General features: G+C 44.0%; 2 protein-coding genes across 6 annotated transcripts in view; both read right to left on the bottom strand.

Annotated features, from left to right (window-relative positions):
• Window positions 1-66,168, bottom strand: part of PCNX4 (pecanex 4) — a gene marked incomplete in the record, with an annotated part of 107,484 nt that extends 41,316 nt beyond the window's left edge. Inside the window, 7 exon segments of the mRNA XM_073609723.1 lie at window positions 4,168-4,216; window positions 13,458-13,558; window positions 29,888-30,381; window positions 41,501-41,680; window positions 45,195-45,941; window positions 65,835-65,887; window positions 66,033-66,168. Of these exon segments, the coding sequence (XP_073465824.1) occupies window positions 4,168-4,216; window positions 13,458-13,558; window positions 29,888-30,381; window positions 41,501-41,680; window positions 45,195-45,883 (1,513 nt within the window).
• Window positions 66,169-213,976: 147,808 nt separating this feature from the next.
• LRRC9 (leucine rich repeat containing 9) lies at window positions 213,977-458,477 on the bottom strand. 5 transcript variants are annotated; one of them, XM_073610130.1, is made up of 34 exons: window positions 427,490-427,625; window positions 396,562-396,667; window positions 396,241-396,331; window positions 390,300-390,518; window positions 384,663-384,803; window positions 367,563-367,626; window positions 366,407-366,477; window positions 365,936-366,118; window positions 363,852-364,007; window positions 362,258-362,460; window positions 351,362-351,493; window positions 345,596-345,772; window positions 344,822-344,933; window positions 340,636-340,753; window positions 338,870-339,016; window positions 335,772-335,893; window positions 331,733-331,897; window positions 329,156-329,275; window positions 325,340-325,531; window positions 320,388-320,513; window positions 305,714-305,854; window positions 292,154-292,331; window positions 289,205-289,425; window positions 272,529-272,651; window positions 271,710-271,840; window positions 267,679-267,787; window positions 250,030-250,163; window positions 247,350-247,486; window positions 244,887-245,104; window positions 243,478-243,546; window positions 234,175-234,300; window positions 228,797-228,980; window positions 217,036-217,183; window positions 213,977-214,161 (listed from the first exon to the last, which is right to left on the bottom strand). In XM_073610130.1, the coding sequence occupies exons 3-34, from the start codon at window positions 396,292-396,294 to the stop codon at window positions 214,122-214,124; spliced, it is 4,461 nt and encodes a 1,486-aa protein (XP_073466231.1). In that variant the 5' UTR covers window positions 396,295-396,331; window positions 396,562-396,667; window positions 427,490-427,625; the 3' UTR covers window positions 213,977-214,121. The 5 variants fall into 5 exon arrangements, 4 of the variants coding, with proteins under 4 accessions (XP_073466231.1, XP_073466232.1, XP_073466230.1 ...); XR_012237138.1 differs by lacking the exons at window positions 213,977-214,161; window positions 217,036-217,183; window positions 396,562-396,667 and adding exons at window positions 221,617-223,408; window positions 223,543-223,664; window positions 224,901-225,066; XM_073610131.1 differs by lacking the exons at window positions 396,562-396,667; window positions 427,490-427,625 and adding an exon at window positions 458,355-458,477.
• Window positions 458,478-462,549: the final 4,072 nt, after the last annotated feature.

Here is a 462,549-nt window from a genome sequence, read left to right on the forward strand (position 1 = left end):
AAGCCTGTGAGAGCGGGGAGAGATGCTACAGGTGGGGCAAAGTGCTGGTCTGAAATTAGCATACTTCTACCTAAACATGTTTTACCTTAATGCAGGAAATGCATTAAGGTAAAAATGTTTAGCTTTAGAACCACATTAAAGTGAATCTAAATCCAAAAGCAAGATATTCTAATATATACAGTGGGGAAAATAATTATTTGATCCCCTGCAGATTTTGTACGTTTGCCCACTTACAAAGAAACGAAGAGTCTATAATTTTTATCATAGGTGCAGGGGCGTAACTAGAAATCACAGGGCCCCATAGCAAAATGTTGTATGTGCCCCCCCCCCACAAAAAAGAACTAATGCCATTGAACAACAGATTACCACACTCATGTAGCACAGTACCCAGGCAACAGCTTATATTAATTTTGAACAACAAAGTATGCAGTATACTGTATGCAGCCCCTGAAGGACACACATGCATACCCCCATCAGCATGACACCCCCTACCTCAGTGCAGACCCGCCCAGCATTGCAGACACCCCCCTCAGTGCAGGACCCCCCCAGCAGTACAAACACCCCCCCAGTGCAGACCACCCCCTCAGTACAGACACCCTCCAGTGCAGACCCCCCCAGCATTACAGACCCCCCCTCAGTGCAGACACCCCCCTCAGTACAGACCTCCCCCAGCAGTGAAGACCCCCTCAGTGCAGACCCCCCCCAGCAGTGCGTGCAGACCCTCCCCAGCATTACAGACCCCACCTCAGTGCAGACCCCCCAGCTGTACAGAGTGACACCCCCCTCCTCAGTGCAGACCCCCCTCCCTCAGTGCAGACACCCCCTATTACAGACCTCCCCTCAGTGCAGACACCACCCTCAGAGCAGGACCCCCCAGCAGTACAGACACCCCCCAGTGCAGACCACCCCCCTCAGTACAGACCCCCCCTCAGTGCAGACCCCCCCTCAGCGTAGACACCCCGCCTAGTGCAGACCCCCCCAGCATTACAGACCCAACCTCAGTGCAGACCCCCCCAGCAGTACAGACACCCCCCCTCAGTGCAGACCCCTATCAGTACAGACACCCCCCCCAGCAGCACAGACCCCCCACTCAAGTGCAGGCCCCCGATCAGTAAAGACACCCCCCTATTACAGACCTCCCCTCAGTGTGGACACCCCCCTCAGTGCAGGACCCTCCAGCATTGCAGACCCCCTCACCCTCAGTACAGACCCCCCTCAGTAGTGAAGACCCCCCTCAGTAGTGCAGACCCCCATCAGTACAGACGCCCCCCCAGCAGTACAGAACCCCCCTATTACAGACCTCCCCTCGGTATAGACACCCCCCTATTACAGACCTCCCTCAGTGTGGACAACCCCCTCAGTGCAGGACCCCTCCAGCTTTGCAGACCCCCACCCTCATTACAGACCCCCCCCTCAGTAGTGCAGACCCCCCTCAGTAGTGCAGACCCCCCCTCAGTAGTGCAGACCCCCCCTCAGTAGTGCAGACCCCCCCTCAGTAGTGCAGACCCCCCCTCAGTAGTGCAGACCCCCCCCTCAGTAAGTGCAGACCCCCCCTCAGTACAGACTCCCCCTCAGTAGTATAGACGCCCCCCCCCTTTTTACATACCTCAGAACTGCGCTGACATTCTCCAGATACACACAGCGGTGTGTGTCCCTCGAGGCTCAAGCGCAGGCTCCTCCTCCTCTGTGGATGTAAACAGAGAGGAGGGGAGGGCGGCTGAGGTACACAGCGAGCGGTATTAGTGGTGCGGCTGCAACCACCCAAGGGTGTCACCCGGTGCAGCCCACACCCACCTAGCAATGCCACTCACCGGGCCCCAACTTGGCTGCGGGCCCCATAGCGCCTGCATGGGTCGCCATGGTGGTAGTTTCTACCACTGCATAGGTGTATTTTCAATGCTAAAGACAGAATATCAACCAAAACTCCAGAAAAAACACATGAAACACATGCTACAAATTAAGTTGCAGTTCAATGAATAAAATAAGTAATTTGGTCCCAAGCAAAACATTGACTAAGTACTTGGTGTAGAAACCCTTGTTGGCAAGCACAGAGTAAGACGTTTCTTGTAGTTAGTGACAAGGTTTGCACACATCTCAGGAAGGATTTTTGGTCAACTCTTCTTAAGATCTCTAATCCTTAAAGTGGTTGTAAACCCCATTCATGAAATCTGACCTAGGGCACAGTATATCTGTAGTGTTTACTTTTCTCTTGTCCCCATGTCTTTCTGTTGCTCTGTTATTAGCAAGAGTCACTTCTGAGCAAGCTCTTCGACAGGAGATAACAGCAGCTGGAAATTTGTGTTGGAAGGGTGCTTAGAGGTAGATGAAGCAAAGAGAGTTGTCTATTCACAGTACATCTCTGCATGTTCCTTCTTTCCTCTGCCTACGTGGAGGGGGTGTGTGTGCCTTTCGTCCAATCAGCTCTCACACAGTGTAATCCAGACTCCACACCCACTGCTGATATGAGAAAAACAAGATTTGTAACACAATCTACACTTTCTAAAGAGTGTAGAAAGGGAAAGACAGCAGATATACGTGTAAAACTTATGTAGGGAGAAGGGAGATTTGTTTCAACTCTCTGTATCATCTGAGGCTATTCACTTCACGTGGTATAGGAGAGGGTTTACATCCACTTTAAGGTTTCTTGGCTGTCCTGCTCTTGGCAACTGGAAGTTTCAGCTCCCTCCTATACATTTCAATAGGATTAAGGTATAGAGACTGACTAGGCCACTCCATGACCTTAATGTGCTGCCTCTTGAGCCACGCTTTGTTGCCTTGGCGGTATGTTTTGGGTCATTGTCATGCTAGAAGACCCATTCACAACACATCTTCAATGTTCTGGCTGAGGGAAGATGGTTCTCATCAAGATTTTACAATACATGGTCCTGTCCATTGGCCCCTTAATGCGGCAAAGTTGGTCTGTACCTTAGCAGAAAAACAGCCCCAAAGCATCATGTTTCCACCTCTGTGCTTGACTGTAGGGATGGTGTCTTAGGGTTATAGTCAGCATTTTCTTCCTCAAAATCCTTTATCCTATAGATAATTTTTCGGAGGGGCCTGAAAACTTTGAGCTTGCCAAGCGACAGCAAAGTAACCTTAAGGATTTAGAGAAGATCTGTAAAGAAGAGTAGACCACCAAATCCCTCTTGAGATGTGTGCAAACCTGGCCTTACCAACTCTACAAGGAAACGTCTTACCTCTGTGCTTGCAACAAGGGTTTCTCCACCAAGTACCAAGTCATGTTTTGCTTGGGGATCAAATATTTATTTACTCACTGAACTACTCCTGAATTTATAACATATGTATTGTGTGTTTTTCTGGATTTTTGGTTGATATTCTGTCTCTAACATTTAAAATACAGCTATGAAAAAAATTTATAGACCCTTCATGTCTTGTAAGTGGGCAAACTTACAAAATCTGCAGGGATCAAATAATTATTTTTCTCACTTTAGCAGCTACCAGTCCTTCGGTGGATGGCTACATTAGTTTACTTTTTATCCGGCTAAGAACATGCTCAGCAAGTATATACCTGTTAATTTTGACAGAAATGCACTTCCTATGAGCTGAAAACACAGCATAAACAATGTTAGTAAACTCCTAATTCAGTAAACCCCATGTAATGGGGGATGAACAAAGGCAGACATGTTTGAAGGACCAGCCTTGTGTCAATCATAGCTCTTTCCATAGGTACAAGGGAGAAGTAAGTGTACTCATGAAGGGACAGAAAATGCACTATTTACGAGATTATTAGCTGAAAATAAAGGGGAAAATTTGAAAAAAAATGCAGCCATCACATAGTTCTAACACACATCCTCCTGGGATGACAATACTGCTCCTTCACAGATACAGTAGAGTGAGTGAGCACTGTCACTCTAGAATAGGAATCGTGTTACTGGCAGCAACACTGTGTAAAAAAAGAAAGAAAATGAAAACCATTGCAGCCACCTCAATTAAGGGCTAGTAAATGCCAAAACATACAATATTTGTTTTTGGGTTTGGATACACGTTAAATGATCTTTATGCAAAGTAATGCTGATACGCATAACACAGGTATGGTTAGTATAAAGTACCATGTCTGACACCTTAGTTCCAAAAGAAGCCTTATCCCTGTGTCCAGATCATGTTCCACCGAGTACGGTTGTGTTAAAAACAAAAGAGCTGTACAATTTGATACGGTGACCATCTCCAGCAAGGCATTTTCTGTGTTCTGCCATATCTAGAGGAAAATAAAAAACACTTGCACATGACCACTAAAATAATTTACGCACAAGTATATATAAATAAATAAATATATAAAAACTTTTATAGATGGCCACAAAAAGGGGACACAAATAACACAGAGCAGCAGCCAGCAGAGCTGTAGTTTGTAACTGAGATATGAAAAATATTTGCAAAATATCATCACTGAGAAACCCTGTGCCAAAAGCCCTTCACCAAAATCAAATAAAATATTTTTAAGTATGCTGAGAAGGAAGGTGTTGCAGAGATTTATAGAGCTCCAAAACATTTATAATTAATCATTAACCAGAAGCTTAGCTTCCATATTCTGGACTCAGAGAAGAGAGAGGACCCCAGCATAAGTATAGCAATATGATGTTTTCATGTCCATGCTTGCTGAGAATGTGACTGGAAGTCAGTCTGTAACTGAAGGGGTCATGGTAGCGGTCTTCAGAACTGAACGCGGAGTTTCGCCCTCCCGAAAGGTGCCAAATGTGGCACCGAAGGGGGGGGGGGGAGATAAGCGGAGCTTCCACTTTTGGGTGGAACTCAGCTTTAAGAATAATTATAATGATTTTTGGCTCCCCTTTAGCTGTTCAGAGAGCATGGTAGTCAGTTGGATAGCAAAAAAACATTTAAAATTAACAAAGGAATAACAATCATATAATACATAGCAGCTTATGCCTACAATTGGTCAATTCATTCTATTTGTTCTCCCTTTGGGACTTTAATACTTTAATACAGCCAAACACAAGTATAACACCATCATATTGTATAAAAAAATATTTAACAACTTTATTGACACAAAAACATAATAAAACATAGTAGTGGTGCAACTAATCATTATTTTCATAATTGTTTAGCTGGCCGATTATTTTTTCGATTAATCGAAAAAAATCATAAAAAACCTTAATAATAAATCTTTTAGTTTATTTAAAATAATAATGAAAAACACGGAGTGTTACACAGGTATCTTGTCATGATGGGGTTTATACTACAAGAAACCCCCAGGAACACCCCCCCCCCAGGAACACCAATGATGGGGCACTTGTCCTCCCAGAAATACCAAAATCAATGTTTTGCCATTGTATGAATGTTTTGCCTCTGTTTTTTAAAAGTAAGCCGCTACCTTATCGCAGCTTGGCGCTTACCGCTGCTTCCCTCCTCTCTCTCTTCCCTCGAGGAAGCAAAGCGGGCGGGGCAGAGAATACACCGCTGAAGTCAGCGAAGAGGAGAGAGGTGGACGTGCGAGGCTGACATGCTCGGTCACATGGGTGCCGCTTTGAGAAAGCGGCTTGTACACAGGGGATTGTGTAACACTCGGACGGAGGCAGGACTGATAGGCAGGGAGGAAGGGAGGAGGTGCGTGCAGACCAATGAATAAATAATGAAAATCGTCGACAACGATTATTTTTATTATCGATTTTATCGATTAATCGTTTCAGCTCTAAAACATAGCACCATCCTAAAATGTACACAAGTCCTGGTATGGAAAAAAATTCAATGTACTACAAGTTAAAAACAAAAACCCTATATATAGCAGGCAAGAAACAATAGTTTACAATAGAATTTCTCAAACAGTAAATCCTGCCAGAATAAGCCCCCATGTTTCAATTGCTTTGGTCAAAATCTTCCTCTGGGGCAAAAAATAGGAGGTATCTAGATAATCAAAAACATATAAAGATGTAAAGAATTATAAGGAAAACAATCTAATTTAATGAACATCAGATGCCTCAAATATAGATGGAAATCCATGAATTTTGGTGGGATTTACTATTTGAGAAATTCCATTGTAAATGATTATTTCCTGCCTGTTTTTTTTAACTTGTAGTACATTAGAATTGTTTCCATACCAGGGCTTGTGTACATTTTAGGATGTGCTATGTTTTAATATGTTTTTGTATCAATAAAGTTGTTAAATATGTTTTTATACTTGTATTTGGCTGCATTAAAGTCCTAAGAGGAGAACAAATAGAATGGATTGAGCAAAAAATATTTCAGAATCTACCGAAAGAAAGTACCTTTGCCACTCTCTTTGTCCCTGGAAAGATTCTGGTCATCACAGGTAAATGAGGTGAGATCTCTACACTAACATTTAAAGACCGCAAAAAAAAAACTGGATACAACTTCTAACCCCCAAACTTAAATCCAAGCTCCATGAGAAAACAAATCAATTGTAGCTTAGGCCAGCCATAGATGGTTAGAATCTCGGACGGTTCCCGCTGAACCGGGGAGATTTGAACCATGCACGGGCAGGCTGTATGTACCAAGTTGACCCGATCAACTTGGGTAAAACCAGCCTGCCGGATTTTGCATGCGATTATCTATGGTATAGCTGCTAGGAATAATCACTGCATTCTCCCAGCAAGGACAGTTCCCCCCCAACTCCCCCTCGTGAATACAATGGCTTGGTGGGAGGGATTACCCTGTCAACAACTTGCGCTTGCAGGCAAGAAATTCACTTTGTGTATGGGCTGCTTTCGTTTTCAACAAGTAGACACAATAACAGGGCCTGTCAGTGGTACACTATATAAATTTAGCCCATTAGAGACCTGTTTATCTTGTCCAAATCTTGGAGATTACTCAAGTATAAAATGTTTAAAAATTTTGGATTTATCCATTACAAATCTGGTGTAAGTACTAGTTGGTAAATATTCGGGTAAAGGGACACATTATGGACTAGTGGGGTTCCCAACCCCTGCCTACTCCATGAACAGTTTGTAGCAGGTGGAACAGGGTTGACTGCTACAAGCAGCACACATCTACAGAGAAGCTGTTGAACATACATGATATAAGTGGCTAGAACAATTCACTTCACTTCAACTGAGAGTACAAAGGTACATTTCAAAAATGCTACTCATTGGCCTTAATGAGCTCAAGACAACTCCTTTTTACTTGTTTCAAATGGTGCATGGAATACAGTTGCAATAAAAAGTATGTGAACCCTTTTGGAATAATATGGATTTCTGCACAAATTGGTCATAAAATGTGATCTGATATTCATCTAAGTCACAACAATAGACAATCACAGTCTGCTTAAACTAATAACACACAAAGAATTAAATGTTACCATGTTTTTATTGAACACACCATGTAAACATTCACAGTGCAGGTGGAAAAAGTATGTGAACCCCTAGACTAATGAGATCTCCAAGAGCTAATTGGAGTGAGGTGTCAGCCAACTGGAGTCCAATCAATGAGATGAGCTTGGAGGTGTTGGTTACAGCTGCCCTGCCCTATAAAAAACACACACCAGTTCTGGGTTTGCCTTTCACAAGAAGCATTGCCTGATGTGAATGATGCCTTGCACAAAAGAGCTCTCAGAAGATCTACGATTAAGAATTGTTGACTTGCATAAAGCTGGAAAGGGTTATAAAAGTATCTCCAAAAGCCTTGCTTTTCATCAGTCCACGGTAAGACAAATTGTCTATAAATGGAGAAAGTTCAGCACTACTGCTACTCTCCCTAGGAGTGGGCGTCCTGTAAAGATGACTGCAAGAGCACAGCGCAGACTGCTCAGTGAGATGAAGAAGAGTCCTAGAGTGTCAGCTAAAGACTTACAAAAGTCTCTGGCATATGCTAACATCCCTGTTAGCGAATCTACGATACGTAAAACACTAAACAAGAATGGATTTCATGGGAGGATACCACAGAGGAAGCCACTGCTGTCCAAAAAAAACATTGCTGCACGTTTACAGTTTGCACATGAGCACCTGGATGTTCCACAGCAGTACTGGCAAAATATTCTGTGGACAGATGAAACCAAAGTTGATTTGTTTGGAAGAAACACACAATACTATGTGTGGAGAAAAAGAGGCACAGCACACCAACATCAAAACCTCATCCCAACTGTGAAGTATGGTGGTGGGGTCATCATGGTTTGGGGCTGCTTTGCTGCGTCAGGGCCTGGACGGATTGCTATCATCGAAGGAAAAATGAATTCCCAAGTTTATCAAGACATTTTGCAGGAGAACTTCTGTCCATCTGTCCACCAGCTGAAGCTCAACAGAAGATGGGTGTTGCAACAGGACAACGACCCAAAGCATAGAAGTAAATCAACGACAGAATGGCTTAAACAGAAGAAAATACGCCTTCTGGAGTGGCCCAGCCAGAGTCCTGACCTCAACCCGATTGAGATGCTGTGGCATGACCTCAAGAAAGCGATTCAGACCAGACATCCCAAGAATATTGCTAAACTGAAACAGTTCTGTAAAGAGGAATGGTCAAGAATTACTCCTGACTGTTGTGCACGTCTGATCTGCAACTACAGGAAACGTTTGGTTGAAGTTATTGCTGCCAAAGCAGGTTCAACCAGTTATTAAATCCAAGGGTTCACATACTTTTTTCACCTGCACTGTGAATGTTTACATGGTGTGTTCAATAAAAACATGGTAACATTTAATTCTGTGTGTGTTATTAGTTTAAGCAGACTGTGATTGTCTATTGTTGTGACAAGGAATAGGGGCGCCTCTGAGAAATTATCATAAAACACTTTATTTTAAACAAAATATCCACTCACATGAAAGTAGAAGAAGTCATATATAGGAGCATGATGAGGGCTGAAGAGCTGAAAAAACACAGGACTGTAGGCAGAAGCTGTATCAGAAGCACAATCAACTCCAGGCAGGCAGGGGTGCAGATGGCTATGCACATACACACACCAGTGTAATACAATGTCGGGAAATACATGGTCGGGAAATATAATAGAAATAAAGGATTAATTAATTAAATGAGAGACACTATGTTACAGGAGAGATATAAGATATATATGGGGAAAAAAATGTATGCTGGAGAAATGAAGAACTACGTGTATAAATATAATGAATGGTTATAAATGAATGTATAAATATAATAGGTAGATATAGATGAACGTATGTTTAGGGAATATGGAGAAAACAAAAAATTACTAGGATGAGAGACACCATGTGGCGGGAGGGATATGTAATATGTGGGACTAAAAATTTAAACTGAATGCCGGGGGGGGGGGGGGGGGGGGGGAATGTAGAGAGAATGTAAGTATATGTATGAATAAAATATTAATATGAGGTGTATATGTGCATATAAATGATTGCAAGAATTACAAAGGAAAAATCAACCTAATCAACCTAATGCGATAAGGAAGAAAAGGAAAGAAGAGGAATATAAATATGGACATATAAAATTTCAAAGTACAGTATCATCAGAGTAATGTCCATATTTATAGGTATATTTTTGTTATTTTATCACAGGTTTTTTCTTCCTACCTGTTTTATATAATTTATTGGGGGTGGCGGGTTCGCTCCAGTAAGTATTGGTAACCCAGGAGGTAATATGATGCTTTTTATGTATACATGTATATATATATATATATATATATATATATATATATATATATGTGTATATGTATATGTATGCTTTTTCCTCCCCTCCCCCCCCCCTTTCTCCCCCCCCCTTTTTTTCCTTTCTTTTTCCCTCTTGCCCCTTTCTTTCCTCTTCTTTCCTTTTCTTCCTTATCGCATTAGGTTGATTTTTCCTTTGTAATTCTTGCAATCATTTATATGCACATATACACCTCATATTAATATTTTATGCATACATATACTTACATTCTCTCTACATCCCCCCCCCCCCCCCCCCCCCCCCCCGGCATTCAGTTTAAATTTTTAGTCCCACATATTACATATCCCTCCCGCCACATGGTGTCTCTCATCCTAGTAATTTTTTGTTTTCTCCATATTCCCTAAACATACGTTCATCTATATCTACCTATTATATTTATACATTCATTTATAACCATTCATTATATTTATACACATAGTTCATTTCTCCAGCATACATTTTTTTCCCCATATATATCTTATATCTCTCCTGTAACCTAGTGTCTCTCATTTAATTAATTAATCCTTTATTTCTATTATATTCTCCGACCATGTATTTATTTATATTATTTATTATATTCATATATTTATATTTATTTTTCAGTTTTTTCATTCTTTATCTTTTTTTATTATTATTTTTTCACCATTTTTAATTATTTTTTACCATTTCCAAATTGTATTTCTTATATTCACAGTTCTCTGTCCCATTCTCTGTCCCATTTCCTGTCTCCCTTGGTTCCTCCCCTTCCCCTCTGCATTAGTCTGTGTTTCTATTCAAGTTTATGGCTCCGCCCCTTGTTCCGCCTATATTAAACCTTCCCATGTATTGTGTATCCATGCTTGAAAAAGGAATGCGGCTATTCCATCCATCTATAGCCAGCAATTTCAGAAACGCGTCGCATGCTGATGACGTCACGGCTCGGCGCCGGCCTGTGTCTGCTCTCCAAGCCTCGCTTTCATCTCATACACACGGCCGTGTCTCTCCCCTTACCATACAGGGACAGTGCGATCGCTGTGGAGATACAGCGCAGCCCTGCCATCCAGCCAGACGTCCTTCTCCCTCTTTGTACAGACATTCATGCCATCATTGGACCGATCCTTTCCTCTTTCACTGGACTACTGACACCATCTTCCGGGGACATTGTATTACACTGGTGTGTGTATGTGCATAGCCATCTGCACCCCTGCCTGCCTGGAGTTGATTGTGCTTCTGATACAGCTTCTGCCTACAGTCCTACAGTCCTGTGTTTTTTCAGCTCTTCAGCCCTCATCATGCTCCTATATATGACTTCTTCTACTTTCATGTGAGTGGATATTTTGTTTAAAATAAAGTGTTTTATGATAATTTCTCAGAGGCGCCCCTATTCCTTGTCTTTTCTTAGCTATTGGAACTCGCTTTTGGTTTCTTGGTGGCTGCCCTGACTGAGACATTGGTTTTATATTACCAGTGTACACATCTGTACAAACACATTCCTGGACAATTGGGTACTACATTGTAAGGTATCTGCATATTGCGCCTTGTTACTTGTTTATTCTCTATTGTTGTGACTTATATGAAGATCAGATCACATTTTATGACCAATTTGTGCAGAAATCCATATCATTCCGAAAGGGTTCACATACTTTTTATTGCAACTGTAGATGGTGCTTGGGCATACTGTAATTGCCTGTGTATGCAAGCCCTTACATCTATTACCTGAACAATTCATAGTCAAATAAATAAAATAGACAAATTTATTGTAGTTTTACTATATAATGCCTATCCTGCTACAACTTATTTTTAACATATTTCTTTTGTAAACTACTATATAATTTGCAGATGGTCACTGAAAACTATGTTGTTTTTCTCAAATTTATGTCAAATTGCTCAGTAATATATTTTGATAAACTGTAATGCATTAGTCTATCTGAAATCTGAAATAATTCCTGTACTGAACCAAATTATTAGTACCTGAAAACCTATAATTAATCTTTATAGACACTTAACCACTTAAGGACCGGAAGAATTAGCCCACTAATGACCAGGCCTTTTTTTGCGATACGGCACTGCGTCACTTTAACTGACAATTGCGCGGTTGTACTACACTGTACCCACACAAAATTGACATCCTTTTTTCCCCACAACTAGAGCTTTCTTTTGGTGGTATTTGATCACCTCTGAGTTTTTTATTTTTTCTATAATAAATATCCAAAAGAAAAAAAGAAAAATGTCTTCATCAGTTTAGGCTACTTTTTTTGGTAAAAAAAAAAAAAAATCGTAACAAGCGTATATTGATTGGTCTGTGCAAAAGTTTTAGTGTCAACAAAATAGGGGATAGATTTATGGCATTTTTATTATTAGTTTTTTTTACTAGTAATGGCGGCGATTAGCGACTTTTAGAGGGACTGCGACATTGCTGCAGACAGATCGGACACTTCTGGGACCATTGACATTTATACAGCGATCAGAGCTAAAAATAGCCACTGATTACTGTATAAATGTCACTGGCGGGGAAGGGGTTTACACTAGGAACAGGCTGTCTGTTTTGTGCTCCGGCCGGCGCAACAGACGTTCGGATTTTTTACATTTATTTTCTTGTAAGTGTTCTATCTTTCTTTTTTAATAAACAATCGTTGGTTTTACACTATTGGAGCATTTATTTCCTCCTATGCACCACGACTTTTCCCCGCTGATCCGAGCCGCTGTAAGTAACTTCCTACCATCTGGAGTCTACCCGCTGTTTCATGGAGCCGATGTATAGCACAACACATGCCTTCCCTGATCCTCTGTAATGGGGGATCATGGTATTCCGGTAAGGGTGCATTCCTGTTGATTTATGGTGGTGGATTTCACATATTATTTGAAGACAACAACCGTTTCACCAATTTTTTTCACACCATTTTTCATACTCTGATAGACTTTAATTTACTTCAATTTATTATTCACTGGTGTTTATTACAGCAACTTGTTCACTGTTCACTAACCATTGGATATTGTTAGTTCACTGATCATTGGTCATTTGTTATTGCATACGTTAATCATTATTTTTCATGATCGCCTGCATGATATATACATTTTTTCTGTTTGTAATTAATTGGCTTTGGTTTTTATATATATGCCATACTTATCACGTAGTATACACATGTGTGTCATGTTCACTAATATTTTTTAGGGTAGCGCGATTTTATCCTTTTTCCAATTTGTGTGTGTATTGATGTTGTACATATTTATTGCTGCTCCCTCAGTGCTGGTTGGGTGTTACCCATCTCGCCACCACTTTTTTTCTGTATTTTGTTTTTGGTTCTTATAGCGCGGTTTTTACACCATTTTTGTACCATGACGGCAATTTGCCCAGGGGAGCCAACTTGCCGCAGTTATAATGGTCCTTAAGTGGTTAATGAAACTATAGAAAGCTGCATTATACTGCAATTATATGGCCTGGCCAGAGAGATAGAAGCAGATAAGTACGGGAATTAAAGACTCATATGTTTATATATGTGATTGCCATGATCCCTTGGAGTAAAGCCAAGGGGGTGAATACTTTTGCAAGGCACTGTATATGTTTTATAAAATAATGTATTATTTTCTTTCAATTGCCTAAAAAATCCCACATTTCGAGGTTCATTCTTATATTCTGAAGAAAAGTACTCTCCCTGTTCTCATAGCAATCTTGTAGCTAGTGAGTGACCACCATGAATAGAATTGCAAATTTGACAGAGGCCTAATGGTACACTGAGCTGGATGTCCTGGCTGAGCACAGTTACAATGCTTCCTGAAGCAGTTCATTGTGTTAAACATGAATTAAAAAAGAGACTCCATTTCATTGTACATCTAACAGAAATATTTCTGACAACTGCTAGAAGGAAGGAATATAGAAGCTGTATCTCGCAGCACTCCCTTACCATCCTGTAAGCCCTTGTGAGTCCAATGCAGGCTGATACTGAAGGCAGTGAATACAGTGAAGCATCCAGAGAAAGGTATGCCACCATCATTAAAGGAGACGCTAAAAAAAACATAGGAACAAAATAAAAGGGTCAGTCCTTTGAGTAATTACCATTTTATTTTTGAGTAGATTCCACTGGGCTAAATCACTTAAATCACTTTCTAATTTCTATACCCCAGGGAGGTGTCAGTAATAAAACTCCAACATCTGACTTCCCAGCTCTTAGCATCTGCCTTGGCCTTTCTAAGTAACTTTCCCAGATGGATCTTTCAGTTCAGAGAATATAGTCCCTGAAATGTATACGAAGTTGAATGGTCCAGCCAAGACTAAGTGCATCTAAAGCCAGACAGATACAGTAGATAAAAAACTACACTAGTAAATTATTAAATCCATTTCATTTGCTGTATTTGTGTCTTTGGTGGGATTTCTCTTCTCTTTCTGTACCAAAGACACAACTACAAGTGAGAGGAAATCTCATTAAAGTGAAAGGAAATATCTTCTTAGAAAGTTGTCACTGAAACAGATGTCCTCTCTATTCCTGTCCTGTAACATTTTTGAATCACTTCCAATTCCAGAGACAATGATCACCAGGCCAAAGAGAAAATCTGAGTCTCCCAGGGCAGAGACAAAAAAAAAAAAAAGAGTATCTATGGCCAATTTAAATAGAATAGAAAAGAATAGATCAGAAAGTAGAATAGAATAGTAGAATAGAATAGTATAGAAAAAAAACAGAATAGAATGGAAAGAATAGAAGAGGAAGATGGTTATATTCATTCTATTGTTTTTTTTTTCTATACTATTGTGTTATTTTCTATTTTATTCCACTCTATTCTTTTCTATTTTATTCAAATTCGAATTGATTCTATTTGAATTTTGGAAAATGGTTATATTATTTCTATTCTATTGTTTTTTTAAGTCTATTCTTTTCTATTTGAATTTCAGAAGATGGTTATAATCTAATTATATTCTTTTTTTATTCTATTCTTTTATTTTCTATCCTATTTTGTTCTGTTTTACTATATTCTTTTATTTTCTGTTATATTCTTTTCTATTCTATTATTTTTTTCTATTCTATTCCTTTATTTTCTATTCAATTGTATTCTTTTTGGAAATTGGAAAACTATTCGAATTTGAAAACTAAATAAATTCGAAAACTTTTTGAATCGATCTGAATTTGAATCGATTTGAAAACGAACAAAATGAATTCCGAATTCGGATTAAACAAATTTAATTAACAAATTTATGTAAATAACGATTTGAAACAAAACTAATTTTTTAATTCTCCACATGTCTACCCAGAAGGAAGCCTCTTCTAAAGATGATGCACAAGAAAGCCTGCAAACAGTTTGCTGAAGAAAAGCAGACTAAGGACATGGAATACTGGAACCATGTCCTGTGGCCTGATGAGACCAAGATAAACTTATTTGGTTCAGATGGTGTCAAGCGTGTGTGGCGGCAACCAGGTGAGGAGTACAAGGACAAGTATGTCTTGCCTACAGTCAAGCATGGTGGTGGGAGTGTCATTGTCTGGGGCTGCATGAGTGCTGCCAGCACTGGGGAGCTACAGTTCATTGAGGGAACCATGAATGCCAACATGTACTGTGACATACTGAAGCAGAGCACGATCCCTTCCCTTTGGAGAGTGGGCCGCAGGGCAGTATTCCGACATGATAACAATCCCAAACACACCTCCAAAGCGACCACTGCCTTGCTAAAGAAGCTGAGGGTAAAGGTGATGGACTGGCCAAGCATGTCTCCAGACCTAAACCCTAAGTACCTCTTTATTATGGTCACATTTCCCTTGACTGAACCGCTTACACTTGAGTGCAGCACTTTAACACACCAATTGGGGTTGGTAAGCAGATGATAGGCAGAGTTCCACTTTCAGGGCCTTGCAAAGAACTTTCCAAAACCTAGAGGTAAATTGCACCCCCCAGCCAGAGACGATGTTGCTGGGCAAACCATGCAGCCTAACCATTTCTTGAATGAAGGCGTGAATAGTTTCAGCAGCAGATGGAGTACCCACCATAGGCAAGAAGTGAGCCATTTTGGATAGGCAATCTACCACCAGCAGGATCGTAGAAAAAACCCTCAGAGAGAGGCAAGTCCACAATGAAGTCCATGGCAATCATATCCCAGGGACGATTAGGGATAGGCAAGGGCCTCAGTAACCCCAAGGCCCTAGTTTTATCGCCCTTGCTACGCAGACACACTGTGCCAGATTTTACATAGTCTCTGCAATCTTGACTCAGGATGGATCAACAAAAGGACCGCTGAATCAGTTCAATTGTTTTACAGGCCCCAAAGTGTCCAGCAAGCTGGTGGTCATGGAAGGTCCGAAGAACTTGAGATCTTACCTCCTGCGGTACAAAGACCTTATCTTGGTGCCACAACAATCCATCCTGCCTCCTTAATGAGTCATGTTCGGATCCATAGCATAGTGTTCGATGGATGACTTTAAACTGGGTTGGATCAGCAAACATTTTGGGTAGACAAGATAGTGCTGGGTGGAGCAGATTCAGGAAACATATGGAATAGAGCATCCGCCTGCTTATTCTTGGATCCTGGGCGATAGGTTATGTGGAAATTGAATCTGCAAAAGAACAGAGCCCATCTAGCTTGCCGGGGTCTTAGGTCCTTTGCGGACCTTAAGTATTTCAGATTCTTATGATCTGTGAAGATCATAATCAAGTGGCTAGTACCTTCCAGGAGGTACCTCCATTCTACAAAGGCTACTTTGATTGCAAGGAGTTCTCTATCACCCACATCATATTGCCTTTCAGCTTGGCTTTATTTCCTAGAACAAAATGCTACTGGATGAAGCCAAGCCTTTGGACCCCGCCGTTGAGAAAGCATGGCTCCTGTTGCTACTTCAGATGCGTCCACCTCTAGGACAAAGGTAAGTGCAGGGTCTGGGCATTGCAGAGCAGGAACAGAAGGGAATAGAGCTTTCAACTGTTCAAATGCTACTTGGGCTTCTTGGCTCCAGATACGAAGGGTATGCTTGACCGAATTTACTTGGACAGGGCAGCTCCAAAGGAAATGGCCCATGGCTCTCCAGTAGAGGCATAGGTTGCCTTGTCATCAGCGCATCCTCTCTTCGGGGGTCAAAGCAGGTCGAAGAAGGCTAATTTGCATTGGTTCTCCTTCAGAAGCATTTGTGGCCTGAGGAGCAGTGGCAGGAACACTTGGTCCCAGAGCCTTTGGCAATACCCATGTGGGCCGAAAGGCATGAGTGCATCTGGAGCGTCATTCCCACAGGCTGCGATCCAAGTGGATGGAAAGTTGAGGTGGGAGGCGGGAACTTCAACCCTGGCTAACTCATCCTTGAGGGTTTTCGGACAAGCCCAGCCGGAACTGGTATTTTTAAGCCACGTCATTCCATCCAGCATTGGCTGACCATTTGCAAAACTCCACAATGTAGTCCTCCACAGGTTATCGGCCTTGCTGTAGGACATGAAGGGTGGACTCAGTGGTGGCCCTTTTTTGCGGGTCATCATAGAGAGCAGGCATGGCTTTGAAGAACAATGCAACAGAATTTAGTGCTGGGTTCTTTTTGTCAGGGATCTACCAGCGCCAGACCTGGGCGCTTGCATGCGCCTATGTGCCGGCGCGCCCCTGTGCAAACACAGCATCAAACTGCTACTGTTTCTGTGCATCAGCGCGGCGCTCGGGTGCCGAAAAAGAAGAGGGGAGCTGAACTTACAGATTGGTGACCAGGTATGGCTTTCTACCAATAATATCAAATTAGCATGTCCTTCTAAGAAGTTGGCACCTAGATTTATGGGACCTTTTCCGGTTAAGAGGAAAATTAATTAAGTTTCTTATGAACTGACTTTACCTGATTCGCTTAAAATACGTATGGTAGAGGAAGGAGACCTCCTGAACCTGTTGTAATTGATGGCAGCGAGGAGTTTGAGGTTGAGGCTATCCTTGATTGTAGAAGAAGGCAAGGACAAAATCAATTCTTAATCAAGTGGAAAGGCTACGGCCCAGAAAGTAACTCGTGGGAACCGGACAGTAATGTTCATGCTAGGCGTTTAGTTCGCGCCTATTTTTCTACACATCCTGAGAAAAGAAGGCTTTTGGGCATCCGGAGGCTGCCCCTTTTGGGGGGGGGGCAATGTCAAGGATCTACCAGCGCCAGACCTGGGCGCTTGCATGCGCCTATGCGCCGGCACGCCCCTGTGCAAACACGGCATCAAACTGCTACTGTTTCTGTGCATCAGCGCGGCGCGCGTGTGCGCTCGCGTGTTCGCGCCATTTTGGCGCCAAAGAGCGCATAAAAGTTCCCCTGTTCCATGGGTGCATTGCTGCTTCGTCTCAGCTCTGTGATTCCTGTTTGAACCTGCATCTGATTGTCTGCTACCTGATTTGACCCGGCTTGTCTGACCATCCGTCCTGCTCCAACCCGACCCGGCCTGCCTGACTACTCTGCTGCTTCTACCTGATACCGTTGCCAACCTCTGCTTGTCCACCGACTGCCTCTGCCTGCCGTGATTACCTGTCTTATCTACCTGCCGACCCGGACTGTCTGACCCTGCTTGTGCCTGCTGCTTGCTCTTGCTGTTGCACCTCCAGCTCCTGTGATCTCTCACCTCCAGTGTGTCAGCCTGCTGCTTCCAGTCACCACCTCACCTGCAGTCCAGCCATCCCTGGAGGGATCTCTACCTCAGCATCAGAGACTATACTCCAACAGGCACTCCTACCCCACTGCGCTCAGGAGACCACTGTCCCCACTCCAGTGGCTCCTGAACCAGCGTTGTATGAGAGGTCTTCTCCTACAAGTCAGGCTCTACTACCAGGTACCTAACAGTACGAAGCAGCCATGACTGAGCCTGCAGGAGACACTTCTCCGATGAAGGAAATATGCACACACCTTGCGGCCCTCACTCAAGCTGTGCAATCCCTCCAGGATAACTACAACAGATTGGAAGGACAAGTTCAGAACCTTGCAGGGTCTAACCCTCTGGCCTCCTCTTCAGCCACAACTCCTGCACAGACTGCTCCAGCCCCTTTAGTTGTGATGCTTCCACCTGAACCAAGGGTCCCCATCCCTGAGAGATTCTCTGGAGACCGGGCTAAGTTCCGGACCTTTCGCAACGCCTGCCAGCTCTTTTTTGCACTACAGCCCCGAACCTTCTCACTGGAAGTCACCAAGGTGGGGTTCGTGATTTCCCTCCTACAAGGGGAACCTCAGACCTGGGCTCATCGATTACTTGAGGGGGACTCAGCCCTAACCCAATCTTTGTCATCTTTTTTTGAAGCCATGGCGCAACTATACGAGGATTCTCAACAGACTGCCACAGCTGAATCAGCTCTGTTCGTGCTCCAGCAAGGCCGCAGACCAGCTGAGGACTATGTCACTGATTTCAGGCGTTGGAGCGCGGACACTCAGTGGAATGATGGGGCCCTGCGTCACCAGTTCCGCATGGGCCTATCTGAAGGACTAAAAGACGAACTCGCTCGAGTGGGTATACCAAATATTCTTGAGGCCTTGATTTCCTTGACCATTCAAATTGACCGACGTCTCCGGGAACGTCGATCTGAACGCTCTGCCCTACAATCCCGCCCGGCCTGGATGACAGCACGAGCACTGGTTCCTGCAGCACGCTACTTACCCCCACCTAGTCTGAATCCAGTTAATGCCACACCTGACACTTCAGAACCTATGCAATTAGGACTGATGCGACCTGCCTTGTCGTCTGAAGAACGTGCTCGACGTCGGCAACTTAATCTGTGCCTCTATTGCGGTGGAACTGGGCACTATGTCCTTAACTGTCCAGTCAAAATAAGTAAGTGCCCATCTCCTGTGTATACCAGTCTCTCTGCTCTGTCTGCGAATTCTACCCACCTTGCCCTTCCTCTCTCATTACAGCTCCAAGAAGGGACAATACCGGTCAACGCCATCATTGACTCCGGAGCATGCAGCTGCTTTATTGATTCAACTTTTGCCAACCAGCAGAACATCCCATTACGGACTAAAGCCCATGGACTCTCTGTATTCCTAGCTGATGGATCCCGCATCAGATCAGGACAAGTAACTCAGGAAACCCTGCCTCTGTCTGCTACTACTTCCTCCCAACATAAGGAACTGCTGGTTCTTGATGCCATCACCTCTCCTATGTTTCCCATCATCCTGGGCATTCCCTGGCTGCAGGCCCACAATCCACACATTCACTGGACATCTGGAGAAGTAAAATTCCTGTCATTTTACTGTCAAGAACACTGTTTAAAGAAAGATCCGGATCCTTCAGCCACTCTGCTTTGTCTGGACACCGACCAGAAACTTTGCCAGGTCATACCTAAACAATACCATGAATACATTGATGTTTTCAGTAAGAAGGGGGCAGACTCTCTTCCACCTCATCGCCCCTACGACTGCCCCATCGAGTTGCTGCCAGGATCCGAAATTCCATTCGGACGCATTTTTCCGTTATCAGAAAAAGAACAAGAAGTACTAAAGACGTATATAGATGAAAACCTGGCCAAGGGCTTCATACGCCACTCTACCTCCCCAGCTGGTGCCGGAATATTTTTTGTCACCAAGAAGGACAAGTCTCTCTGCCCATGTATAGACTATCGAGAACTAAACAAAATCACGGTCAAGAATCGGTATCTCCTACCCTTGATACCTAAACTATTCCAGAAATTAAGGACTGCCGTCATTTTTACTAAACTTGACCTAAGAGGGGCATATAATTTGATCCGTATCCGGGCCGGGCATGAGTGGAAAACAGCGTTCCGAACCCGATTTGGGCATTATGAATACTTAGTTATGCCCTTCGGATTCTGCAACGCCCCTGCGACCTTCCAACACCTGATTAACGATGTTCTCAGGGATTTTCTAGATGTGTTTGTGATCGCATACTTGGACGATATCTTGATTTTTTCAGAATCTCTTGAGCTGCATCGAGAACATGTCTGCAGAGTGTTGGGTCGTCTCCGCTTACACGGACTTTATGCAAAAGCGGAAAAATGCGAGTTCGAGCAACAGAGCATTCAATTTCTGGGGTTAATAATCTCTTCAACTGGCATCAAGATGGACCCACAGAAGGTTTCCGCTGTTCTGGACTGGCCGGTACCCCTGGACAAGAAGGGAATTCAGCGGTTTGTTGGGTTTGCAAACTTTTACAGGAAGTTCATCAAGGGGTTCTCAGCCATAATTGCACCCATCACGCAGTTGACCAAACAAAATACCCGTTTTTCCTTGAATCAACTAGCCCAAGATGCCTTCGAAAACCTCAAAAGACTGTTTACCTCAGCACCAATCCTCAGTCATCCTGAACCATCTTTACCGTTTATTTTAGAGGTTGATGCCTCTGGGATTGCGGTAGGTGCGATACTTTCGCAACATAAAGGTAGCAAAGATGTAATGCATCCTGTAGGGTTCTTCTCCCGAAAACTCTCTCCTGCGGAGAAAAACTATGATGTTGGTAACCGAGAGCTTCTCGCTATTAAGACTGCACTGGAGGAGTGGAGGTACCTGTTGGAGGGGGCTATGCATCCAGTACTAATTTACACTGACCATAAAAACCTGGAATACTTACGATCTGTTAAACGGCTAAAGCCTCGACAAGCCCGCTGGGCTCTGTTTTTCTCACGTTTCTCCTTCCATATTACTTATCGGCCAGGCTCAAAAAATATTAAACCGGATGCACTATCACGAATGCATGATAACCCTAAGGACTTATCTACTCCTGACACCATCTTACCTGCAAACAATTTCTTACTCCTACAAACAGATTTACTCTCCCAGATTAAGGAAGCATCCTCTGAGTCAGCCAGGCCTACAGGGATTACTTTGGTAAACAGAGATGGTCTGTTCTGGAAGGGAAGCCAAATTTTCGTCCCTGAAGATGTTCGGGTCAGGGTTTTGACGCTTCTTCACGATCATCCACTGGCGGGCCACTTTGGAGTTCGCAAAACCTTGGAACTAGTGCAGCGTACATTCTGGTGGCCCAATCTGAAAGACTTTTGCGAAAAATATGTCAGCTCCTGCCCTATCTGTATCCAGAATAAGACATCCAGGAATCGAGCTTGGGGCCTGTTAAAACCTTTACCTGTACCCGACAGACCGTGGAAAATGATTTCTATGGATTTTATTGTGGAGCTTCCATGTTCTGAGGGGTGTTCAGCCATCTTTGTGGTGGTGGACCGTTTAACCAAGATGGCTCATTTTCTGCCTTTAAGGGGAACCCCGTCTGCCATCGAAACTGCTCGTATATTTGTCAAGGAGATCATCAGGGGTTCAATTCACCTCACGTTTCTGGAGAGCCCTGTGTGAAACCCTAAAAATTGAATTGGCCCTGTCCTCGACCTATCATCCTCAAACTAACGGGCAGACAGAAAGGACTAATCAGACCCTTGAACAATACATCAGATGCTTTACATCTTTCACACAGGACGATTGGGTATCCCTGCTACCCCTAGCAGAATTTGCTTACAATAACGCCAAACATTCTGCCACCGGTCAATCCCCTTTTTTCGCCAATTATGGCTTTCATCTAACCTTTCTACCTGATTTCCTTTCAGAGTCTTCAGTTCCAGCAGTACAGAGTACAGTGGATTTCCTCAGTCACAACAACCGGTTGTTGCAGGAAGCAGTGTCAGATGGTAAGAGAATCTTCGACCGAAAAAGAAGAGGGGAGCTGAACTTACAGATTGGTGACCAGGTATGGCTTTCTACCAATAATATCAAATTAGCATGTCCTTCTAAGAAGTTGGCACCTAGATTTATGGGACCTTTTCCGGTTAAGAGGAAAATTAATTAAGTTTCTTATGAACTGACTTTACCTGATTCGCTTAAAATACACCCGGTATTCCATGTATCTCTGCTTAAACCTGCTGTACCTGATCCCTTCTCTGGTAGAGGAACGAGACCTCCTGAACCTGTTGTAATTGATGGCAGCGAGGAGTTTGAGGTTGAGGCTATCCTTGATTGTAGAAGAAGGCAAGGACAAAATCAATTCTTAATCAAGTGGAAAGGCTACGGCCCAGAAAGTAACTTGCGGGAACCGGACAGTAATGTTCATGCTAGGCGTTTAGTTCGCGCCTATTTTTCTACACATCCTGAGAAAAGAAGGCTTTTGGGCATCCGGAGGCTGCCCCTTTGGGGGGGGGCAATGTCAGGGATCTACCAGCGCCAGACCTGGGCGCTTGCATGCACCTATGCGCCGGCGCGCCCCTGTGCAAACACGGCATCAAACTGCTACTGTTTCTGTGCATCAGCGTGGCGCTCGGGCGCGCGCGGGTGTTCGCGCGTGGGCGCACGCGTTAGCGACGTTTTGGCGCCAAAGAGCGCATAAAAGTTCCCCTGTTCCATGGGTGCATTGCTGCTTCGTCTCAGCTCTGTGATTCCTGTTTGAACCTGCATTTGATTGTCTGCTACCTGATTTGACCCGGCTTGTCTGACCATCCTTCCTGCTCCAACCCGACCCGGCCTGCCTGACTACTCTGCTGCTTCTACCTGATACCGTTGCCAACCTCTGCTTGTCCACCGACTCTGCCTCTGCCTGCCGTGATTACCTGTCTTATCTACCTGCCGACCCGGACTGTCTGACCCTGCTTGTGCCTGCTGCTTGCTCTTGCACCTCCAGCTCCAGCTCCTGTGATCTCTCACCTCCAGTGTGTCAGCCTGCTGCTTCCAGTCACCACCTCACCTGCAGTCCAGCCATCCCTGGAGGGATCTCTACCTCAGCATCAGAGACTATACTCCAACAGGCAATCCTACCCCACTGCGCTCAGGAGACCACTGTCCCCACTCCAGTGGCTCCTGAACCAGCGTTGTATGAGAGGTCTTCTCCTACAAGTCAGGCTCTACTACCAGGTACCTAACACTTTTGTTCCAACAGACTGCGAGCCCAGATTTGAAGTTTGTCAGATAAGAGGGAAATACTGAACCCCACCTTGACAGTATCAAGTGCAAAAATCCTTGGTTGCAGGGCGAATTAAAGTTCACAGGCATTCTTGAAGGCCCTGAATTTACGTTGGTCCCCTGAAATGCATTCAGGAGTGGGGACTCTGTAGGTGGTAGCACCACACCAGATGTGGCAGCGAGTGGGGAACTGGAAGTTTCAGCTGCAGGGGCGGAGCTAGCAGAAGGATGCTGGTCAGCGGATGTCACGGAGGCAGTGTGGGTGTGAAGACGTCCTTCAAGTTGGAAATAACCTCTTGCAAGGTTTTTAACTGCTTGTGTGAGAGCCGCCATCTGTTGAGCCTCTAACACAGAAGTACCTCTCCCAGCCTCAGACATAAAGCTGGTTGATACTATCACGAACCTGGTGTTGGAGGCCAATGGAGAGAGGGCTTCTCTTGCGGCTAAGTTCCAGACTCTCCTAAATGTGAAATGGGAAGTATCAGGCTCAAAGAAGCATGGTTCGTTTGCTTGAATGCTTGCAGAGATGTTCTTTACTGAGGTGCTCTCAGAGGAACGCCCAGGTATACACCTGATGCACTGGGATGGTGTCTGCAGACAGGTGGCACCCATGAGAAGTAGCAGGTCTCTAGTAGAACAGAGAAGAGGAGTCGGTTTGAAGCCAAGATTAGGTACCAGGTGTGGATCAGAGCGAGCAAAATCAGAAGGACAGCCAAGGTAATACACAGGACAGCAGGGAAAGCTGATCCATTAGACAAGCCGGGGTCAGGAGCCAGGCAGGAGACAGATCCAGAGGCTAGCCGAGTCTGTAACAGGTATTCACAGATGTAAATAGAAACAGAGACATGTCGCACGTTACATCCCAAAGACAAAGATTTTACTTTCTTCTCTACACCACACAATAAGTATTCTAGACTTGACCACTTCTTTCTTTCGCAGACAGATCTCTCGCACCTCACTAAAGCAACCATAGACCCGGCCGTACTCTCGGACCACAATCCCATCTCCATGACCTTACGTTTGAACTCGCCCAACATAAAGACACGCATCTGGCGACTAGACAGTTCTTTACTGACTGATGAGATAAACGTTCAAAGACTGACCACTTGCCTCTCCAACTTTTTTCAAGATAACTCGGCTCCAGACATAGCACCCACGGTCGCATGGGCGGCACACAAATGTGTCATTCGCGGAGAACTAATGTCCATAGCTGCACACCGAAACAAACTTAAAAACACCCGCATGGCGGAGTTAACGGCTCGCATCCGCACATTAGAATAGACACACAAGGCTTCTCTAGCCATCGCTGCACTGGAAGAACTCTCCCAAGCTAGGGAGGAATTCTTAGAAGCACTGACCGCAACGGTCAAACGCAAGTACGCACGGTCACAAAAACTATACTACGAATTTGGCAACAAAGCCGGTAAACTTCTGGCGAGGGCTCTTCAAACCAAAAAAGCCTCTCATACCATCCACAAGCTCATCAATCCCAATGGAGAGGCAGTGGTCACCAACGAAGGCATCTCGGCGCAATTCATTCACTATTTTACCAAGCTATATAACCTCCCGACTAACCAAACGACAGACACATCGGTTGATCGTAAGAAAACACTTACCGACTTCTTAGCACAATTCGGCCCTACTCAGCTCTCCCCGGAGGATTCACATACACTAGATCTTCCAATATCACCAAACGAAATCCTCACTGCCTTAAAACAAATGAGGACAGGCAAAAGCCCGGGGCCGGATGGCCTTGCTACTACAAATCATTCCCAAATATCCTTTTACCACATTTAGCCAAAGCACTTAATGACCTTACAACAACCTCGACCGCTCACAAAGATTTAATGGAAGCCCACATTACACTTATTCCCAATCTGGGAAAAGACCCCACATTAGTGCCCAACTATCGCCCCATATCGCTTCTTAACGTGGATTTAAAACTATACGCTAAAGTTCTGGCCAACCGTATTCGCCCTTTTATTCCATCCCTGGTCTCCAGGCCGTGAGGCCAGAGACAACACCACAAAGGCACTCAACATTCACCACTGGCTTACCAAAACAGCTACACAAGGATTCTTTCTCTCCCTGGATGCAGAGAAGGCGTTCGACCGGGTCGCCTGGGACTACATGGAAGCCACCTTGCAGGCGGCAGGCCTTCCACCACGCATGCTACAAATGATTCTATCCCTCTACGCATCCCCGACCGCTAGACTTTGGATTAATGGTGGCTTGTCGGACGCCTTCTCTCAATCCAATGGGACCCGGCAGGGGTGCTCCTTGTCACCCCTAATTTTCATCATGACAATGGAACCCTTGCTCCGTAAACTGAGACATAATCCTGCTATCAGAGGAATTGACATCCAACAAAAGCAGTATAAACTAGCGGCTTACGCCGACGACATCTTACTCTTCCTGACGGACCCTATAACGACTATCCCTAACCTTTTAGCGGACTTTGCTTTTTTCAAAACCTTATCCAATTTTCAAATAAATTTTGAGAAATCCAAAGCCCTCAATATCACTCTACCAACTGAGACGGTAAACCTTTGCCATAGTAACTTTCCGTTTGTCTGGGAGAAATTTGAAATCACATACCTGGGAATCAAAATTACAACCTATCTAATGGACCTTTACGCCAAAAATTTTCTTCAACTGATTAGATCCATCCAAGGTGACCTAAACAAATGGAATCTGGGTTCATTTTCTTGGTTGGGGAGAATAGCAATATTAAAAATGAATATTCTACCCAGACTTCTCTACCTCCTCCAAGCCATCCCGATCACGCTACCAGCATCTTTCTTTGCCTCCTATAAACTTCTCTGTCGGACCTTTGTTTGGGCCTCCAAACGTCCACGCCTTAGCTGGGACAGGTTAGTTCTTCCCAAACAACTGGGGGGATTGGGTCTCCCAGACCTCCAAAAATACCCCTGGGCCTGCCACCTGACCAGACTGGTGGATTGGCATGTACACCGTCCCTCAAAGGACTGGATCACCTTGGAAGCTTCGTTCACAAGCCTCCCCATTGCTAACGCACCTTGGATAAACCACACCAATGTACCCAGAGAACTCACCTCTCATTGGTACCACACTCTCTCTTTTTAACAGAGCATGCAAATTGCTTGCCCTCTCACCCTTGCCAGGCCCCATGACTCCTTTGGACAGTAACCCAGACTTCCCCCCCCCGGACTCACCTTAAAAGACCCAACCTTAGAGATTCACATCTCGCAAGCTAGAGCGCACAACTTCTATCACAATGGGATTCTCCTCCCTTTCCACACTCTTTCGGCTACAATGCCTAACCATGACATACCCTTTTACAAATATTTACAATTGAGACATTTCCTTCAGTCATCCAGACAATCTTCTCTCTGGCACAGGGATCTCACTCCGTTCGAATCTCTCTGCACCTCTACAGAATCTCAGGGTCACCTAATTTCCGTAAACTACTCCCTTCTGTTTTCATGTCATTAGGTCAAGGACGACAAAATTGTACAACAGTGGGAAAACGAACTGTCTTTAGACCTCACCCCCACGGACTGGGATCACATATTCACCCTCATGCACAAAGGCTCCATTAACGTCACGACGCAGGAAAATAGATATAAACTGTTCTCGAAATGGTATCGGACCCCCGACAAGGTACATCACTTCCACCCCTCAGTCCCTCCGACATGCTGGAGGTGTAATGACACTCGTGGTACCTTGCTCCACATATGGTGGGAATGCGCCTGTATACAACCATTTTGGTCAGAAATCCATCGGCTAATTTCCCAAATCACTACATACACCCCGGACTTTTCTCCCGCCCGCTACTTACTACACCACACCCCCGGGTCCCCCATTTCCTACAAAAAATCTTTAACTATACACCTGATCAACGCAGCCAACTTGTGTATCCCTGCGCACTGGAGAAATCCTGCCCCTCCCATAGTAGAGGAATGGATCCGCAGGGTGGACAAGATTGCTAATATGGAGCAACTCATTTCCCAAGCCAACGACACACCCACTAAATTCCAGACCACCTGGGCATGTTGGACTCACTACAGACAATCCCAAACACACCCGACCTTGCCCCCTTCATCTCCTCATACTCCCTGAGGACTCTCCGCGGTCTGTTCCCTACTGTCCCCCCTCAAAACTCACCTGCCTCTCTTTCTCCCATTTCCCCGTCCTTCCCCTCTTGAGCGACATTGAGCTGACATACCCATGCACATCAGAGCTTGACGTAGCATTTTCTAACGCACACACCACCCCTCTTTTTCGTCACTTATAGAGTTCCCCCACATGACCGACTCACCCTCGGTTCTTATTACTCTTCGGATGTGCTTAACCCCTATCTGTAAATCCTACCGTAAGTCGCCATACCGTCATATTTAAACACAACCTACGCCTCGTCCTGTACCTCCTTTTCGTTCACAGCGAAGGTCCTGTTTAGGGGTGAACGAAAACGGTGTTGTTCACAAAACGGTTTGGCCCATCTCCGCTCAATACATCCGATTTCTACGAGCTAACACCCATAGTTAGTATATGGTGATATTTACTTTGTTAATTGGCCAGGCTTTTTGCTCTTACTCGCTTTCTATCACCTGTTCTTGTATCTACTGTAGTGTTCTATAGGCGCCTATTGAGCATCCGCAAATTGATTCACTGATATGTATGTCAAATTTTACTTGTTATTCTGTAAAATTTCAATAAAATCCTTTGAAAAAAAAAAACTAGAGAGCTGAAGACCAACCAGCAATTGCAGAGGGTGAGAAACAGGAAGCACCAACCTGAGTGTAGTAATTAAGAGTTGGCTTTCTCTGAGGACAACTGCCACCATTTACATTGGACTCATGTATTTTCCCTCTTCCCTCTCCTTTTTTGTCTAGTTGTGACACCCCATTGTAGCTTATCTGTCTCAGTCCCATCCATCCATGGGCCCACCGATAAGAACTGTTACTATCGACAGGGCTATATACTAGTATTTAATGTACACTATATATCATATACTTTATATGTTGTATGCTTGTTATTTTGTTTGTTGCGCAAGCAATATCCTCTAATTGCAGAGGGTACCTGGCTTCCTTATAAACTGGACTGGTAGTGTGCTAAGCTGTGCGCCAGTGCGCATGCGTGTTCCAGCGCCTACCTGTGCATCAGCGTGCATGCAGGGATGCGCACCCATTGTGCGTCAGTGCGCATTCCTGCGGCCATGCAAAGTACTGGCAAGAATGCCAGGTCTTCGAGCACCTCTGCTGCGGACAGTGCCCTAACATTGTGAGGGTATACCCAGCTTAAAGCAGCAGTTCTTAACCTGGGGTCGGGGGTTCATGAGGGTTAGATAAAAATAACATTTGCATTCACTGTACAGACCCCAACCCAAAGACCAAAATGTATTTTGTAATAAGTGGTCATTTCCTTTTGCATGAAAAGGAGTGAGTTTTTTGTTAAGATTGCTTACTTTATTCAAACTTAGTGTATGTCATATACCGTATGTATGAGGCAATCAAATTTCAATAACACAAAGTGCATATTCATTGTATGCAAAGCTGTGTTAATGTGACTATTTCTGAGCAGGGGGTTCATAGCTTTCATTTGATTCTTATAGGGGTCCGTGACTCACAAAAGGTTAAGAACCACTGAACTAAAGCAAAAACACTTTTTTGGAAGATCGTGCAAAGGACATAACTTCTGTCAACGGAGTTGACTGACTAAAGCAGCAGAGTATGTTTATCTGGCAAAGAAGGCATGACGCACAGCTTCACCTCATATAGTATGCCAACTTCTCTTTGATATGGGAGTTTACTTTGTCTTGGTCTTGGTCTGGTGATTGTACAGTTTTTTTTTTCAGCCTGTTTGCTTTGGCAGTGACAGAAACACTTTACTGAGAGATCTGGAGTCTATTTGACCCCATATCTCTCCTCTGCCATCAGAAGCATCTGATCAAGCTGACATGTAAACAACAAGCCAAAACCAAACGTGACAAAATCCTTGTTGCATCCTTCCAGTTTCATACACCATAGAGACGATCAGGGAATGGATGTTCCTCCTTCCTCTATGGTAAGCAGGCCTGATCACCTACATTGGTCCCAGGTTCACTGTTGGAATGGGAGCGCCCAGGAAAGGCAGTAGGCACCGGCGAGGCCCCCTGTAAAAGTGATCAGGCAGCTGTATAGGATACCGGATCACTTTTACAGAAAAAATAATTGCCTGATCTAAACAATGATACCAGAATCATGGCTGAAGCTGCAGTCGTGATCCTGGCATAACCGGCTTAAAACCGAGGACATACTGGTACATCCTACTGCAGGAAAGTGGTTAAATCTGTAAATTCAGAGCTTGTGAAATTCATTTGGGCCTATAAAAAACCTAGACTAAATTTTAGCCTCCCATCCTTCCACAAGATTCATTGTGAGGTGGCAGCTCCAGGCAAAACTAAATATCACACTGCATCCACCCCCCCCCCCCAAAAAAAAAAAAAATGGCTGAAGTTAGGATTTATACAACTGTGAGAATTCAATACTTACCCAAAGTGAGCAATAAGCTCCTTACAAGAGCTGCTTTTTGTAATCGACTTTGTTTCTTCATGAAGACATTTAGCATCCTAATGTCATTTTGAAAAAAGGGATTTCTTATGATCCCCAGAATATAAGCACCTTGAATTTCTCTGAGCATCCACAAAAAGACTAAAAGTACAATGAGGCAGTAGCTCACGATGGCCTGTGGACTTTGTAAGGAAAATGTTGAATAACAAAAGTGATGTAACAGACTGGACTCGAGCAAGACCAAGCTCAGGATGACACAGTAAAATAACGGCTCTTTCCAAGTCATTTTCCAATGGAAGCCATCACTAACTCTTGTACACCTGCTGCTTTTACTGAGGAGGACAATTGCCATCTCTGTTAAATTAAGACTCAGGATGAAGCCAAATCCACTTATGAACAAGACAACACCAATTGAATTTGGAATGAAATAGGCTGATATGGTTACTCCAGCTGATATGATAAAAGTGATTAACAACCTGCCAAAAAAGAAACAAAGAAATGAAAACATGAAAGTGTATCAAATTTAACATATGATCATAACTTTCATTAATGTATATTATGTACAGTTTTGTTTTTTTAATTCCTTTTTCTAATTTTGTTTGATAATCCAGCCAGTAGGGATGCTCCTCTGTAGCATCTCACTGATAGAGCAAAGTTATCATCCTGTGCTCCCAAGAACTACAGGCTGAAATGCCAACAGACAGTGCAACAGCAACGTGTTCTAAGCAAAGAGGGCCAGACACACCTTCAGAAATGTCCCCAGAACTATTGATGACAGTGGCTTTGAAGACTGTGCATTTGAGGCTATGTTCAGGGCAGGTTTTACTTACAAATAACTTAGATAACTTTTAATAACACTTTGATGCAGAACTCCAGTTCAAATAAACTTTAGTGCTATTATGTATTCATTCAAAAATATGCAAAGTTTCAGAGAAATATTTAAGGATGAGATTATAAATCCAGAATAATAATCTTCTAACATGGTATCTATTCTGTTTCTGCCTGCCTGACCAGCCTAATTTATAAAACAACAGCCTTGCGATCTTGTGATGTAGAAGAAAACTAGGAATTAATGAGGCCTATCTCAACCTGAAATAAAAACGCCAGGATGCCTCCATCCCTAAATACTATGCAAGAACAAAAGAAGTGGGGTTTGGACTTTACATGATGCATGTTGGTGTGTATAATGATATATAGAATGAACATAAATGAGTTGAATGTCACAATCCCCTAGGGGCACATCGTAATAGATGTTAATAATTATAATAAAACCAATAGCAATGAAACGTTTAAGATACAAAATGTAATCATAAAGAGTCAATATATAATAATAATAGATTTAATAACGAATGATTACTTAGAGAACATGATTTGTGACAAAGTAAATAATAAGCGATCAAATACATACAAATAATTTATACATTATCAACATGATATATGAAATTAATACACGTTGCCTGCCCTCTATCGGGACCTTCTGGCAGTACGAACAAAACATCCGTTTTGCGAATTTGAGCAGTTGCTTCCAGATAGGCCTTGACTGCTCTTACTACATCCAAAGAATGTAGTGACCTTTCTTCCGTAGAACAGGGATCTGGAAAAAAGAAAGGTAGAACAATATCTTGGTTTAGATAAAAATCTGAAACCACTTTCGGTAGAAAGCTAGGATGAGGGCGCAATACCACTCTATCCTTGTGTATGATTAAATAAGGCTCTTTACAGGAAAGAGCTGCTCTGATACTCTTCTAGCAGAAGAAATGGCTACCAGAAAAAATGAACTTTCTTGTCAACAAGACCAAGGGAATTTGACGTATTGGTTCAAAAGGCTGTTTCTGTAAAACTGACAGAACCAAATTCAAGTCCCAGGGGTTTAGGGGCGCCCTAATCGGAGGATTAAGACGCGTTACCCCCTGTATAAAGCTTCGGACTAAAGAATGCAAAGCAAACGGCCGTTGAAATAATACTGACAAGGCCGAGACCTGGCCCTTGATGGTACTCAAGGCCAGCTTCATTTCTAATCCCATTTGTAGAAAGTCAAGAATTTTACTTATGACATATTTTCTGGGATGCCAAGCCCTGGATACACACTAGGAGATCTAAGCTTTCCAGGCTCTTATGATAAATCATTCTGGAAGCTTGCTTTCTTGCATTAAGATACAAATCACAGGACCTGAAAGCCCACGATTCTTCAGAATGTGGGTTTCAATAGCCAGACCCTCAAATTTTGTGTTTGTAAGGCAGGATGGAACACTGGACCTTGGGATAGCGGGTCTGGACTTGACAGTAGGGTCCATGGGGGACCTACTGCCATCTTTACTATTTCTGCATACCAAGCTCTTCTGGGCCACGCTGGGCCACCAGAAGTACCAACTTCCTTTCCTGCGAAGAAGTCGTGGCAGTAGCAGAATAGGAGGAAATGTATAAATCTGGGAGAATTGATGCCCTGGAGTCACCAACGCATCTGTCCCGCATGCAAGAGGATCCCTTGTTATTGACACAAAGTTATCAATCTTGTAGTTGAACCTGGATGCAAAGAGGTCTACATCCAGAACCCCCCATCTTTGGCATATGTCCAAGAAGACGTCGGGGTGAAGAGACCATTCCCCTGGGAATAACTGCCGGTGACTTCAAGTAGTCCGCCTGCCAGTCCTCTACTCCCGGAATGAAGATTGCCGATATGCACGGTACATGCTTCTGCCCAGATTAAGATCTGGTTTACTTCTCCTTGGGCTGCGCGACTCCTGGTGCCTCCCTGGTGATTGATATAAGCCACTGCTGTGGCATTCGGACTGGATCCTGACAGGGCAACCCTGTAACCTGAGTGTCCAGGCCCTTAGGGCTAGATACGCCGCACGGATCTCTAGAATGTTGATGGGTAAGGTCCTTTCTGTCTTGGACCATCTCCCCTGGACAGTCGACTGTTCCAGGACTGCTCCCCAACCCGAAAGACTGGCATTTGTTGTTACCACTGTCCAGGCAACTGGAATAAGGGTTTTCCCTTTTGCAGATTTTCGGGTATCAACCACCAACTGAGGCTCTGACGCACTGTAGGAGACAAACGCATCAGGAAATCCAATGCCTGAACCTCCTTGTTCCAGGCAGATAGGATACTGTTTTGCAGCAGTATCGAATGAAACTGAGCATAGGTAACTGATCTGAACGAAGCCACCATCTTCCCCAGTAACCCCATACAAAGGCGAATAGGAGGATCTTTCTTTGCCCTGACTACCTGAATCAGTTCTTTTATGGTACTGATCTTTGCCTGGAGTAAAATACCCTCTTCTGGGCTGTATCTATGACCAGACGGAAATACTCTAGTCTTCTCATTGGTTTCAAAGAAGACTTCTCTGAGTTAAGGAGCCAACCTAGGTATTGCAGGTAGTTGACTGTGGTGACCAAGCTTTGGTCCAAGCGGGCTACCGAGCGGTCTATCAAGAGTCGGTCGTCTAGGTATGCTATTACCGTTATACCTAGGCCCTTAATCTGGCCAGCGGAGGGGCCAAGATTTTTGTAAACATCCGAGGTGCAGTAGCTAACCCGAAAGGCAGAGCTATAAACTGAAAGTGGCGTTTTTCTATTTTGAAACACAGGTACTTTTGATGAGCAAGGAAAAATAGGTACATGCAGGTATGTGTCCTTGATGTCTATTGACGCCAGAAATTCTCCTTCTTGTAGGATGGAGACTACCGATCGGATCGATTCCATGCGAAAGGATCGTATCTTTAGGAATCGGTTTAGATCCTTGAGATCTAAAATGGGTCTGACATCTCCATTTGGTTTTTGGAACCCTGACAGGGTTTGAATAAAACCCCAATCCCCGCTCTTGCGTGGGAAACACCCACGATAACTTTTTTGCGACAATAGTCGCTCCACTGCTGGAAGAGAGACTTCTTTTTCTCTGGGAACATTTGATCTGAGGAAACGAGGAGAGGGGAATACTCGGAACTCTAGTTTGTAACCTAGAGTTAATGTGGACATCACCCATCTGTCCTGGAAATCCTCCTACCAGAGCATGGAGAACTGTAGCAGTCTTCCCCCCACCTGAGCGAGCGGGGGCGTCTTGTCTAGTAGGCTTCCTCCCACAGGACTTCTTTTGTCCCTGGGTCGACTCTGAGATTTATTTCTTTAGCCTGACGGAGGAGGCCGTTGCGACTGCCTGGAGGCTGATGCTCCTGGCACTGGGAACAGAGCCTGTTTAAAAGAGGGACGTATACCAAATCCTCTCCAAACAGCCTTGCACCATGAAGGGGAAACCCAGCCAGAAGCTCCTGACATGGTGATTTGGCTGAAATTTTTTAACCATAAGATTCTACGCATATGTACCAACCCAAGCGCAAAGCGAAAGGTTTGGATGATAGAAACTCTGATTGCATCAGCAGCAAACATAAAACCGCTGGTAGGTTGGCAAACCCCCGGGCTTGCTGTTCAGGTAAAACTTTGAGGACCTGTTTTAACATGGTCTCTCAAGTATTGACAGACTGATTGCTGCCACTTCAGGTCGAGCTATTAGGACCTTGCCAAGAAGAAAACACTTTTCAACAGGAATTCCAATTTCTTATTGGATCCCTAGGTATCTGAGCGTTATCGACAAAACAAGCCAGACTTATTTACGGAGGAATGGCGATGTCAACTGCCGGTATACCCCCCATCTTAGTAAATTTTTCCTCCATAGGATAAAGTGTTGCAAAACTTTTTTAAGCGGAAAAAAATGTTTATCTGGGTGATCCCACTCAGAATAAATAAGCTTTTTCAGTAACCATAAACAGAAAAGCATGTGTAGTTTGAGGAGGCTTCAGTGAACCCAAACCAAAGGAGGGTTCTTTAACTGACTCAGATACGGGTAACCTGAATGTGGAGCGGACCAATCCAGCCAAAATTTGCACTAACACCTTCTCATCCTGAGAAGCTGAAAAGGGCCCTTCTCCACTTGATTCCTCAGAAGGGGAATCATCAGTCCTATCCTGATCCTCTGAAAGGAATTCCTCTCCTTTTTCCCAGGGTTCCTCAGCTTGAGGGTCCTGGGTAACAGAGGGAGACCTAGTGTGTTTTCTTCCATTGACTGAAGATGCGATTAAGACCATTTAAACTTTCCTCTAATCCATTAATGGTTGAGGAAAAAACCTCCTGCATAATGTATACAGGGGCTGAAGTGCCAGAAGCAGATGCAGCCCCTGATCCCGACGGCTCTCCCTGGCCAGCCATCCCAGGTCCTTCAGGGGGGGAAGGTGCTGCAGAAGGGGGGTCCTCAGAGCCTGAGGGAGATCCCGTAGAGCCTCTGGTTTTCAGGGTATTTGTACCTCTTCTACACATAGTGCAAAGCAACAGGGTGGAGGTATCACACAAATGAAACACTGACTGCTGAGCGATGTAGTACAGCAACTGCCGCTGCTACCAATGCCGAGTCTAGTGTTTCTAAGTAAATGCTGCCTGGGAGAATGCCTGTGTCCCACCTTACATGCGACCGTCAGCTCTGTGTCCCTCCATAGGCTGTGTGCATCCGGAAAAGTGTGCCCTTTATAGCCTGCGTAGCCGTCGATGTGGGCGTCTAAGCACGCCGGACATCACGTTAATGCTCCGCCCCCCCCCTCCTCCGAGCACCCCTCCTGCCCCCCTCCTCGGTTTTTTCAAAAACATGCGCTTTCCGCGCGAGCCGAGGCTCCAAACCCATGGGACAAGCATGGAGGGAAGGCTGGGGTGGAGGAGAGAAAGAGAGAGGCCGGCAGATGAGGAACCTGCCGATAGTATCGGCGACGGCGGTGGCGGTAGCGCAGTATATTACCGCTTTTCCGGCCACCCAAGCCCCCTTAACCTCGGGGGGAGATATCCCTGAAGAAAGAGCCCCCCATAGCATCCTACCTACCCAAACAGATCACACTCCAAAGACATGCTGGTAGGTTAATTGGATCCTGTCTAAATTGTCCCTAGTATGTATGAATGTGAGTTAGGGACGTTAGAGTGTAAGCTCCTTGATTGTAGGGACTGATGTGAATGTACAATGTATATGTAAAGCGCTGCGTAAATTGACCGCTATATAAGTACCTGAAATAAATAAATAAATCAAGCATGAGAAGGTATTGTGCTCTTGGCAGCCCCCGGTGGTGACAATAGGCATAGCATACATTTACTTAAAGGAGAAACCTACTAGAATTAAAAAATTCTGAGGAATCTGCCTTACCTTATCCAGCTGCAGGGTTCTGTTATACAGACCCAATCTTCACCTCTCACGGTGGGCTCCGTTTGGAAAACCTTCAGAGACTGGGGCCCCCTAGAAAAGGAGGATCCGCAGTTCTGGGCCCGTAAAGCACCCCGCCAGGGATATGGCTGGAAAAACCAAATACTGGATCCTGGGGTCCAGCTCTCTAAAAAGTGAAGCGTTACAGGTAAAACCTCGTTTCTTCGGACACAAGGCCCGGGTACCATCCAATTTGGCCTAAAAAAGCACATTGAATGAATCCGGTTGCATGGTTTGCCCCAGTATAGGATATCCCTTTGGAGCTTTAGCACAGCACATCTTATTCGTGACCAACACCTAAGACACTGGCGAAAAAACTGAGCTATCCCCAGGAAGGGGAGGGGTTATATAGGGGGTTGAACTTCCTGTCTAGGGTGTGACCAGTGTCCAATCACCTAGTGATACCCTATAACCCATCAGTAATTACTAAGGCTCTGTGTCCCGTGATGTACGAGAAAGAAAAAACGTTTATGATACAAAATGTAATCATAAATCCTAGTTTTCGATAACTTAGGGTGGAACACACCCGCTCCTTTGTGACTGACATGTCTCACCTTATATAATATTCATCCCCCTTTCTCATTTTTGCAATACTTTCTTTCCTTTTTGTTATTATCTAATACCCATATATACTATTTAATTTTTATTAGTGCTCTCATCATTAGTACTTCCAATTGATCATCAGTCAATGAACCCCTGTCCATAACTATTTATGGTCATATAGACTATTCCATCAAGGAGTTCTCTCATGCACTCCAGTCTACCAATTATCCAGGTCATGAGTGGCAGGTCTGGTATACTGTCTCTCATGCTTCTGGGATTGTGATGAGCCCAGTTCCGGGGTCGGAGCTCAGCTCATCAACGTCAATATCAGCGTGCCCCATGCTCAGCGCCATGTGACGCCGTGGTGCATGAGCACGCCTTTTCCATCCCACATCTCAGCGGAGGGGAGCAGACGCCCGCGGGTTTGATGGGGGTCTAATGCTCCTCTCTCTGGCTGTCATGCAGCATATATGACGTTGGCAGGGATCCGCCCAGAGCAGGGGGTATATCTGACCCAGGGCTGTCCGATACTTCACTCCACATGCCATCACCACGGGGATCAGATCTTTAGATGTCACACCTACTTTCAGCTCAGGTAAATGGGAGATTCACAGTATTCCTTTCACACACACACACAGACACGCATGCACATACACATATTTCCACATACATTTATACCAATATATACACTCACACACACATTTACACACGCCTACACACACAACATACACATATACCCAGCTGCACAGTTTCACTCTACACATATCAATTATTTATTGGCACACATTTTTGTACAGACATGTACATCTATATATATAAATCAACTATAATATATACACATTCATCACCTCTGCACGCACTTATACTCACATTCACCTCACACTCACACCAGCAATCTTGCAGTGATTATCCCTCACCAGTTTACTTTTTGCTTTTTATTTATTTTTTCATTGCATATTTTTACACAGATGTGAGCAGCAGCCATACATGCACATATCTCACAACATGGCAATGTGCAATGATTGTCCGACCTGCTCCCTGGTCACAGCTCTCCAAGGGTCCTGTTTCTGGGGATCTCTTGCCTCAACCCCGGTTGGGCCCACCTATACCGGGCCACTGCTCTATTCCATATCCTGGTACTGGCCATAACTTATGGGCTGCTTTGTAAGTAACATTGATAGTGCTCCTTTCCCTTTTCCTCTATTCCTTGTCTCTTTTCTTTTCTATGGGGAATAGTGGATCCCTATAGACCACATAATAATTTATCTATCTATTAATTTGTAGTTCATGCATCCAACTCCTGACGATTGGCAAGAGGCCATGAAACGCGTTGTGTTTATCAATGGATGCCAAATACAAGTTTGCCCTAATAACTGTATCATATTACAACCTGTATTAATTTCATATATCATGTTGATCATCTATAAATTATTTGTATGTATTTGATCACTTATTTACTTTGTCACAAATCATGTTCTCTAATTAATCATTCGTTATTAAATCTATTATTATTATATATTGACCCTTTATGGATTATATTTTGTATCATAAACGTTTCATTGCTATCAGGTTTATTAAATTCTAAAAAAAGTCTAAGTTAAAAAACGTTCCCTCCTCCTACCTATTGTGCGTAACCCACAGATGTGTGTACATAGTTTTTTTTGTTTTTTTTTTTTTACTTAATCATTTAATATTTTTATACCAATAGGGTACTGAAAGGAAAAAGGGGGGAAAAAAAAGCAAAGCACTTACATTGCCTTTTCCTAAGAAAGCATCTTCAGCAAAACTCAGAAAAAAATTGAATTTCAATCAAATCAGGTCAGATGCCCAATTCCATGTGTCCATATATAAACGTACGTATTTTTTATCTGGTCCGGTCCAGTCATGTGATCCTGCAGCTCTGGCTCCCCTGTGTCATTGAGTGGCTGCTGCATTGGAGAGAAGGGAGGGTAGGGAGCGCTGACAGCAGCTAGGCCATGGGAATCTATGAGTGATGTTATGGCTCTCTCAATTCCTAGCAGTTGTCAGAGTTGCAGGATCACTTGACCAGACGGAGGTAAAAATAGGTAAGTACATATACCTTTTTTTATACAGGTTCGGAGGGATACATAGGGGAACATTTTTAAGAAAAGTTGTCTATTCAGCCAGCAGGTTGGGCACTAGTCACCTTTTCGTAGCATTGTATCTCTTTCAGCTGTTGCTATCCCATTGCACTCTAGGATTCCTTTGTCATGTATTTATTGTGTATACACACATTATTTATATACAGCGGGTAAAACAAGTATTGGATATGTCACCATTTTTCTAGGTAAATATATTTCTAAAGGGGCTGTTGACATGGAATTTTCACCACATGCCGGTAACAACCAATGCAATCAATACATACAAAGAAACCAAAATAAATACGTTCAGAAATTAAGTTATGTGTAATAAAATAGAACGACACAGGGAAAAAGTATTGAACACACTAACTGAAATGTATTTAATACTTTAATACATACTCGCATACATTGCTCAGGTGTGATTTTGGCCCATTCTTCCACACAGTCTTCAAATCTTGAAGGTTCCGTGTGCCTCTTCTATGAACTCTGATCTTTAGTCCTTTTAATAGATTTTCTATTGGATTTAAGTCAGGTGATTGGCTGGGCCATTCTAGCAGCTTTTTCTTTCTTTGAAACCAGTTGAGAGTTTCCTTGGCTTTGTGTTTGGGATCATTGTCTTGCTGAAATGTCCACTCTCGTTTCACCTTCATCATCCTGGTAAATGGTACATTTTTTCCATACATCGTTCCTTCAATGATATGAAGTTTGCCAGTACCATATGCTGAAAAACAGTCCCACACCATGATGTTCCCACCTCCAAACTTCACTGTTGGTATGGGGGTGTTTTCGCGGTGATGTGCAGAGCCATTTGACCTCCAAACATGGTGTGTATTATGGCATCCAAAGAGTAAAATTTTGGTCTCATCTGACCAGACTATATTCCCATTATTTCACAGGCTTGTCTAAATGTTGTGCGGCAAACTTTAAAGCAGTTGTAAACTGCGGACATTGCAAAAAAAAAAAAACCCACAAGGCAATGGAAATACTCACATTGGAATGAAGCCGTCCAGCACTGTATTGTCACCACTGAGAGGGCTGACATGTTCCCTCAGTCTTTCTTCCGGGTTTGTGCGGTCCGGCTATGTGATTGGCCGGAGCCACGACGATGTCACTCCCACGCATATGCGCGGGAGCCCTCGGTTCCGGCACAAAGCTCTGAAGTTCCTGCAAGGTATGCCGGACCTTCAGAGCACATGTGCCAGTGATGTCACTGGCTGCATGCAGGTTGAATATATCCTAAACGGTGCACGTTCATGAGATATTCATTTTACCTACAGCTAAGCCTTATTATATGCTTACTTATAGGTAAAAATAACAAAGCAGAGTTTACAACCGCTTTAAACAAGCTTCAACATGCTTTTTGTTCAGCAATGGAGTCTTGCATGGTGAGCGTGCATACAGGCCATGGCTGCTGAGTACATTACTTATTGTTTTCTTAGAAAAATGGTACCTGCTAATTCCAGGTCTTTCTGAAGCTCTCCACAAGTGGTCCTTGGCTCTTGCATAACTCTTCTGATAATTCTTTTCACTCCTCTACCAGAAATCTTGCAAGGAGCCCCTGGTCATGGCTGGTTTATGGTGAAATGATGTTCTTTCCACTTCTGGATTATGGCTCCAACAGTGCTCACTGGAACATTCAGAAGTATAAAAATCCTTCTGTGACCAATGCTATCAGTATTTTTTGCAACAATAAGGCTGCAAAGGTCTTGTGAGAGCTCTTTGCTTTTGCCCACCATGAGATGTTTCTTGTGTGACAACTTGGTAATGAGACACCTTTTTACAGGCCATCAGTTGAGACCAGCTGATATTAATTTGCACTGATAAGGGGCAGGATTGCTTTCTAATTACTGATACATTTCAGCTGGTGTCTTGGCTTTCCATGCCTTTTTGCACCTCCCTTTCTTTATGTGTTCAATACTTTTTCCTTGTGTCATTCCATTTTATTACACATAACTTAAAGCGGAAGTACGCCCCCCAAAAAATAAATAAATAAATGCCAGCAGCTACACATACTGCAACTGCTGGCTTTTAATAATAGGACACTTACCTGTCCTGGAGTCCAGCGATGTCGGCACCACAGCTGATGTTTCCATCAGCTGTGGGGTGCTGCCGCCATTGCGGGTAAAGGAAGCCTACTGCGCATGTACGAGGCCCCACTCCTCTCTCCTACTGGCCCAGCAAAAGGGGGGGAAGCCCCCGGTGACGTCATGGGCTGCGGCGCGGACTCCTGGAAGTGGGAACAGGATACCTAGAAGGATCAAAGACAGGTATCCTGCCCCCCCTCCCCCCGAAAGGTGCCAATTGTGGCACCGGAGGGGGAGAGGAGATCAAATGAGCAGAAGTTCCACTTTTGAGTGAAACTCCGCTTTAATTTCTGAACTTATTTGTTTTGGTTTCTTTGTATGTATGGATTGCATGGGTTGTTAACGACGTGGTGAAAATTTCATGTCAATAGCACCTTTAAATATATTTACCTTTTTTTTTTTTTTTTTATTCTTTTACTTATTTTTTTTTTTACTTATTTTTTTTTCTCCCCTCATTTGAAATATGAGTTTTTTTTTAACTTATAAGTAATAAAATAAAAATGAAAAAATTAAAAAAAAAAATAAAAAGTAAAAATTTGCTGAACTTCAAAGACAAGGTACAAAAGCTTGATAATATTTTGATTACTCTGCAATGACCTCATGAATGCATGAAATGAAAGCAAAATAGAGTTACCGCAAGTTACTGGACATTGGCGATCCTCCCAAGACAAACTCCAACATCTGCTCCATTCCCCAGAGGACTAGTGCATCAAGAGGTGGTAGAATTCCCAAAGCCCAAAGAAATGGCAGAAACAGGAATATGATATGCAATATTTTGTTGGCCCAAACTAAAGCTGGCACAGACACAACAAATCTACAATGAAAGAGAAGTTATTCATTTATATACACAAGGTTGTGACTAGTTAAAAGGTCAGTATCAAAGGAAAACTCAAACTAAAAATCACCATTGAAGATGAAGTATCCTCTCATTTTAAAAAATTGTTTTGCTTTTTTTTTTTTATCTGCTTCCGAACTGCCTGCCCAAAATGTACTACGGACGGGTGGCCCATGCAGGCAAAGCGACATACTGGTACATTGCTGCCTGCTTCCCCCCCCCACAAACAAAGTCTGTCAGCATTTCCCGGGCCAATGCAAAAAATAAAAAACGTATTGGTGATCAAATACCACCAAAAGAAAGCTCTATTTGTGAGAAAAAAAATATCTAAATTTTGTTTGGGTACAGTGTTGCATGACTGCGCAATTACCAGATAAAATAGCACAGTGCTGAATAGCTAAAAATGGCCTGGTCATGAACCTTCCGGAGCTGAAGTGGTTATTGTGAGCTCTGCCGTACCTGTAGTGAATGTTGCATGTTAATTACATGCAGCTGGGGCCGTTGTTTAATTAGCAGCACACCTGGCCAAGTCAAAACAAGCATATGATGAAAAGATTTTATACAACCTATAAAAAGGAAGATTCAAGCACATAAATTAACCACTTGACCTTCGGAAGATTTACCCCCCTTCCATCCTGACCAGGCCATTTTTTGCGATACTGCACTGCATTACTTTAACTGACAATTGTACGGTCATGCAACACTGTACCGAAATCAAATTTAGGTTCTTTTTTTCCCACAAATAGAGCTTTCTTTTGGTGGTATTTGATCACCTCTGTGGTTTTTATTTTTTGCGTTATAAACAAAAAAGACCAACAATTTTAAAAAAACAAACAAAAAAAAACAATATTTTTTACTTATGTTATAAAACATATCCACGCCCTCTGTTGAAGTCAAAGGATATGACGAAACGCGTCAGGGCGTGGCCAAGACGACGCCGGAAGTGACGTGTGCGCTCCACGTGTGGATCACCTGCACAACCAGGAAGTATCGATTCTTTCCTGTGTAGCGGTGCTGACAGCTCTGGGTGAAGTGTGCATACTGACAATTATCTGCCTGTTTGATCGATTGCTTGATGTTTATTTTATTTGATGTACGTATTTTTATTGAAGGGGGGTTCTCTGTCTGTCTTTGTGTAAGGGGTTTGAATCAATAAACAGGATTACGCTATGTGCACCTTTCTTTCTGTTTTTGGTTTATTATGAGCCCTGCAAACCTGTGACCCTTTGTTTAGTGATGATGACAACAAAATACTGCATCTAAAGAGTGTTGGCTCTGAAGGCTTTATTACTCTCCTTTCTGGTGAGTTTAACCCCCTAGGGGGGAGAGTGTGTGTCACCGGGTGGATTACACAAGTGATCGGTGGAAGGTGCATGTGGAGATCTGTGTCTTTTTTAAGATCACCTGGAGATTATCTGATTAAACACCCTGAACTTTTCATCACTTCCCTTTATAAGGGATTCTCTTTTAAAAGGACTCTTTTTTTGGTCTAAGACTGTCCATGTATGTGTTGTTGGCCACAAGTTTCATTTGCTCAACATTAGCGCTGTCTAGTGTGTTAATTTAGTCTAAATGTTGATTATTTTATAACACTTTTTTTTAGATATAAAACATATCCAATTACATTTTTTTTTAAAAATCTAATTTCTTCATCAATTTAGGCCAATACGTATTCTGCTACATATTTTTTAAAAATCCCCATAGGCGAATATTGATTGGTTTGCGCAAAAGTTATACCATTTACAAACTATGAGATATTTTTATTTATTTATTTTACTAGTAATGCCGGCGATCAGGGACTTATAGCGGGAATGCGATATTGCAGCGGACAAATCAGAAACTGACTCTTTTTGGGGACTAGTTACACTAATACAGTGATCAGAGCTAAAAATATGCACTGTCACTGTACTAATGACACTGGCTGGGAAGGGGTTAATATCAAGGGCGATCAAAGGGTTAACCGTGTGTCTAGTCTGCTTTGCAGGAACACAGGATCAATACCTTCCCTACTGACAGAACGGCAATCTGCCTTGTTCACATAGGCGGATCACTGTTCTGATGGTGTACTGTACAATCAGCGGGTTCCGGCAGACATCGAGTCTGTGATACCCGCCGCTGGGCTCCCGCTCTGTGTGATCACAGCGGGAGCTGGTGGCTGGCTGCGTTTATGCGCACCCCAGACCCGGATGTGTCAGATCACGTACAGAGCGGCCACCCTGCCGCAGTATAAGGAAGTAGTTAAATGAAAATTAAATTTTTACTGTAAAAGATGAGTCTGGTCCGCTTACTGAGATTTCCTATTGGTCCTACAATGTGACAGGCACCCTTACTGGTCAATCAGGATTCCAAATAAAGTAGAACCAAGCTTGGCTTTTACAGGTAAAGTTGAGACCTGCACATTTTATCACCTGACATCTTTTTTTGCTAAAGGTAATGTCTGCTAATGTACCTATATACAATATGAACAGCTTGAGTTGCCTTTTTAGTGACAGGTGTGCTTAAAAAAAAAAACTGTCTATGCATATAAAGGGTGTCTAAAGATAAAAACAAACAGTGCAGCTTTGTCTAAAATTGAATAATGCCCTTCTATAGGTATAGGCCATCTAGATACCTCCCAAAGCCTGGCTGAATGTCCCAGAAATTACATCCCTCCATCCTGCCTTGTTGCTAGGATGTTAACAAGGCACTCCCAGCTGTTACTGCTAACCCACATCATTACAGGAGCGAGCTCTAAAACCACCACACATGCGCAGTTCCACATCTCCTCTAAGGCAGCATCACTGAACTCTGAGCTGCTGCAATGGGGAGGAGAGAGTGCATGCAAGGGGGTGTAAATTGGAGAAAAAGAGCTAGCTCCTGTGATGGTGGGGGACCAACTGGGTGTGTCTTACCAACGTCCTAGCAACAAGGCAGGCAAAATCAGCCAGGCAACTTACATATCCATAAAACTGATGATATTTCACATTGAGCAGGTGGTGACAGGTTGGCTATAACATTTGTGACACCATTTGAGAAAACCTCTATCCCAAAAGCCTATTTTCTTTATCTTCTACAAAGGCCATAAGGAGACTGAGAAGCATCGTGGCCGCGACATTTTAACATCCCTATCCACTGGCCAGTGCAACATAAGGAGGGGAGGTCGGCGGGCGGCAAAACATGGCTTAACTGTGCATTTTACCCGCCCCTGACTGCAAATCTAAATAAAGCCTAAACAAAGCCTAAGGCCCCATACACACTATTAGATCTTCTGCAGATTTTTGTCTTCAGATTTGCCAAAACCATATAATATGAGGTGAAACCTTAAGAGTTTCAATTTGTATGCAATCAGGCAGGCCCTTGCACTACATGGTTTTGGTAAATCTGAAGACAAAAATCTGCAGAAAATCTAATAGTGTGTATGGGGTCTAAGACTGCCTTGGAAAGATGTACATTTATCTAAACAATGAAAAGTATCACTAAATTTCCAATACTTATCAGAAGCAATTTGGGTTACCTGTATGCAAGGTCTACAGCAATGAAAGCCAAAATATAGACAGGTCGCAGAAGAGATGTAATTTCGTAGGTGTCTTGAGCATGAAAAGTTGCTGTCTCAGTGGCGGAGTTCACAATTAGAGAATATTCACCAATACAAATAGTTATCCAACCAAATATAAAAATCATAACCGTCCCTCCTAAGTTGTGGTACAGCAAGTCTAGTCTGTATGGTAATAAATACCATGTCCCTAAGCCACATAGCACCCCAGCAAAAATGGAATGAAAAATAACGTTTGCTATGAACTTCTTGCCAGGGATAATGAACTTTACAGTTTCTGAGCCCAGACAGCCGGAAAAGTCATAATCATCCTCATCGGTGAGGGTGTTTTGATTCTGTAGTCTTTCTACAGTAGAGGTCCTCCGTCGGGCGTATTGGTTTAACAGTTGTATAATAAAGGAAGCAAGGAGCATTAGTCCTCCAGAGAGTACTGCTGCATAGTAATCCTGTATGATTCTGACTTCGCACAGCACAGTCCCCACACCGCCCAATACCCATGGTGTCAGAAAGAGGATGACCTGATTGATATATATGTAAGGAGGGGCACTGTATCCTAATTTGAATCGAGGACCACCCAGAACAGTTTGAGGAAAGCGTTTCCAGACGAATTCCTGCTTGTAGTCGTTCAGTAAAGGAACATCAGGACCCATTCTTTATAGTCACAAATCTGGATAGGGTTTCATCATTTGTGCAGCTAAATGACAATACCTACAGAAAGAGACACAAAATGAATTAGGAAAAAATATGTATGACACAAATGAGTTAATAAGATATCAATGCTAATGCTTTTCTAATTTAAGAAACATTAAAAAACCTTAAGGATGTCTGTATATGTGCATGGGTGTGAGCAGTGACGTTGCTAGCGCTGGACACACCGAGCATGTGCCACGCATCTCCTGTGGGGTGCCTTGAGTCCCAGATGCCAGGATCGCCAGCCACTGTAGGAGTCGGCATCTCTTCCCACCAGCTCCCTGTCAGAACAATAAACATCAGAGCTGAGGAAAGCCTCCACTGGGCTCTTCTTTGGGTCTGATGTATCACATGACACAACATAAGGGGGGAATATGAGAGGAAGGACATCCCCTGGCATTCTGCTGTTCTGTTCAGGGAGGGAGGGAGGGGGCAATTGTACGGGGGGGACACAATGACCTCTAAGGGTGGGGGAGGGGCAGCTGGTATTTCTGACCCCTTACACAAAGTGGACACACAAAGTACTCCTGCACTCTGTGTGTTACAAAGTCCTGGTCCATGCACCTCGGATATTACAAACTCCTAATCCCTGTGTATTATTTACTCCTGCCCCCTGCACTCTGTGTATTATGTATTCCTGACTTCTGCATGCTGTGTTACATACAAATATATATGCAATATATGCGTTAAGTGCTCATGACCCTTGTACTCTTCGCATTACTCACCCGTAACCCATGCACTCTGCTCCTTACAAACACTTGCACTATAGAAACTGTATAAGTAATATTGGATTAAATCTAGAGGCAGTCCAGTCAGCATAGGTCCGAATCCCATGTATATGCTACTACACATACAGTATATGTAGTCATTTTATGTCTATCAAAAAATAGACTCACATCACAGTGCTGCCCCCCCCCTTCATCGGGTGCCCCTATCAGAAAGCCCCTCTACATTGGTTGTCCCCATCAGAGTATACCCTTACATAAAAAGTCCCCATCAGACTGAACCTCTTACATCAGGTGTCCCCATCAGAGTGCCCACTTACATCTGGTGTTCCCCTCATGGTGACCTGTTACCTTAGGGGTCTTCATCACAGAGCATCCTTAAATCAGGTGTCTCTATCAGGGTGCCCTCCTACATCAAGTGCCTCCATCAGAGTGCCCCCTTACATCAGGTATCCCCATCACAGTTCTCCCTTATAGCAGGTATCCCCATCACGGTGACCTGTTACATCTTGTGTCCCCATCATAGTGCCCCCACGATTACAATGCTCCCTTACATCAGGTATCCCCTTCAGAGTGTCCCCTTACATCAGATGCCCCCTTAGAATAGATGTCCCCGTTACAGCGACCTGCTACATAGGGTGTCCCCATCAGAGTGCCCCCTTACACTAGGGGTCCTCATCAGAGTGCCCCCTTACATGACATGTGCCCATCAGAGTGCTCCCTTACATGTGGTGCACCCATCATAGTACAACCTACATCTGTATCCCTATCAGAGTGCCCCCTTCCACATAAGGTGCTCCCATCAGGAACTCCACATCAGAATACCCCCCGAATACCCCCCTTACATCAGGTGTCCTCATCAGATTACCCCTTACATTAGGTGCCCCTTTACATCAGGCATCCCCATCAGTGTATCCATTTACATAAGGTGCTCCCATCAGAGTGCCCCCTTTTATCAGGTGCTCCCTTTACAGCACCCCCTTACATCAGGTGCCTCCCATCAGCATATCCATTTACATAAGGTGCACCCCTCAGAGTGGTCCCTTACATCAGGTGCCCCCATCAGAATACCGCCTTACATCAAGGTGACACTCATCAGTTCCCCTCTCCATCAGGTGTTCCCATCAGAGTGCCCCCTTATATTAGGTGCCCCTGTCAGAATGCCCTTTTACATCAGATGCCCCCATCAACATATCCCCTTACACAGGAGTGTCCACATTATAGTATCCCCTTACATTAGGTGTTCCTATCTGAGTACCCCCTTACATATGGTACTCTTTTCAGTTCCCCTTTACATCCCCCATCAGAGTGCCACTTACATCAGGGGATCCCATCAGGTGCTCCCATCAAAATACCCCACTACATCAGGTGCTCCCTTTAAAATACCCCCTTACATCAGGTGCTCCCATAAAAATACACCCTTGCATAAGGTGAGACATACCTACGTTATATGTTTTATCTAAGCCAGTCAGGCAGGGGGGGAACCAGGAAACAAAGCAGGCTGCAGTGGGCGAGGCACACACATGACATCACTGTTTGTTAGGGCACTGGTGGTCCTACCAACCAATAACTGGTGTGAAGGGGGATCCTGTGCTGGGAAAGGCTGGGTGGTGGTCCGGATAGAACTGTCACTTGGTCCAGGTCTGGACTGCGGTCTACCATTTAGTGAAGCCTGTACTATATTGTACATTACATACTGCCGACCAAAGTGTTCATTGTCGCAACTGTTGCTGGTTGCTAAGCAGCCTATGAGTATTTTAATGATGTTCTTCTTTAACTCTTGAAGATCAGCATGTGACACACCTTCCTGTCCAGGCCATTTTTCAGTTTTTAGCACTGTCATGCTTTGAATGACAATTACTCAGTCATGCAAACTGTAGCCAATTAATTTTATATAATTTTTGGAGACAGATAGAGCTTTCTTTTAGTGGTATTTAAACACCACTGGGGTTTTTTAATTTTTTACTATAAGGAAAAAAATTTAATACTGAATAAACATTAAGAAAAAACAAAAAACAGTTTTTCTTAGTTTTTGTTATAAAACTTCAAATAGTTAAAGAGGTATCACATTTGAGGCCCAGAAGGACAAGAGAGACACCCACAAAATGACCACGTTTTGCAAAGCAGACCAAACATTTAATTAGAGAAATGGCAATTTGAAGTTCAAATTTTGTTGCCACAGGTTTTTAGAAAATAAAGAAAGTGAAATTTTATATATATATATATATATATATATATATATATATATATATATATATATATTGCACACAGCTGTAAATTAATTTCTTAGAATTACACCCCAGAACACATTCTGTTATTCCTTCCATGTACGGGGATACCACACGTAACTTTTTGCAGACTAGCCATATTATGGAGCCCAAAATTCAAGGAGCACCTTCAAGCATTAAAGGGCATAAATTAGGCATCTAATCACATACTTGGAGGCCCTGGAACCCCAGGACAGTAGAAATCGCATTTTGGCCTCATGCACACTAGTCATTTTTGCGGCAGCTTCTATGGGCATCAGACTTTTTTTTTCCTGCCTCTAAACTCCCCTGTCCTATGTGTCCATGCACTGGAGAGTGCAAAATCTGATGCAGCTCTGCATAAAAACCAATCAGCTTTCATTTTTTTTGTCAAAGCTTAATTGAACATGCTGAAGTTAGAAGCTGATTGGCTACTATCCACAGCTGCACCAGATTTTGCCCTCTCCAGTTTTAGCAAATCAACCCCATAGGCTTTTAGCAGTGTTTAGTGGCAGGGGCTTTTAGAGGCAGAAAAAAACATTGCCAGTGCATCCAGCAGTGGCCTTTTGGCAGAAAAAAAATGCTGGTAAACACATTCTGCTACTCTTCCTGAGAATGGGGATACCACATGTGACAACTTTTTCAGAGCTTAGCAGCATAGAGGGACCCAAAATCCAAGAAGCAATTTGAGGTTTACGGATCTAATTTCCTGACCAGCTATCACATTTTGGAGGCCCTGGAGTGCCAAGATAGTAGAAACACACACAAAATTATCACATTTTGGAAAGCAAACACACAAAAGTATTTTTTAAGAGGCATGGCAAGTCTTTTGAACATTTCATTCATTGTCACGTTTTTAACAAATGAACTTTTTACACATATGGGCATACTTAGACTACCCCTCCTAAGTACAGGAATACCACATATGTAAGACGTTTTTGCAGCCTAGCCACACAGAGGTTAAAGTTGTCCATTTAATAGGACATTTTTCACATACAGAATTGGCTTACTTAGAATTTCACCCCAAAGCACATTCTGCTACTCCTCCCAAGTATGAGGATACCACATGTGTGAGAATTTCAATGTATAAACTGATTATATACTGGACATTGCATCTTATGCTTCACAAAAATAAACCAATTGTATCAAAAACAGTGTACTTTAACCACTTTAGCCCCGGACCATTATGCTGCCTAAGGACCAGAGGACTTTTTCCAATTTGGCACTGCGTCGCTTTAACTGCTAATTGGGCGGTCATGCAATGCTGTAGCCAAACGAAATTTGCGTCCTTTTCTTCCCACAAATAGAGCTTTCTTTTCATGGTATTTGATAACCTCTGCGGTTTTTATTTTTTGCGCTATAAATGGAAAAATACCGAAAATTTTGAAAAAAAATGATATTTTCTACTTTTTGTTATAAAAAAAATCCAATAAACTCAATTTTAGTCATACATTTAGGCCAAAATGTATTCGGCCACATGTCTTTGGTAAAAAAAAATGTCAATAAGCGTATATTTATTGGTTTGCGCAAAAGTTATAGCGTCTACAAACTAGGGTACATTTTCTGGAATTTACACAGCTTTTAGTTTATGACCGCCTATGTCATTTCTTGAGGTGCTAAAATGGCAGGGCAGTACAACCCCCCCCCAAATGACCCAATTTTGGAAAGTAGACACCCCAAGGAAATTGCTGAGAGGCATGTTGAACCCATTGAATATTTATTTTTTTGTCCCAAGTGATTGAATAATGACAAAAAAAAAAAAAATTTTACAAAAAGTTGTCACTAAATGATATATTGCTCACACAGGCCATGGGCATATGTGGAATTGCACCCCAAAATACATTCAGCTGCTTCTCCTGAGTATGGGGATACCACATGTGTGGGACTTTTTGGGAGCCTAGCCACGTACGGGGCCCCGAAAACCAATCACCGCCTTCAGGATTTCTAAGGGCATAAATTTTTGATTTCACTCCTCACTACCTATCACAGTTTTGAAGGCCATAAAATGCCCAGATGGCACAACCCCCCCCCCAAATGACCCCATTTTGGAAAGTAGACACCCCAAGCTATTTGCTGAGAGGCATGTTGAGTCCATGGAATATTTTATATTTTGACACAAGTTACGGGAAAGTGACACATTTTTTTTTCTTTTTGCACAAAGTTGTCACTAAATGATATATTGCTCACACAGGCCCTGGGCATATGTGGAATTGCACTCCAAAATACATTTAGCTGCTTCTCCTGAGTACGGGGATACCACATGTGTGGGACTTTTTGGGAGCCTAGCCACGTACGGGGCCCCGAAAACCAATCACTGCCTTCAGGATTTCTAAGGGTGTACATTTTTGATTTCACTCTTCACTGCCTATCACAGTTTCGGAGGCCATGGAATGCCCAGGTGGCACAAACCCCCCCCCCAAATGACCCCATTTTGGAAAGTAGACACCCCAAGCTATTTGCTGAGAGGCATGGTGAGTATTTTGCAGCTCTCATTTGTTTTTGAAAATGAAGAAAGACAAGAAAAAAACATTTTTTTTTTCTTTTTTCAAATTTCAAAACTTTGTGACAAAAAGTGAGGTCTGCAAAATACTCACTATACCTCTCAGCAAATAGCTTGGGGTGTCTACTTTCCAAAATTGGGTCATTTGGGGGGGTTTTGTGCCACCTGGGCATTCCATGGCCTCCGAAACTGTGATAGGCAGTGAAGAGTGAAATCAAAAATTTACGCCCTTAGAAAGCCTGAAGGCAGTGCTTGGTTTTCAGGGTCCCATACGCGGCTAAGCTCCCAAAAAGTCTCACACATGTGGTATCCCCGTACTCAGGAGAAGCAGCAGAATGTATTTTGGGGTGTAATTTCACATATTCCCATGGCATATTTGAGCAATATATCATTTAGTGACAACTTTGTGCAAAAAAAAAAAAAAAAAAAAATGTGTCTCTTTCCCGCAACTTGTGTCGCAATATAAAACATTCCATGGACTCGACATGACTCTCAGCAAATAGCTTGGGGTGTCTACTTTCCAAAATGGGGTCATTTGGGGGGGGGGTTGAACTGTCCTGGCATTTTATGCACAACATTTAGAAGCTTATGTCACACATCACCCACTCTTCTAACCACTTGAAGACAAAGCCCTTTCTGACACTTTTTGTTTACATGAAAAAATTTTTTTTTTTTTGTAAGAAAATTACTTTGAACCCCCAAACATTATATATTTTTTTAAAGCAAATGCCCTACAGATTAAAATGGTGGGTGTTTCATTTTTTTTTTTTCACACAGTATTTGCGCAGCGATTTTTCAAACGCATTTTTTGGGGAAAAAACACACTTTTTTAAATTTTAATGCACTAAAACACACTATATTGCCCAAATGTTTGATGACATAAAAAAGATGATCTTAGGCCGAGTACATGGATACCAAACATGACATGCTTTACAATTGCGCACAAACGTGCAGTGGCAACAAAATAAATACATTTTTAAAAGCCTTTAAAAGCATTTACAGGTTACCACTTTAGATTTACAGAGGAGGTCTACTGCTAAAATTACTGCCCTCGATCTGACCTTCGCGGTGATACCTCACATGCATGGTGCAATTGCTGTTTACCTTTGACGACAGACCGCCGCTTGCGTTCGCCTTAGCAAGAGAGCAGGGGGCGACAGGGGTGCTTTTTTTTTTTTCTTTATTATTTTTTTGCTTTTTTATCTTATTTTTAAACTGTTCCTTTCATTTTTTTTTTTAATCATTTTTATTGTTATCTCAGGGAATGTAAATATCCCCTATGATAGCAATAGGTAGTGACAGGTACAGGTAGTGATAGATCTCTCCTCTGCCCTCAAAGCATCTGACCACACCAAGATCGGTGTGATAAAATACTTTCCCAATTTCCCAATGGGGCTGTTTACATCCGGCGAAATCTAAGTAATAAAATTCTCGTAGCTTCATGTTCCTTAGGCCATAGAGATGATTGGAGCCATTCTGGTCTCTGATCAGCTCTATGGTCAGCTGGCCGAATCAACGGCCGCATTCTCAGGTTCCCTGTTGAGACAGGAGAGCCAGAGAAAAATACGGAAGACGGTGGGGGGGGGGGGGGGGGGGTCATTCCCTCCCACTGCTTGTAAAAGCAGTCTAGAGGCTAATTAGCCGCTATGATTGCTTTTACGTGAAAGCCGACCCCTGGCTGAAAAGAATGATACCAAGATGATACCTAAACCTGCAGGCATCATTCTGGTATAACCACTCAAAGTTGTGAATGGCGTACCTGAAGACATAAAAATGGTTAACAATAAAACACAGTAAACGGTAAAGTATAAAAAATTGCATACCTGAAAAGCAAACATGATAAAACATAATAACAATAAAACATTGCAGAATAGAATACAGTAAAAAAGAGCAGAACAATAGAGAGAGAATAGAGAGAGAACAATAAAACGACAATTATTTTTTTTTTATTTTATATATATATTTTTTTTTTACACTTTTTTTTTGTAACTAACTTTTATAACTGTAACCGGTTCCAGGTTCGGGTCTCTCAAAATGCGACGGCATCTTGGGAGACCCTGTGAAAGTGTGCCTAGTCTGTGCAATGCTGTACGCTACGCTAATACTCAACTAGTGTATGGTAGCGTTCAAAACATTCACCAATGCAAAGACCAGGATTGTCAGGACAGGAGGGACAATAATACCAGGTGTCACGCCTATATCCGCGCTTGCTGCAGACACAACATTTTTTTGGGGGGGTTCGTTGGGTAGGGGTACTCGGGAGGACATAAAGAAAATGCCTCTCATGCAGCCGACTGCATTTGGTTGGGGATGTGAATGGGGGAAGTACGGGCGCTGCAGAAGTGGTGGGTTCCCAATTAGGATTGGCGAATGCAGCAGGAAGGGCACTATGGGCACGACGGGCCTGTTTGTCTTCTTCTTGGTGGCAGCTGGACACTACTTGTGCTTGCCACCTCACCAGCTTGAACTGCACTTATGGGACTCGCCACGTCACCAAGTGTTACTGCAGTGCTGGTTTGACTACGACCGGGGTGTACTAGGCCGCTGGTGCTTGCCAGTTCACCAAAACGCTACCAAAAAAACTGTTAACGATCGCAGGGATCAGGCCTGACTCTGCGAACGGAGTTTTGTAAGTGACAGTGATCGATCGATACTGCACTTGGGTGGGCTGGCCCGGGCGGAGGGGCAAAACGCAGGTGCTAGCAGGTATCTGGGCTGATCCCACTAACACTGCGTTTTTGGGAACCCTAAACTGCTGGGGACGCTAGTACAGATCTGATCGGATCAGATATTGATCCGTTCAGATACTATACCACTAAGGGAGGCGCATGCTGCGTGCGTGGGTGTTAGCGGTACTGGCGCTAATCTGACGCTGCCTGGGGTGACGCATATCACCGCCAGGCGATCAGGGGGCTAAACCTTTATTCGGTAATAAATGGCGGGTGCCTTGACACTATAAAAAATAAACAAACTAACCAGCGTCACCCGTATCAGTTATACGGTGATCAGTGGTGAAAGGGTTAACTAGGGGGCAATCAAGGGGTTAAAACATTTATTAGGAAGTATATGGGGGTCCCTGTCGCTATAAAACGCTGACGGCGAACCTAAATATTTACCTCCCTAACTATCGTCACCAGCGACACTAATACAGCGATCAGAAAAATGATCGCTTAGCGACACTGGTGACGGGGGGTGATCAAGGGGTTAAAACTTTATTGGGGGGGGTTAGGGGGGTATCCTAGACCTAAAGGGGGCTAACAGTAACTGTCCCACCACACTAACTGTCACAAACTGACACCATGCAGTAATCAGAAAAAAAAAAAAAACTGCTTGGTGTCAGTGTGACGGGGGGGGGTGATTGGGGGGGATCGGGGGTGTAATGTATACCTGGCGTGTTCTACTGTGTGTGTGTTGTGCACTCACATTCCAGTCTTCTCTCCTCGGCGCCGGAACGGAAAATGCCGAGCCGAGGAGAGATGACATCATTTCCTCTGCCTCTGTGTACAATACAGAGGCAGGGAAATGATCCCATTGTCTGGGAGCGATCGCGATGGGGGGGGCACGAATGGATGGCCTCCCCCTCACCACCGATCGCCGGGGAGGACTTGCCGACCGCCGCAGGCACCGGGGGGTCCCCGCGGGCAGGCAAGGACGTACCTGTACGTCCTTTTGCCTGCCCGTGCCGCTCTGCCGATGTACATCGTCGTGCGGCGGTCGTCAAGTGGTTAATGGTTGCCTCTGTACGAGTGGTCAGGGAATATAGCTAAATGCCGTATCACCTATAGCAGTCCTCTTTCCTATAAGCCAAGCAAGCCTAGCCTACTGGTACATGGCTGCCTTGTTCTAAGTTCACAGGCCAGGAGGTACAGGAGGCTGAAAAAGTTCCTGTGCTTCCAAGAGTGCAGTTTCCCACAGGGGATGGCTGAGACTGGTGTTTTGCAGGAACATAGTCAGTGTGACGTGCAGATGGGTCAGTTCAGGCAGCAGGCAGAGACATGGTCAGTAAACAGGCAAAGGATCAGTCCAGGCGGCAGACAGAAACATGGTAAATAAACAGGCCAGGATCAGTACACACAGCAGGCAGTGGCAACAACACTGTACTGAAGTGGCAATGATCAGGAATACTGTTGCTGGCTGAACTGGCTTTGATGAAACTGTACTGATGTTGTGGCAATCAGGGATACTGTTGACTGCTGCACTGGCTCTGGCGACACGTGTGGTTAGCAATCAGTAACATTGCTGCTGGTGATATTGTCACTGGTGTGGCAGTGATCAGGAATACCGCTGATGGCTTACACTGGTCTGGCAACACTGGGGACTGGTGTGGTAATGATCAGGAATACTGTTGCTGGCTTACATTGGTCTGATGAAACTGGGACTAGTGTTGCAGCGACCAGGAACATTGTTGATGGTGCACACTGATCTGGCGACACTAGGACTGGTGTAGTGGGGAACAGAAACACTGTTGATGGCGTACATTGGTCTGGGGACACTGCAGGAAACACTCTGTTTACTCTCACAATTGATCACTGTGGGAGGAAATGGTTCAAAGGCTGCAACATGCAGCCTTTGTTTACAAGGGTGATCAGTGTGACTGGTCACAGCAATCACATGGTACAGGGCCGATTTTATTGGCCCTGTACCCCGATTTGTGATCCGCTGTGTCCCAAGGACACAGTCATCACATTGCACGCCGCAGCACACTCTAGAGGGCTTGCACCAGCAGTGGGCGGCCATATATATATATATATACATACACGTCTCCCTGCCCTCAGTAAGCCACGGCCCGGCTGTTTGAGTACAATGGTCGGATGGGAGGCGGTTAGGTAGCTCTCTGACAATTTTTAGTGTGGACAAAATAGTGTGTAGAGGAAGCATTTAATATTTTTTTAAAATGATTGTGCTGATTTTTATACATGTTTTTCAGACTCTTGCTTGTGGCACAGAAATCTAAGCATATTTAACGAGTACACAGAGGCTTGAGTTTTATGTAACCATGTCCTCATTATTAACATAATTTGGCCACACCCACTGTTAGCCACAATGAGCCATGCACACTACACTGCTGCTCCCTTTTGGGTGCTCAAAGGTCCCCTATGCACCAATATAGCATTCATGTCCTTTTTTTGCAAAAATATCAAAGCTTTCCATTAAGACCCCTTTCACACTGAGCCTCCCCGGGCGTCATCAGTAAAGCGGCGCTATATTTAGCTCCACTTTACCGTTGTTTTAGCGGCACTATTCGGCCGCTAGCGGGGGCGGTTTTAACCCCCCCTGTTAGCTGCCAAAAAGGGGTTAAGTCTGCCCACAAAACGCCGCTGCAGTGGCGTTTTGCCGGCGGTATGGCAGCGCTGCCCCATTGATTTCAATGGGCCGAGCGGTGGAGGAGTGGTGTAGCAGCGGTGTATTCACCGCTGCTACACGGCTGCTGGCAGGACTTTTTGTGACGCCCTGCCAGTGCAGCGCCCCAGTGTGAAAGCACTCTGGCTTTTACACTGGGTTTGCAGCTGAGGCTTTTTTCAGGGCTATGCAGGCGCTATTTTTAGCACTGTAGCGCCTGAAAAACGCCTCAGTGTGAAAGGGGTCTAAATCTACAGTCACTTACTTTTCTTGTGTTAATCCATATATCCAGACGTTTCCATTAGTAATGTCTTCTTCCTTAACAGACTAGAGGTCATGACACAGGAAGAAGTTGACCAGCTGACCTCATTAGCACACACCCTGCATCATCCACCCTCCCACTCCCAGGTGCACGTTTTTTAAATGAAATGCAATCAATCAGTGATCACCCTTCTCACTAAATACACAATATACAATCAGATTGCATAGTGTATGGCCATCTTTATACAAGTACATAGAAGGGAGTGGACAGAAACACTCAGCTGTCAAGCCCCGTTCCTCTGCATAGCGAGAGCTCGCATTCCCACATGCGTTTTTTTTTTGTTTTTTTTTTTGCGGGGGGGGGGGGGGTGTTTTGGAGCATTTTCACTCATCACACATAGGACAGCCCATCCACCTGAATGGGCTGCCCTACACATAGCAATCGCCCCAAAGAAGCTTCAGAACTTTTTTTAGAGTTGAGCTTGGTGCGTTTTTTACTGCGATTTTTGGTGCAGTGCATTTCTGAAATGCAAGGAAACGCACAGATGTGAATCGAGCCTCATTGTTGTTGTGTTATCGCACCAATTTCACTTTCAGGCCCCATTCACATCTAGCATAGTGGGAGCGAACGTTTTGTGGCTTGTTTTTCCTGTGACATGCATAGGGCAGCCTGCTGATTTCAATGGGATAAACTACATGTGGTCAATGGAACATTTTGGCGTTTTGTGGGTTGTGTGTTTTTTACTGTGCGTTTTTTTCACATTGCAAAATATGTGTTTGCTTCTGTGTTTGGTGTGCCGTTAACAATTAATGGCACTAAAAGCGCAACTAGTAATTTTAGGTGTATAAACATGGCCATACACTATACAATCTGATTGTACAAACAGCCATAAAGACAACGAAGTAAGTGTCTGTATAATTAATGGAAAGCTTTGATATTTTTGCAAAAGAAGTACATAAATGGTACATTGGTACATAGGGGAGCTGGAATTTAGAAAAAAAAAACATAAACTTAGCCTTTAAGTTTAATCTTGCATCGATATTTCATTTGGCATGTTGAAGTGTGCAGGAGATGACAGATGAGATAACAGTCCATGTGGATAGAGCTGTAGTATTGAAAACAGGAGAAGGATCTCCTGGGTTCTGTAAAGTTCACCATACACTATACAATCTTTTCAATCTCCTTATAGAATGCAGGGTCCCGATAGGGGGGGTCCTGGGTATAATCAGGGACATGTTCCATCATCAGGCCCCAGGGACAGAATCAGAACTTTGGTCATGTTTCAGGTACTTTTCGTCCCGCCCCTATGATACATAGCCAGAATTTAGCCCCTCCAGGACGAGGTTGTGGCAATCACACCAATGCCCGGGGGCGAGGCCTATTCTTCAATCATGCTATGGGTAAGCCTGTTAATTCACAGCAGGCTATGAATGGGGAGATTAATCGGGGTTATCCCTATTATAACGGACCTTATCAACAGAGGGTTGATGTTGATTGGGAATATAACGTTGCTACACATAACAGCTTCTGTTCTACACAAAAAAATGGTCCAGAACGGGATTATAATCAAGGTGATGCCTGATATAATCACAATACAGTGGAGGTCAATTCCAATGTACCATATCAACCCTTGTATGGGAACACATCAAACCAAGAAAATCTGGGACCGCGTGGCCAGGGACACCAGAGTTGGGGTTTTTCCAAGCCCAACCGGGGCAAAAAAAAGCCAGTAGAAAGAAGCGAGGAACCAGAGGGGGGAGGAAACTACGAGCAAAAAAGATCAAAATTGTAGTCGGTAAAGGGATTTTTAACCTCAGTATCACGGTTTTGACAGATTCTGAAAGATTAGTTTTAGATAAGGGCCTCAAATTTGTGCCACCAAGGAATTTGAATAAATTTGAAACCTATATGGATGTGCACAAATTTGTACGCAAGTTAAATATTAAGGGGTATGTAACCACTAACCCCCAGTAAAGATAATAGAGTGGTGTCAACTGAGTATACCCATTCCGGTTTAGCCAACGTTTCTTTATTCAATCCTCCAGGCGCATTAGCACCCTCATTAAAGGTATTTAGGGATGTAATACTTAGAGATCTAGACCAATTAGAGATAAAAAAGTTAGAACTAATAAGGCATTGCAGGAGGGTCTGACACTGGCCTGAGTCAAGCTGATCTGGCTCCCTCAGCCAGAGCACTTGCCCTCAGATTATTTCCACTCGCCAAATGCGAGCTGGCGAGTGGAAATTTTGAGGGCTGCTTAAAGGCATGCTGTGTAGCACAGTGCTTGTGCTGTGTAATTCTTTTCTTCCTACTTTGTAATAAACCTGGTTGATCCTGCCAGTTCCTGTGTCCCCCTGCCCCTGCTGACCACGGTAATCATAGCTACTGAGCTCTAATTACTGTGGTCAGTTTACGTGCCTCTGTCATCCACTGTCTCTCCTCTGACAGTCTCTCCCTCTCACCGCTATTCAGCTGCATAATGCAGCAGTTATTAATGTATCCCCTACTGATTATCCTTCCATTACCACAAGTGTATGTGGTTGTTTAAAATGAAAAGGCTAAATTCCTTTTGTCACACCACAGCTCTGCGGTCACATGATCCCCCTATGCTGACTGGCCTCAATCTATGAAGCGATGGGGGAGGGGCCAGATATTCCCCTCTGCTGGCCGGCTGATGTCACAGGGGAATCTTGGCCCCTCCCACTTCTCTCCATAGATCAAGGCCGGCCAGCACAGGGGGATCACGTGACCGCACAGCTGTGATGTGACAAAAGGTATTTAATCTTTTTATTTTAAACAAACGCAGGATACCTGCATGGGATACATGTAAAGTCCCATAGTGACTTTACAAACACTTTTGTAAGTCACTGTTTGTGTCCCATCAATTAGGTTTCTCTTCACTTTCTGTCCCAGAGGCACAACAGGTGGTAAAAGTAATGCACTCCAAACTCGGCAGTTGTCATCAGAACAAGCATCCACGTTGGAAGATTTTCTCTCACCTCTTGTCCTGTGACAAAGCTAAAATTTCTTATTTCCTGTCATTATCCCCTTGCATTCAAAAGGGGATTAAAGAGGAAGTAAAACTTGATGGGTTTTATGCACGCTCGCCATTTCTAAAGGAGTCTAAAGTGCGCCTGAGCCGTTGTCTACGGCGCATGCGCCGTAGACATCTGCGGTCGCCTTTTTTGTAAATATCTCCTAAACGGTGGAGGTTTGGGAGATATTTCAAGCACCTACAGGTAAGCCTTAATCTACAAGACTCTGGTCCGGCTGCACCTGGAGAATGCTGTCCAGTTCTGGGCACCAGTCCCCAGGAAGGATGTACTGAAAATGGAGCGAGTACAAAGAAGGGCAACAAAGCTAATAAAGGGTCTGGAGGATATTAGTTATGAAGAAAGGTTGCGAGCACTGAACCTATTCTTATTAGGGACAAATTTTCCGCGCTTAGGAAGTAAAGGAACTGCAGCCCCCCTATGAAGAACACCACCAGGTGGAGTTCAGGATAATAAAATAGTGCAAAAAAAGGGGAATTGGCGCTGTTCGTGAAAGTAAAATATATATTTGTGAAAAAAAACTTCTGAATAAATAATATATAAAACTTAAAATTCGACCCAAATTATAACAATAAAAACGAAACCAAGTGAGTGTATCATAAACACATAAAAAAATGAAAATGAAAATGTGAGCAGTGAAAAATAGATTGCTGAATATATAAATGAGTGAGTGGGGATATGTGAATGTGTCTTCAATCATGTGTAACTCTGTAAATCTACAAAAATTTAAGTGTGAGAAAAAACGAAAATGACATAAAGAAACAGGTGCATATCATCTGTGGTGTTACCCTCAATATATACTCTCAATAAAACTATGACTGGAGGCACCTGAACACCAGTAAAAGATATGTAAAACCAACAAAAAATTGTATATATGTATAATGACCAGGCAACAGAATAATGGATAAAAGGTAAAAAAAATTAAAAATTAAAAAAATTAAAAATAAACAAATTATAAAATTATATATACGTGACTGTATATATAAATAAAGTCCCAAAAACAATCAGATGTCCATTGGTAGGTGACTAAGTGTATGGAAAAAAGTCCCAAAACGATAGTTCAAATAACGATCTGTGAATGGTGGACTGTGCACACATAAATAAACCGTGACTCTTCAGTGCTCCCCTCTTCCAACCGCATGTCCCTCTTTTTATTGCACTCACCAGAGCGCCTCACCCCTGCAGGGGTAACAGCCATAAAAGCTAAATCCAGATGGAGATGTCCCCCTGGGTAAGAAATCCCTCTGGTGTCACACAGCTATATATCAGAACATAGGGTGTACCAATATGGCAGCGCCTCAAATGACGTCCATGTGACGAAACGCGCAAGGCGGGACATACTTGGTACGCAACACGTCACTTTCTTTTACCTGTTTTTTCCGTTTTTTGTATCCTCGGCTATGGAACGCACGCCGGGACTATGCAGCGGAACTGCCTATGTACCTTATATCACACTGGGTGGAGTATTACAGCTCTCCTAAGTGTGGGTTTTATGAGATTTCTATCACATCATTATTTCTATGAAAATGTAATTAATAAAAGACTTTGGTTCTACGGATTCACGCTATGAGGCTTGTTTCTTCCATCCATATATGGATATCCGAAAGTGTTGAGGAACCCGTAACCGCATAGAGAGGCTGTTGGGAGCTGTGTGACACCAGAGGGACATCCCCATCTGGATTAAGCTTTTACGCCTGTTACTCCTGCAGGGGTGAGGCGCTCTGGTGAGTGCAATAACAAAAGGGGCATGCGGTTGGAAGAGGGGAGCACTGAAGAGTCACGCTTTATTTATGTGTGCACAGTCCACCATTCACAGATCGTTATTTGAACTATCGTTTTGGGACTTTGTCACTATATATATTTTTTCCATACACTTAGTCACCTAACAATGGACATCTGATTGATTGTTTTTGGGACTCTCTTTATATATACAGTCACGTATATATAATTTTATAATTTGTTTATTTTTTTTCACCTTTTATCCATTATTCTGTTGCCTGGTCATTATACATATATACAATTTTTTGTTAGTTTTACACATCTTTTACTGGTGTTCACGTGCCTCCAGTCATAGTTTTATTGAGGGTATATATTGGAGGTAACACCACAAATGATATGCACCTGTTTCTTTATGCCATTTTAGTTTTTTCTCGCACTTGATTTTTTGCAGATATACAGAGTCACACGTGATTGAAGACACATTCACATATCCCCACTCACTCATTTATATATTCAGCAATCTATTTTTCACTGCTAACATTTTCATTTTCTTATGTGTTTATGATACACTCACTTGGTTTAGTTTTTATTGTTATAATTTGGGCCGTATATTAAGTTTTATACATTATTTATTCAGAGGTTTTTTTTCTCACAAATATATATTTTACTTTCACGAACAGCGCCAATTCCCCTTTTTTGCACTATTTTACTGAACCTATTCTCTCTGGAGAAGAGACGCTTGAGAGGGGACATGATTTCAATTTACAAATGCCGTAATGGTGACCCCACAATAGGGATAAAACTTTTTTTGCGTAAAGGAGTTTAACAAGACAATAATAATATACCCCCCACCCCAATGTAGCAAACATACTAAAATACTTAACTTTAGCACTGCTCTCGCAGCAGCCTATTCATGAAAAACATCACGACAGGGCCCTATGCTTAGTGCGCACATGCGCCATGGCCCTATTCTTTCATATGGCTGCTCTGGGACATTGTGATGATGAGCTAACCATAGGAGCAAATGGACTGAGCATGTGCATGTTTATAATACACTGTGCTTTTTTTTTTTTTTTTTTTTTTTTTTTTTTATGTTTTATTGAAATAACAAAAAACAGTATACTTGAGAGCATTATATTGAGAATACAAGGGGTAACTTGTCAACAGTGCTGACATAGGCAATTGTGGTACATCTTCCCAAAGTATAGTAGTAGACTGACAACAACCCTACTCAATGTCCAACATAGTCATCAACTTCCTGCCCTCCTGAAATAAACCTCAATGGGAGTTTTAACGGAGTCAAATGTTCTGTCTACCCAGCATTCTTGTACACCCACTGAAGGGTAGTCCAGTAAACTTTAACTAAGAAGAGGGAGGGGGGCAGGAGAGGGAGGACGAAGGGAGGGGCAGAAGGAGAAGAGGAAGGGGGGGGAAGGAGAAGAGGAAGGGGAGGAGGAGGGGATGGTGGTGGGGGGCACAATATCAGAGCTATAAAGCACCCATGCTTCCAAATGGGACAAAAACAAACAAACAAGGACAGCCAGCAGGGGGGATCTCATACATTGCCAATGTCCCTTGTACTCTCAGGGTGAGCCTCATTTTGTTTTAGCAAGTTAATTTAAACTGTAAGGTGCCTAGCCTGCACCCACGCCGCCCATATTTTTTCAAATTTTTGAGGGCAGTTCCGACCCATGTAAGTGAGTTTATACAAGGGCAGAACTGCATTAATGAGCGTATTCCATGCTGAGAGCAAAGGAGGATCTGGGAGTTTAATACACTGTGCTTTAGCAAACTAAAAGTCAAACATTTAAGGTTTAAACTTTAAGGGTCGTTATATAAAATCTATATCAAACACATTAGCTCAATACAAATAAGCACTGAGCAAAATTGTACTGAATGAAAAGTAAGCATAAAAGTACATTCGTAAACGATGAGGATCTACGGCGCTACTGTGTAGAGTAAAAACAAATGGGACACAAAAAATAGGTTCTAAGTGCCTAAAAAGGATAAATGTGAATGAGGGAGACAGCCTGGTAAAAGCAGATAAAAAATGGGGACAGAATGTACAATAAAAAGTAATAATAAAAAAACGATGATAACGAAATGATAGGATGAAAAAAAACTCACTCTTGGAAGTGGAGAAAATACTTGTCATTTGAGGGGCGGTAGGACTCGTTCAAGCACTATGGAGAGATAGCTGAAAGAAGTGAGACAGAGAAGCCTGTGATGCGGTGACAAGCGGGTGGGGGGTGATGTCCGGCTGTTCTGATGGAGGTCAGCGGCTGCAGATGGAGTATCAGACCACTCGTTGGGACGCCTGTGGCTGTAGGCAGTGGCTCGGCCTCTCTCAGTAGATGCTGGTGAGAGAGGTCAGGGCTGTGCTGTGGATGGCAGAGCTCACCCAATGGGATGTGAAGGCGGCTCACGATGAGATGTCAGGCTAATTGGAGGGTGTCGGCAGCAGTGGCTACAACAGCTGAGCTGTCATATGGAAGCTGGAGCTGTTTGTGCAGACTTGGACGTGACCGTTTCGGGTTGAGGATGATGGCACTCCGTGGTGTAGCGGAGGCTGTGCTGACCCGAGGAGGGGGCGCCAGACACCCTGCAGTGCACCGGCGCTCCCAACCTGTCAGCCTGCTCCGATGGGGTCGGCTGGGTTCAGGTCTCCACGAGGGTGATGTAGAAGGGCGTGGTTACACTTTTAAGGGCTCCGCCCCTTTATCAAACCAATAGCCGCGGCTACCGACATCCTCCAATTAGCCTGAAATTTCTTCGTGAGCCACCTTCACATTCCATTGGTGAACTCTGTCATTCACAGCACAGCCCTGACATTTCACCAGCATCTGCTGCAAGTGACTTCCTACAGCCACAGGCATCCCACTGAGCGGTCTGACACTCCATTTGCAGCCGCTGAACCCCCCCCCCTCCACTTGTCACCGCATCACAGGCTTCTCTGTCTCATTTCTGTCAGCTGTCTTTCCATAGTGCCTGAGCGAGTCCCACCGCCCCTTATTTGACAAGTATTTTCTACACTTTATTATACTATTCCTTTAACATCATTTTTTTTATTATTACTTTTTATTGTACATTCTGCCCCCATTTATATCTGCTTTTACCAGGCTGGCGCCCTCTCTCCCTCATTCATAAAACCACATTAGTGCCACAGCATTTGTTGATCTCAGTGTCTATTTGTCCTGAAGAAACCGAGGAACTCTGGAAGCCGCACATCGGTCTGATGATAAGTGTTTTTATTAATAAAAAGCTGGATCATAGAAGAATACAAAACACTACAGCAGAAGTGTACAGGGATCATCTGACGCGTTTCGCACTTATAACAAGTGCTTACTCATGAGTAAGCACTTGTTATGAGTGTGAAACGCATCAGATGATCCCTGTACACTTCTGCTGTAGTGTTTTGTATTCTATGATCCAGCTTTTTATTAATAAAAGCACTTATCATCAGACCGGTGTGCGGCTTCCAGATTTCCTCGGTTTCTTCGCTTCATCCTGCATCAGCCAGCACCTGGGACTCTTTCCCTTGAAGGATAAAATTATACCTGTTTTCCTTTCCACTGATTTGAACCTACCTGAGTGGTGGAACTTTTTTCTGCTTGTCTATTTGTCCTATTGAGGTATTTTCTCAAACAAGCTGCATGTTAGCAGATAGTACTTGTGTACCCAAAAAAATAATTTATTCAACTGTAATTGATGCATTGGTTTTTAAAACAAAATGGGTACCTTTTGTGTACAGTATAGCAGATGTGTCACTTTTGAGAAAGTAGGTCTCTTTTTCTTATTTTTTGTGTACTCTTGAGAAGAAAAAAATGTGCAAAAATACAAAGATATACAGTATACAAACACATACGCATACGTCTATATGCTAACACAAAAATAACACGCTATATCGGCAATATTTTCCTGGCACAGACGTCTACAGAGCAAGACACCAAAACAACTTACAATGACAGTGCAGATGTAACAGGTAAGGAATCCCCAGCCAGGGAAATAATAGATCCACTGGGATTATAGGAGATCTATAAACATATAAATTGACTTAGTATTTACCTGCCAAATAACAGGAAGTTCTCTTCTCAATTGCATCACAACCTTCAGATTTCCTGTTAAAAAAGGCAATTCAAATCAATATCTGCTTTTTGCCATTCACCTAATAAAAAGGCATAAAAAACAAAAACTGTCTTCCACATAAATGTTTTTTTTTTCTACAACAGGCAGATAAAAAGTTAGATGTTTCAAAAGTCATACCTTGTAGGCATTGTTTTCCAAGTCGAATATCTATAGCGCTTTCAAATAAAACTTTCCCTTTTTTATCGCATTGGCAACTTTTAGCTTTTGGTGTCAGAAACCTTTGTGCGGCATTGCGTTCCCTTAGTGATTGTAAACTGAACACCTAGCAACCTCTAACAGTGACACAGTACACCAGTTATTCAGGTGACTGGCCTCTGAGTCACAGCATACAATTAAACTCCTCACTAGTAAACACAGAAAGGATAAAGAAATAAAATAACGGGACAATTTACATGTTCTTAAGGGGAAAGTACAGGGTTACCCCAGCTTGAGTCAATATTGTGATGCAAAGCTCACATTTTTAAAGCTGAACTACAGGAATTTAGCTAATTTGTAAAATGTGCTGGATTAGTAAGTATTGAATCCAACAAGGTGTGTGCCACTTCATGGACTTATCTCTTTAATGCACAGTTTAGATTTTCTATGAGTATCGGGAGCATAACTATCGTTATACTTCCAGCACTCCAATGCTGGACCTTCTGGTCTCAGCTCCTGAGGCTGCAGAGTCGCATGCAAACACAGTGCCCCCCGCCCTTTCCTCTTCCTGCCCAATCACTGAGTGCTTTGCTGTGTGTCTGGGTTGCTTGAATACAATAGCCAATAGCTGTTAGCGTGGATCGATTTATTTTTCTTGTTCAGCCCCACAGGTCTGAGCAAGGAAAATGGAGCAGTGTATGGCCAGCCTAAATTTGCCACTTTCAGTCACTAACAGCTTTGTTAAAGTGTATGCCAGGTAAAAATAAAAATACACAGATGCACTTCATATCTATACGTGCATATTTGCCCAGGTTTTATCCCTTTAACACGACCCTGTCCCCAAATTAAAAAAATGCAGGTAAAAGCATAGAGAAATCAAGTCGTTTTAATGCTTATCTGCATTGTTTTTCATTTCCATAAATTATTTTTTATTCACTTGCAAAGTGCCTCTGAACTAGCTGTAAAATGTAAATACTCCAAGAAAGTCAGTTCCCTGGCACAACCCCTTCCTCCTTAAACATAACAGCCCTCTCCTCTTCTGGGAGTGTCTATATACTGTCTGTGCTGGCCCAGGATCCTCTGCCCCCCCCCCCCTCCCTACAGAACATTACATAAGGAATGCTATAGAGTGTCACTTAACATTCTGTACCCATCAGCATTGTTGGGGCTTTTGGATTTCTACACAGGTTCATAACATGCATGAAATACGTTAAATGTACATATAGTTTTATGGAAAGAGATTTGTTGAAATGATTGTTCCGGCGAAAGACACTACAAGTACAGGACAATACCAGTTGGTCTGCCAGTAACATTCTCAATGATTTCAATGGGCAAGTGGAATGCCTGCCAAATGCACATGACAAGTCAAAATTGCAGGCATGTGAAAAGACCTGAGTGGTCTTCATGTCCGCATGTAGGTAGGCAGTCGGGGGGGGGGGGGGGGGTTTAACCACCCATTTTACCACCCTCTTGCCTCCTGTGTAAACAGGGACTAAGGCTCGGTAAGCTGTAGTACATATCAAAATTTACCCTCGTTCAGCAGATCCCCAGCTTATTAGTACCCTTGTTTAGCAGATCCCCAGCTTATTAGTACCCTCGTTTAGCAGATCCCCTGCTCAGTGGTACCACAGCTCTGCTGATGCCCCTCTCAGTAGTGCCCCCAGGTCTGCTGATCCCCTGCTCAGTAGTAACCCCCCCACGCTCTGCTGATCTTTTGGTTTTCTGATCTTTCTCTCTCTCCGGTTCCCTGCTTATCTCCCACTATATTGCTCCCTTGCTGTGCACCACGCGTGACATCTGATAGTTTCTCCTGCTCCGATCCCCCAGCTCTGCTGACCCTACACCACTCAGTCCTCTCTCACCTTCCACTATAGCATTCCCAATATGCACACCATGTGTGTCGTCTTTTAGCTGCTCTACTCCAATCTGGACCCCACTCAACTTCCAGCTGCTCCATGCTGTGCACCAGGTGTGACATCTGCACCATACTCTCCCAGAATATATACACATGAACTGGAACTGACTGCTGATGGCATCTTTCTGGTTCACTTGTTGGTTTCCTGGTGCTTCTTGGGGTATCTCATACCCGCAATACCTCCAAACCAAAGTGAAGCTAACCCTGAATAAAAAGCCTCTCAAAAGGTGAAGGTGTTGTTAGTGAGCTTTGTCATAGATTTCTATGGAGGCTTTGGAGATGCTTTGAAGCAGCAAGAAAGCAACATGGGGTATCATTTTTGAAGCAAATGCAATTAGTGAACAGGACTGTAAGCTGACCATTTTATTTAGCGACAGGTGCTTTGATTGCCATTCAGAGTGCTTTAAAAAAACTTGTCCAATGCCACATTTTAAATCAAGTGTAAACAAGCCCTTACAACCCAATTTTATGGGTCAGGTCTGACCTGCCTGAAAACAGCAGATCCTCTTAACTCAATTCTGCAGGGATGTCAATCACACTCTGTAATATACAGATCGTTTGCAACAAAACAATCAGGTAATATTACAGTAGTAATTCAAAATCTATACTTACTGAAAGCATTACACACTACATAAGGGTGACGATGCTACTGTGAATTCAGAGGCAATGAGATGAGATTTCGCTGATAGCAGGTATTTATCAGACTTTGTAGGGGGATGAAGCATTAAAAGTGGAGCTCCACCCATAAGGGGAAGCTCCGCTTGTTTGCACTCTCCCCCCTTCCACTGACACATTTTGTACTTTTTTTTGGGGGGGGGGGGGGGCGGGTACCTGGTTTTGACAGGTCTCCACTATCACTTCTGGGTCAATTTGCCATGGCGATCTATGAAGAAGTTCGGCCCTCCTCCTTCCCCCTCCAGCCTTCCGGAACACACACAGGTCCCAGAAGACTACGGGACCATACACAAAGCGCAGCGTGTCTCGCGCATGTGCAGTAGGAAACTGGCTGTAAAGGCAGAAGGTGTCCTTTTATTAAAAGTCATCAGCTACAGTATTTGGCTTTTTTTCCTCCACTTTTCTGTGTCATACCAATACAAAACAAAAGTAATAAACATGAAAATGCCTAAACATTTGTAATTGCAACAACTTTCTGGGTGAAGTGGTGCACTTTCTGACAGAAATGCAGGGGTGTCAATATTTTTGGCCATGACTGTACACAGGAAAGTTAGACTAAAGGCAAAAGTCCTCATGTGTATATGTGTTGTGTGTTAATAACTCAAAGTACTGCAACAAGAGGATCAGAATGATACCGGGGAACAAGCATTTGCAAAGTCAGCAAATTTACTAGTTGAGAATCTCTGCCCAACTTTGCAAGTATTCACTTTAACCACTTCAATTATCCAATAATGTGAAAAAGAAATTTGTATTTGATTAGGTATACAAAGTGAACAAAAATTTGCTTTTCACACAACTGTATAAGGCCCCTTTCACACGATCGGACGGTTCAGGTCCGCCTGTCAGTTTTGATGGCGGACCTGAACGGGCGCTCCATGTTAATCTATGGAGCGTCGGATGTCAGCGGAGACATGTCCGCTGACATCCGACCCCGTCCGATCCGCTAAAAGCAGACGGATGGCTCTACGTCCAGGTACGTCGCTGGCGGATCGCAGCGGCGCCTGACAAGCCCCTCCCCGCTCAGTGAGCAGAGAGGGACCTGTCATCCGCTGGCTCAGAGGAGATCAACGGAGAGATCTCCCGCTGAGCCGGCGGACCGAGGCAGGCTCCGTAGAAACGGAGTCCGCCTCGTGTGAAAGGGGCCTAAAAGTGAATATTTACACATGCAAAAAAAAAGTTACCTTAAAGCACTAACTGCCTAGAGCAACAAAGGTTAACATTAAACAAATGATCCTACTGATTGATAGGGGTAACACAAACAATTGTTTTCCCTTTAGCACTTGGAAGCGCCATGAATGACTACAGATTTGTTTAGGATAAGTGTTTCCAATTGCTGTCACAATCAAAACAAACATTAACATTATACAACAAATAGTTACACCAACATATGTAAGGCTGGGTTCACATTTGTACGACAAACGCTCCAACATTGGGAGCACATGTTGCATGACGTGTTTCCCTACGGGAGCCGTCTTAAAGGGGTTGTAAACCTTCGTGTTTTTTCTGCATTAAGGTGAAAACCTTCAGTGACCGGCCCCCCAGCCCCCCCCCCCCTTTACTTTCCTGAGCCCTGGAACTTGACCCGTGGGGGCGCGCTGTCTCTCTGCCTGGGGTTCTCGGCTCTTGATTGGATAGATTGATAGCAGCACAGCCATTGGCTCCCGTTGCTGTCAATCAAATCCAATGACGCAGAGCCGAGTCATACATTCGGTGGCTATGGACGCCGAATGCTGGACTCGGGAGCGCGCCTGCAAGGTAACCCCCTTGGGAGAGCGCTTCTCCTAGGGGGTTATTTGATGTGGGGAGGGGCTGCCGGGGGCCTCCAGAAGAGGACAATCAGGGCCACTCTGTGCAAAACGAGCTGCACAGTGGAGGTAAGTATGACAGGTTTGTTTTTTGTTTTTTTAAATAACGAACCCTTACAATCACTTTAACTGGTCCGACTTTGAAAATGCTCCCTGCACTACTTTGGTCTGACTTTGATCCTACTTCAGCCCACTGAATATCACTGAAGTTGGATCAAAGTTGGATTGCGGTCCTAACTGATCTGACTTTGGCAGGCGACTTGTGCTCCGATGATCTTGAAGGGGAACCCCAGCCAAATATAAAAAAAAAAAAAAAAAGGCATAGGTTCCCCCTCCAAGACCATACCAGGCCCTTCAGTCTGGTATGGACTTTAAGGGGAACCCCCTACGTCAAAGAAACGGCATGGGGTCCCCCCAAAATCCATACCAGACTTTTATCTGAGCACGCAGCCTGGCAGGCCAGGAAAGGGGGTGGTGACGGCCCTTCTCCCTCTTCTGGCGATGTGTTCTCCCTCTGTCGGTTCTCCTCCCTCTCAGGTTCTTCTCCTCTCTGTGCTGTCTTCTCCCTCTTCTGCCCGGTCTCCTCGCTCTGTTCTTCCGATTTTGACACAACGCAATCTCCTGGTGTAATGCTGGGTCCGCCTTGTGCAATGACTTATATTGGCATGGGGCAGGGCCACCCACTGACGTCATCCGGGGGCCCTGCCCCCTTGTGATGTCATCACTCGGGGCATGATAGGGCGATGGCGTCACAAGAGGGCGGGGCCTCCTGATGACATCAGCGGATGGCCCCGCCCATGCCAATACAAGTCATTGCACACGGAGGACCCAGCAGTACATCGAGAGATTGCGTCGAGTCAACATCGGAAGAAAAACAGAGGGAGAGGACCCAGCAAAAGAGCGAAAAGACAGCGCAGATAGGAGAAGAACCGCCAGAGGGAGAAGACATCGCCTGGAAAGGGGAGAAGAAGTTGGAAGAAACGCCGGAGCTGCCTTAATAAAATACTTTAAAAACCTGTGTACTGACTTTTTTTTTTTTTTTTTTTTTTTTTTTTTTTAGGTGAATGGGGGGCTTCTAGATTCTGATAAGCCCCCCGCCTGCAGACCCAGACAACCACCGGCAAGGGTTCTCAGAAATAGACCCTTTTCCTCATTAACATGGGGACAAGGTGCTTTGGGGTGGGGGGCACAGGGACAGTGCAAGGTCCATAAAAGACATGGATGAGCAAGTTTGAGGTAGAGGAACTTAACTGGCCTGCTCAGAGTCCTGACCTCAAGCCAACAGAACACCTTTCAGATGAATTAGAGCAGAGACTGCGAGCCAGGCCTTCTCGTCCAGTGGTTATGACTAAGGCCTTATAGGCTGAAACGCGTCAACTGTTCTCATTTGCGTTTGGTCACTGTGGCTTGACAATAAATACAACATATTTTAAGAGCAATCAGCAGAGTGCGGATCATCTTTTCCTCACTTCTCGTCCAACATCAGTGCCTGACCTCACAAATGCGCTTCTAGAAGAATGGTCAAACATTCCCATAGACACACTCCTAAACCTTGTGGACAGCCTTCCTAGAAGAGTTGAAGCTGTTATAGCTGCAAAGGGTGGGCCAACTTAATATTGAACCCTACAGACTAAGACTGGGATACCATTAAATGTGCGTGTAAAGGCAGGTGTCCCAATACTTCTGGTAATATAGCATATATCTATATACACAGGGGCATGGTCATACTGGAGTGGAAAAGGGTCTTCCCCAAACTGTTACCACAAGGTTGAATAATAATATTGAAGGGGTGCCTATACACTAGAACACTTAGTAAGGGAGATGGTCAGGTGTCCACAAACATTTGACTATATAATGTATAAAAGGCCCAATTAAAAAAAAAAAAAAAAAAAATTATCTTGATTATTTTGTTACTTGCTTTTAGGTTACTGTTGTTAGAAATAGCATGTAAAATGATTAGTGCATCCACATTTAAAGAGTAACTCCACTTTTTTTGAGAAAAAAAAAACATTCCCCTCTGGGTGATCAGTGTACGTTACAGGGGTTTTAACAAGCTTTGCTGCAGATTCCTACCTTTTGTTATTCTGAAGAAAAAGCTGTTTGTCTGTGTCCATGTGCTCAGTAAATCTGTATGGAAGTGGTTTCATCATTATCAATCAGCTGCTGCACTTGCAGGGCTCTAAAGAGGAAATTGGCAAGGCCCTTTAGACATGATTTCCCTTTGGTATTATCTCATCAAGAAGGCCATTTTTGCTGCAGGGAATGCTCAAAATTTGACTTGTATCTTAGTGCAGACTTCTTGGAAAATCAGTGAGCCAATCACACAAGCAGGAAATGACATATCTGGGGGGAATTCTGTACACCAATTGTGTACAGAACACCTTCAGGTTGCCATATTGCATTTTACAAAAAATTACAGCGTTGCAGATTGAAAAGATAAGGTCATTTTTAATAACATTTAATTACAATACGACTTGTGTCGCAATTGTATATGCTATATTATTTCATTTTTTTTATTTGCCAATTTTGTTTCCCCATGAAAGTGGAGTTACCCTTTAAATGTAATAAACATGTTATCTGTGTTTCTGATATTTTACTGTGTACGAAGCATTTAGGATAACCACAACAAATGGGATGTATGATGTCTGCCCATTCTCAAGAACGCAGGTCCTGTTATGGTGTTTTATACACATAATTAGATTGGTAAATATGGAAAATGCACAGTAAGGTGTTTCCTTCCTTATTAGACATGAGAACAATCATCAGCTACTGAGATTTTCCAGCAGGTTGGAAACTCTTCTGCTCCATAACAAACACTGCTGACAGCGGGAAGTACATAAACATAATCCCAGGACACCTCTACATGGTCCAATCTATGACATTCACAAGCTGCATCTGAACTGGCTGCATAACTTTTATAGATGGGGCAGTGCATGGCCATTTACAGACAGGTTTGATCTGTCCACTAAAATAATAATGAAAGATTAGGGTACAAACATGCACACCTGGATTTCTTGCATTCTTGGGAGGGTTTAAAATACATCCCCACTGTCATCTTTCTTAGGGAGAAGCCATAGGACTGACCAGAAAAGCACTAACCTGGCTGATTAGAGAATGCTTGGTGGAACAGGCTGAAGATCCAATGCCCAACATGCGGCCCTTATGCACTTTTTGTGCAACCCTCAGGGCCCCTGCAGACACCAATCTGTGTTTCCTTTACTGCCCTAGTATAGCAGTGATTTCTATTAGTCTCATGTAATGGGGTGCATTTACTAAAAATGGAGCACACAGAATCTGATGCAGCTATGCATACTAGTAATCAATCAGCTTCTAACTTTAGCTTGTTCAATTAAGCTTTGACAATAAAACATGGAACTTGATTGGTTACTATGCAGCGCTGCACCAGATTCTGTGTGCTCCAGCTTTTGTAAATCTCCCCAAATATGTCTCCAGTAGCATGTCACCATTGTCCAACAACTCTTATAGTATATTCACAGTCCCTGACAGTTTTGTGCAGCATGTCTGCGGTCTCTGACCATCTCTCTTGTATCAGGTCTGCGGTCTCTGACCATCTCTCTTGTATCAGGTCTGCGGTCTCTGACCATCTCTCTTGTATCAGGTCTGCGGTCTCTGACCATCTCTCTTGTATCAGGTCTGCGGTCTCTGACCATCTCTCTTGTATCAGGTCTGCGGTCTCTGACCATCTCTCTTGTATCAGGTCTGCGGTCTCTGACCATCTCTCTTGTATCAGGTCTGCGGTCTCTGACCATCTCTCTTGTATCAGGTCTGCGGTCTCTGACCATCTCTCTTGTATCAGGTCTGCGGTCTCTGACCATCTCTCTTGTATCAGGTCTGCGGTCTCTGACCATCTCTCTTGTATCAGGTCTGCGGTCTCTGACCATCTCTCTTGTATCAGGTCTGCGGTCTCTGACCATCTCTCTTGTATCAGGTCTGCGGTCTCTGACCATCTCTCTTGTATCAGGTCTGCGGTCTCTGACCATCTCTCTTGTATCAGGTCTGCGGTCTCTGACCATCACTCTTGTATCAGGTCTGCAGTCTCTGACCATCTCTCTTGTATCAGCTTCTAACTTCAGGTTGTTCAATTAAGCTTCGACAATAAAACCTGGAACTTGATTGGTTACTATGCAGCGCTGCACCAGATTCTCTATCACGTCCGCAGCCTCTGACCATCTTTTGTATCACGTCCACAGCCTCTGATCATCTCTTCTATCATGGCCGCAGTCTCTGACTATCCCTCTTGTATTATGTCCGCAGTTTCTGAACATCTCTTGTATGACATCTGCAGTCTCTGACCATCTCTTGAATCATGTCCGCAGTCTCTGACCATCTCTTGTATCACATCTGATGTCTCTGACCATCTCTTGTATCACATCTGATGTCTCTGACCATCTCTTGAATCATGTCTGCAGTCTCTGATCATCTCTTGTATCACATCTGCAGTCTCTGACCATCTCTTGTATCACATTTGCAGTCTCTGACCATCTCTTGTATCACATCTGCAGTCTCCGACCATCTCTTGTATCAAATCTGCAGTCTCTGACCATCTCTTGAATCCTGTCCTAAACATCTTTTGTATCCTGTCTGCAGTCTCTGACCATCTCCTTTATCACGTGCGCAGTCTGAATATTAGAAATTGACATTGTGGGGCAGGGAAGTTCCTCTTTGGGTCCAATCAGCTGAAGGTTGGATAATTCCTCATAACGCAGCAGATGTAAACAAAGGGGCGGAGACATTGACTAAATATGCCCATGTGTCCATAGAAGGCCACTGACATCACCAGCATCCCGCCCCTTTGTGTGACCTGCAGCTGATCTGACTTAAAGCAGTATTAAACCAAAACCAAAAATGTAACACATTGCAGCTTACCAATCATTAGATGTGGTGGCTATATTCATTTTTCCCCCCTTTGTTTTCACCTGGTGATCTGTCCAGCAACACACCTCCTGTATTAGAGTGCATCTACTCTGGATGAAGGCGCACAGAGGCACAGCAGACAGCAGCATTGTCAGTCTAGGGGAAGAGGACTGTTAGGTAGACTAGCAAATTTAGATACACTAACAAATTAAAGCCACCCTCCAGCTAATACTTTATAGCAAGTTACAGGAACTGTTTTTTTTTTTTTTTTTTTTGGGATAAAGGTCTTGCATAAATAAAAGCTGATCTACACTGGGGTACGGGGACTAATTTTGTGTGCAGTGTTAAATGCGACTTGTTGCAATGACAATAAAAGTATCTTATCTTATGGTAAGCACCCCTGTCAGTGGTAAATGGGTTGTCTCATCCCTGTAACCTGATACACTCTGCTGGGGAGCTTGTTCTTTTTGAAAAACAACAGATTTACTGACCAGATCACCAGGTGAAAATAAAGGAAAGAAAGCCTTAAAAAAAGAAAACAAATGCAGCCACCGGATCTAAGGATTGGCAGGCTGCAATGTAATAAATGTTTGCTCTTAGGTTTACGGCTTTTAAAAAAGTGGAATTTCAGATGGGGACGAGTCTGGATGACGCCTGAGCTCTGCTCTATTGCACATTCCTAGTTTATTGGCGTGTTCCTACGTGGTGACGAAGGGGTTAAACTTTGTCTTTTACAGGGGCACGCTTTTTTTTTTTTTAGCAGTGACAGGGTCTCTTTGGGATGTGCAGTCCCTGGGAGTCTCTGTACAGAAGGAGGGACTGTCCCTGGAAATCCAGGCCATGTAAACAAAGGGCCCTGTACAGGAGCCATGCATGCCTGTAAAGGTATGTGGGTGCAGAGGGATGGCGCTGCTGAGACACAATCATCTGTGTTGTATTTGTACAGCCCCCTCCATGCTCACCCCAGGGTGCTCAGGCTGCAGCTGGTGAAGGGTTAAAGCAGGGTAGTGATGAGGCCTAGGTGAAGACCGGCCATTGCCTCCCCACCTCCTCCCGTCCTCCGTGCTGCACTCACCCGCCCCCCTCCGCTGCTCAGGCCCGGTACACCGCACACGGGATCCATCCGCTCTTCACCTTCCTCCTCCCGATCCCCCATCTCAGCACGGGCGCGCTCCCGCCGCGGGGACGCGCAGAGCTGTGCCCGGGCTCCATGACACACAATGGAGGGAGCTGTGTGCAGGCCTGGCTGAGGGCTGAGGAGAGCCAGTGCGGGAAAATGTGAAATAAAAGGCCCCAAATGTGAAATAAAAAGTCCTCAAATGTGGAATGAAAAGGCTCAAATGTGAAATAAAAAGGCCCCAATTGTGTCCCTGTATCATCATTCCCCATTCTTTTCATGTCATTATGGTGCTTCTCACTGGGGTTTGGAGGAAATGTATTTTGCAGCGAAATAAATAGTTTTTTCCAAAGCGGAAATTTTTTATGTTCGCTCATTGAGCTCCTGAGCCCAGGCAAGATTTGTCTGAAAAACAAAAAGTTCATTCGGGCCACAGAGGGGGGCCATACAGTGTCCAGAGCCTGCACAGCCACCTATAGACATCAATTAGAAGATGCACGCATGCTAGGATAGACTCGTGCCCTGAACGCAAATAGTGCACATTCAGAGCAAATGTCCATGCGCATGCTTTCACCTTCACTCAAGCCTCGTCACATAGCTGCAAGGCCGCTGTTTGAAATCATGGACCTAGTTCACCCTTTCTAATGAGGCCCCTCCCCAACCCCACCTACAAAGGGGTGCAGTGGAACTGACTTTATCCACTTACACCCCAAAAAAAAAAAAAAATCCCCTACTCTGCTCCCACTTTCTGGACCCCCTCTGTTGACTTGATGGGGTGCAGGTAAATATAATTTAAAGCAAAGCTCCACCCAAAAGGGGAAGCTCTGCTTGCCTCCCCCCTCTGCTGCCACATTTGGCACCTTTTGGGTGGGAGCGGGTACTTGGTTTTGACAGGTACCTGCTCCCACTTCTGGCTCAGTTCGCCGTGGCTAAGTGAGTCAGAAGCTCGGCCCCCCCCCCCTTGCAGCCGGCAGATTGGCGCAGCACAATTTGCGCATACGCAGTAGGAAACCAGCTGCGAAGCTGCAAGGCTTCACTGCTGGTTTCCCTTAGACAAGCCAGTAACCTGTATTGAGTTAATAAACAACACATTTTCGTAAATTTTAAATTGCGCCTTTTTGCAAAATGGTGAAAATCGAACATAGGCAAAAATGTAAATAAACAATATTCTCAAAAAATCTGGAGGTTTTCATTCTTCCCTTACAGCTTTTAGAGTTTGTTAAAGACCCCTCAAACCATTGATTTTCTGAAAGCACGTGACCAGTAGAATAAAAAGAAGGTGCTACTGATTTTTAAGGCGCCATGATATTTGCACAAATGTTTATCAAATCTACAGTGTGGGAAAAAAGTATTCGATCCCCTGCTGATTTTGTACGTTTGCCCACTGACAAAGGAATGATCAGTCTATAATTTTATTGGTAAGTTCATTTTAACAGTGCACTAAAACAAAGAAGCACCGCTCTATGGGTGAAGCATAAAACTTGCAGACCTTTGGCCAAGTAAAAAAGTTAGTTTATTTGTTGCACTTTTGAGAGATGAACAACTGTCAATGATGTAAAAATTGCAGGGGTTGCAGAGGCAATCATAAAAAGCAAGTAGTCAATGTAGATATTAATGTGAAACAATAGACCCGGTACCACTGTGACATCTGGGGGAAGAAGGGTTAACATCAAACCATCAGCTTCTACCTTAACCCAGTGGTCAGACTCAGCCGGTGTCCACGATGAACCACAATGGCGGGGAATCCTAATAGACAGCTGTCTGCTCGATAGCTGATGGTGGGTGTAAACCCCGCTAAGCTGTGGGAGGTGTAGTCTAGTATTCACCGCTGGGGGATGGGACCAGGAGAGCCGGACAGACTGGCTGGAGCTGGGCGCACAGGATGACGTGGACATCGCACCAGTAGTGAAGGTAACCAGGAAGTCAGTATGTCAGGAACTCGGGGTGGACCACAAGCTCTGGGTTTCCGTGACTACCATGGCTCACATGTTTCGTGCGCATGCGCTTTTTCAAAGTCCAGCAACCCAGAGCTTGCGGTCCACCCCGACATACTGACTTCCTGGCAATATTTGCGCAAATGTTTATCAAATCGCTATTTTCACTATATAAAAAAAAACACAAAAATCCTTATATGCACACAAAACCACAATATAACTTACAAAATTCCTGCTAAATTCCTACTAAGGCCTCGTTCAGTGGGGTGTGCTAAAGCATATGCCCATGGAGGGCCATGTTCTTCCGCACGGGAATACACAGGTGTTCTGTGGATCCCTGTGCAGGCAGTCCTATATACGTCAACTGGGATGCAACAGCTGCAAGGACAGATCTGACATCTGTGCAGGTGTATGTGCATGGCCCCAAACGCAGACGGTGTGAGTTCAGGGACATACGCCTACATGGATGTCAAGTTGGGAGCAGTGACTGTGTCGATGCAGCCTCTGCATCCCAATTGATGTGGATGGGACTACCTGCACAGGAATGCACGGAACACCTGTGCATTCCCGTGCAGCCGCTGTATCCAAATTGACATAAATGGGACTGCCTGCATGGGGATGCACAGAACACCTGTGCATCCCTGTGTATCTAAACACGGCTTTACTGTAGTATGCCCCACTTGAATGAGGCCTCAGGCCTTGTTTAGACTTGCAGGTGGGGCAGCAAAAATACATGGTTGAGCTGCATTTTTGTCACCTGCCAAACGCCCCTACTTAAGTTGCAATAAATAGTGGACAGGGTGCTTTGCATTCACGGCAAAGTTGACTCAACCTGGAGGGATGCCGTCTGCTGAACACTAAACATTCACGTCAACTGGGAAGCGCAACAAACGCCTCACAACCCCATGCAATGTATGCGGTTGGAGTGCATTTGTTGGTAAAATGGAGTTAAAACAGGCAGTAAGGAGGCGTTGAATCGCTTCCTCACCGCTTGTCAGTAGCCACAGGAGCGTGATCTAAACGTGGTTTGGGCTTCAGGGGCAAGGGAGATTTAGAGGTATACCTAAATTTACCCTTACTATGTTGTTTTATTTTTTTACAATTTTTATATTTTCTTGTACAGGTACATTTTTATTTTTTTTATTTCTTTGTCTTTGGAACATTTCTTTGTCTTTGGAGAGACATCAGGGGTCTAACAGACTTCTAATGTCTCTTTTTTGAAACAGAGAAAGGAGCTGACTTTCTATGCAGCTTGAGCTGCACTGTAGATAAATGGATAGGAGTCTGTATAGATTCCTGTTCATTCATTAAAATGACACATAGTAAAACTGACACATAGTAAACACAGTTTACTATATGACAGTAATGAAATAATTCAGGAGCGATCTGTACTGATTAAGGGGACTGGTAAAACACATGTTTGCCCCCCCCCCAGAGGAAAGGGGAGGGGAGGAGGATCATATTTTACATAAATTGCTTTGATCAGAGCTATCAATTTGTTCAGCAGCATCTGTTGAAAAATTCTGCTATAAGTTAGGGGTCACTGAAGTGACCATGAGCTTAGAGCAGAGGAGGAATGCTGGCCAGGTCCGTACACCATACGAACCTGGCCAGCTGGAAGCAGTGCTGTAGGTCTGTATGCCATATGGACCTGGCAGCGAAAGGTTTAAAGTGGTTGTAAACCTCAGAAATGAAATAGGAACAAGTCATATCCCTCTATAGTGTGTACTTGTCTCAGTTAAGATCACTAAGTGTAATTTCTGTCTGCTGCTTCCTTCCTCTTGCTATCAGCATCAGAGTCACTTCTGACAAGTTTTCCTGACACCAAGAGAAAGATGGCGACAGGGGAGGGACCTCCAGCAGAGGGACAACCTCAGCTTTGTTCCTGTCTGCTATGTGCTATCAGCTCTCAGACCTCTCCTCACTGAACTCTGCAAAGTGTATATTCAGCTCTCCGCCTCTTTTTTCTGAACTCTCAGACAAGTTTATAAATTGAACGGATGTAGAGAAGAGAAGATTGCAGATAGACAGATACAACTTATGTAGGAGGATTTGTTTCATCTCTGTGTATCACCTGAGAATAGTCACCTCACTGGGTATATGTAAGGGTTTACAACTACTTTAAATAGCTAAAAAATGTTAATGCTGGTTCTGAAAGAAAGGTGTCAGAGCACACAGTGCATCACAGTTTGTTTTGTATGGGGCTGTGTAGCCGCAGACCGGTCAGGGTGTCTTTGCTGACTCATGTCCACAGCCAAAAGTGCCTACAATGGGCATGTGAGCATCAGAACTGGACCATGGAAGAAGGTGGCCTGGTCTGATGAATTCAAGAATGGTTTAACCTCTTGACATCCACGCTATAGCCGAATGACGGCCACAGGGCGGACCTGAATTTCCGGGAGGCCGTCATACGATGGCCTCCCCTGTGCATGCGTCCTCTCCGTGCCCTGCGATCACCGAGTCACTCAGACTCGGGTGATCACCGATCCAAGTAAGGGGCCAGTTCCGGCCCCCTACCATGTGATCAGCTGTCAGCCAATGACAGCTGATCACATGAGCAAAACAAAAGCTTGGTGATCGTTTTTTTTTCTCCTCACGCTGACAGCCTGAGGAGAAAAAAAAGCCAATCACTGGCTCATCTGCAAGGGACATCGGTCCCGAAGAGGAAGAGGCAATCATGCCTCATCTGTGCCACCTGCCATTGCCACCTGACAGTGCCCACAGTGCCCACCAGTGCCACCTATCAGTGCCCACGAGTGCCACCTATCAATGCCCACAAGTGCCACCTATCAATGCCCACCAGCGGTGCTAATTAGCAGTGCTGCTTATCAGTGTAACTAATCAGTGCCCATTATTGCCACCCATCAGTGCCCATCACTGCCACCCATCACTGCCACCTATCGGTGCCCATCAGTGCTGCCTCATCAGCGTGCATCAATGAAGAAGAAAAATTACCTGTTTTAAAATTTTATAACAAAAAATAAAAACCGCAAAGGTGATTAAATACCAACAAAAGAAAGCTCTATTTGTGGGAAAAAAATGATAAAAATGTCATTTGGGTACAGTGTTGCATGACCGAGCAATTGTCATTCAAAGTGCATCAGCGCTGAAAGCTGAAAATTGGTCTGGACAGGAGGGGGGTTTAAGTGCCCAGTAAGCAAGTGGTTAAGGAACACACCAATGAATTTGAGGTGTTGACTCAGCCTCCACAGTTGAGAATTTGTGGGATGTGCTGGAAAAACAAGTCTGATCCATGGAGGCCCTACCACCTTGCTACTGATAGCTTGGTGCCAGATACCACAACGTACTATCTGAGGTCTAGTGGAGTCCATGCCTCGGTGGGTTATGGTGGGTGGTCATAATATTATAACTGATCTGTGTATATACAAAGCCAATTTATTCGAAAAATCCTGCTGACCCTCACCTTACCCCATATCTCAACATCTAAAATGGAAATAAACCAATTGGTTTCCCAAAACAGTTCTACTCAAGGCGCATGCTGTGTATGATAACTGGATTTTAACACTCTTTCACACAAGCCATGGGGGGTAGTAAAAAAGATGAATTTGGGTAGGCCGCCGGCGCTCTGGGCTCCTCCCCCCTGCCCAGTGCCCCCCATAGCAATCTCATGTCTGTAGATTCTGCCAGACCTGGCTGGCCTGGCACAGTTGAAGGGGGTAATGAACGATCTGACAAATTAGAAGAGTCCTGATCATTATTGATACCCTTTATAAATGGGTGACGACAGGCCTTCTCTCCGACTCAAATCCTCCTAAAGACTGATGATAAGGGCCATCTCACATTAGCGATCATATTTGCAGGCAGTGACCTGCAAGCAACAGGACTACTAAGGAGAGCTTGCTCAAACAGAGTAATTCTCATGCTTGTCAAAACACTGCAGAACTGGGGGTTGCCACCAGTGTCAGAATCACTAGTAGGAAAAGACGTGCATATATGGAAGGTGCGCCAGTCCAAGAAAAAGGAGTCCAAATTCATTTATTGATGTTGTGTTAAAAAAAGTGAAATGACTGAAGCCCAATCGCAGGGGGCAATGCATGTAGGAGGGAGGAGCCAAGCCCATGACGTCACACTGCCACCATCTTTGTGTGTAGTGGTGAGCGAGCAGGCTGATGACTAGACTAACTAAGCGCATGTGTTGTTTTATTCCTATGAGTGGTTAGTATCCTCTGGGGTGTTTTATAAATTTTAGGAAATGGGGAGCATTATATTTTTAGTTTTTCTGTTCCATGTGATTTATGCTTGATGGCATATGAGCGCATTTGGAATCCAAAGATGTTTCTATCCTGAGTCCTGAGTTTGAGGAGAACTATGGAAGGCTTGCAGAGCCTGTGATTATTGCCCTTTGGAGGATACAGATGAGCCTGTTTAAGTTTGTTTAAGGTGAGCGGAGCGTGGTGATGGGACGACTACGTTTGTGGAGACCAGTACAAGCTCCGGCTGGCTCAGAAATGCTGCACACCCGGGAAGAGGTGCTCTCCAACCAAAGTTGTGTCCATAGTTCAATAGCTCAATAGTGTTAAGAATGTAAGAAGTATGGCCACAGATTACAAGGTGTTAACTGTGCAAGTTTTCCATCTCGCTTCTAAGTTTGTAGTGCCGTCTAAATGCTGAATTCACATGACCGCTGCTTCTGCCTGCTGTGCAGGCATTAGCGAGCACTTTTTTTCACAGTGCCCCCCATTTGGGTGTATCAAGCCCCGCCTACAAAGTGTTTTTTGTAATTTTGGAGTACTGTTATTTTTTTGCATATTTTCAGGTGGTTTTAAGTATGAGTGTTTTTGTTTTACCTAACGGGATGCTAGCTAGTAGAAGGAGGAGACTGTTATTAAGTACACTATTGTACGTTCTTTATGCTTTCCCATTGAAGTCTTTTGAGGCTTAAAGCACACAGTCATGCCTCAAAGAATTTCCTTCACTTTTTCTGAAGGTTGTGTAACAGTACATTGTACAGATACAGTATAAACAGGCACAATAGAATAACTGGCAAATCTAGTATCAACTGTTATTGCACTTCAAATTGCTCAGATGCAGTGGCATATCATCCATGGATGCAATGTGTGTGGTGCACACAAGGCCCAAGGAGAATTGGGCCCACTGTGCCTTGACACACAATGCACAATGTAGGGGAATTGTAATTCCGGAAATTTACAGCTGTGCAGTGAGCCCCTTACATGGACAATTAAAAAAAAAAAGTTTCATTCTTTGTTGCAAATTCCTGTGCATAAAAATACTCACATGACAGCAGTGTGAGCAGGGTACATAGGAAACATTTGTAACATTTTGGAAATGCGCACATCTGTGCACATGATGTGAAAAAAAAAAAATTCCATGCGGATTTAATCTGCACGTTTTTTCCACCAGTTTGTATGCATGTATAGTGTGAACAAGGCCTTACAGGTACAGAGTATGCTTCACCGTCTCTTTCAATTGTTGCTTTTCTGCAAACTTTGCTGTATTGCTGTTTCAACTAAGTGCTGTTGAGTGACTGACCTGAGTAACAGACTGTAGGGAAGAGGGAGTTATTGTGCTGGGGGACACCGCCCTGGGGTGTGGTGATTGTGTTGGTGGTCAAGCTGACCTGGCGGTAATAATGGTGCTAGGGCACCTTGCGCGTGATGATTGTGCTGGGGAACACTGACCTGGGGGGGTGGTGATTGTGCCAGGGGGAGGGAGATTGATTTGGGGAACATACTAAGGGGTTGATTTACTAAAGGCAAATAGACTGTGCACTTTGCAAGTTCAGTTGCTCCAGAGCTTAGTAAATGAGGTAAGGCTTCACTTTGCAAAGAGTACCCAATCACATGCAAGGAAAATTTAAAAAAAATGAATTTTTGCTTGAACATGATTGGATGATGGACGTCAACAGAGCTTCTGCTCATTTACTAACCTTTGGAGCAAGTGCACTTGCAGAGTGCAACTGCACTTTGCAAAGTGCACAGTTTTTTTGCCTTTAGTAAATCAACCCCTAATGCCGCGTACACACGGTCGGACTTTTCGTCTACAAAAGTCCGACGGACGCCGACGGACCAAAGCCGTCTGACAATCCGATCGTGTGTGGGCTTCCAAGGACTTTCAGCGGACTTTTCCAGCCGCAAATCTGACGGACTTTAGATTTGAAACATGCTTCAAATCTTTACGTCGTAACTACGCCGGACCCAGAAATCCGCTCGTCTGTATGCTAGTCCGACGGACAAAAACCCACGCTAGGGCAGCTATTGGCTACTGGCTATCAACTTCCTTATTTTAGTCCGGTGTATGTCATCACGTACGAATCCGTCGGACTTTTGTGTGATCGTATGTAGGCAAGTCCGTTCGTTAGAAAGTCTCCCGCAAGTCCGCCGCAAGTCCGCCAAAAGTCCGTCGAAAGTCTGTCGGACGGGCTGTCGGACTTTTGTAGCCGAAAAGTCCGACCATGTGTACGCGGCATTAGTCTCAGACTCCTGCACTGTTTATACTATAGTGTACATTACACACTTTCCCAGACAGCAAGTAATTGTGCTGTAATTTTTAAAATGACTTACCAAGCACTGCTAGATTTGCCAGGCTTCACAAGTTTTTTGCTTAATTGCAGAAAGTCTACATTGCATGTCTCCAGATCAACTTTCTTTGCAAATATTCTGGAAGTCTGCTGCAAGTTCAGGTTCTGTTATGTTGTGCAATAGTCATCCTACCACAAGGGGTCACTGCAGCTGAAATTTCATGCTATAGACTTGCGGGGCTCTTGCTGTAGACTCACCACTGCAACTTCGCTCTTGCTAGAGACTTGCCACGCAAATTAGCTACAAATTGGAAAAGTGGAGTAGAACTTGTGCTTCACGTTCTCTACAAGTGTACAATTTGCCGGTGAAAATGTGCAGCAAGTTTTCAGACTTGAAATTCAACACTGCCACAAATTTGTGGCAAGTTATTCTTGCTATCTGGATTGGCAGGAATGTTCATTACACACTCCTGCACTATATACTGTATATGTGTTTTAAGTATTGTGCTGAGGTTTAAACATGTCTGTGAAACAATTACTTGTGGCACAGCAGTTAAAGCATTTTTATGTGTATAAAAGCATGCCTCTTTAAGCCCCTACCACTGTTAATGCAATTTGGCCACACCCATTTTCATTGCTTTTTCACCGCTTTGAGGTACCTAAAGGTGCCCTAGCCTTTTATAATCCTAACAAAACCCCTGGCACAGTGAAAACCATGCCCACTCTTCCTTGCAGTGCACTAAGCACACATTTCTTTTTTTAAATCAAGCAATGGGGCCCAACTTATGATCTTGCACACATGCCCACTGATTCATAAAACGCCCCTGCTCAGATGTGAATGGAAGAACAGTCATCCCAAGTGCCAAACTTTATGCTCAATACTTTTTTCTCCTTTCAAAATTTCTTACTCTCTACACCTACTGCCATTTAGCTTTATCTTTATTCATCTGTTTACTACTCACTGTACTCTGAATTTTCATTAATCGGACTGCGCTGTAATTGCCGTTGTCTGATTAACATGAAGGAATTAGCTCCCTCTACAGGAATATATATAAATAAGCCTGGAGCTGCTTCTGCATAGCCATTCACGGTGCACACAAATCTAAGCACTTGTCATACAGTCAGCCCCATAGAAAGACTGCATTGTATGCAAGACTCACCAAGGACAGCCAACCCTGCAAGTAAAGTGATGTTTTAATCTACTGCTTTGAAGGCTAGAGAAAAAAACAAGTCTAATATAGGTACTTAGGTACTGTACATCTTATTTCACAATAGAGCCACACTAAGAAGAGGAAAGCTAGCAAAATAGAAAATTTTACATCAATGGGTCTTCAAGCTTCCAGGGTCAGACCAGGTACAGTGACAGTCTCCTATCATAGTAGTCCACCAAAATTTCAATGTAAAGTGTCCATAATGGTAACTGAACAGTGCGGGGGCTAACAGTTTCCTCAGCCTCTCATATAAGGACTTGCCTGTCCTGAGAGAATTGTAAATCAGTTTTCTCCTCTGCAACCAGACCACCCCGGAACCCATTGCCCTGGATGAGTGAGAACCCATGAGTAGTCCAAAAATGTATTTTATTATCCCCCTTCCTGACCAGAGCACTTTTTACAATTTGGCACTGCGTCGCTTTAACTGCTAATTGCACGTTCATGCAATGCTGTACCCAAACAAACTTTGCGTCCTTTTCTTCCCACAAATAGAGCTTTCTTTTGATGGTATTTGATCACCTCTGCGGTTTTTTTTTCTTGCGCTATAAACGGAAAAAGATGGAAAGTTTTGAAAAAAAATGATATTTTCTACTTTTTGTTATAAAAAAAATCCAATAAACTCAATTTTAATCATACATCTAGGCCAAAATGTATTCGGCCACATGTCTTTGGTAAAAAAAAATGTCAATAAGCGTATATTTATTGGTTTGCGCAAAAGTTATAGCATCTACAAACTAGGGTACATTTTCTGGAATTTACACAGCTTTTAGTTTATGACTGCCTATCTCATTTCTTGTGGTGCTAAAATGGCAGGGCAGTACAAAACCCTCCAAATGACCCCATTTTGAAAAATGACACCCCAAGGAAATTGCTGAGAGGCATGTTAAGCCCACTGAATATTACATTTTTTTGACCAAGTCAATCAAGTGATTGAATAATGATTAAAAAAAAAAAATTACAAAAAGTTGTCACTAAATGATATATTGCTCACACATGCCATGGTTATATGTGGAATTGCACCCCAAAATACATTTAGCTGCTTCTCCTGAGTACGGGGATACCACATGTGTGGGACTTTTTGGGAGCCTAGCCGCGTACGGGGCCCCGAAAACCAAGCACCGCCTTCAGGGTTTCTAAGGGCGTAAATTTTTTATTTCACTCCTCACTACCTATCACAGTTTTGAAGGCCATAAAATGCCAAGATGGCACAACCCCCCCCCCAAATGACCCCATTTTTGAAAGTAGACACCCCAAACTATTTGCTGAGAGGCATGTTGAGTCCATGGAATATTTTATATTTTGACACAAGTTGCCGGAAAATGACAAACTTTTTTTTTTTTGCACAAAGTTGTCAGTAAATGATATATTGTTCACACAGGCCATGGGCATATGTGGAATTGCACCCCAAAATACATTCTGCCGATTCTCCTAAATACGGGGATACCACATGTGTGGCACTATTTGGGAGCCTAGCCGCATACGAGGCCCGAAAACCAAGCACCGCCTTCAGGGTTTCTAAGGGCGTAAATTTTTTAGTTCACTCCTCACTACCTATCACAGTTTTGAAGGCCATAAAATGCCCAGATGGCACAACCCCCCCCCCCCCAAATGACCCCATTTTTGAAAGTAGACACCCCAGGCTATTTGCTGAGAGGCATGTTGAGTCCATGGAATATATTATACTTTGCCACAAGTTGCGGGAAAGTGACATAGGCCCCTTTCACACATGCGGACCGTATGTCCGTATTTCATCCGGACATACATGCATCCCTATGGGATAGCGGGTGTCAGCGGATGTACATCCGCTAACACGCGATGTTGTCCGGCTCCGCTCTCGTCCGATTCTGCGGACGGAAGAAAATCCTATTTTTCTATCCGTCTGCAGAGCGGATCGGATGAACACGGACAGATGGTCCGTGTTCCTCCAATCCCCCATAGGGGAGAGCGGAGATCTGACAGGGCGGTCCCTGCACAGTGTGCGGGTCCCGCCCTGTCATCTGCCTGCTCAGCTGGGGAAAACGGAGCGATCCCCGCTGAGCAGCGGATAAACACGGGGCGGATCAACACGGATCCGTCCCGTGTGAAAGGGGCCTTACTTTTTTTTTTTTGCACAAAGTTGTCACTAAATGATATATTGCTCAAACATGCCATGGGCATATGTGGAATTACACCCCAAAATACATTCTGCTGCTTCTCCTGAGTACGGGGATACCACATGTGTGGGACTTTTTGGGAGCCTAGCTGCATACGGGGCCCCAAAAACCAATCACTGACTTCAGGATTTCTAAGGGCGTAAATTTTTGATTTCACTCCTCACTACCTATCACAGTTTCATAGGCCATAAAATGCCAAGATAGCACAACCCCCCCCCCCCCCCAAATGACCCCATTTTGGAAAGTAGACACCCCAAGCTATTTGCTGAGAGGCATGGTGAGTATTTTGCAGCTCTCATTTGTTTTTGAAAATGAAGAAAGACACGAAAAATTTTTTTTTTTTTTCTTTTTTCAATTTTCAAAACTTTGTGACAAAAAGTGAGTACTGCAAAATACTCACCATCCCTCTCAGCAAATAGCTTGTGGTGTCTACTTTTCAAAATGGGGTCAGTTGGGGGGGGGGGGGGGGTTGTGCCATCTGGGCATTCCATGGCCTCCGAAACTGTCATAGGCAGTGAAGAGTGAAATCAAAAAATTACACCCTTAGAAAGCCTGAAGGCGGTGCTTGGTTTTCAGGTCCCGTACGCGGCTAGGCTCCCAAAAAGTCTCACACATGTGGTATCCCCGAAGTCAAGAGAAGCAACAGAATGTATTTTGGGGTGTAATTTCACATATTCCCATGGCATGTTTGAGCAATATATCATTTTGTGACAATTTTGTGCAAAAAAAAAATGTGTCTTTTTCCCGCAACTTGTGTCACAATATAAAATATTCCATGGACTCAACATGCCTCTCAGCAAATAGCTTGGGGTGTTTACTTTCGAAAACAGGGTCATTTGGGGGGTTTTTGAACTGTCCTGGCATTTTATGCACAACATTTAGAAGCTTATGTCACACATCACCCACTCTTCTAACCACTTGAAGACAAAGTCCTTTCTGACACTTTTTGTTTACATGAAAAAATATATTTTTTTTTTGCAAGAAAATTACTTTGAACCCCCAAACATTTTATATTTTTTTAAAGCAAAGGCCCTACAGATTAAAATGGTGGGTGTTTCATTTTATTTTTTCACACAGTATTTGCGCAGCGATTTTTCAAAGGCATTTTTTTGGGAAAAAACACACTTTTTTAAATTGGAATGCACTAAAACACACTATATTTCCCAAATTTTTAATGAAATAAAAAAGATGATCTTAGGCCGAGTACATGGATACCAAACACGACATGCTTTAAAATTGCGCACAAACGTGCAGTGGTGACAAACTAAATACATTTTTAAAAGCATTTAAAAGCCTTTACAGGTTACCACTTTAGATTTACAGAGGAGGTCTACTGCTAAAATTACTGCCCTCGATCTGACCTTCGCGGTGATACCTCACATGCATGGTGCAATTGCTGTTTACATTTGACGCCAGACCGACGCTTGCATTCGCCTTTGCATGAGAGTGGGGGGGGGGGGGGGGACAGGGGTGCTTTTTTTTTTTTTTCTTCTTTATAATTTTTATGCTTTTTTTATCTTATTTTTAAACTGTTCCTTTCATTTTTTTTAGCATTTTCATTGTTATCTCAGGGAATGTAAATATCCCCTATGATAGCAATAGGTAGTGACAGGTACTCTTTTTTGAAAAAACTGGGGTCTATTAGACCCTAGATCTCTCCTCTGCCCTCAAAGCATCTGACCAAACCAAGATCAGTGTGATAAAATGCTTTCCCAATTTCCCAATGGTGCTGTTTACATCCGGCGAAATCTTAGTAATAAAATTCTCGTAGCTTCAGGTTTCTTAGGCCATAGAGATGATTGGAGCCATTCTGGTCTCTGATCAGCTCTATGGTCAGCTGGCCGAATCAACGGCTGCATTCTCAGGTTCCCTGTTGGGACAGGAGAGCCAGAGAAAAACATGGAAGACGGTGGGAGGGGGGGCATTCCCTCCCACTGCTTGCAAAAGCAGTCTAGAGGCTAATTAGCTGCTAGGATTGCTTTTACATGAAAGCCAACCGCTGGCTGAAAAGAATGATACCAAGATGATACCTAAACCTGCTTTTTGTTATAAAAAAAATCCAATAAACTCAATTTTAATCATACATCTAGGCCAAAATGTATTCGGCCACGTCTTTGGTAAAAAAAAAATGTCAATAAGCGTATATTTATTGGTTTGCGCAAAAGTTATAGCATCTACAAACTAGGGTACATTTTCTGGAATTTACACAGCTTTTAGTTTATGACTGCCTATCTCATTTCTTGTGGTGCTAAAATGGCAGGGCAGTACAAAACCCTCCAAACAGAGGCGGCTCTCTAATTAGGCAAATTAGGCGGTCGCCTAAGGCCTCGCGCTCACAGGGGCCTCACGGCCACCTAATTTGCCAAATTAAAGAGCTGCCTCTACTGGCAACCGGGATCCCCCCCGCTCCCGCCATCAGCACAGCGGTGAGTCCGCTCACCGCTACATGGAGAGGTAGCGGGTTGCTTCCCAGATGATCGGAGCTCACGTACAGCTCCGGATCTCAGTCAAAGCCAGCGCTGACACTTGCCCCTTCCTCTCCCTCCTCTCACAAGCAGGAGAGGAGAGAGCTGCTTCCACTGCTGTTCCTCCTCATGTCTGCCCCGCTGACCCATCGGGACCAGTGGGGGGCCCCCATGAGAAACTGTGCTGGGGATGAAGCCAGTGCCGGACCAAGTCCCAAACTTCCGGCACTGCGCTCCACTCAATGAGGATTCCTCTCAGCTGTGCCAGTCTGTGGTCATCGATCTCCGGTTCCTCCGCCCAGCGCCTCTCTCCCCTCCTCGATGACTCCTTTTTCATCTGGATTGCCACTGTATACACACACTGAGGAAAAATCTGTAGAACGCTCCGCCTCTCAGCTCCGCCCCCCAACTTCGGCTCTCACACCTTGCTTGCAGCAGTACCCGATTCCCGCCGATAAGGTAACATAAATGGAGATCCTAAAGAGGGCAGGGGGCGCTACTATAAGGGGGGTCTCTGATCTCTGGAGTTCTCTAAGGAAGGGGGGCACTGATATTAGGGGACTGTGAGCTAATGGGGGTCTCTGGGGGGTACTCTAATGTAAGAGGCATCCTTCTTTCCTTCTGCTTCCCCTGTACTGTGCCCACTTATCCTCCCCCTGTGCTGTGCCCTCCTGCTCCCTCCTTTATTTTACTCTCTTGCCCTGTGCCCACTTACCCTCCCCCGTACTGTACCCCCCTGCTCCAGTACTGTGCCCTCTTACCCTCCCCCATACTGTACCTTCCTGCCCCAGTACTGTGCCCACTTACTCTCGTCCTCTGTGCTTTGTCTTCCTGCTCCCCCTGTACTGTACCCTCCTGCCCCCTGTTCTGTGCCCACTTACCCTCCCCCTGTGCCCTCCTGCTCCCCCCTGTACCGTACCCTCCTGCTCCCTCCCTATGCTGTGCCCACTTACCTTTCCCCTGTGCTGTGCCCTCCTGCTCCCTCCTTTACTGTACCCTCCTATCCCCTGTACTGTGCCCACTTACCCCCCCCCCCCCGTGCTGTGCCCTCCTGCTCCCTCCTTTACTTACCCTCCTGCCCCCTGTACTGTGCCCACTTATCCTGCCCCTGTGCTGTGCCCTCCTGCTTACTCCTTTACTGTACCCTCCTGCCACCTGTACTGTGCCCACTTAACCCCCTGTGCTTTGCCCACCTGCTCTCCCCTGTACTGTACCCTCCTGCCCCCTGCACTGTGCCCTCCTGCTCCCTCCTTTACTGTACCCTCCTGTCCTCTTGTACCGTGCCCACTTACCCCCCCCATGTTGTGCCCTCCCGCTCCCTCCTTTACTGTACCCTCCTGTCCCCTGTACGGTGCCCACTTACCCCCCCCCCATGCTGTGCCCTCCTGCTCCCTCCTTTACTTACCCTCCTGCCCCCTGTACTGTGCCCACTTACCCTGCCCCTGTGCTTTGCCCTCCTGCTCCCCCTGTACTGTACCCTCCTGCCCCCTGTTCTGTGCCCACTTCCCCCCCCCCTGTACTGTACCCTCCTGCCCTCTGTTATGTGCCCACTTACCCTCCCCCTGTGCTGTGCCCTCCTGCTCCCCCCCTGTACTGTACCCTCCTGCCCCATGTACTGTGCCCACTTACCCTCCCCCCTGTGCTGAGTCCTCCTGCTCCCCCTGTACTGTACCCTCCTACCCCCTGTACTGTGCCCACTTACCCTCCCCCTGTGCTGTGCCCTCCTCTCTCCTTTAATGTACACTCCTGCCCCATGCTATGTGCCCACTTACCCTCCCCCTGTGCTGTGCCCTCCTGCTCCCTCCTTTAATGTACACTCCTGCCCCATGTACTTTGCCCACATACCCTCCACCTGTACTGTATCCTCCTTATACAGCTAATTTTTATCGCTTGAATTATTTTTCCTATTATGGGTGTGAGGGGGCCTCATGCCTAAGTTTTGCCTAAGGCCTCACAAAGCCTAGAGCCGCCTCTGCCTCCAAATGACCCCATTTTGGAAAGTAGACACCCCAAGGAAATTGCTGAGAGGCATGTTAAGCCCACTGAATATTAAATTTTTTTGACCAAGTCAATCAAGTGATTGAATAATGATTAAAAAAAAAAATTACAAAAAGTTGTCACTAAATGATATATTGCTCACACATGCCATGGTTATATGTGGAATTGCACCCCAAAATACATTTAGCTGCTTCTCCTGAGTACTGGGATACCACATGTGTGGGACACACTATATTTCCCAAATTTTTAATGAAATAAAAAAGATGATCTTAGGCCGAGTACATGGATACCAAACACGACATGCTTTAAAATTGCACACAAACGTGCAGTGGCGACAAACTAAATACATTTTTAAAAGCCTTTAAAAGCCTTTACAGGTTACCACATTAGATTTACAGAGGAGGTCTACTGCTAAAATTACTGCCCTCGATCTGACCTTCGCGGTGATACCTCACATGCATGGTGCAATTGCTGTTTACATTTGACGCCAGACCGACGCTTGCATTCGCCTTTGCGTGAGAGGGGGGTGGGGGGTGGGGGGGGGTGCTTTTTTTTTTTTTTCTTCTTTATAATTTTTATGCTTTTTTTATCTTATTTTTAAACTGTTCCTTTCATTTTTTTTAGCATTTTCATTGTTATCTCAGGGAATGTAAATATCCCCTATGATAGCAATAGGTAGTGACAGGTACTCTTTTTTGAAAAAACTGGGGTCTATTAGACCCTAGATCTCTCCTCTGCCCTCAAAGCATCTGACCAAACCAAGATCAGTGTGATAAAATGCTTTCCCAATTTCCCAATGGTGCTGTTTACATCCGGCGAAATCTTAGTAATAAAATTCTCGTAGCTTCAGGTTTCTTAGGCCATAGAGATGATTGGAGCCATTCTGGTCTCTGATCAGCTCTATGGTCAGCTGGCCGAATCAACGGCTGCATTCTCAGGTTCCCTGTTGGGACAGGAGAGCCAGAGAAAAACATGGAAGACGGTGGGAGGGGGGGCATTCCCTCCCACTGCTTGCAAAAGCAGTCTAGAGGCTAATTAGCTGCTAGGATTGCTTTTACATGAAAGCTAACCGCTGGCTGAAAAGAATGATACCAAGATGATACCTAAACCTGCAGGCATCATTCTGGTATAACCACTCAAAGTCCAGCAACATACCAGTACGTTGCTGGTCCTTGTTGGGCATATATTGTAAACTTTTTTTCATGCCGCCTGTGGGCTGAACGAAAAAAAGAGATTGATCGGTGGGTATGCCCACCATTAGAATACCTCCCTTCATCCACCCACTTCTAATGATGGGCATACATGCACCATTTATATATGCCGAAGCTGGGAGTCATATCTATAATGTCACACTATGGAGGGGGGGCTTTCTATTATACCTGCTCCTAAGCTGACAATCCCTGTACAGCACACCTGGCCTCTGCCCCCTTGGGGGGGGGGGGGTATCTCCAGTGTTGGTTCCTACGCTCTTCTCAGTGCTGGGAGACACCACAATCTCATCTCTGGTATCCTATTAGAACAGTCTGATTGGCCCAGTGCTGTCACCTGACCAGGTCACACACTCCTCCATCTCTTGAATGAGAAGGTATTTCCTTCAGCTACAAACTGGAGGGGGTGAGAGGGGGAGGGGTGAGTGAAGGAAAGGGGAGTGTACATTGGGGTGTAGGGAGGTAAAGGTGAACTCTGCTGTTGAAGTGGAGAATGGCTTTGTAGAGTAATGTAACATTTTCCTTCCATTCTATTGACGGTTCCATCATGTATGTGCAGTTCACCATCCCTCTGGCCTTCAGAGACCTCCTGAAGAGTGGTGGTGTGGGGCAGTATGTGGTCCAGGAGGTCCAGCCTGCCCTGCAGCTGCCGTCCTAGCTCAGTGGTGAGACCTTCTATGGTCCGTTCCCTTCTTCTTTGATCTGTGCCCCTTCTTCTCTGATCCGCGCCCTTCTTCTCTGGTCCTTGACCATCTTCTCTGGTCCCTGTCCTTCTTCTCAGGTCCTCGCCCTTCTTCTCTGGTTCCTGTTCTTCTTCTCTGGTCCCTGTCCTTCTTCTCTGGTCCCTGTCCTTCTCTGTTCCTCGCCTTTCTCTAGTTCTCATCTTTCTTCTCTGGTTCTCACCCTTCTTCTGGTGTTGTCGGTGTCACTGGTAAACACTGAATGGGTATAGTGAATGGCAGGACACCACACACCCCCTCAACTGTCTAGATTTAAATTAAAGTTTTACATACAAAAATCCTTCATTGCTGCAGACCTCAGCACATGCCAATATATACAGTATCTCACAAAAGTGAGTAGACCCCTCACATTTTTGTAAATATTTTATTCTATAGCTTCTGTACTATAGCTTCCATGAATGAAAAGCGCTCTATGAATGGAAGGAAAGGATTAAGGAATGAAAGATCTACCTCCTCCATTCATAGAGCATTTTCATTAATGGAAGCTATGTTAGCACTTTTATGAATGGAGAAGGAGGGAAGGGGGGGCAGAAAGGGTGGGCAGTCCTGAGGAGAGTTTATGGCGGGTCCAGTGGCTGGAGTGCAGAGGATGGAAGATTTCCATAAAGACAGCAGACACCAGCACAAGGGACACTTCTCACTGAATGGAAGTACCGTCCCTTGTGCTGATTAAAAGAGAAGTAAAGGTTTTGGGTTCTTTCCATATTTATACTTACCTAGGTGGATGAAGCATCGGTCCCCCGGTGCCTCTACACTGAGAACTGAGCGATCGAACACCACTGATGGCTCAGTTCTCACAGTTCCCCGAGCAGAGAGCTGCTGACTGTTAATCATCAGCTCTCCACTCTGCTCCTCCTCGTTCATTGGAGCGCTGAGCTGTGGTGGGGGCAGGGAGCGGCCATCTCAGACTCTCAGCAACTCACTGATAGGCTGAGACGGGTGTCAGTCCAGGCACCTGGTGGATCCAGACTTTATTGTCGTGATGTTGTGGTGCCTGGACTGATTTCTGTGACGTCACAGGAGTGCAAAACAAATTGCACTTCTGTGATCCATAAGAGAAGCCCAGCCAAACGAGTTCAGGCAGGTATGCCTGGAGGGAGTCCACCCCTCCTTAAATGTACAGGGATGCACAGGACACCCAGCATGGGGCACAAGAATACCTGGGGTAAACTGGGGTGCCTTGATGTGGCCACTGCGGCTTACACATACAATGCATCCGGAAAGTATTCACAGCGCTTCACTTTTTCCACATTTTGTTATGTTGCAGCCTTATTCCCAAATGGATTAAATTCATAATTTTCCTCAAAACTCTACAAACAATACCCCATATTGACAACGTGAAAGAAGTTTGTTTGAAAACTTTGCAAATGTATTAAAAATAAAGAAGGAAAAAATCCCATGTACATAAATATCACAGACTCCTTCCATGTACATAAGTATCACAGACTCCTTCCACGTACATAAGAATCACAGACTCCTTCCACGTACATAAGTATCACAGACTCCTCCCATGAACATAAGTATCACAGACTCTTCCCATGTACATAAGTATCACAGGCTCCTCCAATGTACATAAGTATCACAGGCTCCTCCCATGTACATAAGTATCACAGACTCCTTCCAGACTCCTCCCAAGTATATAAGTATCACAGGCTCCTCCCATGCACATAAGTATCACAGACTTCTCCCATGTATATAAGTATAACAGGCTCCTCCCATGTACATAAGTATCACAGACTCCTCCCATGTACATAAGTATATCACAGACTCCTCCCATGTACATAAGTATCACAGGCTCCTCCCATGTACATAAGTATCACAGACTCCTCCCATGTACATAGGTATCACTGGCTCCTTCCATGTACATAAGTATCACAGACTCATCCCATGTACATAGGTATCACTGGCTCCTCCCATGTACATAAGTATCACAGACTCCTCCCATGTACATAAGTATCACAGACTCCTTCCATGTACATAAGTATCACAGGCTCCTCCCATGTACATAAGTATCACAGGCTCCTCCCATGTACAGAAGTATCACAGACCCCTCCCATGTACATAAGTATCACAGACCCCTCCCATGTACATAAGTATCACAGACTCCTCCCATGTACATAAATATCACAGACTCCTCCCATGTACATAAGTATCACAGCCTTTGCCATGACACTCAACAATGAGCTCAGGTGCATTCTGTTTCCACTGATCATCCTTGAGATGTTTCTACAACTTGATTGGAGTCCACCTGTGGTAAATTCAGTTGATTGGACATGATTTGGAAAGGTACACACCTGTCTATATAGGGTCCCACAGGTAACAGTGCATGTCAGAGCACAAACCAAGCCATGAAGTTCAAGGAATTGTCTGTAGACCTCCGAGACAGGATTACATGGAGGCATAGATCTGAGGAAGGGTACAGAAACACTTCTGCAGCATTGAAGGTCCCAATGACCACAGTGGCCTCATCATCCATAAATGGAAGAAGTTTGGAACCACCAGGACTCTTCCTAGAGTGGGCCACCCAGCCAAACTGAGCAATTGAGGGAGAAGGGCCTTAGGGAGGTGACCCTGTGGAGAGAGGAGAACCTTCCAGAACAACCATCTCTGCAGCACTCCACCAATCAGTCCTGCAGTGGCGGCCCGTGCATTGTGGGCGTACGGGCGCCACCCTCCCATCCATGCGCCCGGCCCCTTTCAGGATGCCGGACGCATGGATTCCTATGGCGGGGGCGGGAGGGGGTGGTACTTTTTGAAGCACCTGATTAGAGCCAGAGGCTCTAATAGGCTTCAAAAATAGGGTGGGCTCGGGGCGCAAAGAGTGCGCCCTAATCCCACCCAGTTGTGTGATGATAGCGAATTAATTCTCGCTATTTTCACACTAACCTTCCCCCGCCAATCAGGAGGCGTCAGACCTGTTTCCTGATTGGCCAAAGTGTCAGGCCACCCTATTGGATGCCTGGCGCTTAGGAAGAGGAGTGGAGGAGGCATGCTGGAGTGGAGGTCGCCGCTCTGGTGCACTTGGAGAAGAGCTGCTGCGGTAAGTGCCAGGGGGTCTGTCAGAGCTGCACATGGGGGGGTTGGGGGTGCTGCCAGAGTCGTGAGCCCTGTGAGTGGGGTGGGGGGTCGGTGGGCACAGTGGCTGCATATTATGGGCACAGTGACTGTATTTGGTGGGCACAGTGGCTGCATATGATGGGAACAATGACTGTATTTGGTGGGCACAGTGGCTGCATATGCTGGGCACAGTGGCTGCGTATGATGGGCACAGCGACTGTATTTGGTGGGCACAGTGGCTGCATATGATGGGCCCAGTGACTGTATTTGGTGGGCACAGTGGCTGCACATGATGGGCACAGTGGCTGCACATGATGGGCACAGTGGCTGTATTTGGTAGGCACAGTGGCTGCATATGCTGGGCACAATGGCTGCATATGATGGGCACAGGGGCTGCATTTGATGGCAAAGTGGCTGTATTTGATGGGCACAGTGGCTTCATTTGATGGGCACAGTGGCTGCATATGATGGGCACAGTGGCTGTATATGATAGGCACAGTGGCTGCATTTGATGGGCACAGTGGCTGCATTTGATGGGCAAAGGGGCTGAATATTGATAGGCACAGTGAGGCTGCAATTGATTTTTTTTTTAAGTATTTTTCAGTTTGTTTGTGCCCCCTAAAAATTTTGAGCACCAGCCGCCACTGCAGTCCTGTATGGTAGAGTGGCCAGACGGAAGCCACTCCTCCAAAAGGCACCTGAAGGACTCTCAGACCATGAGAAACAAAATTCTCTGGTCTGATGAAACAAAGATTAAACTCTTTGGCCTGAATGGCAAGCGTCATGTCTGGAGGAAACCAGGCAATGCTCATCACCTGACCAATACCATCCCTACAGTGAAGCATGGCGGTGGCAGCATCATGCTGTGGGGATGTTTTTCAGTGGCAGGAACTGGGAGACTAGTCAGGATGGAGGGAAAAGATTAATGTAGCAATGTACAGAGACATCCTTGATGAAAAACCTGCTCCAGAGTGCTCTGAACCTCAGACTAGGGTGAAGGTTCATCTTCCAACAAGACAAAGACCCTAAGCACACAGCCAAAAAAACAAAGGAGTGGCTATGGGACAACTCTGTGAATGTCTTTGAGTGGCCCAGCCAGAGCCCAGACTTGAGAGTGTATGGGGTGTATGGAGTGTACAGTACAGCACACAGTCTCCTCAGTACAGTGTATAGGGTGTACAGTACAGCACACGGTCTCATCAGTACAGTGTATGGGGTGTACAGTACAGCACACGGTCTCATCAGTACAGTGTATGGAGTGTACAGTACAGCACACGGTCTCCTCAGTACAGTGTATGGAGTGTACAGTACAGCACACGGTCCCCTCAGTACGGTGTATGGAGTGTACAGTACAGCACACGGTTTCCTCAGTACGGTGTATGGAGTGTACAGTACAGCACACGGTCTCCTCAGCACAGTGTATGTAGTGTACAGTACAGCACACGGTTGCCTCAGTACAGTGTATAGAGTGTACAGTACAGCACACGGTCCCCTCAGTACAGTGTATGGAGTGTACAGTACAGCACACGGTCTCCTCAGTACGGTGTATGGGGTGTACAGTACAGCACACGGTCCCCTCAGTACAGTGTATGGAGTGTACAGTACAGCACACGGTCTCCTCAGTACAGTGTATGGAGTGTACAGTACAGCACACGGTCTCCTCAGTACAGTGTATGGAGTGTACAGTACAGCACACGGTCTCCTCAGTACGGTGTATCGGGTGTACAGTACAGCATACGGTCTCCTCAGCACAGTGTATGTAGTGTACAGTACAGCACACGGTCGCCTCAGTACAGTGTATGGAGTGTACAGTACAGCACACGGTCCCCTCAGTACAGTGTATGGAGTGTATAGTACAGCACACGGTCTCCTCAGTACGGTGTATGGGGTGTACAGTACAGCACACGGTCTCCTCAGTACAGTGTATGGAGTGTACGTACAGCACACGGTCTCCTCAGTACAGTGTATGGAGTGTACGTACAGCACACGGTCTCCTCAGTACAGTGTATGGAGTGTACAGTACAGCACACGGTCTCCTCAGTACAGTGTATGGAGTGTACGTACAGCACACGGTCTCCTCAGTACAGTGTATGGAGTGTACAGTACAGCACACGGTCTCCTCAGTACAGTGTATGGAGTGTACAGTACAGCACACGGTCTCCTCAGTACAGTGTATGGGGTGTACAGTACAGTCCTTTAACGTTCTCTCTGCCATAATATTGCTGATCCCTTGTTTTTTTACTATGGACGTCCTGGCCCCGCCCCCTATTAGACTATAAAATGCTTAATGTGCCCTATACATCCCATGCTTGAGAAAGGAATGCAGCCATTCCTCCACCAATGGCTAGCTGATTCTGAAACGCGTTGCATACGTGTGACGACATTGCCGGGCGCCGTGCTGTGTTTGCTCCCCAAGCCTCGTTTTGACTCTACACACGGCCGTGTCTTCCTTCTTCATTACCGAGGCGCAACCACTAACTGTAGAGCCGAAGCATGGCAAGCCAGTAGCTCTGGCGTCTCACCCCCTCCTCTGGAACCCATATCCTTATATAATGGACACCATCAGTGGCGTCTCCAGCTTTCATATTTAGGGAGGGAACATGGGGGGACAGGGACAAAAGTAGGGGGGCAACTATAAAATGCAGCTTTATATATATATATTCTGGGGCCCTTTACTACGATCCCACAACGGCCTTTTCACATGTTCTGCAGTGAGCTCCCTTCCTACTGTATTGGGGCCCCCTCCAGGGTGACAGAAAACAAGAGATATATGTCACCAGCATACCAAGAAAATATAAGGGTCCAAAGCAGTGGGAGAACTATCAGGGTTGCAAAGGTTGTCTTGTCACCGGGCCCTGGTGTTCTGCCACTGTGGGGTTCCCCAGCCTCCCTTTGCTGTCCTGCCCCTGCTATTGACAGCGCTGGTCTGGCATCTCTTGGAATTTACAGGCTGGTTCTCCTGTCCTAAGGACGGGAGAAATCAGTCTGTTTTTTCAGTAACTGAGAGTCCTGATCGAGTCCTTCCTGCAACTCGCTCTTCTCCTTGCCAATGAGGATGCAGGGGAAGGAGCAGATTGGGCGGCCGTGGTTGTGTGAGCGCTCGCATTATGTAGTGTCAGCAAGCAGAGAGAGGGGGGAGTAATCACCTGCAGGAGCTGACTGGGGACGCTCTCCCTCTTAGACATTGCCTTTTTGTAAAAAAAATATTTAAAAAAATTTTTATTTTTTTTTTAATTAGGGGGGCACATGGTGGGGCACAGCATAATGTTGGGGGGTCAGGGCCCCCTTTGGCCCCCCTAGTGACGCCATTGCTGAAGCATGGGGGCATCCGCCCCAAAAGGTAGGAGCAAGTCGCTCCTCCGCCCCTGCTGCCCCCATGCTTCGGCATATATGCTCTTTTTTTAACTGTGGTGGTGAAATCACCTCCTACATCGCTGGAGTCACGGCTTTATTTATCGTGGGAGCAAACGCTGTTGCTGTCAAGATAATTAAATCCGCGCTGCAACTGAATGGCGTACCTGCTAAGCAACTGATGGTTAACAATGAAACAAAATAATATTACAGTATAACAGTAAGACTTAACATACCTGCAAAGCAAATAAAAAAAAAAAACATAGTAAAAAATAAAACATTTTTTAACGCAACCTGTGCCTAAAATATATATATGCCGAAGCATGGGGGCATCCTCCCGCAAAAGGTAGGAGCACATCGCTCCTCCGCCCCTGCTGCCCCCATGCTTCAGCATATATGCTGAAGTATGTAACTGTGGTGGTGAAATCACCTCCGACAGCGCTGGAGGCACGGCTTTATGTATCGTGGGAGCAAACCCTGTTGCTGTCAAGATAAATAAATCCGCGCTGCAACTGAATGGCGTACCTGCTAAGCAAATGATGGTTAACAATAAAACAAAATAACATTACAGTATAATGCCCCGTACACATGGTTGGATTTTCAGACGGAAAATGTGTGATAGGACCTTGTTGTCGGAAATTCCGACCGTGTGTAGGCTCCATCACACATTTGCCATTGGATTTTCTGACACACAAAGTTTGAGAGCAGGCTATAAAATTTTCCGACAACAAAATCCGTTGTTGGAAATTCCGATCGTGTGTACACAAATCCGACGGATAAAGTGCCACGCATGCTCAGAATAAATAAAGAGATCAAAGCTATTGGCCACTACCCCGTTTATAGTCCCGACGTACGTGTTTTACGTCACTGCGTTTAGAACGATCAGATTTTCCAACAACTTTGTGTGACCGTGTGTATGCAAGACAAGTTTGAGCCAACATCCGTCGAAAAAAATCCATGGATTTTGTTGTCGGAATGTCCGAACAAAGTCCGACCGTGTGTACGGGGCATAACAGTAAGACTTACCATACCTGCAAAGCAAATACAAAAAAACATAGTAAAAAATTAAACATTTTTTAACGCAACCTGTGCCTAAAATATATATATGCCGATGCATGGGGGCATCCTCCCACAAAAGGTAGGAGCAAATCGTTCCTCCGCCCCTGCTGCCCCCATGCTTCGGCATATATGCTAAAGTATGTAACTGTGGTGGTGAAATCACCTCCGACAGTGCTGGAGTCACGGCTTTATGTATCGTGGGAGCAAACGCTGTTGCTTTCAAGATAAATAAATCCGCGCTGTAGCGGAATTGCATGCCTGAAAACAAAAAAAAAGGTGAACAATAAAACACAGTAAACAGTAAAGTATAAAAAAATTGCATATCTGACAAGCAAACATGATAAAACATAATAACAATACAACATTGCAGAATAGAATACAGTAAAAAAGAGCAGAACAATAGAGAGAGAATAGAGAGAGAGAGAGAGAACAATAAAACGACAACTATTTTAGTTTTTTTTATTTTATATATTTTTGTGTTTTTTTGTTTTTTTTACACTTTTTTTTGTAACTGTAACTTTTGTAACTGGTACCAGGTTCGGGTCTCTCAAAATGCGATGGCATCTTAGGCTGGGGGACCCCATCTTGACCCTGTATATGGCACGCTTGCTGGGAAGGTACTGTTTGAATGACAAGCAGCCAAAAAACTTAATCAGGGACTCATCAACGCAGACAACTTGATGGGGCGTAAACAAGTCTGCAAAACGTTGGTTGAAGTGGTTTACGAGGGGCCGAATTTTGTAGAGCCGATCGTATCCAGGGTCTCCACAAGGACGACAAAGTTCAGTGTTGTGAAGTGCATGAACCACAAACTCTGCTCGTATCGTGCCCTGGTCATGGAGGCAGAGAACAAGGGCATATGGTGAATTGGGTCAGTGGACCAATATGACTGCAACTCACTCTTTTTAGTTATGCCCATGCTGAGGGAAAGGCCCAGAAAGATCTTAAATTCGGAAACCGTAATTGGTTTCCAATCTCTGGCAAGGGAGGACTGGGGAATAGTGGCGATGTGTTGACCAGCGTACAAATTGCTTTGGTCTACAATAGATCTATAGTGATCTTCAGTGAAAAACAGCGAATAAAAATCAAGTGACGTAAAACCAACTGTTTCCACCTGAATGCCGGGTTGGCCAGTGAATGGGGGAAGCACGGGTGCTGCAGAAGTGGTGGGTTCCCAATTACGATTGGCGAATGCAGCAGGAAGGGCACTATGGGCACGATGGGCCTGTGTTCGCCTTCTTCTTGGTGGCAGCGGGACACTACTTGTGCTTGCCATTTCACCAGCTTGAACTGCACTTATGGGACTTGACACGTCACCAAGTGTTATTGCAGTGCTAGATGTACGACCAGGGTGTACTAGGTCGCTAGTCCTTGCCAATTCACCAGAAGGAAGAGCGGCGCTAGTACTGCTCTGCTCCATATGAGGGACCTGCGATTCTTGCACCTCAACAACAGCAGAAGAAGATCGGGGTCTGGTATGCCTGACCTTGGCAGGGACCACAACTCCATCGTCAGAGCTATCTGTCATGGAGCCACTGTACTCTACAGGATTGTATTCTGAGCCTGAATCTGACAGATGAGTGACTTCCTCTTCACTATCTGTCATGCTCAGAAACGTGTAGGCCTCTTCACTAGTGTACCTTCGATTTGCCATTTTGGACTCTAAATTTAGTGGTACACTAGTGAGACTCACAGGTAAAAAAGCTCCTGACTGTTGGCGACTGTATAAAAACGCTACCAAAAAAACTGTTAGCAATCGCAGGGATCAGGCCTGACTCTGCGTACGCTGCAGTTATGTGTGTTTAGTGTTTTGTAAGTGACAATGATTGATCGATACTGCACTTGGGTGGGCTGGGCTGGGCCGAGGGGCAAAACGCAGGTGATAGCAGGTATCTGGGCTGATCCCGCTAACACTGCGTTTTTGTGAACCCTAAACTGCTGGGAACGCTAGTATAGATCTGATCAGGTCAGATATCGATCCGTTCAGATATTATACCACTAAGGGAGGTGTATGCTGCGTGCGTGGGTGTTAGCGGTACTGGCACTAACCTGACGCTGCCTGGGGCGACGCAGACCCTATCTGACCCTAAAACTTAACTTATATCACCCGCCAGGCGATCAGGGGGTTAAACCTTTATTAGGTAATAAACGGCGGGTGCCCTGACACTATAAAAAATAAACTAACTAACCAGCATCACCCGTAACAGTTATACGGTGATCACTGGTGAAAGGGTTAACTAGGGGGCAATCAGGGGGTTAAAACCTTTATTAGGTAGTATATGGGGGTCCCTGACGCTATAAAACACTGATGGCGAACCTAAATACTTACCTCCCTAACTAGCGTCACCAGTTAAACTAATGCCCTGTACACACGGTCGGACATTGATCGGACGTTCCGACAACAAAATCCATGGATTTTTTGCGACGGATGTTGGCTCAAACTTGTCTTCCATACACACGGTCACACAAAGTTGTCGGAAAATCCGATCGTTCTGAACGCGGTGACGTAAAACACATACGTCGGAACTATGAACGGGGCAGTGGCCAATAGCTTTCGTCTCTTAATTTATTCTGAGCATGCGTGGCACTTTGTCCGTCGGATTTGTGTACACACGATCAAAATTTTATAGCAAGCTCTCAAACTTTGTGTGTCGGAAAATTCCGATGGAAAATGTGTGATGGAGCCCACACACGGTCGGAATTTCCGACAACAAGCTCCTATCACACATTTTCCGTCTGAAAATCCGACCGTGTGTACAGGGCATAATACAGCGATCAGAAAAACGATCGCTTAGTAACACTGGCGACGGGGGGTGATCAAGGGGTTAACCTTTATTAGGGGGGGTTAGGGGGGTATCCTAGACCTAAAGGGGGCTAACACTAACTGCCCTACCACTTATAACTGTCACAAACTGACACCAATGCAATAATCAGAAAAAAAAAACTGCTATTCGTGTCACTGTGACAGGGGGTACAGGGGGGTGATCGGGGGGTGATCAGGGGGTGATGGGGGGTGAAAAGTGTGCCTAGAGTGTTCTACTGTACGTGTAGTGTTGGTGCACTTACTTGGATGTCTTCTCTCCTCCGCGCCGGAATGAAAAAGACCGACGCGAGGAGAGATGACATCACTTTCTCTGACGCTGTTTACATTTCAGAGGCAGAGGAAGATTGTCATTGGCCGGGAGCGATCGAGAGGGGGTGGCCATGAATAGATGGCCTCCCCCTCACCTCGGATCCCTCAGGGAACGATGGCGACCGTCCCGGGCACCGGGGGGGGTCCGATCGGACCCCCCGCTGGAAGGAGGCAAGTAACGTACCCATACAATACTTTGCCTGCCCGTGCCATTCTGCCAACGTATATCGTCGTGAGGCTGTCGGCAAGTGGTTAAAGAGACCACAACCCAAGCAGCGGGGAAGCACATCTGCCTTCCAGGACCCCTGGCACCCTGTACAATAGGTATACTGTAAAGTTGGGATCCTTCCAGAGCCTAGACCGGCTGAGTGACATCAGCAGACACAGTAGGCTTCCTGAAGAGCCATTCACGGCGAATCATATGTCGGAGCGGAGAATCCGTCATTTCCGGGTCCATTTTTGATACACCACACCAGGCTTTGCACCTCCGGAGTGAAACGTGGAACGCACGCTACCCCCAGGGATCAGCTGACTCACACACGCTGTTTACACCTAGTGCCAGGCCAGCCACTATCACATGTGAGTGTAACTGCTATTATTGCTGCTGTTTTACTCTATTAAAAATTACTACACTATGAGACTTTCATCCGTGTCTCCTGCGGAGTCATTGTTTACATTCTAGCTCCTTCCTGAGTGGCCATTGGAGTGGATTCATGCCATTAGTGGAACCAATTTGGGGTTCCCAAAGCGTTTCTTGACCGCCCTGTAAAAAGGGGTCAAACAGCTCTGGTGAGTGGCCATCTTCATATTGAGCACTCGTGGTGGAAGATCTAGACGTTTTATCTCAGAGCATTCCGTTTTGGTGTTGGGATTTAATCACTTATGGACTTTATGCTTGCTTATTTTCTCATTAATGTGCACATTTGAGTACGATGCAGTGTTTTTCTTTGTGGCAGTTTTTTCATATGAACATGTATAGCGCCCTATTCTTTATTTTATAATTTCAGACAGTAGGCTTTAGCCCACTGTCGGCTGAAAACGGGTCGTAGAAGTGCAGAGCGAAGTGCACTCCTGTGATCCATAGGAGAAGTAGGGCTAAAATAGCTTTGTTCACAATTCTTCTTTTAATTGTGCCTAAACAGTACCCTGAAAGATCTACCTTTTGAAATCCTCGCTGAAAAATTGTGGTGCGCTTCCTGACTTGACTGTGTTAGCCTGACAGCTGCATGGTGAAATCATCAGCTGTTCTGAATTCTAGTCTTTGAAGTGACATTTTTGTTCTCCCTAAAACTGAATTCCAGAAATTCAACCATTCTGTAAAATATGCAGGCACACTACAAGTTAAGTCCAACGAGGTGCGTGACATCTCCTAGACTTATCTCCATTATTTTCATCTGACAGATTTATGGCTCTAACGGAGGATACATTCGGGACCCAGGCACACCAGAACCCAGTGTGGTAAATATGCATTCTGTGCACGTTTCCTGCACCGCATTCCAAATGCACTGCACTTGCAATCTGCAGCTGATGTCATTGTAATGCTAACAATACCCAAGTGCAGGTTGCAAACCAACGGGATTGGTACAGAAGTACAATGCGGTCTGGTTGCAGTGCATTTTCTAAAGTAGCGCATCCACTACTTTAGGTGTGGTGCAGTGCGATTTCAGCCTATTCATTTGAGAAGGCTGAAATCGCACTGCACTCAAATAGCGCCTGTGTGATTCCTGGTGTGAAACAGCCCTATAGGAGGAGAGAAGCACACAAAGCAGCTATGGCTGCCCCTCCCCTCTGCAGCTCATTCAGAAAAGCTTTTGTATTTTGTGAATGAGTCCACCATGCAAAGGCTTTTGTGATTGGGCAGGAGGAGGGGAGGGGTGGGCATAGCAGCCGCTTGCAACTCGACTTTAGATCAACATCGAGCTCCCAAAACTACAGTGATAGCTGTTATTTGGGAGTACTATAAAGCAGTCAGATATAAAAAATAGGGATAAGTCCAGGAGATGTCATGCATCTTGTTGGATCTAACTCGTAGTGTGCCATCACTTTTTAAAAAAGGAGCTAAATTCCTGTAGTTAGGGGATAAGTTTACCTTTTGTAATATGTTAAGCCCCATACACACGATAGGACTTTGTACAAACTTTCCTGTGGATTTTTGTACAAAGGGCGTTGGCCATAAGTTTGTATTGCATACAGACGGCAGGACTTTTCCAGCCAACTTTCACTAAATCACATGGTTTTTCAGCTCTTTACCACCACCCTTTGGTCAACTTCTGTATTGCTGCCTGATATTGTGTCAATCTCGCCGCTTTTATCGGCGAGATTGACACCTTGAGAGCTGGGTTCACACTGGTGCGGGGATTCGACTTGGATCCCCGCCAATGCCAGGCACTGTTTGGTATGAATCTTGAGGGGGAACTCCACGCCAAATTTTAAATACAAAACCGGCATGGGTTCCCCTCCAAGAGCATACCAGGCTCTTATGTCTGGTATGGATTTTAAGGGGAACCCCTACGCCAAAAGAACAGCAAGGGGGTCCCCCCAAATCCATACCAGACGCTTATCCAAGCACGTAGCCCGGCCGGTCAGGAAAGGGGGTGGGGACGAGCGAGCGCCCCCCCCCGAGCCATACCAGGACGCATGCCCTCAACATGGGGGGGTGGGTGCTTTGGGGGAGGGGGGGCACCCTGCGGCTCCCCCTCCCCCAAAGCACCTTGTCCCCATGTTGATGAGGACAAGGGCCTCTTCCCGACAACCCTGGCCGTTGGTTGTCGGGGGTCTTATCGGAATACGGGAGACCCCTTAAATAAGGGGGCCCCCAGATCCCGCCCCCCACCCTATTTGAATGAGTATGGGGTACATTGTACCCCTACCCATTCACCTAGGGAAAAAAGTGTCAATAAAAAACACACTACACAGGTTTTTAAATAATTTATTAGGCAGCTCCGGGGGTCTTCTTCCGACGTTCGGTTCTTCTCCCGGTCTTCGGCCTCTTCTCCCACTCTCCGGTTCTTCTGCCGAGCTCCTCCGCTATCTTCTGCTCTTTTGCAGCTCTTTTGCTAGCGGTGGCCCGGACTTCTGCGTCATCTTCTCGCCTCTTCTCTTCTTCCGATGTTGACACAACACTCTCTCCGGCTGTAATGCTGTCTGCGCGCTCCGCTATGACTTATATAGGCGGTGACCCCGCCCCCTATGACATCACAGTTCAGGGCATGTTGGGACTGTGAGGTCATAAGGGGCGTGGATGTAGGGTGAAAGAAGGAGCAAGTAAATATGTAATTTACCAGCGCCCTCTTTTTCTAAATGAACACAGTGAACACACTCACTCACTGTGTTCATTCATAACCGAGGCATAGTAAACTGTGTTTACTGTGCTTCAGTTTGCGAATGAACAGGAAGCCGCTCAGCAAAAAGAACTTCACATTCATTCACTGTCCAGTGCAGCTAAGGCAGAAGAGAAAGGCATGTGTGTTTGAGCTTTGGGGTGCACACCCTAATGTAATAGGCTGTGCACATCTATGACCAGCCATCAGATCACCAGTTATCAAGCTCTGCTTCACACACACAGACGCAGTGAAGAATAAGGCTCGGTAGGTCAGTAAAGGGGGGCAATCAACTGCAGGCAGCCTACAGGCAATACTAGTCCATTGCCCAATGCTTGTTGGTTTTAAGATACAGCTTTCATAGTACAGGGCCTCATCAACTTAGCATTGCTAAATTTGCAGCACAGTTTTGGCTGGACACAAAACCTGAAGTAATGACAAGGAGATCATATTATAAATTCATATTCTGGATTTGCTAAGCTGTATTAGTTTTGGATTTCAAATGTTAACTTCCAAACTAGGGGTAGACAGCACTTACTTTAAGAAAATGCTGTAAATAATTCCATAGCAAATATATCAGAGATAATGATAAAAAAAAAAAAAAAGAACTATACAAAAAGCGCATATAATAATAAAATCAGTTTATTTACTGCAAGTCCTTGAATGTTACAAAAATACTGAAAGTTTTTCCCTAACTTCTAATAGCAGCAGAGACACTACTCCGACCATTAGACAAGTAAAAGAATGCCTATGTAGCTTACCTTAGAGCATTAGTGATCTCCTTTATGTCTTCGGAATGCGGAGTACTTTGTTATCAGTTGCCCCTGAGATGATGGAGAGCCACAATGCACTTCTATACATGAACTTAAAATGTGTGTAACAGGTTTAATACAGTACAATAATAATGTAAAAAAACAAAAAAACAAAAAGAAAATACAGCTACAAGGTCAAATTCAGATCACATCTAAGAGAACAATTTAACTCAGACTTTCTACTAAAGCATAACCTTAAAGATACCTTCCTATTATGTAGATCACACTTTTGCTATGGCCTTCCCCCAATCAATTAGGCTTATGGATCTTAAATCGAGATGTCGACAATTTCCTTGCATTAACCAATCGCATTCAATGTTTTATTTTCCACCTGGAGTTTTTTACTGCAGGTTTTAATCCATTCGGTGAGCAAAAATTAAAAAAAAATCATAGACCTTCACTGAAACCTAGTCAGATATAAGCATATCAGCAGACCGATTTCTGTAAATATTGCAACGGATAGAAAATGTCTAAAGGCATCAAATAACAGCTTTGAGTTCATTTAAACTTGACTGACTGAATGAAATGGTGATTTTGATTGACCACAAGGATATAAAACAGAAATGACCCCAATTAAATATGTTGTAAAAATATGGTCGCTTTCTATGTGATTTCTGGCATTTTTTATAGCTTTGTATATTTTTTTAATTTGATTGCAGTTTTTCTTCAACCTTTGCTTTAATAAATTTTATTGAATCTGTCATTCTCACTGTATAGACCGAAATATTGGGGCTAATTGCCAATTGTCCTCCAATCATAGTTGGATTTTGTTTATGAATAATATATATGTATTATTCTATGCATTTTGTAAAAATTTAATTAAAAACAAGAATTTAAAGGGGTTCTAAAGGCAGAAGGTTTTTTTATCTTAATGCATTCTATGCATTAATAAAAAATACATTCTGTGTGCAGCAGCTCCCCTCAGCCCCCCTAATACTTACCTGAGCCCCACCTCGGTCCAGTGATGTTGCATGAGAGACTCGGATGTCCGGGACTCTCTATCCTGATTGGCTAAGACACACAGTGGGTGCCATTGGCTCCCGTTGCTGCCAATCAAAGTCAATGATTCAGTGAGGAAAGAGAGGGGGGTGGGTCCGCGGCTCCATGTCTGAACATACAGAGCATAGGCTTGGCTCGGGTTCCCCCATAGCAAACTGCTTGTTGGGGGGGCACTCGGCAGGGGCCAATAGCGTCGGCAGACGAACAGAGAAGAGGAGGATCTGGGCTGCAAAACCACTTCACAGAGCAAATGAGTGATAAAAAACAAATGATTGATAAGACATATTTACAGAGTACTGGCTGTACACTCCTGTGGCCAGAATGGCCTTCTAGCTGAATTGTTGGCATGCTGACTTATCAGCATATGTAAACACAGACAATTCTACATAAAATGGAAGATGTACAAATGACAAATATGACTTCAACATGGCTAAATTTCTTTTCATATATATATATATGTATATATATATATATATATATATATATATATATATATATATATATACATATATATATATCCCTTACAATTAAAGTAATTGAATCAAAAAGTACCCTAGACTGTGATCGCAAGAGCGAAACAAATCAAACACAGAGATTTCTTTAATCTAATCATTTTTGCAGTGTCTGCTGTGGATCCAGGTGACTTTTCCTTCAAGTTTTGCAAAAACTGTACATGAAATAAATGCTGTATTGAGTCTCCAAACATTTCCTTATATATAAATGTCTCTTAACAATCCAGAAGTCATCTGACTTTAGTTTTAGATTAGTTTGTCAAAAACCTTAAAAGATCAGCAACATTCTCTGTGAGATCCGAATGGTGGGCTTCAGCTGCTGAGACAAGATATAAGCAAGTGAGTAACACACTCCCAAACCAAATCCCATAGGGAGAGAGTCCAACATCCCCCTTAGGGGTTTGATAAAATATAAGAAAACATTCAGGCAAAAGTTTTCTAGTTTCTTACTCTACTTTGTCCGCTACATTGTAGACTCCTTTAATAGGGAGTGTAAAAATAAAACCTCAAAACTTCTAGTAAGAACTCTCCTATAAAAATGATTTCCTCTGTTACTCTCTGTAGATTCTGCACTCTGTACTTACAAACTACTTCTGATAACACTTTTTACTGTGGCATTTGCCTCTAGACATCCAGTAAACATGTCCATACAGACAAAATGCATACTCGTAAGATCCTGAGTTGGGCATCTGGATATATCTTTTTGTAATCTCTGGAAGGGATGTTCAGCTTTTGGTAACACCTTTGGTAACAGGTAAAACAAGAAGTGGTATGTTATAAAAACAACTGTGGAGAACCCTGGCTCTATCCCATGCTTATTTACTGAGGTAGATATAACTGCTTGTGACTGATGACATGGTCCATGTGTCAAGCTGGAGGGAAAAGAGTGGCTGGCAGATATAAATGATCACCTTTTCCAAAGTCCTGCTCAGGGGCATTGCTAGGTCTACAAAAGATCTGGGGCTAGAGCCCATAGCAGCGTAGTAAAGAAAGTCATACACTTGGGCGGGCATACACATGTATATACAGTAATATACGTGTGTGTATATATCCCCAGAGAGCCCCCCACTTACATCAGGGTCCCCAGAGAGCCCCCTTACATCAGGGTCCCAGAGAGTCCCCCCTTACATCAGGGTCCCCAGAGAGCCCCCCTTACATCAGGGTCCCCAGAGAGCCCCCCTTACATCAGGGTCCCCAGAGAGCCTCCTCCTTACATCAGAGTCCTCAGAGAGCCTCCCCCTTTCATCAGGGTACCCAGAGGGCCCCCCATTTACATCAGGGTTCCCAAAGAGCCACCCTTACATTAGGGTCCCCAGAGAGCCTCCCCCTTAAATCTGGGTCCTTAGAGAGCCTCTGCCTTAAAATCAGGGTCCCCAGAGAGCCCCCCACTTACATAAGGGTCCCCAGAGAGCCTCCCCTCCCCTTTGAGGACCCCTACAGAGACTCGGGGCTATTGGCCCCAGATTCGGGGCTATAGCCCCAAAAGCCACCCTCTAGCAACGCCCCTGGTCCTGTTTCATAAGAAGTTGCCCCCTGTGGACCACTTGTTCTTCTCGTTCTGGGGTCCTTAAAGTTGAATTATTAATCCCAGCTATACTGGGCCAGAACTAGGTTAGAATCTGTGAGTTGCACAGACCCATCAAGTGTTCGGGGCTGTAATGCAGCATCCTTAGTCGCCTGGTCTGCTTCCATGTGTGAGTTTTAATGTTAGTATGGCTACCTCAGCAAGAACCTGGAAGGCTGAAAACAGCCAATCAAATTAACTTAGCATGCTTGGTTGGTTTACCTGCCGAAGTAAAAACAAACTTCTGGCCCTTCAAATGGAACCAAAAGCTCTCGATATCTCGACTATCTATATAAATATACACTCTTTTTATAGCTCACAGGCTTTGCTAAAACATGGAGCTCTGCTTCTTGAGCTGGGGAAAAAAGGATCAAATGAATTTGAATACAGAGTATCCTTCTGGGTGATAAACTGCATCCTCAGTATAAAACCGGGAATAACTCTACAAAAAAAAAAATATCTGGGTCTTCAGGGAGTGTGTCCTGCACTGGGCTCACAGCAGCTGATTCCTATACCATCAATTTAACACATGTGGTTTTTCCTTTCTTTTGAAGAAATGTATGCGTTTTTTATTGTTAGATTTGTACATAAACAAACTCATATTTTATCCTTTCATTAGACAAACATTTAGTTAGCTGTATATTTGCTGCGCAGAATGTCGGACCATTAAAAAACAATGACCAAAACAATATCTAACTTTGTCTAATAGCACCTTTGCATAAAGCTACAGCTCTGATATATCGGGATGAACCCTTCATTACTGGGTCCAGCTTGCATAAATATATTACAATGGCTTGTTTTCTATCATGCTGTTTGTGTAAGAACTCCAGTTTCATGTTTTAAAAAGACAACTTTTTCCTGGCAATATTATAATAAATGAAAACAATACCCTGCTGTCATGGAGAGACGTCCATAAATCCAAAATATTCTTCTGCTTATACCACTGCACTTACAAGGAAAAGGGGCACATCATTTCACAATCCACACATTCTGCTTTGGATTTCAAAAATAAAAATAAATAAAACAAAAGGACCAACAATGGCTTCAGGTGGCATCTATCCTAACAGGGTGTGTGGGTCTGTTATATTTAAATTATTATTATTATTACTCTCACATTATGGACTGCACATCAAGTTATTATCAAAAACCTTAAAATTTCATTTTTGTAGAAAAACTTCTTATGTATCCCATCCATCTTGGCTTTGTTAAATATTATGGCAGCTGTATTCCAAATAACAACCTCATCTTTATCTAAACTAATCCCATTCATTACAAATTTCCCCATTAACCTGGATTTCATTTCCAACCAAAGGTTGTCTAAACCAGTTTCAATATATCTATATTATTAATAAAATTGTTAAACTCATATTAGAAATGAATACTCATTATTACTTAATTAACTTAAATGCACTGTTTCCACTATCAAAGGATATTCAATTTGTGTAATACACGGTTAAATGTAACCTTCATTTTACCATGTCTGGAAAACAGATTGAAAAAATAATTGTGATCACATTGTTTACCATTAGATTGGTTAACCCGGCACATTTTGTTATAAATGTTTTGTCTAAAAGACTGAAATTGGCATGGTGTCCTTCCAGCTTATCACTGACCTCTCATCCCAGCCACATTCTTTCATGAGAGCACAAAGGAGGGGGTCACATCTGCGAACATGACACACACAAGAGATAGAACTAAAGGTCCCAGTATTCACACACATACATGAATATCTCTCTTAAATCATTTACATTTTTCCCATTTGCACACAACACATGCATATCATTCTCTCACTTTCTTTTAACTCTTTAATATTTCCCTGCTTAAATTCTGCATTCCTTATTTTGTTCAGATATCCTTTATATCTAGCTTCTATGATCAGACGGGTAGATGGAGTGCTCATCTCATCTTTCTTCTCTGACAACATATAAAGTATTCTGTTTTGACTCTCATTTCTCTGTTTCTGAATTTTACTAGTTGTAGTGCTGACCCCAAATTCATCTCACAACTTAACATGAAAATGTCCCTTTCTGTCTGTGTTAATGTCACCCTTGATCCATCCTGCTCACATAGATAGCTGTTTCTCTAGCTGTTTACTCTGCATGATTCTTAGTCCCTGTGGACTTTGGTCACCCAGTTACCCATTGTGGATCCCTGTCCACTTTAACCATTAATCTAGGGGCTCAGTATAGGCGGAACCGCACCTCCGGTTCATATATAGCGCTCCTCTTACGTTGGGCATTTTTGAGGGTCTCTTACCCTTCATTCCCTTACTTAATTCAATGCCCATAATGACTGGACAGTCTTCTCTACGTGTGCCTATACCCTCTTGCCTCTAAACTACTTTATCTAGCCGATGTACTACATATACCTGTGAACAGTACTATTCTTCCCTTTCTTATCTATAACACTCCGATGGACAATAGACAGTGACAACATAACATATAACCACCAATCAATACAGTTCGATTAAGAGGAGTAAAATAGGTACCCTTTGTCCCGAAAATGCCTTACCGATCAAGGAAGTCTGATAACTCAAATGTAAGCAAAAGGCTTCCTCAGCTGGCTGATTATCAGAAATTCCCGGATCGTCTCAAACTCCTCGTTTTGGATACTCAGGGTCACCTGGAAACCCCTCCTAGGCAAAGCTCGCCACGCTGACTTGGTTAAATTGATGATAGGCAACTCCTATCCTCATATTGATTAGTGGTTCCAAATTAACCACTTGAGCCCCGGACCATTATGCTGCCTAAGGACCAGAGGTCTTTTTCCAATTTGGCACTGCGTCGCTTTAACTGCTAATTGCGCGGTCATGCAATGCTGTACCCAAACGAAATTTGCATCCTTTTCTTCCCACAAATAGAGCTTTCTTTTGATGGTATTTGATCACCTCTGCAGTTTTTATTTTTTGCGCTATAAACGGAAAAAGACCGAAAATTTTGAAAAAAAATGATATTTTCTACTTTTTGTTATAAAAAAAATCCAATAAACTAAATTTTAGTCATACATTTAGGCCAAAATGTATTCGGCCACATGTCTTTGGTAAAAAAAATGTCAATAAGCATATATTTATTGGTTTGCGCAAAAGTTTTTTTAGCGTCTACAAACTAGGGTACATTTTCTGTAATTTACACAGCTTTTAGTTTATGACTGCCTATGTCATTTCTTGAGGTGCTAAAATGGCAGGGCAGTACAAAACCCCCCCAAATGACCCCATTTTGGAAAGTAGACACCCCAAGGAAATTGCTGAGAGGCATGTTGAACCCAATGAATATTTATTTTTTTTGTCCCAAGTGATTGAATAATGACAAAAAAAAAAAAAATATTTACAAAAAGTTGTCACTAAATGATATATTGCTCACACAGGCCATGGGCCTATGTGGAATTGCACCCCAAAATACATTTAGCTGCTTCTCCTGAGTATGGGGATACCACATGTGTGGGACTTTTTGGGAGCTTAGCCGCGTACGGGGCCCCGAAAACCAATCACCGCCTTCAGGATTTCTAAGGGTGTAAATTTTTGATTTCACTCTTCACTGCCTATCACAGTTTCGGAGGCCATGGAATGCCCAGGTGGCACAAAACCCCCCCAAATGACCCCATTTTGGAAAGTAGACACCCCAAGCTATTTGCTGAGAGGCATATTGAGTCCATGGAATATTTTATATTTTGTCACAAGTTGCGGGAAAGTGACACTTTTTTTTTTTTTTTATTTTGCACAAAGTTGTCACTAAATGATATATTGCTCACACAGGCCATGGGCATATGTGGAATTGCACCCCAAAATACATTTAGCTGCTTCTCCTGAGTATGGGGATACCACATGTGTGGGACTTTTTGGGAGCCTAGCCGCGTACGGGGCCCCGAAAACCAATCACCGCCTTCAGGATTTCTAAGGGTGAAAATTTTTGATTTCACTCTTCACTGCCTATCACAGTTTCGAAGGCCATGGAATGCCCAGGTGGCACAAAACCCCCCCAAATTACCCCATTTTGGAAAGTAGACACCCCAAGCTATTTGCTGAGAGGCATGGTGAGTATTTTGCAGCTCTCATTTGTTTTTGAAAATGAAGAAAGACAAGAAAAAACTTTTTTTTTTTTTCTTTTTTCAATTTTCAAAACTTTGTGACAAAAAGTGAGGTCTGCAAAATACTCACTATACCTCTCAGCAAATAGCTTGGGGTGTCTACTTTCCAAAATGGGGTCATTTGGGGGGGTTTTGTGCCACCTGGGCTTTCCATGGCCTCCGAAACTGTGATAGGCAGTGAAGAGTGAAATCAAAAATTCACGCCCTTAGAAAGCCTGAAGGCGGTGCTTGGTTTTCAGGGTCCCGTACGCGGCTAGGCTCCCAAAAAGTCTCACACATGTGGTATCCCCGTACTCAGGAGAAGCAGCAGAATGTATTTTGGGGTGTAATTTCACATATTCCCATGGCATGTTTGAGCAATATATCATTTAGTGACAACTTTGTGCAAAAAAAAAAAACAAAAAAAAACAAAATTTGTCTCTTTCCCGCAACTTGTGTCGCAATATAAAATATTCCATGGACGCGACATGCCTCTCAGCAAATAGCTTGGGGTGTCTACTTTCCAAAATGGGGTCATTTGGGGGGGTTTTGAACTGTCCTGGCATTTTATGCACAACATTTAGAAGCTTATGTCACACATCACTCACTCTTCTAACCACTTGAAGACAAAGCCCTTTCTGACACTTTTTGTTTACATGAAAAAGATATTTTTTTTTCCAAAAAAATTACTTTGAACCCCCAAATATTATATATTTTTTTAAAGCAAATGCCCTACAGATTTAAATGGTGGGTGTTTCATTTTTTTTTTTCACACAGTATTTGCGCAGCGATTTTTCAAACGCATTTTTTGGGGAAAAAACACACTTTTTTAAATTTTAATGCACTAAAACACACTATATTGCCCAAATGTTTGATGAAATAAAAAAGATGATCTTAGGCCGAGTACATGGATACCAAACATGACATGCTTTAAAATTGCGCACAAACGTGCAGTGGCAACAAAATAAATACATTTTTAAAAGCCTTTAAAAGCCTTTACAGGTTACCACTTTAGATTTACAGAGGAGGTCTACTGCAAAAATTACTGCCCTCGATCTGACCTTCGCGGCGATACCTCACATGCACGGTGCAATTGCTGTTTACGTTTGACGACAGACCGCCGCTTGCGTTCGCCTTAGCGCGAGAGCAGGGGGCGACAGGGGTGCTTTTTTTTTTTTTTTTTTTTTTTCTTTATTATTTTTTTGCTTTTTTATCTTATTTTTAAACTGTTCCTTTCATTTTTTTTTTTTTTTTTAAATCATTTTTATTGTTATCTCGGGGAATGTAAATATCCCCTATGATAGCAATAGGTAGTGACAGGTACTCTTTTTTTGAAAAAATTGGGGTCTATTAGACCCTAGATCTCTCCTCTGCCCTCAAAGCATCTGATGACACCAAGATCGGTGTGATAAAATGCTTCCCCAATTTCCCAATGGCGCTATTTACATCTGGCGAAATCTAAGTCATAAAATGCTCGTAGCTTCCGGTTTCTTAGGCCATAGAGATGTTTGGAGCCACTCTGGTCTCTGATCAGCTCTATGGTCAGCTGGCTGAATCACCGGCTGCATTCTCAGGTTCCCTGTTGAGACAGGAGAGCCAGAGAAAAACACGGAAGACGGTGGGGGGGGGGGGGGGGCATGAAAAGAATGATACCAAGATGATACCTAAACCTGCAGGCATTATTCTGGTATAACCATTCAAAGTCGTGAATGGCGTACCTGAAGACAAAAAAATGGTTAACAATAAAGCACAGTAAACGGTAAAGTATAAATAATTACATACCTGAAAAACAAACATGATAAAACATAATAACAATAAAACATTGCAGAATAGAATACAGTAAAAAAGAGCAGAACAAGAGAGAGAGAATAGAGAAAGAGAGAACAATGAAACGACAACTATTTTTTTTTATTTTATATATTTTTTTTTTTTTTTTTACACTTTTTTTGTAACTAACTTTTATAACGGTAACCGGTTCCAGGTTCGGGTCTCTCAAAATGCGATGGCATCTTGGGAGACCCTGTGAAAGTGTGCCTAGTCTGTGCAATGCTTTACCCTACGCTAATACTCAACTAGTGAATGGTAGCGTTCAAAACATTCACCAATGCAAAGACCAGGATTGTCAGGACAGGAGGGACAATAATAGCGGGTGTCACGCCTATATCCGCTCTTGCTGCAGACACAACATCTTTTTTGGGGGGCGTTGGGTAGGGGTACTCGGGAGGACATAAAGAAAATGCCTCTCATGCAGCCGACTGCATTTGGTTGGGGATGTGAATGGGGGAAGTACGGGTGCTGCAGAAGTGGTGGGTTCCCAATTAGGATTGGCGAATGCAGCAGGAAGGGCACTATGGGCACGACGGGCCTGTGTTTGTCTTTTTGGTGGCAGCAGGACACTACTTGTGCTTGCCACCTCACCAGCTTGAACTGCACTTATGGGACTCGCCACGTCACCAAGTGTTACTGCAGTGCTGGTTTGACTACGACCGGGGTGTACTAGGCCGCTGGCGCTTGCCAGTTCAATAAAAAGCTACCAAAAAAACTGTTAGCGATCGCAGGGATCAGGCCTGACTCTGCGAACGCTGCAGTTTAGTTTAGTGTTTTGTAAGTGACAGTGATCGATCGATACTGCACTTGGGTGGGCTGGGCCGGGCGGAGGGGCAAAATGCAGGTGCTAGCAGGTATCTGGGCTGATCCCGCTAACACTGCGTTTTTGGGAACCCTAAACTGCTGGGAACGCTAGTATAGATCTGATCGGATCAGATATTGATCCGTTCAGATACTATACCACTAAGGGAGGCGTATGCTGCATGCGTGGGTGTTAGCGGTACTGGCACTAATCTGACGCTGCTTGGGGCTGGTGCTTGCCAGTTCACCAAAATACTACCAAAAAAACTGTTAGCGATCGCAGGGATCAGGCCTGACTCAGCGAACGCTGCATTTAGTGTTTTGTAAGTGTCAGTGATCGATCGATACTGCACTTGGGTGGGCTGGGCTGGGCGGAGGGGCAAAACGCAGGTGCTAGCAGGTATCTGGGCTGATCCCGCTAACACTGCGTTTTTGGGAACCCTAAACTGCTGGGGACGCTAGTATAGATCTGATCGGATCAGATATTGATCCGTTCAGATACTATACCACTAAGGGAGGCGTATGCTGCATGCGTGGGTGTTAGCGGTACTGGCGCTAATCTGACGCTGCTTGGGGCTGGTGCTTGCCAGTTCACCAAAATACTACCAAAAAAACTGTTAGCGATCGCAGGGATCAGACCTGACTCTGCGAACGCTGCAGTTATGCGTTTAGTGTTTTGTAAGTGACAGTGATCGATCGATACTGCACTTGGGTGGGCTGAGCTGGGCCGGGCGGAAGGGCAAAACGCAGGTGCTAGCAGGTATCTGGGCTGATCCCGCTAACACTGTGTTTTTGGGAACCCTAAACTGCTGGGGACGCTAGTATAGATCTGATCGGATCAGATATTGATCCGATCAGATACTATACCACTAAGGGAGGCGTATGCTGCGTGCGTGGGTGTTAGCGGTACTGGCGCTAATCTGACGCTGCCTGGGGCGACGCATATCACCGCCGGGCGATCAGGGGGCTAAACCTTTATTCGGTAATAAAAGGCGGGTGCCCTCACACTAAAAAAAATAAACAAACTAACCAGCGTCACCCGTAACACTTATACGGTGATCAGTGGTGAAAGGGTTAACTAGGGGGCCATCAAGGGGTTAAAACATTTATTAGGTAGTATATGGGGATCCCTGTCGCTATAAAACGCTGACGGCGAACCTAAATATTTACGTCCCTAACTAGCGTCACCAGCGACACTAATACAGCGATCAGAAAAATGATCGCTTAGCGACACTGGTGACAGGGGGTGATCGAGGGGTTAAAACTTTATTAGGGGGGGTTAGGGGGGTATCCTAGACCTAAAGGGGGGGTAATATTCACTGTCCCAACACTGTAACTGTCACAAACTGACACCAATGCAGTAATCAGAAAAAAAAAAAAACTGCTGGTGTCAGTTTGTGACAGGGAGGGGGGGGGGTGATTGGGGGGGGATCGGGGGGCGATCGGGGGGGGGATCGGGGTGTTTTGTGTGCCTGGCATGTTCTACTGTGTGTGTAGTGTTAGTGCACTCACAGTGATGTCTTCTCTCCTCGGCGCTGCAACGGAATACCGAGCCGAGGAGAGATGACATCATTTCCTTTGCTGCTGTTTAGCATACAGCAGCAAAGGAAGTTATCTGATTGGCCGGCGGCGATCGCGAGGGGGGGGCCACGAACGGATGGCCTCCCCCTCATCTCCGATCGCCGTGGGACCAAAGACGACCGCCTCGGGCACCGGGGGGGGGGGGTCCGATCGGACCCCCCACCCGCGGAAGGCAAATCACGTATATATACGTGATTTTGCCTGTCCGTGCCACCTTGCCGACGTAAATCGGCGTGAGGCGGTCGTCAAGTGGTTAATAATAACTACTGCAGTAGGGAACAGACACAAAAGATACGCTCAGTATCTTTCCAAATAACTGTTCTGCTTTATTATGACGCAATTGAAGGTTTTTATACACATGATTACGTAGGTATCACATTAATATTACAATTGTACTTGTATGGTAACAAGGGGCGTTACATGGCAGGCTAATGGCAGGCTAATTCTAATCAGGACTCGAAAGAATATAAACATTATTAGTGCCGTGTGCACAGTGAGGGCAGTGTGCAATACATAAAAAATAGAATACAATTATATACAGAACTTACAAATTTCCATTACAATAGTAAGGGCTTGTTCACACTTGACTAAATTTCTAACACTTAACAAACGCTCCTATAGCGTTACTACGGGCGTTAGACTCACGTAAATGAGCTTCAGTATGGGCGTTAGCCTGGTGTCAATGAAGTTTAGTATGGGCATTAGACTGGTGTCAATGAGCTTTAGTATTGGCATTACAGTCAGGTCCATAAATATTGGGACATCGACACAATTTTAATCTTTTTGGCTCTATACACCACCACAGTGGATTTGAAATGAAACAAACAAGACGTGCTTCAACTGTAGACTTTCAGCTTTAATTTGAGGGTATTTACATCCAAATTAAGTGAATGGTGTAGGAATTACAACAGTTTGTATATGTGCCTCCCACTTTTTAAGGGACCAAAAGTAATGGGACAGATTAACAATCATCCATCAAACTTTCACTTTTTAATACTTGGTTGCAAATCCTTTGCAGTCAATTACAGCCTGAAGTCTGGAACGCAGAGACATTACCAGATGCTGGGTTTCATCACTGGTGATGCTCTGCCAGGCCTCTACTGCAACTGTCTTAAGTTCCTGCTTGTTCTTGGGGCATTTTCCCTTCAGTTTTGTCTTCAGCAAGTGAAATGCATGCTCAATCGGATTCAGGTCAGGTGATTGACTTGGCCATTGCATAACATTCCACTTCTTACCCTTAAAAAACTCTTTGGTTGCTTTCGCAGTATGCTTCGGGTCATTGTCCATCTGCACTGTGAAGTGCCGTCCAATGAGTTCTGAAGCATTTTGCTGAATATGAGCAGATAATATTGCCCGAAACATTTCAGAATTCATCCCGCTGCTTTTGTCAGCAGTCACATCATCAATAAATACAAGAGAACCAGTTCCATTGGCAGCCATACATGCCCACGCCATGACACTACCACCACCATACTTCACTTATGAGGTGGTATGCTTTGGATCATGAGCAGTTCCTTTCCTTCTCCATACTCTTTTCTTCCCATCACTCTGGTACAAGTTGATCTTGGTCTCATCTGTCCATAGGATGTTGTTCCAGAACTGTGAAGGTTTTTTTAGATGTTGTTTGGCAAACTCTAATCTGGCCTTCCTGTTTTTGAGGCTCGCCAATGGTTTACATCTTCTGGTGAATCCTCTGTATTCAATCTGGTAAAGTCTTCTCTTGATTGTTGACTTTGACACACATACACCTACCTCCTGGAGAGTGTTCTTGATCTGGTCAACTGTTGTAAAGGGTGTTTTCTTCACCAGGGAAAGAATTCTTCGGTCATCCACCACAGTTGTTTTCCGTGGTCTTCCGGGTCTTTTGGTGTTTCTGAGCTCACCAATGCGTTCTTTCTTTTTAAGGATGTTCCAAACAGTTGATTTGGCCACACCTAATGTTTTTGCTATCTCTCTGATGGGTTTGTTTTGTTTTTTCAGCCTAATGATGGCTTGCTTCACTGATAGTGACAGCTCTTTGGATCTCATATTGAGAGTTGACAGCAACAGATTCCAAATGCAAATAGCACACTTGAAATGGACTCTGGACCTTTTCTCTGCTCCTTGTAAATGGGATAATGAGGGAATAACACACACCTGGCCATGGAACAGCTGAGCAGTCAATTGTCCCATTACTTATGGTCCCTCAAAAAGTGGGAGGCACATATACAAATAGTTGTAATTCCTACACCGTTCACCTGATTTGGATGTAAATACCCTCAAATTAAAGCTGAAAGTCTGCAGTTAAAGCACATCTTGTTTGTTTAATTTCAAATCCATTGTGGTGGTGTATAGAGCCAAAAAGATTAGAATTGTGTCGATGGCCCAATATTTTTGGACCTGACTGTATATTGGCGTCAATGGGCTTTAGTATGGGCATTATACTGGCATCAGTGGGCTTTAGTATGGGCATTAGACTGGTGTTGTACAAGCGTTAATGATGAGTTAAAAATACTCTCCAAATGCCCTATGCGCAGTTTTGAAGCGTTTGATGAGCGTTAAGGCATGTTTAAAACCTCTCCATAAACACGTATTTTTAAATGGAAAGTGACAATACAGGAAATAAACTAATTTACATGATTAACCACTTGCCGACCGGGCCATAGCCGAAAGACGGCTGCAGCGCGGTCGGCTAGTTCTGGGTGGACGTCCGTGGGACGTCCTCCCAGAATACTGCTCTCGCGCGCCCCCTGGGGCGTGCACCCGAGAACTTCCTTGACCGCCGTGTCCAGAGGACCCGGCGCATCACGGATCACGGTAAACGGCCGCTGATCGTGGCCGTTTACCATGTGATCGCTCCGTCAAATGACGGAGCGATCACATGTCAACAGACCCTCCCGGGTTCCTCCCGCCCCTCTCTGTACCGATCGGTACAGTGCGAGGGGATAGGGGGAGGGATCGGATGGCAGCACCGCTGTGGGCTGCATGTGTAGTGCCCACAGTGGTGCTCAGTGACAATTGTAGTCACATCCATCCATCCCTCCATGCTCAGCCATCCCTGCAATATACCTCGCAATACTCTGCATAATACCCCGCAATACTCTGCATAATGCCCCGCAATACTCTGCATAATACCCCGCAATACTCTGCATAATACCCCGCAATACTCTGCATAATACCCCGCAATACTCACATAATACCCCGCAATACTCTGCATAATACCCTGCAATACTCTGCATAATACCCCGCAATACTCTGCATAATACCCTGCAATACTCTGCATAATACCCCGCAATACTCTGCATAATACCCCGCAATACTCTGCATAATACCCCGCAATACTCTGCATAATACCCCGCAATACTCTGCATAATACCCTGCAATACTCTGCATAATACCCCGCAATACTCTGCATAATACCCTGCAATACTCTGCATAATACCCCGCAATACTCTGCATAATGCCCCGCAATACTCTGCATAATACCCCGCAATACTCTGCATAATACCCTGCAATACTCTGCATAATACCCCGCAATACTCTGCATAATACCCTGCAATACTCTGCATAATACCCCGCAATACTCTGCATAATACCCTGCAATACTCTGCATAATACCCCGCAATACTCTGCATAATACCCTGCAATACTCTGCATAATACCCCGCAATACTCTGCATAATACCCTGCAATACTCTGTCGGCTTGTTCTGGGTGGACGTCCGTGGGACGTCCTCCCAGAATACTGCTCTCGCGCGCCCCCTGGGGTGCGCACCCGAGAACTTCCTTGACCGCCGTGTCCAGAGGACCCGGCGCATCACGGATCACGGTAAACGGCCGCTGATCGCGGCCGTTTACCATGTGATCGCTCCGTCAAATGACGGAGCGATCACATGTCAACAGACCCTCCCGGGTTCCTCCCGCCCCTCTCTGTACCGATCGGTACAGTGCGAGGGGAGAGGGGGAGGGATCGGATGGCAGCACCGCTGTGGGCTGCATGTGTAGTGCCCACAGTGGTGCTCAGTGACAATTGTAGTCACATCCATCCATCCCTCCATGCTCAGCCATCCCTGCAATATACCTCGCAATACTCTGCATAATACCCCGCAATACTCTGCATAATGCCCCGCAATACTCTGCATAATACCCCGCAATACTCTGCATAATACCCCGCAATACTCTGCATAATACCCCGCAATACTCACATAATACCCCGCAATACTCTGCATAATACCCTGCAATACTCTGCATAATACCCCGCAATACTCTGCATAATACCCTGCAATACTCTGCATAATACCCCGCAATACTCTGCATAATACCCTGCAATACTCTGCATAATACCCCGCAATACTCTGCATAATACCCTGCAATACTCTGCATAATACCCCGCAATACTCTGCATAATACCCTGCAATACTCTGCATAATACCCCGCAATACTCTGCATAATACCCTGCAATACTCTGCATAATACCCCGCAATACTCTGCATAATACCCCGCAATACTCTGCATAATACCCCGCAATACTCTGCATAATGCCCCGCAATACTCTGCATAATACCCCGCAATACTCTGCATAATACCCCGCAATACTCTGCATAATACCCCGCAATACTCACATAATACCCCGCAATACTCTGCATAATACCCTGCAATACTCTGCATAATACCCCGCAATACTCTGCATAATACCCTGCAATACTCTGCATAATACCCCGCAATACTCTGCATAATACCCTGCAATACTCTGCATAATACCCCGCAATACTCTGCATAATACCCTGCAATACTCTGCATAATACCCCGCAATACTCTGCATAATACCCTGCAATACTCTGCATAATACCCCGCAATACTCTGCATAATACCCTGCAATACTCTGCATAATACCCCGCAATACTCTGCATAATACCCCGCAATACTCTGCATAATACCCCGCAATACTCTGCATAATGCCCCGCAATACTCTGCATAATACCCCGCAATACTCTGCATAATACCCCGCAATACTCTGCATAATACCCTGCAATACTCTGCATAATACCCCGCAATACTCTGCATAATACCCTGCAATACTCTGCATAATACCCTGCAATACTCTGCATAATACCCTGCAATACTCTGCATTATACCCCGCAATACTCTGCATTATACCCCGCAATACTCTGCATTATACCCCGCAATACTCTGCATTATACACGGCACTACTCTGCAATATACCCCACAATACTCTGCAATATACCCAGCAATATACCCTGCACTACTCCGCAATACTCTGCAATACTCTGCAATACCCCGCAATTTTTAACCAGTTCCCGCCCACAGTCATATGACGTCCTTGACTTTGAGCGGGGATATCTGAATGATGGGTGCAGCTACAGGCATCATTCAGATATCAGCTTTTTCAGCCAGCGATTCCCTACACCATAAGAATGATCATAGTGGCTGTTACACTGCTTGATCGTTCTTACGGGAGGCAAGAGGGGATGCCCCCCCCTTCCCGCCACCCTCCGGTGCTTCTATCGACTCACCGCTACGATCGAAGCCAAGATCGTTTTTTTTTTTTTTTATTTCAGGCTTCCCAGCCTAGAGGTGAGATGTGAGGTCTTATTGACCCCATATGTCACTGTAAAGAGGACCTGTCATGCCATATTCCTATTACAAGGATGTTTACATTCCTTGTAATAGAAATAAAGCTGATCAAAAATTTTTTTTGGGGGGAAAAAGTGTCAAACTAAAATAAATAAAGTAAAATAAACAATAAAAAAAAAAAAATGTTTAAAGCGCCCACGTTCGTGTGCTCGCATGCAGAAGCGAACACATACGTAAGTCCCGCCCACATATGAAAACGGTGTTCAAACCACACATGTGAGGTATCACTGCGAACGTTGGAGCGAGAGCAATCATTTTGGCCCTAGACCTCCTCTGTAACTCAAAACATGTAACCAGTAGAAAATTTTAAATCGTCACCTATGGAGATTTTTAAGTAGCGATGTTTGGCACCATTCCACGAGAGTGTGCAATTTTGAAGGGTGACATGTTAGGTATCTATTTACTCGGCGTAACTTCATCTTTCACATTATGCAAAAACATTGGGCTAACTTTACTGTTTTATTTTTTTTTAAAGCACAAAACTGTTTTTTTTCCAAAAAAAACGCGTTCGAAAAATTGCTGCGCAAATACCGTGCGAGATAAAAAGTTGCAACAACCGCCATTGTATTCTCTAGGGTCTTTGCTAAAAAAAATATATATAATGTTTTGGGGTTCTATGTAATCTTCTAGCAAATAAATTATTATTTTTACATGTAGGAGAGAAATATAAGAATTGGCCTGGGTGCTCCAGAATGCCTGAAGGTACTCCCCTGCATGTTGGGCCTCTGTATGTGGCCACGCTGTGTAAAAGTCTCACACATGTGGTATCGCCGTACTCGGGAGTAATAGCAGAATGTGTTTTGGGGTGTAATTTGTGGTATGCATATGCTGTGTGTGAGAAATAACCTTCTAATATGACAATTTTGTGGAAAAAAAAAGAAAAAAAAAAATCTTGATTTTGCAAAGAATTGTGGGAAAAGATGACAATTTCAAAAAACCTCACCATGCATCTTTCTAAATACCTTGAAATGTCTTCTTTCCAAATAGGGGTCATTTGGGGGGTATTTGTACTTTTCTGGCATGTTAGGGTCTCAAGAAATTAGATAGGCCGTCAGTACTTCAGGTGTGATCAATTTTCAGATATTGGCACCATAGCATTTGGACTCTCTAACATTCACAAAGACCAAATAATATACACCAATTTGTACTTATTTTTACCAAAGATATGTAGCAGTATAAATTTTGGCCAAAATTTACGAAGAAAAATTACTAATTTGCTAAATTTTATAACAGAAACAAAGAAAAATTCATTTTTTTACCAAATTTTCAGTCTTTTTTCTTTTATAGCGCAAAAAATAAAAAACCCAACGGTGATTAAATACCACCAAAAGAAAGCTCTATTTGTGTGAAAAAAAGGACAAACATTTCATATGGGTACAGTATTGTATGACTAATTGTCATTCAAAGTGTGAGAGCACCGAAAGCTGAAAATTGGCCTGGTTAGGAAGGGGGTTTAAGTGCCCAGTGGTCAAGTGGTTAAGGCCTGATGGCCGAAATGCATTGGCTTTTTTGACTGTTGTTCACATGTTATAAAAAAATGATGCTTTAGCCGACTTCCATGGCACCAGCCTTTCTCCCTTTTTTGCATGGATTACATGGAGGTTTGCAGACACTTCACAGGTTGAATGCTATGTTCTTTAGGCTCACAAGGCATTGCACAGGAGGTAGTAACTTGCACCTGTTCCAAAACAAATTTCAATGCCCCGCAACCACGCCGCAAATGCCTGCCAGAGCATTTGCAAAGCGTTACCATAGACTTGAATAGGAGGCATCGAAAGGCTTCAAACACCTCCTGACTCGGCATGAGGCTTCAATTATAAAGCTAACGCTAATGCCGCGTACACACGAGCGGACTTTCTATCCTACTTGGTCCGGCACACTTTCCGACGGACTTTGTCCGCCAGGTGCGCCGGACTTTAAAACGGACGGACTTGCCCACACACGCCGGGACTTTCCGGCGGGCTAAGTCCGCCCGTCTTTCCGACGGACTTTCGCCGGAGTTCCGGCGGACTTTCAGAATGAACGGACTTGCCCACACACGGACAAGTCCGTTCATTTTGAACGTGACTCAGGTGCGACGGGACTAGAAAAGGATGTCAATCTTGCCGCTTTTATCGGCGAGATTGACACCTTACTAGCCCCGTCGCGGGGCATACCAGGCCCTTAGGTCTGGTATGGATTATAAAGGGGAACCCCGCTACGCCGAAAAAACGGCGTGGGGTCCCCCTAAAATCCATACCAGACCCCGATCCGAGCACGCAGCCTGGCCGGTCAGGAAAGGGGGTGGGGACGAGCGAGCGCCCCCCCCCCCTCCTGAACCGTACCAGGCCGCATGCCCTCAACATGGGGGTGGGTGCTTTGGGGGAGGGGGGCGCCCTGCGCCCCCCCCCAAAGCACCTTGTCCCCATGTTGATGAGGACAAGGGCCTCTTCCCGACAACCCTGGCCGTTGGTTGTCGGGGTCTGCGGGCGGGGGCTTATCGGAATCTGGGAGCCCCCTTTAATAAGGGGGCCCCCAGATCCCGGTCCCCCACCCTATGTAAATGAGTATGGGGTACATGGTACCCCTACCCATTTACCTAGGAAAAAAGTGTAAGTAATAAAACACACTACACAGGTTTTTAAAATATTTTATTAAACAGCTCCGGGGGGGGGGATCTTCCTCCGGCTTCGGGGGTCTTCTTCCGGCTTCGGGGGTCCCTCCGCTTCATCTTCTCCCGGCGTCCGGTTGGTTCTTCTCCGCTCTCTTCTCCCGGTGTTCCTGTTCTTCGGCCGGCTCCTCTGCTGTCTTCAATTAGCTCTCTTGCCAGCAGAGGTCCGGACTTCTGGGCTTCTGGGCTTCTGGGCTTCTGGGCTTCTCTTCCCCAGATGTTGACACGACGCTCTCTCCTGCTGGACTGCTCTCCGAGGGCTGCGTTGTGACTTATATAGGTGGAGACCCCGCCCCCTTTTGATGTCACAGTCCCTGGGCATGCTGGGACTGTGACGTTTTAGGGGGCATGGTCAACATCACCCAGTGACCACGCCCCCTAAAACGTCACAGTCCCAGCATGCCCAGGGACTGTGACATCAAAAGGGGGCGGGGTCTCCGCCTATATAAGTCACAACGCAGCCCTCGGAGAGCAGTCCAGCAGGAGAGAGCGTCGTGTCAACATCTGGAGAAGAGAAGAGAAGAAGCCCAGAAGCCCAGAAGTCCGGACCTCTGCTGGCAAGAGAGCTAATTGAAGACAGCAGAGGAGCCGGCCGAAGAACAGGAACACCGGGAGAAGAGAGCGGAGAAGAACCAACCGGACGCCGGGAGAAGATGAAGCGGAGGGACCCCCGAAGCCGGAAGAAGACCCCCGAAGCCGGAGGAAGATCCCCCCCCCCGGAGCTGTTTAATAAAATATTTTAAAAACCTGTGTAGTGTGTTTTATTACTTACACTTTTTTCCTAGGTAAATGGGTAGGGGTACCATGTACCCCATACTCATTTACATAGGGTGGGGGGCCGGGGTCTGGGGGCCCCCTTATTAAAGGGGGCTCCCAGATTCCGATAAGCCCCCGCCCGCAGACCCCGACAACCAACGGCCAGGGTTGTCGGGAAGAGGCCCTTGTCCTCATCAACATGGGGACAAGGTGCTTTGGGGGGGGGGGCGCAGGGCGCCCCCCTCCCCCAAAGCACCCACCCCCATGTTGAGGGCATGCGGCCTGGTACGGTTCAGGAGGGGGGGGGCGCTCGCTCGTCCTCACCCCCTTTCCTGACCGGCCAGGCTGCGTGCTCGGATCGGGGTCTGGTATGGATTTTAGGGGGGACCCCACGCCGTTTTTTTCGGCGTAGGGGCTTCCCTTTATAATCCATACCAGACCTAAGGGCCTGGTATGCCCCGCGCTCGCCGCAATAGGAAAATGTGTTTTTCCTATTGCAGCGAGCGTGAGATGCAATACCCTGCCCTCGTGTTGTATCTGGTCCGTCGGACCAGCCTACACACGAGCGGGCTTTCCGTCGGACCAGCACACACACGAGCGGACTTTCCGCCCGAAACTGAGTCCGGCGGAAAGATTTAGAACTTTCTTCAAATCTAGGTCCGGCGGGCTTTTGGGAAAAAGTCCGCCGGAAAAGTCCGCCGGTGCCTACACACGGGCGGATTGTCCGGCACACTCTGGTCCGCCGGACCAAGTATGCCGGAAAGTCCGACCGTGTGTACGCGGCATAACACTTCATGTTTTGATAATGTGAACAGCACTGTGTGCTGTCCATTGTATCATATGCATAGGCATTTGAGGGGCGTTTTTAACATTCCTCAAACACCTGCTTTTAATGCCAGTGTGAACTTAGCCTTAACGCAATTTTTCGAAACAACCTTTTTTGTCTCTAACAAGTTTTGTGTTATGTTTTATGTCTGAATGAGAGACCAGACTTATTAGAACTGTTGACTCTTACAGGATTCTGTGTAGGCTATTGTTAGCCCCAAGGCTTGAAGTACATTAGGGTATTACTCTTCACTACACAATAGTGTGTCTGTTACCCAAGTTCATCAAGTTTGAAAATATAGGACATACTTTGGCAGATACCAGGATTGTGAACTGTTGCATTCACACAGTTATCTTTACAAGTACCTTTAGAGTCATACCCAATATGCCTGTCATGTCCATTAAATAGCTTGTGGCAATGGAATTTTATGGTGCTGCATACTGGACCCCAAGAAGACCGAAGGGGACACATACAGATATCTGAATATTGAGCCATTGTAATTGTATTAGCATTCATTGGTGTACATGACAATTTACTTGATATGTCTGCCTAGCTCCATAAATTTGATATGGATTTCATATGGATGTTAGCCCCTGCTTTTGAGGGACTCAGCTGGACCTGGAGGTAATTCTTTTTAAATTTGGTGCATTAATAGTGCCTCCTCCCAGGATGCGTTGTTGAGGGCTGCGCAGCCAAAGTCATGTGAGGAGAACAACATCAATTCTGCTAAAGCCCTGACACCATCCAACACAGTGCTTACACAGGGTTTGTGCTCCAACAGATCTTCAGGGATGAGGAGAAAGGTATTCCTTTTTCTTGTGTTTTTTTTTCCCTTTATTTTCACCTGGTAATCTTGCAAACAGCACACATCGTGTCCCTGGGTGGCTATGCCCACTTCTTCATTGTTTTTATGGAGGGAGCCATGGATGTCACTCAAGCTGGACGTTAAACATATCTGCCTTTGCTCATGTTTATTACAGAAATTAGATAATGTTTGTGCTTCCACGTCAGCTTACAACAAGTGAGAAGGCCACTGCCTTTCTAGCAAGATCTACAGAAAGTTTCTGTACTTGCTGGAAATGTTCCTAGTCTAAAAAAAAAGAAAACAAACACAGCCACCACATCAAAGGACTGGTAAGTTGCAAAATATAGTATTACATGTGTGTTGTTGGATTTAGTTATTTTTTTAAAGTAGAAAATCTCATCTAGGGTCCCCTTTGGGTTTGCGGATGGGTGGGTTAGCCACCAACACCATAACAATGAATGATGCTCTAGGACCAGGATGCACTATCCCTCACTGCTATGATGCTGTTGGCGGGCCTGATGGCACCATGGCAATGCATGCCAATAATCTGAAGTGGGCTGTATGCAGGGCTGTCCCCCTCATTCAGGAGAGGATAAAAGTGTACTTTCAACCTTCTCCACCTGCCACCCTCCACCATGCTGCTGTGTTGGGGAGTGTAGAGATGTAATGAGAGGACTCTATAATGGGGGGACACTGAATTGATAAGGGTTCTTATATATATAGGGGTCTCTGATGGGATGAGAAGACTATGTGATGGGGGATTCTTATGTGATAGAGGGCTATCTTGTATAGTTTAGACTCCAATGTGAAGGTGGGCTTCTGATGCGATAAGAGGACTCCAATGTGCTGGCGCCTCTGATGTGCTGGGGACCTCTGATGTGATTGGGGGTTCTTCTGATGTAATAGGGGGATCTCTGATGTGATGGACAGGCCTCTAATGTTATGGGGGAAATCTGATGTGACGGGGGACCTCTAATATGATGGGGGGAATGCTAATGTAATAGAAGGATCTCTCATGTGAAAAGGACCTCTGGTGTGATGGACAGGCCTCTAATCCTATAGGGGAAATCTGATGTGATGGAGAACTCTAATGTAATGGGTGTACTCTGATGTGTATGTAGGTGGGACTTCTGATGTGATGAGGGGACCCTTGATGTGATGGAGGGCTCTGATGCGCAGGGCTTCTAATGTAAAGTTAATTTCATCAAGGTGGTTGAGTGCATAGATGGGTCTATTGCAGCACGCACCTACAGTAATAATCAAGGCATTTCAAAACCGCACAATAGGAACGTGGAAAGGTTTGAGATCAGCTTGCATCAAATGGAATCCATGGCTTTCAATTATCATTCATACAGAAATAAACAAGTTCTAAATGTTAAAACGATAGCTACTCAAAACTCACAATAGGCATGTCTTCTAAGCAACCCACTAACAAGAAAAATATGAAGATTAAAATTCCCAGAACAAAGCCACATACTCAGCCGCAAAGGAATTTAGACACAAAACAATGCTTGACATCCTTTGGTAACCTACCAAGCTAACATAGTGTCATAATGTCAGTTAATGGGCTAACATTTTAAGCAGAGAGATTCAACTCCATGTTTGTATTATGCCGTTAACAGAATTATTTACACATTTCACTGCCATTACCAAGAACAAATCATTCATGAAGGTATACAGAGGTATTGCAGACAAAGGAGTGCAGCACGTTAAGACCAAAATGCTGTCCTTGAATGGTTAGGTATGAAGAGGTGGCAAGCTACATTAGCCTTCCTCCACTAACAGAATATGTGTTCCTTGCTTTATGACTAGTTAAGTCTACTTTAGAGTTATATAATTCTTCTTGAGACCGTTTTATGAAAAGTCTGCCCAGATATCATTGTTGAAACTGGCATTGTCCGCCCTCAACCTTTATTGTGTATTGTTCATTCTCAATCTCTTTTTGATGACGGCAGAACAAAGTACATGGGGTACAAGGACCTTCAGTAATGGAATGTTAAGTGAAACGCGTGGTGTTGTCATATCTTTGAGTCTCTTATAAAGAAAACCTATTTAGATTTCTTGAGAAGTGTTAATATGATAAACAATCCATTTTTGTTGTTACTATTAAAGTACCTTGTGTGCCACCTCTATAAACCACATTCAGAACAATTAAGGAAAGTTGCTTTCTACCACAAGGGTCTTATGTGAAAGGGCATCCAGGTGCAGCGCCATGACATTGTGAATGATGTTTAAATGGGCGGGCTTATATTATCTATTAGTAAAGGGATAAAAGTAATTCACAATTGGGAGACAACACCTTATAATGTACACTACTTAGTTTAGCAAATATCTGAAACATAACAGCATTATATTACTATTTGCATTGTGCAGTGTAAAAAGCTATTACAAGCATTAACACACACATGCAATTATACTAATGGCAGAAGAAAATGTTTTAAAGAAGTGGAAATTGTAGCTTATAGGAAGCGAGCTCATCATAGAGTAACTCCACTTTACTAAGAAAAAAACATTCCCCTCTGGGTGATATATGTGCATTGCAGGGATTTTAAAAAACGTTGTTGCAGATTCCTATATTTTGTCATTCTGAAGAAATAGCTGTTTGTTTGTCTGTCTCTATGTTCAGAGTGAATCTGTATCGGAGTGGTTTTAAAATGATCAGTCAGCTGCTGCACCTGTAGAGCTCTAATGGGGAAAGCTGTAGGGTCTGCATCCCTTTAGACATAGGTGTGCGCAGCCTCTTGCATTAGGGTGTGCACCCCAAAGCTCAAATACATATGCATGTGTATATGTACTGATGGTGTCAGTAAGGCAGTGGACAGTGTAATTTTTTAAATTTTCTTTTCCCCAAATTTTTGGGCTTGTGTAACATTTTTTGGGGGGGATGAAATATCAGTGGTCTAAACAGGGGGAAATATGCAGCACACAAGGCAATTAGGGTGTGCCCAGGCACACCTGGCACACCCTGTGCGCACGCCTATGCCTTTAGACATGATTTTCCTTTGAGAGTATCTCACCAAAAATGACATTTGTGTTGCAGGGGATGCTCACAATATGATTTGTATCTTAGTGTACAGTGTACAGAACACCTCCAGGTAGCCATATTGCATTGCATTGTACAGAAAATTACATCATTACAGATTGAAAAGATATATTTTTTTCCCATGAAAGTGGAGTTAAACATTTGAATCATCCTTTCTCAATCTTTTTAATACAGATGATCCCTTGAAACAGCTCTCTGGTCTCAGGGAACCCTTCCTAATGATCATCGGAAGGAATCCTTCCTTACAGGTGGCTAAAACAATAATTTTTGTCAGAGGTTTCCTATCTGAGAAGCAGAAATTGTTCATTGCTCAAGGAATCCCTAATAATTTCTGAGGGACCCTAAGGTTTCTCTGAACCCTGGTTGAAATAGTTTGTATGAAATCAACTAATGATGGTGGCATTAGTAAACTGTTTAAAGGGGAGTCAACCCAAAAGTTATATTTTCTTTTCAATTGATTTTTATTTAAAGATTTAACAAAATTTTCAGGATACAAACAGTATCAAACAAATATTAAAATATGAATGCACCCTCAAGTGTGATCAAGGGTTAGATCATTGTAGGCATAATACAAAGGAAGGCTTAAAAGGTCTATCCTACCAAATTGGGCTACTGCTTGCCCAGGGCATAAGCAAGATAAATGTAATCACTCTATAACAAAAGCAGAGTAAAGACATAACTTCAAGGAACATTACTTCAACAGTCAATCAAGTGTTAACGCAGTAGCATGGAAAGATGTGGGAGCCATTATAGCCGAAGTTATTCTAGTGCCTCAAGGCACGATACATTGCTCCCATATATATATAGAATATAGAATATATAGAATGGACCCTCCATTTGCATCCATAGAACTAAAACCACAAATCATAAGAGCCAAAAGTTATATTTTAGTTATAGGTAGGTTATGTTGGGCTGAGTCACCTGCAGGGTTGGGAACTTAAGCAGTGGGATCTCTTCACCCCATGATCCGCTCCGTTCTGTGTTACAAACTGAAAAAAAAAACAGCTATAGATGGGAGCAAGTGGCGTCTTTTTTGTATCACTGTCGTGTTTTTTGGTCAGGCAACACACTGACAATTTTGCAGCCATTGTGCTATATGCTGGGTGTTCAGTGTACCCCTGTACCTTTAAGAAGGGGCGGCTCCCCTTCAGTTCACCTGCTCTCACCTATCCATCAGAATGCACGTGCCTCCACTGTGGGGACACTTATAAGTTAGTGTTACGTACCACAGATACCAGGGTGCCTTGATGAGGCTCTGTGGCTTACGCATTCATTTGCAAATGTGTGCAGACTAAACCCCTGCTTTTAACGCATACTGTTAGACAGGTTATTTGGTTGTCTGCGGGCTGGTCGGTAAGTTAAGCTTTGTTTTTTCCTTGGATTTATCTTTGGCCTTGTTTGTATCTGTTGTTAGCCTTCCAATGCTTCTTACTGCGTTAGCCAGCTTTAGATGGAAGCAAGTGACGTCTTTTTTTGTATCACTGTCATGTTTTTTGGGCAGGCAACGCACTGATACCTTTGCAGCCATTGTGCTATATGCTGGGTGTTCAGTGTTCCCCTGTACCTTTAAGAAGGGGTGGCTCCCCTTCAGTCCACGTGCTCTCACCTATCCATCAGAATGCATGTGCCTCCACTGTGGGGACACTTATAAATTAGTGTTAGGTACCACAGATACCAGGGTGCCTTGACGAGGCTCTGTGGCTTATGCATGCATTTGCAAATGTGTGCAGACTAAACCCCTGCTTTTAACGCATACTGTTAGACAGGTTATTTGGTTATCTGTGGGCTGGTCAGTAAGTTAAGCTTGGTTTTTCCTTGGATTTATCCTTGGCCTTGTTTGTATATGTTGGGCTGAGTCACCTGCAGGGTTGTGAACTTAAGCAGTGGGATCTCTTCGCCCCATGTTTTGCTCCGTTCTGTGTCACAAACTGAAAACAAAACCTAGCCCTTGTGGATTTTAAGGAGCATGACTCACCCAAGAGTAGCACTAACTCTCGGTGGAGCTGCTGGTTTAAGCGGGCTGTTACCTTCACTCTGGATACCTCTGCTTCCCTGGCACCGGGTCTAGGGTTCCATTGAGTTTACCTCTGGGCGATATAAGCACCAACACTTGAGTACATTTTCAATGCTTTACTGAACCAAGTAACGAAGGAAGTAGCAGGAAAGAGGCAGGAGGAAAACTGCAGGGAAGCTCAAATACCTTTCTTTAGGTTTCTTTAGAACATCCTTTAAAGTTGACTACTGTAATTGAATGCAATCCCCTTTTGTGGGACACGATCTTTGCTCGCCTGGATAGGCCTCTCTCACTTGCCTAGCAGCCAGTACGTAGCACGAACAAAAGTCTCTGCCACAGACTTGCTTGAAATAAACCTGTATGATCCTCTGCCACAGGATGTATTGGTTCACGATGAATGTCAGACACAATACTTGGACCTCTAAGCCAACCCGGCAGTACCATGTGATAAGACTACTTCAGGATACGTCCTTCAACCGAGTCACCAGGCCCCTCTCCAGACCAGCACTCTGCATGATCCTTCCATGACGGGTGCTCCCCTGGGATCTTCTCGGTTGTCCAGCTTCTTCACTCTGGATAGACAGCTCAGGACCATTCCTCGGCTGCTGTGGTAGGCCCCAGACAAGCTTCTGGGCCCACCCACACGCCGCAGCGACTCGGCCTCCGGAACGGAGGACCACGAGGTGGTACTCTAACACATACCTGTCGGCCAGGAGGGCCAGCAGGTGGCTGAAAACGAACCCCCAAACATGGCGTCTGTCCCATAAATACCCTCTCCCAGAATGCAACTCAGAGGACCACCTCCACCAAGTTGTCTCCGGGACAGAGGAGCACTCATCCGCTTTAACACGTTGCTTTTCCAACACCCGCCGATGGTGACAACGACACCCACCGGCACAATGTGGAACCACACACAACGTCAGCCAAGCTGGAACAGAGGCAAATCTAACTTCCCATAATGAGCAATTCACTAAATTTACCTATCAAATGGTAGATCATAAATCTACCAGCGCTACACAAGTAACATTCCTGGGTCAATTAGTGATGTCATAGGGAAGTTCATAACCCTGCATGGATACTTAGCTGACATAGCTATCATAGGGCTTTGTTTTTACTCTGGGAGGCTGAAGGAAGTAGCAGAGGACCGAAAAGTTTAAGTATGTACTCTATATCTGTGGGGGTCTGTATTAAAATTAACCCGTTAATTTGACCTGTATGTGCAAAGCACAGGTGCACTTTAAGGTGGTCACAAGATAAAGCAAAATAATGGTAAAATCACAATTCATACATTTTAGTGCTTGTTTCTCCCTCCTCTAGTTCTACAATCTTAGTTACCAGCCTTAATAGTCTACTTATTTACATTTTGAGCTCTAAAAGTACCTGAAACCAAAGTCATTGTATGGCCAGCATAATTATAACTATCCCAAACCATGCAACTGCTATGGGGACCAGCACTGTCCTTCTACATAATAATACATACAGGTTGTGATAGCATTTACAGAACTTCTATAAGATTGCTAGAAACAAATAAAAAGAAAATGAAGGATTGCCTTGGCAATGAAAAATGGACAGGAAATGAAATAGTTTAGTTGTGGAGTACTATCGTACATAGTTATGGTATGTCCCTACTGGCAGACTTATACGGTTTATGGTAATGGAATTCTTTCACAAAACCAAATGTCCTACTTTAAAAAGCATTGTAAGAAGTATGTTATCCCAAATACTAAAGAAGTCCAGTATTTTTAATCTCCCAACCTGCCTTCCCCTCCATTATCTTTTCAGCAGCAGCACTCTTGCTTATATAATGACATGCGAGGGTCATTCAGTTATGTAATTCTCTGAGGTCAAGCTATGTGATGGTGTCCTGGTGGCAGGTCCATGACAGCCTTTGCTTAGAGAAAAAGGTTTAAAAAACACTGAAAATGTTTTAACAAAGAAGTGTGAGTACATTTAGTAGGAGAAAAGGCATATGATAGGAACAGCTCTGGATTAAAGGCAAGTAAAAGCTGCTTTTCTTCATAGATTTTTTTTATATAAAATGGACAGCAAGAAAATACATGTATCAGCATACATAATAATAATAAGCAGTTCTTTAAGGCAACATTGCAGTCCCATTGCAAACATAACATATTAAACCAATTCCATATTACTAGCCTTGAAGTGATAGCAAAGCTTCATTTTTTGATATGAAATAATAATTGTTATACTTACCTGCTCTGTGCAATGGTTTTGCACAGCCCTGATCCCCCTCGTCTGGGTCCCCTGTCAATGCTCCTGGCTCCTAATCTTCAGTGAGTGCCCCCCCATGGACTTTCTATGGGGCCCTCATGTGGCCTCGCTCCCAAGCCGTCCTGTCTGTGTCTATTGGCACAGACAGGGAGCGGCTTGGCCTCGCCCTTCACTCCCTCATTACAGAATTTGATTGGCAATAGCAGGAGCCAATGGCTCCCACTGCTAATAATCTGCCCTCTGAGGAGGTAGCGAACCATTGCTCTCATGCACAGCTCTGGATCAAGAATGGGCTCAGGTAAGTACAGGAGGGTTGAGGGGGGATCCTTTGCCACAGAAGGTTTTTTTTTATTTTAATGTATAGAATGCATTAAAGTTAAAAACCTTTAGAACCCCTTCACACTGAGGCAGTTTTCAGGCATATTAGCGCTTGAAATAGCCTCTAAAAAGCTCCTGAAAACTGCCTCCCATCCTGTGCAGTGTGTGCTTTCACACTGGGGCGGTGCGCTTGCAGGTGATTAGGAAAAGTCCTGCAAGCAGCATCTTTGGGGCGGCTTGGGAGCGCTGCATTTAGCGCTCCCAAAACACCCCTGCCCATTGCACTGAATGGGGAGCGCTTCCGAGCACTGTGCGAGGGCGTGATGGATGTTGAGGTGAGGGAGAGCGGTGCAGCCGGACCCAGTCCCCGCTCAATCCCCGCTCCCATGCTGGATATCGTAGGATAGAGCGGAGAGGGAGACGCCATACGCCCGGATCACTCAGACCCAGTCGCAGCCAGTGTGATCGGCGCTGTGGAAGAAGGAGGGGAGAGCCGGTCTCAGCATCGGAAAGGTACTCACTCTAGAAGCTCTCCCGGGTGGACTGGAAAGCGGCGCGCAGCCCATGTGAGAGAGAGGGGGGCGCGCTTGCCCGGGATTGAGCGTGAGCGGCAGTGGCAGCCATGAGTGCCGTGCAGCCCTGTGAATCATCAGCCCTGGGTTGGAGGGGTGAGTGTCCGGTACCTGGGAGACCTGGGTGACATATAGGGAATTAGAGCTACTCTGTATGGCAACTTGAACCCCTCCTTACGGTCAGCATATCAACAGCTGCTTAGCCAGTGGAGAGAAAGTACAGTTTCAGGGGGAGCGAGGCTGTAGAATTTCTGCCTGGTGGTACACGCTGAAGCGACAGGGTCAACATGACCAGAAAGAAGGGGCAGGAGGAGGCATCAGCACAGGAAGGCACAGGGGCCCCCGCACAGCGAAACCCCAAGGAAAAAGGAAGCCAGGCGGCTGCCAAACTAGAACGTTTTGCTCATATACCAAATCAGACTGCAAACCTGACACCTAAAAAGAGTAGCCATGTAGGGGGGATGCAGCATCAAGCTGGCCAGCCTGGGAGGAGAAGCTTAGCCCCCATTGGGGGTGCAGTTGTGAATCCGCCATTAGACCCAGAGGCGAGTGGGGCTTCGGAGGGGGGTTCTGGCCCGGGCATGGAGTCAGGAGATGGCGTATTGGCACCAGCAGCTGAGAAGGAGCCATCATTGAAAGACATTCTCCTAGCAGTCAATAGCTGTAAATTATCTATCACTGATCTATCTGTACAAATGAAAAGCATCAGAGATGAATTGCTGGCGGTTAAAAATGAAATGCAGGTGGTCTGTACCCGGACAGCAGCCCTGGAAGACAGGATTAGTCAGATGGAGGATGATGTGTTTCCATTAAGACAAGAAGTCTCAGTTATGAAAAAGCAACTTAATGAATGCATGCATAAAATGGACAGTATGGAAAATAGACTGCGCAGAGAGAATCTAAGGGTACTGGGCCTTCCTGAGGGCTGTGAAGGTAATAATCCTGTAAAATTTATGGAAGATTGGTTAAAAGAGAGATTTGGGAAAGAATCTCTTTCAGAATTTTTTTCTATTGAGCGTGCGCATAGAGTGGCCTCCAGGGCTTGGTCTCCGGGGGGATATCCAAGACCCCTGATCTTTAATCTGCTATGTTTTAAGGATAAAATCACCATTCTTCTGAAGGCAAGAGAGATGAAGAATATACAGTATAGGGGTGCAAGGATCTCAATATATCCTGACTTTTCCCCTGAGCTTCAGAGACAGAGAGCAAAATTTATGGAGTGCAAGCTTAAGCTTCAACAGTTAAGAATTAACTATGCATTATTGTATACAGCACGCTTGCGCATATTTGCCCTGGGGGAAACTCAATACTTCGGAACTCCTACAGAAGTTGCAACCTGGTTAGAGAGAAACAAAGGAAGAGTACAGCGAGAAGAAGAAATGTAGAAAAGCGAGGAGATCAGTAGTCAACAGTGGACCTTTTTTTTTTTTTTTTTATCTCTCCTTCTTTTTTGTTGGAATGATGGGTGAAGCAATATGCACATATATATAAATGTAAGGGGGAGTGGGGTTGGGGGGAGTATGTAATTTTGATTGATTATAGGCACATTGGTAATAATGGGGATAGCTCCCCTCTTATTGGGTCCGGGGGTTGCAGTTTTTTTTTTTCTCACCTCAAGTAATGGGGCCGGTCACAATAGAAGCCATAGGGGTAGGCCCAACATTGGGCAAAGGGGTAAAGAATAGACAGTTGGGAGGGGGGGTTGGGTGGGTGGTAGGAGGGGTGGAATGAATGTTTTGAGGAAAGGGTGCGAGTGGTAGGTGGAAGGTTAAGTCACAAGAGTCATAAAAAGAGGTGGTTTAATTTTGTCAAGCGATATAAGAATATAGGATTTACTGTATGACGAACGATGGAGGTGGCTGTAACAGACCCCGGAATTTAAAAAAGCAGATTGCAATATGCTCTTGGAATGTTCGGGAAGTAAAAGATAATTTTAAAAGGCAGGCGATTCTCTCTTTGGCAGATAAAGAGAAAGTTAAAATACTCTGTCTGCAGGAGACACACTTAGATAAAGATACAATTAAGATAATGGATCATAAGAAATTTCAGATACAGTGTCACTCTACGCATCCCTCTTATTCAAGAGGGGTGAGTATCTTGATAAAGTCAGGGTTGGCTTTCTCCTGCAGCCAGAGTAAGGTGGATATATTTGGACGGTATATTTTTCTCTACTGTGTAATTGAAAATAGTAAATTTGTAATAGCTAACTTCTACATCCCTCCTCCATTTGGGAGGGAGGTTTTAGATGAGTTGACTGGATTTATGTCGGGTTTTTCAGGGGTTTCACGGTAGAATGATCTTGGAAAAGATGGAAAGGAAAAAACTATTTCAAAAACGGAGGTTCTTCTGCGAGGGGGAGTACATTGGGAAGACTTTGGCCTTGATTATTAGGGCCAATTGCTCCCCAAGCACCATACCAGCGAATATAGGGAGAGAGGGAATAATTAAAAAAACTAACCCGGAAATATTAGAAGAATTCAGAGAGTACTTCAAAAACCTATACTGTTCGGCACAAAGAAATGTGGATGGGGAAATGGGGGATTTCTTTGGGTTGCTGAAGTTAACCCCCCTCTCGAAAGAAGATCGGGAAATGCTAGAGGCTCCATTAACACTTGTAGAGTTACAAAGAATTGTGGCAGATATGGCGAATCAGAAAGCTCCAGGTCCCGATGGCCTACCCATAGAAATATTTAAAAAATATGGGGAGGTTTTACTTCCCATGCTTCTGGAGGTGCTTAATGGGACTATGAAGGACAGTAGACTACCTGCATCTATGACAGAAGCCATTATAATAATATTGTTGAAGGAGGGGAAAAATCCGTTAGATGTGACAGCATACAGGCCGATATCGTTGCTATGTTCGGACGTGAAGATCTTGGCAAAGGCTTTGGCAACAAGGCTTAAGAAAATAATTCCTAAGTTTATTCATATAGATCAAACCGGGTTTATCCCGGACAGATCTACAAGTACGAACATAAGACGAGTATATTTAAACATGCAGATACCCATAGTAAATAGTGGGAAGAGAGCCCTTCTCTCACTAGATGCAACCAAGGCATTTGACTGCCTGGAATGGCATTATATCTGGAAGGTACTAGCAGAATTTCAATTTGGCCCCAGTTTTGTCCATTGGCTGAGCCTATTATATGACAAGCCAAGAGCTAAGATCAGAGTCAACAGTGAGTGCTCAGAGTGGTTTTACTTAAGAAGGGGCACTAGGCAGGGGTGTCCTTTGTCGCCCCTGCTTTTTGCCCTAGCAATGGAGCCGTTGGCTGCTGCTCTAAGGACATCTCAGGGGGTACAGGGGTTTAGAAGAAGGAGGGGATAGGAGAAAATAGCATTGTATGCGGACAATATTTTGTTATTCCTGGGGGACACACAGGAATCATTGAGGACGGCTATGGGTATAATTGAGGATTTTGGCCATTTTTCCGGTTTAAAAATGAATTGGGAAAAGTCAGCAATATTGCCAATAGACCCTCTTACAGAACCTCTCCCATACCAATTTTCCCAAATTAAGGTAGTACGTCAAATTAAATATTTGGGTATTAACATTTCAAGGGACCCGGAGCAATATATTACAGAAAACTTAGTCCCACTGATGAAAAAACTTAAACAGAAATGTCGGGTTTGGGAACGGTTGCCTCTCTCGGTCGCCGGGCGCTGCAACTTGATAAAAATGGTCTGGATGCCGCAAATCTTATATATCTTACACAACTCACCAGTTTGGATTCCTAAACATTGGTTTAACAAAATGGATAGCGTATTTAGAGAGTTGGTTTGGAAGGGCGGGGTGGTGAGGATTGGTCTGCAGGTGCTTCGGCGGCTGGGTGAGAAGGGTGGGTTGGGAGTACCAGACCCGGGTTGCTACTTCCTGGCGTCTCAGATGCAGCATGTGGGAGGTAGTAATAGGTCCTGGAATTGGTAGCAGGGAATAATGTATTACTAAACGACACCAACCATGATACCATAGTAGAAGCGTTGGAAGCGGATTCCTTTGGCACTAAATGTCCCACTACTCGGATGATGGTCAAGAGTTGGGTTAAGGTTAAAAAAATAATGGGGTATGTGGACTTTTCGGAGTTCTCCCCAATATGGGAAAATAATAAGCTTGCCGAACTTAAAACAATGGGGAAGATCGAGGAGTGGGACCGCCAGGGCATCCATTGTTTGCCGAAGCTTTATAAGACAGGGAGATTGAAAACATTCCAGGAGCTAGTGAAAGAATATGCGATCCCCATTCGATCATTTTATAGGTACCTGCAAATAAGGCACGCCCTAGATGCGCAGTTTAGCAGAAAGGAGCCACTATGGAGTGATATGTCCTCTCTGAGAAAATTGGTTAATGCCGAATCTACGAAAGGTTTAATCTCTGATATATATAGAGATCGGAGAGCATCGGGCTAGGGGGGCAGGGTGGAAGAAGATAAAAACAGGATGAAATGGGAGGAGGAGGTTGGGCCAATGTCAGATGGTCAATGGGAGTATGTTTTGCCTTCTGGACCCAGGGTCTCCCTCTCTCCATCACAGACAGTTTCTCATCTATATTTGATATATAGGACGTATTTAACGCCATTAAAGCTGTTTAGGATTGGTAAAAGGCCAGACGCGAAGTGCCAAAGATGTGGAGGAGAGAGAGGAGATCTGGCGATGCCCCAAGATGTATAGGTATTGGAAAGGTATAGTGGATAAAATAAACTCTGTATTTGGATTATCGCTAGGCATGGAAGACAAGACCTGCCTATTGGGCCTGATAGAGGAACAAAGGATCGTAAGGAACACACAGACCGCAATAGTTAGGTGCCTGTTTCAAGGGAAAAAGATCATCGCTAAGTACTGGCAGAGAAAGGAACCCCCAACGACCGAAGAATGGGTGAAAGAAGTAAGGGAGGTGATTAGTAGGGAGAAGTATATATATAAGAAAAGGAGTAATTATAAAAAGTTTGAAAAAATATGGAAGTTATGGGTGATTTGGGAGGAACATAGAATGAATGTTGGGTAGGGCGAATGTGGAACGGGCAGGCTGGGGGGAGGGGGGGGGGTTTAATGGAAGGGTAAGGGGAAAAAGGAAAAATTGCATGGGGCAGAATAGATAGGTAGGAGGGGGATTGATAGGTTTGAACATGGTGGGAGCAGCTAGGGAAATCAGGGGATCCCAGACTTGCATGGTCAACTTATGGCTGCATCCGTATAACTGGCAGGTAATCTAGGTTTATTTAGTAAAGTCTGACTTACTAGCATTAAGGATCCGAAGGTATTCAGCCATGAATATATAAAATTACAATAGAACCACTTCCAACAAAAGGATTCTATTTCCTTGATAGTGGAAAAGAGATCCTTTTTCATTTTGTTTATTCGTGCAAACCACTGCAGCAAGGAGGGGGTTTGGCCTATGCCAAAGTGCAGGAATATAAGATAAGGTGGTATTACCCAGGGTGCTTTGTGAGCAAAGTATAATATCCTCTCCTCTTGTTCCTGTATGAAGGTCAACTGTAATTCCTTTGACCACTTCTGTAAGAACTGTAAGGTTTGTGTCTTATCTCTACTAGTGCGTACAGAAAGAAAAGTGTATGTCTAACTGCTTATTTTATTTTTTAATGGACTGTGAATTTTGTTTTATCTTTAGGTGGAATTTTGCTTTAACTCATTTTAAATTGATGAAGTAATCTTGACTGTGCTACAAGTGAAAGCAGAATCTTTTCAGAACGGCATTCCAGGGCAGGCTACTGCACACACACCCTGTAATGTTGCTAAGTGTGTACTTAATAGATAGACAGTACTCTGGATGATTTTCTTGCCTAATTCTTGTTGCAAAATAGAAAATAAATATGAAAATGTTGTTTCTATAGTATTTTTTAACCACTTCAAGACCAGACCCATTTCTGACAATTGTTGCTTACAAGTTAAAATCAGTATTTTTTGTTCCAAACATTATATATTTTTTTTAGCAGAGACTCTAAGGAATAAAATGGCGGCCGTTGCAATATTTCATGTCACACTGTATTTGCGCACCAGTCTTTCAAAAGCAATTAAAAAAATATATACTTCAATGAATTAAAGAAAAAAACTAAACAGTAAAGTTAGCAACATTTTTTTGGGATAATGTGAAAGATGATGTTACGCTGAGTAACTAGATACCTAATATGTCACACTTTTTTTTTTTAAATCAAGTAATTTTTATTTCTTTTTCCATTTTACAACAAAGCTCAAAACATTCAAAACACTCTCACTAAACAACCCCATCAAAAAATAAAATAAAAAATGTTTTTGCATTCCAGATTATACTTTGATTATTGCTTAGAACCCTTTATCACAACAAATTTAATAATTACATTCTTCCTGCATAGAGCCAACGACAATATAATATTATGGACATATATATATACTTATACAGTTATCCCCCTTCAAACAAATAAGTTGGAGTCTAACCACAAAGACCAAATTTTCAAACATTTTTTAGGACTTCCTCCATGTTTATATATCAATTCCTCCCATTTTAGATTACGATTAAGCATTTCAAACCATTAAGCTATTGTTTACAGAGAATTTCACATCCATTTTTGTAATATAAGTTTACAGGCTATATACATGGATCTTAACCACATCGCATGCATTTCAACTGGGAGAATGTCTTCCGATACAACCCCTAACAATGCTATTTTTGGGTCAGACTGAACCTGTGTAGAACATACGGTATTTAACCACCTCAATACAGGGCACTTTCACCCCCTTCCTGCCCAAGCCATTTTTCAGCTTTCAGCGCTGTCGCACTTTGAATGACAATTGCGTGGTCATGTTACACTGCACCCTAATGAAATTTTTATCATTTTTTCCCCACAAATAAAGCTTTCTTTTGGTGGTATTTGATCAGCTCTGCGGTTTTTATTTATTGCGCTATAAACAAAAGAAGAGTGACAAGTTTGAAAAAACACAATATTTTTTACTTTTTGCTATAATAAATATCCAATTTTTTTAAAACAAATTTTTTCCTCAGTTTAGGCTGATAGGTATTCTTCTACATATTTTTGTTAAAAAAAAAATCGCAATAAGCGTATATTGATTGGTTTGCGCAAAAGTTATAGCGTTTACAAAATAGGGAATAGATTTATAGCATTTTATTTATTTATTTTTTTTACTAGTCATGGCGGCAATCTGCGATTTTTATTGTGACTGCGATATTGAGGCGGACATATTGGACACTTTTGACACATTTTTGGGACCATTCACATTTATACAGCGATCCGTGCTATAAAAATGCATTGATTACTGTGTAAATGTGACTGGCAGGGAAGGGGTTAACACTAGGGGGTGATCGAGGGGTTCATGTGTGGCCTAGGGAGGTGATTCTAACTGTGGGGGGAGGGGACTGACTGGAGGAGGTGACCGATCGGTGTCCCTATGTACAAGGGACACACATCGGTCTCCTCTCCTCTCTGACAGGACGTGGATCTGTGTGTTTACATACACAGATCCATGGTCCTGCTCGGCTGCTGGGCAATCGCGGGTGCCCGGCAGACATGGCGGCTGCTGGGCACGCGCATCGGGTCCCCAGTGACACGGCACGCATCCCTCTAGTGGCTTGGGAAGGCAGTCACGTCATATGACGTCCGCCCAGAACGAGAGCTGCCTCGTCCCGCAGTCATATGACAGTGGGCGGGCAGCTAGTGGTTAAGGTGTCAAATACACGCCCCCAGTAGCAATGCAATTTAGGATATTGCCACAACATATGTATAAATGTGCCTGTATCATTAGTAGACCTTGGGCAATTTGGTGTAGTTGTTTTACCCCAATAGTGTAGCTTTAAGGGAGTATAATGAGATTTATGAATAATGAATAACTGAGTCAGACACTGTGAGGAAGATAAGGATACTGTAAATAGGTTCTTCAAAGCTTGCTCCCACTCCTCGTCACTAAGAGTCTCCACATCTCTATTCCACCGACCAAACTACCATCTTGTGTGTTAACTTTAGCTGTCCTTTGTAGGGTAGAGTATAAATACCCAATAAGTACCTGTTTGGAGAGTTTTATAGTTACTGCCATAGTTAGAATTAAAGATGGATTATATTTTAGTAGAAAAGTGTCTGATTCTGCAAAGAATTTCGTAACTGTAGATATTGAAAAAATTATTTATTAGACAGATGAAGTTGATAAAGTAACACAATACCAGACCTTTTCCAAAAATCAAAATTTTCAAGTTTCGCTACCTCAGGTAGTTGCATATTTTTTCATATGGGCATATATTGGGTATATCCCTCATGAAAAGTATCATGTTGGACAGTAGCCAAAATTTGATGTATTAAACGAAATGTGGGAAAACAACATTTACTATAGAAATGATAAGCTACTATTAGCTGAACTAGTGGATCCACCGGAAGTTGGGAAAATATAATTTGCTGTATAGGGTCCTCACAATCTATAACACTCCGACCATTTAGTTGCTGAAGTTGTGAAGCCAGCTAGTACAAACTGGCATTGGGAACAGCTAAACCTCCTTCATCCTTAGACAACTGAAAAGTTCCCAGTTTAATCCGGGGATGTTTATATCTCCAGATAAGACCTCCAAACAAGGTATCTACTTGTCTAAAAAAGTTCTGAGGCAGCCTGTAGGGCAATTATGTAAAAAATATAGTAGTTGTGGCATCCAAACCATCTTTATCAGATTGGCTCTGCCAATTACTGTTAAAGGTAACTTACTCCAAATTTTCCCCACTTGTTTGAAGCGCTTAGTGGTTCTAAGCTCCTCTCTACATATTTATTCACTTGTGATGTAACTTGGATGCCTAGATATTTAAATGTAGAGACTACAGTTATCTGGGACGCAGACATTTGCAAATTACTCACCAGGGGGTCTACAGGTAAAAGGACTGACTTATCCCAATTTATTGTAAATCCTGAAAAAAGAGCCATATGTGTGAATTAAGGACGTCACTGCTACCAAGGAGGATGAAGTATCTCCCAAAAATAGAAGCATGTCATCAGCATATAAAGCAATCTTGTCCTCTCCCAAAGGCCTACGAAACCCAATAGTATTCAGAGATTGAGGGATAGCAGCAGCCAAAGGTTCGAGAGCCAAGGCAAAGAGTAGAGGCGATAATGGACCACCCTGTCTTGTTCTGCGTTGTAGTAAAAAGGGGGCCGACACATGTCCATTTACCTGAACCCGTGCCGCCAGAGTAGCGTAGAGGAGTTGTATCCAACTTATAAACTGAGGTCCTAATCCAACCTTCTCTAAACAATGTCAAAGAAAGTCCCATTCTATACTATCAAAAGCTTTTGCCACATCAAGCGACAAATTTAGCTCTATTACCTAAATTTTCAGTTGGAACCTGCAGATTAAGGAATAAATGTCTACATTTAAATATCTATGCATCCAAGTTACATCACAAGTGAATATATATGTAGAGAGGAAATTAGAGCCACTAAGCGCTTCAAACAAGTGGGGAAAATTTGGAGTAAGTTACCTTTAATGCCCCGTACACACGGTCAGATTTTCCGACGGAAAATGTGTGATAGGACCTTGTTGTTGGAAATTCCGACCGTGTGTGGGCTCCATCACACATTTTCCATCGGATTTTCCGACACACAAAGTTTGAGAGCAGGATATAAAATTTTCCGACAACAAAATCCGTTGTCGGAAATTCCGATCGTGTGTACACAAATCCGACGGACAAAGTGCCACGCATGCTCAGAATAAATAAAGAGATGAAAGCTATTGGCTACTGCCCCGTTTATAGTCCCGACGTACGTGTTTTACGTCACCGCGTTTAGAACGATCGGATTTTCCGACAACTTTGTGTGACCGTGTGTATGCAAGACAAGTTTGAGCCAACATCCGTCTGAAAAAATCCTAGGATTTTGTTGTCGGAATGTCCGAACAAAGTCCGACCGTGTGTATGGGGCATTACAGTAATTGGCAGAGCCAATCTGATAAAGATGGTTTGGATGCCACAACTACTATATTTTTTACATAATTGCCCTGTATGGCTGCCTCAGAAATTTTTTTATATTCACTGCGGTAGACCTATTTGGGATAAAACCAGATTGGTCCAAGTGCACTATCTTAGATATCGCCAATCTAATAGCTAGCACTTTTGCCAATAGCTTCACATCTCATGTAGCTAATGATATTGGGCAGCATGATTCTGGATTATTAGGACTCTTATTAGGTTTTAATAAGACTATAATAATTGCCTCATTCATGGAGGGAGGGAGATGACCAAACTCCAATGCTGCATTAAATACCTCCAATAATTCAGGCAACAAATTAACTCCATAGACTTTGTAGTCCTCCCCTGGTAACCCATCTGCACCTAGGGATTTATTGTTGTGCCGCGTACACACGAGCGGAATGTCTGACAGAAAAAGTCAGAAGCTTTTCATCGTCTATTCCGATCGTGTGTATGCCTCATTGGACTCTTTTTTCGAAAATTCTGACGGACCTAGAAACGGAACATGTTCTAAATATTTCCGACGGTACCAATTCCTATCTGGAAAACAGCTCGTCTGTATGCTGTTCTGATGAACCAAAAACAATGCATGCTCTGAAGCAAATACGAGACGGAAGCTAATGGCTACTGGCTATTGCACTTCCATTTTCTAGTCCCGTCGTACGTGTTGTACGTCACCGTGTTCTGGACGGTCGGACTTTGGTGTGACCGTGTGTAGGCAAGACCTCTTGAGCTCAATTCCGTCAGAGTTCCGTCGGAGAAACCTTCGGAGTTTATTCCGACGGCAAAACCGGTCATGTGTACAGGGCATAAGGCATACTAGCAGAAACAGTCTGAAGTTCCTCTAAAGTCACAGGTTTATCCAGCATCTCTCTATCAGCTGCAGATAGTTCTGTTAATGTAATAGACTCTTTATAAGATACTTTACTACTATACAGGTTTTTAAAAATATCAAAAAACACAGATGATATCTCTACGGTAGTACGTGCAATTTTAGTTGGAGTTACTTGCAATTCTACCACTTGTGTCACTGGTTTTTGAGCTTTTACAATTGCAGCCTCACCACCTGTGCCCATAATGCAACCTTACCACCAGTGCCCATAATGCAGCCTCCCCACCTGTGCCCATAATGCAGCCTCGCCACCTGTGCCCATGCATGCAGCTTTACCACCAGTGCCCATAATGCAACCTCACCACCAGTGCCCATAATGCAGCCTCACCACCAGTGCCCATAATGCAGCCTCCCCATCTGTGCCCATGAATGCAGCCCTACCACCAATGCCCATAATGCAGCCTTACCACCAGTGCCCATAATGCAACCTTACTACGAGTGCCCATAATGCAGCCTCACCACCTGTGCCCATAATGCAGCCTTACCACCAGTGCCCATAATGCAGCCTCGCCACCTGTGCCCATGCATGCAGCTTTACCACCAGTGCCCATAATGCAACCTCACCACCAGTGCCCACAATGCAGCCTCACCACCAGTGCCCATGATGCAGCCTCCCTATCTGTGCCCATGAATGCAGCCTTACCACCAATGCCCATAATGCAGCCTTACCACCAGTTCCCATAATGCAACCTTACCACCAGTGCCCATAATGCAGCCTCGCCACCTGTGCCCATGCATGCAGCTTTACCACCAGTGCCCATAATGCAACCTCACCACCAGTGCCCACAATGCAGCCTCACCACCAGCGCCCATGATGCAGCCTCCCTATCTGTGCCCATGAATGCAGCCTTACCACCAATGCCCATAATGCAGCCTTACCAGCAGTTCCCATAATGCAACCTTACCACCAGTGCCCATAATGCAACCTCACCACCTGTGCCCATAATGCAGCCTTACCACCAGTGCCCATAATGCAGGCTCGCCACCTGTGCCCATAAATGCAGCCTTACCACCAGTTCCCTTAATGCAGCCTTACCACTAGTGCCCATAATGCAGCCTCACCACCAGTGCCCATAATGCAGCCTCACCACCAGTGCCCATAATGCAGCCTCACCGCCAGTTCCCATAATGCAGCCTCACCACCAGTGCCCATGAATGCAACCTCACGACCTGTGCCCATGAATGCAGCCTCACCACCAGTGCCCATAATGTAGCCTCACCACCAGTGCCCTTAATGCAGCCTTACCACTAGTGCCCATAATGCAGCCTCACCACCAGTGCCCATAATGCAGCCTCACCGCCAGTTCCCATAATGCAGCCTTACCACCAGTGCCCATAATGCAGCCTTCCCATCTGTGCCCATGAATGCAGCCTTACCACCAGTGCCCATAATACAACCTCACCACCAGTGCCTATAATGCAGCCTCACCACCAGTGCCCTTAATGCAGCCTTACCACTAGTGCCCATAATGCAACCTTACCACCTGTGCCCATAATGCAGCCTCGCCACCTGTGCCCATGCATGCAGCTTTACCACCAGTGCCCATAATGCAACCTCACCACCAGTGCCCATAATGCAGCCTCACCACCAGTGCCCATAATGCAGCCTCCCCATCTGTGCCCATGAATGCAGCCTTACCACCAATGCCCATAATGCAGCCTTACCACCAGTTCCCATAATACAACCTTACCACCAGTGCCCATAATGCAACCTCACCACCTGTGCCCATAATGCAGCCTTACCACCAGTGCCCATAATGCAGGCTCGCCACCTGTGCCCATAAATGCAGCCTTACCACCAGTGCCCTTAATGCAGCCTTACCACTAGTGCCCATAATGCAGCCTCACCACCAGTGCCCATAATGCAGCCTCACCGCCAGTTCCCATAATGCAGCCTCACCACCAGTGCCCATGAATGCAACCTCACGACCTGTGCCCATGAATGCAGCCTCACCACCAGTGCCCATAATGTAGCCTCACCACCAGTGCCCTTAATGCAGCCTTACCACTAGTGCCCATAATGCAGCCTCACCACCAGTGCCCATAATGCAGCCTCACCGCCAGTTCCCATAATGCAGCCTTACCACCAGTGCCCATAATGCAGCCTTCCCATCTGTGCCCATGAATGCAGCCTTACCACCAGTGCCCATAATACAACCTCACCACCAGTGCCTATAATGCAGCCTCACCACCAGTGCCCTTAATGCAGCCTTACCACTAGTGCCCATAATGCAACCTTACCACCTGTGCCCATAATGCAGCCTCGCCACCTGTGCCCATGCATGCAGCTTTACCACCAGTGCCCATAATGCAACCTCACCACCAGTGCCCATAATGCAGCCTCACCACCAGTGCCCATAATGCAGCCTCCCCATCTGTGCCCATGAATGCAGCCTTACCACCAATGCCCATAATGCAGCCTTACCACCAGTTCCCATAATACAACCTTACCACCAGTGCCCATAATGCAACCTCACCACCTGTGCCCATAATGCAGCCTTACCACCAGTGCCCATAATGCAGGCTCGCCACCTGTGCCCATAAATGCAGCCTTACCACCAGTGCCCTTAATGCAGCCTTACCACTAGTGCCCATAATGCAGCCTCACCACCAGTGCCCATAATGCAGCCTCACCGCCAGTTCCCATAATGCAGCCTCACCACCAGTGCCCATGAATGCAACCTCACGACCTGTGCCCATGAATGCAGCCTCACCACCAGTGCCCATAATGTAGCCTCACCACCAGTGCCCTTAATGCAGCCTTACCACTAGTGCCCATAATGCAGCCTCACCACCAGTGCCCATAATGCAGCCTCACCGCCAGTTCCCATAATGCAGCCTTACCACCAGTGCCCATAATGCAGCCTTCCCATCTGTGCCCATGAATGCAGCCTTACCACCAGTGCCCATAATACAACCTCACCACCAGTGCCTATAATGCAGTCTCACCACCAGTGCCCTTAATGCAGCCTTACCACTAGTGCCCATAATGCAACCTTACCACTAGTGCCAATAATGCAGCCTCGCCACCTGTGCCGATAATGCAGCCTTACCACCAGTGCCCATAATGCAGCCTTCCCATCTGTGCCCATGAATGCAGCCTTACCACCAGTGCCCATAATACAACCTCACCACCAGTGCCTATAATGCAGCCTCACCACCAATGCCCATAATGCAGCCTCCCCATCTGTGCCCATGAATGCAGCCTTACCACCAGTGCCCATAATGCAGCCTCACCGCCAGTGCCCTTAATGCTGCCTCCCCATCTGTGCCCATAATGCAGCCTTATCACCAGTGCCCATAATGCAGTCTCACCACCAGTGCCCATAATGCAACCTTACCACCAGTGCCCATAATGCAGCCTCACCACCAGTGCCCATAATGCAGCCTCACCACCAGTGCCCATGAATGCAGCCTCACCACCTGTGCCCATGAATGCAGCATCACCACCAGTGCCCATAATGCAGCCTCATCACCAGTGCCCATGAATGCAGCCTCACCACCTGTGCCCATAATGCAGCCTCTACGCCAGTGCCCTTAATGCAGCCTCCCCATCTGTGCCCATAATGCAGCCTTACCACCAGTGCCCATAATGCAGCCTCACCACCAGTGCCCATAATGTAGCCTCACCACCTGTGCCCATAAATGCAGCCTTACCACCTGTGCCCATAATGCAGCCTCACTACCGGTTTCTATAATGCAGCCTCACTACCAGTGCCCATAATGCAGCCTCCCCATCTGTGCCCATGAATGCAGCCTTACCACCAATGCCCATAATGCAGCCTTACCGCCAGTGCCCATAATGCAACCTTACCATCAGTGCCCATAATCCAGCCCCACCACCTGTGCCCATAATGCAGCCTTTCCACCAGTGCCCATAATGCAGCCTCACCACCAGTGCCCATAATGCAGCCTCCCCATCTGTGCCCATGAATGCAGCCTTACCACCAATGCCCATAATGCAGCCTTACCACCAGTGCCCATAATGTTATAATGCATTTTATAATCATGGGCACTCTTATAGCTTCAAAGGGTGGGCCAACTCATTATTGAACCCTACAGACTAAGACTGGGATGCCATTAAAGGCAGAAGTCCCAATACTTTTGACAATATAGTGTATACTGAAATGGCCACTTGCATTCTCCATCTGAAGCACATGTAACCCTGCAGATGACAATGCAGAAGCACAATTTGGAGATAGGGAGAGAGTGTTTTCATTTTATAAAAGGAAGTGCATCAGTAACATGTTAAAGCTTATATATACAGTATAATGAAATGTAGCTGTACTCCGTTGTTTTTGTTGTTTTATTGGGGGAATTCAACTTGGATGGGGATGGGAATTATGAGATGCCCAGTGGAATAATAGCAAAGTTGCTTAGGACAACTAGGTACACTCTTTGTACACTTCTCCAGACTCCTCCAACACAACTCTTCACTTCCTATCTAGTGTTTCGCTCCATTCCTCTTGGATGTCGCTTCCTATTTAGTGGTTTGCTCTATTCCTCCTGAATGTCACTTCCTATGTAGTGATTTCAGGCAGGGACCGCAGGCGCCTATAATGTAGCAGAAAATATGGAAAGTCTTGTTAGTGCTAGCCAGGGGCGTTGCTAGGTCTGAAAAAGATCTGGGGCTATAGCCCATAGCAGCGGTCACCAACCGGGGGGGGGGGAGGTTGCACGCTGGTGGTAAGCAATTTTTTGCGGGCAAAAGAAGGCTGGTGTTGGCGTTTCAATCTTCATGGCCCCATGGTTGATATGGTGTCAGGGTGATCAAAGTGCATTGTTTCTATTGTTATATTGTAATATATAATGAAGTGGTTCAACTCACCATAATGCAGAATCAGTGGGAGCCCTGGGCGTGTCACTTGCCACATCATCTGCCACCATTTGCAGATTGTCACTTGCCACCCATTGCAGATTGTCACTTGCCACCATTTGCAGATTGTCATTTGCCACGTCACCTGCCACCATTAGCAGATTGTCACTTGCCACATCACCTGCCACCATTAGCAGATTGTCACTTGCCACGTCACCTGCCACCATTAGCAGATTGTCACTTGCCACCATTAGCAGATTGTCACTTGCTATGCCAGCCAGTGCCACTAAATGTGCATTCTCGCTGCATTGGTGGCAGGCTGGCAGCACTGGCCCATTTAGTGAGGGCAGGAGAGCGGAGATGCAGGGCGGGCAGTGAGAGATGATGTAATCTCTCTGCTCCCCACCACACCTCCGACATTGAAGAGGCCCATTTAGTGAGGGCAGAAGAGCGCTAATGTGTGGCAGGCAGTGAGAGATGACATCATCTCTCTGCTCCCCGCCACACATCGCTCCCACATTGAAGTCCCAGCTGTGAAAGCGGAAGATTGGTGACGGGTGGGCGGAGAGAGATGATGTCATCTCTGCTTGTCCGCCTGCTCGTCTCCAGGGCTGGACTGAGACAAAAATTTGGCCCTGGACTTCATCCAGACCGGCCAACTTTGACAGGTCTCACCCATGCCGGATCTTCTGGTCCCCCTTGCTCCTGTGGTCCCCCTGTGCTTCTCTGGTCCCCCGCGTGCTGCTCTGGTCCCCAGCACTGCGCTGGTCCCCCTGTGCTCCTCTGGTCCACCACGTGCTGTGCTGGTCCCCCTGTGCTCCTCTGGTCCCCCGCGTGCTCCTCTGGTCCCCCTGTGCTCCTCTGGTCCCCCGCGTGCTGCGCTGGTCCCCCGCGTGCTGCGCTGGTCCCCCTGTGCTCCTCTGTTCCCCCGCATGCTGCGCTGGTCCCCCTGTGCTCCTCTGGTCCCCTGTGTGCTGCGTTGGTCCCCCTGTGCTCCTCTGGTCCTCCGCATGCTGCGTTGGTCCCCCCGTGCTCCTCTGGTCCCCCGCGTGCTGCGTTGGTCCCCCTGTGCTCCTCTGGTCCCCCGCGTGCTGCGTTGGTCCCCCTGTGCTCCTCTGGTCCCCCGCGTGCTGCGTTGGTCCCCCTGTGCTCCTCTGGTCCCCCGCATGCTGCGCTGGTCCCCCTGTGCTCCTCTGGTCCCCCTGTGCTCCTCTGGTCCCCCTATGCTCCTCTGGTCCCCCGCGTGCTGCGCTGGTCCGCCTGTGCTCCTCTGGTCCGCCTGTGCTCCTCTGGTCCGCCTGTGCTCCTCTGGTCCCCCGCGTGCTGCGCTGGTCCGCCTGTGCTCCTCTGGTCCGCCCGTGCTCCTCTGGTCCGCCTGTGCTGCGCTGGTCCCCCACGTGCTGCGCTGGTCCGCCTATGCTCCTCTGGTTCGCCTGTGCTCCTCTGGTCCGCCTATGCTCCTCTGGTCCGCCTGTGCTCCTCTGGTCCCCCTCGTGCTGCGCTGGTCCGCCTGTGCTCCTCTGGTCCGCTTGTGCTCCTCTGGTCCGCCTGTGCTGCGCTGGTCCCCCACGTGCTGCGCTGGTCCGCCTATGCTCCTCTGGTTTGCCTGTGCTCCTCTGGTCCGCCTATGCTCCTCTGGTCCGCCTATGCTCCTCTGGTTCGCCTATGCTCCTCTGGTCCGCCGCGTGCTGTGTGCTGCGCTGGTCCCCTGCATGCTCCGCTGATCCCCCGAATGCTGTTTTGGTCCCACATGTGCTCTGCTGGTCCCCCCCCCCTGCTCTGGTCCCCGTGCTCCTCTATTCCCCCCCCCCCCATGCTGCTCTATCCCCCCTCCCAGCGCTCACCTCCTCTCCCTGCTTAGATAGGCATACAGACATGACCCTAGGAGTGGACACTGATAAGCTTATTGTACGATCCAGAAGTCATGCAGCCGCACACAGCTGTGACATGAACTTCCTCGGCACTCGTTCTCTTGTTCTTTCCTTCCCCCGCTCTCATCTAGATTCTCCATGACAGCAGACAGGATGAAGAGCGGGGGAAGGAAAGAACAAGTGAACGAGTGCTGAGGAAGTTTATGTCACAGCTGTGTGCTGCTGCATGACTTCTGGATCGTACGATGAGCTTATCAGTGTCCACTCCTAGGATCATGTTTGTATGCAGCCGCGCTGCATAGGCAGGGAGAAGAGGTGAGTGCTGCGGGGGGGGGGGGAGGTGGCGGTCCGATGGCTCAGTGCCTGTACATGCCTGATCGTCCCTCCTCCACCTCCAATGCCGCCCGCCACAGCAGCGACCCGCCGGCTCTTCTCTCCTCCACAGTCCACACCCGCTGAGACTCGGGGCTATGAGCTCCACATTCGGGGCTCCAGCCTCGATAGCCCCCCCCTGGTGACGCCTATGGTGCTAGCTGTCCCCTTGGTTGACTACTGCTCCCAGTCAGTCCTCTTCAGGCCCTACCAGCCCTCCTGGCTGCAGCTGCCCGACTTCACTGGCCATGACATTCCTCTCTACTGGCTCCACACCCAGCTCTGACTGTTTCCTCTCAGTGCTCTCTATGGTATGCCTCTCCAGTCCTCCTGGTCACTCACCAGCCCTCCTGGTTCCCTCCTGAAGACTTGCCCAGCAGTACTAGCTCCTGCTGTCCTCTCTGACTTCTCCTGTGCCTCCTGTTTGGATCCTTCATGAGTTCTTAAAGGACTCCGTCCTGCACCCGAGTCCCAGGTCCAAGGTCACCCACACAGACTGGGGAGCTCCCTCAAAGGCATCTGACAGCCTAGTACTTCCTCCTCAGTTCTTCCACCCGACAACTCCTCCCCAGCTGGGCTGACCCAAGGTATTTCAAGGAGGCCTGCCCCCTGCCAATCCTAGTTGGGGATTGGTCAGGGCTCCCTGAGACATCCCAGACAGCTCCACCTCTCTTCCCCTCCTCTTCTTCCAGAATCCTCTAGAAGAAAGAGGGAGGTAACAGTGAGGTGATGCTGTCTGTGAGTCACAGCTGCTCCTCTGAGCCACCCCCAGCCCATACAAATCAAAACAGCTAGGCCTGCCTAAATTTACCTACCCTTACCAACAAAGAAAACTTACTCCAGCACCTACCTAGGTAGACGGTGCTACATAAAGGTGTCTATAGTCTAAGCTTTCCTTGCAAAATGACACCGGGAATGTGACATTGATTTAACCTACAAATAGATATATTTTTGTATTCTAATATCTATATACATTTTGCTCACTCAAAGTAGAAGATAGTGGAGCGCCGTGGCAGTTCATTGATTCTTCCTGTCAGTGTATCTGCTTGCTCGTATGGAATGTACAGGCTGTACGGGCACACAGATACACTAACAGATGCACAAAGATGCACAGATCTGCAGGAGACCTGCAAGGCACCAGCGTGGTGTAATGCTTTACAGGCTCCAAATAAAAAAATGCACCTTATTTTATCTGCAAAAAAATGTGCATTTATTATTTTTTTTTAAAAAACGTATCCTTTAATTCAGTGAACTTATCCTTTATTTCAGTGAACTGCTGCTAATATGGAGGAAACCATGCCAAATTGTTAAAGCGGACATTTCAGTGACTTTACAAGTCTACAGTAATACATCCCTGACAGCAAGATTTTTCAAAAAAGCTCCACCCCTATAGTTGAGTTACTTTGTCTAAGTTTGAGATGATGCAAGCAGAAGGAAGCATTTCCTAAGTCTGTTCTGCCCCGTAATCAGGGGCTGTGTCAGGTACGTGTATACATAGCCAAGGACTGCATAGGCACCAGAATTTACATGATTGTGTGATCTCTAAGTCAGCATCATAGTCCAGGACATACTGAGTGACCCTGAATGTTGTCAGAACAATTACACTTTATTTACCATACATAAAAAAATATACTTGCTGTGCCCTCATGTTTATGTTTCAAAACGTTGAAAAAGACTCCGTGAAAGGATGGTGTTGGAACAAAAGGAACACAATTCCTTCTTTTCTCACCTACACCTATACTTTTCTAAAATGGTGACCCAAAACTGAGATAATAGGTGCTGCTCAAGGCTCCCCAATGTCCTCTTTAATATCAGACCATTTAGAGTGCAGGCAAGGACGTGGGCACATCCATGCTCCAAATAGAAAGAAAGTTAGGACGTGGCCACATAAATGCCTAGTCCTGTGAATGGATGTATGACAACCTCAGCCCGAGCTCCTACCAAGCCATGCCCCCAAAACGTTTCTCTCTGCCCCTGGAGTATAGTCATGGAGATAGAGATCCCATGTACATAGGGGAATAAAATCATCATCGGCTGCCACTCAATTAAAGAAAACAGACATCAGATGAACGTTTGTCTTACAATGAGATGATAAAGCATGAAAAACCCAGAGTACAGAAGTACAAAAACAGTGTCCAAAAATCGCCAAAGCATGTCATCTATGGATGCTAAAACACCAATGACAGCAAACAATCAAAAAATAAATATACAGGTATATCCGAAAATAAAAATAGGAAGGGTTGCCTCGATCAGTTAAGTCTAAAGGTGGGGGCGGGTACCATCATCCTTTGATATGGACTATTGGAAAGAAATACCCTGTAACCCTGGAACCACCTGTATTTACCATGTACAGTTGTAAATAACTGCCTATCAATTTATGTATAATTGTTTTTATCATGTCCTTTTCTTAAATAAATTGTTAATTTTATTATAACCTCTGCTGTATCCATGAGTGCCGTGATAGTCCTAATCCTTTTCTATGCCAGGGGCATGCTTGGAGTAGCCCCAGGTATTTCTTTCCAATATCTGAAAATAAAATGAATAACAAAAGGCAGCTCAATAACCAAAATTATAATCAAAATTGGTATGTCAAAAAAGAAAACAGAACCCCCCCCCCCTTAAACATAAGATGTGTAATCCAAAAATTCCTAAAATTATGATGAACTTTTATTAATATCAAATAGTCATAAAACCAACCAGTTGACTCAATAAAAACTAAAGATAATGAATGGAATCCAGGCTGAGACTGCCATACCTCCACTCACAGGGTTAGGCAGCGATGTGCGGCTTACAGGACACTTGCTTTCTTTCTATTTTCTAAAATGGTATTGAAGTTCCATTATATGCTCTCTTTTAATACAAACAGATCCTAAAAAAATGTAATCACTGCACTCCTCCATAGGTGTACAGTGTATGTTCATTAAAGATAAATCCTAAGAGAGGCGTGAAGCTGGCCATACATGTTTGGCCAACAATTTTCCACCCAGCTCCTTTGAAAAAAGTTGATTAAAAATTTGACCTTTGTCGAGCCAGGTAGTATTTCAGGGCATAACATATAACAAGCTCAAGCATGTAACATAGAACACAACCCAAATTTTAAAATCAAATTCCCTTTGGCCCATCATTAAGGCCCATCATGGAAGTGTGCACACTAGCCAATGGGGATGGAATTTATGATTAAATCTCATCATCACTATCTAGAAGCGCCCAAAATGACTCAAATGTGGACACCTATCCTGTATAAGAGAGGATTTTCTCTCACTTTGGGCAGAAAGTGAATGGGAAATATCCTCTAAGAGGTAATGACTGCTAAAAAGGAAAAAATTACACAAGTTTTAACCATCCCCTACTTCTGTCTATCCATACAAAAAAAAATGCCTACAGATGCTTAACCTGTAATGTAATGGTACACCTAATGGTGTAAAAGGCAGGAGAGAGAACTGTTCTTGCATTTTCCTATAGACAACAATGTACCTGAGTTCAGACACATAAAGAGAAAATTGCTACACGGCTGCAGACATGGTGTTTTTTGGCCTGTGTGCAAGAGGTCTTAATAACTACTCATACATTTTATAGAATATCATTTTCTGAAAAATGAAAGCAGAACATTTTTTTCGCTTTTATAAAATGTAAAAATACTATAGGACCTTTTGGCTTCAATATATACAGTATAATATTATACAGGCTTCCCAATCATAAAGAAGAAGTGTTGGAAGTATTTCTAAATCAACCAATAAATTATGAATATATTTATTAAAGCTGAATGACACTGGCTGGGAAAGGGTTAAACATCTAGGGCAATCATAAATGTGTGCCTAGCCAGTGTTTATGTTGTACTTTGTGTGGTGCTTTCACTAGGGAACACAATCGATTTTCAAAATCCAATACTTCCCCACTAACAGGACAGGGCTCTGCCTTGTTTACATAGCCGGGTGGCAGCGGTAATCCATTGGCCAGCACCCAGTGATCGACATCTGCTGTGTTCAATCTCAGCACAGCCAGGTCGCTGGGAAAAGTGCGTGTGCCCCCTACCCAGAAGTGTCAGTTCACGTACTAGGTACGTGACCTGGCATAGCCGACCCACCTTGCCGCCATATTTCTAGATTATACTGTTAGCCAGCAGTTAAAGATTCATTTTTAAAAGAGGACAAACCTTTTTTGGTCATGCTTCTCTTCTGGGTAACAGGACTGCACTTACATTTGCTCTCCGGTGACCCAGAGTCAGCTAAGAGTGAGCTATTGCCTGCTAGCAGCTGATATGGCAGAGCCGCTCCAAATTCTGAAAGTATCCCGACAATATTGTTGGGATCCCCTGGGTGCCTGGTCGGCAGCTGGCTCAGCCAGCCAGAGGACTTTCAGACACTAATTGACACTTTTTGGGAACCAGTGACACTAATAAAGTGATCAGTGCTTAAAAATATGCACTGTCACTGTAAGAATGACACTGTGTGCCTAGCCAGTGTTTATGTTGTACTTTGTGTGGTGCTTTCACTAGGGGACTCAATTGATTTTCAAAATGTAATACTTCCCTGATAACAGGACAGGGCTCTGCCTTGTTTACATAGCCACGTGCCGGCAGTAATCCATTGGCCAGCACCCAGTGACTGACATCTGCTTTGTTCAATCACAGCACAGCCAGGTCGCCAGGAAACGCGCATGTGCCCCCTACCCAGAAGTGTCAGATCATGTACTAGGTACACTAATGCCCCGTACACACGATCGGACATTCCGACAATAAAATCCATGGATTTTTTCCGACGGATGTCGGCTTAAACTTGTCTTGCATACACACGGTCAAACAAATCTTGTCGGAAATTCCGAACGTCCAGAACGCGGTGACATACGACGAGCCGAGAAAAGGGAAGTTCAATAGCCAATGCGGCTCTTCTGCTTGATTCCAAGCATGTGTGGCACTTTGTGCGTCGGAACTGTGTACACACGATCGGAATTTATGGCAACGGATTTTGTTGTCGGAAAATTTGAGATCCAGATCTCAAATTTTATGTGACGGAAATTCCGATGGAAAATGTCCGATGGAGCCTACACACCGTTGGAGTTTCCGACAATAAGCTCCTATCAAACATTTTCCGTCGGAAAATCCGACCGTGTGTACGGGGCATATCTGACACTTTTTGGGGAAAGTTTTGTTAACCCAAAAACCCAACACTTACACACGATTAGAGACTTCATCTCATGCGACACGATTGGGGCAGTATATGTTATAAAATGCCCATGTAACTTACTGTATGTAGGAAGAACCAAAAGGATGTTAAAAGTTTGGATGGAAGAGCATATTAGAAATATCCAAAAGGGTTTTGAGAAACATCATTTATCAGTACATTTTCGAGAAGTCCACAATCAGAATACAGCAGGGATGCAATTTTGGGGCATAGAAGCACCTAAAAGACACTGGAGAGGGTCCAATTATATAAGAGATATCAGAAAAAAAGAATCCTGGTGGATTTATCAATTGGGATCCTTGGAGCCAGGGGGGTTAAACAAAGAGTTTGACCTTAAGTGTTTTCTTAGTAATAGTTAAAGGCACTACATCTGGGTTATAAGTATTATGGTTGGGAATTGGGTTACCATAAATTTAAGTTGGCATTTATAGAGCTAATGAGGGATGGAGATCGCCCATGCCCATTTAGATTGATCTAGGCAGATGATGTTTTGATATGGCGCCCATTAGGGCTCTTGTGATTAGTACCTGATATAGGGTCGGTACATATCCATATGTTCATCATCCTTTTCCCCATTCTGCCTTTCATCGTTATACTTTGGAGGATGTTATACAGGGTAATGAGGGGTGGCAAGGTGTTTTGATAGCCTTTTCATTATATGTCTCTTTTTATTATATGTCCCTGTATAATTTCCTCTATGGAATTTGTATATTGTTATGATGTTCTTACTGCTATGTAGGGCCTATTATATAGTAGCATATGTGCACTAGGTATTGGGTTGTTATGCGCATGTAGGTTGGTATCAGGCTGAGTTCGGTTTTCACACCTTAAGGATTCATTATTTTTTTTTTTTCTTTTAATTTCTTTTTATTCACAAGGATTCATTTTTAAAAGAGGACAAAACTTTTTTGGTCATGCTTCTCTTCTGGGTAACAGGACTGCACTTATGTGTGCTCTCCTGTGACCCAGAGTCAGCTAAGAGTGAGCTATTGCCTGCTAGCAGCTGATATGGCAGAGCCACTCCAAAATCTGAAAGGATCCCGACAATATTGTCGGGATCCCCCGGATACCTGGACGGCAGCTAGCTCAGCCTCTCAGTGCACTGCTGAGAGCCAGCCGAAGCCAGCTGCTCAGGGCCCCCCACTCCAGCCTGACGTTCCAGTGAGCGCTGGAGGAGCGGAGCAGAGAGCAGTGACTGTCAGTCACTGCACTCCGCTCTGAGTGGGCTGAGAACTGAGCAATCGTACAGTAACTAACATGGGACAGCTGCGGCATTGCACTGATGCTGTAGCATGGAGGTGAGTTTGTGTGCTTATTTTCCTAAATCCCATATATCTCCTTCAATTGTGACTGAGGATTACTTTTAATTATAGTATTTGTCTAGTAGTAAAACTACATTGCAGTTTGAACATTTCAGATGATGCAAAAAGCAGAGAAGAAAAAAAGCTATAAATAAGTAAATTTGTCTTTATATTTGCTTTTTAATTTTACATATTTAACTTTAATATATTTAGTACTACTGATTTATTTTCCCATGAATCGCTCTTAATTTTTACCTGAGTCCTACCAAGGGAATTATAATTTTTTTTATCGACTAGACTGTTGCTAGAAATTGTTGAAGCAGAATGGTTAAAAAGTGCCCTAAAAATCAGCATTCAGCAAGCGGCACTGATGTGCCCTCGACATTGTTACTGGGATGCTCTTTAAGGTCAATTAGATAAACACGATGTAAAGGCTGGTAGAAGCCCCTACTGCTGTAATAGCCAAATGATTTGCTGTTTAGAAGTTCTTGATTAAAAACCGCGCAGTCAAAAAGTAGCGGAGCCCTTGAAGGTGATTTTGAAGACGGAGAGGAACTGGGCAGCGCAAACAGCAATCAAAGACAATTAGGAGAACTGTGGCAAGTGGATGATTCTCTTGTGAGGCTGCATGGAAATTGCTCTTCACATTACAGGCCTTGTTGCATTTAAAGTAAGGCCCCCCAGCCAAGTCATTTCAAAAGTCCAACTCCAATCAGAAAATATTGCTTGAAATCTTCCTATTATGGCTTGAAGTGAAAAGGATTGATTGTCTATGCTGATGACTCCTAAGATTGGTATATAAAAAAAAAAATGGTAATAATGTCTGCGTGCTGCGTTATAATGCTGCTTGAAATGGTAAAAAAAAATATATATTGGGCGCTGAAAACTAGGTCTGGGATTTGTTAGCCTTGTAAAACCGTATACCTTTCCTGTGTTGATGCAGACAATAAAAGGCAGTGTAGTTTCAATGTACTTTATCATTTTTACTCTTTATTTCTGTTGCAGATATTTTGTTGTTATTATTATTTTTTTTAAAAGTGAACTTCAGGGTAAACAGTTATATGATATATAAATATATATATATATATATATATATATATATATATATATATATATATATATATATATATTATAGACAGAGCTGTTTTACCTTCCAGAAGGAGTTGTATTTCTGTCTATCCAGTCCTGGGATTTACACAGCCCTGCCACACAGCGCAGCCCTGTCTGTAAGTGGAGAGAACCTAATCTTTCTTTGCTGCAGTTATACTTTTATTTACAGGCCTCCTCCCCATCCCACAAATGGACAATGGAAGTAGAATCCCAAAGTTGGGTTTTAACCGGTTCCCGACCGCCGCATGTAGATATAGGTCGTCAGAATGGCACGGCTGCGCAAATGGGCGTACCTGTACGTTCCTTTGAATGTGCCGCCGTGCCATCAAGTGCGCGCACCCGCCGCAAGCTCCGTGAGTAGGATCGCTGGTCCCGCCGACTCGATGTCCACGGGGATACCCGCGATTGTCTCACGGAGAGGAAGAACGGGGAAATTCTGATGTAAGCAAGCATTTCCCCGTTCTGCCTAGTGATAAGGACACTGATCACAGCTCCCTGTAATCGGGAGCGGTGATCAGTGTTGTGTCACACGTAGCCCCTCCCCCCACAGTTGGAATCACTGCCTAGGATACACTTAACCCCTACAGGGTAACCCCTTCACTGCCAGTCACATTTGCACAGTAATCAATGCATTTTTAATCGCACTGATCGCTGTATAAATGTGAATGGTCCCAAAAATATGTCAAAATTGTTCGATGTGTCCGCCATAATGTCGTAGTCATGATAAAAATCGCTGATCGCCGCCATTACTAGTAAAAAAAACATTATTAATAAAAAATTCCATAAAACTTTCCCCTATTTTGTAGATGCTATAACTTTTGCGCAAACCAATCAATAAACACTTATTGTTACGATTTTTTTTACCAAAAATATGTAGAAGAATACGTATCGGCCTAAACTGAGGAAAAAAAATGTTTTATATATTTTTTGGGGATATTTATTATAGCAAAAAGTAAAAAATATTGCGTTTTTTTCAAAATTGTTGTATTTTTTTGGTTATAGCGCAAAAAATAAAAACCACAGAGGTGATCAAATACCACCAAAAGAAAGATCTATTTGTGGGAAAAAAAGGACGTCAGTTTTGTTTGGGAGCTATGTCGCACGACCGCGCAATTGTCAGTTAAAGCGACACAGTGCCGAATTGCAAAAAGTGCTCTGGTTTTTGGGCAGCCAAATGGTCCGGAGCTGAAGTGGTTAAGCAAGTGATATGCCTCTAAATGTTTATTTAAAGCGTTACTAAAGCCAGAACCTGCATTCACTATATCTGGTCTCCCACAGTACACAGAACATGGAAATGCAATAGTTTTAGACAATATAAACTACTTAATACCCTTTCTAATCAGCAGTATAAAGCAGTCTTGTGACTTCTATCAGTGTCTAGTTATAGCTTGTAGGAGGAGTTTTCATTCTCCTCTGACTGTCCTATGAGGCTGCAGGACTCCTGAGGCTCTATCTGGACAGTGCTGATTGGCCCTGTGCTGATCATATGCACTCGCCCAAGAAAAAAAAAAAACCCTCTAGCATTACACATTAAACTGAGCATGTGCAGAGTGCCCCCAAGGCTCTGTACAATCAGGAGATGGATTTGGGACTGTGGAAGAAGGGGAGGATCAGAGAAAACAGGATCATAGTGCCTTTTTACACAATGCAGATGATTAACCCCTTAGGTTCCACAGTGAGTAAAAACAGCATGCTTTACTGCATATACAGACTGATTCTACTGTTGTGGGTTTAGTAACACTTTAAGGTAGACTGATGTTACAGAAACTTATGTTTTATCTCAGTGCAGATTTTTTTTTATACACAATTCTGAAATATATTTGTGATCCTTTTTCTCAGCCTGTAATCAAGGTAGGAAATAAAATCACTCAGTAAACACTACACCTCCCTTTAGAAAATATCATAGAAAAGACAGCCCGTAGGGTGTTCATCTGGTAAAGGTCAGAAATCATGCACGTAGTGTATCTCCAGAGGTTGATGTATAGAAAGTGATCACTGACACAACATGATTGCAATCTGTCTTCAAGTCTAACTTTACCTTTTGGTACTCCGAGAGTGGTTGGTAATGAAATCAGATAAACAGGAACAGCATACAGATCTATAAGAATATCGTTTAATACAGAGATGGGCACAGTATGCAGGCAATAATGACATTTTGAAAACAAAAATGATCTGTTTATTGTAGCATAGCTCCCAACTGTCCCTGAACAAAGTCCCTCTGTCCCTCTTTCATCCACATTTGTCCTTCATTTTGATCTGATCTTTATAGTTTTATATAACATGCACTTTTTATCTTTCAAAAAGTGTTTCTCAGTGCTAAACCTTTCATCTCAATTCTAAATTGCTGCATTAGTAAATGTCAAAAGCCAGTTTAAAGGAATAGTAGTGGTAAAAAAAAGCACTTGTGGGTTTAACTAATAATTTTTTTTGTATAATTCTCCTATAAGTGGGCATGGCAAGGGGTATGTCCTATGCCTACATACTATTGCTAATAGGTGTCCCTCGACCCCATCTCAAAAAGTTGGGAGGTGTGTTGTTGGACTTACATGCTCTTGCTATTCTTTTTTAAAAAAAATTCTCCTCTTCTTGCTCTGTTATCTGTGCTCTGGGACGCGCTGGCCAACCCGAAGTATGCACGTGCCCCCTGTGAATCTTCTGCTTTCTGCGACGTCACTTCCGGTCAGACGCCAAGTTGCGGTTCACGCTGGTCATGGCTGTGATCAGCAGGCTTCCTGCTTCCTGGCTCGGATTCCTGGACACTCTTTACCATCTGTGCTTGTGATGGCTTCCAGCCCTCTAGACCCTGTTACAGACTCCAGGACTGGCGATCACTCGTTATATGCTCATCTGATTCTGCTACTTTGTGAGTGATTTATTTGCTTTTACCATTAAATCTGTTTATGCTGCACTCAGTCTGGAGCCCCTCTGTTTCTTACTATCCACAGAGTGGACTGATTCGCTCTTAGAGAGAGCCTCCAAGTGCCAACAGGATATACAATGGACTATTATGGACTCTCTATTTAGTGTGTTTTCTACATAATTTATACACTGAATTTGTGTGTGTGTGTGTATATATACAACTTGTATCCAGGTGTCAAATTTCCATTGGTCTAGCATCAAAGTCCATGTTTGTTTCTACCATAGCTCCCAACTCTCCCTGATTTTGAGGGACTGTTCCTCATTCGGAACAAAGTCCCTCTGACCCTCTTTCCTCCTCATTTGTCCTTCATTTTGGTCTGATCTATATATTTGTATATAAAATGCATTACTTATCTATCAAAACGTGTTTCCCAATGCTAAACCTTTCACTCAGTTTCTAAATTGCTGCATTTGTAAATTCCAAAAGGCCAATATAAAGGAATAGTAGTGGTAAAAAAGCACTTGTGGGTTTAACCAATAATTTTTTTGTACACTTCTCCTTTAAGTGGTGTGTACTATGCCTACATACTTTTTCCCTGTTCCTCTTCCCTTTCTCAGAAAGTTGGGAGGTATGTGTGCTACTATATGTATGTAATGGTCACCCTGCTTTATATTAGGAGGTGACTCTGTTTATTGCAATAGAGTTTATATACAGCTCTTGTTGATTTAGTTAACCCTGTACTTTCTGTTCTGTTAATCTATAGCTAGTTTTAGCTCAGGGCTCAGTAACCAGCATAGGCTAGAGCCAGGTTAGGTATCTAATGACCACTTCTGGTAGCATGTCAGAGGTCCAGTTGCATGTCAGATTAGAAATTACTAGGGAGGGACTAAAGCAGTAGATAGGTTGACTTTCACTGCCACACCACAGTTTCTGCCAGTTGGAAGCTGCATTCCAGACTGGTTGGACAACAGCTGGAGGATCTTCCCATCACTGCTGATCTTGTCTTCAGGTCTCAGACACAAAGACAGACACTGCATCATCCTTAGGGGCCCTGCAACTGGACTTTGCAGCAACATTCATGGAGGTGCCTCTATTATATACCCCAGTATATGTGCACAATTCCACCAGGACTTCTATCGGGCCCTTTGCTGATAGTAGCTGTCTCCTTACTGGTGCGCATCGACATATATATTAAACATTAATTTGATATGCTGGTTGCAGTAGTTCCTCTGTTTTTAATTACTTTGATTAGATTACCAGTTCATTTCCTAATTTCCTAGGAAGGGAATCTCCTCTGTTCACAGGGGCCCTGTCCTGAGTGGAGGCACCACCAACTTCATTATTAAACCCACTCTTCCATTTAGTGAAGGTTCTTGCTCTCATATTTACATACAGGTTTAAAGCGGGCCATTTCTCATAACCCCCCACCACCACCACCATCACCAACACAGGGCTATAAGGTTATTTCGGGGAAAATTGTTGAACCTCTGTACAATTGTCATGAAACCAATTAGTATTTTGCTCCACTAGAGTAATGCCTTCTAGTTGGAGATTATCAAGGCAAGGGGCCCTTTAATGGATTTGATTAAGTTTGCCCATCACACATACTGAGTGCAGATGGGGTGCTTTTGTGTACATATGGCATCTATCTAATTATGCCTGCAGATCTGTACACCCAGATTTGTCTTGTGTGTGTCCAAATATTTTACAGAGAAACGTTTAGCTCTTGTCCACTGAATCAGGTCAAGTGGTCAGATTGCCAAAGGTCAAGTCCAGGAAACTAAGAAGTCAATATGGGGTAGGAGACTGTAATGAATTAAATTGCACTTCCATTCTCCAGTCCAGATATCTTTATCTGCAAAAATGTCTATCCAAATTGTATCTAAAACAGAGCCTGTATAGAGTAGTAGCCAGTGAGTACATGGTTGCTGACATTTCATTTCTGGATAGGGAATGCAGAGCAAAGTCTAATTTACCTAAAATACATTATATGTTATCGTACCTGGAAATCTACGTTTTCTGATCTCTTTAAACCCAATGATTTAAAAAAGGCCTGTACTGTGAAAGCTGTGCTTAAAAAGGCAAGCTGAGGGCAAAGTACTAGGCGCAACTATTTCCTGTAGATTCCCTGCATCTTATAGTTTACGCATTACTGTCTTACCATGCCTTGTTCTGCTGCACTGTGTCTTTGTGTGGAGGTTGACATCTTGGTATAAAAGTAGGGCTTTGCTTTCACACGTCAAGAAAGCTGAACATATAAACCACACATAGCTGAGTGATCATGTGAACCTTTATCAACTACAACATTTGGGATTTTTCATAAGGAACCTGGGCAAACCCCCATACATTTTTAAGACGTCTCAGACATAAGGTGACATACTCAGAGCCTAAGGCACAGACCTGTTCCTGACAACATGTATGCAGCCCAGGGGCCAGAAAATGTTTTTCACACAGTTGTTGGGTACATGACAAAAGTCCTCTAATAATATAGTACACAGATCAGTCACACAGTCACCATCCAGAAATATAAGGTGCTTATGTGGAGAATGGGCAACAGAACATACATCTACTCAAAACATTAGGATGATACCAAATTAAAACTAAGGTCCTAAAACTTGCCATACATACATGGAAATTAGGCCGGTTCAGCAAGAAACGGACACATTTTGATCATGTATGGCCGTTCCTGTTCATGGCCTTACTGCATTTTGATGGTGAGGGAGTCCTGCTGTCAGAATACAATGACACAGTGGGGAGGATTCCCAAATTCACATTAAATATGTGCATGGGGGTATTGGTTACATTTTTTTTTTCGTTCAGCCCACTAGCTGAAGAAAAAAACTCAACCATGTATGGCCAGCTTAAGAGGAGTTAAAGACACACCAAAGTAAACAAAATCATTCTTTCAATTTATTTATGCTATATAGTAAATCATGTTCAATTGGATTTTCTTTTATAATGTGGAAGATGAAATATTTCAAGCTGAAGATACAGTATTTCACCACTCATGCAAGTGGTTTCCTTAGTTCAAATAAGTGTTGAAACATACCCCAACATTTATACCCTCATGGGCAAATGTGTCATCCTAATCCAATTACATTGTATATTTTATTTATTTAAGAACTGTAATGGTGCGTAACATACAAGACAGTAACAATTACATATACAAGTAATGGAATCCGTCTCAAACAGCCATCATCGCCAAAAAGTTATTAGAACAGAAGTCATATAATATAATCCGGATGAATCGTTTATGACTATCCTACAAAGAACATCTCAATGTGCAGAATGTTGTCAGAAGTTTCCTGGGAAAATCAAAATATATATCAGCATTGTATGAGTGCCTTGCAACATTTACAAAATATGCAATAGAAGAAAAAAAAGAAAAAGGAAACTCAAGTATCCGGTTAAGCACAAAAAAGGATAGAGTTTCCCTCAACAAAAATAGCTGTTTGCTCTAATAATGATTGTAAATGGTTTATATAAGACCAGAGTGGGAAGGTGGAGAAAAGCTGAGAATTAGCCAGGAAGGTAATGAAAGGAACTTTTGAGATAGAGTAGTGGGAAAAAAGGGAGGGGGGGTGGTTAAAATATCAAGACAAGCAGAAGCTGAGACATCATAGTCTATAGACAGGACAGGGATGCATACACTGCCACTAACACTGTAGGGTGTAAAAGGCGTACTTGGAAAAATATATTCCTAAAGATTATTAATGTACTAATGCAATAATTCAGATTATTTTTTTATTGTTATTATTAGTATTATTTAAATAGAAAAATAAACAAAATTATACATTTCTAAATAAACCACAAAAATACATTTAGTAACACGATTATTAATATTAATAGGCAAGCAGAAAATAAACTAAATACTATTTATTAAAAATACATAAATATAAGTAATATATACAGTATTTCTGAACATTAATTTATACTATTATTACTCAATATTTCCATTAAGAAAGAGATGCCCTCAGTTATTTATTAAGGTGGTGCAATGGTTGTTCCAGCCGTGGTATCCCTTAGTAACTAGTCAGAATAAATCTCAGTTGCTCACTGTACTAAAGTGAAATCTGGCTGCTGTTGCTGGTTGCACCTTGAATGCATCCCTCCTAACTATGCATGCACATCTTAGTGCCTCTTATTTGAAATATCTTTATTTTGTCTTGAATGAGTGCCTCTTGATCCAAAAGTTTGTTCAATGCATGGTAAAAATGGGGGCATGATTTTGTGTGTGTGGTTTAATATGGACGTGATCAGTAGGGTGCCCTGATGTTATTTTAAAAATATGGTCAGCTTAACACAGAAACTTTCACTGGAATCCATAGCCTAATTTCAATCAAAGTGCTATATATACATTTCTTGTTCTGTTCATGTTGACATGGGCTTTCTTGCTTCTTCTTTGTATGTACTTGTAGCACCCTCTACATTACCAACCCTCTAGATCAGATAGATTTGGTGCTTGCTCCCTGTGTCTTGTGGAGCTGTGTTTTTGATAGGCAAATTTAGTTTTTCACACTGCATTCAGTGTGGCCGCTGCAATTGCTGTGATAGTTACAGTTTGTTGTTCATTGTACTCAGTGCAGCTACCTTTTGACTAGTTAGGTCTGCTCAGTGTTCTTAACTGCTGCCAGTCTGTTTACTCCCTCTGCTGTCCAGAAAAAGCTGTGAGAACTTTCTAGATCATAGGTGTGGAGCTATGCAGATAGCAGCATGAATATTTATACAGCCCTGGCTATTCCTAGGGAGCTGGGCCCTGATGGCATGCTGGGTAAGTGTACATATTCTTTGAGCACACTGGGCTCTGGGTCTTTTCCTGCAGAGGATTAGTCCAGCCTGGAGGGCTGCTGCCCTCCAGGGCAACTCTGCCATGTGCTTGCTGTTCATGAGGCCTCAGGTGGGCGACCTGAGATCCTGGATGCTGAAGTTTTTGAGAGTTGATTGAGAGGCTGTCTGCTGAAGATCTAGTCTGGTATCACTGGAGAAAGGTATCGCATCAAAGGAGGCAACCAGCTTTCCCTGGAAATTTTTTAAGTACAGACTGCTGATAGATCTTAGAGACTTTTAGTCTGCTGCTACCCCTCATTGTGCTAGAGAGTTAGCTGTGTGTTTGCTAAAGGGGACATTAGCTGGTATCCTGAAGAGCTTAGTTTATCTAATTCCTTGTGAAGGGGCTCTGCTCTTATTGCTCTAAAGAAATAACCTTGTGTGCCTTAACTGTTTCTACTACAGAGGAGCTCAGTCCATCTAGTTCTTTGTGAAGGAACTCTGTTTTTGGTGCTCTAAAGAAAGATGCCTGCTACTATCTGCTTCTACTTCAAGCCAAGTCCACAGTTTGCTACAAGCAAGGACTTCTGCTTCAGTTTTTCAGAAAGGAGTTAATTGTCCTCAACCTGTACATAGTTTCTGTTTTTGGAGTATCCCACTCAATTCCCTCAACCCTATCTAAGTTCTCCAAAAATAAACACAACAAAAACAACATCCCTACACTGGTTATTGAGGAAAAGTGTGGCTGAGATCATGTACTTGGCTTCAGGGCAATCCACTGTGGAGGGTCCTGGGCAAAATTCCAGCGGCTTCTATGGGAGTAAGCCCTACATACTGGTACTTTGCAAACCAAAGATGGAGCTTCCTTTGGACCTCTTGTCCAATACCCTGGAGATGGTAACTGTATTTAGGAGGGCAAGGAGTTTCATTGGTGCCTACAGCAAATTCCAGAAGTAGCAAACAGGTAAAGATAGGCTGTACACTATTGTAGTATTGGTGTTGAGAAGGTTGGATTTTTGTGTGACAAAGAGGGAAGACACATTGAGTCAATGCTGCTCACCCCAATATGGACAAAAAAATGGAAAAAGGTCCCGAGCGGGGTTTTTAGGCAGCTACCCATAGATATGAACAAGGCATTAAATAAAATATTAAAGTGCTTTATTGAAGGGTAATGAATGAATGTAACAACATATAAATATAAATTGGGAGCTCCAGTGGGGAAATACCCATACCAAATACATATAATAGCAAACATAGGTTATACACAGCATATGATAAGGCTATTGCATAACAATCCTGACGCGTTTCGACCCATGAATTTTGGGGTCTCTTCAGAGGATGAGTTTGCTACAAAAAAAAAAGAAAAATTTATAACAGTATGTCCAGCTTATTTAAAAGAATTACAGCATAGGCAAGTTTGTTTAGCAACACTTTGCACATAATTACCACTGAGTTTGGATGTACCCCTCGATCAGAGCCTCCCCACACAGCAGCCAGACCATCCAGTGTGCCCGCACGTAGCAGCACCCCAGGAAGAAGGGGGAACAGGAATCCACTTGATATGGCTTGCAAGGAGTCACACGTATAATTGCCCCCCCACCTACACACCACTGGGGGGTGGGGCCGGAACCTACGAAAATTGTCAGAGCGTTAGCTCCTGAATATACCCATATAGGTTAGTAGTTAGATTTAACTATTGGGCGGTCAGAAAGTGTTGTTATAATCTATTGCAACTTGAATTGATCATGTGAAGGATAATAGAATGAGTAGAGTGACTATATTGGTATAACTAATATAGAATATGTCAGGGATGACCTTGTCCTTAAATGCTGACAATGGCAGTGATAGGAAGAGAAGTGAAGGATGTGCACAGTGAATGTGATGTGTGAATTTGAGGAAAAAGTGCATGATATTGCCAAGTATCTAAGTCTACGGCATCCAGAGCTAGTGTGCACATAAATCAAAATTAAATATAAGTAAAATATTATTCTATGGGGTCTGACAAAGCATTGATAATCAGAGGTATCATAAGTTCTTACTCACTCCTACTGTTGAGGAAAAGAGTCTGGCCGTCCAAGGAGGAAGTGGAGGGATCACACCCAAATCCACCCTCATTAAATAGTGTCCTTAATTAATACTGAAATTAACAACAGGTATCGTTTCTTCCGCCCCTTAACCCCAGAGTGTAGAGGGAGACTATGGCCGCCATTGGCAGGCCTCGTGTGGCTCCCTCGGCATCCATCAAGGCGAAGCCCCGACATCTGTCGTCACCTTCGCCGTAAAATACGTGACACCATGAGGCCGCACGCACATGCGACCCGCACATGCGTGCACACCGCACGCAATGTCCGAAGGTGATGAGGGATGCCGCCGGCAGGGTAATCACACCCGTGGGCGGCCGACCCGGGAATCCGGCCATCCAAGGGGAGAGACAAGGGGAGCGCAGGTGACTGAGCTCCCCACCCTGCCGGGAAGACACATCAGGGAACATGATCCCCGACCCAGGGAGCATGCGACAGTGCAGGCATCACAGGGGCCCCGATGGCGCAAGCTGCAAGCGGGGAGGCGCCGATCGAGAGGCACACAAACGAGCTCACATATGCGATTTGTGAAAAACAACAAATGACAAAAGTTTTCTACATAATTACTTAATAATACAAGGTAAAACATTAGAAACTGCGCACTGACAATTCTAACAATATTCCCAAAAGTATGTAAGAACCACAGCCACCCAGAAATGGCAACATAATTTCAACGTTTAAATAGATTTGTTTGAAAGGACATAACTCTCAAATACACAAAAATATCTCCCAGATACACAAAATAGTAAGTGTATAACAACCCAGATAAGGAAATTTGCATCGGATCCAGTGGATCCCTCATTGCTCACGGTTGCGATGCGATTTTACTCTATTCGCAACCACGAACAAGGCTATGGATTATAGACTCGATTAAGTATAATAATAATACAGACTCATAATACAAGAGCGTAACTGATTTAGTGAGCTCAAGGGAAGAAATATAATTCCAATTTAGTCCTCTTATTGAGAGTCTACTTAAGATCCTAATGTGCGATTTAACATGCGATTTAACACATTTTTGGAAAATATATGGATATAATCTTCCTGGGGTGCTGCTACGTGCGGGCACACTGGATGGTCTGGCTGCTGTGTGGGGAGGCTCTGATCAAGGGGTACATCCAAACTCAGTGGTAATTATGTGCAAAGTGTTGCTAAACAAACTTGCCTATGCTGTAATTCTTTAAATAAGCTGGACATACTGTTATAAATTTTTCTTTTTTTTTGTAGCAAAACTCATCCTCTGAAGAGACCCCAAAATTCATGGGTCGAAACGCGTCAGGATTGTTATGCAATAGCCTTATCATATGCTGTGTATAACCTATGTTTGCTATTATATGTATTTGGTATGGGTATTTCCCCACTGGAGCTCCCAATTTATATTTATATGTTGTTACATTCATTCATTACCCTTCAATAAAGCACTTTAATATTTTATTTAATGCCTTGTTCATATCTATGGGTAGCTGCCTAAAAAAACCCGCTCGGGGGACCTTTTTCCATTTTTTTGTCCATATTGGGGTGAGCAGCATTGACTCCTTAATGTGTCTTCCCTCTTTGCTATACAAATTTGGGTGGTTAAACACCCCTTCCCCCATTTGACACATGGGAGTTAGACATGAGCTGTGCACTGTCTGTTCTCCTGTATATATCCCTCTGTGTTAATCCTAGACACCACATTAGATTATATCCATATATTTTCCAAAAATGTGTTAAATCGCATGTTAAATCGCACATTAGGATTTTAAGTAGACTCTCAATAAGAGGACTAAATTGGAATTATATTTCTTCCCTTGAGCTCACTAAATCAGTTACGCTCTTGTATTATGAGTCTGTATTATTATTATACTTAATCGAGTCTATAATCCATAGCCTTGTTCGTGGTTGCGAATAGAGTAAAATCGCATCGCAACCGTGAGCAATGAGGGATCCACTGGATCCGATGCAAATTTCCTTATCTGGGTTGTTATACACTTACTATTTTGTGTATCTGGGAGATATTTTTGTATATTTGAGAGTTATGTCCTTTCAAACAAATCTATTTAAACGTTGAAATTATGTTGCCATTTCTGGGTGGCTGTGGTTCTTACATACTTTTGGGAATATTGTTAGAATTGTCAGTGCGCAGTTTCTAATGTTTTACCTTGTATTATTAAGTAATTATGTAGAAAACTTTTGTCATTTGTTGTTTTTCACAAATCGCATATGTGAGCTCGTTTGTGTGCCTCTCGATCGGCACCTCCCCGCTTGCAGCTTGCGCCATCGGGGCCCCTGTGATGCCTGCACTGTCGCATGCTCCCTGGGTCGGGGATCATGTTCCCTGATGTGTCTTCCCGGCAGGGTGGGGAGCTCAGTCACCTGCGCTCCCCTTGTCTCTCCCCTTGGATGGCCAGATTCCCGGGTCGGCCGCCCACGGGTGTGATTACCCTGCCGGCGGCATCCCTCATCACCTTCGGACATTGCGTGCGGTGTGCGCGCATGTGCGGGTCGCATGTGCGTGCGGCCTCATGGTGTCACGTATTTTACGGCGAAGGTGACGACAGATGTCGGGGCTTCGCCTTGATGGATGCCGAGGGAGCCACACGAGGCCTGCCAATGGCGGCCATAGTCTCCCTCTACACTCTGGGGTTAAGGGGCGGAAGAAACGATACCTGTTGTTAATTTCAGTATTAATTAAGGACACTATTTAATGAGGGTGGATTTGGGTGTGATCCCTCCACTTCCTCCTTGGACGGCCAGACTCTTTTCCTCAACAGTAGGAGTGAGTAAGAACTTATGATACCTCTGATTATCAATGCTTTGTCAGACCCCATAGAATAATATTTTACTTATATTTAATTTTGATTTATGTGCACACTAGCTCTGGATGCCGTAGACTTAGATACTTGGCAATATCATGCACTTTTTCCTCAAATTCACACATCACATTCACTGTGCACATCCTTCACTTCTCTTCCTATCACTGCCATTGTCAGCATTTAAGGACAAGGTCATCCCTGACATATTCTATATTAGTTATACCAATATAGTCACTCTACTCATTCTATTATCCTTCACATGATCAATTCAAGTTGCAATAGATTATTACAACACTTTCTGACCGCCCAATAGTTAAATCTAACTACTAACCTATATGGGTATATTCAGGAGCTAACGCTCTGCCAATTTTCGTAGGTTCCGGCCCCACCCCCCAGTGGTGTGTTGGTGGGGGGGCAATTATACGTGTGACTCCTTGCAAGCCATATCAAGTGGATTCCTGTTCCCCCTTCTTCCTGGGGTGCTGCTACGTGCGGGCACACTGGATGGTCTGGCTGCTGTGTGGGGAGGCTCTGATCGAGGGGTACATCCAAACTCAGTGGTAATTATGTGCAAAGTGTTGATAAACAAACTTGCCTATGCTGTAATTCTTTTAAATAAGCTGGACATACTGTTATAAATTTTTCTTTTTTTTTTTTGTAGCAAACTCATCCTCTGAAGAGACCCCAAAATTCATGGGTCGAAACGCGTCAGTATTGTTATGCAATAGCCTTATCATATGCTGTGTATAACCTATGTTTGCTATTATATGTATTTGGTATGGGTATTCGCCCCCCTGGAGCACCCAATTTATATTTATATGTTGTTACATTCATTCATTACCCTTCAATAAAGCACTTTAATATTTTATTTAATGCCTTGTTCATATCTATGGGTAGCTGCCTAAAAACCCCGCTCGGGGGACCTTTTTTTCCGGATTTTTGTGTGAATCACAGATGGGATGCAGGGCATGTGGAAGCAGGAGACATGATCGTAGTAGACGGTGAGCAGAGGTCAGAAATAGCCCGTCAGCAGAGGTACTGATTCACAAGGTGAGATGTAGTCAAATAATCCAGGCTAAGGGCAAGATCCAGCAGATGGTAAACAAGATCAAAAATGAAGACTGGGTCAGCAAAAGAATGCATGGTTCCAAGAGAGGTCAGAAGACCACCCAGGTTATATAAGAAAGATCTTGACCACAGGTTAGGTCATAGGGACTCCAGGCAATGCGGTCTACTTTTCACCAATGCCAGCACTGGGCATGCGATCTTGCACACACATGAGTCACAGGATGTGCAGGTGAATTTTCATGCACATAGATGCAAGTGTGGCAGTAACCTTGAGCATTGGGGAATGTGCCATGATATGTGCACACGCATGTACCTGTACTGGCTTCTGAGCATGGCCATAAGTCTGGTTTTCCTGACACCAGGTGATGAGCAGACAAACTAACCTGTTAACCAGACACAGGCTGAATGTCCAGAAATCTATTTACTTGATTACAGTAAGTGGGCATTGACCTGAGTTACACTGCAAAGTAATGACAAGCAGATAGCTATAAAGCTAGCCATACATGGTTAGAATTTTGTTTGAAAATTGTTGTTTTTTTTTGTTTGATTTTTCTAATGGCTAATGGGGAAAATTCAATGATTGTTCTCAGGTGTAGAGGCAAAGGATGGGATTTTTTTAGTTTTTTATCTGAACAAACGAAATTCTAACTGTGAATGTGGTTTCTGTTCAAGCAAAATCCCACCCTTGTATGGTTAGCTTAACCACTTGGTTAGCTTAACCACTTGCCTACTGGACACTTTCACCCCCTTCCTGCCCTGGCCACTTTTCAGCACTGTCACACTTTGAATGACAATTGCACGGTCATGCAATGCTGTACCCAGACAAAATATGTATAATTTTTTAGAGACAGATAAAGCTTTTCTTTTTTTAATCACCACTGGGTTTTTTATTTTTTGTTAAACAAATGTAAAAAGTCCGACAATTTTGAAAAAGTTTTTCTTAGTTTCTGTTAATCTCTGTAAAACTTTCTGTAATTTTGTAAATAAGTAAATAAGTAATTTTTCTCCTTCCCTGATGTGCGCTGATGAGGCTGCACTGATGGGCACTGATGAGGAGGCATTAATATGCAGCACTGATGGGCACTGATATGCAGCACTGATGGGCACTAATAGGCGGCACTGATAGGCAGCATTTATAGGCACTGATAGGCAGCAATGATGGGTACTGATGGGCACTGATAGAAGGCAGTGATAGGCGGCACTGATGAGGAGGCATTGATGGACACTGATTGGCATCACTGATGGGCACTGATTGGCATCACTGGTGGGGCTACACTGATAACCATTGCACTGATTATCAGTGCAGATCTCCCCTCTGACTCACCGTACTACCGATCGCCGCTCTGCGCACACCCGGGGGTGCGCACGAGCAGCATGTTCTGAAGGACATCATATGATGTCCAGGCAAAACAATAAAACCCCTGCTCGGCCATTATTCTGCTATAGAAGTGGTTAATGTTAAAGGCTGATTGTTACAGTAATTTTGGACTAATGGTTTCTGACAGTGGTGGGCAAACTGTGACAATCATAATGACCATTACCCAGAATTTGCAATGTATCATAGTTGGGCAAGGACTTCATGGGAGTAGGGAATGATATCAACATTTTCTATAAGACACTACTCAATATGCTGCCATCATTTACATAAGGATAATACTAACAAATCAATCAGCTCATATATGTTAAATGTATGGGAGGCTATACGTGCCTCCTTCTGCTATCATTTCCTGCAAGGTATTATAATTCTAGTAAAAAAGTAGGGCATTGTTGAGGAAACCTAAAGGCAAAAAGTAAAGTTTATTCAAGTATGCTTGAATGTGCTCAAATAGAACTTTCTTCTGATTAAAAAAAAAATTAAGTTTATCATTTTAATTGAAAAAAAAATGTTAGAAGAGAATCAACCCCAAGGTAAGGCTAACTTCATTTGTTGTTAGAAACATTCACACTGTTAGGAGTGAGAGACATGCTCCTATTCTCATGCTACCCACAGCCAATCATTCATGCTGCAGCCGCCACTCATCTGCCCTCTCTTTCTAGCTTAAGCATTGGAGGTTGCTGGGCAACAGGTCCTGCTCTCACTGGGCAGCAGGGGACAGTTACCCATTGCTAGGCCATTTGTGGTGACGTGTACAGCCGCAGCCTGTCATTGAGTTGTACAGGCAGCTATATGCAAACACCTGGACATCTCCCAACCTTATAAACTAAGGTTGCCACCCATCCCTGTTTCCCAAGGATAGTCCTCGTTTTGAGGTGTCTGACCGCTCCAAACATGTGCCCCAGCAATACTGGGTATTTTCATCCTTTTACTTCCTAGGCCAATTTTCAGCTTTCAATAAGAATTGCGCAGCCATGCAACACTGTACCCAAATTAAATTTTTATAATTTTGTTCACACAAATAGAGCTTTATTTTGGTGGCATTTATTCACTACTTAATTTTTAATTTTTTGCAATATAAGCAAAAAAAGAGTGAAAATTTTGAAAGAAAAACAATATTTTCTACTTTCTATTTTAAAAGAAATCCAATAAAATCTAATTTTGTCATCCATTTAAGCCAAAATGGATTCTGCTACATGTCTTTGGTAAAAAAAATACTGATAAGTGTATAATAATTGGTTTGTGTGATCACGGACATACGTGTGTAGATGATCATTGGGACATATGATTACTGGGACATATTTGGGGAGCAGGTGTTTTTACTGTGTGGGGACATATGTGGGGTGACACTATTGTGGGGACACTATTTTGGGGACATTGTGTGGAAACACTGTGTGGGGTCACTGGGCCGGTGATCAGTGTGTAAAAAGTTGTAAAAAACAGCTCATACACACTGATCACTGGCCAACTACAGAGATCTGCTCTCTCTCTCCTCACTGACAACTTCTGTGTGAGGAGAAGAGAGCTGATCGCCTAGTAACCGGTTCTCTATTTACATCACACGATGGCTGTGATTGGACACAGCCATCATGTGATCAGGAGGGCCAGTCACAGAGCCCTCCTGCCGATGTGAGATGTGCTGTGTCCGGATGACATGAGCGCATTGGGATCTCGCTGCTGCACGGGCACGCACACACGTGATCCCTCTTTGAAGGACATTCCTGAACGTCCACTCAGAAGGAGGAAGCACCCACCCGTCCGTATATGTGCAGTGGCCGGGTGGGAGGTGGTTAAAGTAGAACTACGGGCAAAACTTTTTTTTTCATTTTGGATAAAGTGAGAGGCGGTTATAACCCCTGTCAGATTTTTTTTTTTCACCATCCCTGTCCCATTGCGGAGATTTCCCTTTATTTCTTGTCCCATAGCCAAACAGGAAGTGAGAGGAAATCTCTGCAAATTAAAGGAATCTTTTGGGGACCCCCAGGTCACCAGAACTAGTGTCCCCATTGGAAGATTTCCCCTCTATTACTTTTCTGGGGACAAACCAAAATTTGGGGTTTCCTTTTACTTTCACTTTCAATGATAATGGTAAACAGGACAAATAAAGAGGGAGAAACTCCTTAACGGGGGCACAGACAGCAATAGAAATGGAAAAGCTTGCTAATCCCTTCCCACTACACTATCCAAAACAAAACAAAAAAAGTTTGGCTTTAGTTATACTTTAACATTAACACACACCTTCTTCATACTGTATGGCTCTCTACTCCATGAGTACATTTTGCCAATTAATATGATTATTGAGAGGAAAATGAGGAAACGAAATGTTAACTTGGGCACACCACAGTTGTGTATTATTGTGATGTAAGGTTACAAAATTTTTTTTGCTTTGTTGAAATGTCTATAAGGATAAAAGTATTGGAACTGCCTTGATGTATTATTATTATTATACAGGATTTATATAGCGCTAACAGTTTGCACAGCGCTTTACAGAGTGAGGGCAGACAGTACAGTTACAATACAATTCAATACAAGAGGAATCAGAGGGCCCTGCTCAATTAGAGCTTACAATCTAACGGTTTTCTCTCCACCCAAAAGCCGGAAGTTCGGCCCCTCCTCCTTCCCCCCCACCCGCAGCCAGAGCGATTAGCGCATGCGTAGTGGGACACCGGTTGTGAAGCTGCAAGGCTTAACTGCCTGTTTCCCTTAGCCAAGATGGCGGATCCAGCACCCGAAGGCTAACTCTAAAATTGGCTCGGGTGAGGACACCGCTGGATGCCTGGACAGGTAAGTGCACTAATAGTAAAAGGAGCTACATTATTGGTAGCTTCTGACTTTTAATTTTCCTCATTAAGATGCCCAGTTCTTTAGAAAAAAATTGCTGTATTTTTTTGTATGGCAATCAGTTTTTATTCAGTTAATTTCTACCACTAACTCATTTTTTCCAGCATCTCTGGATGCAGGCTTTGGAGGTTATACATGTAAGTATTAATATCCTACAAGTTGTTGGGTAGTCATTGATGTCCAAATTCAAAGTTTTATTATAGGGTTATGTGTTGTTTTAATTGTTTCTGATATAAATACAAAAACTTTAGTCCATGGACTTCTAATAAGCTTAAAATGCCATGATACATTATATGTATAAGGGAACTGACCGGACAACATTATCTCCAGCAAAAGGGTTAATGATCTGGCAAGAATTTGTATAGCTTATACAGTGTTAAATACCACATTAAGAAATCTTTTATAGGGGTTCCCAGCTGGGGTTTTCATATACAGACAAAACTCCCATCTGGTGTTTTGATACGCAGACTGGCTGGTTTTAAGCCATTGGTACACATATTGATTTTTCAATATACATGTCACATTGAAACAACATATTCCATATCAATTTACAGAGTCCATAGAACCATCTACACTACTGCCTGCCCAGTGAATCTGTAATTTCGATATTCTCATTTAAAAACTATGATTTTTAAAAATATATTTAAAAAAAATTCAAACACAGTGGTACAACACAAGCAGAATGTTTATTTATTTATCAGAAACATCAATATAATTCTTGGCAACATAAATAAATCTAATTTAATGTAAAACCCCACAAGCTACAATTCACAGTAATAGGACATTAATGAAAAAGAACCTAAAATTTGATTTGTAAAAAATAACAACCTATCCATAGCTGCTTTTTTAAAATAGCAGATTACAAAAAAAGCTTGTAAAGGTTTTTAATGCCTTATGCAATTGAAAAAGTTTTTTTTTTTTTTTTTTGCAAAAATACATGTATGGATCTATTTTTATTCAGATGCTTAATGATTTATTCATGTAAACATAAATGAGTGTTATTTCAAAAGCATTTGCTAATATGACTGAGTACAAGTAAGTCAATGCTAATTTTAAATATTCTTAGAAACTATTAAATCTGACAAGAGCAAAAAAGAAAATACAGTATATGTTTTACTGTACAGATGCATTTTTGTGTTATGACATTATTTACTAAAAACAAAGTAATACTAATCTACCCAGTAGCAAAAAAAAAAATCAATGCACGATTTAATTTTTAAACAAAAAAATACAGTTCTAAAATTGAAGTAAAGTTGTTAACAATGATCAGTAACAAAAAGGTTTAAGATTTGCTTAAAAATTGAGTAAATTTTGATTAAACTATTTATTTCAGTAATATATATATATATATATATATATATATATATATATATATATATATATATATATATTACTGAAATAAATATATATATATATTTATTTATTTATACTTAACTAGCTCAGACAGGAGATAATTGTTTGGCAGTTAATACATAAAAAAATGAAACCCGGGATTTAAGTTTCCTCTCTCTGACCTGCAGCATTGAATGTCTTTAGCTACAAATCTCACTATTCTAATGTTCTTTAACACTGTTACAAAATCCCAGCTTGCTTTTCCCTATTCTCAGCCAGTTATGCATAGATGTCTGGGCTTAGTCTATTGTTCGGATTGTATATAGTTTAAAAAGCTCTGCAGTATTTGACTCTATCTATTGTACCCGGTTTCCCTGAGTGCTCGGCTTGCCGCATTTTTACTTGTAGTCTCTGTTTGCCAAGCCCATTTATGCCTATTCTTTTTGAACACAGTTGTTCATTGGGAAGCCTAAATTGACTTCTCTCTATTCTGTGTCCTTAACTAAAGATGTGCCATTAAGCGTGATTGAACTCCTTTGAAAAACACTTCCTAAAATGAAAGACCCTAACAAATTAGTCTGCCAGTGTTTGCAAATAATGTTTTTTTCCCAGTCAAATTGATGGGAAAGGAATTGAAAACTTACACATGCAATTGATACATGTTTGTTTGTGGCCAATTTCCTTTTTCAATGCTGGAACACAATTCGACACAGATCAATTCGCAACCAAGTTTTTTTTTGTTTTTTTTTTATTACCCCCCTATTCTTGTCTTTAAAAAGTGATTCTACGTGTTCAATGGAAAATGTCAATGAAATGAACAATTTCATGTACAGTACTTCAAACCCTACTTGACACAGAAACATAATATGGGAGTAATTGTATAATACTCTGTATTTCAGTGTTTCCTTTTCACATCATTTTCTTTGTGCAATAATTGCTTAACTAAGAGCTCAAAAACATGTGTGATTTTAATCATACTCTCCCTGCTGATTTAGCCTCTGCAAATATTATAATGTTTATTTGCATCTAATATACTGTATATATATGCTTGTGTGTGTGTTAGTATAGTAATCCATACATAGGGTTCCAGCATACTTCACTTATTTTTATTTTTCATTATAAAGAAACAAGTAACAGTGACAGTTTCTAGCAACCTTACTCTTTTTCAAAATTATTACAAAATTATTACATCTAAATCACACAATGCATATAGGAAAAAAAGTATCTAATTCAAAAACTCGCGCTGGAGTGTTAAATCAAAAAAATATAACACATAAATGAAAAATAATACGACTACAGCTGCTGCACAAAGGTGCTGTTACAACCTTAAAGCAATATATAGTATAAAACAGCACTAGCTGCCTATATCAAACAATATACTTCCTAATGAATAGTGCCCAATACATCAATATATTGTGATAAAACAAATATACACAAAATCTGAAAAGTGCTTAGGTGCTTCTGTAAAAAGTGGAACGGTGCTCCAAAACTTTGGACGGGTGAAGTGACTCCCCCTTCGGTGACCCCACACACCAGAATTATTAGATCCTCAGCTTCGCAGTCTGGGATCAAAAAAGCATTGATCAAGTGATCTGGGGATATGCAGGATGCTTCCTCAGCAAACTCTTGCAGGAAGATGTTTTATGATAGGAAGGATATACCACACTCTAGTCTATGGCAGCTTTAAATCTGCACCTCTTCATTCAAAATTTAAAAAAAACTGCATCTGAGCCCATCACTTCCATTAACATCAGGTGACCAGCCAGGAAAAAGATTTAGGAACAGACAGGAAGTATTATCAAGAACACATATGAAAAATCAATTGCTCCATCTTAACCACGTGCCTAGAGGGCACATTTACCCCCTTCCTGCCCAGGCCAATTTTCAGCTTTCAGCGCTGTTGCACTTTGAATGACAATTGCATGGTCATACAACACTGTACCCAAATGAAATTCTTACCCCTTTTTTTTTTTTTTTTACACAAATAGAACTTTCTTTTGGTGGTATTTAATCACCCCTGGGTTTTTTATTTTTTGCTAAATAAACAGATAAAGACCGAAAAAACAACAACATTTTTTCATAGTTTATATACAATTGTGCAAACGGGTCATTTTTCTCCTTCACTAATGTGTACTGATGAGGCTGCACTGATGAGGTGGCACTGATGGGCACTGATGAGGCGGCACTGGTGGGCACTGATAGGCACTGTTAGGTGGCACTGATGGGCACTGGTAGGCAGCACTGATAGGTGACACTGATGAGGAGGCATTGATGGGCACTGATGAGGAGGCACTGATAGGCACTGTTAGGTGGCACTGATGGGCACTGGTAGGCAGCACTGATAGGTGACACTGATGAGGAGGCATTGATGGGCACTGATGAGGAGGCACTGATAGGCACTGTTAGGTGGCACTGATGGGCACTGGTAGGCAGCACTGATAGGTGACACTGATGAGAAGGCATTGATGGACACTGAATCGCAGCACTGATGGGCACTGATTGGCAGCACTGGTGGACACTGTTGGGACTGCACTGATAATCAGCACCCTGATTATCAGTGTACATGTCCCTTAAAATACAATAAAAAGCCGGTTATCAGCTCTCTTCTCCTTACGCTGACAGCATGAGGAAAGGAGTGCAAATAACCAGGATGTGTTTACCACGTGATTAGCTGTGATTGGACACAGCTGATCATGTGGTAAAGAGCCGCTGATTGGCTCTTTAACTCAATCAGTGATCAGCAAAGTCCAGAGGACACTGTATACAGAGAGTGCGCCACCCGCACCCTGCCACAGGTGCGCAGTGGGCACGATCACAAGAGGCCATCATCTGACGGTCTCCCAGAACTAGCCAGCCATGCTATAGCCGTCATTTGGTGGTTAAAGGGAAAGGATACTGGGGTTGATTTACTAAAAGTGGAGAGTATAAAATTGGGTGCAGCTGTACATGGTAGCCAATCAGCTTCCAACTTCAGCTTGTTCAATCAAGCTTTGACAAAAACCCCAAAAAACCTGGAAGCTGATTGGTTTCTATGCACCAGATGTTGCACTGTCTAGTTTTAGTAAATCAACCCCATTGTCACAACACCCCAGGGTGGACCCTGGCACTACTCTTCCGTATGTCATATAGCCATGTGCATGTGAATACCCCTCCAAAGTTTTACATTCATGTGTTTCCAGTTAAGGGTAATGGTAATGTTAATTCTTAAACACAAACACATTTTAGACAAGTGTGCCTTTCAACCCTGTGACAACATTGCTGCACTTCTGTACAAAGCCAGCTTCATAAACATGGATGAGTTTGGTGTGGAGGGAGTTGAGTAGCCTGCACAGAGCCCTGACCTCAGCTCTATTAAACACCTTTAGGATGAATTGGAGAGCCAATTGTGAGTCCGGTCTTCTCATCCAGCTTTAGTACCCGACCTCACAAATAGTCTTTTGGCTAAAAGAACACAAATTCCCACAGCCAGATCAGACCTACAGAGCTGTTAGGCATTCTTGTGTTCAAAATTGTTCTAGTTAAGTCTTTTTTTGGAATGTCTTTCTTCAGCAGTCCTATTTCAAGAGGACTAAGCTCGGGAAACACGATTTGACTGTTTTCAAATGCAGATTTTTTTTTTTTGTATTTCAGCCACTCTGTTGGTTTACCTTTGTGTTCTGGATCATTCAGATTACAGAAGGAAATGCTGGTGATCTTCCACAGAATTACAGAATTATAGAAGAACATCTTTAGTTGCTGTAAGCATTAAAGAGTTATCCAGGCATGGTGTGATTACCAAGCTCAGGTAACCCATAAAAAGCATACTTTTTTGTACTCTGGAACTGACATATGACAGAGATTGTTATTATCCTTGCCAAACGAAAAATACAGAACTATCGCACCAACCTTTTTCACTTTTTCATTATTGATACATTTTCAGCTCATAAAGACTGCCTTAAAATCTTAATTGTGTTGCAGTATGCCAACTTATTTAAGGCTGACCATACCATATATACAATGGAGACCACATATTTATTTTTGCTACATTGCCAATATTTTCTGTGCATGGATGGAATCATCTTCAAAACGTTCAGTTAGTATTTAAAGTGGGACCTAGCTGTATCTGAGCACCATAAACTGAAAACACCATTGAATTAATTTCTAATATTCACAGCAAACATCCATGTCTCCATGCTATATTTTGTTGAGAATCATTTTGAACCCCCACCCCCCTAGTTGTGACCATCTTGAGTAAGGGCGGATGATTCATGAAGCATTTACTTCCTGGAATCCATCTGTCCTTAGCTCAGGTATTCAGGCAGGAGGATGTGCTTAGGTGAGAAAACCCCTCCTCCCCTGCTGAAGGTGCTGAAGGCTCCTGGGGTGTATGACATCATTTGCCTAGGCCAGAAACCAGGAAGCAACTGAAGACATGTAAAAACAAGTAAATATAACATACCTTCCTATCTATTTACTAATGCTAGCAGCATAAGGATTAAAATAGTTAATGCTGATTGAGAGAGTTTAGTTCTGCTTTAATGCTTTACAACCATGGGTCATATTACAGATGGATGATTCTATCAACTCTGTACATTTGCATAAGCGCTGAGCAAACTATTGGTGCTATATAAATCCTGTATAATAATAAAAATAATAGTTTGCATATAATCAAAAAGCTCAGGGACAGTAGGTGTGTGAAGTTAAGTAGGATGGTACCCACATCCTATGAAATCATATATTGGAAAAAATGGAGGATGGGTTCAGCAGGATTTTCTTGGTACAGTATAGGACATTACAATGAGTTAAAATCACAAAATGTTTATTACAAGTTGTTGAACATTACAAAACATCTTATAAAAAAGCACAAGAAATATAAAATGATTCTGCTATGTGGGTGTACTACAAACATACAGTGAATACCACTTGCACCAAGGCTGCTAGTCCAAGGAAGAAATGTGCATGTAGTCAGTGGGTCTCAACATGTTTCAGGGCAAACCGCTTCTTCAGGAGGAAAATCAAGGGAATTGAGTTCTATAACAATGAAAAGTATATGTAACATAATACCAGTAGCAATAATTGATGTGAATTCAGTAACATAAATAAGAGGTTGCTGTGAGATGTGGTCAAACCAGAACTTTCCCCAGAAACCTGGCAGGGTCAGTCAATGGCTTCCATGGAGTCATTTGCCAGGCGAGTATGGGAATGGGTTCATAAGCCACAAGGGTTCTAGGTGTGTATAACTCTGTACATTTCTTTGATACCAATGAGAACGATAAACAGCCGTGGACGTTTTAACCATTAGGCCACATAGGCCTAAACCTATGGACAGTAGAGGAAAAAAGGCTTTTTGTGTATAGCCATCAACACAATTTTTTTTCCCAATCATCAGTAAAAATACAGTCATCTCATGTAAGGTTACTTACACATTGGGGGTTATTTACTAAAACTGGAGAGTGCAAAGTTTAGCTCTGCATAGAAACCAATCAGCTTCCAGGTTTTATTGTCCTTTAGCTTAATTGAACAAGCTGGAATTTGAAGCTGATTGGCTACAATGCACAGGTGCACCAGATTCTAAGTGCTCCAATTTTAGTAAATCAATCCCATAGTCACAATATATGTAAACCAGGTCATAACTTGTAAAATAAGGCAATAAGGGGAATTTATCAAAACTAGAACAGGCAGGATCTAGAGCAGCTGCGCATGGCAACTAATCAACTTCTATCTTTCATTTTCAAAGCTTACCTGAACAAGCTGAAGCTAGAATTTTATGGGTTGCCATGCACAGGTGCTCCAGAATCTGGCTACTCTAGCTTTGATAAATTTCCCCCATTGCAAGAAAATTGTGTTTAAAAATGGTTGTTCTATCAGAGAGGGATGCTCTGAGCATCAAAGACTGTAAATCTACCGTCTTCGTGGAAGGAAATTCATCACCTTATAATGCAAATCTACATTCCAGGTTTGACCCTGAACATACCAGACAAGCCATCATACGCATTCAAACCGATACCATCAATTGTTTGAACTCCATGAATGCCGGGTAGAGTCCTTCCCACAATACAAAGAGAAAAAAGATAAAAGCTATATACCATTATTTCTTCAAAAGTGCTAGAAAGTATATAGCTAAAAATCAAAAGCTACAACCTGCCATTGCAGAGAATTAAACTCTGAAATAAATCTTCTAACATTCCCCAGTTCTGGCCTTCAAACAACCACTTAACCTTGAACTAAAACTAACTAGAGGAAAACTTCTAAGTATAGTAATAATAGCAAGGTAAAGAAACCTTGCAGCATAAAATGCTTTACATTGTGTAGTCAAATGAATCCAGCAACAAGGGTCACTCATGTAACAAACTTGTACAATTGCAGGTCCATACAGCTGATCTTCCAGCTATGTGGTGCATCTCACACAATGAAACAAGTACAGCCACGTATGTTACTTTGGAGAAGCACAGCAGAAATTACAAAAAAAAAAAGATAAATCTGCATACGCACAAAATAAAAGGTCACAACAATAAATGTAATGCTACTTGGCAAGAGTGGGATACCTACCCATACACCATGCACATACCTTTTGTGCATGCTGAGTGGCTGCTCCCACTTTTTCTTCTTTACTCTCCTTTTTTCTTAAACGATATCTCCTGTTTTTTGTGTTTCCTCTCTTTTTATACTGGCTTCCTGCCCTTTTGTAGTTTGTTCTTGGGCAGCTATCAGGTTAATGTTCCAATAATGTTTACTTTTATGTACATCTAGTCTGGTCGTCTTTGATCTGTATTGGTCTTGTTATTCGAATATTTTTTTTAATTATAATTTTATTTGTTTGGCTGCTTATATAATGGGCTTGGGTAACGTTGCTCTTTATGTTGCATTGGAAGACCTGAAACGTGTTGGCTTAATGTCTGATTTATGTCTATGACTTACTTTTACTTACTGGTTTTGTGCCTTAATGAAAAGATTTAAACAAACTAATGTTAAAGAAAAAAGGCACAGGGATGATACCTGTTGCACAGTTGTGGCAGATCTTTTCACACAACTAAGTTACTCTGTGAAGGATATAAACATGAAATTCCAAAGGTAGGACCCTCAGGCCACAGGAGAGTTGAGTATAAAAAGAACTCTCTGTATGCCTTTTTTTAAATTGACAGGGTCACATCAAACAAAATACATGTTGATCCTGCCATGAAGGTTCCTGTGCAGACACTTCCTGTTATAGGTTAGAACCTTCTATTCCTGTCCTGTGTTGCACTGCAGCATTTTCACAGGCTTACGATGGAGAGTACAAATCACTATTTCAAGGCATTAGTGGAGTATAGACAGGACATGGCTGTAAACAGGCTGTAAGCGATCAGCAGCACTAAAATGGAAAAGAGGGGTGAAAAAGTGAGAAAAAATGTATTTTGTTAATCACTTCTATACCAAGGGCATCATATGACGTCCTTTACTTTGTTAGGGGATATCTGAATGATGCCTGCAGCTACAGGCATCATCCAGATATCATTCTTTCCATCCGGCGATTCTGTGCACGATAAGAATGATCATAGCGGCAGTTCTGCCGCTTGATCGTTCTTATAGGCGACGGGAGGGGTTCCCCCCCCTCCCGCTGCCATCTAGTGCTTCTCCGGGCTCTCCTGTGCCATTGGGGGCCCTGGGAGAATTGACCAGCGCCGGATGACGACGATAGAGATTTCCAGTGACCAGATGGTCGCCAGTCATCTCTATGACATCGGAGGCCCAGGCGCGACGTTATGACGTCACGCCGGGTTACCGGAAATAAACAAAGTCGCTATCACGGTTGTCAACATGAGATCGGTGTTTTTTTTTTCCAATCTCATGCTTTCCAGCCTGGAGGAGAGATGTGGAGTCTTATTGACCCCATCTCTCCATAAAGAGGACCTGTCACAATAGATTCCTATTACAAGGGATGTTTACATTCCTTGTAATAGGAATAAAAGTGATCAAAAAGAAAAAAAATGTAAAAAAAAGTGTAAAATAAAAAAAATTAAGTAAAATAATTAAAAAAAAAATTAAAACGCCCCTGTCCCCGGTAGTTCGCGTTCAGAAGCGAACGCACATGTAAGCCCTGCCCACATATGTAAACGCCATTCAAACCACACATGTGAGGTATCGCCACGTTCGTTAGAGCGTGTGCAATAATTCTAGTACTAGACCTCCTCTGTAACACTAAACTGGTAACCTGTAAAATTTTTCAAAGCGTCACCTATGGAGATTTTTAAGTACCGAAGTTTGGTGCCATTCCATGAGTGTGCGCAATTTTAAAGCATGACATGTTAGGTATCTATTTACTCAGCGTAACATCATCTTTCACATTGTACAAAAACATGGGCTAACTTTACTGTTTTGTTATTTTTTAATTCATGAAACCGTTTTTTTTCCAAAAAAAGGCATTTGAAAATTTATTGCGCAAATACTGTGCAAGATAAAAAGTTGCAATGACCACCATTTTATTCCCTAGGGTGTCTGCTAAAAAACATATATACTATTTGGGAGTTCTGAGTAATTTTCTTGCAAAAAAATGATGATTTTTACATGTAGGAGAGAAGTGCCAGAATAGGCCCGGTATTGAAAAGGTTAAAAAAGGAAATAATTTATTATTCACATTGCATTAACAAACTATCAGGGGTTTACATCTACTTTAAAAGTAAATTCAGCAGTTTAGAAAATGAAAAAGTAACTTTTTTTTATTATATTTTATTAATATTATTATAGCAAAGTTGATCTTTTTGATTAGTTTCTAAATCACTATAAAACACTTTTATTATGACCATTCTCACCTCTGTGACATTACTTCCATTAATCCATCTCCCAACACTCTTCAATCCTTATCTAATTCACTCTCCATGAAGGAAGAAATACGAAGAAGTAACAAACAGAAGAAAGAAAAATGTAGAAGAAGAAAGCAGAATGAAGTAAGAAGAAGTAAAAAAAAAAAAAACAGATGAAGAAGAAGAGGGAATAAGAGAAAAGAAGAAAATAAGTAGAAAATAAGGAAGAAATGAAGAAAAAAAAAGATAGCAGAAAAAAAGAAATCATGAGAAGACATAAAATGAAGAAAGAATGTAAAAGAAGCCTGAAGCAGAAAGAAAGTAATAAGAAGGGAGAAAAAAAAGAAGAAGAAAAGACGAATAGTTGTGCTGCGCAAACTGTTGGCGCTATATAAATCCTGTACAATAATAAGAACAAGAAGAAAGGGGAAGGTAGAAAGAAGAGGACATTTTTAATAATTTTTGAATAATAACAAGAAAGAAGGAAAGAGGAAAACACAAGAAAGGAGAAGAATGAAGAAAATGGAAGAAAAAGAAGAGAGAGGAAGGAGAAATGAAGAAAAAACAGTAGAAGAAATAAGAAAAAAAGAAGGAAGAAGACATAAGAAGAAGTACCGTAAGTATAAAAAGATAGAAGGAAAGAAATAAAAAAATGTAGGGAGAAGAAGTGTAGTAAGAATGAAGAAAGTAGGAAGAATAAGGAAGAAAGAACAATGGCCAGACCATAGCCAGGCAACCAACATTTTTAGAATAGGAAGTCAACCATGGCAGTCTCAGTGTTTTCCTATAATAAAACTAACAGAAAATAATCCCAATTACTGAAACTACTAATGCTAAAAAGCAATAATGATAATAATATTCTGTGACTAGCATTACTATTACCACTACTAATAATAATACAAAAAAAACACACAAACGCTACTAATAAAAAAACCCTACTAATTTGACTAATAAGTAATAAAAATAACAAAAGAGCTACCTAGCAGGAGCTGGTACCTAGTACTATCATAAGGTACTACAATAAGTTGCTACTGTTAACCATCCTTAAAGAGACTCTGGCATGACAGAATGATGGAGGCTGCCATGTCTGATCTCTTTTTTGAGAGCTCTTGTTCCCCCGGCTGTCATACTGATGATCTGGATTGCATATGCTGACCCAGAACAGGTATAGATAAAGAATTCTGACACCCATTTACAGCAATCTTGCTCCTTGTTTGTACATCAAAATTACAGACACAGCCAAGGCAATTAGCTTTTTAAAAATAGCAACCCTTATACCTTTCTCATGACAAAATGACTTTGTTATCTGCAGAGAACACACTAATTAAATTCACTATTTTTACTAAAAATACATGTTATGTGTTTTGAAGTTTGAGAATTATGGTGTACTTAATACAACATTCAATGAAGAACAATACATAGCTTTATAAATGTACATAATTATCCTATATTGTGAGCAAACAAACACACCTAATAAATACGACTCCTACAATTTTATTTTGTGAAACTATATTGGAACACCAGGGCCATCTAGTGGAAGAAAACAAATTTTAAACTGTAAAAAAACTGCACAGAAAATGCATCTCTGTAATGGTAGCCACACTGGAATTGAACTAGAAATTGCAGTGTTTAATCCCCCAGTGAGCCAATTAATGCTGCAACACTTCTGGGTGGAAGTTAAAGGAAAGTTCTAATCATTTTGGTGTAAAAAGTCGGTTTTAGGAAAATTGGCTCTTGTCTTAAAGAATGAATTTTCACATGTCCCTACACAAAAACATTGTGCAAGAATTTTTCATTAAAAAAAAAACAAAATACTGTTGGTATTATAAAAAAAATGGATACATTTTCTGAGAATATGCAATGAATCAAGCGATGACTGTAACATTCCAAACAGTTGCAAATAAAAAGATCTAAGGCAGGGATATGCAATTAGCGGACCTCCAGCTGCTGCAAAACTACAAGTCCCATCATGCCTCTGCCTCTGGGTGTCATGCTTGTGGCTGTCAGAGTCTTGCTATGCCTCATGGGACTTGTAGTTCTGCAACAGCTGGAGGTCCACTAATTGCATATCCCTGATCTAAGGAATATGAAAGCGGAACTCCAGGGAGATAAAAAGGCACACAATAAAGTGTTATTAAACCTCAAAACAAAAATGTAATATATTGCAACTTACTATTCCTTAAATGTGGTGGGTGCATAGTTTTCTTATATTGTTTTAGGATTTTCCCCCTGGAGATCTGACCAGCAGGGCAGCCATCAGAAATTGTGGGGCCCCTTACACCGCTTTAGGCCTGCGCTCCCCCGGGCCTGACCGCCAACATTCCCCAGGGCCCGCCCACTGGCTCTGGCTGTCCCACCAACTCCGCCCACTGGCCATCCCAAGTCCTCCTCCTTCTCCATCTCATGTTCTCTTTGTCTTCCTGCAATCCCATCTCCTCCATCCAATGTCCTCCTCCTCCAGTGCCATCTCCTCCATCCCATGTCCTCCTCCTCCAGTCCCATCTCCTCCATTCCATTCCTCCTCCAGTCCCATCTCCTCCTACCACAGAAAGGGGGAAGTGGGACAGGTGGGGGGGCAGTGGGTTAGGAGGGGGAAGTGGGACGGGAGGGGGGAGTGTCACATGAGAAGAGCAGTGTGACAGAAGGGGGCAGCTGGATGAAAGGGGGGCAGTGGGACAGGCGGGGGGCAGCGGAAATGGAGGGGGAAGTGTCATGGGAGGAGGTCAATGGGACAGGAGGGGGGCAGCGAGACAGGTGGGGGGAAGCAGGAAAAGAGGGGGCAGCACCACAGATTAGAGGCTGTGTTTCAGGTGGGGGACAGTGGAGCAGGTGAGAGACAGTGTCACAGGTGGGGGGCCAGTGGGACAGGTGGGAGGTAGTGTCACAGGTGGGAGGCAGCAGGACAGGTGGGAGGCAGTGTCACAGGTGGGGGCAGCGGGACAGGTGAAAGGTAGTGTCACAGGTGGGGGCAGCAGGACAGGTGGGAGGCAGTGTCACAGGTGGGGGGCAGCGGCACAGGTAGGAGGCAGTGTCACAGGTGGGGGGCAGTGTCACAGGTGGGGGCAGCAGGACAGGTGGGAGGCAGTGTAAAACACACCTAGGGAAGCACCAGTCCTCCCAGCTCTCACCTGTCCAGTAGTGCCAAGAGTGGTAGCTGAGCCTGTGTCCCATCTCCACCAGGATTTCCGGCGGCAGCTGCAAGAAAGATGGGGGGGGCTTCTCCATCCTGACCTCTTCCATGGGGCCCTCCGCTGGCACCAACTGACCTCACCCACCCCGCACAGCCCAGCACACACTGATACCTGACTGGAGCCTGCCTGATTGTGAAAGCAGGCCCCGACCTGCATGCACAAAGGAGGGGGGCCTCCTACACCAGACCTCCTCCTCCATGGGGCCCTCCGATCTGTGCACACACAAGAGCAGGAAGGGGTTCTTCCCCCTGATGTCCTCCTCCCATGGGGTCCTCCAACCAAGCACCTGACCTCACACCACCCCGCACAGCGGCTGACAGCGGGCCCCGACCTGCACACACGTGTGATCCGCCCACCTCTCCACCCTCCCCTGCATCCTGGCAACCGGTCCACTCTGACGGCAGTGGCCTCATGTTAAAGATGGCCCGGGTTGTGACCCGTAGTCTGGGCCCCTCAGACGCCTGGGCCCCTTATTTGTGTACCGGATGTACCCCCGCTGATGGCAGCCCTGCTGACCAGTAACACACTTTCTGTATCAGGGTGTCTCCACGCTGGATGGATGAGCAATAGAGACACCAGTAAGTGTTATATACACTAGCAGATTTAGATGAACTTGACTAACAAATGAAACCGAACTTCAGCTAACAATAAGTAAACAATAAGTAGTTACAGCGACAGTTTTATTTCCTTTTGGGTTAAAGATTTTCCATGAATTAATAAAAGCTGACCACTGTAAGCACCCCTCTCAGTGGTAAATGCTTTGCCTGAACCATCTAACTGTCACTTTTGATGGACAGCTTGGTCTGTTAAAGGAAGTTAGGAAGTTTAAAAATAAAAGACTTACTGGTCAGGTCACCGGATAAAAGAAAGAAAGAAAAAGAAAACAAATGTAGTTACCACATCTAAGGATTGGTAAGCTGCATTACACTTTTTTAAATTTAATACTGCTTTAACCACTTCTGGACCGTCCACCGTGGATTTACGCTGCCACTTTGACGTTAAATACCGTTGTTATGGCAGCAGATAGCTGCCATAACCCCAGTATTTTCTTAAACAGTGGGCGGTCCGCTTTAAGATAAAAGTGGTCTCCGTAGCAGATTCACCGTGAGATCACTTTTTTCGGCAGGGGGAGAGGTGCCCACCCCCCCTCCCGCCATCATGGTCGTCTCCACTGCTTACCGGATCCGTCAGTAGTGTCGGAAATGATCCAATCCTTTCCCCTGATAGGCAGGAAGTTGAGTAAGGGAATTATGTCATTGGATGACGGGAGCGTCGATAAACGTCACTTCCGCCCAACGGCCTTAAGGGGACATTTTTTTTATTGCTTTTGAGTGTAAATGTCAAATCTGAGGTCTATTTGACCTCAGATCTCACATTAAAGAGGTCCTGTCATGCTTTTGTTCTATTACAAGGGATAACAGTCAGTGTAAAAAAATAAAATGAAAGGTAAAATAATAAAAAAATTTTTTAAAGCATCCTGTCCCTCCGTGCTCGCATGCAGAAGCGAACGCATATGTAAGTCGCGCCCGCATATGTAAACAGTGTTCAAACCACACATATGAGGTATTGCCACGATCGCTAGCAAAAGACCTTCTCTGTAATTTAAAACTGGTAACCTGTAGAGATTTTTAAACGTCGCCCATGGAGATTTCTAAGTGCGGGCGCAATTTTGAAGCATGACATGTTGGGTATCAATTTACTTGGTGTAACATTATCTTTCACAATATAAAAAAAATTGGGCTAACTTTACTGTTTTTCTATTTTTTTTATTCAAAAAGTGTATTTTTTCCAAAAAAAATGGCGTTTGTAAAAGCTGCGCAAATACAGTGTGATATAAAGTATTGCAATGACTGGCATTTTATTCTCTAGGGTGTCTGAAAAAAATATAAAATGTTTGGGGGTTCTAGTAATTTTCTAGCAAAAAAATAAAATAAAATGATTTTAACTTGTAAACACCAAGTATAAAAAATCGGCTTGGTCCTTAAGTGGTTAATGCAGCTCTGTGATCCTTGGTACATAATCAAAGTGATAAATGTTTGGAATTTTTTAACACCCCAGTACCTTTCTATGTCTCCCATCCCCAAATACCTGTGATCCACATCCAGGATAATCTGTGCCATTTCCCCTTTCTTCGTTTGCATCCAGGGGCATGTACAGGTTTTGCAAGTAGGGATTGTAGTGATATGTTTCTAGAAAGTTTAATAAAGTTACTAATACTAACAGCAAGCAATGACAGTCACAGAAGTTGCATAAAACTTTCACAAAATAAGTTCCCATAGTTAAAAAAAAAAAATATTTGTTAGGATTTTGCTTTTGTCAAATCTCCTGAACAACTGATCTGTATTTGACAGGCCACAGAGAAAATTTTACAAGGTGATACCCAAATTATTGAAAACCTAAACTCCACTTTAAACTTTTATCAATCAATCTCCTGCCCAAAAAGATTCTTCTATTTTTATTGTTAGCCAGAAATACCTCTTCTGTACCCCTTTCTGACTTCATTTCACTGTGTAGCGCCCTCCTAGTTTAGGTGCTAGGATGTGAATGGTTAGATTGCTGTAATTTGCTCTTTAGCCTAAAGGTGGGGCTAGAGGAAAATTTATCTTCAGCAGGTCTGCTTAACAGAATGCTGTAATTCATTAGTTAGGGCTGTGTTCTGGTGCTGTTGAGTTTGCTTGGACTCCTCCCGCCTTCTAGAAACTATTAGAGCTTTCTAGAACATGGGTGGGAGTTAGGCAAATGGGCAGAATGAGTATATAGCAGTCTCAGCCAATTACAGGGGGGGTGCCCCTGAGCATGCTGGGATTGGCCTATATATTCAGAGAACATGTGATCTCTTGGTCCCTCCTGGCCCAGATGGAGGCGTGCACCAGTCGGGGGTAAGGCAGGCTTGCTACCCCTGGCATCTGCTGCCATGCAGCCTCTGGTGGTCGACCTGAGGGCCTGAAGCTAAAGTAAAGGGGTGACCCTAGTGCTTCAGAAGAGCTGACGGAAAAAGGGAGCTGTGTCTGAGAGGATCTGTTTGCAACTTCAGTGCGTACAAACCAATAATCCAGGAGCCTATTCTTTTTGGCTACCCGTTTGTGTTAGTACAGTCAGCTAAGGGTCCAACTAAAGGGATCGCTGGCTAGTGATCTGAAGAGCTTGCCCAATAGTGATTACTGCATGGGACTTTGCTCAGCTCTACTACTTTTGGACTGCCGAGCAGTCTGCCGTAACTGGCTTGTACCCGAAGAGCTCTGTCTACCTGTCCTGTTTTACGAGAGACTTTGCTCATGCTATTGATTTCTACATTGCTGCATAGAGTCCTCAAGTTGTACTTGTACATAGTTTTATTGCATAACTTGCGTATTTTATTGAGTATCCTACTACAAATCCCCTACCAGGGCGGCCCATCAATTAAGGGCGCACAGGCGCAGCCCCCTCAATCCACGCCACCCCCTTGAAGTTTAATGGATAGAGTCATGCATAGCATAAATCTATCCACGGCCGCCGCAGCCACCCCCTATTCATGTGTCCGGCCCCTTTCAGGACGCCAGGTGCCTGAATTACAGCAGCGGGGGTGTTTTTTTTTAAGGACCTGATTAGAGCCATAGGCTCTAATAGGCTTCAAAATAGGGTGGACTGGGAGCGCAGAGCATTGCACTCGAAGCCCACCCAGGTGTGTTAGAAAAGCAAATGAATATTCGCTTTTCTAACATTGAATCACCTCTCCATCAATCAGGAAGCGCGGGTCTGCTACCCATTTCACGATTGGCTGAAAGGTCAGGCAATCCTATTGGATGCCTAGGAGGAGGGGAGGAGACGCATGGCAGAAGCCACTGTGATCTCAGAAGAGAAGACGACACAGGAGACGCTACCAGATGCCCGCTGCAGCCTGATTCCCTGCCCGATGTGCCCATCAATCCCTGCCACCAATGGGGTAAGTGCCGGTGGAACGGCAGACATCACGGGGGGGGTGGTTGAGGTGCCACAGGGGGGGGTGGTTGTTTGCTGCCCCCTCAAACAAAAAACCATCAGCTGCCACTGTCCCCTACCCTATCCAAGTTCTCCAAATAAAATGTCGAGCCTAAGTGTGTATGCCTGGCTGCAGAGAATACCTTGCACCTGGCTGCCAGCATGAAGACATGAGGACAGTCAGTTTAATACTCAAGCAGCTCCTATGGGGGTAGCTCTACAACTGTGTTACTGGACCTAGAGTTTCATTGACTTAATGGCTAAGCCCTGCCAACTGCCATTCCAATGTTCAGTGTGTTTCACTCAGGGGCCAGTAAGGGCACTCTTATTTTACAGGGGATGGCAATTGGTAAAGCTTAGCCATAAAATCATGGATAGTCTGTGACAACGTAAATAAAAAATCGGAGATGGACATATAAGAGGCTTTTCTAGAAAATTAGGGTAATCTTGTGTTTAACCTTTAAATGGTTTTTAAAGGGAGTACAGTCTGATTTCTATGATTTATACAAAATTACTAACCCCGCTCAAGTAACAATTGCCAGATTACATATAACAGTGGGTCACAGACTTAATTACAGAAATAACTAACAAGAACTGGCCCCATATTTGGGTCAACACTGAGGCTAACTACAAGCTCCTTACACAGTGGTAATTGTGTACCCAGATTTTCTTCCCTTTACTATTGAGGTTGTGGGCTCTGAGGAACTTTCTACCACTATTGGTAGAAAGAAATTTTGGGTACAAGTGTTCTGCATTATAACCAAGTTACATGAAGATGAGGTGTCCCCTGATCCCAAATATGAGCTTTTGAATATGCAACCGTCTGACTTTGCTAGGGTACGGTTCAATCTAATGGTCCATAGCCTCACTACTGCCAAACTATTAGAAAGGCATGGAAGTCAGATGCCCTCTCTATGGTCAAGACCAAATTTAGAGTCACTCAGGATACAGCATATGAGAAAACTGACTTTGGTGATTGACAGTCATCTTCTCTCTGCCAACCCCCCCCCCCCCCCCCCCCCCATTGCTCACTGGAGCTCTGAGCTGCGGAGGGGGCAGGAGCAGCTGAGAGGCCGTGCCAGCTGCCAATTTAGACTTCTGGGTGCATCCTGACCATATAGTTGGGATCTTTTCAGATCCTGGTTTGGGTTTGTGACATCAACTGACAGCGGAGTTTAGCCTGCTGTCGGCTGAAAACATGTACACTTTTCCAGGACCTCTTGAGGTATAGTGCTCATGACAGAGAATACATAGCCTGGCCTAAAAGGTCTTTTGCATCCTGCTTCCAGTCTTGTAGACCATGTTTGGCGAGACAGGACAACCACAGCTGGCTATTCTGGGTGTTAGACTATCACACCCTGTCCTTTTGCCCACATACAGGGCCTATGCAGTACCTGACTACATACGTATAGCTGCTCTAGGGTGTTTGGCTCCCATGCCCCATCTCACTAGGCTCCCCCCTCTTGGCATTTATTTAGGCACTAACTCCACCCATTACACTACACTTTCACTACAAGAAGGCTTTCTCTAAAAGGACACCTAACCCCCAGTTACATAATTTACTGTTATCACACTTATTTGGGACAGAGCCACCTAGTGGCAGACTAGTTAATTGCATCTTCTTACCTTTTTACTGACCACATCTCTTCCTGCTGTCTGGACTGACCCTTCGCCTGCTTACTGACCATGACCAGGTACAATCCTGCTACCTCTCTGCACGTCTCTATGGATCTACTCCTCTCAAGCGGCTGTCCTTATCATCATCTAGATATATCTGTATATCCGTGTTCCACCAAAACTCTTTATCAGGGCTTTTTTTTCTCAGAGAATAGGTTCAGGAACTCCCCTTTTCAAGTCACCCCTTGTCTTCGCCCCTTCCTGTACGGCCCTTTTTAGAGAATACAGAACCAAGTGTCATTTTGTGATGCTAAGTAATAGTATAGATTACTAATATTATAGATTAGAAAAATTGTATAGATTTTATTAATAAGCATTAAGATATACACCCTTCTTTCAACAATACATCCCCCTTTAAACAATAGACCCCTCCACAACAAAATGACCCTCCAGTAACAAAAGAGCCACCCTAGCAACAATAGACCCCTGTCAGCAACAACAGATCTCCCAGCAGCCAGCATCAATAGATCCTCCAGCAGCCAGCAACAATAAACCCCTCTCTCATCAGTAGGTCGCTCCCAGCAATAATTGGCCCCCAGCAATGATAGATCCCCCATCAGCTAGCATCAATAGACCCTCCAGCAGCCAACAACAATAGACCCTTCCCTCAACAGTAGATTCCTCTCATCAACAATAGATCTCCCAGCCTCCAGCACACCCCAGCACCCTTTGCTATTACATACATTCAGGGCAGGAGGTGCCGGAACTGCATTCCCCCACGTTCCCGCTGAAAAAAAGCCCTGCTCTTCATTATACAGTTGCACCGGTACACCTTGGCCAGTCAACATAGCATCATGTAAAGTGTACTGCGGGCAACCAAGTACCCATAAACCTGCTTGCTTTAGGGGAATAGGGGCTGCTTTAGGTAAAGCTACACTCACCAGCTATATACCTTTATTACTTTTACTTGGGTGAGCATTACAGAAGGCCCCATCATCCAATAGAATCACAAAGTATGAAAACCACTCACTCTAATGTAGTGCCTAATGCGCTGTAAGACAAAAAGACCAATTTCCTTTGCCTTCAAAATAGATCTTCCAGTAAACATTTTTTAAAAGCACATAAAGGTGGGAAAGAAACAAAAAAAAAAAAGATAAGGAAAGGAAGAGGAAAATGGAAAGAAAGCAAAAAGAACAGAAGAAAGAAATATTGCATAAGAGTTTGCTGAAAATGGTCCTTACCACCAAATATACGAAATTTAGATGGATACCAAATAAGACATCATGTTTGACATTCAAGTACCATATTACACCGTTACTTCACCTAGGTGAACACAGGAATTTCTTCTCCAGTACCTTATATTTTATCAAATTGGTTGAAACCAAAGAGCTTTTCTTGAAATGATTAGCTGTCAAGAAAGCTGCCACTATCAAGTGCCATCATCAAGAAAAATAACATGTTACGAGTGACATGTGTCTGAGCCTCTCTAGGTGAGCATAATAACGCTTTATAGCACTAATAGTCGAAATAAGCAGACAGACATCTGGAACTCTGTCCTTGTGTCAATGGTAAATAGGGTTAATATTAACCTTTACTAAACTTCAATTCTACGAGACAAATCAACTGATTAGTAACTAGTCATTGGAACCTGTTAGGACTGTGTTTTATGTCATCAGAGCTTTGTGAACACGGTGCTTGCATGTCTTCTAGGATCAGTTCAGTTAGATGCAGGTAGAGCAGTTTCAAACTGAGCATAATAAAAAACAACAAAAAAATATTAGGTACAGCTTTGCAATACTTGTATATTAAAAATGCATTTTATCATTTCAAAAAAATGTTGCAAGTACAGAAAGATACCAGCTGGTCTGACAGAAATCCAGTGTTCTCCTACCTTCCTGCTGAACTGTAAATTCAAGCAGCATTGTCAGCAAATGGCTGTCAGTTAACCAAATGATTGTGTCAGTTATAATACCTAATTACTTTTTCCCATCACACTATGACAAGTGATGATGGCAGCACCTAGCTATTCCTCTCTTCTCCTTTGTGTGATCAGACCAATTTGCATCCTGTATGATGGAACCATTCTCCACCTTGTGTGATGTGACCTTTCTCTATCTTATGGGATGGAATCAATCTCTGTTTTGTCTGATGGCATCATCTTATATCCTGTCTGATAGAACAGTTCTCTATCTTTTCTATACTCACAGTTCCCCTTAGGCCACAGATATAATTATTATTGCAGCTTTTAGTTTTTAAATACAGAAACGTTTTTTTTATGCAAGCAGTATAAGTACCTAGATTTGACTAGGTATTAACTCCCCTGTACAGCAGCATTTAGACTGAAAAAAGAGAGACAGGACTTCAGGAGTACGTCTTGAAAAAGTGCTAGCAAGGAACATGCTGATAGGAGCAAACATAGTGAGCAGAGGGATGACCCCATCAGTCTGCTGCTGTTCCTTCACTGTTCAGTCAGAAGGTTGGGGTAAAAGAGAGGACGCCACTGTATTCCTCACTACAGTATTTGTAGTGTTGTCTACCTAGTTGTGCAGTGTGAGGGGGTGTGAATCTCAGGACTGGATGGCCAAAAATACTTTGGCAGGTAAAACAGCTCCCAGATACAGTACAGTGCCTTGAAAAAGTATTCATACCCCTTGACATTTTCCACATTTTGTCATGTTACAACCAAATATGTAAATGTATTTTATGTGATAGACCAACACAAAGTAGCCATGAATGCTGGGAGAAGCTATTTATTTGGAAGAAGTCAGGTAATGTTAGTCTTCCCACCCAGTGCTGCGGCCTGGGTGGATGTGTGTAAAACATCTCCTGGCTGCTAGGCCTGAAACCTGAGGCCTATCCAGGGGTCTTCCTGGTTGCTAGGCCTATCCGAGGCCTATCCGGGTGTTCAAGATTCTGCAGAGAAAAGCCTGCCAAGCATCCAGAAACAATTCTGAGAGGGATGAAGTTCTAGGGAAGCACCAGAGGTGACTCTTCACGGACCGGGATCCATGAGGTGGCTGGGAGAGCTTCAAGAGAGAACTTATCCAAAAGAATTCAGTATGATGCAGTGAGTAAAACTCAGTTACTATAGGAAACAGCCTATCCTACAAAGTACAGATGTGCTGGTTCAGCTTAAAGGCTCTTTTCCTGTACTGCTGTCTTCCTTATCTCACCTATTTTGTCTAAGGAATCTGTCAATCTGCTGATCGATACTATTTTTGACTAAGGGTATCTTGTGCCCTATCCCCTCTCTCCCACATTTTTCCTGTTTGAGAAATAAACTCTCTTGTTTAAGCATAAAAATGACTGGCGCCTCGCCTGTACGCCGCTTCTCCCATACGGACCCACAACTGGTGGCCGGCTGGGGGGGGCGGATGCAGTGAGGGGGACAGTTGACGGGCTGTTAATCCCGGCACCTCAAGATGTTATTGCTAAATTTTAAACTGTCCTGGACAGGTGGGCTCCACATTATTGGATTCGAGTCCTGGAGGCCCGGTCCGTCTCCCAGCTTCCCCCTCCCCCCCCTCTAATAGTTCATTGGTTCATCTGACTCGCTGCTAGTCACCCGGGTTGCCCCCGGGACCCCTTCCGTTTTTTAGCTCCCCCTGGGAGGATATGCAAGTAGCTTTGTGGTGGGAGGGGGGGGGGTAGTTCTATGACAATATGGTTCTATGGTTTTATAACGTGTAACAATCCCCAGGGACATGACAACTATAGTTAGCATGCTCTGTCTGTTATGTTCTGTTATGACACTTATAACAGTATATTTCATTTTATTCTTATTGTTTTACATTTGTGATGTTGGTTCTGATCCCGCCTTTCAGGGCTCGCTTCGGTTTTCATCGTTGCGAAGGTCAAAGGCCCTTGGTCCTGACGCTCCGGGACATACCGTGGGGCGCCATCGTGGACCCTGCCGGCAATATCCTGCGATTGCACTGGTAATGGGGTTCGGTATGGCGTCTGTGGGCCTCCCGGAGACGCAGTCACCAATTGGTCGCGGCGGAGGGTGTACGGCAGTAAATGCAGCAGGTACCTATCAGCAAAGGTTATGTTTTGTTATGTCAGTTCTCATATTAGAAACAATATGATTCTCAGAGGCGCTATTCCCCCACATCTCCACTTTCTATGTTCACTCAGATTACTGCCTAAATTCTCCCCTAGATTTCTGGAGCAGCTTGCAGCTGCGGAATTTTCTACGCAGTTATCTACGGAAACCAGGTGTTACCCGCAAACTAACTGAACTGGAGCTCATTTGCCACCGTAGGGAGCCGATACGACACTGCCTGTCACTGATATATTCATCCCTAACCCAACCAGAGGAGGGATACGTACCCTTGTTTCTCACTAAATGGGAGGGGGAACTTGGAATCCAATTCACTGATGTACAGAGACAAAAAATTCTTTACTTTGCCCAGAAATCCTCAATTGCGACCAGGGTTCAAGAAACTGGTTACAAAATCATGACACGCAGGTACAGGGTCCCTGCCATCCTTCATCGTTTCTTCCCTCAACTGCCCAGCCTCTGTTGGCGTTGTGGTACTGAGGAGGGGACGATGTTACACATCTTTTGGTCATGCTCCAGACTTGCCCCTTTCTGGCTAGGGGTGGCCCACACAATCGGTCACCTCACAGGTGTTTCCCTGGAGGGGAACCCTGCAGCCTGTCTGCTCCATCTGTCAGATCGACCCATTAAAAAATACAAGACCTCTCTCACCATTCAACTTTTGAATGCCGCAAAGGCATGCATTCCCCTGTGTTGGAAATTGGAGAGACCACCGACAAAATCCTTGTGGTTCACTAAAGTTAATGAACTAAGGAATATGGAGGATCTCACGGCTACCCTATACAATAGGGAGGAGACCTTTCGGGAAACCTGGAGACCCTGGCAGCACTTTATATACACGGAAGCATATCTTCAGGAAATGGAGCAATCCAGCAACCCAGCTAACTGAATGAACATGCTCCGCACTTCAGGCGGAGGTCAATCCTCCTCATATTTCATATTCTCATATTTTCTGTACTCTTGTTCTCTAATATCTTAACCCCCCATCTTCTACTCCCCTTTCTGTTCCCCTTCCCTTCCTTACCATCCCTCCCCCTTTTATCCTGACATATTTCTTACCTATCCCCGGGATTTTAGTCTCTATCTAACGCATTCTCATGCATGGGTTTCTCTACGGCCAGATACAAAGGAAATCTTAAAATCAACTACCTTCTCATTTGGTCCCATGTCTGGGCTTCATAGCCTTTTAGATCCCCACCTTTACCATCCTTACGGAAAAAAAAAACTTCATCTATCACTGAGTGATGCAATCTACCACCTTAGGGAATCAGTACTGAACCAAGCAACTAAGACTCCGGAGCACCCTCAAGGTCTTATTTTTAAGCAGTAGTGTTGGGTTGGGGTATAACCCCCACAAACTGTGAATATGGTGCTAATTTAAGTAATCAGATATTCTGACCTTGCTGTTTCTGATATCTCGGGTTATAAACTTTCTTCTGTATTCCATTTGCTTGATTCTAACACTGTTGTATAAAGGAATATGTAACTGGTTGTACCTACTCAGTGTGAAAATAAAGGAATTTAAAAAAAAAAAAAAATGACTGGCGCCCCCAAATTTATTTTTTTGTTCATCACCCACTACGCCTAGTAACCTAGTGGGTGATTACCTCTGGTAGTCACCATCAGGCTCCCGGAAAAGTGAGGTAGGCGCTACACGTGTGTAAAGAAACGTCCCACACTCCGCTTGAGTGCTTTTGCCATATACAGCTTCCTCCAGTCTGATTAGTACAGATCAGACTGGGGTTCTCGGTCACCCTGTGCCCCTAATAGACACAGGGTAACTTAGACATAGGAGGTGCATGGGGAGCTGAAACAAGGGTTTCCCAACCTCTCCAAGGAATTCTGGGTTCCACGCCCCCCCGCCCAAAGTGACTCCGGGCACAACGTGTATATAGTGTTCGTTATTTTTTTTCACAGATTTAAATTGTTTGTGTGTAACACCTTCAAAGTGTCATCTATAGCATCTGGTCCAGACACAAAAAATAAAAATAAAAAAAATAGAATGGGTCACGTGACTCACCAACTATAACTTGACCTAAAACAATTAAAATTTAAAACATTTAAAATACACCGCTAAATAAAAGTCCCAGTTACATGTTTTAACCACATCACTACCACCATATGTTTATGAATAGCGATGTGGTGGTCTGTTATTTCCACAGTGCAATTTATAAATAGCATTGACGATAACACCATCAGGTGACATTAGCACCTATTAGCTGTGGACCAAGCCCTCATTAGACAGCTTGGTTCAGAGACACAATGTACAGAGCCAATTGAATGAATTTTGTACCTTGTGATCACTGTGGTAACCAAATACAGCAATCACAAATGTAAACACGCTACTGTATACATTGTTGAGCTATCTCCTTCCTAATACAACAGACGATGGAGAGGAAACAAAGTGATTTATAAATGGAGAATGAAAAAAATGGATCGGCTGCAGCGGGTGATTCATGGTGAGGGATTTTTACTGATGGTGGGATCAATTTTTGACCCTTTGGCCTGTACATCTGATCTCCAACCTGTATCATATATGACCTGTATATTAACCCTTCTCTTCCTTTATCCTGTATATAAAAGCCTCCTCCTCCCCTGTGTATAAACTGTACAATAATTTATCCGGTGCACCATTAGCAATCTCCACATTCAACCAATTCATTACCGGCTTGTTTGGTCATTTTCAAATAAATTGTGCCAAAAAAATGAGCACCTTGGGGCAGGGTTGAGACAAGGGGTGGGCAGGAGGGGCGCTGCCCTGGGCACTGTGGTATCATGTGAAGTGAGGTGGGTACCACAAGGAGATTTGGGGGGGGGGGGGGGTTGGGGTTGAGAAGGGGAATTTTGACACAGGGTAAGAGTTGTTCTAGCAGGGCAAATTTGGGGAGGTGTGCTACGAGTGGTGATTTAAGGGGATTTGTGTTGAGAAGGGGGATGGGGAAAGAGGATTTGTGCTAGGAAAGGGGATTTGGAGGGTTTTGCTAAAAAAAGTAACATGGTAGAGGGAAAATATTTATTTTGGGGGGGATTTGTGCTAGTGGGGATGATTGGGGGGTATTTGTGCTAGGATGGGGGATTAGGGAGGGGAATTTGTGCTGGAAGGGTGAGATTTGGAGTGGGGAGGGGGCGAGGATTTATGCTTGGAGGGGAAATTTAAAGGGTAGAGGATCTGGGTTAGGAGGGGGAAGATTTTTTTTTGGAGGGGGGAATTAGTGCTGGGGGCATATGGGGAGAGAGAGGATATGAGCTGGGTGCTTAGGAGATGAGCATGCAGATTAATGTTCGTTTTTTTGGAGGAGAAGGGTATTTTTGCTGACACATAACGCTCATATAATCTTGGGGGGGGGGATGGCAATTTGGCATGTTTGCCCTGGACTCTAGAGATGACCTTGTCCCGGCACTGCCATGGGGTGTCTGCATTACAAAAAAGGGGTAAGTACAGTGGGCGTGTGCACTGTTCTGGCATTTTATTCGATTTTTTTTTATGAGAAAGCAAGGGAAACACTTGTTTTCTAAAACGTTAGACTTTTTTTCCCTTTAATAATAAAAAAACAAAAAACGAGTGGTTATTAAATGCCACCAAAAGAAAGTTCTGTCCCAAAAATGATAAAAAAAATCAATTTGGGTACATTGGCCTGGTAAAGAAGGGGTATTACAGGCTAGTACTCAAATGGTAAAAGAAGAATTCAAGCCAACAAGTAAAATCACTCAATGAGGCAATGAGATGCAAATTCAACTTGGTAAACACTGTAAATGTGCCAACAGCAGAAATTACACTCAGTTCATTTTACCCTGAATTTTGTATAACCCCTGATAGTCACACTTTGGCAGGATTCTCACATGTGTTACCAGGAGACGTTACATTAAATTGTCCCTTGATCCTATGCTCTGCAGCCTCTCCTCCCATACAGCTTGGACAAAACTACAGGGAGCTCAAACAGTGGAGCATGAACAAGTGAACACGTTGGTCTACATTTTCACTGACTGAGAGCTATTCAGAAAGTAAGCATAATGGTAACTATAGGGATTTTACAGTGCCTTGAAAAAGTATTCATACCCACTGAAATTTTCCACATTTTGTCATGTTACAACCAAATGTAAATGTAATTTTTTGGGATTTTATGTGATAGACCAACACAAAGTGGCACATAATTGTGAAGTGGAAGGAATATGATAAATGGTTTTCAATTTGTTTTTACAAATAAATATGTGAAAAGTGTGGAGTGCATTTGTATTCAGCCATCCTGAGTCAATACTTTGTAGAACCACCTTTTGCTGCAATTACAGCTGCAAGTCTTTTTGGGGATGTCTCTACCAGCTTTGCACATCTAGATAGGGACATTTTTGCCCATTCTTTTTTGCAAAATAGCCTAAGCTCTCTCAGATTGGATGGAGAGCGTCTTTAAAAGCAATTTTCAAGTCTTGTCACAGATTCTCAATTGGATTTAGGTCTGGACTTTGACTGGGCCATTCTAACACATGAATATGCTTTAATCTAAACCATTCCATTGTAGCTCTGGCTGTATGTTTAGGGTCGTTGTCCTGCTGGAAGGGGAACCTCCGCCCCAGTCTCAGATCTTTTGCGGACCCTAACAGGTTTTCTTCTAAGATTGCCCTGTATTTGGCTCCATCCATCTTCCCATCAACATTGACCAGCTTCCCTGTACCTGCTGATGAAAAGCATCCCCACACCATGTTTCACTGTGGGGATGGTGTGTTCAGGGCAGGGGCAGACTGACAACTTATGGGGCCCCAGGGAATTAGGAGATTATGGGGCCCCCCAGGCTTACAGATGGCCGGCCACGCCGCAGCCATCTTTTTTAGGGGAGGGGCACAAAGCTCGGCGACATGCAGAGTGGCAGGAGACTTAGAGCTGGTGACCCAGTAAAGGCACCGGGAGCCTCTCATGGGCAGTTCCACCTTATCAACATCATGGGCCCCTGAGCAAAATACTGCACTGGTACCCCTACCAGGGAGATGATGACCTGCGGCATGCATAGTGCACCATGGTGAACAATGGGCATGGCCAGTGGAAGAGTCTTAAAAGGGGATTGAACAGAAACTGCACCTGCTGTATACAATTCAAACATACCACAGAGCTTGTACCCATAAAATTCTACTTACTGTTTTGCAACTGATAATCTCACAGACAGACACAAATAAATCTGTCAGGATCAAAAAAATGTTTCCATTATATATATGTTTTTTTATGCACAAAAAAAGGATATTTTTGTCTTACTGAGGCATCCTTACAGAAGAACTTCATTAAAACCAGCAATTGTTAAAGACATTGAACACCTTGGTCAGGTCTATGTACAGTATAAAGTACAGAGTATGTGGGTCGGGAGTAAGTAACAAACAAAACAACAAATAGAGTACAGCAATCAGGATGAGCGCCACGCTCACATCAGAGTCCTCCCTTACATCAAAGTCCCAACATTCTCCCTAAACATCAAGGTCCACAGAGTTCCACCCTATGGCAGAGCCCCCAGAGTGCCACCTTACAGCAGAGCCCCTAGTGTGCCACCTTACGGCAGAGCCCCCAGTGCGCCACCTTACAGCAGAGCCCCCAGTGTGCCAACTTACGGCAGATCCCCCAGTGTGCCACCCTATGGCTCAGCCCCCAGTGTGCCACCCTACGGCACAGCGCCCAGTGTGCCACCCTACGGCACAGCCCCCAGTGTGCCACCCTACGGCACAGCCCCCAGTGTGCCACATTCCAAAAGTACCCCTTTTGCAAGTTAGTGCTTGGTGTGGTAGGCAGCTGGCGGGAAAAGGCTTTTAAAAAAAAATCCACATGTTGCAGGCTCTGATCTGCACATGTGCAGTCGTAGAGCCAGCAGAATAGTGAACTGCTGTGGTTGGCCTCAGGTCGGGCAGTGGGGCATGTGAATAAAAGCCATGCTTGATGTGTACCATGATATCACTGCACAGGTGTGTACCCAGACCTGCCCTGCTGCCTGATCCGAGGTCAAGCTCAGCAGTGCACCATTCAGCTGCCTCTGAATGGCAACAAGGGCATTTTGCACGGACAGGGGATTGTTAGATCGACTTCTGTTGAATGGCAGTGGGCACACATGGATCATACAGTATACACACACATGCACAGTACACACACACGCACGGTACACACAGATACACGCATTCACAGTAGACACACAGATGCACAGTACACACACACACACACACACACACCCATGCACAGTACACACACAGGCACGGTACACACAAGCACAGCTGCCCTGGCAGCTCAAAAATACAGGGAGAGGTAATGCAGGGGAGGGGGACTGTGCCTGTGTACTGGTGGGCAGGTAATGAGTAGGGAGGTGTAGTAGAGATTGGAGAAGTTCAAAACATGTCTTTCCTCCAGAAGCAGTGCACTTCTTCTCACACAGAAAATCGATCTAACTGCTTCAGAGACAGGAGGAGTCATGCTAGAGGAAACACATCCTCCCCCTCCTCACCAGGGTAAACCACTGATAAGAATATATTCAGCTTAGTTAGCTTCTATCAGACAGCAGTCCGTCCCACATTGCAGGCTGTGTCCCCACCCTCCTCTCTCTCCTACAGCTGTCGGCACCTCTTGCTCATATCTCAAATAAGCCGAGCTGGAGAAAGGGGTGGGTATACTGTGTTCCCATTGGCTAAGGAGGCAGTGGAGAGCTGCAATCTTGGGATTCTTACATCAAAAGTATGTCGGTAGGGGACATTTCAGGGACAGATGTAAAAAAGCACAAGTTTTTTTACATACTGACCCTGGTTTTACTGAGGCTGACCACCCTGATGGGGGCCCCTAAGGGTCCCGGGTCCTCGGGCAGTGTCCGAGTGCCCGAATGGTCAGTCTGGTTCAGGGTGTTGTGCGGTGTCTGTTTTGCTTTTTGGCCAAAAAGTTCCAAAAATTTGGTTTCCTCTGACCAGAGCACCTTCTTCCACATGTTTGCTGTGTCCCCAAACAATGGCTTTCTTCTTGCCAGATTTGTGGAGTGCACGACTAATAGTTGTCCTGTGGACAGATTCTCCCATCTGAGATGTGGATCTCTGCAGTTCCTCCAGAGTTACCATGGTCCTCTTGGATGCTTCTCTGATTAATGCTCTCCTTGCCCGGCCTGTCAGTTTAGGTGGACGGCCATGTCTTGGTAGATTTGAAGTTATGCCATACTCTTTCCATTTTCGGATGATGGATTGAACAGTGATCTGTGAGATGTTCAAAGCTTGGGATAATTTTTTTATAACCTAACCCTGCTTTAAACTTCTCCACAACTTTATCCCTGACCTGTCTGGTGTGTTCCTTGGCCTACCTGAAGCGGTTTGTTCACTAAGGTTCTCTAACAAACTTCTGAGGGCTTTACAGAACAGCTATATTTACACTGAGATTAAATCACACACAGGTGGACTCTATTTACTAATTAGGTTACTTCTGAAGGCAATTGGTTCCACTAGATTTTAGTTAGGGGTATCAGAGTAAAGGGGGCTGAATACAAATGCATGCCACACTTTTCACATGTTTATTTGTAAAAAAAAATTGAAAACCATTTATCATTTTCCTTCCTCTTCACAATTATGTGCCACTTTGTGTTGGTCTATCACATAAAATCCCAATAAAATACATTTACGTTTTTGGTTGTAACATGACAAAATGTGAAAAATTGCAAGGGGTATGAATACTTTTTCAAGGCACTGTAGCTAGCAGGAAATACAAGGTGCAGAAGCTGTAGGCAGACTCTGGGATTGATTTGCCAAAACTGGAGAGCGCAAAATCTGGTGCAGCTTTGCATGGTAGCCATACACCTTCTAACTTTAGCTTGTTCAATTAAGCTTTGACAAAATACCCTGGAAGCTGATTGTTTTCTATGCAGCGTATATAGTAAATATCTCTTAAATGGTGCAAGATTAGAAGATATTTACAGTACCTAAAGGTAAGCCTTACTATAGGCTTACCTGTAGGTACAATTAAAGAGGAAGACTTTTTTCTTGTTAAAAAAAAAAAAAGAGGAAGACTTTACTTCCTCTATAACCCCTGCGTTCTGACTGCATTGTTCCTTTATTATAATGCATCAAAAATGTTTATTTTTTATTTTGCAGAGTTATTAGAGCAAGAGTGACAAAGAACTCTGCGTCTAGATCAAGACAAGAAATATACAGCCACACAGAGTCCATATAACAGGAAATCATAAAAAGAAAGAAAACACAAAAAACACTTATACAACCAGATGTCCTTCGTAATTTCAATCATTTTATTAAATACAGGTGTAAGTAGATACAACTGAACTATCCTTTCTTGATGCTGGGAGAGGTAGAACTGTAAATAAATTAACAATATAAAATAACAGAATTGTAAGAAAAGCGCCAGTCTCTGTACTACATCCGATTCTGACGGAGACTCCCATTCCCAAACAATCTGCAATGAAACAAAAGGTATAAAACATGAAAAACACTGCCATGCATCTGAAAGCAATGAAGGTTGCCTTATATAGGAATAGTGACTTCCTAATAACCTTTTATAGTTTAAGGTCATCATTATATATGAGGAACAAAAACTGACACTTGTCTCAAATTCACAGAATAATAACTGTACTTCGCAAACAGCAAAAAAAGGGACAAAACCTCCAGGTGACATGCAGGTATCTATGTTTGCCAAAGCGTTCAACTGTAATTCAGTACTATAGAAATCATATTTGAAGGGGATTTCAAAGATGAAGCTTGGTTGACCATGTAAATAGCAGTAGGTACAAAACTACCCAAAATCAGCAATGGCCGGCCAGGTATGATTACAGCCCTCATGTAAATCAGTCTTGCCCTCTATGTTGAATTAAAAATTCCCAACCCATGGCAAGTGTCTATACTGGCTTCCGGTATGTTTATCAGTCTGCATTTTTGATCTACCTTCCAGAAAATGCTGTTTGAGATGTAGTAATTAAAAATACACAGATAAAATTACCAATTGGGAGGAAATGTTTAAAATGGTTTTAAAGCTTTGTTTTTGTTTTGTTTTTCTATAAAAATAACAAACGTTATACTTACCTGCTCTGTGCAATAGTTTTGAACAGAGCAGCTCCAATCCTCTTCTTCTGGAGTCCCCCACCGGCTCTCCAGGCCCCTTCTCTTCATCGGGGCCCCCATGGAAAACCGCTCTGCCTGGGGGCACCCGTGCGAGCTTGCTCCCGAGTCCCGCTGCTGCGTACATTGACACAGACAGCGGGACTCGGCCCCGCCCCCACTTCACCAGATTTGATTGACAGCAGCGTGAGCCAACCGATCCCACTGGTATCAATCTGTCCAAAGAGGAGAGTGACAGCGGTAGGAGCCGCTGTGCTTGTGCACATCGCCAGATCGGATGGGCTCAGGTAAGGAAAAGGGGGGACTGGGGGGCAGCTGCAGCACAGAAGGTTTTTCACCATAGAATGCATTAAGGTGAAATCCCTTAAGGCGTCAAAACCACTTTAAGAAGTGCAGAGGGGTGCCTGGACAAAGGATTTCTTCAGTCAGGGGAGGAGGAATGCTAGCAATGAAATGATGATGCTGCCATCACTACAATTAGGCTAGAATTAATCCAACAACCATTCTGTATTCTACACATAGGTCACTCTTCGCAACATGCAAAATTTCAACTGTGAACAAGGACACAGCAAGCTGAAGAATTATGAAAACAGACAAAGAAATTCACTAGAAAAAGAAAATTGGTAATAAAGCATAACTGATGTAGCACCCCCCCCCCCCTCTAGTTAGGGTGCTAGGTTAAATTTTGTTTCTGGCTTCACTGTAATCAGCGGTTCAGCAGTTTTTGTCTATTCAGGGTTTTCTGCGCTAATTGTTTGATTTCTCTCACCTGCTTCTGGAAGAAGCTTCCGAAAAATATAAGGCAGGGAGATTTAAATAACACAAATATTTATCATGCTACAGCCAATTCCTGGAAGAAGACGTCCAAAAGGTGGCTGGGGAGGTGATAAATGTTTGGGAGCTCTGAGAAGAGTGCCCTTTCCTCTTCAGGGAGGATTCCAGTTCTCCTGGGGCTGCTGCCCCTTGGAGAGAGCTACCGATGCAAGAAATTGCAGTCTTACGTAAACTTGTGGCTTTTACATACTTTGTGGAAGTAATTAGGTTTGGACACCAATCCACAAAGCATAGGCACCAACAGTGGGATAGGATTCATTGTTTAAAACTGATCTCCAGGCAAACAACCTAAATACAAAGATGAAATACATGTAAGAAAGCCATTCAACCTGCCAAGGGATTTGTAACTGTCTATACAGTCCTGAGATATGCACAGCTCTGCCACACAGCACTGTCTGGCAGGGCAGAAGGTATGATATTTATGTCAAATGTTAAAAGTCTTGCCCCCCCCTCAGCCTGTGACTTTACAGTGTGAGTTTACAGTGATGCAGCAAACTGAAAAGCTCTTCCTTTTGTCAATCTACTATCTCCTCCTACCAGCATGTTCCTTTAGGCACATAAGCAATGCAGTACAATGCAGGGTGAGGCCTACAGTCTATGATGTCATTACGCCCGCCAGTGTACAACAGCGAGACGTTTTTTGCTTGTGTATACCTTGAGATACCTGTGAGTATATTATATATGTAATAAAGTGGGTATTTTTAGCAGTACTACTCTATGGTCCTTTGCTGTTTTCTTCCCACCATCCTTGAGGAGAGTTGGCGATTCCTGGTACTCGCTGGAGGATTGGAAGTGATCCTAAGTGGCCCTAATTAGGACACTGGGTGTGCATTAGCATTATTTATGTTTTTTGGATCAGTTCTTGCATTTGTCATTTTTTTTGTTTTGTATAGTCATTTTTGGGTGAAGTTTTTGATACTTTCATTAATTTTTTCACATTTTCATTTTTTTTCCCACAATTGTGGTATTGTATTAGTATTTGATTATTTATTGATATAGGGTTTTGTGCAACTTTTTGAGAATATTAGTGTCATCTTCCTTCTGGAACATTAATTGGAGCATTACTCTAATGCACTAAGCCCATAGACATTTTTGTTTTTTAATGCAGTACAACTGTGTGCTGCTTTTTCCTCTGAGCACTATGGTAAATTGGATTGCAAGATGCTGACACCAAGTCAAATTCAGGTACTTTCCACTAAAAAAATAAATGTATTGGTCAGTATTAGTGATTATATAGAGCTGAATAGTTCAACTATCAAACGGGATTACAGGAGGTGAGGACCCATTCTGCCTTACTACAATAGAAAGTTCCTGGCAAACAGGGAATTTCTTCCCCATTAATTGACTAAGACTCTACTAGTTGTTTCTATATAGTACCCACCTTCCTTCATGCTCCAGATTGCTGCCTTGTGCTACCCGATTTGGACCAGCTTGTGCCAAGTGTGATGTAGAAATATTTGCTGGTGCTCTGAGCGGTCTGAAAGCAATTTCAGCATTTACACTGCGGGGATTATTCTTGGATTTCTTGTCTGAAACATAAAACAGTCTATTCAGCCTGCAATCAATTGTCAGATAACAACCGGCTTGTCATTTCCTATAATAAAATATTGCTATAGGAAAAAAGGAAACAAAAACATAAAAAATGAGCATGTAAATTGTTATAACATTCCACTGTGTAACCTATTCGTGCATTTAGTTATTCAATGGAGGGGTTAACAGCACCTTGGAAAAATGTTATAAATATGTTGCTGCTACCAACCATTTAAGTGTTGGCTTTCATTTAACGTAAACAAAAAAAAAAAAATAGTAAATCACATATTTTTTTTTCTTCTCTGGTGTTTGAAATCAGCCTCACTGTGTGGAGAAAGCACATCATAAATATAAGTGATATACTCTCGTTTGTGACATGAGGTTCAGATACACACAGGGCTTTATTTCTCAGAGAATAGGTGCAGGAACTCACCCTCTGTCCAACTCTCTGCCCCAGACAAACCCCGCCCCAACCACACCCAAACCCCGCCCCCCCGGCCACACGAACCTTAGAGGAGAGAAGTACAGTGGCGCCAAAAAATTGTAATGAGTTAAGGCTTAGAACTGCATATCACATAAGGTGTATCCGACAACATCCCCCCAGCTCTCCTCTTAACACAAATCCCTCCCCAGCTCTTCTCTCATCACAACCCCCCCCCAGCTCTCCTCTCATCATAATTCTCTCCCCAGCTCTCCTCTCATCACAACCCCCCCAGCTCTCCTCTCATCACAAATCCCCCCCAGCTCTCCCCTCATCACAAATCCCCCCCAGCTCTCCCCTCATCACAAATCCCCCCCAGCTCTCCCCTCATCACAAATCCCCCCCAGCTCTCCCCTCATCACAAATCCCCCCAGCTCTCCTCTCATCACAAATCCGCCCCAGCTCTCCTCTCATCACAAATCCGCCCCAGCTCTCCTCTCATCACAAATCCCTCCCCAGCTCTCCTCTCATCACAATTTCCCCCAGCTCTCCCCTCATCACAAATCCCCCCAGCTCTCCTCTCATCACAATTTCCCCCAGCTCTCCCCTCATCACAAATCCCCCCCAGCTCTCCCCTCATCACAAATCCCTCCCCAGCTCTCCTCTCATCACAATTTCCCCCAGCTCTCCTCTCATCACAAATCCCTCCCCAGCTCTCTTCTGTACAAATCCCCCCAGCTCTCTTCTCATCACAAATCCCCCCAGCTCTCCGTTCATCACAAATCCCCCAGTTCTCCTCTCTGTACAAATCCCCCCAGCTCTCCTGTATGTACAAATCCCCCACCCAGCTCTCCTCTCATCACAAATCCCCCACCCAGCTCTCCTCTCATCACAAATCCCTTCCCAGCTCTCCTCTCATCACAAATCCCCCCCAACTCTCCTCTCATCACAAATCCCCCAGCTCTCCTCTCATCACAAATCCCCCCAGCTCTCCTCTCATCACAAATCCCCCCCAGCTCTCCTCTCATCACAAATCCCCCCCCAGCTCTCCTCTCATCACAAATCCCCCCAGCTCTCCTCTCATCACAAATCCCCCAGCTCTCCTCTCATCACAAAACCCCCCAGTTCTCCTCTCATCACAAATCTCCCCAGCTCTCCTCTCATCACAAATTCCTCACCAGCTCTCCTTTCATCACAAATCCGCCCCCAGCTCTCCTCTCTGTAAAAATCACCCCCACATCTCCTCGCATCACAAATCCCCCCCAGCTCTCCTCTCTTTACAAATCCCCCAAGCTCTCCTCTCATCACAAATCCCCCCAGCTCTCCACTCATCACAAATCCCCCCCCAGCTCTCCTGTCTGTACAAATCCCCCCAGCTCTCCTCTCATCACAAATCCCCCCAGCTCTCCTCTCATCACAAATTCCCCCAGCTCTCCTCTCATCACAAATCCCCCCCCAGCTCTCCTCTCATCACAAATCCCCCCCAGCTCTCCTCTCATCACAAATCTCCCCAGCTCTCCCCCCATCACAAATCCCTCACCAGCTCTCCTTTTTATCACAAATCCCTCACCAGCTCTTTCATCACAAATCCACCCCCAGCTCTCCTCTCTGTAAAAATCCCCCCCAAATCTCCTCTCATCACAAATCCCCCCAGCTCTCCTCTCTGTACAAATCCCCCAGCTCTCCTCTCATCACAAATCCCTCCTCGACTCTCCTCTCATCACATATCCCCCGAGCTCTCCTCTCATCACAAATCCCCCCCCCCAGCTCTCCTGTCTGTACAAATCCCCCCAGCTCTCCTCTCATCACAAATTCCTCACCAGCTCTCCTCTCATCACAAATCCCCCAGCTCTCCTCTCATCACAAATACCCCCCAGCTCTCCTGTCTGTACAAATTCCCCCAGCTCTCCTCTCATCACAAATCCCTTCCCAGCTCTACTCTCATCACAACACCCCCCCAGCTCTCCTCTCTGTACAAATCCCCCCAAATCTCCTCTCATCACAAATCCCCCCTCAGCTCTCCTCTCTGTACAAATACCCCCCTAGCTCTTCTCTCATCACAAATCCCCCAGCTCTTCTCTCAACACAAATCCCCCCCCATGTTCTCCTCTCTGTACAAATACCCCCCAGCTCTCCTCATCAAAAATCCCTCACCAGCTCTCCTCTCATCACAAATCCCCCCCAGCTCTCCTCTCTGTACAAATACCCCCAGCTCTCCTCATCAAAAATCCCTCACCAGCTCTCCTCTCATCACAAATCCCCCCCAGCTCTCCTCTCTGTACAAATACCCCCTAGATTGTAGGGGTGCAACAGATCAAAAAACTCACGGTTCGGATTGTTCCTCGGATCAGGAGTCACGGTTCGGATCATTTTCGGATCAACAAAAAAAAATCTCCCCCACTGTAATATCCACAATCTCCCCCACTGTAATAATATATTAGCAGGGTATTGGCGGGTATATTGGCAGGGTATTGGCAGAGTATTGTCAGGGCATTGCAGAGTATTGTCAGGGCATTGCAGAGTATTGTCAGGGCATTGCAGAGTATTGTGAGGGCATTGCAGAGTATTGCAGAGTTTTGGCAGGGCATTGCAGAGTTTTGGCAGGGGGGAGAGAGAAACCAGCGTCATGACATGACGCCGGTTTGTTACAAGTGATCGCTCCGGCCGCCGGGTGTACCAAGATGGCCACCGCTCCGGAGCTAGGCCAAAGCCGTGGCCTTTCCTATGGCCGAGGCCACAGAGCGCTCCGCGGATCGCGTGTGTCCCGATCCGCGGAGGTTGATCCGTACGGATCACGGATCATGGACGATCCGTTGCACCCCTACTAGCTTGTCACCTGACCAATGCTACCACATCTATCATCCCCTTTATTAACGTTTATTAACCCCTTGTAATAGCAATCAAGTAAAAATAAACATAAGAAAAAAAAAGTTTAAAAAAATAAAAATGATAAAAAGTATTTAAAAAAAAAAAAAGTGAAAAAAAAATTGCTATTACCGATGTGCAAATGAACGCCCAGAGCGCACATACCACAAATATCAGAGTGAGAGAAATAATTCTAGCACAAACTGATGAGATGTAAAGGCTTTTAAAGTGTCACCTGTGGAGATTTTTGGGTACTGTCGTTTTTTGCGATATCATGGGTGCAAGCAATTTGACATGTTGGGTATCTATTTACTTGACACAATTTCATCTTTTATATACTACCAAAAAATGGGTATCATATTGCCTGTGTTTGCACTAAAATTAATTTTATTATATTTTTTCCTGAAAATTTGCCTATAATAAAAAGTTGCACAAATATCATGTGACAAAAATTTGCAACTATCAGGGCCTCTGCTTTCAGAAAATCTATAATGTTCTGGGGGGTTAAGTAATTTTATTGCCAAAAATGAAAATGTTTACATGGTGCAAAAATTAAAAAAAAATAGTTCTAAAGCCAAACTGGTTACACTAAGCATGTCTATTAAAAGAGAAGTATGGCCATAACTTTCTTGGTCATACTTCTATTGTGTCTCACAAGAGTGGACTTACTTTTGCTCTCCTGTGATCCAGAGTCAGCTGGATATTGGGTGTTTATTTTTTTATTAAACTCACACTTATTAAAGCTTTCTGATTGCTATTACATTAAACAAAGCCTTTCCTGAAAAATCTCCAATCTGAAAAAAATCCTTTTAGTACAAAATTGGCTTATATAGTAAAGGTTCTTTTTTTTTTTAATAACAAACATGTTATACTTACCCGCTTTCAGAAATTGTGTATCCACCATGTAAGATCTGGGTGACTGTTGCCCACATCCCAGGTAAGTACAAAGTAAGAAAAAACCCCCTTAGGTTGGCGGGACTTTAATGGCAACACATCACCCAAGAGATTGATAAAATATAAATGTTTATTGATACATGATAAAATCCAATGAATATGTTTTGCAAAAAAGGAGATAAAAACATACAATTCCAGTTACATGCTAGGAAAATACATATGTGAATCACATGTTGTCTCTGCTCCACCCGACGCGTTTCAGGAAGAACCTTTCATCAGGGGTGCAATGGGGGAGATACACATATATATAGTATTCTATAGATAAAAAACATACAGGATTTGATTGACAGCAGCAGGAGCCAGAGCTGCTCACACTGAGTCCTTTGAGGATAGAGAGCAGCGCTGCTCCTTTCTGGCACAATGCTGGATCAAGATCAGGCTCAGGTAAGTATTTAGATGGGGCTGGGGCGAGCTGAGCGTGAAAGGTTTTTTTTACCTTAATGCAGAGAATGCGTTAGGGTAAAAAAAAAACATGAAACCACTTTAAAAATAAACATAAAACTAATAATAACAATAATAACGTAAATATAATAAACACATGTAAACTCAATCACCAAAATCTTATTTAAGTTGTGACATGTTAATTTAATATGAAAATAACTTTTAAACTTTAAAATAATAACTGGTTAATCCCCTTACGCATACAATATGTCAGCACGGTGGACCTTAACACACACTGCATACAGCTACATATATACATACAGCCAGCACTCCTGCCTTATGCTGGGAAAATGCGCACTCGGTGCCCCAGCACAGTGGCCGGGAGTCAGTAGGGCTCATGCACACTAACTATTGGTCCGTATAGCATTTGCATTTATATGTGTAAATATTCGTACAAATTTTCTTCTATTCTACTGCTCTCTTCTGATACAAAATAAAATGGCTTCAATCAACATAGTAGTTTGTGCAAAGCAAGGACATGCTTGTGTTCTAGCTGTGGGCTATGTCTCCCTCCCACCGATGTTTTGGCGCCAACCATGAGGTTAGTGTGGTAGCAAAGATCCGCTGCTCACAGGTGAGTAACTACAGCTATAATCCACATGGTGTAATGCAGGCAGTGGGGTGTATGCCCTGTCACTGCTAACAGAGATCGATGTGGACAAAAACATTCAGATGGCTGCACTCCCACACAATGCAATACGGTTTTATTAAAATAAACAAAAATCCATAAAAACAACCAAGCACAGACAGGCAGGGGAATAACAAGGTTGATGCATTTCACACTGAATCCGTGCTTTATCAAAAGCACGGATTCTGTGTTTTGTTTCCGTGTTTTGTTTACTTTAATAAAGCCGTATTGCATCGCGTGGGAGTGCAGCCGCCCAAATTTTTTGGTACACATGAGGTTAGTGTGCATGTGTCTGCCTACAAAGTGCATGCACCCTTGGATGCAGCCATTGTTTGACGGGCATTGCTATCATTCCCAGCGATTATGAACCTTACCCTTCACAACGGCAATTAGCTGGCTCCTAGAGAGCATATAAGTTTAGGTGAAAGGGGAAAACCACATGCTCTCCAGGAGCCAGATATTGGCCAACATTTGTAGTAGTTACCCCCAGCAATTACAGTTCTTTAACACATAGTAGGGACAGCCAGGGATTCATCTCCCTGCTATTAATGACAGCAGAAACATGAACTTCCATTAAGAATAAATAAAATACAGGATATAAAGGGTTCAACAAAAATTTATTGCAAGAACTGTAGGCTGCCAGCAAGCAGTAAATGTCATCAGTGGTCTACATAGCCTGCCCATCTGTGAGATTTTTCCAGCATGGGTAGGATTCTGGGGCAGAACGTTACATGTCAGTTTGCATAATTAAGGAAGGTATCCTGGGGTGGCTGGGTCATCTTCTGGCATGTAGGAATTGGAATTTCTCTCAAAATTCATAGGATGCCTTCATTAATTGATGATATAGCCCGATATCTACGTGCACGTAATGGTTAACTTCAGCGCCACACTGGTGCCCTCTATTCCTTTCGTACCCTAGAGAAACAGAACAATTGTTGAACATTTATCATCAAGACATATGGCTAGACTAGAGTGATAGACACAGATATGTACCTTCATGTATCAATAGACATATAGAATGTTAGATTTTAATAGAGAGATATACATACCTGCATAATCTGGAGGTGGGTGTGCTACTGCCTCCTAGGAGTCTACTGGTTTCAAAAGATGTGATTGCCTCTCTTCACTCTCCTCGCCTTCCTCCTATTCAATCTAACTGCCTGTTGTGCTTCTAGATAAAAATATATACTGCAAATAAAGAGCACTAAACACTTGCATTTACAATGGATGATGTATATACGATATTATACAAAGGAGTGCAGCGCAATATCAGGGCTCAATAAAACATTTCAAATGTAATAAAAAAGTCCATATAAATCCAAAATGAAGCTAAAAAACAGAAGGTGGACTAACAGTCCCAGTAAGCAAAGAGTCACGTGAGAAATTTCAATGCAAGGGTGACTTTCCCTCCAACTCCAGCACAGTTGCTTCGCTCACCTCTAGGTGTGGACCACTGAACTAACAGATGGTCAACAGCGCATGTCCCATATGGGTATACCTTCCAAAAAAGATCCGGATCCACCGATCGGCATCCCAGGGGTATAATGGTAGGAGAGAAGCAAAATCTAAGTACACACTGATGATTTCTTTAGGAAGGAGGAGCCACATCTTGAGGTCACCCGCTGTCATCCTGGATCTTCATGCTCATGGTGTCTGCTCCTACATGCGCTGTTGTAATGAAGCCCTTGTGATTAGCCAGTTGTTCATTAATAAAGCTTTTTAAAGAAATTATCAGTGTGCACTTAGATTTTGCATCTCTCTTACCATTATACCCCTGGGATGCCGATCGGTGGATCCAGATCTTTTTTGGAGGTTATACCCATATTGGACCTGCGCTGTTGATCATCTGTTAGTTCAGTGGTCCACATCTAGAGGTAAGCGAAGCAAGTGTCCTGGAGGTGGAGGGAAAGTCACCCTTACATTGAAATTTCTCATGGGGACTCTTTGCTTTACTGGGACCATTAGTCCACCTTCTGTTTTTTTAGCTTAATTTTGGATTTATATGGACTTTTTTATTACATTTGAAATGTTTTATTGAGCCCTGATATTGCGCTGCACTCCTTTGTATAAAATTGACTTGATTTTTATTGGAATGTATATATATATATATATATATATATATATATATATATATATATATAAATATAAATATATATACAATGCAGTTAATATAATCTTCATTCATGTATGGTCCAGCCTAACATCTATAACTTAATACTTTAAATCAAGGGTCTCAAACTGGCGGTCCTCCAGCTGTTGCGAAACTACAAGTCCCATGAGGCATTGCAAGGCTGACAGTTACAAGCATGACTCCCACAGGCAGAGGCATGATGGGACTTGTAGTTTTGCAACAGCTGGAGGGCCGCCAGTTTGAGAATACTGCTTTAAATAATCAATTTCTACTTACTCCCTGGACTCAATTGGCCTTTTGAGAATCATCAGCTCACTGGCATTAGGATGACATCTGTGATGTAATCCTCTTGCTGGGGCTCCGCTCCGGGCAAGCTGTTCATTGGCGATGTCATTGCGGAAATGGAGCGACCTCCACCGCCTGGTGAACTCCGAGCCCTCACCTTGAAATTTTCAGATATGTCAAAACAGAATGCCCAGAATAACATTATGTTATCAAGTTTTAGATGCTAGAACTGCAAACTGGGCAGGGGTAAAGGAAACTCATAACATCAAACTCTCAATCCCCACAAACATGTTTTAGTGCTTGTAGTACGTTGTTGCACCCCTTGACAAAACTTATACACTGCATGATCAGGTTCATGGTCTATGTGTGGTTTCATTCCTGCTTTGTCTCATCTATAATGTGAAAACTTCTGCTCTCTGCAGGGAGGAAAGCTGTGCCATGCAATGCTACATTGGATTGTGGATGCAAAATATGCTAAGTGAATGGCGGTTGTTTCATGCGTTTCACTTGCCGCTAGCTAACTTGCAATTAAGAGACATGGACGTGTGTATGTCCATGCTATGTTCTAACATATACTACTTTCAGCATTGACTGCAGGTCAAACAGTGAGAGAGTGCTCTGTAGCACACCATCCATATGAAGAAGGACAGGCACATGCGGTCCTCCATGCAACTGAACAGGAACATGTTAAGCACAGGTCACCAGTGTTCTACGCTTTTCTTCACTAAATTCTCTACTTTTTAAATGTAACATTACATGTCAACGTACAGACAAATAGTACCTCTTAGCTGCTGCGCTCCGACGTAGGTGGTCCCTCTTCTTATTAAGGAGAACTTCAAATTTTAGATGCTTTGTGTCCCACAGCTCAGGGTACTGCTCAACCGCATCGATGAGGTCACTTTGGCTCACATCCCTGGTGTGCAGCATCTGGTCAGCTTTGTAAAATGTTGTCCCGCACGGTGCATATGGTACAGAGAAGCACCTTTTGGAATGTGCAATGTGCTATACTGTTTCCAGGGACGTGCATTCAGGGAAGGCAGGCGAGGCAGAGCCTCACCTGCCCTGAACATAAAAATGAAAAAAAAAAAGGCTTCAAGGGTCGTAGCTCAGTGACCTGAGGTAAGGGGTAGGCAGCCTAGGTCCTACCCCACCACTGGTAAAAATTTGGGGCTCCTACGACCTATGTTTCCGGTGATACGGGGCTCCTTGCGCAGCCTGTCAGAAGCTACATAGAGAGCGGCCAGTTTAAATACAAGCTGACACACTCTGTTTACAGCAGACTTATGCCCCGTACACACGGTCGAATTTTCCGACGGAAAATGTGTAATAGGACCTTGTTGTCAGAAATTCCGACCGTGTGTGGGCTCCATCACACATTTTCCATCGGATTTTCCGACACACAAAGTTTGAGAGCAGGCTATAAAATTTTCCGACAACAAAATCCGTTGTCTGAATTTCCGATCGTGTGTACACAAATCCGACGCACAAAGCTCAGAATAAATAAAGAGATGAAAGCTATTACCCCGTTTATACGTGTTTTACGTCACCGCGTTCAGATCGGATTTTCCAACAACTTTGTGTGACCGTGTGTATGCAAGACAAATTTGAGCCAACATCTGTCGGAAAAAATCCTGTAGGATTTTGTTGTCGGAATGTCTGATCAATGTCCGACCGTGTGTACAGGGCATAAGAGGTTGAGCTCACAGTGCCTCTTCTCATTTCTTGTCAGAGGCACTGAGCTCAATGGACAGCTTGGAGTCTTGGAACCAATGGTAAACTACCATTAGTCCTTAGCCATCCAATAAAAATGCTGCAGTATAGGCAAGCCTCTGACTGCAGTGTCATAGAAGGGGCATATGTCTAAAAGACAAATGCTCCCTTCCAGCCCAGGCTTCTTAACTACAAGGAAAAAACATGGGTATATGGGTATAAGATTTACCCACAATCCCATGTTTTTTTCACACAGTTAAGAGGGAGAATGAGAATCTGCTGCTGTTGAAAAGGTACTGTTATAATCAAGCTAAATCATATATGATTATGCTATATGTTATAAGATAATTTATTATTTATCTATTTACTGTGAAGTTACTGGTTGGAAGTTATAACCTCAAACTTCAGTAATTTGTCCGTTAAGCCACCTGCTTGAGTACAGTTTTTGAAAACATAGTAAATTACCTTAAAAACAATATATAATAATTATTTATATATTACTTATGGTAATTAACTCCTTGCCACCCAGGCCAATTCTGACATTTCTCTCCTACATGTAATAATCATAATTTTTGCTAGGAAACTACCCAGAACCCCCAAACATTATATCTATTGTTTTAGTAGACACCCTAGGCAATAAAATGGTGGTTGTTGCAACATTTTATGTTACACGGTATTTGTGCATTTTATGTTACACGGTAATTTTTCAAACGCGTTTTTTTATTTAAACAATTGTTTCATGAATATATATATATAAAATAAAAGAAAACCTGATTTTTTTTGTATAATATGAAAGATGATGTTACAACAAGTAAATAGATACCTAACATGTCACGCTTTAAAACTGCGCACACTCGTGGAATGGCGCCAAACTTCAGTACCATAGGCGACACTTTAAAATTGTTTGATAGATTACATGTTTAGAGTTGCAGAGGAGGTCTAGTGCTAGAATTATTGCTCTCGCTCTAACGATCTAACCTGTGTGTATCTGGCTCTGATACTAGCCAGTGCCTCACCAGCCACTAACCTCACCACACGTCCCTGTTTCCGGGTATATGAATATTCACACTGCTGTTTTTTTTCACTGGCAGGATTTAAGAATGCATGCATATACACATGTATGCATTACACGTACATGTGTTTATATGCATAAATGACTGACCTCAGGCACAGATTTTGATTTTACAGATCTAAAATCAATGCAGGATTACTGATCCTTATGAAAGGTGCACATGAGCCCAAAGGAAACAATTCACCTGCGTTTAGATCTGTAAAAACATCTTATATTGATAGACTGCATTTTTTGTGGCTGTGTGCATGCTGACTGTTGTGAAATGCTGTCATATCCTTTATGTCTGTGTAGAGGACTGGATTTTGTGTTCCAGAAGCAAAAATGACACTGCATATTTACTTGCAGACGGGAAAGGAAAGTGCTTATGTATGGCACTCTGAAACAAGCATCAGCATAAAAAAAATTAAAAAATTGTTTACATGTGACATTGAAAGCGTGAAGTGCTGCAAATAACAAAACAATAAGCCCCAGGTCTCAAATATAGAAGGCAGAACCCTGCTAGCTTTGTACCTGACACAAACAATTCCCTGAGTACCGTTCTTCTGGTACCTGCTGCTCTGAAAGCCGTGTTTATTCAGCTACCCTACCGGCTGTGTGTATGTGAAACACACAGGAAAGCATTGTGCGTGTATAGCACACGCTATGTCTGTGTTGATGAAGCATCTATAAAAACACATTTTCATTAATACCCAGCAAGGCTGTTTTGGATGTCTGCTTAATTGCTGCAGGCTGACATCTTTGTCCTTCTTTAATTGCTGCTGATTGACATTTTTGTTTCTAAGCATTAAGCATACGTTTAGAAATTAGTCTCTGTGATTTTAATACAGGGTGCTTAAAAGAAAAAGCTATGTTTAGGTTTGCTCAATTATGTCAACAACTCTTGGCAGAAAATAATTTGTGCAGAAATTAGCACTTAAGAGCCACCCAGCTCAGCGCTCAGCCAGCCGCAGGGCTCCGAGTGAGTCGCTGGAATGAAAGCCTGAATTAGTGCCATGATTACGATTTGCCATGTTTAACATCCATTAACATATGTGTGGTATACGAGCACTTGAATGTGATTTAGAAAAAAAAGAGACATGGGCTGAATAGAACGCTGTTTACTTACATTTATCTGAGTCATTTGGAAGGAAGTCGTCCTGTCTATTATTTAAATGGAGATTCGGACTACCAAAGGGGTGCAAACCTCCTGGCAGACAGACATTTGTAATGCGTAATGGCGGGGGTTTGGTCAAGATAAACGGGGAGACTGGATGCACTGTCTCTAGAACAGGATTTGGACCCGAGAACCCCTATCAGATCAAAAGAAAAAATTGATATAAAGAGCATGTCAGGACAAAATAAAAAAATATACATATATAACCAGTACATATTTGCAATAAATGACCATTTCCCCATGTTCTATCCCTTTACAGAAACTGCAAGTACAGAAAGAAAATATGCTGAAGTGCCACAAGTATATTTAGGTCTTTAATTGTCACTAAACCAACAGTAAAATCAGTCTGTATATGCAGTAAAATATGTTTGTTATACTCACTATGGAACCTAAGGCGTTAATCCTCCACATTGTGTAAAAAGGTTGTTTGATTCTGTCTTCTATGATCCCCCCTTCTTCCACTGTCCCCAATCCATCTCCTGATAGTAGAGAGCCTTTGTAGTCACTGTGCGCATGCTCAGATTGGTGTTTTTTTTTTTTCTTGTGATCGGCACAGGGCCAAGCAGCATTGTCCAGACAAAGGTTCAGGGGTCCTGCAGCCTCATAGGACAGTCAGAGTAGAATGAAAACTCCTCCTACAAGCTTTAACCAGACACTGATAGAAGTCACAAGACTGCTATATACTGCTGATGAGAAAAAAGTATTCAGCAGTTTATATTTACTAAAATATTGCATTTCTATGTTTTGTGTACTGTGGGATACTAGATATGCAGGGTCCTGGGTTTAGTAACATTTTAAGTCCTGTCGTGGACTGACAACGCAGAGTTTTTGGAGGACTGAGTGGTATGAGCCCTGCTCAGTTGTCTTGCTAAACTACTCAAACCTGCCCATTCTCCTATCATTACAACGTAGACACTAATTATTCCTTGGTTGCAAGTAAAATTGGGAGGACTAAAGCCAGCCACAGACGGTTCGAATCTTGGCCAATTCAGCAGCGACCAGACGAGATTTGAACCATGTATGTGCAGGCTGATTGTATCCAAGTTGATCGATTGATCAACTTGGGTACAATCAGCCTGTCAAATTTTACATGGGATTGTTGCTAGCAGCTATTATAGCTGCTAGCAGTAATCACTGTGTACTCCTGGTGCAGACGTTTCCCCCTTCCTGGAGAACACAATGGTTCAGAGGGAGGGATTTCCCCACCAATAATACCTGTGTTGATAGGGGAATTGAGCGATTTTCTCAATAGATATATATTTGCAATTACAACTGAGCACTTTCAATCATATTTTTAACAGGCCAAAAGGAAGCAAATAACAGAAGTTCATTGTTAGGGTTAAAATACCTTTTACATGTACCATTTTCTGTAATTTTTTTCTCTTAAATTAAGTTTTTACGGTATATAAATGAGGGCAGGCAAGAACCCATAGCCTTATTTTATAGAGCACACTGCAGAAAACCAAAGCAACTAAGTAGCAATCATCTGCAATTGTTATGACAGGCGAAATAGATTTGGATGTACTGGGTTCTGCACTTTGCACTACATCATTGCTGTCTGAAACGCACTATTCTAGAAGTTGGGGACAAGAGTCTCAATGGAAAGCCCTCATGTTTGTAGAAGTCAGCTGCAGCAATGATTTGAGTTCACTGCCCTAAGCTCTGATGAGTGCCTGGAAAAGCATCTTGAGTCACCTCGATACATGTCTACCATTTATCTGCTTTCATATCCAGGATCGCAATGTTTGTATTACCTTTTTCCTCTGCTCTATTATTCTACAAATGATCTCAGTTCCACTGCCCCCTCCATCTTTGTTAGCTTATTGTCTTACTATTATTCACTTTGTTAGGACATTTCATATATACATTTAGTGCGTTATGTGGTTATGGACCTTAATGGTCTGTTGTTTTATGTGGGAACGCATAATTAAATGGGTTAAGTCCAACAAGGTTTGTGGACCTAACATCCAGTGAAAAGACAGGAAAGTAACCACATGACTTCAGCATGTCAAATCATGCTGAGGGGTGGAACAGCCAATCCTTGCAGAGCTGCTGAAGAAAGGAGTGGGAGGGAATGAAAAAATACTGCATGTCTCCTAGGCTAGTGCACGAGATATGTAAATCACCTGTCACTCACAGCAAGGGGGAGGATTTGACAAAGTTTTTCTCGGTTTGTCAAGATTTATCTCACTGAACAATAAAAGAGGATTGCTCAGAGATGGATTAACTCTGTGTGGCAAGACTGGGCTCAAATGATAGGAAATCATAGGAAACATAATCACACATAGGTTGGACTTGATGGACTTGTGTCTTTTTTCAACCTCGCCTACTATGTAACTATGACTTAGCTCTTTAACTTATATCTTACAGTTTTCCTGAGCTCCAAGAGTACAGCTATCACTACATTCACAGCTCTTTGCCAGGAGAGACACTGCCTTCTCATACAGAAGTAGCTCTATCCTTCCCTTTCCTCTGTTGCCCATTCTCAGAAGCCTTTGCATTTTGAAACCAGGATCAGATAATACAAAATGCTCTGTATTTGGACGGAAGGAGGGGTGGGCAGAGTGGCTGCATATGACTCTGAAGCTGCAGGAGTTGAGACCAGAAAGTCCAGTGTCAGAGTGCTGGAAGTATAGTGATGAGTCAATGAGTTGGCATACACCTCATTGGACTTGACCCCTAGTAATCCAGAACATTTTAAAAAGTGTCTGAATCTCTGTAGTACAGCTTTAAGTATATTTCTATTTAACCAAGATTAAATACACTACAATCTTGGTACCTCAGCCCTGGTTTGAGAGCCACATGTGGCCCACTGGTACCTAATAAGCAGCCAGTATTTAGTTTATTTTCTTTACCTTGGTACTTACCTAGAAACAGTGAAGGAAAATGGTCATTAAACTGGTTTGTACAACATAAATCATTTATTTATTTTTTTCACCCTTTCTATGCCTCTCATTTATTTCTGTTTATTTTTACTGTTCGACCTTTAAAAAATAAATCTTGCAAAAAGGAACATTAAATGTGGTGCCATAATTTTTTAAGGGGGCTGTAGGGAGTACTGACTTATAAAAGATTGTAATAGCAGTGATCTCTAGTAGTCTCAGTCCATTTTCTCTGAGGGTAATCTATACCACAGTTTGCAGTTGCACACTCTGAAATGTGCACATGTACTCTGATCATATACTGTATGCCTGTACAGTATGGAATCATGGATTCTTATAATTGTTTTTGGGCTAGGGTTGCGTTTGTCTACTTTCTAATGGATTTCTATGACGCTGATAACATATTTTAATGTATTAAATTTTGATACAATCCTGCCTTTTTTTTCTTAATTATGGCCCTTCACTAGGAAAGGGACAATCAGTTTCATATACATTTGCCCTAGGAAAGGAATTGGCTGGCTGAGGTGTAGCTAAGCCAGCAGTGGCATTAACAAGAAGTATACTGTAGGTGTGTCACAATACACATAACATTGCTAGGTTTTCAGCATCATTAAGATCTTTATAAAGCAAGTTGGTACACTGAAATAAAGACCTAGTTCTTTAGAGAGACATTATAGTAACTGCATTTTCAGTGTTAAGTGCCTACAGATATGCTATATGCTACTGGGGTGCAGTTTTCTATTTGTACACTAATGCCGTGTACACACGGGTGGACTATTCGGTATCCGACAGTCTTTCCGACGGACTTCCGATGGACTTTCGAACAAACGGACTTGCCTACACATGATAACACCAAAGTCCAACGGATTCATACGTGATGACGTACGACCGGACTAAAATAAGGAAGTTCATAGCCAGTAGCCAATAGCTGCCCTTGCGTCGGTTTTCGTTCGTCGGACTAGCATACAGACAAACCGATTTTTCGACCGGACTCGAATCCATCGGAAAGATTTGAAACATGTTTTAAATCTAAAGTCCATCCGATTTTCGACCGAAAAAGTCCGCTGCAGGCCCAATGAAGCCCACACATGGTCGGATTGTCCGACGGATTCTTTCCGTCGGACCAGTCTGGTCGAAACGTCCGCCCGTGTGTACACGGCATAAGACTGATCTGATTAAAATAAAGGCTTGACTTGACAATTCCAGCATGTTACCAATTAATAGACTTGCTAAAATCTATGCAATGTATACTGCTGACCAGGAAGGAGCTATTAACATATACAGGAAATATGTTTTATGGGTGTTTGTTACACAGTGTAACAAGACAGTCTTGTCCTTATTATGAGGAAGTTATATTTTTACATTCTTACATTCTCAAATTCGTAATCAGTATTTTTAAAGGGAAATTGTTATACTCTTGTAAACTTGGGGGGTCAAGGTGACAGGCATTTATATATATATATATATACATATATATATATATATATATATATATATATATATATATATAGTCCCTTCTGTATTGAACTGTACTGTAATTGTGCTGTCCCCCCTCTACATTGTAAAGAGCTGCGTAAACTGTTGGCGCTATATAAATCGTGAATAATAATAATAATAATAATATATATCTATATAAATCTATATAGATCGATCTATCTATCTATCTAGATAGATAGATAGATAGATAGATAGATAGATAGATATAGATATAGATATCTATCTATAGATAGATAGATATCTATATATAGATATATCTCTATATATATATCTATCTCTATAATATAGATAGATAGATAGATAGATAGATAGATAGATAGATAGATAGATAGATAGATAGATAGATAGAGCAAAAAAAAAAAAAAAAAAAGAAAGCTCTAACCGTTGGATGAATGCAGTACTACATGGTATTTATATGCAACATTTTGGTATTTACCAAACCAAAAAATATATATTTTTAAAATTTTTTAAACCGGACTGTACAAAAAGAAAAGGATGATATGTACAAATCCGCTATTTGCTCCCTTTTATAAGAATAACATTACAAAATGGCTTGTGTAGCAGATTTGGTTTTTTTATCCATTTTGATGAAAGTGCAAGTTTCCTATAAATATACAAACTTGATAACTATTAAGATGGCCATATACTTGACAATTTTGCAGCTTTCAATTGCCTTTTGGCAACAAGGATTTCCTGGTTTCAAGCAGCCAAATAATGAAATTTGGGGTGAAAATTTATTTACAATGCCTTTTTCTGAGTGACATTCAGGTGGTTTTAAACGATTTCTAAAGCATATTTGATCATTTTGTCACTGGAAACAAGGAAAAGGTTGTTGGTGAAAGCTGATCGAAGGATACTGAGCTGAAAATCGTGTACAAGCCAGAATCATACAAAATCTGGATTCTGGTACATGAAAACTCTAATTTCATACACATAAAAAAGGAAACTTACTTGTTGTTCCAAGGAATACATCTCTGCTCTTGTTCTCTCCTCATTGGTCACAGCAATGCCATCTAATATCTCAAGGTTCTGCAGCCGAAGAACAAGCAACTGACGATGGAACATTTTTCGGGATATCTAAATGGAAGAACATACAGACCATTAGTTTCACTATAGTGAAAATAGGGCCTTGTTTTTCTATATATATGCTTCATCACAAGAAAAAAAAAAATTATAAAAACAAATACATATCCTGTTTACTGATCCAAAAACAAAGGCGTGCAACTGAGCATTATTAGCCTGTTCAGAGCTCTGCATTTTAGGCAAGCTGCAACACACCTTGACGTGAACCTGTGCCTTGCCCATGCAGAGCAAATCAGCATCTTCACTTCAATACCACCCCTTGCCAGATGCACAGTTACCATCAGGAGCTTAGAACGAAGACATTATGTAGGTTCCAAGTTGCTGAATTTAGAACTTTATGCAGGCCTTAAGAACTTTCTTTTTAAAAAGTGTGAAAGTACTGGGTGCTTTAATGGCCAATTACCAAGCCGCAGTTCCATCACACGCTTCTCTATACCCAGAAGTACTGGGAATTTTCTTTACACTCAGCTGCAGAACAGAGCACTTGGGGAGCAAAGGGAAGGTGAGTATGTGAAAAGGGGAAGATAGAACCGGTCCTGGAACCTATTAAAATTTATCTACTACACTGTTGCTGCACTGCTGAGATTATAAAGTGACAGCGCTGTGAACATTTCTATTGCAATTCAATGGATATCTAAACATAAACAAAGTATTAAATGTGTCTGTGAAGCTGCTGTGAATATATATGTGAAAAATACATAAAATTAAAAAACAATAAAGTGCTAAGGTGCCAAGCAAACTGAATAATTATAATATCTGATGATCTAAGTCTAAAAAAGGTAAATATAGTGTAAAACTCCTCAAAAAAATTATAAAAAAATAAAATAAAATTGTAATGTCAGCAGAACATTTTCTTTGTAAAATAGACTCCGCAGGGACCATACACGGACGATCACTCTCCGATGCTATTGATGCCTCAGATGCTTAACATATAGAGTTGAGAGAAAAAACCCTCGCACAGTGTAAGATCTTTAAAAAACAGCTGAATGTCTATTAAAAAATAGCGCACTCACATTTTAAGGTGTCTATCCTGACACTGGAAAATAGGCATAAAAACAAATTCAAAGCCGAGTTCCTCCCAACTTTACCAACGGCAATAGCGTATACACATCCAGCTGAGCTTGATAGTAGCACATCAAATACCTGCCCTACATACGTTTCCTTGTTTGATGTCTTCCTGGGGAAGTAAGCTCAGCTGGATGTGTATCCATTAGTGGCATTGGTAAAAAGTCAGGAGGAACTTGGCTTTGGATTTGTTTTTTGCTTATTTACCAGTGTCAGGAGAGACACCTTAAAATGTGAGTGCACTTATTTTTAATTCATTTTCTCTCACCTCTACATGATGAGCTTCTGAGGATCTGAGACATCTATAGCATCGGAGAGTGATCGTCCGTCTGAGTTTATTTTACAAAAAAAACATGCTGCTGACATTGCAATCTGGTGAGTTTGTTTTAGGCATAAGTTTTTTGCACAGACGGTGTTTTAGAAACAATAAAAGAAGAAGATCCACTTGATTGAAGAAGTTTGTGCTGGTCACATTGATTATATTGATCTAACACTTTGATAAAAGGACTTTATCTATTTGTGGACTATATGCAGATTTTTGTTTACTTGATAATTTGTGTGCTTTCATTTTTTGATTTTTTATATTCTTTTGAGTAATTTTACAATAGATTTACTTTTTTAGATTTATATCATTGGATATCATAATTATTCAGTTTGCTTAGCACCTTAGCATTGTTGATAGTATTCATTTTATAATTTTATGTATTTTTCACATATATATTCACAGCAGTTTCACATATACAGTTGATACATCGTTTAGGTTTAGATATCTATTGAGAATGAGTTAAATAGGGCTATATGGGGGGGGGGGCGTGGCTTGGTAATGGTAACAGGGAGCTCCGTGCAGCGTTCAGGGAGAGAGCCGTTTCCAGTGTCCTATCCTTGCAAATCTCTCATGTCCGCGGCAGACAAAGCCGCACACAGAGGACCTGACATTTCTGTTTATTTACTCAGGAATTCTGCAACTCCAGTTCCGGCCCCAGATTCGAAGATGGCGCCGCCGTGAAATAACATCGCCGGCTCCACTACACAGAAGAAAGTGGGCAAGGCGATACCCGTCCCTGCTCTTGAGGCACAGCAGCCTTCAGATCGCCTGGACTCCCCGATCTTATCTCCGGATTTTCCTAGGGCAGACTCTCCCGCAGCCCTGCAGGATGTCAGTTCACAGGGATAGCCGTCTGCAGCTGCATGGAAGGACATCATCTCCATTCTTCCTACTAAGCAGGACATTTCAGAGATGGCAGCCTCAATAGTGAGTACACTCTCTAGAGAAATTCATGACCTTAAGCAACAAATTGACACTGTGGACTCTGCGGGTTTCCGTGCTTGAAACATCCTCAAATGCAATGGAATCTAGAGTGGCGGCACTGGAGCATACCAACTATGTCACAGCTGTCAATTAACGATGGCGAGAACCACAATCGCAGAAACAATATTAGGCTGCGGGGTTTACCGGAGGCCACTTCTGGGCACGACCTCAGAACCACAGTCACTGCCATCTTTAATCGCCTGCTGGAAAAGTCATCCACAGAGGCGTTGGAGTTGGATCGAATGCACAGAGTGCAGGGACCTCGGGGGGAGGGGGGGGATGCCCCCTTTCCCAGAGATGTTCTCGCCAGGGTCCATTTTTATACCATCATAGAGGAAATAATACGGCAAACATGGGCCAAGGGCCCTGTGGACTTTGATGGTGTAACTGTGCGACTTTTTCCAGATCTCTCACGACTTACCCTCAGGATGAGGAGTGCGCTACGTCCATTGCTGGAGGTTATTAGGAGCGCTGGGGCCACGTACCGATGGGGATACCCATTTCATCTCGCAGTCCTGAAGGGAAATTACTCCTTCAATTTGCGCTGGCCTGATCAGCTAACGGATCTCTTCGCCTTCTTGAGGACTCCGGAGGTCTCCATCCCAGACTGACTGGATTTCCCAACTACAATTGGTAGCACTCATCCTGCATCTCTGAGGCCCCAAAGATCCAGGAGACGAAGACAGCAATCCAGAACAAGGGCTGAATCCAGGGACACCCCGACTTCACCTGAGCCTTAACTGGAACCAGCTTTCCGGGTCGTGACAACTGCGGACACCGAGATCCCAAGAACTGGACAGGTCCTATACAACATTTGTCCTCATAAAACTGAACGGTGGGATGCTACCCACAAATGTGGCCTGCTCTGTTCTGAGCTGCTAGAACATGCCTCACGCTATGCCCTATGCTTTGTCATGTAGATAACACGTTTGATATGTCTTAACCATTTTTGCTCCACAGCTGGATGCTGTTACTATTTTTTGCTTTTTTTTTCTCCTGGCGTGTGACTGGGGGTTGTGGCGATTTTTCCCGGAAGGTTATGGAACATTATATTTTGAGGTACTGTAGACCAGGTAGAGTTTAATGTGTTATGTTTTATTGGGTTCGTACCCAGGTTTTTGGTGCCTTTACGAGATATACCCCAGTCGGATTAATAGCCACTCAGTTATCCTATAAGGCCAATACCCTTAGCTGTTAGGGAGTTCCCTGAGACACTTGCTCTCCACAATTGAGGTCCCAGTCTAGCCTTTTTACCATTGGTCCTCACCCGACAGCACGTCTACCACTGCTTTGCAGAGTCAGTCTTCCACTCCCCGCACATAGGCCGTGCTTACTTGCGCTAGGCTTTGTACAGCTGACCTTTAGAGCACCTTATACATCTTTTCTCTTTCTTTTTCAGCCTTTGGTGCTTATTTCTCCTATCACCTGCTTTTCCCCCTCTTTACTCCATCCCCTTTCTTCATAGGGAGGTTGGTTTCCCTTTCCCCTCTCTCCTACCCTTTCCCGCCTCCTCTCCCCCCCTCTCTTTTTTTTTTGGGTCATAGTCCTGAGTGTGTGCAGGCAGTGTGGCATCCCCTGTGAATTCTAACCCCCGTCAGAGTAAGGGTTCAACGTTTTTGGAGGAGCGTGTGGATCCCCAGGGCCAATACTTCCTAAAGGGGAAAATTAGATCTACCACGGTGACCCTGGCCAATGTTTATCTTCAAAAATCAGATCACCTTACCTTTTTGAGGTCCCTAGTCCCAATTTTATTGGAATTCCGTGAGGGTACCTTTCTGTTGGATTGGGATTTTAATTTTTTCCAGGAGCCGTTACTTGATGTCTCGAGAGGGGCGTCTCACTTTTCCTACTCCTATCTTAAAAAACTAAAAGCAGAATTGTTTAACCTAAATCTGGTTGATCCATGGAGAATTATGCACCCGAAAGATAGGGACTATACCTATTTTTCGTCGGTACAGCGCAAATATTCCAGAATTGACTTCTTCCCGATTCAGCATAAAGCATATTCCGATTCAGCATAAAGATCTACCTCTTGTAGCCTCCTCCCAAATCAACTTCATATCCTTTTCCGACCACACACGATTCACGTGACCTTGCGATGGGAAGCTACCCCCACAGTCCCCCCGACTTGGAAGCTCAATTAGTCTTTGTTACAAATCCTGGAGGTGCGTTGTGAACTAGACAAGGTACTGTCCGATTACTTTTCAGAAAACTTTGCGCCCTCTTTGAATCTGGCGACCGTTTGGGAAGCGCATAAATGCGTAGTGCGGGTGCACTCTCTCGCGCTAATACACAAACGATTGTTGGCAGGAGCCCATTTCATGGCCCTCTTGAAGGCCAGGGAAGAACTGAAAGATCTGCTTTACCAGAAGACCACTCAAAGCTTGGCCTGGGCTAGGCATTCCTTATTTGAATTTTCGAACAAACCAGGGGCAATGCTGGCCAGAGCCCTCCTTGGCCCATGGAAGCGCACCTTCATTCCAGTCACAACCAGACAGGGGACCAAGGTACATACCTCTAAGGATATGGCATGGGAATTTTGTGATTTTTACCAGAAATTGTATAAAATAACACCCCACTGAGACCACAGAGACAGTTGCAGTCAGGACAGAGTCAGCTAGTAATTACATCAGAGCCTCTGGCATGCCCACATTACCAAATGGAATAAGAGACACCTTGGAGTCTAAGATTACAGCTGAGGAATTCAACGTAGCCTTAGCTCAAACCAAACCTCGGAAGGTGCCGGGGCCTGATGTATTCACGTTGACTTATCACCTTCTCGACTTCTCTCAAGCCTCATTTCTTGACAGCATATAATATCCTGAAGGGGGAAGGTTCGATGCCAGCGGACACACTGAGGGCGTATATATCACTCATACCCAAAGAAGGGAAGGACCCATCCCAATGTGGGAATTACCGTCCAATCACGCTCCTCAACGTAGATTTAAAGCTCTTCTCAAAATTGTTGTCAAACCGACTTTTACCACACATCCCAATGTTTTCAAACCGACTTTTACCACACATCCCGAAATTGATACATTTAGATCAGGCGGGTTTTGTGCCGTTGAGGGAAGCAAGGGACAACACTGCCAGAGTTTTCAACCTTATCCATACGGTCTGCTCTACTAGAAGCCCCTTTCCCTTTCACGGTAGAAGGCCTTCGACGGGGTGGCCTGGCATTTCATGCGGGCCACCCTGGATCACATTGGACTAGGTCCCAATATGCTTCGATGGATCATATCTCTCTATTGCACTCCCTCGGAGGCTGTACAGGTAAATGAATGGCGCTCTGACTTTTTTAATATAGCGAACAGGACGAGACAGAGCTGCCCCCCTCTCCCTGATTATTTTTATTTGGACTCTTGAACTGTTCCTGTGTTCCATAACAGACAACCACAATATCCCTCAGGGATCAGAAATCATGGCCTACACAGACGATTTAATCTTTTTTGTCTCCAACCCATGTGTTTCACTTCCCAATAATTTCACTTCCCAATATATTATGGGCGTATGGGGAACTGTCAAACTTTAAGGTTAATTTTGCTAAGTGCGCGGTGCTGAACATAACTGTCCCTAATTCTGAAGTTCACAGTATGCGCTCGTCTTTTACGTTTCACTCGGTGGACAAATCAATACGGTATCTGGGTATTAACATCACCCCTGACTTGGCGCACCTGTATTCTTCAAATTTGCTACCCCTGTTGCACGGATTGAAAACTGAACTCTAACATTGGCATACCCTGACCTTGATGTGGTTTGGGCGGTGCAACGCCTTAAAAATGACAGTTCTCCTGAGGATATTGTACATGTTCCAATCTATGCCAATCCGTATCCATTTGGTATTTTTCAAACAGCTTCGAGCAATAATTAGGGACTTTATTTGGTCCCATAAGTTACCGAGGATAAAAATGCAATTATTATCCTTGCCAAAGGCAAAAGGGGGCATCGGCCTTCCCAACTTTTTCAAGTATTACAGGGCGGTGCACCTTTCGAGGGTCGTGGATTGGCATTGTAATGCAAACTCCAAGCAGTGGGTACTGATGGAGATTGGGGATGCCTCCATTCCTCTATTGACATCACCATGGCTCACTTCCCCACCTCCAGAGGACACGAGGGGTCACCCCCTGATCGGCGCCACTCTTGCATTGGTGGGGGCGACCTTCCACAATATGGGTCTTTCACCGTTGCCTTCCCCTATGACTCCCGTTATAGGAAATCCTGACTTCATCCCCAGACTTGAGGGGTGAGGAGGCTGGCTCTGTTAGGGAAATATCGTTTAGTGGATATGTGGCCACAGGGTGGGCTCCCTTCTCTGACATCCATCTCCAGGCTTTCAGATCCACCACTGGATAGTTTGAGCACTAACCAACTTAGACATTTTCTGCAGTCCCTGCAGAAGGCGCATTATATCCCACGTGATCTCACTCCCTTTGAATAACTGTGCAGTTACCTTCTAGGCACACCTTGCCTCTGCTATATAGTTACCTGACAACCCAGACTGATGAACCAACTCTGACATTTGTCTGCCATTGGGAAGTGGACTTAGATATCCAGGTCACCATGACAAATGGAAAAATTCTCCTTTTGGCACATAAATCCTCCATGGCGAACCAGTACCAGGAAGTCGGGTACAAAATGTTATCCCGATGGTATAGAGTTCCTTATATACTTCACAAGATGGATAGGGCTTCCCCTGATAAGTGCTGGCGGTGCAATGCGGATGGTGGTACGATTTTCCACATCTTTTGGTCCTGCCCCACCTTGAGACCTTTTTGGGAGGAGGTAACAACTGTTAAACAGTTGACCTCAGTAGAGTTGAAAGGAAACCCGGCCGCATGTCTTCTACACCTGACAGAAAGACCTCTCTGGAAAAACAAGAAGAAGCTTACGATGCAGCTCCTCGATGCAGCAAGGACATGTGTCCCTGCGTTGTCGAGGCAGTCTCAACCACCCACCAGGGTCCTGTAGTACTCTAAAATCAATTATATTCTCTGTATGGAGGAATTGACAGCGACTCTCCATAATACAGAATACAATTTCGAGATAAGTGGAGGTCATGGAGACATTTCACTTGCACGGATGCTTACCTGCAGGAAGTGGCCCGCTCCGAATCCCAATTGAACTAAAATTGTTAGCAGCACAGAGCAGCTTGCCGGGGCTTCTGTTTACTTTATGGGAGTAATGCTGCGTACACACGAGCGGACTTTACGGCAGACTTTGCCCGGCGGACTTTTCAACGGACTTTACGATGGACTTTCTGAATGAAAGGACTTGCCTACACACAATCAACCAAAGTCCGTTGAATTCGTACGTGATGATGTACGACCAGACTAAAACAAGGAAGTTCATAGCCAGTAGCCAATAGCTGCCCTAGCGTGGCTTTTTGTCCGTCGAACTAGCATACAGACGAGCGAACTTTTGGACTGGACTCGAGTCCGTCGGATAGATTTGAAACATGTTTCAAATCTAAGTCCGTCCAACTTTTCAGAAAACAAAGTCCGCTGGAGCCCACACACGATCGAATTGTCCGACGAAATCCCATCTGCCGGGCAAAGTCTGCCGTAAAGTCCGCTCGTGTGTACGCGGCATAAGACCCATTCGTTATGTTTTGCTTCCCCCCCCCCCTCCTTTCTTCTCTTCCTTTGTTTCTGCTAAATTCCTGCTACTTAGCCGTTGTTACGACAATTATAAAATCATAGTGATCGTAACAATCGGTGGACTTCCCAACAAATGTGTGTTATGTGATAATACTTGTAGGCGAACCAACGATGCACAAAGTTAGAAATGCTAGTATATCTATTGTTCTTTTTTTTCTTCATTAGATTCACTCATTCTCAGTTGACGATACTTCAATATTTGATTCTTATGGTACATGTACCTACAGCCTTTTAGGCCCCTTAGCTTCTCTGTTTATAGATGCTACAGTATATGCAAAGTAATACATAAACTGCCAAACATTTTCATAAGTCTTGTTTTTTTTGGTACTTGGTATATGCCAATTAAGTGTTCCCTTATTTGTGAAAATGACTTGACTTCTTGTATCTGAGATGCCATAAGAAAAGAATAAAAAAAATATATCTATCTATTGAGTTGCAATAGAACTGAAGGTGAAGGTAAGTATGTGCTGCTAGAAAGGGGAATATTAAAAGGAGATGCTTTTTGTTACTCTTATTCTTTCACTTTAATTAACACCTTTATGGAACAAAAACAAATAAAATTCTAGAAAAAGTGTCCACTTCCCAATGGCTCACAAATGGTTTTAGTTATACTTTAAGTCCAGCTAACATTTTCAAGCAATTGCAACAACAGTTTTTTCAACTTCAGAAAAAAATTAAAACATACAAATAAAAGCCGACAATTGTAAGCACCCTAGTCTGTTTGATGGCTTTTCCCAACTTCTGTAATTGTCACTCTTGCTGGACAGCCTGTTACAGGAAGTGTAAAAATACTACTGGCAGGCACAGGTAATAAAACTGTATTACAGTGCAGAAAAACAAAACCAGCAATATTAATGCAAATAATAGACTGCATCATATACAGTAAGACTTTTTTTTTTTAATTCCCTATGGTTTAACTTAATACAAGCAATAGTAGCACTCCAGCATAGCCTAGGGCTCCAGAAGAGACTTCCGAAAAAAGCAAGGAGGAAAGTGATGAAATCAAACTGAGATCTTACCAGCCTGTGGTTCCCAGGACTCACATGCCTGTATTTGTACCGCTGATTATAAGACTCTAAGCTTCAGTAATCTGATTCCTTCCAAGGATTTAGGAAATTATTTTTAACAGAGGATACTTACTGGATTTCCAGACACAGATAGCTCTAATAATGTTGGGAGAGCCTCTAGCTTTTCCACTTCTGAAATTTCCTGGTGAACAATATAAAAAGAAGCTTTAAGTATGATATTAATATTCTTTTCTAAAAAAAAATAGTTTCATGCTTACAACCTGTATTTGTTCATGAAGGTTTTTGCAGTAGTAGGATTCTACAAGAGCTAATGCAGAATGCAACTGATGTTGATGTCATAATGAATACAATACTCTGCTTTAGCCTAGTAGACTAACATGAAGGAACTGTGACCACACACAGGGCTTATAATGGTTGCACATGTATCTAAGAGAAGCTTGACCTCCGTGACAAAATGTTCTTTCCACAGTTATAGTTTTTGCTTATTTCACTGGGGTTATGTGATGTGGCAATTTTACTTCCAGTATGCTTTTATTACATTTTCAATAAGTACAGTAGGCAACAGTCATAATAAAAATGTATCACAGACAATGGCGGAGAATTTTTAAGAGTCATATACAATTATTCTTGCGTCCAAAATTGAAGAGATCGTGTCACCTGTATGGAGGATAATCAGTATAGGTAGTCTCAAATCCAGGTTATGATATTCATTTACATAGCCTCATAAGACCCAGATGTGGCAATTTTATATACACATAGGGGAACATTTATCAAACAAATCAGGGAGCCAACTGAGACATATTTGCACAGGTCTACAACAGATTTAACAATAAAGATGGGACAGAATTTCCTTCTAAACAGATGTAGAATTAGAAAGTGGCAAGGGGCAGGTTTCATAGATGGCCCGATCAGCATGTTTTTAACTTATATTTGTGAGTAGACATCTTTACGATTATATTCATATTTTTTAATAAATCTGTTGGATAATGCACTAGGCCAGTGTGCCCTCTTTTCTATTTCTATTTCCCCCCCTTATACTTACCCAAAGCTTGATCTTAATTTAGTACTATGCCAGAGAGCAGTGGCTCTCTCCCTTTTCACAGGGCAGATTGATAGCAACAGGAACCATTGGCTCCTGCTACTGTCAATCAAATTCTGTGACGAGGGGGCGGGTGGCAGAGCCAAGCCATGCTGTCTATAGACAGGATCAAGCCTGCACAAGTGCCTTCATAGGAAGCGGCTTCCTATTGGGGCACTTGCTGAAGACGTGGAGCCAGAAACACCGGCGAGGAACCCCAGAAGAGGAGGATCAGGCCTGCTCTGTACAAAACCATTACACCGAGCAGGTAAGTATGACATGTTTGTTTTTTTATTTTTATTAAGGTTTACAATCACTTGTTACTTAACAAATTACCTTAACAGCTTTTTAACTCTTTTTTAAAAATCTAACCTAAACTGTGTTGTGTAGCCAGATTAGAAATTCACAAAGCAATCACAGACAATACTGAGGCCATGTGGTACCTGAATTTTATTGAATCCAATATACAGTTTTTTTAGCTTGATAAGATGAAGCAAGTTGCTAACTTCTCTCAGTCTATTTTCTTCAAGTCGTAGAGACACCAGAGAACCTTGCTTGGCAAAAGAAGTCTCGGTAATAAGTTTAATACGGTTATGGTCCAGGACAAGCTCTTTGAGAAACTGTAAACCTTCAAGTCCTTCCACTTGGCTGATCTCATTTCCTGATGTGAGAAAGAAAATACAGGACAATGAATGCGTGAAAACGAAGGATTATCACATAATTATATCCGCAATCAATTTCACTCCTTTTTTATATTTAGAGGGCAACTCCAATGCTTTGCTAAGCTTGATAACGTAAAGCCTTCTTGTTGTGGCTTTTTGGTGCTTATTTTGTGGCCCCAGCAGCCAAGTTTAAAGAAATATCATCACAACATAAAAAAATTATGTTTGGATACCTCAGGGGACCAAGTGAATATAGCACTTGGCTCCATTCTTAACTGTGGCCACACCGTGAATTAAAAGCAATTTTTTATTTCTGTTAATGCTGGCTGCAGCTCCACCCTAAGCTGAAACCCAATTTGTGGGTGTTCCTAAGGAGGGCGCACAGCTGTAGACACTGACCTTTCTATCAGTAGAATTAATTTTGTGCAGTGTTACAGCTCTCTACCAGCAATGACAGTGGTAGAATAGTTTGTATAAGGTCCAGAGGCACGTCTAGACATACGGGGTCTAGCCAGAAGAACTTCTGTCACAGTCAGAGCAGTTTATGTTTACTAGCAGATAGCTGATCACACAACCTAGACAGCACTGACCATGCCAGAGGTTTCCCTAAGTGCATCCAGGCAACGAAGGATGTTAAGGAACAGAGCTCAAACTGGATTACAAGGGAACACATACTGCATATACACAATCCTCTCATAAATTACTAAATTAAATCTTTGTGGCAGGAAAACATCAAATGTATCACAAAAAGATGCATTTAGCACCCTACTCACGGAATACCAAAGTAACGTTAGTAATACTTATTTAAATGCATCACATTTTATTTATATATCATTGTAAAGCGCTGCGTAAACTGTTGGCGCTATATAAATCATGTATAATATAATTAAAAATAATAATTTATATATCGATTGTTGTTTTTTTTATCTGCACTTCTTTCCCACACCATGTTTTGCTGTAATAACGAGACTGCAGTCTAATTAACTTCCACCAGCAGTATCTCTATTTAAATTTTTTGCTCTCTCTCGCTTTTAATTTCCTGTTTTATCTCCTAATGTTTCTGCCAATGTATTATTACTCTAACATTCTCCTAATTATTCTCAAAGTTTTATATTTCTTTTCACTTATTTTATAGCCTAAAGACTCTCTTACTCACCCCCCCCCCCCACCCCCACCCCCTTCCTCTGCTGGTAGTTCATATCTGTCCTCTTTTCCTCTAGAAACATCTAGAGTGGTTCCCAATCATGTGATCACTATATCAGCTCTGGCAAATACTACAACAATAACGAATTAAAATATGCGTTTACTGCAAATACACTTTACTTTCCCTTTAAAGCATATGTGTTCAAGCAACAACAGTACTTATGCATATAAAGTATAAACTGTATGGCCAAAGGTTTGCTGTTGATTTCACTTCAGTCTGTTGAGAAGGCTTTCTGCAAGATTTTGGACTGCGTCTTGGGGATTTTTTGTCTATTTAGACAACAGAACATTTGTTAGTTCAGGTACTGATGTTGGAAAAGAAGATCTGGCTAGCAATTGGCTTTCTTTTTTTTTTTTAAAGGTGTTTAAATGGGGTTGAGGCCAGGGCCCTGAGCAGGCCGCATGAAAGAACTCACACCAAACTCATTAAACCATAGGTTGATTTACTAAAACTGGAAAGTGCAAAATCTGGTGCAGCTCTGTAAACAAACCAATCAGGCTTCCAGGATTTTGTCAAAGCTTAATTGAACAAGCTGAAGTTAGAAGTTGATTGGCTAGCATACACTGCTGCACCAGATTTTGCACTCTCCAGTTTTAGTGTAGTTTTTTCTCCACATACTGCTAAATTAGAAAAAGCAAGTTCCTATATACTAATGCTCCACAACATTTTTTTTTGTTTTCTTTTTACCCTGCAGAAAAAGGGACTTCAAATTCCTTAGTCTACTGAGATGCAGCTGTGGCAAATTACTGATTCTCACACCAAACTCATTAAACCATAGGTTGATTTACTAAAACTGGAAAGTGCAAAATCTGGTGCAGCTCTGTAAACAAGCCAATCAGGCTTCCAGGATTTTGTCAACGCTTAATTGAACAAGCTGAAGTTAGAAGTTGATTGGCTACCATACACTGCTGCACCAGATTTTGCACTCTCCAGTTTTAGTGTAGCTTTTTCTCCACATACTGCTAATTAGAAAAAGCAAGTTCCTATATACTAATGCTCCACAACATTTTTTTGTTTGTTTTTTTTTGTTTTGTTTTTACCCTGCAGAAAAAGGGACTTCAAATTCCTTAGTCTACTGAGCTGCAGCTGAGGCAAATTACTGATTCCATTGAAACCAAGGTGAAGAACTTCTAAACTTTGCATTATTGGGGTCAGTGTCTCGCCAAACAATGTATCCCTGTAAAATAAAGAAATAAAAAAAAATTAAATACTGTTTTTTTTTTTAAATCCCATACTATTAGATACAACACATCTCAATATGTCGTCTTCCAGTGTATCCATTTTAGTGTTGGTTAGAGTGGGGAACGGCTGGAACCTCTGTTAGTTTTTATTGCTCTCTGTGGCTTCCATGGGAAGATATCCACTTACTTCCCATTCTTATAACAATGGGTTGATTTACTAAAACAGGAGAGTGCAAAATCTGGCACAGCTCTACAGAGAAACCAATCAGATGCCAGGTTTTTTGTCACAGCTTAACTGAACAAGTTGAAGATATAAGCGGATTGGCTACCATGCACAGCTGCACCAGATTTTGCACTCTTCTGTTTTAGTAAATCAACCCAAATGTATCACCAGGGCAGGAAGTGAAAGGAAATCTTTAGGAGTTAAAAAGACAGCATTAAAGCACTGCTTTTTAACAGGTTAGGGGGAGGCTATAACCACCATTAGGTTTGTAATGCTATCTGGAAATGAGGGAGAGTCTCGCCATTAGGTTTCACTCAAAGCTGAAAACATTTTAGTTATATTTACACTAATCTGGTTATAAAAGTCGTTCAGTGGCCAGAAATTCGGAACTACTGCTAGTATGTATGTGATAGCATAGTTATAACAAAATGCACAAAAAATGTAAACATCCAAGAAAAATGTATGGTATATGCTAGGAGTGCAAGGTGAAAAAAGTATTTTTTTTTTAAAGAAATTACAATTGTTTATCATATCCAGTGCTTTAGTAAATTAAATGTAATTTATTTAAAGGCATTTCGTTACCTGGGCATTTGTAACTTTTTGTGAGACAAGACATAATGTTCTACATTCCATCAAACTGTGCATAGAGTCCACATATTACTATTTAGAACACATGGCCCATGTAATATAATGGACATAACATTCCAAATCACTGTACATGCAATCTGCATTTAAAGCCAAACTCCAGCTTTCTGTTGCTTTAAAATAGTTTGTTTGGGCCAAGTTTGTCCAAACAAACTTTTACCTTCACTGGTATTTTCGGCGCTATGTGACTTTTATATTTAAATTCAAGGTTCCATAATTCAAAATTGGATTGGATAAACACTAAGGTAAAGAAGAAATCACAATTAATCCCAGCTTTGTTATTGTTAATGGCAATTTATTGCATGTGGAAAAGTAATTTTCTTCTAATCCTTTCATTTTCTGTCTTACTATATTTAGTATTTAGTGTAGAGTTGGCTATCGGCTCTTTAAAGCGTTTGTTAGCCCCCCCCAAAAAAAATGGATCCTGCTCCTTTAAAGCTGTTATATGACACAGTGCTTGTCCTGTGTCATTTGGCCCCCTGTAACACCTAAAAAACCTGGCTGATCCTGCCAGTTTCTCCCTACCCCTCTGTAAACTGACAACGGTGTATCATGGCTGCTGAGACCAGACACCGTGGTCAGTTTACATGCCTCTGTCATCAGCATCCTGCTATCTGCTCTCCTCTCTGCTCCTGTGTCCTCCTCCCCCTTCCCTCTCTGTCTGTGTGAGCTGCCCCTCCCCCCTTGCGCTGCTCCATTAACACTAACCTGTATACACCATCAGCACTGCTTCCTATTGCATGATTTATAAATATAAATGCCCTCCCCTCTGTGAATGATTTATAAATATAAATGCTGTAAATACCTCATTTAAGAGCCAAGATTGCAATCACATGACCAGCCAGCTCTCTCCTCCTCTCCTCCTCCCCTCCTCCTTCCCTCCAGACTGACATCAGCAGAGGAATCTCAGCCCAGCCCGCTGCATCTTTTAGAGGAGGAAAGGAGAAAGCTGACCAGTCATGTGATCGCAATCTTGGCTGTGAAATTAGATATTTGCAGCATTTATTTTTATAAATCACACACAGAGGGGGACATTACAATAGGAGGCAGTGCTGATGGTGTATACAGATTAGAGTGACTTAACCACTACTAAACAGGATTTTTCACTCTGGTTGCAGTTAGAAGAAACAGAATGAGAACGCTGACTGGCTGGCCAAATTTTAACCCCACCAACCAGCACCATGGGCAAGTGTCCCTAGCAGTTATCTTGGTGGAAACCAAGAAAAACTGTGTTTGGCTGAAGCTGCGGTGTTTGAATTTAGCCTCACCCACAGAAGTTGGGAAAAAGGAACAAGCCCAGGCTGTGACCAGAAAAAGAGGTAGAAGCCACAAAAATGTGGGGGTGAGCTGTACTGAGAGCGCGTGGAGTTCACTGAAGTATCGGTGTCTACTTCTGCAATTTCCAGATCGGATATTCTGTGATTTCAGTCAGAAAGGGTATACACATAGTTACATTGGTCCAAGCTGGACCAATGTAACTATGTATTAATATACCATGCCTAGAATTCATCTTTATTGGGCTGAGCTACATTCTGAATCTACATTTTTCCATAAACGCTTCAGTAAGCATCACAGATGTGCATTAGAGTAGAGGCATGCATAACCAGGGAGCCTTACATTTCCTTCATAAAGATGCATACCATTATATGGAAACAAAGACCAAGCAGTTACCTGTTAGCCTTGCCCTGCTGCCCATATCCACTGGAGTTGACTTTTTGGTGCAGTATCTGCCTGTTTGTTAAGGGATTCTGAGGCTTTTGCTTGGGCAGGACTGACTCAATGTGATTGTAATTTAGATACAAATTCTAGAGAAAAACAAGAAAACTTGAAGGTTATTTACAGCGCATCTATGGTCAAAATTGAAATTCATATATTCATCTCCATCTCTAGATTGTATTTCAATTATTTCTAGCCTACTGTGATTATGAAAGATATTGTAAATTCTGCATAAACTGTTTTTCATTTTGTATATTTTACTTTGCACACTGCAATCATTGTGCACACGGCACTAATAATGTTTTGCACTTAGTCATATTCTTTTGAGTCCTGATAATAAACTAGTCTGCCTATGTTATGTTTCGTGTTACCTTAAAAGTAATATTCTAATATTAATGTGGAAGGCCTGTCAAGTGTTAACTATGCTTAAACCTACTCCCACCCCCATTCTAAGCCTATTCTAAATAACCTGTAAAGGAAAGTTGTCTATACTTACCTATTCTGAGGGCACTCCCAGTGTTGGCTTCAGTGTAGAGGAGGGACAGCCGGCAATGGATGCCCCATAGTAAGTCTATGTGTGACGTCACTGCACAGGCATTGCAGCTGTTGTCAGTGATCTCTCCTCCTCACTGAACCCAGCCTCTGGAGAGATCATGTGACTAGACTGGAGAGCCCTCAGATTAGGCAAATATAGACAACTTTCCTTTACAGGGTAGTTAGAATAGGCTTTGAATAGGGGTAGGAACAGTTTTAGGTATAGTTAGTATTTGACTGAACTTTATTCATTAATGTGATACCTATGAAAGCACCGGTATAAAAAAATTTAGTTATTTGGGAAGATGCTGAGTTTATCTTTTTGTGCTTGTTTTCTACTGTGGTAATATTATTTTGGAACCACTGATCAGTGTGAGGATAGGAGATGCCCATCGATAAAATTTCACAGAGCCTACCTTCTAAATTACACTACACAAGTGCTGAGAGGAGGTGAAGTTTTAGGAAGCGGAGTCAGTCCAGCAATTACTACTTACAGGCAGCAAGATACCATGAGATATTTGTATGCATGGGCGTAGCCTAAGGGTTTGCAGGGGTCACAATCGCAACCCTGCCCCTAGCTCCAGGGGACCCCTGCAGCCTCCCTGTCATATCATATCCTCTACAAGTCCAGCTCGGATATGCCCTAGGGCCCCACAGCCATGCTCCAGTACTGGGCTTCCACTTTGCCTTCCACAGTCTACACCCATCTGTTCTCATTGGCTAGGGAGAAGCTGTGAGACATTTCCTGAATGGAGAGGAGCACGGGGTGAGAACAGCCCATGATGGGGAAGTGTCTGTGCTGTGTGCTGGCAACATGGAATGGTAACTGAGTTAAGAGGAGGAGAGTACCGTCCTGTAGCCATGATTGGACCGATCTCACTGGTGAGGTAAGACACCGCTCAGTGTCTTCTAGTCACTAGCTGGGATTCTCTGTCCCCCCCCCCCCCCCCCCGGGGATGTCTGCTTACCCCACTTCCCTGACAACTGGGGAAAAGACACGCACCTCCGGGAGGTGAACTTCCCCCAACACCTGTCAACACTGACAGAGAAACCTTCAGAAATTGCTAAAACAGATCCCTTAACACCTCCGGGGGGCTGCCTCTCCACCCTGGATGCTATGTCCCACTGCTGAGCTTCTTTCCCAGTACAGCACTCTATACTGCTCCTCTGCAGGGCTGAAATCACATTCCTTTACAACACAAAGGAATGTAAAGGAATGTGATTTCAGCCTTGATTTCAGCCTCTGTTTACAGTGCTGGAATGGGAAAGGAGCTCTGCCAAATGACCTGCCAGGGGTCCCTGTTCTCTGATTCTCCAGGGGTGATCCCTGTCCTCCGATTCTCCAGGGGTGATCCCTGTCCTCCGATTCTCCAGGGGTGATCCCTGTCCTCCGATTCTCCAGGGGTGATCCCTGTCCTCCGATTCTCCAGGGGTGATCCCTGTCCTCCGATTCTCCAGGGGTGATCCCTGTCCTCCGATTCTCCAGGGGTGATCCCTGTCCTCCGATTCTCCAGGGGTGATCCCTGTCCTCTGATGTAAGGAGGAACTCTGGGAACTCAAAACTCTTAAGCCACTTTGAGTATCTTGGCGTGCGGTGGGTGTATCTGCACATGCAGTGGAAGTAGTGGGGGGGGGGGGCCAGGTCAACTTTTGCATCAGGGCCCACAAGCTTCAAGCTACGCCTCTGTTTGTATGGCTATTACAATGTTAATGTTATAGAAAGAAAGGGTATGCTGTGACAAGAGAACTCCTTTAATAGTGAAGTAAAAATTAAGTAGATTCAGTCACCTTTACAAAATGTTCCCTAGGCATACCTTGGCATTTGTCACTTTATGAGACAAGACATAATGTACTACATTCCATCAAACTTTGCATAGAGCACACATCCTACACATTGCCCATGTAATATACTGGACATAACATCCCAAATCATAGTCTGCACCAGGGTGGATTTGATTTAAATAAAGTTGATTTAAATCAAGATTTAAATCACTAGTAAAATAGCTTGATTTAAATCATAATTTTTAAAGAGCAACTGTCAGCTCTGTCCCGCAGCAGCTCCTCCTCTGACCCGCTGTTGACTCACCCACAGTCCCATTCACTTTAATGGGATGGCTGGTGATGCGGCAGTGAAACAACAAGGTGAGGGATGTGGCGGCAGCAGGTGAGTGGATGCCCGCTAACAGATGCTGCCATAATGGATCTGAAATGACAGGTGCTCTTTAAATGTAAGGAATTATTCTTGCTGGTAGATAGAATCTTTAATATTTGCAAACAAAATTAAGGTTTCCTATTTAGAATAATAAGCTGTCAGGTTAGTAAAACAGCAATATCAGAACTGATTCAATCATACAGTTTGTAGTGTACTTAGATTTGCAAAACAATGGGATAAAGGAATATTCCTGAACTTAGTTTTTTTCTCGTGGTTACTGTGAAATTGCATGTTATCTCACCTTGCAGAGCTTGGATTCATTGAATGAGTTTACCAAAAATGTAAATATTGCAGAATATACAGCCTCATGCTACATAATTAAGCTTCATTTCATGCTGAATAAACTAAATTGTTAATGTATCTTAAATAGAAAACTATCTTTAGATAGACTTTTACGCCCCGTACACACGATCGGACATTGATCAGACATTCCGACAACAAAATCCATGGATTTTTTCCGACGGATGTTAGCTCAAACTTGTCTTGCATACACACGGTCGCACAAAGTTGTCGGAATTTCCCATTGCCAAGAACGCGGTGACGTACACCACGTACGACGAGACTAGAAAAGGGCAGTTCTGAACCAAGCGCGGCACCCTTTGGGCTCCTTTTGCTAATCTCGTGTTAGTAAAAGTTTGGTGAGAGACGATTCACGCTTTTTCAGACTCGTGGTTTTCAGATCGTTTTCTGCTGTTCAGTTTGTGCTTGTGGGTTTGTATCTGCTCTTCAGTGCGTGCAGTCAGTTCGTATTGTACTATTCATTGCGATCTTGTCCGCTCGTTACTGTTTTTCAGGTCGCTCTTCACAGGCCTTGCTGTTCTTCAGTGCGTTCTGTTACTTCGTTCTGAGCAGCCGACCGTTTTCTAGCCATGTTGCGTATACGTACTCCTCGTAGAGTTTGTGCTGTGCGGGGGCTTGGTGTTGGGGTCCTTACCTTGACACAAGCCCAGTCAATGAACAGGGTGGGGAGGAGTTCATGGACCAAGAATTGGTTGCTTCAGCATGACCAGTTCTGTCATATGCCTTTGCTCCGTGAGATCCGTGAGAATAATCCTGATGATTTCAGGAACTTTCTCCGGATGACGGACCCCGTATTTCACCGTTTGTTGGCTTTGCTGACCCCTTATATTAGCAGGCAGGATACCTGCATGAGGCAAGCCATCACTCCGGAGCAGAGGCTAGTCGCCACCCTGCGGTACTTGGCGACAGGGAGAAGCCTGCAGGACTTGAAGTTCTCGACAGGCATCTCCCCCCAGGCTCTGGGGATCATTATCCCAGAGACCTGTTCTGCCATTATCCAGGTCCTGCAGAAGGAGTATATGAAGGTAAGATTTTTATCCTTTAATATCACATTTTATTGTATTTAATGTTTGATAATATATTGTATTTCTTTCCTCATTCCCTAATTCCCTTGATTGGAATATGCTGTGAATGTCCCCTTTGTCCTCATGCATGCTGGTTTTTTATGCAATTATTTTTTTTGTCCTTCATACATATTTGCCTTCACTTACCTCCCCAGCATGCTCTCCTGGCCCTATATTCACCTCATGTAGTCACTTAACCGTGTATTTTGTCAGCTTCATAGTAGTGCTTTACCCTAAATACCCCCTAAAATGTGTAAAAATGTGATTTGTGCTTTAAATTCAGGCAGAGTGCCAGAGGCTTTTTTTTGGGGTCCCCAAATCATTTGGAACCCTCCCTCCCCCCAAGTGCTAAGTCAGCTGATACCAATTCTCCATATAACCTCAATCATCTATCTGCTGACTTTACCAAACCCATACACACTATACCCATGTCTTTTGTGGTCAGATATATGGATGAATTCCCCAAAGCATGTAGTGCAAGGGCCTGCCTGTATACTTTCAAATGGTACTGTTTAACGTTTTTGTATACTATTATTATCTTGATAGGTAACAGCAGAATGTCCAAATGTGCTAAAATGTGTACAATGTGTATTTATATCTTTGTATTATGACACTTCTTACCTGTCCAGTGGGCTGTCAATAGTGTAAGTAAGGAGGGGCTGGCCAAAGTAAGACACATTATTTAGGCATTCATCTCTCAATGAAGTGGAGAGGGTTACCTGTCCAAAAGATCTCCCCCCCTAAAATGTTAGAAATGGCCCATGGGGGGGGGGGGGGATCTGATAGGTGGACCTTATACCTTGGTCTTTCAAAACTCCCTAAAATAAATGTTATACTGATGTTGGGCAAGAATGTTTGTGTCCAATCTGCTTTCCCTGTTTAGGTGCAAAATGATTAATTATTTTTTCTTGTTTGACTCCACAGTTTCCTTCCAACCCACAGGAATGGCAGACTGTGGCCTCCCACTTTGCCCAGCGGTGGGACTTTCCTAACTGCGGAGGGGCAATTGATGGGAAACACGTCCACATCGTCCCACCACCCAACTAGGGGTCATACTATTATAATTATAAGGGGTTCAATAGTATTGTAATGTTGGCAGTGGTGTCGGCTACTTACGAGTTCCTGTATGTGGACGTGGGGAAGAATGGCAGGATGTCCGATGGTGGAGTCATCGCTCAGACGGAGTTCTACAGGCATCTCCAGAATGGCAGCTTGGACTTGCCACCTCCAGAAGACAATGTGGAAGGACTCCCATTCGTCTTCGTTGCTGATGAAGCGTTTGCGCTGGGGGACCATCTTATGCGGCCATTCCCGATGAGGACCCTCACCCCGGACCAGAGGGTTTTTAATTACCAGCTGGCCAGAGCCAGAAGAGTGGTGGAGAACACATTTGGAATCATGGCCATCCGGTTCCGCCTATTTCTTACACCCATACACATGGCGGAGTACAAACTTAATCGTATCATCCTGGCGTGCTGTGTTCTACACAACTTTTTAAGGCAAAATTCTGCCAACTATGCTGACTCAGTTGGGCCTGAAGCCGGAATTCATAATAAACCAAACCTGACAGCGCTTGAAAGTGGCCGTCCTGGCTTGCCCCCCCTGAGTGCCCGTGAGGTCCGTCTTAGATACCTTGATTACTTTGCAGGTAGGGGGGCCATCAATATGCCAGACAATGTCTGAAACATTTTTAAAATAAAAAAATCATTTTAACTACTAAAATCTTTGGTGACATTTACTGCTTGTGTTTCTTTTAACTGACCCTGACAGAAATGTGGTGAGTCCTGAACAAGGTGTGATTGTGTAACATTACAAAGCACTGTTGGGTGTTATTTACTAAAGGCAAAGACACTTTGCACTACAAGTGCAGTTGAAACTGCACTTGTAGTGCAAAGTGGATTTTCCCTTAGGAAATAACCCCCATTGTCACAGAAAACACCAATTTGAGCACAACAAAAGTTTTGGAGCATTGAAACAATAATCCACACATTCTTGATTATCAATCTTTTTAATACCAGCACAAACACATGTGCATTTATAAAAGGTTTTTAAAACAAACCAACATGTTTGTTGTATAACAATTTTTTGGGTCACATTACTAAAAGTAGAAATGTCCATTTAAGGTAAAACAGGCATGTTTTAACAAGAAAGACACAAATCTTGAACTTACAAAGTTCAACTTTTAAAGAATTTGAAGGCAATATCAGACATGAGTATTTCTAAACTGTGTTTGATATTGAGTTCAGATGGGGTGAAGTCACCCCTGGAAAAGCCAAATTTTGAAGATGCACACAAATTGCCAAATGTCAACATGTACTACCTGCCATCACGGGGGATCAAGGGACGTGTTTTGGGGGTGCAACCCCTTCCTCCCATCTACTTTATTATTGAGGAAGGGGTTGCACCCCCAAAACACATACATTGATCTCTGGTGATGGCAGATAGCACATGTTGACATACTGTGAGCATCTTCAAAATTTGGCTTTTCTCGAATATGTCAAAAAATTTTGGAAATTTTTAGATCCCAAAAAGCACAAAAAAGGGAAGGGATTTGGAGGGGTTTTAAACTCTCCCTAAAACATCAATGATGGTCTTCATTTTTTTTGAACATCATTGATGTTTTTATGGATGTTTTCCAAGTCCCTATTACACCCCATGATCTCCCCGATCAGGATCTGTGCACTTTCAGAGGTGAAATGTCCTGAATCCACAACATAACGATCACCTAAAAAGATAGAAACAAAAACACACCATGTATTATAAATATGCCGGCATCCATCTCTTACCTGAGCCTGTGGTTGCAGACACTCACCTGTTGTGGTGACAATTTCCACCACGTCTCCTTCCTCCTCCTCCTCCTGTTGTCTTTGGTGGGTCTCCACTTCTTCCTGAGGTAGGGGGTCTGTTGTCTCCTCGGATGAGGGGTGGCCCTCGAGTCTTTTATCCCCTATGTAAAAAAAAAATAGGTATACTTAGCACACAGATATTTGATGGCAGAAATCGGAATATGAAACATTGCTTGGAAGTGGGGTACAATTGTCTGTTTGGTCAGAGTTCCAAGATGAAGAAATATTTTTGTCCTTTGTCAAGCTTGAATACTTACCTGTTTTGTGCAAGCTTCACAGATGGAGACACCCCTATAGTATACACTGGAGCACCTGTGTAGGGCCCCCTAATAAAAAGGGTGTTCTTGTGTCCCACACTAGTGCTCCAGCGTCCAGATGTGAAAACTGCTGCTGAGTGTCCTCTCCTTACACAGAATCTAGTTTGCATTTCATTATAGTTACAAACCCATCTACACAACCAAATTATTTTAAGAGAAGTAGGCCATAAAAAATGTATTCAAATGCATATGGCCAAAACAATGGTGTTTTCTAGGCCGAATGAACAATGTTTCATACGAACGAATAATGTGTCCATGAACATGAAAGTTGCCATTTTAAACTGTACAACAGTTAAGAAAAGCACATGGAGCAGCACAAACGTAATAAAAATAAAGAAAAGGAACACAGCATAACTACTTACTTTTTTGCAGCACTCTCCTGATCCTTCTGTACTGCTCATGCTCCCTGATTTTGAGGTCCGACCACCGCTTCCTGAGCTGATCCTTGGATCGTCGTACCCCAAAATTCCGGTGCAGACTCTTGACCACTTTCGCCATGATCTTGGCCTTTCTGACATTGGGGTTGGGGTAAGGTCCATACTTCCTGTCATAGTCGGCCTTCTTCAGGATGTCGACCATCTCCACCATCTCCATAAAGGACATATTTGAGGCCTTAAATCGTCTCCTTCTAGATCGGGACATTTCAGGCTCCGGGCTTTCCTCCTCCTCGTTGGTGTAATTATTAGACACCTGCTCTGTCTCCGCCATGTGCTCTTGCCCACTGCGACAAACGAGAAGGGGCGGGGAATAGACTAGAAAGAACGTCAGGGGCGGGCGGAGTTTCACGCATGTGCAGTGTCTATAAAGCGTAACACAGGTGCGTAGTACATACGATCTGTGAGCGGAGGAAGGAGTAACGGAGGCGCCGATCGTGATAACGAAGGTAAGATTTAACATTGGGCCTATACTGCTTCTAGATTGAGGCCTGTATTTGCACAAGTTTAGAAGACTTTAGGCTGACATTAGGGTTTGTCTTGTGTTGTGTCTTGCAGTTAAAATGGATATCTTGAAGGATCATGACTTTATACCAATCTTCATAGATATGCTCAGGGAGCTGCCCTGTCTGTGGAAGATAAACCACCCTGAATATAAGAACCAAACAAAGAGGAAGGCAGCGCTGGATAATTTGCTGCAATTTGTAAAGTCTGTGATCCCCACGACAGACATTACCTATTTGAAGATCTTAATTGGTGGCCTGAGGAGCACTTATCTAAGGGAGCACAAGAAGGTCCAGGATTCCCAGAGATCAGGAGCTGCAGATGCCATTTATGTCCCCAGGCTGTGTACTATGACAGACTGCATTATCTGGCAGGTCAGACTGAACCCAGGCCAGCACTCTCCACTCTTCCTTCCATGCTTCCTTCCCCCCCAGCTGAGGCTTCTGACGCCCAACCTGGGCCTTCCAGGCAGCAACATGTGGAGGAGCCCAGCTTGAGCCAGGTATAGCATTCTTCTAAATATTTCTGGTTGTCCAATCAATGATGTTAAATAGATGTTAGTTTGGAGTACTAATTTATGATTGTGATTGATAAAGCAAAAACTAAAACCATGTCCCTTTTTCATACACAGGGAAGTCTCAGCCAGGAGGTGGCCGGGCCAAGTAGGCTGCCTGATACCCAGGTCCCTTCCCTCCGCCTTCAAAGACAAAGCGGCAGGAAGAGGAGTAACCTGGAGGAGGCTGCCATAGGCCTATTTTGGAAGGCTACTGAGGCCCTCAGAACACCCCACAGTGTGGAGGAGGACTTTGCTGCCATAACTGCATGCAAAATGATGCAGATGGAGGAGGGCCAACGACTCCTATGTGGGTTTTTAATTTTGGAAGCTCTAAATAAGGGGTTGAGGGGCCAAATCACATGTGCAACCCACATTTGTCACCTCACCTATAGTCCTCCTCCTCCTCCTCCTCCAGGTCCTACTCCTCCTCCTGCCACACCTCCAACACCAGAGCCACAGCCGGGAAGGAAGCGTGGAAGGAAGACCAGAGAGCGATGACCTGGGTTCAGTCTGGTCTGACAAAATATGCAGCCTCTTGTATGATCACAGCCTGGGGACACAGATGTCATCTGCTGCTTTCAGGATCTCTGGGACTTCTGGACCAGACTGCACTCCCTTAGATATGGACTCCTCAGGCCATCAATGTTGCTGTAAAATAATTGATGTCTGCCCTGGGGGTCAAAGGCTTCGCCAATTTATGATGTTTCTCCAGCGTTGCCTCCCTCTTTGTTTGGTTCTGAGCCCTTAATAAAGGAATTTTTGTTTCAATTATACTCGCCTATGTGTGTTTTCCTTCAAAAAGGACAGTTTGTTTGTGAGGATTCAGGTACATTTCAAAAATACAATGTGAAATTAACAAGGAACACCAAGCAATCTCCTTGAGATTAAATAATACAAGATAACAATGGTGTTGTGGTAACTTGACACAAAAATATTCTGGAGTAAAAAAAAAAACAAAAAAAGATCAGCCTTGAAAAAAATACAAACCAAAAAAATAATAATATATATATTTCTTGTCAGATGTGACAAATCAAAATATATTGAGGGAATCACGATAAATAATAAAGAAAGAAGTTTGTGAGAAGTCTGTGTGAATATGAGCAGCAAAACTACTTCATTCTTCTAGCATTATAAAGAAGAAGGGATTGCGCTGTATTAAACAATTTTAAACATTGCAGCCTGACGAAAGTGCTCTATCCATTCCGAACGCTAATTTTACCAGACCGAGCTGTTCCGTCTCAGAATTTCTTCTGAGCATGCGTGGCACTTTGTGCGTCGAAATTGGCCACACTCGGTCGGAATTGACGCGATCGGATTTTGTTGTCGGAAAATTTTATAGCCTGCTCTCAAACTTTGTGCATCGGAAAATCAGATGGAAAATGTCCGATGGAGCCCACACACGGTCAGAATTTTTGACAACAAGCTCTGATCGCACATTTTCCGTCAGAAAGTCAGACCGTGTGTATAGGGCATTACTCAAAAAGCATTTTATTAAAATAAATTTGATAAAAATCAAAAAAATCGTCTTAAATCAAAAAAAAACAGATTTTTTTTTTAAAAAAAATCATTGATTTATATCCACCCTGGTCTGCACTTAAAGCCAAACTCCAGCTTTCTGTCACTTTAAAATAGTTTGTTTGGGCTAAGCTTATCCAAACAAACTTTTACCTTCACTGGTCCAAACAGATGAGCCAACTGTGAGCATCAGCTACATACAGTATAAAGCACTATGTTTTGGCAGCAGTACAAAGACGTCCCATCCCACTCCCTGAACAAAACTGAGTCAGGCAGTGCCAGCCATTCACAGGAAGCTTTGTAGTTTCTGAATGAGTACAAGGCTTCCTCTGATTAGCTGAGGTGGTGATTGTGATGTCTTCAGCCCACCCCAGCCAATCAGAGGAAGTCTTGTATTCATTCAGCAAATACAAAGTTTCCTGTGAATGGCTTTTAATGAACATCAATAGCAAAACAAACTATGACCTAACCCCCAAAGCAAACCTTAATATCTGAGGGACAGCAGCCTGCATCCCTACCCAAACTGGGCACGTACCCCCACCAACTAATTATCAAACCCACCACTGGTGATCCACAAGAGAAACCATACTCCCTTTACTACAGGCACATTGCTTTTGCCTGTACCAAACATATCTAACCCATACCTCCCGCAAGGTGATGTCATATGATCATACCCTGAATAAAAGCCCACATCATACCATTCTAGGTTGATAACACACAACCAACACCCTACCATAACAACTCCTAATCCAAGATCTCCACCAACACTAGGATGATGTTATGCAACCATTCCCTAAATGAAAAGCATCGCTATCCAATTATCTAAACCGATGACTCACAACAACCAACTCTTTCATCATATTACTATTTCAAAATTCCCTTCCCTTACCCAACTCTTAATCCATGACCACCCACAAAAAAAACAACCCAACAATTTTCTCAGACTGGTTTTTACTTCTCTGACAACACCTACCCCTTGGAATAATGACATCAAGGCCACAAGGACAGCGGACATCCATTTAAAACCTTCCAGACATAATTTTATTTTAATTATATTTATTATGCAGTTATTTATTGGAATTATAGTTCTATGCAGAGCTCGCAAAACATTGATCAATTTCTTATTTTTATACAGTTATTCCATACACCCCCCCATGAATATTTTGTTTTACAACACTCATCCCTCACTTGGCTGTTACACATATGTTTTATACCTCTTTCTACATATGTACCGTTCAGCAAATGGACACATTTTCATTGGTATTATATAATTCCAGATAAAAGGTAGAAGCTTTGTCTTCATAAATATCTGTCTAAACATTCTACTCTATGAGGGAGGTGTCAGTATGTAGTATAAATATATGCTTGATTACCTTTAATGGAACACAAATGAATCCACCAACATTCCTCTCATTATTGTAAATATACACATTAAGTCAGATTGAAATGTGCTCTCTTGTATTATTCATAGTGCACTTAACTACAGAGTTGGGTTCGATGGATATACATATTCTACATTAATATTACTTATTTATAGTGATGCCAGTCTTACCACTGAAATGTCTTTCTTGGGAGATGTGCTATTATTAGACTGTGCAAAATCTACTCCTTTCTATTTAACTGCTTCAAAACAGCCAGCGGATTCAATGTCTGCTCAGCTATTTCCAGGCCGCTACATGGGTAAAGTCTACATTATGCACACATTATTTGACAACAACATTGCCAATACTTGCCAAAAAAATAAATTCAGCATTATTGATTCACAGCACTGTATACAGCAATGGCTGGACAATACAGAAAGATGGAATATAAATGAAAATCTGGTGCCTATTGTGACTTACCGACCGGCTCCTGTACATATACGTTGGCACTTTGAAGATAATTATCTCGGTAATGGCAGCAGCTGCTGCCACAACCGAGGTATCCATCTTTTCAGGAGCTGGTCATGTTGGGCGGAGGGAACCGCGCATTCATTTAAGGCTCACCAGTTCCTTAATGTCTTGCAGGACAATTTTATGGGTCAGATGGTAGACGCACCAACTAGAAATAAAACATTACTGGATCTACTGATTACCAACAATACAGACCTGATCACGGATGTGGAAATACGGGGCAAGGTCAATTAGTTTCAGTATAAATCACACAAATAGGAAACATAAAGGGAATACAAAGACACTGAATTTCAAAAGAGCCAACTTCCCTAAACTACAAACCTTGCTAAAAGGCATAAATTGGGATAAAATATTAGGAACAAAGAATACGGAGGAGAGATGGGTTTGCTTTAAGAGCATATGAAATAAGGGCATTAGCCAATGTATCCCACTGGGTAATAAATTTAAAAGAGCGAACAAAAATCCTGGATGGCTTAACTCCAATGTAAAAATGCATATAAAAGCAAAGGAGAAGGCCTTCAAAAAATACAAGGTTGAGGGATCATCCTCAGCATTCAGACTTTATAATGAATGCAACAAGAAATGTAAGGGTGCAATTAGGACGGCTAAGATAGAACATGAAAGACACATAGCGGAGGAGAGCAAAAAAAAATCCCAAGAAATTCTTTAAGTATGTAAACAGTAAAAAAGGGAGGACAGACCATATTGGCCCCATAAAGAATGAGGAAGGACATCTGGTTACAAAGGATGGGGAGATGGCGAAGGTATTGAATTTATTCTCCTCCTCAGTCTTCACGAGTGAATCGGGGGGCTTTAGTAACCAAAACTGCAGTGTTTATCCTCATGACACAACACAGGAAGCACCTCCATGGTTAACAGAGGACAGAATTTAAATTAGACTTGAGAAACTTAACATTAATAAATCACCGGGACCAGATGGCTTGCATCCGAGGGTACTTAGGGAACTCAGTCAAGTGATTGCCAGACCGTTGTTCCTAATTTTTACAGATAGTCTACTGACTGGAATTGTACCAGCTGATTGGAGAAAAGCCAATATAGCACCAATATTTAAAAAGGGCCCAAAATACATCCCTGGGAATTACAGACCAGTTAGCCTAACATCATTAGTATGTAAACTCTTGGAGGGGATGATAAGGGACTATATACAAGATTTTAGAAATAAGAACGGTATCATTAGCAGTAATCAGCATGGATTAATGAAGAATCGTTTTTGCCAAACCAATCTATTAACCTTCTATGAGGAGGTGAGTTGCCATCTAGATAAAGGAAGGCCCGTAGACGTGGTGTATCTGGATTTTGCAAAAGCGGTTGACACAGTTCCCCATAAACGTTTACTGTACAAAATAAGGTCCGTTGGCATGGACCATAGGGTGAGTACATGGATAAATGGGGAGTACTCAGAATAGTCAGGGGTGGGTAGTGGGGTTCCCCAGGGTTATGTGCTGGGACCAATCCTATTTAATTTGTTCATAAACGACCTGGAGGATGGGATAAACAGTTCAATCTCTGTATTTGCAGACGATACTAAGATAAGCAGGGCAATAACTTCTCCGCAGGATGTGGAAACCTTGAAAAAAGACCTAAACAAATTAATGGGGTGAGCGACTAAATGGCAAATGAGGTTCAATGTAGAAAAATGTAAAATAATGCATTTGGGTGGCAAAAATATGAATGCAATCTATACACTGGGGGGAGAACCTCTGGGGGAATCTAGGATGGAAAAGGACCTGGGGGTCCTAGTAGATGATAGGCTCAGCAATGGCATGCAATGCCAAGCTGCTGCTAACAAAGCAAACAGAATATTGGCATGCATTAAAAGGGGGATCAACTCCAGAGATAAAACGATAATTCTCCCACTCTACAAGGCTCTGGTCCGGCCGCACCTGGAGTATGCTGTCCAGTTCTGGGCACCAGTCCTCAGGAAGGATTTACTGGAAATGGAGCGAGTACAAAGAAGGGCAACAAAGCTAATAAAGGGTCTGGAGGATCTTAGTTATGAGGAAAGGTTGCGAGCACTGAACTTATTCTCTCTGGAGAAGAGACGCTTGAGAGGGGATATGATTTCAATTTACAAATACTGTACTGGTGACCCCACAATAGGGATAAAAACTTTTTCGCAGAAGAGAGTTTAATAAGCCACTCATTACAATTAGAAGAAAAGAGGTTTAACCTTAAACTACGTAGAGGGTTCTTTACTGTAAGAGCGGCAAGGATGTGGAATTCCTTTCCACAGGCGGTGGTCTCAGCGGGGAGCATTGATAGCTTCAAGAAACTATTAGATAATCACCTGAATGACCGCAACATACAGGGATATACAATGTAATACTGACACATAATCACACACATAGGTTGGACTTGATGGACTTGTGTCTTTTTTCAACCTCACCTACTATGTAACTATGTAACTATGTGTTTACGATAATGGTGGTCTGCCACAACCGAGGTATCCATCTTTTCAGGAGCCGGTCGTATTTATGATAATGGTGGTCTCTGCGGCGCATTCGCTGCAAGATCACCGTTATCGGTGGCAGGAGAGGTGCCACCCCCCTCTCACCTGCGCCCTCTGCCGCTTACCGGAGCCATCGGTAGCGGCAGAGGCGATCGGGACCTGTCATGTCTGTGGTATGGAGAAGATGGCCCCCACCCGTCTCCATACCATAGGAGGGCGGAAGCGACGTCATAATGTCAGCTCCGCCCATACGTCTTAAAGGACCATTTTTTGTTATCTTTTGACCCCAGATCTCATATTTAAGAGGACCTGTCATGCTTTTTTTCTATTACAAGGGATGTTTACATAAAATAAAATAAAGTAAAATAAATAAGAGAAAAATTTTTTTTTTAAGTGCCCCGTCCCAACGAGCTCGCGCGCAGAAGCACCCGCATATGAAAACGGTGGTCAAACCACACATGTGAGGTATCACGGCGACCGGTAGAGCGAGAGCAATAATTCTAGCCCTAGACCTCCTCTGTAACTCAAAACATGCAACCTGTAGAATTTTTTAAACGTCGCCTATGGAGATTTTTAAGGGTACACGTTTGACGCCATTCCACAAGCGGGCGCAATTTTGAAGCGTGACATGTTGGGTATCAATTTACTTGACGTAACATCTTTCACAGTATAAAAAAAATTGGGCTAACTTTACTGTTGTCTTATTTTTTTATTCAAAAAAGTGAATTATTTTTTAAAAAAGTGCGCTTGTAAGACCGCTGTGCAAATACGGTGCAAAAAAAAGTATTGCAATGATTATTCTCTAGGGTGTTAGAAAAAAAAACAATATATAATGTTTGGGGATTCTAAGTAATTTTCTGGCAAAAAAAACTGTTTTAAATTTGTAAACACCCAAATCTCAAAACGAGGCTAGTCCTTAAGTGGTTAAAGGAATCATTCATCTATAATGGAAACTTTAGTCATTAATAAATGCTGGTGAGCTGAACCACCCAACTGTAATCTCTTCCTCTGTCTGCCAGAGTTTCTAGATATCTCCTTCTTTGCCATAAGATCTCATTCTTCCTAGTCAAAACAGCAGTGGTATTATTAATCTTGATGCATTCTCCGGAATGTAGAATAAAATGAAGGCTAAACTCTAGACACATATCTTGGTATCTGTTTGCTGCAATCTCCTGTATGAAGATCTCAGAGTAGGAGATGGAGAAGCAGCACAAGAAGTCATGTGACAGTAATCATCTGCTAACAAGGACATGCTGATAGGGACAGAGACACAAGCTCATCAATGTACTGCTCCTCATTTCACTGTCCAGTCACAGGCTGGAGGATGACAAAACAGGGATGTGCTGTGCGATAGAGCTGTGTAAACCTCCAGACCGAATGGACAGAAATTCAAATCCTTTGGCAGGTAAAACAGATCTAGAATATGCAATTCATCAAAGGCAGCAGTGCCTTTTTATGATCCTTAGATAATTGCTATTTCCCAGGGAAAATTCAAGACAGAAAGGCAGATTCTTCAGGAAACAGCTTAGGCACAATTAACTTTTCTAGATGTTCAGAATAACATAGCAAATCTTCACTTTTTGAGCTCAGGTCCACTTATGTAAGATAACAGGAAGCTGCTATACATGACATTACTGAACTTTTTGTTCTGAAATCCCATGAAAGAGAACAACAAGCTAAATATAGTTATATTAAAATATGTTGATATATTTGTTTGCACAAAATGTCAAATTTCTGCACAGATGTAGTTTTTTTTTTTTATACCTAGTTTTGATAAGTAGTAGTAGAGGGAACAGGGCGTTCCTTACACTCACCCACATACTGAACCCCAAAGAAAGGCTCGGTGTACTCTCTGCTGTGTTATAAAAAAGATCATCTGTTTGGTCTTTCCACATTTAATGCTGTAGGTCAATTATTATTCAGTATATTCCTTTGCTGCCACTTTTAACTCTGCTGGAAGATTGTTTAAAACAGCCAGATTCCTCTCTCAAGAAAAGTATGAAAACCAGGCTGACGGTAGCCCTGTAGCCACATTTGGAGATGCTTCTGCATCCAGTCCCTGTGTATTTGGACTATATAAATTCTTAACAAGCAAGCGGACCGCAGTATTGATAATGCACAGGCCTGACACCAGGGGAGCAATCCACTTATTTAAGCAGGCCTCCCTGATCATGAAGCTCCTTAGATAATACTACGTGCTTCTGATTTATTTTTAACTAAAGCATTTGTACACTACATAGTCTTCAATTATGAAAAGATTGTTGGTATGCAGTCCCAGGAACATACACAGAATTTCAGAGTCAATTTCAGAGTCAATGTCAAAAGCAAAAAAAATGAAATTTGAAGCTATATCAGACCCTTTTTCTCCATTGTTCCTATTGCAGAGTTCTGACTCTGGTTTCTAATATCTTACAAATATTTCAAGTTGGTGTGCCACATATGAGATTAAAAATAGAACAATTAAGGAAGGCAATCTGACCTTAATCACCCACCACCTTTCCCACGGTTGACTAGTTGGATAGGGTGCAGTTCTTTTATTCTTTTATTTTCCTCTGGCTTTTTACTGTCTTATTGCCCTGGGAGCAGATCTGTTTTAAATATAAAATGTTACATGCACTTTTGGGTTTGGTGTCAGACGTACCCTTCCGTCCCAGCTTTGTCTCCTGTGGCGACTGTTGGTGGAAATACTTGGCTGCATGGGATGTACCACTACTATTTCATCTCCCTAACTCCCAACACTTCCGCAAGATTTATCTTCCAATATGGTTATCTTTTTTTTTTTATTCTTTTTTTTTTTCACAAGAAATACAAATCCGAATGTATGTACCCGGGTTTTGCTTGTTTTCTACTTTGTTACTTGTATTGTCATACTCAATAAAATCCTTAAATAAATATAGAATTTAAAAGGAACGTGACCTGTCACAATAAATATTAGCAACAGACAAATAATCCAATTTTACCTTTATGTGGGGCAGAAAAATCAAACCACTAAAAGATGTCAGATTGTTGTTTTCTAAATTCACTGTGTGGATTCCCCTAAACTGGTCAGGTGGAATAAGGTCAACAGATCTGGAAATATGAAAGAAAAATTAGGCAGTTACATATATTAGATTTGTACCTAATTGACAACAACGCTGAATGATTTCAGACTGGTGTGTAAGAAGGGAGTTATTAACAGCATTTCAATGTTCTGATGGGGAAAAAAGAAGACCTTGTTAAGAGCAGGATTCACTAAACAAGTCACTGTTCCACTTAGACGCCATTTAGGAGCTAGTTCTGTCCCCCCAGCCTCTGCCGTTGTGATTATCACAGCAGAGCCGAGAGCGTGAGGCAGGAAAGATCGAGAGCAAGAGGCACAGTAGCACTGCATGGAGGACAGGAACAGGAGCTGCCCGAGATAATTTTGCAGATTAACTAGCAGGTGCTTGGTTGCTATGACACAGAGCGGTCCTAGCAACTAATTATCAACTCTTTATTATGCCAACTTAAATTCGTCAGCTCCTGCTCCCGCCCTCCATGCAGTGCTACCCTGCCTCTCACTCTCGATCACTCCTGCCTTCCATGCTCTGCTCTGTGTACCTGCCAGGTAGCGGTGTGAGGGAAGCAGAGGATCTGGCACTGAAGGATGGGGGAGCGGGAGATGCTTGATGTGAACATACAGAGAGCTTTACTTTGGGGGAGGAGGGTGATGTAAAGGGTCAGAGATCTCTACTCTATGTGTGTGTCTTGGGGGGGTGATGTAAAGGGGCAGCGAGCCCTACTGCATATGGGGGGTCAGTGATGTAAAGGTAAAGGGACAGAAAGCTCTACTATGGGAGGTAATCTGAGAGGGACAGAGAACACCACCGAAGGGGGGGGGGGGGGTGTGTATGTGAAGGGGGCAGAAGACACTGCTGTGCGGAACAGTGCTGTGTGTGTGTGTGTGTGGGGGGGGGTGAAAGTGTTTAGGTTTGGTTTTGGTATAGCTAAAGGAAAATTAGTACTAGAAAATTGTATAATGTGCAGTCAGCTGAAGAAAAGGATTATGCTGTGATGTGAACAACTTGAATCAATGGACAAGCTTGTGATTCAGACCTCTGCTGGAAGAAAATTTTACTGATCAGACCTCCGTGAATTTTAATTCAATACCCCTGGTTTAGAGCAAAACGGTTAGGAAAAAGATACTTCCTTGCTACAGTCTCGTTTATATTTTGCTCTTATAGATGGAAAAAACTGGTAGATCATCAAATCTCAAGTACTTCTCAGGTTGAAATGGATGGATTGGTGTCTTTATTGAACCACACCAACTACTTAAATACACCCTTTCATGCATTTGCACCTACAACACAAGATTAGCAATTAAAGGGAAACTAGCAAAAAAATACATTCATTAAAAAAAGCAGGACAACATCAAATTAGTCAAATATATGCACTTGTTTTGGTTTGAGCACTTCCGGACCGCCGCACGCCGATATACGTCCTAACTTTTAAGAGGGATATCTTTGTTATGGCAGCAGCTAGCTGCCATAACCCTGGTATCCTCTTCTTCAGCGGGCAGTCCGGTTTCTGATAAAAGTGGTCTCTGTGGCAGATTTGCCACAAGATCACTTTTATCAGCGATGGAAGAGGGCCCCCCCCTCCTGCCGCTCTCCGGTGCCCTCCGCCCCTTACCGGACCCGTCGGATGCTTCTCTTTCCTGGGTATGGAGACGAGTGAGGGGAAGATGGCCCCACCTGTCTCCATACCATTGCAGGGCGGAAGCAACATCAAAACATCACTTCCGCCCATAGCTCTTAAAAGGCCACTTTTTTTTTTCAAATGTGTAAAAGTGTAAATATGAACTCTGAGGTCTTTTTGACCATAGATCTCATATTTAAGAGGTGCTGTCATCCTTTTTTTTTCTATTACAAGGGATGTTTACATTCCTTGGAATAGGAATAAAAGTGACACAATTTTTTTTTTTTTTAAAAGAACAGTTTAAAAATAAAAGGTAAAATACGAAAAAAAAAATTTGTAAACACGCAACCTGTAGAATTTTTTAAATGTCGCCTATGGAGATTTTTAGGGGAAAAGTTTGTCGCCGTTTCACGAACGGGCGGAATCTTGAAGCGTGACATGTTGGGTATCAATTTACTCAGCATAACAATATCTTTCACAATATTAAAAAAAAAATTTGGCTAACTTTACTGTTGTCTAATTTTTTAATTTAAAAAAATGTATTTTTTTTTTTCAAAAAAAGTGCGCTTGTAAGACCACTGCACAATTACGGTGTGACAGAAAGTATTTCAACGACCGCCATTTCATTCTCTAGGGTGTTAGAAAAAAAAAGTATAATGTTTAGGGGTTCTAAGTAATTTTCTAGTAAAAAAAACTGTTTTTAACTTGTAAACAACAAATCTCAGAAAGAGGCTCGGTCCTTAAGTGGTTAAAGGATCATTACAAGTGTATTTAAAAAGCAATACTGTAATATCACTTATTAAATTCTAAATATTAATGTTACACCTATTTTCTACATATTCTAAGATGTTGCCATCATCTGCCCAACTTAAATCTGTTGCTAAAATTAACCAAAATAGTGGCTGCTAACTGACTAACTGAACATCCAGGCTCCTTTGGGAGAATCCGTACACAGGTAGTACTATCCTGTGATTTACAAGTCCCAGCGTTCAATGCACCTGGCAAAACATATTCCTGCCCACCTATCAGCTGATTAGTGAACATCCTGAGCAGAGTTAACAGCATTCACACGCCCACTATTTTATAATGGTGCAGTTGTCCTTTAACCTCCCTGGCGGTATGATTATTTCGGATTTTAGGTGCTGAAAGCGGTACAATTATTTTTCATGGAAATTTGGCGTTTTATATTGTAGGTCTGTAAATCTTAACAATAACACACTTAAATCTGTCCAAACCAGAGTCTAGTAGATATCCCGGGTATGATAAAGTTTGAAACACAAAAACATAAATTATAATATAATAAATAAAAATAAATAATTAAAAAAAATTTAAAAAAATAGTAATAAAATAAATTTCCCCACAATTCACTATCGCTCAATTCTGCAAGTGTTCTAATTTACTATCGCTGTTTTCTAGCTGGTCTAAAGTCACTTTTGACGTAAAGGGACACTTTTTGGTTGCTATGGACAATCTCCAGTTTCCAGGCAGAAAGAACAGTGTATATCATGTAAAACTGCATGCAGGGCATGGGCCAGAGCACTGGGGACAAAAGGGATGTGAAATCATTTCATACAGTACTGTAATCTGTAAGATTACAGTACTGTATGTGTTATGATTTTGACAGTTTTTTGAATTTGCCGCCAGGCTCCGCCCCCGTGCGTCGCGCCGCTCGCAGGGAACGGAGCCTGGCACGGAGAGGCTTCGGAGGAGGACGGAGCCCTCGGACACTGCGGGGGACATCGCAGGATCCCGGGGACAAGGTAAGTAACGCCGCCCCAGGATCCTGCAATGCGATCCCGAGTGTGGCTCGGGGTTACCGCTAATGGTACTGAATTTTAACCCCGAGCCACACTCGGGAAAACCGCCAGGGAGGTTAAGCTAAGCATCATGTTTCTGGTGGATCAGCATAAACAATTTGGATAATTCAAGGCAATGTGTAGTAACTTTGTATATATTTGCTTTTTTTATTTTATACAAGACAGTAAAATACATTATTTATCTTTGTTTAATTTTTTGCATACAAATATTTTGTATTTTCATTTCCACCAACAAGAATGAGATACGGTCTTCTTTTCATTTTTTTCAGGTTTTTTTTGCTCTGCACACATAAGTAAATTGGTCCAATCAGTACCTTATCCCCCCTTTCCCGGATGGCTGCTTAGCTCTGTCCCTTCAAGCTTTCAATGAGACAGTCACAGTCTGAAAGAACTCTTTCTGAGAAAGCCCATAGTGCTCTGGAAATCCCATGTCACTGCATTAAATGTTTATTTGCAAAATGATTTTGAAAAAAATGGATACTTTAAGAACACCAGAGATGCAAGCAATGTAATGTTACCTAATTGAGGAAGACCTCCAGTTTAGCTCTTGCAGTTCTGTAAAGTTTTGATGTCCAAGCTTTTCAACAATCATATCTGAACTGAGTCTTCCACCAAAAACATCCTTTGCATTTTCACTCTCAAGCTGATCCTTCAAAAAGGTAAGAAAACAATATTGTAAATATTGGAGAAATGATTAGAAGATCGGAAAGCTTGTCTAAATGTAAAACTTTTTTTGTTTTAAAGGGAGGGGTCAAAACTTCTTTGCATTTATAATTGCTGTCTGGGCCACTGCTGGGAAGCGTCAACCTCTCTATTTTTCCTATTTAAAGCTTTGGATTGAATCACTTATGTGGCAGAGATTTTCCAGTGTAATCTATGAGCCTAAATTGTCTTCTCTTTTATCTCCATTGTAGGCTAAGGGGGAAGCAAAGTGAGCAGGCTTGAATACTAAAAAGATCATCCTATGCTGGCTACAAAGTTAAGTGGTTCCTGGGGAATGCGTAGGTGTTCCTAGACCAAAAGGGGAGAACAGCATGATATAAGGAGAGGACAATGCACTGACAAATATTCAAATGTTAAGTGCAATAATCCATTGCAACCAATCAGATTTTCAGAATACATTGAAAACTGAATTCTGATTTCTATGGCTCCTGCAATGTTATTAAAAAAGTAACACTCCAACATAGCGAGACCAACAGGACACAAAATTGTATTTACTAATACAAATGAACTTTTGCTAATAGAAATAATAAATATGTGTTGTATTATACAGGAAACACAAAGCATGCAGCATTTTTACATAGTTTACTTGTTTTTTGCTGTTTACTGTCACTTACCACAGCAGATCCATCCAGAGCTTTTAGCGATGAAAGATGGAAAATAATAAACAATCGATAGTTGTCATTTTTCAGGGAGATTGGATTACCACACAAGTCCAGAATCACAAGATTGTTTAAACCCTGTTGAAAAAAATAGACCCCATTTTTCAGAGAGACATTGCTATATCCTGTATAATAAATACAATGAGATCAATGTCATCTATTATGTTTTTGGAGAACCGTAAATACCGTAAATACCAAGTAATAGCGCTAGCAAATAACTGCCATGCAGATATATTTGGTTCAAGCTTATTTTCTGTTTCAATATGTTTATTGTTTTGAAAATGAGCATAAAAATTCAAGTAGGAATAGGAATCGCCCGTGCAGGGGCTAAATCATGGTTAATTATTACAAATAGCGATAAAGAGTATAGTCATGTCAATTAAGATAAAGAGATTCAGGAACATAGGGATGGTAATAAAACACTGAAAATGCAAAAATGCCATGTCCCCAAAGTCTGGTTCCAGCTTATTTTCATCCAGCACTGCTAGAAACACTACTAATCCATATATACAAACAACCAGGTGTACAAAGTCACTATTTGCATAACCAAAGTTCCAAACACCAGGAAAGAACTGTGGCCTACCAATAGGCCATTCACGACATAGATGTTGTTTCGTGGTGGAAGAGTGGGGGAGATTTACAAAAACTGGAGCACTCAGAATCTGTTGCAGCTGTGCATGGTAGCCAATCAGCTTCCAAATTCAGCTTGTTCAATTAAGCTTTGACAATAAAACCTGGAAGCCGATTGGTTTCTATGCAGAGCTGCACCAGATTTTGCAATTACCAGTTTTAGTAAATAACCCCCAGTGTGTCTCAGTTTCACTACACAGAAGTAGACAGACTTCAGGGCACCACTGGGTGGTGCTGACATTTAAAGTACTTTTAGACAGTATAAGCTATTTTCGTACTAAGAAATATGTAGGCTACTATTGGCTTTTCTGGCCTAAAAATATCCAGGGTAACATCAATGCTAATATGCCAGTACCTTTTTCTTTATCGTACATCACTGAATACAGAGCAGCTATAGTAATTACTATCCGAGTTATACGCCACCACCTATAGGTGAACGGACACTGGCACACCAAAAAGACAGGAAGTCCCCCTCTATATAACCCCTCCCATTCAGGAAGTACCTCAGTTTTTTGCCAGTGTCTGCAAGGTGGTGGTCACTGATGCGATACATGTGCTCTTGGAGCATACTTGGAGGTCTGGACGGTTCTATTAAGAATCATGGACTTCAATCAGATCCATTCGAAAAAGCTGTCAGCCAAAATGGATGGTACCCGAGTCTCATTGGAAGGAGAGAAGATTCCCTGAGGTTTGCCTGTAATGCAGTCTTACGGCGCTGGACCCTGCGTAATGGAATCCTGTGCAGTGTTTGTTCTGACCAAGGTGCTTTCCTGCAGGGTGCTATAAAGGTCCAGGGGAGTGGACCCCAGTTTAAGGGGGGACCCAGTCTCTGAAGGTCTTTTATGACAAAGCTCGCCGTGATGGGTGAAGATTGGACTCCTGTTATGTTCAGAGTCCTGCAGCAGGAATGGTAGTCTGCATTTGTTTTCAGTTTCTTTTTTTTTAAAAAAAAAAACTGACTGTTCTCCCGGTGGCCACTGGGAGCAGTGTGCTGTTTAATCATGCTATGTACTTCTTACTCATGTGGGCTTGCTGTTTCTCCTCCAGCCACTAGAGGGTGAAGGCTCGCTCAGTATGGCCTATTTTTATATAGGCAGGAAGGGCGGCCATGCCATGTGGCAACAGGTTCAGTAGACCTCTGGAGACATAACAGCAGCCCATGGATACTAACAAAGTGTGAGTACTTACTATGGGAGAACTGTGTGACAGACAAGTCATGATTATATGCTGCATATTTACTGCTTATCCGGGGGACTGTACAACTGTAAGTTGATACACCCCTGGATGGTTAGCAATTCACTTTAAAGTGTTGTTGACTGCTCTGTAGGCAGGTGCAGCGTAGTATACATGCTTGCAAACTTATTGCTTAAATGCATGTTTAAATATACACGTTTGGAAAAAACATGAGCATGGGTGCATTTTAAGGAGTTGTATCTCCGGTATAGTGCATATGTGCTTGCTAAATCCTGCAAGACTAGTATGGGGCCAACTGCAGTTAAGCAGGTGCTTGCTTGCAAACTAGCTGAAACGCACGGTTGTTGGAACGCACGGTTGCTGAAGGTACATGTTTTTACATATTTGCATAAATATACATGGTTATACATGTTTGCATAAAGATACATGATCATGGTTGCACAAGGATGCATGGCTGCATAAGGATGCATGTTTATTCATGTTTGCATAAATATACATGGATATACATGGTTGCATAAAGATGCATGTTTTGACATGTTTGTATAAATATACATGATTATACATGATTGCATAAAGATACATGTTTATACATGTTTGCTTAAATATACATGGTTATACATGGTCGCATAAAGATGCATGTTTAGACATGTTTGTATAGATACATGGTTTTACATGGTCGCATAAAGATACTTGATCCCATAAAGATACAAGGTTGCATAAAGATGCATGTTTATACATGTTTGCTTAAATATACATGGTTAGACATGATCGCATAAGGATGCATGGTTGCATAAGGATACATGACCGCATAAAGATACATGGTTGCATAAAGATGCATGTTTATACATGTTTGCTTAAATATGCATGATTATTCATGATCGCATAAAGATACATGGCTGCATAAGGATACAGGGTTGCAAAAAAATACATGGTTGCAGAAAGATGCATGTTTATACATGTCTGCATAAATACGCGTTGTGTAATATTGCATAAAAACTTTTCAGAAACGCATGCTTGCTTATTGCATAAATGCTTGTTTCCATGGGCACATGAATGCGTGTTTACAGCGCACGCTTTCATATTTTGCCTAAATGCATAGTTGCATAAGCACATGCTTCCATAAACGCATGCTTCCATAGATGCATATTGCTTAAACACATGCTGGCATGTTTTCATTTGTACTGCATACGTGTCAGAAACCATGAAATCAGGCCGAGACAGAAGTACAGTTAAATCACACTTGTTTAACCTCCCTGGCGGTATGATTATTTCGGATTTTAGGTGCTAAAAGCGGTACAATTATTTTGCATGGAAATTTGTCGTTTTATATTGTAGGTCTGTAATTCTTAACAATAACACACTTAAATCTGTCCAAACAAGAGTCTAGTAGATATCCCGGGTATGATAAAGTTTGAAACACAAAAACATAAATTTTAATATAATAAATAAAAATAAATAATTAAAATAAATAAATAAATAAAATAAATTTCCCCACGATTCACTATCGCTCAATTCTGCAAGTGTTCTAATTTACTATCGCTGTTTTCTAGCTGGTCTAAAGCCACTTTTGACGTAAAGGGACACTTTTTGGTTGCTATGGACAATCTCCAGTTTCCAGGCAGAAAGAACAGTATATGTAATAAAAAACTGCATGCAGGGCATGGGCCAAAGCACTGGGGACAAAAGGGATGTGAAATAATTTCATACAGTACTCTAATCTGTAAGATTACAGTACTGAATGTGTTATGATTTTTATATTTTTTGAATTTGCCGCCAGGCTCCGCCCCCGTGCGTCGTGACGCTCGCAGGGAACGGAGCCTGGCACAGAGAGGCTTCGGAGGAGGACGGAGCCCACGGACACTGCGGGGGACATCGCAGGATCCCGGGGACAAGGTAAGTATACCGCTCCAGGATCCTGCAATGTAATCCCGAGTGTGGCTCGGGGTTACCGCTAATGGTGCTGAATTTTAACCCCGAGCCACACTTGGGAAAACCGCCAGGGAGGCTACTAATAAAAGTAAAAAGAACAAACGTAGTCAAAACATAGCCAAAGTTCAGTAACCGGAACGGATAGTCAGCCAAGCCAGAAGTCAGGGATCAATGTAGTGGAACAGTAAGCAGGATCTGGAGCCATAAGGGATGTCAGCAAAGCAAGTCTTGAAAAGGATCGCAGAAGAATTTCTGTCATGTTGACCAAGGCGAAGGCAGAGATCCTCTGGACTGGACGGCTTAAGTAGGCAGGACTGATGAGCAGGATATCATCAACAGCTGAGTAACTGTGGAGAGATAGGAGCTGGCAATTAGCCGACAGCTAAATGGCCAGCTCAGAGAGGGAAGGGCTGAGCCCAGCCCTGACAATACATATGTTTATTTACATTAAGCTGTATACATATGTACTTGTTTTACTGGGACTACATACATATGTGCTTATTTGCATATGACTACATGCATATGGGCTTATTTGCCTGGGGCTACATGCGTGTGTGCTTATTGGCCTTGTACTGCATACATAAATGCACGAATGGCAAGAATACTTATATACCTGCATGTTTGCATACCTAGTTACTTGCATACCCAAGGGTTTGCATAGAGGTAAACCAACCTTGTTTTAGGCCTGCGTCCTTGGAGGACTGTATATTAGGTTGGCTAATATAGTTGCTGCGTTATTTACCTGTTATATCAGTTAAATGATTTCAGAAAAGAGAGGCAACCAGGGGAAGCAGGGGCACCGCTTTTAGGTTCAGGGATTTGGAGGTGTCCACATCTCTCGATGGACAGTGGTGTCGGGTGCATCTGAGCCACTGTGGTGTTTTGCATTGCAGTGTTTCCTGTCACATTCATTTTTTGTCAGACTGTGGCCGCATCACCTTGATCATACCTGATCTTGGTTGATCGAAGCCTAATCAGGATCAAGCCTGGTTAGTATATAGATGGGAGACTGCCCAGGGATACCAGATGCTGTAATCTTTCCCCACCTGGGTGAGGAAGGCATCTGAGGCTGCTGTGTTTTGAGAGTATCTCAGGCCAGAAAATCTTAGGGCAGTCTCTGAGGTGGTTTGTTCCATCTTTAGCCGGCAGAAACCTGGTAGGTTAAGTGCACCTCTTAGGACTGTCTGGGTCTGTCACAGAGTCGTCAGTCTTTTGCCTTGCAGAGTTATGGGCTCATTATTGTGAGACAATTCAATGGTAGCAATTCCAAAGCCAAATAGAGACATGAGGTCTATCTTAAGATCTCAAGCCACTGAACATCCTTCTGTTTCAGAGAGGCTAGACTGTTCAGTGATGATCTCTGCAAGAGGTAGATTTTGGGGTCCATAATAATCTGTAAACACACATCTTCTTGTGGCGGGTTTTTTCCAGGCTCAAAGATTTCTCTTTCACAAAGCGTCCAGCCCCAGTGCAGAGCTTGCTGAAGACACCTCAATACTCTTTACCTCAATAATCTTTGCTCAGGAAGCAGTCGATTCCAGGGGTTCCTTTGATATATTCCTACAGGAGGAAGCTGTGTTTAGGTCAAAGCACGTTCCCTACATACAGCCCTATTCCAGGTCCTGGTAGAGGTTCATTCTCTGCATGGAACTTGAAGATCCAGGCATTGCATTGCCGGAAGGCCCTGTTTCCGTGGTGTTGCAGAGCAAAAATCGGTGCTTGATATTCTTCCTTTTCAGGAATTTGGAAAATAATAACCACTGATGCCAGTCTCTCCAAGTTGACTTGAGGCTGGCTACAGTTCAGTGGGCTTGGTCTCCACAGGAGAGAATACTGTCCAATAGCTTGGAATTTTTGGCCAGTATGACTTGCTCTGGATTATAGGACAAACCTGTTGTAGGTTCAATCTGGAAATGCCTCTGCAGGCACATATATATCAACCACCAGGGCGGCACCAGAGGTCATAAGACTCAGGGAGGTGTACCACATTCTGTCTGGTACAATACAAGTGCTGTCTCTATCGCCAATACATATTCCAGGTGTGGGATAGTGGCAAGGGGAACTCTGCAGGGGAATCTACTAATTCCAAGCTCTACAAAGGTTTGGAACAGGTGTGTCCAGGACAAGAGTCCCACAGCCAATAGGGGTACATGTACTGGTAACACCTTAAGGTCTGGTTCTCCCTTATTTGATGTTTTTTTTCCCCCCATTTCAGATTCTGCCACATCTTTTGCGAAGAATCCGTGAGGTGGTAACACTGATATTAGTGTTGGCTGAATTAGCCCAGGGGGGCTTGGTACATAGCGAGTCTTGCGGGGGTTGCTCCTTGGACACTCCCAGTCCAGCGGGACCTGATGGTCTTGAGTCCTGTATCTCAGGACTGTTGAGCCCCCTGCAGGAATTGAAAATATTTTTTTGCCTGGGGGGGAAGCCATAAAGTGGCACCCGCAGAAACATGGGGGATTTTCTTTTTCTTTCTCCAATCGGTAGAGGAAAGGAGTTTGGCTTTAAGTACTGTTAAGGGTCAGCATTTGTCCCTATCCATTTTTTTTCAGGGGCCGTTGTTTCTCACTCCTTGTTTTATACCTCATACAGCATGTAACTTGGACAGTCCCGCCTGGCAGGCCATTCTTGTGTCCTTGGGACTTGAATTGATCGTGACTGTCCTTGTAGAGGTCACTTTTTGAACCAATCGGGGGATTCTGTTGGTTCTTTTATATCAGAAGGTGGCTTGTTTTGTTGCTATCACTTCACGAAGTGGAGTGTCAGAGTTGGCGGCTCTTTCATGCAAGGAGCCATTCTTGGTCTCGCATCATAAGGTGATGTTGCGTCCTCATCCATTTTTATTGCCTAAAGTGGTTTCTAGTTTTCACTTGAATCAGGACAGTGTCTTGCCTTTTATTTTTCTCCCAATCCACAGTCGGCAGGAGAAAGATCGCTACCCACTCTAGAGGTAGTTCAAACACTTAGGGGTTGATTTACTAAAGGCAAATAGACTGTGCACTTTGCAGAGGGCAATTGCCCTCTGCAAGCGCAATTGCTCCAGAGCTTAGTAAATGAGGTAAGGATTGACTTTGCAAAGAGTACCCAATCCTGTGCAAGGAAAATAAACAAAACAGCATTTTTGCTTGCACATGATTGGATGATGGAAGTCAGCAGAGCTTCTGCTCATTTACTAAGCTCTGGAGCAACTGCTCTTGCAGAGGGCAACTGCACTTTGCAAAGTGCACAGTCTTTTTCCCTTTAGTAATTCAACCCCTTAGGGTCTACTTGAGTTGTTGGCACAAGTCAAGAATCCTGGTTTGTGCTGCCAGAAGAGCCCAGGAAGGGCAGGCAGCATCCAGGTTGAATATTTAGCAGTGGATCTGCCAGTTTATCAATGATGCCTATGGTTTAAATGGCAAAAAACTATTTTTTTTCTGGCGAGAGATTCTCTACCAGGTGTGGGAGTATCTTGGGTCATCCATCATCGGGTGTCAGTGGCCCAGGTGTACAAGACCACTATTTGGTCTTTTGTTTATACATCTACAGGGTTTTAACCAGGTCGATGTCAATCAAGTAGAAAATACTGCCTTTGGCCTCAGCATATTACAAATACAGTGGAACCTTGGATTGCAAGTAACGCGGATAACGAGAGTTTTGCAATACAAGCTATTATTTTTTTAAAAACCTGACTCGGTTTACGAATGTGTTGTCTCGCAAAATGAGCAGGATTCAAGCCTCTGCAGTGTGCAGTACTGCATTTGGCCACAGGTGCGAGGGCGCTGGTGATACTCCGAGCTGTTCAGAAATATTCGGAAACACTCCATTCCCCAGTGTTTCCAAGCCTTTCCCAGGGTTTCTGAGTGCATCCGTGCGGTTTCCGAGTATTTTCGAGTCTCTCCGGCGTCCCCCCGACCTCTGGCCACATGTGGTATTGCATGCAATGTGGAACGAATTATCTTCGTTTCCATTGACTTCTATGGGGAAACTCGCTTTGATATGTGAGTGCTTTGGTTTACAAGCATTCTCCTGGAACGGATTATGCTCATAATCCAAGGTTCCACTGTAGCAGAGTAGGTCCTTCTTGGATGGCAGTTTCTATGATGGTGTCTCACTCCCCTCAGGGGCATTGCTTTGGGGCATCCCAGATAGTAATTACTATAGATGCTCTGTGTCACGTGATGTACAATAAAGAAAATAGGATTTTTCCTACAGCTTACCTGTAAATTCCTTTTCTTGGAGTACATCACGGGACAGAGAGGTCCCTCCCCTCTTTTGGGAATTGCTTGCTACAAAACTGAGGTACTTCCTGAATGGGAGGGGTTATATAGAAGGGGACTTCCTGTCTTTTTGGTGTGCCAGCGTCCATTCACCTATAGATGGCGTATAACCCAGATAGTAATTACTATAGCTGCTCCGTGTCCCATGATGTACTCCAAGAAAAGGATTTTACAGGTAAGCTGTAGGAAAAATCCTATTAGTCTTCAAATCAATCCTGTTTCCCTGCAGTCCTGACTATTGACAAAAGACACACATTTAAAGTGTCATTAACCACTTCAGCCCCGAACCTCGTTTTGAGATTTGGTGTTTACAAGTTAAAAAAATTTTTTTTTGCTAGAAAATTGCTTAGAACCCCCAAACATTATATCATTTTTTTCTAACACCCTAGAGAATAAAATGGCAGTCATTGCAATACTCTGTCACGCCGTATTTGCGCAGCAGTCTTACAATCGCACTTTTTTGGGAAAAAATACACTTTTTTTAAATAAAAAATAAGACAACAGTAAAGTTAGCCCAATTTTTTTGTATATTGTAAAATAATGTTACGCTGAGTAAATTGATACCCAACAAGTCACGCTTCAAAATTGCACCTGCTCGTGGAATGGTGACAAACTTTTACCCTTAAAAATCTCCATAGGCGATGCTTAAAAAAATCTACAGGTTGCATGTCTTGAGTTACAGAGGAAGTCTATTGCTGGAAATATTGATACCTCACGTGTGGTTTGAACACAGTTTTCATAAGAGGGCGCTGCTCACGTATGCGTTCGCTTCTGCACGCGAGCTCAAGCTTTTTTTTCTTATTTATTTTACCTTTCATTTCTTATTTTTACACTGTTTTTAGAAATGAAAAAAAAAAAAAATTGTGACACTTTTATTCCTATTACAAGGAATGTAAACATCCCTTGTAATAGAAAAAAGCATGAATGACAGGACCTCTTAAATATGAGATCTGGGGTCAAAAAGGCCTCAGATCTCATATTGACACTAAAATGCAATAAAAAAATAAAAAATAAATAAAATAAATGTCGTTTGAAAAAAAAAAAAAAATTTCTTTTGAAGAGCTATGGGCAACGCTTTGACGTTGCTTCCGCCCTGCAATGGTATGGAGACGGGTGGGGGCCATCTTCCCCTCACTCAGCTCCACACCACAGATGGGAGAGGACGTGATCGCTTCCGCCGCTGCCGGCGGCTCCGGTAAGCGGCGGAGAGCACGGAGCTCGGCGGAGGGCCCCAATCCGGCCACAGTCACCACTTTTATCTGAAAGAGGACCACCCACTGAAGAAGAGGATCTGGGTTTATGGTGGCTAACTGCTACCATAACAACAATATCCCTCTTCAAAGTGCCGACGTATAACTACGGCGGGCGGTCCGTAAGTGGTTAAACCCAAAACATTTAAAAATGTGTTTACATGCTACATTGCATTGTATACATTCTGCCATAAGCATTAGTTCATTCATTTCATGTAGAGTAATAAATACCTGGTTGATCCTGCCATATGCAGGGGCTGTCTCCTTGCCTGCTGCAACATAAGATCCTATGGATTGTTGTTGCCACCTTTTGCTACGCACGCTACGGTATCACGGACCAGGCAAGCCATTCACCTACTCTTTGTTCCCCTATCAAGGCAGCCCATATGACTAAAGAGTCATACATACAGAGTGTTTAGTTTAAATACCATTTCCTCCCTTGTCCATGCCATGTTCCTAGCCACTATAACATAAATGACCTCCTTGTTACCAAATGAGGGCAGGGCTGAGCCGCGCTTCATGTGTGAATGGACACACAGAGCAGCAGCTCAGGAGTGAGCCTGGTCGGATGCCCCATAGCAAGCTGCTTGCTATGGAGGCACTTTGCAGGAAGGAGGGTCCAGAAGCGACGTTGGAGAGACCCGAGAAGAGGATCAGGGCAGTTCTGTGCAAAACCACCGCACAAAGCAGGCAAGTATAACATGTTTGCTATTTAAAAAAAGAAAAAAACTGTGTTTATTATCACTTTAAATCAGAAGACCAAATTAGACAAGTTCTACTGTAAATAATAACTGTGAGCACTTATAAAAACAACAGCTTTCGGGGGCGGGACCGGAAGTTGCCCTGCATGGACGCCTGAGCCTTCAGCTCTCCACCAGCCCGCAGCATTAAGGCCTGAAAGGGGGATTTTCAGCTACATTTTATGGGAGGCAGCAGGAGAACCAGATCCTCCAAACCCAGGGGATCATCCCAACCGCCGTCCGGCTCCACAACAACCCTCCACGGGTACTTTAAACATCCCTCTATGTCCGAGGACGGCAGGGACAAGATGGCGCCGACGGCTCCTGCCTCATCCACGAGGCAGTCACCGCGGCGGAGCTCGGCATCCCCTCCACTACTCCAGAGCACAGCGGACCTGGAACGGGAGACAGGGGATCAACTGCGGTGAGTTCACCCCCTTCACTCCCAGCACAAGGGAAGCATCCCGGCCCGCCACAGGACCCCTCACTAGGCCTCTTCACTAACTCCTACACGCAGTGTTCACAGGCCTTCCCGCAGCTGCTGCGCACCATGTCTGATCCATCCCTGTCCCTGGGAGGAACGGCGACCCCCACACCATCCCTGCAACCCAGTGACTTTCCCCCACTGCCAGGGCCAGGGAATACAGGGGACATTGGTCAGTTATCAGAACTGAACTTTGACGGTGACACCCTCCAACCATGCTTCGGCCCCCCTCCGGTCTCCCCTCAGCCACAGAGACAGACCCGCCATAATGCCTCCAGGTCCACAGAGCAAGGAACAAATCAGACGAAATCATATGCCCAGGTAACAAGCTCGCCGTCCCTGATCCCTATGGAGGTTAGAGATGGGGGTCTCCCCTCTCACTCACAGAGGCTCACATGGGGGGACAGGACGGTCCCTCAACCACAACACTGGGACCCCAGGGGATCAGCATCCTCCCAAGTCGCAAGGGAACCATCCCCACCACATAGCCCACAACGCCATATGGAACACGTTCACCACCTCCAGCACCCCACCTCATGGCAGGACTGTCTCCAGGCTATTCCCACTAAGGAGGACTTCAGACTCCTTATCGAGGAAGTCAAGTCAGCATGCCGAGCAGAAATTCAAGTGATACATGCTAACCTTAAACACCTATCTGACAGGGTGGAGATGGCGGAGGAGGAAATTCAGGAGACCAAGCTGGCAGTACATCGCACCCAAGTACAGGGGGCCGACCATCATATAATGCTCAGGAACATGCAACGTCACCTCGAAGACTTGGATAACCGAGGACGTCGAAACAACATTCGTGTCCGGGGTCTGCCTGAGTCAGAGGGTCCCGAAGATCTTCACGAAACTCTGCAACTCCTGTTTAACAACCTTCTGGGAGACCCCCCAAACAAACCCATTGAGATGGACCGTGCCCACCGTGCCCTCCGCCCCAAAGGGCCCATCTCCAGACCCCGAGATGTCATATGCAGGGTCCACTCATTTCCCCTGAAAGAGGACATCATGCGCAAAGCCCGCACCACAAAAAAGATTCTTTTTGAAAACACGCAGGTCCAGCTATTTCCAGACCTTTCCTGGATAACGTTACAGAAACGCAGACTGCTCCAACCCCTACTCATCCTGCTCCAAGAAAACGACATCACCTACCGCTGGGGATTCCCCTTCAGCCTCACTGCCCGAAGGCAGGGAAAAACTGCAGTGCTACGCTTTCCAGAAGACTTGGAAAATTTCTGTGACACCATGGAAATCCCACTACCTCGCTTGCCTGACTGGGACTTAGTGGATTTGCCCACACCTCCTCCAGTGATGTGGCAGAAGGTCCCACCAACTAAGCGACCCAGAGATCGGGACTCCCCCAGCGGATCCACCAAAACAAAACCTAAAAAAGGATGACTATATCTCCCCCCTCTCCTGCCCCACCCAATACAATTATAAGCTACCCCCCCTAGGCCCTCCCCACCTGTCATTTCATTAGCAACACAGGGCACCCCCCTCTTGCTGGAGACAGCTCAGCAGTGGAACTTTTGGTCGCTGATCCCCCCCTGGAGGTCAATCCCACTAGAGTTCCCTATTGTCACTCTGTTTTGAGGACTTGAACACAGTTGATTTTGCTTGTTCGCTATGCCCCCCCGGCCTGAGCCCTCGTTGGGGGCCCCGGCCGAGGGGACCTACTGGAACCTCTTAGAATCCGGGCGGTCTCTACTGCCCGAGACAACAACAAAATGTTTATTACTAAATGATTTGCTACTAACTATTTTTCTCCTTTTCTTTTCTCCCCTCCACTTATTCTACTTCTTCTATCTCCCCCCCACCCCTATTTTTTTTCCTTTTATGGCTCGCCGCAGGTCTGGAGCAATCACTCGGCTTCCTCTCACGCCTGATCCCCGCCGCACCTTGGACTTCCTGGAAGGTCCACGACTGGATAAGCTAAGTAATCTGATGCACGCACATACCACCGACCATGGCTAAGATCTTATCGTTTAATGTCCATGGCTTGAACTCAAACAAAAAAAGACATCTCGCATTGAGGGAACTCAGGCAGATTGGGGCAGATGTAGCTATGCTGCAGGAGACACACTTCAATAGAGGGAATGCTTTCGCCTTCGCATCCAAACAGTACCCCCAGATTTATCAGGCCTTTAGTCCTCGTAAGCGTGCGGGTGTTGCCATTCTGTTTAAAAAAGGCTCTCCATTTAAATGCACCGACTCCCTCGTCGACCCGGGGGGACACTATATAATTCTAAGAGGTCAGTGGCAAACACAGGCGGTAACTTTCTGTAATATCTACGCACCCAATACCCATCAAATACATTTCCTATCTAGGGTCCTCGCCCGCCTGTTTAGACAACCCAATGATTACTTAATCGTTGGCGGAGACTTCAACTTAGTGCACTCAGTGGGTTTGGACCATCACGTAATTAACCCTGCAGCCCATCAGGCTCGGGCCGCCCGCGATTCCAAGTTGTTTCGTCAGCTGACTAGGCGACATGCTTTATTCGATGCATGGAGAGCCTTACACCCAGGGGATAAACAATTCACATTCTATTCTGCCCCCCACCTCATGCATTCCCGCATAGACTATATCTTCGTTAATAACAATACCCTACGCGCCACCAAAACCGCCCAGATCCTCCCCATCTCGTGGTCTGATCATGCCCCAGTCCTTATGTCACTAGAAATAGGTACCCCAACCCGTAAACCTAGTAATTGGCAGCTAAACAACTTCCTCTTACAACACATTTCGTCCAGATCGGAACTAGAGACAACCCTGCAGAATTACTTCCTAGAAAACAACACCCCCGAAGTCTCCTTAACCACCCTCTGGGAAGCCCACAAGGCAGTCCTACGGGGACGGTGTATAGCGATTTCTTCGGCTATGAAGAAAAACGCGATGGCATCTAAAATTCAAGCCGAAAGAGACCTTAAGACCCTAGAACTCCGACTGCAAGTAACACCATCCCTAAACCTTCTCAAAAAAGTAATCTGCCTCAGAAACACCCTTCGAGATTTAGCGTTAGGACAGGTAGAGAAGGCACTTACTCGATTAAGACAAACATATTATGACAAGGGGAATAAGGCCCACACTATCCTGGCACGTAAACTCTCGGAGCGCTCCCACATGTCCACACCCCACCAAATTAAAGATAAAAAGGGAGCCCTCATGTCACACCCCCAAGACATAGCTCGGACCTTCGGAGAATTTTACACAACACTATATAATAACCCTGAAATTCCCCGAGACCCGCCCCCACCTGATATAAAAGACCGTATGAAACAATACTTAGAGGACAGTGGACTCCCCAAATTACTTAAGACGGATCTAATGTCACTTAATGCACCGATCACAGAGGAAGAGCTGACGGCCACCATCAAAACCCTGCCCTCTCATAAATCACCTGGCCCAGATGGCCTTCCCTATGAGTATTATAAGGCATTCCTCCCGATTCTACTACCATATATGTGCAGGATGTTTAACGCCTTCTTTCAGAAAACCTCCATTCCCACTGATATGCAGAGGTCGTTCCTCACGTTGATTCCTAAGCCTGGCAAGGATCCTTCTGTATGTGCCAGCTACAGGCCAATCGCACTCCTAAACTCTGATTTAAAAATTTTTACTAAACTCCTTTCAATGCGACTAAACCTGATACTTCCCTCGCTAATACACAAGGATCAGGTGGGATTCGTCCCCCTACGTCAGGCGGGGGATAATACGAGACGAATTATTGACCTAATAGACGTGGCGAACAGGAATAAGCAGCAAGCGTTAGTCCTTGGCTTGGACGCGGAAAAGGCTTTCGACCGCCTCGGCTGGTCCTTCCTCTTCGCCACGTTGAATTGCATGGGATTTCAGGGCCCATTTCTCCAAGCAATTAGACACCTGTACACTAATCCCTCATCCCAAGTAAAAACTCCCTTCGCCCTATCACGGGCCTTTCCAATCACGAATGGGACCCGCCAGGGGTGCCCACTCTCACCGCTACTTTTTGCGTTGTGTGTCGAGCCTCTGGCGGCTTCCATTCGCAAAAACCCGAACATTCACGGCATACCGCTGAGGGACAGGGAATTCAAACTAGCCTTGTTTGCTGATGATATTATCCTCACCCTAACCCAACCCAGAATATCACTCCCTAACCTACACGCCGAACTTGACCTATACAGATCCCTATCAGGATACAAGATAAATGCAACTAAATCAGAAGCCCTACCCATTAATATCCCAACACAGGAAACACAACATCTACAACATTACTTCCCCTATCATTGGCAGACATCATCACTGAAATACCTGGGAGTACAGCTAACTCCCTCTTATTCCACCCTATACCGAGCCAATTACCCCCCTCTCTTTAAAATTATAAGGGACCTTCTACTGAAATGGAAGGCCCATCATATCTCCCTATTAGGGAGGATAGCCTCTGTTAAGATGGTCATCCTACCAAAGTTGCTGTATTTATTCCAGACTCTCCCCATCCCAATACCCCTATCAGAGCTGAAAAAACTCCAGGCGGATTTAATACGATTTGTTTGGAATTACAAAAGACATAGAATTCCACAATCAGTCATGACAGCGGCACGATCAGACGGCGGTCTATCATTCCCTGACCTAACTAAATACTACCAAGCCACTCAACTGCGAACCCTGGCCTCTTGGTTCACCCAACGCTCATATAATAAGTGGACAGAAATAGAAAAACTTTGGATGGCCCCAGTCCATCCAAATAGCATGCTGTGGAATGCGGAGGTGAAGGTGGAGTCCACTCAACTCTTGGGCCCCATGCTCCACATTAGTACACTCTGGCGTAAAATATCACGGCTCTATAAGCTATGCTCAGAAAGATCACTCCTCACATCGTTCCTCTACAACCCCAAGCTGCCTGTAGGCCTTACTCATCAGATGTCTTATCCATGGGCGATGAGGAATTTATTCCACTTTGGCCATTTGGTACACCCATGCACGCGCAGATTACTGTCCTTTACAGAGCTACAGAGAAAATTTGATTTACCAAGGCAAGTGTTCTTTGGATACTTGCAGATCAGGCACTACGCTCAATCAATTGCCCCGAACTTACAGTTCTCGGCCCCATCGCCCTTTGAGGGATTGATATTAGAGGGCTCAACTAGATGCGGGCTAATATCTGATATTTATCAGATACTGAACTCCTATAACTTTACAGACCATGGCAAGCACTCGTACATGACCCGCTGGGAGAAGTTCCTAGGGGAGGAGATCTCGGAAGCTACCTGGAAGAAGATTTGGTCCCGGGCGGCTAAAAGCTCATTATGCACTCTGTACAAAGAGAATGCATACAAGGTCCTTTTCTTCTGGTATATGACACCTGATGTCCTCCACACCATTTTCCCATCTAGCTCGGATAGATGCTGGCGGTGTATGAAGGACAGGGGGACCTTATTTCACATTTACTGGACATGTCCCAAAATAACTCCCTTTTGGACGGAAACACAATTATTGCTGAATCGCCTACTGGGCGTCCAGGTCCCCAAAGTCCCGAAACTGTTTCTTCTTGGTGTGTCTGGGCTACGTATATCCCGACACTCTAGGAAACTACTAGGTCATGTTCTCACAGCAGCGAGATGCCTGGTAGCCCTCTATTGGAAGAAACAGATTCCACCCTCCCAAGCAGACCTCTATACCAGAATAAAGGACATAGAGCTAATGGAGAAAATGACAGCCAGGATACAAAACAGAATGGAGGCCCATGACATGGTCTGGGAGGAATGGCATAAGCGAGAGGACCCGCCCTAGGTCTGCGGCTAGACCCCCCCCCCACTTCCCCTTCCCCCTTCCATCCCTCTTTTCTCTTTTCCTACTTTATTTTCCTTCTCTCTGTAAAATGCTAATACATTCTCAGTTTAATAATGTTATTTGCTGGTTGAAAACTTCAGATGGTATGGAAGATATTATACTACTAATGTACCTGGATGATTATCATCAGAAGCTCAATGTCTACAGCGTTGACTGTTTACCTATTGCACTTAACTATAAGCAACACTATTGCTCAATGCATATGTATATCTATATGTTTAATAAAAAATGTTATTTGAAAAAAAAAAAAAAAACAACAGCTTTCTATATTTTTTTACTTTGTACACCTATAGACAATTAGTGACGTACCTTGAGGTGGTAGATCTCTTGGTTGCTACTGATCCGATTATTGCTCAGGTAGAGTTCTATTAATAGGTAGGCTTTCTGTAGTCCTGCCAGACAGCTGATGCTATTGTTCTCAGCAGAGAGAAAGTGTAGATGAGACAAGTTATCAATAACCTCCTTATCGATGCTTGTAAGCTTATTGTCATTTATACTGAGACGTCTGAGTTTGACAAGATTTGAAAGGCCTGGAAAACAATATGATGTTCATGTTACAAAGTAAAGCCGGTGAGCTGCTATGCTCCGACGGGTGAACGCTCCCCCCCCCGTCAGAACCCTCCGATCAGCGCTCTCTGCCATTGGCTGAGAATGTTGATTGGGAGTTGGTCGGATACTAGTTTTACAGCATGCTCGTCTGACAGAAGAAGCCAGGCAAGGGTGATGAAAGAAAATAAGGGTTTTTCTGCACAATGCATTATGTTTCTTTGGAGAAGCAAAGCAAAGTATTTAAACATAAATGTGTAGATCAGCATGTCATTTTTCAATGTTCATGAGACTCCTTCTTTTAGTGAGTACATTCTAAAAAACTGGCAAGATCAAGGCTTTTGGACTGAACTTTGGCAGTATTGCAACTATAGGAAACCTGCCTGTGGGTAGGTGCTCAGAGTCCAGTTGCAGACAACAGAACTGTATTGAAATTGAAGTTCAGCAACACACAACAAGCCCAGCGGGAGGGCACCTGACCAGGAACACTCACGGGATGCAGCAGCAATGAGCAGTAGTGGAAGGTCTTGGGTAAGCCAACAACATCTGTGCCTGCCTACATGCCAGCTTCCAGAACTTTGGCTTGGTCTTATCACACACGATTGGTGGTTATAAAGTCTACTCTAAACAGTTTTTACCTCAATGCATTTCTTGCATAGAGGTAAAAAAATGTTTAGGCATCAGTATCACCCCCTTGTAAAAAGTTGTGTCTGCGCTAGAAAATTAATAATAGTAAAACAAAACCAAAACCAATTGTGCAAATATCACTATTAAAAAAAAATATATATTATATAAAGAGAGAAACAAACATATATCAATAAACTATATCTTAACGATATTAAGTGCTATCAATCTGTGATAAATAAATAAATAATTAAAGTGCAACATGCATATGCACAATCTAAGTGCTGATATAAATATCAAGAGAGTATTCACTCTTTCAATAAAGTGAAATGCAAAATTCATAAAGTTCATAAATATTATTAATTTTCTAGCGCAGACACAACTATTTACAAATCTTTGCTATACACACGGATATGAAACGTGATTGAGTGTTTGCAGCTTGCCTTCAGCAGGAATTTGTTTTAGAGGCATTAACCCATCTGTGGCTCGCAAGACCTCTCTATACTAGTATCACCCCCTTACCCCCTTTTACTTACCTGACCCCTCATTCGACCCTGCGCTTTGTCCGTCTGCAGCTCTCCTCTCCCCTCAGTCCCGTTGTCTGTGTCTATAGATGTAGACAGCAAGCCCACATGAGTCCCCTCATAGAAAGTGGCTTTCTATGGGAGCACTTACCAGAGAGGAGGAGCCAGGAGCGCTGGCAGTGAGCCCAAGAAGAGGGGGTTCGGGGTCAATTGTAAATGCAATTCCACACAGCAGGTAAGTATAAACCTGTGTGTTATTTCAACAAAGAAAAAAATGCATTTACAATCATTTTAGCAAAGCATCTGCAGAGCTTTCAGCAAACCTTGTTGAAGCTTTTAAAGTACCATTCAGCTCCAGTTTGTAAATGAACACAAATCACAATGGAAGTGCTGCTAGAAGGCTTCAGCACTACTTGAAGCCTGCTAGCAGCTTGTTTAAAGTGACAATCAGTGCTCCCACTAAGAGCTGTGTATACGTTTCAGAAAAGCTTGCTGTTCACACTGCTCTTATACAAGCTGAATCCCATGTGAAACAGGCCTTATTGTATCTTTGCTCCACAGTACAAGTGAACAGATAATTACACAAAATTGCTACAGCCGGTACAATTTAATACCAACTGTTATCAAAAAGAAGGTGTAGCAAGATACAGGTATATCATGAATAGTGCACCATAGAAAGTTTGTCATCATTCTCCACAGACTAGAACCCAACTTGATTGGCTCTGCCACTTTTTACATCTATAGTCTCGGTTCACCCTGATGCGCTGCAAATCTGATGCGATTTCACAGTGCTATTTCTCTTGTGACAGGTGCAATTCTAATGCAATTCTGAGGGGATTGGGAATAGCTGGAGATAAAATTTGCACCAAACCCACACTAAACTCGCACAGGACCCTTTTTTGAACTGGATCAAATTCACACTACATATATGCGAACAGCCTTTACTGAAAATAATGCTTTTTTAGAAGACATGCAATTCTATGCTTTTCGGATCACGTCTGAATTTGCATGTGTGAACTGGCACTTAAACCTCTTCTCTCCCCCCAACATATGCTATTATAGAACTACAAAAGCCACTTGCATTAATTAATTCTTCAAGGTCACATCAAACTACAATAAAAGTTATATATATTATTGCACTGTTATTGCTGCTTAATGGCTGTTCAAGTTTTCATTATCTAGAGCGAAGAAGGTCTCTGAATGACCATAATCAATGATGAGCCAGACTAAAGCAGTTTTACCCTTGCCAACTTATGCAAATGAACAAAGAACATGAGTAGTTACTTGCTTTCAGAACTGCTTTTCACCCTATAGAAATCAGTCACCATTTGTTTGCTTCCTATAGAAATTGAAGTGCAAAAGAAGCTCTGAAGGAGTTAAAGTAAATTCATTTTTCTAGGAACTTTTCTCAAGAATAGTATTTGTATTATTGTTATTAGCTGATGTTTTTAATTTACTTGATTGGTTTTATGTAATAGCTGAATGGCCATGCTGAATTTTATCTCCACTCAGCAAAATGGTAGAGCACCACCTAGCGAACAGAATATTAAGATACAGAATATACCTTCCAGTTTTGTAATGCTGTTTCCATCAAGACAAAGCTCCTCTAACTTGGTACATTTTTCCAGGCCTCCAGCTTTGGTCAGATAATTGTTGCTGAAAGATGCCCAGCGTATATTTTCAAGCTTTTCTAAGTTTGTGATTTTGGAGAGTTTTTGGCCGTCAAAATTTATAGATGTTATCTGGAAAAATGTGGTACAAAATGTATATTTCCATGTTAGTCCTGCTCTAGTAAAGATTTTTCTTTTTTTTTTAGCTAAGTGGTAGTTTATTATCTGCACAGAACACCTAGAAAGTCACAGAAAAAATAAATAATGTATGTACTGTAAGCCAGCCTTTCTCAACCTTTTCAACCGAGAGGAACACATGAATTAACTTTTCAGTTTCTGGGAACCACTGCTAAAAAATACTATATTTACAACTCACGATACATGAGTGTGATGATCAGTGGGAAGAATGCTCCTCACACCTGTGGTAATTGGGAAGAAGTACCCCCTTACAGATAGCTAAAAAGATCAATGGTGTTAGTGAGAACTTATCTAAGAGGCAGAAATTTCTCATTGCTCACGGAACCCCAAGCAACCTCTTCAGGAACCCTAAGGCCGGCCATACATGGTTCGAATCTCGGCTGGTTCTTTTGAGCCATTAATGGGCAGGCTGAATATACCAAGTTCATTAATTGATCAACTTGGGTACAACCAGCCTGCCGGATTCGCTTCTGATTATCACAACCGGCTTCTAAAGCCGCTAGCGATAATCACTGTCTTCTCCCATCGGAGACGGCTTCCCCCGTGCCCCCTGCCGGGAGAAGACAATTGCTCGGCAAGTGGGATTCCCCTGTCAATATTGAGTTGATGGGGGAATCATGGTTACAGGAATGAAATTTGCACAGTCTATGGGCTGCTTAAGGTTCCAAGGAACCCTGGTTGAGAAACCCTGCTCTAAGCAAACACTTCTCTGGACAGATGCCAAAACATCAATGATACAAGTCAGCAGAAGAAGCCCCTGAGCCACAGTACTACCCTGAAAAAAAGCCATAATCGCAAACCTGATGGCCTCTATTTTTATATTATGAGTAATTGAGGAAATCTAAAAGAGAAAAATTCCTGACATGTGCATTTGTTGTTTCTGACACCGCAGCTGTGCGGTCACGGAATCCCCCTGTGCTGGCCGGCCTCGATCTATGGAGAGAAGCAGAAGGGGCAGAGATTCCCTTGTGATGTCAGCCGGCCAGCAGAGGGGAATCTTTGCCCCTCCAGCTTCTCTCCGACGATCAAGGCCGGCCAGCACGGGGATCACGTGACTACACAGCTGCGGTGTCAGAAATGGCATTTAGCCTTTTCATTTCTAACAAACACTTACACTTTCGTTAATGGCAACATATCTGCATGCCATACATTAATATGTGCTGCATTATGCAGCTGAATAGAGGTGGGAGGGGCGGTAAGGAAGAGCGATCTCATGCTGACAGGGAGGGAGGAGAGACTGTCAGAGGAGAGACGAGAGCTGCAGATGACAAGGCACGTAACCTGACCATGGTAATTAGGGCTCAGCAGCCATGATTGTCATGGTCAGCAGAGGAAGGGGGGACACAGGAACAAGCAGGATCAACCAGGTTTATTACCAGTTATTGCACAGCACCAACAACGTGCTGTTATTCATGCCTTAAAGAAACAGGATCTGAGTTTTTTTTTTAGGGTTACAAACACTTTAACATTCACAAATAAGTTTCCTGCAACTGATGGTAAATCTCCAATCTTTACATTGTTATGTGGAGATGGTGACATACATACTGTATGTAGGTGTAAATCGGCCCATAATGTTTCCCTTTGTCTTTGACACTAAACTGCAGAGCATAGATGTAAACCCGTACCATGGGAAAGAATGCGATCCCCACTTGACATGCAAGTTTTCATGCAGCAATTTGCAACAGTTTTGCTGCATCAAAACAGACATGTGTAAATAGGCTCTAGTTATTAATTGTGAAGGGTTTATTTCCAGATGGTATAGCATTTTGTGCAATTACTAGGCTGTTTGGAATGTGCAGAAACAGGCTGTTTGGGGCAGGCTTTGCTCAATGCTAAAAGCCCAAAATGTATGAACAACATTTTTTTTCTTGCAAACCGTGTTTTCAAAAGGCATACGGGTACTGTAAATAGCCATTTCATATTTTTGACTAATGTTTTAATGTTTGCATTTCCCTAACATTCTTCTAAAAGCCCAATTCTCTCCCCACTCTTCCAGCTCAGATTTACATTATGTAACCAGTCAAAACACCTACAGTCAGTGGCAGCTGCTGGAATTTTTTTTTGGGGGGGGGGGGGGCGGCAAACAGCATGCCACGCCACCATCCCCCCCCCATCGGTCGGTAGCACTTACCCCATCACCGACGACTTCTCCCTGCTCCCTGCCTCCCGTTGTCCTGCTCTCCACGGGCGCGGCTTCCGTTTTCTCCCTCCTCCTCGGCGGCCAATCGGGAGTCTTCTCTTTTGGGCCAATCGGAAAAACGGGTCTCACACCCGCTTCTGATTGGCCGGATTGAGGATCAGTGCTACAACAGGGAATGTTCATTCCCTGTTGTAACACACCTGGGTGGGCTCCAGGTCGCATGCTCTGCGACCCGAGCCCACCCTATTTTGAAGCCTATTAGAATCCTCTGGCTCTAATCAGGTGCTTAAAAAAAAAAAATCACCTGCCACTGTAATTCATGCGCCCGGTGCCCCGAAAGGGGCCGGGCGCATGAATAGGGGGTGGCTGTGGCGGCAATGGATAGATTCATGCTATGCATGAATCTATTCATTATGCATATAGGGGGGTGGCGTGAGAGAGGGGGCGAATATTAATTCCCTGTTGTAACACACCTGGGTGGGCTCCAGGTCGCATGCTCTGCGACCCGAGCCCACCCTATTTTGAAGCCTATTAGAGCCTCTGGCTCTAATCAGGTGCTTCAAAAAAAAAAAATCACCTGCCGCTGTAATTAATGCACCCGGTGCCCTGAAAGGGGCCGGGCGCATGAATAGGGGGTGGCCGTGGCAGCAATGGATAGATTCATGCTATGCGACCCGCCACTGCCTACAGTATTTCACAAAAGTGAGTACATCCCTCACATTTTTGTAAATATTTTATTATATCTTTTCCTGTGACAACACTGAAGAAATCACAATTTGCTACAATGTAAAGTAGTGAGTGTACAGCTTGTATAACCGTGCAAATTTGCTGTCCCCTCAAAGTAACTCAACACACAGCCTTTCATGTCTACACTGCTGGCAACAAAAGTGAGTACACCCCTAAGTGAAAATGTCCAAATTGGGTCCAAAGTGTCAAAATTTTGTGTGGCCACCATTATTTTCCAGCACTGCCAAAACCCTTTTGGGCATGGAGTTCACCAGAGCTTCACAGGTTGTCACTGGAGTCCTCTTCCACTCCTCCATGATGACATCACAGAGCTAGTGGATGTTAGAAACCTTGCACTCCTCCACCTTCCATTTAAGGATGCCCCACAGATTCTCAATAGGTTTTAGTTCTGGAAACATTCTTGACCAGTCTATCACCTTTACCCTTAGCTTCTTTAGCAAGGCAGTGGTCGTCTTGGAGGTGTGTCTGGGGTCGTTATGTTGGAATACTGCCCTGCAGCCCAGTCTCCAAAGGGAGGGGATCATGCTCTGCTTCAGTATGTCACAGTACATGTTGGCATTCATGGTTCCCTCAATGAACTGTAGCTCCCCAGTCCTCACAACACTCCTGCAGCCCGAGACCATGACACTCCCACCACCATATATGGCAAGCGTTTAAAAATAACTCAACTTTGCAGTATGGAGTGCCCATGGTGATTGCCCATTTATCCACCGGACGGAGCCATCCCGTTCTGCCTTTCTCCACACTGTCGTATTAGGACGTTATTACTGACCAGGCACCTGGTTTACTTACAAGCTGATTTACAGCTTGCCTTTGGTAAGCGTTCAATTTACCTGGTGGTGGATTTTTCACATGGTGTCATCTGAAGAATTGTTTAGCCTTATTGCACTCGTATTGGATATCATTGGGATTTTATATTCAGACTTTATTTCACTGCTGGGACTTTTTATTGTTTATATTTTTTTCCTTCCTGTTTTCAGTATTTATTTCTGACACATATGTGGGTCCTTCAGGGATCTATCTATATATTATTTAACCTGTTTATAGCGCGGTTCATGTTTATTTATTATTCCCACCACCATGTTTGACTGTAGGCAAGACACACTTGTCTTTGTACTCTTCACCTGGTTGCCTCCACACACGCTTGACACCATCTGAACTAAATAAGTTGATTTTGGTCTCACCAGACCACAGGACATGGTTCCAGTCATTCATGCCCTAGTCCTGTCATTAGTCCTTAGTCATGTCCTTGCTTGTCTTCAGCAAACTATTTGCAGGCTTTCTTGTGCATCATCTTTAGAAGAGGCTTGCTTCTGGGATGACAGCCATGCAGACTGATTTGATGCAGTGTGCGGCGTATAGTCAATTTGTACATTTTCACTTAGGGGTGTACTCACTTTTGTTGCCAGCAGGTTAGACATTAATGGCTGTGTGTTGAGTTATTTTGAGGGGACAGCAAATTTACACTGTTATACAAGCTGTACACTCACTACTTTACATGTAGCAAAGTGTAATTTCTTCAGTGTTGTCACATGAAAAGATATAATAAAATATTTACAAAAATGTGAGGGGTATACTCACTTTTTTGAGATACTGTATATGCAGTTTTAAATAACCTAATTTAGGGGTTTCCAAACTTTCTAAGCAAAGAGCCAGTTTACCGTCCTTCAGGATTTGGGGGGGGCGGACTGTGGCTAGTGGGAGAGGCTAGTGCCCCATTGTTATCAGCAAGATGAATAGTGTCCCATTAATGGTGTCAGTAGGGGGAATGGTGCCCTATTGGTGTCAGTTCCTGGGATAGTGCCCCAAGGGCCAGATAAGGGCAAGCAAAGGGCCATATCTTGCCCCTGGACCGAAGTTTGGAGACCACTGCCCTATTTAGTCTTCATAATAATCTCCTATAATCAGCTCTACACATCAACATTCAGACTAAACCTGGCCATACCCTAAGCGAATTTTGGCTGTTTTCTGAAGAGTCAGACGAAATTCATTTTGTCAATGACCCTGTCGGCACCCTCCTGTCTAACACTCTTCAACTGAATAATTGAAGGAGCCTTGCAAAAATCTGGCAGACAAACAGCAGCTGCATCCAATCAGATGTCAGAATACAATAGCACACAGAGTTTTCTTTTTTTTTTTTGTTCAACCAGGGGGTCAAATGAAACAAAAACTGGCAGATCCCCACATAAGGTGACGTGGATGCAGGGATCTCTCTTGCTGAGACATTGGGGGAGATTTACTAAAACTGGTGCACTCAGAACCTGGTGCAGCTGTGCATGGCAGCCAATCAGCTTCTAACTTCAGCTTGTTCAAATAAAGTGGTTCTAAAAGCAGAAGGTTTTTATCTCAATGAATTCTATGCATTTAGGTAAAAAAACCTTCAGTGTGCAGCAGCCCCTCCTAATACTTACCCGAGCCCCATCTCCATCCAGCGATGTTGCACAAGAGCCTCAGCTGTCCGGGACTCTCCCTCCTGATTGGCTGAGACACAGCAGCTCCTGCTGCTGTCAATAAAAGTCAGTGAGCCAATGAGGAGAGAGAGGGAGTGGGGCCAAGTCATGGCTCCATGTCTGAATGGACACATAGAGCAACAGCTCTGCTCGGGTGCCCCTACAGCAAGCTGTTTGCTGTGGGGGCACTCAGCAGGAAAGAGGGATCAGAAACGCAGACGAGGAACCCGAGAAGAGGAGGATCTGGGCTGCTCTGTGCAAAACCATTGCACAGAGCAGGTAAGTATAACATGTTAGTTATTTAAAAAAAAAAAAACAAGGCTTTAATATCACTTTAAGCTTTGGCAATAAAACCTGAAAGCTGGTTTCTATGCAGAGCTGCACCAGATTTTGCACTCTCCAGCTTTAGTAAATAACCCCCATTGCATTCTTACAGGGGGACTTCTCTCCCACCATTGGCTGCAAACGTTGATCGAATGCTGGTTTTCCAGCATGACCGGCTTCTGTGGAACAGACAGCTGTACACACAAACTAAAAGTCCAAAATAATTTTTGGCCAGTGTGCACCAGGCCTAAGGCTGGGTTCACACTGGTCCGACAAACGCTCCGACATTGGGAGCTCATGTCGCATGACGTGTGAAATTTAATGTTTCCCTATGGGAGCCGTCCTAACTGGTCCGACACAAGTCGTTCCGACTTTAGAAATGCTCCCTGTACTACTTTGGTCCGACTTTGATCCTACTTCAGCCTATTGACTATCATTGAAGTCGGATCAAAGTCGGATTGCCATCTTGCATGATCCGACTTCGGCACGCGACTTGTGCTCAGATGTTCTTGAGGGGGAACTCCGCGCCAAATTTTAAATAAAAAACCGGCATGGGTTCCCCCTCCAAGAGCATACCAGGCCCTTGGGTCTGGTATGGACCTTGAGGGGAACCCCCTACGCCGATAAGAACGGCGTGGGGGTCCCCCCCAATCCATACCAGACCCTTATCCGAGCACGCAGCCCGGCCGGACAGGAATGGGGGTGGGGACGAGCAAACGCCCCCCCCCCCCTCCTGAACCGTACCAGGCCGCATGCCCTCAACATGGGGGGTTGGTGCCTTGGGGGAGGGGGCGCGCTGCGGCCCCCCACCCCAAAGCACCTTGTCCCCATGTTGATGAGGACAAGGGCCTCTTCCCGACAACCCTGGCCGTTGGTTGTCGGGGTCTGCGGACGGAGGGCTTATCGGAATCCAGGAGCCCCCTTTAATAAGGGGGCCCCCAGATCCCGGCCCCCCACCCTATGTGAATGAGTATGGGGTACATGGTACCCCTACCCATTCACCTAGGGAAGTGTCAATAAAAAAAACCACAGTACACAGGTTTCAAAATTAATTTATTGGGCAGCTCCGGTATGTTCTTCCGACTTCTCCCGGTGTTCCGCCTCTTCTCCCGGGCCCCGCCGCTATCTTCTTCCAGCTCTATTGCCAGCGAGGGGTACGGTCTGCTGCCGCTGTCTTGTCGCCGCTGTCTCGCCGCTTCTTCTCTTCATCTCTTCTTCCGATGTTGACACGACGCTCTCCCCGGCTGGAATGCTCTCTGTGCGCTCTGCTCTGACTTATATAGGCGGTGACCCCGCCCCCTTATGCCGTCACAGTCTCTGGGCATGCTGGGACTGTGACGGCATAAGGGGGCGTGGTCATCGGGTGATGACCACGCCCCCTAAAACGTCACAGTCCCAGCATGCCCAGAGACTGTGACGGCATAAGGGGGCGGGGTCACCGCCTATATAAGTCAGAGCAGAGCGCACAGAGAGCATTCCAGCCGGGGAGAGCGTCGTGTCAACATCGGAAGAAGAGATGAAGAGAAGAAGCGGCGAGACAGCGGCGACAAGACAGCGGCAGCAGACCGGGCCCCTCGCTGGCAATAGAGCTGGAAGAAGATAGCGGCGGGGCCCGGGAGAAGAGGCGGAACACCGGGAGAAGTCGGAAGAACATACCGGAGCTGCCCAATAAATTAATTTTGAAACCTGTGTACTGTGGTTTTTTTTATTGACACTTCCCTAGGTGAATGGGTAGGGGTACCATGTACCCCATACTCATTCACATAGGGTGGGGGGCCGGGATCTGGGGGCCCCCTTATTAAAGGGGGCTCCTGGATTCCGATAAGCCCTCCGCCCGCAGACCCCGACAACCAACGGCCAGGGTTGTCGGGAAGAGGCCCTTGTCCTCATCAACATGGGGACAAGGTGCTTTGGGGTGGGGGGCCGCAGCGCGCCCCCTCCCCCAAGGCACCAACCCCCCATGTTGAGGGCATGCGGCCTGGTACGGTTCAGGAGGGGGGGGGGCGCTCGCTCGTCCCCACCCCCATTCCTGTCCGGCCGGGCTGCGTGCTCGGATAAGGGTCTGGTATGGATTGGGGGGGACCCCCACGCCGTTTTTATCGGCGTAGGGGGTTCCCCTCAAGGTCCATACCAGATCCAAGGGCCTGGTATGCCCCTGGAGGGGGAACCCATGCCGGTTTTTTATTTAAAATTTGGCGCGGAGTTCCCCCTAAAGATTCATACCAAACACAGTGCCGGGCATTGGCGGGGATCCAAGTCGGATCCCCGTTCATTGAAAGTTGGACACATGCCGGCTTCATGTCGCAGGGCAAAGTCGGATCCAAAGTAGGACGGCTGTCGTGTCGCACCAGTGTGAACCCAGCCTAAGCCTAAGGCTGGGTTCACACTGGTCCGACAAACGCTCCGACATTGGGAGCTCATGTCGCATGACGTGTGAAAATCAATGTTTCCCTATGGGAGCCGTCCTAACTGGTCCGACACAAGTCGTTCCGACTTTAGAAATGCTCCCTGTACTACTTTGGTCCGACTTTGATCCTACTTCAGCCCATTGACTATCATTGAAGTAGGATCAAAGTCGGATCCTTGTCCTAACTATCCGACTTTGGCATCCTACATTGTGTTATTTCCTGCCCCCTGCTGTAGCCCCTCCCATTGTGTGTTAGTTTTGATTGGTCAAAGGACAAGTGTACTATCTGAAAAGTCGGATCAAAGTAGTATCCTGTTCATGAAAGTCGGATGGATGTAGGACCAATGTAGGATCAATGTAGGACCAATGTAGGACTGATGTCGCAGAGCAAAGTAGGATGAAAGTCGTACTACTGTCGTGTAGTATAGTGTGAACCCAGCCTAAGGCTGGGTTCACACTGGTGCGACACGACAGCCGTCCTACTTTGGATCCGACTTTGCCCTGCGACATGAAGCCGGCATGTGTCCGACTTTCAATGAACGGGGATCCGACTTGGATCCCCGCCAATGCCGGCACTGTGTTTGGTATGAATCTTTAGGGGGAACTCCGCGCCAAATTTTAAATAAAAAACCGGCATGGGTTCCCCCTCCAGAGGCATACCAGGCCCTTGGGTCTGGTATGGACCTTGAGGGGAACCCCCTACGCCGAAAAAACGGCGTGGGGGGTCGCCCCCAATCCATACCAGACCCTTATCCGAGCACGCAGCCCGGCCGGACAGGAATGGGGGTGGGGACGAGCGAGCGCCCCCCCCCCCTCCTGAACCGTACCAGGCCGCATGCCCTCAACATGGGGGGTTGTTGCCTTGGGGGAGGGGGGCGCGCTGCGGCCCCCCCACCCCAAAGCACCTTGTCCCCATGTTGATGAGGACAAGGGCCTCTTCCCGACAACCCTGGCCGTTGGTTGTCGGGGTCTGCGGGCGGGGGGCTTATCGGAATCCGGGAGCCCCCTTTAATAAGGGAGCCCCCAGATCCCGGCCCCCCACCCTATGTGAATGAGTATGGGGTACAGCGTACCCCTACCCATTCACCTAGGAAAAAAGTGTCAATTTAAAAAAAAAACACTACACAGATTTTTAAAGCATTTTATTAGACAGCTCCGGGGGTCTTCTTCCGACTTCGGGGGTCTCTCCGGTTCTTCTCCACGCTCTCCGGATCTTCTGCCGGGCTCCTCCGCTCTCTTCTGCTCTTTTGCCGCTCTTTTGCTAAAGCGGAGGAGCCTGGTCTTCAATCTTCTGCCTTCTGCCTTCTGCCTTCTGCCTTCTGCCTTCTGCCCTCTTCTCCTGATGTTGACACGACGCTCTCCCCGGCTGGAATGCTCTCTGTGCGCTCTGCTCTGACTTATATAGGCGGTGACCCCGCCCCCTTATGCCGTCACAGTCCCTGGGCATGCTGGGACTGTGACGTTTTAGGGGGCGTGGTCATCACCCGATGACCACGCCCCCTTATGCCGTCACAGTCCCAGCATGCCCAGGGACTGTGACGGCATAAGGGGGCGGGGTCACCGCCTATATAAGTCAGAGCAGAGCGCACAGAGAGCATTCCAGCCGGGGAGAGCGTCGTGTCAACATCAGGAGAAGAGGGCAGAAGGCAGAAGGCAGAAGGCAGAAGGCAGAAGGCAGAAGACAGAAGATTGAAGACCAGGCTCCTCCGCTTTAGCAAAAGAGCGGCAAAAGAGCAGAAGAGAGCGGAGGAGCCCGGCAGAAGATCCGGAGAGCGTGGAGAAGAACCGGAGAGACCCCCGAAGTCGGAAGAAGACCCCCGGAGCTGTCTAATAAAATGCTTTAAAAATCTGTGTAGTGTTTTTTTTTAAATTGACACTTTTCCTAGGTGAATGGGTAGGGGTACGCTGTACCCCATACTCATTCACATAGGGTGGGGGGCCGGGATCTGGGGGCTCCCTTATTAAAGGGGGCTCCCGGATTCCGATAAGCCCCCGCCCGCAGACCCCGACAACCAACGGCCAGGGTTGTCGGGAAGAGGCCCTTGTCCTCATCAACATGGGGACAAGGTGCTTTGGGGTGGGGGGCCGCAGCGCGCCCCCTCCCCCAAAGCACCAACCCCCCATGTTGAGGGCATGCGGCCTGGTACGGTTCAGGAGGGGGGGGGGCGCTCGCTCGTCCCCACCCCCATTCCTGTCCGGCCGGGCTGCTTGCTCGGATAAGGGTCTGGTATGGATTGGGGGGGACCCCCACGCCGCTTTTATCGGCGTAGGGGGTTCCCCTCAAGATCCATACCAGACCCAAGGGCCTGGTATGCTCTTGGAGGGGGAACCCATGCCGGTTTTTTATTTAAAATTTGGCGCGGAGTTCCCCCTCAAGAACATCTGAGCACAAGTCGCGTGCCAAAGTCGGATCATGCAAGACGGCAATCCGACTTTGATCCGACTTCAATGATAGTCAATAGGCTGAAGTAGGATCAAAGTCGGACCAAAGTAGTACAGGGAGCATTTCTAAAGTCGGAACGACTTGTGTCGGACCAGTTAGGACGGCTCCCATAGGGAAACATTACATTTCACACGTCATGCGACATGAGCTCCCAATGTCGGAGCGTTTGTCGAACCAGTGTGAACCCAGCCTCAGGCTAGTTTTAAAGAAGGGGCCTCACCTGATACTTGTCAGGCTTTGCTGCAGAGCACAATACTATGAGGCTGGGTTCACACTGGTGCGACACGACAGCCGTCCTACTTTGGATCCGACTTTGCCCTGCGACATGAAGCCGGCATGTGTCCGACTTTCAATGAACGGGGATCCGACTTGGATCCCCGCCAATGCCGGCACTGTGTTTGGTATGAATCTTTAGGGGGGAACTCCGCGCCAAATTTTAAATAAAAAACCGGCATGGGTTCCCCCTCCAGAGGCATACCAGGCCCTTGGGTCTGGTATGGACCTTGAGGGGAACCCCCTACGCCGAAAAAACGGCGTGGGGGGTCGCCCCCAATCCATACCAGACCCTTATCCGAGCACGCAGCCCGGCCGGACAGGAATGGGGGTGGGGACGAGCGAGCGCCCCCCCCCCCTCCTGAACCGTACCAGGCCGCATGCCCTCAACATGGGGGGTTGTTGCCTTGGGGGAGGGGGGCGCACTGCGGCCCCCCCACCCCAAAGCACCTTGTCCCCATGTTGATGAGGACAAGGGCCTCTTCCCGACAACCCTGGCCGTTGGTTGTCGGGGTCTGCGGGCGGGGGGCTTATCGGAATCCGGGAGCCCCCTTTAATAAGGGAGCCCCCAGATCCCGGCCCCCCACCCTATGTGAATGAGTATGGGGTACAGCGTACCCCTACCCATTCACCTAGGAAAAAAGTGTCAATTTAAAAAAAAACACTACACAGATTTTTAAAGCATTTTATTAGACAGCTCCGGGGGTCTTCTTCCGACTTCGGGGGTCTCTCCGGTTCTTCTCCACGCTCTCCGGATCTTCTGCCGGGCTCCTCCGCTCTCTTCTGCTCTTTTGCCGCTCTTTTGCTAAAGCGGAGGAGCCTGGTCTTCAATCTTCTGCCTTCTGCCTTCTGCCCTCTTCTCCTGATGTTGACACGACGCTCTCTGGGGCTAGAATGCTCTCTGTGCGCTCTGCTCTGACTTATATAGGCGGTGACCCCGCCCCCTTATGCCGTCACAGTCCCTGGGCATGCTGGGACTGTGACGTTTTAGGGGGCGTGGTCATCACCCGATGACCACGCCCCCTTATGCCGTCATAGTCCCAGCATGCCCAGGGACTGTGACGGCATAAGGGGGCGGGGTCACCGCCTATATAAGTCAGAGCAGAGCGCACAGAGAGCATTCTAGCCCCAGAGAGCGTCGTGTCAACATCAGGAGAAGAGGGCAGAAGGCAGAAGGCAGAAGGCAGAAGATTGAAGACCAGGCTCCTCCGCTTTAGCAAAAGAGCGGCAAAAGAGCAGAAGAGAGCGGAGGAGCCCGGCAGAAGATCCGGAGAGCGTGGAGAAGAACCGGAGAGACCCCCGAAGTCGGAAGAAGACCCCCGGAGCTGTCTAATAAAATGCTTTAAAAATCTGTGTAGTGTTTTTTTTTAAATTGACACTTTTTTCCTAGGTGAATGGGTAGGGGTACGCTGTACCCCATACTCATTCACATAGGGTGGGGGGCCGGGATCTGGGGGCTCCCTTATTAAAGGGGGCTCCCGGATTCCGATAAGCCCCCCGCCCGCAGACCCCGACAACCAACGGCCAGGGTTGTCGGGAAGAGGCCCTTGTCCTCATCAACATGGGGACAAGGTGCTTTGGGGTGGGGGGGCCGCAGCGCGCCCCCCTCCCCCAAGGCAACAACCCCCCATGTTGAGGGCATGCGGCCTGGTACGGTTCAGGAGGGGGGGGGGGCGCTCGCTCGTCCCCACCCCCATTCCTGTCCGGCCGGGCTGCGTGCTCGGATAAGGGTCTGGTATGGATTGGGGGGACCCCCCACGCCGCTTTTTCGGCGTAGGGGGTTCCCCTCAAGTTCCATACCAGACCCAAGGGCCTGGTATGCTCCTGGAGGGGGAACCCATGCCGGATTTTTATCTAAAATTTGGCGCGGAGTTCCCCCTCAAGATGATCTGAGCACAAGTCGCGTGCCGAAGTCGGATCATGCGAGACGGCAATCCGACTTTGATCCGACTTCAATGATAGTCAATAGGCTGAAGTAGGATCAAAGTCGGACCAAAGTAGTACAGGGAGCATTTCTAAAGTCGGAACGACTTGTGTCGGACCAGTTAGGACGGCTCCCATAGGGAAACATTAAATTTCACACGTCATGCGACATGAGCTCCCAATGTCGGAGCGTTTGTCGGACCAGTGTGAACCCAGCCTGAAGCTAACAAATTGAGCTTATTAACTGGAGGAGAGGGCAGAGATAGCTTTATCAGTAAACTACTGTTCCTTCATTATCCAATCACAATCGTGACCAAGATGTATTGCTTTGACTGTACTAGAGAGAAGTAAATGCCAAGAAACTTTTATAGTGCCTGTCAGGTGTGTCTGGAAGAAAATTGGCAGAACAAAATGACACATTTATTGGCAGGCAAGCCACTTGTCTTTCAAATGTGTATTTAGTTATTTGCCTACATGTTTACTTAAACAGATATGTAAAATGTTATATTTATAAGGGAAATATCAAAATGTTTTACTTAAATACTTCCTTTGCTTATCAGATTTATTATTACATAATATGCCATATGTCTATTTTAATATATTTCTTACCCTAAGATACCAGCTGTTGTTAAAATCAGCATATGGATCCAGGCAGTTCTTGCTTATATGAGAGAGTATCTGAGCAGAAGGCAATAGACTAAGGCATCGGGGTTTCACATGGTCTGTTCTGGCACTCAATAACAGCAATGCCTGCAGATATAGAAAATATCAATATGATCTACACTACTTGTTATACAACAAATTTATTTAGACATAGCATACTTGGATAATAGACATGCATGTTAAAAAAAAATAAAATAAATCACACTGTGTCATAAACCAGGAATAAAAATTCTATATATTTCAGTTTACTGGTCCTCAAGCCCCCCTCGTACATTTGCCATCATCACTGTGGGCTGGGTATTGTGCTGGAGACGATACATCTTAGCAAGGGCGGGTGAGATGTTACCAGCGGCAGGAGATTCTTACACACATATACGGATAATAACCGGTGTAGTTTGTAGCACTATAGGATATAACTGCAATCTTTTGGTTATAATAAAATTGAGTGTTTTTAAAAGTATAACACTATGGGGAGTTGTATCTGTTTTAACCGCTTGCCACCCACGTTATAGCCGAAAGACAGGTACAGCGTGGGCTTCCAATGGACGTCCTCCAGTAATCGCGCTGCCCGCGTGCCCCCTGTGGTGTGCAGGCAGTGTGCTCTGTGATCGGACTTCGGACTCAGCTGATTACAGATCAGGGTAAAGGGCCAATCACAGTGCCCCTTTACCACTTGATTAGCTGATCACAGGATGTAAACACAAGCTGGTAACTGGCTTGTGTTAGAGACATGTGCACTGAATCAGTGCAGTCCCAACAGTGCCCACCAGTGCTGCCAATCAGTGCCCACCAGTGCTGCCAAAAAGTGCCCACCAGTGCCGCTTATCAGTGCTGCCTATCAGTGCTGCCAATCAGTGCCCATCAGTGTCACCTATCAGTGTCGCCTATCAATGCCCCCTATCAGTGCCCATCAGTGCCACCTATCAGTGCTGCCTATCACTGTCACCTCTCAGTGCAGCCTCATCAGTGCAGCCTCATCAGTACCGACCAGTGCAGCCTCATTTGCCCATCGGTGCTGCCTATCAGTGCCCATCAGCAAAGTAGAAAAATTACCTTTTTGCATAATTTTATATCAAACTATGAAAAAAAATTTTTTTTATTTATTTATTTTTTTTATTTGTTTAGCAAAGAATAGAAAACCCAGTGATGATTAAATACCACCAAAAGAAAGCTCGATTTGTGGGAAAAAAATTATAAAAATGTCATATGGGTACAGTGTTGCATGACCACGCAATTGTCACTCAAAGCGATGAAAGCTGAAAATTGGCCTGGGCAGGAAGGGGGTAAAAGTGCCCAGTAGGCAACTGGTTAATATTGGCTGAGATATGGAGTAATTGGAAGAGCAATGAACTTGTGGATGGGATGATTTTTTAAACAATGTGCATATAGACCCAAAAACTGAGCAAGGCCATTTTTCCTCTGGTGAGTTGACAAGCTGTGGGGCAACATGGATTTGAAATGTTCATACGCAAAGCATTATACACAGAGAAGCTACACATTTACCTGGGGAAGAGACTTTATTAAAGACATTTTTGTGAAACTTTGTATTTATATTTAATTTTTGTAACAATTTCAATGACCGCTTGGGGTTTTTATTTTTATTTTAAGGTTGAATAGTGTTTTATACATATCTAACGAAGAACTTACTGTTTAGTTTTGCTTTTAATTATTTCACTGTGAGTTTTCATGGTTTCATTGATGAGTTTGAAAATAGCGCAGAACATTTAAATAGTTAATATTTCCTGGAGTTAGGGTTTGAAACTAAGAGCTGGGAAGGTTCTCTAACATGCTTATCCAAATAGGCATTTCCTGGAGGTTAGCTGAAATGTAGTTAGGTCCATATATATTTGGACACAGGCACAATTTTTGTTTTTTTTCAGGTATTTATCAAAACATATTCAAGCGAAATGATGGAGCGATCACTTGTAAACAAACCGGCGTCACGTCCGGTTCCTCTCTCTGTACCGATCGGTACAGTGCGAGAGGAGAGGGGAGAGATCGGTGGCAGCAGCGCTGCTCTGTGCCCTTTCCAGCCATCCATACTTAGCCATCCATACTCAGCATACCCATCCATACTCATCCATCAATACTCAGCATACTCAGCCATCCATACTCAGCATACTCATCCATCCATCCATCCATGCTCACCCATCCATACTCATCATACTCATCCATCCATGCTCAGCCATCCATACTCAGCCATCCACACTCAGCATACTCATCCATCCATCCATGCTCAGCCATGCATACTCAGCCATCCATACTCAGCATACCTATCCATACACAGCATATTCAGCCATCCATCCATGCTCAGCCATCCATGCTTATCCATCCATCCATGCTCAGCCATCCATACTCAGCATACTCATCCATCCATCCATGCTCAGCCATCCATCCATCCTCAGCAATATTCATCCATCCATCCATGCTCAGCCATCCATCCATCCTCAGCAATACTCAAACATCCATCCATGCTCAGCCATCCCATCCACCCCCATCCATAATTAGCCATAGCCATCCATACTCAGCCGTACCCAGAAATCCCCATCAATACTCAGCCATACTAAGCTTGTACTCAGCCATACCCAGTCATACCCAGCCATACACAGCCGTACCCAGCCATACTCAGCCATACACTGCCGTACCCAGCCATACACTGCCGTACCCAGCCATACTCAGCCGTACCCAGCCATACTCAGCCGTACCCAGCCATACTCAGCCGTACCCAGCCATACTCAGCCGTACCCGGCCGTACTCAGCCGTACCTGGCCGTACTCAGCCATACCCAGTCGTACCCAGCCATCCCATCTATACGAAGCCATACTCAGCCGTACCCAGCCATACTCAGCTGTACCCAGCCATCCCACCCATACCCAGCTGTACTCAGCCGTACCCAGCCATACCCAGCCATACCTATCCGTACTCAGCCATACCCGGCCATACTCATTCATGCTTTGTCATCCCATCCATACTCAGCCACCCCCATCCACAGCTCATCCACCCCCAATCATGCTCATCGATGCCACATCAGTTCTCATCCATGCCACTACAATGCCTCACAAAAGTGTAATAGGTAGTCAAAATTAGATTTGAACGTATGCCCCTAGAACACCTGACGGTGCTCCCTGCATGTTGGGCCTCTCTATGTGGCCAGGCTGTGTAAAAGTCTCACACATGTGATATTGCCGTACTCAGGAGGAGTAGGAGAATCTATTTTGGGGTTAAATTTTTGGTATGTACACGCTATGTGTTAGAAACATTGTGTAAATAGACAACATTGTGTAAAAAAAATGCATTTTCATTTTCTTTACACATTTTCCAAAAACTTGTAGAAAAAAAATGACATGTTCAAAAGACTCATTATGCCTCATAGATTATACATTGGGGTGTTTTCTTTCCAAAATGGGGTCATTTTTGGGGCGTTTCCATTGTCCTGGTTCTCCAGGGCCTTCAAAGGTGTAATAGGTAGTTGAGAAATTATATGTATAATTTATGCTCCAAGACGCCTGATGGTGCTCCCTGCATGTTGGGCCTCTGTATTTGGCCACGCTGTGTAAAAGTCTCACACGTGTGGTATCAACATACTCAGGAGGAATAGTAGAATGTGTTTTGGGGTGTAATTTGTGCTATGCATATTCTGTGTGTGAGAAATAACCTGCTAATATAACAATTTTGTGGAATAAAAAAAAAAAAAGAAAAAGAAAATCTTGATTTTGCAAAGAATCGTGGGAAAAAATTACAACTTCAAAAAACTCACCATTCCTCTAACTAAATACCTTGGAATGTCTACTTTCCAAAAAAGGGTCATTTGGGGATATTTGTACTTTCCTGGCTTGTTAGGGTCTCAAGAAATGAGATAGGCCGCCAGTGCATCAGGTGTGATCAATTTTCAGAGATTGGCACCATAGCTTGTGGACTCTATAACTTTCACAAAGACCAAATAATGTACACCGATTTGGGTTATTTTACCAAAGATATGTAGCAGTATAAATTTTGGCCAAAAAAGAAGAAGAAAAATTACTAATTTGCAAAATTTTATAAGAGAAACTAAGAAAAATTCATTTTTTTACAGAATTTTCAGTCTTTTTTCTTTTATAGCGCAAAAAATAAAAAAACCCAGCGGTGATTAAATACCACCAAAAGAAAGCTCTATTTGTGTGAAAAAAAGGACAAAAAAATCATATTAGGTACAGTGTTGCATGACTGAGTAATTGTCATTCAAAATGTGAGAGCACCGAAAGCTGAAAATTGGTCTGGTTTGGAAGGGGGTTTAAGTGCCCAGTGGGTAAGTGGTTAAAGATATACTGTCAGCCTAGATTCAGCCAACTGCAGCAAAGTTGATTGGACGGCGCTTCACAGTACAGACGGACAATGATCCAAAACACACTGCTTTTGAAGGAAAAGAAGTGGAATATTCTGCAATGGCTGAGTCAATCACCTGATCTCAGCCCAATTGCGCATGCATTTCACTTGCTGATGGCAAAACTAAAGGCAGAAAGACCCACAAAAAACAACTGAAGACAGCTGCAGTTAGAGCCTGGCAAAGCATCAGAAAGGAGGAAACCTAGTCTTTGGTAATGTCCATGGGTTCCAGACTTCAGGCAGTCATTCCCAGTAAAGACTTCTCAACAAAATATTAAAAATGAAAATTTTATTTATGATTATATTCATTTGTTCAATTACATTTGAGCCCCTGAAAATGGGTGACTGTGTAAAAAATAGTTGCAGTTCCTAAAATTTGTACTTGATATTTATGTTCAACCCCTTGAATTAAAGCTGAAAGTCTGCCCTTAAAATTAATTTAGATTGTTCCATTTTAATTTTTATTCTGGTGGCATACAGAGCCAAAAGTATGAAAATTGTGCCTGTGTCCAATTATATATATGGACCTAACTGTATCTGCTGAAACTTTGTGCGCTGAAACTTTAAACCATAGCTGAATAACAATAGTTTGCAAAAACACTGTGGAGTTGATTTACTAAAACTAAAGAGTGCAAAATCTGGTGCCGCTGTGCATGGTAGCCAATAAGCTTCTAACTTCAGCTTGTTCAGTAAAGCTTTAAGGAAAAAACCTGGAAGCTGATTGGTTTCTATGCAGTGCTGCACCAAATTTTGCACTCTCCAGTTTTAGTAAATGAACCCCTGTGTACCATATATAAAATAATTTCAATTTTTTGCAGTAAAATACCTATTTTGACCTTTTTTACACCCTTTGCTGAACTTCTGTTCCATTGGTCCCCTGCAGCCACTTCCTATCAGTGGCGGCCAGTGCTTGAAAATAGGGAGCGGCAAACCAATGACTCTCCCCCTTCAGAGATGACTGTGGGGAGAACAACACCACGCCACAGCGCAACCACCACCCCCACCCCCCCATGGGAGACGGACTGCCTCCTTACCTTAGGAGGCAGATGTCCTGCCTGTCTGCCTGCCTGGGATGATTCCAATCACCCTTCCTCCTCCCTCCCCTGTTGGAGCCGGGGAGTGGAGCCGCTGTGAGTCATCATGGCGGCTGTTGGGTTGGCCTTCCCCTCCATGCGTCTCCTTACTCCTCCTCCCCCTTGGCCAAAAAGGTTGCTTCTCCTTTTGGCCAATGGGGAAACGGGTCTCACGACCCGCTTCCTGATTGGCGGGAAGGAAATTTATTGTGAAAATAGCGAATTGTCATTCGCTATTGACACACAACTGGGTGGGCTTCGGGCTCAATGCTTTGCGCCCGGAGCACACCCTTTTTTGAAGCCTATTAGAGCCTCTGGCTCTAATCACACATGCTTAAAAAAAACAAACCCCCCCATTGGAATCCATGGTCCAGTGTCCCTGTATGTAGATCAGGAGGCTGGATGCATGGATAGGGGGGGCTATGCCTGTCACTGCTTCCTATCGACATGTATTTCAGAGAGGTTGCATGGCATTTCTCAAGGAGGATTTACTGAAGGTGACAACAGTGAACTGTCAAGGAAAACAGGTGTATAGGCGCTGCAACCTTCCCACATAAAAGCTCCAGCTGGTGCTCAGACCTTAAGGCTGCTGACACCTCCAACGTACCAGAATAAGGAAAGGGATGGTCGGCACTCAGGCTGACATCCAAAATAGTATTCCTTTATTAAATACATGTACAGACCTGTAAAACAACCTACGTTGCATGCCATGACTAAGGACTAACGTTCAAAACGTATAGGCTGTTTTACAGCTCTGCAAATGTATTTAATAAAGGAATACTATTTTCAATGTCATCCTGAGTGCCGACCATCCCTTTCCTTACAACAGTGAACTGTGCCTGTTTGACATGCTGACACAGCCACTTATATTCCCCATCAGAAGCCTGTGTGACAAGGTGATAAGACAAATAAAGCAATTGGAAAACAGGTACATAGCCTTGTCACCCTACAACAGCAAGTGCATGAACAACGACCTTCGTGGTAGGATTACCAGATGTCCCTGACTGGATGAGGTGATGAGAAGGGGCGATGATGTGTGGCTCTCCCCTTGGCCAAACAGAGATAGCCTCATATTCATTGAAAAAACATAATGCATTCTATCAATGTCAGAGATGCTGAGCAAGCGACCCAATGCATTTAGTGTGCAGATAGGAAGCTGCTCACACAGCACCCGGAAGATCACGGCTATCACTGTATGTAGTGTGGACTGCTACAGTGATTTACAACATACCCAGCTGCCCTCTAAATATCAGATATGGATACTTACATTGAGCCAAGTTGGTCCAATGTAAGTGCAACAAATATCATTCTGGAAGTTTGGTTTTAATGAAAGCTGCAGAATTAAAAATATTAACAAGGTGGTACGTGTAACGTTTGATTCATGCTGTACTGCTGGTCTGCATTCCATGCTCCCAAACCTGAACTTGATCAATGTGCCTCATGCAAGAGGAAGTTTATACGTTGCCGAGATCTTCACAGCATGGCTAGAGGGATTGTGTGGCGGATACGTGCCCCTTCCCCCCATCATCCTGCATTCTGACAGGGGGGGAGAGATGTGGTCTGAGAGTGCTTCCCTATCAGGTTTGCTCCTTGAACTAATACTCCGGACGGGCTCTTCCCTGCTCCTTGGGGGGGAGTCGGTGGCGGTGACTTCCCCCTGATCTTTCTGTGGGGGTATGCTCTTGCCATGACCTTTTACTCCGTAGAGAGCCGGTGGGATGCCAGGAGGGAGGCGGCGGTCATGGCCTTTGAAACCCCACAGTTGCTTCCACCCCTTAATATCAGTCACTTCACATACCCACCCTCAAGGATAGGAGGACATGCAGTCTGATGAACATGGCTATCCTACGGGCAAGACTGGGAATCAGTGGGATGCCCGAGTTGACTATTTTGATGGCACTACAGACCAAGAACTTTAGCCAGATTCAGCAGTACTAAGCTGGGAGGAGACCTCTGACTTTGTTGTGATTTTATTATGGGTTTTTTTTTTCTTTTCTTTTCTCTCAAGTCCCCCCAGCCTCTAAGAATGAGCCCCCGGGGATCCGGGTGATTTACACAGGTTAATCCTTCGTTTTTTATTTTTATTTTTCTGCCGGACTGTTCTATGCATACCGGTTAAAAAGGTAGTGCGCTTTTTGCACATTGCCCTCAAGTTGAGCTAGCTAGCTCTTGTTTTTGCCTGGGGAGAGATGCCCTCCTGCTGTATTGGGGGATGGGCGGGGTGGGGGGGTGGGGGGGTTCACCAGTTATCTCAGTCTGCTGTTGCAGGCCTTGTGTTGCCTCTATTGTTTATGTTTGTTTTTTCTTTCTTTCTTTTTACGGTATAAGACAGTATTGATGTTAATTACTAATGTCATTGAGTTGTTGGTTTCAGTCTCACTTATGAATCTTGTTGGGTCTGTGAGCCAGGTCGGGGAATGCTTTTTATATATTGGTCCTTCTAATTTATCCATTAGTCGCTTAGTTGTCTTCTCTTAAAATAATCTCCTGGAACACCAGAGGACTTAACTCACCTATAAAAAGGTCTTTGGTATTCCAATTTGTCAAGTCCTACCGTCCTCACATCTGTGTGTTCCAGGAGACGCATCTGATCGGTAAGAAGACGTTGTCCCTTAAAAAGCCGTGGGTGGGCTACCATTATCATTCAACATATTCCACCTTTTCCAGAGGGGTAAGCATCCTAATCCTTAAATCACTCCCTTTTAAGCTCCTCGATCTGGCTCTGGACCCTAATGGTAGATTTGTGGTGATTCATGCGCTGATTCATCATATTCCCTGGGTAATAGCAGGCATTTACCTTCCTCCTCCGGCCTCCCTCCAGGTTTAAAACCAAATCACATCAAAGATAGCTGAATTCTCCACTGACAATGTGGTCCTCCTGGGAGACTTTAACCTAGTTCCAGATGCAGATTTGGACAGGATGTCTCCTGCTGGTACGACCCGGAGGGGGCTTGCAGACCGGGCTAACACATATGGCCTTGTTGATCTGTGGCGGTGGAAGTTTCCTCAAGATAGAGCTTTCACATGCCACTCCGCCTCCCATAAAACCTTCTCCCGTATTGACCTTGTCTATGCGGGCAGTCCGGTTCTTCCCAAGGTTCGTGACGTTAGGATCCTTCCCCGAGGTATTTCGGACCACGCTCCACTTCTTCTGGAATTAGACCTTTCACTGGCCTCCTCGGGCAGACTCTGGAGACTGTCGAGGTATTGGGTCTCGGATGTGGAGGTGGAGCCGAAGTACAGAGAGGAACTGGATTTGTTCTGGGGGATAAATGCGGGTACAGCCTCAGCCTCCTCCGTATGGGATGCTTTTAAGGCATTCTCTAGGGGACAATACCAAAAACTTATAACCGAGGTCCGTCGAGCTCGTAGGGAGGAACTTACTAGCTTAGAACTAGAGACGACACGACAGGAAGCAGCATATATTAGGTCACTGAGTCCACAGTCCTATGCCAGATTGCAGTCCCTTTTGCGTGACACCCTCCTGTTAAGGACATCCCTCACGCGGAAGAGGCTCCTTCACCAAACACAAAGAATTTTCGAGCAGGGGGAAAGGACAGGTCACCTTTTAGCTTGGCTCTCCAAGGAGCAGACGGTGGGAATGTCCATAGGACAAATTCGGGCAGCAGATAACTCACTACTGTCCACCCCAGCTGAAATTAACCAGGAATTCACCTCCTTCTACCAGTCACTATATAGCTCCAAGGTGTCCTATGAACTGGAGGAGCTCACTGCATACCTAGACAGGGTCAACATTCCGACACTCACCCCAACGTACGCTGCCAAGTTGGATAGCCCCATCAGAGTTATGGAAATACACAAGGCCATGAAAATGATGCAAGCCGGGAAGACACCGGGACCGGACGGTTTCCCGGTAGAGTTTTACAAACTTTATGCCGAACAACTTGCCCCTAAGCTTCAAACACTGTTTGCCAAGTCAATGGAGGAGGCACACCTCCCAGACTCCATGCATGAGGCGGTAATAATTGTTATCCCCAAGCCCGGAAAAGACCCTACCCTTTGTTCATCTTACCGTCCCATATCTCTACTTAACGTAGATACAAAAATTCTTGCCAAAATTCTGGCAAACAGACTCAATTCGGTCATTACAGCTCTGGTTCATCCTGACCAGACGGGATTTATGCCTGGAAGGGGGACAGACATAAATATTCGGCGCTTACACACACATATAGCAATAGCCCCCTCGGATGGGCAGGGAGTGGTGGCCTCACTTGACGCCGAGAAGGCTTTCAACTCGGTCGAGTGGGGCTACCTCTGGGAGGTCCTTGGCAGATTTGGGTTCGGACCCAAATTTTTAAAATGGCTCAAAATGCTTTACTCCCGCCCGACCGCCAGAATCCGTACCAATGGGACCCTTTCCGGGGCGTTCACGCTGGGGAGAGGTACGAGACATGGCTGTCCGCTCTCCCCGGCGCTGTTTGCCCTGGCACTGGAGCCCCTTGCAGCCCTTCTGCGGGTGGATGACTTGGTCAAGGGACTGGGTGTAGGCCCTCTGGTGGAGAAACTCTCATTGTACGCGGATGACTCCCTTTTATACTTGGCGGATACCTTTGATTCCCTAAAATCGGCCCTAGCAATTATTGACAAATTTGGTTACTTTTTTGGTATCAGAATTAATTGGAATAAATCAGTCCTCTTCCCTCTGAGCCCAACAATGCCCCTGGTAGACACTGATACCCCTTTGCAATGGACACAGGAACTTAAATATCTGGGAGTGAAAGTGGGTGGGGATCTAGCAGGCTACCTTGACAGGAACGTTCTCCCGCTACTTTCTCAACTCCAACAGAAATGCTCCACCTGGAAATCTCTCCCACTGACCCCAGTATGGAGGGGAAACCTCCTGAAAATGGTATACCTGCCAAAATTCTTATACTTTTTTAGACACACTCCTGTAACAATCCCTAAGTCATTTTTCCGGAGGTTGGAAAGTGTGGTGGTCTCCTTCATATGGGCGGGAAAGGCCCCGAGAGTTGCAAAGAACATACTCTACCTCCCCCTATCCAGTGGTGGTTTAGCACTACCCAATTCCCTGATGTACTATTGGGCCGCTGTTCTAGTAACGGTGAGGTGGTGGTTCGCGCAACCCCAACTTAATCCAGCAGTCACCCTTGAGGCAGCTATCTTGGGCTCTTACGCAGCCCTATCTAATTTACCGTATAGAGGAGTGAAGGCTGGGGCCGAGGTTACAGGCCCTATGAGGGCTACCATCCAGGTCTGGAGATCTTCCAGGGCCGCCCTCATGAGGGAGTCCTCTATTTACCCGCACACCCCATTATGGGCGAACCCCATGCTCCCCCACCTCCAGACTATCCCGACCCGGCAAGTTGGGCCAAAAAAGGGATTGTTAAACTAAAGCATGTTATACGCAGGGAGGGTATAATTCCGTTCCGGGAGCTGAGGCTGGGCCATGCACTGCCACAAACCTTTCTCTTTAGATATAGGCAGCTACACCATGCTCTTAGAGCACAGTTTCCCTCCCAGGTAACCCTTGAACCAGACCCGATAGAACGTGTCCTAATTTCGGGAATGCTGGATAAACCTCTTTCAACCCTTTACATGCACCTCACAGTGGCTCACGATGTTAAGACAATTAGGTTGATGGCTAAGTGGCAGGCTGATATCCCCTCTTTGGGGGAGGAGGAGTGGGAGGAATGCCTGTCGACTTTTATCCCCTCTATGATAGCAGCTAGGGACAGGTTTGTTCAACTAAAATTCCTTCACAGGGCATATTACACACCGCAAAGGCTGGCTAATATATACCCAGGGCTCAGCCCCAACTGTAACAGATGTGGAGTAGAGGTGGGTTCCTTCTTTCACACAGTATGGTCATGCACTAGATTACGCCCATATTGGACTTCAGTGGCAGAAATCTTAGGTAACATATGTGGAATCAAAATCCCGCTTAACCCCCTTACTATGCTACTGAGTCACTTGGAGGATATAGAGGGAGACCGTTACATTAAACTCTGTCTTACTTATTCCCTATATTACGCGAGGAGAGAAATACTTCTCAGGTGGAAACAGAAAGAGCCCCCAACTATAACAGCTTGGCAAAAGTCGATCAAAGGCGTGTTGCCTCTGTATAGGCTTACCTATGAGGGCAGGAACTGCCCACAGAAATATGACAAAATATGGTCAAATTGGGTAAATACATTTGGTTGAGTATAGTCGGGGTTCATGGCCCTTTTGGGCTGGTAAACACCTGCGATCTAGTTTACATAATGAGTTGCGACCTAACTGACGTTAAACACCTATCTTTGATGAGATGCGAGGAGGTTGGGAGAAAGAGGCTGAGAGGTGATGGAGTCAAGGAGGAAGAGGGGAGGAAACAGATATACCGATCATGAAAATGTGTAGTGGTGGATGGTTTTTCCCCCCCCGCCCTCCCCCTCCCCCCCCCCCACATCCCCTCTTACCCCTGCCCAGTTCTCCACATTTCCCCTTCCATCTCCTCCTTCTCTCTGATGGAGAACCGGGGACGAAATAATAACACCCAGGAGGGGACCTCCCGGCCCCTCTTTGCTTCAGTTTTCATGTGAGTGATTTTGTGGCTACCCCACCTGTATCAGCGTATGTAGCTCTCATAGGTCCCTTGGTTACTAGATAGGAGGTTACATTAAGAACCAACCACCCATATAAAGAAACAAAAGTATATTTTTGGGAAACTCTGTATCTGTAATTATTAATATTCCTATGTATGACTCCTTCTAAATTTGTACTGTCTTATTGTTTAATAAAACTTTTTTCTGTTAAAAAAAAAAAAAAATATTAACAAGGATTTTTTAAGTTACATTAAGATGCTAAATATTTTACAAGACTTTAGGCCCCTTTCACAAAGGCTTTCCGATCAGGTCCGCCTGGCGGTTTTTCAAGTGGACCTGATTGGACCATCCATTCACTCCTATGGAGCAGTGGATGTCTGTGGTGACATGTCCACTGACACCCGCTGCTATCTGATCCGATCCTGTCCCTGAAATCCAGTTGGATGGTGACCCTATTTTCCATCCGTCTGGCGGATCAGATGATATCGGATAAAAACAGACAGGCGGTCATTTTAATCCGATCTCCCCCTAGAAAGGACCCTTAGTAATTGGGTTTACATCTACTTTAAATCCTTTGACCTTTCGCTTGTTTCGTGTAAATTTAAACCAGTCTTAAGCCTCGTACACACGATTTTCTTTTTTTCTCTGACAGGCTGTTGGCGGAAAATCTGACCGTTTGTATGCTCCATCGGACAATTGTTGTTGGATTTTCCGCAGACAAATATTGGATGGCAGGCTTTAAAATTTTCCGCGGACAAATGTCTGTTGTCGGATTTTCAGAGAGTGTTTACACAAGTCCGTCAGGCAAAAGTCCAAAGTACAAACACGCATGCTCGGAAGCAAGGACAAGCCAGAAGCGGTTGGTCTTGTAAACTAGCGCTCGTAGAATTAACACTCGTGACATGGCAAATTATGAAATCTTGAAATGCAGCGCACATTCTCTTCTTCTTGTGGGGTAATAATGAACCTGCTTTGCTGGTGATACCGATGGAGTTATTGTAAACAAATTTTCAAAGGCTTTTTTTTCTAGTGATATCAAGAATTTTATTATTATGCTTGTAATATTTTTTTTTTTTTTTTTTGTGCAAGTTACCACAACACCATTATCCCGTAGTTTTTAAGATCAAAGATACAACTATGTTGGTGTCCCTTGTTAATTTTACATTGTATTTTTTAAAATGTAACTGCCTACTCCCAAACTATCATGTAAAACACATAGCCAAGTATTATTCTCCACAATTGTTTTTTTGTGCATTAAAAAAAATTAAAAAATAAATAAAATAAGACATGCTATCTGCCAATAGAACTTAACCAAAAAGTGCATTCTATGCATCCAAAAATATAGAAAATATACCAAATCAAATTATTATGCAACCAAAAATTAAAATAAAAGCCTCATGCATGTGTCCTGCTTCTTAATATAGGGGGTCAACAATGCCAAGAGTTGGTGAAAGCAGGGGTCCGTCATCGGGAGGTAATTCCGAAAATCATCTGGATTATTCTCCTAGAGCTCCCACAGCAAAGGCATATGACATAGTTGGTCATGATTAATAAAGAAACCAATTTTTGGTCCAAGAAATCCTCCTCCTGTTCCTGGACTGGACTTGGGTCAAAGCAATAACTGCAAGGCCAATAATAAATAACACGTTATCTCCTCCGATTCTGCAACATGGCTGGTTGACCAACGGCCGTTCAGAAACGAACTGAAAAGTGCAAACTGAAATGCACGAACTGAAAAGCACAAAATGAAAAGCGCGAAATGAAAAGAATGAATCAACGCTCACCAAACTTCTACTAACACAAAATTAGCAGAAGGAGCCCAAAGGGTGGCACTAAAGAGCTGAAAAACCACGTAGTACGTCATTACCTTCGTGTTTTTTTGGCCGACAATTGCTTGTCGTTCCGCGGTTTTGTCTGAGGACAATCCGATCGTGTGTAAGAGGCTTTTGACTTCAAAAGAACACCTTGGATTGCAGTTGGTGCATGGTCCTACTATCCTCTGCATCCTTACCAAGTAAGATTTTCTGCCATGAAGATTGTGCTCAAAAGTTCAGTTGCTCTCCTATGCTTGTGTGTAGCTTTGGACATATACACGATTGGTTAAAATGCAAGGTATATTGCATTATGTAGGCTCCATTCACACTTGTGCGACTTGTCATGCCACTTTGGACATCAGCAGCCCATTATTTTTCAATGACACCCATTTAAATGGGTGTGACTTAAAGTTGCAGTGACTTGGAAAATATGTCTGCACTACTTTGATGCCACTTTGATCCAGAGAGTGTAAAGTTGGATCAAAGTTGTGCTCCATAATCGCACTGGAAATCGTGCGACTTTGGGGTCGCGAAAGTGAGAATGGAGCCTGAAAAAAGCCCACAGTGGGGTTGATTTACTAAAACGGGAGAGTGCTAAATTTGGTGCAGCTCTGCACAGAACCCAATCAGCTTCTAGGCTTTTTCTTGTTAAAGCGTAACTGAACAAGCTCAGGTTAGAAGCTAATTGGCTACCATGCACAGCTGCACCAGATTATCCACTCTCCAGTTTTAAATGAACCCCAGTGTGTTTGGACAACATATATATCGACATCAAAGTTTACTCTATTAAAAAGTACTGAAATGTAACCTGTGTAATCTGGCCTTCAGGAAAAAACTTTGAAGACTGTGAAACTTCCTCTTCCGTATTCAGGACCCCATCCAAATGAATCAGCGACTTTAACCTTCCAATCGCTACCATACGCACTGAAGCTGGCTAGGAAAGAAAAGTCATGTCAGCTATTGGGTTCTGTCAATAAGGCATTTTTTATTTTATTTTCCTGTATGATGGATGGCCTAGCAGTTCAGTGGGAGTAATGAAAATGTTTATTACACATAAGCACAGGAGTAACAACGTGCATTGTACTGGCTCTCAGGGGCGTCAGGAAACTAGGTCATGTATTCAAGATGGCTCATTGAAAACTGCTGAAAGGAAATGCTGCAATTGTTAGCCTCAGCTAAATGATGACATCCTTATTAAAGTTTAAAAAAAAAGGCAGAATTTTCTTTTTTTTGATGTCCAATCTTGGGTTTTGCACAATAAGGATGTTAGAAAAGCTTGTAATAAAGACAGTAAAAGGACTGAAAATCTAGTGGTAAGAAAACCATCAGCCTCCAAAAGTATACTAGATTTCTGCAACTGGTATGGGAAAAGATGAAGGTAAGTAATTGAGGTTTTGTTCACAGCCTGATGAACTCTGTATTGTGACACAGACTAACAAAAGACACACAAACAGCGTTGGATATTAGCAAGCCCATCAACTGACAGCTTTTCAATCCCAGCTAGAACATAAAATATCGCCAATTATAATCATGTGTAATTTGGTTTTATGGGCTAAAATCATTGCAGCAGCCAATGTAATGGAGTATTGTTCAGCTAACACTGTAGGAAGAGTAATCATTGAAATAAGACATGGGATAAATTTTTACTGTTTATGCCGTAAAAGAGTATAAGGTGATTTACTGTTCCTCAACCATATCAGTATTATGAAGTGAAGTTTCTGAGCAGTTTTTAAAATACACTGTACTGGCATTTTCTAATAGTTTCTAACATACAAAATAAACTATTTAAAATAATTTTGAAGGGGTTTCTACTGTCAACAAGAGAAAAGTCCTTAGTGTGCTTCCCAGTGCAGACTGATAGGGAGTCCTGTGTACTCGGCCCTTCACACTCCCGCTCAGGGGTTGCAACAAACTGAAGCATTCAGCTGTTTTCATTCATTCCATTCCATTTTCAGAAGGAGATCAGCAACGGCTACTGAATTGTTGGTTACCTTTAAACGCCATTAGCTTGATTAATTGATTGATTAGAAATTGATATGCGAGTATTCAATTTGTTAAAGAAAGGGAAGGGGGGTTGGTAATAGCGTAAAGGTTGTTCATAGGACAGTTAGAGAGACAATCCCATAGCAGTCAGCTTCCATAACAGGGCCCCGCAGTAGCAACAATAACATAGACAACCAGGTCACTGATGTAACTCACATCAAATAGCAGGATTTCAGCTTCCAGTTTAAAGTACACACATTAAAGGTGATTTTTGATTGGTTGGTAAGCAGTAGTGCATTTTGCATCATTGAAAAAAAATGTAGAGTTATACTGCGCTAGAGTTTCAAACATATGTATAGCTGCAACAAAAACGACCAAACATCTCTATAATGCAAAAAATTATATACAAATAAGTTGCGCTTATACCGTAAGTGATCCCATGTAACAAATTAAAAAAACACAAAGAGGTGCACTATTGAAATAAAACAAATTCTGAGTGAACAAACAGTAAATGAACATCTGTATGTGAAAGTCTATATGAAAAACTTCATCAACAGTAATAAAAATAATAACAATTGAGTCCATGGAAAAAAGATAATTCCAAAGGCGTAGTAAAACCCAAAATCCTTCCACCTTTACCAAAGGAGGGAAAAAGGGAGGAGACAAGAAGAGGGGGAGGAAGATGCTCGAATCAAAAAACAACAAACCCCACTCTGTGTGTGGGGACCCGAACTGGTGGACCCCCTAAAAAGCAAGGTCTTATACGCCAGCAGATTTAACTCTCTGGGGTCTAATGAGCCTCCGTCTTCCTGGAGCACTCCAGATGCAGCAAGGAATCCTCCACGGTATCCCCTTACATGGGAGATGCGTGCTAGGTTTAAAACCTTAAATAAAGGTTTTAAACCCCTGGTGCCCAACACACAGCCAGTGGGAAACATATAGCCTGCGGACCTTTTGTGTCTGTGGCTGTAACAGCTGCCTGAAACATTGGTAGAGTTTGACGTATTGGCAACAGGGAAAGCTAGAAAGACAAACTGCAGAAGCTGTTTCTGTTCAGGGGATTCTGCTGCCCATCACCTTCTATTCTTCTACTCTTCAGAGTGCCACCCATACAAACTACTCAGTGACAGATGCTGCTCACCTTTTGTGAGCAGCTAGTCGAGGAGCCAATAGCCAGTTCTACTTGAGCAGTACCCCAGGGGAGCACTAATGGTGATTGCACAAGTGTAACCACTTGTTCCAAGTCCTACATGGCTAGGTTGTCCTGGGTCCACATGAGAACCCCTTTTCTGTCTCCATGTGCATTTTGCTAAAACATTCCTCCAGCTATACTTTGGGGTTGATTTACTAAAACTGGAGCGTTCCAAATCTGGTGCAGCTATGCATGGTAGCCAATCAGCTTCTAACTTCAGCTTGTTCAGTTAAGCTTTGACAAAAAAAACCTGGAAGCTGATTAGTTTCTATGCTGAGCTGCACTAGGTTTTGCACTCTCCGGTTTTAGTACCCTGTTTCCCCGAAAATAAGACCTAGCGTGATTGTCGTGATGGCTGCAATATAAGCCCTACCCCCCAAATAATCCCTAGGTAAAGTCCTTGTCTTATTTTCAGGGTAGGGCTTATTTTCGGGGAAACAAGGTAGGGCTTATTTGGGGGGTAGGGCTTATATTGCAGCCATCACCGACAATCAAGCTAGGTCTTATTTTCGGGGAAACAGGGTAAGTCAACCTCTATGTCTTTATAGTAGCCTTTGCAGTGTATCAGTGGTTGTGTGTGAGCAGCTGCTATCCGGGGCTTTTATGACAACGTTGTTATTTTTCATTGGTGAAAGGAGGAAGTGGTACATCTGTGCAATTGTATTAAACCTTTTTATATAATAAAGCGTTAACTGTCAAACCACCTGATCTTGTGAGGTAACCCTTTTCTTTGTGGGACTTCTTAGTTCATGGTCATCAGCTAGTTAAGGAGGCAGCTCCCTTTGTGAGTGCAGCTCTTCTTAAAATTTATCTCACCATTTTGATAGCATCATTACAAACAATTAGTAGTAGCTTGCTCTTATTGTGTGGATTCCTATGCTCTGCCTGTCATTTCCTCTCTCTGCCCACTGATGAGGAGTCTCCAGACTGCCATTGCAGATCACGCCTGCGGAAGTGACCATGATTCCAAGTAACTATCTGGAAGGCAGCTGAGGGAGAAACTAACTTTGTCTCCATCTGTGCATTGGGGTGCAACACACAACATGATTAATTGTCCACAATACATATCTGTAAAGTTGGCCTAAACCAGTGATGGTGAACCTTGGCACCCCAGATGTTTTGAAACTACATTTTCCATGATGCTCACCTACACTGCAGAGTGCATGATCATAATGCGAAATGTAGTTCCAAAACATCTGGGGTGCCAAGGTTCGCCAACACTGGCCTAATCTTCTGTATTAGGGCCTTTTCAGACTAATGAGTTGCAGTAACATGTTAAGAAGTGCATTTTGCCACGCATTGCTGCAACACACAGCACTAGTGCTATTCATTTTGAATGATACTACAATGTGCATAAACAATGCGCTACAACACACCTGTTTCTTTTTGTGTATAAAATCGCACAGATATGAACCATCTGTGGTGTGCTGACTTGAAAAAAACGTACAGATCTAATTTTTTCATGCACCGAGATACTATCTACATTTCAGTACAAATGTCATTGTGCAGCTCTTTGGACATTTTGGTGGCCAAGTTGAGACCCATTGTATTTAAAAACCTCACTACAACTGCATTCAATAGTGTGATATATGGATTAACATCACGCAATGGGGGTGATTTACCAAAACTAGAGAGTGCAAAGTCTGGTGAAGCTCTGCATAGAAACCAATCAGCTTCCAGGTTTTATTGCCAAAGCTTAATTGAACAAGCTGAAGTTAGAAGCTGATTGGCTAACAAGCACAGCTGCACCAGATTCTGAGTGCACCAGTTTTAGTAAATCAACCCCAATACATTTGGACAATGATCGATTTTACTGTAGCCAGTAGCTGTTTGGTTTCAAGGATGTTATGAGCATACTGTTCCTAAACAAAGTTCACCTTTAAAATGTTACTAAACCCAGTAATATGAAAATAGTTAATCCCCTCCCCCCCACAGTGCCCACAGCTTATAAATCTTTTTACATTAAAATACTGCCACTATATACCTTTTTGGATGATCTGTATACCACCCTCAGTGATAAACTGCACAGTTTCTCCAGTGCTGAGAGTTCAGCAAGGAGGATATTTTCACTACATGTGTGATGTCAATATCATGTGACCTGGCTAGCTCTGAAAACAAGAAACTGTTCTCTTCAGCATAAAAAACACAACTGAGCATGTGCAGGTCGGCTACTCTGCCTGTGTTAGCTGGCCTTCCCCTGATAGACAGTGCAGGAGGGGGAGGATCTGTGCATACAGGACTACATTGTGTCTTTTTACACATTGCAGAGGATTAACCCCTTAAGATCCACAGTGAGTATAACAAGCATGCTATACTGCATATACAGACTGATTCTACAGTGGTGGGTTTAGTAACACTTTAATTCTTGGAAACTGAGACTCGTTTTGTGGTGTGCTATGTTCAGCAAGGGACAGCAGGTGCCAGCAAGTATGTGCTTGTTGGGCACATAGGGTGGAATTACTATGGGGTGGGGCAAAACAAAATGGGATCCATTGGGACTTCTTTCATTGGAATAGAGTTGAAAGAACTGACTGGTGCGTTGAGATGGTTGGCAACAGGAAAATGAATTCTTTAGTCAGACTAACCTTTTCCCAGGGATTGTAGGCTATACTCAGTGACAGAAGATGTGGAGTTTGTGTTCGTAAAATGTTCATATCTTCCCTGATTCTTGTTAATTGGTTCCAGCTCACATCTAAATGCTTCAGTTTTGCCAGTCCTTTAACACCTTCCAGAGTTGTCACATTGTTATGGCTGGCATCAAGGTATTCCAAATTCGGCTACAGTGAAATTGGAGATGAATTCATATGATGAATAATGTTCTGGTAGTTTGATAAAAAATTTAATTAAGTAACATAATGCAGTAACGAGTATTGCCCACAGTGCCCAGTAGAATGACAGCCAAACTGCATATTGCGAGGTGCCTATTAAATAAAGGCCAACCCCTGCAGTACTGTATACATTTACTCATTATACACAACATTAATAAAATGAATTAATAATACATTTATACCACAATAACTTTATTTATTTGTTTTGCTTTGGCAATTCTATGGTTGGTTTTGAATTAATTAAATCAAGTTTATTTTGATACATTTGGCAAAGGTTTAGTACTTGCATTCACAAAATCGTCTATTTCTAAAGCTTTAAAGGGTAATGCCCCGTAAACACGAGCGGACATTCTGCCAGCAAAAGTCCAATGTGAGCTTTTGATCAGAAATTCCGACCGTGTGTATGCTCCATCGGACTTTTGCTGGCGGAATTTCCGCCAGCAAAAGATTGAGAGCAGGTTCTCTATTTTTCCATCGGAAAAAGTTCCTATTGGAAATTCCGTTCGTCTTGTATGCAATTCCGACGCGTAAAAAAACACGCATGCTCGGAAACAATTTGACGCATGCTCAGAAGCATTGAACTTCCTTTTTTTGGCTACTCGTTGTGTTGTACGTCACCACATTCTTGATGGTCGAAAGTTCAGAGAACTTTTGTGTGACCCTGTGTATGCAAGCCAAGCTTGAGCGGAATTCTGTCGGAAAAACCATCTAAGATTTTTCCAATGGAAATTCTGCTAGTGTGTACGGGGCATAAGTCTATCTGAAACTGGTGCTTCTTTATTAGTAGATGCTGACGAGTTCAGTTACTTAGTAAACTAAAGCTGGCCATTGATGGACTGAAAATCAGCTGGTTCAGTAGGGGCCGGATCAATTTTGATCCATGTGTGGCCCTCCCTGTTCAACAGAAGTTTATCGTTGGATCAACTTCTGTTGAGCAGGAATGTTGGAAAACTGTTCTTGATCAGTGGCTGCAGCCACTGAACAGCGTATTTTGGCAGTGGAGAGTCCTCACTGTCAGAATACAATGTTCCAGCAGGAAGGATTCCTCGATCCACCTCGTTTGGATGGAGGAATCTGTTCGTTTTTTGGGGGTTTTTTTGCAGCCTGCAATCTATGGCCAGTTAAAGTTTCCAACAGTAATGTCTCTCTACTGTAATCTATAGATATTCACACACCTCTATTACCGCCACCACCTTGGACCTCTCCTGTTGCAACAGGGAGATTCTTATGTCTGTATTCTGTGTAATATAAAGCAAGTTGAAAGCAAAAATCCAACAGAAAGTATAACAGTCCCATGAGATTAGAGTAGAAGGTGGGAACACAAAAAAAGCTGCCCATTCAACTTGACAGTGACTACCCAAACCAAAGCTCATTTCGGCAATTTACTTTAACAAAATTAAAAGGTCTGGCAGTGCCAGCCGATCCGGGAGTTCTGGGCGGGGTTAACACGTACTATACAAAAATTGCTATCGGTGCCGATTCCTGTAACGTTCTCAGTATGTTTGCGGGGCCTGGTAGAGGAGCTGGCGCCCCGTAGGGCACAAACAACCATGATATCTATATCTCTTTTCTATGCACGAAAAGCTATTTTATTGTGCTGGAAAAAACCTGAACCACCCACAGTGTCCTATTGGAAAGACATAATCAATAAAGCGCTACTATTTTACAAAGCAACATATTTAAGTAGGGGTTGTCCAAAAAAAATTGAGAAAGTTTGGCAAGGCTGGCTTGATGCCAAAGACACGCTGATCTAACATGCGATGGTGGGGGTGTGCTTTGCTAAGACATGTTCCGCTCTTGGATAAATTATCTGTGTAATGTTGCCAAAGATATTATCTGACTGTGTGAGGATTGGGTGCACTACAGAATTCTCGAGTGACGGGATGTCCTATTTAAAAAGTCATGAGCATGGAATGTGATTCTGTATAGGTTAGAATGCTGCACATAGGATGGGAAGGGGGGGAGGGTGTGGGAGTTGGAGGGGGGAAATTGGTTCGTGTTGTACTGTATGTGTTGTTTAAAACTGCAAATAAACATAAATTAAAAAAAAAAAAATCAAAAAGGTACACCTTCACAGGAATTGTTGTCTTTTTAGTCCTATTGACCCCCAAAAACATACAGTAAACCTTGAAGTAAGAGATTACTATTCACTTTGTAAATAGGATGCAACTGTAGGCCAATGTAATTAATCAGAAACCCTCAATAAATTATAGTGTTTGATACAGTAACACATACCTTCACTTTGTAATACTGTAAGGTCCTCATAGTTGTCTAGGATTCCAAGAGGATGATTTTACAGTCTGGTACAGTACAGTAGAACTTTTCAGCAATGATAAACTCGAGGGGTATGAGCTGACTCAAGGCCTCAAAACCTCACTGTCAGAGTCCCATCAGATTATAGATAGATATCAAAGACCTTAAATACAGACTCAGCAATCACAGTATACTTAGTGGTTATTTATGTAATGTGATTTTTGAGTCCATATTTCAGGTATTTACTTTTTGTTGTTGATACCGGGACTAAGAATTTGAACAAATACTTTACTGGTGAATGTTTATTTTATTGTGATCAATGTTTTAAGTTGAAAAATGCTGAGGGTATTAAACTACTTCAAAGCTTCATCTAAAAATAAAAATTAATATCTCAATAATGGTAAAAATAAAAAAAGGTCTTTTGCTTTTTTACTCACATTCAACCCAAAGCTGTCATCCACAGTAAATCCATTCTACCACTAGATGCCACCAGTTCTCCGGTTTGAATAATAATAAGTTTCATTCAATTCACTTCTGAGCATAAGCTATTATGGAACTACCGCCTAGGGCAGCTTCATCTTGATCAGTGCCCTGATTATCAGTGGCAATCAGTACAGCCTATTAGTGCCCATGAATGCCACCTATTAGTGCCCATCAGTGCCACCCATCAGTGCCGCCTCATCAATGCCCAACAGTGCTGCCTCATCAGTGCCCATCAGTGTAGCCTATCAGTGCCCATCAGTGCACATCAGAGAAGAACAATTACTTAATTGCAAACTTTTATGACAGAAACTAAGAAAAACATTTTTTTTTTCAAAATGTTTGGTCTTTTTCATTTGTTTAGCAAAAATTGAAAAAAACCCAGCGGTGATTAAATACCATCAGAAAAATGATAAAAATTTCATATGGGTACAGTCTTGCAAGACCGCGCATTTGTGATTTAAAGTACAACAGTGCTGGAAGCTGAAATTTTGTCTGGGCAGGAAGGGGGTGAAAGTGTCCAGCAAGTGGTTAAACACTCATGGTAGCCCTGAGCAGACCAAGCAGTGTAAAGGACAACGTTTGTTTTTTAACAGTATTTGAAAAGTTGCCGCTTGTGGGGACAGAATCTGTATTGGGCAATTAAAAATTCACTTATCTTTTATGGCAAAACTTGTTATAGTAATGGATAAAATGTACAAAACTGTAAAGACGTAAATGCCCATTACCAATTAGTAATGTCACCCACTACATTTGTACATAAAATTCAAATCTAAAGGCAACTTAATATCAAGCAGTACCTAGTCACAAGAATACATTCCAAAGGCAAATCTAACTTACCAAGCATGAAACATCTTCTAGACTTGAAAATTCATTAAAACTTAAGATAAGCTTTTGAAGCCCACGTAGTTTTGAAATCTCCTTTAGTTTGCTTAAACTGTTACCATGTAAGTTCAAGACCTATTTAAGGAAAAATACTTTAAGTATTACTTTCACATGCAATAATTAAACCAGAGAGATTCTTTGCTAAAAAAAAAAAATAGGACAATGAACCTGAAATATAATAACAAGGAAAGTAATGAGAAAATCAGCATACATATCAAAGCCCAATAATATATCTTTAAGAATAAAATGTTGGTGATAGCCAAAAGGGTACATGTAGCCTTCCCAACTTAGATGCCTTTCCCAATGTACTGTGGCACTTCCCAATTCAGCCCTTATAGGTCACTTTAGATAATCTAGATTATGATTTAGGGCATAGTATACACTATCCACAGAAACCTGCGGCTAAATACTACATGATTTATTGGGTATATTTGGCATAATATGCTTTCTGCATTCAGCTAGAATGTGAAAAACCATCCAGTGGAAATGAACCACACTACCACACTTAGACCCCTTTAACACTGAGGCAGTTTTCAGGCATTTTAGCGCTAGAAATAGCCTCTGAAAAGCACCTGAAAATTGTCTCACATTAATTTGCATGAGTGCTTTCACACTCGGGCGGTGCGCTTGCGGGTCATTAGAAAAAGTCCTGCAAGCAGCATCTTTGGGGCTGGTTTGGAGTGCTGTAAAATGCGCTCCAAAAACGTCCCTGCCCATTAAAATGAATGGACAGCGCTTCCAAAGTGCAGCAAAACAGGTGGTTTTTGGATTTTTTTACACACACACACTATATTTCCAAAAGTATTGGGACACCTGCCTTTACACGCACATGAACTTTAATGGCATCCCAGTCTTAGTTCTTAGGGTTCAATATTGAGTTGGCCCACCCTTTGCAGCTGTAATAGCTTCAACTCTTCTAGGAAAGCTGTCCACAATGTTTAGGAGTGTGTCTATGGGAATGTTTGACCATTCTTCCAGAAGCACATTTGTGAGGTCAGGCAAGGATGTGGACGAGAAGGCCTGGCTCGCAGTCTGATTCATTCCAAAGGTGTTCTATCGGGTTGAGATCAGGACTCTGTGCAGGTCAGTCAAGTCCCCCCCCCCCCAAACTTGCTCATCCATGTCTTTATGGACCTTTACTTTGTGCACTGCTCCAAACCATTTGGTGGCAGGAGGATTATGGTGTGGGGTTGTTTTTCAGGGGTAGGGCTTGGCCAGTGAAGGGAACTCTTAAGGCGTCAGTATACCAAGACATTTTGGACAAGTTCATGCTCCCAACTTTGTGGGAACAGTTTGGGGATGGCCCCTTCCTGTTCCAACATGACTGCTCACCAGTGCACAAAGCAAGGTCCATAAAGACATGGATGAGCGAGTTTGGGGTGGAGGAACTTTACTGGTCTGCACAGAGTCCTGACCTCAACCCGATAGAACACCTTTTGGGATGAATTAGAGCGGAGACTGTGAGCCAAGATTTCTTGTCCAACATCAGTGCCTCACATCACAAATGCGCTTCTGGAAGAATGGTCAAACATTCCCACAGACACACTCCTAAACCTTGTGGACAGCCTTCCAGAAGAGTTGAAGCTGGTTTAGCTGCAAAAGGTGGGTCAACTCAACTTTGAACCCTACAGACTAAGACTGGGATGCCATTAAAGTTCATGTGCATGTAAAGGCAGGCGTTCCAATACTTTTGGTAACATAGTGTGTGTGTGTGTGTATATATATATATATATATATATATATATATATATATTTATTATTACATTAATCAAAAACTCCATCTCTTAAGTGCCCCCCAAACAGAAGGCATGCCTGAAAATATGGCTTGGAACATTGAAAAATATAATGCGTCTGGCAGTCTTTGTGAACCTTTATGGAATGGGAAGGATACAGATATAGCATGAAAGTTTGCAGTTTAATCAAGACACAGCCAGGGTAAAAGCAATAACAAGAAAACAATTACATTTTTTTAGCAGGGCATTTACAGACATTAACCACAACTTTCTAAGCTTAGGGAGGGAGCTAGATGTCCATAACTGCAAATTAACAGGATTGTGGCATCAAACAAGGACAGGTTCTTCAGTCCTTTTTCTTTTACAAAGCTGCTTGAGTGCTTGTGTTCATTGGGACGTCAAGTCCACCTATTTGCAACATGTGGCAGGGAGCAATTGCGTAGTGTCAGCGTGTTTAATACTATATATATTTATATATATCCTACTATATATATATATATATATATCCAACGAGCTCCCCACTTTGACAGGAACAGGTGTCCTCATTGAAAGTTTTTCCCTCCCTTACAGTTCTGGTGACAACTCAAAAGTGTGGATTCCAACAAAGGTTCTAACCCTTCTCTACTCTACTCAAACTATTAAAAAAAATGGTTTCAGCTGTAGGTATACTGGCAGTTCTTTGATTATCTCTGTGTATGTAGGTATGTGACCTTAATGCTTCCCTTTAAGGACAATCTACAAAATGTACTACCCAGCACTGTATGATGGTGTCCCAGCATTTAGGATTTTTAACACTTACTGTTATTTGACTGTAAGTACTGGCTTTTGCTACAGAAAGGATAGTATTTTCATCTAAACTAATTATTTTGGGCCTAGGTTTGACAGCCGGCTCCATGGAAATAATCTCTTCATCCAGTTTAATTTCAGCCTCACTATCATGAAGACTTGAAGCTGGGGCCTCTATCTGGCAACAAAGAAAGAAATGTTAATTAACATACATAGGAAATACATATGGAAAATACTTGTTCTGATGGATACTTCTATCGAAAATGGAGAATTCAGCACTGAGAGGAGGGCAGCCATCAGAAAATTTTGGGCCCCTTATACAGCTTTAGACCTGGGCCCAACACCCCCCCCCCCCCCCAGCCTGACCAACATTCCCCAGGGCTTGCGTGCTTGCCTATGAGCCAATCCGCACACTGGCCACCTCACCTGTACGCACTCAGCCTCCCTCAATCCTGTATATATGTCAGCCCCTTCACACCTGTATATTTGTCAGCCCCCCAAACCTGTATATTTGTTAGCCCCCCTCCACACCTGTATATATGGCAGGCCCCCCTCACACACACCTGTATATATGGCAGCCCCCCCTCACACACACCTGTATATATGGCAGCCCCCCCACTCACCTGTATATTTGTCCCCCAACCTGTATATATGGCAGCCCCCCCATACACACACACACACACACACACACCTGTATATATGGCAGCCCCCCCACACACCTGTATATATGGCAGCGCCCCCCCCCACACACACACACCTGTATATATGTCAGCCACCCCTCCACACAACTGTATATATGTCAGCCCCCCCACACACACCTGTATATATTTCAGCACCCACCCCCCACAAACACACCTGTATATATGTCAGAACACCCCCCCCCACACACACACACACCTGTATATATGTCAGTGCCCCCACGCACACCTGTATATATGTCAGCCATCCCCACACACACCTGTATATATGTCAGCCACCCCTCCACACACCTGTATGTATGTCAGCCCCCCCACACACCTGTATATATGTCAGCCACCCCCCACACACACACACCTGTATATATGTCAGCCCCCCATCCACACACCTGTATATATGTCAGCACCCCACACATACCTTTATATATGTCAGCGCCCCCCCTCCACACACCTGTATATATGGCAGCCCCACATACACAAATCTGTACACACACAAGCCTCTGGCCCCTCCCTGTACACAAACAGCCCCCCTCCCTTTCCTTCACAGCCCCTACTTGTAGCTTCCTACCTGGTCCCAGCTTGTTTTTATAAAGCTGACATGTTGCTGAGAAGCATAGTACAGGCAGATCACTGTCACACAAGGGGTGCACATGCACATAGTAGCCAGAGGTGGCAGTAAAGAGCTTGATGTCTAAAATCAATGACATTGGACGGGCCCCCTTACAGTTGTAACGGCTGTACCCCCCTGATGGCGGCCATGATGGGAGTCATTTGGTATCATAATCCACGTCTTTGAAGACCTAAAGTAACACTGTTCGAAAGTTTTTCCTTTACTGCCATAGCAATCAAGGTCTGGTAAAAAGAGAATATAGCTTGCATAACTTGCATTTGTGATTGCTAACAAGCCTGAAACATCTGTGTGTTAATTGAATAAACAAGCTTTATTCAAAGAGTTTTTTGCACTATAAACCAGTGGCATTGGATGGACATATGTGGAAATGTGATTAAAAAAACAGGTAATTATATAAAATGCCATAATTCATGTACTGTATACATTCCACCAAAAAATAACTCTGCAATCAGAAAAGCTTAGACTCCTTGTTGATTGGAAAGCTTTAGCTCTGACTAGTTAGGGGGGGCGTTAGACTGCTACAGAGAGCCTACTGCTTCCACACAGAGAGAAAGGGTCCTTCTCAACAGCATGCTGGCAGGGGCAAGGTTATTTTATTCAGAATGTGGCTGCTTTCTAAAGACAACCGTAATGCCGCGTACACACGAATTTCTGACAACAAATGTTCGATGTGAGCATGTCGGAAATTCCGACCGTGTGTAGGCTCCATAGACATTTTTTGTCGAAATTTCCGACAAACAATATTTGAGAGCTGGTTCTCAAATTTTCCGACAACAAAATCCGTTGTCGTAAATTACGATCATGTGTACACAATTCCGGCGCACAAAATTCCACGCATGCTCGGAATCAAGCAGAAGAGCCGCACTGGCTATTGAACTTCATTTTTCTCGGCTCGTTGTACATGTTGTACGTCACCGTGTTCTTGACTTTCGGCATTTCCGTCAACATTTGTGCGACCGTGTGTATGCAAGACAAGTTTGAGCTAACATCCGTCAGAAATAAATCCAGGATTTTGTTGTCGGAATGTCCAATCGTCTGTACGCAGCATTAGACTTTGAGTATGTTTTGTTTTATGTATTTTTTTTATACTTTGTGAGTAACGTTTGTTTGATGCATGTGGAATGTAATTAGCTCATTAAGGACTCATCCATACTTATGCAGAGATCAGCATTTTTTTTGTTGCCCCGCAAAACAATTGTTTTCTATGTGTCTTGTTCAAAGTAGAACACAGGCGGCAGCTGCTAAGAATTGCTGTGTGGAAAAATGCAACATGTTTGCATTTCACTGCACCACTCCTCAAGCTCTGTGTTTTGTTTCTATGCACCGTAGCTAAGCTGCAGTTGATAGAAATGAATTAAATGTCACTTTTTGACATTTCAACAAAGGTAAGAAAAAAAACACTAAACCGTGCCTTGTGTTGTGTGAAAATAGTAACCTCTCTGCAGAGGTCTGACACACCCCCTACCGATTCAGAGCCAGAGCTGAGTAAATCACAGTATTTTGGCAGATAATGCAGATACTACAAATGTGTTTTAACTACCATTTATAAAAAAAAAAAACAAAAACTGAAATCGCATACCCACATTGTGTGAATGGTTCACTGCTTTTCTAATTCCATTACACAGAGCTTGATGTATAATTTCAGGCATCATCAGCTCTATATGTAAAGCCCATCTTTAGGCAAATTGACTATAAATCTCTATCAGGGTTTAACTGTTGTCTCTGTTCTCATTGAGAAAAATTCCCCTCACTTCCTATTCTCTTTGACATCAGTCATCTGCACAAAGAGTGAGCAGCAATCTAACTAATGAGAACACAAAAAATCTTAAAAGAGATTTTAAACCTACTTCACTTAATGTGATATATTAAAGCTTGTTTTTTGTTTTTTGTTTTTAAATAACAAACATGTTATACTTACTTGCTCTGTGCAGTGGTTTTGCACAGAGCAGTCTTGTCCCAATTCTTTTTGGGTCCCTCACACGCTCTCCTGGCTTCTCCCCCTCGAGCAGTGCCCCCAGAGAAAGCTTCTTTCCCTGGGGGCACTGCTGTGTGCTCGCTCCCGAGCCGCTGCTCTATGCATCTATAGGACACAGAGCCACGGCTCTGCCCCATCCCCCGCTCTCTCCTCATTGGCTCACTGGCTGTGATTGACAGCAGTGGGAGCCAATGGGCGCCCGCCTCAGACAATGAGAAGAGGGAGTCCCGGGACAGCCGACTCTCTCGTGCACATCGCTAGATCGAGATGGGCTCAGGTGAGTATTAGGGGGGCTGTGGGGGAGCAGCACACAGAGAGTTTTTTATCTTTATGCATAGAATGCATGAAGGTAAAAAACATTCAGCCTTTATAACCACTTTAAAGTAGATCCTTAGATGTGGTGGCAATGTTTTTTTTTTAATCGTTTTTTTGTTAAGGTGAAGTACATTTTCTGCAAGCACATGATGAATACCTGTTGATCCTGTAAGAGAACTTGGGACCTTGTAACTGCCTGCGTACTGAACTGAAATCTCAAACAATGTTATCTGCTTTCCTCAGCTATCTGCTGAACCACAAAGCAAAGGTATGTAATAGGAATGAGAAGAAGGGGAGGTGTTTGAAGTTTGAATTAGGAAAACAGCCTAGTGGGACAGCACTGACCCTCCATATACTGTTTATAGATTGTGTCAACATATCACTGCCTAGTCAATAATATCTGGAGACTGATGCAGAAGAGTAATAAGATATGTACCAGCGGAATATATTCAAACTCAACAATGTACTCTGGCAGGATGAGCTCAGGATCAAACACAAACCAATCACACCGGTGTAGGCTGCAGTCACAGTTCCCATGTTCCTCGAAAGAATGTGCTTCTGCAAAAAGACAGAGCAGTCAAAATTTACAGTATGACAGAATAAATGTGCTTAAAGTGATTGTAAATTTAAAAAATTGTATTTAAAAAAAATAACAAACATGTTATACTTATCTGCTCTGTGGAATGGCTTTGCACAGAGCAGCCCTGATCCTCTTCTCTGGTCCCCCGACGGCGCTCTGGGCCCTCCCCCTTGCCTAGTGCCCCCATAGCAACTGGCTTCCTGTAGGGGCACTTGTGTGTGCTCGCTCCCGAGCTGGCTCTCTGCATCCATAAGTCACAGGGCGGGGTTCAGCCCCCCCCCCCCCCCCACACTCGCAGGCTGTGATTGACATCAGTGGGAGCCAATGACTCCTGCTGCTGCATCTCAGCCAATCACTAGGGAGAGACCCGTGAGAGCCTCAGGTCTCGTGCACATCGAGATCAGGCTAAGGTAAGTGTTAAGAGGGGGAGCTGCAAATTGAAGGTTTTTTTCCTTCATGTATTCTAAAACCTTCAGCTTTTACAACCACTTTAAAAGATCATTGCATGAAATATAGGATGTATTCACATAGATGAACTCAACAGTGCATCAATCAGCAGTTTACTATCTAGGAAAATTATGTTTAGGTTAAAGGGTAACTCCACTTTTGTTGGAAAAAAAAAAATATATATATATATATATATATATATATATATAGTATATACAATTGCTACACAAGTCTTATTGTAATTGAATATTAATAAAAAATACCTTTCTTTTTCAATCTTTACCGCTGTAATTTTCTGTAAAATGCAATAGAATATGGCAACCTGGAGGCATTCTGTACACAAATGATGTACAGAAAGCCCCCGCCGCCCCCCCCCCCCCCCCCAGGAATGTAATTTCCTGCTTGTGTGATTTTCTGATTTTCCCAATAGTCTGCACTAAGATTGAAGTCAGATTTTGAGCATTCGCTGCAATAAAACGTTTTTGGTGGAATACTCCCAAAGGAAATCATGTCTAAAAGGTATTCAGACCCTGCCACTTTCCTCATCAGAAGCCTGCAAGTGCAGCAGCTGATTGATAATTATAAAGTCACTCCTATTCACATTGTACATGGATACAGACATACAGCTATTTCTTCAGAAAAACAAGAGCTAGAAATCTGCAACAAAGTTTGTTAAAATCCTTGCAATATACATAGATCAGGGGCGTACCTACAGGGGTCGCCATTGTGACCTGGCCCCATGCTTCAGGGGGCCTGTGCAGCCCCCCTGTACACCTGGATAGGAGGGCGGTGGCATGTAGAGGAACCGATCCATCGATGTAGCCACTGAATGCCCGCTTCTCCTCCTCTCTCTCCCACAGACATTCAGCGGCTGCAAAAGGGAAATGGAGGGCATCAGTTCTTCTTCATGCCACTCCCAACGCCTTCCTGTCCCTATCCTGCTGTCTTTGGCCCGTCCCACCTCCCGCTGGCTGCAGAGAGGGATCTGTCAGGGTGGAGAACGGAAAAGGGGTCGGTAAATGTGTCATTCACTAGCCCCTTCCTTGACTTAATGCATATCACTGATCACTGACTTTTTTTTTTCATTCATAGCTGAGGCATAGTAAACCATGCTTCATTTTATGAATGAACGGGAAGCTCTGTACAGAGCTATTCCTGTTCATTCATTCTGTGCAGCCGAGACTGCAGAGAAAGGGACTGAGGACTTTGTCCTCAGTCCCTTTCTCTGTCTCAAAAGTGAGACCTCAGGGGTCTGTTTAGAACACAGATATTTCACCAAAGCACCCCCAATGGGGGTCCTAAAAAATATGTAGAAAATAAAAAATAAAATTGTAAAAAAAAAAAAAAAAAAAAAAAAAAACAAAAAAAAACAAAATAGTGGAAAAACTATAAATAATAAAACAACAAAAATAAAAAAACTACTGACACCAGTGGCAGAACTACCAGGGTCGCAAAGGTTGCACTTGCAACTAGTCTCTGGCGTTCCACCACTGTGGGGGACCCCAATATGGTAGGAAGGTGACCCGCTGTGGGACAATAATAAAGGGTCCCACGATGGGAGTAAAGGACCCCGGGATCAGTGGGAAGGGCCCCCGTTGGTGGTCATGGTTTCTTGCACCGGCGCCCTGAAGGCTCTAGTTAGGCCTCTGACATAGATCATCCAGATAGGACTGTTTTATTCTCAAAAGTGGGGTTACTCTTTAAGGCTTTTTTTTCAAGTTTGGCAAAGATATACACTTTATAATGCTTAATCTTTAAGCTGATAGATTTCTATTGTCATATTTTCCTAGAATTATTTTCCCACTTTGAAGTAACTCTTGCGATTTTTAAACCCACTGGCTGAAAAATCTTCAGCATTCGACACCTCTGGTAATTATGTATGCCTGGTTCCCCTCTGTAAGCTGTGATTCCTTTCTCCATCCCCTACATCTCTGCAGTATACAGCAGTGAAAAACAGGCCTAGGCCTTCGACACATCCGGAGAGCTCTCTCTGGGCGATTATATGATTGCATAAGCTTATGAATATAGGTATTTTTACATAGTAATGCCCCGTACACACGGTCGGATTTTCCGATGGAAAATGTGTGATAGGACCTTGTTGTCGGAAATTCCGACCGTGTGTTGGCTCCATCACACATTTTCCATCGGATTTTCCGACACACAAAGTTTGAGAGCAGGCTATAAAATTTTCCGACAACAAAATCCGTTGTCGGAATTTCCGATAGTGTTTAGACAAATTCGACGCACAAAGTGCCACGCATGCTCAGAATAAATAAAGAGATGAAAGCTATTGGCTACTGCCCCGTTTATAGTCCCGACGTACGTGTTTTACGTCACCGCGTTCAGAATGATCGAATTTTCCGACAACTTTGTGTGACCGTGTGTATGCAAGACAAGTTTGAGCGAACATCCGTCGGAAAAAATCCTAGGATTTTGTTGTCAGAATGTCCGAACAAAGTCCGACCGTGTGTGCGCCCTATAAGACTGCAACATGAAAGTGAACATACCATTTTTTGAATAATATACACAATTCCTCCTAAGTTTCAATGGCCTGAATACAGTATTGGCGTCAGGGTAAGTATCTGGATTTATCGCAAGATCTTCTTGGGCTTGAACACTACGGCCCAGGAAAACTTTAGCAATGATCAGTTTACCTAAGCATATAAAAAAAGAAAAACACACAACACCAAAATGCAATGAAACAGACAAATATACATTTTCTTATTCAATAATATGCAAACTTAACCCGTTGCTGTCAAAATACACTGATCTGCAGCTGATTGGCTCCAGCAACTCATCAATAGAAAAAAATTCCATTATGTCCCTTAGACAGAAGTTGATTAAACAATCAACTTCTGTTGAGCAGGGATGCCCAAACACTGATTGAAATTTGGCCTGTCACTGGCTGAATTTCAATCAGTGTATGGACAGCTTTAGAAACTGTAAGACAAGAAAATTTTCCCCCCACCACCTTCACTGTGAATGAAAAATATATGCACAGTCATTTATTGCAATGTTTCAAACAATCTTTTGTTTGAAAACATTCATTACCCAATTAAAAAATATTGATTTGATCATATTTTAGTGTTTTTTTTTTACTCTGTTTCAATGGATCGAGATTGCTTTGATAATAACAATAATTTGTCGATTAAAATCCAAATTAGTGCAATCAATACATGTAAAATATGATTAGTTTATCATATTGGTATTTCTGTCTATCCAGTCCTCAGATTTACACAGATCTGTTCAGCAGGGGAAGGAATCTGACCTTTCTCTGCTGCAGTTTCACTTTCATGTACAGGTCCACTCCCCATCCCCTGTGATTAGACAGTGAAAGGAGAAGCAGCACACCGATAAGCTCATCTCTCTATCACTCTGTTCTCTCCTCCAATCATGATGGCACCTTGTACTGCAGCACATCTAACTGGGTCATTGTGCTGTTACCACCCCACCCCCCTCTAAGCTCTGCTTACATAGTGTACACTTTGAATATATACTGTACAGGGACTGCAAGAGGCTAATGCAAAGTTGAATTCAGGTACTTGCATTGTTTGCAGTAAACAAAACAAAAAAACGTAAAGTGACTCTGCCATGGGAGAATTCATGGGGGCTGCATGTGCTTGCCTCATCTTGAAAATGCTAGTTGATGGCTGTGTCTCACTTCAGCATTTTTGAGTCACAGACCAGGAACAAGCATGCCTAGACACGGCGGTCATGAAAATAGCATTCTTATATGCAGTGGTCAGCAGTGATAGCCGCTGTTATTCTTTCATGACAGTTTCCCTTTTAATGATGTATTAATAGTTACAGAACTGCAATAATGTGTGCCTTTTATATTTGCCTGCAGTTTAGCTTTAACTCAAACAATTGTATCATTACCTGTATGGCTGGCATAAGAAACTGCAGCTTCTGTGTTCAGCCAACCAGATAGAGAAGGCATATGGCTGCTGATCACACCACAATAATTTTTTCATGATAATTTTAGTGTCAGAGTAATGCTGCAGGCAATAAATGAATGGAAAAATTGGCAATGACAGCAAGAATCCCGTTTCAAGGAAATATATAAAAGTGTTATTTTATCGGTTTAAATAAGCTCACTGAACCATGTCCTTGTGTGGAAATACCCAACACATTCCGCCATGATTCTCAAAGCAGTTATCTAGAATGTGGTACATTTAATGCTTGTTACGCCAAATCGTTACAAACATAGAACTAGACCCAACTGTCATCTGTAATTTATTATATTGTCTACATTGCACTGTAATTAGGTTACCACATTTAAAATGCTCTGGATCATAATTGGTCTCCACCGTTGTTGCTTGCTCCGATGTGAAAGTCTCACGAAATCCCAAACTGTTGGATAGAAGAATGCCTTGTTCTTGTTCATGCAGCTGTGACAAACACAACATGACATGTTAAGGACCAAGACAATTGTGCACAAAGCAAAGAAGCTTAAAGGGTTACCCCACTTTCATTAAAATGATCATATAACATATGTGCAATGGCAAGAAGAACTAATTTGTAATGCAATGTTAGTTTTGGGTAGAGTGGGGAACAGTAAGAAATACAGTCAGGTTTATATTACTATTTGGGGCTCTGCTAAGAGAGATTTACTCTAATTTCCTCTCCTGCTGATGTTTTACCAGACAGAAAGTGAGAGGTACTCTTCTTTTTTTATAGATAAGATTTATTGTAATTGTAAAACAAATCACAATGAAATTACATTTATATCCAAGAGAAAACTTTATTGAAAAGTTATAGTAATCCAGTATGGAAATAGAAAAAATACCACGCTACCAAATCCCTAACAGCAGCAGCTAAAATGTGAGATATACACAAAAACAACCATGAAAAAGAAAAAGAAAAACTGCGCTAATGCAGTTTTTCTTTTTCTTTTTATAGTAATCCAGAGCAACAATGAAATTGTGGTACAGCTGTAATATAGTTAGTAATAATAATAGTTGCATAGCCATATATACAGTTCATTCATTACATACCTATAGCCACTCCAATCTACATACCATAACAACAGAAATAAAAGTTACACAGTAGAGTAAAAAGAGAGGAGACATTAGGTGGGTCTACTACTATCCCTGAGAGACGCCATCCTGTTTATCACCAAATCCAGAGGAGATAGACTGGACATGTTAAGCCATGGCACCAATATCTTTTCAAACTTATTAGGGCAGCCGCTTTGCTGATAGATATATAGTTCCTGTGATATTGTGGACCTGACCTGCCTGACCCACTCTGTAACAGTCAGAGAATCTGATAATTTCAAGTGGTGCAGTCGTTTACGGGCTTGAAACAGCCCTCTGGAAATTGCTTCTTTGGAGTGTGTTGTTGCACCATCAAGTTATCCAATATGCCCAGAATACATTGTTTTGGGTCAACATGGATATTGGACTGAAAGACCAGTGTGGGGCAACATCACAGTAAATGAATTAAATCTCCATGGTCCCTGAGGCACCTACTGAAAAGTGGGTCACCGGTCACTCTCATCTTAAAAAATGTTGCTGGGGTTTAGTGAACTCGCAACAATATGTATAATTAAGAAAGCTGTTGGGAAACATTGAGGGAGCTAAGCTGTACCGCTTGTAGTGCCTCTTCCAGTTGTCTTCAATAAATCGGGCCTACATCCTTCTTTCAATGTTTAGGGGCGTTAAAGGGATACCCTTTCAAGAATGATGACACTAACATGGCGCAGCAACGAGATATGATATCCTTCTGTCATTTCAGTGGTATGCATGAAGGTAAACATTGGGGTGGAAAGTACATGTATTGTGGGAGTGAGAACAATAACGTTAAGGATAACAATGTTCTGTTAGCAAATATCTGGTGTAAATGGGTAACTCTATAAGTTATCCATTTAGCGCTATTCTGTAGTTTGGCCAGTTCTGCGTAAGTACTATTGTGTCATATGAGATTGTAGGAGGCGAAGTCCGTGACCTGTTGTAATTGTTTTGCTTTATTTCAAATCTTTTGTATAAGCATGTACAGTATGTTGGGAGTAACCTATTAGATTTATGAAACAACAGCGACTCCAGCCCTGAGGAAATATCTAGTGTTTTGGTGTAGTATAAAGGAATCTCTGTTGTGGAGTCAAACTAGTTTGCACTAGGAGCAGCTGGTCGGGCCATACCTCCTAACGTGTTGTAATTGGTCAACTCTGTAGTATACCCCCCCCCTTCATCTTTTGGGTGTTGCAATTGTTCTACCTTAAGCTGCCGAGGCCTTGAGTGGCAAAGCAGGGTTTGGAAAATGGAATTGACTATCCTAAAGATCTTTAGGCCCCTTTCACACTTATACGACTTGTCCAACGATTTTGTACTGCAAAACCGTATGACAAGTCATTCTCCACGATTTTCAATGACTACCAGTCATATTGGCACGACTTTAAGTCGTGCTGACTTCAAAGTTGTCCCTGCACTACTTTGGTCCAACTTCCATGCGAGTTGGTGTCCATAGACCTCAATGTTAAACCCTCAAGTAGCATGCAAATCGTACCTGAATAATAAAGACACGATTTCAGTACGACTTTGTAAGCACAAGCTGAGAATAGTTAATGCCAAAGTTGTGGCAAAGTCGTACAAAGTAGTACTGCTCCCAAATCGCGGCAAAATCGCGCAAAATCGTGATAAAATCGCGGCAAAATCGTGGTAAAATCGCGCGAATTTGAAGTCGCACAAGTGTGGAAAGGGCCTTAGGGATATACCGGTAATCACCGGGTGTTATGCAAGAAGTACAGTTGTTGGGGCATAAGGATGATTTTAATAGGACTGGCTTTACCAATAAGAGATGAAAGGACCTCTTCAAGAGAAATGCAGGCAGAAATAAAAATGCTTTTCTTTATTGGTGTAGGAGAAACCTAGAATCCCTGTCAGATTTATATTTCTGTCTGCGTCCCTGTGGTAGATTGCCCCTGACTTTTTGTCTGGGGAAAGTATTGCCAGCAGCATAAGAAATGAGCAGAAATCTCTCTAGCAGAGGACATCTAGATAGTAGAAAGAACACTATTCTAATCTTTCCATACTCCACCCAAAACTATAAAAATATTTTTAGCTTGACACACACTTTAACGTTCATCTTCACTTGGTATTCCACACCCAGCTATGATGTTTTAAAACAGCTAAAAAAGGTAAACTGTTTTTTTTTCTAACCATGATAACTGTGGGCATTCTGTAGATTGGGTGTATACAGACCTCCAATTATATGAGCAGAAAATTACGTTTTATTGGATTACTATAGGCACTTTAGGCATTTTTCTTAACATCAGATCTGATAATGCAAAGAATAAAGTGGATGGACATCAATGTGAGGTTTGGACAGCAGAAGTTCAGAGGCTATACTGAAGTTTGCTGAACTCCTTCTATATAATCTATAGAACAGATATCAAGAGGTTTGTTTTTTTCTCAACAAAAATGGAGTTCCACTTTAGGAAAGAATTCTGGTCCAATGATTATGCAGGATAATGTACTAAAATTAGCATGTTTAAATAACTAAGGAAATAATTAAGATTCATCACTAACCTGGTCTCAAAATACCAACCAAATCGTTCTCTTTGTTCCTCCCAAGATCTCCTGCTCACTAGCTCCCTTGTCACCTCATGCCATGCTCGCCTCCAGGACTTCTCTCGAGCCTCTCCCATCCTCTGGAATGCCCAACCCCAATCTGTCCGATTATCTCCTACTTTGTCAACATTCCGACAATCCCTGAAAACTCATCTCCTCAGAGAAGCCTATCTTTCCCCCACCTAACAACTGTACATTTGTTTTATCAAATCAGCATATCCCCCACAGTTATTACCTCTTGTATCTCTTGACCCGCCCTCTTAGATTGTAAGTTCTAACAAGCAGAGTTCTCTGATTCCTACTGTATTAAAGTGTATTGTAGTTGTACTGTCTACCCTCAAGTTGTAAAGCGCTGCGTAAACTGTCTGCGCTATATAAATCCTGTATAATAATAATAATAATATTTCAGATATTTAAAATGTGAGCTCTCCCTGCCATAATTCCTGGCCATCTTCCTGTCTACCAGGGAATTTAGGTGTTCATACCCACCTTTGTGTGTTTCAGCACCTCCTGTTGTAATTTCAATAATGTAAAATAAATTAAAAGAAATGCAGGGAGAGTGTGAACCCTCATAATGCTCATAGCAGGTGTGCAGACCCAAGAACTCCAGCATTGATATCTCACCAATGACATCCCAAAGAGATATAAGAACTTGTCATGTGGTTTAACTCTTTAGCATCTACCATAAACTGAAATATTGGTTTTGTTTGGACTGACCCTTTAATATTGAGTAACATATAAAACAAAGCAAAATAATGTTCTTTACCTATTGCATTAAGTCAGTCAGGTACAAATTTTTTCAAATACTAATCAATCAGGAAATACATTTATGAGGAACATCTTGTGTTCATCTCACACAGTTCCATTGATTGCAAAAGCAATCTATACCTTAGACGTTTTTGTGAAATTAAAGCCATCCTCAAGAATGTGCAAAAGATCTTTCTCCTCAAAATCAGTGTCAAATGTGTAAAAAAGATATTCTAACATCTTCTTGTAGTTTCTAGGAAATAATATAGAAATAATATAATAAATAATAATATATAAATAAATATAAGCAAACAACTGAAATCCTGACAGCACAGTCAATGGTATTACTAGATGAATTCAGTCCTGACATTTGTGCGTTTACAAGTTACATATGCTTTTGGCTCTCTCAATTGATTTATTAAAAAGCTAAAAGACAACTGCTCTTTATAGCCAACTGCACAAATAATTATACAAAAACCATATTTCAGATAATCCAAGTAAGCATGTGCATTTTATGGCCTAGACTTTTGACATTCTGATTTAAAAGACAAGTATAGATGTATAAGCAGTGCAGTCCCTGACCTATAGTCTTGTTCCCATCCCCCTTTAAAGTGTATTTAAAGCCCCATTTTTTTTAAATATATGATAGATCGGGAATAGTTAACTTGTACTTTACAGTATATCTGAGCAACATGTTAAAAAAACATATGCAGTACAACTTTTCAATAATTCAGAGTAATGTATGTTAGTCTATGGGTTTTTTATTTATTTTTTAATAAATAAGGGGGGAAAAAATACAATTTTGGAAAAAAAACTGTCTCTCTAACTCTGTTTCAAAATATAAAAATGAAAATGTAGAGTAGATGACACAGAAAACATTTTAACTAACTACTTGCACTGATAAAACTAACATACTCATTGGCAGGGCTGTCTTCACCATCCAAATAGTCTTGCACTCTATCCTCAAACTTGGATCGAAGTATTCTGTTGTGCACTCTGACTATTCTGTTTATTTTCACTCCAGAGATTCCAAATGTTTTAAAATTTGAGGCACAGAAACGGGATAAAATCATGTCATAGCAGGATTTGAACCTGGTGGGTGCAGAAAATAATATAATTTCACAAATTATTGAACAGAAAACAGAATATGCTGAATACAGAATAAGTAAATATATGTCATACACGCTAGGTAAACCACCACTACCACCAGTCCATTTTAAATAACCAAATTTCTTGCTACCTGCCATTTGTACTTGCTCCCTAATACTATACCTACTACCCAAATAAAGTAGAAACACTAATGCCGCGTACACACGGTCGGACTTTTCACCTGCAAAAGTCCGACGGACGCCGACCGTGTGTGGTCTCCATCGGACTTCCGACGGACGGTTTCGGGCGGAAATCCGACGTACTTTAGATTTGAAGCCTGCTTCAAATCTTTACGTCGTACCTCCGCCGGACTCAGTTCCTGACGGAAAGCCCGTTCGTCTGTATGCTAGTCCGAAGGACCAGATACGACGGAGGAGCAGGTTACTGCATCTCGCGCTCGCTGCAATAGGAAAAACTAATTTTCCCATTGCGGCGAGCGCGGGGGGCATCCCAGGCCCTTAGGTCTGGTATGGAACTTTAATGAGAACCCCCTACGCCGAAAAACCGGCGTGGGGGTCCCCCCAAAATCCATACCAGACCCCGATCCGAGCACGCAGCCCGGCCGGTCAGGAAAGGGGGTGGGGACGAACGAGCGCCCCCCCCCCTCCTGAACCGTACCAGGCCGCATGCCCTCAACATGGGGGGGTGCTTTGGGGGAGGGGGCGCCTTGCGGTGCCCCCCCCACCACAAAGCACCTTGTCCCCATGTTGATGAGGACAAGGGCCTCTTCCCGACAATCCTGGCCGTTGGTTGTCGGGGTCTGCGGGCGGGGGGCTTATCGGAATCCGGGAGCCCCCTATAATAAGAGGGCCCCCAGATCCCGGCCCCCCCACCCTATGTGAATGAGTATGGGGTACATGGTACCCCTACCCATTCACCTAGGTAAAAAGTGTCAATAATAAAACACAACACAGGTTTTTAAAATAATTTATTAAACAGCTCCGGGGGGGGGGTCTTCTTCCGTCTTCGGGGGTCCCTCTGGTTCATCTTCTCCCGGCGTCCGGTTGGTTCTTCTCCGCTCTCCGGCCTCTTCTCCCGGTGTCCCAGGTCTTCGGCCGGCCCCTCCGCTGTCTTCAGGTAGCTCTATTGCCAGCGGAGGTCCGGACTTCTTGGCTTCTTGGCTTCTTGTGTTCTCTTCTCTTCTCTTCCCCCAGATGTTGACACGACGCTCTCTCCGGCTGGACTGGTCTCTGAGGGCTGCGTTGTGACTTATATAGGCGGAGACCCCGCCCCCATATGATGTCACAGCGTGGTCGACCACGCCCCCTAAAACGTCACAGTCCCAGCATGCCCAGGGACTGTGACATCATATGGGGGCGGGGTCTCCGCCTATATAAGTCACAACGCAGCCCTCAGAGACCAGTCCAGCCGGAGAGAGCGTCGTGTCAACATCTGGGGGAAGAGAAGAGAAGAGAACACAAGAAGCCAAGAAGTCCGGACCTCCGCTGGCAATAGAGCTACCTGAAGACAGCGGAGGGGCCGGCCGAAGACCTGGGACACCGGGAGAAGAGGCCGGAGAGCGGAGAAGAACCAACCGGACGCCGGGAGAAGATGAACCAGAGGGACCCCCGAAGACGGAAGAAGACCCCCCCCCCCCGGAGCTGTTTAATAAATTATTTTAAAAACCTGTGTTGTGTTTTATTATTGACACTTTTTACCTAGGTGAATAGGTAGGGGTACCATGTACCCCATACTCATTCACATAGGGTGGGGGGGCCGGGATCTGGGGGCCCTCTTATTATAGGGGGCTCCCGGATTCCGATAAGCCCCCCGCCCGCAGACCCCGACAACCAACGGCCAGGGTTGTCGGGAAGAGGCCCTTGTCCTCATCAACATGGGGACAAGGTGCTTTGTGGTGGGGGGGGACCGCAAGGCGCCCCCTCCCCCAAAGCACCCCCCCATGTTGAGGGCATGCGGCCTGGTACGGTTCAGGAGGGGGGGGGGCGCTCGTTCGTCCCCACCCCCTTTCCTGACCGGCCGGGCTGCGTGCTCGGATCGGGGTCTGGTATGGATTTTGGGGGGACCCCCACGCCGGTTTTTCGGCGTAGGGGGTTCCCCTTAAAGTTCCATACCAGACCTAAGGGCCTGCGACAGGGCTCGCAAGGTTTCAATCTCGCCAAAAAAAGCGGCGAGATTGAATTCCTTTTCTAGTCCCGTCGTACCCAAGTCACGTTCAAAATGAACGGACTTGTCCGTGTGTGGGAAAGTCCGTTCATTCTGAAAGTCCGGCGGAAGTCCGTCGGAAAGACCGGATTCCGGAAAGTCCGGCTGTGTGTAGGCAAGTCCGGCCGTTCAGAAAGTCCGGCGGTAGTCCGCCGGAAGTCTGGCGGCAAGTACGTCGGACCTAGCTTTCTAGAAAGTCCGACCGTGTGTATGCGGCAATAGGGTCATTATCAATGACCAACAACTTCTGAACAAAGTTTAAATGTTTTCTTTTCATTATTGTCCATTTTTATCTATGTACCTTGTACATTGAACTAAGTAATGGCTGAAAGCAATGACCTGGGCCTTAAGAGAGGACGAAGACCACTTTGAGGGTAGGGGGCAGACAGAGCCCAGAGACTATTTCACTAAAAGATACTATAAGCCATTTTCATGATTTTTTTTTTTTTGTCAGCTTAGAACAACAAGTGTGAGCAGTGAATTAAAAGAATGTACCAAACCAAAGCCATATAAGGTCTTTAATAAATAGTGTAAACCTTTTTTAGGTAGACAAATTAGTCGTACCTACACCTTGCTCCTGCAAGATGGCAATTGTTCTTTATATAGTGCATTTCAGATGGCTGTTCACAGTTCTCAACAGCAAATGTGCTTTAGATGGATGCCCATTGTTCTCTACATCATACAGTATGTGCACTAGATAGATGTCTAATGTTTTCAACTGTGTATGTGTATCAGATGAGTGTCCATAGTTCTCTACAGCGTATATGCACCAGATGGATGTCCATAGTTCACAACAGTGTACATCCACTAGATTGATGTCCATTGTTTACAACTCTGTATGTACACCAGATAAATGTCTATAGTTCTCTACAGCGTATATTCAATAGATCAGTGGTCTCCAAACTGCGGCCCAGGGGCTGGATGTAGCCCTTTGATTGTTTTTCTCGGCCCTTGGGACATTATTCCCCCTACTGTCAGCAACAGTGGGCCATAGCTTTTGCCACTCTATTCCCCCTACCGGCATCAATGATGGAACACTATTCCTCCCACTGACACCAATAAAGGTCACTATTCCTCCAACTGACACCAATGATGGGGCACTATTCCTCCCACAGAAACCAATGATAGGGCACTATTCCTCCCACAGACACCAATGATGGGGCACTATTTTTTCCACAGACACCAACAATGGTCCACTGTTTCTCCCACTGACGCCAACAATGGGGCACGATTCCTTCCACTGACACCAACGATGGGCCATTATTCCTCCCACTGACACCAACGCTGTGGCACTATTCCTCCACATAATGCCAAAGATGGGGAACGGTTTATTCTCACTGACACCAGTTCATTTTCTACTCCCACTGGCCACAGTCTGCCCCCCTCAAGCCTGAAGAACAGTAAACTGGCACCCTGTTTAGAGAGTTTGGAGACACCTGCACTAGATGGATGTCCTCCATTCTCTAGATGAATGTTTATTGTTTTCTACAGCAGTGTTTCTCAACTCCAGTCCTCAAGGCGCCCCAACAGGTCATGTTTTCAGGATTTCCCTCAGATGAAACGACTGTGGTAATTAGTAAGGCAGTGAAACTGATCAAATCACCTGTGCAAAATAACGGAAAGTCTAAAAACATGACCTGTTGGGGTGCCTTGAGGACTGGAGTTGAGAAACACTGTTCTACAGCATATGTGCATTAGATGATTGTTTATCATTCTCTATAGCATATGTGCACTAAATACTGTAGATATCTATTGTTCTCCACTAGAAGGGCAGTAGATGGAATGTGTAACAAATCTTGCTGATAGTTTTAAAACTAACATTTACAATGAATACTATTGAGCTTCCATTTACTAAGGCTGACCATACATTATGAAATTTTATTTGTTTCTTTCAACCAGGGGTTGAAAAAAATCAATTGATTCCCCTAATAACTGTGAGCGTTGATTGGGTAATCCAGTCTGCTGAGCTACTGTATTCTGAGATTGGGAGCTTTCCCCACCATCAGAATACAATTATTACTGCTGCCAGCTATAGCCAGATGCAGTAATCGTATGAAAAAAAAAGATGGATCTACTTCAGTACAAGCAGCCTGCCCATTCCATCTATGGCTGGCCTAAGTTTAACAGTTTAATGATGTGCAATAGCAGATAAGGTCATATTGTGTTCCTATTTGCCAGTATGTGGATTCCATATCAGAAAGGATATCAATCTCCTGATTCTCATAACATGAACTGACCACAAGCGAATTCACAAACAACTTCATTGATCAAACATTCCCTGTATGTACAGAATGACTTTAAAGCCTAAGTTTAGTCACTAATAGAAAATAACCAGCACAAAGGACATTACTTACAGTCAATAGGATGTGTGCCTTCTGCTGCTGTCTCCCCTATTAGTGGAAATCCTCCTTCATCGTTTCTCTCATCTACTTCCACCACAGTAATCTTCTGTTGTGGCTGGGGTCAATAGTGCAGGTGGAGCTGTGACAGGCACATGTCAAAAGTTTTGATTATGCCTGCCCTTTCCACCCAGCTACTCTATTCATAGAAACTGTTCTATACTGTCCTTTGCATGAAACAGGATTTATGAATGGAGGATAGGCAGATTATTGAAAGTCGCCCCCTCCATTCATAGATCATGTTTTATTCACAGAAGCTATAGTACAGCCTGTCATAGTTCCATTGGTTCTTTTAGCCCGCGCTGCAATTGAAGATTGCAGCGGGGGGGGTCAACAGAGGAGGATTTCAGCTAATAGAGGAGCCAGCAGTACAACAGACACATCCTACTGACTAAGTTCCCTTGTGGTGATTATTTTTATCAATTGTAGCCAAACTTAAGCTTTAAACCTACACTGAAACACTCAAACTGATTTACATGCAGTACAGCTTTAAACCACGCAAAGCATCATTTTGTCACAAGAGATATTGTGTCAATTATCTACAGTACTTAAAGTGGATGTAAACCCTTACACATCACTTTTCACTACAGGTAAGCCTATAATAAGGCTTACCTGTAGGTACCGTGAATATCTCCTAAACTTGCACCATTTAGGAAATATTCACTGTATCCGTATGTGCCAATGACATTTGGCATTGAAAAACGGCTCGCTCATGTCGTTTCTTCAGCTGCTGTGCCATGACTGGCAGCTCTGGCCAATCACAGCGCCGGAGCCCACTAACCGCCGCAGGTCACAGCGGTGTCTGGGGACTGCTGCACCAGCTTCAATCTAAGGTAGGTATTTCATAATGAGTGAGTATGCGATATATACACGCTCATTATGCCTTTGTCTTGCAGGTTGTTTTTTTTATTTTTATTTTTTATGTTATGGGTTTACAACCACTTTAAATGCTGTCATGAACTTAGCTTACCATGAATCTGATGGAGTGCCTTCTTCAAAGCGAACATTCCCTACGGTTTCAAGTTCTGTCTGTAAGAACTGGACCATGAGATCAAAGCTTTTTTTCGTCCTTTCAACTTCTTTCTCATGAAAAACATCTATGCTAATACATCAACAGAAAATAAAAAAAAGAGAGAGACGTGGAAAAATTAACATTATCTCTTCAACTTTTAGAACTGCACACTGTAAGAGTACAGCACGAGTAAAAAATATGTCCAGATTTAGAAACATAGAAAAAGTGACGGCACAAAATGATACCATGCATCAACTACCCTTTCAGTAAAATAATACTTTCTAAGATTAGTTTTGAATATTCCTCCAGTTCGTTTAAAGTCTATGTGTCCTTGATTTTGGTTTCATATTGAAAAAACTGCCCCCCTGAACCTTATTCACCCCCTTCATGTATTTAAAGAGATTGTAAAGGTAATGTTTTTTTTTTTTTTAATAACAAACATTTCTATACTTACCTGTTCTGTTAAATAGAATTACACCGAGCAGCCTCAAACCTCCTCTTCTCGGGTCCCCTGCTGGTACTCTTGGCCCCTCCTCTCTGTCCAGTGCCCCCACGGGAAGCCGCTTCCAATGGAAACACTCAGCCCTGCCCCCACTCCCTCGTCAATGGCTTTGATTGACAGCAGCAGGAGCCAGCGAGACACGGAAGTGAGGGGAGAGAGGAGCTGCAGATGTGAACAGCACTGGATAGAATGAAGGCTCAGGTAAGTAAAAGGGGGGGGGGGGGTGATGCCTAAACATGTTTTACCAGGGCCGGTACAAGGCATGGGCGGAAGGGGCACCTTCCCAGGGTGGAGCTTTTCTGTGTAGAGGCAAGGGGTGCACTTGGAGCTCCGGCAGCTCCCTTCTCCCTATTTTTCTACAGAGCCCAAAGACAAGTGCAGTGTTTAAACATGATAAGAGAATGTTCACTTCACTGGAGCTCAGCCTTATTTACTGTCCGGCTGACACCTGGAACTTTATCCCCCAATGTCACAGGCTGCCCTCTTGTTATCTTCTGTTATCAGCGAACTGCTTGTGGAATCTTTCTCCAGTTGCCAGACTGTGGGACCTGTCAGCATAGACAATGTATCACCTTACCCTGTCACCCCGTTTGGACATAAGGCTGGACTTTCTGTTATCAAGTGAAGAGATGTAACACTACTTTCCTGCAGAGGCGTTGCTAGGTCTAAAAAAGATCTGGGACTAGAGCCCATAGCAGCGAAGTAAAGAAAATCAAACGCTTGGGCAGGCATATCCATGTATATAATATACATGTGTGTTTATATATATTTATATACACACACACACACACACACACACACACACACACACACACACACACACAGTATCTCAAAAGCGAGTACACCCCTCACATTTTTGTAAATATTTTAATATATCCTTTCATGTGACAACACTGAAGAAATTACACTTTTCTACAATGTAAAGTAGTGAGTGTACAGCTTGTATAACAGTGTAAATTTGCTGTCCCCTCAAAATAACTCAACACACAGCCATTAATGTCTAAACTGCTGGCAACAAAAGTGAGTGCACCCCTAAGTGAAAATGTCCAAATTGGGTCCAAAGTGTCAAAATTTTGTGTGGCCACCATTATTTTCCAGCACTGCCAAAACCCTCTTGGGCATGAAGTTCACCAGAGCTTCACAGGTTGTCACTAGAGTCCTCTTCCACTCCTCCAAGACGACATCACGGAGCTGGTGGATGTTAGAAACCTTGCGCTCCTACACCTTCCGTTTGAGGATGCCCCACAGATTCTCAATAGGTTTTAGTTCTGGAGACATTCTTGACCAGTCCATCACCTTTACCTTTAGCTTCTTTAGCAAGGCAGTGGTCGTCTTGGAGGTGTGTCTGGGGTCGTTATGTTGGAATACTGCCCTGCAGCCCAGTCTCCAAAGGGAGGGGATCATGCTCTGCTTCAGTATGTCACAATACATGTTGGCATTTTCATCCCAGAGATGATGCACAAGAAAGCTCGCAAACAGTTTGCTGAAGACAAGCAGACTAAGGACATGGATTACTGGAACCTTGTCCTGTTGTCTGATGAGACCAAGATAAACTTATTTGGCTCAGATGGTGTCAAGCGTGTGTGGCGGCAACCAGGTGAGGACAAGTGTGTCTTGCCTACAGTCAAGCATGGTGGTGGGAGTGTCATGGTCTGAGAATGCATGAGAGCTGCCGGCACTGGGGAGCTACAGTTCATTGAGGGAACCACGAATGCCAACATGTACTGTGACATACTGAAGCAGAGCATGATCCCCTCCCTTCAGAGACTGGGCTGCAGAGCAGTATTCCAACATGATAATGACCACAACAACACACACCTCCAAGATGACCACTGCCTTGCTAAAGAAGCTGAGGGTAAAGGTGATGGACTGGCCAAGCATGTCTCCAGACCTAAACCCTATTGAGCATCTGTGGGGCATCCTTAAATGGAAGGTGGAGGAGTGCAAGGTTTCTAACATCCACTAGCTCTGTGATGTCATCATGAAGGAGTGGAAGAGGACTCCAGTGGCAACCTGTGAAGCTCTGCTGAACTCCATGCCCAAGAGGGTTAAGGCAGTGCTGGAAAATAATGGTGGCCACACAAAATATTGACACTTTGGGCCCAATTTGGACATTTTAACGTAGGGTGTACTCGCTTTTGTTGCCATCGGTTTAGACATAATGACTGTGTGTTGAGTTATTTTGAGGGGGCAGCAAATTTACACTGTTATACAAGCTGTACACTCACTACTTTTCATTGTAGCAAAGTGTAATTTCTTCAGTGCTGTCACATAAAAAGTTATAATAAAATGTTTACAAAAATGTGAGGGGTGTACTCACTTTTGTGAGATAATATATATATTATACATAAAATATTGTTACATATCTGTGCAGATCCCCCCCTTACATCAGGGTCCCCAGAGCGCCCCTCAATACATCAGGGTTCCCAGAGCCCCCCTCATTACATCAGGGTCCCTAGAGCCCCCATCATTACATCAGGGTCCCCAGAGAGCCCCCCCTTACATCAGGGTCCCCTGAGCTGCTTCTCCTCTAGCATTAAATATAAGCCTCCTAAAGTTTTTTTTTTTTTTTTTTTTTATAAATTCTTTATTTAAGAGGAACATACAGAGACCATAATGGTGTATATCAAAATTAAGTATTTGTTCCCAAGCTAGCGACCGAAAAAGGGGTTAAATCCGCCCGCAAAACGCCGCCGCAGCGGCGCTTTGCCGGCGGTATAGCATCGCTGCCCCATTGTTTTCAATGAGCAGGGGCGCTTTAGGAACGCTGAGTTCACCGCTCCTAATGCGCTCCAAAAAAGCTGCTGGCAGGACTTTTTCTGACGCCCTGCCAGCGCACTGCTCGGCGCTATTTTTAACACTATAGCTCCTGCAAAGCGAGCTAAGAGGGAGCTAAGCCGCTAGCTTTCTGTACTCCTCCTAGATGAACTTGTGCCAGTGAAACCATTTTTTGGAAAATTTCTCACTTAGGTCTTTTTCTGTGGCCACCAAGTCCTCCATTGCGTGAATGTCCGCAACTTTCCTCAACCAGATGGCCATGATGGTGGCTGTGTCTGCTTCCAGCATAGGGGGATGCAACGTTTTGCCACAGTGAGCAGGAGAGGCAATATGGATCTCCTATAGATCTTACTAGGAATCCCGTGGTGATGCAAAAGGAAGAACTCGGGGGTCGCCGGTAACTCCTGATCTGTGAACTTCTGAACTATACAGTGTACCTCTGTTCAGAAGGGCTGTAGGATGAGGCAAGACCAGAAGACTTGAAGGAGCATTCCAACCTCCTCCCCACATCTCTAAGGTCCATGCTTTGAGGGATCATCTTGTGGATCCTTTCTGGTGTGTAGTACCATTGGGACAAGACTTTAAATCCTGCCTCCTGGTGTCTGGCACAAATAGAAATCTTGTGGGAGAAGAGGATGAGCCGATCGACTTGTTTCCTCTGTAAGTTGTAATCCCAGCTCACGCTCCCACCTGGCAATATAAGGAGGCCTAAAGTCCGGCAGTTGGGATATCAGTAGTTGATATGTCAGGGTAATTCCATGCCTCACTGGAGACTGCTCCAGGCTTAGCAATTCAGAGGAGGTCAGCAGCCTCCCGAAAGCTACCGGGGAGGGCAATGCACCAATATAATAGGACAACTGTACTTTTTGCCAAGAAGAGAGCCCCGCCAGGGCTGGGTCATCCAGGATCTGTTGCCTGCTCCTCCATTGTCCATTAGTGAGGAAGTGTCGGGTCTGTGACCTCTTGACCAGCTTCAACTCTAGGAATCTAAGGTCGTTGAGTCCCGGACTGAAAGCCGGATTGCCAACAATGGGAGTGAATGGAGACAGGAGCGGCACTACAGAAAAATCATGGAAGGCCCTCCGGGCAGTCTCCTAAAGTTTCTTACCTTCCTTAAATTCACAACGTGTGAAGGGGGGAGGCGGGGCACTGGCAGCAGCCAGGTCTAAATGAGAAGGTTCCGCACTGGGAGGGAGCGGAGTTAGACAAACTGTGGTTGGATTGTAACAACCAACCACTGAGGAGACAGGGAGCCGGGGAGGTGTGGCCAGCCCAGGATAGGACAGGACTGCAAGCCAGGAAAGTTCCGCTCAGGAGTACGTTACATAAAGAATGCAGGGCAAAGAAGCAAGCTACATAAAGAATGCAGGGCTCAGGAGTGCGCTACATAAAGAATGCAGGGCTCACCAGTGCCCAGCAATGCAGTCTCACCAGTGCCCAGCAATGCAGCCTCACCAGTGCCCAGCAATGCAGCCTCACCAGTGCCCAGCATCGCAGCCTCACCAGTGCCCAGCATCGCAGCCTCACCAGTGCCCAGCATCGCAGCCTCACCAGTGCCCAGAAATTCAGCTTCACCAGTGCCCAGAAATTCAGCTTCACCAGTGCCCAGAAATTCAGCTTCACCAGTGCCCAGAAATTCAGCCTCACCTGTGCCCAGAAATGCAGCCTCACCTGTGCCCAGGAAGCAGCCCCACCTGTGCCCAGGAATTCAGCCCCGCCTGTGCCCAGGAATGCAGCCCCACCAGTGCCCACATATCAGCCTCACCAGTGCCCAGGAATGCAGCCTCACCTGTTCCCACATCTCAGCCTCCCCTGTGCCCAGGAATGCATCCTCACCAGTGCCCAGGACTGCAGCCTCACCTGTGCCCAGGAATGCAGCCTCACCAGTGCCCACATCTTAGCCTCACCAGTACCCACACCTTAGCCTCACCAGTGCCCAGGAAAGCAGCCTCACCAGTGCCCAGGAAAGCAGCCTCACCATTGCCCAGGAAAGCAGCCTCACCAGTGCCCAGGAAAGCAGCCTCAAAAGTGCCCAGGAATGCAGCCTCACCTGCGCCCAAGAATGCTGCCTCACCTGTGCCCACATCTCAGCCTCACCTGTGCCCACATCTCAGCCTCATCAGTGCCCAGGAATGCAGCCTCATCTGTGCCCAGGAATGCAGCCTCACCAGTGCCCACATCTCAGCCTCACCTGTGCCCAGGAATGCAGCCTCACCTGTGCCCACATCTCAGCCTCACCTGTGCCCAGCAATGCAGCCTCACCTGTGCCCACATCTCAGCCTTACCTGTGCCCAGGAATGTAGCCTCATCTGTGCCCACATCTCAGCCTCACCTGTGCCCAGCAATGCAGCCTCACCTGTGCCCACATCTTAGCTCCACCAGTGCCCAGCAATGGAGCTTCACCTGTGCCCACATCTTAGCCTCACCTGTGCCAGGGATCAGAGAGGAGGAAGAGGAGAGCCGGCCAAATCATCACAGAGGCCGGCATTGCCTGCCTTGTCAGCTTTAATTTGAATTGCCGGGTGCCTGCCATCACATAAGTGCCGGAATTGGACAAGTGTGCTGTCTGTCAAAGGAGCCATACCAGAAGGCGGGACTTTGTGACGACAGGCACTCAGCAATTCAAATTAAAGCTGACACAGTGGGAGACGCCGGCCTGACACGCCCCAGTGTGTGGCACCCGGGGCGGACCGCCCCTCTCTGCCTCAGCACCCACCCTGCAATCTAGGGAGAAATCCGGGGACAGACTGGCTCCGGGGACAGTGTCCTCAGTCCAGTAACATCTGATCACCCTACGGTAAGAGACTCAGGGCTATGGGTCCCAGATTTGGAGCTATAGCCCCAGAAGCCACCCCCTAGCGACACCACTGCTGCCCTACATGCTTTTGCTTAGCTACTCTTAGGGCTCCTTCACATGTGTGGGCAATGCACCAATATAATAGAACTGTACTTTTTGCCAAGAAGAGAGCCCTGCCAGGGCTGGGTCATCCAGGATCTGTTGCCTGCTCCTCCATTGTCCATTAGTGAGGAAGTGTCGGGTCTGTGACCTCTTGACCAGCTTCAACTCTAGAAATCTAGGGTCATTGTGTCCCGGACTGAAAGCCGGATTGCCAACAACGGGAGTGAGTGAAGACAGGAGCGGCACGACAGAAAAAAAAATCACGGAAGGCCCTCTGGGCAGTCTCCTAAAGTTTCTTACCTTCCTTAAATTCACAACGTGTGAAGGGGGGAGGCGGGGCACTGGCAGCAGCCAGGTCTAAATGAGAAGGTTCTGCACTGGGAGGGAGGGGAGTTAGACAAACTGTGGTTGGTTGGATTGTAGCAACCAACCACTGAGGAGACAGTGAGCCGGGGAGGTGTGGCCAGCCCAGGACAGGACAGGACTGCAAGCCAGGAAAGTTCCACTCAGGAGTGCGTTACATAAAGAATGCAGGGCAAAGAAGCACGCTACATAAAGAATGCAGGGCTCAGGAGTGCGCTACATAAAGCAGCCTCACCAGTGCCCAGAAATGCAGCCTCACCAGTGCCCACCATCGCAGCCTCACCAGTGCCCAGCATCGCAGCCTTACCAGTGCCAAGAAATTCAGCCTCACCTATGCCCAGGAATGCAGCCTCACCTGTGCCCAGAAATGCAGCCTCACCTGTGCCCAGAAATGCAGCCTCACCTGTGCCCAGAAATGCAGCCTCACCTGTGCCCAGGAATGCAGCCCCACCTGTGCCCACATATCAGCCTCACCAGTGCCCAGCAATGCAGCCTCACCAGTGCCCAGGAATGTAGCCTCATCTGTGCCCACATCGCAGCCTCACCTGTGCCCAGCAATGCAGCCTCACCTGTTCCAACATCTTAGCCCCACCAGTGCCCAGCAATGGAGCCTCACCAGTGCCCACATCTCAGCCTCACCTGTTCTGGGGATCAGAGAGAAGAGGAAGAGGAGAGCAGGCCAGATCAACACACAGGCCGGCATTGCCTGCCCTGTCAGCTTTCATTTTAATTTCCGGGTGCCTGCCATCACATAAGTGCCGGAATTGGACAAGTGTGCTGTCTGTCAAAGGAGCCATACCAGAAGGCGGGACTTTGTGATGACAGGCACTCAGCAATTCTAATTAAAGCTGACACAGTGGGAGACGCCGGCCTGACACGCCCCAGTGTGTGGCAAACGGGGCGGACCGCCTCCCTCTGCCTCAGCACCCACCCTGCAATCTAGGGAGAAATCCAGGGACAGACTGGCTCCGGGGACAGTGTCCTCAGTCCAGTAACGTCTGATCACCCTACGGTAAGAGACTCAGGGCTAGGGCCCCAGATTTGGGGATATAGCCCCAGAAGCCACCCCCTAGCGACACCACTGCTTCCCTGCATGCTTTTGCTTGGCTACTCTTAGGGCTCTTTCAAATGTGTGGAAGTGACTGTTGCTCCTCTGAAAAGATCCATGCTTGGATTGCTTTTCAGAGCTGTTTGAACACCAACTGCCTGCCTGAACACTAAAAATACAGCTGCTACCAAATGTATAGATGCTGTGTCCATGATGCTGTGCTTAACCACTTGCCTACAGGGTACTTTCACCCCTTTCCTGCCCAGGCCAATTTTCAGCTTTCAGCACTGTTACACTTTGAATGACAATTGCATGGTCATGCAACACTGTACCTAATTGAAATTTTTAGAAATTTTTTCACACAGATAAAGCTTTCTTTTGGCGGTATTTAATCATCACTGGGTTTTTTATTTTTTTGTTAAACATAAAAGACTGAAAATTTTAAAAAAAGCTTTTTTTCCTTCACTGATGGGCACTGATAGGCTGCACTGATGAGGTGGCACTGATGGGCACTGATAGTTGGCACTGATTGGCAGCACTGATAGGTGGCACTGGTTAAACAGCATGTTACTTTCAGTGAGTGGTGCTATATATATATATATATATATATATATATATATATATATATATATATATATATATAATATATATATATATATATATATATATATATATATATATATATATATATATATATATATATATATATATATATATATACACACACACACACATACACACATATACACACACACACACAGTGGGCATAAAAAGTCTACACACCCGTTAAAATGTTAGGTTTCTGTGATGTAAAAAAAATTAGATAAAAATGGTTTCAGAACTTTTTCCACCTTTAAATTGACCTATAAACTGTACAACTCAGTTGAATAACAAACTGAAATCTTTAAGGTAGAGCGCAGTAAAAATAAAAAAATAAAATAATATGGTTGCATAAGTGTGCACACCCTTAAACTAATACTTTGTTGAAGCACCATTTGTATTTATTACAGCACTCAGTCATTTTGGGTATGAGCAGCATGGCACATCTTAACTTGGCAATATCTCTTATTTGCAAAAACACTCCAAATCTGTCAGATTGCGAGGGTATCTCCTGTGCACAGCCCTCTTCAGATCACCCCACAGATTTTCAATCGGATTTAGGTCTGGGCTCTGTCTGGCCATTCAAAAACTTTTATCTTCTCCTGGTGAAGCCATTCCTTTGTTGATTTTGGATGTATGCTTTGGGTCGTTGTCATACTGAAAGATGAAGTTCCTCCTAATGTTCAGCTTTCTAGCAGAAGCCTGATGGTTTTGTGCCAATATTGAATGGTATTTGGAACTGTTCATCACTCCCTCTGCCTTGACTAAGGCCCCTGTTCCAGATGAAGAAAAACAGCCCCAAATCATGATGCTGCAACCACCATGCTTCACAGTGGGTATGGTGTTCTTTTGGTGATGTGCAGTGTTGTTTTGTGCGTCAAACATATCTTTTGAAATTATGGCCAAAAAGTTCAACCTTTGCTTCAGACCATAACACATTTTCCCATATGCTTTTGGGAGACTTCAGATGTGTTTTTACAAAATTTAGCTTGGATGTTTTTCTTCGTAAGAAAAGGCTTCTGTATTGCCACTCTACCCCATAGCCCAGACATATGAAGAATACAGGAGATTGTTGTCACATGTACCACACAGCCAGTACTTGCCAGATTTTCCTGCACCTTCTTTAATGTTGCTGTAAGTCTCTTGGCAGCCTTCCTGACCTGTTTTGTTCTCGTCTTTTCATCAATTTTGGAGAGACGTCCAGTTCTTGGTAATGTCACTGCTGTGCCATATTTTCTCCACTTGATGATGACTGTCTTCACTGTGTTCCATGGTATATCTAATGCCTTGGAAAATCTTTTGTACCCTTTTCCTGACTAATACCTTTTAAAAATGATATCCCTCTGATGCTTTGGAAGCTTCCTGCGAACTATGGCTTTTTCCTGTAGGATGTGACTACGAAAATGTCAGGAAAGACCTACTAGAACAGCTGAACTTTTTTGGGGGTTAATCAGAGGCACTTTAAATGATGGCAGGTGTGTACTAACTCCTATTTAACATGCGTTTGAATGTGATTGCTTAATTCTGAACACAGCTACATCCCCAGTTATAAGAGGGTGTGCACACTTATGCAACCACGTTATTTTTTTATTTTTACTATTTCCCTCCTAAAAGATTTCAGTTTGTTTTTCAATTGAGTTTTACAGTTTATTGGTCACATTAAAGGTGGAAAAAGTTCTCAAGTGATTTACCTTTGTCTCATTTTTTTTACATCACAGAAACCTGACATTTTAACAGGGGTGTGTAGACTTTTGACTTTTTATATCCACTGTATAATATATATATATATATATATATATATATATATATATATATATATATATATATATATATATATATATATATATATACACACACACACACACAGAGTATACACATATACACAATACAAAAAAGGTGTGTGTGCAATTACATGCCTTTTTTCCATTGTTCTTCACTCCAGTGAAGTGAAGTGACAGGTCTTATTTCTCCCACAATGGGCAGGTCCTGAATGTTGCAAATACTGCGTGACTTAAAGTAGAATTTCTCCTTAAACCTCAGTAGCCTTAAAAATGTCAACCCCCCCCCCCCCCCCCCAAACAACTATGCTAACAGGTGCAAAAAAGATGCATATACTTACCTATTTTATGCCTGCACTGGTCCGGTCACATGATCTGGCTCTCCAGTGTCAGGCAGCAGTGGTTGCAGGGGAGAGGAAGGAGCAGTGACAACTGATGGGCCATGGTAGTCTATGGGTGAGGTTACCACTCCAGGCTTTACCAACTGTTATGGAGTGGTCTCTTCTCCCTGCAGCCACTGCTGGAATTCTCCTTTAATGACATGGCACCATTCTCTGCAACATCCTCCTATAAGCCCAGGGTGACCTGATTATTAAAATATCCCAAGGGGGAAGATCCTTGAAGTCCAGGATCACAGCAAGTGGGCTGAATGAAATTGAGCATCATTCAATCAGGAAGAGGACTGGTGCTGGACCACACAGCAGTGATTCTGCAGGAACAGCACTAGAGAGAAATGTTCATAGAAAGTACAAAGGTACATGTGCTAATACATGATACAGCTTGTTCAAAGATATAATACGTGTGCACATAAATGGAAAAATAACTCAACGTACATAGTTTAGAAACTGTGTATAGATCTTTGTATTTGCTTAAAAGCTTAACATACTCATCCATCTTTGATGTCCAGAAGTGTATTCTCTCTTTTAATGCATGCATCTTTTGAGACAAATTCTCCTCCATGTCTGATTCTGCTCTGTTGCTCTCCTCTTCTGCCCATAAATCAGAGTTTTTCTGATCTGTGTGGCAATAACGGTTTTCAGGAGATTTCAGAACGTTTTGGTGACTTTCTGGAGGTAGGTCCCATTCTAACTAAAACAAAAACATTCGGACATGCTGAAATATTTTAAGGATGAAGACATATGAAAACATGTGGATACTTCCTAAAAAAAGTAGGTATACTAAATACACAAGTCTTAAAGGGAAAAATAAATCATAATGCTGTAAAGAACATTCCTATGGCATGTTATGACCAAAGAAGCAACTGGTGCAACTCTGCATAGAAACCAATCAGCTTCCAGGTTTTATTGCCAAAGCTTAAACAAGCTTAAGTTAGAAGCCGATTGGCTACCATCTGCACCATATTCTGAGTGCACCCGTTTTAGTAAATATACCCCATAGCATTAAGGGGGTCTTGCTTAAGGTTAGATGGGGTCAGCACACTGAGCGTGGTTGTGTACACTAAAAGTGTAGGTTATACTGCACGATGAAGAAAGGGCCTTCTGCACAATAAGCATGGATCGCTCAATGATGTAAATGTAGCAATAGTAACCCATTTGGAAGTTATGGAGACTATGGATATCGTTCCTCTACCTCAGAAAGCAGAATGTGAGGGAATATATTAATGCCAAAGCCCTCACTTTGGTATTACTTTTTGCTTACTACCCCTGCAGGAGCCGCTTGGTAATTTGGGTTCTCTGTTCTGCACCTCTACTCCAAGAACACCCACAGCCCCTCTGACACACCTGGTTGATTGAAAGTTACTGTAAGCATTAACTGCAATGTGAATAATAATACTGCAACTAATCTAGTGTGCACTCTAGGAGAATGGTTAGGATATGGTGCAATGTCTCCTGAGAGGTACCTTTTAGCTCAAGCAATAATATAAGGTCTCAGTGTAGCAGCTGTAAAGGGAAAATCTTTAATCCTAACTCTTCAGCTGGCTAGTGTTGGGGCCCAGTTGTACTATTGGTGTACAAGGGAATAGCCCCAGTCAAGCCTGGGGGTAGCAATAAGGCTACTATATGGCTGTGTGGTCAGTTCCTAAAAGGTTCAGTCTCTCTAGCAGCCAACAGTAAATCCCAACAGCAGCTCACCAATCTCAGCTATATTGCAGCTAAATATCCAGTCACACAAAGTGATTAGTCCATTCACTGCTCTGCATCCAAGTGTCTCTGACTGTTGGCACATCTGGACTCAGCACTCTGGATGCTGCTCAGGCTGCCAATGTGCAGCAGTGGTAGTGCACACTGGACAGTGATGTGCACTCTCCAGGCTCCCTCATTGCAAGAGGAAGCTGTGTCCTGTACAGCCTCTCCTCTGGGCTACAGTTTCCACAGTACAGTGCTGCCTGACTCAGTCTATTGAACTCCTCCTGTTTAGCAGCTCCCGTCTCTTGCTGATATAGCTGTGGTCCAGTTCAGCACCACCAGATTTTGCACACTTCAGTTTTAGTAAATTAACCCCTTATGTCTAATACTTACACTTTTCGCCTGGAAGAGAAGCAGTTTCATTCTTTCCCGTGGCAGCTGTTCCAATGTGCACTTCCGCTCTTTTAGCATTTCTAATTCTTCCCTCAGATGTCTTTTTATAGTCTTTACCCTCATGTTGTAGTACATTATCTTTTTCATCACTGTAGACTATTAAGCAATATAGAGAGAAATATAGAATTGCATAGTTAAGAAGATGAAAAAATAAATAGAACACATTTATAAAAACAAAAGATGTGGAATTGTAATCTTTTCTGCACCTATATGAAAGGTTCCAGTACTGTAGACACTTAAATACATTCATTAAAGCTGAACTCCAGGCAAACAGCTAAATAATCAAAAAGGGGCTGTTTTAACTGGCAAAAAAATTGTATTCTGTTTATCTAATCCTTAGATGTATACATCTCTGCTACACGGCACAGCTCTCTTTAGTAGGATAGGGCACCTGTGATTTAGCTTCATGTTCACTTACAGGTCATATACCAACCCCCCACTCTCACCCTGTAACTGGACAATGAAAAGAAAAGCAGCACATAGATGAGCTCATTGCTCACTCAATCTGCTCTCTCTCTCTGCAGAAGCATGCTCCTTGCACTGCAGCACACTCAATTGGCTCCTTGTGCTGCTTCTCCTTATCTGAGCTCTGGTGTACCGACTGAACATTTGACTGCAAGAGGCTGATGCTAGGTCAAATTTGAGTACTTACACCTATTGTGTTTAATGTATTTATTAAATTGAATAAATTACAATGAATGCTGTTTTAATGATTACACAGCTGCAATCATTTATACAGTGCCTTGAAAACGAATTCATACCCCTTGAAATTTTCCACATTTTATCATGTTACAACCAAAATCATAAATGTATTTTATTGAGATTTTATGTGATAGACCAACACAAAGTGGCACATAATTGTGAAGAAAAATAAAAAAAATGTTTTTCAAATTTTATTACAAATTATTTGAAAAGTGTGTGTGTAATTTATTCTCAGTATACATACAGCTGTTCTGTGAAGGCCTCAAAGGTTTGTTAGAGAACCTTAGTGAACAAACAGCATCATGAAAGCCAAGGAACACACCAGACAGGCCAGGGAGTTGTGGAAAAGTTTAAAGCAGGGTTAGGTTATAAAAAAATATTCAAAGCTTTGAACACGGAGCACTATTCAATCCAAAACGCTATGTGTGGCGAAAAACTAACACTGCACATCACCCTAAACACACCATCCCCAACATGAAACATGGTGGTGGCAGCATCATGTTGTGGGGATGCTTTTCTACAGCAGGGACAGGGAAGCTGGTCAGAGTTATAGGGAAGATGGATGAAGCCAAATACAGGACAATTTTAGACATATGTTACAGGCGGATACGAGGCCCAGGTACCATCCACTTTGGCCTCAGTGGCACTTTGGATGGATCTGGTCTATGGAGGCTATTTGAATCCAGCATGGATCCCTCCTGGAGCTCCTCAGAGCACATCTTCACTTGTGACCAACACCTTAGACACTGGCGAAAAAATTGATGTGCTCCTGGAAGGAGGAGGGGTTATATAGGGAGTGACCGTCCTGGATTGGGTATACCAGTGTTCATCACCTGAAGGTGGCCTAGAACCCATTAAGTTATTACTTAAGGCTCTGTGTCCCATGATGTACGATAAAGAAAGACTTGTAGCTGTAATTTCAGCGAAAGGTGGTTCTACAAAGTATTGACTCAGGGGGGCTGAATACAAATTCATGCCTCACTTTTCAGATATTTATTTGTAAAAAAATTTGAAAACCATTTATCATTTTCCTTCCACTTCACAATTATGTGCCACTTTGTGTTGGTCTGTCCTGTCACATAAAATCCCAATAAAATAAATTTACGTTTTTGGCTGTAACATGACAAAATGTGGAAAACTTCAAGGGGTATAAATACTTTTTCAAGGCACTGTATCTTTCACATCTGCCTGGAGTTGTTTAGCTTCAACTAGGACAGAGTATTTTACACAAACGAATTCCACTATGGAATATCACCAGAAATTTACCAAATGCTTGCCAGAGAAAGTACTGAAAGTATACCGTTTATAATAATATAACTCACTTCTGCTAAATCCTTGATTGTTTTTTGGGACACATTATATGTGTCAAGTCTCTGAAGCTGTGGTATATGGTATAATACATGGGTAGCGTAATTGCAGAAAAGGCACACTGGATTAGGGGTGTATTGTGGATCATTCAGGCCCAAATCCTTTATATTTTTAAGTCGTGCTAAATTTGTGAGTTCCTAAAAAATAATGAGAGAGGCGTAAATAAAGCATTCACAAACATAGCCATACAATATTTATCTTTGATAAAGAAGGTAATGTGAAAGTTATTATTTAAAATGAAGTGAGAAATGTTTATAGTGGTAATATCTAAACAACTGAAAGCCAAAATGATTAGTTGACATTATTTACTGCACACAACTACTGGGAAGACCTCCAACTGAAAGTAACCATCTGATAAATTACACTTCATACAGGTTTTAAGTAATTAAAAATCACATATTTGCACCAAAAATGGCTATATATACCTTAAAAGAAGCAATATTATTACCCGACAGGTTTAATCGTTCAAGATTGACATTTGGATCCAAGCAATGTCCTGTTAAAAAAAAAAGCAAAGAAAGAACTTAATGTTGTGCTTATCCATGAACGTGCTGTAACGGAGATCTGATGAACCCAAACTGTGTTCAGAGAATGGGGGAAATAGTACTGAACAACGTTATTTTCCCCAACAGTCACAAGTCAGTGACAAAAACAGCCAGATTCCAAATCTCATGTCTTTGTTTGACCACTTCAATACAGGGCACTTACCCCCCTTCCTGCCAAGGCCAATTTTCAGCTTTCAGAGCTGTCACAATTTAGGCCCATACACACGATAGGACTTTTTGACAACAAACATGTAAATTAGCTGTTTTAAGGTAATTTCCTACCATGTGTACGCTCCATCGGACAAACTTTTTCGGTTTTCATCGGACAAATGTTGGCTGTGCAAACAGACAAACTTTCCAGCAACAAATGTCCTATGGTGCAAAATCCTATCGTGTGTACACAAGTCCATAAGACCTTAGTCCAAAGTACAAACACGCATGCTCAGAACCAATGCAAAAGATCAGACAATACAGAAGTTGACCAAAGGGTGGCGGTAAAGAGCTGAAAAATGACGTGATTTGGTGAAAGTTGGCTGAAAAAGTCCTGCTGTGTGTATGCTTAATTAAAAAAAATCCATGGGAAAGTTTGTACAAAGTCCTATCGTGTGTATGGGCCTATAAATCTGGGTATGCAAACTTTACATTTCCACTAAACATTATGGTTATTTTAAAAGCTTAATCCAAAAAAAAAAAAAAAAAAAAATCTACAAATGCTTGAGATGAGGTCTACCTCTACACTATGCATTATTACAGTAACATTGGACAGATTGCATCTCCTGCCACCATCCGTAAGGAATATGTCTTCCCACCATGGAGGCCACAGGCAGCAATATACGAGAAAGCATATGTGTGACACATCTCCACAAATTACATTTACCAGGGTGATTTTATAGAATGCTAATAGCATTTACTAATTCAGTTCCATACCAAATTACACTTCTGCTAGAGGTAGGATTAAATGGATTAGGTGATTATCACTAGAAATGTGATTGATAAGAATACAGAGCACAGTCTAGCAGAGTATATATTTACATACCTACAGAGTGTATTAGGTTCCCAGCCAGATTAAGCTCTTTTAAATTCTGTAGAGTTTCCAGTCCCTGAAAAACAACATCAGCTTTTATTCTGCTAATGAAATACAGGCAAATAATATGAGGCAATGCAAGTAATCATTTATTATACGCAGCCAACAATGTGCAGAGCATTGCCCAGGACTCCAGCGATGAATAAATGCATAGAGGTGATAACTACTTCTATTATGTAACTCCCATAAAAGAAGATACGTTGTACAATACATCATCACTATCAGCTGTCCTAATGCCATTATGGGATATTATTTGGAAAACCAGGAAAAATGCCCTTTTGTCAACCCTCCAAGCTAACGCTGCTTTAAACCATTATGAAACACATACATACATACACATTAATATATTTATATTATATATATATACACACACACATATACATACACACACACACACACACACACACACACACACACACATGCCCTGTGTATCTCACAAAAGTGAGTACACCCCCCATTTTTGTGAATATTTTATTATATCTTTTCATGTGACAACACCGAAGAAATTACACTTTGCTACAATGTAAAGTAGTGAGTGTACAGCTTGTAAAACAGTGTACATTTGCTGTCCCCTCTCTTAAAATAACTCAACACACAGCCATTAATGTTTAAACTGTTAGCAACGAAAGTGGGTACACCATTAAAGTGGGGTTCCACCCAAAAAACAAAAATACCTGTAAAAATTCTAAAAAAAAAAAACAAAAAAACATTTGGATATTTTTTTTTTTCACTTACCTCTAAATGCCTGTTGCTAGGTGGTCCCTCGTAGTCTGCCTGTTCCTTTGCCTGGGCTGGTGACATCACTTCCCCCCAGGCACAGGAAGGGCTCCGCTCTGCTCCCTCCCTCCTGTCAATCATCTGGGACCCATTACAGGTCCCAGGTGATTGAGCGGCCGATCACGGCGCGCGGCGCCGCTCGCGCATGCGCAGTGGGTGCCAGGCTGTGAAGCCACAGCCCGGCGCCCACAGTTGAAATGCCGGCGCCAACGAGCGGAGGGGGGGGGACGAGCGGGGCTTCGATCCCCCGCATCGCTGGACCCAGGGACAGGTAAGTGTCCAATTAAAAGTCAGCAGCTGCAGTATTTGTAGCTGCTGACTTTTAATTTTTTTTTTTTTTTTTGACGGCCCCCCTGGGTGGAACTCCTCTTTAAGTGAAAATCTCCAAATTGGGCCAAAAGTGTCAATATTTTGTGTGGCCACCATTATTTTCCTGCACTGCCTTAACCCTCTTGGGCATGGAGTTCACCAGAGCTTCACAGGTTGCCACTGGACTCCTCTTCCACTTCTCCATGACGACATCACGGAGCTGGTGGATGTTAGAGACCTTGCGCTCCTCCTCCTTCTCTTTGAGGATGCCCCACAGATGCTCAATAGAGTTTAGGTCTGGAAACATGCTTGGTCAGTCCAACACCTTTACCCTCAGCTTCTTTAGCAAGGCAGTGGTTGTCTTGGAGGTGTGTTTGGGTCCTTATCATGCAGGAATACTGCCCTGCAGACCAGTCTCCGCTGGGAGGGGATCATGCTCTGCTTCAGTATGTCACAGTACATGTTGGCATTCATGGTTCCTTCAATGAACTGTAGCGCCCCAGTGCCGGCAGCACTCATGCTTGACTGTAGGCAAGACACACTTGTCTTTGTACTCCTCACCTGGTTGCCGCCGCACACGCTTGACACCATCTAAACCAAATTAGTTTATCTTGGTCTCATCAGACCACAGGACATGGTAATCTGCTTGTCTTCAGCAAACTGCTTGGGGGCTTTCTTTGCATCATCTTTAGAAGAAGCATCCTTCTGGGACGACAGCCAAGCAGACCAACTTGATGCAGTGTGTGGCGTATGGTCTGAGCACCGACAGGCTGACCCCCCACCCCTTCAACCTCTGCAGCAATGCTGGCAGCACTCATACGTCTATTTCTCAAAGACAACAACAGAAAGAGGAGACAAGGGAGTCCCCAGAAAGCAAAAAAGGGGAATGGTCTACTACGGCTTATGGTACAAAAATGCAAAAAGGCTTTATTAAGGGTAGGGGGGGTGGGGGTATTTACATATACAAAAAATTCCAAATATATGTAGGATAAACAATGTATCTAAATAACACAGTCCGTCTCACTACACTAAACCAAAATTAAAAACCATGCTGCAACATTGATGAATAAAACTGCAGAGCGTGCCTGCAGGCCAAAAACGCATGCAGTGTCCATTTGAATCCAAAGAAAAAAGTATTGCACCAAACATTACATGGAGTAAGCTACTGATGGGATATCAAGTCTTATGTGGTCTAGTATTAACTGTGCATCAGATTGAGCAGTACTGAGAAAAAAAAAAAAAAAAAACCCACATATATCCACATAGACAGGACCTTACATAGCTGAATTAGGTGGGGTTTTTTTTAAAAAAAAAACCTCTATTAGAAGGAAATCCTCCACAAGCAGCTTCCAACCTCAGTGCACTAAATGTGTGTTTACACCAGTTGTTTTGGAAATGGAAAGACCAGCGTTCCTGTTACTAGGTATGTCCAGTGCACAAACACTATTTCCTCAATGCAGCATAAAAGGAGCAAAGGACAAACCACTCCAAAGAAAGGGCTTAGTCTCTTTTCCAATCTAGACCAGGATGATATTTTCACAGTTCATCAGTTTCAAGTGTGTCAATCCATGCAGGAGGGTGAATGGCAAACAGATGCAAAGACTATTGATAAGCAGGTAAGGAGGGAAAGAGAAACTGCCCATTGGGCTCTCACCTCTTTCAAGTACTGGGGATGTCCTCAGACTCTGCTGTCTTGCTGTTTGGCATGGAGCGGCTCACAGTCAGTTCAGAGCAACATTCAGTGTGTAGTCACAGCACACCATTCTCCTCAATAGTAGACACTGCAGACTGTGTGATCACATGACCGGTCACATGGTTAGGAAGAGACCAGGAACCAGGAACTTTGCATTCAATTGCTGATGCGGAATTAGCTTGTGAAGTATGGTGCTGTATGCAAATCACAGGGAAACCCTTTTACATTGCTGGAAAAGGAAGCATGTTGAAGGCCTGCTGACAAGCCCTGCAGGGGCTGCGTTGACGTTTCGTACGCCTCCGCGTACTTCTTCAGAACAATTTGGCATTGAATTAAGGTTGATTTAAATAGGGAACACTGTCCAATCAGATCAAACCATGCCAAATAGCTATTTTCTGCCATCTTGTGGTCACATCAGGTAATGCAGTGGAAAAAAGGTGCCAATCAGTTGCTCAAACAAAAAAGTACTTATTTGCAAGGGGGGAGAAAGAAATACAATCTCACATATCACCAGGCATCAAGTAAAGAGCGCAATAGACATTGTAATAAATTTCCTCATAAGGTGGAATGGCCCTCATGGTCAGAAATAAATTCTATCAAAAACAACCAAAACAAGAGATCAGCCGGGGAGCCTTTATAAAACACTTCAAACCTAATGTTTATGGTTCAAGAAAGACACTCAGGCTTAGTTCGTGGTTCAAGCCATTAGGTTGAAGAGTACCAAGCCTGAATATCCATTTTTTCTCTTTACGTAGGAGTACCCTGTCAAAGTCACCCCTACGGTCTGTCAGAGAAAGGGCATAAAAGCCCTTTACCCTCAGACCTGTGGTTTTGCCCTGATGAAAATCCAAAAAGTGTTGAGCCACTGAAGTTTCTTCCTTTAGCCTGATACTCTTCAGGTGTTCCCCGAATCTAACACGCAGCTGTCTCTTAGTTTTGCCTACATACAATTTATGACATGGGCATTCGAGAACATAGAGTATTCTAGTTGTGGCACAGTTAATGAAAGACCGAATCTCAAATTGTTGACTACCATCCGAATTTCTAAAGGTTTTTGAGCGGTCCACATACTTACATGTGCCACAGTGGCCACACGGAAACATGCCGTTGACCCGAGGCATATCAGTGAGCCAACTTCTATTTGAGGGCCGTACAAACTCAGATTGCACCAGCATGTCATTGAGGTTTTGGGCTCGTTTAGCAACCATTGACGGTCTCTCACCGATAATTTGCCTCGACCCAACAGCCCGCAACAGTATGTGCCAATGTTTTGAGAGGATTGTATTAACCTGGTGCCACTGGGACCCATAGGGGGTGATAAATCTCACCAGTCCCTCAGTCTCCTGTTGTGTCTTTTTCTGGGGTAAGAGGAGGTCAGCTCTCCTCTTATGTCCTGCGATGCTCATTGCTCGCTTGAGGGTACGGTGGGGGTATCCCCTTTCCCTGAATCTCTGGTAGAGTTGTTTAGATTCGGAAAAGTAGTCCTCCTCAGTAGAGCAATTTCTGCGGATTCTCATGAACTGTCCAACCGGGATCCCACGTATCAGAGACTTGGGGTGGTGGCTATCCGCCTGTAGTAATGTATTTGCGGCTGTTTCCTTTCGGAAAGTACTAGTAATCAACCTACCACCCTCAAGTCGGATAGATAGGTCCAGGAAGGAGAGTTGATGGGGATCCGCAGTATAAGTTAGATGTATATTTCTAGTGTTGTTTTCTAGCTCTGCCATAAACACCTCCAGTTCATCTGAAGTCCCTGCCCATACCATCAGGACATCATCGATGTACCTCAGCCAGCAGCATGCATGGCCGAGGTACATCGATGAGGCATAAACTTTCTCCTCCTCCCACCAGCCCAAGTGCAGACACGCATAGGCCGGGGCCCATGGGGCTCCCATAGAGGTGCCACGCAGCTGCTGATAGTTAGACCCAGAGAACTGGAAAAAGTTGTGCTTGAGTGCAAGCTCTAGGAGATCAATGATGAATTCATTTTGGGCTCCCATTTCTGGGAAGTGTTTCTCTAGGAAGTGATATACCGCCAAAATGCCCCACTCGTGGGGAATAGATGTGTAAAGCGACTCCACATCGATCCCCACGAGTAGGGCACCCTCCGGGAATTCTAATGCACTAATCTTATTCAATACGTCCCCTGTGTCACGTACGTACGAAGTCAAAGACAAGACCATGTCCTTGATTAAGGAATCTATATATTTCCCCAGTCTCTCCAGGGGACCACGAATGGCGGAGACAATAGGTCTTCCTGGAGGGGCCTTTCTATTTTTATGGACCTTAGGGATTATATAAAATGTTGGTTTATTGAAGTCCACCACTCTCAAGAATTCCAATTCCTTTTTAGAAATTAAATTGGCCTCAAATGCCCATTGTAATTTCTCATTAATAAGTTCCACCAGGTCCTGGAATGGATCATGGTGTAGTCTTTTATAGGTAGATTCATCATTTAGGAGTCGTCGTACCTCCCCCTCGTAAAAATCCACCGAGAGGAGGACGACATTACCTCCTTTATCACTCTTTTTGATAATCACTTGGTCCGCTTCCCTAAGCTCTTTTAATGCCTTCCTTTCCTCATATGTGAGGTTATCACCCATGATGGTTTCCCAATTTAATTTTTTGAGGTCCTCCTCAACAAGGTCGAGGAACACCCCAAGCCATTTGTTCTTCCGAAATAAAGGCATTTTGGTTGAACGGATCTTTAATTTGGGATCTCTTTTCCACCCCGACATCTCTGGAGCTTCCTCCTCACCAGAGGACTGGCCTCCTTCTTTCATCAATATCATTAATGATTCTAGGGCCTCAGTTTCTCTGGTATCTAGCTGTAGATCATTTAGGGGAGTTTTGTCAGAATAGATCTCCTTGAGGTATACTTTCCTCAAAAAAAGGCAGAGGTCCTTATATACCCCAAAGTGGTCCATACTCGTAGTAGGGGAAAAGGATAGACCCTTGCTTAATAAATCAATATGTCGTTTCTCCAATTGAAAATCAGAGAGATTAATGATTTTAAAATCTTCTACTGGGTCATTTAAATGGAGTGCATTTAGCTGGGGCGTTTTTGGCTCCGAGTCGTTGTCCGCTCTGTTCCTATTGGGTCCCCCCTTCCTTCCTTCCTTCCTTGTCTTCCTTTTCCTCGATTCCCTCCTCCTCCTGTTGTCCCTTGTTTGCCTCCCTTTAGTATACCCCTGGACGGGGGAGATTTCTGCTGGTCCAGTAGGTCTTTGTCTAAAAAAGACACGGTATGGCGTGTTTCGTCTTCACTACCAGAAGACTGGGCACTCTGGATATGACCCTGAGCACATGTACTCAACTTCTTTGGTCGACCATGGTGAGGCCTATTCTGAGTGGAACATGTCCTGTTTAACTGCTGTATGGTCTTGGTCACCGTGCTGCAGCTCAGTTTCAGGGTCTTGGCAATCTTTTTATAGTCTAGGCCATCTTTACGTAGAGCAACAATTCTTTTTTATAGATCCTCAGAGAGTTCTTGCCATGAGGTGCCATGCTGAACTTGATAGCACAGTAATTATATTTTGTTTGTACCTTTGCAAGGGGACCTATGTCCCGAAGTGCGGTCATTTGAGCCATGGTCTGGCTGCTTGTTGCCTGAAATGCAGCTATGTCTTCTTGTCCCCGGAGTTGTCTCTAAAGAAGAAGGGAAACTGCTGGGAAGTATTGTCCACCCCGAGTGAAATTGATGAACTGTGACACGTCATGGACACTGGGTGAGTAGTTAGTAAGAATAGGTTGTGATAACTAGGCAAATTCCTATTATTCATGTGAATAACGGACAAACCCATGCATCAGAACTGTTCCTAGTGTTGGTCACCAGGTGGCGTGAGTGGTGCTGACCTGAGTGAACATAATGATCATTTGATAGAATGTGCTAAGTGAAAGTTTTTTTTGATTAGGAAAGGGAGGTGGCATTCTCGGCTGAGAATAGGGCCTGCTTTCCCTATGTAGATAATGCAAAAATGTTATAGGGTGTATTTACACTGCTATGCTGTCTTCGGTGGAGGACAATTGAAAACCATTCAATCACGTATGTATATATATATTGCATGTTACAATAGGATAGGATACAATTGCATTGCTGTTTATTTCAGGTCGGTGCGTCTTCCTTGGATAAGGAGAGAGAGAGGGATCTAGCCTGATGGCAACACTAACCCTTTTTATATCTTGTTATTACTGTACATATTAGATAGATAGTCAGGAAGCAATACCATTGCTTTTGCTTGCCTTTAAAACTGTATATAGATATTTTTGATATTCCATTGTCATATGTGATTTACCATTTCTCATGTGCCTGATACTATGTTTATTTCATGTGGTACGCCACATACACTGTTACCTTGTTATTCTTTCCTTGTTTCCCCACCCATCCCAGTTTTCGCCAGGACATTCGCTCTCAGGTTTGAGGGCTCAAATTATTTTTCTGCAAACTCCGAGACGTAGTTTTGAAGGCAGGGGGAGGATGTAGCACCCTGGTGTTTAGGCAGGGTTGCTCCTAAATTTACCTGCCAGGTATAGCTACCATGGTCTACTGTTAGGGATCAATTGATTTCACTCTAATGCCCCGTACACACGGTCGGATTTTCCGATGGAAAATGTCCGATCGGAGCGTGTTGTCGGAAATTCCGACCGTATGTGGGCTCCATCGGACATTTTCCATCGGATTTTCCGACACACAAAGTTGGAGAGCAGGAGATAAAATTTTCAGACAACAAAATCCGTTGTCGGAAATTCCGATCGTGTGTACACAAATCCGACGGACAAAGTGCCACGCATGCTCAGAATAAATAAAGAGATGAAAGCTATTGGCCACTGCCCCGTTTATAGTCCCGACATACGTGTTTTACGTCACCGCGTTCAGAACGATCAGATTTTCCGACAACTTTGTGTGACCGTGTGTATGCAAGACAAGTTTGAGCCAACATCCGTCGGAAAAAATCCTAGGATTTTGTTGTTGGAATGTTCGAACAAAGTCCGACCGTGTGTACGCCCTATAAGTCTGTACTTGCTGCAATTTTCTCTTCTGCCGCTAGGTGGCTGGGTACCTGGTGGCATTAGATATGAGAAGGGCAATGCAACGTCAGATTATGGGAATATGGGGCATCCAAGCCAATAGGCAGGGGTTTTCTTGGATCCCTTGGCCTGCTGGGAGAACTTATATATTTGGGTGGAGTTGAGTGATCGGGGTTCTGTGCCACCTGGACGGCTGTCTGGGTGGACATGTGTTGTATTGCCTGGGCTGCTAGGCCAGAGTTTGGGCCTATCTCGGGCACATCTGGTTGCTAGGCTGTCTGAGGGCCTATCCAGAAGCAAGAGATCAGTGCAGGGTTGGGATTGTGGTTTGCAGTCCAACCAGAAGTGACGGCTCTGCCGACCGGAAAACTTGTCATGAGGTAGAGGGGAAGCTGTCGCCACTAAGGGACCATCAACCTTATTACCAAGGACCACAGTGAGTAGCTGAAGCAAGTACCGGAGCAGTATTCTCACCAACCAGGGACGGTGGAGAATCGGGAAACTTCAGTGGGTAACAAGCCAGGGACCCAGCCAGCGGAGTTGACGCTTGCAGAGCAGCCTTGTGTGTCAAGCCAGGGACCGAGCAGGCCAGTGGAGTGAAGCTTGAGAAGTATCTTGAGTGCCAAGCTAGGGACCCAGCAGAGAGTCTGGGTAAAGATTGGGGAAGATACTACCGTGAAGATTGGAGGAGCTCAGGTGATTCAGTGGCAGTGAATCATCTAGTCTAGTGAGAGACTAGGAGCTCAGTGGGCTGAAGAACTACAAGAAGTGATTGTAGTGGAAGCGAAGGAACTGTTACACTTTGTGTTAGGAACTGTTAAAGACTGTTGCCATAGAAGACAGCATTCCTATACATTCAGATGTGGTATCTTGCTGGATGCCTTTCTCTGCGTGGCTGTCCTCCTGTTAAAGTCTCGGAGTCTGCCAATTTATCTTGCAACGACCTAAGGGTGTCCTGGCCCTAACCCTCTCTCCCAAACCAAAAACGTAAATGTATTTTATTGGGATTTTATGTGATAGACCAACACAAAGTGGCACATAATTGTGAAGGAAAGGAAAGTGAAAGGAAAATGATAAATGGTTTTCAAATTATTTTACAAATAAATATGTGAAAAGAAAGTGTGGCGTGCATTTGTATTTAGCCCCCCTGAGTTAATACTTTTTAGAACCACCTTTCGCTGCAATCACAGTTGCAAGTTTTTTGGGGGATGTTTCTACCAGCTTTGCACATCTACACAGTGACATTTTTGCCCATTCTTCTTTTCAAAATTGCTCAAGCTCTGTCAGATTGGATGGAGAGCATCTGTAAACAGCAATTTTCAAGTCTTGCCACAGATTCTCAATTGGATTAAGTCTGGACTTTGACTGGGCCATTCTAACACATGAATATGCTTTGATCTAAACCATTCTATTGTAGCTCTGGCTGTATGTTTAGGGTCGTTGTCCTGCTGGAACGTGAACCTCCGCCCCAGTCGCAAGTCTTTTGCAGACTCGAACAGGTTTTCTTCTAAGATTGCCCTGTATTTGGCTCCATCCATCTTCCCATCAACTCTGACCAGCTTCCCTGTCCCTGATTAAGAAAAACATCCCCACAACATGATGCTGCCACCACCATGTTTCACAGTGGGGATGGTGTGTTCAGGGTGATGTGCGGTGTTAGTTTTCCACCACACAAAGCGTTTTGCTTTTAGGCCAAAAAGTTCAATTTTGGTCTCATGTGACCAGAGCACCTTCTTCCACGTGTTTGCTTAGTCCCCCACATGGCTTCTCGCATACTGCAAAAGGGACTTCTTATGGCTTTCTTTCAACAATGGCTTTCTTCTTGTCACTCTTCCATAAAGGCCAGATTTGTGGAGTGCATGACTAATAGTTGTCCTGTGGACAGATTCTCCCACCTGAGCTGCAGATCTCTGCAACTCCTCCAGAATTACCATGGGCCTCTTGGCTGCTTCTCTGATTAATGCCCTCCTTGTCCAGACCGTCAGTTTAGGTGGACGGCCATGTCTTGGTAGGTTTGCAGTTGTACCATACTCTTTCCATTTTCAGATGATGGATTGAACAGTGCTCTGTGAGATGTTCAAAGCTTGGGATATTTTTTTTATAACCTAATCCTGCTTTAAACCTCTCCACAACTTTATCCCTGACGTGTTTGGTGTGTTTCTTGGCCTTTATGATGCGTTTTGTTCACCAAGGTTCTCTAACAAACCTCTGAGGTCTTCACAGAATAGCTGTATTTATACTGAGAATAAATTACGCACAGGTGGACTCTATTTAATAATTATGTGACTTCTGAAGGCAATTGGTTCCACTAGATTTTAGTTAGGGGTATCAGAGTAAAGGGCGGCTGAATACAAATGCACACCACACTTTTCAGATATTTATTTGTAAAAAATGTTGAAAACCATTTATCATTTTCCTTCCACTTCACACTTTGTGTTGGTCCCAATAAAATACATTTCCGTTTTTGGTTGTAACATGACAAAATCTCAAGGGGTATGAATACTTTTTCAAGGCATTGTATATATATATATATATATATATATATATATATACATATACATATACATATACATACACACACACATATATATATATATATATATATATATATATATATATATATATATATATATATATATATATATATATATATATATATATATATATATATATATATATATATATATATATATATATATATACACACACACACATATACATATCTATTATCTAGGGGGACTAATTATTTTATTGACATGAGTAGGGATGGACGAATGGTTCGGCCCGAGCATAGGTTCGGGCCAAACTTTCGTTTTTCGGTCGTTCGGCGAACAGCCGAACAAACAGGTCATTCGACCGTTTGTTCGGCCCCTGAACTGACCACAATGCATTGCAGCGCTTATTGGCTGGAGCAGTGAAAGCTTCAGCCACTCAGGGCACAGAGCACTGTCAGGAGTCATGATTGGATACTATCATCATGACTTTATCCAATCATGGCTCATTCCCGCCGCACAGTATAAAAGTATTCTTTTGGCGTGGAGAGATATAGAACAGGGCTCTATTCAGTGCTATTAGTTAGTGTGCTATACTGTGCTATTTTGCTTCAGTTGTCAGTGTAGAATATTAGTTTAGTGTCAGTCTAGGGATAGTGTGAGCGTAGTGAGGAGGACCATCTTTCAGCTTTGCATAGTGTGCAGCTAGAGTAGGGACAGCTCAGATTCACAGTAGTGTAACGAGACCGTGTCATTCATACACACATTACTGTGGAGTAGGGACAGCTTGTATAGTTTCAGTGTAGTGTAGTAAGACCGTGTCAGTAATCTTGACATTAGTGCATAGCTAGAGTAGGGACAGTTCCAATAGTGTTAGTGTAATGACGGTTGAACACCGTCTATTTGATTGCTTTACTGCCAGTTTAACGCCATTTACTTCTGTGTGCGTTACTGCCAGTCTAACGCCATATAGTTTTGTGTGTTACTGCCAGTTTAGCGCCATATAGTTTTGCGTGCGTTACTGCAAGTTTAACGCCATATAGTTCTGTGTGCCACTGTACGTTTGGCACATTATATTGCAGAATATTATAGTGTATCCGTGGAGTGTGTCTGTAGTGTGAACTCAAATTAAAGTGCATCAAACATCTCCTTACATTGATTAAAGTGTATCTACGTACAGATTTCAACTTCTTCTTTACATTTGCTTATAAGCACCGCCCCCTCCCTCCCAATAATGTCTGGGACGACAACAAGGAGGGGAAGACGTTCCCTTGGCACTGTAAGGGGGCCAGCAACAAATGTATCAACAGGCAAAGGTGGACGTGGTGGCTATCCAGCCACAGCATGCAGAGGAGGTGGTGGACTGGCTTATTAAACCTTCCTCATCCTCCTCATCCTCTGTCACGCAAGCAGAGACAAGTGTGCAGTCCCCTGCAGTTGCCAGAGTGGATAAACCTTCCTCCTTGTCCACATCTTTTCCTGCCATAGCCCCAACATCAGCCATTAAGGAGTCAGCTGAGTTATTTGACCACAGCATCAGCCACTTGCGCCTTGATGATGCTCAGCCATTACTGGATTCAGATGTTGGTTATGAGGTTGAGGATGACAGGAACATGAGCCTAGAGAGAGGGAGGAACACTGGTAGACAAATTGGCATTCATGTTCCCCTAGCCGCAGTGTATTGCCAAGTTGTCTCCAGTGGTAATGATGAAAATGGAGGAGATGGAGATGATGATGATGAGGTCACTGATGCGACTTGGGTGCCAGATAGAGCAGAGGAGGAAACTGAAGGTGAGGCAGCACAACCCCAAGGAGGCCGACATCAAGAAAGAATAGAGGGCAGCCACCCTATTTTATCACATTCTGCAGCTGTTATCTCATGGCCCACTCCCCAAAGCGCAGCTGTCTGGGCCTTTTTCAGCACATCTTCAGCAGATCGCACTGTTTCTATCTGCAAACTGTGTCTCAGGCACATCGAACGTGACAAGAACACCAACCATTTGGGTGCCACATGCCTAACAAGGCATTTAAGGTCCAACCACTCAGCCCGTTGGCAAGAGCACCTAAAAGCCACACAAAAGGGGCACAAATCTGTCCCTCCTCCTCCTCACCCACTTCAGTCTGCCCCTGCGATACCGAGTCATTACCTTTCAACAGCCTCCACTGACAGGGATGATGGTATAGCACAGGGTGTCCCAGGTCCTAGCAGCACATCTGCCAGCAGCACACCACCAGCTGTAGACTGTAGCCGGCAAATTCTCTGCCCCATCTGCTGCAGCGGAAAAAAAATACAGTCACTGCCACCCACATGCCCAGTGTCTGAATGCAAGCTTGTCAAAGCTGTTGGCTCTCCAACTTCTGCCTTTCATCCTGGTGGATTCTGCCCCCTTTCGTGAATTCACACAATGTGCTGTACCACAATGGCAGGTTCCCAGTCACTACTACTTTTCATGTAAGGCCGTTCGATCCCTCTACCATCACGTGGAAGAGAATGTTCTGGCATCGTTGGGCAAGGCAGCCAGCCGTAAAATCCACCTTACTGCTGACAAGTGGTCCAGCAAGCCCGGGCAGGGATGATATATTTTGTTCACAGCACACTGGGTAATGCTGCTTGCAACTCGAAAGGATGCAGGTCAGGGCTTGGTGCTGCAGCTTGTTGTACCCCCACGTCTCCATACAACTGGTGGAGAAGCCAGGCCTGTGAGCTCTACCCCCTCCTCCTCTGCCACCTCCATGCTCTCCTCTGCAGAATTTCCAAGTGATCAAAGAGTCATTCCCAGAGTCAGGCTAAAAGGTGCCATGCAGTGCTTCAGCTGGTGTGTTTAGGGGACAGGAACCACACCGGAGCAGAGATTCTTGCAGCTCTGTAGGGACAGGCCCAGAGGTAGTCAACACCACGACAGCTGGAGCCAGGAATGGTGGTGTCCAATAATGGCTCAAACCTCCTGTCCGTCCTTAGACAGGAAAAGTTGACACATGTGCCATTCCTGGCACATATCCTCAATTTAGTGGTGCAGCTTTTCCTAAGTACCCAGGGTTGCAAGATGTACTAAAACAGGCCAGAAGAGTCTGTAGCCATTTCAGGCGGTCATACACAGCCAGTGCTCGGTTGGCTGAAATTCAGCGGGAATTCCACTTTCCCGTAAACTGCCTGATTTGTGACATGCCCACCAGGTGGAACTCAACTTTGGGAATGCTGCAGCGGCTATACATGCAGCAGAGGGCCGTCAACGAGTACCTGTGCCAGTACGACATGACAACAGGCTCAGGCAGCCTTGGCTTTTTTTCTCCACGCCAATGGCTGATCATTAAGGATGCATGCACTGTATTGTCACCATTTGAGGAAGCCACAAGGATGGTGAGCAGTGACAGCGCATGCATCAGTGACACAATCCCTGTTGTGTTCCTGCTGGGGCAGACTCTGCATGGCATTGTGGACAGGGCACTGGAGGCAGAGCAGCAGGAGAAAGAAGGACTTCCTTTCCTCTCAAGGCCCACTTTATCCAGGCACCATTATTCCTATGTCACAAAACACACAGAAGGAGAGAGGGGAGGAGGATAAGGAAGAGGATTCTGGCACTTTCACAGTCTTCGAAGAAGAGGAAGACATGTGTCAATCTGTAAGCGATGGCTTTCCAACCCCAGAACCCTTGGGAGTAGTACGTGGCTGGGAAGAGGAAGTTCCAGATGCCGTCGAGAGTCTGCTTCTCAAGCCTCTGCAAATTTGAGGCGCATGGGCAACCTCATGCTTCAAAGCCTGTGAAAGGACCCAAGAATACGTGGCATAGAGGAGCAGGATGATTACTGGTTGGCAACCCTCCTTGACCACTGTTATAAGGGGGAAGGTCTCAGAACTCACCCCCGTCCCCACAGAGAGTGCAGAGGTTAAAATCTCTTGAGGACACGTTAAAGAGGATTTTATTGAACGTCTTTCCTGACTCCAGTAGGTTACAGTGTGGCGGAAAACATCGTTTTGAGTCTTCTGTTGGTCAAGAGAGGAGCGTTGGAGAAGGCGTCCGCCTAAGTGAGGCATTTCTGATTTTTTTAGTCCTCCACATCCCATCGGCAGCGTCTGCATCACATGGTGAACGATTACCTCGGGGCCAAAACAGAGATGGAGAGCTTTCCAGCTGACGATCCACTGACTTACTGGGTCATGAGAATAGACCACTGGCCAGAACTTGCCCAGTATGCTATTGAGTTGTTGGGCTGACCTGCATCCAGCGTGCTTTCAGAACGGACATTCAGTGCTGCAGGAGGTTCCGTTACTGATCATAGATCACGTCTGTCCACAGATTCCGTGGACCGTTTGACTTTTATAAAAATGAATCAATCCTGGATTACCAGCTATGAAGCCCCTGATGCCGATATCACTGATTAAGTCTTTTTGGGATGTGGAAACTCTGCAGGACTTCAAGGCTGCCTAGATTTGAGAGTGTTCAATCATTTCATCTGGAAGAATGTTTTTGGTATAGGTTTCATGGGCACAATTAACACCCAAAGACTAATTTTTCTGCACCTGTTTGACAGGTGCATATCATTGCAATTTTTTACAGCAAGGTCAATTCTTGCTTTCATCAAGAGTACCTCTATAGGGTTACGGTGAGAAGGCGCCCCCGACACCCAAAGACCAATTTTTCAGCACCTGTTGTTTGACAGGTGCATATCATTGTAATTTTTTACAGCAAGGTCAATTCTTGCTTTCATCAAGATTACCTCTATAGGGTTACAATGGGAAGGTGCCACGACATCCAAAGACCAATTTTTACACACCCGTTATTATCCAAAGTCAAAGTGATATCATACACACTGGCTCCCCAGCTGTTGCTGAGCAAAATAAAAGGCAGCTTGCAGGGAAAATGTCATTTTTTTGGCTTTATAAATGCAATTATTGCTGCAGCAGATTCTAGACATGGTACAGATCTGCCACTTTACAGGTAGACTAAGGGGACCCCCCCAGGCACTATATTGGAAGGATTTTTTCATTTTTATGCTTTCACATTAAAAATAAAATCACTGCTCATTTAAAAATTACGTTTTTCACAAACTTTTTCGTTATTGATACATGTCCCCCAGGGCAGGACCTGGACCCCTATAACCATTGTATGCCCAATTACTTGCATGTAAGCCTTCAAAATGGGCACTTTTAAGTTTTGACGTTCGGGTCCCATTGACTTTAATAGGGTTCCTTATTTGGGTCCGAACTTTCGTGGTGTTCAAAAGTTCTGGTGCGAACCGAACAGGGGTCCGTTCGGCCCATCACGAAACATGAGGTGGGCGGTCTCCTCTGAGGAAGTCCGTGTACTGAGCAGTGATAATTTACCGATGCTTAATAAACGGACACCTCGAGTGTTTCAGTGAATTTCTGGTATTTTAATCTCGCCATGTCTCATGAGATTACAGTTTCAGGGGGTGTTCTCCACTGTTCAAAGCATTTGTAGATCGCTTCACTTCTCAAAAGGAGAAGCGATCTACACCGCTTCATAAACAGGCATCCAGAGGAGAGTGATCTCCTCTGTGAATGCCGGAGAACTGAGCAGTGGATATTTTTCACTGCTTTACAAATGGACACCTTAGTTGTTGCTACACATTGTAAACTAGGGTTGTCCCGATACCGATACTAGTATCGGTATCGGCACCGATACCAAGCATTTGCCCGAGTACTTGTACTCGGGCAAATGCTCCCGATGCTTCCCCGATACCTAGACTGTCAGCTGTGATCAGCGCGTGGGGGAGTTACAAGCTTCTCCCCCCGCGGCTTTCAGCTGCTTTAGTGACATACAGCGGTGATCGGTGCTTGTAACTCCCCCACACACGATCACCGCTGACTGTCACTGCATCCCCCTTAGTCCCCCTCCGCTGTCCTGCTCCGCTGCATTGTCCCCCTCCGTTCCAATGTCCCCCTCCGCTGTCCTGCTCCGCTGCATTGTCCCCCTCTGTTCCAATGTCCCCCTCCGCTGTATTGTCCCCCTCCGCTGTCCTCCTCCGCTGTATTGTCCCCCTCCGCTCCAATGTCCCCCTCCGCTGTATTGTCCCCCTCCGCTGTATTGTCCCCCTCCGCTCCAATGTCCTCCTCCGCTGTATTGTCCCCCTCCGCTGTCCTCTTTCTTTGCTCTGTCCCCCTCCGCTGTCCCCCTCCGTTCCGGCGTTCTGCTGTCTCTCTCCGCTGTGTGTGTATGGATAGAGTCAGCTGACTCTGTCCATTCACATAACTGAAACATTGTAATCTCCTGTGATTACGATGTGTCAGTTTATGAATGGAGAGGAGCCGCTGTCTTCTCTCCATTCATTGTCAGTGCAGCTGAGGCTGCAGAGAAAGAGACTGGGGAATCTCTATCCTCGGTCTCTTTCTCTGTCTCAAGGGGGAGATATCAGAGGTCTGTTAAGACCCCTGATATCTCACCAAAGCCCCCCAACAGGGCTAATTAAAAAAAAAACACACACACCTAGTGCAATAAAGAATAAAAAAAAATTGTAATAAATGTAAATGAAAAAAAAAAAAAAAAAAAAAAAAACACACACACACACAGGCACCGTTCACCCCCCCCCCCTAAAAAAAAAAAAAAAAAAAAAAAAAAAAAAACAAAAAAAAAACTGTCACGTGACATTAAAAAAAAGTATCGGTAATCGGTATCGGCGAGTACTTGAAAAAAAGTATCGGTACTTGTACTCGGTCCTAAAAAAGTGGTATCGGGACAACCCTATTGTAAACCTAGAGAAATCCAGTTGAAAATGTACATTTTTTGTACTTACCTCTATTACTTCAATCTGATTATCATTTAGCCAGAGTACTTCTAACTGGGTCAGCTTTTCCAAAGACTCAATGACCTTAATACTGTTACAATAAAGGAAAAGCCCTTTCACATTAAGGCACGTTTCTAGACCTTCAATTTTCTGTAAGAAAAAAAAATAGTGTCAATATAATTTTATTAAAAGTAAACCTGGCCCAAATATTTCTAAAGCCTGGTACACCCTATAATTTTTTTTTTCATTTAACCCAACGGGCTGAACGAAAAAAGTCTGAGGAGCTCGGGAGCAGCTCACTGTACTAACTATCTGATGTTAGTACAACAATCTCCCCTCTGAGCTACTGTGTTCCCCCCTGCTAGTACACACCAGTCAGCACTGGCAGCCATTGGCTGCCAGCGCTGATTGGATGCTGATCGGATGCTGCCCGTTCAGCCGAATTCTTTGGGAGAGGGCTGGTGTACACGCAGGCCAAATGTCGGCCGGTTACCTTTGAGCCGGCTGGTATAGGCCAATAAGTACCTGTGTTAGTTTTCAATTTGATTCCTGTGTCTTTGTGGAGTCCCTTGGATCCTGGCTGTACATGATACAATTTAACCACTTGCCAATGGGCACTTTTCCCCCTTCCTGCCCAGGCAAATTTTCAGCTTTTAGCGCTATCACACTTTGAATGACAATTGCACAGTCATGCAACATTGTACACATATCAATGTTATCTTTTTTTTCACACAAATAGAGCTTTCTTTTGGTAATATTTAATCACCACTGGATTTTTTATTTTTTGCTAAACAAATGAAATAAGACCGAAATTTTTGAAACAAAAAAAACAACAAAAAACAAAAAACAAAGAAAAAACATTTTTCATAATTTGTTATAAAATTTTAGCAAACAAGTAATTCTTTTCCTTCACTGATGTGTGGTGATGAGGCTGCACTGATGGGCACTGATGAGGAGGAACGGATGAGGCTGTACTGATAGGTGGCACTAATAGGAGGTACTGATATGCAGCACTGATAGGTGACACTGATGGGCACTGATTGGCAGCACTGTTGGGACTGCACTGATAATCGGTGGTGCCCTGTGTAGATGTCCCTTTAAAACAAGCCGGTTATAGGCTCTCTTCTCCCCTCCTCACGCTGTTAGCGTGAGAAAAGGAAAGCCAATAACCGGCTTGTGTTTACATCATGATCAGCTGTCACTGGGCACAGCTGATCATGTGGTAAAGGGCCACTGTGATTGGCCCTTTACCCCGTTTTGTGATCACTGAGTCCAGAGGATGCTGTAACTGCTTAAAAAAGTGTGAGCTGGAGTTTGGATTTGATTTGTTAGTGTATCTAAATCCGCTAGTATATCCAACAAAGCTGCTCCTGTGCTCTTTCATCCAGAGTAGGGGGGCAAGAAGTGTGTTACTGACCAATTCTCTAGGTGAAAAAAAAAAAAAAAAAAAAGAGAGAAAAAGCCTACAAAAGGAAAAAAAATGCGGCCATCACATCTAAGGATTGGTAAACTGTAATATATTACATTTTTGGTTTTGGGTTTAATACTGCTTTAAGATTAAGCCTCGGCACCTCATGTCATAGGCACGATTACCCAGATTTGCCTTCATAGATACACTTGTAATAAATGCTGCACTGTTTGAAATAATGACATTTATTTATTTAATGAGTAGCAAGTGTTAGCTTTGCAAAATTAATTTTTCCTTTTCAAAATTAAAATTCACTTAGCTTGGTGAATGAGGTGAAATCTGTGCTGACTTCAATCATCCAATCATGTGGATGCCAAAATCCTGTTTTGTTTTTTTTTCCTTGCACATGATTGGGTATTCTTTGCAAAGTATATGTTCACTTAGATTCACCTCATTCATTAAGCTAAGTGAAAATACTCTTTGAAAAGTGCTCTACAGTACCTTTCTACTATGCTCTACTACTACTGATCTAGATGGAACTTCTATAAAACTGTCCCATAAAATGGACCTGCAGTACATCTGTAATGAACTCTGTATTGTCTGAGATCAACAGATCCAGCAGTCCATAATTTCTAGCTGGGACTTCTGTAAACTGTGCCATAAAACTGACCTGCAGTAGGTATCAGAGAAGGCATGTCCGTGGTGCTGCTGGTATCTCTCAGTGCACAAATATGCGCATGCACAGACCGGCAAATGCCCGGGCAGATGTGCATAATCATCAGCAAAGGGGCGCGCACATGCTCACTCACGCATCTATGCGTTCATCTGTAACTAATGCTGGCGCCAAGCGGGCTATTTAAACAGGCGTCAGTGTAGGCTCATTGCTGTTTGGTCTGCAGCTTCTGTGTGTCGTTCCTGATTCTGTGTGACCTCTGATCTTGATCAGGCTTACACGCTGACCTGCATTTGTCTGCTACCTGCCCCGACTCCGGCTTGTCTTTGGATTCTGCTTCTGCCTCCTGTTTCTGCTCGATTGATCTCCTGATGCTGACTTGGCTTGTTACCTGACAATTCTGCTGTCTGCCGTATATGCCTGATCCGCCTGACCGTTACCGACCCAGCTTGTCTAACCCTGCACCTTGCCCATCCAGCCGGCCCCAGCTTCCAGTCCAGCAAGCTCCCATCTGGTTCCTGCTTCCAGCTGCTTACTACAGACTGCCTCCAGCCAAGCATGATGCCAGCCCATCTGCTACCAGCCTGTTCTGCTGCCACTTCTACCCACTGACTGCTCCCACGCAGTCTACTGGACTGATTACAGGCACTCATACCTCGCCGCGCTCCTGTGGCTGCTGTCTCACTACCAGTGGCCCTCGAGCCAGAGCTGTACGAGAGGCATACCTCTACATGTCAGGCTCACTGACCAGGTATGTGACAGTAGGTTTATAACTTGCCTCTGTTGTGCTGTGCCAACAGCACAACACATCAATCAATCAATTTCAGGGTAGTTAAAATAGAACTTTAGGCAAAACATTTTTTTTTCCATTTTGGATAGAGTAAGGGAGGGTTATGACCCCTGTAAGGTTTATTTCTGCCATCTTTGTCCCATTGGGGAGATTTACCTTCACTTCCTGTCTCACAGTCAAACAGGAAGTGAGAGGAAATCTCTGCAAATTAAGGGAATCTCTTGGGGACCCCCAGGTCACTAGAACTAGTGCCCCATTGGAATATTTCCCCTATATTACTTTTCTGGGGACAGCCCAAAATATAGTATTTACTTTCATTCACTTTCAATAATAGTGGTAAACAGGACAAATAGAGAGAGTGAGTTTCACTAACAGGGGCACAGACAGAAATAAAAACTGACAGGTTTTTTAATATATCTCCACTCTATCAAAAACTAAAAAAATAAGTTTTGCCTTTAGTTATACTTTAAAATCTCCCATTACTATTACTGTCCCAACCTGTACATCACTTTCCTTGTGTGTAAGGCTCTGCATCCCTGGGATGTCAGCTCAGTGCTTTTAGATCCCTACACCCTCCCTCTTACACCAAGACTCAAATCATGCATTTGTCTCTCCAAACTCATACTGACATACTGTGATAAGTGGGAAGAATGCCTCCCTTACAGTGGTGGCCAGAGTTATTCCTTTGCAGTCATGCCGCTGGCTCTGCCAAGAGGTATTGGACCTGGAACTATGCAGGCACCATCAGACGGAACCCCTAAAGGAACCCTAGGGTTCTATGGAATCCTGGTTGAGAATGATGGTCTAATCATACATCAACAACATCAGTTCCATGTGATCTAGGTGTTCAACTACTGGAACCACTCTTCTTAGGCTGTGTTGTGTTTGGCACAGAATATTTTAGTGGAAAATATACCAAGGTCCTTCTCCTCAACTTACAATCTACAATTTTTTTTATAACTTACAATTTTAGAGTTTTAAAAAGGAACCCCATAAGCCCCATGAAGGATGATGAAGGGAATCTGGTTACAAAAGACAGAGAGATGGTGAAGGTTTTGAATTTATTCTTCTCCTTAGTCTTCACGAGGAAAACAAGGGGATTCAGTAACCAACTGCAATGTTTATCCTCATAACATGTCACAGGAAGCACCCTCATGGCTAATAGAGGATAGAATTAGAAATGGACTTGAAAAACTTACCATTAATAAGTCACCGGGACCAGATGGCTTACACCTGAAGGTCCTTAAGGGACTCAGTCAAGTGATTGCCAGACCATTGTTCCTAATATTTATGAACAGTCTACTGACTGGAATGATACCAGCTGATTGGAGAAAAGCCAATGTAGCACCAATATTTAAAAAAGGGCTAAGATATATCCCTGGGAACTACAGGCCAGTTAGCCTAACATCAATAGTTTGCAACCTCTTATGTCGCGTACACACGGGCGGACTTTTCGACCGGACTGGTCCGACAGACTTTCCAGCGGACTTTCGACGGACTTTTGATGGACTTCCGACGGACTTTTTAACGAACGGACTTGCCTACACACAATCACACCAAAGTCCGACGGATTTGTACGTGATGACGTACACCGGACGAAAATAAGGAAGTTGATAGCCAGTAGCCAATAGCTGCCCTAGCGTTGTTTTTTGTCCGTCGGACTAGCATACAGATGAGCAGATTTCTGGGTCCGGCAGAGTTACGACATAAAGATTTGAAGCATGTTCCAAATCTAAAGTACGTCAGATTTGCGACTGGAAAAGTCAGCTGAAGGTCCGGTGAAGCCCACAGACGATCGGATTGTCCGCCGGATTTGGTCCGTCAGTGTCCGTCGGACCAGTCCGGTCCAAAAGTCCGACCGTGTGTACGCTGCATTAGAGGGGATAAGGGACTATATACAAGATTTTAGTAATAAAAACTATATTATTAGCAGTAATCAGCAAGGATTCATTAAGAATCGTTCTTGCCAGACCAATCTATTAACCTTCTATGAGGAGGTGAGCTGCCATCTAGATAAAGGAAGGCCTGTAGATGTGGTGTATCTGGATTTTGCAAAGACGTTATAAACAAAGGCCCACTTTACTGTCCGTCAAACTTTAGGGGGGTCAGACTGTGACCAGTGGGAGAAGAAAATGTCCTGACATCAGTGGAATTGAACAATGCCCCATCATTGGTTCTAGGGGGGGATTAATAATGCCCCATCGTTGGTATCAGTGCCCCATCAATGGTGTCAGTGGGAAGAATAGTGCCTCATCGTTGGTGTCAGTGGCAGGAGCTATGCCCCACTGTTGCTGACAGTTGGAGGAATAATGTCCCAAGGGCCAGATAAAAGCAAGCAAAGGGCCGCATCCAGCGGTCTAAACTGCCCATTACTACTAAATCAGCTTCTATCCTAGCTATTAGAGGTAGAAGTCACATTCAGAGCTGCATGCACTGTATATAAACATTGAATCTGTATTCAGTTGTTACCTGGACTTTAGCCTAAACAATTTTAGACATTATTCCAAGAGCTTATTAAAACCCTACCTAACATACTGCTGGTAAGGGTCTTAGGCTGGGGGAGCTCGCAGGAGCTTGCAGCCCTGAATTGAGCTTTAAGCGACTAGCATCAGGTTTTGTTGGGTTAGGTACAGAAACATTGTTTGTGGGGGTGTATGGTATTTTAGAGCTGGTAATTTGCAGAATGGCTACCCTTTCATTGCAAAGAAGATATGTTCTTGCATATATTTATTGATTTGAATAACCTTTAATGAGTTCTGTTCTTTTTTCACTTACTGTCAAATGACACTCTACAATCCAAAGTTTCTGAAGCAGTGGACACGATTCTAGACCAGCGATGTTTTCTATGTTTTGTCCAACTAATGTCAGATTTGTAAGATTTGGAAAGTAAGAGAGTCCCACCATTTTCGGATAACCAGAAAAGAACATTTCAAGTGTTTTATTTGCTGGTCCTTCTTGTGCAATCTTCTCATAGTTGACACCATTGCATGCACACTGTAAGCAAAGATACAAACCATGCTCATAACATAACAATATGAATGCAAAACATATATATGGTTTCACTGCTTTTCTTGAATACAGTCTAACCCAGCCTTTCTCAACCTTGCAATAGTTTTCAGGTCCCAGGGAACCCCTGGTAACTTTCGTCTATCAGGGGTCATTGGAAAAATGTATCCTACATTGGTGTTGGTAAGTGGCAAGAATGCCTCCCTTACAGTAGTGGCCAGAATGACTCCTTTGCAGTCATGCCGCTGGCTCTATCAAGAGGTGATGGACCTGGAACTATGGAGGCACCATCAATTGTGAGGTCAGTTAGCCACAGCTCAAGAAACCCCTAGCCACCCCTGGAGGAACCCTAGTTGAAAATGGCTGGTCTAAACATACATCAGCAATATCAGCTAAAGATCCACACAATCCATGTGTTCAACTACTGGAACCACTCTTGTTAGGCTTATAGTTTCTGCAGCTGCTGCTCTCCTCTATATTCAGACAGGCTAATCGGAATAGAATTTCCAAAATTGTTTTATTTCAGCTGCTTGGCTTTCTAATGTTTGTTTAGCATTTATATTAGCACTTATTCCAATGGATAATTAGTACTAGTCCAGCCTGCTAATTGATCCTACTTCAACAGGTTTATTTAGGCAGACCATACATTATACTTTTTTTTTTCCGTTCAACACACATTTGATATGAATGGGGGAAATCACTCCTGCAGTGCTATTGTGTTCTGCTGGTGAAGGGCCTTCCCCGCCGGCAGAATACAACGATTAGTGTTGCCAACTATAGCCAGTGGCACTGATCATTTTGGAAAAACCTTACAGCCTGGTTGTACGCAATTGGATCGATAGATGAACTTTTGTAAAACCAGCTAGCCTATACATGAATAGAAATTCAGCTGGTCCCTGCTGAACTGCTGGAATTTCAATTCATGTATCTTTTAGTTTTGTTTTTTTCCCAGTGGCTAATAAGTTTTATTGCAACAGCTTTCTTAGTGCTTTGTCATTAATTATTCTATTAGACAATTAGTCTTTTTAAAACATTTTGGTTTCTTAGTTTCCTTTAGCATCTTTTCCATTAATTTACCAGTCTTATTATAGGAGTTTGGTTCCTTGCATTTGTATTTATTCCCACAGGGGTCATTTAGTCATATTTCAGCAGTGTGGACTCTAATGCCTGGTACACACGATGAGATTATCAGACAAATGATCGCCTGTTTTTTTTTTTTGTTGCATGCTAATCTCATACTGAAAACGAATAGGTTACTAAAGTTATGAAAATTCTCGTACGACAGAATAAAAATTTGGAAGTTATGTAAATTTGCATTGTCCCATTGGACAATTTTGCGTGAATTGTCATGATCATCTCTCGAAAGCTGTGTACTAACGATCAAATTATCATAGGATCCCTTCAAAAGCGGTATTTTGCGTTCGCTTTTCTGATCGCGTGTACGGGCTTTTAGGCAGCCCATAGAGGATTTTTTTTCCATTCAACCAGGGGGAATCCTCTCTGCTGAGCCCTTGTATTCTGTCAGCAGTGAGACTTCCCTGCCGTCAGAATACAGTGATGAGCGTTGCTGACTATAGCTGGTTGCACTGATCGAGTGGAAATTTTCAAACAAGGCGGTAGTACAGAAGTCGATTGGTATAATGACTTCTATACAGCCTATATATATATATATATATATATATATATATATATATATATTGAAAATTGGTTGTTCCTTGCTGAAACGACCAAATTTCGATGCATGTATGTCTGGATTTTATTTTTATTTTTTTTTCAGTTCTCATTTTAGTAGTTGTATGGTTTTATTCATTTTATTTCAGCAGCTTTGTCTCTATTTTAGGAGTCAATTAGAATTATTTCAGCAGTCTGAAATAATAATAGTGGTCTCTTAATGTGTTTTAGTCCTTATTTGTACTTGTTCTAGTAGCCAGTTATTTCTATTTCAGCAGCTTGATTCTTCAGTACTTTTTTGCTCATTTTTTTGTGATGCAATCTAATATATGTTTACATTATACATCTATTGTCTTTGCTAGATGTTTTTACTATGTATATTGCTTGTATCTTTTAACATTCTGAAGTTCATTTTACAAATCTGTTGCTATTACAGTGTGTGATGTTTTAGATTTTGTGGTATACGGTATACCAATATGCATAGCTTGACATAACTGTTCATTGTTATGACTAGGTTTTTTTTCCTTGTAGCCCAGATAAAGGGAGAGTGGTATTGCTCCCAAAACGCAATGGCTGTTTTTATTTAACTTATTTTTTTTTTAGCAACAAATAAAATTATCTTGGACTCATTTATTCGATTTTGGTCTGGTGCTCCTTTCAGTATTTTCATGGTGTAAGTCACTGTTTGATGTCCATCAAGGGAAGCCTTCCTGCGTGGGAGCTGCCTTGCCAGAGCTATTGAGCTTGTTTGAAGTTTTCCTTCCTCTGACTACACTTGCAAGTCTTATGCCCTGTACACACGATCGCACATTCCGACAACAAAATCCATCAGATTTTTTCAGATTAGAAGCATAATTATCTTTCACCTTGTCTTTAGGAAATCAGAGGGATATTCAAAATATGTTAATTTATGGAAAAATATAGATTTTTCATTCTTCTTTAAATGTTTTATATGCTTAAACATTAAGTTCACTTATATTCAGAAATTAGTCCATGCATTCGTTTTAAAAGCACTTTGTGGTTTGTTAAAATATGCAGATGCCCTGCCCGTAGGCGATTTCTGTCCACCATTGTGGCGTTGGCTATGCAAATCCACTTGGTGTAATGGTAACCTGGACAGTTAGTATCAGGGAGGACCTAAACCAGACTGCTCAATGAATGGAGAGCCGTTATTAGTCCTCCTTTAGAGAAAGCCAGAAGGGTTGCCTCCTGATATGGACGGAGAAACACTGGGTCTGGCCCAAAGGGCCGGGTCCCTGGCCTATATGTGTGGCTCCTGTCCTTGTCAGTCTTTCAGGAAGGAATGCCTGCCCCTTTTCGGTGTTATTGAGGGGAACTGGCTAGTACTTCCCGAATGTAATTAGGTAGGAGCAATGGTGGAGTCCTAGAGCTAAGGGGTTCTCCCCATAAGCTCTTAGTGTTCTGATGCCTTCCTGGTTGGGACAGGGCTGCACCGGTCTGGCAGAGAAAGAGAGCCGGGATTGGAGAAAAGCCTGTGGTGCATGTGCCCCTGGAGTCGCAGTCGAGGGGTGCCATAATTCTCACTGTGAGGAGAGACACTTTGAGTTTTGTTGGCACCTTGGTCACTGCACCATACACACTTTTTTCATACCTGCCTCTTGGGACGGGCATTTTGGCTAGGACCAGGTGAATTTTTTATTTCTGGCCGAAGGGCTGGTCATTGTTCCGCACAATGGTCACTTTCACTTACCTCCACTTCCTTCTTCCCCACTTCTTTTATTTATTACCCTCTGTTTGTCACTTTTTTTTTTTTTTTTTTGATGTGTACACTGTTTGTCACTGTGTGACTGGTAGGGTGTGGGTCCTCTGGCCTACCCTGAAAGTCTTGGGAGGGGGTGGACATTAGCTTTCTGGCTTGGTTCACCCTCCCTCATGGAGTCTCCCTTCGGGGGAGCCCCATCATATACTTGGGTGGATCTGTTTCGGCAGACCCTCCAGAGAACAGGGTCAGTCTACTTTCAGCCAGACGGGCCATAGTGTGTACCTCAGTCCCCGTCTGGAGCCTAACGCCCCAGGGAATCAGGGTAAGGTCCTTCCTCGGGAGGACCATAGAACACCCGTTGCACGTTTTGTGTTTCACTCTTTATGTGTGTGTGCACTTTTTTTGGCTCCGGGTGGAGTTTTTGGGTGTGTTTCACATGCCACTGGCTTTTCAAAAAATAAAAAATAATAATTTCTGTCCCCCATGCAGTCTGGCGGAAAGACTTTATTGTTTACATCCTTAATTCTGGTGTTAAGCCACTGCTGGGATAGGCAGAGAAAGAGAGTGCGCACTGCTCATGTGCGGAATTTGAAACAGAAAGCCCTCTTTCCTGCAATGGTAGGAGAATGAGCCAAAGGCTGCTGTGTCCTGCAATTAACCCAGGAAGTAAGGATGTAAGCAATAATAGTATTTTAGCCAGACTGCATGTGGACAGAAACAGCCTACCAGGTATGGCATCTGCATCTAACTATATTTTAACAAACCACACAGTGCATTTACAACTACTGGGGCCCTTGTCTGCATGAGCAGGTTCTGTAAAAAATGAACTAGCCCTTAAAGCAAACCTGTAGTGATGTGCACGTAAAGTGATACTAAAGTCTCAGTTTTTTTTTCCTAAAATAAAAAAAAGAATTTGAATCTGAATCGATACAGGACTCAGGTAAGTATTTAGGGAGGGCCGTGGGGGTAACAGCTAGTGCATTAAGGTGAAACATTTTTTGGCTTTAGTGCCACCTTAATGTTTCAATAGGATCCTAGATTATGCACCTAGAGATACCTGCAGCAGACTTCAGTTTTCTTAGAGTGCCCAGTGCTCTTGTTGAGCAGCTCTTATTGAGCTCCTGAAAATCTGGGGGACAGCTGTAACTGAATCTACAGCATGTTTATAAGAAGAATAGTTTCTGGAATGTTAACAATAAATATAAGGAAAGTCAGATCTTTAACTTGGGATAGGCATTGGCTATAAGGACTGGGTTTGTTAGATTCAAGTGGTTCACAAGATGAGCGTAAGGGAGCAGGGAATGGCAGTAACTCTGGATGTGTGCCCACCTTATGGATCAATCCAGCTACAGTGGAATTCTATTGTCTGTCCCTTTACACCTGCCCCCTGTTGGTTGTGGCAGATCAAGGGTGCCAGGAGACAGCACATCACCTGGCACCTAGCAACTTACTTATAACTGGTGCAACCCGGAAATTAAACCAAAGTATTGCAAAGTCTTAAAAGGAGTGTTGATGTGGTTCACCCCAGTATTGGGAATGTCAAAGTAAAAGAACATGCAGGAAAGTGATGGGAGTAACTATGATTTTAGCTAAACGTCTTATCATATAATTAGTGGTGCTCATGGCTGGATGACACAATTCACGTTGTCCCTACTATTAGCAAAACCACAGCCAAGGGTTCTGATCTGGATAAGTCTCTAAAACCTAAAGTGGTTCTAAAAGCCAAAGTTTTTTTTACCTTAATGCATCCTCTGCATTAAGGTTAAAAAAAACCTTCTGAGTGCATTTTCTCCCTCTGCTGTCAATCACAGCCAGTGAGTAGGGAATGGGGGCGGGACCGGAACCATTGCACAGAGCAGGTCAGTATTATATTTTTGTTATTTTAAAGAAGAAAAAAAAACCATGGATTTACAAATCACTTTAGGCCTGCAAATCTACAATCTCCATGCCAATGACTGAACTCCTTTCTGCTCCTCAGTCTGCCAGTGAACATAGCACAATAAGGCCAAGTGTAAGCTCTCACACTTATGTTAGCCCACCTACATACTTCTTTCAACCACCAACCCATCAATTTAAAGCACAGACTGATCTACAGCAAGTCTGAAAATTGACCAGTTAGTTATTAGGAATAGACAGGCAAACTAAAGTGTACTTTTATATACACATATCTCCTTGGAGTTCCTCGATGCCCATTATGAACGTTTAGTTGCTACATTCAAGAGTACATCATTTTTTTATGGTACTTCCAGATTTGTGGATGCTGTAAAATCCTCTTTTAAAGCATCAAAAATGTAAAATTAAAATGCAGATTCTTACCAGTTCTTTCAATATTTCTTCTGAATTCTGATTATCAACGGAGACCATTTTCATAGAATCAATGTCTGGTGATCATAGTATGCGTGTGTCCCTGTATAAAAGGGGGAACAGAAAATGCACACCAGGAATTGTTAGAATCAGAATGTAAGGGTGCTAAAGCGAATATACAATTTTCAGGTGAATATTCCTAAAAGACCAGTATTATTCAAGAATGCAAGTAATAAGGGGAAACATGGAAGTTGCTTCTGATGACCCCATGGCTTAAATATTTTGAATTTCTCCTTTGTAAACTCAATTGCTAAAGTCACATGCAAGCTTTACCTTGTTAATACAATTTCAAAAGTAATTTTCAATTTTCTTCAATCTGGAGCTTTCATCAGTTTCCTATGATCCTGTCATGAAGGTTCTTGTTTAAAGGTTAGTTCACCTTTAATGAAAAAAAAATGATATGCAGTGCAGCTTTGCCTGTACATTAAAATGCTGTCCTCCAATTTTAAATATTATCATTCCTTTTGAAGCTGAGTTTACTGCGGGCCGCCCCTCTCCATCTTTCTGTTGGATGCACAACCCCAGGATCTCATGAACGTGCACCCTGCTACGAGAACTCAACACGCACACGCAGTCCACTTTCTCTGAACATGGCGTTCATCCGCTACTGCGGAGAGAGTGGACTGCATTTGCATGGTTAGGGAAGTCGAGTTCTCATAGGCGACTGCTTGTTTGTGAGGTGCTGGAGCTGTTCTTCCAATGGTCAGTCTGTTCTATCATCTAGGCGGCTCAGGGACAGACGGGGAGTCCATGGAGGACACAATATTATTGTCCAGTCTAAGTTATTGCATATGAAAGTTTTTTTACATTTTCACTAAAGTGAAAATTTAGTCAGAAAATTAAGTGCTGCTAAATCACTTCAGGCTGGCCCCTTTTGCAGGTATAGCTATGTAAAACATTAGAAATAAGTGCAAATACAGTTTAAAATCTAGTAATACACTGTCTCACCCTGCTCTGCAAATGCTCAGTTGCTCTCTATTTTTTGGCACTTTGTCAAAAATGTGGAGGCCAATCTGCTGACAGCCTAAAGATTTACTGCTGCTCAGGGGCTCTGGGCTTCAGCAAAATGGCAGCCTCCAGCAAGGAGAAACAGGAACAATGCTGGAGGCAATTTACAGCTCACACTAATTTTTGGTAGCATATTTATTAATGTGGAATGTATGTTCCTTGCTAAAGAAGTTATTTGCTATGAAGTTGTTATGGGTAAAGTTCTACTTTAAAGGTGAAACCCTTTAAGGCACTTACTGTTATGGGGTGACAATACCCCTGTCTCCTAACTGTGTTCCTGCATTTGTCACCCTGTCACACAGGTTTCTGATGGAGACCACAAATCACTACATTAAACAGCCACAGGCCACTGGTCACCGTCAGGAAACCTGCCCTGAAAAATTCCTTGCAGACATTACAGGAGTGTAAGTATTCGACAAATGAGGAAAAGTCTGAGTTCAAATATGCAGGGCTATATATTATAACAAGGTATATACAGTAGACATCAGAGGATACCGATTACAACAGCTTTGGTATATTAGTTAGTGCAGGTTATTATAATAATTAATAGGTGAAAAGGTATTTTATTTTTAAATAGTAGCGACTGTTTAAGATACACAGTGCTCTAGGAAACTAGATGTCATTCGGTTAGCATTTAAGGTTTCAGAAACAAATATTAACAGTTATGGTTTCTGGTTATCAGCTATAAGTATTCCATATCATGTGCCCATTCTTTCCATTCTTTCTCCTTATGTTACTATGCTGATCCTGTAAGCAGCTTCAATTTCCTTCCTAAGGACAACAACAAGAAGTCCAGAGTATTTTTTGGGTTTCCCATCAAGCTGTCCAGCAGTTCTGCAGTATCAGTGTAGAGGATGTTGTAAGGATGTACAGCATCCTGTACACTCCAATAGTCTGCCTGTGACTATATAGACAGACAACCCTCTCAGCCTGACGCTAGCTGGAGACTTACAGCAGTTTTTGTAGAGAGTTTGCACATGTCTGTAGGCAGGGAGTGTCAATGGATGTCACTTAGCCCTTTCTCCCCACCTACAGCTTGGAGGATGCTTCTGTCTGTCTCCATTGGGTTAAAGAGCTCTTGATATCCAATCATCTTTTTAAGATTCCACCCACAGGCCTTGGGGCTAGGGGAGAGAGAGGGCAGACAGAGTAGTCACATGACAATAAAATAAAAGGGCATTTATTGATATTTTTAATTTTCAACTAAATGGCAAGCTTAGCTAATGGGTAAGCATTGCCAGTATGTTTTTGATATGGCTTAGGGCCCTTTCACATGGCCCAGATCCAGTTTTTTCTCAGCAGAGGTTCTGTCCGACAGAATGGACTTGGACACAGTCCGCTCTGTTCTATGGGCAATCGGATGTAAACAGACCAGCTGTCCTTTCCATTCCATCCAATTCGGCCACAAAAAAACGTTTGTTTTTGTCAGATCGGATCAGAGATAGCTGGGTGTAAATGGACACAAGTTTGTTGTGACTGCCCATAGAGGAGAATGGAGGGTCCGCCTAAAAAATTGATTTTTTCTATGTTTTTGTAAGGTGAACTTGGCTTTAACCCTAGATTCACACTTCTGCGTGTGGCTGTAGGTATCGCAGCAATTACCGCACCCACAACCTCCCGCAGTGAAGAAGCACTGCTCTGCAGAAACGCAAGGGGGTTCCATTCACTCTGAATGGCTTCCCCACTCATGTAATATTGCAGTGCGTGTGCAGGAACCATAGGGAAATTGCATGGTCAAAAAGACCATGCGATTTCTCTGTGGCCACGTTTTTGAAAATGCACATGCACCTTTTTTTTTTTTTTGTGTGGAAACACAGGCACGGTAGCCCATTGAAATGATTGGGCTGCTGTGCCCGAGCAAAATGCGGCCCGCAAACACGCAGAGATGTGAACCTAGTATTAATTCCTTTTTAATGGTTTTATACGTTTTTTTCTTATATAACAGGTGATTGTACAATCAAATGTGTTAACATACAATGTACCACACATAACCCGGAGATCTTTCATTCTTTGTTAGGACAGACATTCCTTCACATCTAGTTTACAATGGATAAAGGGCTCTGCCAGCACAATACAGACAGGGTTAATTATAATAAGCATAACTCCACAGCCTTCTTCTAAACATTACACAGAAGAGGAAAGCCAAGCAAGATCTGCTATGCGAATGGAAAAAAATTTAACAAAATAAATGTGTTATGCCCCGTACACACGATCGGACATTGATCGGACATTCCGACAACAAAATCCATGGATTTTTTTCCGACGGATGTTGGCTCAAACTTGTCTTGCATACACATGGTCACACAAAGTTGTCGGAAAATCCGATTGTTCTGAACGCGGTGACGTAAAACACGTATGTCGGGACTCTAAACGGGGTAGTAGCCAATAGCTTTCATCCCTTTATTTATTCTGAGCATGCGTGGCACTTTGTGCGTCGGATTTGTGTACACACGATCGGAAATTCCAACAACGGATTTTGTTGTCGGAAAATTTTATAGCCTGCTCTCAAACTTTGTGTGTCGGAAAATCCGATGGAAAATGTATGATGGAGCCTACACACGGTCGGAATTTCCGACAACAAGGTCCTATCACACATTTTCCGTCGGAAAATCCGACTGTGTGTACGGGGCAATATTCCAATTTGGATGCAACCTTTCACACATCTAACAGAATCCACTTGCTCAATAGGGGACTCCTCTGCTGGTCCCTGTTGAGCAGGTGGATGACAGGTCCGTATCCGCTGTGCTGTGCAGAACAGACACAGACATGTTTCATATTCCCATCGCACACGTTCCTGGTATAAGCTCTTAAAGGTCGGGTGCTGCAGCAACAACCAGCTGGATACTGGTTCAAGTCACACTGTAGATATTTGCCAGCACACCAAGGATCAGCACACGGTGGCGTCCAAACGGTTTAGTTTATTGCATGATCACAACACAAAAAGGTGCAACGTTTCGGAGTCACGCAGGACCCCTTCATCAGGCATGTCCGAAGGCTGACGAAGGGGTCCTGCGTGACTCCGAAACGTTGCACCTTTTTGTGTTGTGATCATGCAATAAACTAAACCGTTTGGACGCCACCGTGTGCTGATCCTTGGTGTGCTGACAGACACAGACACAGTCCCACTCTCCTCTATGGGGAAATCGGTTGGAACCAGACAGCTTGTGTGTTTCTATCCGATCCGCCGGACAGATGGAAAATAGGACCACCATCTATCTGTTTTTTGTGGGCAGGATCATATCAGATGGAGGTGGGTATGCGCTGACATCCGCCACTCCACAGAGGAGACTGGAGGGTCCAATTGGGTCCGCCTGAAAAACTGACAGGTGGACAGCCCTTGTGAAACAGCCCTTAACTTCTAAATGCAATCAGATAAATTCCCAAATACACACACATACACACACACACACTATTAATGCAAATTTTGGCTTTTTCCAGTAGTGTGCTATAAAAGCTGAAAAGCATAATACAGTACAACGTATACTACAGCACACATCTTTGTTTCCCCAGACTGCACAAAATGATTTGCAAGTGACAGTAATGGCGCAGTACAGACAGTTGGACACCAGGTGGCTACATGACTGCACTAAAAATAACTCCACAATGCTTCTCATCAGGCTCAGTGAACATCAGGTTGACTTAAGTAGAGCAGTCCTGGGAAGACTGACCACGAAACAACATGTCCTTGCAGATACTTGTAAATAAATAGTAAAATAAGCAATGTGAGCATTGGAAGTACAGATCTAGGTCTTCCCAAAGTCACAAGTATAACACAGAGGAAAGACACAAACTTAAATTTGCCCAATACCAAGGACATTCTGCTCACAAATTAATTTAACAATATTAAAGTGGTAATAAACTTTTTTTTTTTATTAAATGGGCCCCCAGGTGGTTTACGCCATAATGAGCTAGTATTGACTGTCCAGAACATTCTGTCAAACAAAGCCCTCCAGTACTGAGCTGTCACTTCTCCCTCTGGTCACATGTGCTTCTGTCTTCACCTGCTGTTCCTTCCGAGTTCTGTCTTTGAATAGCCAGGCCGCGATGATGTCACTCATGCACATGTGCACAGGATTCACATCATTACGGCACAGAGTGAGTGCCATAGATGTATGCTGAGCCTGCCTGTCTGCAATTTTTTTTAAAGTGAGTTGAATACTGCTTAACCACTTGCCGACCAGCTGCCGCATTTGTACTGCGGCAGAATGGCACGGCTGGACGAAACAACGTTATGTTACGTCGCCTCGCCCTGTGGCCATTAGGGGCGTGCGCCCGCTGCTCTCCCCTGGAGCCAATGCGAGTGCCCGCACACAGTTTCCGGTTCTCTGAGGGGAAAGGAGACAGATTGCCTGTTCATACAGATCTGTCATCTCCCCTACACAGCCCCCTCCCCCCTTCAGTTAGAACACACACTAGAGAACACAATTAACCTCTTGATCGCCCCCTAGTGTTAACCCCTTCCCTGACAGTGACATTTTTACAGTAATCGGTGCATTTTTATAGCACTGATCGCTGTATAAATGCCAATGGTTCCAAAAATGTGTCAAAAGTGTCCGATGTGTCCGCCATAATGTCGCAGTCCTGATACAAATCGCAGATCACCGTCATTACTTTAAAAAAATTAAAATAAAAATGCCATAAAACTATCCCCTATTTTGTAGACGCTATAACTTTCGCGTAAACCAATCAATATATGCTTACTGCAATTTTTTTTACCAAAAATATGCAGAAGAATACTAAACTGAAGAAAAAAATCGTTTTTTTATATATTTTTGGGGGATATTTATTATAGCAAAAAGTAAAAAATAATGCGTTTTTTGCAAAATCGTCGCTCTTTTTTTGTTTATAGAGCAAAAGATAAAAACCGCAGAGGTGATCAAATACCACCAAAAGAAATTGTTTTATTTATTTATTTGTGGGGAAAAAAGGACGTCAATTTTGTTTGGGTACAACGTCGCACAATTGTCAGTTAAAGCGACGCAGTGCCGAATTGCAAAAAGTGCTCTGGTCAGGAAGGGGGTAAAATCTTCTGGGGCTGAAGCAGTTACATAAAAAAAAAAAAAGATGCAGATGTAATCATTTTGGGGATGTGGGGATGTCATAAGCCATTGCTCCTACCAGCTTCCTATGATTATGTGGGTCATTTGTAGGTTGGTCAGGGTTTCCTGTGATGATTCACGTCTGAATGGTCCCATACCACTGATTAGACATTTTACTTTTCGTGTACATCCACTGTACAGTACACTGATTCCCTGTAGGTAATGACACATGAAGGGGTTATTTCTGAATCAGCAGTGGACAACTCAGAAGAATAATTCAGCCTACCTGACTGACGTCCCAATGATTTGGGGAAATATGTGAATATTCTCCTCCTATAATTTGTCAAATCATTCTGCAATCATTTCAGAATCTTACTTTAAAAAACAAAAATAAAAAAAACAAACAAACATACTTACTTCACCGCACAATAATGCCAAAACTTTGCACAAAATAACTTTAGGAATCTATACCAAAACAAAATAAAAACTACAGTTAAAGAGGTATTAAAAAAGGCATAAACAAAAAGGTAATATATTGTAAATTCCAAATCCATAAATGTAGTGGCTGCATTTGTTTGCTTTTTTTAGGCTTTTTTCCCCCTTTTAGTTTCACCTGGAAATCTGGCCACGAACACACTCCCTGTCTTAAGCCCGGTACACACTACTGTTTTTTGCTTTCGTTCAACCCAGCAGGGCTGAACGAAAAAATACCGTCAGCTCAGGAAGAGCTGCTGTACTAACTATGTAATGTTAGTACAGTGATCTCCCCTGCTGTTCTATTGTGTTCTGACAGGGGGATGTCAAAATGGTTGGTTTCTGTCAGACCGGCTGCAGAACATACAGGCCGAACGTCGTCCAGTTTCTATTGAACCGGCAGATGCTGCCCGACAATCGGCCTATGTGTACTAGACTTTAGGGTGTCGCCACTCTGGATGGAAGAGCAACAAAGACACCTTTGGACAGAAGCTTTGTCAGTCTGGGGAGAGGGAAGTGTTAAATGAACTAGCAGACTGAGATGAACTCGACTAAATCAAAGTTGAGCTCCAGCTAAAACTTTAAGTGGAACTAAATTTAAAAACTACACAGGAGTGACATCATTCCGCTCCAGGCAATGAGAATGTGCATAGACCGCCAGCTAGAAGAACCAGGTGTTTTTTTTACCTTTTGGGATAATGGTTTTACATAAATGAATGCAGGCTGGTCATTGTAAACACCCCTGTCAGTGTTCAATGATTTGCCTCAACTCTCTAACTGACACTTTTTCTGGACAGTTTGGTCTGTTAAAGTTAAAAATAACATACTAAAGCTGCCCATAAAATTTACAATCTGATTGTAGGCTCACTGTACAATCAGATTTAGCTTTCCCAAAACTATGTAATATGAGGGGAAAACAATAGTATCAAATCTTCAAAGCCCATGCATCACAGTGCTGATGTTGGATCAAAAGCAGATTGTACATTCAGAATGACCTAAGTAGGCACAATTTATTTGTGCCCATGTGAATGGGTTTGCGGCCTCTGCCCCTCCCCTGCCTTTTTGTTTAAATAAATATACATATTACTGCTTGCTGTAATGTATGGTACTGTCTCTTTAAATCTTTTTCTGCGTTACCTGTACAGGTGTTACCTGAATGGTCCAGGTGAAACATGTGACCTGCAGAATATTCTAGAACACGCCTGGCCAGGTATATAAGACTGCACATACCTGGGCCTCTTGTTGCTGGTTGGACATTGGACACTGACCCCCTCCCTGTCGCAGGCACTTTTTGTGGTATGTCACCCTTGGATCAATGAGGGACTACAGTTGAAGTTTTTTGATATTTGCTCGAGTCCTACGACTGAGCAGGTTTTTGCTGAAAATGTACTCATTATTCAATGTGTTAAGATAATTGATGATTAAAATGTTTGTATATTATCACCAATACAAGTTCTGCGGCCATCATTCAAGCCATATGTTTGTTTTATTTGGGGTAAGCTTGGGGGAGGAGGGATTATGCGGCCTCCGATCCCATGTATAGTGTATCATTGCTTTTTGCCCTCATGCACACAGGCTGTTAAAATAACGTTATGAAAACGCCAGTATCTTTGCAGTGATTTTTTTTAACTTTTTTCAGCTTTTTTCAGCGTTTTTGCAATAGCGGTTTTTAGCGTTTTTGAGCGTTTTTTAGCGTTTTTCCGCGTTAGCGTTTTTTAGCGTTTTTTTTTTTTTCAAAATTTTTTTTTTTTTTTTTTTTTTTTTCAATGGATCAAAAACGTTAAAAAACGTTGGAGAATGACGTTTTTGAGCGTTTTTCAGCGTTTTTCAGCGTTAGAGCGTTTTTACAGCTGAAAAACGTCTTTCAGAACCCACTGGTCCTGGAGTTTTTTTTACAGCTTAAAAACGCCTATGCCACTTGCAGCTCAAAAACGCCTAGGTGGGCATGAAGCCATAGACTAACATAGACAGGCCTTTTTAAGCTGCAAAAAAAGCTCAAAAAAGCAGCTGTAAAAACGTCCATGTGCATGAGGACTTACTGGCCAAATTACCAATAAATAAAATAAATGGAAAAAAGCCAACAGAAAACAAATGCAGCCGCCACATCTAAGAACTGGTAATCTGCAATTTATTATCTTTATGTTTGGGTTTAAAACCACTTTAACCACTTAACCGGTCCATAGCCAAATGAAGGCTACAGGGCGGTTGCTTAACTCAGGGAGGGCGTACAGTGACGTCCTCCCAGAATTCCGCTCTCGCGCGCACCCAAGAGCATCCGTGACCGCCGGGCATCACGGAGCCCGGTAAATGGCTGCTAATCGCGGCCGTTTACTATGTGATCGCTCTGTGTAAACACATGTAAACAAACCGATTCCTCTCCTCCCCTCTCTGTACCAATCAGTACACTGTGAGCGGAGAGGGGGAGGGATCGGATGGCAGCAGCGCTGTGGGCTGCATCTGTAGTGCCCACAGCGCTGCTCAGTGACAACTGCCATCCATTTATCCATGCTCAGCCATCCCTCAATGCTCTGCAATACTGTGCAATACTCTGCAATGCCCCACAATACTGTGCAATACCCCACAATACCCAATACTCTGCAATACCCCGAAATAGTCTGCAATACCCCACAATACTCTGCAATGCTCTGCAATACCCCGAAATACCCCACAATACTCCGCCATACACCGCAATACCCAGCCATATCCCGCAATACCCAGCCATACTCAGCAATACCCCGCAAAACTCTGCCGTACCCTGCCATACCCCGCAATACTCGGTGATACCCAGCCATACTCGGCGATACCCTGCAATACCCTACCATACTCAGCCATACCCTACCATACTCAGCCATACCCTACCATACTCAGCCATACCCTGCCATACTCAGCCATACCCTGCCATACTCAGCCATGCTCAGCTGTACTCGGCCTCTGTATGTGGCCAGGTTGTGGAAGTCTCACACATGTGGTATCGTCGTACTCAGGAGGAGTAGGAGAATCTATTTTGGGGTGTCATTTTTGGTATGTACATGCTATGTGTTAGAAATATTGTATAAATGGACAACTTTGTGTTAAAAAAAAAAAAAAAAAAAAATGCGTTTTAACCACTTCCCGCCCGCCGTCATACGACGTCCTTGACTTTGTGCGGGGATATCTGAATGATGGGTGCAGATACAGGCATCATTCAGATTTCAGCTTTTTCAGCCGGCGATTCCGTACACCATAAGAATGATCATAGCAGCTTTTCCACTGCTTGATCGTTCGTACGGGAGGCGAGAGGGGACACCCCCCCCCCCCTCCCGCCGCCCTCCGTTGCTACAATCTCAACGCTACGATTGAAGCCAGGATCTTTTTTTTTTTTTTTTTTTTTTTTTTTTTAAATTTCAGGCTTTCCAGTCTAGAGGTGAGATGTGGGGTCTTATTGACCCCATATCTCACTGTAAAGAGCACCTGTCATGCCATATTCCTATTACAAGGGATGTTTACATTCCTTGTAATAGGAATAAAAGCGATCAAAAAATGTTTTTTTTGGAAAAAAGCATCAAACTAAAAAAAAGTAAAATGAACAATAAAAAAAAAATAAAAATTTGAAAGCGCCCCTGTCCCCGTGTGCTCGCATGCAGAAGCGAACGCATACGTAAGTCCCACCCACATATGAAAACAGTGTTCAAACCACGCATGTGAGTTATTATTGCGATCGGTAGAGCGAGAGCAATAATTTTGGCCCTAGACCTCCTCTGTAACTCAAAACATGTAACCAGTAAAAAATTTTAAAGCGTCACCTATGGGGATTTTTAAGTAGCAAAGTTTGGCGCCATTCCACAAGCATGTGCAATTTTGAAAGGTGACATGTTGGGTATCTATTTACTCGGCATAACTTCATCTTTCACATTATGCAAAAACATTGGGCTAACTTTACTGTTTTTTTTTTTTAAAGCACAAAACAGTTTTTTATAGCGGTATACATTTTGGCCAAAATATATGAAGAAAAATTACTAATTTGCAAAATTTTATAACAGAAACGAAGAAAAATGCATTTTTTTTACAGATTTTTTTGTCTTTTTTCTTTTATAGCGCAAAAAATAAAGAACCCAGCGGTGATTAAATACCACCAAAAGAAAGCTCTATTTGTATGAAAAAAAGGACAAAAATGTCATATAGATACAGTGTTGCATGACTGAGTAATTGTCGTTCAAAATGTGCCCAGTGGTCAAGTGGTTAATTGAAGCAACCAAAAAAAAAAAACTGTATAGGGGAAATAAACTTTACAATAAAGTCTGTGTTTAATAGAAGGCACCAGAGGGGGTATTAACATACTGTATGTGTTTGGGCTTGTGATGTATTGGTTTCACTTGAGCTTGAGGTGCTTCTGAGATCCTTATTTGAGGTGTGCATTTAAAGCATAAGCTCACCTTTAAAACATAAATAAATGCACATTTTCACCATTCATCTTTCAGGACAGCACCATAGAGAGACACCGGCTCCTCCCCTCTTAGGAAACACCGCCTTCCAATTCAATATTTAAATCTCATCCTCCCAACGGCCCCTCAGTTCAGGTGTTTCCTCCGGTGGGGAGACACTGCTTGGGAACCGTGGCGGATCAGTCAGGGAGACTGAAGCCAAAGATTTGGTGTGAAGAAGAGGGGGAGTCGGGTCTCTCTAGCTCTTTCCCTCTACTATTGTTTATTCAGTTAGGTAAAGGCTGGGGAAGCCATACTTACCTGTTTTTAAAACTGAATTGGCGCGCCTCAGCCTCTCTTGGGGAAAGAGACAGCTGAGGAGGTCCGTGTTTCTTCTGCCCAGGGGGGCGCTGTGGGAAGTGCCTGAGTCTCTCCTGCTTGTGCAGCCAGCGTTTGAAGCTCTATGGCCGGGTCGGATGACGGGTGACGTCAGTTCCGGCGAGGGCGGGCACTTCCGACGATTCCGCGTCTTCCGGTTCCGGACGCGGGGAAAGAAAACGGACCGAGCGTTCGGCTGGTGCGACCCTCTTGCTTTGCTGTAGAGTCAGCTGTCGGGGGAAACGATCGACCACCATCCTCAGTGGACATGTCTGAGACAGAGGTCTCTAGAACTGCTCCAGGAGACAGTAGCACCAGCCATGCTAAGGTAAGTGGAACCCTGGGGTGGTGTTCCCTTACCTAAATCCCGATAGCTTCACGGGTGTTCTCCCCTCACTGGTGGTTGGGGGGAAGGGGAGTGTGTCTGGGACCCTGGTGGTGGTTGGTCCTGGGGGGGGCACTCCTGGTGGTCCTCTGTAAAAGCACTGGTGGGATTGGGCATTTATGGCGACTCTCTCTTTCTTTTTCAGAAAGCCACAGAGAAAAGCAAGTCGCCTCATGGTTCAAAGAAAAAATGCCCCTCTTGTAGAGTTAGTATGGGGGAATCCTGGACCAAGGCACTTTGCAAGGAGTGCATTGATGGATTAGTCAGGGAACAGGCAGCAGAACAGGGTACAGATCTTGCTGCATCCGTCAAAGAGCTTTCTAGCACCTTTCAGTCCTTTAAGGCACTCTTTTCTAGCTTCCAGTTGCCGCAAGCCCAAAGCAGTCCTTTACCAGTGCAGCAGAGTGTTACACCTAGCCCAGTGGATACTCCCTCTGTTAGTGGAGAGAGACCAGGGGGCTCCAGAGTGGAAATTGAGGAGGAGCCAGATAGCACCGCTTCAGATTCTCAAAGGGAATCGGATGAGGAGGAGGTGGATGGGGAATCCACAAAAACCTCTCGCTATAAGCTTTCCCTGGACGAAGTGGAGGAGCTCTTGGGAGCTATTCACACCACTTTGGGAATTCAGGAAGAAAAGAAGGTGTTATCGCTCCATGACCAAATGTACAAAGGTCTTGGGGAGCAAAAAAGGAAGGATTTCCCAGTCCATGATGTATTGGTTGAGGCCATAAAGAATGAATGGAAAGATCCTGAGAGAAAACCTTTCTTTTCAAGGGCTTTGAAGCGAAGGTTTCCTTTTTCAGAAGGGGAGTCTCTAGTCTGGAATAAGACCCCTAGGCTGGATGCTGCTTTTTCTCAGGTTTCCAGGCAAACAGATCTGGCCTTCGAGGACATGGGGGTTCTTGCAGACCCCATGGACAGAAGGATGGACTCTCTCTTAAAGAAGTCCTGGGATTCGTCACAGGGAAACCTTAAGCCTGCCATGGCGGTCACAGTAGTGGCCCGCAATATGGAATATTGGCTTACGCAGTTAAAGGCGCATATTGAGGCAGGAACGCCAAAAGAGACTATTTTGGCTTCCTTTCCCATGCTACTTAAGGGTGTAGCGTATATTGCGGACGCTTCCGCCGAATCAGTGCGCATGTCCGCAAGGTCTTCAGCCCTCACTAATTCGGCTCGAAGGGCCCTATGGCTTAAGACGTGGCAAGGAGACAGCGCGTCTAAAGTTAAACTCTGTGGAATTCCCCTCACAGGAGATCTCTTGTTTGGCCCAGGGTTAGAGACCGTTTTAGACCGGACGGCCGATAAGAAAAAGGCCTTTCCCATTAAAAAGAAGTTTGGGGAGCAGGCTAAAAGAAAGTTTCGCCCCCAGAGAAAGTTTGAAACCCCAAAAGGAGAGCGGCAGAAAAAAGCTTGGGGGCAGAAGGGCAAGGGGCGGGGAGGGGCGATTTTTCGCCCTCCTGAACAGCCCAAGAAGACCCAATGACGGGGTAACCACGGTGGGAGGAAGATTGGGGGCCTTCCTCCCACAATGGGAGATGATCACCTCCAACCAGTTTGTGTTAGGGATCATAAGAAGAGGTTACCAGCTAGAGTTCTCAGAACCTCCTCAGCACAGACTTCTGGTCACCGAGCTGCCAAAGTGTGCAGAGAAAGCGTCAGCTCTTCTATCCTCCCTACAGGAGTTAGAGGAACAAGAGGTGATAGTGAGGGTTCCTGTAGAGGAGATAGGCAGAGGCTTTTACTCCCACATTTTTGTGGTCCGCAAGCCTTCGGGAAAATTCAGGCTTATCATGAATCTGAAGCCTCTGAATGTCTCAATTACCTACAGGAAATTCCGGATGGATTCTATCTATTCGGTGAAAGCGCTTCTTCCCCCAAATTGCTTCATGGCGTCAATAGACTTAAAGGACGCTTATCTGCACATTCCAGTCGCAGAAAGTTACCAGAGGTTTCTCAGACTGGCGGTGAGAACTGGGGAAGGAACGTTTCATCTACAGTTCAAAGCACTCCCCTTTGGACTATCCTCTTCCCCCCGCATCTTCACCAAAGTGATGGTGGAGGTCCTGGCTTTCTTGCGGCTCAGAGGCATCTCTGTAGTCGCGTACCTGGACGACCTACTCCTGTTTGCTCCTTCCCCGGAGCAGTTGTACCAGGATCTTCAGGTAGCAAGAGACAGCTTAGAAAACCTGGGATGGCTCTTGAACCTGGAAAAATCCAGTTTGGTTCCGGCCCAAAAGGTCACCTTCCTGGGCTATGTACTGGATTCGACAAAACAAAAAGTGTTCCTTCCAGCAGAAAAAATCCAGAAGGTGGACAGAGCAATATTACTGCTCCAGGGCAGCAGTCAGATCTCAGTAAGGAAAGCAATGTCAGCACTGGGCTTACTGACTTCCACGCTTCCGGCAGTTCAGTGGGCAGGGCTGCACTTTCGCCCCCTACAGCTGTTTATTCTGAGTGTCTGGGACCACAGTCCAGCATCTCTGGACTCCCTTATATCTGTGCCAAGTCAGGTCAAAAGGTCCCTCTGGTGGTGGAGGAAAGGGTCCAATCTCTCACAGGGCCTGGAGTGGGTTCTTCCAGTGTCCATAACGGTTACGACCGATGCGAGCGGCACAGGGTGGGGAGCACACCTAGATTCCAAGATGATGCAGGGCACCTGGGAAAAAGAAGACGCAAAGAAGTCCTCGAACTGGAGGGAACTGAGAGCAATAGAGTTGGCTCTCAGAGCTTTTCAGAGAGAACTCCTGGGGCAGCATGTGAGGGTCCGTTCGGACAACTCATCAGCAGTGGCCTACATCAACAGGCAAGGGGGAACCAGGAGCAGATCCTTGTGGGGTCTGGCAGAATCCATCCTCAGGTGGGCCGAAGGGAGCATTCTCTCTCTCTCTCTGCAATACATCTGAAGGGGGAGCAGAACCACGTAGCAGATTTTCTGAGCAGAAAAATGCTGAAGGAAGGCGACTGGGTCTTGAACCAGGACATCTTCGAGATGATTACTCGGAAGTGGGGGGTCCCCTCCGTGGATCTCTTCGCCTCAAAGGCGAATACGAAAGCTCGTCTGTTCTTTTCCCTAAACAGATGGGACGGAGCAGCCGGGGTGGACGCACTAGCTCAGAGCTGGCGTTTCTCAAAGTGTTATGCTTTCCCCCCTCCCGTAATGATTCCAGCAGTTCTGAGAAAATTTCGGTCAGAAGACACAACCCTCATTCTGATCGCACCACACTGGCCAAGGAGGCCGTGGTTCTCCCTCTTGAAGAGTCTGACAGTGGAGCCTCCCTGGATTCTGCCTATCCGGGAGGATCTTCTCTCTCAGGGTCCAATCTGTTGCCCTCAGGTGGAGCGATGGAACCTCGCAGCGTGGCTACTGAGGAAGAATTGCTAAAGGGCAAAGGTTTCTCGGATCGGCTAGTGACAACTCTCCTAAATTGCAGGAAAAGAGAGACGCAAGCCATTTACCTAAAGGTGTGGAAACGCTTTAACAGTTGGTGCACAGAAAGCTCCTTCGATGTACGAAGTTCTGTAGCAGTATTAGAGTTTCTGCAGGCAGGAGCGGACAAAGGATTAGCCCTTAGCACCTTGAAAGGACAAGTATCGGCACTAAGCGTTTTCCTGGAAAAGCCGCTAGCTATAGATCCTTGGGTAGCTAGGTTTTTTAGAGCTTTAGGCAGACAGAGGCCTGTTAAAAGTTCCCCATTCCCAGTGTGGGATCTTTCCTTAGTTTTACAGTCTCTTACAGGGGATCCTTTTGAGCCATTGGAATCCTGTACCTTGAAGTTGATCACCCTCAAAACTGTGTTTTTGGTGGCGATCACCACAGCAAGGAGAGTAAGTGAACTCGAAGCCCTTTCTATTAGGGCGCCTTTTTTTCAGGTTTTTCCGGACCGTTTGATTTTTAAAACGGATCCGGCCTTTTTACCGAAAGTGGCCTCTAGTTTTCATAGGGGCCAGGAAATTATTTTACCTACCTTCTGTTCGAATCCTGTGAGGGAACAGGAGCATATTTTTCACAAACTGGACGTTAGAAGGTGCGTCCTTCAGTACTTAGTACAAAACAGTTTAGGAAATCCGATTCTTTTTTTGTATTGTTTTCAGGGGCTAGGAAAGGGTTCAAAGCCTCTAGACGATCAATAGCCAGATGGTTAAGGTTGGCCATTAGCCAGGCCTATGTAATCGGGGGTTTGGAGCCCCCGGAGGGTATTAAAGCACATTCCACCAGGGCAGTGGCAACTTCTCAAGCAGAGTGGGCTGGTGCTTCTCCGGAGCAGATCTGTAGAGCAGCAACGTGGTCCAGTTTTTCCACGTTTGTGAAGCATTACAGATTGGACCTGCTGTCAGCCAAAGACCAAGCCTCTCTATGGTGCTGTCCTGAAAGATGAATGGGGAAAAACGGAGTTACTTACCGGTAACATCCTTTTCCAGGAATCTTTCAGGACAGCACTAGTACCCACCCAGGTTTTTGATTATCTATGAGAACTCATCGCATGAGAACGTCAGGTAAGATAAAGATTTGTATGACGTATTCTTGTGTCTCCCCAGCTGGCCGGAGGAACTCGTGAAGAACTGAGGGGCCGTTGGGAGGATGAGATTTAAATATTGAATTGGAAGGCGGTGTTTCCTAAGAGGGGAGGAGCCGGTGTCTCTCTATGGTGCTGTCCTGAAAGATTCCTGGAAAAGGATGTTACCGGTAAGTAACTCCGTTTTTTTTGCAAAAAAATGCATTTACTATTATTACTATTTTTTAAGAGCCTGGAAAGCATTACACCACCAATCAGCAGATCGCTGATGCCATGCAGGTCTTCTGCAGACTGTCATTGGAAACTGTCTATCCGTACATTTTACAGGCAGGCAGTTTTACACTGACAGAAAGAATCAATGAATCAGTACCACAGTGCTCAACAGCTGTTAAGGATGTTGGTAGTTGTAATCCATTCATTCACAGAACACTGTGAATGAATGACGTGGCCAAGCAGGGCTCCTTTCTTTAGATTGGGGCAGTGAGTGGGGGGAGAAGATCCTCCGCTTGCTACCAAATTGGGGGATCGAGGAGGGGAGCGGGGGCTGGTACATTTGTAAGATGTTACACCCTGAATATGGATGTAACATGTTACAAAAGGTGAATTTATCATTTGGCTATTGTATTCTGACAGTCTGAACCTGCAGCTGTCAAAATACCTGAACAGTGGCTGCATCTGATTAGATGCAAGTGCTGTTTACTGACAATTTTCCACCTGGCTCCTAAAGCGGAGCTCCAGGCTTCTTTAGAAAAAAATAAAAGTCAGCAGCTACATATACTATAGCTGCAGACTTTTATTATAAGGACACTTACCTGTCCACGAACCCAGTGGTGTCTTCACTCGAGGTGATTTTTAATTGGATCTCGGGTCCTGCTGCCACCATCTCGGGTAAGGGGAACTGTCAGCGAAGCCTTATGGCTTCACAGCTGGTTTCCTACTGCGCATGCGCAAAGTGCACAGTGCTTTGTGAATGGCCCGGCGGCAGAGGAAGGAGGTGGAGGGCCGAACTTCCGGATGAATTCACTGCGGCGTCAAAAACAGGTACCCGCTCCCCCTCCCCCTGAAAGGTGCCAAATGTGGCAGTGGAGGGGAGGAGTGGGCAAATAAATGGAGCTTCTCCTTCATTTGCATCATTCATACAGGCATACCTGCTGCAACACAATGCTGTATATTGTATGTAGCTGAGGATACATAGCGTTCATACAGAGCTAACAGCCACTGCATGTGTTAGGGAAGGAAATGGGTAGCTTGGGCCAGCTTAGTCCAAAGAAACTATTTAGGCTGGGTTCACACTGCTGCCCAATGCGGTTTGCAGCAGGGGTCCGGTACGTCCCTGTTCTCCGTTTCAGGGAGGAATCAGGGGCAAATTTTTGCCTGAATCCGGCTCTAAAACTGAGCCAAAGACGCACAGGGCTCATGTGCAATCCGCTCCGCAGACACAACAAAGATATGTGAATCAGCCCAGTCACAATCTCCTGTCATGCGAATTGGATGCAGGGAAATGCGCATCCAATTTGCACTAGTGTTTTCATCCTGTCATTCCCCCCACCCCAATGGAGACTGCAAGTGGCCATTTCAACACTCATTGCATAGCCAGGATCCAATATTGTCTCCATTAGGAAATCCAACCTAAGAAATGCCATGTAGCCATCTCTGGAGTACATGTACACAGGAAGTAGCTGTGAAAGGCTGCAGGAGATAAGTGGTACTAAGATGCAACACGGATGCAATAATGCTTTATCAAACTAAATTCCATTCAGTTACATTACATCTAAGTAGGGTGTTGGTGCTGCATAAATCCAGTAGAATAATAATGTCAATCAAATGTTATTACAGGATTCCTTTTTTTACACCGTGTTCTATACCAGGGGTCTCGAAACTGTGGTGCTTAGGGCACTATTACTCCCACTGACACTGATGGGGCACTATTCTTCCCACTGACACCAATGATGGGGCACCATTTCTCCCCCCCCCAATACTAAAGATGGAGCGCTGTTTATCCCCATTGATGCCAGGGCATTTTCTACTCCCACTGTCTACACTCCGGCCCCCAGAAGAACAGTAAACTGGACCTTTGTTTAGAAAGTTTGGAGATCCCTGTTCTATACCATGCTTTAAATTTTTTGGTCAAAAATGTGTCATCAAATTCTGTTAAGATGAGAAGGTTTTGCTGTACAATGGCCACATAAAGACTGATTTCACTGAATGGATACAGTGTGACTTTGCCCAGCACTGACACACAAGATTTACAATGTATCTTTTAATTGTTCTTTTATTTTGCTTTGTTTCATTATATCTACATACTACATACAAAAACAGAACTGAAGGCTGGAAACTAAGGCGGATACCATGGGAAATCTGCAGCTGTGTGAAGTTGGCACCCCATGTTTGTAAGACCTGAATAAAAATATACCATTTGTTTGTGCTGATTTGTGCCTCAAAAAAAGGAGTGTTTTTTGGAATCGCTCCCTTACTGGCCTGGAACACTGTTTAAGGTACCTCGCTGAGGAGGGATCGACATCTCAATGTTCTGACTAGTAAGGGAGCCATTGAAACAGGTAAGTGGTAAGTAATGCCTCGTTTCCACTGAGCGGAACGGTTCGGGTCGGTACAGTTTGGAAGGGTTAGAATGGTCCGGCCTATTCAGGTGAGCGTTTCCACTGCAAGCTGGACAGACAGGGGCCATACGGGGTTTAGAAAAATTGCCTTTGACGTGAGCATTGACGTTTTTTCTGTCTGCCAATCAGTGGAATGTATCGTGTGATGCCATTAGCTCCGCCCTGACCGCACCGTACCATTTTCTATGGCTCCACATCTGAAGCAGGACCATGAATGGTGCAGTATGGTTCGGTTGTATGGGCCGCTTTCATAATGAAAACACTCAAAATAGCGTACCGTACTGAACCAACCCGAACCGATCTGCTCAGTGGAAACGAGGCACTAGAGATCTTATTGCTGGTGAGTTATTGTCAGTGATAAGAGCTCCCATATGACATGGCCCTAAGTCTGGCCAAAGTGGTGGACAGTAATACAAAGATCTGTCTTCATTTGCACCTCCATGTATGGGAGCCCACAGCACTCTTCTTTGCATGTTTGCTAAAGGGTTCGTTATGAAAGGAGGTGCTTAGACCCAATTTACACTATGTACAGCAGGAACTCACAATCCAGTTTGCGATTTTGTGTTGGCGATTTTCACAAAATTCTGCGTGTCACACATAGAACAGCGCATTCTCTTCAATGGGCTTCCCCTATGTGTTTGTCACTCAAAAGAAGCTCCTGCTCCTTTTTGGGTGACAAACTTCACGTGATTTTTAACCGCTTGCCGACCGGCTCACGCCGATATACGTCGGCAGAAGGGCACGTGCAGGCATATTAACCACTTGACAACTGGGCACTTAAACCCCCTTCCTAACCTGACCAATTTTCAGCTTTTGGTGCTCTCACATTTTGAATGACAATTACTCAGTCATGCAACACTGTATCTTTATGAAATTTTTGTCCTTTTTTTCACACAAATAGAGCTTTCTTTTGGTGGTATTTAATCACTGCTGGTTTCTTTATTTTTTGCGCCGTAAAAGAAAAAAGACCGAAAAATCTGTAAAAAAATACATTTTTCTTCATTTCTGTTATAATATTTTGCAAATTAGTAATTTTTCTTCATATATTTTGGCCAAAATTTATACCGCTACATATCTTTGGTAAAAATAACCCAAATCGGTGGATATTATTTGGTCTTTTTGAAAGTTATAGAGTCCAAAAGCTATGGTGCGAATATCTGAAAATTGATCACACCTGAATTACTGACGGCCTATCTAATTTCTTGAGACCCTAACATGCCAGAAAAGTACAAATACCCCCCAAATGACCCCTTTTTGGAAAGAAGACATTCCAAGGTATTTAGAAAGATGCATGGTGAGTTTTTTGAAGTTGTCATTTTTTCCCACAATTCTTTGCAAAATCAAGGTTTTTTTTTTTACTTTTTTTTTTTCCACAAAATTGTCATATTAGCAGGGTATTTCTCACAGACCGCATATGCATACCACAAATTACACCCCAAAACACATTCTGCTATTACTCCCGAGTACGGTGATACCACATGTGTGAGACTTTTACACAGCGTGGCCACATACAGAGGCCCAACATGCAGTGAGCACCTTCAGGCGTTCTGGAGCACCCAGGCCAATTCTGACATTTCTCTCCTACATGTAAAAATCATCATTTATTAGCTAGAAAATTACTTAGAACCCCAAAACATTATATATGTTTTTTCAGCAAAGACCCTAGAGAATACAATGGCGGTCGTTGCAACTTTTTATCTCGCACAGTATTTGCGCAGCAATTTTTTTAACGCGTTTTTTTTGGAAAAAAAACTGTTTTGTGCTTTACAAAAACCAAAATAATAAAGTTAGCCCAATGTTTTTGCATAATGTGAAAGATGAAGTTACGCCGAGTAAATAGATACCCAACATGTCACCCTTCAAAATTGCACGCGCTTGTGGAATGGCGCCAAACTTTGCTACTCAAAAATCCCCATAGGCGACGCTTTAAAATTTTTTACTGGTTACATGTTTTGAGTTACAGAGGAGGTCTAGGGCCAAAATTATTGCTCTCGCTCTACCGATCGCAGCGATACCTCACATGTGTGGTTTGAACACCGTTTTCATATGTGGGCGGGACTTACGTATGCGTTCGCTTCTGCATGCGAGCACACAGGGACAGGGGCGCTTTAAAATTTTTTTTTTTTTTTTTTATTGTTCATTTTACTTTATTTATTTTAGTTTGATGCTTTTTTCCAAAAAAAAAAAATTTTTGACCACTTTTATTTCTATTACAAGGAATATAAACATCCTTGTAATAGGAATATGGCATGACAGGTCCTCTTTACAGTGATATATGGGGTCAATAAGACCCCACATCTCACCTCTAGGCTGGGAAGCCTGAAATTAAAAAAAAAAAAAAAAAAAAAAAGATCCTGGCTTCGATCGTAGCGGTGAGTCGGTAGAAGCACCGCAAGGCGGCGGGAAGGGGGGACGTCCCCTCTCGCCTCCCGTAAGAACGATCAAGCAGTGGAACAGCTGCTATGATCGTTCTCATGGTGTAGGGAATCGCCGGCTGAAAAAGCTGATATCTGAATGATGCCTGTAGCTGCAACCATCATTCAGATATCTCCGCACAAAGTCAAGGTCGTTGTATGACGGCCGGCGGGCGGGAAGTGGTTAAAACGCTTTTTTTTTTTTTTTTTTTTTTTTAACACAAAGTTGTCCATTTATACAATATTTCTACCACATAACATGTACATACCAAAAATGACACCCCAAAATAGATTCTCCTGCTCCTCCTGAGTACGGCGATACCCCATGTGTGAGACTTCCACAGCCTGGCCACATACAGAGGGCGAGTACAGCTGAGCATGGCTCAGCATGGCAGGGTATGGCGGGGTATGGCGGAGTATGGCGGGGTATGGCGGAGTATGGCGGGGTATGGCGGAGTATGGCGGGGTATGGCGGAGTATGGCGGGGTATGGCGGAGTATGGCGGGGTATGGCGGAGTATGGCGGGGTATTGCGGAGTATGGCGGGGTATGGCGGGGGGCATTGCGGAGTATGGCGGGGGCATTGCAGAGTATGGCGGGGGCATTGCAGAGTATGGCGGGGGCATTGCAGAGTATGGCGGGGGCATTGCAGAGTATGGCGGGGGCATTGCAGAGTATGGCGGGGGCATTGCAGAGTATGGCGGGGGCATTGCAGAGTATGGCGGGGGCATTGCAGAGTATGGCGGGGGCATTGCAGAGTATGGCGGGGGCATTGCAGAGTATGGCGGGGGCATTGCAGAGTATGGCGGGGGCATTGCAGAGTATTGCACAGCATTGCAGAGTATTGTGGGGGCATTGCAGAGTATTGCACAGCATTGCAGAGTATTGTGGAGGCATTGCAGAGTATTGCACAGCATTGCAGAGTATTGCACAGCATTGCAGAGTATTGCACAGCATTGCAGAGTATTGCACAGCATTGCAGAGTATTGCACAGCATTGCAGAGTATTGCACAGCATTGCAGAGTATTGCACAGCATTGCAGAGTATTGCACAGCATTGCAGAGTATTGCACGGGTATTGCAGAGTATTGCACGGGTATTGCAGAGTATTGCACAGCATTGCAGAGTATTGTGGGGGTATTGCAGAGTATTGTGGGGGTATTGCAGAGTATTGTGGGGGTATTGCAGAGTATTGTGGGGGTATTGCAGAGTATTGTGGGGGTAATGCAGAGTATTGCACAGCATTGCAGTAGTGAGGGATGGCTGAGGATGGATGGATGGATGGATGTCTCTGTGCAGCGCTGTGGGCACTACACATATAGCCCACAGCGCTGCAGACATCCATCCGTCCCCCTCCCCGCTCACAGTGTACCGATCGGTACACAGGAGGGGAGGAGAGGAACCGGCGTCATCAGATGACGCCGGTCTGTTTACATGTGATCCCGCCGTCATTTGACGGCTCGATCACATGGTAAACGGCCGCGATCAGCGGCCATTTACCGGGATCCGTGATGCGCCGGGTCCCCTGGACCCGGTGGTCACGGATGTGTTCGGGTGCGCGCCCCAGGGGGCGCGCAAGAGGGGAATTCTGGGAGGACGTCATAGTACGTCCACCCAGAGTTATCCAACCGCCCTGCAGCCGTCATTCGGCTATGGGCCGGTTGGTAAGTGGGCGCCCGCCGCAAGCTCCATGAGTGGGATACCTGCGATCGTCTCACGGAGGGGAAGATGGGGAAATGCTGATGAAAACGAGCATTTCCCTGTTCTGCCTAGTGACAGGACACTGATCACAGCTCCCTGTAATCGGGAGTAGTGATCATTGTCGTGTCACACATAGCCCAACCCCCCCCAGTTAGAATCACTCCCTAGGACACACTTAACCCCCACAGCGCCCCCTAGTGGTTAACCCCTTCACTGTCAGTCACATTTACACAGTAATCAATGAATTTTTAATCGCACTGATCGCTGTATAAATGTGAATGGTCCCAAAATAGAGCCAAAAGTGTCAAATCTGTCCGTCATAAAGTCGCAGTCATGATAGATAAAAAAAAAAAAAAAATCGCTGATCGCCACCATTACTAATAAAAAAAAAAATTAATAAAAATGCCATAAAACTATCCCCTATTTTGTAGATACTATCACTTTTGCGCAAACCAATCAATAAACGCTTATTGCGATTTTTTTTTTTACCAAAAATATGTAGAAGAATACGTATGAAACTGAGTAAAAAAAAAAGGTTTTAAGATATTATTAGATATTAGATATTTATTACAGCAAAGAGTAAAAAATTATGTGTTTTTTTTTCAAAATTGTCGCTATTTTTTTGTTTATAGCGCAAAAAATAAAAACCGCAGAGGTGATCAAATACCACCAAAAGAAAGCTCTATTTGTGGGGAAAAAAGGACATCAATTTTGTTTGGGTGCAACGTCTCACAACCGCGCAATTGTCAGTTAAAACGACGCAGTGCCGAATTGCAAAAAGTGCTCTGGTCTTTTGCCAGTCAAATGGCCGGGGCTTAAGTGGTTAAAGAAGGTGTTTTTCCACGATTTCCTCATGACAATCACAGCAACATTTCACTGCATTGGGGGAGCGATTTAGAATGAATGGAACCCAAACGCCTGTCTTGTGGCAATTGCCACACGATTCAGAATCACATCATCTCCTCCACGATTCCAAATCACCAAGTGTGAATGGGGCCTTAGTTATACAGGGAATTTCCAACGTGTTCGAAAACTGTGTGTGATAAAGAGCTTGGTTTATCCTTACCAGAATGTAACCGGCAGCCGTACATAATGGGGTAAAGTTACTAAAGGCAAATGTATTTATTTATTTATTACGGGTACTTACATAGAGCTGTCAATTTATGTAGTGCTTTACTTATACCGTGATTATATATATATATATATATATAATATATTACATTCCTATTAGTCCCTGCCCTGCTTACAATCTAAAGTCCCTAACTCATATTCATACATACACATACTAGGGCCAATTTATCCAATCATGTGCAAGAGGAAAAATGTATTTTTTTTACTTTCCTTGCGCCTGATATTTGATATTCTTTACAAAGAGAAGATTTACCACATTTACTAAGGAAAACTAGTGCAACTGCAGTTGCAGTCTATTTGCCATTAGCAAATCAGCCCTATTGTTTCCTCCACTAATATAAATGAATGATGGGGCACTAGCACTCCTCCAACTGACCATAGGCCTTCTGTATGCTGGGACAATTAGTACCCCCCTGCTGGCCACCCCCCCCCCCCCAATCCCTTAAAATAAAGAAAACAGATAAAAAATAAACTAACAATACGGTGAGGGCATCCACATGATGTTGTGTTTCATATATAGGTGATTAGGGCACATTGGGGTTGAGCTACTAAAGGCAAATCCACTTTGCACTACAAGTGCACTTGGAAGTGCAGTCACTGCAGATCTGAGGGGAAGATCGAAATGAGGGGAAGCTCTGCTGATTTCTATCATCCAATCAAGTACAAGCAAAAGTGCTGTTTTTTATTTTCCTTGCATGCCCCCCTCAGATTTACATTATAGTGCAAAGTGGATTTGCCTTTAGTAAATCAACCCAAATGTGTCCACATTTGAGTTTGTTACATTTGTGTTATATTTAAAGTAGAACTATAAACCTCCCCCCATTTTGGATAGAGTAAGGGAGGGTCATAACCCGTTTTTTTTTTTGCCATCTGTGTCCCATTGAGGAGATTTACCTTCACTTCCTGTCCCATAGTTAAAGCAGGAAGTGAGAGAAAATACCTGCAAATTAAAATAATTGTAAAGTCTCGTTTTTTTTTAAATAACAAACAAGCATTGTGCAGTTAGTTTTGCACAGAGAAGCCCAGATCCTCCTTTTCTTCTTCCTGTCGAGTTCCCCCACAGCAAGCCACACGTTCGGCCCCGCCCCTCTCTCTCCTGATTGGCTAACTGACTTTGATTGACAGCCGTGGGAGCCAGTGACCAGGCCATTTTTTGCTATACGGCACTGCGTTACTTTAACTGACAATTGCGCGGTCATGCAACGCTGTATATAAATTAAATTTGTGGCCTTTTTGTTCCCCACAAATAGAGCTTTATTTTGCTGGTATTTGATCACCTCTGCAGGTTTTTCATTTTTTGCAATATAAACAAAAAAATACTGACAATTTTGAAAAAAAAAATTTTTTTACTTTGTGCTATAAAACATCCAATAAAAAAAACTGTTAAAAATCTAATTTCTTCATAAATTTAGGCCAATATGTATTCTGCTATATATTTTTGGTAAAAAAATCCCAATAAGCATATATTGATTGGTTTGCTCAAAAATTATAGCATGTACAAACCATGGTATATATACTGGAATTTTAATTTTCTATTTTTTTTTATACTAGTACTGGCGGCGATCAGCCACTTATAGGGGGTTTGCGATGTTGTGGCGGACAATCTGACACCAACTGACACTTCTGTGGGAACCAGTGACACTAATACAGTGATCAGTGCTTAAAATATGCACTGTCACTGCACTAATGACACTAGCTGGGAAGGGGTTAAACTTCTAGGGTGATGAATGGGTTAAGTGTGTGCCTTAACAGTGTTTTTGTGCTTACTATGTGGTGCTTTTACTAAGGGATGAGAGCTGGATTTTATTCTCTGCTTCGCAGGGAAACAAAATCCACCACATCCCTGCTGACAGGTCAGATCTCTTGTTTACAAAGGCGACTGCAATCTGTGATAGTATTGTGCGGACTGCAGTCGCCGCTCATCCCCCCCCCCCGCGCGCGCTGTGCGGCCTGGTCATCAACAGGCCCGGGAGACCCCTGCTTTAAAAGCACCCAGGTTCTTCCTAGGTAGGTGCCCTTGCAAAGCGCCATTTGGGGTTTACAAAAGCAATCAATTTACATGTTATTACAACCACGATAAAAATTCTCTTTTAATGCGTTTGTTGATTTATAACTAACTTCAACTGATATCTAGATTTTGAATGGACTTCTGCATGCATCATAAGGAATTTTCAATGATTTTTAGGGGTTACGATGTTATGTTGCCTCATATTGTACTTAAAGCGGGGGTCCACCTATCTATCGTTTTTTTTTTTTTTTTTTTTTTTGAGTTCATTCACAAACTTTTCTTCTCAGCATTACATACTCACATATTGTGTGTAATATGTCCGCCTGTGTCAGATTTCGTCGGAAAGAATAACTTATATTATTCATTGCAGGCCGTTTCCATCTTTATTGTGGGCATTTGAAGCCCACAAGCATTTATTTCCTGGATGTGGTGAATGCTGTGCTCCCAGCATTCACTGCTCGTTCCCGCACATGCTCAGTGTCATCCTGAGAAGCCTGAGACTAGCTCCCAGGAGTCTGGCAGAGGCTAGAAACACGCCTACTCCCACGGGAGGAGAACCAGGAAGTGCAAAGAAGAATAGAAAAATAAAAGGCAATTACGGCGATTTAAATTTTTTTAAACGGCATGTCAGCATCTAGGCAAGGAAGAGAATACATACAGATATTGTTCAAAATTTGGGTGGAACTCTGCTTTAATAAATAATATAGGTTTTACATTAGCAGTGTGGCTGATTGTTTTCTGGGAAGGGATGGTTGTGATGCCGTGTTTGGTCTTAAATATTTGTTAAAAACAGCCATCTGTTTCCACTGCTGTTAGGATTCACCAGCTTCATTAAAGCGGAGTTCCACACCCCCCCCCTCCAAAAATAAAAAGTCAGCAGCTACAAATACTAGGAAAGAGGGGGCCGAACTTCCAGCTCGCTTCACTGCGGCAAACTCAGACGGAAGTGGGAGCATCAAAACCAGGTACCCGCTCCCCCCCCCCCCCAAAAGGTGCCAAATGTGGCAGCGGAGGGGGGGCGACAAGCGGCGCTTTCCCCTTTGGGTGGAACTCAGATTTAAAGTAATTGTTTTTTTCATTAAAATAACAAACATGTTATACTTACCTGCTCTGTGCAGTGGTTTTGTACAGAGCAGCTGAGGGGGCACTCACCCTCCTGCTGAGTGCCCCCACAGTAACCTGCTTGCTATGGGGGCACTTGTGTGACTCCCGCTACTCTCAGCCTAGCTTGTGAGACAGGGGAGAGGGGAGAAGAGCTGCTGCTGATGTGCACAGCGCTGGATCGCTTTTTCAGAGAGTGGCATATCAACATTTAGCGGGTGTTCAGGAGGTGATTCTGCAACCACCTGAATGTCTGTTTTTTTTTTCCCTTCAATCTCAAAGGGCATTTTGTGAGGGGGGGGGGGGTATATCAAAGAGACCGCCTGAGCTTTTGGAGCTTTCAGGAAACCCGCTGAGATTATGTTCCTCTTTCTCGGCAGATCCTTTGATAGCGGCTGATTGGCCCGGGCTTCTCTGTGCCATCCTCTCCAACAGGCTTCCACTGTTCATATAAAAGCAGCATGTGATTGGAAAATCTCTCTTCATACCGTATCAAATCTTAGTATGTGTGATAGGATGACCAGAGCTGGTTAACGGCCTTCTAAATATAAATCCAACTTCTTCTGCTGGCATGACAAAAGCAGAACGGGGAACTACTGAAAAGTTACATTGTATATCATCTCTACAGAAAATAAAATGTCATGGTTTTAAGGAATCCATCACTAAAGTGGAATTTTCGTTATTTATTTATTATTATTTTTATTTATATTTATTATTATTTTAAGTTCCCCTCTTCCTGTGTTAAAAAAAAAAAAATCTACCTTGCACCCTCTTTTGTGCCAACTATGCGCCCTATCTATGCCCCTTTGCAACTTTTTAGCACTTTGACCCTCATTAGCGTCCACCTAGCCCTCTATTAGCACCCACCTTGAGCTCCATTAGTGCCCACCATGCCCTTCATCAGCGCCCACTTTGCACCTAACCTTGTGCCTCATTATTGCTCACTTTATGCCTTGTTAGTGTCTACTTTCCACCCCATTAACGCATACTTTGCACCCATTTTGTGCCTTGTTGGTGGCCACTTTGAAGGGAATTTATCAAGCCTGGAGAGAAGAGAGAATCTGGGGCAGCTGTGCATGGCAAACAATCAGCTATTATCCTCAACTTGTTTTATTAGGGTTCATTCACACTAGGATTTAAGGGTTTAGCAAAACCTCATGGTTGAGCTGCATTTTTACCCCTCCCTCCAACTGCTCCCCTTTAGCTTTTGTAGTGCACACTGAATGCAACCTATTTAAATGAATTGAGCTGTCCTGCAAGCGCCCTGCAACTGTGTGCAATCAGTGTGGTTGTGGTATGCTAGTGCAGTCATCAAGGAATTAAAGCCAGTGGTTATTACGCTCTTATCCCATATCTTTGAAAATGGCAAATTGTGCTCCTTTCCCACTCTGTAGTCTAAATTTTGGCTTCCACAGAATATGTACATTTATTATATTCAGCGCTGCTAAGGTGCAGACTGGCTCTGAACCCTGGGTACAGTCTCCGACACCTATTTTTAATTATATGTCTGAGGTGGAAGTCTATAAGGGCTTCATATCACGATCCTATTATAAGTTGCTGCTCATCTTCTTGAAGGATTTCCCTTGGAGGACTGAGGCCAGATGGGAACGTGATGTGGGGGGATTCAAGGAGGAACAATGGGAGGACGCTCTACAGGCTGTACATATGTGCTCACTTAACATTACACAAAGATTGTCACAGTTGTACATCCTTCTTGGGGCTCATCTTACCCCAGCAAGACTCTTCAAAATGGGGGTAAGAGAAGACCCTATCTGCTCCAGATGCTCTAGGGACCATGGTGACCTCATCCAGGTATTATGGAGATGCTCCAAATTACACCTCTACTGGGGGAAAGTCCTGGATACCCTAAATAGTGTATTTCAAGTCACCATTAAATGAGACCCTAAACCCTGTCTCCTGGGTGTTTTGGATGACCTTCCAGTGGAGGATGTTACCAAACAGGCTTTGTCCCAGGCCAGGAAACTAATTCTCTGACACTGGAAGTCAGCTGATTCTCCCTCGTGGAAATAGTGGGGGGGCCACAATGAGAGATACATTACACCTAGAAAAATATATCTTCCAGCATAGGGGGTGCCTGAACAAATTCCAAGCGGTAAGAAAAGATTGTTACCGCTCCAGGTAGGTGTGTTGAAGGTAACACCCTCCTCAAGGTGGAAGTAGCAGGTGCAGGCTCAACATGTGATAATAAAGAGAGGAAATCTGGATAGCCGCACTCCAATATGAACGCCTTTATTGTGAGAAATATCAAAAGTTCATGACAGCAGCAGGGTACAGGATAAATAGCTGATGCGTTTCACACTCTCAACAGTGCTTAATTATAGCTATGATTAAGAACTATTGAGAGTGTGAAACGCGTCAGCCATTTATCCTGTACCCTGCTGCTGTCATGAACTTTTGATATTTCTCACAATAAAGGCGTTCATATTGGAGTGCGGCTATCCAGATTTCCTCTTTAATTCCAAGCGATGTGGTTTCCCTGGCCGGACACACCTGGATTATCACCTGTCGATTTAATTTTAGACAGAATTTTGTGAATGTAGTTTCATGTGTGGGATAATTATGAATGTAACACAAGCTGGGCATGTATATACTGGTACCAAAAACTGACTGCGTAGTTGAATGGGTACGGTAGGAACACCGTTGGGATATGGTATTGTGATACCTTCATGTATGTTGTATATTCTCTGGTGTGGATATCTGATTTATATTTGTTAATTCTTTCAATAAAAGACTTCTATGAGTTAAAAAACAAAAAACAAAATAGCCAGTGGTGAGAAGATGATACAACGCTTCCTCACTGCCTATCAAAACATCTCTGGAGAGCAATCCACACTTAGATCGCTCTCCAGAGCCCAAAGCAAAGAAAAACAAGTCAAGAACTAAAGCCACAAATACTCACCAATGATCCAACACCTGCATGGTTGTGTTGGCATCTTCTATATGGCTTCTTCTGGGTACTGGTCCTCGGTTGACCTGATTGGCCGGTGTGTGATGATGATCACTCCCATGCATGCGCAGAAGTCTTTCATTCCAGCACAGTGCTGGAGATGTAAATGCACCAAGTCCAGTATACCTTCTACAGGGGATTGTGAGCAGGCAGGTAGGTGGATCTTATTGCAGACAGTCATGGAGTAGATTTACTAAAGGCGGATAGATTTGCACTCTTCAAGTGCAGTTGCTCCAGAGCTTAGTAAAAGAGATGAAGCTTCACTTTGCAAAGAATATCCAATCACATGCAACGAAGAAAAAAAAAAAACAGCATTTTTTGACTGCACATGATTGAATGATGGGAGTCTACTCCTCATTTACTAAGCGCTTGAGCAACTCAACTTGCAGAGCACAGAAGAGACAAGGGGTTGATTTACTAAAACAGGAGAGTGCAAAATCTGGTGCAGCTGTACATGGTAGCCAATCAGCTTCTAACTTCAGCTTCTTCAATTAAGCTTTAAAAAAAAAAAAACCTGGAAGCTGATTGGCTACCATGTACAGCTGCACCAGATTTTACACTCTCCAGTTTTAGTAAATCAGCCTCTCTCTATTTGCCTTTAGTAAAGAAACCCCCCTTGTCTCTTCTACAATAAACAGTCCATGTGCTTTCAAATGTTTTTATTTATTTTTTGTAGTCAGCTCCGCTTGGTTTGAAAATTAGAGATGGAAGCTGATTGGTTGCCATTGACATCTGTTCCAGTTGTGACTCCACTGGACTTCTTTAGCGCCACCTTGCGCCCCAGTAAGTTACAGTAACGCCCACTCTGCTCCCCTTTAGCGCCGATATTGCACCTCTCCGCCCCCGGTAGGTGTATTGATGGCGGTCAGTGCTCAGGGAAGTTCTATAGACTCTGCAGCAGCTGAGCACCATACTCTTCCACTGCTATGTCAGCGCTACACACCCCGCCTATGCATTGTACACTGCACTGCTGCCAGCTGCACCACACACCCTGGCCAGGGCTGGAGGTGGCACAGAGAAGCCACAGGTCGCCTGTGGGAAGTTGCCGGAAGCCGCCTCACCTGCTCTGGTATCCCGGGCCAGTCACTCAGCATCTCCGGCGTCTCTCTCCCGGGCTCACACACCCGCAGTGACCCGTCACACCTCCGGGCACAGGTTGCGTTCGTTGCCCTGGACACAGTTGCCGAGACGACACTGCCCGCCCTCTTTAATGGGCAAGCGGAAGAGCCTATAGCGTGTCAGAAGTTCTCGCCTGGCATCCCTCCTAACCAATCACGGAAAGCAAAAATTCTAACTTCCATTGGTGCATTTCTCTGTCACTCGCCATAGGAGGGCGGTGTTGTCATAGCAACCGTGTCCTAGGCTAGAATACAATTGAGACTGGGAAAAGGGGGCGTGGTATATAAGAATAACAACTGTTCTATGGCTATGTGCCCTCCAGCTGTGACACACACAATGCTGCATCCCTATAGCCGTGACACACAGTGCGATATCCCCGCATCCCTATAGCTGTGGCTGGAGATTGCAGATGTCTTGTGATGGTATAATAAGGCTCGGTTCACACCTATACAGTTTGCTTTTGATCCATTTCTGCAGTGATTTTTGCAGTGCATTTTGTGTTTTTGACACATTTTTCACATGTTTTTTGACGCGTTTTGCATTTTTTAGCCTTTTTTTTTTTTGGGGTCAATTTGTTGGGTGGATGAACCACTTCAGCCCCGGAAGAATTTACCCCCTTCCTGACCAGAGCACTTTTTGCGATTTGGCACTGCGTCGCTTTAACTGACAATTACGCGGTCTTGCAACGTTATAACCAAACAAAATTGATGTCCTTTTTTTGCCACAAATAGAGATTTCTTTTGGTGGTATTTGATCACCTCTGCGGTTTTAATTTTTTTGCGCTATAAACAAAAAAGACCGACTATTTTGAAAAAAAGCATTATTTTTTAATTTTGCTATAAAAACACAAAAATATATAAAAAAAATATTTTTTTTCCTCAGTTTAGGCCGATATGTATTTTTCTACATATTTGTGGTAAAAAAATCGCAATAAGCGTATATTGATTGGTTTGCGCAAAAGTTATAGCGTCTACAAAATAGAGTATAGATTTATAGCATTTTTATTATTATTATTTTTTTTATTATTAGTAATGGCGGCGATCTGAGATTTTTATCGTTACTGCGACATTATGGCGGAAACATCGGACACTTTTGACACCATTTTGGGACCATTGTCATTTATACCGGTGCTATAAAAATGCACTGATTACTGTGTAAATGACACTGGCAGGGAAAGGGTTAAATACTAGGGGGCCATCAATGGGGTTAAGTGTGTCCTAGGGAGGTGTTCTAACTGTGGGGGGGAGGGGCTTCCACATGACAGCGATCACTGCACCCGATGACAGAGCAGTGGATTTCTGTCAGGTCACTAGGCAGAACAGGGAAATGCCTTGTTTACATAGGCAACTCCCCGTTCTTCCGCTCCGTGACTCGAACGCGGGACACCAGCGGACATCGAGTCCACGGGACCCGCGGGCACGTCACAGGGCACGTGATGGGCGTGCCCACAATGCCATGATTTAAAGGGGACGTACCTTATGCCCAGTCGTGCCATTGTGCCGACGTACATCGTCGTGTGCTGGTCGGCTAGTGGTTAAAAAACACAAAATGCAAATTGCGGTAAAATCATGATGACAGTAAAAATGCGCTACATGCCTTTCTGCAACTTCTCCATTGAAGTCTATTGCATCCTGTTGCCAGAAATCGCACTGTTCAAATCGGTGCAACGTCAACTTTGCGGTGTCACTTTGATTTGAAAAGAGTAGTTCCTGAACTTTTGGCGATTTCGGGTGTGACTTGCATAAACATCTGTACGTGAAACAGCACAGATTTCTTCCAAGTTGCACCCGAAGTGGCACTAACATGCGGCTTTGAAATTGTGCCATTTCAGATGAAGTTACACGATTTCAAAGCTGCAGTCAATGTGAACAAGGGTTAAAACAAGTCCCTGGCTCTTTCCAAAAAATGCAACTGCTGAAAAAAGCATAGATGTAAACGTGTCCCATAGGAAACCATGTTAGATGAACTGTAGTGCATTTCTGCAAAAAAGCACCAAGAAAATGCATAGGTGTGTACAAGGCCTAACTGGAGACCAAAAGCCATGTAACAGACCCTTCTAAATGATTTTTAAACCTTCTAACCCTTCTAAAACATCTGCCAGGGCTCACTTTTAGATTGTAAGCTCTAACGAGCAGGGCCCTCTGATCCCTAATGTATTTAATTGTATTGTAACTGTACTGTCTGCCCTCATGTTGTAAAGGGCTGCGCAAACTGTTGGTGCTATATAAATCCTGAATAATAATAATAATAATAATAATTTAAACCACAGATTGCATCATTGTGCACATAATGCATTTGCACTGGTGTGCAGTGTGATTGCGCTCTGTGTGCTGCAATGTATTGTTAAAACACATTTCCGTGCTTGCTTTTTTTTTAACCTGTCCCTGCAGGCATCACTTGTACAGGTGGCAGCATGAGTGGTGGGTTTTTAACACATTTGTGCCTATGGGGCTTCATTGTTGTGCGATGAGAGTGTGCTCTGAATGGGATGGGTTTCCAATCATGTGATCTCATGCCAATCACAGTGGTCACATGATCAGGAACGCCACTACATCCTTGCATTAAAGTGTCATTAACAGCCAAAAAGCAGCCTCTGTTTGATCTGCAGTTGCCCTGGTGCTACACATGTGCCCTTGGGCTTGACAGTTCAGCTGAGAGCAACTGTGACAATTATCATTCAAGACATGCCTTGAATGTAACTGTTTTAGGAAACCCTTAAAGCGGTAGTAAACCGCCGGCTTTTTAAAAAAAAATTATACCTGCAAGGCAAAGTTATAATGTGCTAGTATGCATCACATATTAGCACAATATGTGAAACTTACCTTAGAATGAAGCCCTCCAGCCATGCACTGTCACTGCTGGGCTTCCATCTTCACACGGTTTTTCTTCTGGGTTGACAGGCTTCGGTCCTTTGATTGGACGTGTCAAATTGGCAATGACATCACTCCCGCGAAGGGGCATACCTAGAGCATTTGGCACCCAGGGCGAATCCTATTTCTGGCACCCCCCAGACTGGCCTATGTTTCCCTCCTGGGAATAGTGTGATAAGAGCAGGTATCACCCCCCCCCCCTCGAGAAGAACGTGCCCATGCCAGGTATCCCCCTTTCCTAGGAAGAGTATGACCATAGCATGTATCTTCACCTAGGAAGAGTGTAACCATAGCATGTATCTCCACCTAGGAAGAGTGTGACCATAGCATGTATCTCCACCTGGGAAGAGTGTAACCATAGCATGTATCTCCACCTAGGAAGAGTGTGACCATAGCATGTATCTCCACCTAGGAAGAGTGTAACCATAGCATGTATCACCACCTAGGAAGAGTGTGACCATAGCATGTATCACCACCTAGGAAGAGTGTGACCATAGCATGTATCACCACCTAGGAAGAGTGTGACCATAGCATATATCTCCACCTAGGAAGAGTGTGACCATAGTATGTATCTCCACCTAGGAAGAGTGTGACCATAGCATGTATCACCACCTAGGAAGAGTGTGACCATAGCATGTATCACCACCTAGGAAGAGTGTGACCATAGCATGTATCACCACCTAGGAAGAGTGTGACCATAGCATATATCTCCACCTAGGAAGAGTGTGACCATAGCATGTATCTCCACCTAGGAAGAGTGTGTCCATTGCATGTATCTCCACCTAGGAAGAGTGTGACCATAGCATGTATCTCCACCTAGGAAGAGTGTGACCATAGCATGTATCTCCACCTAGGAAGAGTGTGACCATAGCATGTATCTCCACCTAGGAAGAGTGTGACCATAGCATGTATCTCCACCTAGGAAGAGTGTGACCATAGCATGTATCTCCACCTAGGAAGAGTGTGACCATAGCATGTATCTCCACCTAGGAAGAGTGTGACCATAGCATTTGTCACCACCTAGGAAGAGTGTGACCATAGCAGGTATCACCCCTCCCTCCCGAGAAGAATGTGCCCATGCCATGACACCCCCCCCCTCCTGGGAAAAGTGTAATAATAGCAGTTATCCCCCCTCCTGGGAAGAGTGTGCCCATGCCAGGAACTTCTCTCCTGTCCCTCTCCTGCTCAGTAAAAGACAGATGACAGGCTGGGTGAACCTGTCAGTGTAAAGATGTGGAGGCAGAAGGTGGGATCATCTACCTGAGGAGATGGAAGATCTGGACAAGCTGGAGTTTCTGGACACTGCCATGCTGGTGGGAGCGATGTGCGGAGTGTGTGGTGTACAGAGCGGCTCCCTAAGTGGTGAAAAAAAATCCCAATAAGCGTATATTGATTGGTTTGCGCAAAAGTTATAGCATCTACAAACCATGGGATATTTTTATGCAATGTTTATTTATTTATTTTTTTACTAGTAATGCCAGCGATCAGCAACTTATAGTGGGACTGCGACATTGCGGCGGACAAATCGGACACCTAACTGATTCTTTTGACCCTTTTTTAGGGACCAGTAACATTATTACAGCGATTAGTGCGAAAAAATATGCACTGTTATTGTACTAATGACACTGGCAGGGAAGCGGTTAACATTAGGGGCGATCAAAGGGTTAAACGTGTTCCTTGGGAGTGCTTGCTAACTGTATGGAGGATGGTCTGACTGGGGAAAGACAGAGATCCGTGTTCCTGCTTAGTAGAAACAAAAGATCTCTGTCTTAACTCCTACAGAATGGTGATCTGCCTTGTTTGCATAGGCAGACCGCCATTCTGTGTCTCTCGGGAACGATTGCAGGTGGCCGGCAGACATCGGGTCCGCTGGACCTGCTGATTGGCTCCCCCTCTAGCCAATCAGCGCACGATCACGCCTCCGGCAGCATGCGCGCACCCCCTAGAGCTCCTGCATGAAATTACTTACAGGTACGTGATTTCCAGCATGAGAGCCAACTTGCTGCAGTAAATGTACGTTAGGCGGTCGGCAAGTGGTTAATGTACCTATAGGTAAGCCTTAATATAGACTTACCTATAGGTAAAAATCAACCAAGGAAGTTTGCTCTGACTTTAGTTATGGGTTTAGTTACGTCTTTAAATTGGAACCAAAGTTTCCATTAAAACAATCTGTGAGCAGGCAGCCTCCTTATTAGGGAAATTTCCCCTGCAGTCATTCCATTTTTTTTTCTAGATGACCTAAAGCTGGCCATACACTACTAGATTTTCAAACAAACGTTCATATAAACATTTGTACAAAAATTCTCAGTACATTCGATGACTTGATAAATGCCGTTCAAAAGTTCTTCAATTTTTGTTTGCTTTTAGAATGAATAGACTTTCCCAAGTGAAAACCACATACACTGTTAGAAGTTTATTCATTCAAGAAAAATTTTCCATCCTGCACCTTTGAATATTTTTATCACCGTGGCTGAAAACAAACGTCAATTTGACCCGACCAATGATTGTAAAATAAAACAAACGTTCTTAAAATGAAAACTTTCAACTGAATTTCTACTAGTGTATTGCCAGCTTTGGTCTTCCAGGTTCAATGACAACCACTGTCAAAAGGCTGAAAACATGCTAGGAGTGTAAGTTGTCATAGACTCACCCCCTGAGGGATCGTTATTGCGGCAGCCTGCATTCACAGTGTAATGATGCCACTCTCTGCATCACTGGTGTGTACCTACCTCTGGGAAGAGGTCTAAAGAGGAATGAGGAGGCTGACCTGAAGACACCTTGAAAAAGAGTTATGCCCCGTACACACGGTCGGATTTTCAGACGGAAAATGTGTGATAGGACCTTGTTGTCGGAAATTCTGACCGTGTGTAGGCTCCATCACACATTTTCTATCGGAATTTCCAACACACAAAGTTGGAGAGCTTGCTATAAAATTTTCCGACAACAAAATCCGTTGTCGGAAATTCCGATCGTGTGTACACAAATCCGACGCACAAAGTGCCACGCATGCTCAGAATGAATTAAGAGACGAAAGCTATTGGCTACTGCCCCGTTTATAGTCCCGACGTACGTGTTTTACGTCACCGCGTTCAGAACGATCGGATTTTCCAACAACTTTGTGCGACTGTGTGTATGCAAGACAAGTTTGAGCCAACATCCGTCGGAAAAAATCCATGGATTTTGTTGTCGGAATGTCCGATCAATGTCCGACCGTGTGTACAGGGCATAAGTATGAAATAAAGAAAGCATAAAGGTGATCACTGAGGTGGGGAGGGGGGTTTGGGGACTGGGGATTGAGCCTGGTGTGGGGTTTTACATACTATTTTTAAATGCAAAAAATATATTATCATTAGTGTACGCAACCTATTGCATTAGGGTGTGCACCCCAGAGCACAAACACACATGCCTGTATATCAGCAGAGCAGTGGGTGGTGTCAGTAGAGCAAAGATTGGTGTCAGTAGTTTTTTTTTATTATTATTATTTTTTAAATAATTTTTTCCAATATTATTCTTTATTCATTTATTACTATTTTTTTAGGAGCCCCATTATAGGGTTTTGGTGAAATATTAAGGGTCTAAACAAACCCCTGATGTTTCACTTTTGGAACCGAGAAAGAAACTGAGGACAGAGATTCCCCAGTTTCCTGTTCTCTGCCGCCTGCAGTAAACATACTGTAGTTTACCATGCTTCAGTTAAGAACGAAGACAGGAGTGATTGGTTCAGGTCACTCACTGTACTCATTCAGAAAAGGAAGGGCGGTTAATGAAAAATGTACCAGCCCCTTCCCCCGCTCCTGAGAGGAGAGGATGGAATCTGGCAGCACAGCATGGGGGAGACGGGAAGCAGGGGGGAATCAGAACCGCATGGGGTGATTAGGGTGTGCCCAGGCACACTCGGCACACCATGTGCGCATGCCTATGTATATTATTTATTTTCTAAATCAAGCATAAAAACTGATGAATGGCTTAATAAATCTTTCATTTTATAACTTACTCAAGGAAACTTGTTCTGAGAAGCATAGCAACATTTTCTAACCTGCACCAGAGGATTTAAAATTTCCCCCCTTTTTTGCTCATATACTTTTTTCCATATAAATTCCTCTTCATTTGTCACCAGCCATGTAATGAGATTATAATCCTGCAAATTGAACCATTATATGCTGTTTGATGAAGAATGCAGTTTGCCTTGTCTAGAGATTATCCACATTATCTTGTCATTATTTATTGTACATCATATCATTTTACAGCATGCAGGAAGAGCAAGAGAGAGAGAAACTTGTTGTTTGCTACTAGATCTACAGAGAGTCTTGTGACTCCAGGGGATTATCCATCCCTACAGCTTCAGTTCTGCTGTTGGATTGACATAAATGTGCCCAGAGCCGAACAAAGACATGCAAGAAATGTAACAAATTAATATATTTTAGTAAAATTATAGGGGGAGAGTATGCTACAATTGTGTGAGTATTATTTTTCAACTTTTGGGGGCACAGGAGGCTTTGGAAGAATTTTCCCAATGGTCCCAATAAGGTTGAGAACAGTGGCGGCTGATGTTTCCTTCTTTTTTGGGGGGGCGGCAAACAACCAAGCCCCACCCCCAGCTCCTGCTTGTTTGGGTCACGCGGTCGGTCATCCAGCACTTACCCCATCTAGGTTCCGGGCAGCGCTGTGATGGGTGTCGGGCAGGCATCTCCTCCTCCTCTGTATCACAGCGGCTTCCGCCGTGCGTCTCTTCCCTCCTCCTCCTAGGCGTCCAATAGGATCGCCTGTCCTTTCAGCCAAATGGGTGACGGGTCTCACGACCCGCTTCCTGATTGGCCAGGAGGAGGATCAGTGTGAGAATAGTGAATACTCATTTGCTATTGTCACACAATTGAGTGGGTTGAAGTGCTCTGCTCTCTGAGCCCACCCTTTTTTAAGACTATTAGAGCCTCTGGCTCTAATCCTGTCCTCCAACCTCCTCCCGCCCCATTGAAATCCATGTATCCAGCGCCTGAATGTAGATTAGGGGGCTGGACACATGGATAGGGGGCGGTGCCCATGCAGTCCTAATGGATGGGCCGCCACTGGTTGAGAACCACTGGTCCTGGAGACATGGAACATGCTCATGATTACTGATAATCTGTCTTCTTCCATTGCACCTCCCTAATTCGGTTTTCATAAAACGGGCTAAAACAGGAAGGTAAAAGACCCCCAGCGAGAAAGCCAAGATGATGACGGAGATGGAGTACAAAACAAAGATATTGGCCTTATTAGAAAACAATAACTATTTGTTATATACATATGTATGTAATATACATATTTGGACAAACCCGTAAACGCTTTGCTTAGCATTATCCCTATTATCATGGATTTCCCACTGAAATAGAGAGACTTTACAAATGTGCCTTCCACTCCAACCTTGGGTATGATCTAGTTACTACATGTTCCACCTATGCATCCTAAGAGTCCTTTCACATTGCTCTGTAGCAGAATTGTGGTAAAAATGCATATGCGTTTTTACAGCGATATTGCTATGTTTCAGATGCTTTACTGTGTGTTTCTGGTGTACTTTTCGATTGCCTGCACCTGTGAAAAATGGATATGTGACTCAAAAATGCACCAAAAAACGCTAATCGCGGTATGTTTTTATTCCAACTTTACCATGATTTAGCCGCGTTTTCCATTCATTTCAATGGGACGCTGCGATTTTGGTGCGATTTTCAAAACCGCACCAAAGATGCAACATGCAGGACTTTTCAAAACACATTGCACCCCCAGCACAGTGGTGTAAAAAGTCACATAGGATTTAAAGGGAAACACTTTTCTTGCAAGATAAAAATGCAGTAAAAACGTATCAGTGTTAAAGGAGCCTAATGCCTCATACACACGATGAGATTATCGGACGAATGATTGTCCGTTTTTTATTGCATGCTAATCTCAGATCGAATCTGATGAGTTTACTAAAGTCACGAAAATTTCCGCACGACAGAAAAAAAATTCAGAAGTGATGTCATGTGTTGTAATGCATTCATATTGCATTTTCAAACGATAGCTGTACTGTACTGATTGAACGAAAATCATACGATCTGGCATCGTACGAAAAAAATTTTCAAGCATGTCCGATAGAACAATATCGGATGAACTGTCCTGATCGGCTCTCGAAAGCTCTGTACGAATGAACCGATTATCGTACGATCGCTTCGAAAGCGGTATTTTCCGTACGATTTTCTGATCGTGTGTTCGGGGCTTAAGGCAAACTGTACCTACACAAGTTCTTGCTATTCAGCCATGTTATGAAACAATGTTGCATGTTCAGCCTTTGAAACCACTCTGTATGTAACACTAGATGATCATTAGCTAGTAACAAATCAGATTATGACACCTAAGCCAATTACAGCAAGTTAGTAGCAAGAAGTAATCTTCTATACTGCTCTCTAAGGCAGGAGTAGGCAACCTTTTGAGCACAGTGTGCCGAAAAATGTTTTCAAAGAAATTGAGCGTGCTGATTTTATAACAAAAAAATGTCAACTTCACACTCTCAATCACGAAAATATTTTTTTATAAAGTAAATGCTGTAAACTACTTTAGTAGTGAGAAATTAACATCCTGCACTCTCGTGCCTCAGATCAGCTCCAATTCCTACAACTCCACAATTCAGATCAGCCCCAATTCATGCACCTTCACACCTCAGATCACTGTCCCCCCTGCACATCTGCCCCACCACCGTACTACCCTGCACATCTGCCCCACTACTGTAACCCCCTGTACATCTGCCCCACTACTGTAACCCCCTGTACATCTGCCTCACCATTGTAACCCCTTGTACATCTGCCCCACCACTGTAACTCCCTGTACATCTGCCCCACCACTGTAACTCCCTGTACATCTGCCCCACCACTGTACCACCCTGCTCTTCTGTCCCACCACTGTACCACCCTGCTCTTCTGTCCCACCACTGTACCACCCTGCTCTTCTTTTCCACCAATGTACCACCCTGCTCTTCTGCCCCACCACTGTACCACCCTGCTCTTCTGTCCCACTACTGTACCACCCTGCTCTTCTGTCCCACCACTGTACCACCCTGCTCTTCTGTCCCACCACTGTACCACCCTGCTCTTCTGTCCCACCACTGTACCACCCTGCTCTTCTGTCCCACCACTGTACCACCCTGCTCTTCTGTCCCACCACTGTACCACCCTGCTCTTCTGTCCCACCACTGTACCACCCTGCTCTTCTGTCCCACCACTGTAACCCCCTGCTCATCTGCCCCACCAATGTTCCTACTTTCTCATCTGCCCCACTACTGTACCTCCATGCACATCTGCTCCACCACTGAACCATCTTCTCATCTGTCCTAACACTGAACTTATCTGCTCATCTGCCCCACCAGTGTAAATCCCCCTGATCATCTTTCCCACCACTGTAACCCCCTGCTCTTCTGCCCCACCATTGTAACCCCCTGCTCTTCTGTCCCACCAATGTACCTCCTTTCTTCTCTGCCCCAACACTGAACCCCACCTGCTCATCTTTCCCACCACTGTAACTCCCTGCTTATCTGTCCCACCACTGTACCCCCCTGCTTTTCTGCCCCACCGCTGGACCCCTTTCTCATCCCTCCCACCACTGTACCTCCTTCACATCTGCCCCACCACTGTACCCCCTTGCTCTTCTGTCCCACCACTGTAACCATCCTGCTCATCTGCCCCATCAATGTACCCCTCTTCTCATCTGCCCCACCACTGTACCTCCCTGCACATCTGCTCCACCGCCGTATCCCCATGCTTTTCTGTTTCACTACTGAATCACCTTCTCATCTGTCCTAACACTGAACCCATCTGCTCATCTGCCGCACCACTGTAACCTGCTTTCTCATCTGCCCCACCAATGTACCTCCTGCACATCTGTCTCACCTCTGTACCCCCCTGCTCATCTGCCCCACCTCTGTTCCCCCTGCTCTCCCGCCCCACCACTATAACCCCCTGCTCATCTGCCCCACCAATACACCTCCTTTCACATCTGCCCCACTGCTCTACCCCCCAGCTTTTCTGGCCCAACACTGTACCCCCCTGCTCATCTGTCCCACTGCTGAACCCCCTTCTCATCTCTTCCATCACTGTACCTCCCTACACATCTGCCCCACCGCTGTACCCTCCTACTCTTCTGTTCCACCTCTGAACCCCTCCTGCTCATTTTCCCCACCGTTGTATCCTCCTGCTCATCTGCTCCACCGTTGTACCCTCTCCTCATCTATAATATGCGTCATATGCAGAGTGGTGAAAGGAAGCAGAGATGAGACACATCTAACTATCCTGGCACACTCATCCTGCTGATCCAACTCTCGTATCCAGCCCACGTACTTGTGATGTATATGACAGAGGCGTAACTAGAATCTTCAGGGCCCCGGTGCAAGAAACCATCCACCAACCACCACCGTCTACAAAAGATCTCAGGCTAGAGCCCATAGCAGCGAAAGCCATACGCTTGGGCAGGCCAGGCATACACATGTATATAATATACATGTGCGTATATATATATATATATATATATATATATATATATATATATATATATATATATATATATATATATTATCGTTACATATCCGAGTGCAGATCCCCCACTTACATCAGGGTCCCCAGAGCCCCCCTCATTACATCAGGGTCCCCAGAGCCCCCCTCATTACATCAGGGTCCCCAGAGAGCCTCCCCTTACATCAGGATCCCCAGAGAGCCCCTCCTTACATAAGGGGCTCCAGAGAGCCCCCCCTTACATCATGGTCCCCAGAGAGCCCCCCCCACATCAGGGTCCCCAGAGAGCCTCCCCTTTACTCCAGGGTCCCCAGAGAGCCCCCCTTACATCAGGGTCCCCAGAGAGCCCCCCCTTACATCAGGGTCCCCAGAGATCCCCCTTACATCAGGATCCCCAGATAGCCCCTCCTTACATCAGGGTCCCCAGAGAGCCCCCCTTTCATCAAGGTCCCCAGAGAGCCTCCCCTTTACACCAGGGTCCCCAGAGAGCCTCCCCTTTACATCAGGGTCCCCAGAGAGCCTCCCCTTTACATCAGGGTCCCCAGAGCCCCCCCTCATTACACCAGGGTGCACAGAGAGCCTCTCCTTACTTTAGGGTCCCCAGAGAGCCTCCTCTTACATCAGGGTCTCCAGAGAGCCCCCCTTACATCAGGGGGCCCAGAGAGCCCCCCCTACATAAGGGTCCCCAGAGAGCCCCCCTTACATTAGGGTCCCAGAGAGCCCCACTTACATTAGGGTCCCCAGAGAGCCCCCCCTTAAATTAGGGTCCCTAGAGAGCCCCCCCTTACATCAGGGTCCCCAGAGAGCCTCACCTTAAATCAGGGTCCCCAGAGAGCCCCCCTTACATTAGGATCCCCAGAGAGCCCCTCCTTACATAAGGGGCTCCAGAGAGCCCCCCTTACATTAGGGTCCCAGAGAGCCCCACTTACATTAGGGTCCCCAGAGAGCCCCCCTTACATTAGGGTCCCTAGAGAGCCCCCCCTTACATCAGGGACCCCAGAGAGCCCCTCCTTACATTAGGGTCCCCAGAGAGCCCTCCCCTTACATCAGGGTCCCCAGAGAGCCCCCACTTTCATCAGGGTCCCCAGATAGCCCCTCCATACATCAGGGTCCCCAGAGAGCCCCCCTTTCATCAGGGTCCCCAGAGAACCTCCCCTTTACATCAGGGTCCCCAGAGCCCCCCTCATTACATCAGGGTGCACAGAGAGCCTCCCCTTACATCCGGGTCCCTAGATAACCCCTCCTTGCATCAGGGTCCTCAGAGAGCCCCCTTTACATCAGGGTACCCAGAGAGCCCGCCTTACAACAGGGTCCCCAGAGAGCCCCCCTTTACATCAAGGTCTGCAGAGAACCTCTCCTTACATAAGGGGCTCCAGAGAGCCCCCCCCCCTTACATCAGGGTCCCCAGAGAACCCCCCCTTACATCAGGGTCCCCAGAGAGCCTCCCCTTTACATCAGCATCCCCAGAGAGCCCCCCTTACATCAGGGTCCCTAGAGAGCCCCCCCTTACATCAGGGTGCCCAGAGAGCCTCCCCTTTACATCAGAGTTCGCAGAGAGCCCCCCTTACATCAGGGTCCCCAGAGAGCCCCCCTTACATCAGGGTCCCCAGAGAGCCCCCCCTTACATCAGGGTCCACAGAGAGCCCCTCCTTACATCAGGGTTCCCAGAGAACCCCCTCTTACATCAGGGTCCCCAGAGAGCCCCCCCCTTACATCAGGGTTCCCAGAGAGCCCCTTCCATGCATCAGGGTCCCCAGAGAGCCCCTCCTTACATCAGGGTCCCCAGAGAGCCCCCCCTTACATCAGGGTTCCCAGAGAGCCCCCACTTTCATCAGGGTCCCCAGATAGCCCCTCCATACATCAGGGTCCCCAGAGAGCCCCCCTTTCATCAGGGTCCCTAGAGAACCTCCCCTTTACATCAGGGTCCCCAGAGCCCCCCTCATTACATCAGGGTGCACAGAGAGCCTCCCTTTACATCAGGGTCCCTAGATAACCCCTCCTTGCATCAGGGTCCTCAGAGAGCCCCCTTTACATCAGGGTACCCAGAGAGCCCGCCTTACAACAGGGTCCCCAGAGAGCCCCCCTTTACATCAAGGTCTGCAGAGAACCTCTCCTTACATAAGGGGCTCCAGAGAGCCCCCCCCCTTACATCAGGGTCCCCAGAGAACCCCCCCTTACATCAGGGTCCACAGAGAGCCTCCCCTTTACATCAGCATCCCCAGAGAGCCCCCCTTACATCAGGGTCTCTAGAGAGCCCCCCCTTACATCAGGGTGCCCAGAGAGCCTCCCCTTTACATCAGAGTTCGCAGAGAGCCTCCATTACATCAGGGTCCCCAGAGAGCCTCCATTACATCAGGGTCCCCAGAGAGCCCCCCCTTACATCAGGGTCCACAGAGAGCCCCTCCTTACATCAGGGTTCCCAGAGAACCCCCTCTTACATCAGGGTCCCCAGAGAGCCCCCCCCTTACATCAGTGTTCCCAGAGAGCCCCTTCCATGCATCAGGGTCCCCAGAGAGCCCCCATTACATCCGGGGCCCCAGAGAGCCCCTCCTTACATCAGGTTCCCCAGACAGCTGCCCCCCCCCCCTCCAGAGGTTCCCCTGTACCTGGCTGGTCTCCGCTGTGCACCTCTAACCCTAGCACATCTCTGGACCCCCCACCTGGGGGAGGTGGGAGGCAGCGATCGGCAGCTCTATGGTGCTCGTGAGCCACGGGATCTCCCTGGGGCTTGTAGTTTTCTTCCCGACTGTATACAGTGGAGAGGGGAGGGGCCTCCAACCAGGTATCAGCAAGAGTGTAGAAGCAGAGCTGACTCACTTGTAAACTGTGTGACGAGAATACATGCCCGGGTCAGAGGCCCCTCCCCTCTCCACTGTATACAGTCGGGAAGAGAACTACTAGCCCCAGGGAGATCCTGTGGCTCACAGGCACCATAGAACTGACGATCGCCCCCTCCCACTCCCCCCACTGCATACTAAATTGACAGCCAGAGGTGCAGGGGGAGATGCTGAGTCTCGGGCCCCCCCACAGTGGCAGAACGCAAGGGCCCAGTCGCAAATGCGACTGCTGCGACCCTGAAAGTTCTGCCACTGGTATGTGATGTATGTAATGTCACATACAAGCATCTGGAATGGATGTGCAATGAAGAGCTCAGGTCAAGGGGCATTTTGTGAAAGCAGTGGGCCTGTGTGCAGGATCATAAGTTGGGCCCCCGCAGCTGAGAAAAAGTGGTTGGGTGTGATTTTCATTGCGCTGAATACTGGCTGTGGCTTAAAGGGACACAGAGTGCGGGGGTTCAGAAGTAAGTGACGCAAAGGTTCAGGAATCATTTCAACAAAGTTCCCAGAAGCTCAACAATAGTTCCACAAACTGATCGTGCTAACGATCTCAGCTACAGCAAAGTTAGAGAAAAAAATCAATGTTTCCCCTCTCCCCACCCCGCACAGTCCCCCCCCCTCCCCCTCAGTGCAGGTGCGGTGTGGGGAATTCTGAAATTGGAATGCATTAGAGCCCATTCACACAGGGACGACTTGTCAGGCGACCTAGTCGCCTGACAAGTCGCCTCCCGTTCTGTGCTATGGAACCGTTCTAAGGGGAGCGAAGCAAGTCGCTCCGACTTAGAAAAAGGTTCCTGTACTACTTCGGGGGCGACTTGGGGCGACTTGCATAGACTTCTATACAGAAGTCGTTTTGCAAGTCGCCCGGGCAGTCGTTTGCAGGTCGCCTCGCTGAGGCGACCTGCAAGTCGTGTTGCCCCTGTGTGAATGGGGTCTTAGTGTCTCACTGACACTTCCCTGCACTGCTCTGCTGATGGGGAGGAAGTCGAGTGCCGGCAAAAGAGGCTTTGCGTGCTGCTTGTGGCACCAGTGTCGGGGGTTGCCTACCCCTGCTCTAAGGACACATGGAAACATCATGGAATTCCTATACACTCATCTATTTTTTCTTTTTCAGTTTAATAATAGGCAATATTCAGAACAGGAATGATGTAAAAAAAAAAAAAATAAAATAAAAAAACATACAAAATATAAGATGTGAAAAGACCTAAAATGCAGATAGACCTTAGTGTAAAATATTTTCAGTGAATATAAAAATACAAATAGTATAGTAGACAATCTTATTTATATTCATGCTGTTGTTAAAGGGTAACTTCACTTTCCTGTGGAAAAAAAAAAAAGTAGATAAAAAAAAATATATAGCATATACAATTGCAACACAAGTCATATTGTAATTGAATGCTATTAAAATGACCTTTACTTTTCAATCTGCAGCTCTGTAATTTTCTGTAAAATGAAATGCAATATGGCTACCTGGAGGTGTTCTGTACACAGAATGTACCCAGATATGTAATTTCCTGCTTGTGTGATTGGCTCACTGATTCTCCTGGAAGTCTGCATTAAGATACAAGTCAGATTTCAGGCATCCCTGCTTGAGAGAGATACTCCCAATAAGAAATCAGCTCTAAAGGGATGCATACCCTACACTTTTCCCCATTAGAGCCCTGCAGGTGCAGCAGCTGGTTGATAATTATGAAACCACTCCAATTAGACTTACTTTGCCCAGGGGCACAGACAAACACACAGGCATATCTTCAGAATAAACAAAAGGTAGGACTCTGCAACAATGTTTGTTAAAATCTTTTTTCTCAACAAAAATGGAGTTACTCTTTAAAGCTGAAATTGAATCTGCTTTCATTTTCCTTTCCTGGTTTCTCCCTACTCCCTTAAAGTGTTTGTTACCCTAAAAAAAAAAAAAAAAAATGGACCCTGGTCCCTTAACCACTTTGCGACTAGCCAGAGTACATATAATGCGGCAGGTCAGCTCTATTACGTGAAACAGCGTACCTGTACATCATTTTGTGCAATAGCCAGAGGGGGAGCCAATCAGCGGGTCTGGCTCTTGAGACAGGGTGCTGTCATGTTTTCAGGAAGCTTTGTACAACACCTAGCAAGCCCCTCCCACCAGCCATGATCTGACTGCATTGCACAGAAAAGCACAGAGACCCAGTGGTGATGATGCTTGGTCTAAAATAAGATACAGAATGACAATGGAAAGGTCTTAAAATAAATACTTAATTAGAATGTTAATTAAAGTGGTTGTTAAGACACTATGTGATCTTTATCCATCCCTCTGTTAGATAAGAACATGTGTCCTAGTGTCTGTGCTTTAGAAAAAAAAAAAAAAGACGATTTCTACCTGATTTCACAGCACTTCCCGGCGATCATCTGACTTCCCGCTCTTTCCCTCCGCGACTGACAGCTCCAGCGGACGAAGCTGAGAACTCCCGCTGATGTCAGCCGGGGAGGTGGGGAGGAGAGGAGGAGAGAGCCGAGGAGTCACGTGAGCGCCGGGAGGAGCTGTGAAATCAGGTAGAAATCAGCATTTTTTTTTATAAAGCACAGACACTAGGAGACATCTTCTTACCTAACCATAGGGATAGTATAAACATCACATGGTTTTGTAGCAGCGGGGAGGGGAGCAGAGCGGCGCTAGTGAGAGCTGACAGGCAGGGAGGGGAGGGGGGAGGCAATGGGGGAGAGGACAGAGGAGAGCAGTGGATGACGGAGGCACGTAAACTGAAGAATATAAATTTGTGGCGTTTCCAATTTCGACTAAAGAAGCCAGCTGACCTACACCCCTAAATTGAATGATAAATCACTAAAAATTGGTTTCCTGTAATTGGGACTTTAAACGAGATGCTGCTTCAGTAGGATCAGGCAATATTGTTATCATTATTTTGAGGCACGTAAACTGACCACGGTGTCAGGGCTCAGCAGTCATCATAAACAAATAGATGCTGGGTGGTACACCCATTCTACAGCATGTATTAACAGCAGGGGGGAGGGGAGATAGCGCAATTCTGGATCCTTGCCCTGGGCCTGGATGACCGTGTTCCAGTACTGCATATACCCAGTGAAGTGGCTGGCTTCAAGTGATACACAAAGATGAAACAAATCCTCCTACATAGGTTGTTTATCTGCAGCCCTCTTTTCTCGACATCTGTTTAAAATTCAGAATGTACACAGCTTTTCTGAGATTTTCTAAGCTTTCTGGGACAGGGTTTGGAGATCTGATGTCACACTCTGCACAGCTCAGTGTAATCTGAGAGTGAAGGGAAAGGACACTTCTCTCTACACACAATCTCATAGGGAAACAAGCACAGCTAAGGCCGCTGATAAGGCAGTAGAGCCAGCCCTCCTGTAGTGGGCCCTGGCCTTATCAGTTCAAAAGGGGGGCACGGGCACCAGCCAAGCAGGAGGGCCAGTAGTACTGCGTTGATGCTGACACTTTTTGATGCTGTGACTTTTGTGCAGTGCTGCCGGCTTCTACTTTTCTTTCTCCGGCTGCACTGCAGGAGGAGCAATTCTAGTATCTGCGCCCCCTTCCCCCTGCTGTTTGGGACCCCTGGGTGCCCCTTTCCCCCGCAGTACTGACGATTTCCCTTCTCTGCTGCTGGCAGCTGCTGAGGGCACACAGGCAGGTTATTTCAGGATGGTAAGGGGGGGGCTCACTGTCCTGAATTAACACATTGCCCTGAATGAACACAGTAAGCGATCAGTACCGATAGCTCACTGTGGAGGTGCAGATATTGCCTCCATGCCACTATTCACTTGAATTGGTCTTGTTCAAATGGGGTATACTTTCTGCCATGGCTGCCAAGCATAGCATGGCAGCCATTAGCATTTTAGCAAAAATATAATTTGATACTTACGGAGGAGGGGAGCCCTGTCAGGTAGTACGGGGCCCCGTGATTTCTATCAGCAGCCCTGTACACAGCTGAGGTTGTCAGTCACCTGCTGTGTGCTGGAGCTTCCCTTTCCTTCCCCGTCCCCCTTGATCTTCGGTGTCATAAATGACTCATGCAGAGAGCAGAGGAACAAGACTAAAGACAGAAATCACGCTATAGAAGGATATGCTTTGTTCATTTTTCCTGTCAGAGGTTTCCAACCACTTTAATTGCTGCAGATTCTAATGCACACTTTGAAAAGCTCACAGTGTTCAGTGAAATCAAAGTAAACATTTTCAGTACGGAAAAGGAGCCTGTAGAACTGGGCAAGACTGCAGGGAAGGCTACAGCTCAGCCTTACCTTCCAGTGCCTTTGCTTACCCTTCATGTCCTGGATGCTGCCCTGATCTGTACTGTACTAACTGTGAAAAGTCCATTACTTCTGAGTATGGGACACATAGTAGTGCTCCTCTTGCCCTGTAATGCAGTGTTCAGTGTCTGAGCAGCCAATCATCAGGCTCCTGCACTGTCACTTTTGGAGGGGCACAGGATCCGTGTCTAGCACAGTGAAAGTACCAACCACAGGGTATGGCTGTGGCCTTATTGAGACAGACTTTTAGTGTGATCCAGTGCAATCCCAGCCCATTCAAATAAATGGGCTGAAAATTACATCGTACTGAATCGCACAGGAACACCATGCACATTGCTGTGCGATTCTGATGTGAACCAGAACTTAAGTCAGCCATTGATAGATTAAATCTTGGCCGGTTCAGCAGGGACTGGCCAAGATTCAATATATTTATGGGAAGGCTGGTTGCACTGAATTCAATCGATGGAATAGAGCACCTTTCTTAGAAAATCGAAAGGAGAAAGCAGCGGGAATAAAGGCTAAGTCATCCTCATCGAAGAAAATAAGGAGTGACTGCACAACAGAGGGATGAGCAGCAGACAGTTGACCAACAGCTGACTGCTAGCAGACAAGTAATAGGGCGTACACACGGTCGGATTTTGTTCGGACATTCCGACAACAAAATCCATGGATTTTTTCCAACGGATGTTGGCTCAAACTTGTCTTGCATACACATGATCACACAAAGTTGTCGGAAAATCCGATCGTTCTGAACGCGGTGACGTAAAACACGTACGTCGGGACTATAAACAGGGCAGTGGCCAATAGCTTTCATCTCTTTATTTATTCTGAGCAGGGCCGTCTTTAGCGCAGGGCAAACGGGGCAGCTGCCCAGGGCCCTGTCATTGCTTGGGGCCCAAAGCAGAGCTGCCCGTTACCCCTGCGTGCTGCCCGCAAATCGGCGCTGAATTATGTGATGTCAGCCGCGGCGGCGCGCACGCCAGTGCCTTTTTTTTTTTCATTTGAGGAGCGGGCCGTGGGTGGGCGGGGCCTTGAGCTCCACTGACGCTCTGGCCCCGCCCCTTGCTATGCGTGCAGACAGTGCTGTGTTAGCACTGACTCGATGGAGCGGAGAAGCGGAGGAGTGAGACAGGGCCCTGGGCAGCGCGGAGTGGAGAGTGCACTGAAGCCTGGTGAAGTGAAAAAACTAAGGAGCAGTGTGGAGAATTTAGCTGAGCTTTCCACGACCAGGTAAGGTCTTTTCTCCTCCCCTGGCTCATGCTCCCCCTATCCCCATGCCATGTCTTGTGTAATAAAAGAAAGTTAAAAAAAACTTAGCAATTCTGTAGTCCACTGTCCAGGCTGAGTGAGGCCTCAGAGGAGAGCACACAGCATGATTTACAGGAACATGGCATACTGTATTTAGGCTGCTTGCACACTGAAAGCACCCGGGCATTGGTGGTAAAACGCCACTGTTTTTAGTGGCGCTTTACCGTCGTTTTTGCTGCGCTTTTCGGCCTCTAGCGGGGCACTTTAAACCCCTGCTAGCAGCCGAAAAAGGGTTAAAAGCGCCTGCAAAGCACCGCTACGGCGGTGCTTTGCCGGCGGTGCTTTGCCGGCGGTTCAGCGGCGCTGCCCATTGATTTCAATGGGCAGGGGCGCTTTAGGAGCGGTGAGTTCGCCGCTCCTAATGCGCTCCAAAGAAGCTGCTGGCAGGACTTTTTCTGACGCCCTGCCAGCGCACCGCTCCAGTGTGAAAGCCCTTGGGGCTTTCACACTGGAGTGAATGGAGCCGCTGTTTCAGGGCACTTTGCAGGCACTATTTTTAGCGCTATAGCGCCTGCAAAGCGCCTCAGTGTGAACTGCTTGATGGGCTTTTTTTGGGCCTAGCTGGTTCACATGTATGTGTTTTGGTGGCCCACATTTGCGCAGGCACAGTGCCCAATCATTTGAATGGACTGCCATGTCTGCGTTTCCTGCAAAAAAAAAAGGTGCATGCAGCATTTAATAGGGCTGCACACACCTATGCCCATCAAGCAATGAAATACAGCACTGTCTGTTCATTATACTTTTGCACCATGTGACTTACCTGCAGTTCCTGCTCCGGCAAACTTGCTGCATTTTTAGATGTTTAGGCCACACTTTTAAAGACACAGTACGTTTGTGTGCGCAGGAACTGCAGGTAAGTCGCATGGTGCAAAAGCCGAATGAATTTCAAGGCCACTGCATTTTTAAAATGCTGCATGCAACTTTTTTTTCTGCAGGAAACGCAGGCAAGGCAGCCCATTCAAATGAATGGGCTGCTATGCCTGCGCAAATGTGGGCCGCCAAAACACATACATGTGAATGTGTGATGTGGCAATGGCTGCAATGTAATTGGGGTGCTGTGATGTGTAAAGGGGCACTATGACATGATGAAGGGGACTCTAATGTAACAGGGGCGCTGTGATGTGTAAAGGGGCACTATAATGTGGAAAGGTCTGCAATGCAATGGGGGCTGTGATATGAGGAGGCTGCAATGTTTTTTAAAGATAAATCTATATTTGTGTCTGTTTTTTGAGATGTTGGGGTGAAGAGCAAAATTGAATTGGGGGGGGGGGGGGCCCAAAAAAAATGTTTGCCCGGGGTCCAAACCATATTAAAGACGGCCCTGATTCTGAGCATGCGTGGCACTTTGTCCGTCGGATTTGTGTACACACGATCGGAATTTCCGACAACGGATTTTGTTGTCGGAAAATTTTATCTCCTGCTCTCCAACTTTGTGTGTCGGAAAATACGATGGAAAATGTCCGATGGCGCCCACACACGGTCAGAATTTCCGACAACACGCTCCGATCGGACATTTTCCATCGGAAAATCCGACCGTGTGTACGGGGCATAAGAAGAAGGTTTGTTGGTTGTCAGATGACCGATTGACAACCATCAGGTAACCAACAATAGAACTGATGAATGGGTGACCAGCTGTCAGACAAACAGTTGGAAAATAATAGGTCATTGTAATAACAAGGCTTGTGTAGCAGTTATATGTTACATCATTTTTCTTAATTAGAAAAGTGTTTTTTTTTTTTCCTTTAAAACAGCACCTCTCCCTTAGTACTTCTTTTACACCACAAGATGTCCCCAGTCTGATGGCTAGCATCATTCAACCCACTTCCTCTAAGCCCAGACCAGGCATGTACTGGCCATCAGGACTACCGGGACTTTCCCGGTGGGCCGCTTTCAGTGACAGGATCCTTTCATTCCCGGACAATACAGTGTCCCTGGATTGCCCCCTGTGCCGATCTGATGCCCCCTTAAAAGGCCACCATCGCCGCTTTACCGACTGTCACTTATTCTGGCCGGGCAGGCCGGCCGAGACCCGCTTTAAGTTGTAGTTCCACAGCTGCTGGCTCACTGCCCGGAATGGTTGCTAGCCGCCTGCCGCCTGGCGTGTAGCAACCAGTGACGTCACCAGAGCGATGCCCCAGAATACAGAGCGGAGGAGGATTTAACTTCCTCCTTCTCCGTGCGCGCCTAGTACTTAGCTCCATCCACCTCCTCTGAGCTGAAGCCGAAACTAGTGGAGCCTGGAGGACATGTGCGGGACCGGGACACCGTGCACAGGGAGCCACCACGCCAACCTCCATTTCCTGGTTCTCATCTGACAGGTATAATGTGATCTGTGTGCTCCGCTGCTGCAGCTACACTTTCTTCCCCCACAGTCTCTCCACCATGTATATTTCCAGCGCTGCTGGAGAACTCTTTCTGTGAGTGGGGGATCTAATGCTAAAGGGGGGTTCTTTCTGTGAGTGGGGGATCTGATGCTAAAGGGGGGTTCTTTCTGTGAGTGGGGGATCTGATGGTAAAGGGGGGTTCTTTCTGTGAGTGGGGGATCTGATGCTAAAGGGGGGTTAATTCTGTGAGTGGGGGATCTGATGCTAAAGGGGGTTCTTTCTGTGAGTGGGGGATCTGATGGTAAAGGGGGGTTCTTTCTGTGAGTGGGGGATCTGATGGTAAAGGGGGGTTCTTTCTGTGAGTGGGGGATCTGATGGTAAAGGGGGGTTCTTTCTGTGAGTGGGGGATCTGATGCTAAAGGGGGTTCTTTCTGTGAGTGGGGGATCTGATGGTAAAGGGGGGTTCTTTCTGTGAGTGGGGGATCTGATGGTAAAGGGGGGTTCTTTCTGTGAGTGGGGGATCTGATGGTAAAGAGGGGTTCTTTCTGTGAGTGGGGGATCTGATGGTAAAGGGGGGTTCTTTCTGTGAGTGGGGGATCTGATGGTAAAGGGGGGGTCTTTCTGTAAGTGGAGGATCTGATGGTAAAGGGGGGTTCTTTCTGTGAGTGGGGGATCTGATGGTAAAGGGGGGTTATTTCTGTGAGTGGAGGATCTGATGGTAAAGGGGGGTACTTTCTGTGAGTGGGGGATCTGATGGTAAATGGGGGTTCTTTCAGTGAGTGGGGGATCTGATGATAAAGGGGGGCTCATTCTGTAAGTGGGGTCTCTGATGGTAAAGGGGGGTTCTTTCTGTGAGTGGGGGATCTGATGCTAAAGGGGGGTTCTTTCTGTGAGTGGGGGATCTGATGGTAAAGGGGGGTTCTTTCTGTGAGTGGGGGATCTGATGGTAAAGGGGGGTTCTTTCTGTGAGTGGGGGATCTAATGCTAAAGGGGGGTTCTTTCTGTGAGTGGAGGATCTGATGCTAAAGGGGGGTTCTTTCTGTGAGTGGGGGATCTGATGGTAAAGGGGGGGTCTTTCTGTAAGTGGAGGATCTGATGGTAAAGGGGGGTTCTTTCTGTGAGTGGGGGATCTGATGGTAAAGGGGGGTTATTTCTGTGAGTGGAGGATCTGATGGTAAAGGGGGGTACTTTCTGTGAGTGGGGGATCTGATGGTAAATGGGGGTTCTTTCAGTGAGTGGGGGATCTGATGATAAAGGGGGGCTCATTCTGTAAGTGGGGTCTCTGATGGTAAAGGGGGGCTCTTTCTGTATGCATAGGACGATAGTGGCAGTCAGGGACGTATCCAGTTGCCTTGGGGTGGGGGGGTGGTAAAATGCACCGTTGCCTAAGTACACAAAAATTCTTGCACTGGCCTGTCCTCAGGAACATGGATCAGGAGGCTATGTGTGAGTGGCCAGAGCCAGCTGTGCTGGAGCTGTCAGTGTCAGTTCACTGGGGGGCATGGCCGCCAGCTAGCTGTTGCACCCTGTTGCATTCTGGGAGTAGTAGTCCACACGCTCAAGCTCCCAGGGGGGGTGAAGGCATTGCTGAGGTGAAAGACCCTGATACCCCCAGGGCCAGCTGACCCCAAATCCCATCTATCCACCCCTCCATTTACCCTGCCCCAGTGCCCACCCAGTACCTCAAAAAAGGCCTCAACACTGTGGGTCCTGCTGGAAGATAGCCATGGCCTGTGGCCAGCTCCTTGCAGGGCCCACAGGTCAGTGGCCGGCTCCCAGCAGGACCCACTGCCTGCTTTGCAGGGCAATCCTGGGCGGGTGCACCTCGAGCAATTGCGTATAGTTTATATCCTGTATTGGTCATGTTTGCAAAATTAAAGTGGGCCAGTCTGGAAGAAGTCCAGGGCCAAATTTTTGTCCCAGTCCAGCCCTGGCCCAGACTGTCCTGGATCCGCCCCCAACTTGTGATTGGACATTGAAGGCACAAGCAGCACACCGATGAGCTCCTCTATTCGTCACTCTGCTTTCTCCCATCATGCTTGTTGTCAGCGCACAAACTGATTGGCTCCTTGTCCTGCTTTGTACCCTGTATTGCCATACAGAAGACTGCAAGAGGCTGATACCAAGTCAAAGGCAGGTACTTACACTGCTTGTTTTTGAAAGAATACAGCTAATAATATTTTAATGTTACCAAGCTGTATTTATTTATGTTTATTATATCTTCCAAGAACTTACTTTTAAATCATGGCGTTCTGCTTTAAATTTCGCCTCATAGTAGAAATCTCCAAGGAATTGGGGGCTTTCTATATTATTCTAAGCATAGACGCAGCAGATAATTATTCTAAACTGTGACTCACTGAATTATACATTATATTCTATACATACTAAATTTTGCGCTATCATTTTTTATACAATCCAATCAGTGAATTGTTGAATGTCAGTGTCTTTTTTTATCTCCTACAGGTATAAAATTAAACTGCCATTTTATTTGTAGAAGAAAATTGATTTTTTTTTTCAATTTCCTTAGTATATCTTAAGGGGCGGCTGAGATAATTTCCTGTGCCCCCGCCCGCCACCCTACAGATAGCCACTGACTGTGAGGAGGGCCACACATAGGAAGTGATTTAGGCACAATCATTCATTGTACCCAGTATATATGTCACTGAGCAGCACATACAGTACCATACCCAGCACACACATCACACATTATACCCAGCATAATGAACACCCAGCACACGTCGACACTCATGCGCAACCCAAAATCATCATGGGGGACGTAGCACACACCATACTCAGCATAGTAAACACAGCAGCACGCACCATACTCAGCATAGTAAGCACAGCAGCACGCACCATACCCAGCATAGTAAACACAGCAGCATGCACCATAGCCAGCATAGTAAACACAGCAGCATACACCATACTCAGCATAGTAAACACAGCAGCACACACCATACTCAGCATAGTAAGCACAGCAGCACACACCATACTCAGCATAGTAAACACAGCAGCACACACCATACTCAGCATAGTAAACACAGCAGCACACACCATACTCAGCATAGTAAACACAGCAGCACACACCATACTCAGCATAGTAAACACAGCAGCACACACCATACCCAGCATAGTAAACACAGCAGCAAGCACACACCATACTCAGCATAGTAAACACAGCAGCACACACCATACTCAGCATAGTAAACACAGCAGCATACACCATACTCAGCATAGTAAACACAGCAGCACACACCATGCTCAGCATAGTAAGCACAGCACAAAACAGCATACACTATACGTAGCATAGTGAACACTGCACACAACAGCATACACCTTACCCAGCATAGTAAACACTGCACACAACAGCACACACCATACAAAGCACAGTAAACAATGCACACAACAACACACACCATACCCAGCATAATGAACACTCCACACAACAGCATACACCATACCCAGCATACCAAACACTGCATACACCATGCCCAGCACAAAGGGCAGTGCTCAGCAGATCCAGTTGGTGTGGTGTGTGCTCATATGTTGAGCTGGATCTGTTGAGCAATGCCCTTTGTGCTGAGTATGGTGTGTGCTGTTGTGTGCAGTGTTCACTATGCTGGGTATGGTGTCAGGACTCTGTGCAGGCCAGTCAAGTTCCTCAACCCCAAACTTGCTCATCCATGTCTTTATGGACCTTGCTTTGTGCACTGATTGAAATCATTTTGTGGAGGGGTGATTATGGTGTGGGGTTGTTTTTCAGGGATTGGGCTTGGCCCCTTAGTTCCAGTGAAGAGAACTCTTAAGTCTCCGTCAGAGACTCTTTACCCAGATCAGAGTTGCGGTGTGTCAGACTGACACATCGTAACAACGATCGCTGCATGCATCGGCTTGATATCCTGGCGACGTCATATGACGTCCGGTCAGGATATTGAAACCACTTTGCCACCGTCATTTTGCTATATGGCGGGCGGCAAGTGGTTAATCCATTTTGGAATAAGGCTGTAACATAAGGATATGTGGAAAAAAGTGAAGCCCTGAGAATACTTTCCGGATGCACTGTAGCTGCAAAGGGTAAGCCAACTCAACACTGAACCCTACGGACTAAGATTGGGATGCCATTAAAGTTCATGTGCCTGTATAGGCAGGCGTTCCAATACTTTTGGTAATATAGTGTATATACAATATACAGACTGATTTTACTGTTGTGGGTTTAGTAAAACTTTAAAGTACTTGCCAAAAACGGTGTCTGTACTATGTAACCCTTACTCATTTACATGGGGGGAGGTGTGTATCTGAGGGCTCCAATATTACTAAAGAAGGTTTCCAGATTCCAAAAAGCTCCCCTGCCTGGAGATCCCCACAACCACTTGGGCCAGGGTTGTGGGGAAGAGGCCCTTGTCCTCATCAACATGGTAAGGTACCCTCCATGTTGATGACATGTGGCCTGGTATGGTTCAGGAGGGGTAGGGAGGACGCACTTATACAACTTATAACACTTATAGTATACGCTGTACTAAATTCTACATACTCCACTCTGCTTGGCTTTTTGCGCTCTATGTGGATTATGCATTCAAACAAAAGTGCGTACACCCCTCACATTTTTGTAAATATTTTATTCTACCTTTTCATATGACAACACTGAAGAAATGACACTTTGCTACAATGTAAAGTAGTGAGTGTACAGCTTGTATAACAGTGTAAATTTGCTGTCCCCTCAAAATAACTCAACACACAGCCATTAATGTCTAAATCGCTGGCAACAAAAGTGAGTACACCCCTAAGTGAAAATGTCCATGTGCGCCCAATTAGCCATTTTCATTCCCCGGTGTCATGTGACTCATTAGTTTTACAAAGTCTCAGGTGTGAATGGGGAGCAGTGTTAAATTTGGTGTTATCGCTCTCACTCTCTCATACTGGTCACTGGAAGTTCAATATGGCACCTCATGGCAAAGAACTCTGAGGATCTGAAAAAAAGAATTGTTGCCCTACATAAAGATGGCCTAGGCTATAAGAAGATTGCCAAGACCCTGAAACTGAGCTGCAGCATGGTGACCAAGACCATACAGCAGTTTACTAGGACAGGTTCCAATCAGAACAGGCCTCGCCATGATCGACCAAAGACGTTGAGTGCATGTGCACTGTCTTTTGGAAGTAGACGTATGGGTGCTGCCAGCATTGCTGCAGAGGTTGAAGAGGTGGAGGGTCAGCCTGTCAGTGCTCAGACCATTTGCCGTACACGGCATCAAAATGGTCTGTCTGCATGGTTGTCATCCCAGAAGAAAGCCTCTTCTAAAGATAATGCACAAGAAAGCCCATAAACAGTTTGCTGAAGACAAACAGACTAAGGACGTGGGTTACTGGAACCATGTCCTGTTGTCTAATGAGACCAAGATAAAATTATTTGTTTCAGATGGTGTCAATCGTGTGTGGCGGCAACCAGGTGAGGAGTACAAAGACAAGTGTGTCTTGCCTACAGTCAAGCATGGTAGTGGGAGTGTCATGGTCTGGGGCTGTATGAGTGCTGTCTGCACTGGGGAAATACAGTTCGTTGAGGGAACCATGAATGCCAACAAGTACTGTGACATACTGAAGCAGAGCATGATTCCCTCCCATCGGAGACTAGGCCACAGGGCAGTATTCCAACATGATAATGACCCCAAACATATGTCCAAGACAACCACTGCCTTGAAACCTCAAACGGATGGTGGAGGAGCGCAAGGTCTCTAACATCCAACAGCTCCGTGATGTCGTCATGGAGGAGTGGAAGAGGACTCCAGTGGCAACCTGCAAAGCTCTGGTGAACTCCATGCCCAAGAGGGTTAAGGCAGTGCTGGAAAAATAATGGTGGCCACACAAAATAATGACACTTTGGGCCCAATTTGGACATTTTCATTTAGGGGTGAACTCAACTTTGTTGCCAGCGGTTTAGACATTAATGGCTGTGTGTTGAGTTATTTTGAGGGGACAGCAAATTTACACTGTTATACAAGCCACTCACTCACTGTAGCAAAGTGTCATTTCTTTAGTATTGTCACATGAAAAGATATAATAAAATATTTACAAAAATCTGAGGGGTGTACTCACTTTTGTGAGATACTGTATATACGCTGTGGTGCTTTGCTGTATGGCAGCGGTTCTCAAACCAATTTGCCAGGGGGTCGCGAATGCTGGTCCAATCTGAAAAGCTGGCTGAGACGGACCTGAAGTTACTGTGTGTACGCCAGCGAGATGTCTCTCCCGGGAGAGGAGAGACCGTGCAGAAGTGACGTTCCATCGCCGCCATCTTGGTACTCTCATCCGCAGTAAGGCTACAGTTAGAAGTCGGCAAGCGGACATCTTTTTACACCCACCAAAGTCTTGCATTTTACAAGTATTTTTACCAGTAAACTCAGCATATATACTATATAAGGCTTATATATTATATAAACTCAGTTTACTGTTAAAAATAAGTGTAAAATATAGGACTTTGGTGGGTATAAAATGATGTCCGCTTGCCGACTTCTAATGCCGCGTACACACGAGCGGAAATTACGGCAGACTTTGTCCAGCGTACTTTTCAACGGACTTTACGACGGACTTTCTGAATGAACGGACTTGCCTACACACAATCAACCAAAGTCCTACGGATTCGTACGTGATAACGTACGACCGGACTAAAACAAGGAAGTTCATAGCCAGTAGCCACACGCTGCCCTAGCGTATCCGTCGGACTAGCATACAGATGAGCGGACTTTTCGATCAGTTTCAAATCTAAGTCTGTCAAAATTTTGAGAAAACAAAGTCCGCTGGAGCCCACACACGATCGTATTGTCCGACTAAATCCGGTACGCCAGACCAAGTATGCCGTAAAGTCCGATCATGTGTACGCAGCATAACTGTAGTCTTGCTGCGGACGAGTGTACCAAGATGGCGGCGACAAAACGTCACTTCCGGTTAACACATTAGACGGGTTGCTGATTCTGATGGAACACCTGAGTGACTTTGGTAAGTCAGAGACACTAATTAATCAATCAATCAATCAATCAATACATAGATTGTGAATAAATAAGTCTGACATGACTGTGCAAAAAAAAAAAAATTATTATGGAACAATACATATCATTTATATATAAACATCCCAGTTGGTTCCTCAAAAGTGGTTATTCCATGCCAGTGCTAGATAAATGTTTGGATGCTATACACTTTGTATATCTAGCACTGGCACGGAATAACCACTTTTGAGGAACCAACCAGGACGTTTATATATAAATGATATGTCTTGTTCCATAATATTTTTTTTCTTGCCTAGTCACGTCATGTTGTACTTATTTATTCACAAACTATTGATGGATGATGTTAACAGAAGCATAGCATTTATAATATTTTACATACAGGTTGGCGCAGTTAATCTTGTGTACTAATAAAAACCTATATGGATGTTAAATTTGTAAGAATGAAAATACATCCTGCATATCAGATATTTATATTTCGATTCATAACAGTCGCAAAATTACAGCAATGAAGGACCAAGGAAAATAATTTTACTGTTAGGGATCCCCACAACTTGGTATTATCAAGTGGTCACGGCACTAGAAGGGTTGAGAACCACCGCTGTATGGTATATGCTGTGCATAATACTGCTCAACTGTAAATTCTGTGCAGTATATGCTACACACCACTTTATACACTGTGTTATACATGGTATTGTGAAATCAGTAGGCCCATTGCTGAATGTCTATGAGGGTTAAGCAACCACTAGCACTGTAGACCTCCATATAATAATATGAATGTTTTTATTTTGTTCATTTTCTTAATAATCTGTGAGTCACATCTACAAATACGTTTTTATTTCCAAGAACAAGTTATCTTAGAATTTGCTATGGAAAGGGGAGAACAGTCAATGAGATTACCTGTTAGTGGTTTCTATAGAGCCACTAACAGGTAATCTAGCTTTACTGGTCCTCTCCCAAGAGCTTTTTTCCCCTCAATGAATCATCCACGGAGTCATCCAGTGTCATATACTGTATACTGTCTGATCCATCTATGTCTTATATGGATCTCCTAAATAGCAGCACTGGATTGCCCAATGACAGAGCCTGTGAAAACCTGCCTGAAATTATCGGATTTTCTCATTTCAAGGAGAGTTATATCTAGGCAACATATACTGATGGTGCTGGGTCCACAGTGGATGCCGATGTTGGTAAAGGGAATTTATCACCAACAAAGTGCAATCAGATTTGTAGGAAGCAGTTCAATACTTAGATAAAGTAATATGTTTCCCCAATATATTTACCAGAGATCTATTAAAGTATATGTAAACCTCATGACTAAAATCTCATATACACTTTTACATGTTTTTATCATTTCAAAGTTATGGTATTTTTTAAATCATCTGCTTTCATTCTAAAATTACCTAGCGGTCGTGCCATGAAGGTTCTTGCACAGGCACATGCTGTTATAGGCTGCTCTGTTGCTAAATTGTGCTCCTGTATTGTTACAAGTGCTTCCAATCAGGGGTTCAAGTGGCAATTTCAACACACATTTTTGCAGGGGTGTTCTATTTTGTCACCGTCAGGATCCAAGCTTAGATAGATAAGGGACAAATTAAATAGAATAGAAACGCACTTTAAAAAATCCCCCATTAGTACACCCCCCCTCCCCCACACACACACACACACACACACACAAAACACTAAACAGTTATTACATTTGTGAAATTTCTTACCGTTTAAAGGGTTTGTTAACCCATGATATAAGTCAAACTCTTCCGTACAGCACACTGTACCTTGCTTGTAGAAAAACAAGCGTTGTAAATACTGCTTTTGAGCTGTCTTCAGGCCGGTCACATGACTTGCGGCCGCTGTACAGCTCAGATGAATGGATACTGCAGGAGAGGCCGTGATCTCCCCCTGACCCTCAGACGGGGAGATCACATGGCCGCTCAGTCTCTCCTGCAGTAGCCATGGAAACCGGCCGAGAGTCAGTTAATCTGCTTTAAGGTACCAGAAAATCTATTTTTTTTTTGGGGGGGGGAGGGTTAACAAACGCTTTAAGAGATATGACTGATTGAATTTTCAGGAAGTCAGCTCTGCAATTCAAAAAATGCATCATCTTTTCTGGCAGGGAGGATCTCTTAGAACAGTGATTGCATCATATCCTCTTCTCTCTCTCTAACTGTAATCAGCCTACATTTCCCATGAATCCTTGGGATGGGAGTGAATGTGGGAGGTACACTACTTGTACATGTAAATGTGAACTCGCCCACTTCAACATAAATCACACCTCTCATTCTGCAGCCAGCAAGCCATACATAATACACGGCTTGATAGGTTACAGCCTTATAAATGCAAACCAGTGCAACGTGTCAGGGACCACCAGAGCCAAATGTCAGGGACCACCGCCAGTGCCGAATGTCAGGGACCTCCAGAGCCGAATGTCAGGGACCACAAATGCAGCATGTCTGTCCCACCAGTGCAGCTTGTCACCAGTGTAGAGCGGGTATGAAGCAGTGGGGATATCCTGCTGTGTCAGGAATTGTATATGAGAACACCGAGCGCTGATGTCCCGCCTCCCGGTATTATGATTGACAGTGCAGCGTGTTTGACGTTCTGATATACTATACCTGACCTAGCAGGACATCCCTGCTGTGTCATACAACTGACTTCTAATAATAATCCCTGCTCTGCACGGAGATAGCAGGCAGGGGGAGGGGGGGGGGTGTTTGCGGACAGTGGAGGGGCAGATTTCTGGCAGGGAGGTGGAGGAGGGAGGAGAGAGGAGAAGGAGGATACCTCCAAGGGCAGCACAGACTGTGAGACCCCTTCTGCCCACAACAACATGTCTGCTTCCTCCCTGCTCTTTCAGAGGACTACAAGGGGGGTGTCAGACCACTGGCTGAGCTTAGGAGAGGGATAGCAACCAGCAGTCTTACAAGCAGGATGTCAGCAGGCAATAACGGTTTTTCAACAATTTCAGCAGCCTATTACAGAGGAACTACAGAGCTCAGAAGAAAATGGATGGCAAAGTTGGTGAAGGTAGGAGATCAGCAACAAGGACATGAAAAAAAAATTTTGCCCGGAGTTCTGCTTTAAGAAAAAAAACAAAAAAAACCCTTTGTTTTAACTTGTCAGGTTGCTTTAATTAACATTGCATGAGAAGCTCATCCCTTTCGTTTTCAAATTAAAAAAAACAATTAAATATAAGCAAAGCAATGTTAGGGATTTGCTGCCCTCTGCTGTTAGCGGCTAATATCCCAGTGTTATGTCATTTTATGTATTAGCGCTTCCTGTCTCTGGGGGTTGGCTTAAATCCACTGAAGGATGAAGTGGAGAGAGAGGAGCTAACACCACATTTCCTCATACAGGAGGTGCATTACTGCAAAACTGTATTTTATCCTGACCAGTATCAGAGACTATTAGGTAATTGTTCCTATTTTCTGGTTGTTTAACTGTAGCTATCGATAATATTTTAATTGGAATTCTAGAGACAGACAAGTCTCTTTTCTTTTATTATTATCTCACATACACAGCGCCAGATAGCTAGGTCAGTGCTACCGTATGTGTGTAGTGGTCAACTTCCAGTATATTAGTAGGTGAACCTGTTTATTGCAATAGAGTTTATACACAGCTCTTGTTGTTTTAGCTAACCCTATTCCTTCTGGTCTGGGATTCTATAGCTAGTTTTAGCTTAGGGCTCGATAACGAGCATAGGCTAGAGCCAGGTTAGGCACCCCACAGGCATGTCTGGTAGTTTGATAGTTCCAGGTCCAGTTGCTTATCAGACTAAAAACCACTAGGAGAGGACTTAAACACAGAGTAAATGGGCTGCCTCTAAGTTCCAGGGCCACACCACAGTTTTTGCATGTAAGAAGCTGCATTCCAGGCTGGTTGGACCCAGAGGCATAGCTAGAACCTTCAGGGCCCCGGTGCAAGAAAGCGTGATGGGCCCCCTGCCCCCCCTCCATCTGAGCCCTGGGCTTCCAATTTTGGGAGGGTGTCCATGGACATCCTTGCAGAACCCTGCCTCCCGCATGCCCCTGAGACGTGCATCCACACTGAGACGTGCATCAGCTGATCACAACAGACTAGCTGGTTATCTGCAGCCATTTCCTCCCACGCTGTGTCTGTGTTAGGAAAGGACTACCGTTAACCGTCAAGAATGTCAGTAAATTGTTTACACTGATAATGTGTGCCTCAATCATCTGTGCCACCTATCAGAGCTTATCAATGCCACCTGTTAGTGCCCATCAATGCTGTCTATCAGTGCGCATCAATGCCGCCTATCAGTGGCCATCAATTCCGCCTACAAGTGTTACATATCAGTGCTCATCAATCCCGCCTAACAGCATCCATCAGTGCCACCTGTCAGTGCTCTTCAATGCTGCCCATCAATGCCCTCTATCAGTGCTCATCAATTCTGCCTATCAGCATTCAGCATCTATCAGTGCTCATCAATACTGCCTATCAGTGCTCATCAATTCTGCCTATCAGCTCCCATCAGTGCCAACTGTCAGTGCTCATCAATGCAGCCTATCAGTGCTCATCAATGCTGCCTATCAGTGCCACCTATCAGTGCTCACCAATGCTGCTTATGAGTTCTGCCTATCAGTGTTCATCAGTGCCCATCAGTGCAGCCTATGAGTTCTGCCTATCAGTGCTCATTAATACCCATCAGTGCCACCTATCAGTGCCCATCAATGCCACCTATCAGTGCTCATCAGTGCAGCCTATCAGTGCACATTAGTACATTCTATCAGTGCAGCCTATCAGTGCTCATCAATGCAGACTATCAGTGGCCATTAGTGCCTCCTATCAGTGCTAATCAATGCAGCCTATCCGTGTCCATTAGTGCCTTCTATCAGTGCTCATCAGTGCAGCCTATCGGTACCCATTAGTGCCTCCTATCAGTGCCCATTAGTGCCTCCTATCAGTGCCCATCAATGCCTCCTATCAGTGCTCATCAGCACAGCCTATAAGTATCCATTAGTGCCTCCTATCAGTGCCCATCAATGCCCCCTATCAGTGCTCATCAGTCCCTCTTATCAGTGCCCATTAGTGCCTCCTATCAGTGCCTATTTTGTGATGTACTATGCTGGCTCCATATACTGTGTACTACTTCATTTACTGTGATCACACTGAATACAGTGCCTGTATTTGTCCACAATGATGTAAGTGCAATACCTTATTTAATATATTTTAGTCAAGGATTTTATGCTATGTGGCGATTTCTTTTCCTCATGAACTCAGGACCCATTTTGTTGATCGGTGGAGCTTATGAGTCCCTGGATATTGGACCTGTGCTGCTGTGCATCCTGCATGTTGGTTCCTGTGACGTTTGGATGTTAGACCTGTGCTGGTGTGCATTCTATATGCTGGTCCCTGTGACGTCCAAGTCTCTCCAGTTCTGTTTGTTTGGCTCCTTGCTGCTGGCAGGTAGTCCACACCATTCGGTAAGAGTACCCTAATACCTTTGTTGGTGGTGGCTGCACATTGGATGGTGACTCTTCTTCTTCGCTGTGTTCTTCCCGAGGAGTTTATTACTTATCTACATGGGTGATATCCTCTTTAAAGGCTGAACATCTTTCACCTTATATGAACTATTTTTTTACCCAAAGTTCATTCACACTTGTTTGGACTCACTCACGTTTTCCTTTGATTCAGTTTGATGGATACTATGTGTTTTTACTGTTGTGTACATTATTTCTGTTTTGCAGGTGCCAGACACTGGCTCTTAGTATAATATTGTACTGTCATTTTATTGTTTGCACATTTGCACAATCATTTAGAGCTGCACTTTATCCCACATTCCCTTTACACAATTTGTCTAATTGTAGTGTCAGCAGCATATTTAGCGTATTGGGTGGCGCAGTAATTTTTTTTATTTTTGAGTGCCTCTTATCAGTGCAGCCTCATCAGTGCAGC

The sequence above is a fragment of the Aquarana catesbeiana genome, linkage group LG13 (assembly GCF_042186555.1).
Source record: "Aquarana catesbeiana isolate 2022-GZ linkage group LG13, ASM4218655v1, whole genome shotgun sequence".
NCBI lineage: Eukaryota > Metazoa > Chordata > Amphibia > Anura > Ranidae > Aquarana > Aquarana catesbeiana.

What these genes read in the sequence shown, in the direction of transcription:
- LRRC9 (XM_073610131.1), bottom strand. Translation starts at nt 396,294, where the DNA reads ATGAAAATGGTCTCCGTTGATAATCAGAATTCAGAAGAAATATTGAAA. An exon ending in ATTTCACAAAAACGTCTAAG is followed by an intron (nt 340,754 to 344,821) that starts GTATAGATTGCT and finishes TGTTTGTCACAG; the next exon opens with CTGCATGAACAAGAACAAGG. An exon ending in TGTATATTATTCAAAAAATG is followed by an intron (nt 335,894 to 338,869) that starts GTATGTTCACTT and finishes GTCTTTTTGCAG; the next exon opens with AAGCACATTCTTTCGAGGAA.